This window comes from Pteronotus mesoamericanus, unplaced genomic scaffold, assembly GCF_021234165.1.
Source record: "Pteronotus mesoamericanus isolate MK-2021 breed Mesoamerican mustached bat unplaced genomic scaffold, CSHL_Meso_final scaffold_54, whole genome shotgun sequence".
Lineage (NCBI taxonomy): Eukaryota > Metazoa > Chordata > Mammalia > Chiroptera > Mormoopidae > Pteronotus > Pteronotus mesoamericanus.
This window is the reverse complement of record NW_026555321.1, coordinates 11,697,688-12,225,844: the sequence shown is the minus strand read 5'-3', so window position 1 is coordinate 12,225,844 and position 528,157 is coordinate 11,697,688. Positions and strand designations below refer to the sequence as shown.

At 39.8% G+C, this 528,157-nt stretch overlaps 2 protein-coding genes and 1 non-coding gene across 12 annotated transcripts; 2 read left to right on the top strand and 1 right to left on the bottom strand.

The window, feature by feature from the left end:
* The first annotated feature begins 9,892 nt into the window (after positions 1 to 9,892).
* Positions 9,893 to 47,298, top strand: NR1D2 (nuclear receptor subfamily 1 group D member 2). 3 transcript variants are annotated; one of them, XM_054595257.1, is made up of 8 exons: positions 9,893 to 10,218; positions 20,631 to 20,897; positions 21,817 to 21,905; positions 23,874 to 24,018; positions 25,984 to 26,606; positions 28,288 to 28,473; positions 30,800 to 31,010; positions 46,524 to 47,297. In XM_054595257.1, the coding sequence occupies exons 1-8, from the start codon at positions 10,203 to 10,205 to the stop codon at positions 46,841 to 46,843; spliced, it is 1,857 nt and encodes a 618-aa protein (XP_054451232.1). In that variant the 5' UTR covers positions 9,893 to 10,202; the 3' UTR covers positions 46,844 to 47,297. The 3 variants fall into 3 exon arrangements, with proteins under 3 accessions (XP_054451232.1, XP_054451233.1, XP_054451234.1); XM_054595258.1 differs by lacking the exon at positions 46,524 to 47,297 and adding an exon at positions 36,184 to 41,709; XM_054595259.1 differs by lacking the exons at positions 9,893 to 10,218; positions 20,631 to 20,897; positions 21,817 to 21,905 and adding an exon at positions 21,928 to 22,651 and having other exon boundaries at positions 46,524 to 47,298.
* Positions 47,299 to 114,993: 67,695 nt separating this feature from the next.
* Positions 114,994 to 445,189, bottom strand: THRB (thyroid hormone receptor beta). Of its 8 annotated transcripts, XM_054595372.1 has the most exons (12): positions 444,987 to 445,005; positions 444,391 to 444,494; positions 399,861 to 399,994; positions 303,015 to 303,086; positions 210,325 to 210,388; positions 186,584 to 186,844; positions 148,405 to 148,505; positions 143,106 to 143,253; positions 140,038 to 140,243; positions 131,923 to 132,069; positions 124,010 to 124,268; positions 114,994 to 119,838 (listed from the first exon to the last, which is right to left on the bottom strand). In XM_054595372.1, exons 5-12 carry the CDS (start codon positions 210,344 to 210,346, stop codon positions 119,597 to 119,599), a joined length of 1,386 nt encoding a protein of 461 aa, XP_054451347.1. In that variant the 5' UTR covers positions 210,347 to 210,388; positions 303,015 to 303,086; positions 399,861 to 399,994; positions 444,391 to 444,494; positions 444,987 to 445,005; the 3' UTR covers positions 114,994 to 119,596. The 8 variants fall into 8 exon arrangements, with proteins under 8 accessions (XP_054451347.1, XP_054451342.1, XP_054451343.1 ...); XM_054595367.1 differs by lacking the exon at positions 444,391 to 444,494 and having other exon boundaries at positions 444,845 to 445,189; XM_054595368.1 differs by lacking the exon at positions 444,391 to 444,494 and having other exon boundaries at positions 444,878 to 445,189.
* A 15,481-nt stretch (positions 445,190 to 460,670) lies between these two features.
* LOC129061115 (small nucleolar RNA SNORA8) lies at positions 460,671 to 460,808 on the top strand. Its single transcript, XR_008528083.1, has one exon. It is a non-coding gene; the product is annotated as a small nucleolar RNA SNORA8 (small nucleolar RNA).
* Positions 460,809 to 528,157: the final 67,349 nt, after the last annotated feature.

The following is a 528,157-nucleotide window of genomic DNA, read 5'->3' as shown; positions in this document are numbered from 1 at the left end:
AATGATGTCATTAAAGTACTGTTCCTTTTGTTCATAAATGTTAGGTGTTGTCTACTGGCTTTCTATTATGGAAGATGAGAATGTACATAACACTTCCCTGTCATATACATCTTTTCCTCTCATACCTCTCATGCATATGGTTATATTGGCACGCCCAGATGTTGTGTACACACACACACACACACACACACAAACACACACTCGTCTCTATCCTCCTAATCTATATTATATTACCTTAGTAGCTTTCTAAGAAAAGGTGTGTAGAGGGGAAGTTTTTTTAAAAACTTACTTGCCTGAAAATATCTTTATTCTACCCTTGGAGGATCCAGTTCCCTGTTCCTTGTTGACAGTCCTTTACCACATGAGTCTCTCCATAGGGCAGCTCACTACGTTGCAGCTTGCAGGTGAGCAGGTAAGAAGAGCCACAAAGAAAGAGTGTGAGCAAGACACATCTCCATCTTTTATAACATAATGTCAGAGTGACATCCTGTCATTTTTGCCATATTCATTTTCAGAAGCACTTTGTAGGCCCACAAGGGAGAGAATACCTGGAGAGGGGGGTCACTGAGGGACTTTAGAAGGCTGTCAGGAGTCCAGAGAGACTCCTGATGCAAAGCCTCTGTCCCCTTGGTACAGTGGAGCTGGCCTTGTCCAACTTCATTGTGCACACCAATCACTTGGAGCCCTGGTGAGCATGCACATTCTAATTCAGTAAGTGTAAGGTGGGGCTTGAGTTTCTGCAGTTCTTACTGGTGCCTAGATGATGCTGATGTTGCTGATCCAGAACCAAACTTCGAATAACGAGGTAGTAGAAGATAAACTTGCCTCTTGCCATGATCTGAAGAATTTACGTTTGGCCTCTACTCTAAGACTGAGAGAAGACCCATACAAAAAAGATTTACTGGTTCAAAAGCCTAATAGGTTAGTCACAAATTATAAATTCTTTGGACCTCCCAATGCATTGACTTAAAACAATGGAATCCAGACATATGAAAAATCAATATGCAGTCTGTTTGTTACAAAATGAGTCATAAGAAATTTCTCCCCTCGTGTTCTTCTATAGGACTGCATCATGAGAAGGAAGAATGAGTTTTGTTTTTGTTTTTTGTTTTTATCCTCACCTGAGGACGTGCCTATTGGTTTTAGAGAGAAGGGAAGGGAGGGAGTCAGAGAGGGAGAGAAACATTGATGTGAAAGAGAAACATCAATGGGCTGCCTTTTGCACACGCCCCGACTGGGGTGGAATCCATAACCTAGGCATGAGCCTCAGCCAGGAATTGAATCCATGACCCTTTGGTTTAAGGGACGACGCTCCAATCAACTGAGCCACATTGGCCAGGACAGGAATGAGTTTTTATATGAATTTAGAAACTAAGAGATGGTCCTGGATATTAACTGAGATTTAAATGACTATCCTTTTCTTTTTTTTCAACCACCATTAGAACATTTTGCTTTTCCTCCACAGCCAGAAAGGAGGAGTCTAAGTCTTAAAAGTAAATTCAATTTCTATGGTGTTGATAAATAAATCTATAGATAAATAATAAATAGTGATTACCATAACCAATTAATGAGATAGCAGGCTTCTCCAAGAGCTTATGAGCAGAAATGCATCCAGGCTGAAGAAAGAACTGAAGTCAGAAGCCCAGGCACTGTGGGCTTTGCATTTACTCAGAAAATTCTTGTGTAAGTTCATGTGTGCATTTAGAATTCTATCCTGCCACATTACACCCTGTCATATTATGTGCATATTGCAGGGCACAAATCCTGCTCACTTGGAGGCATCTGGAAAGAAAATCTGGAAAGAGGTAGACACCAGCCTTATATACTTAGTCACGTGGGCCTATAGCCCTGGAATGCTACTGGGTTTCTGAACCCAGGTTCTCAGACTCAAGCACATCAGAATCACGTGGCTGGCACCGCAGGCACAATTTCTGATTTACTAGGTCTGAGGTGGAACCTGAGAAATTGTATTTCTATCAAGTTCCCAGGTGATGCGGATGCTGCTGATCCAGTAACCACATTTTGAGAACTACTAGTCTAGGTTACATTCCCAGTGAAGAAATGAAGCATGAAGAATTAATCAGCTGAGGAGAGCTGCTGATAAACTGAGGCTGAGAGGGAGGAGCTGATTGCTGAAAAAGGAGGTGTCCCTTGTCTCTAAGGCCCCTCTGAGTAATCATGATGATTTGAGATAGAGAACTTAGGAGAACGGTCAATTAACAGTGGAGCTCACAGTAGGACAGATTCCAGTGCTGGGAAGGGTTTTCAAAAGAATAAGTAGGAAAATTAGATGGGAAAATTGGAGAGTCAGCAATATGTGTTGTTCCTTTAGTGAGGTAGCATGCCTTGTTGTTAGAACTACCTTTTTGATATTTGATGTTTTTGTCTTCTTTTCCCCCTCTCAGGGAAGAAGTATTGCAGATTTCTTTTTCAAACTGTGATAGAGAGTATTGAAGATAACCAGGCATTTCTTATAGCATTTTATTTATTGAACTTCCATGAAATTTTTCTTCTTTATTTCCATTCTTATTTTTTTTCACATTTCTGTTTAGTATGTTATTAAATCAATGGAGCACTTAAAAAATCAGCTAGGGTTTCCAAATTGCATTAGCTCTTTTCCCACTCTGCCAGTTGGCTTTTGTGGTGGATTTTCCTGCGTTTTTATATAATATTGTGTAGATTGCACTCATTATATGTAGACATAACCCCTTTTTCCTACTATATTCTCTGAAAAAGCAGTTCCATTCCAACACCATAAGGTATTACTGATGTGGGATAATAAAGGACTCAGAATAGATAAGAGACTGGGTCTGTATGTTAAATGCCATTCTGACCTTCAGCTGCAAAAGAATAAACTAAAAAATTGAAACCATCATGTGGTGTGGGGACCTTTCTGTATCCCACTTGTTATTTGACTCACTCCTTTTTCTGGAGCATCCTTTCTCTTTATACTAACACACGGAAAATGCTGGCATGGAAAGGGGATAAAAATCTTAAAGCTTTGACACTGTAATGTGGTCCTGAAACCAAGGTGGGATGTTATGCTATTCTCAAAAATTGTTCCCTGTTTGAACAGCGGTAGCTGCAACAATGTTCCATCTCACATGCTATTCAAAATACGACCTTGATGCGTCTGAGGTCCATGTGCCAACCCTCTAATCTAGGTGTTCTTCTAACTCCTTTATGACCAACAGTGCTCCAAATTGATGTTCTGAGACTTGGTCAGAAAAGATGACGAAACTTCTGCTTTGCTCTCTGGAACACTTGCACTGGAGCCCTGCCCTGCCCTGTAAGCAGCCTGACTGCCCTGAGGCCACCATGCTGTGAGGGAGCGCCAAAGGAGCACATATGTAGAGATGACATGGAGAAACCCTGCAACTACCTGAAGAGAAAAAGAGCAGGTTAGTCCCTAGCTGCTCCAACTCCCTGCTGTTCTGGCTCCGCCTGCTCTCTGATTGTCACTGGTAACAAGAAACCCAGAGCCAGAAAGGTTCAGTCTGTAGCTCCTCAAATTCCTGAGTCATAGAAACCATCAGAAGTAATAAAATTATTGCTGCCACTTTAAACCGCTAAGTTAGAGGTGATTTGTTATACCAGAGTAGTAACTGGACTATTCCCTATAATAGATGAGAATGAGTTAAAGCAGTTCTGTCAGTGGGGTTCCCTTAGTTACAAGAGAAGCTGACTTTGGCCAACTGAAACAAAATTAATAAGGTAAATGTCAAAATTAGACAATTAGAAAAATCAGATTAAAAGAGAATGGAAGGAGGGAGATCAAGGTAATGAACAGAAATCGGTGAAATAGAAAATATAGTGAATCAATAAAAACAAAAATTGAACCTTTGAAAAACTAAAAGATACATCTCTAGTAGGACGGATTAAGGGGAAAAAAAGCACAAATAAGCAACATTAAAAATGAGGAACTATATAGAGCCCATAGAGATTAAAGAGATACTAAGAAATATAAAGATGTTTATTTCAGTAAATCTGGAAACTTTTACATGAATAATCCCCTAGAATAACAATCTATCACACTGACTCAGGTAGAGTAAGAAAGGCTGTAAATCTGAAATAACTAATATGGATACTGCTAGTCACGTGTGAATTTTGACACTTGAAATATGGCTAGTGCAACAGAAGGACTAAATTTTAAATTTTGTTTAATTTTAACTAATTTAAATTTAAATGAAAAAAGAACTGGGACAATGTAAAATATTTCTCTGGTAAACACAACTTGACTATTTTGGTAGGACTATATTTATATTTTACTTTAACCACTCCATCTTGTAAAATATTATTATTGCGTTGTAGTATGTGTTGGATGTATGCATCAGTGCTGGTATTGCATGTAAACACATTATTGATCCTGTTGGTATCAATGACTTGATTCAATTTGAATGATTTATTTCTATGTACAGATATAATTTTGATGCGTTTATCTGAACATCTTATAAAGACAAACTGAGAAGCCATAATTTACCTACTGATACTTATGTAAATAATAATTGGTAATTAAGTCTAAATGTTTATTATTTACTTATAATGTAGTTAAATTTTTCTTCTGGGTTAAATGGAATTCAAGTCCTTCTGAGCTGAGCCACTAAATGTACTGTAATTTACTTCTGAGGCCACTGTAATTTGGTGATACACCAAGAATTAGCACCAATAAATGGGGTAGTTAATAGTATACTCTGAGACCCATGGACAAAGTCAAAGTGGGGAAGGATTGAGGATGGGAGGTGGGGGTGGGTGGGGCAGGGGAAAGCAGTGGCAGAAAAATGGACACGAATGTATTTGAACAATAAAAAAGATTGGAAAAAATATATACCAAAATGTTAACAATAAAAATAAATTTAAAAAAAAGTATAAACTGAGTTGGGAGAGCAAAGGTGGAACTGAGTCTATGATTAATCATTATATTCAGTGATGTTATATGGTGGTGGTCAGATGCACTATAAATGGTATTATTTTGCCAAAAAAGGAAATATTCTTGCTTTCTGGTCCCAAGTATGTGATAAATTGGGGCTATCCAGGTAAAGTGAAATACTAACTCTATCTTTGATCATCATAAGAATTAAAATTAACAGTTATGGGAGCCACAGAAAAAAATAAAAATTATGTTCTTGATTTTGTGGTTTTTATTTCCCATATCTCCATTTAGGTAACAGTCAGAATTGCCTGATCCTTTAGGTACTAATTCTGAGTTTCTGTTTCATTGTTTTATGGAGTTATTTTATACATTTAATTAAAAGTCTTATTTTTAATTTTCATATCTTTAGTGCATTATTTGTCATGAATCCCTGTATTCTGACTTAATCAATGTGTGTCATTGCATCCTCATATCATGTAATCAAATATAAATATGGTAATTTTATTAAGGGGAAAAATACATATAGACAAATTTTGGAATTTAAAATAAAGTCAAACTTTGATGCAGTATTGGGGGTGATAGAGAAGCTAGTACTATAACCATAACAATAAAGAAAAAAAGAGCCTGGAGGAAGGCACATCAAAAATATGATGAATAGCAATAGCAACTGTTAACATGTGATGATATCACTGCTCTATGACATACAAGGTGGTCTGTCCAGAAAGTATCCATCCATGCAATATGAAAAATAGAGACCTTTACTGAAGATACAAGATACAAGAACTGTACATGGGACAATGATGCCTCAGTCCCTTTCAAAGTAGGCACCTTGGGTCCTCACACAGTTCCCCCACACACCGTCAGCTGTCCCGTTCTATTTTCCTGAATCTCACTGATGGTCTGAAATCTCTTCCCTTTCAAAGGTGATTTTATAGTAGTCTTGGGAAAAGCCAGAAATCACAGGGCACCAAATCTGGACTGTAAAGGGGCTGAGTCACCTGGGTGATGTTTCGCCAAAAAACCGCACAAGACGTGAGCGAGTGTGTTATCATGATGAAGCTGCCAATCACCAGTTGCCCATAGCTGGGGCCCTCTGAATCATTTGAATAGTTTCCATGGAGGCATGTTCAAGCTTAACGCAAAATTTTATGCAGATTCATTGCTCTACTTGCTCAGTCATTTTGAATGCGATGGCCACACAGTAACACAAGCTTATTCAACCGTGTCTATTGCCCCCACTGACTAGTACAGCGACATCATCATTGTTCATAACTGCGCATTCCAGTTCACTCTCTTTGGCTGACAGGTTACATTGGTGTCATGCAAATTGTCCTTATTATATTAACAATGGTTAGACTTTTTCCAGACAGACCTCGTATATGCTGTGTATTCTTGTGTTTTCAACATTTCTCTCTTTTAATCTCTTATAGGCACTGGTAAATGTCGACAACCATAGCCCATAAAAAGGTGCTTTGTGGTCTTCAATAATTTTAAGAATGTAAAAGGGTTCTGAGACCAAAACGCGTGAGAACTGCTGATCTAGAGTGCAGAGAAGGTAAGATTTAAGTGGATGTACTGTGGTATTGTGAACTAAAATATTCACTGGAACATTTTTACATGAAGAATGACCTTAAATGTTTTGAATTGGCCTTACCTTTAAGAAAACTCCATTTCTACCTCCTTCATCCCCCAATACCTCTCCTTCATCCAGGTCCTCATACTGCAGTGCCTCACTTGGCCTGTTTTGCTTGATCTTGGGATTAGAGGACTCCAGTATTTAGGTTCTTCCTTCCTTTAGCCACACCCAGAATGACCTATCCTGTGTTCAGTTCCCCAGGGCTCCGGTGTTACTAGAATATAGGGGTTAATGAAGTAATTTTCCCAGGAAATAATTTGCATTTTTTTAAACAGATGACTTTTGAAGACACAGCCACTTAATTCAACAGCATTATTATTTTGGTCAGGGGAATGAGGAAGGTGGAGTAGGTAGAAATCCACTATGAATAATTTGAGATTTTTATAGACTGAGCCATAGACTCCACAGGATTATTAACAGAGGCTCCTTGGAATGACAACAGCGAAAGGCGATTTCCACTACAGCTACAGCTCTTCAGGAGTGCTCAACCCGGGTGCCACTCAGCGTCCTCTTGTGGCACGGATGAACCCAATGTGTTTCCAGGGGCCAGTGGTGTGGCTAAGGACTGACCTGGGTTACAGCTTTATAGCCTCTGATAGTTACCCACAAAGCCTCACAGGAAGAAGGTGATCTTTAAAAAAAAGTGAGGCTCATAAATAGATTTTATTTCATAGGCATTATTATGGAAGATAGCATCTTATTTCCTTTGCAATGGCATATTTCAACTTTCACACTTTTCCTTTTCAAATTTAAATGATAGTGCCCTGTCTTTCTTTTTAAAAATAGACTTTATTTTAAAGAGAAATTTTAGGTCCACAAAAAAATTGAATGGAAATTACAGAGTTCCCATATTCCTTCAGCCTCTCCCACTATAAACACACACAGCCTCTCCCACTATCAACATCCTGTACCACAGTGGTACATTTTTTACCACCAATAAATTTATATTGACACACCATAATCATCCAAAGTCCATAGTTTCTATGATTATTCATTCTTAGTGTTGTACATTTGAGATGTGTCCACCATTGTAGTATACAGAACAATTTCACTGCCCTATAAATCATCCATGCTCTGCCTCTTCATTCCTCCCTCTCCCCTAACCCCCAGCAACCAATGATATCTTTTACCATATCCGCTTTTTGCCTTTTCCAGAATTTCATATAGTTAGAACCATATAGTATGTAGCCTTTTCAGAATGATATCCTTTTATGATTTCTATTCTGCCTTCTAGGCTGTTCATATTGGTCTCATGTTACCTGTGCAGAAGCAGATGGTACTTGATACATAAAATGGAAAAAGCAAGCAACAAAGTGCAGTCTGGGGAACTCTTGTATCAGCATCACATATGGTAATAAAGCCCTGAGGTAGGGCAGAAAAATAGGACCACTGTGGTCAGAGAACTGTGTTTAAAGGGTGGCATGAGAGCCTTGGAAAGAGAAGTAGAGCTATGGTTTGTGCTGGGCTTTGCAGGTCAACCTAAGGAGTTGGATGTTTATCAAAATGCAGTAGGAGGCTATGGTAGGGTTTAAGCAGAGTAATCAGGTCTCATTTGCATTTTAAAAAATAACAGACTGGAGGGAAAAGTGACTATAGGTGGATACAAGGAGCATTCCCCCCCCCCCCCCCCCGCCCCCGCCCCAGCCCTGTTACAGAACTATTATAGCAGGCCAGACAAAAACTGATGGTGGTTTCATCTAGAAGAGATTTTCAACTTTTTTCATTTCATGGCACACATAAACTAATTACTAAATTTCTGTGGCACACCAAGAGATATTTTTGGCCAATCTGACAAAATAGGTATTTTTCATTCACTCACATGAGATGGCTATTGTTGTATTGGCTATAGGTTTTTAATTTGACAATCTATGGGAAAAGAGGTCAGTGTCCCTGATTAAGTAGTCAGGTACTGATTGCATGTTTTCAAAATTCTTGTGGCACAAGGGTTGAAAAATCACTGGCGGCGGTGCTGAAACTGGCCCACGGGCTTCATATGGCTCAGGACGGCTGACTGTGGCCCAACACAAAATTGTAAATTTACTTAAAACATTATGTTGTTTTTTTCTTTTCCTTTTTTTTTTTTTGGTGATTATGTGTCACAATGTATTTAATATGTCACCCAAGACAACTCTTCTCCCAGTGTGACCAAGAGATGCCAAAAGTTTGGACAACCTTGCTAGAGTAATAGCAATGCAAATGGTGAGAAGCACAGAGCTTAAAGACATACTATGAAGGTAGAATCGCTCATATTTGTTAATGAATTGAATGAGGTATAAAAGGGGAGGGGGAGAACTAGAACCTGAGAACACCCTAAATTCCTGGTTTCAGGAACTAACAGATTTACCGAAATAGTTAAGATTAAGGTGGGGAAGAAACCTGTGTGAGATGGAATAGTGATGGAGGGAGGAGTGTTGCACATGTAAAACTATCTTACATATTACATTTCCCTCAACATTTTACACTTAACATTTTGAAAGAGTAATTTGGAAAGAATTTTACAGTGAATACCCATATACAACATCTACAGCTAAGATCTTACTATATACTTCTATCCATTTATGCATGCCTCCATCCATCAGCTCTTCCTTTTGTAGTGCATTTAAATCGCCAACATCAGTGCCATTCTCTCTGCATACCTCAGCACCAATGTCATTTGGTTCGAGTTTTTTCTTTTGATGTAAAATTTACATACAAAGTGAAATGCAGAAATCTTAAGTGCGCATTGAGTTTGGACACATACATATATCTGTCTACATCTTAAATTTGAGATGCCTAGAAACATCAATAGGACAACCAAACGTGTTGCTGGATGCAGAAATCTGGAGCTCAGAAGAGAGGCCTCGTTTGAAATGTGAATTTGGCAATCTTCAGAACGTAGGTCTGTTCAAGGTACGGGGCTGGATGAAATCACCCAGCGCATGAGAGAAATTGGCTGTGTCCTCAGAGTCCAGCCTTTAGAGGTCTGTCGCGTGGGAGAGCGGGATCTAACGGGGAGGTCAGGGGTTAGGCTAGCCCGAACCAGGTTGGCACAACCCGGGGTCCTGAAAAGCGGGTCTGTTCGGCGCCAACGGGCGGTCCTCGGTAGCCATCCTAGGTGACTTGAGGTTCGGGGCAGCAAGCCTGTGACGGGGGCGTGGAGGGAGCTCCCGGCCCGAGGCGGGAAGGTCAGATGGGTGGAGGGGGTGGAGAGGAAAGAAGGGATGTGGAGAGCAGGGAAATAGACAAAAGAAGGGGAAAGGGGATGAAGGAAACTAGGGAGAAACAGGGGAAAGGGAGGGCACGGGGGAGAAAGTAGGGGAGGCGAGAAGGCGGGGAGGAGGCGGAGTCGCCGCAGCGGCCAGCGAGGGGCGGGCGGAGGGAGGGGGGTGTGTGCGCGGGTCACATGGTCGCGGCTGCCCTCCCCATCAGCCGCCCTCGCTGCCGCGGTGCGCTGGCTGCAGGAAGCCTCCGCGCCGCCGCTTTTGTTGTCAGGGATCCCGCGAGGATCGCCGCTTGCCAGCTGCCGCCGTCGCCGTCTCTCTCTGCAGCCTGCTCTCCGGCCGCCGGTCCCGGGCGCCCCGCCCGCCCCGCCCATGAGGGGGCCCCGCGACCACCGCTGCCTCCAGCCCGGGGCGGCGCGGCGCTGAGGCGGAGGCAGAGGCGGAGCTGCCCCCTCTGCGGGAAGCAGTCGGCCTCGGCCCCCTCCTTGAGGGCATCATGGAGGTGAATGCGGGTAAGAACAGGACTGTGGCGGGTCGGGGATGACGGAGGGGACGCTCGGATCCTGCTGGGGCACCTCGGGGGGCGGAGGTCAGAGGTGTCCCCAGGCCCGCGGGGTGAGCTGCTGCGTGCCGCGAATCCTCCTCAGCCTCGGTTCCCATCACCCCCGCCCCGCTCCGTCCCCCGGGCCGCCCCGCGGTGGCCCTCACCGTTCCCTGCAACGCCGCAGCGCGGCCCGGTGGCGCCGGCCCGACTCCCCCCTCACATGGCCGGGCCGCGCGAGCCACGTGCGCGCTGTGTTTACGTTCTGCGGCGCGCGGGCGCCGGTTGGCTGGGCGGGCGCGTGACGCGGCATTACATAATGGGCGCTGAGGCGGTGGCGGCGGGCGGGGACACGTGAGGCCGCTTGCCTCTGTGACCCACATTCCCAAGAGCCGCAGGGACACGTGGGGGCGGACGCGCGCGCGCGCGCGCGCCGTCGGGGAGCGCCGCTGCCTCCCGGGAGGCCCCGCCCCTTTGGAACCCTCGGAGCTGTGACGTGGCCGCGATTCCTTCCTCCCCCGCGGGGTTGCACTGTGCGGAGGAGGCCGCGCGTGCGCCAGCCGTGAAACCCCGCGGTCGCGCGGCTGTGGGGAGGGGTCAGACGCCGCAGTGCTTCGGTCTCTGCGCGCACCGCTGGGAGGTGACCCCGTTGCGCTGAGCCGGGGCCGGGCAGACAGACGGGCGGCAGACCTTGCAGATACTGAGGAGGAAGTGCGGGGCGAGGGCTGCTAGAGGCCGAAGGGGGTGCCTGCGACAGGCGTGAGGCTTCCGCGTCGCGAGACCCTCTAAGGAGGCTTAGATGCTTACATCCCGAGAAACGCACGGCAGATGGTACAACACCCGCCCTTGTTACGAGTTTGCTTCACTGTTCAAAAATAAAACTGTTTTCGTCTAGGACTCGACCTGTCTTATCTTAAGTCATAAAAACCGGCTTGAAAATCCCCTTGGGCTGGGAGTCTTACTGTGAATGGGTCACACCCATAGCTAATCATTCAGCTCACGCCTGTGGTCTGGATGACTCAGATTGTCCTACGTGTAAGCGGCTCTTCTCTGAGACCTGTAAGATTGATGCTTGTTCATTTCAGTTGATTTTTTCAAACCCTTAGTGATCTTAACTGAACCTGATAAGCAGTTGTTTTTATGAATCTTTTTCTTGTTACATTTCCGGTTACAGTGCCACAGAACAGTACTTTGCTTCCTTCTCCCCTTCTGTCTGCCTACAAATGATGGCCTTTATACCTGAGGCCAGTGAGGTTACAGAAGCCAGTTTTTAAGTTACTATATGCGTGCCTTGATAACGAATGTGTTGTGAAACGTTTTCCACGAACAGGAAAAATAGAGTCATTTTCCAACTGTATTTTAATTACTTATGGGGGCCTACTTTTAGCCTTTGAGGATATTTTAAAAAATTAGATAAGCTGTCATGGAATTAAACTCTTACTTGATAGGATCTGGAGATTACCAGGATCAGCTTCTTTTAACCCAGCTTTGCAACCTCATATATGGGCAGGCTCAGGTGATTAGAAATTTTTCTCTAGATTGAACCTTCTTGGGACGATATCACTGATCATAATCTTGCCTTTGGAGCTACAAATTATAAAACTAACTTTGGTGGACTGTCTTCTCTCCCCACGTCCCTTGCATTTCCAGTTTTTATCCCTCGTTTCTTGCACTTTTTTTTTTTTTTTTTCCCCTGATTATCATCCTTGTTGCCCTTGGGGCTGTAGCGCCCAGAAATGAACAGGCTCCTGTGGAAATGGTTGGACAGTTACCAAGTTCCATGTTTGGGATTCTGCTGCAAATGAATTCTCTGGCAGGCTTAGCTTTTGTAGCATATTGCTTTGCTGACTCACAATAACCTTGCAATCAGTTAGGACCTTTTCATGGGAATTTTTGAAGCTAGTTTTCCATCCAGTGTGCGGGTAATTGTTTGACTTTTAAGTACAGAAATTTGCAATTGTTTTTCTTAAATTTTCTCTTGTTCCTTGTGGCTCTAAGTTCAAGCTGTGACAGCTGTTAGTATATCAATAATTTCTGCTATCTGTCTGTCAGAGGGAGTTTTGATAAGCATTCCCTTTTACTTTCTTCTTCAAATTGTAAATATTGACTAGGGTGGGGCCAAATTCATTGCTGACTGGCACACCTCTAACCTTTCCCTTTGGGTTGATATCATTGTATTAGTCAATACACATTCAGCCAGTGACCAAGTCATTTAACTGTCCTACAGTTCATGACATATTGTGTCTCTACCCTCTCTGTGTCTATTATAGATGTGAAATGGAAGTGGCAGAGATTGACTCATACATTGTGTCACAGATAGTTTTTTTTTAATTTATTGATATTTTTAGAGACAGAAACATTAATTTGTTGTTCCACTTATTTATGCATTCATTTATGTGTTCATTGGTTGATTCTTGTTTTTGTTTTTTTTTTTTAAGATTTTATTTATTTTCAGAGAGAAAAGGAGAGAAACATCAGCCAGTTGCCTCTAGAACGCTCCCCAACTGGGGACCTGGCCTGCAACCCAGACATGTGCCCTGGCAGGGAATTGAAGGGAATTGCAGGCAGGCACTCAATCCTGTGAGCCACACCGGCCAGGGCCATTGGTTGATTCTTGTATATACCCTGACTGCAATCTGTGGCATATTGGGGATGATGCTCTAACTAACTGAGCTACCCAGCCAGGGCGATCACAGATAGATTTTGATTTCATATACTAGGTCCTTTAAATAACTCATTGCATAAACTTGTTAACCCTGGCTGTAATTAATATTTTAAAAATTAGGAAAACATTCCTACAAAATTTATTTATATCTTTACAAATCTGTGTTCTCCTGTGTTTCTCCAAACTTGGAAAGAAAACATCAGAGAGAGACAATGGTAAAGAAATCTTCATTTGGAAAGAGAAATAGCACAGCAGCGGAAAGAATCAGATGTGAAGTAGGAAGCTGCTTGATTAGTCAGTGGAGTTAAGGGATTCAGAAGGTAGGGTGGAAATAACCTACAGAGAAACGACTGGGTCATATGACACCTTCAAAATGGAAGGAACTAAGAACAGATAGGGAGGCTTAGTTTTATTTGAATTATTTTAATTGAACTACTTCAGTACAATGATGGTAAAATAATGATCACTGGTACCTTGAGCATTTACATGTGTTACTACTTTGTTACCTCATAATTCTGTGAAGGAAAGTACTGTTGTTACTATTTAAAGATGAGGGGCTAATTGAAGTAATTTAGGCAAGTGGTGGAGCCAGATTTGGAACCCACAAAGTCCACTTGGGAAGCACAAACTAATTGCTCTGCTGTTTGAAGGTATATGCACAACGTGGTGGTCCTGTCTTCTTGGGAGTGAAGGAGTTACATGGATCCGCTTGGTTTGCAGTGGCATAGGGTTATATCTGGTGGAAAAGGGCAGGTGTCCGCAGAACCTCCCAATTCAGCATTCCACTTTTTTAATACTGTTAGTCAATCTCTTTTTTGTTTTTGTTTTCCAAGACACTAGATTACACTTGACCTCCTCTTCCAGCAATTTACATGGAGACAAAAACACAATTTTATAAAATAAGACCTACTCTGTTTCTTGTCACTGCATTGTTTGTTATTTTTAATAATCTCTTAAATGGTACATCATTTAATAATTTACATATTCTTCAAGATCCCAGTTATTGTCACCTTGGCTGTTTGCCTCTCTTGATCTCTGCCTTCTGTAGTGCTTATGTGCTGTCCTTAGCAGTTCACAATATATAAAACAGTGCTCACATTGCACTGGGATGAGTGGCTGGCATAGCTGTTTCCCCACTTGGGCTGTTGAAGCTTTTTAGGGAAGGGACCATGTTGTTTACTAGACTCCTGACACTCAGGACACAGTTGGAAGTTGAGCGTTTCAGATCCTGTGAGTAAGAATTATTAATAATAACCCTTTAAAATGAGAAAACTAAAGCTCCTTAATGGTAAAAATGTTTTGCTCTTAAGTTATAAGACAAAAAAGTATATTCATGACTTGAACTCAAGCATGCATTCCAGGATGTTGGGCAGTGGGAGTAGGAGGGTTTTGATGATGGGCAAGCCTAGAATTGAGGTTAAGAAAACCCCTGCATATGCAGGGACAGTGAGTACTTCCCAGTAGGACAAAATTGGATATTGACTTCTGACTTGTCTAAAGTCGACCACTGGGTAAGTCCTAGCCTGGGAACCTGGCCTAGCTCCAGGGTCCTTTTCAACTGAAAATAGAGACGACTGTGCCTCAGCTAATTTTAGCTTGAGGCATCTCAGAAGTGCATTCTGCCTGATGCTGAAGGTGTTGGGACATGCTGGTTCGGGGATTTTACCTTTCTTGCTTTATCATCAAGAACTGTGTGTGTAAAAAGCACTTTAATAATCCTTGTTTATGAATACCATTTCATTTCAGTCTTGTAATAAATGGCAGGTGTTCCCATTTATAGACGATGACTCAGGTTTAGAGAGATTGAAAGTGACTTGTTTGCCCAGGTCTTCTCAGTAAGGGATAATAGTCCATCCTCTGGAATTAGATAGCTTTGACTTTCAACTCTGGCCTTGCCACTTTGTAGCTGTATTATTTAATCTTTCTGAGCTCCTCATCTATAAAATGGGATACTGGAAATTAATTCAGAGGGTTCCTGTGAGGATGAAATGCGGGGTGAAATTGGGTAATTTCATTCTCGACATTCATTAGGTTGTTGGTTACTTGCAGTTTTCACTTTCTTTTCTTCATTGTGTTGAGGAACTACAAGATGTACTCTGTACCTTACAGGAAATTAAAATTTAACCCATTTGGGTTGTTAATCATGTTGATAGATTGGTAGCAAGAGTAGATGGTATAAGACAACTGAGTCAGTGTAGAAGGTCTTGCTAGGTGAATGTAGCTGCTTTTAGATGGGTCATCTTTGATTTCATGATGGCTGGCAGAAATTCTTGCTGTAAATGATTGTTGAACTTCTAAAAAGGGGAATAGGATCTTAACTGGATTGATAATAGCTCAGTAGTTTTCTTAGGCTTGATTTTGGAACTTTTGCAAAGGAAAATGTGTTTTGGGTTATAATAGTACCTTCCATTGTTCAGCCAGTGCTTTAAATTAGTTCTCAAGCCATCAGGATAGCGCTGATTTCTAAGTTTTTGTGTTTTTTTTTAAAGCTGCGGTAGTCCAAAGACCTTGTGAATATAAATGGCTGACTCAGATGGTGGCCCTAGGAAAGTTTTCTAAGGAAAACTATCATTTTTTCATCTTTTACTTATCTTGAGATCTTAGGAAGTGAATTTATTACTGAAAGTAGTAGGTTAGAGAAGATAAATAGTCATGAGACCTTCCTTTGGGAGTCTTTTCAGGACTAAGAGTAATATTTTTCTTTAGAGTCTTTATATTTTCTTTATATTTTGAGTGGAGACATGTGAAAAAAGCAACAGTTTGTTAACACCTGAAATTTCTAATGTGAACTTCAGATCTCTTTAAAGTTTTATGAGAACAGGTGGCACCTAGTTTTTACCTGGGAACATGACATTTGATAGGTTTCCAGCTTAAAATTGCTTCTCTTTGGATTCATAGTATATTAAGGGTAGGTGGCAGTTATGTCAATGAAACATCAGCCTTCAAAACTATAGGCCAGGATCAGAGACTTGCAGTCAGGGTACTGGCATGGGTAAACAGCTCACCTCCTCGTACAACCACATCAAAATTATAACTAAAATATAGAACAGCCATCACTCAGAATCATCAGAAATTGAGCTGAATGTAAGTCTGACAACTACCAGCCTGGTAGGAGGGGTGGAGACGTGGAATGGGCTGGTTCCGTATCCATGTGTGGTGGATAAAAATTTGGGAGGGACATACCAGGAGTGAGGAATCTGAGCCCCAAACCAGGCCCCCCCAGCCCAGGGTTCCAGTGCCAGGGAAATAAGTCCTTATAACCTCTGGCTGCAGAAACCAGGGGGGATTGAGTAGGTGGAAGAAACGTACAGAGTCCCAAGCAGCTCCCGTTAAAGAACTCATACACAGACTTACTCAGATGCCCTCGCTCTGAGCTCCAGCACTGGTGTAGAAGCTTGAAAGGCACCAGTGGCATACAAGGAGGAACTAAAGTGTCTGGCATCAAGTGGGGAGTGGGAGGATAGTTTTTGCTCACACAGAAAGGTGGGCAGAAGCCATTGTCCCTTTTTGAACCCTACTCCCACAGAGTCACAGAGCCATAGAGCCAGCAGGCAGGTGCCATATCTGAAACTTCATCAACCTGGGTAACACTGTCCCTCCCTGGAGATCCCCTGAGACTGTCCACCCAATTATGGCTCAATCAAGCTGTTAACGATGGCTTTTCCATATGAATGGCTGGTCTTGGCTCATGCTTTACAATTTCCTAAATCCTTTCAAACAAGCAACAGCCAGCCTCCGGGAGCCTCCAGCCCCCATACCTCTTGGTTAAGTGGCCTGGTCCTGGCAGTAGCAGTAGCCAGCCTAGGTTCATAGCTTTGCTTTTCATGGGAATCTCTAAGCCCAGCACAAGAGGCAGCCATCTGTAGATTGCTTTATAGCTCATGCAGGGTGGCTCTGGGCAGAGTCCAGGTGGGGACTGACCTTGGCCTGCATCACCTGGGAAACCCTAGAGCCTGCGTACCCAGTGGACGGCTACAGACCATGTCAGAGTACACCACCCTGCCCCCTGCACAGCTGATCCTCCATGGAGGGTGGAGGTTGGTCGTCAGTGGTCACAGCCAGTCTCTGCAGCTGACTGGCCTGGGTAAATCCCTCCCATTGACCTGCCAACAGCAATCAAGTCTCAACTGCAAGAGGAGGGTGTACTCAGGCCACATGGAGGGCACATATCGAGTACCCAGCTTAGGTGATAGGGGAGGCTGTTCCACTGGATCCCTACAGGACACCTACTACATTAGGCCATGCTATCAAGACAGGGAGTCAGCAGCTTGACCTAATACATAGAAACAAACACAGGGGGACTGCCAAAATGAGGAGACAAAGAAACATGGCCCAAATGAAAGAACAGATCAAAACTCCAGAAAAAGAATAAACGAAATGGAGATAAGCAATCTATTTCAGATGCAGAGTTCAAAACACTGGTTATTAGGATGCTCAAGGAACTTAGTGAGGACCTGAACAGCATAAAAAAGATCCAGTCCAGAAACAAAAGATATACTAATTGAAATAAAGAATTATTTACAGGGAAACAACAGTAGAGTGGATGAAGTGAGAATCAGATCAATGATTTGGAACATAAGGAAGCAAAAAACAACCAAAATCAGAAAAACAAGAAGAAAAAAGAATCCAAAAAAACAAGGATAGTGTAAGCAGTCTCTGGGACAACTTCAAGCATCCCAACATTTGCAGCAGGGGTACCAGAAGGAGAAGAAAAAGAGCAAGAAATTGGAAATCTAGTTGAAAAAAAACAATGAAAGAAAATTTTCCTAATTCAGTGAAGGAAACAGACAATAGTCCATGAAGCTCTGCAAATGAAGAACATTTTTATAGATGCCAGATAGGAGGAGTGTGGGGGGGGGGTTGGGCGAAGAGGTGAGGGGATTAGGAAGTACAAATAGGTAGTTACAGAATAGCCATGGGATATAAAGTACAGTATAGGAAACAGAGTAGCCAAAGAACTTATACACATGACCCATGAGCATAAGCAGTGGTGTAGGGATTGCTTGAGAAAGTGGGAGTTGTTAGATGGAGGGGGGCAAAGGGGGAAAAATTGGGACAAGTGTAATAGCATAATCAGTAAAACAATTAAAAAAAAGGAAACTGTAGGCCAATTTGTGCTTGAATTCACTGGTTGTAGGCATTCTAAACTTCAAGTTGCAAAGAATCACCTGGGGCACTTGTTAAAAATGCTCATTCCTATGAGTGCCTTCTCTCATCTGGGCAGAACCTTGGAAACATGTATTTTGGAAAAGTATCAGGTGGTTCTGATAATATGTATTCAACATAATCTCTAGAGAATGTGAATTAACTCAAAGTTAGGAAGCTTTTTATCCTTGTGTTTGAAATCTTAGGACCCTTTAGATTTTAAAATCAGTGGTAGATGAAATTTTTATTATTAAAACTGCTCTTGGTTACTTTTTCTTCCATTGAGTACTAATGAAAGTACTTGGCTGGTGTGACAGTGGCTCTCAAACTGTACTGTGCATCAGCAGCACCAAGGCGATTAAAATTTCTAATTCAGTAGATCTGGAGCAGGGCCTAAGAACTTGTATTTCTAACAGATTCCCAGGTGATGCTGGAGCCCTAGGTCCATGGACCACAATTTGAGAATGAGTGGTTTATAGGTAGGGACCACATTACAGGACAAATACTAATTATCAAATTCTGGCTTCATTCTGGGCAGGTGATAAGAACATGCTAAGAGGATTTGGGAAGTGGGTCAGTCTATAGAAAGAGCAGATTCACACCCCAGCTTTAAGGCTGATACACAAGTCATACGCTTAAAGAATGGAAAAGTAGATGGGATTTTTCACGTTATTTAAAACTCAAGTACACTTAGTTGCTCTTACACATATTAAATTTGTGTATGATCAACACTGCTGTGTTTTCCTTGGCATAGTAGGCATCTGTTTCAACATCTCTTCTGGATTGTAATCAAACTGCCTGAGAGATGTGATTGTACTTTACTTCTCCGGGGCTTCCCAGCCTGGATATAATAGTTAGTACATAAATATGTATTTGTTACCTAATTTCAACATGACAGACTGAAAGTGATTCAAAGACTAAAACTCTCCTGCCTCTTTTTCTTCTCTGTAAATGGAAACATTTTTCTGTTCTTTGGAATTGTTTTGGCATATTTTGGTGAGAGAGAGAGAGAGAGAGAGAGAGAGTGTGTGTGTGTGTTTCTTTTAAATGACTTACAAAAGTGTGACTTTCATCTAAAAAAAAGATTGGAGAGTCATTTCCCTTTAGCAGAGAAAGTTTTATTTCAGAGTGAATGCTTGAATTGTAGTTTTTACTTTGGGAATGTACAAAATTCTCCACTTTCTAAGCGTAGTCATCTAGATTATTGTCAGAAATGCAGTTTTACTGGCAACTTCCTAGTAATATTTTATACTATTCTGGAATCTCTCCTGGTTATTAGATGTGGGCTTCACAAAGGCAGAGAAGTAGGTCTTCAAAATATTTATGACGGGCTTATTCCATGAAGCATGTATGGAGAATTAAGAGACACTCTGTACATCTAGGTGCATATGGTCTAGTTGAGAAAAAGATGGAAACAAGTGAACAATAGGTTTAAATAAGACCTCAGGACAGAGATGGAAGAGAGATAACTTTGCATCTGATACACATTGAAAAAGCCAATAAATGTTTGTTGATGATGGAGAGAAGAGGAAAAGAAACTACAATAGACTTTGGCAAAGAATATGAGAATTTCTTGTTTGGCCTGGGATTTGGAAAAATAATATATTTGGCTATGACATTACTGTTGCAGCATTTTATCTTTTTGAGTGAAGAAGTTTGTAATTACACTCTAAAAATAATTTTAAATGCTATTTCTTAACCTGGGAGGTATACAGTCTCTAAGGTGTCAAGACCAGTTTTCAGAGGGGTTGTGGAAGTTACATTGATAAAGTTGTGAGTAGTGTTTTGAGAGTAGCACTGTGAAAAGGGCATTAACTTCAGCCTTAATATTACTCTCTGATAACCTTTATTCTTTTAGCCTCTTGAACATTTACTGTAGTCAGTCAAAAGAGCAAGTAGTGAGTCTGGATTCCTTAAAAGGTGCTTAGAGATAAGTATGTCTTCAAGTCAGAAGTAGGTGGAGAAAGGGAGAGTGGAACTGGGGTTTAGTGATAGTCATAGAAGTCTTCGGGGAGCATCAAAACAGATTCTGGGAGCAATAATTATGAAAGGTTCTCCATTTTGAGATAAATTACTTTATCCGGAGTTCCAAATGTTACATTTGTTCTTGATTAACCTGTGTTTTAGCCAAGCGATGGGGGAGGCAAATGATGAATTCACTGTTTCCAGGATTGTGTCATATGAAGGTACAACGAAGAGACAAAAAGAGAATCAGAACCAGATTTCTTCACAGCCAAAACAGTTGGTTTAAGCTGTGGATTCACTCAGGAAGGTCTTTTATTCCTTTTAGGAAAAGATTGGAAAATGGAAAACTTAAGGTTTGGATTTGCATATGCTGAGAATAACTAAGCCAATCAGAGCCTTCTCACTTTTTAAATCAATGGGAATTGAATGGGCTTTGAACTTTGTGGAAGCAGGAAGAATAGTAGGAAATAAGTTATTTTTCTTCTTGGGATAAGTTGACATTTAATCAGTAACCAATTTCTAAATTAGTGACTTTACTGTTCAGAATTATAAAAAATAGAAAATATATATTATCATGTATCTAATTATCTGATTTCCCTCTCTTCTAGGAGGTGTAATTGCCTATATCAGTTCTTCCAGCTCAGCCTCTAGCCCTGCCTCGTGTCATAGTGATGGCTCTGAGAATAGTTTCCAGTCCTCCTTCTCTTCTGTTCCGTCTTCTCCAAATAGCTCCAATTCTGATAACAATGGTAATCCCAAAAGTGGTGATCTCTCCAATATTGAAGGCATTCTGAAGAATGATCGAATAGACTGTTCTATGAAAACAAGCAAGTCGAGTGCACCTGGGATGACGAAGAGTCATAGTGGAGTGACAAGTAAGTTACTTCCGTTTTCTAAAGGTTGGTGCCGTTAATTGCAACTGGGGCTTGCTTTATCAACTTTTCATTTGGGGTATAATTTTCACTCCTTTCTGGGTAATCATACATAGTTCATTAGTTAGGTAAGAAATCAGTGATGGTTTTAGAAGTCACAGCCTCTAGGGGTTATCATAACTGATTATTGCCACTGAATGAAATATGTGGTTATGTACTGTGCCTTACCACATTTCCTCTAGGGTACCCCCTTTTGCCACATTTTCACAGTTACCTTTCTTCTGGAAGCCAGTACTGAATCTGGTTTCTAAGACAGAGTGCTTACTCATTGTGGGAAAGGTTTTTCTTCCATGAAGTTGGAGCTAGGAACATTGGAATTAGGAAATAAAGCAGGATTGGAATAACCAAATGAGTAGTGGAATTTGGACCCCTAAGTGGGTGTGGAGGTAAGATGGGCTGGTGTAGGAAGGAGTATCAGGAAGGAATAGGACCTACTTGATGCCCGTAGGTTAATTAATGGAACTCTTGAGTATTTGTATATCAGCCTGTGCAGACATTGTACCTTTTATTGATTGGCTTTTCTGCTTGACTTTTTCATTCTTACTTTGGAGACTCGTTTTCCTAGTTCTGGTTGTATATCTAGTGTGAAGTAACTCTAGATTTACAAAATTTCAGAGTATGTTTAAAATGATCAAGAAAGGGCAAAACCAGCTTTTCTGAAATATTTTTGGTAGTCCCATAAACTGAGTTTAAGAGAAAACTATGATGTCTTTTGATTGTTAATTTGGTGTAAAGAATTTTCTTTAAATGATAAAAGTATATTGGTATCTTTGTAAAGCACTTACAAGATGAACAAAATATTCAATTGGAAAGAAAACAAACAATTGAAATTTTTTCACTTTTGTTTGTGTTTGTGCCTTAGAATTTAGTGGCATGGTTCTACTGTGTAAAGTCTGTGGAGACGTGGCATCAGGATTCCATTATGGAGTTCATGCTTGTGAAGGCTGTAAGGTAAAGAAAGCATGCTTTTGTTTCTTTAACCTACTGATTCTGGGATTAAAGAAATTGGAGTTACGTTTGCCAGTTTCCACAGTTGATAATCTGGGAGGAGAGAAGTCAGCTGCTCCTCTTTAAGTCTTAAGCATTTTATGTAATACATAAATATAATTTGTTTTGAAAAATACATTTCTAACTCAGTGAAATTTTTTTTTAAAAGATTTTGATCAAAATAAGTTTGCTATCTCACTCAAATTTAATTATGGTATGAAATCAAGTGCACAAATGCTTATTCACTAATGTGTCAGGTGCTGTTCTAGGTAGAGGGGAAACAGCAGGGAAAAAAACAGACAAGGCACTCCTGCCTTCTTGGAACTGGTTTAAATCAAATTTTGAATAGGTCTCGTCAGATGTGTTGTCATTCTGACATGTCTGATATTAGGAGTTGAGAATAATTCCTAGATATTTATAAAAATGTGGTATCTTTGGAAGTAATGCCAAGTGAATAAAAGAAAATTGGATATAGATTGAATGCTTGAGAAAGCTTATTATATTTTAAGTTTAGTTGAATATTTCTTAGATTGTCCATCAGATAATTCCAAGGGAGAAAGTTTATACTTCCTACTTATACCCAGGGAACCTGTCTTTCTCTTTTTTTAATCTGACACAATCCTTTCTCCTGAATTCACGTGGCCATGGCAAGTGCTCCTGCTGTTCTCTGACTGAAAGCCAGAAGCAGGAATCCAGTCTGGCAGGATATGGTGCGTGAACAAGATAATGCATATACATGGTGAAAGAAGAAGTATTTTTTAGGGTGGCTGGGAATGAATTGTGATTTTGGTAGCTTTTAACGGCCATGTCACTTAACAAGCTGGTCAGGATTTTATATAGATGTAGCACTCCCACCATTTAAAAAATTCTATAAATACCCTTTTTTCAATTTTCCCCTCAAAAGTGTGAAGTAATTGTGGGGCAGGCATCATTCTAACTTTATATCTAGAGAAAACAAAGCATAAGCCAATGAGCCTAATCGTGTATTCTTGGTAAATACACATATTTGTTCTGTAGCTTCTTAAAGGTGTGTCTAGCTCAGATATTGTTGTGTCGAAGTACAGTAATGCAGTAATAAAGTATAAAAATGTTTTATCCCACAATTACCAACATAGAGTCATGAAATGTGTGGTTAGTTATAACTGCAGTTTATAACTAACCACACATTTCAACTGCAGTTGGAAATATTGGAACTTGCAAGTAAACAAGGAAACTGCAGTTTAAAGTACTTTGGTAATTGTGTTCCTTTTTCATTCTCCAATGAACTGTTAAGGTGGGATCTTTGAATACCTATCACAGCATATGTACTTAAGTTGTTTGTTTAGTGAAGACAGTTACTTGTAGCCATGTAGCTGGGACCTGTCTTTCCCTGGATCATTAGTTGGTTTGTGGTATGACACTTACCTGTTGCTGACAAGCAGCCAGGAACACCTGACACACATAAGTAAGCCTTGCTGGTATCAACAGGTAATGATCCAGAAAGACCAAGCTCTACTAACAAAATCCTTAGTTTCAATGAGGGGATTATAGCTGTGGGACATATTTTTCTGTCAACTCTTTAAAAATAAGTCATATTTTAAGAGCTTTGGAATTTGTATGTGATTAAGATGTGAGTTGGAAAATGTGGCTGCAGGCAGGGACTGGAAACAGGGTAAAGTGGAGTACAAGGGGAGCTTGGAAGGCAGCAAGATTCTCCAAAAGGAGGAAGGGAAGAAGAGTTTTCTTTGGCTAGTAAGTATAGGTGCTTATTGATACTGGTAAGATTCCAGTTAAATTCCACGTGTCAAGATTATATTTCCCTCTGTTCTAAGACAAAATTATTTCCCAGGTGTAGCTAGTAATATTAAATGGGTTAGGGGTTGGGAGTGGCTGCTTACAAGGTGTTCATCTGGATGTTTTTAAATGAGCGGGTACGTCTTCCTTTGTTCTTAGGGTTTCTTTCGGAGAAGCATTCAGCAAAACATCCAGTACAAGAAGTGCCTGAAGAATGAAAACTGTTCTATAATGAGAATGAATAGGAACAGATGTCAGCAGTGTCGCTTCAAAAAGTGTCTGTCTGTTGGAATGTCGAGAGATGGTATGTTCCTAGTTTAAAGATAATTTCTTTTTTAAAGCGTATGACTTCTATTCCTTAGCATAAACCAGAGCTATAAACCAGTTACTAATGGCTCTCTCGTGCTTCGGGTGAAGCAGATACTAGAAAACACATTTTAATGCCTTATAGGGTGCCAAATTCATTGAAGTCAAATATTAGCATCAACATCCCAGAAACGGCTTATGGCTCGCTTTTTTTGTTGTTGTTGATTCTTGTAAAAAAGACCCATTTTTTTCCCCCTGTATAATTTGAATACTTTTTCCCTAAAAAAGATTTAGTTTTTCTTGATATAGGAATCTATGGTCCTTTCTCTATAATTTCTTAGCATTGCTGATGAACTGATTTCTCTTTATGTGAATCTCATCACTTTCTCAGCCCTGAGATGATAATGTGCTTTTAGGGCACAGATTCTGAATACATTGAAAGGAAATGCAAAATCAAAAGAAATGTTAGGGTCTGGAGTGAAGGAGGTTGCTCTATTCTGGTTTGAAATGGAGCAATGGGAAGTAAAAGTTGTAATTTGTGGGACTGCTAATATTATCTGTGTATGACATCACTGGAAGATTTGACTCTTCCATGTGCTTAGGGAAATCATTTGTGGATAGTCTAATTCTGTTCTATGAAACATAACAGAAGAGGAAGAGGTTTTCAGAGGGATTAGTTTAGTAGGCCTAATTAAGAGCTGCTAAGAATGAACCTCATATTTATCTAGGGGAGGGTCATTTAAGCAATCTCTTATGTTGCTCTAATATTTTACACAGAAATACAGTATTACAATATAAAGCTTCTTGAATAACAGATTTCAGCTACTGATGTTTTGGATTTTTAATTGCCTGAAGAATTTTTTATAGCACTAGAAATAGTAATCTAAAGTTGATACTGTGATTGCCCCAAAAGAATAAAAATGACAGCCATTGGTGAAGGAGAGGGAATAGGGGTGTGGAGTGAGAAACACAATGAAAGCATTGGTCTGATAAATGTCAGAGATACAATTAGATTAGTAAGGCTTTCTTGCTGGGTGGATATATAGAATTTTTATTGTCTTTTTTAAAAGACCAGACACATTCTAAGGCTATCCTCTACAATAATGGAGGATGAATTATTTTACTGATTTTAATTAAAATTCAGCAAGTTGATTTTCAGTAACTACATTTCTATTGACTGCGTTTTTCCTAATTGATTTTGGAGGGTGGGGTTGGGGATGGAGGGAACATCAATTTGCTGTTCCACTTATTTATCCATTCATTGGTTACTTCTTGTATGTGCCCTGACCTGGGGTCGAACCTGCAACCTTGGCATATGGGGATGATGCTCTAACCAACTGAGCTACTTGGCCAAGGCTTTTTTTTTTTTAAAAAGGTTTTCTTTTTGAAGAAGCTGGAAAAGGAAAGAACAGGTCATTTAGTGTTGGGTCTTGAGAACAGGTTACAAAAATAAATTGAGAAAGGTCAGATGTTCAGGGAGTGATTGTATCTACTAGGTTCTATTAAGTGTTAATGGATGTAGGTAGCTGAATCCCATGTGCCTTAAAAACAGCCATCAGCCTTGTTAATAAGGTGCTGTGGAGTCATGCTGGTCTGTTTCAGGCTCTGATTTTCATTAGTTAATTTCAGATTTCTTTCTTAGATTTTGCTTTTAAAATACCTACGAGATAGATCTTCTCCTTAGCTTTGTTTTTGGAGAACAGTGGAAAATTTTCTCCCTCCCTTCCACTTCCTGTGGTATATCAGAAACAACCAGTAAGTTTAGGGTAATTTGTTCCAGACACACATAGATACTATTTACTTGCATGACTAGAAGTCGTAGCTATTAAAGACTATCCTTTCAGGGATCATTTCTATAATTTGTTACTAGAGGTCATAGCTACCAAAGATAATTTTGTGTTATTCTTTTGTATAAACAGGTCTTATTTAGAATATAGATGTTAAATATCTTTTTCTTCAATAGCTGTTCGGTTTGGTCGTATTCCTAAGCGTGAGAAACAGAGGATGCTAATTGAAATGCAGAGTGCAATGAAGACCATGATGAACAGCCAGTTCAGTGGTCATTTGCAGAATGACGCATTAGTAGAACATGAACAGACAGCCTTACCAGCCCAGGAACAGCTGCGACCCAAGCCCCAGCTGGAGCAAGAAAACATCAAAAGCTCTTCTCCTCCCTCTTCTGATTTTGCAAAGGAAGAAGTAATTGGCATGGTGACCAGAGCCCACAAGGATACCTTTATGTATAATCAAGAGCAGCGAGAAAACTCAGCAGAGACCATGCAGCCCCAACGAGAACGGATTCCCAAGAACATGGAGCAGTATAATTTAAACCATGACCATTGTGGCAATGGGCTTAGCAACCATTTTCCTTGTAGTGAGAGCCAGCAGAATCTCAATGGACAGTATAAAGGGAGGAACATAATGCATTACCCAAATGGGCATGCCATTTGTATTGCAAATGGACATTGTATGAACTTCTCCAATGCTTATACTCAAAGAGTATGTGATAGAGTTTCGATAGATGGATTTTCTCAGAATGAGAACAAGAATAGTTACCTGTGCAACAATGGAGGGAGAATGCATCTGGTATAGTGAAATCATTTTTTTTGCTCACCTTGTATCAAGGAAAACTTTGAAGGTTTTCTTTTATATGGGAGATACACCAACTTCAGGGGTGGGTCAGAAAACCTAAGAGATTTACAGAATCACTTTTGTGCAATATTTTAGGTCAAATACATTTAATAAACATCATTTATTGAATGACCTAATTTCGCAGAATTAGGTACAAACGTGATTTGATTGATACTATGATTGGAATTAGGATTTTATGTAAAATACGGATCATGCAAAATTGGTCCTTTAATTCTTAGAAATCCCTTTCAAAATTTAGACATTCTGATTAATCATCTTACTAGCACTGGGATTTCTCTAAGGGCTGATCTTTTAGTCTACCATAGTAATTCCTTGATTTCTCTGGAGTTTTCTTTAACCATTATAATACAAAAGGGTCTTTGGTTATAGAACATAGATGTTTTATTGTGTGAGAATTTAGGAATAGTTTGATTTAATAGGCTAGCTTCTAAGGATTTTCTCAGCCCTCATCCTAGGGGATGAGTTAATGTTATTCATATCACTCAATTTTTTTTTCATCAAATACAACAGTCTACATGAAAGTACAGTGTTTTTATTCAGCCACAATTTCAGCAAAAACATCAGTACCGCATCATTTCCAGTTTAAACTATGAGGTCCTTTGATAGTGCTTGGTATTTTCCACAGCAAGGTAATTAAAGCCTTCTTTTTATATTTTCAAAATAGTTGACTGTACCCTAATCCTTTTGTTAGATTTTTTTGGTCACTTGCAAGTATTCGATCCCATGGATTTGGAAGGTGACCTTATATTTTATTAGACTTAGTGGCTACCTTAAAGAGGGAAAAGAAAATCATGGTTATAGGATCATTTAATTCTTGAATCTTTTGGATTTAGTGAAAATGTAAAGGCTGATTTTACTAAAAGTTCCAGTGCATGTTTTGTAATCTTTTAGTGTTTTAGTGCCTTCTTTAGTGTCCTGTTTTTTCCTCCCCAATCCTAAAAAGGTGCACCTTGTATCTCCAGTCTTGATTTCCTAATTGACTAAGTGGAGGTGGGTGCTCACACAATTGTTTCTAAAATAAACGGTTAGTGACCTTTTTAAAAAAAAAGTGAGATATCACTGTCTTTTCATCTTTGAAATTACACATTGTAATTGTGCCCATTTAGAAAAAAGTGAGTTTTGAGATATTAACTAAATGTGGGCTTGGGTTCTACGGCTTTGACTTCTAGCTGTGTTTGGATAAACACTAAACATCTTACAGAGTCTCAGTTCTCATCTAAGAAATGGTAATTGTAACATCTGCCATAACTCACTAATAGGATTGAGAATCAAGTAAATATGTGTGATTTTTTTTTTTTAAACCATAATGCCAACATAAGGTGGCAGCAGTGTTGCAAAGTAAACTCTTAGATCTGTGCCACGGGTTTCTGAACTACCTTGTTAACAGATCTGTTTGTTTAGGCTGCCTCTTTCATGGTTATAAGTGAGTTACTATTTAAATTCAGTTGCTGTGAGGCTTCCTGTCCTACTGTAGAGTAGCAAAAGAGAAAGTGCTATCATCAATATCATCTGAGAGTAATTTTCACGTTGGCGTTTCCAGTGATTGAGATGCCACTTTTGAAATTTCTTTACCACCTCTCACAATTTAACAGCTTTTCTGTTTTGTGCATGCTAGGTTTGTCCAATGAGCAAGTCTCCATATGTGGATCCTCATAAATCGGGGCATGAAATCTGGGAAGAATTTTCAATGAGCTTCACCCCAGCAGTGAAAGAAGTGGTCGAATTTGCAAAGCGTATTCCTGGATTTAGAGATCTCTCTCAGCATGACCAGGTCAATCTTTTAAAGGCTGGGACTTTTGAGGTAGGTTTTGTTAATCTTGAGTATGGATACAGGACATGTAGTATTTTATTTTCATGCACATGGTCCTTCTTTTCTAAATGAGTATTTATAGTCCAGAGGCTGCAACTGCCAACAAAGGGATGTCCATCTCAGGATTTTGGGGAGGAGACTAGGTAAATGCAGAGTCGCTTAGGACTTGAAATGTAAATGCTCTGTATTCCCAGCATGAGAACTCCAGGTTCTAGTATTGCTTTTAATTTTTTTTTTTTTTTTTAATGTCCTCACTAGAGGACAGGTCCATTGATTTTAGGGGAAAGGAGGGAGAGAGAGAGGGAAAGAAACATTGATGTGAGAGAAAAACATTGACCAGTTGTCTCTTGTTCTTGTATGTGTCCTGGCTGAGGACTGAACCCACAACCCAGGCATGTGCCCTGACCAGGAATCAAACCTACAACTTTTTGATTTACAGGACAGTGCTCCAGCCAACTGAGCCACACTGGCCAGGGCTAAGTATTGCTTTTAGATGTGGATGTGGTGGCTTCTGCAGAGTAGTGTACACTTACTGCTAGCCTGGAGTTCACTATGTTGAGTACAGAATAGGAGGGTAAATAGAATGTGGTTTTTGTTTTTTATGAGACTGTAGAATGCAAGTTGGGACAAAAGTAGGTTTACAGTTGGGAGTATATAGAACAGAGTTTATTCTTATATTACTATTAATACTATATTATTTTTCATACGAACAACTGTAAAACTACTTTTGCCCCTCCTTGTATTTGGGGGATGTATGAAACATCTCTTATGTAGCAGCTCAGATTTTCATGGCCTCATCTCCAGAATCTTTGGCTACTTTTCCTTCTCCAGCTTCTCTTGCTGTGATGTCTTCTGTCAGGGTTTGGGGTCAGTGTTGCCCACTTTAGTAGGACACGGACAGCACCTCTCCTGTGCTTAGTTAGGTGCCTCTCATCTGTCTGTTCTGTAGCTTCCCTGTTGCTGCTCAGGTATGAGAAGCCTCGGGGCTTGCTTGGAGCTCACTTACGCATTATTCTGAAGTGCAGATCAGTAGGTGGGAAGTTGATGTCTGATGGGTGAAATCTGTGATCACTGGGGGTAGGGAGCCATTACTTTCTTATGGTCTCATAAGATTGGGCTCTCAGTTCTTGATAATAAGTGGTGGCCAGCTCCGTAAGTATTACTAATATTTGCTCTCTTTGCTTCCCTATATCATTTCCTTTTTCTTCACTCTTGTTTTCACATGTGCGAGTGCACACCTCACATAAACTTTGGCCTTAGGCTCTATTTTCTGGGGCACTTGGACTAGAACAGAGAAGAAGCCCTATTCATGAAAAGTAACACCTACAGGTGAGGATTCTCAGTTTAAAGGAAAACATTACATTTAAGATTTAAAGCCAGAAGGTATATCAGTGATCAAGTTCAATTCAGCCATTTTTGAGGTTAAGAATGGCCTAGAGAGGTAAAGAGGCTTTTCTTGGATTATCAGTACATTCATAACACAGTCAAGGCTAGAATACAAACCCCTGACTCCATGACCAGGGGTCTTTTCGCCTTGTGATATATCCTGGGATAGCTGTGTTATAGGTAATGTCATCTTCATAGAAGGCTCACTCTCTTTTGGATTGTCCTGGGTAAAACAAGTCCTTGATTGGGAGCATTGCAAAGGGATGTCATGTTCAGTGTTCTGCTGATTAGGAGAGAAATATATGACAAATGTCAACATTCAGTGGAGGGAGTGCTGTAGGTAAGCAATTGTCAACTGGTTTGGTTAGGATTTTGAGTATAACTTGGTATCTAGCACACTTTTACTATAATAGTTTTCTTTGTGTATTGGGTTATGATTTCTTGAAATGGTCTAATTAGAGTTTATCTGCTGCATTTGCCATGGCTGCATTTACTGTTTTAATGTTTCCAAGTATTACTGCATTGAAATACTGTTCTTTTTATTTAGGGCTTGGAGACCATGAGATATATTTGGTAGCTTAAGGAGTTTCTTTAATGCCTTTGGCCAAGGCCCATTTCAGATTTCTTGGCGTTACTGCCTGCTTTAATTTTGTATTTGCATTTCAGAATCTTTATTAATAGAGTTTTAGGGTACCACAGGACTTAAGTATTTTGCTACTGGGTGGCTAGAATTTTTTTGATCTTATTCATAGAATAACAATTGCTTTGGTAGGGAATTTGCCTTAAGGAAATGATTCTGGGTAAACATAAACTCAGGTTTTCCTTTATACTCTCTTATGTATAGAATGTTTACTGACTGACTTGAGTACTGAAGTATTTCCTAGCATTGCTATTGAACTCCAAATACATTTAAGTCTTTTTCTTTTTCCAGGTTTTAATGGTTCGGTTTGCTTCATTGTTTGATGCAAAGGAGCGTACTGTCACCTTTTTAAGTGGAAAGAAGTATAGCGTGGATGACTTACACTCAATGGGAGCTGGGGATCTGCTAAACTCTATGTTTGAGTTTAGTGAGAAGCTGAATGCCCTCCAGCTTAGTGATGAAGAGATGAGTTTGTTTACAGCAGTTGTCCTGGTATCTGCAGGTATGAAAGCTGGTTCAAAATTGTGCCATACCTAGAATGTAAGGACCAACTGAGAGGAGGTGGCAGGTAACTAGGGAGTAAGCTGTGTAGAGAGAAGAAGACCTTAAGGAAGATGCTAAGCTATGTCAATCTGTTATTTTTTGCATAATTAATTTTTTAATTTTTATTTTTTTGCATAATTTTTTTTAAAATCATGGCAGTAACAGTCAAAAGTGCTGTATAATAATAAAATGATATTTAGAGCTGGGCCTCATATCTACCACTTAGTCTAGTTTTTGTTAATGATTTTTTATGAATCTAAATCATCATCTCATTTTGGAACATTATATTTCTCCAGGTAGGTGGTTCTAATATGAACCAATTTGTTTTAATTAATTGTTTTAATTAATATGTATATTCTTGAAAGTATCAATATTAATATGTATGTTACTTCCTGAAAGTATCAGTATGTATTAGTGTGGTTTGTTAATTAATATGTATATGTATGTTACTTCTTGAAAGTATCAGTGTGTATTAATGTGGTTTGTTAATTAATATGTATATGTATGTTACTTCTTGAAAGTATCAGTATGTATTAGTGTGGTTTGTTACAACAGTTGGTGAATCTTTAGTTGTAGGTTCTCACCCAGCTTTGCCACTGAATTTTATGTGTAACTTGAATGTAAGTAATTTTACCCTTTTGTCTCGGTTTTTTTCATCCTGTGCAAGGCAGGGATTATAGCATGTGAGCCTAGCAAGGGGTCAGTTACTATTTGAGTGAGTGACAAAGATTTTTGAATCCTAACATTTAATGTTTATTTATGAGAGTCATTGATGATGTTTCTCAATTTCCCTACCTTGCACTTATATTGCAGCTATTTCTGACCAAAGTATTTCAATTTAGACAATAGCTATTAAAGCAGATATTAGTTCCCAGTAGCAAATTAGAAATTGAGGCAGTGCTTTCCTGGAGATATGTAAGTACCAGCCACTTTTAGGTATCAATGACTTTATTTTAAAACATTTGTTAAGAATTTTCCACTATTTTGATATGACATACTTTATGCTTCCTCATTTGCTTCCAACTGTGTAAATGTGCTAGGCACTGTGAAAGTGTAAGTTATGGTCCTGGTTTTTTGACTAAACTGTAAATCAGTAACTCTTAAGAAGAGTAATTTCTTTGTATATCATAAAGGACCTGTACATCAGTGGTGTGAATAAAGACTTAGGCCATTTGGAAGCATAATTTGGCTACATTTTTTGATGATATCTGCCTGCACAGCTAAAAATGTACTTCTGATATGGGAATAGTATGGAGGGAATGGAAGGACAGTGCCAGGAAGGGATGCCTGTTCTCTCGGTAACCTTGTAATGACTTTTGTCCTTTACCGTTTTGCAGTCTCTTGATAAGTAATTAGTAATGTTTTGAGTATACATAAGATTAATAGCCCTATTATTGTGAAACTCAAGGTAATCTATACCTGTTCATTTCTTTATCTGATGTCTGTGCGCTGTGTGGTAGGTGCTCAGGGGATGACAGAACAAGTGTTGACAGATACTTGCTCTCAAAGTATTTGCATTGTATTTGGAGACAGAACTGACACAAAAAGCTTGATGTACTAGATTGTGTGGTCTGACTGAGGTAAATAGGAGTTAAAGGAAGGAAGATGAAGTCACCTGAGAAGGCGTTGTGGGGAAGATGGAGGTGGAGCTGGAATTTGTGGGGTAGATGGAGGTAGAACTGGATTATGAAGTTTTCTCAACAAAAAAATGATGGAACGGTGTGGGAAAACACAAAGTAGGGCAGGGGAAGGGGCCAAAGCCTAATGTGTACATCAAGGAGGAGGGGTATAGAAGGCTTACAGGTTAAGGGAGTGTCAGGTATGGAATGATAGCAGTGAGAACTAAGCAGAGGAGTTTTAACTGAATGGGACAGCTGAAGATGAGCGTAACCTCTTACACAGAGGAATGATGAGGCACGAGCAAAGTGATGCTTTAACATTGCCTCTGCGTCGGTGTCCTGGGAGGATTAGATGGGTGAGTGATTAGAGCTGGAGAGTCAGGTAGGGAGTCTGTTGAAGTCACCTTAGGTGTGAGGCAGTGGATTGAACGCTTCTGAAATAGGTTGTGTCAGAGGAGGTGGAGGGAGGGACTAAGCACCAGAGATGTTTCAGAGAAGAAATGAAGGGAAGGGGTGAAGCAGAGCTTTGTCCGTGCTAGGAACTGTGCTACTATCATCATTTGTATTTTCCACCACGAACATGATTTTTATTTTGTTTTGATTTCCTTTTGAAAAAGCCTTGCTTTGTTTCCTGACCATGAGAATAACAGAGGTTCTTTGAAAAAAATAGAAAATACTAAGATGAAAATAAGAATAATGATAATATCACTACCAAAAAAGACACCTATTAACATTAGGGGTTTCTTGCTATCCATTCACCTATCCATCCATTTATCCATTTGCCTGCTTATTGATATATAGTATGTAAAAAATGTTTGGCATATTAAGTGGAAAACTATAAAATAATATGTGCATTTTTATTTTTGTTGTGTTTATATATGAAGACATACAAGAAATACATATATATGCACGATTCTATGCATTTAAAAATAATGTTTTCACTTAGATATATCATAGTGCTCATGTCAAATTGAAACCTTTACCACTTAAAGAAGGCTGTTGTTATTTTTAAAGCAGTATCTAAGCAGGAAAATAAAATTCAAGAACTAGAGAAGAGTCTTAAATGAAAATTCTCTTTCTTCTGCAACTCCCAGCCTTTTCTTCTGAGAACTAGATTTCTAAGCATCTTTCATTTTGATTGTTTTGATGGTTGCCCACCCAAGTCTAAATACTATGCTTATACCTCTTTTTATTTAGTAAATAGAACTGAGAAAGTTCCCTTTCATTTTTCCCTTGTAATTTTTACGTTTTATTTTTTCAGTTACTGTATTGGATTTATTTATAATTTCAACATGCTCACATTTTTAAAAAAAAGATTTTATTTATTTATTTATTTTTAGAGATGGAGAAGAGAGGGAGAGAACCATCGATGCACTAGAGAAACATTGATTGGTTGCGCCCCCAACCAGGGACTTGGCCTGCAACACAGGCATGTGCCCTGACGATGAATTGAACTGGCGACTTTATGGCTTGCAGGCCAGTGCTCAGTCCACTGAGCCACACCAGTCAGGGCTACATACTCACGTTTTTTGATCCCTCACTTTTAAATAATCTCTTGGATAGTTTAGGTAGAATCATCTCATTTTTTAGGGAGACAGTATCCTCTTTTCTCCATATCCTGGCTTCTTTTGCTAAATAATGTCTATGGGCAAGTCAAAAAACTTGCATTCTGTTCTATAGCTGTGATTATTTTTTATGCTTTATAAGTTGATTCCAAGAATTAAAAAATAAAAAAATCAGCATTTACAGCACTATGATCATGTAAATAGTGCTCATAGTGTTCACACAGTGGGGTTGAAATGGTAGACAAGACAATATAAATTTCTGCCCTCAACCTGTGCCTCCTGAGAGGGGAATGGTCCAAGTGTCAGATAACAAATGTATTATTCATTTATATTTTCTATTAATTGTTTAGAATTAAGAAACTTTAGTTTCTTTGTATTTGAAGTAGGCTTTTGTTTTTCTTGGCATCTACAGTTGCTTTCTGGTTTTTGTTTTGGTTGTCAGAAGAAATACTTGTTAATTTCTAGATTGCATGATATAACTTCTTATTTATTTATTTATCCTCACCTGAAGACATGCTTGTTGATCTTCAGAGAGGGGATGGGAGGGAGAGAGACATTGATGTGAGGGAGAAATATTGATAGGTTGCCTCTTGCATGTGCCCACAACCACAAACTTTTTCCCCTTTATTATTAAATTTTAGTTAGTGTTCTAAATGTTTGTATTGCAAGTGGCCTTTTTAAGCAACCAGAGGTACAATGGACAATTTCCTTGATCTCCTTGTAAAAAATGAAAAAAGGGTGTAAATGGCCAGAGAATTTTGCTTCCTTGGAGAAGTCTCTTTCTGATTAATTATAGCTCCCTAAACTGGGAGCCATTGAATATTTCTTTCATACTACTGCCTCCTATTGTAAAGGGAAGAAATAGCCCTTGTTGATGAGAGAAGTCATTGGGCAAACAACATAGGTTTGGCTAATTAATTTTAAGATACTTTATTTTATTGGTTTATTAAACCACTTATAAACATTGGTGTGATGAGCTTAATAAGCACAGTATGCTAAGTGAATGTGAATACACTAGATATTAAAGTCGCGTAGTATGTTAACTAGCTAACATACTGTATACTGTATAACAAATTACCCTAAAACTCAGTGGCTTAAGAATGTATACATTTATTTCCCACAGTTTCTGAGAATTAGGGACATGGCCGTGGCTTAGATGTGTGCCTGTGGCTTGAGGTTTCTTAGGAGGTTGTAGCCAAGCTGCGGGCACGGCTGTGGTCTCATCATATGAAGGCTCTATAAGGAAGGGTCTGTTTCCAACTTTATTCACATGGTTGTTGGCAGGATTCAGTTTCTTGCAAATTGTTGGACTGAAGTGCCTCAGTTCATTGGTGGATGTTGGCTGGAGACTACCTTCAGTTTCTTAGCGCTTCAACCATTCTGTCAGGCAGCTCCCAACATGGCATCTGGCTTTGTGAGTGCCTAAGATGGAAGCTACAGTTTTTTTTTATAGTCTAATTTTTGTTCATTAGTGGTGAGTCAGGAAGTCTAGCCCACTCAAGAAAAGAAGAATATACAAGGACAGGATCCAGGATCAGTGGAGGCTATTTTAGAGGCTGCCTCCCATACATGGTAACATACAAATGTGGATATATTCCATATGAGGTAAAAATATATTTCTAAACTGCACTATTTTATTTGCCAATTAGAAGCATTTGAAATGAGCAGATGATACCTAATTTTAAAAATCTCTAGTTTGTGATCAGAAATACCTAAGCACTAAAGAATTTTATCAAGTGTACTATATGATATATATCTTTATAATATAATAAATAGCTATAAAAACTTGCCAATGAGACTTTAAACACTTTGTCAGTCATCTTTTGCCTGTGTTCCAATGTATAAAACCTTGTTTGAATTCATTAATGAGATTGATGAGCAAGAATTATATTTAATGTTAATAATATATCCTCTCCTTCCTATCTCTCTATTCCTTACTCTTCATTAGATCGATCTGGAATAGAAAACGTCAACTCTGTGGAGGCTTTGCAGGAAACCCTCATCCGTGCACTAAGGACCTTAATAATGAAAAACCATCCAAACGAGGCCTCTATTTTTACAAAACTTCTTCTAAAGTTGCCAGATCTTCGATCTTTAAACAACATGCACTCTGAGGAGCTCTTGGCCTTTAAAGTTCACCCCTAAGGCCTTTGTTTATTTAAACATGAACTGAATCATGCTAACTGTACATTTTGTGCTAAAATGCTTATTTATATGTGTATACAATACGTGGAGATAGAAAAGACCTTTAAGACAATACAAGATTGTAGGCTTTCTCTGTAGTCATGCAGTAGCTGTTTGGATTGAGATTTTCTTTTAGCCATGATTAGACATTGACTGCATTTCCCTGATAGACCAGTCAGCTGTGTCTCACTTAAACTGGAGAAGTTACACTGAATTATAGTTACACTGAATGTTAGACTTTTTCATCTGCCAAAACCAAAAACCATTTTGATCTCCCTGTGGTATAAATATAACAAGTATATGAGGACTTAAAAATTAATCCTTTGTGGTAGAAGTTCTATTGTATGATGGAAACTTGATTTTACCACAAGACTATTTGATCTGGTAATTGGAGACTTTGTAGTGTAGGAGATTTCCCTGTCTGTATTTACTCTGCCACTGTTAAAGTATATGATCCTGCACAGAGTAGTTGGCTCTGGAAAATGAGAATTGATAGTGTTCCCAACACCTCACCTCACAGAGATACTAAAAAATGTCTATAAAGCATATTTACCTCTTGGGAGATAGGCACTATGTAAATAAGGTAAAATTTTTGTTACTATTAATCATTATAATAATCTTTTCTGATTTGTAAGCATTTCTGGGAAATCATTTCACAGTTCACACATCAATCTATTATTCAGGGTTCCTGCCTATGTGTGGGGTATCATCCTGGCACACACATATTCAGAGTTTCTGGGTACATCAAATACGTAGTATGTGTACATAATATGTATGTGAATATAGTTATACATAAATATGTTTCTTCACAATATTTTAAACTGTGAAGAACTTTATCATACAATAAACTTAAAACAAGGGTGTCAGAAGACCCGAATTAGGTGCATTATACCTGTTGATGACATAACCATTGCTTTAAATGTTTAGGCAGTAGAATATTGAAATTTATGCTCTATTTTTGTTTAAGCAACACTTAATGTAAAAGTGCAACAGACAGTTGAGTCCAAATTTTAAAAAAATAGGTATTTTAGAGTTCATCTTTGGTAAAACTTTTGGTTCAAGGTACTAGTTGTTTAAAAGTTTATTCAGATTCTTACCTTGAGCTAAAAAAGTTTACATTGCTGCCCTTTATACACATGCTCCAGCTTGATAAATGTTTTGATTCTTTTTGGAGAACCAGTCAATGTTTAAGAAAATCGTTTAGTATGTTGGTGTGTGTGTGTGCAAGTGTGTTGTGAGTCTACTTTTCCCCTCTGAATAACACTACAGGGATTTTGTCAAATTAGATTTACTCTATAATTTGGTAAATTATTTCATATGTGACCTACAGGTTTAGAAGTGGTATAGTCAGAAACATTTCATTCACATTTCTAATATTGTGCTTTATTAGATAGATAAGATCAACCTCTGTTTATGGCAGTAGGACAAATAGCCAAAGTTGAGGATTTTATGTATTTTCTTTTTTTGTTTCCCTAGAAAATAACAATTAATTGTGTTTTGGGAGGCAGTTAGGATTGTCTTCTGTAAAGTTTTTGGATTATATAAATTTGCAAAAATGAAAAGAACCCACTTTACTTGACTCAGCCTGTTTAATGACATGTGAGCAGAATGCCTTATTTTGTAATCTTGTTTAACTTGTTGCTATGGGGACTTGAATTCCTGTGGCACTAGTTAAGTAAGTTAAAAATAAAGTTAAACCCTCTCATTATTAAAGAGGAAAGGTGATGGTGATGTCTGTAATAAAATATAAACCATAATTGTGATTTACCTTAAATAGGTATGACTTTTATGGGATATACAGTATAGTTTTTGTGAATTCTTTACATGATAGCATTATCTTTTTATAATTTTTTTTCCTAAGACAAATGCATAGTTTTCTTCTATGGGGGATAGAAACAGCTTTTTGAAGTAATACTGAAAACCTCAAAGATCATCTTGAATTCTTAGTTTTTGCCTTTTGCATAAATGTCTTTATAACATGTATCTTTAAAACAATTACTAAGTCTTTAGGAATGTGTAACCAGAACTATGTTAGTATTGCTTATAAAACCTTAGGTTCAATATATACATGTATACATCTATGTATAGATATATAGATTTGCATTTTGTCTTGTAAAATTTTATTTGAATGAATTCCTGTAGGTAATGGGAAACAAAATTAGTAGTTCATATGCCACTCATTGCATTTCTATATTTGAAAATAGCCCAACATTGAAACTTCCAATTCTAAAATTAAACCAGCAGCCTATTACAAGCACATTCTTTGATTGGGACATTGGTTATAAACTTACTAAATGCAGAGAGGACAACCAGTTCTAGGAAACTTCTGAGTTGGTGGGACACTGTTGATTAATTAATAATGTACTGTATGAATTAAGTGATGCTTTAACTCTGATTTTTACATTTTAAAGTTAAAATACGGGCATTATGGCAGCAAACTTAAGGGCATTATGTCAGCAAGTAAAAACTTTTTTTTCTGTGCTTTTAATGTGTCTCTTTACACCATCTGAGAAGAGGGTTCAGCCTTTTAGAGAGAAGTAGCTGAGGGAAAGGGGTAATATCTTGGAAAGAAGCTTTTCCTTATGGCAATGGTTTAATCACAGATTAATAAGAAGGAAATTTCAGTGGATTAAGTGTATAGCTTTCATATCTACATTTCAAGAAATTACCATTGTAACTTGATATGATTTATTTTATGTAAGCATCATTGCAAAGCAAGGTGTAGAAGCTCAGCTAGATTTATTACTGTGCACGAGAGTAAGTACCTATCTCAGTTATACTTTTTCTTTTCCAATAAAGTTTGCTGAATGTACAAGAAGAGTTTATCACTTAGGATATAGGTTTTTTTTAGGGGTTGGGGGGATGGGCTCTGTCAGGAAATGACCTATAAACAATGATTACCTTGATTTGATCTGAAACAAAACTTGAAGCTATTCTTAAACTAACATGGAGAAATAAAATGGCTATTGTTTTAAAAAAATGATAGAAATATATTGTTGACGATGTGAATTAAGTTTATTTTCTACAAACTGTTATTGATGAGGACATGGATATTACCTTCATGTTTCTGAAAAGTAATCTGTACCTGGGGGGAGGGGATAATAAATGTTATTTCTAACCAAGTGTGGTTTTTGGTATCTTTCTATCGATGTTTTTGTAAGACGGTTTGTAATTTAAATTAGTACTTTCCCCTGAACATAGCAGGATCTCTTCTTAAAAAATTTATTGTTGACACTATTACAGATGTCCCCATTTTCCCCATTTGCCCACCTCCACCCAGCCTCTCTCCCCCCTTCCCTCCAGCCAGCACCACACTGTTGGCTGTGTCTCGGCATCATGCATATGTCCTTTGGCTGTCCAGTTCATCCCCCTTCCTCTCTGACAGCTGTCAGTCTGTTCCGTGTATCCACCCTCCTGATTTTAGATTCCATATATAAATGAGATCGTCTGGTATTTGTCTTTCTCTGACTGGCTGATTTCCCTTGGCATCATAATCTCCAGGTCCATTCATGCTGTTGGAGAAGGTAGGAGTTCCTTTTTTACAGCCTCAGTATTCCATGGTGTAAATGTACCACAGCTTTTTTTTTTTTATCCATTCATCTACCGATGGGCGCTTGGGCTGTTTCCAGGTCTTGACTATTGTAAATAACACTCATAGCTGGATCGCTTATGTAAATCTCTAATTTAGCATAGGGAAATGTCTGTATACAGAGCTTTTTTTTGAAAGATGGTTTTAGAGTTAGAGATTCCAGCAAGGATTGTTGCTATTTTCTATAATGCCAGCTGATAGTGGTTCACTGTACGTGCTAAGGTAGTCTTTCTGGGAAGGAGTTGGTGAGAGAGGAAGGGGGGACTTGATCTAGTCAAGAGTCATCCTTGGCCATGAAAGGGGTGAGATCCCTCAGCAAGACCACCTCCCTCTGCCCCCTTTCCTTTCCCAGTGGCTGTGGCCACGGTGAAGTAAAGGCAGTTGGTTCAATTCGCATTCCCTGTGTGTGTTTCCCAGACTGGTAATATCCACTACTTTTCTGTAGATACTAATTGATGTTGGGAGTAATGGGCTTTGATTAAACTGGGAAATGCTAGGATAAACAAGGTTACCGATGTGTCTTTATGTCAGTCCCCAGCTCTAATGTGTGAATGTGCATTGTGAATCCTTTAAGGAAGTGTTAATGGGATGCAGTTTTCCCCAAACTTCCTCCACCAAGTACCCCCCCTTCCTTTTTTTCTATACTGAGCTCTTCGGGCTTCTTGGAAAGAGTGCTTCCAGGACAAAAAAAACCTTGTTAGCCACGTTGGATGTTGATCATACTCTGTGGATTGTATAAATGTACATTGTATTTTGTCCCCCTTTTTACACAGTACAACAGGAAACGTTGAGCTCTAAATAAACGTATGGTTGATGGAAAACAAAACAGGTTAAATTCCTTCTGCATTTTGGAAATGCTGCATGTGAATAGAGACAGACAATTCATGGATCTGGTTTTACTTTTTATGCTCGGTTGGGCCTTTGAAATTTGTGACATGACTTTCCTTAATTAGTAGTCTGTCTAAAAGTTTAATGACAACTCTGACCTGTGCACTGGTAGCCATGTGAAGGTTGCTCTTCACAGTGTGAAAGTTGGTTGCTCTGGGATGATTTTTCAGACACCAGAGTATCAGAGTCACTTAGAACAACACTCTAGATTGAACGGGTGTAGTAGCTGCAAGGGCAGTCTTGGAGGGAGCTCAGAACCTGCCCAGGATGCTTTTATATAGGGTGCTTTCCCCACAGAACTCTCAAGAGGAGCTCACGTGGTTAACCTGAATCACACATCCTAAGGAGCATTCTCCATCCATCCCCCAGAAGGAGAGAAAGCAAAAACCCATTCCTAGGATTTTTGCCACAACCACCTCTTTCAATTGTCACTTTTCTCTTGAATTTGAACCCGGAGTTACTCTCCTACATTTTGGTGGGGGTGGGGGCAGCTTGAAATAGGATAATCTGATCTGGTGTTTGACATGAACACGAAGTACCAGATGCTCTTGTTGACTTTTGGCGAGTGGGATGGGGAAAATATAGCAGTTTTTGGTAAAATCCTTAATGGTTTAATTTGTTTATTTCAAGAGAATTTTTTTTACAATCTATGCTTTTTTTCCATGCTCTGAAAATTAGTATTTCCGCCACATTTTAATATAAATAAGATTAATGTTTTTAAAAAGGACTCAAATACCAAATACCCAAGGTGAATGTGGTGGTCCTAAATTTTTTCCCTTCATTTTCTTACTGATGCCCATAAAACTGAACATGGTCTTGTAAAGTCTTTAAGTTACTTTCTCTCCTCCTCTATTTTTCTTTCCTATTGTTTCATTTTTCTCTGAACTCTTTTCATCCTTAACCCTAGCAGTTTACCCGTCCTGTTGCTTTGTTACTTTACTTGTAAATTTTCATCTATTTTTCTTCAGTAGCCGTTTCCTGTTCAGATTCTGCAGTTAAACGCAAGTAGGGTAGTTTCCAAAGTAGAGAAGACCAACTACACTTTCATTTTCTCTTGATCATCTTTTTGCTTCCTACAATGGCTGCTCTTTTTCTAAACTAATTTATCTGACAGGATTTTTGAGGAATAGTCTGTTGGTTTAGTTATTCATTTCTTACACCTATTGAACATTTATGTCTCAGGATTTCTAAAAATTCCAAAACGCAAAATCAGGTTCCATGAAAACCCAGGGCACTCATCCAGACAGTATTGTGGAAGCTGTGCAGACATGGAATGCGTGGCCATCAGTTAACAGCATTGTGACAACATCATGACAATTGTCCCAGCTGTGGGGGCCTGGAGCCGGCCTGTGAAGGTTTGTGTGGTCTGATGGTTACATTTCCAGGAATTTAGGGAGCTGGTTGTTAGAAACATAGCCCTTATTAAAAATGAAAAGCCTACAATGATTGAATTACATTTGTGAAGATAATACTCAAAACTCATTACTTCCTAATTATTTTACATTTCACTGTTATTTATGCTTTTGAGGTTCACTACCTTTATTTTTATGTGTATGGTGAAAATGCTTTCTAATGGCGTGTTCCTGCACATCTCCTGTCAGCTCCCTGCTAAGTGATGGCATGTTGGTGGCCCCAAATTGGCCATGGTGGGATTGTTCATACCATGGGAAATACTATCAATCAGGGCTTAAGCCATTGTTTGGTTGATGGTTTCTTCAAGTGATAGAGAAAATGTTAATAATACAGGTTAAACTTAAGTGTTTCATGTCTGTTGCCGTTAAACATTGCTAATGGCATAGGAAGTTAAAAAAAATAATCCATTAGTATTTGAAAACTAGTACCTGTTCAGCGAAGAAGTTGCTCACATTGTTCATAAACAACTCAAATTCTGACGTTTTTGTTTCATTTTTGTCTTGTTAATATACCTAAAATTTCAGTTAATGTTCATGTCAGAACTAGTTTGTCAATTGCAACTTTGGCAAAAATAAACACATTCTGAGATTAATTGGTTACATGGAATTTACAGTAAAGAATATTATTTATAAATTGCTGCATATCCTTTCAGTAAAAATAATAAACACACACCCCCCCTTTCCTCCCCAGAGAGTGAGATGTTTACCAGCATACCACTGTTACTTAACCCGAAGAGGTAATTAGGTTTTCTGGAAGAAAACCAAGGCTCAGAGAGTTGAAGTAACTTACACAGGTCACAGAGCTACTGAGTGGAGGGTTGGACTACAAAACCCACATGTTTGGGCCCTTGAGTCTGCTCTCAGCTGTTGTGCGTAGCGGAGGGGCACCAGGCTTGGAGTCTGCTTGTGAGTGGTGGTCAGTAACTGTAGTCCTCATGGGACTGATTGTTCGGGAGTGTGTAAAGGGGGAGCTTAGTCAAGGATTCAACATATGATAGGAGTTTAATGTTATTTCCCAACCCCTAAATAGAATTTTCTCTCATCTGTCAAAAGAACTATTTGCTGTGATTACAAGCCAAGACAAAATGTGTTAAAAAACTATGCAAACAGAGAAGCCCCTGTACAGACAGTAGGTAATTGCATTAACTGAGGAAATGCCCAAAGTAGGGGAAGAGGAGAAAGGAGGACCCCCCCGCAGGGGAACGAGGTGGGAAGCTGCGCCAGGCCCCCTCTCCCTGCTGTCAGCCTCTGTGGCCAGGTCTCTTCCAAATGCCTGGGGCTGGAGTGAAGAGACCAGTTATTGCCACTGGAGGGGGGTGGTTCCTTTCTCAGCTGGAAACCACTCAATTAGATCAGACTCTGATGACCTCAACCTTCAGCTACTGCTGATTTCTAGTAACTTCCTGATTTCTAGTAAAAACGAATCAAGGAACAAGAGGTGACCAAGTCCTCATCCCAGTACCAGGGCCTCAAAGCAAGAATATGGGCGTGGGGGGAGGCGGCGGTGAGATCCTCTGTATTCGAGTCACGCTGTCATTGTCCAAGGTGTACATCTGTAACAACGGGCAGAAATATTTGGCCTCATGCTTCAAAGTAAAAATAACATGAGAACCCTGAAAGGGAAGGAAGGAGTCCATGTCTTTGAGATTTGACTATTCTCAGCATTTACTGAGGACTGGGGAAATCTCTTCTAGTTGTGATTCTTCTTTTCACCCATCTTGAGAAGGTCGTCTCACCTTTCTGGGTTCAGTTCCCCTCTGCAAAGCAAGTGGATTGAACTGTGTGCCCTCCAGCGTCCTTTCCAGGGCTCAGCTGTGATGAGATGACATGTAAACACCGCAGCTGAAATGATGGGGTGGGGTGGGGTGGGGTGGGGTGGGCGGCAAAAGCATGGTTCCTGCAGCTAAAGGCTGGCAGATCACCCTTGCCTTAACCTCGTGTGACACGGCACGCAACTGGCCATCTGCACACCGCTGTCCTTCTGTTCAAGGTCCTGGTGGCGTGACTCCCTGGCCCTTCGTCCCTGCCTAAATGCTCAAGGCTTGTAATAATACCTTTAGCTCAAGAACACCTCTCAAGGCCCTGAGACAGGAAGTGTGCTGGGGGCGGAGGGGTTGTGTAGGAGTTTCGTATGCCCCAAGGTTCCAACACCCAATGAAAGGGACAGCTGAAACTGGAGAAGGTCACAAAGCAGGAGGAATGTCGGGAAACCCCTGGCCCAGTGGCACTGAGGCTCCTGTCAGTTCCCCAGCAGGCCGTGAGTTTTGGCCGAACCGTTCACGCTTAAGCCGAGCCGTTTCCTGCACAGCAGCACCTTCCAATTTTGACCCTAACTGAAATGTCAGTTTTTGTAGTAGAAGTGTAAGAATGTAAAAGTTTTGGGTGGTGTTTCTCTCTTTTCTCTAAATCCTTTTAATTTTACTCCCTCCCTCAGGAAGTCAGGGGAATTTTTACCATATAGAACCAAAGCTTTTACCGATTGACACTTTACACCACTCTTGGCAAAGTCAAAGCATTTTAGTGAACACCTTCCTGTATTTTACCATTAACATTTTATTGTACTTGTGTGTGACATAGCTGTCCAGGCTTCCACCCATCAGTTCACCTTGGGGTTTTAAAAAAATGCATTTCAAAGTAAATTGCAGTCATCAGTAGCCTGTCCCCTAAATTTTTCAGCTAACATACAATTTACTAGAGTGTATTAATTTACAGTTTGTTCCTTTGATGTAAAATTTATAAACAACACACATCTTTAGGATACATTTGCCGCTCGATTTTGACAAATGCATTCTCCCTGTGTAACCTAAAGCCTAAATGAGCTATAGAACATTACCATCCTCCCAGAAAGATTCCTTGTGCCCTTTTCCAGGCAATCTCCACCCCATAGAGTAACGATTGTTCTGAGTTTCTTCCGCTATTACTAGATTAACCTATTCTAAAAGGTTACATTTGTAAATGGAATTATTGCAGTATGTACTCTGGGATAATGCTTCTTCATCCATGTTATTCATGTATCACTAGTTTCGTTCCTTTTCATTGCTAAATAGTATTCCTTTATGTGGAGGTACCACAGTTTATCCTATCGATGGATATCTGAGTTGTTTCCAGTGTTTGGTTATTATGGGTAAAGCTGTTATGAACACTCCTTTGTATTTGCAGTTGCGCTGTGTGTGACTTGACTCTGGGGTAGAATTTATATTAGGTTTGGAGTGCAGGAAACAGTATATAATGGAAAGCATGAGAAACAGAATTAAATCATGAAGAGAATCCTTTCTTTTTGGGGGTCTTATAGAAAGAGCGATACATCAATTAGAATATACTTAGGACCTATCTATAAGAGAGTTCAACAATAGTGATATTTATTACTTATTTCCTCTGGAGGTGGGGCAATTCCAGGCTGGGTCAGTGGCTACAAATGCCATCAAGAACCTAGCAGCTCACCTCACATCCGTTAGATCGGCTGTTACCAAACAAAACAAAGCAAAAAAGAAAAGAACAAATATTGGCGAGGATGTGGAAAAGTTAGAACGACTGTGCACTATTGGTGGAGAAGTAAAATGGCACAGCTACTGTGGAAAACAGTATGGCAGTTCCTTAAAAAATTAAAAATAGAACTACCATATGATCTAGCAAATTCCACGTCTGGATATGTACCCAGAAGAATTGCAAGCAGAGTCTTGAAGAGATACTTATATATGCACATTTTCGCAACATTAGTCAGAAGAGCCAAATGGTGGAAGCAACGCAAGTGTTCATTGGTGGATGAATGGGTACACAACATGTGGTATACAATGGACTACTATTCAGCCTTATAAAAGAAGGAAATTTTGGTACATGTTACAACATGGCTGAACCTTATGCTAGTGAAATAAACCAGTCATGAAAGGATAAATACTGTGTGATTCCACTTACAGGAAGTGCCTAGGGGAGACATTCGTAGAGACAGAAAGCAGAATGGTGGTGCCTGGGAGTGGAGTGGGAAACGGGGAGATGTTTCAGAGGTTTGGTTTTGCAAGATGAAAAAAGTTCTGGAGGTGGGTGGTATACAGTGTGATGGTACTTAACACTACTGAAGTGAACACTTAAAAATGGCTAAGGTGGTAAATTTTATGTTATGTGTATTTTATCATAATTAGTTGGAAAAACCTATAAACCCGGGAATTTCTGATCCTTTATCGTCTGGTGCACATTTGTAATATTTTCTCATGGCTGCAGGATGGCACCACCATCAGGCAGCGCGGGAGAAGCCTTACGTCCAGAGAAGAAGAGAAGACACCTTCCTATTGTTTATTAGGAGAAACCTTCCTCAGGAGGCTTCACTAGACTTCACCTCTCAGTTCCCATTGGCCAGATTGATTGGGGTCTCATCCTGCAAGGGAGCCTGGAAAGCCAAGTATATAGCATTTTTTAGCATCTATAGAGAGCAGCAGGTTCTTTCAGAAAGACAAGGGGTTGGAGAATGGCTACAGGTAGGCAACCTACAGTGTTTTCTTCCTCATGGGATACTATTGGGGAGGAAGGGTCCTCCTTGGTGAGCTCAATGTTGATGGCAACCAGCAGTGATGCCCAGAGCAACATCCTGTTTGCCACAGTTTGCTTGGTCCACATTGCGCTGTTCTCATTGGTCATTACGGAGCTGCCCTGATGGGTCAGTAGAGATGCAGAAGGGGAGATAGGTGCAAAGCTCCGATTGGGTGGGGAAGGGCTCTACCCCTTTAGTCTAAATACAATACCAGGAGCTTCCGTGTAAGGGTGAGCTCAGCCAGCAGTGCAGGAAGCTGAGCTGCTCTGCCTGTGACTTTTCTCTGAGATGCAGTGTACATGAGGGGCCTCTGTAAACAATGGCTGCTAGATTCTGATTGTGAATTTGGGCCTAGTTAGCCACAAGGATTCCTTTTTAGCAGGTATTTTTTTCTTGGGGTTGATGCCCACAGAGAAAGCTCCATTCCAGGCCTCTCTCCTTGGCTGGTAGACGGCTGTCTTCTCCCTTTGTCGTCACATCATCTTCCCTCTGCACGTGTTTGTGTCCAGATTTCTTCTTACAAGGATACCAGTCAGATTGGGTTAGAGCTCACCCTAAATGACCTTGTTGTAATTTAATTATGTCTTTAGCGACCCTATCGACAAATGCAGTTACGTTCTTAGGTCCTGGGGGTTAGGTTTTCAACATACGGATTTTTGGGGAGGTCACAATTCAGCCCTCCCCAACACGGGGGAACCCTGGTCATACAAGGTATGGATCTGTCTTTCCTCCCATTCCCCAGTGAGATTATAGATGTAAGACACTGGGTCTTCCTTGTTTTTATAGCTCTAATGTCTTAAAAAGTGCCCAAGAATCTTTCAGTAAATTATTTAAATTGATTGACTGTTGGAGGAACTTTTTGATGTTTTATTGAGGTTATAATCTTAACAGTCTTGTGTGTGTGCATGCAAAGCACACATCTCAAAGCTTGGTGTGTGGCCAGGCCCTTTCTGAAGGAAGTCTGATGCGGGACACTCACTGGCTGAGGTCTTACTGCCTCACGTTCCTAGGGATTTCTGAATTGCTTTTCCTGCGGGTTTCCTCTGCGCAGCGAGTGTGTGTGTATAGTGGAGAGCATTCTTCTTGGGTCATCAAATTGAGGCTTGACATGTAAGCTGTCTCAGAAACTTGTTTGTTTATTTGCTTTCTTTTTGTCTGAGAGTGTTTGAAAAGGAAAAAATAGCCCTGCTTCATTCAAACATAGCAGAGGATTCTAGGTGTTTGTATTTTTAAAAAGTGCTCAAAGCCAGTCTGGAATAAACAAATAATCGTCACTGAGCGGTATCACACTTTATTTGCTAGGGATTTTCTACTATTGTTGCTTTTCAATTTAGAAGACAGTTGAATTACAAGTTACCATGGCAACTTACCCATTGCCCAAGTTGCCTGGGCCTTAAAGACACAGAAACCCCATTTGGCTTTATTCCATAGAGCCAACATTGTTATAAAACAGAGCAAAATGAGTGCCGAATTAGACAGACATCCTGCTCCTGCCTCTTTCCCCTCCCTCTTTTGTGGTTTCTGTGTTTTCCTGGCCCTTGAATAGCCCAGTGTTGGAAGTTGTATAATTTGGTCCCTGGAGTTCTTTCAAGAAAATAACCAGGTTGCTGTCTCCTATGCAGTTTTGTTACCTTTGTTGGTAACATGCTGTGGGAGTTGAGCTCTGGGGAGCTTTGCATATATATGCAGCTAAACTCTCTCTTCAGTGCAAGGCTTGACAAATGATAAGCTTGCTGTCCTTTGTGTGACCACACTTCTTTCATTCAGGTGGGACTTCGGAAGGAGGCTCCAAAGAAACAGAAGACTAGTTCTTGAGACATTTCCAGTTTAAGGGGACCCAGAAAGGCCTGGCAGATCTGGGGGCCCATTCTTGGTTATACCAAGAAACTCAATTAGCCAGCTCTGTCTGAGAAAATACTGGAACTTCTGGCAATTTCTCTAAATGGATTTTTTAAACTCCTCTGAGTTTCGCCCATAGCCACTGAATGCATTAGGTTACCAAGCTAATTACAAAAGATCTCAAGAACCAAGGGAAGGCTGAGTCATCTGGTAAGCGAATTTCAGGTCATACCTTGAGCCTATGGTACACAGTTGAGAAGTTAAAGAATAAAACAAAACACGTAAATAAAATGAAACCCACCCTTAGCTCCAGGAATTGCAATTGCCTGCAGTTTGCTGGCTATGAAAGCTCAGATTTTGCTGGGATATCTTTATTTTCAGTCGCATTTTTTTTTTTCTTTTCAAGCTTTCAACCCTTCAGTGCTGATTTTTATGGCTGCTTTAGGGAAGGGGGTCTCCTTTTTCCATGTAAGAAGTGCTTTATTTCATGTAGAAAGTAGGACCTACTATTGAAGCGTTGGTTGTCTTCCTCAGTTTGGGGGCAATTTTGGCTTTACCCTATGAACTTCTTTGAGAACTCAGGGCAATCCCGGACCACCTCAGGTCAGCACGGTTATGAAGTGGAGGATGCCGGTGACAGCAATCTAGACGAGGGGTGGGGGGCCTGCGAGATGATCTGTTTTAACAGTCCTCAGATTTTTCTCTCGCCACACATGTAGGGGGCGCTGTATTTATTTATTTTACTACCTTATTTTTTTAAGAACTGAAGAGTTATTTATTGAAAAGCACAACATCTTTATTTGATTCTTTTCATCACCATTTATCCACTCGCCCGCTCCATAGCCTTTTCCACTTACCCCCTCCCCCTTCCCTCGACAATCACCACACTGTTGTCTGTGTCCATGAGTTCTTTCTCTTTTTTCTTTTTTGCTCAATCCCTCCACCCCACCCCCTGGCTGTTAGCCGGCTCTCTATCTGTGAGTCTGTCTCTATTTTGCTTGTTAGTTCAGTTTGTTCATTAGATTCCACATATGAGTGAAATCATATGATGCTGTCTTTCTGTTTACACTGCTGTTTTACAAGCGGTGGGTGCTTCAGTTTGGGTCCTCCAAAAAGCAGCCAGACCTGGGGACGAGGAGTTGGGTGCTGGGAAGTGACGTCAGGAAGCAGAAGTGGGGGTGGGGTGCTGCAGAGGGAAAGGAGGAGAGCCAGTGCAGGGCACGCTAATGAGCGGCTGCCACGAAGGCTACTTGGGGCTCAGTCACTTTGGGGACCCCTTGAATAGGCCTCCGCATTGCCCCACCAAGGAATAAGGAAGTCGGGATGTTTATCTACTACTGTCTGTGTCTCTTATTGGTTGAGGATTGTCACTGAGGGCTGAGCTACTTCCGACACCAGAGAAAGGCCTTGGTGTGGCCTGGGCCCTTGAGCGGGACGCTGACGGCGTCATAGAAACTGTCCTCTGCAGTGGTCGGGGAGCTCGGACACAGGTCAGGGCAGCCAGAGTTCTGCCTCTGCGGGTATCTTCTGGCTACATAACGGACGTCTGTGGGAGTATCCATGGTGATCAGGGTGGCTTTAAAGTCTCATCTGCAAATTCTTGATATACTACTCCCTGTTAAGAGGTGGGAGCTTTGGCCATAAAACAGAATGACATCTTACCATTTGGGAAGGCATGGATGGGCTTGGAGGGTGTCGTGCTGGGTGAAGTAAGTCAGACACAGAGAGACCAATGGCAGGAAATCTCACGTATACATACGGGAATGTAAAGAACAAAATAAACAAGCAAACAGGACTGAAATAGACTCATAGACAAAGAGGGCAGACTGGTGGTTGCCAGAGGTGAGGGAGGTGAGGGGATTGGGAAGTACAAATTGGTGGTTACAAAATGTAGGAAATATAGTCAAGAGTGTGATAACTATATATAGTGCCAGGTGAGTACCAGAAGTACTGGGGGGAACAGTTGTAAAGTATAAGATTATCTAACCACTGTGCTGTACACCTGAAACCAACAGAAATAATATTGAAAGTATACTGTAATCGAAAAAGAGGTGGGAGTGTGTGGTTTCTTCCCCTTGAATCTAGGCAGGCTGTGACTGCTTTGACCAATGGAATAGGATAAAAGTGGTCACTGTGACTTTCAGGGCTAGGTCATAAAGAGCATGCAACTTCCACCTTGGCTGCTGAGACTCTCTCATTTGGAGCTTTTATCTGCTTTGTAAGAAGTCTCACATGTGACTGCCATGTGTAGGTTCTCTAGTCAACAGCCCCAGCTGAGCTCCCAACCAAGGGCTAATGTCAGCTGCCAGCTGTGTGAGTGAGCCATTTTGGATGTCTAGTTTGGTAGAATCTTCAGATACCTGCAGCCTCCGCCAACATCTGACTGCAACGTCGTGAGTGACCCCAGGGAGACCTGCCCAGTCCAGCTCTGCTTGGATTCCTGACCCACAGAATCGGTGAGCAAAATACATTGTTTGCTGCTTTACCCTTTTAAGTTTGGAGTACGTCGTTATGCAATAATAGGAACCTGGCGGTGTGAGGAAATGCTGGGGGAAGGGCCGCCTGCCATTCTTCGGAGGAGGCAATGGAGCTTGGGGCAGCGAAGGCATTCACGTGAGCTTGCATCAGCAGGCTTTTCCCGCCGGACTGTTAACAATTCCCCACCTGCTTTCTGGGGACACTGTAATAAAGGGAGATAATGTTTTGAAAAAGGCTTTGTGAGGAGTCTGCTAGCACCTTGCAATCATACTGTGCGTTTTCTTTTTTACTTTTAAAAAAGATTTTGTTTATTTATTTTTAGAGAGAGGGGAAAGGAGTGAGAGAGAGAGGGAGAAAAACATTGATACACGAGAGACACATCCTCTCACGTGCTCCCAACTGGGGATCCTGGTCGGCAACCCAGGCATGTGCCCTGAACGGGAATGGACCAGTGACCTTTCGGTTCGAGGCCAGCACTCAGTCCACTGAGCCACACCGACCGGGGCCCTTTCCTTTTCTTAATATGGAAATTTCCATTGTTATCCCAGTCCATTCTCTTGCCCAGAAGTTTGCAAGAAGATTGTGCCCGCTGATACTTCATAAAGAAACCATTTCATTCTCTTTGTTCAAAGCGGCAGAATCAAGGACAAAGAAGAAGAGAGGAGAAGGACTAATTCCACTAATCTGGATATCTTTCCATCCTAGGAATATTACATTTGGACAAAAACTTTTAAGAACTGGATATTGCAGTTGAGAGTATGGTTTACAAATCCTGGGACTCTTTGAAGGGCTGGGAGAAGAAGGTTCTCCAAAATTTTCACCTCAGAATCATTTGAGCCTTGAAAGGACTGCTACCAAGGGAATGTCAGTGTTACAGTGTGATGCACTGTAATGAATGAATGGAGTGCAAGTACATTCGACGACACATGAGTTCCATTTTCATTCATAACGCATGGGTTTAGAAATGAAAGAGTGAAGCCTTAAGAAAATATGTTTTGGGTTTTTAAAACTGTATATTAGTTAAAAAGAGTTTAAAAACTCCAAACCATGAATGAACCAGATGAACCCAACTCCTGTCCTATTTATCTATTTCTAGTTCAAACCTCTAAGGCTGACTTATTCCCTGCATCTTGCAGAAGCTGATGGATAATAAATCCTTCTTATGTTAATGAGAATAAAAAATTTGAGATGAAAAATGGTCAGTCTGATGGTTTTCCCTGACTCCGTGTGAGTCATAGACAGTGCATGTCTGGACTTCAGAAATTGATTGTTAAAATGTCCCTAAAAAAGATGGAACTGAGAAGTGATCAATTCAGAGACCCTTATATAAATAAATCTTCATTACAGAGTCCAGAGTGGTTCAACACAAACATTTTTCATGATTCCTGAAATGTAGTTTCATGTCTTCTGTTTATACAACACTGTAAATAAACAATGCTGGGACACTGGTTTGGTTATTTTTTTTTAAAAGACTAATTTAGGTTTCAGGCACAGATAAGGCATGATAGGAAAATGTCCATCAAAAATTGCCAAGGTGTTCTCCAACTTTAAACACTAAAGTAAGAGTATAAATTGATGTGTATATAGAGTGTGCATGTGTGTGTGTTTATTTATGTATACCTACCTCATTCAAAAATGGAACTTGGCTTGTTCCTCTATCATGTAAATTTCCTGTAAACTGGAAATTAGATCTAAATACTTGATTAGATTCAAGTTAATCATTTATGGCTGCAATACACTGTAGGTGATGTTGCAGCTTTATACAACATCATAACTATTTATTTATTCTGGAGGTCACTTTTCAGTTTGAGCTGGGCTCAGCTGGGAAGACCTGGTGTAGGCTGGGCTTGGTTGATCTTGGCTGAGATCACTCATAGGTCTCTGGTCAGCTGGTGGTCTGGCTGGGTTGCTGACTTATAATGGGTTCAGCCTGGATGGCTCACATGACTGAGACCTTTCTCCAGGTGATCCCTTGTCCCTCACCATGCTAGTTTGGGCTCTTTCCAAGAGCAAAAGCAGAAGCATGCAAGACTCCTTGGAGGTCAGGACCTCGTACAGTATCACTTCTGTCAAAGAAAATCTCAGGGCCAGACCAGAAGTGGAGAAAAAGACTACTTTTGGATGGAAGGAGCTGTAACGCACATTGCTGGGATACAAAGAGGGAAAAGAATTTGTAGCCATTTTCTTTGACGTATCACAATGGGTTTGTACTCTTTGTTGGTATGTGCGTTCCTCGTCTTGTGTATGGGCCACCAGCAGAAAAATGTCCCAGGCTGCTGTTAAAAATGTAAATTTCTGAGAAACCAGGCACTACAAATATGTTGGAGTAACAGAGAAGCCCTGAAAATGAGGATTTTGAGTTCAGTTGAGATGGCAAGTCAGCAGCTGGTGAGCAGCAAAAACTTGCTGTGGCACTTGTCTTTGTGAAGAATATGTATATACATACAGGCTTCAGCATCTCATCTATATAATCCAGTTAGCTCCCCTGAAAAATGTAACTGCTAGGAAGTAAGATCTGTAGAGTATTGAATGACTGTGGATTATGGTACGATATAAAACTGCTATGTAGAGCCAGATCACTGTATGACAAGATGCCACAGAATAGATGGCTTAAACAAGAGAAATATCTCACAATTCTGCAGACTAGGAAGTGAGAGATCAGGGTACTGGTATGGTGAGGCTCTGGTGAGGACCCTTTTCCTGGCTTGAAGATGCTACCGTCTTACTGTATTTTCAATGTGGGCAAGATTGAGGGAGACAGAGACAGAGATGGGGAGACAGAGAGAGGAAGCTCTCTGATCTCTTCACTATAAGGGCATTACTCTCATCACAAGGACCCCATGCCCGTGACCTCGTCTAAACCTACTTACTTCCCCAAGGCCCCACCTCTATTTACCGTCTGGGCTGGAGGTCAGGACTTCAGCATACGGATGGGGGAGGGCACAAGCATTCACTCCATAACAGATCAACTTTTCTGGTTTACATTTATTGGGTGTGAGTGCTATTTTCAATGTTTAGAGGGGTATGGTAGAATATTTCCTATATTTAAAAGGCTCACATGTGGAAAAGTAGTGAAACCTTGTAGTGTCTCAGAAAAAGAATTGCAAATCATAGATAAAAGCTCTGAAAACTACAGAAAACTGGCCTCAGTTTATTATCAGAAAGGCCTTTGGAATTATCTGGGATCTCTGTAACGGGGGAAATGGATTGTCATATGATGTCATAGGTTCTATATCATTAGCTCGTTCAGACAAAGGCCTCACCGCCCTTGGTGGCAATTTTGTGTTTGTGAACTTGAGTGTGGGTGTGTCACTGTTTTTATTGGGAGGGGAGGTAGACAGGTGTGTGTGTGTGTGTGTGTGTGTGTGTGTGTGTGAGAGAGAGAGAGAGAGAGAGAGAGAGAGAGAGAGATGCTGGTGGTGATGGAGGTTGGAGAGTTGCCTGAGGTTCTTTAAAGGGGGACATTTCCTAATTCTAGTCCTGGCTTCGGATTTGTGGAAGGCGGTTGGTAGAGTGGAAAGTGCATGGGTTTCAGGGTCAGACAGATTTGGAAGATTCCTGGCTTTATGATCTTGGGCAAGATACTCAACCTTACTATTTTTTTCCACATCTGTAAAATGGGCAGGTTTTAAGAATTAGAGACAGTGTTTCATGCATACTTAGTCCAGTTCTTAGCACATTATAGGTGCTACAATGGTGACTGTTATATATTTAGAATTAATATAATCAGTATGAATTCTTCAAATATATTTTGAAAACCTATTATGCAAACCTCTCTGAGTGCCACGATCTAAGGGTCAAATATATACTTTCCTTTTCCTTCCAGCTTTAGGTTATTGAGAGAAATAAACAATTAAATTAGAGTTTTATAAATGCTTTCACAGAACAATGTATTTTGCTGTGTATAATGCACATTTTTTTGCTGAAATTTTTGAGGGAATATTATGGATGTGCATTTTATATGGGTATGATTACATACCATAACGATCCTGTGTATAATGCACACAAAACTGTGGGTGCACATTATACCCAGGAGTATATTATACACAACAAAATACCGTATTATCTATCTACAAATATTTATTGAGCATCTAGTCTATGCAGAACATTTTGCTAAGTATTTGGTAGATGGTGGTAAAAATACAGACTTACTGTACTATGGTTGTCATTGTATTATTAAGGGTAATGTATAGTGAGTTCTGCAACAGAGTTAGGAGAGGGACCATATCAAGAATATCACACACCAGTCATTTCTGAAGAGTGTACCTAGGGTAAGAAAATGGCCACCGGAATCCAATTCTTTTATCCTCCGCTAAACCAAAGGCTGTATGACCTGCTACTTCTAATTTTCTCAGCAGGCGGCGCTCTAGCACCAGGAATCGCAAAAAGTAGCACTTTAGCAAAACAAGGACTTTCTTGGTTAATGCTTGTTTTTCAGGCAAAAAAGGAAAGCTGTTAGGAAAAATAAACAGTTTACCAGGCATTGCAACAAAGACACTTGAGGGGAAAGACAAGCTGTCACTTCAGGGACAAGAAGAAAATTCCCTGCATTTGTAGAGGCATCAGATGCTGGGTGTATGCCTTATAGGAAAAAAAAATCATGAAATGAGGAAGGCAAAAAGAAAAAAAAATGGTGGAGATAAAAGAGAAGATTAAGAAAATAGAAAACAATTGAAATCATCTGCAAGCAAGGATGGAGGAGTACAGCATTTGGGAGAGGAATGTGGACGAGTATTGTAGCAATCGGAAAAAATGAAAACTACTGAAATATAATTGAGAATCATTCTAAGTATTCAGATGTGCCATTTACGTTTCATGCCAAATTTCCTGCGTAATTGGTTTCAGCTGCCCAGCCCACATCCAGTTCTTGTTTTGTAGCTTTCACTATATTGAGGTCTTCAGCACATAGACTTTTGCACCTAATGACAAGTGCCTGATGTCTGAATCAAAATTGCTTCATTGTTTTCCAAATTTGCATGTTAGGAAAACAGAACAGCTGAGTTAGGAACTAAGTTTTAATGTAAGGGATTTGGATGGGAACAGCTAGCAAAGGGAACAGTATTCACCATGAAATTGGTGGGAGTTTGGAAGTGTCACATGTGGTAACCTCTTACTAGGTTTAGGGAAGATGCTACCAATTTAATCTTCACTTCCTCCACTTGGCCATTAAAATGGCTTTTTGTTGTTGTTGTTTCAGATCAATAGCTGAGACCTTTTTCTTAAGGTTGTTAATTCAACATCATTTTACTTGGTTTACTCTTTCTTGTAGAGAGCTTTAATCAGCAGAATACATTAAAGTGATCTGAAAAAATTCCATAAAACACAAAAGGATGAGAAATTATCAAATTGGTTATTAGTATCTAACCGCAGTCTATGCAATAATTGAATGAAATTGATGCAATGGAAAAACTGTTTTACAAGTGGTTCTGAAACTGTAGTGTGAACCTGAGTGCTCCTTAGAACACATTTTGGGGGCTACTCCCGGGGTTTCTGATTTGGTAGATCTGGGGTGGGATCAGAATGTACATTTCTATCAAATTCCAGCTGGTGCTCCTTGTCCAGGGGTCTCACTGTGAGAACCACTGACTTACACATTTTCTAAAAACTATTTTCTATTTGATTTAGTTATGACTTTTATGTTCATCCTCCTATCTTATAAGATAAGGTCAGGTTAGATATTTAACTAACAGAGCAGCAGGACAGAGTGTGCAGGTATTTACTGAACACCTCGCATATTCCTGGTTCTATTCTGGGTTCTTTACATTCTTAATCTTCTCACTTAATCTTCCCTGTGGCTTTATGAATAAAGAGATGTAAGACTGTATACATATGAGTAAAGTATGATACACTCTTTCCACTCAACATGTAGAACCAGAGTCTTCCAGAGCTGGGAACTTTGCAACAGCAAACGTCTAGCAAGGAACTGAACTTGAATTTGGACCCAGGTGTGCTGGACTGCAAAGACTGCACTGCAGAGGAGGACGTCAAAACATTTCTCACAGTTTGGTTTATTAAATTTTCACAGATTTCAGTTCATACGAATCTTACAGGACTGAACACAAACAAACTCCTTCATTTCCGGACCTAAGAGTCTCCATTTCTAAGGAGGTAGGTATCTGTTTCTCAGGGCTAGTATAGGGATAAAGTGAAATCATGTATGTCGGAGTGTCCAGGGTAGTGTCTGGCACACAGTAGATGCTCATTAAAGCTGAACTCCCTTTCCTTTCTTTCGAAGTGCAAATATTTAATCCAAGTGCATCTTAGAAATAAGTGAGAAAGATATGACCAGGACATAGACAACCAGATTCTGGCTGTCATAGTGGGCCATCCTGTTTGCCAGTCAACAAGACCTACATGAGTCTTCTAGATTTCTCCAGATGGAGCCTACCGCTACATTTGCCTCACGTCACCCAGCCTCTCTGATGACAGTGGCTGCCGGTCCTGAATACCTACTCTCACCAGTGTAACCAAATGGAACCAGATACTCTCCAGGTGACTTGTCCAACAGTGCTGTGTATTCCAGCTACACTCTTGGTTTGGATTTCCGTCAACTTCCCCCATACCTTCTCATGGTAATTCCATTATCTCTGTTATTTCTCACTGTTTCTTTTGACTAATTTTGCTCCTGGATGTGAGTCACATTTTCCTGCTTCTTTGCATGTCTACTAATTTTAAAATGTTGACATTCTAAATGATATTTCATTGGGTGTTTGGATTTTGCTAAGAGAATGTTGAAGTTTGTTTTGATAGGCAGTAAACTTATGTGCACATAAGCTTGAACTTTTCTAGGCTCGTTTTTTAAGCTTTGTCGGTTCTGGTCTAGAGTAGCCTTTACTTCTTAGGTGTGGCACTCCTGGGGTCGCTCTGAATGAGTCAATGAGTCATGTGCCAAACGAGTCTTCACTCTGGCTGGGGAGGGCTCCAAACATCTTCCAGTCCTGACTGGGTTCCAGAAATTGTTTAGCTTATAGCTACCTGACAGTTGTCCTATTTTTGGCATTGTGTAACTTTATCTAAGCGTGTGCTGATTAGCATTTAGTCAAAGACTTGAGGAGGCCCTTCCTCAGATTTCTGGAAAACTTTCTCTGCATAGCTCTCTCCTGCCTGGGACTCTGCCCCTCACATTCCAGCTACCTCAGCCTTCCAAAGTCCTATATTTGTCTCCTCAACTCAGTGCTTCTCCCGCTTTCTGTCTGATTCCTTTCCCTGTGCCCAAGTCCAGAAGTTGCCTCCAAGCAGAGAACCAGGGCAATTGTAGGGAGAGCTCGCCTTGTTTATTTCCTTTCTCTCAGAGATTATAGACCTGCTTCGGCTGCTGTCAATTGTTCCGTATATTTTGTCCAGTTTTCCAGTAGTTCCTAGTGGGAGGCGATGCCCTGTACCGTTTACCACTCCCTGGGTGGAACAGCAATCTGCACCCTCTCACTGGGTGGACTCCTATTTGCCCCACCTCTGAGGCTCAGTTCAGCCACCATCTTCCTTGGGAAACCTTTTGGATGCCCAGGAGTCTGGCTTAGATGCTCCTTCATCAGTTTATTTACGCTACCCCCTTCTCACAACCCCCCAGGACTGCGAGCTTCTTAAGGCATGGATTGCAAGTCTCAGGATCTTCAGACCCTCGCATGGCACTCAGAGCACAGTAGTGCTTCATAGATTCGCGTTGACTATATGGAAAAATTACAGGGCATCGTGTTCTTTGACAAGGTCTGCCATCCTGTCTCCTCTTTCTTGGTCTCTTGAGCTGAGGAACAAGTTACCCTATCCCTCCCCACCCCCAACCCGCACAGGAAATGTGGTGGAATTCTACTCTAAGCCATTTATATCATGTGGCAGAGATGACTCACTGTCCATCAAAGGGTGTGATCTTGCCATAGATAGGCTTGCCAGTTTTAGCAAGAACGTAAACAAACAACCATGAAAAACAAGACTCCCAGTTAAATGTGAATTTCAGATACAATTTTTGGGACATACTTATCCTACAAAATGATTTTATTTTTCCTGGGATTCAGATTTAACTAGGTGTCGTGGATTTTGGCTGGCAGCACTCCACTGGGAAGCAGGCATGCAGACAGGATGCTGTTCTCACCAACGGAACATGGCGAGACGTGGTGTGTCAGGTGTGATGTGTGTCACTTCCTGGCTCAGGTGGTTTAGGTGTGCAGTCTCCCCCCTCTCTTTCCACTTCTTCCTGAATGTGGAGGCCTCGGCGCGGGGGAGGAGCAGGCCATAAGAACAAAGAAGCCTGGGTCCTCGCGTAGCACAGGGATGAGCCCGCTCACAACTTGCTTTTGGCCTCTCCCTGAGTGAAGATTCAACCCAGCGAGGCTGTGGGGGTTATTTGTTGTGGCAGTTAATGTTGCTCTATTTCACGTTGTGTTGAAAATGTGAATTGTGAATGGCTTCCCAAGGTTCCGTACTGCTTACTTGATAGTTCCAGTTGCGTATGTCAAGATGCCTCACACTCCACACATTCAAACTAGAATTTGCGGTTTCCCCACTGCACGCTGGTCCTGTGCTCTTTACTCCAGTGAATGGTGTAACCGTGTATCCATTCTGCACACCTAGTTTTTATCACCTTCAGTATCCAATCTACTATCAACTCATGTACATTTTACCTCTCAAATATCTTAATCAGTCCACCTTTTTCTATTTTCATTGTCACCACCCTGGTTCAAGTTATTAATATTTTTCACATGGACTACTGCTATTGCTTACATTCTACATTGTTCTACCTTGCAACCAGAGGTGATCTTTTCAAAACCACGTCCCCTCTTGTCACTCCCCTGGCTAAAAGTCTCTGTGGATTCCTATTGCTCTTAGGATAGGGATGGGGACAGTTAATAAGACCACCTGGGCCCCGCCTGATCTGGCCCTTGCCTGCATTTCCAGGCTCATTTTATGCCATGCTTCCTTTTGTTTGTGAGGTTCCAGCCACACTAGCGCACCTTCACTCCCTTGAATGCTCCAAGCATTCTTCCTCCCGGAGCTGTTGGGCAGCCATGCCTTTTGCTAGGCGTGCTTCCTCCGGCAAGCCCTTATTCTTTTTTGGGATTTCAGAACTCAGTTCAGTCAGTTCCTCTTCAGGGAAGCCTTTCCTGACTTTGCTAAATCAATTCCCACTCTTTTGAAATCTCACACTAGAAAGTAGCATTGTTTTCAGCCCCTGCCACAGTAGTGATTTTTATTTATTTGTGTGGTTCTTTGACTTAATATTGGTTTTCTCACTTGTTAGCTCTATGAGGACAGGAAATGTCTTTCCTTTGAGCTTATCACTAGATCTTTAATAAATGTTTGTGTCAGGTGGGGATCCAACTTAAATGTTTTCTGAATGAATATCCAGTTGTCCCAGAAACGTTCCTCAAACAACCCAGCCTTTCTTTACTGGTGTTAAATACTATTTTTTTTTATATGAATGTATTCTGATCCATAATGGGTCTCTTTTAAAATTTCCTATTTTCTTTCATCTCTCTCTTTGTCTATTATTGTATACCTTAATTTTTTTGATATTAGGTAGATCAAGTCCCCCATACTGTTCTTACTTTTACAACATTGCTTGACTATCCTTGAACATTTTCTCATTTAGAGGACTTTATAATCAACCTGTCAGATTTCACTAAGGAACCATATTGGGACTTTGGTTGGGTTTGCAGTGAGAATTTACGGATTACTTTGGGAAGGAAATGGTATCTTTACAATTATGAGACTTCATATGCAGAGGCAAGAAAATGTCTCTCCTGAAAAGATTATTCAGGCCACCTTTTATAGTCTAGAGTAAATTTTTATCATTTTATTCATATAAATCTTGTGCATTTCTTTTCAAGTATATTTTTAGACATTTTATAAGTTTTGTTGCTATAGTGAATAGAATTCTATAAAATGACAGTTTCTAACTGTTTATTGCTGGTCAATAAGAAAATGCTTATCTATTTATATGTTGTTCTTTTAACTGACTAAATCAGTGAATTCTATTATTTTCATAGTTTTTAAGTTGCTGTTTGAAATTTCTAGAGTGTTTTTGCTAGATTTCCTAGCATTGCTTCCTTATCTATCCACTTTACATTTTATAGTTTTTATTGTCTTATTAAATTGGCTACCATCTCTATCCACATAATATTAAATAATAGTGGAGGGGGGAGGGGAGCCTACTGCAGCATGGAGATTCCCGATATAGTGAGGCTTAGAGATGGTGGAGAGACACTGTCATCTCTTCTTTATCTCTTTATGTTTTCAGTGTCTTCTCTGGTATCTTTTCCTTTTCACTGTCTTACTAGGGTAAATTTATCTGGTTTTCCGGGGGCTTTCTCAATTTTAGCACTAAAGGTTTCATATTCTGGGAAATCCCTCAGTCTCAGGCAAACAGTTCTTAGCTGGTGTAATTTCTAAAGCTTAACCTGAGACAAAGACTTGATCTGGGTAGTTTGGGAAGCAGTGCCAAAGAACAGAGGTGAGGGGTCAGGGAGGCCAGGGGAAGAAGGAAAAGGGCACATTAATGAGGTCAGTGTTGACAGTAACTGGGATTAGGTCCTGCCTGGAGCATTTTGACTAGTGTTTCAAATGCCTTTCAGAATGGTCCACGGAGGATTGACGTCTGTCCCTATCAGCTCCTGTGCTCCGCTAGTTGAGGCTTGCCTGGGAGCTAATAACTCCCCACATGTGAATGCTGGATGAAACCTTTGGGGTCTGGAGTGCTGGAGAAATCCCAGCATTTGCATGAGGCTGGGTGCTCTCAGTGTGAGGTAGGTCACTGGAGTTGTCTGATGCAAGGACCAGTGTCAAGATTTGTCTTGAATCTGGTCTTCTATGAGTCTGTCTTTTACATCAGTTCTCTGGTGTGTCTTTGTATGTGTGTGATATGCTGTGCGATTTTCTCTAAAAATGGAGCACCAAAAAATGGTCAGCTGACTTGTCTGTTCCACGCTGTCAGCTTCCTGTTAGTCAAAGTGTGATTTAGAGAGAGGAAGTCTTCACCTTGAGACTCCTCATGGGCTCATGGATGACTTCCCTTTCTCTTGTTTGAAGGGTGGAAGTAAATTTGTACAAGTTTATTGAGAGCCAAAGAGTACATTTTTGTCCGGTGAAGGCAAATTAAGTAATTGTGAGCGATGAGACACATGAAATTCAAGTGCAATAGAGTGTCACTAATTAATTTGAGACTGTACCTGAAGGAACCACTTAAATGCCAGTGTGACCCAGCACAGCCATAAATTAATCTGAGGCTGGACTTTGTTTTGAAGGGAAGATGTTGATTTTCAAGCCAGGGCAGAAAAAGAAGAATTCACAGTTGAGTTGAATTGATGCTATCCTCTAGGCTCTGTTGGGTTGAATTGCGGCCAGTGGTTTATAAGAGGGTCCTTATAAAGGACTTTCTCTCTGTTCTATTCATTATTAAAAATTAAATGTATTTTATTACTAAAGTTAAGAAAGTCAGGACATGGAGGCTTAAATAACAGTTCCCTGTGGGTTGGCTGGGCTTGATGATTGGTGGCTTCCATTGTAGGATGTTTGAGTGAGCTGGTTTTTCTCACTGGGAGATCTTGAGGTTTTAGTATCTGTAGGTCTTTAATCTGGGGTCGCCTGATCCTGCTCCTAGGAAGGACCCACTTTCTGTCCATGCAGTGGTTGCTTCTGGGATTCCTAAATATTCGCATTCCTAAGTATCATCTCAATTCCTGTGTCTCTTGATTAATCAGTTTTTGACATTAATTTATTGATTTACTGATTTTTCTCTTATGGTAGATGATCATTTACCTCTGGGAGCTAATTGCTCCTGCCTCGCCCAGTCATTCAACTATACTTTGCTTTCCTCATTCTCCCAACAGAGTCCGGTCAGTATTTCTGGTTATAGTAATATTCAATGTTTACATGATTGTGCCCTGTAAATATTGTTTATATGTACATGTAGTTTACTACTAAACCAAGTACTGCATTAACATGACAGTTTCTTTTCTTTTACTTTCTCCAGTGTTGTTAACTGCATACATTTATTTTGCTTAGTTTTTTTGTACCTGTTGCTAATCTATTTCACACCCCCCAGCAGATAATCCGTGAGCCCCTTGCGCCCTTCTCCCCAGACCTCCCGCCCAAGTCCTGCGCCTTTTGGCTCCAGTCTGGACTCTGTGCTCCTGGGCCTGCTGTCCTCCTGGGACTTGTTTTGATCCTAGAAGTTTTCCCTCCTCTCTCCTCTGTCAGATCCCCTGTCTCCTGGATTCCGCATCATTCACTGTTTTGATGATTTTCCTACATTTCTCTCTTTTTATAGTCTCTTCTCTTTTTTTTATTGTATTTTTCCCCCTTACCCTCTCCCACTTCCACCCAGCCCTCTCCCCCCACAATCACCACACTGTTGTCCATGTCCATGAGTCCTCTTTCTTTTTTGCTTGATTCCTCTCTCCACCCCTCAACAGCCCTTCTCACTCAGAGCTGTCAGCCTGCTCTCTATGAGTCTGTCTTTATTTTGCTTATTAGTTCAGGTTGTTCATTAGATTTTACATGAGTGAAATCATACGATACTTCTCTCTCTGGCTGGCTCATTTCACTTAGCATAATGTCCTCCAGGTCCATCCATGCTGTCACAAAGGGTAAAGTTTTCCTTTTTTTTTTTTATGGCTAAGTGGCGTTCCATTGTGTAAATGTACAATAGTTGTTTTATCTACTCATCTACTGATGGACACTTGGGCTGCTTCCAAATCTTGGCAATTGGAAATAATGCTGCAATGAACATAGGGGTGCTTATGTTTATTTTACATTAATGTTTCAGGTTTCTTTGGAATAATTCCCAGAAGTGGAATTACTGGGTCAAAAGGCAGATCCATTTTTAATATTTTGAGATAACTCCGTACTACTTTCCATAGTGGCTGCACCAATCTGCATTTCTACCAATAGTGCACAAGGTTTCCCCTTTCTTTAGTCTCTTCTTTATTCCTGGTGTTCTGAAATTCCACAGTGATGTCTTGTGGGTGTGTCTTTTTTCATTTATAGTGCTGGCTTGTAAATGGCAGTTTTCTACCAAAGATTCATATACTCCAGTTCTGGAACTTTTCTCCTCTTTCTCTTCCTCCTCCTATTTTTAAAAAAAAATTTCTCCTTTTTTTTTAGTCTTCATTTATAGAACCCACATATTTGGGTAGTGAACCTCATAGATTGAGCCTCTAATTCTCTGTTTTTCTTTTTGTTTATTTTATTTCCTTTACTTCTAGTTATCACCTGAGAGATCTGCTTGGTTTACTCTTCTAACTTTCCTATTGAATTTTCAGTTGTGACTATCATAGTTTTAGGTACCCAGGGCTCCTTCTCTTTCTTATTCTTTGCTGCTTTTTAAAAATAGCAGTCTGCTTTTGGTTCATGGATATGACAATATCTCTTATTACCCTGTGTATATTAATTTTTAAGGATTTTTTCTTTCTTTTTCTTTTTTTCTTTTTTTTTTGCTTCTTTTAGTGTCCTTCATAGCTCACTTACTTCCAGTTCCTTTTTCTATTTGTTTGCTTTGCTCTCTGGATTTTACATTCAAACAGTTCTCTGTCTGGTACTGCTGAGCCCGGGATCCGTTAGAATGAACAGTGAGGTACTGATTGGGAGACCTGTGTGTGGGGGCCAGGCTTCTTCATCGCTGGCCTCCATTGTAGGGTGATTGGGTGGTGAGCCTTTTTTTTGGGGAGACCTTGAGATTTTTGTATCCGTGTGTCTTTTCCCTGGGGTTGCTCAATTTCTCCTGAGAAGGATCTTTCTGTCCCCTGCTTGGGCTTTCCCCCTTGGCTGTGGGAGTTCTGGGAGCTTGTCTGGGAAAGGGAGCTCAGAGGAGCCCTCATCACCCAGGAGGCAGACGTTCACAAAATCCACCGCTTTTAACGCAAAGCCTCAACCCAACTGTCCCCCGTTCCTGGTGTTCCAGCATCTGGAGCCTCCCTGGTATATTTCTCCAGAGAGTAGGACATCCTCCTCCTGCAGGGGTCAGGGAGCGGTGGGATCCTGAGATCTAACTGTCCCTTGTGTTGTCGTCCAATCAAAACCTGTTTTTCAGTCTGTGATGTGCCTGGTGATGGGCGACCCAAATCCGCCCTTGAGAAGGACCTGTCTCGGCTGCTGTCACCACACATCTCCGGCGGCCACCCCTTCAGGAACTGCCGCAGCTCCAGGCCATGCTCTCCCTGGTGGCCCACTTCCAATGCCGCCTGGAGGTGGGGCCTGGTGTGACTTCAGGGAGGAGACATCTGATTATTTTTTTGTATTTCTTTTGTGGTTAGCGTTCTATTTAGGTTTAAAATTTCTACTTCATTCCTTCTTTTACCCAGGTATTTTTTAAGAATTTTCATTTTATGGAGAAAATTTCTTTGGCCAGAGGTGGGGGGAGGGACTATTACATTTTTTATTTTTGTGAATTTTAAAAAATTGTTATGATATGACTTGAATACTTTTGCTTTTTTGGAGTTTCAAGATTTGCTTTTTAGCCTGATACATAGTTTTTGTAAATGTGCCATATGTGTTGTACACAATTTGTTGACTGCAAAGTTCTCTCTTTATATCTTTACTTCAAGTTGGATGCTTATGTTATTTAAATCTGTCATATTGTTATGTTTTGTTTACTTTATCTGTAGATGTCTGAGTGAAGTCTGTAGAAGACTTTTGTTGAATTATGTTTTTCTTTGCCTACCTTCCCCCTGATATCTTGGAAGTAGCATGCTCTATATCACTTCTAGAGGTTACCTTTACATTGAAAACAATTAATTTAATTTAATTTTTTAAAAGAAAATACAGCCCAGCTGATCCGAAACTATTTTTAGAGCTAGGTACTCTGATTCTTTGTATTCTGGATGACTGCCGCAGGAGTAATTTAATTCCATAAACATTTAGTGAGGACCTGCTCTGTGCTAGACACGGAGCAGGCAACCAGAGATTGAGAAGATGAGTGAAATAGTTCTTACCTCATGAGATTCACCATCTAGTGAAACTGACAAGGAAACCAATTTTATAACATTATGTGAAAGGTGGTAATAGAGGTACATCCAGGGTGATGGGAGAGAATATGGGGGGATGTATGGTTGTCTGCCACAATGGTGGACTCGATGAGTCATCCCTCCAAGTCCTGTGGGGCATCCTCCCCTTGAAATTGGGCTGGTTAACTAACCTGTGACTCATTTGTTACGAATAGACTGCCACGTAATTTATACCAATTTTTCTTTCATATTTTAACTCTTCTGAAATTTTGGGCTGCATTCTGAGAGAATTTCTAGACTTACTAATTGCTCCTCAGCTGTATCCATTATGTTTTTTACTTAATTTTTTTTATTCTTCCAAGCTCTGTAATTGGCTCTATTCCGTGTTTCTCGCAAAGTTTCAACCTTTGTTTGAAAGGTTGTTCACAAACTTTGCAAACTTTGTTCGCAAAGTTTGTTCCATTGACTTTGTTTCTTTCAGTGTTAGTTCTGTTTGTTGAATTTAGTACCTCCTTTTCCTGCTGTTAGCTTCCTATGAATGTTAGAACATTATTGCTTCTGTGTTCCTCTGGATATTTGACATTTCCTTTTTATATCATACTGCCTCTCATGGAGAGGTAGGATATGATGTTGGTGGGATGGTAGTACACAGTGAGATTCCATGGTGCTTCTGGGTCTCTCTAGCTACTCAGCACATTGTGTGATCCCTCTCATCCAAGCATCCGTCCATCTGCTTCATTCTACTTGGCACAGATGGTGTGGGATAAACCCCCTGGCTGCCTTACCTCAGACATGTGGTCAATTCCCACCACCTCTCCGTCCCGTTCTCCCTTTCTTCCTGCTTTCGTTGTCCAACACTCCCCCTTTTATTTTGCTTCCTTCAAGCTGGGGCCATTCCTGGGGCAGCCCCCACCATCATGGAAGCCCTCTGTCATGTGTGAACTGTGCAGAGGTTTCCTCACTAGACCTGGTTGCACTGGCTTTCCGTCTTTGTTCCTGAGATGTTCATCTTTAATAAAAATGACTTGGGATAAAAATATAATCTGGAATTGAGAGCTGGCATGACAGATAGGAAATTTTGATTGTTCATTTCAGCTTAGAATTCAGACCTGTTAAGATCATTTTAAAATTTGAGGGTAATAGAAATAAATATAGGACTTGGAATTAGCTTTAAAAGAGCCATCGCATCAGCATAAATGGAGAAAGCCCAATGTGGTAGAATGCAATAAAAAAAAAAAATCTGGAGTATTTGGTATATTATAAGCTTTAAAAGGTGTGATATAACCTGTGGATGTGATTACTAAAAAAAGGTAATGTCACCAAGATGGTGAAGTAGGAAACCCCATCCTTTTTTCCCCCACAAAACAAAGATCAACAATTAGACAGCTATCCATGAACATAAACAGCTCTGGGAGAGCGCAGGAGTCCATGTAAGAAACTTAGCAACACAGTGGAACCAAAAAACCTGAGCAAAACCACACGAAAAGGGAAGGAAGAACAACTCACTTTGCCGGCATCATCCTGTCCCCCAGGCAGGCACTACTGAACGTCAAGAGGGAACTGGCCAGCTGGAAAGCGTTCCCCTCCCTGGGCAAGGGAGGGCAGAGTGGGTGACCAGCTTCCCAGCCTTTGGAGTGTGCATGAAGGACCGACTTGGATTTCACCCCGCCCCGAGAGAAGCAAAGCGGAAATGGATAGAGATGGCAAGGAACGAGGAGGAAGGGCCGGGGCTACCAGTATCAGCCATGCATCTGAAGTGACTCTGGTTCTTGGTGCCCTGCCCTGCAGAAGACCCCAGTAGCTTCCAGCATTGAAGAAACACCGGTCACCTGAGCCTTCGCCTCCCCTGCCTCCTACTCCTCACTGCTGTTGGAGCTCAAGATCCACACCAGCAGCCAGCCCAGAGCTCTGTGGCCGCGTGAGTGCAAGACACGAGCCTAGAGCCCCGCAGTTGCTTTCCATCTCCAGGAAAGTGCTTGGAGCTAACCCCTCCAGCTATGCACCTGTGTGCTACTAGATTGACTCTTGTCACCAGGATCCACTGTTGTGTGTGTGCCCATAGTGACATCCTGCAGCCACGGAATGTATTGCTGAAAGCCAGCCCCCCTGCAGTTGCCGTGGGCCTGGATTCAGCCCTACCTTCTGTCACTGACCTGCACCACTGGGCTGAGCTGCAGTTGCCAGCCAGCCAGCTAGGGCCTCTGCAGCTGTCAGTGTGCCTGCAGCAGCGGTGGCCCTTGGTGCTGATTCCAGCCCTCACCTGTGTGTCTGTACCTGTTTCCTGCCACTACACAGGTTCTTGTACTTGGCCTTCACAGCCAAACGTGTGCATATCACTGGCTCATGTTAACACAGCTGCCTACCCTACTCCTTGTCATTGGACCCAGAAGTGCCCCTTAGTACCCCAGCAGTCCTTGCATTTACTGTACCTCCCTCGACCCCCAGCACTTGCTAAGGACTGTGCAGTTATTGATGCCCTGCATCCCAGTGGCCTGTGACTAAAGATAACTCATAAACCTAATAGATTACCCCATAGTTTTAATCCAAAATGATCTCTGAGATACATTACAATAAAACTGTCTAAAATCAAAGAGAATTTGGAAAGCAGCAAGAGAAAAATATTCTCTCTTAAAAGGGAAACCACATAAAGCTATAGTAGATTCCTCATGCCAGGGTAGAGTGAAACGATAGATATATTCAAAGTGTTAAAGGAAAAACATGCCAATCAAGAATACTTTACCCAGCAAAGCTGTCATTCAGAAAAGAAGGTGAGGTAAAGACTTTCTGAAACAAACAAAAACTGATGGAATTTACCACTAGGCCTGCCTTACAAGAAATGCTTAAAGAAGTTTTTTTAAGCTTAAATAGAAGGATACTCACTAGTAACATGAAAACATGAATATATACAACCTTTTTTTGGTGGAGGGTATATGACTCTAAAAGTATAGTCACCCAAAGCAAAGCCAACAAGTAGGACTACATTAAACTAAAAAGCTTCTGCACAGCAAAATGAAAAGATAGCTTACTGAATGAATGAGAGAAAATATTTGCAACCCATGTATCTGATAAGGAGTTAATATCAAAAATATATAGGGAACTCATATAACTCATTAGCAAAAAACAAACAAGTAAACAAACAATCCAAGTAATAAATGGGCAGAGTCCTCGAATAGACATTTCTTCAGAGCCCTCCAATAGACAAATGGCCAAGAACTATATGAATAGGCACTAAAAGCACTAGTTGTCAGGTAAATGCAAATTAAAACCACAATGAGATATCACCTCACACCTGTTAGAATGGTTATTATCAAAAACATAAGAGATGATATGTTCTGGCAAGGATGTGGAGAAAATGGACCCCTGATTCACTGTTGGTGGGAAAATAAATTGGTAGAGACTCTATGGAAAACAGCATAGAGGTTCCTCAAAAAACTAAAAATAGAGCTACCACATGATCCAGCAATCCTGCTTCAAGATATATATCTAAAGGAAATGAAATTATTGTCTCAAAGAGATATCTCTATTCTCATGTTCACTGAAGAGTTATTCACAATAGCCAAGGCATGGAAACAAACCAAAAAGTAGAGCAATGGGTGAAAAGATAAAGAAAATGTGGTGTATATACAATGGAATATTATACAGGTGTACAAGAAGGGAATTCTATTACTTATGACACATGGGTGGGCCTTAAGAGCATTATTCTAAGTGAAATAAGTCAGACAGAGAACAAATATTGTATGATCTTATTTATATATAAAATCGAAGGGAATAAACTTTCAGTTATAAGATGAATAAGTTCCAGGGATCTAAGGTACAGCACGGTGACTACAGTTAACAATACTGAGCTGGGTACTTGCAAGAACAGAGCTTGAGTGTTCTCACCATAGCAACAAAAACAAAATGATAATTACGTGAGGGGAAGGATGTGTGATAAACATTTTACAATATATATGTGTATCAAATCATCACATTGCATACCTTAAACTTGTACAATGTTCTTGTCAAGTATGTCGAAAGAATGAAAGAAAAAAAGGAAGGAAGAAAAAAACACATGAACAAAAGAATGAAAGCAAGCAAGCTGGAAAAAGGAAAAAGGTAATGTAAGTTTAGGATCCAATATTAAAGGTAAAACATCCCTTTAATGTTTAATAGCATTGGTTTGTATGTCTTTTACTGAGAAATGTTTGTTTATATCCTTCACTTTTATTTTATTGGAGTGTGACATTAATCTTTTTCATGTGGATTTGTGAGAGCCTTCCATGTATTGCCCTTGCGCAACCACATATATTGTGTATATTTTCCTAGTTTGTGCTCTGAAATTTTGTGTATGGTCACTTTTGCTTCTTCGATGCTGACGATTTTCATTAGTAGTCAATCTGTACATTGTTGTGCAGTAATAAATCACACAGTTACAGTTTAAATTTTACATCTTCCCTTTAAGGTTAGGATATTCAGCTTTCCCTGCCTTGAAAAACACTTGCCATTCTCTTCCTGTGGACTGAGAAAACCACGACCGGTTCACTGGGCTCTTTGGAAACACTCTAGTTTCCAAAGCACTTCCTTCTACATATGTTATCTCATTTGATCCTAAAAGAGACCTGTGGTAGAAATAATAATTCATTGTCCATCCATCCATCCGAAAATGCATTCAGGAACTCCTGATTGAGCACTACGCATGTGCCAACTCCTGTGCTGTGTGTGGGGATAATTGAAGTAAGAGATAAGGTCCTTGTCTTCCAGGAGTGTGTAGCCTACGAGAAAACAATGAGGCAGGTAAGAATGATGTGGTAAGTGGCACAATGTGTTTTGGAAGCCTGTAGAACAAAGAGACTTAACTTTTTTTCCATCTTCAACTACAAATGAACATTTGTAATACAATGGAAGGTCTGTAATTTGGTGCTGATATCTTAATTTTTCTCATGGGTGTTCTTACTCGCCTCAAGGGCATTTTCAATGGTATTCAAAGAGTCTGCCGTTGGCAAAGTTGAGATTAGAGGACACTGAACTCTATCGGTAAAGCTTTTGGGTCTGTTAAACAAAAAGGGCAGGATGTCACATGTCACTTGTCACAATCACCTTGTTATCTGGACATTGTGACTCTGCCTTTTTATGGTTGGATAAAATGAGACTCCAGAGAGGTGAAATTAGCTCAGTGGCACATTCTAGGACCAAAGTGGCAAGGCCTGGATTCGAACTGGCAAAGTCTGTTTGCTGGCTTTGAAGACTTGTTCTATGCTTCTCTGATGCCACAGTATCTCTTAGATGCTGCAAAATGCAAAGCTTGCTTTCTTGGAAATTTGAAATTTAGTTTAGGTAAATAAATGATAAGTGACTTAGGTTTTCTGGTTTTACGTTTTGGTCCCATGTGGTTCCTCTTTTTCTTCTTCCTGGCATGGTCGCCGCCCTTGGCTTCCCACCTGGCTAACCAGGACGGCAGAGAGGAGGTTATCCCAGCCTTCGGGTATGACTCAGTTGAGCTGAGGTGTTTCTTTGTCAGGCTGTGTTGCCTGAAGACCTTTCTACCTGGGATCTTCCCTACTGCAGAATTTAAAAAGGTCTCAGCTTGCCTTGAAATATATGTATGTGGAAATGTAGAAGTTAATGGGGATGCTTTCTCTGAGTGTGAAAAAAGAATCGGGCATTAATTAGCCTCTGTTGGGTTTTCAGAACAGGAAAACACTTGAGAACAGAATAAACTGTTGTTAATCTAGCGAACAGAGCAAGTGCTTACGCTTTCTGAGCTTGGCTTCTTCCTTGATGTCCAGGAGGTACTGAATGCATTCCTTTTCAAAAAAGTTGCTAAGGAAAGACAAGAACCACCCCCTGCCCCTTTGCCCACTGCTCACTGAATATGAAGTCACAGAATGGAACTGTGCCTCATCAGCTTTGCTTGCTAAGCTGTCACACAATCAATAAGTAATGTTGGCTTCTTCAGACGCCTCATTTTCATCTTCATGGATTTCTGAAAACTGAAGCTTTGCCCAGACCGAGACAAGCGGCTCTACCCTTTCAAACGTTAATTCATTTCTTATTTTGGGTTGACTATTTCTAAACATAGACCACTTTCTGTACTGCTTGTCCTCATGGAAGACTCCTTAATTCTCTCATCAAGGGTTTCACATGAGAATGTCCATATGTCGTAGTTTTAGAAAAAAGCGTTTCGAGCCAGGGAGATGAGAATGGGTTATATCCAAGACCTTTCGCAGCCTGAGGATTCCACTTTTAAAATGTAACTGTTGGAGGCTGTGTATCCGAGTGGCCAAAAGAGCGGGCTCTGTTTTCAAGCAGATGAGTTTGAATCTCATTTTTGTTCATTATTTTTTATTAATCTTTACTAAATTACTTTTCCTTCCTGAGACTCAGTTCCATTATCTGGGGCGGGGGGAGCGGGGAGGATGTCAGTGGTATCTCCTATGGCTTTTGATCCATGTTTTACCATAAGGTAAACATTATTTTACTTGAGAAATGGCTCAGAGCACCTTTTTGCTCTCCCTGTGAAAAGTGTCCTCTGCCAGGTCCCGGCTGCTTTTCTAGATGGACTCTTCATTCCTCTCCTCCTGGCCCTGCCCTGCGAGGCTGACCTGCATGGACGTTAAGGACGTGGGGATTTAGTTGGGGTCAGCCAAGGGGAAGCGTCAGAGAGCTTTGCGGTGCGGACAGAGCGAGTCCAGGGAATTTTTTCTGTCCTCCTCTTGGGATCTTTTTTCCCTTGTCTCTTAAGGAATGGTGAAGGTACGTGTCGCCAGCTAATCTAGGCTCCCTCACTTGTCTTGGTTTCCCTTGAGCCATTGTTCATCTTTATAAAGACTGTCTTTATTAAACTCTCCTCCATTTTCCCGTTTGGGATGCTTGCTGTCAGTTTCCTGCCGGGAGCCCGACTGACGGAAGCCTCTCTACCTGCCCTTCCGTGCGGAGCCCTGTTCTGCGTTGCTGGCTCAATGAGCCAGGTTTGATGGTTGCAGTTGAAACAGTGGTAGTCTGGTGTCACTTGTACCTTCCTTCCACTTTATTCCCTGAGAAGCTGGAATGAGTTTCCTCCAAGCCATCCCTAGTGCCTGCTCCTCTGGAGCCTGGTGTGACCCCAGTCCTTGCCTGTGGGGCAGTTACCTCCTCGTAGGCCTTTAGCCGTGCGTGAGAGAGCAGAGTGCCACTCAGTGACAAGGCTATCTTCCTGGCGATAATGGCACAGGCATATTAATACATGGGCACTTCGCAGGGTGGCCTCAGTGAGATGATAAATGGATAGCACTCACTTTTCACTTGCTTACCATGCAGGTCCTGTGCATTATCATCTAGCATCACCAAAATAATAAATACTGCAGTGGCTGGTGTGGCTCAGTGGATTGAGTGACAGTTGGGAACCAAAGGGTCGCTGGTTTGATTCCCAGTCAGGGCACAGGCCTGGGTTGCGGGCCAGGAACCCAGTGGGGGCTGCTCAAGAGGCAACGACACATTGATGTTTCTTTCCCTCTCTTTCTCCATCCCCTCTCTAAAAATAAATAAATATTTTTTTTAAAAAAAAAGAAAAAACAAAAAAATCATAAATACCTTAGGTTCCCCACTTTATTCAAAGCAATAATTCTCTTCCATAATTCCAATTTTCCCAACTCTTTTTTTTTTCTTCTCTGATACACACTAGCTAGGGCACCCTCTGTTTCCAGTAGTGGGGTGATATTTAGTTTGTTTCTCCTTTCTCAGTCCCAGTGTACGATCCACAGCATCCACCCCTGCCCTGCCATCCAAGACTCAAGCACATGTCTGCCAGAAACCAGATTATTAAGATAATAGTGCGTGTACAAGTTAACTCTGCTGTCAGTCATGGGTGCCTGCTTTGTCCTGGGCACTTTGCTTAGGTGAGATGAAATGTCTGGTTTAGGTTTCGTTATTACACTATTTAATCCATCTGAATTAAACTGCCACACCCTGTGCTGCATTTCTGGCTTGTTACTTCAAGCCAGAAGGATATTCTAAACAGCTGATGAGATACATTCAGGAGAAAATTAATCAGTAATTTAGGAGAGATGATGATGAGTTAACAAAAGGAAACAAAAGAGAGGAAAGGAAATTGATTTCAACTTGAGTTAGGTAAGGGATAGGAAAAAAACACTTTTTGAACCCTGAGTGAGTTCATTTCTGTCTGGTTAGAATTTGTAATGTTGTTTTTATAGTGATTATTTTGTTGAGTTTTATTTCCTAGAACTTAAACGGTGGATTGAATGATATATTATGAATCAAGAAAATGTAAACTGAGTATTGTTTGGACAGTTGATACTTAAGAAGCTGATTTTTGTTGTTTTAAACTTTGAAGCACATTTTAACAATTGAATAAGATACCTGTAGGGGTTGATGGAAAATATTTATGAAGTGTTTTGTCCTTAGAGCAAAGCTTTCTTATTGGTGGAGGGATTAGTATTAACGTTCCTTTGTGTAAGACTTGAGTTTGGACCTATTACTTTAATATTGACCTCAGAACCTGTCATGCTATCAATAGAATCTCCTGTAGCACTGAGTGCACCCATTCCTGACCACTCAAAGCATTGCCAGCCTGCAATACCATTTTAGTGCTTTACTTTGAGCTCTAAAGTATAGTGGCCCAGGTGTGGACTTTGCAATTGACAAACCTGGGTTCAAATGCTGGTTCTGCCACTTACTAACTGTGAGATCCTAAGAGATTCACTTCACTTCCTTGAGCTGTGTTTACTCACCTGCAATAAGGAGATAACAATGACGACCTTGAGGTCTTGTTTTAAGGATCAGAATGAATGAAAGTCAAGCTTCTGGTATGATGCCTGGCACAGAGTCAGCAAAAAAAAATTTCTGGTAGAAGTTGTTCGGGTTATCTTTATCTTCTACTTCCCTACAATTCTTCTTCAATGTTTAAATATTGCATCTCTGAAAGGAACAAAACCTGCAAGGACCAGAATCAAAGTACATAGTTGGCACCAAATGAGTAATTTGAATTAAACTGTGTGAGTTCATTTTTATTATTAATCTTTTGCAGAAGCCAGACTTCAAAGGATTGAGGAATGAACCTACAGACTGTGCTCCTAAGCCACTTTTTCAAGGGAAACAGATCGGTAGCTGAGGAGCTCAAGGTCAAGGGAAGGCTGTCTGGTAGTGGAGGGGGACTGCCTGAAGCCTGGAGAGAAGCCATGGGAAATAGAGCCTGCTGATAGTTGGAGGGAGCTTCCTTAAGGAATGGCATCTGGCCTGCGGCTAGAAGAGCCTGCCTTGGACAGCATTAGAGACGTTTCTAGTGAGTGCGAGGGGACACTGTCCTCAATGCTGTGGAGGATTCGGAGGGAAACAAGGCCAACCCCAAGCACAGAAATGCCTAATTTCATGTAATAAGTTTTATCAAAAATGTCCTATATACATATTTAGCATATATATCTAAAAAGATTTTCTTAAGACAAAAAATCTGCTAGATTTCCATATATAAATCTTCTACATACATATAAAAATATGTATATCTGTATCTGTACTTAGTATCTATATCTATAGCTATATCTGTATCTATCTATAGAGAAAATATATTTTGTTCCATATATTCAGTATAGGGATAGAAAAGTGGAAAAATTATATATATATATTCCATTTTCCTCATTTCATTATTTCCCCTCTATTTAGAAATCTTATGTTTTATGTTCCCCTCTATTTAGAAATCTTATGTTTTATGTTTTATTTTGGTGGTTAGCATTTATATTTTAACAATGCCAATTAACAAAGTCTAAAGTTTATATATATTTTGCCTTCTTTCCTAACAATACATTGACCATAGAATATTGTAATTCTGATCACCCTCTCTCATTTTGTATATTAACTGTTTTTCAGTACTTTAGTTCTATCCTGCCGTTTTAATTTTCGTTTTAAACAGTTAATATTTGTGTAGATTTCCTAATATATTTATTAATTTACTTTGCCCACTATCTTTCTTGAATTTCGGATCTTTTATCAGGGGTATATTTCCTTAGACCTGAAGTACATCCTTTAAAATTTTCTTTATCAAAGGTCTATTGGTGGTAAATTCACTTTGACTTTCTCTCAAGAAACTGACTTTAATTTTTTCCTTGTTTTTGAAAGAGGTTTTCTTGGGTATAAAAATCTAAGATGACAGCTATGTTCTTCATTACATTAAAGATATTGTTTTACTGTCTTTTGCTTTTGTAAATACAACTATTGTATAATATCGTATATATGTTGTTCCTTTTTATGATTTCTTTTTCTTTGGTGTTCTGAAGCTTTGCTGATTTGCCTCAGGTAAATATTCTAAAAATCCCCACCTTGAAGTGAGGACTGTTCTCTTTCATCAGTTCTGGAAAATTCTCAACCATCGTTTCCTTGAATACTGTCTCCTTCTCATTCTCTGTGTTAGTTCCTTCTGGAACTCCAATTGGACACAAGTTCGATCCTATTATTTGATTTTCTATGCCTCAGTTTCTATGCTCCATTTTATATTTCTACCTCTTGTTTCTCTGGGATCTATTCTGGCTCATATTTTCAAAGATTTTTTCCTTACATACATAAAACATTGTTATTTTTCATTTTGTATTGTACAGTTCCAAAACTCAAATATTTGTGGGGTTGACTATATGGCTTATTGTTTTTCTGGGCTCTCCACTCATGGTACATTGTTTCTCTGTGTTTTATACTTGTATACTGGGAGCTGTTTGTTGTCCTTGGAACTTTATGAGAATTTTCTGAGGCCTGGGATGATGACGTTACTCCAGTAAGGATTTGTGTTGGCTTCGCCATTTGCCTTGGCATGCTGCTAACCCAGGCCTAGCTTTAAATTAAAGTTGGTATTTGAGGTGTGTCCGTGTGTGTATGTGTGTATATATTACATAGGTAGCATGAATTTTGACCACTGTGGTAGTGAATTTAAAAAATTAAAAAAGAATTTTTCTTTCAGGCAGTGCTAAGGATGAAACAAGCAAGTTTACTTTATTATCTTTATTTCTCATTTACCTTTCCACTGCAGGTGGCCTTGGAGTTTTCCTCTCTTGTTTGCATCCCTGTAGCCTGGAGCGTCAAGGCTTCCTTTCCATTTAGGTCATTGCTTCAATTAAAATTTTATTACCTTTTTCTGGAATTATTGTAATTGCTACTTTGCGTTTTGGTCTCCAAGTCTTCCACCCTCACTGACATTTTTACTTTGCCATCAGAGAGATCTTTCTAAGAAATTAAATGGAGAATATAATAATCATATGGAGAGAGAAGGAACATTTAACATGTAAGGAACTTCACTAGAGATTGCAGCTGGAGTCCCATCTCATTCACAGCAAAATCTCCACTTCTCCTGCCCTGTGTATTTTATTCTTGAGCCACACCAGTTTATGCATCATTTCTTGGGTAATCTTTAGTATCTTCTTGCCTTTACATATGCTAAGATCATGTCTAGGACACCTGTGGACGTCATGGTTGTGACTAGGGTGAGACAAATGGGGTGTCTATGGTGCAGAATTTAAGGATACACTCTGTCAGGTTCATGTGGGTGCTGTACTGCTTCTGCCCAGTGAACTGCCGGCTGCAATTGTCAAAGTCCAGCCCATATGTTACCTGTTTACCTTCTAAAAGAGAATGTAGATTGTGCTAAATACACTATACCATGAGAACAGGCCAGAGTCTGTTCAGTACTGTAGTGCCAGTGTCTAGAACGATACCTAGAACACAACAGGTGTTTAATAAATATTTGGTGAATGAATGAAGGAGGAGATTCTGAGTGTCTTGATAGCAAAGAATAAATTATATTTTTCTATTCCATGCCATCTTATCATTCATTCATCCTTAAACGGTGTTTGTTTGTCAGTTGAATAAATGGAAGGAGAGTCTGTTTAGTCCTATCCAGGCCTGAGGAGAGTCTGTGTGAGCCTTGCGCCTATTACTAACATGTTGTCTGCTTTCTTCCAGCTCCTTCCTCTTTATGTTGTATGGCAGGGTATGGGTGCAGCTGGGCCGAGGCCATTGAAGCTGGTTGACCATAAAATCACCTGGAAGATTCTAATATACATATGAATTCTTGACCCCCTCTCCCAGAAACTCTGATTCCATTTTTCTGGAAAAGTGCAAAATCTGGAAATCTGCACTTTTATAAGGTCTCTAGTTGTTCTGGTAATCAGCTAAGTTTGAGGATCAAAACACTGCAGTGGTCTAATTTTAATTTCTAGTTATTCTCATGGCTTTTAAAAGGATACTGATTGCACCCTGCCTGGTGTGACTCAGTGGATTGAGCGCTGACCTGTGAACCAAAAGGTCTGCAGTTCGATTCCCAGTCAGGGCACATGCCTGGGTTGCGGGCCAGGTCCGCTCTAGGGAGCATGCAAGAGGCAACCACACATTGATGTTTCTCTCTTCTTTCTCCCTCTCTTCCCCTCTCTCTAAAGATAAGTAAATAAAATTTTAAAAAATATAATGATTGCCATAAAGATTTTAGAATCCTGAATGTTTTAAAAATTATACATGCAAATATACTTCAGCCTGCCACATGACATCCTGAGAATAGGGAGTAGGAAGAGAAGACACAGCCACAAATTTAATATTTTACGGCTCAAATCTGATCTCTGTTTATTATCCAGCTTCAGGAAGATTCTAACTCCATATCAGATATTGTCCTAAATGGATGAACTGGAGAGTATTGACCAGTGAAGAAAAAAGAAAGGCGGGACAAAGTCAAACTTAAAACAATTCCAGTCTCTACAGAAAATAACATCCTCATGAGAAAATGAATTTCATAAATAATTGATATAGCTGATGGAACATTTTAAATAGCTGAAGGAAAAACAGACACATTCGGTGTAAACCTCAAGCTGTTCCTTAGTCCTCCAGCGACGTTTAGATCGAGAAGTAGTTGCAGGCATTTGGAAATAATGGATGTCATGGAGGCGTTATGTTCAAAGACATTAAAAATAACCCACTCCCTTAGAAATAAACACCTAACCTAAGCCATTAAGAATTCTCAGTGAGAGACAGAAATAGCTTCTGTAGTCCCCTTTGCTCTTTAATTCCTATTTCTGCCATTTCATTATTCATCATTCCAGTACAGTGCAATTTGTCTATTTATTTAAAGCGTGATTCCAGACGACAGGCAGCGGTCCCAATGTTCTCTGTCTTGCACAACCCTTTCCGCCCCAAGAAACAGAAATTATATAACTTGTTTTCAATTGTGCAGACTGGGAGGATTCACATGTTCGATTTGGTGAGCTTCCAGGAAATAATTTTAAAGTGTTTATCTGAAGTTCATCCAGACTTTTCTTGATCTAGAAATTAGACAGGAAACCTAGCAGGGAATTGAAAGAAACCAGGCTCTGCAGAGAGAGACCTCCAAGTGGAAGAGAGGCTTCCGAGCTGGGACACCCCTTGGTGTTCACACCTTAGAAAGCAGGAGGCCTGATTCTAGAGACCATGTGGTTTAGCAGTTAGATTACTGTGAATATTTGCTAATATTTACTGTTGTTCATTGTTCTGGTTACTATTGCTGTGTAATAAATGATCCCGATATGTCATGGTATAAACTATTTTATTTTGCTTATTATTTGGTGGGTCAGAAATCTGGAAAGGGCTCAGCTGGGTGGCTCTCTCTTGGGATGTGGTCAGATGTTTGTCATTTGAAGGCCTTGCTGGGCTAGATGTCCAAGTTGTCTCACTCCTGTGGTGGGCAGTTTGTTAGCCCTCCACTGGCAGCTTTGTTGGGGCTGTCGTCTGGAACTTTTCCCTGTGGCTTCTCCATCTTGGTGAGCATAGGTTGATCAGGCTTTTTACATGGTGGCTGACTTCTCTCAGAGGAAGCATCCCCAGAGAGCCAGGCAGGCTCCATGTGGCATTTTCTGACTTAGCCATAGAGATCACTTCCACTGTACTCTTTGTCCAAAACAGTCACACGTCACCCAGACCTAGTGGGAGAAGACATATACGTCACCTCTCAACAGGAGTAGTGGGGAGGCATTTGTTGCCATTAAAAAAAAAAAAAAAAAAAAACCCACCATACTCATGTAATCCTAGACATTAAATAAAATATGTATCTCTAATCCTCATAAAGATCTATGAGGTAGGTATTGTTATTGTTGTTTTATAGATAAGGAAATCTAACTTCAGGGAGGTTAAATGGTTTACTCTAGGTCACACAACTAGTAAGTGGTTGAGATGATAGGTGAACCGACAACTAAGTGTTTCCAAATGTCTGTTCTCTATTAAGTTGTGTGGTGTTTTAAAGGCTCAAACTTTGTCTCAAATGTCAATTATTGCAGCTGTTCTATGTAAGTGGATAATTCTGCCCAGTACAGAGTGTTAGCACATGCAGTGCCATATTCTGTTCATCCATTCAAAACAGGATCATTCACTTGAAGATGTGGTCCTTTGTCCTCAGGAAAGTGTTCAGAGAGGGTTTAGCTCTGTATCTGGAGATGCAGTTTAGGTGGTATTACTGCGGTAGCCCAAGACAAAGTTAGAATCCAGCGTTATACTGGGGTGGCGTTGGTGTTAGTGACTACTCTGAGGGTGAACAGATGTGTTCATTGTAGGAGGAGGGCCCTACAGCAGAGGTGTAAACTGGTCACTGACTTGTCCAGTGTGAACTCTGCCAAGTACCTATGTGGACAGATATGCCAAGTGGGTGGATGGAACCACAGAAAATATTTTTGAGCCCACATGGCTGAAAAAAGGACCCAGAGAGGAGAGGAGAAGAATGGAGAGGAGAGCTGGATCCTCAGAGGAAGGCAGCGAGCAGATACCAGGGGAGGGCCCTCTGAGAGTTCCTCGTGGGGGGAAGCGCAGAGGCTGGAGGGCAAAGACCTTATGGGAGGAATTTTCCTTTTCTTCCTCAATCTTCTCCTCTCTTCTGTCCACAAATATTTATGGAGTCTTTGTGGATAGTGTCCAGAACTCTGGAGATAGAGTGAGAACCAGCTAGACATCTCTGCCTTCATGGAGTTTACAGCCTAGATGGGGAGGGGGTATAGTCATTAAATTAATAATTTCACAGATAATTACCTAACTCTCTTAGTGTTAAGTTTTGTCAGACTTCTAATTGCCTCCTCCCCATCCACTCCTTCTTTTTTTTAGTAATGGATTCTCCTAGAATAGTAGCAGAGCATGTGGAAACTACATTTCCCAGCCTTCCTTGCAGCTAGGATTGTCCCTGTGAGTCAGTTTAGGCTAATAAAAGTGATGGGTGTCACTTCCCTGACCCATCCTTAAAATGAAAACTAGTTACCCTATATATCTTCCTACCCCCTTCCCACTGGCAGGTAAATGGTAAGAATTTGAACAAATACCTTGGGCCTAGAGATGGAGGTTATCCATTAAAGGTGAACTTGCCGGTCTCTTTCCCTTATTTTATGATGGCAGATTAGCTTTTACCCTAAGACAGTGCTAATATTAAAAAAGTGCGGTGTGAAATGAGATACCACTACACACCGGTTAGAGTGGCCAAAATCCAGAACGTTGGCACCATCAAATCCTAGTGAGTATGTGGAACAAAAGGAAATCTGATTCATTACGGGTGGGAATGCAAAATGGCACAGCCACTTTGGAAGACAGTTTGGTGTTTTCTTACAAAATTAAACACCATGTGATCAGGAAATCGCACTCCTCGTTGTTGGAAATTTATGTCCACACACCAACTTGCACACAGATGTTTATAGCAGCTTTACTCATAATTTCCAAAACTTGGAGGCAACCAAGATGTCCTTCAGTAGGTGAATGGGTAAATAAACTGTGGTACATCCGGGCAATCGAATAGTGTTTGTTGCTAAAAGGAAACGAGCTATCAAGCCATGGAAAGACATGGAGGAAACATAAATGCACATTTCTCAGTAAAAGGAATCAGTCTAAAAAGACTACATGCTGTGTGATTCCCATTTTATGACATTCTGGAAAAGGAAAAAATATATGGAGACAACAAAAAGATCAGTGGTTGCCAGGGGCTAGGGAAGAGGGAGGGATGAATAGATGGAGCACAGATGATTTTTAGGGCAGTGAAACTATTTTGTATGTTACTGTAATGACGGATATGTTATTATACACTTGTCCAAGTCCATAGAATGTACAACACCAAGAGTGAACCTTAATGTAAACTAGACTTTGGGTGATAATTACGTGTCAGTGTAGTTTATCAATCGTAACAAATGTACCACTCTGGTGGGGAATGTTGATAATAGAGGAAGGCAGGCCTGTGTGGGTGCAGAAGGTATCTGAGAAATCTCTATACCTTAGGCTTACTTTTACTGTGAACCTGAAACTGCTCTAAAAGGGAAGTATGAGGTCTGTCCAGAAGGTATCCAGTCATGTAATATGAAAATAGAGATATTTATTGAATAAGATGCAAAGAACATTGTACATAGGACAATGACACCTCAGTCCCCTTCAAAGTAGGCACCTTGGGACCTCACACAGTTTTCCCAATTGCTATCGGCTGCTCGATGGTCTGAAGTCTCTTCCCTTTCAAAGGTGATTTTAGTTTTGGGAAAAGCCAGAAGTTGCAGGGTGACAATCTGGGTTGTAGGGAGGCTGAGTCACCTGGGTGATTTGATGTTACACAAAAAAATTGCTCAAGATGTGATGCATGAGCAAGCTGGTGATCCTGATGAAGCTGCCAATCACTAGTTCCCCACAGCTGCGGCCTTCTGAATCATCCAAATAGTTTCTGCGGAGGAATGTTCAAGTTTAACACAAAAGTTGATGCAGATTCAACATTCTTCTTGCTCAGTCATTTTGAATGTGATCGCCACACAATACACATGCTCACTTAACGTTGTCTACCACCCCCACTGACTAGTACAGTGAAGTTGTCATCATTCACACATGCACATTCCAGTCCACTCTCCTTGGCTGCCAGGGTACATCAATATCACACAAACAGTTCTCATTATGTTAACAATGGCTGGACTTATCCTCAACAGACCTCATATAATAAAAGAAGCATAGTGTGCTATACAGACATATGACTAGGGAAGCTATGTGATTAATGGTTAGTTAGCCTGAGCAAATTATGTCCTCTGATGGGGACAAATAAAAAGAGTTGGCAAAATAAAGGAGCATAGTTTATAACTGTTTCTTTTACTGCTTGCTTTAAAGATGTCCTTTGGCTAAAACCCTTTTCTTACAGACCAAAAAAACCTGGATTAGGGTTGCCAGATAAAATACAGGATGCCCAGTTGAATTTAAATTTCAGACAAACAATGAATACTTTTTTAGTATAAATGTTCCATGCAATATTTGGGGCATACTTATTCTAATTTTTTTCTTTTGTTTATCTGAGTTCAAATTTAGCTGGGCATCCTGTTTTTTATTTGCTAAGTCTGGCAAACCCAGCCTGGACTGAAGTCCCTATGGGACTTGAAGAGCTAAATTCTTTCTTCTTAAAATTTAGTTGTCTTTATATCCACAATGCTTAGCACTTAGTAGGAACTTAATAAATAATTTAAGCCTCTGAGATGAATAGTGATAAATCACTAAAATGTGAAACTAATAAAGGATCAAAATTATGTATTTTTTAATGGTTTTAGTTTGCCATGGTCAACGATGCTCAGTTTTGACTCATCCACACTTTGAAATTACACATCAGTTCGGATGATCTTGAAAAATTGATTAAAATTCCAATAATGCTTATATATACCAATGCTATCTGGAGAATAGGGGATTACACAAACAGTTTTATAGATGGTGGAAGCATAATCCTTTTAACGCCTTCAATATAAAGGTTGTATACATGAAAAAAAGGAAATCTTTAAAAAATATACCCCTTGATTTTCTTTTTATTTTAAAAATATATTTTATGGATCGTGCTCTTACAGTTGTCTCACTTTTTTCTCCCCTTTTTGCCTCTCCGCCCTGCACTGCCCCTCCCCCCAGCATTCCCCCGCCCTTAGTTCATGTCCGTGGGTCATACATGTAAGTTCTCTGGCTTCTCCATTTCCTATACTATTTTTTACCTCCCCCTGCCTGTTTTGTACCTACTATTTATGCTGCATATTCCCTGTACCTTTTCCCCCCCATTCTTTCCCCTCCCCACCCTGATCTCCATTTCTATGATTCTGTTCCTATTCTAATTGTTTGCTTAGTTTTTGTTTTTTTTAGGTTAAGTTATTGATAGTTATGAGTTGTCATTTTACTGTCATAGTTTTTGATCTTCTTTTTCTTAGATAAGTCCCTTTAACATTTCCTATAATAAGGGCTTGGTGATGATTAACTCCTTTAACTTCACCTTATCTGGGAAGCACTTTATCTGCCCTTCCATTCGAAATGATAGCTTTGCTGGATAGTCATCTTGGATGGAGGTCCTTGCCTTTCCTTGAATACTTCTTGCCAGCCCCTTCTTGCCTGCAAGGTTTCTTTGAGAAATCAGCAGAGTCTTATGGGAACTCCTTTGTAGGTGACTGTCTCTTTTTCTCTTGCTGCTTTTAAGACTCCTTATCTTTAATCTTGGGTAATGTCATTATGATGTGCTTTGGTGTGTGCTTCCTTGGGTCCAACTTCTTTGGGACTCTCTGAGCTTCCTGGATCTCCTGGAAGTCTATTTCCTTTGCCAGACTGAGGAAGTTCTCCATTATTTCTTCAAATAAGTTTTCAATTTCTTGCTCTTCCTCTTCTCCTTCTGGCACCCCTATGATTCGGATGTTGGAACGTTTAAAGTTGTCCCAGAGGTTCCTCAGCCTGTCCTCATTTTTTTGAATTCTTGTTTCTTCATTCTGTTCTGGTTGAATGTTTATCTCTTCCTTCTGCTCCCAATCATTGATTTGAGCCCCAGTTTCCTTTCTTTTACTGTTGGTTCCCTGTATATTTTTCTTTATTTCACTTTGTGTAGTCTTCACTTTTTCCTCCATTTTGTGACCATACTCAACCAATTCAGTGAGCATCCAGATTACCAGTGTTTTGAACTGTGCATCTGATAGGTTGGCTCTCTGTTCATCACTTAGTTTTATTTTTTGAAGCTTTGATCTTTTCTTTCATTTGGGCCATAGTTCTTTGTCTCAGTGGCCTGTTACATTGGAAGGGGTGGAGTCTTTGGAATTCAGCAGGGCAGGGCAACCCAGGTTGCTGTGTTGTGATGCTGTGTATGGGGAAAGGGTCCGAGAGGAAACAACTCCACTTGCTCGGCTCCTACCAGCTTTCAGTCACTTCCCCCAGTACCCACAAGCAAATTTGGCCCTTCTGGTGCTGATTCCCAGGTGTGTGGGTTTGTGTACATTCTAGGACCCCGTGGGTCTCTCCAATCAACTCTCCTGTGAGGCTGGGAGTTTCTCTTGCTGCCGCATCCTCCACAGGTTTTTACCTCCAGAGGTTTTGAGGCTTTCTTTTCCCGCACTGGAACCCAGGATTGCATGGTCTGTCTCGCTCCCCAGCTGTTCCTCTGGTTTATCCGCACACAAATGTGGGACCACCGGGTCATCCAGCTGCTGCCTTGCTGCGCGTCTTCTGCTCCAGCTGCCCGTCTTCGCCCCTCCTACCGGTCTAGATGAATATTTCTTTCTTAGCTCCTTGGTTGTCGGACTTCCATATAGCTTGATTTTCTGTCAGTTCTTGTTATTTTTTGTTTTTAATTTGTTGTTGTCCTTCTTTTGGTTGTGCGAGGAGGCAAAGTGTATCTACCTACACCGCCAATTTGGCTAGACGTCTACACTTTGATTTTCTGCCTTCTTAAGCAGAATGAATGAAGCACCAGGCAAATTGGTGCCTTTAGGTCGAAGTTCATGATTGTTGGGGGAGGTTATGGAGAGGAGGTGACTGCCTGTTGATCTTTGAGCTGGACCGGGGTGAGTAGAGGCTCCTCACCTGCTTCCTGGTCTATGGGATGTATGTTCTGTCCAACGTTCCCACAGTGGGAGCTGTTTTCAAGGATGTAGCCTTGAGAGAGAGATGTGTTGGGAGACCCTCTGGACAGTGTACCTGACCAGGCCCAGGTGAGGGCTCTGTATAAGCTTTTAAGATTCTGGCGGTAGGTGTAGGTATCTTGCTGTCTTGCAGGCTGAAAACAAGCTCTGTGGTAAGTATCCTTGTTTGTTGTAACTGCCCCCTACCAATACGGAGTGCTCTGCCTCTTTCTCTGTTCTCTCCTTGCGCTCCGTGTATGAAGGCCAGCCTGTAAACCAACAATGATGTTTCTCTTGTCTGACTTGCTGCCATAATCTTTGGTGATTTGGACATTCTTTTTGGTGGCTCTTTTTCATCCATGAAGCCTCAGCTCTATGTCCTCTGTCCCACTCTCAAAGCCAATGTTGTTATCACTGGGAATGAGCTCACCCTCAGGATCTAAAACTTGGAATTTTTCTTTTTACCCTTTCTTTGCATTCTCACCATGACTTCTTTACCTTTGACCCTTTTGTGCTTTACTAGCCTGTCACCTTTGCTGCCACTGTACCAAGTCAGCCATTGCACTGATGTCGCAATGCCCAGGCCTGGCTCCCTGCATTACTGGCTTGGTTGGAAAGAGACATGAGACCACACACGCTGGGCCCTCCACAGATGGCTGCTTCCTTCTTTCCAGGTGAGATTGCTGGTCCAGCAGTCTTCCATCAACTTCTTTTTGATGTCATGATGGATTGTCTCTAGTGGCTTTTCTAATATGTTTCTAGTTTGTGTAATCATCAGTCAAAACTTTGTCCTGACTCTCTTCTCTTTACCTTCTCTCACCAAGACCTATGACCCAGCATCAACTACCACTTCTGAGCAAATGACCCTTAAATTCTTTGTCATTGGCCTCAATCTCTCTTCTAAGATGCAAACTCACTTCCACACTCTTTTTTTTTAACCCTCTCAATCAGCTACTTCTCTTCCCAATTTTTGTTACTGATGTGTTGAGTGGGCAGTACTTGTAGAGTACAAACTTAAAACTTATTTTTATCACTTACTGTTCCTTTTAACCCTTTCTGAAGGCATGGTCTATTTTCTGTTAGGGGTTAAGGAAGGTTGATAACTCTTTTATTCATTCTTAGAAAATAAAAAACCCTAAGTTACAAAATTCTCATACTTCCCTATGAAGGAGTTCTTACCATCTCCACATTTCGATACAGAAATTAGAACTTCTAATTATTAACACATGAGTTTACATTCGAGCACTTCTTCCCCAGGGAGGCCCAGCTATCGGCGGGCCATATACCTGTAGGGTGGAGGTTATGATCAACTACTTTTCTCACATGCCTCCCCTTAGACTCATGGGCCGCCACTCCTGAAACTACCAGAATTGAAGGAGACAGGAAAGAAGAAGTAGGAGAACAGGTGTATTCTTACTTCATAGGCACTGCCAAGAAGGTGACTTTTTGTGCTTTTTGGGTGGGCAGATGTTTAAATTTGGATTGTTTCTTGAGGGTACTTCTATGGCTCTTGCAAATCTCATTCTGGGCCCCTCTGTCACTCCATGATGTGAGTGGTGCCTCTCCATCAGTTGACAGCTGCTAGCCCCTCTTGATTTCTGCCTCCATGGTGCACTGAGCAGCCTACTACCACCAGGCTCCTTTGGCCTAGGAAGCCATCCTCTAGGGCAAGATGCCTTTCATAACAGCCTCAGATCATGTACCTGCTGCAGATTTCACATCTGGTCCCCTGGATTCACGTATCTTTGATCTGAGGAAGTTCAATCACTCTCCAGTTACAAGTTTACTCTGTAGCCACAGGAATGCTTGGTTTTCTCAAGTGGAATCTGCAACCTGTGCCCTGTCTCTTTTACCTGCCAGGAACACACAGCAAACTCTGAATGTTGTCCTTGAAGTCCCTGTCACTGGGCTTAGCATGAAGGGGATGTGTCTCCTGTACCTTCCCTTAGGTGGGTGTTTGTGTTTTTTTCCAAATAAATCCTTACTAATTCTTCTCAACTTTCTACTCTTTTGAGTCTTTTGTGTTCTTGATCTGAATGAAGATCACCAAGATTTATCTGATTATTTGTCATTTTCTCTGAAATTTGTATCTCGTAGGTCTGTCTCACACATCTCCCTTTGGCATCTGATAACTCTCATAGCTCAGGGCCTCAGTCAAAATTTATAGTTTAACACTCAGTTTCACGTGTTTTCCCTGCCATGCTGGTTTCAAATCTGAGTCATCTTTGAGTCACCCTTGTTTCTTAACTCCCACATCCAATTATTGAATAAGTTCTGTTGTTACTGCTCAGTTTCTTTTATCCTTTTCACTGCCAACACTTGACTTTGGCTTTTGTTATCTCTTGCACACTGGCTGGTGGAGAGGTGGCAGTGGCCTGCTGGGGAAGCGTCTGTGCTCTGGGCCCAGCTCTACCACTTAGCTCAGTAACCTTGGCTAACGTTGCTGCATTTCTCTAAGCTTCAGTTTTCTCATCGGAAAAGTGGAGATGATAAGAACTACTTCATAGGGAAATATGAGAATTACATGTGATAATAAATGTGTAGTGCCTTGAACATAATAAAGACAATAAATGTTAGGGAATATGGTTTTTTTTTTGTTTTTTTTGTTGTTTTTTTTATCAATATTGTCTTTGAATCGTCTCCATGTTTAGTGTTAGTCCTTCAGTTTTACTTAGACACTATTGGCTGCGGTAGAATGTTTGCAACATTGCCAGCAAAATTCCCTTCCCTGTCTTTAAGCTGTGGCTGGTACTCTGCCCTAGTGACCCTGAGTTTAACTGTGTGACCTTCTTTGGCCAATGAGAGAATAGCAAATGTGCCATAAATAGAGATTTTTTTTGTGCTTATTGGGGCTTGTTCTCTTTTGCTGGTGGGGATCCCCTCTGCTATCATGGGCAAAAAATTGGCTAGCCTGATGGAGACACATAGTTCACTGGATACTCAATTCATTCGACTACCAGCACCAACCACCGGAGCTGGGCCAGCCGGCACTAAGCAGCACGGGCAGATGAGTGCAGCCACAAGCGTGAGCAGGACTGCCCAACTGAGTGCAGCCCAGATGGCCAACTCACTGACTTTTGAGCTAATAAACTATTGCCACTACATTTTGGGGCAGTTTGTTACATAGCAACTCTGGAGCAGGATTGGCCTCTCAGAGTTTTCTGCCCCTGAGGCAATGGGATTTCTTAAGCTCACTTCTTTGGTGGTTTAATTTTAATAACTCCTTTTAGGGTTCTTTGGTATTTTTCCTTGAAATAAGGCTAACAGTGGCCACTGCTTACTGAGGTCAGCGTGCCTAGCTTTAGAATGCCTTCTGCCATAAACTGTTGCTCCTTTCGATCTGCTGTGCTCCTTTCGATAACTTCCCATCTTTTTAGAATTAGATCTACATTAGGAATGTTCCAACTTTTATATAAAGGCCAGATAGTAAGTCTTGGTGGGCCCTATAGTTTCTGTAGCAACCACTCAACTCTGCCATGGCAGCCACAGACTACATGTGAACAAATGAGCAGAGATGTGTTTCAGTAAAACTTTATTTACAAAAACAGGTGGCAGGCTGGATTTGTCCATAGTTCCAGTCTGCTGACTGCTTGCCTAAATTAAGATTAAGTTACTTTAAGGTCATTTTCAGACATGCAGAGCCTCAAACATTTTATTTCTAATGTATGACTTTTCAGGAAGGTATACCAAAACATGGGATTAAACCAAGAAATGAGATACAGGAAATGTGGGGCTTAATATAGATGATAAAAAAAAAAAAGAAATTTCTAGTTGTACAAATAAGGAGATTCTGAGACTATAGCTGGGGAATAGGCTTAGAGAGCAACCAACATACTTTGGACAAGAGAATGCGGAAGACTTGAGGAGGAAAGTTTCTAGAGAAAATAAAATGGAACTTAACAGCAGGCACCTGACTATGTAGAAAATAGAATTGATATTGGTTTTATAAATTTATTGGGGATCTTGGGGGACCATCGATGATAGGCACATAGAATACGCAAAAGTGAAAAATAAGACAATTATTTACTCCTGGAAAACTGTGAAAGGAACTGTAGTATAAATAATTGGCTCAGTAGAAATCAATATTCATATAACCCTAAATTAACCCTGCATGTTAATTTAACCATATATTGATTGTAACTGTATTGTATCACAGGAGGGAAAAGAATGAGATATTTAAGAGAGATTTGCAAGGAGGAAAGTTGAAAGAGAGCTAAACTCTTATCAACCACAGCAGGTAGTCAGTAGATAATAACTAAAATGTATGAATTCAGAGATAGCAGCATGAACATCACTTGAGAAAATGGAGATAAATGCCAGAAGGAAGAGTTCAAAGTGTTTAAAGTATTCCTTTGCAGTACAGGATTAAAGAGTAGACAGGGTGGGACAATTGTCTCCTGTTTTGTTTTATTTTTTTATTTTGAAGCTCATGTTTGATAACTCTGACAGCTGGATCATCTGTTGGTCTGTTTCTATTGCTTGTTTGTTTCTCTTGGGACTTTCTGTTGCCTGCATGGACGTTTTTTATTCATTGCCAGACATTGTGTATGAAAAATCATAGCTGCTTGGGGAATGTTATCTTTGCCAAAAGGTTTTATTTATTCATTTATTTTTAGTTTTTGTCAGGCAGTTAATGTAGCGATACATTGCTTTAATTTAGTCATTAGTTGATTAGAGGTTGGGTTTTAATTTTTGTAAGACCTGGCCTATTTCAAATTAACCGTACTCTAGGGCGACATCTTTTAGTGGCCCTGATTAAATCTGGGGATGTTAATTTGAGCCCCTCTGCCTTGATGGTTGTGAATTCCAGGCTTTATCGCCCCAGTTTTGTGAGATTGTGAATAGTTTGTTGTTGTTTTTTAATTTTTCACTTTATTACAGGTTTTTCCTGGGAGAATTTCCTTAGTAAATAACTTGCTCATGAATTCTGGGAGAACCCGAGCTAAGACAGCATCTATTAATAAAGCGAAATTGGACAGGTAGACAAAAATAAGACTTAGGGATACGTAAAACCATCTCTCAGTTATACCCAAGCCAAAACAGCCCACACGTTTCTATGTTTCGTCCTGAGGATCATGAAAAACTAACCTTTATTTTGTTTTTACTTTTGTGATTTATTTTATAGCTGCTCATTTATTTCTGGTTGAGCAGAAGTTGGGAAAGAAATAAAGGAAGAAATGCAGACGTAGAGCCACTGTCAGATACTTTGGTTTCTGTTTGGCTGAGCTTAGCTGTTATGAGCTATAAGAAAGCCATAGTTAGGGCCTTCCATCTAGGCGTTCTTCCAAAGAGACTGACTCCAAAACATTTGAACTTCTTATTCACAGCTTCTCAACCCACTGTTCATGTTTGGAACTTGCTTATACATGGGAGAATTTTTTTCTCCCTCCTTTGGGCCTAGCTTGTCTGTTACAGGGCTTCCTATAGGGTGTGGGATTGGCCGAGCATGACCTTGAATCAACACTGGGAACCCTTTAAATTCTGGAATGTTTTTTGTGTTATCCTTAGAGACAAAATAATTTTAGTGAGAGTTTTACCCCTACTTTCATTTTGACCTCAAGACAAGTAAAATAATTCCCCTGAAGTTCCCCTAATCCATGAAGATATTTAGTATAGACTACCAATAAAAGAGATTTAAAATAGATTTTGCACAGAAAAACACAGACTATTTTATAGTGCAAAAATGTAAAATTTAGACTGGCTTTTACAGAATCAATGCCTCACAATTTATAGGGACTGCTCACTTATAACCTTGAGACAAGCTGTCTCTGCAACAATTGTGCAGATGAGACAGCTTCATTCTGAGAGTTCTCCATGTATTCACATGTTGAAAAGCCAAGTAGAGAGCCCAAGGTTGACTGACATTTAACCCAGCTCTTTCTACCACTTCATAAACTAATGTGGAGGTGGTGGTGTAGATGTAGTGGCTAGAATCTGGGCTTTGCAATCAGTCTGCCTGGCTTTAAATGTCACCTCCTCCTCTTATTAAACATGGGACCATGTGGGAAATTACCCTAGTTTTCTAACCTTTAATTAAGGATTTATGTAAAATTCATATGTAAGAGAAAGGATAAAGACCAGGCAAGAGAATTTAAAGATGTGGGAGATAGGTATGCTACCTGCTAGTAAGAATATTTATGAAATGATTATATTAAACTGCTATAGTATTGATCTAGGGATAGATAACCAGACTGAAATAGGAGTTTTAAAGATAACTAGGGAAATTGTATTACTGCTTGAGTTAATACCAAAGAGTTATTGATAATTTTGTTAGGTGTGCTAATGTAAATGTATGTAAGAAATGTATATATTGCTAAAGAAATGCCTATGGAATGAAATATGTAGCAGTGAAATGATATGATGTATGTAATTTACTTTAAAACACTTCAGCAAAAAAAAAAAAAAGAAAAGCTGGTTAAGCAACTGTGGCAAAATCTTGATAATTACTGAATCTTGGTGATGGATTTATAGGAGTTTGCTGTATTACTTTCCCTGCTTTTATGTTTGAAAACTTTCATAATAAAAAGGGATCTGTTGAGAATTTGCTCCTTCCTCCCTCCTTGCAATCTTGTTATCCTGGTCCAAGTCACCATCCTCTCTCTTGCAATCATCCCCCACGTCTTCCCTGCTCTACCCCTGCCTCTCTGCAGTCTAATCTCAACCCAGCAGCCAGAATGACCCTTTAAAATTAAGTCAAATCATGACATTCCTCTGCACAAAGCCCGGTGGTGCGTATCCTAAGGTAACAGGCAAAGTCTGTTTGAGAGCCCTCCCTGCCCTTTACCCTCTGGCTGCCTGCGCTGTCCCGCATGACCTCTCAGCCCTCAACCCCTAGTCCTCTCCCCCGGGGCTCACACGGTGGGGACTCACCCAGCGTGCTCTCCCTTCAGGGCCTTTGCAGTGTCTCCTCTATCAGGATGGCTTTCCCACAGGATGCCAGTGTGGCTCCCACTCTCGCCTCCCCTGGCCTTTACTGAAGTGGCACCTTTTCAGCGGGGCCCGCCCAGATCATCCATCATACCTAAAACTGCATTCTGTCCTCTGTTCCTCGGCACACCCCCTCCCCTTTTCCTGGGTTAATTGTTTTCCTGGTACTCCCCCTCGTTGGACGTGTTGTCTATTTTACCATTTTTTTTTTTATTGACTGTCTGCACCTTCAAAGAGGACAGTGGAGACTTTTTTTTTATTTTTTTTTGGTCTGTTTTGTTTTTGGCTTTAGTCTCAGTGCTTAGAACAGCACCTGGCACTTCTGAGGTGCTCATGTTTTAAAAATCTTTTTGATTGAATCTCATTTATTTAATTTTTTAATTTTTTTTTTATTGTTGTTCAATTACAGTCGTCCCCATTCCCCCCCCTCATTATTCTCCCCTGCCCTACCCACCCCTATCTTCCCCATTTTCCGCATTAATCCTTTCCACCCCTGTTGTCTTTGTCCACGGGTCTTTTATACATCTTCCTTGATGACCCTTCCCCTTCCTTCCCCCATTATCCCACCTCCCCTCTCCCTTCTGGTCACATTCAGTTTGTTCTTTATTTCTATGTCTCTGGTTCTGTTTTGCTCACTTGTTTGTTTTGTTGATTAGGTTCCACTTATAGGTGAAATCATGTAGTATTTGTCTTTCACCACCTGGCTTATTTCACTTAGCATAATGTTCTCCAGTTCCATCCCTGCTATTGTAAATGGTAGGAGTTCTTTATTTTTTTCTGCTGCATAGTATTCCATTGTGTATTAATGCAAGATAATATTGCATAGGGCAAGAGAAGGGGTCTTGATCTATACTGGCTGGGTTTGAATTTCAGATCTGTCATGTGCTGGCTGGAAATACGACCTTGGCTCTGCTATTTATTCTCTCTGAAACTCAATTTTTTAATCTCTGAAGTGGAGAGAATACTCCTAGCTTCTCAGCTTATGATTGTTACTAGCATCGAAATGAAAATTACTAATGAAGACTTAAAATTCATTACTAACAATTTTATGATGATACTTATCATTTATTGAACACATAATATGCTCCGGGCTCTGTGCTTAGAGTTTAATATGGAGAGTATACATATCAAATTTCATTTAATTATCACAATCACCATATGAGTTGAGCTTATTTTATTTTATTTTATTTGCTATTTTAAAAAATGAGTAAACTGGGACTCAGGGGAGTCCAAGGTTACTGAAATATTAAGTGGCAGATCAGATATTTTATTTAGGGAGACTCTAACTGTAATTCTGCTTTTATGTGATGCAGATGCAATTATTAAATCCAGATTTTTATTGTCCTGAAAGACAAGTATTTATCATCTAGCTAGCATGTTGCTGCTATTTATTTCTACTTTTACTAAAAAAATTCAAGGGTCTTAGACAGCATTAAAGTGACAGGTTTTTCTCTTAGAGTCACAGAACTAGCTTTTATGCATGAACATTTGATGAAAAGAAGAGGTCAGGGATGGAATGGTGACAAAGCTTTTTCTGGGTAATTCTTTTTAGCCTATATTTAAACACACTCTAATGGCAAGGACAGAGAGAAGTTCAGGGCCAGAGCTGCTTCTCTAAAAAAAGAAATGCTCTCTTCTAGAAAATACCATGATGGCCCTCATTTTGCAAGAACCAGAGTTTAGTTTGAAGTGTGCAGGTACTTTTTGAAGTTTGGAAAATATCAATGACTTTTTCTTACTGTTGCTGAAGACTATCCTTTATAAAAATCTGGTTCCTGCACCACATTTGCCCCTTCCAGTCTTATGACTGAGAGTCAGGTTTTTGAAGATAATCAGAACTCTGAAAGAGACTGCTATAGCCAGGGAGGGTTCATGTTTTCTCTGCTCAAATACTCTCCACGGGAGTTCTTGGGCTGTTCACTTGTTCAGATAAAGAAAGCAAATCAAAATCATTCCTCTACCGAGAACAATCTTTTGCTTTTTGGCAGGTGGGTGGGAGAGGAGTGAATAACAGGCAGGGGGAAGAACCATGGATAGAAAGGGGAGGAATTTTCAGAAATGGAGTTACCGGTTATCTTTACTTGACTCAAATGCAAGGGAAGAACATAGTAGAAGGCACACATCCCCTGAGGAGGATGGCTCAGAGGGAGGCCACAGCCCAGAAACCAAGACCAGGGCCTTTACATGCCACCAAGCTGTGCATTTCTGTATCTTTTAGGTTGACTTCCTCCACATAGCTGGGCATGGCCACCAGCAGCACTTCACGGCACCTCATTCCGTACCTTCAGCTCCAGAAGGGCATGCGTTGCCCCCTAGCTTTATTGAGATATAGTTGACAGATGCATATTATAACACTGTGTAAGTCTAAGATATACAATGTGATGATCTGACCCACGTTTATAGTGAAATGATTATACAATAAGGTTAGTTAACATATCCATCACCTCACATAATTAGTTTTTCTCTTTTTGGTGTGAGAACACTCAAGATCTACTCTCTTAGCAACTTCTAAGTATACAATACAGTATTGTTAACTCTAGTCACAATGCTGTATATTAAATCCCTAGAACTTAATCTTTTTATAACTGAGAGTTTGAGGGGTATAGACTTCAGTCTAGAGGCACAGATGATATGCTTTCTGCCGGTCCCTGGGCATGGTAGGCTGGTCTCTAACCATGACTGGAGGGGCTGGAACATAGGATAGGACCCTTTCAGGACCTCTGTGGGCAGAGACATGAGTGTCTCCGGCCTGGTCCCTACACCAGCAGGCCTGCTTGTGGCTGTGGCTGGAAGGGGTGCAATGGGACCGTTTCAGGCCCTCTGAGGTTGCAGATGGACTGTCTCCCATGGAATACCAGCCCCTCAGGACTTCTGGCAGACAAGCAGAACATGGCTGTAAGAAAGTTGGAGACACCTTTAGGAAATTTTAGGATCTGGGGGTGCAGACGGGAGTTTCTCCTGCCTGGCCCCTGTGCCAGCCGGCCGGCTCATAGATCGCAGCCGGGAGGGCGCTGATGCCCAGGATTGGGCCCTTTTGGGGTCTTCCAGACCATGTTTGGCAAGCTTACCTCCAGGGACTCTTGGACTGTGGCTGAGGGGGGTTGGAGCTGGCTCACAGGCCACTTGGGTTCACAGTCAAGACCGAGGCCTGTGTGTCTACTACCTGACACATGCGTGGGCGTGACTCCTGCAGGGTGCCTTGGCAGGCGGTGCCGGTGAGAGGAACAAGCCAAATGTGGCTGTAATGGAGTCCTCATGGGTACGGAGCTATTTTTGAGTCTGTAGCTGGGTGCTCAGACACACCAGTGTCTCTTGCCGGGTCCCTATGCCAGGAGGACTGTTTGCTGACTGTGGCTGAGACAGGCTGGAGCCGTTATTAGGAATCTACATTTGGATCAAGTTTGGTGGGTTTATCACAAGGGGCTCCTGGAGCGGGGCTGAGCGGGGCTAGAGCCAGGGCATGGACTACTTCAGGATCCATAGCCAGGGCTGAGGTCTGAGTGTCTATTACCGCACACGTGGGTGGGCGTGATTCCTCCCTGGTTCCTTGGCATATGGTGCTGGCGACAGACCCAGAGCCAAATGGGGTTGTAGCCAAGTCCTCAGAGTTGCAGAGCTGGTGAGTCAGCAGCCTGCTTGAGAGCCTACTTTCTAAAAATGACACTCCTCTGTCTTAGGCTGCACTGGGGTTTCATAGTTTCCTGCCTGGGCCCCAACGCACCCAGGGAGGCACTTTTATCTGTGGATGGATGCCTACTTATTGTTCTTGGCAGGTGGGGGGATATGCTCAACGGACATCTTATTTAGCTATTTTGCTGATGTCACTACAAGGGATGCATTTCTTTCCCCTAGCCCAGTTCGAAAAATCCCAGGGAAAAGCCCTATTGGCCTGTGGAAGTCACGTGCCCACCTTGGATCAGTCACTGTGTGCTATAATGGCAGTTTTCCCCATAACCACGAGGTTGGAGTTGGGAGGTGACCAACTTCCTAACAGAAAGGGGCAGTTGTCCAAACAAGAAAAAACTGGACATCTTTAAGGTGTCCATTACAGATCATTCAGGGTAGCCGTGTATGTGGTCTATTGACACCATAGCATATATTGCTACATTTGGGTTATTAGTTCCTTTCATTCATATAGTAGTTCATGTTTTCCAGAGGCTTTTCACAACTTGATCTCGTTTGAACCTGTATCACTCTCTGAATCAGATGGGGCACCCAGAAATTTTGAGTGAATTGTCCAAGGCCATCTTCTAAAATATTTGATTTGGATCATGCTTGCTACCTTTGATCTGTTTACTCAGAAGAAATAAATATCAATTCAACACTGTCATTCTAGGGATCTATTCTGAATGAAGCTCCCCTATGGGCAGGATTGTTCATCGTAGGAAAAGTTACAGTCTCTTCAGGGCTCATCCATGAGAGAATGGCTAAGTAACTTGTGCATCTATACTCCTATGGAGAGATCTCTAAAATGCATTTTTAGGTTAAAAAGCAAGTTTCAGAACAATGAGTAAAGCATGGTCTCACTTATGTAAAATAAAAACCAAACCCTACGTATGTGTAGGAAGACATTGACAAGGACTAGAAGAATACACTTCCAACTACCTACACATAGTGCTGACATTCGGGAAGGAAGCAAGAAGGGGAAGGAAATTTGGAGGTGCTTCATTTTTTACTCTGCATGGTGATGTGTTGCCTGAATCTTTTATAATGGCGTATACATGTATTTACAACATACATGATAAAAACCTACAGAATAAAATCCAAAGCATCCTCCAAGGGACCCACTGAGCTGGGATGAGATTTCTCTATGTCTCTGACTGCTTCATTGTGAACTTCGTACATTCCTTATGGGTTGGATCTAATCCCATTCAGTGTAGAGCAAAGGTTCTTGAATGGAAGGTCCTATAAAACATCCATTCCCCCATTCCTTCTGAACATCTACAACATACAGAGATATATGTATTAATAGCAAATGAGGTACAAAAAAGTTTAAGTCAGAGACTTTGTTCACAAAGAGGGTACAATTAGGAAGGTAAAATATATCATACAAAGTCAATATTAATATAGTCACTGGAAGTCTTAGCACTGGGATTTTACCAGCCTGCCTTTTACATTGTGTAAAATGTGGAAGTTGGACTAGGTGGCCTCTCAGGTGCCTTCGTTGAGAAGTATAGAATTCTGTGGTTTTGTTCTAGGTTGTTCGAGGTTAAAAAAAAAAAGTCACCAGGGGTCAGGGTTGGTATTAGACTCTAAGCCACAGGGACCCAGGAAAGAATTCAACATCCCTTTGTGTCACTTGGAAAATATTTCTGGCATATGTATTCTCTTTGAATATAAGATTAAGAAAGGTGGCTGGAAAATTACATTTTTATATAATTCTCAACTTAAAAGCAGAAAGTACCAGTGCAGAAAGAAAAGGAACAGAAAACCAATCAGTGAACTCTGGAAAGCTTACACACAATAGAGGCAAGTGGATTGTCTGCTCACGATGAACTCTTAACCCTTGGCTAAACAGTCAAACAAACACTTGAGAGGAACTCAGAACCAGTTTCAAGGTGAATGGTAGAGAAGACTCTTTGCCCAGTTAGTGGGGCTAAAAGCTTTTGGACAACTGCTCAGGGCTTATAGATGAGAGAAAGGCAACAGAGGGACCTTTGCTAGGGAGCAGTTAAAAGCAAAAGCATGGAGTAAACAGCTCTTCAACAGGATACCCTTTATTGTTGAAAAGCCACTCTGAGCAAATCCTGCTTCACTTCCAAGTCCCTGCGGCAGGAAGCTGGGAAGGAACAGGGCCAGTAAATGTAAACATTGAACCGTAGCACCCTTCACATACATCGGCCTCCTGTTCCCTTCTTGCCATGATGTTTTTTTTTACTTTCAAATTTTTATTTATTGATTTTGGAGAGAGAGAGGGAGGAGAGGGAGAGAGAGAGGAAAGAAGGGAGGGGGAGAGAGAGAGAGAAACATCAATTTGTTTTTCCACCCATTAATGCATTTATTGGTTACTTCTTGTATGTGCCTTGACAGGGGATCAAGCCTGCAACCTTGGTGCATCAGGATGACACTCCAGCATACTGAACTATCCCGCCAGGACCTTGTCCTGAGGTCTTAATCTACAAGAGATTTTTTTTTAAAGATTTTACTTATTAATTTTAAGAGAGTGGGAAAGGAAGGAGAAAGAGAAGAAGAGAAACATAGAGGTGTTAACACATCGACCAGTTGTCTCTCTCATGCCCTCAACCGAGGACCTGGCCTGCAACCCAGGCATGTGACCTGACCAGGAATAGAACTGGCGACCTTTCGGTTTGCAGGACAATGCCCAACCCACTGAGCTACACCAGATGGGGCTATGAGACATACGTTACAAAATGAAAATAATGTACCCCTTCCCCATTATGAAGCAGCACAAACTTAAAGAAATATCTTTGGGCCCTACCTAGTTTGGCTCAGTGGACTGTGTGCTGGCCTGCGAGCCAAAAGGTTGCTGGTTCAATTCCCAGTCTAGGGCACAGGTCTGGGTTGCAGGTCAGGTCCCCAGTGGGGAGTGTGTGAGAGGCAACCACACATTGATGTTTCGCTCCGTCTCTTTCTTTTTCCCTTCCCCTCCCTAAAAGTAAATACAATCTTAAAAACATATATATATGTTTTTATATATATATATATATAAAAAAAAGAAATATCTTTGGAAGAGTCAGGATAGTAAAGGAGTTAAGACTTGAAATCTGGCAGGCCTATTGTGTACCGTTGGGCAAATAACCTCTCCAAGCCTCAGTTTTCTCATCTGTAAAATGGAGATGGAAATGGTCAGATTGTAACCGGTGATAGTAACGGATAATTAATTACCTTGTCAGATTGCCATGAGCATTAAAGGTCATTTAAGTGTTTAGTACCAGACCTGAAACACTGTAAGTAAACTCTGAGTCAATAATAGCTTTTATCGTTACTCTCTATTATTTTTATTTTGAAGACTGCTTTGGTGTGGAAAAATAAACCACTTCTGCTTCAGCTCTGGAAGAGTGGTTTTTGGTTACCTTCCTGTGTGACTTTGGGAGTCCTAGGGTGTAGCTAGAAAATCACGTGAGGAAGGACTGGCATGTCAGGCCCTACCCTGTCTCCCAGTTTGCTGTACGCACGAGCCTCCAGGCCTTTGTTTAAGCACCATGTCTTTCAGGACCGTTCAGGCCAGAATAGTCTTTTTCTTTTCCTTCTTAGTCCTTTCCACAATTATAATTAAGGGGTTATTTGTGTCATTATTTGTTAACTGTATGAACAGCATAATTTTTAAAAAGTTAAGAACATGACTTTAGTCCAAATGGATAGGGAGTACGTATCGAAGATTTATTAACTCAGAAAATTAGCAGGATGCCTGGGCGGGTTCCCACAACATTTGTCAGTTGGGAAAGGCATGCTGAAGCAAGTTTGCTATGTTACAGACAAAATAGGTTAATGCCATGCAGGGCAATGCAACTCTAACCTTAGCAGTTATCTTTTGCACAAGGCTTAGATCATTTGCATCTGCACTAGACAAAAGTCTGAGCTTCCGAGTTAACAAATAACTTCACAGAGGTTTGGCCTTAATCAGTGGTAAATAATCAATCACGTAAAGGAACATTCTGCTAGAGGACCAAACAATCCCTGGGGAGGCGGTAGGGGCTGTTAAGTAAAGTTTTGATATGACTTTGAAAAGACAGGCAGTCATCTTTATGCCTTATTTCCAACATTTGGATAATTTTCCTTAATAAGTGTCTGTCTCCTCCAGCGGAAGGAAAGCTCCATGCGATTGGGAAGCCCAGCCTTGCACCGTATCTCCCTGACTGTTTAAACCAAGTCCTCTGTGTCTGCGTCTGCGTCTGCGGGGGAGGCCTGTGATGTCATTGCTGCCATGTCTGCGCGACGCCCTCTGGGGAGTGCCATAGCCCCTACTGAAGCCAGTCCTTGTGGTAGAGTTGCTCCTCTAAATCCGAATATGTGCCCTAGATCTTATTTTGGATTTCTGTATTTAAGTTTAAAAGCAAGATTAAGCTGTCATTTAATTTTTATTCTTGGTGCCTTTAGGTTTTGTGATCAAAACCACATTCACCTCATAAAAACAAACTGAGTGCGCTGTTTTCTATATTTTGGAAAAGTTTTGGTAACATCAAGGGAGTATATTGTGGTTTGGAAATTTACGAAAATACTTTAGTGATTCTTACAACCCATGGATGTGAACAAAGGTGGAGGGGTGTGCTGGAGGGAGGGGGTGCAGGGCAGAGGGGATAAAGGGGAGAAAAAATGGGACAACTGTAATAGCATAATCAATGTAATATACTGTAAAAATAAAAAACAAATAAAAATGCTTCAGTCATTCTGTCAGTACCATTTGTTTTTTTGGGGGGGAATTCATTTTATATACCTGTTTTTAATTCTGTGATTAGTCTATTTATATTCTCTAATTTGCAGTGGTTCAGTTTATTATTTCATACCTCAACAGCTACATACAGAGCATTGATAATGATAATTATTAATATGTAGTTTAGAATATTATCCCTACTTTAAAGTAGTTGTTCATGTTTATGGCCAATATCTTTATCACCTCACCCCACATTTTACTATTTTAAATACATTTGCAAATTCTCCCTTTTTTGGTCCATTGGGATTTGCTTTTATTTTTTTTCCTTCCTTATTAATATAGAAATATAAGTATCTTTTTAAGCATCATTTTGGGAGCACTCTATTAATTTCAATATGGAAATGTTGTTTTAAAATATTCTGTTGTTAGGAGATATCTTTTTAATGGTAAAAAAACCTATTTTTTATTTTGTATTAAACAGTAAAAATACTTTTCAAATCACATAATCATCTTTCATATTTGAACACTCTACATGTTTAGAATGTGCAATGCACAGCTATATGAGAATAAGTACTTCCCGTAAATGTTTACATGCTGATGTGATATGAATCTGTTGTTACTATGGAATAGATCATATGCACACATTTAAAAATACTGATAATGATTCTTAAAAGAATACATATGGGCTCATACTCTTATCTACAAAATTAAACATGACAGTACTTTTGAAGTTTGATGTAGGCAGTAAACACTTAAAATTTTTATATGATGTGGAGCTTTTAAATTCTGCATGCATTTAAAAAATCTGATTTATGGAGACATGATTTATATTAAATAGAGTTTACCCCTTTTTAACCATAGCATTTAATGAGCTTTGATAAATGTATACAATTGTGTGACAACCTACTGTAGTCAAGACATATGTATATGAGAGTATTTTTGATCTGTTTCCCAAAACGGCTTTACCATTTGCATTCCCATCTTCAATGTATGAAGAGTTCCAGTTGCTCTGCATCTGCTCAGCATTTGGTATTGTATTTTTGTTTTATTCACGCTGATAAGTATGTTATGGTATCTTTCTGTGATTTTAATTTGGATTTCCCTAATGCCTAATAATGTAGAGTATCTTTGGGTATGCCTTCCTCATTTTCTTTTTGGTAAAGTGTCTGTAAAGTAATTTGCTCATTAAAAATATAGGTTCTTTGGTTTCTTAGTGTTGATTTCTGAGAGTTCTTTATATATTCCGGATTTAAGTTCTTTGTTGGACATGTGACAAAAATATTTTCTTCTAGGGTAAAGCTTGTCTGTTCCTCGTTGTTTTAACAGTGTTTACAGTGTCTTTGGCCCACAAGAATTTAAAATTTTTATATAGACAAATTTGTTGTTTTTTTATAGCCTCTGATATTAGTGTATTGCTTAAGAAGAATTACTAATGTTACATATACCTCTCTTTCCACTGTTTAAAAAATAACATTAAAACCATCAGTATACATATTAAATTCTACATCTTTCTTCTCCAATATCTATTTCCTTTTCTCAAAAATTGAAGAAAGTTAGCATGCTATTCCCTCTTTTCCACCTCTCCTTTCTTATTCTCGCTCATATTTTTTTGTTTTTGTTCTTGTTCTTATTTTCCTCTATATACTTTATCTAGACATGTTTTTCAGAGAGTTCATGGGTAGTAAACTTTCTAAGTTCTTGAATATTAGAAAATATTAATTTTTCTCTCCTTTTTAAAAAATTCTCACCTGAGAACATTCTTATTGATTTTAGAGGGAGGGGAAAGGAGGGAGAGAGAGAGACAGAAACATGGACGTTACGAGAGTACATCACCCGACCAGGAACTGAACCCACAAACCGGACATGTGTCCTGACCGGGAATCAAACCTGTAACCCCTGGGTGCACAGGACAACTAACTGAGCCACACTTGCCAGGGCCGTTTCTCTCATTCTTAAAAAGACTAGGTAATAATTACAAGTTGAAAATAATTTCAAGATACTGTTTTATTGTCTTTCTGCTGCAGTATTACGATGAGAAATGCAATACCATCTGCTCTATCTGTTTATTTTCGTTGGAAATTTTAGAATATTTTTTATCCTTGGTTTTCAGAAAGGTTACCACAATGTTCTAGGTATTAGTCTTAACATTCTTTGTCTTTTTTTTTTTTTAAATGTGTTCTTCTTGGCACTTTGCATGCCCTTTCAATTTAAAAATCATATATTCTTGACAACCTTACTCTATTATTTCTTGGACTTGCTCCTCATTCAACTTCAATCTTTTTCCTATGTGCTACTCTTGTTAGATGGATATTGATTTTTATGTTGCTTCTAAAATACCCAGTTGTTTAAGTTTTACATATAAAAAATGGAATTGAGGTCCCTTAGGTCCATAAAATCTAAGGACTAGCATGAGTGTCCTCATAAGTTAGGAGGGCTAATGGAATGAATGAAAGGCAAGTTTTCATTTAATTATCTGGACAACATAAACAGTGTTGAGGTAACAGCCTTAATAACACTTGTTAATTAACGTAACTACTTGAATTACATCCCTCGGTAAACTTAATTTTTGCTGAGATTGACACTGGAAGGTGACATCACCATCTCATGGAAACTTGTTAGGAATGCAGAGTCTCAGGCCTCACCCTGGACCAACCGAATCTTCATTTTACTGAATCTACACTTTAATAAAGAGACATGTAGGCACATTAAAGTTTGAGAAGCACCATTCTAGAGAATTACTATTCGTCTCTGGTGCTCAGAAAATAATGTTTATTATCTTCAATACTAGAGTGCAAATTCCCTAAGGGTCTGCTTCTTGACTAATTCATCCTCAATTCAGAGCACCTAGCACAGTGCTTTCCTTTTCTATTTTTTTTATACAGAGCTGCTCAACAAATATTTTTCAATAAGTTAATTCTCCTGTAGATGTGAATTGGATATTCATCCTTACTTACAAGGTACGTACACATTTCCTTTCTTCCTATTACTGGCTGTGCTTCCCCCTACCTCTCAGATAAAGGAACCTTACATGGTCATTTCACTTTAATTGCCCCCGAACCTCACGCCATTAAGAAAATCTCATGAGCAGGAGTCATTTCAGGCATTCCTGATTTCAAAAAAAAGCAATTTCAGATTTCACTCTTCTAGAACATATTGCTACCCAGAGGCTCGCTGTGTGGGCCAAGGCTTTGGTTTTACCTGTTCTCAGTGAAATAACGTTCTTACTGGAGTTTCCATAACTACAGTTACAGGCACTCAGTGGTTTTCCTTAGAATCTCAGGGGCATTCCTTTGATCATTTTTTTTCTTTTAGTGCGTAGAAATTGAAACAAATGTAAAGATGGCCTATCACTTGGAGTTGCTCATTCTTCTTACTGTGGCAGAGATTTTTTACCTTTGGACACATTTTAGCCCTTTTGGGAAATGGCCAAGTTGAACAACTTGGAGAATTAGAAAGTAGAATGTGTTAGGCAGAGTGATGCCCCTCCCGCAAAGTCCTAAGTAGTCCAGGTCTCAATTCCCACTCCTCCAAACATGTGAATATGTTACTTTACATGGTCTTCACAGTTGTGATTAGGGATTTTGGAATGGGCAATGGATGAAATGGGCAATAATCCAATGGATGACCCTAGATTATCCCAGTGGATCCATCGTGATCCCATGAGGCTAAAAAGCAAAGAACCACTGAGAACTTGCCCGCCAAGAATGAGGAGAAGTTGCCATGAGCCAAGAATTAAGGATGGTCTCCAGGAGCTAGAAAGACAAGAACATAGGTTCTGTTCTAGAACCTCCAGAAAAGAATGCAGCCCGGCTGACACCTTGATTTTAGCCTGAGGAGATCTGTGTTGGACTTTTGACCTACAGAATGGTAAGGTAATGCATTTATATTGTTTGAGGCTTTAAATTTGGTAATTTTTCTATAGCAGAAATAAGAAACTAATACAGAGAGCAAGACACTGTTTTGTTTCTGGGTATGTTGAGATATAGAGACCGGTGTCACGTGTCCAATAAAGAGTCTGTTTGTTACATTCCTTAGCATCATCTGAATCTTCCCAGTTATCAGGAAATACTTCCATCTTTTGCCATAAACTTTGTTTCTAAAATTGTCTTCCTTCCCGTCCTCTGATGTGAAGCTCAGAGGATCCAGTGTTGGGATGGAGGGGTGACGAATATGGAAAGTAGTGCTAGTCTCTGAAGAGTATGGGTGGGGTCCCTCCCCTAAAATACCTGCCCCCACTCCAGGTCTAAAATTTCATTGTTAGAGAACCATCACTTGCCTCTTCTTCGGTTTTTAAGAGTTTTCCATTTTTGCAAGCACTATACCTCCCTGTGGTAGGAATGGGTGGAGAGCATGAAAAGAAGGGAGGAGAAAATTAAGAGAAAAGAATAGGCTGGTAAGTGGCCAGCCTTAGTGCTGCTTAGCACAGCAGTGCTCTAAATTTCCAAACGCATAACGCTGCAATGTCCATAGGGATGCTTGTGTTCTTTTGAATTAGTGTTTTGGGTCCCTTTGGATATATTCCTAGAAGTGGGATCGCTGGGTCAAAAGGCAGAACCATTTTTAATTTTTTGAGATATCTCTATACTGCTCTCCACAGTGGCTGCACCAATCTGCATCGCTATTTACAATCACCAACATATGGGAGCAGCCCAAGTATCAGTCAGTAGATGAGTGGATGAAACAGCTATGGGACGGTTATACAGAGGAATATTACTCGGCTGTAAAAAAGAAAAAAATTTTACCCTTTGCGACAGTATGGATGGGGCAGAGAACATTATGCTAAATGAAAGAGAGCAGGATGACAGCTAAGGCGGGAGAGGTGAGGGGGCGGAGGGATTGAACCATAAGGAAAGAGGACTTACGGGCATGGACAACAGTGTGATGATCGCGGGGGTGCGGTATCAATGCTCTAAAAGGTAATGGGAAACATAAAAAATCAAAATAAAAAAATGCAAGTGAAAAAAAAAACAAAAGTAAAAAAAGAAGTTCCAAACTCAGAACTTGAGAGTCTGTAGAACTTCAATAACGAGAAAGGTTGCTCTACCTGAACCCCTAGCCACTTTAGGTTGAAAGTCACTTCAATGACTTTCTTGTGACCTCTCTGGATCCTTGGTTTCACTAAAGTGCAGTAGGGGCAGCTTCTGTTGAAAGTTATTGCCTCGTTAAGTAAGAAGATATGTTTTGATTCAGAAGCACCCCCCCAAAAAAACTCCCCTCAATATCTTTTTTAAGGCCCAAAAGTTAAAGGACACTTGGAATTCATGTTAATGTGATTCATTGGAAGGATTTCTTCAATTTGAATTCTCTGTTCATACAAAAGGACAGACTCATTAAGTTCTCAAAGGTCTCCAAGGAGGATCGTGATAATTGATTATTAAGATGTGGCACTTCCATGTGTTTAATAAAAGCTGAGAATGAAAAAAAAAATTGACCCTTTTGACATCACTTATCTAAATAATTGCTTATCAGAAACAATTACAGTTGTAGACCTTGGAGCAGAGGAATTCTCAGCTTCCAGAAAGCCTAGGGAAAATACTAAGTGTAAGCAAGTCTCTTCCAGCTGCCTCATTCCTGCCTCTCCTATTGGTCTCATCTTATGATTTCATACTCCTTTTGTATTAACCCTAGAGATCTTTGTGTGGAATAGTCTATATAGAAAGTTGAAAAACTGGTGACTATGCTTGTGTATCTATGCATATAGAAATGTCCAGAAGGATGTTTATCTACCCAAATGTTAACCATGGTTGTCCCCTGGACCACGGGGTCACGGGCCATTTTTAGTGTCCACACCTAAAGTTGTGTTACCTGAAGTGGAGAAGGAATTCTCTCTTTGCCCCTGGCTTTTCTTTGGCCTCACCTTTGTGTCGTTGTCTCCTTTGTGCTTATAGGCAGCACATACGTAGGTCTTCCTTGGTGCTGGTGGGTGGGGGTTTGGGGGAGAGAGGAAGGGGAAGGCGGGCATGCAAAAAACAATGGCGGGCAGGGCAGTGCCACCTCTGGAAGAGCACTTTACGCTAGACAGTGGGTTCCAGCACTTAATGACCTTTCTGGTTATGCTTTTCAATATGTTCTATGGTGAGTTTTAACATTACCCTTGTAATGAAACTGAAAATTAAAAAAATTTCAATAAAAATTTTTGTTGACTTCTGAGAATAAGTCATCAGGAGCCCAAGGGATATACTTTCCTTATAATAAAGTTAATAATACACTTTCTTTGCGACTCTGGGGTCATTAGTTTCATTTTTATGTGCCAGGGCTGCTGTAGTGTCCAGAACTGTGTCGCCGCCTGCAGCCCCTCCCGCCCCGTTTTCCTGTCAGTATGAGCTACAGGAGTGCATTTTTTTTTTTTTCAGGGAGAGAGTTTAGTCTAATTTCTGGGAAAAATGAAGCCTGCACTTGGATGTGAAAGGAAGGGATTCTTATGGATCCCTTCTTATGGGATTCTTATGGATGAGGTTGATTGCAATTGAAATGCTTTTTATGACAAGCCAGATATCACCAATCCTACACCTGTAAGTATGTGACTTGCAATCACTGTATTGGAAGAAAAAGTTGCGCCAGCACATTTTCAGTCTTGTTTGTAATTCACAGTTAGAGTGGTCAGAATCTAACTGTGCCCACTTTTGATTGACATTCCAAATAAGCCATCGTCTTGGTTTTTAAGGCTCATGAGACGCCCGTGCAGAGGGAGCCACGAGCGTACAGCGGAACTTCACAACACAACCCCCTGCCCTGACTGTTGTAAGGCCCTGGTCTGTCCATGGTGCGCTTCTCGGTCCTCAGACACCTTTCTGCAGTGGACAGCCATGGCTTTTGCTAACACCGATTAAACGAAATAATGCAGCAGAGAGATGAATTCTTTACAATATATTTTTTTTAAAGTTCTGTTTTTCTCTAATTTATGAATTGTTGGAGAATCCTCTTAAACTGCCTTCTGGCTGTGTTTTTCGGCTACATCATTACTCAAGCCAAGCTGATTAAGACCAATTTTGGTCAAAATAAATTTGTGTCTGGGCAAACAACCAACGTGCTGTGTCTCAACCAGAGGGAATTAAATCGAGATTCATGTTAGGATGGACACTCTTAACAATGACCATGGTATTCGACACAATCTGAGGAACTGGTGGCAATGCAATGTTCCCAGTTTGTCAGACTATCCTAGGATTCATTTGTTGTATTTTTTCTCACTTTAGAGTTGTTCTTTGATTCTGGCACATCCTTCTCTCTGGTAATGGTTTCAAATCAGCCTGTCTGATTCACGGCTGCACAGAGAAGGTTTTCTCAGGAGCTAGTAGGATGAGTGTTGAAAACATGGAGAGGCAGATGGTAGACTTTATTTTCCTGGCTCATCTGCTTATGCAGAGACTGATTATACATCTTAAGTAAGTGGCACAAGAAGTTGCATTTAACTCCCGTTCATCTCACGTGTTTCCTTGTGGAGAACCTAAAATACAACACCAGTAAGAGCCTAAAACCTGAGCAAGTGTGGGCAGTGAGCCCCTGAGGACATGGCCATGATGTGACCATGGGCTGGAGCAGATCCCCGAGGTCATTTGCTTTGATGCTTCTAGGCCTATTCTTACTACCTCATTGCCAGACGAGGGTTTAGTCTTTTCTTGAACACCTTGAGTGATGGGAAACTCTCTGTTTCCACTTTAGACAGTTTAACTGTCACATAATTCTTCCTTCTTTCGAGCTGATATTGACCTTTAATTAATTTCCATTTAGTAATCCCAGTTATGCTCTTTGGTAGCAACACAGAACAAATTGATTTGCTCTCAGCCTGGAAGGTAGCTGAGATGCAATCTGGAATACCATCTCAAGTCTTCTGCAGGCCAAATGCTCCCAGCTCCTTGAATCATTCCCATGTGAAGTGGACTGGGTCCTGGTCCCCAGCCCTCTTAGCTGGAGGAACTCAGAAAAGACAGAAGCAACTTTGGTTTAAACTTGCTGAAGTCACTTCCATGACACAAACAGATCTAATACAAACAGGCCCATGAAAACAAAAGAGGTTTGTTAATTTGGTTTTAAAGGATAAATCAAGAGTGCCGGCCACAAAAGGCCATCTCTCAGGTTTCCCAGTCTTGTCTCAGGCAGCCTGGCCTTAGGCCCAGGCCCTGTCTGTCTGTAGAGAGTTGACAAACATCAGGAACTTAGTGCTTCCACCCTAGCCTTTTAAATAAAGTTGACCTATCATTATAAATGCAAGGATTTCTAGATCAGAGGTTTTGAGAACTCTGATAGCAATCTCAGGATTTGCTCTGGAGACTGTGGCGTGTGGCTGAATGGGCAAACCTATTCACCCACAGCCTTTACTCTCCTTTCTTACATGTTGGAGTTACATAGAGATGTTGTGGATTGGAAAAATAGGTTCGTCAGCTACAAGACCATTTGTCAGCCAGGACTACTTCCCCCTTCTCTTTGTATTTCCCCCTAGTCCTCTCCAGGCTGCCTTTGATTTTATCGACCTGGTTCTGAGGCCATAGGTTGTATGTCTCATCAGGGTTTTGTTATCCAATCATTTACTGCCCATTATTACATAGGAAATACTGTACTCAGGGAAGAGATAGTAAAGAGATGAAAAGCTGGCAGTTCTTTTGGGGGGGATCTCAGGTGCAGGGATTTCAGATAATCATACTCTTCACTTCATGACAGTTTAAATCATCAGCCTGCAATGGTTCTCCGGCTTTATTTTATTTTTTCTCCTCATCTCTTTCACATAGGCGGTCAGTCTGATGTCCTTGGTTATGTATGATTCCATGTAAAATATATGGCATTCCTTTGTATGTGTTTATAGTTCATAGATATGGCCTTGGTTTGTTTCTTACATGTTTCAGTATGCAGGTCTAGTTCAATGTTTCTGATGCTGCAGTGATATCTGTGGTAGGTATTAACCCACCCTAATGTTCTCTTTTTCCCTCGTCTCCACTAAACTCCCTGGTGCTGCAGAGTCTGTGGAGCTAGGCTGAGCTTGCCTATGGATCTGTGTGAGTTTGGGAGTGTTCCCAAGAATGGAACCCTGGTTATATGTAGTCACTGGCTATAGGTAGGATGGATGGAACCAGCTTACACTGTCATTAGCAGGATATGAAGTCCTCGTCTTCTAACAATCTTGTTAACACTAGGCACTTCCTGTCTGTCTAATTGGAGAATGTAAAATGGTGTCAATTTTCCTATTTCTGATTGCTAGTGAAGTGAGGGAATCTCTTTACATACTTGTTCGCCATTTGGGCTTCTCCTTTGGGAATATTCTGTTTTTCTGTTGTATTTTATATCTTTTTCTTATTGATTTGGAAAAGCTACTTATATATTCCTTATAATATACTTATTAATCTGTGGCATTTCAGACATTGCAATTATTGTAAGAATTTTTCCTCTAATATATCTGGGTTTGGTTGCTAATATTTGGTTTCAGACTTTGCTGTCTTCTTTTAATTGTGGGTAGGAGTAAAAGTTGGGGAAGGGAGGCTTTTATTGCTTTCCTGTGGAAAATTCCACAAGGACCTTCAATTTACTAATTTATGTGCAGTCTTATGTAAATGTATCTACCAGATGTCAGCTTGAGACCTCTCTTCAGAGCTGGGTGAAATTGCTTTGAAAAACTCGTCTCTCAATTTGTTGTTACCAAATAAAGTAACCCCTAGAATTCTATAAATTCTTGGATACTTATATTATCAAGATCCCCTTGGCTTTGGGTCTCTTCTGTTCTGTACCCACATGATAGCTCAATGTCCCCTTTCCTTGTGTCTCAATAAGAAATTAACCTGCACCATACATTGGCTAATTTTAAGTTGGTATCTAAAGTTGAGGGGGTTGTAGCATGGTGTTGCACCTTGAAACTTAGCTTCTGTCACCTTGTTTTCTTGTCCTCTTCTCACTTCCCCAACTTCACTGCTGTGAGTTCTTTGCTCCATTATGCTGAGCAATTTGGCTCTCCCCAAATTTAACTATTCAGACCCCCAAATGCTTAGTAAAACAAAATGTTCTCTTATAGACTGACACCGCTAGAAGCCAGCTGGGTTAGAAATAGGGTCCTGCAAAGAGAAATTGCTCTCTACTATTGCAAAACTAGTAAATGGTTTTACAATAGAAACAACCTAATGAGAGGTGAGGTGGCCTATTTTTCAGAATGCATTTTTTTTTTTTTTTTTTTTTTGCATTAGGGTAGGTGAGCCTTTTTGGAAGGGGAAACGGCAAACATTTCCAGAGCACAGTTGCCTTTTCCTACAGGGACTAAGGCTTTATGCTGGTTTTATTAGTACAGGTTATAAAAAGAACACAGATCTTGGAAACCAAATGTGCTCTGATGCTTATCATCTGCATGATGTTGGATAGGTTGCTTATGTGCACTTGTCCTGTCCATTGACCAATGAGGATGTTAACATCTACTTTATAGGTTTGTTTGGAGGGTTAGAGGTAACATTGAGGGCCTAGTATGAGTCCTGCCATAGAGCACTTGTTCCTTATATGCTGGGACATTATATAGTTCAGTGTGACAGCGAAGAACTCTGGAAGGCATCATCAACACCTGGCACGTCCTTTGGCATGGTTGCTGAGCCTTTTGAGTGACAAGTAACTGATGAGTGGTATTTTTGTCAAAATGTTGGAGAAAACACAAATGAGTTTTCTGAAATTTTCAATTGGTTTCTCACAAAGAAGCTTACTTAGCAATTGATGGTCTTTGATGGTCTTGGGTTCTTCATCCTTTGACATAATTTATTGTCAGAAAGACTATGTGGCTTTGACTTTAGGTAGTGTAAAGAAATCCTAAGTTCTCTCTTTAAGACTACTAGTACACATAGGGAAAATCATAAAATCATTAGACTTCAGATACACCAGAATATCTATGATGAATAAGGCTGCAGAAATCATCTGATTTCAATTTTCATATGCATTGTTTCTAAAAATGTTTGCACCAAAGTGAAGTTTTGTATGGAAAAACAAATTTCCATTGGCTTCTACAAAATTTTCAACTAGATATTTGTATAGCAAAAAATTTGCCCTTCCCCCGACTGGTGTGGCTCAGTGGGTTGGGCATGGTTCCACAAACCAAAAGATAGCTGGTTCTATTCCTAGTCAGGGCACATGTCTGGGTTGTGGGCCAGGTCCCCAGTGGGGGGTGCGTGAGGGCAACCAATTGATGTTTCTCTCACACAGCGATGTTCCTCTCCCTCTTTGTCCCTCCCTCCCCCTCTCTGTAAAAATAAATATAAAATTATTTTAAGAAGAATTTTGACCTTGAAATGAGCCACCTGTAAAGAAAATCAAATCCAGTGTCATAAGATGACTAGTCTATTTAGTTTTTTCAGCTACTGCATGATGATGTAGTTAAGTGGACAATCAATTTACATGACCAGTTTGTGTGCAGTTAAAAGCCCCTATAATATGCAAACTCATGATACAGGGAAATATAGGTTTGTATTTTTGTTGAACTTGTGATTCTCTTTGTTATTTTTGCACCTGCGACCTCTCTCCATGTAATCGGAAGGACTTGTTGGCTGGAGGAACTACTGTATCAAATCATGGCAGATCCTCTAAAATCCATTTATTTCCCTAGGACACAGGGTCACTTGTCTCACCGCATTTACCACTTGATCTGTATCTAGTCTAGATGGACTCTGTCCAGCTATGGGATTGGAGTCTGACTTTCCCACCTTGAAGGGCTCAAGCATGAGACACCACAGGACCTTCTCTGAGGCCAGGCACGCACAACTTAGAGGTAGAGGGGAGTCCACCTCCATTTTGATCATGGGAAGTGAGTGTCAATAGATGAAGTCTGATGAATGATCCTGGGATGCAGTATTCTTCTGGACCCTGAGAAGATGATCTTGCACGATTGAGTTCTCAGCTGTGCTTGGTGTGACCAGCTCAGCAATGCACCCTTGTGTTTACTCTCTTTCCTCCTCTGACTCATTCTCTTTCTTCTCCACTTTGGTTTCCTTGGGGGCTATTGTCCGTATCAAAACCATAGCACATAAGCTCTGCTTTTTGGGGAAACTCTGGCTAAGATAGCTCTCTTCCTTCTTTTAGTATAACATGCAGGCAATAGCATTTTACTGACAAAGACTTCATTTATGATTTCATCAGTATATGGTATAAATGCATTCTATCTTTCAGAGCATAACATGGAACATTTTTTTTTTCAGGTAGCCCATGATTCCTAGAGATATAACTTGAAGGGTATCCGTAACATTCTGCATTTCAGTAGCTCTAGTTTTATTTTTTTGTTTGAACAATAGTCAATGTCAGAACTTGTGTACATGAACCTAATGTACACAAGTTCCCTGAGTAGCTAAATATGAAACCAAGATGAGCTGTCATCTCGAGGTGGGATGCCAACTAAATTTGTCCTCTCATTTCTCTTCATTCTAGATTATTAGAATTGTCCAGGTCTGCAAAATTCTAGCTCCATAACCTAAATCAAGCCATTAAATATCACTGTAGTTTTGGGTTGGCTTTATTGTGGAAAGGGGTTAAGAACTATAACTAGCTGGAATCTATGTGTTGAAAACTCTCTAATAGAAAATGAATAAAATAATTTATTTAGGAAGGGAAATGAGTTCATTAGGTTGGAGTTGAGAAGTACCTAACATATAAGAGATAAATATAAAAGTTATACAGCCTTTTGAATAGGGAATTGGAGGACTCAGAAAAATAGTACTTGGAACTGATTTAGCCCAAGGAAATAATAAATGCTTGCTCCATCTTACCTGGACTTACCTCTTTCATGAGCCAGGCAGGATGTAATCAGATACTTTCTTTGGAAAGTATTTATTTGGTTCATGTCCTGGCAAATCATGCTGAGTGTCCTCTGTGTAAAGGAGACTCCATTACTATACTGAAAATGGATGTACTTTCAGACTTAACTTTTGGTGTGGACATTGGCAGCTTTTGTTTGCTTGCTGTTCCTCCCCACTTCTTACAGTAGCAAAACTTAGAATTTTCTTTGAGGAATTATACCTGTCCCAACTCAGATTGGGGCAGGGGGCGGGGCTGATTATCCTCCCCCCAGTCCCCCCCCCCCCCGGGCTCTGTTCCAGGATTTCAGAGGACTGACTTCAGAGCTAATTAGCAAATCTGCCCTCCTTAGCATGGTGATTGGCTTGGGAACGGGCATATGACTCAATTTGGGCCAATGAGGAGTAGGCACAATTTTTACTGGAATGGGGCAAAGAAACTCTCCACTTGTTTGAAACTGTAAGGCTAATCTTAGTGCTCCTGGGGGCCACCCATGAGGTAAAAGGCTATGTGAATATGAAGTCCACATGAGGAATATCCCTGCAGAGGAAAAGAGGTACCTCCTAACAAAACTGAGTGAACACCCCTATCCAACCATGCCTGAAGCTGCGTATCCCTGGACATGCCAGATATTACAGTCAATAAATTCCCTTCAGTCTTAAGCTAGTTTGACTTACCTCTTTGCCAGTCATTACAGAAAGAATCCTAATATGTGTTCAAGGCAATGGGGATTAAGATATATGTTGATAGCTGATATTATATAATTCTATTAATAATATTTTGAAACATTTTGGGATAAGATGATGAATATATTCTTTGAGCTGCAAAAATTTAAGTCTTCCCTCCTCATTCCATCTCTGTGGCCCTTCCCCATGAGACTTTTATTTCTCTCTTTCCTCTCCCTTCATACCTCATCCCAAGTAGATGTTTATGAAACAAATGTCCTTACTTCCCTGTTTCCCTTCCTATGGCAGCTGCTGAGATGTGAAGAGCAGGCAATACTGTGCCTATTTAGAGAATAATAGTTAAAGAAAGAGACAGGAAAGTATATCCGTTATAAGCATTTTCTTTTTTCTTTTTTAGAATTGAAGCTTATGACTTTATCTACGCCCACTATATTCATAATTACAATTTAATGTCTGCATACAAAAGCTATGTAAAAATCCATTTTTCCCAAATATACAAATTTTCTTTTTGGACAGTTTAAAACATTTTGATCACAGATTTCAACAGTTTTAGGCTGAAAAAAATATTACTTATCTAGCAATATCACTTAACACTGTTTGCAAAACACAGACCTTCTGATGACTGTAAATCTCCTATTCTGTAGTATTTTTATAATTCTTAGGGCATGAAAACATTAGGGGGGAAATGCGTTTTCTCTGAAGAAAGCATAGATTTCTAATTTGGCTCTATAATTGAATGAGAGTGTGAAGTTAATTAGGGAAACCAAAAGAAAAGTGGGGTAATGTCCGCTCATTCATGCCCTGGTATCTTCTGTATCAACAGTACATGCGTAATTAAGTAAAGTGTCTTCTATTGTCTTACATTGTGCTCCATAATTTACTTGAGTATTATCTGAATCCTGAGGAGGACAAATTTATATTTGATTGTCTTATGCATAAGGTGGGTCAGCTTTAACTGTGCAACAGAAAGCCACAAACAGTGTTTTACCTGCACGATATTGCTCTTGAAGGCGGCATTAATTAATTAATGTGGAGACACACTAGAAATGCACTCTTTTTGCATTTGCAAACATTTATACAGCACAGTAAAAATTCTGTGATAAGGCCAAACCTTTTTTCCCCGCTAGTCTGTTTTTTTTTTTTTGCATGTGTTTTTCATGTATTTTTTTTTTAAAGATTAAAGTAAAACATTTCAATTGTAAAAAATACACACCGGGCAAATCCTTACCTGGATAATAAATATCTACATCACAGTACAATAAAATTTCTTCTCTATAAAATTTAAATATGGATTATAGTCTATCACTATGAAAAGAAACACTATGCTACTATTTCCATATTATTAAAATAACAGGAAAAATTACGAGCTTATTTTAGAACCTGATGCCATAGCCTTTGGAAAGGGCAAAGAGATTCAAATGTCTGTAAGCACTCTCCTTTTGAAGAGGAACTGTGGCTTGGTTACTCACTTAAATTCAGTTCATGAAAAAGGTTTAGCCTTACAAATGCTGGCTACATTTCAAAAACCATAAGACTGATTTCATAATTTATGACTCATGCAGCAAAAGGTCAATATGACACGAATAGGTTAGAGTTTCACAGAATAAAAATGTATCACTGACAATGACATGCCTTGAGGGCACTCAGCAGTTCCATGGAGGCTGAGTTTTGGGGGGGTTTAGTGTTGAGGAGGGGCCAAGGCTTGCACACCTGTTCATGGAAGAGCCACGAGAATGGTGTTCCTGGAGCCCAGCCAAGCCTGGTGGTCCACCTCGATGAAGATGATAGCGCTGGAAACCAAAGAGGTGTCACTTGGGCACAGGTGAGGGAGACATCATTGGGCTGAGGCATCAATGCGGCAAAGTGCGTCATTGACGACAGAGGCTCGCTTGACTAGGAAAAGCTCTAAGGTGGCACATGGTGTATTGAGCAGATCATAAAGAAGAAAAGATCTCACTTTTCTCACTATTTCTGAAAATACTGCATGTCTAAATCGAAGAGCAAAGTACACTTGAGGGTAACACACACACACACACACACACACACACACACACACCCCTACCACTCATCCCCAAAAGTTAAGTGATTTATAAATAAGAATCCCAGTTGTACAGGTGTGTTCTCCTCTACTGGGATGTCTCCCCACTGTGAGGGGTTTCAGTCAAGTCCACACTTGATCTGACAGTCCGGACAATATTTTTAAAAAATGTTAAAAAAAAAAAAAATCCAGAGCAAATCCCTCCTAATTGGGTTTTATGAGATGGAGTCTTGAGATGTACTAGGTTCCTCAATCAGTTACAGAAGAAATGAGTCACTTTGACCACTGGCATCATAATCCTTTGAGTTCTTCTAACCTTTCCTTTCAACTTGAAGTACTTTAAGGCTTGTCCTCCTCAGCATCAACAAGATCTTGAGATCAGTCGTTTGTCTCTTTAGGGCAATCATTTAAGAAGCTGAGGATCAAACATACATTTACTTGGGGCTGGCTGGATTCCCTTTTGGCCAATGCTTGGTCATGGTTAGTCCACAAAACATTCCGATTTTGCTTTAGATCAGGCTTCATACTTATATTTGAATCTGAGTGTGGCTAAAGTATGAGGGAATCTCTGTCAAACAAATCAAGGAGGCTTTCTCGGGAAGGCTTGATGCCCAAGGAGTCTGTGAACCTCCCATACCCTGCCTGCTTGCCTCTGCTCATTCCCTTCTGAGGGAAAACTTGCCCCACACCACAAAGCTTCTCAGAGTTACCCAGGAGCCAGAAGGTGACTGAGGGGTTGTGTTTCAAAGGGAGTCAACAGAGGGAGCTGAGATGTTAACAAAGCAAAGGCTTAAGCTAGAGGCTGCCTAGAGAGAACAAAATCAAAAACTCTCTGTAGATAAGTCAAAGCAGGTGTCTGCCCAAGAACTGCATGTTTATACTTTTAATCTCTTCGTCTACTTTTTTTCTGTGGTTAGCAAGTTCCATAGCGGTGTTCTTGTTTCCTTTCCCCAGAAGCCGATATAATTGCTTTAGTGCGTTAAATGTATAATTTTCCTCTCAGATTATTTCCAGTCACACTTGGGATTTTTGATGCTGTTCCTCTTCCGTTTCCAAGGCTGTTCTGCCTTTCCCTACATAGCTGATGAGTAGTGTGTCAAATTCTTATTTTGAATCAATACCAAATACAATTTCCATATCTATTAAAAGGGCCATAGTTTTTGTCTAATAAAGGTAGAAATTTGAATATGAAAGAAACCATCAAAAGAGCCAGATCCCGTGGCACCCCTCCCCCCCCCCGCCGAAATTAGTAGAGTATTAAGGACAAGAAGGAGTTTAGAGTGTATGATTTATCCACCAAGACCCAAGGTGAGAAAACCAAGACCAAATCTACCAAGGTCACAAATCTACCAGTTGACAGAGCACAAACTAGAACTCTGGCACACAGACTTCTGGACCACCTTAAAAAAAAATTAGCCTACTTGGTTTTCACAGTGACTTTCATTCCTTCATTTTTAGGTAAATCTTGCTGATATGGCTTGTTTTCCCCAGTATTTCCAGGATAAGGCAGTACAAGGCAGGCTAAGGAATTGTGTATATCTACTATGCCAGTGAAGAAGAATGAGATACATTCAATTGCGTGGGTACATTCTTTGCCCATTTTCTGAAGCTGAAGTGATGAGGCATCACCATTTGTTTTCTGGGTACAAGCTGTTCCAACGTTTGTCATCAAGGAGGTGGGCTGGGTAGGGAAGATGAGTGAGGGGTCATGGTCATGGTCTGTGGGCGTTTTCTGTTGAATATCTCAGGGCAATGCTACAACAGGGACAGAGTGGGTCCGTGGCTGGACCGGCCTTTGTTTAGCAACAGTCAAGCCACAGAGTCAGAGGGAAAAGGAGACTAGGAAACATCTGTGAGTAGAGAAAAGAGCTTGAGGATCCAAGAGCAGAAGAAAGCCTCCTCCAACCATCAGTACATGAAGGGGGCTCTCAGATCACTGCATTTCCTTCCACTTAGAATGTAACCGCACTAATCTCTCCTCAGAATTCCTCCACAAGACTCAAATTTCAGCTCATTATCTCTCCTTGATTAGAAGATTTAATCCATAGGGAAATCTGTTGTCAGCTCAGCAAAAATGCAATCAGGATAAATACCTTCAGGAGTTTGGGAGATGATGGATCAGATGTCATTGAAAACTGACAACACTCTGTAAATAGGCTTAATTTTTATGGAAATTTTCTCTGAGCCATAACTGTAAAGAAGCCTTTCTCCTATGAGGTAATGCTATGTGAATTTTTGGAAATTGTTGAATCACTGACATTGATAAAGATTTCTAAATTCTTTGGACTCACAGAAGAAAACGGTTTTCCTTGTTGGTCTCATTCAGTCAAGTACCTGTATATCTTCGAGTCACGACTTGTATAACTTGAATTAAATCATAGGATTTTAAGATTTCCAGTGAAAGAACAACTGATGTTGGGGAACAAATATTTCTGTACATTCCAAGGAATGCTGCTAGGAGAGAAGGAAGAGTGCTGAAGACAGCATGCTCTAGGATAAACAGAAATTTGTTCAGACTTTCCTTGGAAAGCTGAAAGCCACATCTAACCAAAGGTGGTCTGTGTCTTGCTAATTTGAGTGCTGCAAAAATCAGAATTGAGTCGAGACGACCACATTATCTTGGTTTTAAGGCTTCTTTAGCCTTCTTCTGCTGTGCCATTTTGCTTGCTTGAGTCTCTGACCAGGGACAGATGGGAGCTGGTGACGGCTTGGTGCTGGTGAATGAATGATGGTCCTCACCCCACCTCCATAGCTGTAAAACCTTCAAAGCATTCACATCAAAGGACTGGAGAACAAAATGCAATAGTTAAAAGTACCCGCATTCAAGGGGCAATTTCATCCATGTCTATGCCAACATGTCTATCTCCCTTTTCCCCTAAGCGATCCCTCCCAACACAAAGAAACAAAGGAACAAACAAAAAAGATCTAGGCAATGGAATGAAATGACACCCAGTAGTGCTGTAGGAATTATGAGAACGAAGTCAGCCAGTCTAATCCTCAAACACTTCCAGGAACAACGGTGGGAAGAGTTCCGTGGGGCATTCCACCTTCATGTGCAGGAAGCGGCTGGCATGGCAGGCTCCGATCATCCGCAGGTCTGTCACTTTCATCAGGAGTTTTGGCCAAAAGTGTGTCACGTGGTGTTTTCGGTAATTGATATAGTGTTCAAAGGCCAGCAGGAAACTATCTTGGTATTTTTCTATTCTCTCAACGCAGGCAAGCCCTGGGCGATCTGAGGGGACCAAAGAAGATGGATGTTACTTCAGAGGGTGGGAAGGAGCGGGCCTGCCTTGTGGTTCAAGCCCTTTGACGTGAAAGTGGGCAGATCTGGGGACTTTCCAACTCCTAGGAGTGAGCACAGGAGCCACATGAACTCTGGGGCACGGGACACCAAGATACCAGGGTGCGGCATCATTTACATGAAGGGGCCCAGTGCTTTGTTTGGAATAGTATCTCTGGCTAAGACAGTCACCTCCATGGGTGTGAATGGCAGTAGCTTCCTTGTAGGGTCCGGAAGGAGAAGTCTCACCCAGAGAGCTGATATACTGAGCATAAAGAGGGAACGATTTTGAGTTTGCACCAGCTCCCCCGCTGAAAGAGGAGGACCAGTGTGGATATGCACAGACAGGGGACACGTGAAAAGACATTAGGGTCATCATTGCAGGAGGCCCTGATGCCCAAGGAGACATGTTGGACAATAAGAATATCCCGTGAAGAAAAAAAAGCACAATGTGCAATTTCAGTAGTTTTCCAGGCCTGTAATGAACCACTCCTTTCCTTCTCTTAAACTTAGGAAAATATTTACCTGTAGCAGCATGTGTTGGTGGCGCTTTGGGGAGCTAAAGTGGAGAAAAAGGGGTGAGGTGTGAACTCTGCTAGAGTTGCCCCATGCAGAGAAGAGTCACAGAGGGAAGATGGAGTGAGAGGAGACCATGACCATTTGAGGAACCGGGAAATTGTCCCAACTCTTGGGGGGACCACTGGTCTTCCCCCTGCTGTGACAGGGGCTCAAAGCAGTTTGCAGAAAATGATAAAGAGATGTCACAAGAGGGCTGGATGACTGTGGAATATCCAGGCTGCAAGCACTTGAGTTATAAAAGTAATTTATAAGATGAATTCCTCATAGAGCTCCAGGAAGCCTACCACTCCTTGCCCAGGTCCCCTCAGTTTGCTCTTTGCCGCTCTGATCATAAAAATTCACATTCCAAGTGTCCAGTGATTGAATAATATGTGTAGTAAAAATCTATATAAGGTTCTGCTTAATCTGAAAGGAAAGATCAGGGCTAATGGCTCAATCCACCCTTCTGAGTCTAAAATACTCACATATGGGCTTTTGGAATCCCCTATTCAGATCAAATTGCAAATTGTGCATTTTTATCTCTCTCTCTCTATCTATCATCTATCTTCCCTTCATATTTGATATTGCTGCTCTGTGGATTTACTCATTCCCTTTCTCTCCTACTCTCTTGTCTTCTCTCTTCCTTTGAATGTGCCAGAAGAATTTCCCACAGGATCCTTTAGTTTTTGATTCAAATAGAAAATCAAAATCAACACAATATTGTTGTGATGTATTCCTTTAAAGGGAAACAAGACCCTGGGTTTTGTGATATCAGGCTCTGTCCCCTGATGAGTGGTAAAGATAAGAAAGTCATATAAATGACGCAGAGAAAGTAAAAGGACATTTTATCATGCTCAAGTTGTACTGAAAATGTTTATGAAAAGAGAAACATTTTTAAAGGTCAAAGACTTTTTAACAATCTAAAGCAAAAATTTCTCAAAGATATGTCTTCCAGATCATTTCCATTTTAGCTCTCTGCTTATCACTGTAGGAGCAAGGAACCTAGCAGTAATAGCTCTTAGAAAAGGCTTTGAAGAAAAGGTTTATGATTTCGTGTAACAAAAATGCCAACCAAAACAAAATGCCAAACAAGCAATGGGGCTTAGAGGACAATTCAGAGGAGGAACTGGAGTGTCAGAGCTCTGATACGTAGCTGTCATTTGCCAAATGTAAAGTGTTTTGTAATATTCTTGTGATCCTGGAAGCATTAATGAAAAGAAGTGCCCAGGTCATTTCAGGGGGATGGTTTTACAGTTACTACGTGGGACACATGGCTGTCTGGCAGGCAGAATTGGGAAGGATACTCCGGTAGGTGCTTGACAGAGGTGGGAGCTACGTTCGCAGTTTCTGCCTTTTCCACACCCTCCCCTTGTCTACCTCGCTTAGATTATTTACTTAAGCTGTTAAACTGACTCACTACAGAGGAAACTTCATACTATTCAGTAAATAAAAATGCATTTGCCATAAAGAGAAGATAACCACAAAAATGGATGCATGGCACAAACTTTTATTACATTTTAGCTCAAAGTTCCTGTGGAAACTGCCCCTGAGATCTGCTCTCTCTTTCTCAAAAAGGGAGGTTAGCAAGTGTTAGGTGTTCAGGACTGACTAGCATCAAACTGTATCTCTTTGTGCCTTATTTAGGAGATATAACCAGAAAAAAATTTATAAAAGAAATAGCTTTCTTACTATGATTCTGCATTATTTAAAACGGGTTTTGAACCGCTAAAATCTCAGCTAAAAAATTGCCTTGAATCTCCCCTCCAGGAATAGAATTCCACTTACATAGTTCAATTTCTTTATTTTAAAGGACACTGAAGCCCAGAGAAGCTGGGGGTTCACTCAAGGTCACATAGGGAGGCGTTGGAAAAGCTGTGAGTTTTATTTCTACTGAAGGACTCAGGGCCCCAGTTTCATGCTGGCTGGTGGCTGGAGACCGCCCTCCACTCTGAGAGGCCACCTGCAGTTCCCTGTCATGTGCACTTTCCCAACATGGCCAAGGACTTCATCAAGCCGCAAAGATAGTCCTTAGAGCAAGTCTGCTGGCAAGGGGGAATCTTACATAACCTAATGTAATGTGACCACTCAGGAATGGCACCCAATTTGCCATATTCTATTGTTTAGAAGCAAGTCTTTGGTTCTGCACACACTCAATAGGAGGGGATCGTATGAGGGTGCGAACATCAGAGGATGGAGAACATGGAGGGTTGACCCAGAGCTTGCCCACCACAGTGTACAAGAGGCCTGATTATGCTATTCTAGTTACTTATGTTTATTTTTAAAATTTTCCATGATAAAAACTATTATTTCTTTTTTAAAAAAGCCTTCCATACGTAAATTTTCTGTAGCAAATAAGTTTCCAGATCAGCTTAAACGAAAGGAATTCTACTGAGTTAACCAGGGAGCATCAACTCTATAAAGGATTTTCATTGTGCTTGTGACTGATATTTTACCCACCTACTCAGCCATTTACCCAATAAGCATTTCTTGAATCCCACTAACACTGGTTGAGGTGCTAGGTGCACAACTAGACACATCTCTGTCATCAAAAAACAGTTCAGAAGGAGAGATGGACAAGTCAAGCAGACAGCTACAGTGTGGAATGACAATTGCTGAGACATAGCTAAACTTAGGGTACTCTCAAAATGCAGATGATGACTTGGAAACCACCTCCTATTTAAAGACTAGCTATTCTCGAAGAGTCTGATATATTTTGCATTTCTTATTTATTAGGACATCATCCCTGAAGAAAAAGGTGTCAGCATTATTGTTCCCTCTTCACCCATGGGAGTTAGAGGTCTTGATAATGAGTGACGACAGCTTAAAGATGGCTTTGCCATTGCTCCCAGGTGGACTCTTGAATCTGGGCTGGTGCTGAGACTAATTTGGACAAATATTGTAGAATGAAGCAGAAGTGATGCTCTATGACTTAAGACCCGGCCTTAAGACATCTGCACATTCTGCTTTTGTGTTTTGGGAACTCTCCTTCTTGAAGTCCACCAGCAACGTAAGAAGTCCAATCCCTGCTGTGGGAGAAGCTGCATCAAGAGAGTGGCCTGAAGCTGTGTTTGATGTTTTGGCCCTGACCCCAACCATCTGGGATGTTTTAAGCCACTCAGTTTTGGGATGGAACCCTATATAGCAATAAATAACTGAAACTTAGGTTGTAGCTAAGCCATGGACAAATTCTAGCTTTCACTCATAGTTTCCTCATCTGGAACTTGATGTGGAATGGTGTGGTCACTCATTCCTATTCTGTGTCAGAAAACCAGAATGGAGCAGCTACCATGAGGCAGGCAGGGTGGTGTGTGCTGAAGGTGGGCCATTCCATAGTCTTGTACATGGCTCCTTTGGCTCTCTCCCACTACACTGGGTGGCTGGAAAAAGCAGCCATCTGACACCCTTCTTCAGTTCCCAGTCTGTGGGCAAACTCCCGGTTGCTCCCTGGAGAGGGAGCTATGATTCTGAAGCTAAAGAAGGATTAAAAACTTATCAGGTTATTGGACTTAGCACCAGACACGCAAAACCTCCTTTGATACCCAGTAAGGAGCCTGGGAACACTCACCTGAAGACATCAGCAGGACAGCCTGAAGAAGAGCTACTTCAGTGTCATCCAGGTTGAAAGAAGACAGCGACATGCCCAGGTCAAAGATGGCATCCGACACTACCCCGAGACCCCCATTTTTCAGCTGGCCCCGCGTCACTGCCATCTCCCCATTCAGGGTTAAAGTCTCACTTTCTGGGTCATAGCGCACAGCAGCGCGAAGGGACATGATCTCCATGCAGCAGCCTTTGAGGAGGATGATCTGGTCTTCACATGGCAGCTGAAAAGAACCAGCCCGCATCAGCAAAGAACGAGTGGACAAGGCCAGTCAGAACAATGGGTGGTATCGTATGGCTCTCTGGAATGGATGTTAGTCCTGAACTCTTTGGGCCTGTACTCTTGGTGGCTTTTCCCTTCCCACTTGGCTCCAGTCTGTCGACAACGATTGCTTCTACTCCCAAGTTCTAGTTTGCATTTCTTTTGTGACAGTTCTCCAAACTGACTTACAGTCACTCACGTGTGAAACTGCTCATGGCCTCTTACTCTGGAATTTGTATCATAACCCAACTAACTGCTTGAGAGCTGGGTTTATGTTAAATTTGCCAACACTTGTATCTTATGCATAGCTCCAATAATCAAGAGATGACTCTATTGTTTATCTTGCAACAACGCTTCTCTTTGTTTTTTTGTTTGTTTTTGTTTTTTTGAAGCAAGTTTGCTCCTTGAGTCTCTTAAAAGGCACAGGACTAGAAAGTCCCTTGTAGATGCTTATTACCCATGAGGCCCAGAGATGTAAAAGTTTTCCCTAAAGTCACCCAGTGAGTTATGGGCAGAGGTGAGGCCAGAACTCAGACTTCTGGCTCCCAGGGCTGTAATCTCAGTACTTATGGCACCAGAATTACTCCACACACTGTATCGCTCTGTCAATGTGGTGATTTCTTTGTAAGCTAATTAGGTTGCTTTTTAACTAGGATTTTTGATAGTGTGATAACATGAATACAAACTTTTAGAGAGAACTTTGCTAAGAAAAATAAATTTTAAAGAATCAGAGCTGTATTTTCTGAATGGGGAGAACAGTTAATTAAATGCCGTTATTAAAATAGGTTAAAAGGCTATTAGTTACAGCGTTTGTTTAATGAATTGGGCACCATGCCAAGATTTATGTGCATCACCTTATTTTATGTTCACAGCACTCCGTGGGGTACATATTCAACTTCCAATTTTAGTTACAGACACATAAATTCAGGCACTGAGAGGCTGAGCAACATGCTAGGGGGTGGTCACAAATGTCTTGTGAGTAGGGCTGGAATTGGAAGCTATATCTGTTGGAGTCCAATGCCAAGAGAAGAGAACACAGTCTTTGAAGTACTCTGAGTGGGACTAAATGTCCATAAACAGTGAAAATGTAAATTACACATAATTTCCATCTCTTCATTAAGCACATACAAATCCTGGGAAATATTCATGGCAACACCCAAAGTTCAATTTAGGTTATATAAAACTAAAAGTAATATTCCTAAATTACATTTAAAGTATGGGGTATTCTGTATTTTTTACTAACCCAGCCTAGTCACTTTCCTATTTAATTTCAAATTGCTCAGCTGTTTCTGCAAAATAAAAGTCCTTTTGTATTTGGTTCTGGAATCTATATATGTAAATTCCTTCCACTCAGTAAAAGAGAAAAAATGACTGTGATTTACTTTTATTTAGGCTCTAATCCGTATTTCTCCATTCCTTGCTGGGATTCCTGGCCCAAGGGCATGGTAGGAAACAGGAGACCTGAGCGTGGATGAGCCCGTGCAAGTGAGATAGAGACTTGGTTGCTGCAGGCGGCGGCCGGCTCCCAGGCCTAGGGCAGCGGTTCTGACTTCACCCCACCAGGACCACCCAAGGGCTTGTTAACCACACTACTGCTGGCCCCGCCCTCTGAGTGCTTGCATTTCTCCAAGTTCCCAGGAGATATTCACGCTGCCCCTCTTGAAAACCACTTTGGCACAATGTACCATAGAGAAATTACTAACCAGATCAAACCATTTATTATTATTTTTTATATGTTGCAAAGTATGCAAACTTGGGCAGGCCCCATTATCTGTAACCAAGTCTGATTACAGATGAAGTAGAAATATTCTTTTTTAACCTTACTTACTATTGATTAGTTCAAATTTAAATGGAAGTTTCACAAGTATTTGTCAGGGATCACCAAAGGTTTAAAAACTAGGCCACGTGCCTTTTCTTCAAAGATCCTAGCGACATTAGTTTCAACATGCCGGTCAGCAATCTCTTAGTCCCTTGCCAAGCACTTTCCCTGGGAGAAGCAGATATGCAGGAATCCTCCCGCAGACTCTGCCTGTGCCCCTCAGAGAGCATCACTCGGGTTGACTGGCAAAGACGACAGTGCCCTGCTCTCTAGACGAGGTTCTTATGTGTGTTCTTGGCAGCTCTGCCAGCAATGATTTCAGATCATTCAAAGCCCAGGGTGTCCACCAACCCTGCTTGGTGGGATGGCATGGATCACAGCAGAAAATTAGCGTCAGCACAATTTCAACAGCAGATGCATCAAACGGCCTCTGGCGAGAAACCTGTCTCTTGAGATCACCTGGGATCTCTACCCCACTCCATAGGCAGGTTCCTCAGGGACCTGCACAGTTCATTTCCCAATTTGGGCTTCCAAAGGTAGCGTGAAAGTCAAAGGTCCTCAGGGGGCCACACACACCGGAAACATACTCATCTCTGCTGTACAAGTGGCCCCCCCCCTTTTATTTGTAACTTGAAGACTACAAAATACCAGGGTTGAAAGAGAGATGGAATCGTAACTCTGAAGCCGGCTTTAATTTCTCAGGGAGACTCAAGAAGTTCCACGTGGGCCCCTCACCTGCCACACACATAAGTGCACGGTGTGCTTGTTATTGGTGGCGGACACGTCTTCCTTGCTTTCTCTAACTGAAATAGCTCTTCAGAGGTTGGTGTATATGAGCTATATATTTTCTAAAAAACATTTTTGGTGGCTGTCTGAAGGGGAACACATGACCGTCAGGCTAGCTCAAGCTGCAGGGGTAGCAAACTCAACAGCGTGTCTGCTCAGACACCAAGGGCTAGGGGATGAGGGACACAGCCCAGAGAGAGAAAACCAAGAAAGGTCCAGGAAAATTTACTCAATCCAATGAACAAAAAAGAACAATGTCACACCAATGAGAGGAAACAAGCACCTTTGGCACAGATGTCAGAATGTACTTTCTTTCTTGAGGGCAATTGGCAGCATGTATCAAAAGCCTTAAGGAAATAGTACTGTGAGCAGCACATGGGCACCAGAATGTTTATTCTGGAATATTATTATGAGTGAAAAATTGGAAATGAATTCAAGGTCCAGTAAAAGCAGATAACTTAAATATAGTAGAGCTAGTCTTTTGGATACTATGGTCATTAAAAATTATTTTGTGAAAGAACACTTAAATGATATGTTCTCTAGTTGAGTGTGAAAGGTACAACAGAGGGCTAGTAATATTTTGTTTCTTTATCTTGGTGCTGATTATGTGGGCATGTTAAGTGTGTAAAAATTCATTGAACTGCACACTTATCATATGTGCTCCTTACTCTTCAGTAGAAAGTTTAAAAAAAAGTAGTTTGATGAGTAGAAAGTACATTATGGTATAAATTATATTGATATATTGGGTTGGTCAAAAAGTTCATGTGTTTTTTTCCTCTAAAATAAGAGAAAGTTTTCTTTTTTAAAATATATTTTATTGATTATGCTATTACAGTTGTCCTAAATTTTCCCCCTTTGCCCCCTCCACCCAGTATCCCCCATCCCTCCAGCATTCCCTTGCCCCCTCTTAGTTCATGTCCAGGGTCATGCATATAAGTTCTTTGGCTTCATATTTCCTATACTATTCTTAACATCCCCCTGCCTATTTTGTACCTACCAATTATGCTTCTTAATCTCTGCACCTTTCCCCCCATTTTCCCCTTTCCTCCTCCCAGCCGATAACCCTCTAAGTGATCTCCATGTCTATGGTTCTGTTTCTGTTCTGGTTGTTTGCTTGGTTTGCTTTTTTTTAGATTCATTTGTTGATGGTTGTGAATTTGCTGCCATTTTAATGTTCATAGTTTTAATCTTTTTCTTTATCTTAAATAAGTCCCTTTAACATTTCATATAATAATGGCTTGGTAATGATGAACTCCTTTAACTTTTACTTGTCTGTGAAGTGCTTTACCTACCCTTTAATTCTAAATGAAAGCTTTGCTGGATAGAGCAATCTAGGTGATAGGTCCTTGCTTTTCATCACTTTGAATACTTCTTGCCAGTCCTTTCTAGCTTGCAAAGTTTCTTTTGAGAAATGACCTGATAGTCTTATGGGAACTCCTTTGTAAGTAACTCTCTGCTTTTCTCCTGCTGCCTTTAAGATTTTCTTTTTATCTTTAACCTTTGGCATTTTAATTATGATGTGTCTAGATGTGGTCCTCTTTGGGTCCAACTTGTTTGGGACTCTTTGTGTTTCCTGGACTGGTATGTCTATTTTCCTTCACAAGATTAGGGCAGTTTTCTTTCATTATTTTTTCAAATAAATTTTCAATTTCTTGCTCTTCCTCTTCTCCTTCTGGCATCCCTATGATTCAAATGTTGGTACATTTGGAGAAGTCCAGAGTCTCCTTATACTATCCTCATTTTTTAAAATTCTTTTTTCTTCTTGCTGTTCTGATTGAAAGCTTTTTTCTTACTTATGTTCCAAATCATTGATTTGATTCTTAGATTCATCCCCTTCACTGTTGGTTCCTGTAGGTTTTCCTTTATTTCGCTTAATGGAACCTTCATTTCTTCCTGGGTCTTTTTTATGCTGTTGCCATATGCAGTGAGTTCTTTGAGCATCCTGATTACCAATGTTTTGAACTCTGCATCTGACAGGTTGGTTATATCCATTTTGCTTAATTCTTTTTCTGGAGTTTTGTTCTGTTCTCTCAGTCGGCCTATTTCTTTGTCTCCTCAATTTGGCAGCTTCACTGTGTTTGTTTCTGTGTATTAGGTAGAGCTTCTTTGACTCCCTGTCTTAGTAGCATTGCCTATTGTTGAAGAGCAGACTTACAAATTTTGTGGGGCAGAACCTTAGGTACTCGCCAGGGTGGGACGACTCATTGGCTTTGTATGGGGAAAGAGGGTCTCATAGAGGGGACAATGTTGCTGCCTGGCTTCTGGAGGTTTGCCTGGGAAGAAGCTGTCTCCCAGCACTCGCCTTGTCTCCAGTCTCCTTACTCTCTCTCCATATGTCACTTGTGTCCTTCCAACTGTTGCGTTGGTGCTGAATCCCAGAGGGGGTGGCCTGAATAAGCCCTAAGTCCATGTGGGCCCTTTAAGACAAGTCTCCTGATAATCCAGCAGTTTCTTTCACCATCCCAACCCACACTGGTTTTTACAGCCAGAAGTTATGGGGATTTATCTTCCTGGTGCTGGAACCCTGGGCTACTGGGTGGTCTCATTTGGGGCTCATATCCCTCACTCCCAAGGTATCGCTCCCGATTTTATTCCATGACGTGAATGTGGGACCACCGGTTCTGCCTCTCTGTGCCTCTCCACATCTCTCCTTGTCTCTGCTCCTCCTACCCGCCTGGATGAATGTGGTTTCTTTAAATCCTAGGTTGTCAGACTTCCATATGACTCAATTTTCTGATTGTTCTGGGTGTTATCTGTTTTGTAGTCTAGATGCAATTTTTTTCTATAGTTGTGTGAGGAGACAAAGAGTGTTTACCTATGCCTCCATCTTGACCTGAAGTCAAGAGACACATTTTTCATTTTCATCAATAACTTTATTGATTTGGATATTTTGAGCATGTTGGCTGTCTCCTGCATGGTATAACATTGATTGTTCTCAATGAATGTCTCAATTTGATCACTATCAACTTGAACTGGTCTACGCAAACATGGAGCATTTGTCCAGTGACAAATCTCCAGCACAAAACTTTGATCAGTCACAGCACCTTCTCCATACACTTCATAAATCTTTCTTTTTTTTGTGTTTCAGTTGCATTTTTACTTTTCTTGAAATAATAAAGCATAACATGCCAAAAATATTGCTTAATTTCTTTCATCTTCAATATTAAAATGGCTACACAAAAATTCACCAATTTTGATGTTTTTTTAAAATGCATGCTGTTATGACAGCTGTCACAATACAATCTAGCAAAATTGTTTGGAATAAATTTAAAGACAACTTAGTATTACTAGAGACATCTTACAGAAAAAATCAAACAAAATTTTTGGCCAACCCAATATTTCATACTTTGTATGTGCGTGTGTGTGTGTGTGTGTGTGTGTGTGTGTGTATACACACATATTTATTTCAAAAAAACTAAAATAGTTTCCAAAACATCATCAGGTTATCTCTTGGTGGTATTACCATGAACCTTTATCTTTATTATGCTATATAAATATCGAATGACTATATATTATTTTTGTAATATCCTCTAAAATTTTAATAATGTTAATTAAAAAAAAGATGGTCAGAGTCATGGAACGCTCCACACCAAATCCAGATATAAGTCAGAATGCTTCTCCAGGACTCACTGTTCCCTCCTACAGTGGAGCTGGGGGTCAGAGGGAGGCACATCTCTCTCTGCTGGGTCTGGGGGTCAGATACCTGTGTCCTGAAGCCCACTGCTCTGTCCTTCTGGGTATGGCTTCTGTGCAGGCTCAGAAATAGGCAATGAGAAGTGTACCCATTAGTGTCTGAGGTTTGTCAGACTCCGGCTGGGCTCCCATCATTACAAACTCAAGAACACAAATAGGCTGGAAGCTGGGGGGTGGGGTGGGGACAGAATCATTGCATGTGGGGAAACTCAACTTCTGTATAGGTGAGACTAGATTCACATATCACGCGGGAGGCTCACAGCAGCACGTGGCCCTCTCTACCTGGTATCTTTCTGGGTCCCTGTGGCAAAGTGAAGAGTAATAGAGAGGCATCTGATGGGGTTTTTCAAAGGGAAAAACCCTCCAGAAAACATAACCAACAATACTTGATTCAAAAAAGAGGGTAGAGGCAGGATGGTAATGTAATGAATGAAATAATAATAGTATTAATGGCTAAAATTAATGGAATACTTACGATCCAGGCACTATCCAAGCATATACTATCCCATTTCAACTCCTCAGCAGCTCTAAGAGGTAGATTCTATTATGATTTCCATTAAATATCAGATAACCAAGGTTTGAACACATTTAACAACTTATCCAGGATTCTTGCCCATGCAGCTGACTGCGCGGCAGAACTGCTAACGTTACGGATGAGTGTCCCACTGGGCAAGTCTATGACCTCTGGTGGGTGAGCTCCTCAAGGTGCCCTGAGGATGCTCAAGGGCCAAGAAATGGTGAGCTTATCAGGAAAGAGGGTATATGTAAGGGGATAATAAGGTCTTGGCTCTGTGAGGGTCATTCTCTATTTTTGAGGATTAAGAAGCAACCGCATAACCATCTTGCTGGGATATACAGTTGAAAGAATATAGACTAAGGCTCAAACCATGGCCCCATATGTGGGTAAGTTAATCACTTTGACCTCAGTGTTCCACATCTGTAAAATGGGGATAATTGAAGCTACCTTGCCAATATGTTATAAGGACTGGATTAATTGTGGGCAAATTTGAGCATGGTAAGTAGGACATTGTAGGTGCTAAATAAATGCAAGTATTGCTATCATCTTCCCTATGCCTGGAGTCAGATGGATGGATAGGATCTTCACTGGCCTCATGTGGACAAGCTAATGAATGGTGACTGAGTAGAGAGGGTGGAGAAATAAAAACAAAACAGTGCATTTTCTCTTTGTACTGGCACTATTTTGACAGGACTAAGTCCTTACTAGTTAATATTATGTCATAAGTAATCTTCAGCATTCCTAGAAATTAATGGAGCTAGAATGAAAAACACTGTAGAAGAAAAAAAATCATTTCCTCACCTCACAAAACATAGGCAACTTTTTGGCAAAATCCACCACTCTGGTAATTGCTGGTGTGATGATTTTTGTAAAATGGCTGAAGGCTTCCAAGTCAACCTTTCCACCTTCTGGGGCATTTACTATTGGTGCTTGTCCAATATCTTCTGGCTGAGGAGGAGAGACAAGAAAGATTTGAATGATGAAGTTGCAGAAATCTGTATTCTAGTTCTCGCATGGAAGAAAAATCTGTTCTGAACTGCCAACCTGTACAGTTACCAGTTTATACAGTTTATTAACGAACTGCGTATTTTTCCATTTGTGTCCCTGAGCAAAGGGATATGCCTTGGCCATTGCTGTAATAGCCCCCAGTGATGCTATCCACAGGGATACTGTTGCAGAGAGAGAGGGAGAGATGGGGAGGGGGAAGCAGAAAAAAGGGGAATTTGGGTTCTACTTCTGAATGCACACAAAGGGTGTATACTTACACCAGGGGACATACATCCTAGGGCATTTTCAGAGCACCGTGCATTGTGATGTGCGTCTTTGTGTGCGAGGCGGGCTCAGGGTGGGTTGTGAGGGACGGGGCGGTGGGGAAGCCCTGGCAGACAGCACCATGTGGATTCATTCTTCCTCAGGGGTTCCCAATAAACTCCTGTTGGAGGAGGCTGGAGGGGGAGATCTTCAGACTGCCTATAGGCACTGAGCTGGGCGGCACTTGGCTACCTTGAGGCAGAGTGGGGATTTTGCTAGTAGTCAACGTCTCACCCTTTTCTGCTGTTCACTTACCTATGAGCAATCCTTGGCTTTGCTGCTCAAAGTGTGGTACAGTAGCATGGGTGTCACCTGGGGGTTTCTTAGAAATGCAGAATCTGAGCTTCCTCCCCAGACTTAATTGTGCAGAATCAGCATTCTAGCAAGCCCCCAGGCAGCTGCGCTGACATTGGCTCCCAGCGTCCACTCAGCCGTCTAGCTGCCCAGCCTGGCGTTCAGCGACTGCCACGGTGTGGCCTCCCACCTATCTCCTGTTGTTACCAGTGCTTCCTGCCAGGAACGGTCCTCTCCATTGCCCTTTCCTGTCGCTGTGATAATAACAACTACCATTTATCTGTGGCCTACCAGTGAGCCAGCTCCTTACTCTCACCTCTGATTGGCTGATGAGCGAACCATGCACAGGAAGGTCAAGAACAATCCCCTGAGGTCAGGACTTTGCACAGTAATCTTCCAGAAGTCTCATATTTCCCCCTATTTCAAGGCTTTGACACCCTGTACACTCTAACACCAGGGGACAGAATGTTTGTTCCTCTTCATACTTCCTTGGTCAGCCCCTCCCACTGTCTTCCAGGAAACTGTGAATGCGATCAAAGTGATCAGAGACAAAGGCCCCACCAGATGGTAGCCACCTTTGCCTAGAGCCGCGGAGAACAGACTGGAGCAGGCCTCCGGGGGTGGGAGGTGTCGGGGTGGGCTGAGGCGGGCAGGAGAAAGTGGTGCTGTGAGCGAGGGCAGCAAGGCTGAACCCCTCGCGGGCAGAGAGGCGAGGGCCCTGGCCGTGGCAGGGCTGCCGCTGCAGCGCCAAGCTTCACCGTGCAGCCGCATCGCCCGATTGCTGGGCGCCCACCCCAGCCTTCCTGACTCGGCAGGCCAGGGCGGAGCCTGGACATCGGCATTTCTGCCAGGTTCCCGGGGCATGCCGATGCTACTGGTCGGGGGACGCACACGGAGACCCGCTGGGACAGCAGGAACCACGTCTGGCTCAGGGGAATCCAGTTACCATATTTCTTCCCACATCTCCCCTGTTACTGTTCACATCTGATTTTTAGTAGGAAGAAAAGCAAAGAATGACTCTCTTTCTTGTTGCCAGGGCACCTGGGTCGACAGGAGTAGCCCATGCCCTCCAAGGGTGCGTCAGGAGGGTGGCGACGGCCTCGGGGAGGACTGTTCAATATGTTACCTAACAAACTCTGGTAGTGTTGACCTGTTTTGGGGGTCACCCAGCAGGTTCTTCTGTTCGTTTCATTTTACTTTTTAATTATTTGTTTTTAATTATTTAATTATTTGTACTCGCTACCCAGCAGCGAGTAGATAGGAAAGATATCTGGTTTTGTTGTGTTTTCATGACGATGTTTTGGGGTAACTGTTGGCATGGCAAGCCCCGGGAAGGCTTTGTTCTGCTGGCTGTCCGGATACAGGTGGAACTGATGGATTAATCACCTGGACAGCTTCTTTCTTTCTCTTTCTCACACAGATTGTGCTAAAGGAAAATACATTGCTGTTTCCCGAATCCTTCTGACCTCCTCACTGGTCTTTATAATTCCTCTTACCCTGAAAATGAGGCTCATTGCACCTGCCTTGTTTACTTTACACTCTGTTAAGAAGATCCACTGATAAACAGAATGTGAGCATACATTAAAAAAGGTAGGGAGTTTTATACACATACATGCACACAGACATACACACAGACACATGTGCACATAGACACACACACACACTTTTGGCCTGGTTGAACCCAAATATCTTCTCATTGAACACTGATAGATGTAATCGAATTGTATTTAAATGGTACTCAGTGGTTTTTGAAATGCGTGTGGGTTAATACTGATAGTTTCTATGTTTTGGGGGTATTTGAATTACTGCCTGTGACATCCTAAAGATGAGTAAAAAGAAGGGAAACTACACCAGGTCATATACAATTTCAATTGAACTTGAACTCCCAAATGTAACAATTTCACAAGATGTTCTGTTGAAAATAAATACCAGGGTAGAAAAAAAGATTTACTTTTAAGCCTCTGGGTATTCAATGGCAAATACAATTGCTAGCAGTAAAACCATATACAAAGTAGAATGCTTCTGTTATATCATTAAGGTTTATTTCCTTAATGGATCTTGGATACTGGAAAAAAAATATCACCTATGCTCGATCTGAGTTAACATACCAGGTACAAAAGGAGAGATGCGGTTTGTGTGCAGGCAAGGGCTCCGTCCTAGCTCAGCGTTAGAGGAGGCTGGTTTCACGCACATCAAGACTAGCTGGCTTTGAGCGTTGACTGCATCAGGACTGTTCAAGGTGAGTGGGAAATGGTGCCAGCTGGCCTGGTTGTAAGCGGCCGGCTCAGCGTTGCGGGCTTCTTCCCTTGAATCCGCAGCCCTCTGGCACATGCAGAGTGGGGTGGGGTCAGGCCTGACTCTCTCTTCCTCTGCTTGGCCATAGGGTGTCTTCTCTCACCTTTGTGAGGATGGGCAGGAAGACCCAGGCAAGGTAATTAATGGTCCCTGGGCCTTGGGACATTACTGCAGGGTCTCCTTTTGCCTGGGATGAGCAGGGACAGGACGGTGAGGGTGGTGACGGTAGAGATGATAAATAGACAGACTAACCATTTACATGGTTGCTAATGATATGCCAGGCACTTATACCTATACCTATAACTTTTGTATCATTTGGTAAGGGCATAAAGGCTGCTGAACCTTAGAGAGGTGAAGCAATGGGTCCGGAGTCACATAATTAAAAAGCCACAGAGGCAAGCATTGCACCCAGGTCGTCTAGTTCCGATCTCCATTCACACAGCTTCTAGACTACCCTGCCGCCTTCTGATGTACTTACAATAATTTTGGGCGACAGAAGCCTCCTTGTCTTGATTGCACTTGTCTCATGACCTATCCATGCAGACCATACACGGCCAGGCCACGCATCCTGTCTGACCCTCCTGCTAGGTCCCTTTCCAAGGCCGCCCAGTTGAGTGTGTGGGAAGTTAGACTGTAGCTCTGCTGGGGGAAAAGCAGGGTGGGCTGGCCTGGTTCTTATGGCCACGTTTCATACTTGGGAGAAAGATCCATCCAAAGCCACACCTTTGTATGCGAACTAAGGGATCAGAATAATAACACAATGTTAACAGACAATAATGTTGCTGGGATGGGGTTTGCCCCAAACCAAATGTCTCACCACCCCTGGGAGGTGAGGAGACAGTGCTTTCTCCTGTTTGGTATCAGAGGGTTCTTGTTCCTGTCTTGGGTCCACATTTACTGTTCCTCATCATTGTTATCACACACAGATCGTTGGTGATTAAACTGGGCACTTCTGTACCATCAGAGATTTGAGTGGATTAGAGAAAACTAGAAAATTGTACGATGTAAGTGCTTTTGGAAACAGTTTGACAGAGTGGCTTTAGAATTATGAAAATCTGCCTGGCTTTTGCAAAAGTGCCTCTTTGCCAATGACTCTTCATTCTCGGCACAAATGTGGATTTGAAACCCAGGCCACACCCCCAGTCTCTATTTCTGACATGAGTCCTGGTCTTAGTGGAAAAAATGATTTAAAAAAAGCTCCTTTTGGGAGTTTACTAAGTTACCTACCCATTACAGATAAATGAATATTTGTAGCTTTTATGACAACATGTGTTAATCCTTAATGATATATTACTCTTATTATTAACATAATGGGCCTCCTCGAATTCTATTTCAGACAAGATGGGCCATCATTACATGGAAATAAATAAAATAATATGCATAGCAGTATTGTAAGCAAAAATGGGCTATCAGCTACATAGGAGACATAAATCCTAATGTATAGAAGCCCATTCAGGACATGGATACCATTCAGCAAAGCTGTCTTTAATGAAGGCTTCCTAATGTCCTTGCAGGAATAACTCCCCCCAAAAGAGTGACAATTTCACCCTGAGCATAAATACTCAGTTGAGTCCATCCTTCTGCAGGGAGTATTTGTAAATATTTATTTGTAACCTGGCTGAGACACAGGCTTAAGTGTACTGCCTCTGAGGATGGGCTGGTAGAATTGCATGTTCTGTTTAATAAATATTCCTTGAGTTCTGTTCTGGTCATCTATTGCTGTGTAACAAACTACCCCAAAACTGAGCAGCTTAAAAACAACAAATTTTTACTCTCTCTTGCAGTTCTGGGGATTGGAGGCCTCAGCGGGGTGGTTTTCACTTGGGGTCACTTAATGCAGTTGTTGTCACATGGCACCAAAAGCTGGTGTCATCTGAAAGCTTCTTCACTCAAATTTCCAGTGCCAGGGTTGAGAATCTCCCCATGGGGTCTCTTCACATGGTTAGCTTGGGCTTCCTCACAGCATAGTGGTCTCAGGGTAGTTGGACTTTTTTTTTTTTTACATGGCAGTTAGTTTTCCTCAGGGGGACCAGGCGGCTTCCTCTCCAAGATAACCAGATGGAAACTACAAGGCTTCTTATGACACAGCCTGAGTAGTAGCTCTGCCCAAGTCCATTGTTTAAAGGTATCATGGACCAGAATCAGGGGGAGAGAGCAACAGACTCTCTCTCTCCATGGGAGAGAATGGGCTGTGTATACAGGGAGGAAAGACTCTAAAGGCAGCTAACATGGAGAAAAGCTACCACAAATTTTGACTACACATGGGATAGACCCTGGGGACAGTGCTGAATGAAACATGGTCTTTGTCCCAAGGAGGTGCAGGGCTGACCCCAAACACAGAAGGGGACAGGCTGATAGAAAGGAAGTTCGCTGTAGAGATAGGTGGGGCATGGGAGCATTCTGGTCCCTCCCAGCACCCACCCCTCTAAGAAAAACATGGCCTGGCGAAGTCATTATTTGTATTTGGATCAAGAGGGGCGACTTCTTGAACAGATCAAGCATCTCTGAAATATGCATTTCATGTCATCTCCCCAGGGGGCGCAGAGATTGGTGGGTCAAACAGCTGCTCTGTAAACATTACCCTCTTGAAGAAAACTCTCTTGTGCCTGGATAACCTCATGGCCCTGACAGAAAAATACTGCAAGTCATCCTGTGCCATATCTTCTGTGGTTCTTTCCACAGATGATCAGACTGATGAAAACTCTTAAGAGGCTCCAAGTGAAAGGCACAGACTTCGCTGGTTTTAATTACTAGAAGTTGTGTTGTCTTGTTGAAGAGACCGTGAGGCATGAAGAGGTCTGATTACATTTTTACCTCATAGAGTTGGTTTCTGAGCTTTCAGATCAGCTCAAATATTACCTCTCCAAAGAGGCCCTTTCTGATCAATCTGTTTAAGGAAGTGAAGTCTCTCCCACTTTCAGCTCACAATCACTCTGTCCCATCATGATGTTTATTTTCCTTATTGCACTTACCGCTACTTGCACTTATCTTGTTTCTTTAACCTTTACTGTCTGTCTCCTTCCATTGGAATATGGCTGAGCTTTCCCACCTCCTGGCATATAGTAGCAGCTCAATAAATGTTTTATTAATAAAAGAACAAATCTTTCAGTCTGGAAAGAAGCACTTTGGTGACCACTGAATTGGTTAGTTAGAGTAGTATCCATTCTCTTTTGGAAATAAAGAAAATAGAAGTGCAGGATTTCTTAGGAGAAGTCCAGGATGTGCTCCAAATCTTCCACTGAATTTGGGATTCAGCTTGGTCACTATTCTGAAATCAGATGGCAGTGGCAGGCCTGGGAGTGGCTTCCACAACATCCATTTATAGCTAACACATTTGGGGAAAGGATAGTTTTAGGCTTGGGATTAGGCAGGGTTCTATTTTGCTATGCCCCAACTATACTAGGTTAGAATTGGTCATCTATCCATAATTAGAGTTTTCTAACTGTCTGGCAGATATACCAGGGTATGGCTGAGGATGAAAGATTGGGGTGTTAAGAGGCTGCCCCTCCAAAGACATGATTTTTGAAGGCCCCAGGTTTGTGCAGGTGGCCAAGGTGAATAGTGTAGTGGTTTCGAGGATGGATTCTGGAGTGGGGCCGCGTCTGTCACAACTTACTTGCTGTGGGAGGTGTAGTAAGCTTCCTTAACTTCTCTTCCTCAGTTCCTTGCTCTGTAAAATGGGGATGTTAAGTATATCTATCTATAGGGTTGGGTTAGAGAGTTAATGTGTGGATGCACCTAGAACAGTACCCGGCCTTTGCAAAGGGCCATGGTGCATGTATGGTAACACTGTTGGTGGAAGACATCAACAAATTTTGACAGAACCTGCTCATTACAACAATGAAAGAAATTGTTTGGGGGCAGGTGGATTATGGGTAAGCCTTCCCCCCAAATTTCCTTTAAGGTTGTTATACTTTTTTAACCACACACACACACACACATACACACAAACACACACAATTCCATTTATAATGGCATTATAATGGTGATGTTCAGGTACAAGGACAATTATACCACTGTAACTTCTTGTCTGGGTAGGGAGGATACTGTAATGTACCCTGGAGGGACAAATAAACCCACAGAATGTCTGATGCTGGGGCCCAATGAGATACTCACAAAGGGTTCATGTCATAAACAAAGAGCAGGGTTTGTCCCTGCATGTCAAATGCCAGCTGGTGGGGGGATGGGCAGTCCATCTGGCAAGGCGGGTGGAGAGCCTGGACTTGGAACCACAAGACCTGAGTTGGCTTTTGGGCCTGGCTCAGCCATTTTCTAGTAACATGATATTGGGTGAGTTGCTGAAGGCCTTGGGCTTTGTTTACATATCTGTAAAATGGGAATAGTAATTCCAACCTCAAAGCATTGTGAAGTTCAAAGGAGAAATGAATGAGAAGGACTTTCACAATGGTTAGTTTGTATAAAAACACCAAACATTGATATTCCAAGGGTCTTGAAAGGCCTGTTTTCTCTACAAGCTCCCTCTCCACCCCCATCCTTACCCCCTCTTTCTATTGTCTTCCTGGCCTTGACACAATTTATTTTAAGTTAAACATTTTGACTCCTACTGACAGGAAAATGCCTTTGAGAAATGGGACACTTTGTTCTAGCGGTTATCTTAAAGGGAATATTTTGGAGCGAGTTTGGTGGACTAAGTAAGTGTGTAAATGGGCAACTGAGGGAGGAAATGAGTATAAAAAGGGAAGGATGGAAAGTCAAGTATTTTGCTTATTTACCCATGGCTGGCCTCACTAATAGCACAAGCAAACAGATAACATGGCCTTAGAAACTGCTCTAGAATTTAGTGACCCTGAAACAATAGATGATAGGAGTGACCTTTTTTCTCAGGCAGACCTGGGTTCAAATCCTGCCTCTGCCATTCCCTGACTTCTCAGAGCCCCAGTGTCCTTATCAATAACCTGGGCGGTAACCTCAGCACCCCAGGGCTGGGAGGACTGAGTGAGCTGAGGGCGAAAGCGCTGGCACGCAGCCGAGCATCAGCTGTGCCGGAAGCCTCACCAGGAATTTCCGTTTCTGCTTCCAGTGGCTGCCTTGGGCGTTGGTGGCCACGTGGGCTTCGGTGACGGTTTTGATGAGCTCCCACTCCTCATCGGTGGGCTCTGGCTTGTGCCCAATGGATTTCTGCAGCTCCTCCCGCCGTCTCTTCTCCCGGTTCTCCTCAATCAGCTTCCGCTTTGCCAGCCTCTTGCTGTCATCCAGTACCACTGGGAGAGGCAGAGGGAGACAAAAAACCCATGGATACTCCCAGGCACATGGCAGCCTGCACATCCCTGGACCGCTGATGTGCACATGGTTCGGTGGGGCCTACCGGGTTGGTCACATGGGGGCATTTTCTCCTTTGGCAGTAAACTGCCATTGACTGACTAATCATTGTCCAACATGAGCCCTAGCGCCAAACTCCCAGTGCCTAACCGGCTTTTCAAAACAAAGCCCTGGAGTAGCTGGATGCTGGGCATCCCAATTCCACAGAAGGTGGCCCTAAGTACAAACGAAGCAGAGAGAGGTCAAACCTGCCCATTAGTAAGTTCCCAGATGAGTCTGTCTAGCCAATCATCTGAATCCTCTCTTATAGTTTCTGTAATGCCCCTCCTTCCTCTAAGTGGCTCTTCCTAAGAACTTCCTTACTAAGAGAACTTAGGAGGTTGAAGGAAAGTTCAGTAGCAGTCAATGAGAGACTGATGATCCCACCCTCCCTTCATTAGCTCTTCATTAGCTTCCTTGAGGAATAATTGGACTGTGGCTGGGCCTATCTTGGGTTTCACAGGTGCTTGCTTTGCCTTACTCCCTAACCTGGTCAACCCTTACTGGTGGTAAACGAGTGCAGGCTTTGTATCTAGAAAGATCCAGGTTTGAATCCTGACACCACCACATTCTAGCTGTGTGACCTCGGGCAAGTTACTTAGGCTCTCTGAGCTTACATTTCTTCCCATATAAAATGGGATTGATAATACCCACTTCACAGGGTAGGCAATGTGACAATGCACTAAACATTCTCAGTAAACATAGCCATGATTTTTATCATTTATGCAGAAGGGAAATGCGAAAGGGAGGTAACAAGAAACCTATACTGTGGTTAATTTTCCAAATGAAACCATTTTGCCAGACTCTTAGTAACTATCAGCGGAATGGAAAGGCTGAGGTTTTACAGAGTCATAGTCTTTTAGGACCAGATGGGACCCTAAATATTATCTAGTCCAATTCCCTCCTGTCACAGAGGAGGAAGTTGACCCAGAGAGATGACGACTTGCCTAAAGTCACACAGCAAGTTCATGGCAGAGCCAAGGCAAGACCCAGGACTCCTGACTCCAGTCCTACAACATCATTGTCCTAGGGCCATTTCTTGAGGAAGGTGTGACCTGGTAGGAAAAGAAAAAAAGCAAAGATAGCAGGCAGCATCATACGTGCTTGGCTAGTCCACAAACAGGATAATGAAAAGCCCCAGATCACCTCGATTTGAATGGGTCACCCAAGAAAGGTGAGCATTGACAAATGTGGGAAATATAAATGAGCCCTGCCCTGGTATTTTAGTTCATTCATTAAAGGGAGAAGAGGGAGGGGGTTTTATGCATACCCCATTTACCAAATGCCTCTACTATGCCAGGAGGGTTGCCTCTGTTGGGCATTATCTAATTTATTCCTGAAAACAACCTGCCAAGTAGGAGATCACTTCACAGAAGGGGAACCAGAGATAAGTCTGACGGTCACACAGCTAGCAAGTGGCAGATCTGGGACACCCATGGTTCTTCTGACTTTAAAGCCAGAGCTCTTATAACATGTCACAAGCAAATAATGAATTCAAATGAATTCAAACCTCAGACGAACACTGAGTTTTTTTAACCTCATGAACATTCATATCTTTAAGTTCTCAATAAAACAATGAAATGGATACTTAATAATAAGAGTTCATTATAATGAACTGTTAATATAGCTGAGCATTTGATTTTTGGTCAATCATTTCACATACCCTTATCAGGCATATTGTTGGCAGTGGCTAAAAGCCTTTAAAAGATAAAGACAAAGAACACGCTTAGTCAGAGGTGGGATCAACCCAGGATTGTCAGCCTAACACTCTAACCCAACCCTCCTCTTTTTTAAGACTCCCCATTCTATCTTCTTTAATGGGCAAACCACAGATACTTTTGTTCTAGCTGAGAGAACCCTGTTAATCACATAAACATAAGCCATGATTATTTCCTCTTTCATAGGAAAAAAATCCTTAATGCATTCCTTTTTTCTTTCTTAATTTCTTGTCTTTCTTTTATTCTCCCAAATTAAAAAAAAAAACACGGCCAAAACTCAAGGTTGGAATCCTTCACTGATGTGCAAATAGTTTTTGCCTGGGGAGATCATTAACCCTCAGTCCTGGCAAAAGGGAGGCCCCAGTTCAGAAGGACACAATTGTTATTTTATTATCAGATTAATTAAAGTGGCTGGTGTAAATCCCTTCCACAGTGTGGGGAGAAGAGACCTGGATGGCAGCTAATCTCCCACCATATGCTGTGGCACTTAGAACGCTGGGTAGGACGACTTCAGCTTGGAATGTTTTCCCGTCTAAAAATATACCACCCAACCAACAGCAGGTGACTCATGTAATAGCTCTCGGCTTCACATTCTTCAGAAATTTCTGATCATGATGTTTTCTGCCAGTGCCCCATCTCCAAAAATGGCCACAAAAGTAAATTCCTGTCTCTGCTTTTGAAAAAATAGTAGGACTCGTCCATGAGGCTTTTGCCACATCAATGCTGAGTGAAAAAGTAGACCTTACCGAGGTGAATGGATAAGACCTCTCATTTGTAATCTTTGTTGCAGGCAGAGTATTACTAACAGTCTTGCAAACATGACAGGGATCTTTTAACCACTTTCCCTCACCCATGATCTGGACACCTTGAGTTAGGAGCTAATAAGGGATAGGTAGGGTGGAGACCAGTTAGCAACGACTGTGGGAATGTCAGGTGTCTTCCTTCTGCCCACCTGGGTTCCTGCTTGCTTTTCTGCCTGGCCGATCTTGAACCCAACCTTTCTCCAATCAACACCCCTTGAATATAAGGCAAAAGAAGGCTACTTACAATCTGTTGCCATGCCAACGTAGATGCATTTTTTAAAGCGACATTCCTGGCACTGATTTCGTGTAACTTTGTCTATGACACATTTTCCTTCATATTTACAGGAATAGGATGGATGGAGATTCTTCTGAATGGTTCTTCTAAAGAAACCCTACATGAAAAAGAAAGACCCAAGACAAGTTTCATATTTTCTAGAAACGTATGACTCCAGAATTTTGTGTCTACATAGCTGTGATGGATTGCTTTGGATCTTACCTGTGTATGGGCCTACAACTCTACTTATTCAAATATAGGACAACTGGATCAAAATGAACCTGAAGAATTCTAAATCTGAGCTGAAGATGTCACAGGACTACAGAGTTACCATCCTTTTGGCATTTGTTGAAGGAAAAGAGGCTGATGGAAAAAATCTTGTGTTTGTTTTTATTTTTTTAAACATTGAGTAATAGAAATAAATTATATTATTTCATTTCATAGAGTGCCATCATTGTGCTGCTAAATTAAGCTATGAAGAGATTTGCTGTACTTTATACTGGAGAATAAATGAGCTGGATACTTGCAGTACTGTGTCATCATAATTTAATCATTTAGTAATTAAATGAATATAACTGCCTCTAGAGATCTAGTGTAATTCTTGTTTTTGACTCTTGAGATGATCATAATCAGCTCAGATAGTCCTTGAAACAACAGTACTTGGAGATAGAATAGAACTTTTCAGGTTCTCTACTAAATTCTTCCCATAGCTCAGAGCATTGGGATCTTTCCTTCCAGCACACTCTTTTTCCATAATATCTGTTGACATACACCCTAAAGCACAATATGTCTCTGCCTTTCTTAAGGCATGGAAAACACCCCTGTAAAGTTTCCTGAGGATAACATTTTGTTCCAGGTTTAGGTGGCTTATGTAACTCTCTCAACAGTGTGTTATACTAGAACCTTTCTGGACACGACACTTAAGCCTTGGCAACTATACTTCAGTATTGTAGGAATTAACAATGGCAGGGGGCACTTCTTGTGAGGAGCACATCGCAAAGTGCTGCAGACACTTATCTTCTGTCTCTTTTACAACGTTATGGAGTTGGTACTCAATACCTCCATTCTAGGGGTTAAGAAACAAAGCCGCAGACAGGTTAAATCACTTGTCCAAAGTCACATGGTGAGTGCAGGCTGGACCTCAGACTGGAGCCCAGGAGTTGGACTTCTAATCTTATTTACTTGATTACTTATATGATATAAATATAAACTGAATCCAATTTTACTGTGTTATTTAAATGTTTTAGATGAGCAGATTATAAATAGTCCCCTCTAACTCACCCCTCAAAAAAAAAACAACACCCTTCATTTTAGTGGACTAGCAAGGCAAAGTGCATTTTAAAAAATGTTGTCAACTAAAGCTTAAGTGGGACCTCTAACTTGGTTACAAAAATTATGGGAATAATAAATTGACCTCGATGAAGCCCGAATTTTAATTAATCTGTTTAGCTTTTCTTGGCTTCGATTATGTACACATACCACTTAGAGTTTTCTCACTCAGACACAAGAGCTCTTCTTACGAAGAAAACATCAAAGGTAGGATTTTATACTGGGCAAAGAGGAATAAAACGAAATAATGAGAGCAGTAACTGCAGCAAATGGACTTGATTTTGGGGCATGTGTGTGCAAGTTCTAACAGAAAATCTGTCTTACTGTATCTGGGTTTTGCATTGTCACACAATTGAGTCCATTAGTTTGAATGATGTTGATACACTGCTACAAGACTCACTAAATCACACGCGGTGCTGCTGTTTGGCACCTTGGCAGCGCTTCCCTGCAAAGGAAGTCCAAGGTGGGCAAATGACGCTAAAGCATGAATGCCAGGGCATGGCACGGAGTGGAAAATAAGCTTTCCTGCGCCCCCCACCCCCCCACAACCACATCCTCGATCTCTGTTACCCTCTGTCCAGTCCACTGTGCAGGGGCTACCCTTGCCTGGAGGGGAAAGAAACCAGGAGACTCCAGGCAAGGAGTCATAGGTCGGAGGCAGGGCGGGGAGGGGCTGGGTAGCTTACCTCCTTCTAGAGGAGGCCAAGTTTCCCTAGAAGAGGAAACACCCAAGTTCAGGCAGCCACCGAGAATGTGGACATGCTGCTGTGAGTGTAGGGCCGTTGATGTTCTATCCGAGGTCGGGGAGACTCTTTCTTGCTCACACTCTGACGCTGACTCACGTTTTAGGGGGATGGGGCACATACTGAAGAGTCACACAACACTAAGGGGAGCATGAGGTGCTATATACTGGACATGAGAGTAACATTAATTTTTCCAAAAAGGTTACTCAGTGAATTTTTAAATGAAACAAACACAATATTTTATACTTTGCTTATTTTGAAAAAAGTGTTCAGGTGGCAGGCTCTGCTATTCATTGTGCCATCTTCTCTGTGGCTTTTATCTGTGATGGCTTTTCTTGGGCCCTTCAGGGACCAAATCCCTTTTAATATGTTGGCCTCCTCTAAGTTGTAATAAAAATATTTTGACATGTGATGGGGGACCACTTTATTTGGGTAAATGTAAAGATGCTAGGTTTCTTTTTTTTTAAAAAAATATTTAATTAACTTATTTTTAGATAGAGGGGAAGGGAAGGAGAAAGAAAGAGAGAAACATCAATGTGTGGCTGTCTCTCATGTGCCTCCTACTTGGGACCTGGCCTGCCACCCAGGCTTGTGCCCTGACTGGGAATCAAACTGGCAACTCTTTGGTTTGCAGGCCTGCACACTCAATCCACTGAGCCGCACCAGCCAAGGCAGTTTCTTAGCTTTAAAAAAATGACAACATTAAGTCCCAGAAGTGAATGAACCAGGATGGAAAATGTTTAAGTAGTCTATTTATAAAAAATCTTTTTGAGATGAACTGACAAAAGAAATGTCCCAGCAACTGAATAAGGACACATATTTCATCGACGATTTGTTGGTGAGCGAAGGTTCTGCTTTTATAAATCAACATCAGACACGTCTCCCTGCATTTTGAGAAGACGGGGCTCCATTTCTTCGTGGTGTGAGGTGATGCTGAGTGTCACCTTCCTAGTTCAATATTTGGGCAACTCTTAAAAAAGCGTTTAGTCTTACTTTAAAATAACACTTATTGTGGGGCATTACCAACATTTTCTACAAAAGATACAAGAAAACTAGTCCATCAAAGCACACAAAACATCTCCAGAAGATTTTCACTGTCCTCAAGGAAAAAAATGATTCTCCTTATATACATTGCAAGTGTGGGATAGAAATATTTTTAAATGACAAATCCGAATAAACAAAATGTAAACTATAATCTTTTAAAAAAATCTTTGGCCCACACTTAAACACTGTCTTTCATTTGAAAAACTCGTCTTTTTTCAAGATATTTTGTCCTCACATCAAACAATCTGTATAACTACCCTAGAAAGGCTTCTTTTTGATTTTAGAAATGAGGTAATCCTAGGAGATAAAGGCAGAAGCTGAGAAATCCAGCTTTATCCTACATGATTTTTTTCTCTTAAGTAAACCTCAGTTGAATCAGGCCCCAAATATCCTGTGATTTAGGGAAAAGAGGCTAGTGGATTTCTTGATCACCATGAAAATGTATGTGGGGCAGAATCGCAGGTTAATATGCTTGATTCGTTTAAGTCAGTTGCTAAATGAGCATTAAGTCTTCTCTGTAGGGCACATTCAGTCTTTAGAGTCATTTTGGGAGTTGGTTATTGAATGTAATTTTCATTAGGTTCTCTCCCAGAATTCAAAATTTACCATTTGAAATTGATTTGAAAGAATCTCACTGCTGCATAATTAGGTTGGTAAAGCCTTATGAACTGGGGGCTAATTTAGGAAAAAGGTCCATTTGAATTATTCAGCTTTTGAAATAAGAGAATATATCTAAAGCAGTGCAGTTTTATTATTTTCAAATCAAGTCAATAAAACTGTGCTTTCAAAAGACTGTCTGCAAGTTCCCCAATTAGTAAATAGCCAGGACTTATTTGTAATTGGTTCCATTAAACTCCTTAAAACATTATTTTTATAGATGTAGCAGGAACCTTTAGTCTAGTCTTTGTTAAAACATTAAAAATTCCAGATCAAAGGGGTCTGGATGAATGAGAACATATTCCATCACATTCCAAATTGCAGATGTAAGGCCTTGGGACCTTAGAAATGACTCTTCCCAATGGATGTGGCAGGCCCTTAGCAGGTTTCTGCTAAGTGTTTCCTAATTTCAGACATAAAAAGTAGGGAATTTGCAGGGAAAATAGTTCCATTGGGCACCTCAGCTTGAAACTGAGCTAACATGTTGATTTTTGGGGTTTAGGGTCAAAGGTCAGCAGGAAAGGGGGAAGGAGAGGGAGAGGAGGTAGGGTGGGTGACGGAGGAGGGGAGCCCGAACTGTTTTATAAATTTGAAAAAAACTTTTGTTTTAGAACTTACATCTTGTGGTAATTTTGTTTTAAATGTAAAAGGTAATGAAACATTTAACAAGAAAAAATGTAAGAAGCCTTTCCCTGACTTAATATACTTCCTCCTTTATGAAACATTAGTTGAAGGCTGGCTATAGCCCTGAGTTAAGCTTTATTTATCTTTATAGTAGACTTTCTTTTTGAGGCTAGCTTGTTGGACCAAAAGATGTTGGTCAGAAAGCTCATCTTAATTTTGATGACAAATTGTAAGTAGGCAAATTTAGGCTCCCTTTCAGAAAGTGAACGGACTTGATTACTGGTATATTCTTGTGAAGTATCTCTTGAAGGTAGGTCTGCAGGGACTAAAATAAGCTGATGGAGGACCAGAATTTACTTATTGACTGCAGGCTGTGCAGAAAGCCAATTTGGGTAATTTCAGAACATAACTGAATTTAAGTAGTCTCAAAGATATTCTCTAATGGAGACCTTAAAAGGAAGCATATTCCCCCAGATTAATAGAGGCAAACAGCCTGTGGTAGAGCAAGCTCTGTCTCCTCAAAACACTGGAGGTAAAACAGGAAGAGAAAGGATAATTTCTTGGGATGATAACATGGTGTATCTATGCATTTTAAAATGCAAAGTGAGAATTTTGTTAATTTCTTCTTACTTCATTATCTCCTTGTCTAAAAAAATCAGACATTACACTCTCCCCAAAATTCATGTAGTTATTTTGATTTTGAAAAAAAAAATATAGTTCTTGAACATGGCAAAAAATGAAGAGGACAACCAGACAACCAGCTGGAAGATCACATGGTTCTAATTTCCGCATTCTGAGTCCGGGGAGGGCAGGCTTGGGGGTGGGGGGCGGGGGGCAGGCGCCTGGAGCTGGGCTGAGCCCGGGGCAATTACCTTGCAGCCTTCACAGGTGATGCAGCGGTAGTGATACCCAGTGGCTTTGTCACCACACACCACACAGAGCTCGTCCTTGTCTAAGTAACTGGGGATATACCCTGTGAAGGCGGAAGAAAGGGGAACATGAGAAAGTAATATCATGCTACAGTCAAAACCGCAAGCCAGGAGGAGGGTGAGGAGGGGACAGGGGGTAAGGTGGGCGACAGAGGAGGTGAGGCAATTATTTTATACATTTAATGCAATTTTTGCCTTAGGATCTATTTCTCCTGATTACTGAGTTTTAAATAGAAAAAGTAAATAAAACATTTAACAGGAAAACATTTCAGAAGTCTTTCCCTGACTTAATATATTTCCCCAGTATCTTATCTGGCATTTGATCTCACACTTACAGAGCTAACGTTGGGCCCAGGATTCAGGAGTGCCTTGCCTTAGAAATAGATCGCTTTTGCAGGGCACGTGGGAACATGCCCACAGGCTGCTGGAGCCCATGAGTCATGCAGAGAGGCCAGGATTTGGGACACCTGGAGAGCTTGAGATTCTGGGTAACACAGTCTCTTTCATAAAGCTTATTTTAGATCCTATTCTTAGAAGACTTGATCCACTTTGAAATCAAGGCACTCTGTGAATAAATTCAGAAAACTTTAGAGCTGGAAAGGTCCTGGGAGAGCATCAAGTACTTCTGAGGTGAACAGGCCTTCAGAAGTTTGTCCTCTTCAGGGCCACCCCAGGAGGTAACAGCAGGGATTAAACCTAGGTCTACTCGACTAACTTCTCGTCCTGCAGTATAAGTTGTGCTGGTTGTGTGTGTGTGTGTGTGTTTTGTAACAATAGACAGTTAACTTTTAAGTAGAATGAATAAGGCCATCTAAAAATAAATTTGGTAAACTTGTGATATTGTGATACACAACCCAACAACATTGGGTAGTGTGAAATAACAGGGGTTCTGTTTATTAAGAGAGAACAAATCCAACCATGACAAATCCATAGATACAGAACTAAGAGTGTGCTACTCTGTTATGTTCCTTGACTCAGGAAGCTAACGTTTCACAACAAAAACAAAAGCAGTTTACTTCCCAGCTGCCTTTGCCTCTTTCTTTTCACTTATAGATGGTGTCCAAACAAGAAACAGATTCAGAAGGGAAAGTTCAGTTTCACGTGTATCAACAATTCACCATAAAAGCACACAGTTTTAATAAGACCAAAAAAATCAAAATGAAGGCTGATTTGTTGGGCTGCGGAGAAGGGCGAAGCTGCGAAAACAAAATCACTCTTTCTCCTGATCATGGGTCCCTTATGAAGTCCTTTGGCCAGTGAACTCTTTCTGGTTTCATTAAAGATTAGCCAGGTTGAAATGACAGATGACTTCGTCGTTTTACCAGATCTTTTGTTAAACTAGGTCACCGAGGGCTAACCTTTCAGAACAAAGTTATAAAGAAAATAGAAGAAAATGATTCCTTTTCACAACTTTTTAGAAATTACTTTGCTCAGACTTTATTTTTTATAAAAATGTCCCTTCTCGGGAGAGAGATAAATGACTTCGAAGTGGGATTTGGTCATGTGTAGGATTATCTTTTTAAATATCACAGCCTTTCTCAGTTTACTTCTGCGGTGTGGAAACCACAAGTCATCTGTTGAGTTTGCTTCAGGGTTTCAAACCTCTCATCAGGCATTTTAATAAAGAGTTCTGGGAGGGATTCAGGCAGGGGAAGAAAAAGGAGACTGCAAGATTTGTATGTTTAACAAAAAATTCATCTATGAATTCGGAAAACATTCATTTAGCATCCACTCTGTGCTTAGCACCGTGCTAGGTCCTGAGAATATAAAGACAAATAAGATGTGGTTTATTTCTTTGAGAAAAATACAGGATGGGGCAAGAGCAGGTTTACAGTGTTTGTATGGAAAAATAATATAACAATTAATAAATAATATATAAGAATAAACTCCACGTTTTATGTATCCACAAATGTAAATCTATTTTTGCCCCACTCTGTATGTGTAAGCAACTGAATCCTGTATTTCCAGTCCTGGTCATTTCTTAATGAGAGAGAGAGAAAAAAAAAAGGTGACAGTGAAGGAAAAGAACATGAAAAGATGCTCAACACCACAGCAAGGAAATTCAAACCCCGATGAGGTACCAATTGACTTCCTCTAGGATGGTTATGGTGAAAATGACAGGAAGGAGCAAATGTTGGCGAAGATACAGAGAAGCTGGAAATCTCAGATCCTGCTAGTAGGAATATAAAATGTGCTTTGAAAAACAGTGTGGCAGTTCCTCAAAATGTTAAACATAAAGTTGCAAATGACCCCGCAACTCCGCTCCTAGGTATATATACCCGTGAGAACTGAAAACCTGTGTCCACAGAAAACCGTGTATGTGGCTGCTCAGAGCAGCCTTATTCAGACAGAATGTCCAAAATGTGGACACAACTCATATGTCTGTCCAATGGTGAATGGACAAACCAAAGGCGCTATACTCACACCATGGAATATTATTCAGCCATAAGAGGAGTGAAGTACAATTATATGCAACAAAACAGATGCATCTTGAAAACTATATGCTAAACGAATGAAGCTACTTGAAAGACCACATATTTTACAATTTCATGTACATGAAATGTCTAGAATAGGCCAATCTATAGATGCTGAAATTAGATAAATGGTTGCCAAGGCCTGGAGGGTGGGAGGAATGGGAAGTGACTGCTGAAGAATACAAAGTTTCTTTTCAGGGTAAAGAAAATGTTCTGGTATTGTGTAGTGTTGACGGCTGCTCAACTCGGTGGATATACTAAATACCATTGGATAAAAAAACATTGTTTTGTATGGACATATTTTGTATACTTTAGATGTGTGCATTTTATGATATGTGAAATATGTCTCAATAAAGCTGTTATTAAAAAACAAAGAAATGAAGGCAATACAAGAGGGTGGTTCCATTTGATAAAGATTTATATAGGTAATACTATGGGCTAGGCAATGTGCCAAGGATCTAAAAGTGACTGCTTTAATTTCGGGGGACACTTTCAGTGCAGTGGGGAAAACAGAAGAGATCACCTGCATATGATGCGGGAGACACTGGGAGAGGGCTACGTCCAGAATCACAAAAGGGAAACCTTGGAGGAGCCTTCCCGCCTGCCCCTCAGCTGAAGCCCGGGTTGGGGGCGCCCATACCTCCTTGTGCTTCCCCAAGAGCAGCCCTTTATTATCTGCACTGTAACTACGGTGAGCTTTTCCCTCCCTTAGCCTGTAATCTGTGACTCACAACAGATTTGTATAATTCCAGCTAGAGGGCAGGGATCCTGTCACTCGTGCTGAAACCCAGGCGTCTGGCACCTGCTTCCTTTGACGGCTGCCTCAGTTTTTCAACATAGCTGTTATCTGCGAATGGCAAAGAATGTAAGGGCAGGGGCGGGGGTGGGGAGGTTGGGGAGCGTCTATCTGGAACCTACAGATGGAAAGGACTAAAGACCTCAGCAAGGGTTTTTGAAAGAGATGGTAATGCAAATACAGGTCCAAACTTCTGACCTAATGAAAACTGCATTAGCAAGTTTGGTTTTTGGTCAAGAAACCAAGATTCCACTCTGATTAAGACAAAAACACCCAGATTCAAGCTCCACAAAGAACTAGTGATCTGGAGAGACACATGCTCACTAATCAGCTAGATTTGATCCTGCTTTTTTTTTTTTTCTCCTCTTCTCTGATCACTAGGTTTCATACGGGAGACAGGACTAAGAAGAGCTAAAGTGCAGCACCATTTCCCCACATGAGAGTCACTCTGTCCAGGCCAGTTTGATTAAGATGCCATCGCCAAAGTCTGAACTGTATACAGCTTGCTCACCTTTCTACTTTGGGCTCTATAAACCACTCTTCATTCCACTCAAAAGAGTCTTTGCTTGCTGGTCAGATTTCCCCTTGACATGACTGTAAACCCCAAACACCAAGATCGTTTACCACTATCTTGCAGGTAATGGATGGGCTGGGACTCACATTTCATGAGAAAAACTAACAAAATCTATAGGAAGACTCATTAGGCGCCGATTCATTCCAAACACAGTTTTTGCAGAGTCCATGCATACCAAGAAACAACATAAAAATTCCACTAAGTCTCTGCATCCAGAGAACTAATTAGTTATTAAGCGTAAAATCGGGGGTGGGTTATAGTGAAAATGACCAGAGATGCTCTGGGCTTAACCACCATTTATCAATGGACTTTAGTGGTCAGTCTTCATGAATCATAAACAATGTGTGTATTAGTTCCTTGCAAGTCCAGATTTTTAAAATAAAACTACACAGGTAATATAGTTCATTATAGAACAACTGAAAGATGTAAATTAGTAAAGCACACATTTTCTGTCAGCTCTCCACCACAAACGTAACCCCTGTTTGTGCTGCAAACGTAACTAGCATTTTGGTGCTTCTTCATCTTCGTGTGTGTGTGTGTGTGTGTGACTGTGGTGCATAAGTGCTTGTGTGGGCACTGAAACACATGCTTATAAAACACAAAGTAACTTTAAATAACAAAGTAACCCAATTGTTAAAACACTGTACCTGCCTGGTAAAGGCAAATGGAATATACATATCAATGTCAGGAAAGTTACCTCTTATACATAGAGGTTACATACAGTTGATCAGAATAAAGACTTTTGAGCTTTTGATATCAAGTGCAGGTGGCAGAGATATGGGAGAAAGAGATACAGGTTATTTCCTTCTAGTATCACATTCAGGAACAAATGGTAGTACAGTTAGACAGTATGTTGCTTGTGGGACATGCCTTGGGAGGGCCGGAGAATGTTAGCCAGAGTTAGGAAGACGCAGGTCCCTCACCATCGCTCCCTCAACCTGCTTTATCTTTGGTGTAGGCAGTAGGACACTGGATCCCTCCTCCCTTAGTTCAGCAGTAGATGGTTGAACTGTTTGACCTTTAAGGTTCGCGTGAACCTGGAATCCCATGGTAATTCCACCTGTGAGTGGAATGGGCGCCTCCTGTTTTCAGGAGGCTGGCCTGATGGATGCTTTGCTCTGCTCGCTTATTTTTCCTAGATTATCTTGGTGGGTGGATGAATAGGTGATTAAGTAAGTCTTTAGTTAAATATTCAAGACTTCTACAAAAGTACCCATTTAGGCTGGTAGCAGTTGTTTACATGAACATACCGGTGCACCCCACCCATCTCCTTCTTTTCTCTCTAAAATATTAACTTGGAACCATCTTATTTACCCAAAATGGGCACCGCAGGCAATGCCACATCAATCGTTATGCTTAAGCCCATTATCCACCAATAAATAATTTCTGTCAGGGAGTAACACTCCATGTAGAATGAAATGGAAGGTGGGGTTTCCCTTAAGGTCACTGGATGTACTGGGCGACGTCTCGTGCTAACCCATTCGCCTGGAGGACTTAGGCATCCCCTGCTCTCTGATCCCCGTGTCTCCGCCTTTGTTGTTTTTCAGGGTCACCAGGTGCGCCACATGCAGGCAGGACGCCCAGGGAAGGAGCATGCGTGTGCCGTGCCGGTTCTGTTTCCACGAGTGGACATGCACTGGATGTCAGGCTTGGGTTCTGCCTGGAAACAAATAGGAGAGACACAACCCCGGAGGCCACACTGCTCATCTGAGAATTTCACCTGCACATTATACCAGCTGACTGTTAAAGGAGGACAGTTAATATGCTCAGAAAACAATTAGGGCCTAGGATGATGCATCCATGGGTGATATATTTTCCTCAGCTTTTATTTACTCAGGTGCATGATTTTTCAGACTAATAAATTATCTTGCCACTTTCTGAAGCATATTATTATGAAAGCAAATTCCATCTGTTTGTTCAACAAAGGACTTTGAGATTTTTTATTAGTCGGCACTTGGCTATGTCTGATTAATTGATAAGTATTATCCTGCATAAAAATAGGTTGACGTGGTAAAGTATTACTCACATTTTTTTACCTTTTTTTTATTGTTAGCTATATTAAGATATAATTCACATGCCATATAATTCAATGGCTCTTAATATAGTCAGTGAGTTGTGAAATCATAACCACAATCAATTTTAGAACATTTTCATCATTCCCAAAAGAAACCCTGTACCTCTAGAAGCCATCCCCCCATTCCTCCTATCTTCTCCATCTGCCCTGCCCTAAGAAACCACTAATTTAATTTGTTTCTCTACAGATCTGCCTATTCTGGACATTTCACATAAATAGAATCATACAAAACATGGTCTTTTGTGACTGGCTTTCCACTTAGCATAATGTCTTCAAGGTGTACACGCATAGCCAGCTTCAGTTTTAGAAAACTTGCTCCTCAGAGGGACTTGGTAGGTGGAAGGAGAGGCTGTGTACATTTGCACTAGAAAGCATGCCACAGGCAGTAAGCTTGGCTTTTGGGTTGGCATTGGATTCCAGGCTTTCCTGTGCATGTGTGAAATCAGAAGCCTGGTTAGTTTAATTCTCTTGAGTGAATTATAACAGCCTCTCAGATTCTAGGAGAAGAAATACTGGCACCTTTTGTCACCTTGGTAGACACAGGCCTTCGGAAAAAGATTAGAACATAAGGCAGATTAATCTTGATGGCAGATGTAAGGTAGAAGTTGCCACCTTGGAAGGAAGGTCTAGCGGAGAAGCCGAGCTCAGAGGCCATTTCCAATATGGCTGATGTTAATTTCTGCAGAACCCCTTGCCTAGTGGCAGCACCCCCGGCATCTAAGAGGAGCCGTGTTATTGCTGGCAGTAGGAAATGCTTTGGGCAGTTCAGGGAGGCGAAAGAAATCCATTTGCTGACTCATCCTGTGGAACTGTCAACTTAGAGCCAGCAAAGAACCTTGAGTGGTAGGAGTCAGGGTATCAGATGAGACTATAATTTAACACTCCTAAGGAAGCAAAATCATTCACGTTTGGGTATTCTTCCCATTTTATCTTGAACCTCCTCAGCGTGTCCCACAGCACAGACCCTTGTGAGTCAAGTCCCTCAGCCCCACTGGCACCTTCTTCCCTACATCATTTCTTTATAAACTTCAAACATCTTGGATGGTTATCTTTTAGCCTTTCCTGACATACTAAGGTGATTCTTTTCACATTTGATTCTTGGTATTAGGTACCAAGTTTTGCATAATGTTAATCTCAACCCTCTGATAAACAATATATGCATTCCATCCATCTGTCCATTTATGTAACAAACATGTATGGGCCTCATGTGTAAGACACTGGGTACAAACTTGAACCAGCATTGACTAACAGGTATTCTTTCACCGCCGTCCACAAATTCTCAGCAGGGGTGCCACAGAGGCTCCTACTTTACAACATATTTCCTTAGAATGGCAACCATCTTTCTCTTCTCACTGCTATCCTCGTGGGACCAACTGAGCATCTTTGCTTTACCCTGGCTGGCTGCATCCTTGCTGCTGGGGGACAGTAGCCACTAGAGTCCCAAGTTTTTAAACTCTAAGGCACTGGCAGGTAAAGAAAGGAAAGGAAGACCGGGTCAGAGGTGAGAGGAGATCAAAGGGGAGAGGTCATGAGGGCAAGGGACTCTGGATTTCCACCATCTAGAAGTCTTAGGTCAGAAAGAGGGGCAAAGTAAGTTTTAGATTATTTCTCCTGACTCAAGACTTCCTGAAGCTAAAATATATTAATTTTTAGGGTAGGCTTGGGCACAGCGCAGTTTCATGCACAAGGAGAACCTTCCTTCTTCCTACCCTGTAGGCTCAAATTCTTAGTAGCTGACATAAGCAGTCAATCTACAATTAGAACTGTATGACTTGAAGATGCAAATCACCAGAAAAGGGAAGAGATTGGTTTAATGAGTTTCCGTCAAAGTTTTAATCACAAGGGTACACACACTGGCAGTCTCCAGTGTTTGGCTTGCAGAGTGTTTAAAAATCTCAGCCAATTTTGAAAACCAGGAGATTTCATATAAAACCTAGATTTCTTCCTTCCTGTGAAAAATTGGGAGGATCTGGCAAAAAAGAGCCGGTATTTTCACAGGGCAGCAATCAACTGGACTGAGAAGGGCAGTCTACCTCCTAAGAGGCAGACTTGCTCTCTAGTTTTCCATTGTCAGCACCAGTCCATGTTCTGCCCCAACTCTCGAGGTGAAATGCCAGTTGCCATTTACGTTTATTCTCGTGTTACGTCTTTTTACAAGTGAAGATGTGTTTCACAGAACTTTTATCTTTGTTGAGAGTGGGAAGACAAAAGTAATTCAAGAAAAATGAAAGAATATATTTCTTTATGGAAATAAAAATACTCCTGTAACACATAAAAGATGTGTGTGTGTGAGTTGCAAAACTTAAATTAAGAGGAACAATTGTGCCTCTCCGTCATTAATATCAGCTCTGGTGCTTGTAGGCATTGCAGTTTTAGAACCCGGGTACTAATGAGATCAGTGCCTGCTTTAAAAGAGACGGATTAAAAAGCAGGAGGTGAGGAGTGGGGAGGGGCAGGGGAGCGGAGAAGGCCACTGGCAGTGGTCACGAGCTACATCTCATTTTGCTTTAAGAGTCAACTTATGGCCCTGAGCTCACACAGAGCACCCTCTGTTACTTCACATCTTATGTATTTGAGAAAAATGCATGTCTTTTTTTTTTTTAAATCTGAGAATCCATTCAGAATGAGATTCAAGGTTGTAGTGCTGAAAATGTGGGCTATCAGCTCTTCAGCTTGATGTTATATGAAGAAGTGGCTAGAGTGTTATCCGGACGAATATCGCTGCTGCTATAAGCTGCCCTGGTCTCCCTGCAGGCACACTCTGCGGTCACGGTGGGAGAGCCCTTCACAGAGTGTGAAGGAGGCTACTTCATGGTGCTAATGATCTAGACAGAGGTGACATAAACAAGCATATATGGCAAATAGAACCCAAACTCAGGCTATGGGAATGATCTATAACATATATGTAAGTAACATGTTGCAGATACACAGGTCTATGTATGTTCACGTGTACCACTCCATTTTGATACCACTCAATCTGGTTGGGGGAGGACTGAGCAAAAAAGAAAAAAAGTGAGACAGCTCAGTCTGCAAAAGTCTAAGCTATGGAATATGAAAACAGAGGAGGGATTTTCACATTACAAAAAAAATCCATTACTACAGTTGATCTCTAAATATTAAGTTAATTTAATATAGTGAGGTGTTATGAAGGGACATTTGGCAATATCTGGAGACATTATTAATTGTCACTGCTGGGGAAGGGGCTGTTGAGTGCTGCTGGCTTCAAGTGCATAGAGACTGGGGATGCTGCCGGATGTGCTACAAGGCTCAGGACAGCCCCCATGGCAAAGGATTATCTGGCCCCTAATGTCAACAGTGACAAGGCTGAGAAGCTCTGGTCTAATACATATGATATATAATTTATTTTCGTTCCAAAAAGGTGACCTGCACACATCATTTAGTATCATTGTATAAAACATCCTGCCTTTGAATGTGGTGCTGATTAAACAGAAGAATCTGATGGGCTGTGAGCTGAGTTAGTGACCTAAAGTGCCGAGAATGGCAGGATGCGCACTGGCGTGTGGCTGGCAGTGGGTGCTAGGTAGAAAAAAGTGTCATTCATTGGTTCAGGGATGGGGGCAGTATGGCAGAGAGAGGAATGTGTTGAGAAGCTGGCCAGGCTTTTTGAAACAGCGGGTGTGGACGGACGCACAAAGCCTGAAACAAAATGTAGCTCTTTAGGGAGGGGAAGAGCTGGTGGAGTTAGCGTTTGATCTAACAGACCATGGGAAAGGGTCTGAATGTTCAGGAGAAGCCTGTGGTGAGTGCAGAGGGCAGGGGAGGACTGCCACTGAGTGGCCGGAAGCAGGGGTCTTTGAGGGGGACGAGGGGTGAACATGGGGAGAAGAGGACAGAACAATATGGGGGGAAGGATCTACAGGTAGGGAAAGGAGGCAGGGCGGGGCACCTTCTGGGAGTGTTCAGGAGAATTGAGGATGCTCGTTAAGCACCTAGTACAGAGGGAGCTGAGGTGAGGGTAGTACCAAGGACAGCGCATGGGAGCTCAGGACTCCTGAGGATCTGGAAAAGGAAGAATACAGCTGCTAAGTGGGCACTGGTACTTAGGGTCAGAACAAAAAGTTGGGGTCATAAAAGTTGGGCTAGAGCAGATGGTAGAGTGGGAAGCAATCGGACCTCAGGCCGAATGCACCCGAATACTGGGAGCTGAGCAAAAAGCTGTGAGTTTGTGGGGAAGGATTCACATGCACGGTGGTGGATGTGCACCCTGAATGCGGGAAATAAGCAGCACCCACATTCTCTCCCAAGCCGGCCAGGCATCCCACTTCGGTCTCTCGCAATGCCTTGGACTCCGGCTATTAGTTTCCATTGTGAGGAATGGCAGTGAATCTAGGATGAGGTTAGGGCATCTCATCAAATCTTTGCAGGACAAGCCTTTGACAAAACAGAAAAGAGAGAGGAGCCAGCTCAGGCTTTTGGCTGCACTTAGACTTGGTTTGGAAACTACTGTTGTTTCTTATTTTGCTTCCATTCCTGGGAGCTGAGAGGCACTTTCATTTAACCTTTTGAATAGTGAGTATATTACATATTCCACAAAATGGGCCTAGTGTTTTCTAGAGTGGCGCTGTCTCGTAATAGCATACTGGTGGCGGTGCCTGATGTGAGTCCTAGCCTTCCATCAGCATCCTTACGATTGCATAGACATTGTAGAAAAATCTGCAGTTGCATTAACCTCTTAAGTATTATTACATTTTAAAGACATGATGTCTGCAACAGTTCATTGGGTGGACTGATTGCGTATTTGTTTAAATTAAAAAAAATTCAACTAGAGAGGAAGAGTAGAGATGGGAGGGGGGAGAAAGAGGAAGACTGAGGGAGAGAGATTGAGTGACAGCGGTGGGGGTGGGTGGGAGAGAGACAAAGAGGAGAAGAGGGGAAGGGAGGGAAGGGGAGGGAATATTGAGAAAGAGAAATCAAAATAGTGTACAGTCACCTCATATTCAAGTTCATGGTTGGGAGTGATTATGCAATAGGACTCGTAAATCTTGCCATTTTTTGGTTTCCTTTCCTGTCTGCCTCTCACTAGGAGTGCGATTCTAGCATTTTAGGGTACCTGTGGTTCACGTAGCATTTTTTTTCTGTGCAGACTTTGAAACCCCCCCATCCCCAGCTCTACGGTATAGCAATCCTTCTCCAACTTTAAAAAGAGGTCAAGGAAACTCTAATTAGAAATCATATTTCTTTGGGCTTAACTCCTCTTTTTAATCCAAGACTCTTGATGTGGGTCACTTCAAACATCCCCAACCTTACCATTTAATTTCCATTTCTCATGTCTGTACAAGTATTCACACAAAGTCAACAGGGCTACAGAACATCAAAAAAAAAAAAAAAAAAAGATTTAGATTCCTGTCTCTAAGACCAAGGGGTATCGAGATTAGATTGAGAAAGAAGAGTTGTATATGTGGAGTTTCTGCTTCAGTTATTCATTTTTCTCTCCACAACACAAACACTGGCTATAGAACAAGGACATGTGCAATCGAAACCAAAGCAAAACTGAACAGGACAAACACACCCCATCCCTCGACCCTGGCTCCAAAAGAGGAAATTATTTTCCTTTTGGACATGATCACTGACTTTGATACAAACACACCAGCAACTTCTTGGAACGTGCAATTCCTAGAAAGATGGTCTATTGAATGCGAAGCAAAGAATCCTGTGGAGAAGGGCTGCTGGGGACAGACACTCCAGGGACGGGCTCTGTGTCAACAGACCCAGAGGTTGACCGGCAAAGCTGCCCGCAGAACAGCCAGACTCAAGCTGTCTGGGGACCTCAGGAGCGGTCAGAACTGGCTGCAATGGACAATTTTAACTTAACAAACCATGGCTAGGTTATTTGAAAGACAAAAGAAAAATAAATAAAAATAAGGAGCTCATATCTCCTGACTGAGAGCTATGGTGCTTTTGTCTCTAACTTTTAAAAATGAAATATGTGTTTTCTCATATTCTATATGAAAAATAAGACAGACATTATAGTTGCACTTCAGCCCTCTTCATGTGAAAATTACATTGGCTCCCCTGCCAATTCTTGAAGTCTTGTTTTAAATTTGATTTAATAAACTGAATTCTGACTCTTCCTTAGTTTGTATTCTTAGTGCTTCAGGAACTTGATAACTTTGTTCCCTCTTGGCTATAAATATAAAAACAGAAAAAATACAGAGAGAGTTAAAAGTCATTCTAATGTCAACCATTAAAATAACCAGTTTTAACACTGGGTTTTGTTTGTAGCTTTTCTTTATTTATCTATATGTACTTAAATACACTTAAAAATGATTATGATCATTTTCTACATACTAGTAAACTCCAATTAAAGGCTAGAGAATAAGCCATCCTCAAAAATTATTTAAAAGTTATGACAGTTGCTTTAATGAAGCGCTTATACAGCTGGAGTGATAGCAACAAGCACAGATGAAGCAATTATGAGTTTCATGAAAACAGGTAAAAATCCAATTGCAATAATGAGGCCTGCCCCATTGAACACCTGTTTATAGTCTTAATTTTTTCTTAAGGAGATATTACTGATGTTCTTCAGCAACAACAAAAATCAATAATGGATCAATGTGGATAAACATGTTGGGTATGACCTTTTGTCCTAAGAGACAGTTAACAGCTGGGTTTAGTTTTACTGGGATTTACTTAAAGACTTGTAACAGTAAATAACAGCGCATTTAAGAATATTTGCCTGCTTTGATTTAGTGAGTCTGGCAGGTGGCAGCGGCCTTTTAATGGCATATGGCTTTGAGAAATTACATCAATATATGCATACAATGTGTCTTAACCTCTAGTTCATGCTTCAAATTAATTAGTAAAGAATCCCTGGCTTAACGTTTTATAAGCAAATATTCTCCAGTGCTGGCTGAAGAAATTACAATAAAAAGACAAAAGAAAAAAAGAGTAAAAAGCCTGACAAGTTTTGCAGGAATTTTTAAGACTAGTGGAATTCCCAAATAGAGAGATAGACACCAACATTGTCTAATGATCCTACATCAGTAAGAAAGGCATATCCAGGCATGTCTAATGAGGCAATGTTAACTTCTTTTCAAAGATAAATTACTTATAAGTATAATGGTAAATGAAACAGAAAGCACACAATCTCCCTCAAATGTTCCCATTAGGGGACTTACGTGGTCTGTCCCTTGCAATAAATGAGAAATTCTGATGCCCTTCACAAGGATGCAAGACTAAGTGAAAATGCAGATGAACAAGTCTGAATATGTCTTATGCTATAATCCCCTACATATTTCATATCTGGAAATTACAGAATAGTAAAAATTGAACAGGGATTTTAGATTTAGTTTGTAGTTTTTAAAGATTTTGTTTATTTTTTTTCAAAACAGGCTGCTATTAATTACCTCTTATGGTCACATTCAAAACAGCAAATAATAATTTTTATAGGAGCCACATCAAATAAACCACACTCTGTTTTAAGACAATTTTACAGACAAATTCACAGTTCAAGATGAATGGCCATGATATTCTTGCAAATTACAGAAACCTGTTAATTTGGTTTCTTATATAATATCCTGTAGATTGTATACAGAAAAAATGAACTTCTGGTGCATTTGCACTAGTATTTAAGCTATTTTAGAAAGCATTTTCTATCTGGCAGTTGCCACTAACTTCCTAATAGCGACTGGTTTGCTTCTTATTTTCATTTTTGGTAATACAAGAAATGTTCCATTGATAGAAAATTAAGCAACATTGTAAAATCAGTGTCTATTAAAATAAATGGATGTTGTATTTGTTTTAGCAATGGATATTTTAAGGATATTTCACCCTCACATAAAGAGTTCATTTGACATGATTGAAGGCACATTAAACTTTAGGGACACAGTCGCAATATAAAATGTACCAGGTTCCTTTTAAGTTTTACCTTCTTACAGCTTGCTCTGGTTACAAGGAGATTCTTTACAGTTTACATGGATAAGTAAATATATTAAACTAAACATTTACAAATCCTAACATTAGAGTGGTTTCAAAAATCACTGAAATATTTTACTAGTTAACTAAAATAAACTTTTAATATGAAGTGCCAAGGAGTCAAATGAGTTTTTAATCTGAACCTAAACTGGGGAGAATTATCCCCAGTTCAAACACCACAGTACTTATTCACCAAGGGGAAGCTTTTTATATGTTTTTTTTAAAGCAAAGAAGCTGACAATAATCACTTTGCACTATACATAGCCACACATACTCTCTCTCTATACACGCGCGTGCGCGCACACACACACACACACACACACACACAATCTAAAAAACAACTCAATCCAGCTTTAATACATGAAGAAAAAAGTGCTTGGAAATCTTTGTTGTTCATGGACCCCTTTCAATCACCCAGCAATCTCTCTTCACTGCTGTTTTTCATTTCAGACATTCAGCACTCAAAGCCAAATATTTGAGCAAGCTGATGCAAACTGCAACTTTCACACACAACGGAAACTTTTAATAAATTTAGGTGCAATGGTCCCTACCTTTTTTTTGCGAGTAAGATGGTGACTGCCCTTGAGAAAAGGTAGGCTTTTCTTCAGTGAAATATTCAGGTTGGCTGTATTGATTCAGGGCCATGTCCAAGTCAGAGTCCTTGATTTTCAGCATGTTTCCAGGGTAACTACAGGTATAAGGCTGATTCACTGCCCAGGCCTGTTCCATATATATGTTGTTACTGGGCACAGCCTGAGCGTGGCACCCACTGTAACCCGGACTATCTTCAAAATACGCGTAATAATCAGTGGCCTGCATGTAGCAGTTGCTGCCGGCAGCTGGGTGCACCTCATAGAGTTCTTGCATACAGTAGTTCATTTTGTTACCCTGGTTCAGGTTCTACTTTACATATACACACACTCTATGCATGCATTCACCAGCCCCATACAGCCGGAGAGCCGGGCATATACGCCGAGAAGCGTACATCCATACACATGAAACGAGAAGGGAAGATGAATAAACACCACCACCAACACAGCAGCCCAGCCTGCTTTACTTTGGAATAGCACCTGACGTGCTAAAATCCTATTTAGATTGAGGTGTCTTTTGAGCCCTCCTGCCATTCAAATGTATTGGAAAGCAGATTTCCGACTCTCCGAGGTCTTAAGCTGTGAATGCAGCTCATTGCTGGGGAAGACGGCAGGCAGGTGGACATGACCTCTGCCCAGCTACAGGACTGAGAGCAAGAATGTTCCTGTTGCTCTGAGGCTGGGAAGAGTCACCTTATAGGCTCTTTTTATCCCCTTCCAACATGATTAGAAAATGATTACTCATTGTTATGTCATTTGGTTGACAACTTAAGCATGAAACATTATAAAGACATCTTAGAGACTATCCTTGGCTACACAGAAAATCCTAAAATCAATAATCTAGTTTATTAGCGTGAACTAGAGAAAATCCAGGCATCATGAGCCTCATGGCCGACTTTCAAGCTTTAAACCAGTGATACAAGTGTTAGTGGTTAAGTCTGTTGTTGAATGTTACTCATTGGCTTTTAATACGAGGATCCAACCATCTTCCTAATGACATACAGGGCCCACAGGCTTTTAAAATATGCCAAGTGAAGCCACATTTGAAAATGTCACTGGTGTCTGTAAGTGACTTCTATTTTGTTCTATGCACCTGATAATTTTCTACATCATTAGCATTAATCTACATGAGACCTAAAGCTTAAATGAACTGCTCCTTCTGTCTTTCTGTTTTGTTTGTAAGTGCATGAAGGAGAGCATGTGGGATACACATAAATGAAGAACACCTCTCTATTACAGCATTTCCCTGTTTCTTTGTAACAGCACTCTTATCAGTAGTATATGGAAGGCTGTGCACACCATCATTATATTCCCATTCAAATCTGCTTTTGAGACTACTTTGAAGCATGCCTGGGATTTAGGTAGTGTTCATGCACTTGGCATTTAAAGATAGTAATCCAAATGGGGAAAGCATTTTCTGTAAGAATCATCACATCTTTGAACTAAGACTCAATTCAAGCAAATACCACATTAGACCGTAATTGTTTGTTGAGACGATTACTAACAGTATTTTCTCCATGTGGATGGTGGTCAGCACATGTGTGTTCCAGATGCTGATTCAGTAAGGGTGGAAGTTGCCTTCTTTGAAACTAGGGATTCTTCTTCTTTCTTCTGGAGACTTAGTTTGCAGGGCTGGGCTTCAGGTGGTGACATTTATATTTGGGTTCCTGCTGGTCCACAAATGTGTGACCTTATTGGACCCAAGGGACCAGAGCAATATAATATTGTAACATTCAATAGTAAGACCTTGACTTTGGATGTGAAGTTCCAGTTAACTGCAGCCCAGAATTCCGGGACAGGGACATATGACAGGAGAAAGGAGGGTATTGCCCTCTTTCAGCCAACGTCTACAGGGCATTTGTTAAGCACAAGGCAGGAGGTGGTGGGAGCAGAGGCTGTTCAAACATTTAATCATGGCCCCTGCCACCAAGTAGCTTAACAGCATGCGTGTTCAATATACAGAGTGAAGTTGGTCACTGTTGTGCAAGGGAGCCTTTAAGTGGTGGTGATTTTTAGAAATGTAGTGATGGAGCTATCTGTTTGAGGGAAGAAGGTTAAGAATTAGAAAGCAAGAAGCAGATGAGACAAAAATAAGGGAAGAAGCCCAGACAGACCCCGTGGACATTTAGTAATAAGACTCCTCAAAAAACTGCAACTATAAGACAAGTGAAAAAGCTATAAAAACAAAACAACTTTAAAACAACTATAAAAATGAAAACTTGAACTATAAGTAAAGGAATTTTCTTCAAATTGGTACCTCTGAACTGGAAAATGAATCGCAACATCCTAGAAAGCATGGATGTAACCAGAGGAACGAAGAACGCAGCTAACATTGTAATAGTGTTTTTGCTCTCTGATTACTCTTAAAACAAATAAAAGATTTATTCACAAGGGTTTTTAAGAGCACATACACATTACATTACAGTTAACATGTTCTCCCTACTGAAAATGTCAAAACATTTCATTGGAAGCAATGATTATTTTCTGAAAACCCCAGGAAAAAGAATCTAGGCCTTATGTTTTTTTGTTTTTGTCTGATTTCATTTATTTATCTCATATTTCCCAAAACTAATCTGAAAATTAACCTATCAATAAAGCAGTTTTCTTTCCTGGCAAGCACACTTGTTCTGAGGCCTCGTTCTGGTTAGGAGCTGTGTGTCGAATCAATCCAGGTCTGCAGTTTCCCTCAGTGCAATTCCTGGCTACCTATTTCACTGAAGGCACAAAACCAAGCAATTACTTGCTTTTCACCAGTAACAATATCAACTAAAGCCAAAGCCTCAACTTTCATTCCAAAAAAAAAAATACAATTTTCCAAATTTGCTTTTACTCTGAAACACTGCAAAAAATTGGAGTGTTATTCTGACTTAAAACCGGATATAAATACTGCAGTGAAAAAGGAAAGAATGCCTCCTGTAAAACATTTTCTCTCAACTTTCATGTAATATTTGGAAGAACTCCTGAGAATCAACAGTATTTTTTTATTGAATTTAAATTATCCTGAATTCCCTCAGAAATCATGGAGTAGGAAAAACGTTTTAAAATACATTTAAGGGAACCCACTTCCTTATTAACTTCTATTTTTTGGAGAAAACAGTACAAAACCTTCTGAAACTCACTCCTTATAGGGCTCGTCTTTTTTTGTCGTAAATGCATGAAACTCTCATTACTGTTGATGGAAATGGAGTTCAATGCTCACATTGAATTTGAAATGCGGCCCCTCACACCCTGATGGAAGCAATCACAGTTCTGTCACTTGTGATCGATCTGGCAGGCTTCTTTGTGAAGTCGATAAAGCAATTTAAACATATTATGTGTCACAAATGAGGTGAGCTTCAGTAAGATTGTTTTCTTATTTCCCTGGCTGACTATTCTAATTTAGTTACTTAAAGAGAAGCTTAAGAATTATTTGACCCATAGTGCCTCAAACTGCCTGAAATAAACTTACAGAGCGTTAATAATTCTCATTAGAAGTGCTTCAATCAATAATTATTTATTATAGAAATATACCTTCATCCATAGCCAGAAGGAAATAACTTGAAAGGATAAGACTAATAATTTTGCTTGAAAACCTCATAGGTAAACAACAAACTCTCAAGGTCTCTGAAGGAGGAAGTGGCTTCTCATTTTCTGTCTCTTTTTTCCTCACTTCCTTTCTTCCCCTTTTCTAAAATTGAATTTATTAGAGTGACACCAGTTCACGAAATTCTACAGGTTTCAGGTGCACAATTGCACCACACACCATCTGTACGCTGTATTGTGTGTTCACTACCCCAAATCTAGTCTCCTTCCATCACCATTTGGTCCCCCCTTACCTTCCTTTACTTCCCCTCTCCTCCCCCGCCCGCAATCACCCCGCTGTTTTGTCTATTTCCAACTGTGTTGATTCTCAAATAGGGCTCCACAGAGGAATCACCCATAAAACTCTAAAGAACCCAAGTGTCACCCTCAGAAATTCTGATTTAATCAATATGGGGTGAAACCTAAGCATCAGAATTTCTGAAAGTTTATTTCATAGGCAGCAAGATATCAGAACTGCTGTTCTATTGGGTGTCCAACCCCAGCCCCTTCGCTATGGCCAGGGCATCCTGCCTACTCTTTCCTTTTCCTTTACTTTCGGTGTTACTGCATATTTCCCTTAGTTTTTAAAAAGTTGCCTTCCATGCCTTAACCTGGCTTCACCTGCCCTTGAGTTGTCTAGTCAAGTAGAGGAGACAGGTCAAGGAGACAGGCTAGGGAGTGTGTGTTAACTGTGACAAATAAACACTGGAAGAATCTGCCTGGGCATCAGGGACAGCTTCACAGAAGAGGTGACCTGTGAACTGGCTTTTGAACAGTATGTAGGACTTTAACAGTGGAGGTCAGACGTATGAGAGATGTCTTAGGGAGAGAGTAATCAACTACACTTGCAAAAAGGCAGATAAAGAAAGATAATAAACATTGGGCAATGTTAATGTTAGTTTCTACTCTAATGATCTTACTTTCTGTTTTAGTAATAGAATCTTTAAATTTTAGAAGACAATGGCCCTAGGGGGAAAAATAAAAACCAAACCAAAAACCTTTGTTTCCTAGTCTTCCTTGCATCCAGTGCCTGTCTGAGTAACTTCTGGCCAATGAGATACGGCAGAAGAAATGTCATATAGTGGTTTCTAGGAAACTTAAAAGATAGCTGACAAAGACAACTGGTGCATACCATTTGCTTCTTTTTCCTTCCTCCTGCTGTGTGGAATGTCAGTAGGATGGCTGGAGCTCTAGACACCATTCTGGGCCATGAGGATGAGAGCCATGCTCCAGAGATGGTAGAAAAGTGAACTGGAAGAATCTAGGTGCCAAATCTAAAACTATCACAGAACTGCCATACTTGGCTAGACTGTTAATCTCTGGGTTTCTTTTTTTCCTTCGAGAGAGAGAAAAAGTTTTCATTTAGGTCAAAGTTTTCTTCTTAGTAAAATAGTGATCACAGTACAACCTCTTCAGTTATTATGAAGATTGAGTTAATATAAGTAAAGAGCTGGCATAGTAAGTGATATAATTATATACACATAATAATAATTATTATTATTGAAGTGCCTTAACCTCTGTGTTAAGCTACTTTTTCTTCTCAGTCTGTTTTCAGTCTAGGTCATAGGTCAGAAGTCAGCAAGTTTTGGCCTGTAGGCCAAATATGGCCCACTACTTGCTTTGTAAATAAAGTTTTATTGGGACACAGCCACACTCACTTGTATACATAATGTCCATAGCTGTTTCTATATCTACTCGGAGCTACCATGGCAGAGTTGAACTGTTGCGACAAAGACTGCATGGCTGTCTAAAAATATTTAGTACATGGCAAGTTAGAGAAAAAGTTCGCCATCCCCTGCCGAAGGTGATCTCATTGTGTCTCATAGCTTTAAAATACAGTTAAATGCTTATGACATCCACATGCATATCTCTGCCTCAGACGCCTTATGGCCAACTTGACACCTCTACTTGTGCAACCAGTAAGCATTTCCAACCTGATTCTCTCTAAAACCTGCTCCTTCCACAGTCTCCCCGTCTCCGCACCACCACCCAGCTGGGGGTGTCAGCAAAGAGCCTCAGAGCCTCCTTGACTCCTCACGCTCCCTCACTATCTACATCCAATCCACCAGCAGCTTCACTGGTTCTTCCTCCAAAAATTAGTTTTAATCCAACCACTTCTCCGCGGCCATCCCCCTGGCTCAAGCTGTCACCATTCTCCTCACTGCCTGCCCCAAATGGCCTCCTGGCCTTCCTTACTTCCCTTCAATTCTTTCTTGCTCCAGCCACCAAAGAGTCCTATTTTAAAAACTTAACATCAGATCATGTCACTTCCCTGTTTCAAAACTTCAGTAGCTTTTCACTGCATTTGGAATAAAATTGAAATTCTTTACCAAAAGGTGGCCTTTTCCCACCTCATGTCAAAACCTGCTTCCCCACCCCCATACACTTGACTTCCGCCAAACAGTGTCCTTGTTGTTCGTGGAACACCCCCGGTTCTTATCTGCCTCAGGGACACTGCATGTTCTCTCTATTTGAAGTGTCTCCTCGTCAGCCCTTCACAGGGCAGGACTTAGCTTAAATGTTACTCTCTCTGTGTTCTAGGAGGCTCTTGACTCCATCTGAAAGCCCCTGACACCCATCACATACATGAGTATGACAATGGTTTCTCTCTCAGAAAAAAGGTGGAGAACTCTCAGTACACAAGAACCTGTGTGCATTTAAAACAAGATAAAATTTTACATACTGCAATAAATGGACAACCTCAGGCTTGGAAAGTCTCTGTGAGAGCGACATCTCTCTGTCTGAAGTTAAGCCAGTTTGCTTTTTAGACTTTTTTTGCCACCAGAGAAAAGAGATAGACCTGCTTATTAATTCTGTCTTGACTGAGGCTCTGGAATTAATGAATGCATGTCAGCATCGCCAATCATCTCTGCTCCAGGAGAGGTTATAAAAGGGGTTAAAATGTTCATTTCCTGCCCTCTGAGGGGGCTACCGAAATTGAGGAAAGATCCCATTATCAATATGCGGTGGTGGGGTCTAGATGTCTAGATATCATCACATGATTGCTGAAAGATATCTACCTCTTAGGTAATATATTTTTGGACAAATAAAGGGGTGCCGAATAACTTTCTGAGCATGATCTCTTGGGCTTTCAGGGTCTGGATTCTTCCAACTTACTCCTTTTAAAATAGACTCCAAGTTACTATCGTCTAATTCCAGACAGGAGATTGAGGCAAGCTCCCGACACTTTGGGACCACTGTGTGTTAAAGCGGCTCTCCCCACACCTCCCAAGACATCTGGAAAATTATGGAGGCTTCCCCCAGGCTCCCAGAGTATTACAACTAGAACTTCTGAGCTGTGTATTCAATATGGATTTTATATGACTTATGAGCAAACTGAGTCCCAGAGAGATAAAGTGACTTTCGTCACATAGTAGGTGGTAGTGACTGGGACCAGAACTCACTTCTGCTTTGAGTGTCTGAGTCCTCCTATTCTGGGTGCACTCTTTAATTTCCCAACTGACCCTAGTGCTTTAGGCTTAAAAAACTGCCTTGGAGGGAGGGCAAGAATTACGGGAATTTGTCCCACGCCTGGTGATTGATGATTTCTCTTCAGGACTCCCACTAACTTACATAAAATTTTGAGTCCAGAATCATGCTCGGCTCTAACCATTTTGGAACTTCTCTACTTCCTCAGCCCTAGGTGAGCTAATATTAGCATGAATTGCTATCCTTTTGATTATTGTAATTTTTTGATCCTTATTAAATGGATACCAGGGCTACTGGAGTAACATTCAGAAGGGGTTCCCAAAGGAATCCAAAATACCAGTCCCAACCGATGCTTTGAAGAAAAAGCAATAAAAAGAGGCTCTATGGTCAAATGAATTTGGAAAACGATGGATTATATACCCATTTTTTAGAGATTCCCAAAGGAAAACTGTTCAACTTTGCATGACTTTGTATAATTCAGCCTTTCCTGAACACATCTGATCATAGAATCCTGTATATCTTGTAGCATCTGTTATAAGCGTTCTCTGAAACACTTTGAGAATTCTATTCTGTTGAATATAGTCCGCAGAATGCTGGAGGTAAGGTCATTTTTAGGGATATGTCATCTGGAAGAACAATGTTTTTTTCCCACCTCAGATTACACACCAAGGTCAGAGAGGAGGAGCCTGGCAGGCTGCCGAAGAGGGTGTCTGTTTTCACAGTCTTTACCAAGGAGAAAACCTGCTGCGTGGGCCACAGAACAGGCTGGGCCCACGGGAGTGCAAATCCCCAGGTGGCCGAAGAATAAGGCTGGGCCTTTGGGTTCTGGGATTGAGTCTGTTTTGGAAGGAATAGAAATTCAAAGTCCTCCTCTTTGAAAACATCTGTACTCTGAATTTGTTTCTAATTGTTTCTCCTTTGGTATTTAATAAAAGCTTTTTGACAAAGCTTTGCAGCTCTCCTAAAGGACGTCAAGGGGAGGTTTTTGTTCACAATCCATCACCAAGCAGGATTTGCTTTTACAAAAATGTGCGTGGAAAGTGACAAGATTGTTGTAATGCTTAGATATTAATAATATAATCTAACTGAAAGTGGTTTCACAGTGCTTGGCTCCCTGTATGAAACAGAGATAAGGTAGGAAAAGGGAACAGTGTGTGACTGAGGTACAGAGGCACTGTTCAGTACAACAACAAATGGTCTGAGTTTAGGTTATGTAAGGGGCAACAGAGAGGAATAGAAACAGTCCAAGGCCACATTATAAAGGACCTGTGAGTCTTTAATCTCCCTCTTGAAAGCCAAGGGTGATTTCAAGCTGGGATGGGGGTTGTGGATGAGGGAAGAGGTGACATGTCATGTTTTTGATTCTTTAAAATCAATTCCCCGGCTGCTCTGTAGAAGATGAATTGAAGAGATCAGATAAGATCAGAGGTGTAGAAATGTTGTAGGGAGAAGTTATTGTTCCTGCTTTAGTGATGAGCAAACTGAGACCCGAAGACGTTAAGTAACTTGCCTAAGGTCGCAGGCTGATCAGTGATGATCGGAAGGCAGGCTTATTTGACTGTAAACCCCTTGCTTATTTCCCAAATACCGTGCTTGCACTAAGAATATCTGCTTTCCATGTTGTAATGGTGAAATAGTTCTTTAATATTTATGTCCATGTTCTCTTAAAATCAATGCATAAATTACAGATGAAAGTGTAGTGCTAGCCCTGACTGGTATAGTTCAGTGGGCTGGACATCGTCTTGCAGACCGAAAGGTTGCCAGTTCGATTCCTGGTCAGGGCACATGCCTGGGTTGTAGGCCAGGTCCCCAGTTGGGGGCCTGCAAGAGGCAATGGAGTAATGTTTCTCTCCCTCTCTTTCTTTCTCCCTTCCTTCTCCTCTCTCTAAAAATAAGTAATTAAAACCTTTTAAAAAAAGTACTTAGAAATATCCAGGATATTTAAGTTAATTTAGGGGTCTACTATAAGCATTTAAAAGTTGCTTACTAAATGAATGAATGAGAATAGACAGTGGCTGCGTGACCTAAAAGTTATAATCTTCCAGATTGTGAGTTAATATGGATTTTCTCCACGTAAACAGGATGATGTGCTAGAATATAGGATACGGTTATAAAATATGCCTCCAGAGTGCTGCCCTTAACCCCTTAGTAGTTTATACTGGGGGCCAGCATACTGGAGGGTGAATATGACCTGATGCGTAGTGACTCTTCATCGTTTGTCAGTTGTCCTCCTTGAGGGGTCCAGGAACTTAAACATGTCAGACAAGAAAACTTACATGCTATAAACATCCTTGCTGGTTAGGTAGTCCATGAAATTCTCTCTTGCATGTTGAAAAATAATATTTGGTCTGATTTCAGCCTTAAGTAAAAAATTTGTTTCATTTAAGTTTTCAAGTAATGGGTCATAGGACCCCAAATTCCCAGAACCATTTGCGCTATGTCAAGGCCTCTCTGCCATAGCATTTGCACTGGATGGAAGAATGTTGATAAATTCTAACGCAGTGTTTTGCATATAAGAGACCCCAGGATGAAGATCAAGGGTTTATTTTAACAAATCTCTTCCAAGATCAAAGGCAAATCATACAATCTCCTTGTGTTTTGAAAGAATGGGATAATCTTCAAAAAAAGCTCAGGATTCAGACCAAAAGCAAAATGTTCCTACACAAAAATGAATACAGATCTGTAGCACCCTTAAGGCTGAGGATTGAAAGAAAAGTAAGGTTTTTGAAATATATTTTAGACCACCGTTATAAGCATTGAATTCTTTTTTAAACCATCAGTGGAATGCTTACTCTTTTTCATGGATAAACATTTGATTCAATAGCAAACATTGAATGACTCTAATACAGTCTAAAAAACATACAGTAAAGTTTCAGTTTGATGTAACTTTATTTAGAACAACGGCTAGATAATAATGATGAGGTCTATTGTCTGTTATCTTCATGACCAAACAATAAGACTGCTGGGGGAGGTGTTTTCATTCATTTTGCGGAGTGGAAACCTGAGGGGATGGTTTTCTCATCTGTATGTAGCTAATAAGGGAAGGTGTTGGTATTGAAATTTTGGTCCTTGAATTGCTGTTGTAGAACTCGCTCTGTCCATTTTTCTATGCTGCTTTTTTAAAAGTAGAAAGTTATTTTAATGTTTTCAAAATTCTGGGCAACTAATTATGTGTTTTATCACAAATTCTAAGATCACGCTAATAATTTATCTGTTTTTCAAAATATGTGCCTAATTTAATGCCACTTTCTATACTAATTTAATACCACTTCATATACTTATTATGACACATATACTTTTTATGAACTGATGTTTTTTCTCTCTCTCTCTCAGGAAAAAGTGCTCTTCAATATTTTACACTTTTTAATGAATATCATTTATGCTTTGCATGAATATCACATAGCCATTCATTTTATGTATTCCTTAATTCAATCTCCTAAAGCAAATACATTTCTCCTCATTTTAATGTGTGAAGATGATTATTTCATTGTAATTCACACTGATGGACTTGATTTGAAAAGTGGACTGGTTGTTTCAGTGAAATGGTTTTGACATTTAATGGCTACAGTATATTTTCTTTATTCCAGAATAATATGTCAGAGATTGAGTTTAAAACAAATTTCTCTAATAATAGAAATAATGAAAGAGTAATTGAATCATTTGCATTTACTTTTGATTTTTCACCTTTAAGAACAAGTAGTGCAAAATCTAGACTCCACCACAGTTGATTTAGTTTTCAAAAGATGTATGTTTTTGTTCATTAAAGGATCCAGTCCTATACTTACACTTGAAAATGTTATAAAACATAATTAAAGGCATAAAGTTCAAAGTGCTAATACATGCTACACTGTGGATGACTCTCAAACACAGTACACTAAGTGAAATGCCAGTGCTAGTGCATGATTCCACTTCCATGCAGTGTCCAGTGAAAGGACAAACCTGTAGGGACAGAAAGTAGGTGAGTGTTTGCGGGGAGCTGGGGACAGGAATATAGAATAAGTATAAACCAGCTCAAAATTTCCTTGGGGTGATGAGAAAGTTCTAAAATAAGAACTTGTGGTGAAGATTTTGTTGTGGCACAACTCTAAACATACTAATAGTTATGTACATTTAAAACAGGAATTGTAGGGTATGCAGATTATATCTCAAGAAACCTTTACAAAAATAGATGTGGATTACAAATAGCTTGAGGTAATTAAAACTGATTATCAAAATAAAAAAATTCAGTCATCAAAGTTACTGTAAGAGCTTGGGTTTATTTTTGTAGGACTTAATGGCTAAAAATTAGAATGTAGCAATGGGGCTGCTCTGTTGGAGTGATGTTAAGTTGTAATTAAAATAAACATGCCAACTTTTAAACAAATTCACTAATCATTGGAGAAAGGCAAGTTAAACCAAAATGAGATATCACCTCACACCTGTCAGAATAGCCATCATCAATAAATCAACAAACAACAGGTGCTGGCGAGGCTGTGGAGGAACGGGGACCCTCCTGCACTGTTGGTGGGAATGCAGACTGGTGCAGCCACTGTGGAGAACAGTACAGAGATACCTCAAAAGTTTAAAATTGGAACTGCCTTATGATGCAGCAATTCTGCTTCTGGGAATATATTAAAAAAAAAAGAACACCCCAAAATACTAATTCAAAAATATTTATGTATTTCTTATGTTCCTTGCAGCACTACTTACAATAGCCAAAATTTGGAAGCTGCCCAATGACCATCAATAGATGAGTGGACAAAAAAGCTGTGGTACATTTACACAATGGAATACTACTCAGCCGTACAAAAGAAGGAAATCTTACCTTTTGTGACAGCATGAATGGACCTGGAGAGTAGTATGCTAAGTGAAATAAGCCAGTCAGAGAATGACAAGTACCGTATGATATTACTTATTTGTGGAATCTAATGAACAAAATACACTAACAAACAGAATAGAAATAGACTCATAGATACAGAGATCAGACTGACAACTATCAGAGGGGAAGGGGGTTGGGGGATGGGTGAAAAAAAGTGAAGGGATTCAGCGAAGAAAAAACTCATAGACACAAACAACAGTATGGTGATTACTAGAGGGAAAGGGGGATGGGGGTGGCAGGAGAGAGTAAAGGGGGGGATAAATGGTGATGAAAGGAGACTTGACTTGGGATGGCGGACACACTATACAACATAGAGATGATGTATCACGGAATTGTATACCTGAAACCTATGTAATTTTGTTAACCAATGTCATCCCAATAAAGTCAATTAAAAGTAAAATAAATAAAAAATTTAAAGTTCACATAATTTATGTATCAATATCATATATGTTATTTTCTAGATCTAATAGAAGGTGCACCATAGGATGGCTTTCTTCTGAATTGCAAGAAAGCTAAAAAGACATATTAAACAAACAGGAAAAATATCTCACACACTGAATACTTCAAGTGTTAACTGAACATGGAGTAAAAGAATTTTTTCTGGAACAAAGTAGGGTAAATTCTTCATTATTCTTTTCTAAGACAAATGCCAGCCAGCCAACAGAACATTCACCGTTGCTTGGTCATCAACGAGTTGCTAGTCCTTCCAAGTCTAGACTCAAAGGTATCCTAACATGTTTATCTGGAAATTTCATTTAAGTTTTCTTTTTTGGCACCCAGTATAATACTGGGCTCACAGAACACACTCAAGAATATTTTTGGTATAAATCAAGATGAATTCATGGTCTCCAGTGAATCAAACAGGCATGTTCAGAAGCTATTATAAGACAAGGCAGAACACAGTAAGTACTTCCATAATATTCTATGACAACATAAAGAAAGAAATAACTCATTCTTATGGGGAATGGAGAAAGAATCACAGAGGTGATATTTCGACTGGGCCTTGAAAGATGATAGAAATTAAAAATATTTTATAAGTTTTCAAAAATATGCTCTACTTCATGTTGGTACCCTGAGATCCCAATCTACAAATAGTGAATTAAAATTCATTTTATTTCAAACACCAAGTAGTCTAAAAAGGTACGGAGTAGATATGAAGATTAACTTAAGATGTACCAAATCTTAATTGTTTTGTAATTTAATGTGATTGGATAAAACAAGAGAAGAGAATAAATAGGCAAAGTCTATTAATTATCTAAGAAGTCTTCAGACTGCAGAGACCCTGTTTTCTGTCCCTACTACAGAGAAAGGTGTCCCTCAGGTAAGTATCACACTGTCATTCCAAACTTAAAAATGCCACAGGTGACAGGAAAACAAATACTTTTTACTTTTGAGACATTCATCCTTAGAGTATTGAATGAATGCTTAATAAGAGGATTTTCAGGAAAGACACTTTCTTCCAACTCAGTGAAATTATGAAGAAGCTTATCAACAAAGATGAACAACCTCACATGGAAATGTAGGTGATTTGGAAGATTGGAAATGGTTTCTGAATCACATACTTAAATTCAAATTTTTATAAGTACAAATATCACATGATACAAAAATATTTTACTATTTTTGACAAATGGCCTGCGTTCTTTAAAAAATCTCAATGCCATGGAACACAAGGAGGTGAAATGGATTAAAGCATATTAAAGAGACACAAAAACAAAATAGAATGTATAATCCTGGCCTGGATCCTGGACCAGAAAATAAAACTGGTATAAAGAACTATTGTAGGGGCCTGGCCCCACCCTGACAGAAGGAACGAAGCCCTTGAAAGCAACTGGACCCTTCAAAACACCTACTACATAAGGCCAATCTACCAACCCAGGGGGATGTAGCAGCTCTACCTAATACCTAGAAACCAACACAGGGGGGCTGCCAAAATGAGGAGACAAAGAGACATGTCCCAAATGAAAGAACAGAATATAACTCCAAAAGAACTAAACAAAACGGAGATGAGAAATCTACGAGATGCAGAATTCAAAACACTGGTTATAAGGATGCTCAACAAACTTAGGGGACTAACAGATGAACTTCGTGAGAACATTAACAAAGAGAGGCAAAGTAAACACAGAACTTGAAAAAATAAAAAAGAACCAGTCAGAAAAGACGACTACATTAACTGAACTGAAGAACACATTACAGGGCCCTGGCCAGTGTGGCTTGGTGTGTTGGAGTGTCGTCCTGTAGACTGCAGCATTTGGGGTTTGATGCCTGGTAAGGGCATGTGCATGGGTTGCAGATTGGTCCCTGGTCAGGGTGCTTACAAGAGGCAACTGATTGACTTTTTCTCCCTTCCCCTTTCTCTAGAATCAATGAGCATGTCCTTGGGTGAGGATTAAAAAAAAAAAAAGAGAATACATTACAGATAATCAACAGTGAAGTAGATGAAGCAGAGGATCAAATCAGAGATTTGGAAGATACAGAAGCAGAAAATGCCCCCCTAAAATTAGGATAGTGTAAGGAGCCTCTGTGACAACTTTAAGTGTACCAACATACACATAGGGGTGCCAGAAGGAAAAGAGAGAGAGCAAGGAATTGAAAACTTATATAAAAAATAATGACAAAAAACTTCCCTAAATTGGTAAAGGAAATAGATATATATGCCCAGGAAGTGAAGAGAGTCCTAAATAAGATCAACCCAAAGAGGCCCACACTAAGACATGTCATAATTAAAATGCCAAAGGTTAAAGACAAAGAGAGAATCTCAAAAGCGGCAAGAGAAAGGCAGTTAGTTACCTACAACGGAGTTCCCATAAGACTGCTAGCTGATTTCTCAACAGACACTTAGAAGGCCAGAAGGAATTGGCAAGAGATATTGAAAGTGTTGAAAAGCAAGGACGGACAACCAAGATTACCTTACCCAGCAAAGCTATCACTTAGAATCAAAGGACAGACAGTTTCCCAGACAAGAAAAAGCTAAAGGAGTTCATCACCACCAAACCATTATTACAAGAAATGTCAAAGGGCTTTCTTTAAGAAGGGAGGGAGGTTGCAGTGATGGGTGAAGAGGGTGAAAGGGGTTAAGAAGTACAAACTGGTAGTTACAGAATAGTCATGGGGATGTAGTGCACAGCGTAGGGAATATAGTCAACAGTATTATAATAATTATGCATGGTGTCAGATGGGTACTAGATTTATCAGGGTGATAATAGGTTATATAATGTCTAAGCACTGGGTTGTAGGCCTGAAACTAATGTAATATAGTATGTCACCTATAATTGAAAAATAAAAAAATTTAGAAAAGAAGGTATTGCACGTAAAAAAATCATAAATTGGGCATTTGATTCCACTGTTTGGGGGAACACAGAATGACCACTTCAAAGGAAGGTAAAAAATGAGATGTCATTTGTAACTACAAAGGGATAACAAGAAAGCACTATTCTCTATGTCTGGCCATAAATATGAAATGGGATGAACCCAATGCAGATGCCTGTTTCCTTGGTAGCCCATTCAACTGAAACTCCTGCAAAAATTAACATGTACTTTTTGCCTTTAAAGGACAGGAGTTTCTTTTATTTACACAGTTTTGGCTTTTAGTTTTACAGGTGCTGGCTAGAGGAGGTTTACGATTGAGGGTATGCAAAACAGAATTTATTCTTGTATTATTATTTATTAATGATTGTATTATTTTCCATACAAACAACTGTACATCTATTTTTGCACACTCCTGTATATCTTAGGCTCATTATAAGAACTAGGTAAACAAAGAGCCAAATAAATATCTTCTCATTTGCTCTGCTGGGCACATTGCAGCACAACTGTGGATAGTTGGGGTAAAAGCTGCCACTCACTGAACACTGCCATTTAGATGAAGAAACCAACTCACACACAATATTCTAACTCAAATGCTAGATAAGAGACTTAAATAGTCATATTTGCAATATAGTTCTATATTTGAAGAAGCAGTAAAGTTTAATAAGGTCAGGTTGCTGGCATAAGTCAATACTGACAAATGTCATGGTCAAAGAGGTTCAACAAAGACATTAATTCTGTTTCAGGTCAATGCCTTGGAGAATGGCTCTAGACCATGGAGGATTTCTGACTCTCATTTCCAAATTCAGCTAGCTCTGGATTTCCGGCATCCTTCAGTGAGGATAGAGAAACAGGGTCTCAGTTATTCCATTTCAGGTCAGGGAAGCTAAATTGGTGCAGAACCTGAAAGACTGATCTATAAATACAGCTCATTATTAGCAGCAGTGACAGAATAACTACAGAGAGAACCCGTTCCTGTGTCAATATACGTTATAAATCAAGGTGGCTTCTCTATGCACCCCAACCAGGGATTGAACCTGCAACCTGGGTATGTGCCCTGATGGAGAACTGAACCCATGACCTTTTGGTCTGTAGGATGATATACTCCAACCAACTGAGCCACACCAGCTAGGGCTTGGAGAGCTACTTTAAAATGGAGTGTAGATTAATGTCTTTTGTTTCTTTGTAATCTCTGATTACATTCTTTGCTGGAGGGAATTAGTGATTTATCCAAGGTTAAATAGCTGGTGAGTGTTAGAGCCAAGAGCAAAATCCTGGCTTTCTGTTTTAAATTGTCCCTATGTGCCCACTAAGTGCTGGGCAACATCCTTAGGATTTGAGGCACTAGGGCAGCTAAGTAACTTGAGGATTCTAGGACTTTTTTTCAGTTTTATTGGGTAAGATTGACAAATAAAACTGTAAGATATTCAAACTGTACATCTTGACAATTTGATAAATGTCTACATTGAGGGAAGATTCTTCCTATCTGGCTCATTAACATGTCCATCACTACATGCGGTGATGTCTGTGTGGAAAAAGTCCAGCCATTGTTAATATAAGAATGGTTTGCACGGCGTTGCTGTAACCTGGCAACCAAGGAGAGTGGATTGGAATGTGCATGAATGAACAATGACAACTTCACTGCACTTAGTCAGTGGAGGTGGTAGAAGCCATTGAGTGAGCATGTGTACTGTGTGGCTATGGCATTCAAAATAACTGAATGAGTAGAGCAAAGAATCTGCATCAATTTTTGTGTTAAGCTTGAACATTCTTCCATGGAAACTATTCGGATGATTCAGAAGGCCACAGCTATGGGCTTCATCATGATAACACGCCTGCTCGTGAATCATGTCTCGTGAAGAGTTTTTTGGTGAAACATCAAATCACCCAGATGACGTAGTTCCCCTATAGCCCAGATTTGGTGCCCCGTGACTTCTGGCTTTTCTCAAAGCTAAAATCATCTTTGAAAGGGAACAGATTTCAGACTGCTGATGAGATTCAGGAAAATGCAATGCAGTAGCTGATGGCGACTGGGAAAACTGTGTGAGGTCTCAAGGTGCCTACTTTGAAGGGGACTGAGGCATCATTGTCCTATGTGTAGTATTTTTTGTATTTTCCTCAATAAATGTCTATTTTTAATATTGCATGGCTGGATACCTTCTGGACAGATCTTGTATACATTAAAAATATATCACATATACATCGCTATATATACACATATTTGTTAAAACATTTAGTTGTACTCTCTTAGCAAATTTGTAGATTTATCCGGTGTTTGGGTCAACTCTTGGCAGGCAGGGAGGGAGGTGACGTTTGTCTTCAGGGCACTGTGTCACAGCCTCAACTGGAAGGTGAACACTGAGCCTATTGTACAGCATAGAACCTGACAATCTGCACAGTGGTACATGGCAATCCTGCTCCTTACTTTATTTCTAAAGATTTTATTTATTTATTTTTAGAGAGAGGGGACGGGCGGGAGAAGGAGAGGGAGAGAAACATCAATGTGTGGTTGCTTCTCACATGCCCTCCACTGGGGACCTGGTCTGTAACCCAGGCATGTGCTCTGACTGGGAATCAATCCAATGACCCTTTGGTTCTCATGCTGGTACTCAACCCACAGAGCCACACAAGCCAGGGCTCTTTTTCTCTTTCTATTGAATGTATGGGGGTGCATAGATTAAGAAAATTTATATAGGTTTCAGGTATACAATTCTATAACACAGCATCAATATTGTATGGTATGTTCACAACCCCAAGTCAAGTCTCCTTCCATACCATTTATCCCCCCAAGACCCTCTTAGGAACTTTTTCTATGCATTTAAAACTGTAAATGGGATATATACTATACTTAATACATGATTGCTTCTCTATTATTTCTAAAACCACCTGTTTTTAAAAATCTGTTTATTTTTCTAGTGGATTCTTTAGATATACCATAATTTATTTGAACATTTCGCTATGGATCATTTCCAGATTTTCAGGAAAAAAAACAAAGATGCAAAGAAAACTTTTGAACACAGATCTTTGTGGCCTATGTGAGTATTTCTATGGGACAGAGTAGTATAGGAGGGACAGCTGAGTTGAAGCATTGTTGTGACAGACACTGCTAAATTGGCCTTGAAAATTTGTGGTCCATCTGCTCAATGGAAACTAAAGATGGATGAAACAGAGCTTTGAATTTCTGGTGTTTGCCTTTCTTTGACATTGCCTTGGTCCCAGTGTTTTCCTCCCTCCCCTCCAGCTCTGCCCACCCTGGTCTACTTACAAGGTGCTCTTCCTTACCTTTGAGGTATCAAATCACAGGGCTCTCTCGCCTATGTCAGAAGCTGGTAGATAGCACTTACAGCCATGTTAATGGCTAAGGCTCCCAGTGCCCTTGAAGTATATGAATTACACCCGTGCTCTCGGCAGGACTGTGTACCCTGATGCATGGGGAGTGGGGCAGGGTGGAAAGAGGAGATGGATGGAGCGCATGATCATACTGGTGAAAAGGTTCAAACTTTTTAATCCTCCATCTTCTAAAATATTCATTTGCCTGAAGATGTCCTTGTGTTTCACTTAAGGACAAAGATAGTGATCACCTGCTGAAAATGTGAATGTCTAACTTGAAGGATTATAATGCATACAATGACTTGGCTTTATGTCTCTCATTTTTAGAACACTTTGTTATTTTGGTAAATGAGAATTATACATCATTTAAAATTGTCATCATTGATTTGATTCATTTTTTTCTCCTTATGAGGAGCAGGAGTTAATAGTCTGCCCCTTTGTTGACATAAGATATTGTTTTAAAAATTACTTTAACTTGTCTAAATCTTGGAGACTCATTTAATAAGTTATGGCATATCTACAAGCAAGAATAATCTATTGCCAATAAAAGTCAGGATTCAAAGACTAATGACAAGGGAAACTGTTCATGATATATTGTTTAAACATTAAAAACTGGTTAAAAGTGGAATGGCTAATATTGCAAGTTTGTAAAAAATAGAGATACACAGAAAAAAAGACTAAGATATAATAAAGATTTTAACACTGCTTGTCCTTGGAGGATGGAATTACAAATGAATTTTTAAAATTATTTTTGTTGAACCTTTGGGAAAATTTCACTTTTTGTACAATGGACACAGATGGCTTTTGTAATCAGAGAAAGTAAGTTGTTAGTAAAATTATTTTGACTATTTTTCTTGCCTTCCTGGGGATCTGAGACTCAATTTCTTGATATTAAGCACAGAGCGGACCTACAGAGAAAACTCAGTGAAATCACCAGGTTGCTGCTATTGTCTGATGCCAGTAGGGAATGAGTCAGTTTTGCCCTGTTTCTCCCACCAGGTTCCAGTGTTTCAGGAAGGTCCCTTATTGACATCAAGGTCAAACAGGAAGGTCCCTGATTGACATCAAGGTCAAACATCGAAGTGTGGAGGTCCGACTATTTACCTGGGTTCTGCAGGGCTGGCTAGATTCAGCTGCAGGGGTGCCTGCATTGGCTAGGACCCAATCTGTGGGACTGGTGGGACCCTGTGGTTTCTGGGGGAGAGTTCAGGAGGGTGTGCAAGGGTCAAGTGCAGAAGCCTTGTACAGTCTAAAAACTTAGAGGATCAGGGCTCCAGGCAAATAGAGTGGGGCTCTCAGAGGGCTCAAGTCCCAGAGGGAAGTGTGACCAGAAAAAGTGATTAAACAGAACATCTAGTTGACAATTAAGATAATAAGCCAGGTGTAAAGGAAGGCCTAATCAAGAACGGATAGACACAGGTGAATTAACTTACCAGACTCCCCAGGTGAGTTAAGAACTGGAAGAAAAATGTGTGTTTTCCAAGTGTCCACTAGGTGGCAGACCCTTTCCTACTCTAAAAATTTGAGTCTAGTCTAAGGGACTTCCTGATACTTTGGTTTTAAGAGAGGGCTGGTTAAACACTGGTTCCCAGATCCCTTTCCAGAGCTTCCAACTCAGTAGTCTGGGGTGGAGCCTGAGATTCTGCATATCTAAGAAGCCCTGGCTGCTGCTAGTGCCACTGGTTGGTGAACTGTGTGCACTGCTGAGTACATCATCTCAGACTTTGGGAAGGAGGAGGCGGGCAGGAGGAGAAAGTGGTCCTCATGGCCACACTGTCAGTCCAAATTGTGACAAAACCCCCGGGGATGGGTAGTGTGGAGATAGAAGGTGGCTTGAGGAAGGCAATAGGGCCACTTGCTTCTTGCTGGAAATAGCCTCTGGTACTAGAGCAGACTCAAATTGTGAGCTCTGTGGCAGAATGTAAGGGCTTCAGAGATCTTATTCTAGTTAAAGATGTTAGCAACCAATTTCATGAGAAGGACTGTAGCAGATAGGAGCACAGGCATATGCAGATTAAAATGAAAGCAGAAAATAGACCAAAATGAAAAACAAAACATTAGATACATAACAAAAAATAAGCTTAAGGAAAAACATTAAGAATACTATAAAGCATAAATCAGTGATTCTCAAATTATTCCTAAAGAAATATCCTGTTCATTATGGCTCAATACATGGCTCTACTGCACAAGGCTTTACATAGCTCTGGCCTCATATGACTGACAGGTAGATATGATGATATCCAACTGGTCTATATCCTAGTCAGTGAGGGGAGTCCACTGATCATGCATTTGAATGTCAGTGGTAATGTCAAATTGCTATAAACGTTTTTAAATCTTATTCTCAGTTTCTGTACTTGCATCAATAGAGTGGTAAAAGTCATAGTCTGCAGAACGATCTCTGTTCACATATCATGCTTATAGGTGCACTGGTCTATGGCTGGATTACTGGTTTGGGAGATGGGCCTATTATACAAAGTCAAACAGTCAATTTGTTCTTTTGACTCTTGCAGTTTAGATCCTTAAGTTTTTGGCTGCTTGAAAGCTATTTAGTTCTTATCAGTTCCATCTGGGGTCCCTGAAATGGAGCTATCTGAATGTTCTTTTAGCTCTGCTTCTATTTCTTCATGCTTGGACATCAATGAAAATGTCCCATGCATAGTAGTCACTCAATAAATACTGACGGGATGAATGAATGGATTTATAGCCCAAGACTGAGATATCAAGCATGCTTGGGGGGTAGGCAGAGATATCCAGGAAATCAATGCCCATTGTAGAGGGACATCAAAATAGAACTCTCCTCGCAGTGACTTTAGCTGGTGAGCAGAGCGCATGGAGAAGAACCAAGTCCAAAAAGGAAAGAATGACTAATTGCATTATTTCCCTGGCCTCATTGGTAAATACAGGTGTGTACTGTGAATGAGTGAAATTCAGTTAATCAGGCTCTTGGGCCATGTCAATGCAGGCTTCCTGGTGGCATTTTCATATTGAACCAAGGCATTGGCTCACGTCCATGCCAAGGTGAATCCTGGTTAGTCTGAAAACTACAGGAAAGTTTACCTTAGTCGTTTTCCCTTCAATACTAGAATCTTGAGGAAGAACTTTTAACAATTTCTTTATAGTGTCTTATTAAATAATTCTCTAATTTTCAGCAGGAGAAAGCTGAATAAATGCAAAATCAACTTTACACTCCCTGAAATGTCATGTCCCACCCCACACTCATTTGTCCTACCCTCCCTCCCCCTTCCTCGCCAGGCAGGCGCACAGGGCAGCCCAAAGAATTGATGTGATGTAATGATGCAGAACTAATAGTAATGATCACAGTAATAATGATAGCTGCTATTTAGAGAGCACTATATGAGAGGTATTATGCTAAACGCTTACAAACATTCTTATTTAATTTTATCAACAATCACATAAGTTTGCTTGAGGACAGAAATGTGAAGAGCTGGAATTCTAGCCCAAATATGTCAGACTCAAAAATGTGGTCTGAATGCCTGTATTATACTTATGGTCTTGAATCCAAACAAAGACTCTTTCCTTTTGCTTTTAAGGTATATTAACAAACTGAAAAGTTACAATGTAGGGAACTCTAGATACTCAAGGCCAATATTCCTCATACATGATCAAGACAGAGATGGTCCTATAATTGAAAGAATAAATGAATAAATATGGGTACCAACTGTGAATAAATAAAATTTAGTTAGTGAGGTCCTTAGTGAGGTTCACGAGAACACTACACTTTCTTTTGGCATTTACTGTAAACCAGGGACTGACGTAGTTTTGACCCCGGCTCATAATATTTGAAAAAACAATCTGGATATAGATGCTGAGACTAAATCTCAATTGTATTTCAAAGAAATGGGTACATATACACAGAGACACACCTGCCTATACCTGACTCCCTTGAAAAAAACTTCTGTTGCTCTTCTTCTAAATATCCTGTTCAATTTCTGAACTCTTTTAAGTAATACAGATAAGGGACAAACACAAATCTTCTCAAAGAGAACATGGATAGTTTTGATTGTTCTCCAGTCAGAGCTTACACCACTATTTTATTATTATTTTATTATTAGATGATCGTAGTTTCATCTGAAACAATCTACACACTCAACTTCCCAGATCAACTGGCAGTTCCAAGGAGCTTTTGAAGGGTTTCCAGAGAAGCTAAAGGACCAGCAGTAGTTTCCTTTGAGAGATAAATAGTATCATGCTTTTATGTTCAAGTTAGAAGAGTTTGAAAAGTCCTTCATGGCTCATATATAGGAGATTTTACAAACTTTTATTAATATCTTGTACGTGATTGCCCAATTTTCAAATACCCAACTTTAAGTTTTATCATGAGTCAAAATCCTTACAAGAAAAAACAAAAGCCTTTTTAAAGAAATGCTAAATTGAAACACAATGGTAAGTTACATGAACTTGGACATTTAAAGATGTAAATTAATTTCGTGGACATTTAAAGACTAATTTAAGAAGCAAAGATTTTGGGAGCCCTAAGACAATAAAGCGATCAGCATGAGGACATCTGTCAGGGTGGAGGTGACGTGGGGTGAAGACCGGTTAAGTCTAATGCAATCAGCAACTTAGGCCAGTTTAACATATTTTTTATGAGGTGACAACCCCCTAAAACCATAATCTCGCCTTTCAGGATGATGACACAAGGATTTAATGGGTCAAAAAAAAACAAAACAAAACAACCCAACAAAACAACAAGAAACAAAACCCAACTTAAAACCTCCCTTTTGAATGTGAATTGTCTATTTAGTTTAAAGGTAGACTTTGAGATCTCATTAGCTGCTGGCACAATCAGGAAAAGAAATATATACACACACACACACATACACACATTTCAAAACAAGTACTTATATAATGATGGCAATGTCTGTTCTATTCAGATTCAAAAATAGAAAAAGCCAAAACTAACAACTCTTCTGTTAATTAGAGAAACACAAATGTCTTCTTCCCAAGTACCCCAATACAACATGAAACTGAAATTAACTGCTTTCTTTTGGAACCCACTTATTTATTTATGTTTAAAAGAAGATTTGGGGATAAAGAAACTTCATCACAGAATTGCTGGAGAACACACATAGGCACTCCCCATTGGAATACAGGAAGACCGAGCACACAGTTACAACAGAGATTTTTTTTTTTCCCTTGGTGAAACACATGATATGGTCTAATAAAAATCTGGTTACCTTTACATTTCTTCTCTTCTGTTTGGAAGGTCTGGGCACTTGGGATACTCTGATCATTCACATCATCATGGTCCAGGTGGAATATTGAGCTAGTCCAAGTGGTCTGGATGAGATGTGGCGAGGACTGTTCATTTTTCAACGCGCTGTGCCTCTCCGAATGGCTCTTCCTATGCAGGCAGGCTTCAGACATTCCTACTAGCTTCCAGTCGTGTTCTTGGTCTGGACAGTGTTTCGGTTTGTCCCAGGCTGGAAGGCCATTTTCTGGAGGGTTGAAAAATACAAGATGATGAGCTGTTGGCATTGTCAAGACTTTGTTGAGATGCAGTGCTGGGAAGCAAGTTGTTTCTCAGTTCTTTCAGGCTGACAGTATTCACATGCATCTTCGCTTGACGGCAGTGATAAGATGCAGAATTTGTCAGCCTTGGGCGTGTAGCCACCGCAGTTGGACCGCCTGTCAGAGGAATCAACATGTTCCCCCTTATTTTTAGCGCCTATAAGATGTAGGTTCCTCCCTGGGAAGGCTGCACTTTCTCCAGTCTTGCCTCCACAGCAATGGCCCGAGAGCACGTTTACACCAATTCACGTGACTGCTTCGGTGACCATTTGAGGTCTGGAGGGTCAGAGCTGGTCGTGAACACTTTTGAGATACTTAGGATACCAAACATCCAGGATTCAGCCTTGTTTGACTTGGGTTTTATCACAGGCTGACCTGAGGGACACCCTGGTACTTAAGTGGGACTTGTTCACGTGGCTACACCGAGTGACAATTCTGTTTTCCTTCTACCTCTGATGGCTTAAAAGAAGGAGGCTGGATCTTGTAAGTGGTTTCAATGTAGTCTCAAATTGGCACTGAGATCCAATAAAGGACAGCAGGTGGTACTTGAGTTGTGGGGTGAATGAAGGGCTCCAGTGGTAGACCCCTTTGATTGAGGTACAGGCAGTTAATTATTTATGTAATTATGGTTTTTTTTCTATTCAATTGATAGGGACTTAAAAGTCAGTCCTCTAGAAAATGGGGAGAAAAAGAGGAAAACTTTCTCACACTAACCTTCTGTAGTGGTGAATTTTACCTCCTTAATATCTTTACTGTACATGGATATAAAATAGAAAGTAAAAATGAGCAAGCTAATATGTATATTTGTATTTGCATAGACATTAAAAACATAATCCATCTGGTCATCCATATTTCTAGAAATTCTTAGGCTGCTGTGAAAATGAGAAAAATTATAATACAAACACAGTTCTACTTTTAAAGTGATCACATACAGTGACTGAAAGGCTATAATTTATAAGTAAGTTTTTTAATGCTAAATTTACCAAAGGACCATAGATACCCATATTAGAAAGATAAGTCCATGCTGATCCCTGTGTAGCACTGGAAATTGTAAGCTGTTTTCAGACATTTAAAATGATTTTTAAATTATGTAACACCAGGTTAAAAACCGTTCAGGTTTCCCTAGTGCCCTCTGTAAAGCTCCTAGTTGTCTTCAGCTGACATCGGTTAGGATGGTTTCTCTAAAAGTGCAATCTACTCTCTCAGTCCCTTTTGGAAGTTATATTTACCCTGCTGGGTCTTCAGGTTCCTATGTGGAAATCTGGTACCCATGTACTCCATTCCTACTCCTGAAGCAGACTGTGAACAACCATAACAACAAAGTCACAGCATGATTTCTTTGTTGCAGTAAATGGAACTGCTGTGGCTTGAAATATCCTACCTTGGCCTGTAAGCAACAATTCCTTTTACTTAAAGATTTTATTTATTTATTTTTTAGAGAGAAGAGAAGGCAGGGAGAAAGAGAGGGAGAGAAACATCGATGTGAGAGAGAAACAACGATTGGTTGCCTCTCATACACACCCTAACTGGGGATTGCTCCTGCAGCCCAGGCATGTGCCCTGGCCAGGAATCCAACCAGCAACCTTCCTCTTTGTGGGACAACCCCCAAAACACTGAGCCATACCAGTCAGGGTGCCACAATCCCTTTTAAAGAAGTCATACAATATAATAGCTTTTGGATATGACATTTGCTCTTATTCAGAGAAGAGCTGTGAAAATTTACTCTGTATGGAGGGCTATGCTAGGCATTGTATGAGCTCAGTTAAATAAACATGGGTCCTTTCTCCTAAGAGTTTATATGGCATTCTTCAATGCATGGTCTGGACTCAACCGTGCCAGCTACTGGTGCAATTACAGGCATTCATGCTCACAATCCATTAAAAGAAAACAGATTAAGATCTTGGGAGGCTGTATTGCATTTCAGACTAAACATATCTTTGTAGAATCTATTCAAGTACCTATTATCCATGAGGGTTTGAGGTGTTCATGAGCTACATATAAAGTTACTGAATGCAAGAGTTAATTCTGCACCTAAAGAGATTCATTTACTTCTACAGACACAAAAAGCTTTCTCACCCATGAGTGTTCCTGCAATGTCTACTGTACCTTCTGGGACTCTCTCCGTCCTTGGCAAATTGCACCCTGTAAAGCTCCATTTGAAGCAATGTTAAAGTTATCACACTGTTTTGTAAAAACTCCAATATTTCATTTATTTTATGCAGAAAAATTTAAAATTTGGTGTTCATTTCCCTGCTGGAACAGAAATTAAGAAATACAGGGAGACTTGGTGGTCAGTGCCCCCTAGTAAAGGGAGCTAGTGAACGTGCTTGGATAGACATACCCAAAAGGGCTCTGCCCAAGGGGACAGTTCCTCCTTAGAGTACAGCCTAACAAAATGCGCTCAGCATTTCCCCTGGGCCAGCAAGGGTGGGTTTTTTCCTAAGTAAAGGGGTTGTATTAGGGGTGAGGCAGGGGATAGGATTGCCTTCCATTTTCCTAAGAAAAGAGGCTGAGGTGGTTTGGGAAAAGGGCTTCATTCACTGGAGGCATTTACGAGGTCATAAATACTGTCTGTAATTACATTCATGATAATGATGTTCAGTTGCTTAATTGGCAGGCTTACAGGTTGGGGACACTGCTGGGAAACCTGGGGACTGAGAAGTTCTGGTTGGGTCACTGGGAAACTTTAGAGGGATTTATTTAAGGAACACTCTGGATTCCCATCCTCGCCAAAACTGGGGGTGCGGGGGGGCCCATATAATTCCTATCCCATCCTCAAGGTGGGAAAAGGCACCTCCTACACCAGGCTCCTTAAATTCTGCCCACTGGGTATGCTGTTCATTGGGACAAATGTAAGTTACCTCTGCATACATTTACTTGGCAACAATGGTTTCCACGAATTTCCTTATTTCTATGTCTAATGCTTAGATCCTTTGGTTCCCCCCAGATTCAAACCAATGAGATATATTTTTCAGAGGGACTAAAATATCAAGAAGTTAAGCCAGCAATTCTCAAACTTTGATGAGTGTCAGAATTACCTGAGGTGCTGTTAAAGAACACAGAGACCAGGCTTATTGAAGTTGAATGGGGCCTGAGCATTTGTGTATTTACTAAGTTCCCCAGATGATTTGGATAAAACAGAGCTTAAGATACACAGTGGTTAGAAAATCTAAGGTAAGAAAACAAATTATTGGCAAGTTTTGGGTAAGCGTGCAATCTTCTTCTCAGACTCTAACGTTTTACACAGCTTTGGAGTAAATGCGTAGTATTATTAAAAATTCATCAATTGTTTTGAAATCTATTGCATTAAGCAGTAAAAGTCAGATGTTAACTGTATGGATGTAACTAAACCTCACTCAAAAAGCCTGTTGTTTTGAGCATTGTCAGTAATACAATATACACAGTAGTAGAAATACTTTTTTTTTTTAAAAAGGGGGGACTCTAAAAATGATCACATCGCGTTAAGCACATGAAGTATAAATCCTTTGCTCTTTAATGGATCCCAGCAAACATCTTTCTTTCAATACTTCATATTCTAGACTAAGACTCTTAGGCAATTTAATTTGTCAGTTATGATGCAAATAATAAGCAAGTAGAATCAAAGAAAATAATAAGGTAGGGACATGTGAACTATTACTGGAGTAACTTCTATACACCAGCCCCTATGTCTGCAGGGAGTTTAGACAGGAATGAGTGAGCCTGCATTAGATGCCATAATTCTAGTGGCTGTGAATGATGCAGCACTCCTCCAAACGGTTCTTGTGCAAAGGAGAAACAAACATAAATCTCATTAACATAACGACCTACAGCCTATCTCTGGAAATTTCATTAAAGATAATAAAAGAGAAATCTGTCCATCAAAAAAAGGAGAATTATATTAAAATATTCAAGTATTTCAGGACACCAAAGCGAGCTGACACCTCAGAAAAAAGCCAAGGCAGAGGAAGTAGGATTACGACAACAGGGTCAGAAAGGGTCAGCTGAGTAGGCAGGGATTTCAGGGCACTCGTTGGAACAGTGTTGACTTTGCATTAAAAGGCCTTCAATTTTAGGTATTGAGACCCCAAACCATATTTTCTATTAGGGCAATGTATATGAAAAATGCTTTACAAACTCAGAGGATGTGTAGAATTGTCACTGTATAGCATTGGGCTATTAAGTATGATGTCTCTAATTTCTCAGCCTATGTACGTATCAACCTATTTTTATTTGTGGAGTCATGTAGAACTGCAGACTAATATTTGGCTGATACAGAGCTAAACACTTAAAAAAATTCATCCTCACAGGAGGACATTTTTTTCATTGCTTTTTTAGAGAGAGAGAGAAACACCAATTGGTTGCCTCCCGTATGTGCCCCGACCAGGGATCAAACCCACAATCCAGGTATGTGCTCTGACTGGGAATCAAACCCGTGAACTCTTGGTTTACAGGCAATGCTCCAACCAACTGAGCCACATGGGCCAGGGTTGAGCTAGACTTTTATTCATCTTCATGAATATCCCCAGAAATACATAGCAGTATACTGCTTGAGTGACAAGGAACCTAAAATTCAGAGCACTTCATCTGCCCTTTTATATCTTTTATATTGGTTAAGTGATTCGTCTCATTATTTGACTTAATGAGTAGCCATTGGCCTACTAATAGCTACCATTTGATTAGTACTTTGAAAGTTCTTTATTAACTGAATTTATTGTCTTACTCAATTTTCCCAGTTACTCATTTATATTCACCACTGGTCTCCCAGCTTTCACTCTCAGCCACCAACAATCCATTGTCCGTGCAGCAGCCGGAAGAAGCTTTTAAAAATGTACATCAGCCCTAGCTGGTGTGGCTCAGTGGACTGAGCGCCGGCCTGCGAAACAAAGGGTCGCAGGTTTGATTCCCAGTGTAGGGCACATGCCTGGGTTTCAGACCAGGTCCCCAGAAGGGGGTGCGCGAGATGCAACCACACATTGATGTTTCTCTCCCTCTCTTTCTCCCTCCCTTCTCTGCTCTTTAAAATCTGATGACTTCCTGTCAATACCAGAATAAAGTCCTAAGGCCCATGGGACTGATGCCTCCTGTCCTGCTGAGCCCCTCTCTGTGACTCTGCCCTTGCTCTCTGTCCTTTGACCACATGGGCTTCTAACCTGTGGGCTTGGGCCCATAGGTCAGTGTCTCTGCAGAAGCTCTTGTCTGCGCCGGGAGCACCCCCTCCCAGTCCTTACATAACCACCTCCCGCTGTGCCAAGAGCAGGTACCAGGATCCAGCCCTGTTCTCCTTTTATGTGAAGGTGGCGTTTGCCCTTTTTGAGGACCTATCAGGGCTGCATTTCTTAATGAAGATAATGGAAAATGAAAAACCTAATGGGTTGGGCCAGCGTATGGGCCTGGAGGAGGCTCTGTTCAGTGAAGGGAGTAGAGGAGGCGGTTGGAAGACCCGAGCTCTAGCTGAAGAGGCTAATCTTGGGAAAATCAATTCCTCTTCTCTGAGCTAAGCCTCAGTTTTTTCACTTGTAAAAGTGCAATCTAGCATTGCTCTTGGGATTTTAATAAGGATCAAGTGAAAGAATGTAAGTAAAAGTATTTAGTAATTAAATATTATTCAAGTGTAAATAGAGCTGTAACTATTTCATTTCATCTATATTACGCATGTAGCCATATATTTCTCTTTCTGTCCAAAGGAAAAATACTATTAATAAAACAATGTTACTTTTATTAATAAAATATTATGTGTAGGGCATACAGCTATCTTATCCTCATCACCCCCAACACCATCAACACCACTACCGTTACCACCTGGTTCTAAACAGAATCTCTGTATAGATGAGGTTGTTTTGGACAACCTCTCACCTCCTTTTGATGCCCTTCCTATCTCCTCTCTCCCTCCTCTCAAGTACATGCTATTCTCAGGTTCCACTGTGGGCGCTCAGTCTCCACTGTGGGCGCTCAGTCCCCACTGTGGGCAGATCATCTGCTCGCAAATCGCTTTGTGACCTTAGGCAAGCTGCTTCACTTCTCTGTTACTTCAGTTTCCTCATCTGTAAGATTAAGAACATGCTATTGTGATGATTAAAGAGGTTAACACACACCAAGGTCTGCCTGCCTCATTAAGTGTTAACTCTATTTATGCACGCAATACCTCTTTCCATTGCCCCAACCCCCAAACTCAAGCCTCCTTTCAACCTGATTGTCAAAGCACATTTCCAAAAGAAAGAAATTTGATAAATGACTTCATACCACTATGTGAAGGCTGAGAACCTGGGAGGACTCATCCCTCCCAGTAGAAGCTGTGTTTTGACAAGGATGCCCGGAAAGCGTAGGGCCAGGCCCAAGGAGTGCCTTCTGTGTGAGGCAGAGGGAGAGGCATTTTGGTGAAGTGGGCATTTCCTTTGTGGCTGGCCTATCATCACACCTGGCTTGCTCAGCATGATGTGTCAGACAGCATGCTGATAAAGACAGAGGTTTGTTCCCTTCTCAGCCTTCAAGGCCTAGCTGGTTGTGTGAGCTTCCTTGAAAGCATCCATCCACCCTCCAAACTCCCATAACCCTTTCCATGTATCTTCCTCCTTCCATGTGCTACTTTTTACCTCATGATACAATCATTTGCACACATGTCTAATTTCCTTATTTTGCGGGGGCGTGGGTAACACCAGGCAGTCAGGATGGGGGACATCCAGGCCGGCCTTGTCCCAGGAGCAATGAGCAGAGAAGCTGGATGGATACAGTGGGGTCCAGAGGAGTCGGGTGAAGCAGAAACGCTGTCCCTCTGCCCGAGTGCTGGCCGGCGCTGCCTCACAGTGCCTAGCACACAATGTCCTAATTAATATTTATTGTCCCCTAATAATCTGGTAATTTTGGAAAGAGAAAATGACATCCTTGGCACAGGCTCTATGCCTCTTTTCTTATCTGAAAGCCACTGGTAACTAACAAGAAGGACTCATAACTACTAAAATCAACTCAATGTAGATTTTCTGCTATGAAGAGTATTACCTTCCCAAAACTGTGAGTGCAAATGAAAAGTGTTTTGCTTTCTAGAGGCAGGATGGCATGCTAGTGGATAAGAACGTGGGCTCTGCTAGTCAAGGTTCCAATTCTGGCTTTGCCGTTTATTAGTTGTATGACTTTGGGCAAATTGTTCTCCCTGTTTGGATTTCTCTCCTAAATATCTATGATATTTGTCTCTAGCTCCTCTGTAAGGCAAGAATGTGCCGTGTTCTGCCTGTGTTATGTCAATGGTGTCCATACCATTTTTACCTATCTTTTGGTTCCTACTGCTACAAGCACTCGCATCACAATGGCAAGAACTAGGTAGTATGTCTGTCAGTTGAACCAATGAGAAAATAAACATGAGGGGTTGCTAACTGATTCTCATGTTTCTAGTTAGAATGTGTTACAATATACTGTAATTACTAATTCACCTATTTAGGTTCGTGAGCTCCTTAATAGCTGGGACCATGGCTTGTTTAGCTACATACCCAGCGTGTAGTAAGGGGCCTGGTCCATTAATGAATGCTCACTGCCTTGAGTGGGGCTGAATTAAAGTCAGCAGCTCTCTGCATCTCTCCCCCTCTCCTCTGCAGCCCAGCGGGAAACAGAAATTGCTGAGAGAATCTTTCACCTTTTTGTGCTTGTTTTATCCTCCTGCTGCTCAGCTAAGTGCCCTTGCTCATTATCTTCTCTTGGTCCCTATATTGTTTGCCTCACATTTCTCTTCTTTTGCTTCCCCCTCTTCCCAAGTGCTACATGTCTGTGGCTATTTCAAGATCTGCAGCAGAGGTCTCTAAAGAAACTGGATGCTGGGGTTTGAGATGAAAATACTAACCTTTTATTTATATTTTATTTGAAAATTTATAAATGAATGGATGAGTGGATTGATGGATAGACGGATGGATGGATGGATGGATAGCTAGATGGACAGATGGGCCAATGAATGGACTAAGGGAAGGACAGACGGATGGATGGAATACTGAGGAGCACACCATGTGCTCGAACATTCCAATGGGGATGTACACTTTCGGAGAACGACTCCGCTGCTTTACTCCCAAGACTTTATAAACTAGGGTCTGTGGAGCCCTCGTCTGGATACATGAAACGCGTCCTCAGACATTTTTTCTTTTAGGCATAGTCTTGCAAAATCAGCCTCTTTGTTCAGGTAGGCTGCTTTCCATTGCTATATGGTTTTGTCTTTCTTTTACTGGGCACCTGCCTATTTTCCCTCTCACTGAGACTGGCCTTCTCTGTCCCTGTGTGCAGCTGAATTTAAATTTGCTATCACAGAGGGTTTCTCTTGTTTCATTGGCAGGGTTTCTCAGTCCATTAAGTGAGTGAGATCCGGGAGCTGCTAAGAGAGAAACAAATCTTTTCCTTATCTGGCTGCTCCCACTTCTCCAGTTTTCCTGTCTATTCCATTAGGCAACCACCATCCAAATGAAAAACAATCGTCATAGCTAGAGAAACCTCAAATAATTATTCTGAAATGAGACACTACAATGATAATCTCTTGATAATAAGTTAAAACCATTAAATTTTTTTACAAGTATGTGCTTAGAACCTTTAAATGCATATTAATCTATTTTCAAGTTTAGCCTAAAACAAAGTTAAAAGATCATGGCGGAAACTCCACTCGGAATTTCAGCGCATGGCAGCGACCAAGTTCATGAGCGAGATCTTATAATTATTTAACCACACACGAACAAGTGGACTGCGGAACACTGACCAGGGCCCCAAAGACTGGGAAAGTACTTTCCAGAGGACACAATGGAATCCTCCCCTAGGAACGGTCACTTGGTTTTCCATAATTCATACCGATTTAATCAGAGAAGCCTCAGGTCGGATGACTCAAACTTTGAGGTAATTACTCTAAAGGCCACAGAGATTCCATTTAGGATATTAGAAAAGCTACGGCCGTCACAGAAATGTTCATATTAAAGAGCCACAAATGCACATAAAAGGGAACAGATGTTTACCGCCAGGATTAGATTTCTCCTGTATGAAAGTTCAGATCATAATGTTTATTCTCGTTGCCAGTCTGAACCCACATTTCTGAAAAAAAAACATAAGGTAGCTTATAAGAGTGACCCCATTTTATGTTCCCAAAAGTGAAATACCCCTTCTCAAAATAGGAAATGCGTGTGACTCTTTTCTCACTTTGGAAACTAGAACTGGGGCATAATTTGTGGATAAAGAATAAACTTTGAGATTTGCAGTTTCTCAGATAGAAAGACAAAATGTGACTCTTAAGTGATCGGATCTATTTTGTGCATCACACTATAGAGGGAGTCTCATTACTTGGCTGCAAAGCACACATCTTCTTTCCATAAAGTAGACTCAGGGATTAACAAAATGGACAAAAATATATGACGGTGTCAAAAAAATAGAGTAACATATAGGCCTACAGATTCCCGTCTTCTGAGTTCTCATAGAATCTCACTACCATATATATATAATGTAAATGAGTAGCTAGGATTAAGATCAATGCAGAATTCATCTAGGGAGGAAAGATTTCAATCTGGAGGAGTCTGACTTTTCCTTTTGTTGGGGAATAGAAGTGCTGCCACAGTATGTGCTTCTTCCTTACTCTCGATCATGTGGCAGCGAAGCTTTTAGGCAGGTGAGGAGTGTTTGAGATGAGGAGCTTTGGGATTGTTCTCAGGCCCTCAGAATACCACTAAATACATCAAAAACCACATTTCCTCAAGAGGCCCTGGTGGCATGACACAATCCCAGCGGGGTGTGTACTGCTCCTGAGGAGGGTTTGGTTTAGCACCTGCACCTCACAGGTCCTGCCCCAGCAGCAGAAATGGTGGGAGAATTAAACCATTTCCCGCCTGCCTGTCTTGTGGAAAATAAATCAGCACTGCATCTGGGTCAACCTGTTTGGTGCAGTTTGTTCTATGATGTTTTTACAATTCAGGAGAATCAAGAGAAGTAGGGAGGATTTCTACTGCCCTTTTCATACCTTTTTGTTTTTTTCCTTAAACTTTTTAATTAAAATAGAGCTGATGAGCCTGGGACTGGGGGGGGCTGCCTGACAATGATTCCCCACAGGCCAGCTGCTCTCCAACGTGTTTGCCCCAGCGAGGGTCAGGTGTGCCCCCGTGCGCCCTCCATCCTCAAATGGCTTGTGAATTTCTAAGTGCAGTTGAGAACCGGGAGCATCTTTATCACCTGGGAGCTTGTTAGGAATGTGGGACTCTGGCCCTGGAATTGATGAATCAGAATCTGTATTTTAATAAGATCCTTGTGTGATTCATGGGCACATTGATGTTTGAGACACTGTTCTAGGGACACAGTCTCCATATGAAGTAGATGGATTTTGTTCAATGTGTGGTTAGCCAATTTAAAATAGTTACTACACAGAGAAGAGATTTTTCCTATTCAGGAATCAGAGGGGAAAGTAGCGTTTGATGGGTTGCAAGTTAGGGAAGTAAAAAGGATGGGCATTTGATATCTTTATTTCTTAAATGTTTAGTTGGTAAATTTGGTTCATGAAATGGAAAAACTTCAAGTACCAAGAACTCCAATTTCATCTTTTTAAGGTTTCCCTCTTTGGAGACAGCCAACAAAATAATAAAAGAAATAGCTAACATTTAATGTCTGCTTCCTATATGACAGGCACCCATTCTGAACACTTTAAGTTTAATTTTCACAGTAATGCTATGAGGTAAAAATAGGATCCTCATTTTTTTTTTAGATGAGGAAGCTGGGGCACAGAGAGGTTGAACAACTGGCCCAAGGTCACATAGTGACTAAACGATCAAGTGAAGATTTGAACTCAAGGAGGTCTAGCCAACCATGTCACCCCCTTACCTGTTTATGGGACGTCAACACAAAATGACTTAGAGGATCATCACAGGAAAAAGAAGTAAATTCTGGGGACTAAAGTATATGGCAAGAGGTTTGAAATAAAGAAACTAAAGCCCAGAGAGGTCACTTTTTACTCAAGGTCATCCAGGCAGAGGAAGAGCTGAGATGGGTCTTCTGATTCTTTGTCTTATGATCTTTTAATTGAAAACATATGGTTTTCAGTGTACAACAAGGATTTATTACTCAAACTCAACACTCTTTCAAATTCTGACATTTTCACTCTATACCTCAAACACTAAGAGCTGTTTTTCTAATTAAAATGTCTTTTCTTCCAGTAAATTTATCAAACAAGAGACAGCTGTGCATGGAGTGATTCTGTTTCCCACATTGGCTGCTGGTGATGATTTTTCAAAAAGTTAATGTTATGATGGTACAGGCTCTGTCTCCAAGTGGCCAAAACACTCATTAAAAAGGCAAAAACAAGCCAACAGTTAGGACAACCAAGCTAAGAAAGAATTGATTTGTTTTCTAGCTGCCCATCTGAAAGGTTGAAAGGCCACTAAACAATTTAGAATTGACAAAAGGATAACTTCATTTTGAGTTTATCATAGTGAGAACTAACCTTTGTAGAAGGCCTACTGTGTGCCAGGCATGGTGCATACTATGTTTTATTTACGCATTTTAACAACGGCTGCGAAGGAGTTGTTGTTATTAGTCCATTTCACAGGTAGGAAACTTTGGCTGAGAGCTAAAGATGTTGCCTGAAGTTATGGACAGTGAATGGGAAACTGTTCTTATAACCACTATGCTACATTCTACAGATGAGACAACTGCAGTCCAGAGAAGTAAATAACTTGCCCACAAATCACAAAGCCAGTTAAAGGGCATTGCTGTGCCTGGAATCTTCCTCAAGATGGGCCAAGCTGGCCTGATAGCACATGCGAAATCCTATGGAATTATAATGATCATCTCTTAGCACAAACATTTCTTTGAAAGAGTTTCATCTATTTCCTTAGGAAATTTGGTTTTGGGAAGCAAAATCTCTCCTCAAAAAGAATGGGGTCAAAGGGCATATTTATTTAGAAAAGTAAGAAGGACATTATGTCCAAATGATTTGTATGCTTTCGACCATGAAACAATAACATCTGAGAACACTGATGTTTGGGGACTTGAAAGGCATGATTTGTGGTGGGAAAAAAAGTCGCAGCTTAAGATACAAACATTTACAGCTTTATGAAAGTCTGGCCTGAGGTATTTTCTGACCAAACAGTAACCAAGAGAAGAAAAAATATTGCGCTGTTAGCAATTATTCTGTTTGTCTGGCCTATATCTACAGATGACAGCTTCTGCAGATGGAACTGAGCTACCAAATGGTGGTTCCAAAGTGCTCTTCAACCTAAATGCATGCTCTCTTGTGTGTTCTCATTGCTATGTTTACTCAGAACAATGTGGCAAGTTAGTGGAAGGTGTCACAAGATGATCCAAACTTGCTACCCTAAGCAGAGTGGGCCATGTACTTCCTGGGACTGCCTCATTTACAGCGGCCTCAATTCTAGGGTTACATTTGCCTGGAGAGCTGAGAAAAAGGGGCAGGAGGAGGAAGGACACTGGCCAAGTGAGGAAGAAGCTTCTGGAAGAAAAATCCCATTCCTACACGTTATCTCTGTAAGAGGGTTATTTGGCGGATCCATATATTGGTTCAAAAGGAGATAGGGAGACTAGTTATCAGAAATGTCTATGGGGCTGCCCCTAGGCTGGCAGTCCTCACACAGGTATTTTGCCTTTCTGGGGACAGTTGGCAACGTCTGCAGACATTTTTGGCAGTCATAACTTGTGTGTGTGTGTGCCCTACTGACATCTAGTTGGTAGAGACTAGGGATGCTGCTAAATACCTTATAATGCACAGGAGAGCACCGGCACAGCAAAGAATGGTCCATCCCCAAACGTCTATACTGCTGAGTTGAGAAACCTGGCCTTAGGCAAAATTGTGAGGTGCGTTTCTGGTGGCCTCTGATTCAAAGTGCTCTTACTCTGACCCCGAGGCGCTGGAGTTCCTTGTCTATAGCTGCTATCATTTCCTCCCCACATGCCAGTGGGACTGATTCCAGGAAATAGCCTGATTGAATTAATACACACGGAGGTATGAATGACTAATAGATTCAGCATCAGCGGGAATACCTGTATTCTAAGTGACTCACTAATTTAATCTAAACTCAGCTCCAGTCTGTGAAATTTTAGCAAGGGTGCTATAGTAATGTGGACACTTACTTTTTGTAGATGGGAAGCTGGTGAAATTTACAAAGCATTGCTCACTTTTTGAAGTTATAATAGACATAAACAAATCTGGGGTGTGGTTTCACTGGAATATAATCATAAGTATATTTATATTACGAGCAATCATTGGTACTTGGTATTGATCTCAATAGCTTTCCAGCAAGGAAAGAAACTTCCTGTGACCCAAACAAACCTTTACTTTCTTTTTATTACCAACGTTGGCTTGTAGGTTTTGTTATGATAGGGCCCATTTGTTAGGGGTTTGAAATGTTTCTGTTACCCCAAGTCCCAGGCTGTCTTCTCTCGGAACCACTGGGGATCTATATTTGGATGGCGTGCTGAGTAGGCTTTTATTTAAAGTAAATGATCTAGGCACAGCATGAACAAAATACTTAGCATATGGATTAGCTTTAGAGTCATTTATTCTCATTTTAAGACATAGAAACAAAAGGTTTTGATCTTCTTTATGTATGAAACCAAACTGAAGGGATCCCAACTTGGCAAACCCACACTAGCTTTACTTCCTGAATCATTTCACCTTGTTCCTCATTTTATCCTTGTTCTTCTGACCATCAGCAAGGGGCATGTATGGTAGCTTGAGGTGCGGCAATAGTCCATGCTGTTTTCAGAGGCAAATTAACTAGCTCAATTTGTCCTCGTTCAGTGGGCTCTGAGTAGTAAAATTCAGAAAATAGTTGGGGCTACAGAAACCTTGGAGCTCACACCAGTTCAAACATCTAATTTATAAAAAAAGGAAATTGAGGTCCAAGAAGGTGGCCTCATTTGATCAAGGCCACATGGATGGTTATAAGCAAAGCCAAACCTTGAACCCCACAAATGTGTTAACTTCTAATACAAAGATCCATTGGCAGCCTCTTACCCAACACAGGGAGAGCCCAGACAGTTCAGTGTGAAGCAGTGAAGTCAGGGAGCCCCCATCTAGCAAGATCCTTGTTTCCAGAACCAGGAGGCCCTGTCTTTCATATCTATACTCTGCCATCAAGATTAAGACAGCTGCTGATTATTTACGATAAAGCAATATTGGGCTGAAGCAGTCACATGGTTCCTTGTGCCAAGATAGTCGACAGACTTTCTAAACCAGCCCTGGGCAGTGGCAAATGATGGTATTCTATGGTTTGTGGGCAATTCTGGCACTATGGTATGATGTGAACAAAGGGAGTGGAGGACGGTGGTGAAATCTATAAGGATGCTAGGTAGACCAGACCCTTAGATGGAAAGAGAGAGGGAGAGGGAGAGGGAAAAGAAGGGAGAGAAGGAGAGAGATAAATAATGGAGAAGACTAATTAGGACGTATGTTTGGTGACATTATCATTGGATGAGACCAAACTGACCCAGGTCCAGGAGCCCCATACTCTGGCAATTTAATTCTTGTCCTCTTGGTCAGGGAATCTGGAGATCAAAAGCCTTTCCTCAACTAACTTGTGGCACATGGAAAATTCTTGTGATGGGTTGGGGCCTGACAGGGTCAGAAAGCACAGCATATTCTTAATCTTGGAAACCTGGAATCTTAAGCAGGTCTCAATTACACATGCTATGAACTGCGTGGTTTGAGAGGAGAGGAAATGTACTATGGCTACAACTGCCCCTGCCCGAAAACAGAGATGAAGCCAATCACAGGCCTGGCCAATGTATCCTGAGTTTCTTACAGCAAGACTCGTCTGTGAAGGCAGGAATGACACAGTTAGATGTATTGTGGAGGCGGGCCAGCAGCAAAAGGATTCTAGAAGCTTCAGTAATAGATTTTCACAAACATGCTAAAGGGATATTCAAAATGAATGGAAAGTTCTCAAGGATTAGACCTGTAAAGTGGAACCGGAGACCCATTTCTGAGTCATACCTGTGACTATTTCTTCAATTATGAAATGAGTTGTTCAGGAAAGCTAGATGGCATTTAGTTATGGAATGTATCAAATCCATCCTCTAATGTATTTGAGACATGATAAGAGGACAGCTGCTTTTGTCTCCTTAAGCTTTCCTGGCAGGGGTGGTGCATTTGGCCTGGAGATACTCAGAAGATGGGGGTGGTTGATGACCGCCTCTGTCATTTATTACCTGAGGCTTGCAACATTTCAGCCACGGTGCTAGGTACCTTTCATTATTTCTTTTGACACTTAGGCTAATATTGAAATAAATAAAGATCACCACCATTTCACAGATGAAAAAACAGAGTATTAAGAATGGAAAAGCAACTTCCCAAGGTCACAGCTGAAGAGATAGAGCCACACTAGATCCCAGGTGGATCTAACCACAGGCCTGTACCCTTCCTTGGCCCTTCCATTGCATTTTAAGAGTCAGTAATGTGAAGATATGGTTTGGGGGCATTAAAGATGGTTGGTGCAGAAATAACTGGAGTGAAGATGGTATATAGTCTCCTGGTTCAGAGACATGTTGTCCTCATTGTTTTCCTGGCACCCCCGCCCAATCCTATTCTGCACTTAAAAGAAAAAGATAAAAACAAATAAAGGGAAATAAAGCAGGGTTTCGTAGAAAGGATGAAACAAGAGTATAAAAAAATAGGCTGGCTTTCAAACAAAACAAATATAAAGCTCCTCTGTCCTACTCGGAAATCATAGGAAGCAATAAAACAAGAGCCAAGAGACAAGGAGTCAAGGAGGGCCAGAGAGGGGCGAGGATTCCCCGACGCGGGGTCTCTGGAGAAGCCAGGAGACCAACGCCTGCGCAGTGCGGGAGAGGCAGATGCTGTCATCTTGCTTTTCTTGGGGGGTCTGCATGCTCTTCCTGACCTGTCAGCAAGCAGGGGAGGCCACTGCAGCCTTACTGCCCTCTGGCCCTCAGGGACCCATGCGCTGCCTCTGAAGACCTTCCTCTGATTTGCAAAGGCCACCAGCCTTGACGGGGGCTCTCAGCTTTGATGTTTCTCTGTTTACTTTTGTTGGAACTGAACCAGTATTTGTTTGTAGCTCAAATCATTATGTTTTAAGCCCTTGCACATTAAACATGCTTCACAGAATTCTCACCCTGTCAATTCGATCCAAAGCAACAGGAACAATTGAGACACTTTCCTCTTGACCTCTCAATCTCTCAGATGTGTCGTTATTCACTAAACTATTCTATTTGGAATTTCTAGGGATAAACCTGTCTTCATGCATAGCGTGCCTCCCCCCCGCCAAAAAAGAAATCATGTCAAATTTGCAGATCGTGCATTAAAAAGTGGTAAGGGGAAGGAAGCAAGAACACTCACATTTATTGAGTGCCTACTAGTGACAATGACTGTAACATATTTATTCATCTGGACTCTGTGCTTTTTTTTTTTCTTTATCTCCACTAGATTGTACCACAGGACTTGTCACATGGGAGGCTCTCAATAAATGCTTACTGACTGATTTAATTAGAGTTGTACCACAGCTCTAAGATGCTTGTTGTCCCTGTTTTACAATAAGGGAATGGGGATTCCAAGAGCTTAAGCAATCTTCTCAAATTCATAATATAGATATGTGGGGATTTGAACCCAAGTACACATGACTCCAAAGTCTATGTTCTTTTAACTATACCATATCAACTCCAGCAGCAACTAGGAAAGTAGGCAAAATCAATAATTCTAGCTCTATCTAGAGATGTTGATGCTACCCAAAGAAGGTTTGGAGGACTGTAACAGACAAATTTTTTAAACAAAAAGATGACTTTAATATAAAGACCAAGTCCTCCCTGACCTCGCTTACTTCCATATTATGCAACATTTCTATAGCCATTTATGACAGATTCACCATCAAAACTTGTGCTTTCCCTCCTTCCTGGGCACACAGCTACACTGCATTTCCAAGCCTCCCTTGCAGTGAGACAAGGCCATGTGACTGAGTTCTAGCCAGTGGTATGAATAAAAGCATTTGGCAGCACTTTCAGATTTGGCCCATAAAGCAACTCTATATAGCTTTTTATTTTCTTTTCTCCCTTTTCCTGTTGAATAAACAAAATTCTGAAGTCCTGGAAGTGAATGAGGAATAAGAAGGAAGGATCAGGGGGAACATTACCCACCAACCAAGAATACATGATACTGGACTTAACAAGAGTCATATATAAAATTCTTTTGTATAAAGTCACTGATGTTTGGGGGTTCACTTTGTTATAGCAGAGAGCATTATTTTACTAATAGGCCCTTTACGATGCCAAATAGCGTTATCTTTTATATCATTGAATCCTGTACAAATGCAATCAGAGTCAATAGAAGCTTAAAAAGTGAGAAGTGTGAAGAATCATTGAGAACAACCAAAATATCTGTGTGTACAGATGATGTATTATAGAATTGTACAGCTGCAACTTATATAATTTTATTAACCAAAGTCTCCCCAATAAATTCAATAAAAAAATGTCTGTGTGGTGCATTGCTGCTTGGCAAGAAGCATGTTCATTAGTTTATGGGCTTAGTTTTTCCACATGCAATTTCAGGGTATTGGATCAGAAGGTCTCTAAGGTTTCTTCTAATTCCAAACCTGTCCGAGTCTTTTTAGGTATTAAAAAATATGTGTTGATGTGTTCAGAAACTGTAATATCTCTTGACTGTGAGTTCCTCAAAGGTTAAGGACTGTTTCTTAGTTATGTGTATATGCCTAGAATCCATTATCTTAGATGCTCTACTGTTAAATTTAATTATAATTTTCTGTTGAAAAAACTCAAAGAATTTACTAATGTTCTGATTTATGCCAATGATTTCTTGATCTAATTTGGTACACAGTATCAAATGATTGAAATTCTCATGAATATTTTCATTATGCATTACTGAGTATGATAGGCTCTTTTATATTCATTTACATAGATATAATCTTTGAAGAACGATTTTATAATAATACTGAAAGACTTTTTTGATTAAAGGTAGTGCCAGCAGTAATTGGAATTCTGATGGCTTCATTTACAGTTCTATTTAGCTAAATGTTATAGAAGTCTAACTCCTACTTACAGTTGAGAAAATTAGAGCACAGAATATTCAGAATTTCCTTATGCAAATAGTCTTTAACTTGCGGTCCATAAAAATAGTACTGATAAAAACTAAGAGCAATTTATGAAGTTTGAAAAGGCCCAAGGGATATTATACAATGATATGAGGCAGCTATGCCACTTTCATGAAAAATCTTATGCCTTCTAATTTTTAAAAAATAGACAGCAATTTTTCTATATATCTGTGTAGTGTGGGAACATTGGTCATTTCATCCTGCTCATCAAAAATATCAGATTATATATGTTTTTGATTAGTAAAAGTAGGCAATGAATTTTATTACTTAATAAATGCAGTTTGGCAGGTTAAAATGTTTGAAGCCAAAGGATTCAAGGGAGGTGGTGGTGGTGGGAATACCAAGAGGGTCTTGGCAGAACACTGGGAACCAAAATTTGATACTATACAAGAAGAACAAAATCTAATGGTGGGAAGCCAGCAGTTTTTAAAAATTTCCTTTTATTGGCAGATGCAGGGGGTGCTGATGGTCCAAACACTCTACCGTTCACTGTGGTGACCTTGGGCAAGGGACTTCACCACTCTGGCCTTTGCCTGCTAATGTGTAAAGTGTGAGGCCTGGAGAAAATGACTCTCAGCTCAGTGCCAGCCTCAGGGCGGGAACGCAGCTGCCCTCTACCTTGTTGGGAGCTGGACTTCCGCACTAGTATCCCTTCAGCAGTATAGCCAAATTTTAGAGCAAGAATATGTCCTCATGGCCAAGACTGGAAACAAAAGCCAAGATGGATAAAACATGAGCCTGGGACTTTCCATTTGGGGGTGTGGCAGGTGCTGGTGGCATAGAAAAATAACTCTTGGCTCACTGCGAGCAAAATAACATCACATATTCATTAGAGATGATGTTTTTCTCTCTCCCTTCCTCTCCCTCTTCTTCCCTCTCTAAAAAGCAATGAAAAAAGTGTCCTTGGTTGAGGATTAAACAAAACAAAACAAAACAAAAAACTACCGCCTCCCTCCAAAATCCGAAGTTGGAGAGTATGTGATGAAATGGACACTGCTGATGGGTGTCTCAACTGGTCCAATAATATGGTTACAATTTTGCAACAGAAAAGGTTTTTAAAGCTCAGTCCCTCTGACCTAGTAATTCCTTTTACTTAGAATTTGGTCCTGAGGAAATAATGAGAGGTGCAACATTATGTACAATGCAGTTCACTATAAGATTACTTGCATAACATAGAGGCCTAACAATTAGGGACTGTATCACTGTATGATGGATGACTAAGTTGCCATGAACAAAATCCTACTTTACTATTTACCGACAATGGGAAATGTTAACAATATGTACACTGTTGACATTAGTTATATTTCGGTGTGCCATTATTTTTCTGTCAACAACTTTCTGATCCCATGAACAGACATTCTACTTAGGTTGTAGGATATAAACACAACAGTGATTTCCTCCCTCCCTCCCTCGCTCCCTCTCTCCCTCCCTTTCTCCCTCCCTCCCTTCTTTTTAATTTATTGATATTAGAGAGAGAAAGGAAGGGGGGGCGAGAGAGAGAAACATCAGTTTGTTGTTCCACTCACTGATGCATTCATTGGTTGATTCTTGTATGTGCCCTGATCAGAGATCAAACCCACAACCTTGTTGTATTGTGAGCACAATCTAACCAACTGAGCTACCCAGACAGGGCTTGTGATTCTATTTCTGAAGGAATGATATGGTCATTAAGGAGCCATTGAAATGCCCAAGGAACACTTGTAGTGCCACCTTTGAAAAATGACATGGGCTTTATAATAAAGCACTGAGTTTTCCCAAATTAAATGTTTTGTTTGACTCTGGAAAACTTGTCCAGTAGGATAGTCTCAAAGCAATACTGCATTGCTCCAGTACCCTTCCCTTTACACCCAACCAGTAGTATGCTCACGTCTCACTTTATGGCAATGTGATTTATACATCTTCATATTTTAAGTGTAGATAATCTAGTCATAAAAGTGAAAGGGAAACTAGAGATAAATTAGTTTCACTTTTCTCATTTAATTGATAAGAACTCAAGATCTAGACAGATTAGGTAACTTGCTTAGTTACATGAGAAATATTTAACCTCAAGATTAATGGGAAATGTTAAGTTAAAAAAAACCTGTGTAATCCTTCATGTTACTTAGAAAACACCCCACCCCAAACAAGCAAACATGCAAGCAAATGCTCTGAAGATGACAATGAATATACTTGGGCAACAACAGAGACTCTCCTGCCATATCCTTGCAAACATCCCTCCCCTGCTATGTGGGATGCATTCAACAGTAATGCCTTGAGAGAAAAAAAAGCAGAAGACAACTTCACAACAGGACTAACTTTATATCATAAAATAACTTCATGGAAACAGATTCAGTGCCAGTATACTAAATCCTTCTGTTTGGCCTTCCAGGCACATTTAGAGGAGTCTGAGTTCTTGTTTCCTTTTCAACCAAGGCCAAAAAAGGCCTCTATTTTTTCTATTTAACATTTCAGGTATTCATAGCTTAGGACAAATTCCTTTATGCTGTGAATCATGGTTTTATGCAGAGTAGAGCTCATTTTAATGCCATAAATGTTAGTAGAATTCCCCTCAGATTATCTAGGAAACAGCACTTAATTCCAGACAAATAAAATATATTAAGGCACTTTCTTACTTTCTTCTTTATAAATCAGTATTTTTCAGTGAGTTATTTCATATAGCCCTAATTTCAAATTAGGTGAAATAAATCAATGAGAAAATTTTGGCACCATCCAACTCCATTGTAGCTGAAATTAAATAACCCCAGAAAATAAACAATTTTCCACTTGAGTTAATACAAAATATATAACTTTAATACGTATTGTGTTTGAGGCAGCACTTTATTTGAAAATGCTGGTTTGCTTGGCGTTAGGAAAATAGATCGTGTTCTTTTTCCTGTTCATTTAAACTATGGTTTTCTTTTCATAAAGGTTAATTGATTTTCTATATTGCATAACAATATTACCTATTATGTTTTTCAAAGGAGAAACTATTCATATTTGCCCTTTAAATTATGCTCCTAAAGCAAGTGCTTAGTTCCGATGTCTTAAAACTTTATTTTGGTCTCATTTTAGGTTTCGTAAAATAAACATGTAGTTCGAGTCCACAGCAAAAGAGAGAGGGAAAAGGGTACTTCTACTTTATCCACAAGAAGTATAAAGTGATGATTTTCTCAGCCGAGTCCGTTAACATATACTGAGTATATATGTGTATGTATGGGGTAGACTCCTTTTGAAAATAGAACTACTGTTAGTTTCTACTCTGTGAAGTGAATGCTGGGAACAAAAGCTCCCTTCTCCACTGGGAGGCAGCTGGAGTTCCAGCCCAGCCTGCAAGGAAAGCATCCAGCTTTCACGTGATTGGCTGAAAGCTGGCTTGGTCTTGAGGGTTCTGCTCAATAGCAAGATCGTCTGGACTATCTTGGACTCTAGAATAGGGGTCTGCAAACAATAGTTCTTGGACCAAAACTGGCTTGCTACCTGTATTGTAAATAAAGTTTTATTGAAACACAGCCAGGTCCATTTGTTTATTTATACATAGTCCATGGCTTTTCATGCTACAACAACAGAACTGAGTAGCATGTAAAGCCAGAGATATTTACTATCTAGCCCCTGCTCTATAAGAATGTTGGATGGAAGTTCAGTACTACATTCTATCTAGAACCAACCTCAAAGCAAGAAGAATCCATTGGATCACCCACTTCATATCAAGTATTACCATGTTCATATGTCTCAGGAGGGTACGTTCTTTGAGACTAACTTTGGAGGCTTAATCAGGGAGGCAAATTATCATGGAGTAGAGAGATACTGTTGTGTAGCACTTGATCCCACACTGTCCTTTGTCACACAGGCCACTTCCCTTGGTTTTCGGGACTGCTGTCTGACATCCATGTGCTTACACAAACCTGGGGCTGCAAAGACTTTGCCATCACGCCTTGTTGAGATGCCCACTCAGAGCAGCATATACATGGAGGCTTAGCCAGCTTGATCTACAGAAATTTTCCACGGAATAGTAACAGGGGTATGACATAGAAAAGTGTGAGATTTAAGTGGGGGAAAATATTGGTCAGGCTGGCAGTGGAATAGAAATGGGAGTGGGTATATTGTGGTGGCTGTTAGTGAGAATTAAGATCAGAAGGTGATTCTGGGACCCTCACTTCTTAAGGGTGTGAATCATAGTCTGGCTTGCCCAGGCGCTTGATCTTGTTGTTGCGCCAGGAACTCAAGTGTAGACAGGTAGAGAGGTGGGGCAGTGATGTTGGGAGATGTAAGATTATGGCCATTATATAAGGCTTGTAAACTTCTAGAAGGCAGAGTGACAACTTGCAGTGGCTCCAATGTTTCAGTTCTACAGGGGAATGAATTCTGGGAGGAATTGTCCTGTATATTTAGTTTGTCACTGGGTGGGGAGGTGACATAAATACATTATCAAAAGTGAGTGTGCACCCATGACATGCCAAGTCTGTGGGTACCTGCCCTCCTGCCATAGTAACCAAAAGGACAGTCATGGGCTTGGTGCTAGGCTAGAGGGCAAATAGCAGAGGCTGTCAACTGACAGTCTGTGGGCTGATTCTGGTCAGCAGACATTTGACTGGCCCATGAGTTTTTGATATGTTTATATGTTTATTGCTTCCATTTATAATTGGGAGTGTTTTATTTAAGACCTGGCTTTCTAACTTTTGAAAATTCAAAATCTCCGGACACACTTGGCTTCAACTCTGCCTGTCGGTGATGGCCTAGCGTGGAGGAATGGCTTCTTTTCAGAGAACAGAGTTCTGTTTGTCTGCCCAGTCTGCTTCAGGCACAGGTGTGCTGGCCTGGCTCCTGGGGCCTTTCGGTTTGCAACCTCTGTTCCATGTCATTGCACCAAGAATTCATGCCACAGCAATGTCATGATCCTCAGCGGCCACTTGGTTGCTTCTCTGCCCTTTGCTAAGAGTTTCTATCTCACTTTACCTTATGCGACCCAATCCTATCCCATTCTCACTCTACTGCTGAATGGACTGAGGAGCCCACTTTGGGAAAGATGCCTGGACTCTGGTTTGTGAGGGTATAGAGCCATTTATTATATTGATCTGAACGAATGCAAAGAGAGAATGTATTTAGTGCGCAAGGGCGATCCTATAATGGCTAAAACTAGCCTTTGATAGTGAATTATCATTTCCTCCCCCTCATGTCAGCGGCGATGACACATCTCACAGTTTCTGAATACGAAAGCCCATTTAGAGGGATGTGTTCCCAGGACGCATTTGCATTTAATAACACTTGTTGGTTTGAAAATTATTGCAGCTAAGACTCTCAGGTAGCCTTCTAGGCACCTTAAATTTCTCTTTTAGTGGAACAAAAATGGAGACACACAAAGAAAATTTAAAAAATATAGATACCTGTCATACTGTTGGGAGTCATAGGTTAGTAATCATTCTGGACCTTTTTTTTCACTCACATCTCCTACAAAGAAAAAGACAAGAAAAAACACCACAGGTTATAACCTGCATTTTCCACAATGGTTTTGTTCCACAAATACACATGCATTAATCAGCAACCTGAGACTCTGGAGTCAGGCCTGGGGGAGGCGAAGCATAAGGGCTATGTGATGGGTGTACGTCTGTAAGGTCTCAGGGTTCCTTCTCGAAACATGTTTTTTAAAATAATTTTATTCAAGAGCACATGTCTATTTTTAAGTTTTAAAGAAAACCACCAGCACACTGACTTGCTGTTTTTCCCAAGCATCACTGTGATGTGCGTATTAGCATCTTCAATCGGGATCCTTGCCTTGCCTGGGAGCTTGTTAGAAAACTCGGGTCCCATCTCGAAACTACTCCATTAGACCTGTATTTGGATAAGACACACAGGCGACTGATGTGCACTTTTAAAGTATGAGGCACACTGCTCTAGAGAATGAAAATCTGTATTCACAGTGTCCCATTTGTGACTTTCTCTGTTAGAGCCCAACTCCTTCCGCTCCCTACTACATGACTGAGATCTGAGAGCAACTGGCAGATTTGGCCTCCGATCGGGGGTGGAGGCACAGCGGGCATCGGTGACCAGAGGTGTCCCACCCGACAGAGGGAAACATGCTGAAGAACATGCACAGGTGGATGAACCAGATGGCTGATGAATGCGGGTCACAGTCCTCCTGAATATAGCTGGGGAGAGATCAGAATTAGTTTTCTTTTTCTAGAAGGGCTTCTGCGTTTAGTGATAGTTCTAGATATCACTGTGCACTGAGTTCTAGATATCACTGCGTTCAGGGATAGTTCTAGATAGCGGTGGCATGGTTGCTCAGGAATAGTACTGAAGCCCCGAGGCACGGGTCAGAGGTTCGATGCTGTCACATACTAGCTGTGGGATCATGACAAGTCATTGCAAAGCACTGGAATCTCTGATTCTTCATGTGCAAAAGGAGGAAAATAATACTTGCTCTACTTACAAGGCTGATGTCTGAGAGGTTTAAAGGCAATATGAGTGGAAGTGCTGGGTAAACCACAATGCACTCTGCACATGGAACATTGGCTGAGGAGGGAATAGCTAAGTAACTGGTTGGAGAAGAGGAAGTGTGTGGAAGAGGAAGCATATACATTATGTTTACAATTTGCATTTATATATGGCCATTCATTCTAGCTCCACATTTAATACCACAACATTGAGTTCATACCTTGGTCACAATTCTTGTCACATGTGCGGTCATTACATTTTTATATGCCTACCTTTCACTAGACTGTAGTCTTTTTGTGGCAGGGACTGTCTTTGTTATTTTTCTATCTTCCACATTGAGTAGAATGTCTGATACAAAATAGGCACTCAACAAATATATATTGAATAATTGAATAAAATAAAACAAATGAAAGTTGACATGGGATGGTATAAGCAACCTGAATTGGCACCTGGGAGGAGAGATGAATATTAACTACTAGGAAAATGCATTCTTGCTACTGATTCACATTTCAGGGGCTACCAGACACAAGCTCCCTGCTCCATCCTCACCCACCTGTTCTGGTTTTGACTGAGAGGAACCAGGGTCTGAGACACGCTGAGGTGAGATCTCAGATCATACTTATATTATTGAATGTCTAGACTCTTGCTCTTCTTAGAAACCAAGCTACCATTAACCCCCCCCCCCCCCCACCCCATGGGAGTGGCCATGTTTTCTCAGGACGTTGCTCCCGTCTGTTCTGGAGAGGAAGGACTTGGCTCCGGCTGGGCCTGCCCCAGCGCTCACAGCGCTCCACCTGTGGCCAAACCGGATGTTTGGAGAAAGGAAAAAAGAGAGAAGGGAGGGAGGGAGAAGGAGTGAGGGAGAGGAGAAATTAATTTAGTCCCATGTCTCTCTGCACCACATGGAAAAAGGCTGACTGATGGTGGGAAAGCGGGTGGACCGACATTCACCGAGAGCCCCAGCTCTCAGGCTGCCTTGGGGCTGGGCTGCGGCCCTCCGGCCCCTCCGAGGGTTGGGCCCCCCAACCCTTCCTGAGTGAAACAACCCCCATTTTCCCCTCCACTGGCTCCATGCAGGTTTCTGCCACTTGCTACCAAACAAATCCTGACTGATACACCAACATTAAGATACAACACAAATACAAATGGGTCAGAACAGTTTTGTGTCCTTTTTAATCACTGTGAGGGTAAAGTGACAGAATTCCAGTTATGGTCTTGCTATACCATCAATTGAAAGTGTCTTTGTTTACAGAATCTCAAAGAAATAGGCATATGAGCTATAGAAAGGAATTACACGTGAAGCAGAAAGAATCTGGGGACAGGGAAAAAAGTCTTATTGAGGCTCCAAAAACAATGTTAACACCACACAATTTAGTTTCGATTTGCTTATCTACTACTGTTTTCCTTCCATTGTACTGTATAATACTATTTAGTACTTTAGTACTTCAGCATTACTGTATTCTTACCATCACTATACCATTAATCATCTATTAGTATTACTTTTCCTCTACTATTACCTTTAGTATAAAGTTAATTGTATATTAGTATTACTACTGCTATTGTACTTTAGTATTTGGTAGTATTTAGTGCTATTTTCCTCCAATGAGCTCTAGAGTTTTAAAATGTAATTGCAGGAAAGTCTCTGACAATCCCCCAGAGGAGGCAGGTGTCCAGGGCCACACGTTCTGCTGGTCCTATGATACGGGGCACGGCGTCAGCAGAGTGCTCTGTGCTGAGGAGCGGAAGCAGAGAAGGTCCTTTCCAGAGCCATGGCTGGAGTCTGGGGTTCACCAGCTGCTCATGGGGCCAGAGGAAAAAACAAAATGCAAAGAGCTTAGTCCTAAAGAAGGCAGAGCTCTTGTGTTTGCCCGGAAGGGCAACAAACACAGCAAAGAGGCTCACCAAGTAGGGCAGTGAGGAGGAAGCGTTGGTGGGGATGTGTTCGAAGGGGGAGGGAGGACTACGCTAACGAGAGATTGGCAACGAGCTCTCTCTCCAGGAAGGGCGAGCCACAGGATTGCAGATCATTCGTTAGAACAGGCCAGGAAGTCTTCAGCTAGGTCCTGCGAGGGTCTGTGCACCAGTCCCTTCAACGTTGATGGCCCTTTAACAGCTTCGGCACTTTAGCACCCACGACATTGAGGAGGGGAATGACATCCGATTTCCTCTCCTAGGCAAGTGCTCTTGAAATGGAGAATATCCCTTTTACATGAGTCATTAACTGGGTTGGTCTGCCGAGAGGCTTTGATTGAGGGCCTATCTGCTCTGCCATTCCCCTAGCTTTGTCCAAAGATAGCTCTCCAGCCTGTCCATCAGGGGCTTTCCATCTAACAGGGAGAGAATCACAATAAAAAAATGCCAGAAGGTATATAGGTTCCCCCTTAAGTGTCTCATCAGAGCAGACTGGGGCACAGAAGAAAGAGAGGTCATTTCTTCCTGGGGTTATCTGGAAAGGCTTCTCAGCGGAGGCGACCCTGGACCTGAAGGCTTTTCTTTTCAACAGGCCCTTCCCTGTCCCATGATTTAATGCTTTATTCTCACCCCTGCACTCCTGAGGCACATGGGATACTCTGCCAGAATGAGCCTTGTATAGAAAAACTGGGAAACTCCTTTAAATCATGCAGCTTTTAAGCAAGGGAGCAATATGATCCGGTTCCAGCTTTTAAAGCTTCACCGTGGCTGCTGAGTGAAAGCAGACCGGTCTGGGGGCTACAGCAGGTCTGGGGCAGAGGGGAAGGTGGCTAGAACTCCCCTGGTGGCAGTGGCGGTGGTGCGATTCAAGTGACATTTAGGAGGGAGAAATACTGAGACAGTGATGAATGTGAGAGGAGCATTTAATACTGGAATAAACACCAGGGAGGCAAATAGGTTAAGACCACAGGCTCTCAGGCCTCACGGGATTTACAACCCCTTTTACAAGCTGCCTGAAAAGGCAGAACCTACTGGCAAGGAGCAGTTAAAAATACAAGGCGCAGATGCCACGGGCCAAGGGGGCGGTGCTGAGAAACACTCAGGGCTGAGTCAGTCCTCTGGGATGAAAGGTGTGGCTCACGCGCCACAGAAGAGCAAAAGGGACAGCAGCTTGGCACAGGAGGTATCACTTGGGGTGTGGAGGCGGCAGGAAGTGGCCAAGAATGAAGCTGCAAATGTTCGGGGCCAGGTGGTGAAGGGTTTTGAAAGGTTTGCTATAAGGTTGGACTTTGTCCTTTGGGAAATGGGGAGCCCTGGAAGGTCCTTAAGGGAAAGCCCTTGTCTGAGACAGATCGCTCTGCCACAGTGCGGGGGAGGACTCCTCAGGAGGCTAACGCTCTGGTGGCACCTCTGCGTGGGAGCACTGCTGTTTTCCTGCCTGCGTGTTCAAGTTTGCAGAGCTAGAGAGACTAGGGCCAGAGAGGACACCCCTAACTCCACCTTGTAAAGCTCCAGTGCCCTGTGGACCGCGTGCCCCATCCCCAACTGCATGCCCATTGTCCCCTTGTGTTTCCCTTTCCCCAATAGAAACTGTGACATTGGAAGGGCAACCGCAAAAATTACCCCCTAAAAAATCTTTCCGTATGGACCTAGTGAGTCATTGTTTATACAATCTGTACATACTAATTAAAATGAAACACTGCACTCCCCGCCCCACCCCGCATCTCTACGTGCACTTTTCTCAAGAAGGCATTTGTGGTCTTCTTAAGGTCACCTTCCTTAGTTTGCCTTTCCTTGGCTCTCTCAGGAGAAAGGGTACAAGAGCACCACGCAGCCCGAGGGGTCCGTATGGTGACGCAGGCAGGGTCCATCTGTTAACGCTTCAGCGGCTGCTTCACGGCAGCCAGAGGAAGCCATGCGTGGGCTGGAGGTGGTGGTGGGGAAACTTCCATAGGCAAATCTCTTGGTTCAGTGTACAGGGTCACATGCTCACATGTTCGGCTATTGCAGACTCTCAGTTGAGATAATGAACGCCAGGAAGTCTCTCAGAGGAGGACAGACCCACCCTCTCACTTGGCACTAAGCAAACGTGCACACCCTATGCTTCCTAAATAGAAGGATTTTAGAGGTCATGGTGGTGTGAGTGGAAGGCATAGCTTGGGGATGTGCCTTGAAGTTGCACTTACATAGCAAGCAACTGTTGTTACAAAGTTTGTTGGGTATTGTGGGGCATTGGGCATTACTGGACCTATGGGGTAGGGCCACGGCCCCTCGCCCCACCCTGTCCCCACTTCGACATTGCCACTGCTCTGCCTATGGCATCTGCAAACACAGTTGGGTGACGACAAATGATGTCTGTTTAGTGGGTTGCACCCCACGCTAGGAGGGCAAAGCGGTTGTGGAATTCCACTGGGTGCCTCTTGTCCCCATTCTGAAAAGCTCTCCTCTCCCTCCTCGAGTTTCCCTTCTGTCCCCTTCCCCTCAGAGCAGAACGCCCATTTCCATCACACCTTTCACCCTGAGGTTCGGGAAACATTTGTAAGGACAAGTTCAATCCCAGATATGGAGGAAAGACCCTCGGGCCGGGAGTCATGCCAGGGGCCTTGGAGTCTCAGCTCAGCAGTGTGGCCATCTCAGACGGGTGGCTTAACCCTCTGAGCCTCATTTGGAAAGTGGAATCACAGTTCCTGCCCTTTAGGCTATGATGGGAATTTGAAGATGCTTCGTCAATGGAAAACTAGGACCCCAATGTTAGTTATGGGGAGATTTCTCCATTATTACGGTCACTGTTACTCTGATCTACTCACCTCCTGGCCAGCCCCAGTCATAGCCCCAGCGCTGTGATCTGGCCTCCACTGCGAAGGGCCCTGAGGTGATTTAGAAACTCACAGCAGCACAGAAGCCCCTCCCTAGACCTCATCATTCCCAAGATAAAATGGGGTTGGAATTGCTCCCCTCTCCTCTGCCATTCTCCTTGTCCAAGACTGAATTTTACCTTCTGTAATTTTTTTTTCCCTTTCAAGGTTAGCTTTTCTGTTCATTTGAATTTGTTTTGAGGGGCAAGGGAGGTTGGGTACACAGATGAATTTGTACCCAATTTTATAGCATTCCTAATGTGGCCAAGTTGTCCTTCCCTGATGTTTTTGCATTTTAATAGTAAACCTGGGATCCATTGAAGTGAATATATAATGGTTGAATTTCTGACAATGGTAATAACTTGAGAACTCAAATAGAAGAGAAGAGAGGCAAGGTGTATTCAAATTACACCACACTGTGATTCACCTTTTTCACTTGGTAAAACCAACCCTATTTGGGAGTGTAGCATAAACAAATAACTAATAGAAAAAAAAATTAAAAGCCAGCACAGTTAGAGTGGGGATGGGTCTGGCTAAAAAGGGCCATAAGACTGAGTTGATGAATAAACATACGGAAAAATAGTAGAAACTCAGCCTTGTGCTGTGGCTCAGCTGTTAGTTCTAGTGGGTCATTTCTTGGAGCAGAAGGCAGGGTCAGGCTCCTCTGCTGGGTATGGTGGGAGGGCATCAGAGACATCAGCAAATGGCTATTGAATGACAAAGTTATTATTTGCATTTCAGATTTTCCACAGTCACTGTGTTTTGCCTTGAGGGAGTGAGACAATACATCCAGGATCTGTGGTTGAATTTGAGCTTAATTTGCTGCAGCTGATTATTTTGTTCTTGGCAAAACGATTAATCTTTACTTCCACCTCACCCGTCCCTTTTAATTCAAGCTCAACAATCTTATTATGGGGCTCATTTCTACTCTTCATCTTAACCCAGGCCCATGCCAAATCATTGCTCCTCTCTGTCTCTCTTCCCTTCTCTTTCTCCTTTTCTCTTTTCTGCAAAGTCATCATGGCCTGGCAGGAGGCTGGGCCCAGACACTGACCAATAGAATGACACAGGGGATGTTAACAGCCAGGAGGCATCAGGTCATTCACTACAGAGAGAGTGCAAGAGTTAGATAGGATAAGCACACTCGACGACACACGGTAGAATCCTCCCTTCTTGCATGCAGCCTTCTGGGGCAACGGTCTGAATAAATTCTGTTTCTGCTTTGAGAACTAGGTCAGCAATGGGGGGGAGTGGGGCTCTTGGGGTCAGAGTGGGCCTTAAAACAAACAAAAAAGCCCCCCCGTGAATCTAAAACGATCTGCTACATCTAATTTATTGTCACACTGAGTGAAACTTGGAACAATTTCTAGCCACATAATATAGTGATAGAAAACTCGAGAAAAAAACCAGTCAGTAAAAATTTTATGAGGCCGACTCTAAAAGAATCAACTTGACTGCCTGCTCCGTTTATAGCATGTTTTCTTTACAGCTACCTTTCTCTGCAGGTGGACTACCCTCTCTGAATGCCTCTAAGAGATCGAAGCTAGTCTCTTAAAGGGAAGCAGATGGGTGGTTTGAGGAACCGTGTAACGCAGCAGGAGAAACAACTACAACAGATGCCCTGTTGGCCAAAGCAAGCGATTAAAACTGACGCTACTGACACCTGGTGGAGAGCAGGGTAGCTTCCCGTGCCAAGGAAAATAAAGCGTGTGCGGGTGTGTGTATGCTTGTGTGTGTGTGTGTGTGTGTGTGTGTGTGTGTGTGTGTGTATTGAAGGGGCTGCTGGAAACACATTCATCATGTCAGGGGAGTTAAATAACTCCTGAGGAATGAGGGTACCACACAGAACCACCAGATGCCTGAATATATAATTGTGGTTAGGTGACTCACTGAGACATGTGCATGAAAAACAACAAACAAGAATAGGAAAATAAAACATTAGAAGTAAAGCAAATAATGTGTTATTGATTTCTTAAAAGCGTTGGGCGATGAATAAGACAACAGCAACAAACAAGAACCCACTCCTTTCCCCAACCCAGGACAGCTTCATGAGGAAAGACTCTAGCATGTGACCACTTGATGGCGCTGTCTACACCCTGGGGTGCTAGCCAGGCCCAGGCTGAGCTAATGCTTTGCTGCTTCTGGATTCCATGGGGAGCTCCTTGCAGATTTTTAACTCTGGGATAAAAAGAAGAATCTTCCTAAGGAGGTGTTAGCAACACTCCTTTGCCCCTAAAATTCCTTGAAGATAAAATAAAATTCTCCTGATAAATATAGTTATAGTTGTTTATGCCAAGTGCTGGGTGGGGGAGGAGGACTACACAGCAAAGTTCCTACAGAAATATTCCTTCTAAACTTTACACAGTCTCTGTTTCCCCTTCGTGGGCTTCTTGTTTGATACTGCTTGATGAAGTTCTCTTTGGCTAACTGTATTGGCAAATATCTATGGTTTCCTGTGAGGTGTGATAGACATACTACAGCCCAGCCTAGATTTTGTTTTTCAATGATCTTTTTTAAAGGTGATTTTCAGGAATGCACCAGAGCCATTATTAACTCAAATTTGTAAGACTTAATCCATTGTGTTTAGGACATAAAGAAAGAAAGGACTGGGGCACCCAATGGGAATTTAGGTTGTTATTTTATTTTTTTTAGAAATTAAAGGAACCGTAGTTAAGGGATGAGTTAGGGAATTGGGCTGGGTGAATCTAGGTAGGAAGGTTAAGAAAGAAAAGAAGGCTCTAAAAGATTCATGTATAATTTATGTTATAATTTTCTTATTGTTTCCCCCCTCCCCCTGAAATTTAAGTTAAATTTTGAATGTCTATTTCCTTAAATATTCTGGCTCATATGTATGATCCTGACCAGAAGGTGTACAGTGAAAACATACCTCATTCTGAGGTCAATGATTCTAGAATACTGAGGTTCGCAACTTTCTCACTTCATGGCACCCTTACAATTTCAGTACTTTTTTTCAGAGTGACCCCAGGTCAAAAAAAATACTTAAACATTCTACTTATTAAGTCATTAGGTCCAAACAGCCAAACAGTATTTGAGGTGTCCAACAGTTGTTGCTGTGTTTCCCTCAAAAATGAAAGACATCCCATTGTGTTCCTATGGGTGTGTGTGACGCTCCCAGAGTGCCTTGGTACAGAGTTTGGGAACTGTGGCGGTAACAGGTTTGGGAATCTGTGAAAAGTACAAGGGTGTGGTTTACATCAGCTCATTTCACCCCTCACTCTTTGTGAGACCATGGCCACATAATTTGATCTCTCAACTTCCCCCAGGTAAATGAGTCAGCCTGGCTTACTACTGTGGAGCAGAGAATAAGAGAATGCGACACAGAGAGGCTTTTGCGGGACAGAAACCAGTCTTTGGAATAAATAAGACTTGACTGTCATTCAGAAGGGCTTCCTGAGACCCTATCACATGGGGGGGGGGTGTTTTGATGAAGCCTCTGTAAAGTACAAGAATACAGCCCTTGCATCACCTAAGAAGGGCGATGCAGTGAATCCCATCATCACTGAGAATTATGGGATTGCCAAAGGTCATCAAGAAGTTGGTCTGATATTAGTATCTTAGGTGAAAATCTGACAAATAAACAAGAAATGTTTAATATGCCAGAATACTCAGCTGAGTAGATCTATAAATGACAGGTAGCCTGCTTTTTCCATCCCTTTTTGTTTCTGACTTATAAGTAGCAATGAAGCTACATATAAACTAAACTAGTGGTTCTCAGACCTGGGCAAGCACATGGAGGGCTTGTGATAGCAAGCAGACGGCTGGGCTTCAGCCCCAGAAATTCTGAGTCAGCTAGTCTGGGCACGGGGGTGGGTGGGTCTGAGTGTCTGTATTTCTAACAAGTTCCCAGGTGATCTGACTAAACTCCCCAGGAATCACATACTGGGAGCCACAGCCTAAAACATCTGGGAGCATGTTAGAGGAACTGAGGTGCCCTCTTGGTAGGCTATACTTGTTGTTGGACAGGCATCCACATTTCTTTCCAAGGCACAGTCAGCCTTGTCTAAACCTTACCAGCAAGAAGCTGTTTGCCAAGGCATTAGGCTATGTTGGTGAACAGTTAACCTCCTCGGAAGGTCACTTGGATTTTAAGTGAGTTTCCTTGCATTTGAGATACAAGTGCTGTAGTAATAAAGTGACGAGGCACGTTTTGTGCAGGAGTTTTACATTTTCAGAGAGGTTGGCTTTGCACTCTGCTAACGTATAAGTTTGGGGCACAATCATGGAGGCTGTAGAAAAAGTGGTTCTTAAATCACAGGAGGGGGTTCATGGCAGAATCGGCAGAAGAGACTTGCTCCCCATCTCTAGGGCTGGCTGAGGCATGTGCACCTAGAAAAGGCCTCCCAGCTGATTCTGCTGAGAACTTCAGAATGAGCATGAGTGTGGGGATAGGTCACCCTCCTGCCACGCTCTTACCTGTTGCTATGTTGGATTCACTGCTGTGTTATGTCCAATTTGACTTCCACAGGCCTGCAGAGAAGCTTCTTCCCCTGCCTCTTGCCACCCTTCCTTGGGTCGTGGCAAAATCATGGCCAGTGTGGCTTATTCAAAGCATGTTGCTAATTAAAAACCCATAAGCTGACTACTGGAGAACACATTTAAAAAGTGGCATCTTCATTGTACCAACAGATCAACTGCACCTTTCCAGTGGACTTCTGTAGTCAGCTCACGCTCACCCTCCTCTCTCGCTCCGTATCCTTATTTCCTTAGAGCGGGGTTCTCAAAGTGTGGTTCTCAGAACAGCAGCATAAGCATCACCTGGGAACTCTTTAGAAATGCAGATGCTCAGGCTCAGCACATACTGAAGCAGAAGCTCCATGGATGGGGCGCAGCAGCCTGTGTTTAACACGCCCTCCTGGTGATGATGCTGATGCATGCTGGAGTTTGACAACCAGTGATTTATAGTGTCTCTGCACTTCCCTGCTCATTGCCACAGATAAGAAGGTCTTCCAAAGGCAGGGGCCACTCCTTTCCTCTCTCCACCAGCTGGCCCAGTGATCAGCACATAGCAGATACTCAAGAAACATTTCTTAGTTACGAAGCGAGGGCAGCTCTACTTCCAGGTCATGAGAGGTTGCCCACAGGGCGTCTAAATCATCTCCCTTCTTATGGGTTGTATTTTCCATAGTTATAACCCAGCCTTCCCTAAATCCTCTGTGAGTTTTTTTTTTTTACATTCATTTGAGCCCAGGAAGCCAAAAACAAGAGGCAGTGTTTTAGCCAGTGTCTGCTTCCTGCTGGGGGGAAGGGCTTTTCTGCATGATTCTTTTTTTGTAGGCATTAAAAAATACTTTGCTATTTTCCCTGGTTTGCACTTATTTATCCAAACTTATATTCCTTATTCCATCCCCCTGAACATTTTTCCAGCATACTCCCAGCATCATAATTATTTTCTGAACAATAGAATGAGATTGCTGATTCACGTTCGGCTCACGGCTCCAAGCATCTTTTTTTCTGCTGTACTTGTGCCCATACAACACAATGATGTTCTATTCATCCCTCTGAACTAGAAATGCCAACAGCTCAGATATGCAACTGAAGGGTCCCCCCTCCCTTTGGTTTATTTAAAGCCTTCTGACAAATAACATATTTTGAAATATTATATGGCATTCACTCTGAGCCATTTCGCTTGGGCAAGGACGGTCAGACCTTATCTTTTTATCTGCAGATCCTTGCACAATGCCTGACACACTGTAACTATAATTCTCAAAAAATGCTTGTTTGAGTGACTCACATAGCCATTTCCAGGCTTATCCTTTTATTCTGCTCTGATCCATTACAACCAGCCCTCTGTCTAGCGCAGGGGGGGAGCCTGGCTCTCCCATTCAGAGGCTCCAGTTTGGATCCAGCAAACGAATGGGATTGAGCTCCTCTAGGTGTGCACGGCAGTCCAGGTGGGCTCCCTCCAGCCCCATCCTGGCGGGAACACCGTCTGCAGTGCCAACTCTGGCCTTGCCGTTGCAGTGAGATCTCTGGTTGCCTCAAAACAGCCGTGCCAGAGAGCTTTGCCAATAAGCAGCCAGGGCCAGCTGTAGTTTTTGTTCCCCAGCTGCAAAGTCGAGCCTGTGGGACTGCTGAGTGCTCCTAAAACTCTCATTGTCAACCTGAGCTGTACATACGAATCGCCCGGGCAGCTTTGCAGAGCCTCAGTGCCCAGGCTACACCCCAAACCAATTAGTGTTTTGTAGCTCAGGCCTCGGTTTTGTAAAGATGCTCAGGTGATTCAGATATGCGGCCAAGGTTGAGAACCACTGCCCTATAGTGTGGCCTCTGAGATGATATCCAGGCCGTCTCTCTGTTCTGCTCTGGCTCCCTTCTGATCGCTTCTCACATGGCACACAGAGTGGTCCTCTGAGAATATAATTTAGCACATGGCAGCCGCTGTTCAAAACCTCGCTGTGGCTCCTATGATCTGCCCCGTTGGCCTCTCTGTCATGATCTCCTCCTTCTCACTCCATTTCAGCTTCACCAGCCTCCTTGCTATTCCTCCACCATGTCATCCCTGTCCTCACCAGAGGGCTCTGCAATGCAATTGCCCCAGAAATGCTGGTCCCGCAGGCACCTGACCCATAAGGCTGGAAAATCTTAACTTCTCTGGGATGCCCACTTTGACCCACCCAGTCCCTGCTGGACCTGCCTATCCATGTGCACTGGCCTTTCTATTTATTTATTTTTACAGAGAGGGGAAGGGAGGGAGAAAGAGAGGGAGAGAAACATCAATGTGTGGTTGCCTCTCACGTGTCCCCCACTGGGGACCTGGCCTGCAGCCCAGGCATGTGCCCTGACTGGGAATCGAACTGGTGACCCTTTGGTTCATAGGCTGGCACTCAGTCCACTGTGCCACACCAGCCAGGGCTGCACCAGCCTTTCTAATGCCCTTTACCCTGCTTCACGCTTTCTTTTCCCCACAGTATGTAGCATCTTTTAACCCACTACACAGTGTACTTCTGATTCTGTTGTTCTTGCTTATTGCTTTGTCTCCCTCTGCTGGGAGGGCAGCTCCTTGAGGCCAGGGGTCTTTGGTTTGTTCATGGACTCCCCCAAATGCTCAGCCCATGCGTGGCACACAGCAGCCTGTAATAAGTGCTTGATAAATGAATACCGATGGTCACCACTTGTAGGAGGCTCGGAAAGAGGGGCTGAATGGAGGAGGGAAAGTTCAGTGACACACGAAGAACGTACATTTTCTCAAAACATGACGGATTTTGAGGGAATACTGATCATTTGACTCTAATTATAAGAGAGGGGATTGCCAAGCAATGTCTAGGTGAGAGAGACAAAGTGGATTAGTAGGCTGGGAAGTAGGGGTGAGGGTGGGTGGGAGAATATGTGCAGGGACAGCGGTGACTGCTAATGGGTATAAGAGTTCTTCTTGGGGTGATGAAAATGTCTTAAAATGAGATTATGGTGATAGCCATGTAACTGTGTAAATAAACTAAATCCACTGAATTGTACACTTCGATGGGGGAACTTTGTTATGTGAATAATGTCTCAATAAGACTGTTAAAGTGCACACTTTAAATTGCACATCATACAGTGTTCAATCTAAAACTTCAAAAGAGGTATAGGCTATTAATATTTCTTATCGGGCATGTGGGTTTCCTCTGGCTGGCCTGGGTGTGGAATGGGATGTAAAAGGGACTTCCTTAGCCGCTATTTACTGCCAGAAACATCTATTAGTCAAAAGAAATGTAATTTAAAATTTATGATCAAGACTTAATTCAAGAGTAATTATATTTGGATGATATGGCTCTCTCTTGATAATTTTCACACTTCCCCAAATTCTGGCCTTTTTTAGGACTAGCAGTTTTGGAAAGAAAGCAGTCACTTTGTATGAGACCAGGCTCTTTATGGATTTGACACTTCTGAAATTACAGTGTCAAGAGAAACTCCAGCCATGTTTCTGTAACCATCTAGTGATGACCCACTGCCTCGCCCCTCACGGAATTCCATGTGTCTGCAGCTGGGGACTGAGGCTCTGATTGACCAGCCGCCCTGTGAACCTTCTTTGAACTCTCTGATGTTGCGATCATCTAGAAACACTTATGGAACATGATGGACAGCTACCACTCAGTGAGGACCAGTTTCCCTCCCCCAGGAGCTCAACAGCATGCCCCAGAAGGCTGTGAAGTGGGAAACCTTCCTTCTGCTCTTCTCTCTGTTTCTCTGCCCATGGTCTTGACACGGGCTTGCTTGAGCACAGAGGGTTTGGGTGAATGAAGGTCAGGGGCCTGGCTTCAACATTCTCACTGGGGATTTCCTAAGATGTGAGCAATGTTGTGATGCAGCAAGCCTCTTGGGGACTGCTGCTGTGTCTCCATAGAATTGTGAGGGGGACACGGCCACCATGTCATTTGGAGCAAGAGACATTTGGAGTTGTTTCCTGCTTATTGATGAAACAGAGGGTTAGCGGGACAGAGAAATTTGACCTTTGTCCCCCAGCTGGTGAGAGAAGGAATTAGAAAGCCAACCAAGAGCCAGTGAGCTCAATTGCTGAGTCATATGCTTCCCACCCACTATGTGCACATCACTCAGCTGGGGGCCATGATGGGCACAAAGTGACTAAGCTCATCTCCCTTTCCTCCGGCAAGCACTGCCTGGTAGAGATGACAGAATGCACACAACTAATTCTAATTAGAGGAGGCTGTCTTTGGTGCTCTATCAGAAGTGCCGAGGGCCATAGGAGTGTGTGGGAGGGAAAGGGTAACTAAAAATACAGCAACTACAAAACACAGATGCTTCACAAATCATCATGCCGCGCCTGCCCTGGGGTCATGCCAGTGTTCCTGGTCAAGATCCAGCTGTGAACTGAGGGTCTTTCAGAACGTGGCTGTGGGCTGAAACCATTCTGACCATGCAATCTGGATACTTGGACAGAATATCTACCTCAGCTTGTTTTAATATCAGCTGTACATTGGTCCCGAAAGAAAAAGACAGTACATCTTTACAGGGACGTGGTGAGGGCTAAATGAGTTCACGCAAGAACAGTACATAGGGTGTTGCCCGGCCCATAGTAAGTGCTCAGTAAATGTGAGCTGTCACTGTGGTGCCTGACTGATCGTGGATTCTGGAGAACTGAGTACTGGCACTGGGACCTGGTAAGACAAGAGCTGGTGTGTGAGGTTGTGCTCTCTTCACAGGGTAGGTGACATGGGGCGGCGCGTGGGAAAGGGAGTGGGGCGCTCAGCAGTGTCATTGCTATCTGTGGAGAATTTGACTCACTTCACGCACAGCGGTCGTTCATAAAAAGGGCACAGTATTAGATATACTGTTTTTCAGGATACATACATTTTTTTTTACAAAATAATTGGTAACATTAGAAAAGCATGAGATTTCCATCCTCTAGCAAGATACTGTGGGAAAGAGGTTTGGTAAGAGGGTAACCCACTTCTCTGGGGACAGTAACATTTGTAAAAGTGACGCTTCAGGCAGTGTTGTGACAATTAATGGGTACTATTTGGGTGGTCTCTGTTGGGACTTCATCTAATGCTTTTCAGTGAGAGAACATTCAAATCAGTATTTTTTTACAACTTCACATTTCCGTCAAAGAATATAGTTTTTGGCTTCCCAACGGATGTGATTTGGAATACTTCAGTTAGTACCACCTCTAGAATCATAAAAAATTTTATTTTAAATAAGACCCACCTGCCTACACATGTTCTTATACGAAAAGGAAAGACCGGGGGGCTTGGTCATCAACCTGTATTATTGATTTTACCTGCCATAGATAAAAATGTGTCACGTGATTTTCAGGAAAAATGAATTCATGTGATTTGCAAACAAAGATTCCCAGAGAAATGAAAGTCAGCCACTTTCTAAAACACCAAAGAAATAGTGAGGATCCCACATGAAATGAATGTGCACCTCTTCTTAGCTCCAAGACAAAGGCCGACTAGACCAAATATGGCCCTTGGCTTTGTAGTAAAATCTGCAACAAATTTAAAAAGTTTCTATTTGTATGTTTAATAAGTAGAGGAAAAAAAGACAATTAGGATACTTATGTTAACATGTTAATATGTTAATCACCAAACTTCCTACAGATGTGTATATGGTTTCCTAAAAAGTAAGAATAATGATATTAATAATAATAAAGGCAATTATAGTAATAGTACCTAACATTTTTTGAGTGCTTATTATGTATTTGCCATTCTGCTAAGGGTCTGGCATATACCATCTCCTTTATTATTCTCAGCAACCTAGGATGCAGGTGGCACCATCTCCATTTTACTGTTGGGGAAACAAAAGTTAAGAGGTTCGCTCCCTTGCCCAAGGTAGTAAAGATTTTTAATTGGAAAAGCCAGGAGTTGAACCCAATTCTCATGAACCCAGATTTTATGCTCTAAACCTCTACACTTATCAATTATTTCACATAATACTCACAACCTCATTTTACTGTGTCTTTTACAACAAGGATGCTGAGGCTCAGATATGAAATGTCTAAAGATAAAGACTGGCATATGGGAAAATCTGGGTTCAAAATTGTGCCTCCTGTCTCCTAAGACAGGTTTGTTCTGGAAGGACCTGAGCTTAAATCTTCTCTTAATGGAAGGTCCTGACAACGAATGTTGATGTCACTCTCTATGAAGACAAAAGCTGAGCACCAATTGTACCTACAGGATATATTTTTTTAAACATGAAATTTCTAGCTCGGAATATTAAGCGGCTGAAGCTTTAATGTAGGGAACACAATGTCTGGTCCATCTGACACAATTATTTGAAAAGTTGACTCCTGATGAGTCTCAAACCCTCTCACAACTATTAGTGAGACACCTATTACGTAAGTGGCAGGCAAACATTTCTTGTTGGAGATGAGACACTTTCTGAGTTTGATAAAAGTTATCTCGTTGTTCAGAAAGTGAGAGGTTCTATGAATAATCCCTGATCCAACTGACTGAGGATATTATTCCTATCATTTTGCAGTTGGGTTTAGGAGAATAAACCTTACAAGTGTGTGAAAATGAATTGTCCTGGAGTCCTGATCCCTCACACACTACCAGGTTCAATCCCATTTTGGTGCTGCCAGAAAAGTATATAATAAAGGGATTACCAATGAATACTCCCTTCAGAAAGAAAAGGTGCTTTTCTTGAAAAGCCAAGATATATTTGGACATTTAGGATGACAGTAGTTGTTCAAAGAAAAGATTTAGAATAGTCTAATAGATAAAGGTGGTTGGCCGTCACTTTCAAAACCACAGATTTCCAACCCAAAAGCTGATTGTCACCTATTGTCCCAAATCCACCCTTCTATTCTCTGTTCTGTGACACTGAGGCTGGGCCTTGCAAACTCTTTCCCCCAGTCCCTTGCCACAGGGCTTTCTATTTGATCCCGCTGACAGGAGGCATGGGAGGGAGACTGGAAGGTGAGGGAGAGAAGCACGTCTTCCTTCCCTGTCTCTTTCATGCCCCTGGGAGCATCCACCAGCCCTGGCTTTGGCCGGAGCCTCCTGCCTCTTTTAGCTGTTCCAGAAGCAGTCTCTGCATCCCTTGGAGGTTCAAGCAGCAATTGGTTGGCCCGACAGGACTGCTCCACAGGACTGCTTTCTGACCTCCTTGGTCCCAGTAACCCTGTCTCGAAGGGTGACAGCGGCTTCTTGCAATTGGGTGACCTAGGTGTTCCTTTTTGCCCTTTTGGTGCTCTGGCGCCCATGCATTAACCAACCCCCTGTACCGAATCCTCCCATTTGAATCACCCGCCGGGTCATTTATTTTCCTGCCGGGGCCCTGAGTGGTGCATGTGGGTGGCGTGCCTGCAGCAGGTATCAATTCTTACCAACAGGGCAGCCCCAGAAACAACAGCATTGACTGAACTCAACCGCGCCTCTGCTCAGTGTGAGGAGTTGGTATTTCCAGCCAAGAACTGAGCATGTGTCAGGAATTAGAACCCCAAGCAAAAGGGTGGTAGAGTAGAAGGCTTCGAAGGGGCACATTTTGTAAATTATTTTTTAAGCATAAAGATGACACCTGTTCGCATAGAAATGTTTGCAAACACAAAGTATAAAGAAAAAATTAAAACCTGTCCTAGAGTTAACCACTAATATTTTGATACAATCTTTCATACCTCTATATATTTTAAAGATTATTTTTACCCAACACTTGGTCTCTGGTATTTTCACCTGACAAAGTGAGGGACTCAGCTCTAAGAGGGGTGTGACCTTGCTTCATCACAGGGAAAACTTGTCTTTTCCGCTTTGGGTCTGGATCTTCCTGGCAGAGGCTGCTGGCCTCTGACCCAGAAACCAGACCATGGCCAGGGCTACAGGCTCCTCTCTCTTGTACATCTGTTATACTTTCTCAGTGCAGATCATGAAATAAATAGAAAATCTGTACACATTTAGGAGGAATGCTTAGAACATTATGAGCTGGCTCCTGAGGTGAGTCTACGAATGTTTTTGAAGGAATATAGAACACTACAGCCTGCCTTGTAAGGAGTGGCATGTTAGGTCAGAGGGACAGCACAAAAAGACCCTGGCCGGGCGGCTCAGTTGGTTGGAGCATCGTCCCATGCACCAAAATGTTGTGGGTTCAATATCCGGTCAGGGCACATACCTGTTGTGGGTTTGATCCCTGGTCAGGGCATGTACAGGAGGCAGCCGATTGATGTTTCTGTCTCACATTGTTGTTTCTCTCTCTCTCTCTCAAATTGATAAGCATATTCTCAGGTTAGGATTAAAGAAAAGAATGATAGAACTCTGTGAGTATATATGGAATAATGTTGAAGAGATACTGTTTAGTGAGAAAAGCAAATGGTATATGATATGTGATACCCATGAATACAAAGAGAAAGAAGAATATGTAAATGTGTTTGTAGAGAATATCTATGAATGGACACACAAGAAACTAATGCCACTGCTGGCCCATGAGGAGGAAACCTCATGGTCAAGGGACAGGGGTTTCAGAAAGACTTGTTACTGCAGGCTCTTAAAATAGATTTTGAATTCTGAACCATGGACAGAACTTAGTATCTGCTCAGAAAAATGAAATGAATGTAATACAATGACATGAATACAATACAACGGTGGAAAAATTTGAGGGAAAATCCAGAGACATAGCATACTTTACAAAATTGTTGTGAAGACTAAATGCAAAAACATTGTGAGAGTGGCATAAAATAAGTGATACAAAAAAGAAAATGAAATGTATAGAGGCTGTAAAATGCTCTTGATTTATAGAAAGGTAAACACCGGTTGTCTCACCTACTAAGTATGACTCTAGAACAAGGCTCGTAAATTCCACCACCCACAGTGGTAGACAGTCATTCATTCAACAGGTCTCCACTGCTGCCAGCTACGCACCCGGCTCTGGGATGGGACAGTGAATAAGCACAGGGGAAAAGCCCTTGCCTTCATGAGCTTTCGGTCTAGGGGGCGATGACACAGACTATTAAAGAAACAAATGTCCCATAGAATGACAAAGAGCAAAGGGGAGAGGGAGTACGATTATAAATATTGAGGTCAGGGCAGTCGATAATGGCAGCTAGGGACACAGACCTGACTGTTCCCTTTATAAAGGAGGTGACAGGTATATCTTTCCAGGAGGGGATTGTCATGTGGGGTTGTGGGAACCGTTCGGTCAGATCTTCCGATTTTTCCAGAGGACCCCAGAAATCCAACTGTGTACTAGAAATCTCCTGATTTTTAAATCCTGACTCACTTTTTAAATAAAACCACCATGTTGGCCAAATCAAACACATCTTGTTGGCCAAGGCTGGCCTGCGGGATGGCCAGTTCAAATCTCTAAAGAAATGAGATTGAGTTTTAAAACAAACACACTGGAATTTGTAAGCCCTGTCATCTGATGAAGCTATGCATGTTTTCCACTTCTTCAAACGTTTATGTTACTCCTCACTGAAAACCAGTCGGCCCTTTAGAGCCTTTTTAGTTTTTGCTTTCTGCCTAAGAAAACCTGTATCTTTGGAACTTAAATAGTGTTTGGACCAAATGCTTGGCTTGGCCCCTGATTTTATTCACTAGATTTGATTCTTCTTCGTAACACTGGATCTTTCTAAAAATAAAATTTTCCCTCAAAAGGCTGAGGATGTGTTTAATAATATACTTTCAGCCTTGAAGGCCATCCCAAAGAGGAGTTGCAAATATTTAGAGAAAGGGCAGTATTACTAAAATAAATACATTTCCTACTAAGATAACTATTGGAGGGACTGCACTTGAATGTGTAGGAGTCAACACAAACGTCCCAGTCTCATAGGCATTTAGTAAAAGGCTCAATACTTTGGATTCACTTGATTGCTATAGGGTGTGTTGTTTTTAATAAGAGCTCAGTTCTTCGGACCTGATTGGATGTTATAAAGCAGTTCATTCTAGGGATCCTTGGCATGCATATTTGCACAAACAAAGGCTTTGTGCCAAACACAACCAGAACATACACCATTTTTATTTTCCTATTACCAATGGCTTAGTTTCTGTGGTCGGCTAATGACATTAGTCATGGAGAATCACAGTGAGGAAAAATGCAGAGCTATTTATGACCCTGTGACAGCTTGGAGTTTCCTGTCTAACAAGACGTATGAATCAGAAGCCACAAGTTTGCATTTTAGTAATATTTGTGGCAGTGAAGAAATACTCACTGCACTTGCTATTGTTATTCTATTCCCATAGAAATTGAAAGTCCCTGGGAAGAATATAAAAGTGGCATGCAGGTATCTACCAAGGTGTCGGCCTCAACAATCTGATGGCTGTCAAATGCTTATGTTTCCTTTGTTCTTAGCTAATGGAAAATCTGCACAATACTCATCAGTCTGGTACCTATGCTAAAAGGTACAATATCTTAGATCAAATATGTCATAACTGTCTGTCCATCTGTACTTTCATCCACCTACTCATCCTTCCCTCCCTCCCTCCTTCCTTCCATTTATTCTTTCACGAAATATTTATTGAGCCCCTACTACTGATCCACACTTGCTAGGCACATGGTATAAAATAAAAACAGTACATGGTATCTGTCCTTATGGAACTTTTGGGAGGGAATAGTTAAATGAATTATGCAATTCAATGTAAAATTTTAGCTATGTTAACTGTTATAAGGGAAAGGCTAAAAAGCAGGATTTGACTCAGTCAAGGATGTCTTCTTAGAAGAAGGGATGAGATTCCTAGACAAAGAGTGAGGATGAGTCACCCAAGTGGCAAGGGAGAGAAGGACAACCCAAGCATAGTGACGGAATGTGCATAGGCTCATTCTAGAGAGGGCAGGGGGCCTGCCCACATGAGTGGTGGCAAAGGGCGGTTGCAGGGGAGTGAAGGTAGGGAGCGTGGGGTGAGATGGGGCTGGGGAGGCAGGGCCTCTTAGGCCGTAGACAGGATTTAATACTTATCCGAAGTTAGACTTGGTTGGAGACTCTTTAAGTGAATGAAATGGAAACGATTAGATTTGCCTTTCAAAAGTCATTGTGGCCATGTGTGTTGAAAGAATTAGAGGTGTGCCTTTGCATGTAGATTAATGGTAACTGGAGGTGCTGACATGGATGGGATTACAAACCAAGCAAGAAGCGGGGTACCTGCAATCAACACTTGGGGAATTCTAATGCTGAAAAGTCAGGGAGAAAAATGGGCTCATAAGGGAATGTGAGCAGCAGGTGTGTTAGGAAGAGCCTGTGAGGTACAAAGAAAACCTGAGCGCTTTGTCCTGGAATCCCAAGGAGGAGTATCATGGCAAGAGGGAGAGAGTGATCCGTGGTACGGAGCGCTGATGAGAGGTCTGGAAAATGTTCGCTGCATTTGACAGCAGGAAGGTCATCGACGACTTTAGTAAGTGTTAATTTGGCTGGAGAGAGGACACATGAAGCCAGACAGGCTAGACTGAAGAAAACTGGGAGATGGGGACACAGAGATGGTGCAAATGGATGACACTTCAGGGAAGTTCGGCTGTGGTTGGGAGAAGAAATAATTGGGAGTTCACTTTAGATATGGATGGTTGGCTTTTAAAAAATAGGAGATGTGAGCATGTTTAAAAGCCATTGAGGATGCAATGTGTGTTTTTGTGTGTGCATGCGCACGCACACACACATGAGGGAGGAAGAGAGAGAGAAAGAAAGAGAGAAAATAAAATAATTGGTATTGAAAAATTCCTGGGAAGGGTTTCCACCCATCTGGAGAAGGGACAACTCTCTTATTGTAAGGGAGGAAGGAGGAGGATGGGCACTGATGTGTTCCAATGTCAGGACAATCAGAGTTTCTGTGTGACAGGTTTCATTTTCTCTCAAGCAGGAGGTGAGGTTACGTGATGAGAGTAAGGGAGGACAAGGGGATGGTGGAGGTTTCTGAAAGATTAAGAAGTCGGAGGCAGTCATTACAGAATGTGGAAGAGTGTGTTGAACAGAGACTCTTAGTAGGACTCCAGGGCAATGTTGATGGCCCACCTGAGGCTGGTCATCTGAAGTCACAGCAGCACCAGTTGACTCTGTTCCCTGACTTATTTTTAACAGGGCTGGCGAAAGCTCTGTGCAGGAAGTTAAAAGCCTTGGGTTTTGGGTTGTGACAGCCATAACTTGTCATGTGACTCTGGGGACATCTATAGCTCCCAGTTTCTTCAATTTATCAAATGGTGAGGTCAGATTAGATGCTACACCTTCCAGTCCTGAACTTCCACGAATAGCCTCAACCTTCATAGAGAGACCCCGTAGCTTACCAGTATTTTTCTATTGATACTTTTCATTTTAATTAAAAAATGGAATAGACCTTTGTAAAATCTATAGAAAAATACATGCATCATTGGAAAAAAGAAAACTAGATAATTTATATGGCTGTACTCAACGGACCTATCATATCTGGTGTCTTTACATCTAAATCAGAGGTTGGCAAATTTTATCTGAACAGGACCAGAGAGTAAATTATTTCAGGCTTTTGGAGCTGAATTGTCTCTTTTGCAACGGCTCCACCATGCCGTGTAGTGTGAAAGCAGCCAGAAACAATGCATAAGAAGTAAATAAGCATAGCCCAATAAAACTTTATTCATGAAAATGGGCAGTGGGCTAGATTTGGCCCTCAGGCTGTGGTTTGCTGACCCCTGATCTAAACAGTGGGATACTCCAATTTCTTCCATTGGGAGACAGTCTTAAGTGGCCCCAAGTGTGAAGCACTTTCCACAGTTTACATGCAATAAATTACATAATGCATGAAACATACTAACAGAGCAAGTGAATGCACACTGGTATACACCCATGGGGCAATCACCCACAGTCTCGATGGAGCCTCACGGGTGACAGTCCAGCCCAGCACTGAGCAGCCATCAACAGTTAGGGGCTCAGTGATGTGGTTTGGCACCTTAAACTCAGAGCAAGGCTTCCAAACAGCGAGCGCGCTGACAATAAACTGACCGCACGAAGAACTACTTCTGTAGCTTTCTGACATCCAATTGGTGCAATCAATCAAAACCGTCTCTTTGTATTAATTTGTTCACCACAGAGTTGGAGAGGTGTTCCTCCTCTGAACAGAGCAGAGAGGGAGGAAAAGAAGGTGAAGGGCAGCATGCTAGGATGCAGGACTAGGCACGAAGAATGGGGCCTAGAAATCACTTGGGGGAAGAGAGATGGGAAGCTTAAAAAGGGCACCCAGCAATGCAGGCGGCGCCTGAGAGCCCACGGGGTGGGAGGGTCCCGCCTGTCTGAGGCTGGGAGACAGGAAAAGGCTGAAGGGTCTGTTGCTTGGTTAGCTCCCCTGGGTGGGCCTGGTTTCAAAACCAAAATAAACTTGGGAGAGCCAGAGGGGAGGAAGGAAAGAAACAAACAAACAAGTAGAGCTTCAGCTTACGTTTTCTCCCAACCAACAGTCCCAGTGCTGAACTCAGCTGCCTGTAACTCCAGTTCTTGAGTGTGTTGTCTAACCCTTTCCTGGCCTGTGGCTTTGTACAGATGGTCCATGACCTCACATATGCTTTGCTCCCCAGCTAGGCTAAAAGTGTGTGTGGGGTCATCTCTTTTACTGTGTCAAATACAGACGCATCATCACTGTGAATATCAATAGCTTTTACTCCATTGCAAGCCCTGTGATCAATAACTTACAGGCTGTACCTAAGCAGCAGGTATGATTCTTTAAAAAAATTTTTTTTAAAACTTTATCGAGAGAGAGAGAGAGAGAGAGAGAGAAACAATTTGTTGTTCCACTTATTTATGCCTTCATTGGTGGCTTCTTGTATGTACCTTGACAGGAGATCGAACCCGCAACTTTGGCATATTGGGACAATGCTCTAACCAACTGAGCTACCTGGGCCAGGGCCTAGCAGTTATGATTCTTATCCTCTTTTCTGACAGGAAGTAACTGAGGCTTAGAGAGGCTGAAGAATTAGAACACGGTTACTAGTTAAGAAGTGAATCCAGAATTCTAAGCAGGTCATACTGACTGTAAGACCTCAGCTCTTCACCTCTCAGAAGTTCAATGCCTTTTCTAGAGGTCGGAGTTGGAAAGAACCCCAGAGAGTGCTTGATCCAGGTCCTTATTTTTAGATATGGAAATAGACAATGAAATGGCTTGCCCAAGGTCACGGAACCACTGGTTGAAAAGCTAACTTGGCCCCCTAATGCAGCCTTCATGCTCAGACCGCGAAGCCCCATGCTGTTCAACACATATCCAATAACTCGTCCATAAGAGTAAACGATCAGTTGCCCTCAGAATTTATTTTTGGATCCTGAAAGACAAGACTATGTGGTCTTGGGATTCTTCCTACACAGAGTCAAATTGGCCACGATGACTGATCGATTGAGGAGTCATGTAAATTACCAGGAATACAAGGTAAATAAGTGCCAGCATGTTTTAAAACAGAAACAAGTTGCACATTTCAACGATGGTATGAAAAGGTGGGTGCTTCCCTACGCTTAGAGCAAAACAGTTAATGCAGAAGTGAAACAAAGGATACTACTAGCGCTAAGCCACGAAGCTGACAGAAGCAAAAATGAATTTGTTTTCAACATCACGTGCCACTTGGACAAAAGAGCAACATATCACCGTCAGACTCCTGAGAGCATTTGTTTTGCTTTGTTTGAGAGGACGTAGCTTTGAGAAGTAGAATTAACAGCAACTTTTAGTCCACATTTTTCACAAGAAAGCACCACAGAATGGGAATTGGCTTTCCTTCTTACTTGGAAAAAAACCCCAAAACAAACAAACCATCTTAACTTCTAGATGTTATTTTCCATATCAGAGACTAGAAGTTTTCTGTTTTGTTTTGGTTTTGTTTCTACCTATGCAAAAAATTCTCAGCTTTTGAAGTAAACTCTTCTATTTAAATTTAGGTGCAAATGAATCCAGTTATAGGTCTAAATGATTTGGCTTATTTTCCTTGATAAGCCCTTGATGTTCATCTACACAAATAAGTAATTAAATTTGTATGGAAGTATTGTATGAGGATGTAAGTATTTTAAAAACAGCTTTAAGATATAATACCTAACCATACAATTTACCAATACAAAGTATATAATTCAGTGGATTATAGGATACTCACAGATACATGCAATCATCACCACAGTCAATTTTAGAACGTTTTCATCATCTCAAAAAGAAACTGCATACTCTTTAGCTATCATTCCCCCTTCCCCCAATCAACCACTGACCTACTTTCGGTCCCTATAGATTTGCCTCTTCTGGACATTTCACATAAACAGAATCATACACTACGTGGTCTTTTGAGACTGGCAAATTTATGTTTAAATAATGATTTTGTCCAAATAGGGAATCATGGTGGGCACGGCAGGAAACGGAGAAACAGTTCTTTCTGGGAACTCTGTGGGTGCATGGTTGTGCTCTGGCCAGCCTGCCATCCGACTGGCCCGGTCGCCCTGGCCTATGCAGCACCCGGGGCTCAGGAACTACGTGACGGCCGCGAGACTGCAGACATGACTCTTTCACCCAGAAGCTACCGAGGATAAGTGGTCTTCAGGAACCGTACAATTTCCAAGTTGGAAAGCAATGTTTACCCATAAAGCTCATCTTTATGTTAGTCATTTTGTTCATTCATTCCTCCTCTGCACTTCTCTTTTCCTTGTCAACTTCAGCTGGACGTGGCTGGAGAAAAAGATAGGCAAATTGCCTGTCTCTGTGCAGACAGGGGACTGTGAACTGCATGTGGGCACGCACGTTCCCAGGCACTCACACCATGCTCCCTAGATTTTGCTCACTCTCCTAATCCTCTAGGTAACTATTTCAAACCTTTCCCGTCTCCTCAAATCTCCAACAACTTCTCCCCAGTCCTCACCCTCAGCTAATGCCCTGCCTTCCTATTTCCCTGAGAAGATGGAAGTAACCATGGAGAATGGCCCACGCTCCCAGGACCTCATCTCCTCCAGAACAGCATCTGTACCTGCACATTCGGTTATGACAGACCAGCGGTTCTCAGACCTTCCTGTGCATCAAAATCACCCCGGGGGTGTGTTAAAACAGATTGCTGGGGCCCAGGCTCAGAGTTTCTGAAACAAGTGATGCCACTGCCGTTGTCTGGGACCACACCTCGAGAGCCAGTGCAATAGATGATGAGGCTATAGTCCTGCCTAAGGTCAACCTATCTGTGCACTGGATCCCCAGCCCCCCTCCTCAGGGACATTGCTGCTGCAATTTTCCCTTCTCCTTCCAGCCTCATCGCTCGCCCCTTCTCAATTTGGTCAATGAATTGATTAACAAACATGTTGTTATTTCTTGGATCTTAAAAAAATCTCTCTCTCTGGACTCAGCTTTACTTTGTTAGCTTTCACGCCATCTCTACGCTCTCTGTTAAAGCAAAAGAATTGTCTTTACTCCTTGATTCCAATTCCCCTCCTGCCTTTTTCTCCGATCAGCCGTGGCCCCTACCACTTCTGCAAAATGGTCCTAGTCATGCTAACTCATGACACAGACACTGTTAAATCCTATGCTCAATTCTTGGGCCTCATCTCTCGGCAGCATTTGACACAGCTGATTACTACCTCCTGCTGGAAATACTTCCTTCTGTTGTCCTCCAGGATAAGACACTTTTCCTGATTTTCCTCACAAATCACTGGCCACTCCTTTTCAGTCTTTTCTGGCTCTTTTTCATCTACCCATTGCGATGCTTCAGGACTCACTCCACTGACATATCCTGTATTGGATTCTTTATCTGCATTCACTCCAATGGTAATCTCTTTCTGTCTCGTGGCTTCGAATATCATCTGTATGCTGATATTCCCCAAATGTCTATCTTCAGCCCAGACCTGTCCTTGTATATCTTACTGTCTACACTAATGGACACCTGAAACTTGACATGTCCTGAACTAGATTATAAACCTTCCCCATGCACCTCTAAAGAATCCCAAAGCGTCAAACTTGTTCTACCCTCTGTCTTCCTCATCACCATGAATGGTGATTCTACACGATTCAGAGTCACAACACTCTCCCCACCTCCATCATTACTCTCATCGTCTCTCCCGGGCTATCACAATAGCTCAGCCCTACTGTTTACTGTTTTCACATCTGTCCCCAAGACTTTATTCTCAGCATGCAGCCAGAGGTGATCCTTTAACAACGTAAATGATGTCACATGGCTCCACTGGTTGAATTATCTATCAGTTCATTTCACCCCTCTGCACAAACCCTGCAGATGGTTTCCTATCATACCCCAGACAAGGACCAGAGTCGCCCATGGCCGCTGGTCCATCTCCTGCTATTTGTTCGCATGCACTCCACTCCTGCCTAGCTGACCTGTTGCTGTTCTTCAAACACACCAGCTTGGTCCCGCATCAGGGCCTTTGAACGTGCTGTCTCTGAAAAGCTCTTCCCACAGACAGTGTTAAGGACCTTACCTCCACCTTTTCTAAGTCTTGACTCAAATATTACCTTTTCAATAATATTTACCTAATCTCCTATATTAAATTTTACTCCCTTCCCTACTTTCTCTCCATAGAGTTTTCTACATTCCAATATTCCACATAATTTACATTTCAATATTAGTTATTGCCTATTTCTCTTCCACTAGATTGTAACTAGACTTTTTTCCCCCTATTTTGTTCATTGCTGTCTCCAGCATCTACAATCGTGCTGGCCACATAGCTGCTACTCAATATATTTGTAGAATTTAGTTTTTGCAAGACTTCTGTTACCCAATGTAGATGGTAGGTTAAAATTAAACATTTTTTCTAGAGTATCTGGGCCCAGAACTGAAAGGCAATGAACATTAGTATGATATAGAGGAGAAAAGCATTCCATTATTAGTTTCAAACATAATAGAAGATATTTCTCTTGAGCTATTTTATGACTTCCAGCCATTTATATACAACAACATTAAGTAACTTTGTCATTTTTGGCATTCTGCCAATCCCAAATTGCCTGCTGGACTGTTTCCAATTTCCTTTTCTCTCTTTTCCTTTTCTTTTTCACTCAACAGCTGCCATGTATTGAGCGTGTATGCCAGACTCTTTGTACACATTATCTTATTTAATTGTTACAAACTACTGCAAATTAGAGAGCATTATTTCTGTTTATCAAGTGATGGGACAGATGCACAGAGAGGTAAAGTGGCTTGCTCAAGATCACACAGCTAACAAGAGATTGAAAGCAAATCTGTCACCTCCCCCCAGCAGACACTTTAAAAATGATATTATAAGGCTATGAATATGCATGAATGAACTAGCATTTCAATTTTGGCATTTTACCCACAATTATTTTTGAAGATGATACTGGGAATGATTTCATAAACCATTAGATAATAGATTTCATGAGGATTAAGGTCAGAGTTATCTCTCTTTTGCTAATTATCTCCTGCATGCCAGCGCAAGGGCAGAGTGGGCACTCAATAATGTTTACAGAATAGATTTTTGTTGAATTAAACACAGACATAGATAATTATATTACAACATAGTAAATTATGTTCAGCGCATGGCTCCCATTTCTAAGTTAAGGATTATCTTTAGAAGCTTTAAAGAAGTAACTTTGTTGTAAAACATAAGTTTTTCAAGTATTAACTGATAGTTAACACTACATAAAATTAATACATAAGTCCTAGTTGTCATCCAAAGTGATCTTACAATAACATTGTACTATATTTATATAATGTGATAAATATCACTGCAATTATAGTTATATTACAATATATTAATATATCAATGCAACATACTATACACCTTAAACTTACACATGGTTACATGTGAAATTTATTCAATTAAAGAATTCAGAAGATCGGAGTTTTAGCATATTGTCCATTGATTTTACCAAGAATATTTTATTTGTAAGATTTAGAATTTTATCTGTAAAATGACCATTGTATGGGCCTTATATAAATCATAGGGTTGTTTGTGAAGAACAAGTGAGATAATTAAAGTATATGATAAATTATAAAAAAATAAGCAACAAAAAGTCCCAAATAATGCTGAGTTCTTAGAATTTTGGAGCCACTATACCTGATAAGGGTGAAGAAATGACATTTCTGTTTCCCCGTGGCATTGGCTGAGCATAATGATCAACTTCCTGGGTCTTACTGAGAGCATTTAACATGTGGAAGGGCTCTCAGCCTCTTTTTACCCTTAAGGAAACTAAGGTCTAGAGAAGAAAAATACAGTAAATCTCTAAATGACACATAATTTGGCTAAGAGCTGAGTGAAGAATCAGGCCTTTTCATGCTTAAAAATATAACTATGGCATCTCTTCATTTTTCTTTTTTTGAAAAGTTGTAGACAAAGCTTGGACATAGAGAATCGGCTGTTTTCTGAGGTTTGGGAAAGCTTTCTTTATGCTGTATCATGTGTCAAATTACTGTCTTGCTTTTTTCGGCTGACAATGCTTAAGGTAAATGAGATAATATATGAAAATTCTTTAGCACAGCGGTTGGTATTGAAAACACACTCATTGAACAGTAGCTATCGTTATTACAACAAGGTCGTTCACATTTTAGGTCATTCCTGTTTCATGTAGATTAAACTGATTAATCTATACCTAAAAATCAGTAAGTCTCAAGTATTTGATCTCCTAAAATACCAAGTCTCTCACTGCAGACTTACTGCCTTTAGTAGCAATACCATAAGAATCCACCAGAGGGCAGTCCCTCTTACAGCCGAAGGGCACTGCAGCTGTAGGTGGGTACAAAGGGAATTATGGGTGCTGAAGCAAGCACCCATACCATCAATCAGGGCCATTATTTTATTATTATTATTTTATAGAGCCATTATTAAGACACTTTTAAGTGATGCGAAGTACTATGAAGGAAATAAAGTAGAGGAATTGAATAGAGGGAGAGGTAATAGGAGTATTAGCTAAGCAGACAGCTAACACTTGAACAAGAAAGTGTCAGCAACAAGTAGACTGGGGGAAGAGTGTTATATTTGAAGGAATAGCAGGGGCCAAGTGGGATATGACCTTGGCCTGTGGAAAAGAGAGAAAGAAGGTCAGTGTCATTGGGACATAATGAAAGAAGGGGGTGAAGAAGGAGGTATGGAAGGGCCTTAGGTTGTGCAAGTGATACAGTTGGGATTAGGTCCCACGTCTTTCTGGCCCCAGAGTTTGTGCCCTGAATCACTATGCTACTTTGAACTCTGTAGAAAAATCCAAAGGGCACTGCTCAAGGCAGTAAAAGTGGTACTTAAAAATATATATATATATATATATAAATATTTTTTATATTTATTTATAGGAGAGGGGAAGGGAGGGAGAGAAACACTGATACAAGAGAGAAACAGCAATTGGTTGCCTCTTCTCGGTGCCCTGACCTGGGACTGAACCCTAAAATCTGCAACCCAAGCATGTGTCCTGACTGGGAACTGAACTGGCAACCTTTTGCTTTGTGGGACAATGCCCAACCCCTTCTGTGGGAGCCGAACTGGTCAGGGAAAAAGTGGTACTTTTTGAAAACAATTTAGAAAATGCCTCAATGACGTTCATGAAACAATTAATCAGAATTCACATGATTTTAGACCTTGAATTTATGGCAACCCTCCCCAAAACAAACAGTAAGAGACATATACCTAAATTTATTCAAAATTTTATGTCCCAAGAGTTAACCTGGTATACAAGATTTTTCTTTATCTTCCTTCTAGCACTGTTTAATAATCAAGGTTTATAATGATTATTACTGACATATTTTAAAGGAAGTACAACCAAAATTTATGTAGACAGATGTTCACCCTAGCAGTAATATTTAAACAATTATAAATAAGTGTTCAATAATAGAGTATTTATATACATTAGCATGCTTCCAAAAGATTAAAATACTTTTTTCAAAGGATATTTAAGTCTACGTTAGGTGCTCATAGGGTACTGTTAGAGACAAAACAAGCAACAACAAAAAGCCAAATATGAAGTGTGAATCCAAATGAAAATCTATACACAGACAAGTAAAATAGCAAAACATACCCAAATATGACAATGAATGTGTATGTGTTCTTTACAATGCTTTTTTGTATTAAATTATTTTTCAAAAAATGCATTATTTGTATCACAAAATCAGTAATGAAATGGACTACTTGGCATGGAAATGCTTATTTTTATTTAAACTTATCAAAATCTGAGCAGTGTGGTTATTTTTGATAGAAACTAATGTAGTTTTTGAGATGATAGGGGGAAAAGATCATTGTATGAGGATGGATCGTGGGGTCTCCTCCCTCCTTTAACATTAAACGAACAAAAAACATATATTAAAATAGAACAAATCAAAACAAAAAACTGTCAGCAGCCACAAACAAAAGGAGTAGAACTACATATCCTCACCCTAAAAAGTGCTGGGCAAACGATTAGGAGTAGCTGGAAGGAAGCGCTCTAACTGTTAACGCCTCCACCGCTGAGAAAGTGCAGATGGAGGAAGGTGAACAGGCCGAATCCAGAGATTCTAATGACATCTCTAGACTTGAAAAGTAATACTCTGAGGGAGGGGAAAAGGTAGCCCTAGGAAAAGTCAAGAAAAACACCTTAGAAAATAATAGCTCTCGTGTACGTACGGCGTTGGCAAATTGGGGAAGGAGCGGAACACTACAGCCACAGGACCAGCTGCAGCTGGTGGAAGAGAGCCTGGTTTGTGGTGTCTAATGGGATTTAGAGGAGGCCGCTGAACCCAGGCCCCCAGCAAGGGCTGCCTGCAGTCCTGGTGCTTCCCATTTGCATTTTCTTAGTTTAGAAAAGAGGCTGGGGGCCAATACTCAGCCCACAAACTGTCGTCAGAGAGAAAGACAAAAGATTTTGAGATGATGTGGTGACTACGTCAGGAAAAAATTCACCTACAACTCTAGTAGAGTAAAAAGGAGGTCTGGGCAGAGCCTCTCAATCTAGAATGAACAAGATTAAAAAAGACCGAGTACAAATGGAAGGGGGTGGGGAGATAGAGAGAGATAGAGAGCATATAAGAGAGAAAGAATAGTTCAGCCCAGGATGAAAATGTCATCCAAGAAAAATAAAAAAAATTTTCTAAGTACTCAATTTACAACAAAAGGTTAAAACATTTATAAAGGAATAGAGTAATAAAAAGGGAGATGGCGAACTAAGAATGAGAACCAAAATGCTACTATTATTGAAGTAAAAATACTGAAACAGCAAGGAATATATAATTAAAATGATGACAAAAAAAATTCATTAAAATAGTCAATGGGGAGGAAAGACAGAAAGTTCATAGGTAAGTGGCTAGATGCAGAGAGCAAAGACAAAAGACTGCTAGGTTAATTGGTGTTTCCAGAGACAAGAAATGTAACAGAAAAGGAATGCAAAGGTGAATATTGGAAACTCACCCAGAAATGAAAGAAAACTTAACTCTGCAGATCAAAGGACATGCGATGTTCCAGGAAAAAAACTGATAAAGAATGACTGACCACTAGTCATACCATAGTTATGAGCGTCAGGGTGAAAAAAATAATTTTCTAGTCAACAAGACAGAAAAAGAAAGTTTCCTACAAGGGCAGTAATTTTGGCCAGCCCAGGATTTCTCCACATCAACATTCAACCTCAAAGACAATGAGGCAATTATTTTCAAAGTATTGAGGAAAAGTAAGTGGACCCAGCTAACATCAGCGAGATGTTGAAGACATGCGTTCTAAAAGATGGGGGGACTCAAGAAATTAAAGCACCCCCTGAGTGATCCTTGAAAAAAACCAAACACAAAACACACTTGACAATGAAATCCCGCCAAGCAATGTAACAGAAAAGGAATGCAAAGGTTTAATATTGGAAACTTCTCCAGAAATGGAAAAAAGGTGAAAGGGCACCATCGGCTTACACATACAGTATGACTAAACAATTGGCAAAAGTAGAAGTTAAGTGTTATAAACCCCGACAGAGTAAAAATAAGATAGCTAACAAAAATTGGAAGAATTGGAGAGGGTGAGATATAAAAAAATGCAGTTCTTTGCTTAAAAGTAGGTATAGTTAATTAATACTATTTAAATTGGAGACAATAACAAAAGGAATGATCTCATTTTAAAACAATCCTTTAATTTCATTGGGATCTCTCGAAATCCAATATCCTATGGGCGAAGAAACATTTAACCAAAACTAAGCCATTCCTTTAGTTTCTTTACAGATAAATCCAAATAAAATTAAATTTAACACATTTTAAAGTGGCATTTATAATGTGATGCCATGTTTATAAAATTACTTCTTTGCACCCATCCTTCTTTTCTTCTTTTCTCCTATTTTGTACATATACATGGAGAAATAATCTGGAAAGAACATTCTCCAAATGTTATTGCTGGTTATTTCTGCATGGTAGAACTTGGGGTTATATTTTGCTTTATTTCTTATATTTTTTCTGCTCTATTTAAACTTTTATAGTAAATGCTATATTCTGTTACATAAACTTTTAAAGAATATGCACAGTGTCTGGCACAAATAACGCCCCTTTTTAATTACAAACTCTTTTATTACAAAATCATAAGCAGGTAATTCTGTAACATAACAACATTACACTCAAGCACACCATATGACATTTTAGGTGAAATGTTTAAATTAAAACTATAAATTATTACACCCATATTATTACCCTACCAACCACACTCAAGCAAGCATTACTTCTGCTGGACCCTGTATTTTTATAAAAGCAACATTCGAAAAATAAAAAGAAAATAGAGTAATTTCTTACACCCTGCAGCACTGGCATGTGACTCCAGTTGTGAGCAGGCACTGTTGACCATCCAGGCAGGCCTGGCCCATGTCTTCAGGAAATGACACAGTGTGTGGCAGTGACTTAGTCCCACAGAAGGACATGGAATTAAGACAATATTGACATTTTGCTTCATCACCAGTGTACTGTCTTAGTCATTTCTCCACAAGTATGAGCTGCTGCCTTCTTGCTAATGAATGTTGTTGATTTGAATTAGAGTAATGGAAAAATGTAATACAAGTAGAGAGGGATGAAAATCTTAATGACTTACTAATGTTAAGTCCAGGAAAGGGTCAACATTGCCTCTTAGTCAACCAGGGCAGAAGTTCCCACAGTTTAGTAAAAGGGATAAATATACATATTCCTTATTTTGATATAGTTCTTATATTTTTGTTTTATATATTAAGTTCATGTACGAGTTTAAGTATAAGAAATAGGGCCAAAATATAAGAACTATATCAAAATAAGAAAAATAAGAAATAAAGGCAAAATGTATATATATCATTTAAATTATTTCTGATTAAGGGTAACAATATTGGCTATTGTGTTTCATCTCTAGTTTATTCACCTTGACAAGTAATTTGAGCAGAGATTTCCATTTTGTTAGTAGGAAATTAAGTGTATAATTTTTGATATCTGCATTAATAATTTATATAAGTGTAATTTTGGTCCTTTTTATTTGGCTTTTTCTGAATTATTTTCTCCTAAAACTATTATTTATTTTTTGTTTTTGCAACATCGAATGTATTTGAGCATTGATGAATTAAACAAATGCTATTTAACTTCTTACAAATGGGTATTTACGCAGATTGGGGAACGGAAAAGAAATATTTTTAAAAATGTGATCATATAGATCAAAATTTTATATTTTGGAAACATAAACGGTAACAGATGGTTCTATTTAAAATGGCAAAAAAAATTTAAACTGTAACTCTAAGGCAGTATTTTATCTTTCTTTTTAATAATTTGTCTTGCTTCATATCTTTCAAAAACAAACAGGCCATTAAAAGCACGCAGGATGTTCTAGACACTTAACCAGGTTTATTACTGGATGGGGTACAATTTTATTAAACTTCAAACACATTTTAATGAGCTACAGGTACAGTCTGTTCTGCAAAATTATAATGAATTGCTCACTCCCTGAGTCACTTCAAAAATGAAATACAAGTGTCAGGTCACAGATGAACTGGAAATCCCAACTAATTATCAAAATAACAAGAATGTAAAGGGATCCACGCTGCCATTTAATCGAGTGAGGCTGCAGTCTTGGGTGCTAACAATATAAACATCTATCTATAATGCCATTACTCTGGCTGGTTAGAAATTAGATACTTCCCAGCCCTTCCAGCTGGGGCTTAATAGAAGCATTACTGTTACCAGCAGTGCAATTCTTGCAAGGATCTGAAAAGGAACTGAATTAGCAGCTAAGGATGGGTATATTCATGAGGCCATGGAGATTTAGGTCAGATACTTCCTGGAAATGGCGCTGGACTGGGAACTGGCTGACCTCTCCTCTGCCCTGGATCAGCCAGGAGCTCTTGGGCAAGTCTTTCTGCCTTTTGAATATCTTTGAAAATATAGAGGCTTCGCTACTTTATTTCTAAAGTTATTTCCTAGTCTAACATCCTTGGATTATTAAAAGCATGAGTTTTCATCTAATCTCGCACAGAAATGTTTAAAATTCTATTAGGGACTTCCCACAAGGTTCATTTGTATGTTTCAAGAGTGTCAAAAAGGCTCCTTTTAAAAAAAATACCTTTTTCATGGATGCTCTGGCCTAAGCAATATCTCTTTTAAAGATACACTTTCAAAACATAGCCCTCCCTATGTGTGTGTATAATAACTTGACATTTATCCCTCTGAGTAAATTGTTTATTGGATATTTTAGTTTACTAGCATATTTGAATGTACGGTCTGAGTCAGTAAAATAGTCTATATGCCAAGAGGGTATTCAGTCTTGGAGCCAAAGTGCCCTTCTCTCTTTTACAAAATTAAACCACTTTAAAAAAAAAAAAACAACAAACAAAACTAGGGTATTTTATACCTGAACCTGTATGCATGTGGCTTATGAAAATACCGAAGAAATCAGAACCTGTTCTTTTTGTCCTATTTCACCTTGCAAGATCTGCAGCTCTCTAAATGGAGGGACAGGGTAGCAGTGAAGTCAAGGCTTGGACCTTCCTACACTATCCATTGCTGATTTTGGCTGAATTCAGAAAGCAGGTGGCTAGGGAAGTATGGCTGTGTGGCGTGAGGTCAGGGAAGAGCTTTCACCAGGGAAAAGGGAGGGCTTCCCTGATAACCTTTAGGAAGCAGTTCCCTGACTTGACTAGGGAGAAATGGAATGCTTCTCCAAGTTTTCACAGACAGAAGTTCTCAGAAGAAAAGACACCCACTGGGCTTTCTTTGAATTCCTAGGAGCCCTGGAATTAGTAAAAAAAAAAAATTAATAACTTTCAAGTCAAAAGGGTGTCTTGCATATTCCCACAGCCTAATTTCTCAATGAAGCACAAAACTGTACGCACTGTGTGTGCTATGACAGCGCTTTTTCTTTGAGAAATATGGTAATTGAATTGTCAGGCTTCAGGCACGCGGGCTCCAGGGAATTTTGTTTCTCAGTGTAAAAGATGAAGAGTAAACTACTTGTCACGTGGTAAATGACATTGAGAAAAGAGTAAAGGTCTCCAGTTATTGTTTGTATTTTAGTTCAAATTCTTAAATAAAGATATACAAAGACATAGGAAAATTATAGAGCATTTATGTTCAAAGCACAGCTAATAAAAGTAATATTTACTTTTATACTTCAAGTGGTTTGTAAACATTAGTCTCATGTAATGCCAGAGGAAATTTTCTGGTAACATCCTGTTCACAGATAGTGGGGGAGCAATTACTTGAGTTTAAAGGCTTCAATATTTCGACGTCCTCCAGTAGTAATAGATCACTTAAGTCGTTGAAATTTTTAAAGGGGCCAGACAGATTATCATAAAGATGCCCGACATTAAAGTTGTTCAACAGTAAGATTCTTTCTTTACTGTTTTATCCATTTTATCCTGTTTGTAGTTTTAAAGGTACCCACCCTTCAACTGAAAACTATGGGAAGCCCAGGTAAGCAAAGGAGATTCACGCTGAGAAGCATTTGTTAAAGATGGAGGGAGGCGTTGGGGGAGGGAGGAAGGCTGGAAACTCACCTGCTCCCCCTTCTGCCGACCTTTGTCAGCTGGACCTCCTGGGGTCCCCTGCAACACCTCTTTGTCCTAGAACTGACCAGCACCCTGGGCGCCACCCCGGAGCTTGTTAGAAATGCAGAATCTCAGGGCCCACCCAAGACCTGCTGAATCACAATCTGCCAGCAATTTGTGTGCACCATGAGTTTGATTAGTGCTGGCCTAGAAGAGAGACATTTCCTACAGAAAATGAGAGGGATCAAGGTCTATACCATTGATGTGCACATTTAGCTGCATCAGAATCGCCAGGAGGGCTTGATTGAGCACAGGCTGATGGATCTCCAGCTCCAGAATTTCTGAGTCTGGGATGGTTCCTCCAAAATTTTCATTTGTAACAATTTCCAGGTGTTGTTGATGCTGCTGATCCAGGTCTCGCCCTCAGAAGAGACCATTGGTATATGCTATTGTATCTCCACCTCCTTACCTCTCCTTCCTCTCTTACTCACCTTGCTCGCCTGCCTGCCCCTCTGTTTCTCCCTCCCTTTCCCTCCTCTTCTTTCCCCTCCCCTCCTCTCCCTTTTCTCATCAACTGGGGGAACAACAGGGTGAATATTTAGTTTCAATTTGCTGTAGCTATTTATCTCTCACCTCATTTAAGGCTCTGAGGGTTACAAAAGTGATGCTCATCAAGTTTGCCCTCGGGGCCCTGTCATTTCTTTAGGGCAGGTAAAACCAGCACACAAATATCCATAATAAGATGTAAAAAAGGATAAATGCCCCAGGGGAAAGCCACAGAAAGTGCTAAGCCAGAAACAGCAGAGAGCTGAAAAATCTCAATTCCTTCATTTAGTAGAAGAAATCTATTCTTTCTGAGATGATTCAGGGTCTTAGGCATTCAGTAAGGATTATTGAACTAAAATTTTTGAACATCAAAGTAACGAGTGATGCTTAACCATTATCCCTGCACTTCCAAGTGTTTTAGATAAATCTGGATTTTGTACACTTGTTCTACATGCATAAATGTAGCACAGAACAGTGGGCTGAATTTTAGTTATGAGGTTTCTGTCATTTGTTTCTTATATAAATTCAATAAGGCTAGTTATTTTCTTTCTTGGTAACGGAGGTTTGACTTTATTTTGACTGTGCCTTTTCTATGGCAGCCTGAATGATATAAGAAAAAATAGGCTGGAAAAGTCAGACACATTTGTTATCCCTACTAGGAGGAGGGGTCCAACTACTCTTTGTGTGAATTCTTTGGTTAGGACATCATATTTAGATTGTACCTCTGAATATATTTTTGACAAACTGTCGTACAATTTACTTATAATAAAATGTAGCCCTGGCTGGGTGGCTCAATTGGTTGGAGTGGCGTCATGTATACAAAAGGTTGTGGGTCTAGTCCCCAGTTGGGGTGCACACAGGAGGCACCTGATCTGTGTTTCTTTCTCAATTCTATGCTTCTCACTCTTCCCCTGTCCCCCGCATTCTGCTCTCTAAATCAATAAAATATATCCTCGGGTGAGAATTTAAAAAATATATGTAGGAACACAGTTCACAGTCCACAGTTAGTTTAGAGGGAGAGGGTCCTTGAGAGAAGGCAGGGAACACACAGTGACCTCCTTGGCTAGTGGACTCTTATCCATGCCCCACGGGACATTTGCGGGCGTAGAGCCAAAGTATCTCCTTCTTCCACTGGGTACCCACACTCCAGCTCAACCAAGTGTCTGCACACCAGATCCAACACAACCTTCTAGAATAAAGTGAAATTACAAGACTGGCCACATGCAGCTTTGTTACATGCACAGTTAAAAGGCTGTAGAGTCAAGTCCCTTAGCAAAATGGTAAAAGGCCTAGTTAGGAGCAAGCTTCTTGCTGGTTAGATTCCCCTCTCCCTGCCAGAATGAGTGTTTGCCTCTGAGCGATACCCAAGAAGATACGCTGCCACTGAGCCAGTTCAAATAGGGCTGATTCTGGGGAGGCCCGGAATAGCAAGGTTTGAGCTCTGCCCAGCAGGGAAATAAAGGAGTAATCGAAAAAGGAAAGATGATCCCAAGAGATAAGCCAGGAGCACAGACAAAATGCAAATGGTAGAGGAGCAGATACAAAGGTGGGTCCATGGGGCCTGAGCTAAATCAGCAGGAGAGAGGAAGGAGGGGAAGGTGGAACCACAGGAAGAGGTGCTTTGATACTGTGGGCTCAGGAGTTCCCACTCTTTACAGAGCCCACACAAATTCTGAAGAAGCTAGAGAATTCCATCAGCCCACACACTGCCCTCCAAGTCAAAAGAGAAAAATGGGGATGACTTTTGAGTAGGGTGTGACCGAGTTGGGGTTTAGAGGAAGGCATGAGATTACAAGACCTGTCTGCATTTTGTTAGCTAAAATTAGCATTGAGCAGTTATCAATACCTCTTAAAAATGTTAGGAAGAGAAATGAGGGAAGTCCAAAGTACAGACAGAACCCAGGCCCCAGGGACCTTTTATTTTCTAACTGGAAGCACTGATGACAGGTGAGTTGTCCTTCGAATCATTGTGGGTCACAGAATAGCAGGCAGTTTGCCTCGGGCAGTCTCATGGTACAAACTCCTGAGACAAATTTGCTGTGAGGCATTTTTTTTCCTTAAAAAGAAGTCCAATTATTTTATTCTCTCTGGAATTGAGGCTGGTAGCCTGATGCTCTTGCAAAGAGACATGTGGGAATTAAGAGTTGGTAAGGGTCCTCAGCCCAGCGCTGCTGCTGCGGCCTGGATCTGATCCGACTGGGAGTAGGAAGGGCGCGTTCAGGCCGATGCCTCTCATCCTCTCCTGCCAGCAATCACCCTGCGCCCAGGCGCAATCATCTCCTAGACCACCAGGCGTGCAGGGCGCCCCGCTGGAGCACCGTGCAACTATATTCTATGTTGCACATATTTTGTGACCAAAGAACAATCTCTAGCCTTTGTGGTCTTATTTCAATTATCAGCCTTATTTTAAAGACTCTTTTCACTGTAAAGACTTGGTATCTTCTTACTAAATCAAATTGTATAAACCCTAAAGCACCTCTACCAATTTCTAACACATATTGGGGTATTCAATGCATTTATTAAGGGAATCAATGGATGATTTGTAGTTTTAATGACACTTGATGTCAATGACAATGTTTTCTTTGTTGGCTTTTTTCTTATGGAGAATCTTTGCTTAAAGATTGTATTTCAGAAATTCTGTAATTCTTTTCTGGTGGTATCTGGCAAAACTCTGCGTAAAAGTTTTACTATTTAAGATACAACATAGTATAAGAAAACAATTAATTAGATGATTCAATTCCCACAAATCTACAGGGTGGGGCAAAAGTAGGTTTATAGTTATTCGTACAGAAAGTAACAATAATTAATAAATAATAATACAGGAATAAACTCTGTGTTTCACATACTCAAAACTGTAAACCTTTTTGCCCTACCCTGTATTTCAGAAGCAATTTCAATAAGCAGGTAAGAAAACAACAGCAAATTGAAAAGACTCTTAGCTGAGATGAATTGCTCTTGACTTTATGGGTATATTTATTGTCATAAGCAGTGGCAGAAGATGAAAAGACTCAACAGAAAAAAAATATAATAATTGGAATTGCTTGTTGTTGGATAGCAATTACCTTCATGCCAGACGGCCACAGGTTTTAAAAGTGTTCCATGCAGCTAACGTGGCTGGAGGAAGGCAGTGTGGCACGGCAGACGATATGTGTATTGGATGAACCCGGATTACAACCCCCAACTTTGCCACTTACTGTGGTATAAACTTGGTTATTTAACCTTTTTGAATTCCAATTTCCTCAAAGGTAAAATGGCAGTGATACCAGTTCATAAGTTTGTAAGATGAGTAATTTTTATTGAATAGTGCCTTGCAAATAGTAAACATTCACTAAGCGAGTGCTATTAACATGATTACAATGGTCAAGGGCTGGTTGTGTTTATAATTGAGCTCTAAAATTTTTGGATAGATAGGATTATGGGCCATTTAAAATTTCATTATACACTGTGGTTGGTAAGTGCCTGCAGGATTTTGTGTTAGTTCTGAAAAAAATTGCCAATAATTTACGATATGCTGACATGTTGCCTTTATTTAAAAAGAGAGCGATACTGCCTTCCTCTAAGTTGGGTATAATTTTTTCCCTTTGCAAAGAAGTTTTGCTTATTTAATCACACTTTTATCAAAACCATATTCATATGAGTCAAGGGAGGAGAACCAAACTAGCTTTCTTTCTGGAAGATTTAGGCCACAGTTACACTGGTTCCTTTTTGCCATCACATTTCGTCCAGTTGAAGTCATACTTTGTTGTGACCATGAAATGCAGTTCAGATCCTTGCTTGGTGGCTAAGCAGTTTCTTTAAAAAGTCTCACTGAATTATTTTACTGAATTATTTCCATGGAATTATTTTACTCTGTTTAGTTTTCTCCTATTAAAGTTCTTCGATCTCTCTTACTTTTGACCTTCTGGATCCAAAACAGCAAAGAAAATTAAATATTCTACCTTTAAAAAATAACCATTAGTACAAAATACTTATTCGTGTTGACTCAGAGTTTCAGATGGTTCAATATACAACATCATCTGGAACTTCCTTATCCAAATTCTGTTTCCTGCTGCGGAACTAGTGGGAAGTGCTCACATATACATGTATTTTTTGTCATAAAAAGAATGTAACAGGTTGCTCTGAATTGCGCGTGCACGCACACACTCCCGGCCATAATTCAACTCTCCATATCCATGAGCTGTCAATGGTAATTTTAGTATTTGTAAAGGTTGCTAACTTGCAAATCTTTCATTTTTTAAACCAAATACTAGGCACCTATTATGTGTCAGGCACTCTTTTAAGTGCTTAGGCTACATCAGTGAACAAAACAGACATTCTTGTCTTGTGGAACTTACCACCTAGCAGATGACTGTTTGGAAATCTCTTCATAAATATTCATGAAGGATGTGATATGAATTAATATATCTCATCAACAGAGGGCTATGGTTATGACTGGAGAATCAGAAGAAGTTATATGATCAGAGGCCTAACACACACTGTATATGTCATCATTCCCAGACCTGTGCCCATCAGGGACAGAGTGGTCATGATTCACAGCAAAATGAGAAGAAAAAAGGCAACACTGTAGAATACGGAAGCATAATTCCTTATTTTTAATTTCAAAATAAAAAAAAAATGTCTAAAAACTGAAAGTGTTTCCTAACTTGTTTGGTGGTAAAAGCTGACCTGATTTGATTTGGATGTTCTATGAATTTTTATTGATTCAACTTAGTGTGAGTATTTCTATGTTTCACTGCAGAAATATTAAAGTATTTGATTTGGTACTGAATTTTTCCTCAGATGCTAGAATACTACACAACATTATCTTCCTATCTTTCTAGAATCTCCTCCCTCCCCTGCCTGCCCCCCCGCCCCCAAAATCTGAATTCTGAAACTTGTATGGCAAGGATTTTGATTAAGGGACTGGGGACCTATATATATGTATCTTTGTAAGGTTGCCAACCATATTTTCTTGGAAAGGTCTATCCTTTCTTTCTAATATTGTCTTCCAGCTTTTTGGGGTATTAAAATATTCTCTCTTTTATGCAGTAATAGCAGATAGTAAATGTCGGATCGTTCTGTTTTCAAGTATTTTTATTTGGCAAAATAAAAACTTTTGCAGCCCTCTACTTCTTTTTAACATGATGTTCATCTGTGCAAAGTGAAATTCAGGGCGACAGTGACCTAGTCTGGCAAGTCTGCTCCCTTTTTCCTCATATTCCACACCCAACCCATCTGCCCTATTATTGGATTATTACAGCTTTTGCAATTAACCCTCTTAAAAACTGAAATAAACTTCTTTTCGAAGAAAATATTATATCACTACTATAAATGGAAAGCCAGTACTATTTGCCATAAAAAAGAGGTCACTGAAAAATGAATATTTTAGAAACAAAACAAGATCCCCTGGTCCACCTAAAACCACGTGGGGGATCTAGCACATGCTTCTATTGAAATCGGTCTGATATAAAGCATGTTAAGTGTCTTTCTGCCTGCCTGTTAACTTCCATCTCTCCCAAGATAATTCAATTTCCTTTTGTTCTAACTTGTTAGAGTAAATCACCAAACTCCTTCCAAGTATTTTGTATGTCTATCCCATAATGATAATCGAATCACATCTTTTTTTTTTTTAATCTCCACTTGGGTGGTTGTGGTTATATTTTGATCTCAACTGTTCCAGGGTAGCTTTGGATTTCTTCCCCCTTACAAAGATGTAGCTCCATGCTTCTCAAACTTTAACATGCACTTGAATCCTTGGAGCACCTTGTTGAAATGCAGCTTTGCTTTGGCCAGTCTGGGGTAGAGTCTGCCATGTGCACTTCTTACAAGCCCCCAGGGGGTGCTGATGGGGCCGGTCTCGGGACCACCCATTGAACAGCAAGGGCTTCTTTGGCAGAGTGTCAGGACCAACTGGAGGGGAGGTATGGACTAGATTATCTTTGGAGCTTTTCTCTGTTCTGCTTTGCCCTGCAATTTCAAAGTATGCTTTCCGAAGAGTGAGAAGAGTGAGTGGGAGAGCCCAGCCATAAGTTATTTTTATTTCCATTCAGTAATTGAGTTTGTGGCAAATTGACTTTTCTTAATCTCTAATTCTCTGCATCTGATGGTACTTACACTGTCCTAATGGTATATCCTACACTGAAGTACTGTTTATGTGGACTTAAATTATAGAATATTCAGAGCAACAACAAAGGGGTAAGCAATTTAGGTTAACTGGGGAAGCAAATTAGTGTTGACTATTTTTAAGGTCCTATAGGTTCACTTGTGTTCTCTTTCTTTGCGGGTGACATTCATGAATAATATTGAATGAAAAAAAAAGACTATCCAAGAAACCAGGAATGAATGTATGCATAAATAATTAGTAAAGCTTTTTAATGACCATTTTTGATAATATTTTTTTCTTTCCATTTCCCTTTTCTCTCTTTCCTTCTTTCCAACTTGTCTAGTTCTCTTCTTTTACTACCATAATCAAAGGCATTTATATTTTGGTTGTGACAGACAAAGAAGTTGAAATTCACAGGTGGAGAAAGTGAAGCAAAAATTCATTGTATTTAGTTTGCTGTGAAAACAGCATAGTGTTGCTTTCCCAGTTAGTGGTTATTAAACTTTAATTAAACTTTAAGAAACACTGTACATATACATAACAAAAATTGTAATGTCAGCAAAATTTTCACCCAAATATCTTATATTATTTGCTTTTCAATTTGTTCTTCTCTCAGAGGGTGTTTTTATACTCTCTGATCAGGTTTAGACTTATAAAATGTCTCAACGTATGTGTATATATTGAAATGTGGGCATTGGTCTATTTTTCTTTATCTATCCATCTATTATTCATCAATTGAAGAGAAAGTGAGAAAGGGCAACCAAGCAGGTAAGCTTTGGTTCTGGATTCACACTGCGGTTCCTCCACTTGGTAGTGGATTCACACTTCGGTTCCTTCACTGAGGTAGTGGGGTACTATGGTCTGTTTGAGCCTCCCTTTACTCATCTATAAAAGGGGATAATTAGACTACTGACCTTACTGTGGAGAATTAAGTGATGTAATTCTTACAAAGCACTTCACACAGAGCTGGGTTCATTAAGCTCAAGCTCAAGCTCAATAAAACTATGATCCTTCTAATATCCCATGGGAACAGATGCTACCGTTCCTCTGATATGCTCTTGGGTTTTCCTTTAAGGAAAATCTGTGCCATTGTTTGTAGAATCCTCACTTGGATTTTGAGAACAACTGGGTTTTTTACGGGACAGAGTTGATTTTTAAGTATTTATTTTATCAATTTATATTAAGTAATAATGTAACTTTAGGCAAGCCACATAATATCTTTTGGTTTAATTTTTTTCTACCTATAAAATGAAAGTATTAGACTAGATGATCTATAATAAGCAAAATACTCTGCATTGTGACAGCCCCCACACACCTGAAAACAAAACTTTCATGAAACAATATTTCACCTTCTATGACAGATATATTATGATAGCTTCTATTCTAACCCACTATTTTTCATTAAAAAAGGCTGGATATGACTCAATCCATTTTACGCTCACTGTTAGTCACAACTGCAGTTTGCAAACCCTGGACCTTCGATCTCTGTGCTTGTGCTTTTGCCAGCAGGGACAATCTCTAATCCTGGCAAATTGTGAATACAGCTCTTTTGAGGATTAAAGTAGCCTTCTAATATTTTCTAACCTGGATTTTTAATACCAGCTCTATTTTCAGTTCAACACAGTTAGTTTTTCTGTTCTCATGGAACAAACTACTTATGGATTTGTAAACCAAGGCTCAAGGAATCTAAGTGATAGGCTCTTATCAGAGAACATGACATCTTCCCAGGTCTCGTCCTTTGCTTTCCCCAGCAAACCCTGGGGTTCCTGGCTGGCAGTCTCCTCTTTCAAATATTTCTGAAACAGGAAGTTTGCATCTTGGGTTTCAATACACAGAGAAATGTTTGTTTGGAAAAGGAATATAGAGAGCAGTCATTTTAAATTCACACAAGGATAAATAAAATGTTATAGTTTTGCACAACTAAAAGTTACTTTAAATATTATGGTTAAAAAAATGCTCTGGCAGTTTGCCCAAAGCATTAGTAATCGCTTTGAAACTTATGAAACTTTTAAAGTTGAATGACACCAACTGGTCTCACCTTAATCTATTAACAAGGACACTGAAATGAATATTCTCTGAGGCTATTTCTTACTATTTTTAAGTATGTTCCATTTGGAAAGGCCAATCTCCAGTTAGGTACCTTTGCTGCTACTATACCTGCTGCTGAAAACTTTATTGTTTGACGTTTTCTCTCATGAGGGGAAAAGAAGTCAAGGAAAAAGAAACTGCCAAGGATTCTGGGAGCCTTGTTTCGCAGACATCCATCACCTCAAAATTGTTTTTGGCCACATTTGTATTTCTTATTTAGGTCTGACCTGAGCAGGATGGAAATGTATGTTTTTGTTCATGTTTTTGAGAGAAACTTAGCTCTGTGACGGACTATTATGAGCTTTTATTTCCCCTGCCATCTTCTTTGGACTTTAGGAACTGCTCAGGAGGACAATCAAAGGCGTTATACAGCCAGATCACATGATTCGGAAGACTCGGCTATCTCTTTTGAGATTCTGATTCAACAGGTCTCATAGCACCTCCTGCAACCCTCTTCATTTGGGGAATGCTCTCTCTTGGTAACTCAATGTGCCGAATAATGACCGGACTTAGGCACATCAGTGGGCTTTGTATTTACCCTTAAACTGCCACTTTCCCAGGAACCTGAATGTTCAGGGACTGTAAGAAAAGAGTCTGGAAATTCTCCCTATATTCTCCTATTTTTCTCAGCCTCTTTTTCATGCTCTTATAGGCAGTCTTTAAGTTAAACCACTCACTCTCATACTAGGAGACTCAGGGCCAAGTTCATCTGTCTTTATTGTAGATGACTTCACTAAGTAGTACTGGCTGTTTTGTTTTTTTTTTTTTTTTTGACAGTTTCTAAACCATTCTTCCAAATGTTGCCAGTTAGTGTTTTAATAATTGCTATTCACCTTATACAAGTGCTAGATGAATGAACTTTTAGGTAATTCATCTGAAAGCTTTCCTCATTAGCTTTAAATAATCAAGCCAACATTCATGCATTCGTTTATTCATTCCCCCTTTATTAAAGAATGAGTGCACTCACCAGGCATTTATTAAACACAGTAGTGCAGTGATGAACAGCCTGAGATCAAGGATCTCCCTACTTCAAAGTCAGCTCCATCATTTCTCAACTTTTTGACCATGAGCAAAGTAACTAACTTTGTAAATTTCAATTTCCTTATCTGCAAGCAGGAATAAGGATGAAAAATGCGTCATTGGCGGTGGTATGAGAAAAGAAACTTATAAACACGTAGCCAAGTGCCTAGCATATGACAACTATCCAGTAAAGGTTAGCCATTCTTATGATCATATTATGTAAGGTACTGGTCTCGGTCCTGAGGATGCAAAGGTGGACAAGATTAGATGATTTTGTGTATAGAAGTGAGGAGTCAAATGCCAATTAAACATGGAGTAAATGTGTGGGGAGCAGCTGGGGTGGATGGAGCATCTGTTGTGGGTGGGCCAGGGAGGGAGAGTGGTATGTGCTCAGGGAAGCCCAAATGATACAGCATTGGAGTCATGTTCTGAAGAAAGATTAGTAATAAATGATGAGGTAATTTATCTAGAGTAAAAATAATTTTGTATTTCATTCACCACTAAGATTAGAAGCATTTTAGCACTTTTAATGTTCATCTTAGAGTTATGGCTTGTTATGGGCTGAAGGTTTGTATCCCCAGCCCCCGCCCCCAAATCCATATGTTGATGCTCTAACCCTGGAACCTTCCTGATGGGATTAGTGTCCTTATAAGAAGAGAAAGGAAAACAGAGAAATCTCTCTGAGAGCATGCACCTTGGAGAGGCCACGTGAGGGCACAAAAACTGAACCTTGAATCTGCCAGCATTTTGATGTTGGACTTCCCAGCTTCTCTAACTGTGAGAAATAAATTTTGGTTATTTAAGCCATGCAATACACGGTATTTTGTTATAGCGATCTGGGTTTACATAGCCATCATAGAACAGGTTTCCTTCTCATGTCCTTTCCTTTGCCACTGAACACCTCTGCTTGGCTTTCCCCTAACCTGGTGCCCTTGGTTTAATGACCCCTCTCTCTTATTCAGATCTAAGTCCTGCAAATTCACCATAAAAATCAGACTCCTAGGGCTATGAGGATTTAAAAAGTACCCCCACCGTGGTCCTTACACCCCAAGTCCCTTCTCTGCATTAGGTCTAGACTGATTGAAAACAGAAAGGAACCTAGCAATTGAACATTATATTCATCACACTATTTACATGTACACTATCTGATGCTCATAACCATTTTATGAGCAACGTAAGCCAAGAGTGGTTCTCCTCACTTATAGAAGCAGAAAGTTAGTTGTAGGGAAGGGTAATTTCTAGGCCACAGTCTCCTGATTTGTAGGTGAAATGAGAGTCATCCTCAGGGGCTCTGATATCCTGCTGAATACTCTTCCAGCTCTTCTTGGTCTATTTGCAAGAGATAAGAACACTTTCAATGGGACAGATCTTACGCTTTCTTCTGCAAACTTCAAGGATGCGCAAGAATCTCTAGCATCAGGAACTTCTCTTGGTGGCCTTTAAATGTTTTCTGGGTGGTGTCGGGAATGCACAAGTGTGAAGGCAGATCACCTCCAGTGGCCTCTCTGAAGTTAAACTTGATGTTGTATTGTAGGAAAGCAATTAAAACCTGTGCTCCTGGACTGATTACATCCAGCCAACTTTCAGCTGTGATCTGATACATTCCCATCCTCCTTCAACATGAGGTTAAAAAGGAAATATCAGTAGCCAAAGACTGAGAGGAGAAAGGAACACTTACTCATATAACTAATGAAAACTGCCAAGCACAGAATTTCCTGTGCACTTATCTTGGACTTTATAGCTTTCACAAAAGCTGCAGCTTTTTTAGTTGTACTGAATGGGATTCTGATTTGGTACATCATGGTATCAGGAACACCCGATACACAATTTCCTTCAGGGTTAAAGAACATCTTTTCGTTTATCCCAAATCTAGAAAATGAATTTCACCCAGGTTGCCAGAGCAGAACAAATTTGACTCACAGTAATAAAAGGGAGGCTGGGAAAGGCCGGGAGATGGAGGAAGAAGGCCCGGGGCTGGAAGCCTAGGGAAGACTCGTTCCTGGTCCCAACAAGAAATGAAGCATGGTTGGCAGTTGCAGAGGGAGTCTTTCTAAGTCAACATCCTGAGTCTTCTTTTCCTCCGCCTGCATCTGAAATATCTACATTCCTTACCACCTGGAAACCAGGCCAACCTTCTTTTGTTATCAGCCGAGAAGCTGGACTTGAAAGCAAAGTTCTAAAATGAGAACCTGTGAGATTCCATCTACCTTCTGACAGTGTGGCAGCCCTTTTTTTTTTAACCCCTTGTTATTTTTTGGCCGAGGCACTCTTCCATTAATAGACTTATTACCTGTTTATCCCACTGCTATTAAAAAGTCTTCTGAAAGCTGCCAAAGGTTGTTTTTACCGTGTTCCTAGCAATGAATAGTCCTGCCTTTTTCTGCCGATATAAGCAAGGCTGTGATTGACTGCCAAACTTAAAGTTCTCGGGCTGAACCAAGTACACTAAAGCAGTGTTTTTCAAACTATGGGTCCCAACCCATTAGTGGGTTGTGGAATCAATTTAGTGGGGAGCAAGAAGCACCTTTTTTAAAAATGAAATAAAGTTGACTGGAAAGCATCAGAGTTCATTGATTGCATTTACTAAGAGTAAAAATTGTTTTGTGAAACTTTTGTTTGAGTTTGCGTACCCCCCCCCCCCCCCCCCCCCCCCCCCCCGCCTTGTGGGCTCAATAGTTATGTAAAATGTATTTCTTACTGTGGACTGTGGTCATCAATTTGAAAGCCACCGCCCCAAAGCAATGCCAGAAACGCTGAAAGAAGTGACTTGCTTAAGGAAATAGAGCCCTTCTGATTTCTGACTGTCGTCCAGAGGGCTGGGTAAGAAAAGGGAGGGGATGAGGAGACTCACAGAAAATGGACAAGAGCCCAGGACAGGGTTTCAGGCCAGAGGCTTTTTGGCCAAATGGGAGGGCTGGCGAATGGACAAACAAGGGCTTTATTATTGCGGCTCATTAGCTGCGTGAAGACTAAGGAGTTTTTAAAGAAATCAAGCACATAGGACCGAAAACACCAACAAGATCTCCAGGTGCAATTTCACTTGGAGAGGGGCATTTCGTAAACTGCGTGGCTGACGGTTTGTACAAAGTTCTAACGGCTTAGTAAATATAAGCGAAAATCTAAGTGTGATTGAGATGCATCTCCTATTAGACTGAAACACAACATTGCCACGGTCTGGTCATTTTAGCCTACAAAAATTGCAATTTTTTTATGGTTCTGCCTTCAAAGTAACAGCATTTCAATTTTTCTTCCAGTAAAACAGTGTGTCGGTGTATACCCATCTATCTATTATTTATTATTTATCCATCTATCAGTCTTTTTTAGGGGGTGAAGTGGGAGACTAAGGATTAAAATACAGGGTTTTTGCCTTTCAGAAGTGAAGCAAAACTTAAAACATCGCTTGGTTATGTATTTCAGCTGCACTTAAAGGAAACCTAATTACCTTGGGAAGTTTGTTTCTTTGTTGGTGGGTGGTAAATGTAGCCCAGGCTAAGGCAGCTGAAAAGGCTGTCACTTTTTTCTTTTTTCTTTTTTTTTTTCATGGAATCTCTCTAGAATATTTTAAAATACCCTGAGGCTGAAATCAATTTCCTTACTTACTAACATGACTAAAAATTTCTTTTCTCTAACAAAAACTCAGAGTATGGGGCTGTTCCCTAATATGCTGACAAATCTAAGATCTCTTCAACTTGACCTATTGGTTCCTCTATCTCCAGCAAAGATTTCTGATTCTGATGTCTTTCATAAAACAACTTCCTTCTTTTCCAAGGCAATACTGAGCTTCTACTCTCCTGATTTCTAACTGTGGCTGACAACATTTCATTCTCCTGAATATTATTTCCCAGTGGAAAAGAAATGAACTAAGTTGTGTTTCCTTTTTATTTCCTTAGCTGCCCAGAAACGTGTCTGCGAGGCAATAGTTTTCCATGTCTGAGCTGAACAAAGTGAGCCAAAAAAAACCCCAAAACACTGGCAGAACGAAAAATATTTGGTGCTTAGTTATGCCTTTTTTTTTTTTTAATAGAAATAAAGGAGGGGAAAACCGTCTTCCAGAAAGTTTACTAAGTTACTTTCATTAAATGCAATGCCCGGGCCCCTCTCCATGGGCCACGCACTTCTCGGGTGCTGTTTGTCCCATCCTGGACCCTTCCAAAATGTCCCAGTTGACACAAGATGCATCTTGTAAACAAAATGTTCTTTTAAGTCAGCATCATCTCCTAGGCATGTCCACTGTAAACATTAAAAACTGTATTCAAAAATATTTTTAAACAAAAAGATGATGGATCAGAACTCCTTCGATAGACTCAAATGAGTTAGGTCATTAAAGGTGTTTGGACAATGTAATTCAATTTCCGCTGCAAAAGACGCAAGACACAATTAAGTGATTAAAATACCCTAATTAAACAGAAATTGAAAAAATAAATCTTTCTGACGGGAGGAGCTGCATTTTTCTAGCAGTTGCCGATCCTGGGCTGGCGTTCAAACCAGTTAGAGCGGCAGCATTGCGTAGGAATGACGAGCCTTGAAACCTACTTGGAGATCCCAAAGCAGTTGTCTGGCCCTAGAAGCTGATATTTTTTCTATGCTCTCAGGCATGAAATAGAAAGTTCTAAAATGGGTCTTGAAATTTTTCTGACTGACTGCAGGGAATTGGCCTAAGTCACCCAAGGTGTCAAACACTTTTGCATTGAAGAGCCTTAGTTCAGGCAGATCCACTTTAATCTGAGCCTAGTCTTTAGTGCTCAACCAGCAGGGCTGTGTGAGGACAGGGGAATGGGTGTGGAACATACAGAAAAGTGTAGAAGACTATATAACAGGACATAAGGCCATGCTACCTCAATTGCTCAAATCTTACCACTTTACCATATTGCTGAATTTCATGTTAATCAGCCACATTTTTCTTTTGTTTAGTATAAAAATATGGCGATCTATTCTTTCACTAGTTCAACTTGGGAGAAAATGAGGCCACATTAATTCGGTTGTCTCAAATTGGATTTAGGCACAGGGTATTGTTTCCCAAGTACAGCAAGGCTCGTGCTGTGTCCCCAAAGGCCACCTGGAACACTGAACTGAAATCAGCTGTGTCCAGGCTATGGCCTGTGCAGCAGAGGCCACTGTGAAGGCTGCAGAACCAAGTTCAGCATGGACATGACACTGTGTGGCTTCCGAGTGCATGTGTGACACTGTGTGCCTTCTGAGATGATACCTTCAGAGGCCTTGGAGTTTCCACTTTACATTCTTTTGGAAGTCAGCCATCATGTAGAAAGCAGACTACTCTGAGAAGGCTGCATGGACAGGTCATGTGAAGAAACAGAGATGCCTGACCAGCGCCCGGAGAGCCTGCCCATCTGAGCTGATATAAAAGACATGTGGACGTAGAAGATGTCTCAGATGTTTCAGCCCCAGCTGATACCATGTGGAGCGCAAATACCACCCAGCTGAGCCTAGTCCAAACTGCAGAACCTTGAGAAGTAAAAACTTGCTTAACGCAACTAAGTTTGGGGGTGGCTTGTTATATATCATTGGACAACTGATAGCTAAGGGTATCAGTTATGGCTCAGGTTACGAGCATGTCTGGCCATTGAGGTGGAAGAGGCAGTGTGCTAGGGGTTGCAAGAGAGAGGATTTCTGGGAGACGGGTGTGTTCCTGTAATGAAGACACATATGAGGAGAAACTGACTCTTTTCCAGGTTTTGGATGCAGTTGTAAAAGCATATGATGCCTAGAGACGTGGCACTTTGTGACTCTGTGGGGACAAGCCTGGGCATGATTGGCAACGTTGGGAGAATGGCAGAGCAACAAGGTGGAGGGTGTCCGAAGGGTCTTGTCATGCCCCAGAACTGACAAACTCTAAAACCAACTACCTCCAGAGACCTTGCTTTGTGAGATGACACACCTTTAAATCATTTTGGTCTGGAATTCTGTAACTTTCAGTCAAATAATGCAAATGCTACTTCTAAGGCATTCCAGTGAACAGGGAGGAAACTTCTCCTTGACACCAGCTGTGTGTGGCTTTCCAATAACAAATTGGCTCTGAGCATGGTCATTGAGGTGCTAAAGGACACAGGACAGAGATGTCTTCACCTGAATGTAAGAAGATAAATTACCTGTGAGTTCAATCAAATCCCCGTTGGCTCTCTGAAATACCATGTTCAAAAAAAAAAAAAAAAAAAAAAAAAAAAAAAAAGACCCAGGAACTATGACACCAACTCAAATTCTCACGTAATCTTAGTTTAAATATTGCCCCAGGTGTGAAAACTTACCACCTTGGTTTCCAGAAACCCAACTGAAATTTATAAAGAAAGCTGATGTTCTTTATAGGAGGTTAAATATAGGCCCATCATTATCTTATTGAAACCAGCTCAAGATATGAGAAAGAAATTATGAGAAACATTTTGAAAAGCCAAATTATTCTCATTGATGGGTGACGTGCGACAGCCCCTAACTACATTACGTATACTCAGAAGATGCAAATGTGGTATTTTGGGGGGAAATATTTTATTACACAATAATATGTAATTACTACACAATAGAAGACAGTTAAATAGCTATAAGGGTAGGCACTGAGGTTATTGATTAGCACGTAAGTTCCTCACCTGATATTGAGTGATTAAATGGTGCTTTTTATGGCCACAAAGCATTTGACTTAAGTATAAAGACAAGTTTTGTTCAGAAGTTAAGTTTTCCATTTAAGACAGTTACTATGCCATGAAATTTTTACTTATAAATTTTTATGTCAGTAAGTTTGCTTTAGTATAACAGCACTGAATGGCTACTTTGTACTTCTGAATTTAACTGGGATTTGCTAGCTTTCCTCATTTTCTTTGATCCGCACAGACAAATTATACAATGAAAAGGGGCAAATGTCACGGCGTGGAGTGTAATGAGGCCACCCTGGGGCCTACACCTACTGTGTGTCCTTGGGCTTACACCTACTGTGTGTCCTTGGGCCACTCCCTGAACTCCAGCTGTCAGGCTTCCCATATGCAAAAGGACTGGATTTATCCAGTGCTGTTCAACAGCACTTACTGTGATAAAGGCAGTATTCTATACTTGCACTGTCCTGCAGGGTAGCTATTAGTCTCATATGTCTACTGAGCACTTGAAATGTGGCCAGCATGATGAGGAACCGAATGTTTAATTTTCTTTCATTTTATTAATACATTTAAATAGTTGCCTGTTGCCAGTGGCTGCAGAATTGGACAGCACAGACAGATGATTCAGGTTCCTTCTTCTTCTTTTTTTTTAAAAAAGATTTTATTTTATTTTTAGAGAGAGGGGAAGGGAGGAGGAAACAGAGGGAGAGAAACATCAATGTGTGGTTGCTTCTCATGCACCCCTCACCGGGGACCTGGCCTGCAACCCAGGCATGGGCCCTGACTAGGAATCGAACCGGTGACCCTTTGGTTCGCAGGCTGGTGCTCAATCAACTGAGCAATACCAGCCAAAGCAAGGTCCCTTCTTATCTAAATATTATTTACTCCTCCTATCCTAATGTTCTACTTAGTATTTCCTTTCCTACATTCATCTCATCTACTCTACTGTCTCTTTATTTCACTTAGAAATAGTGGTCAGATACGCTTCCATTGTCATTCCAGTTTAGAGTCAGCAGTTTAGAATTAATCTAATTGTATGAACCCACTTCTTGAAATGGAGAAAAGGACCAGGTCGTAAGAGCCTCTTTGATCTTCCATTAGAGCCCAGTTGGAGAGTCAGCAGTTATTTGGATGGAATGAAATCCAACATGCATCGAGTCAAAAGGCAGCCCTGATGTGGCTTCCTATTTTAGGATAATGCCAGTTTTAATTAGAAGCTTCACTGTGCAAAACTTCTGCTAATAAATATGGCCACATTATCAGGATGGGCTATTCATGTGCCAAACATCGCCTACTGTAATTAGGTGGTGTAATTCCTACCACATGCCAAGGCTTAGAACTGAGTTCTCAGTCTGCGACATAAGTTAGATGCCCTCCTCCTCTAAGAAGAGCCTAGGTCTAACAGAAGAGAGGGGAAATATTTATAACACACCGTAACACGCCCAAGAACCAGTGTGAACATTGTGCTGTAAGAATACAGAGGAGAGAGCAAATCCTTGTCCGCCTTCCTGGCAAACGAGGGAAGGTTCCCGAAAGAAGGGGTTGTGTGAAGGGCGAGTAGGAGTTCATTAAAGCATCAAGGACGGAGGAGGGCATTTCTGACAGAGGAGCATGGCTCCTTCGGGAAGCCAGTTCAATAGGGCTATCCACATGTTTTCTGTTTAACCTTCAAAGAAAAAAGCAAGACTGTAGAGCTGTTTGTGTTGCCTCTCACCTAAGAGTCCTTTAGCTGAACAGTTCCTCAAATAGGTAAAAACTATTCAGACCTTGGGTTCTCTTTGCTTCTTTCAAGGGGCAACTTGCACTCCCTTGATAAAGGACTAGAGGCCCCACCCCTTCCAATCCCACTTGACTCTGCCTCTCAGACAGAGTAAAGGGATTTCTAAGGCTTATCAGAGAGAGGAAGTCTTTTGAAGGTACTGAGTGCAAGGTCACAGCCACAGGTTAGAAAGGAGGCAAAGAATTAGGAAGTTGTGCTGTCATCTGGAGAATTGGTTTTCCCATCAAAACAGAACCATTTTTTTCCATCAGCAGAGTAAGTGAATCTTGGACTATGAACCTTACTGCTGAGAGTTCAATGCTACCCTTTGTGACACAGGGACACTTCATCTCCAAGAAGAGTCTGCTTTCTCCTGCATTTCCTTTTCCTAGAGTGAACTCCTTGGGGCAGGTGGGATAGAAAATGCTGGAGTCTGCCTCTATAGAGAGCTGCAGAGAGGAATTTCTGTCTTGTTTGGGATCATCCATTTAATTGCAGCACTTAGCTGCTTGTAGGAGCAGTTACCCAGCCCTGATCGTTTAGAAATTTACAAGCTAAAAGGAGGAGGATGACATAGACAGGATATTAAGGCCCTATAAACAAACACATACTCATTAGAGGAACATGCAATAAATATTCGTCTTCTGTGAAAGCCACAGGCCAGGGTAAAACGTGGGTGGAGTGCTGGCAGTTTGGGCTTCGGGCAGTTAAATGAGGCTGCAGGTCCCTCGCTGGTCTCACCTGCTGTTGATAAACAAGATTTCCAAGCTCCTCCCCTCTGTTCTAGACAGTTGTTCACAACGTTGCCGCACGTTGGCTCATCTGGGGAGCTTCAAACAACCTGGGCACCCAGGTCACCCCCAAGGTCAGTTAAACTAGAGGCTCTGCGTGTGGAACCAGCCCTCCATGTTTCTTAAATTCCTTAAGTGATCCCAATGTGCAGCATAGTTTAAGTACCTCTGGTTTAGACTTCAGAGTCGTGGTTCCTAATTCTGGAGTTCAAGCAAGAGAGATATCTGGGCCCCACTCCAGATCTACTGAATCACCATCTCTAGGGGAGGATCTTGATCTTTACTTTTTAGAAAACTTCAAAGCTACTCTGATGCCCACACGTAGTCAAAAGCCTCTGTTCTAAAGCACTGAATTTTGATTTTTCCTGTGATGTGCCTATGACAGATTAAAAAAAAATGAGGTCCGTCAAAGATAATGTTAAGGACATTTACTATTGAGACCTCTTGTCTTTTCTCTTTTGGTTGTAACTTCTTATTAAAGCGTAACACACTTATGGACACCTCCACAGAATACAGGTGAACAAGCTGTGCAACCAGCACCCAGATCAAAACCCCAAAGTTCACCAGCCACTCTGCGCCCCTCCCTTGCAGGCCCTCCCCGGATCGCACCCCCTCAACCACAAAGCTGATCTCCAATATCTCTTCTTCTTTTTAAAGTTTTCTTGTTCCCTTTACCAAAGGGCACCAACATTGGTCTATTGAGATGCAAATACTTATGGAGAGATAATTAAGAAACCAATAGCATTTTGAGGACAAATGCCTAATACATCTTGTATTGCTCTTGCTTGTGGTTATTTAAAACAAAGAAGAAGAAAATGGGGAAGAAACATTGCCCTGAAACTTCATCTACTGTTAGTTATTGGGTGCAATTTTCTACCACTTTACAACATTAACCCAAAGCTTTGTTAACAACTCCACAAAGGTAAGAATTATCATCTCTACTTAACAGATGGAACAATGGAGGCTTAGAGAGGCTGTGAGATGCCAAGATTTGGCTTTAGGTCACTGTTACAGAGAAGGCCATTCCCTCCAAGCTGCACACTGTCTCACATTTGTAACCAGCTGAGAATTTAATCTCCTATAAATATTAACATGAAAAAAAAATCTTTAGGCATTCATGCTATGAAATTCTGATTATGGATTGTAACTAATTTCGTTGTTTCTTTAAAAACCTCTTCCAAAAATACTTTATGAACGGTGATTTTCAAATCACATAGATGAGTTTTTAGCTAATGTGTTTTTCTTCTGATTAAGAAAGTAATTTGTATTCATTGTAGAGTAAGACAGACCCATAGAAGAAGGAACTAAGAATCATGCCTTGTACTGAAGGATTCTTTAAAAAATAAGAAGGCCTTTTAAGAGCCTAGCTTTCCTGGAGGAAGGAAGGGTTATTTGATCTTTGGGTGCTTTTAAAGAGATTTGATGTGAGTAACTTAAGCATTTCTAAGAGTTCGGGAGTTAGCACAGACCTGGTGCTCCGTTATATGCAGCATGCAAGCAGTTTAAAAGGATCAATGACTCTGTGATCTCAGGTTTTCACAGATTGCCAGGTTTAACTGCATTTCCTGACAATTAAAAAAAAAAACAACAACCAAAAACAGTTCCTAGGATCAAAGAAACTGTCCTTCCTCTTTTTTCTATTTGTTAACAGTATTGGCTGATATGATGGTATTTACAAATTTATCATCAGTACATCTGAATTCTTAACAAAGATTCCAGGAAGCCTTGAGGTTTCAGGGCAAGTGTGCCTTTTTTTTTTTTTTTAAAGTAAACCTAAATGCATAGATTTTGTTTTCTTTTTCTGAAGGAGGAAGCCTATGTATCTTCTTCAATGTGTTGCCATTGCTGAAAATATTTGGGGGAATTCAGGAAGGAGGGGCAAGATACATTTGGGTACTCCATCTCAGTCCCTGGACAAAATGGCGCAGGGATTTTCTCACTTGGCAATGGCTCTGTCAAAAGCCACTGATTACATCTCTAGGTCTGTTTAGTCACATCATAAAACAATATTCTCATTATGCCTCAAGGAGGGCAGAACCAAAACACTTTGCTACTCCTGGAATTCAGTGCATACGCGGAGGATCCAGGGGTTTGAGAGAAGAGTGAGGGCTCTGTCCTACCTGAGGTGGAGCAACTGGAGCCTCCAGGTGGTGGGTCACACAGGACTTTGTTCACTTACCCCAGGGATGAGGGAACCAAGAAGTTTATACTAGATCCCAGGCATTGTGACTCAAAAAAGGTAATTTTTCCACTTAAAACCTCAAACATGAATTCTTGCATGCTTTACCAATCTGTCTGCCCATTATAAAAGCTGATACTTATCCTTCCACATATTTCTCAAATATGTGTGTTTCCGCACACACACATATCCACGATACAGGAGTACCACAATTTTTTCAAACATTCCCCAATTACTGGGCCTTCATTTAGTTTCCAGATTCTTCTTTCCCTCACCACAACATGATACAATAACATTCTTGTATACTGAATCTTGCATACTGATGCTTTTATTTTTATGGGCTGGTTTCCCAGAAGCCAAGTCACGTAATACATGATATGTGCATGTTTTTGCATCCGTAGAGTTTGATAGATTTTCAAAAATTCACAAGACCGCAGCAGTGTATGAGAATCCCTCCCTTCATCTCTCCATATACCACAGTTGTGGGTATTATCAGTCTTTTAAAAGTTTTACCAATTTGGTGGGAGGGATAATATCTTACCGTAGTTGCTGAAGGAATGGTAGCCCCCCTCAAGAAGATATGTCTATGTCTTAATTCCCAGAATCTATGAATAATACCGTATTTGGAAAAAGGGTCTTTGCAGATATAACTAAGGATCTCTAGATGCGCTCACCCAGGATTCTCTGGTGGGTACTAAGGCCAGTGACAAGTATCCTTATGAGAGATGCAGAGGGGAGAGAGACACAGGGAAAAGAGGAGGGGACCAACTAAAGGGCGACACAAAAGCTGGAGTTAGCTGAGGGACATCTGAAACCACCAGGCACTGGAAAATGCGCGAAAGGATTCTCCCCAAGAGCCTTCAGAAGGAGCACGGCCTTGACTTTGATTTTGGTCTTCTTGCTATGAGAATAAATCCTTGTTGTTTTAAGTTACCACAGGCTTGTTATGGCAGCCCTGGGAAACAAATATACATAATCACTGTACCATAAACTTGTGTTTTTCTGAAAAATACTATGGTTGAGCATATTTTCATGTGTTTTTATTGGCCATTTGGACTGGTTTTTCTGCAAATCAACTATTCAGATATTTTCCTTGTTTTTCAAATGTTGTTTATGTTTTTCTACTAATTCTTATGAACGCTGTAAAAATGCAGATGTTAACCCACTGGCGTATATTGTAAGATATTTAGCTATGTCTTTTGAGCTCCTTTATGTCTGGTCATTCAGTGAAGAAAAATAAACGACATGCGCAGCATGCTCATCTTTTCCTTTATTCTTTATAAGCTAGTTCCTGTTGACATTTCCCTGACATCTGGGTTATAAACATATTCTTCCTCAATCTTCTCTAAAATGTTTGTGGGGCACAAAGATTGTCCCCAAAGATGTCTCATCCTTGGAATTTGTGAAGATGCTACTTTACATGGCAAAAAGGACTTTGCAGGTGTAATTAATAATACAGAATTGGAATGGGGAGAGTAGCCTGGGTTAACCGGGTGGGTCCCATCTAGTCACATGAGTCCTTAAGGGGAGAACCTTTCCTGGGTGTGGTCAGAGGGAGACGTGACAATGGAAGAATCGTCGAGAACTGCAACATTGCTGGCTTTCAAGCTGGAGGAAGGAAGGGGTCAAGGCCAAGAATATGGACAACCTCCGGGAAAGGCCAGGAAGTGGGTTCTCCCTCAGCGCCTCCAGAGGGGAACGTGGTCCTGCTGACACCTTAGTCCTGTCAGACCTATGTCAGACTTTTTGCCTACAGAACTGTAAGGTAACAAATTTGTGTTGTTTAAGCCACTTGGTTAGTGATAATTTGTTACAGCAGCATAGAAAACTAATACATACTTATTGCTCAATTAAAAATGTGTACCTTTATCCATCTATAATTTGCTTTTGAATATATTAACAAGTAAGGTGACCGCTTTAGTTCTACATAGCCTCTCTGATCTGTTTGTTGTACTGATCAATTTGTTTACTTTTTTGCCAAATCATGTTACTTTGATACAGTTGTTCAGCTTTCTTGGACTTTTTAAGATATTAACTGATGTTCTCCAAATTATTCTTGTTAAATTGATTCTTAAGTATTTTATAATTTGTGTTGTGATGGGGACAAGTCCGTCTCCATTTGTAATTGATAACTCGTGAATAAAGCATGCCATTGTACAGTCCTCTCTCAAGTCCTCCGAACTCACTGTGCCCTCTGATAAAATGTGCTTGTTCCAGTTGACTCCATGGTGGGCTTCTTCATGCACCTCACATCTCTGCTCAGATGCTAACTTGTTTTTGCCAGTGAGGCCTACCATGATCATCCCACAGAAGACAGCGTGACCACTGCCTGCCACCAGCACTCCTCCCCACGCTGGCTAAGTATTTACTAGGCTCCTTTTCTCCTTGATATTTTTCTTTGTAGTACTTGTAGCCAACTGACTTATTCACTCATGTGTGGTTTATTTTCCATTTCCTTCAACTAAAACACCAGCCCCACGAGGGAAGAGATTTTGTGTCTTTTGTTCACTATTGTATCTCCAGGGACTAGATGAGTGCTTGGCATTCGTTCAGTCAATGTTCAATAAATATGTTGAGTGAATGACTACAAAGAAGACCTATTGATTTTTCTATATTTATATTTTAATTTAACCACCTTGTCAAATATCCTTACTAATGATAGCCATGTTTCAGTGGAGTTCCTTGACTATTGTAAGTTTACAATGTCATCAACAAAAAAAGGTATTACTTTTTGTGGTTGCATGAAATATGCCAATTCTTGCCCCACTAAATTCACTAGACACTCTGAAGGGACAATGAATATCAGTGGAAGCAGGGATCCCTATCTGTAGAACAGCCATTTTCAACCTATTTCATCCCATGTCACACAAACTAATCATTAAAATTCTGCAGCACACCGAAAAATATATTTTTTGATGATTTGATACAAAAAGTAGGTATAATTTTGATTCATTTACACTGGGACAGTTATTGTGTTGGCTGTTGTCATTTTTTAAAACTTTGACAATCTAAGGAAAAAGAGGTCAGTATCCCTGACTGAATAGCCAGGTACTGTGTGTTTTAAAAATTCTTGCAGTGCAGTGGTTGAAAATCACTGCTGTAGAGGATTGCAAAGACAGTCTCAGATTTCCCTGTATTCATGTCCTTTGCCATGAAACTGGGCAGTGCTCTCCATTGAGTCTAGGCGGAGCCATGTGAGTGCTTTGGCCAAGGGAACATTAGCAAATATGATGCAAGCCACGGCCTGAAAAGTGCTTCTGATACTGGGTTTGCCTCTGCTCTTCCTCCTCTGTCACTACCATAAGAGCACCTTGGGGCTAGCCTACCGGAAGATGAGAACATATATAGGGTTCAATTTCCCCAACTGTTTTGGCAGAAGCCATCATACATCAGTTCACAGCCAGCCCCACATGTGAACAAGCTCAGCCCAGATCCCCTGATCCCCACCAACTGTGAGCTACTTACATGCTCAACACCATATATTCATGAAGTTTAGTAGTTGTTCTGCAGCATTATTGCAACAATAAATCATTGATACACTCTCTTATGCCTGATTTTAATATAAAGAGCCTTAGAGTTTCACCATTTAGAATTTTGTTATTTGTTACTTTTTGGTGGGTAGTTTTTATCACATTTATGTCAAACAAAAACAGAAAGCAATTAAGGTTTTTAAAATTAAAATGGATGGATTTTACAAATGTTTCCACTTTTATTGTTAAAATCACTTTTTTCTTTCTTTAATCTATTGATGAGACAAATTATTTTGTTAGATTTCCTGATTTTTATTTTTAAAGATTTTATTTATTTATTTTTAGAGAGAGGAGAGGAAAGGGAGAAAGAGAGGGAGAGAAATATTGATGTGTGAGAGAAACATTAATTGGTTGGTTGCCTCTCACACACCCTTAACTGGGGACCTAGCCTGCAACCCAGACATGCACCCTGCCTGGGAATCGAACCAGCAACCCTTCAGTTTGCAGGCTGGTGCTTGATCCACTGAGTCACATGAGCCAGGGCAGATTTCCTGATTTTTAACCATGTTTATACTCCAGGGACAAGACTTCCTGGTCATAGTGTATTATTTTTTGAGATGCCTCTGGGCTTACTTAGTAATTTTTTTTTTTTTGCCTGTATTCCGCTTATAAGGTTTGGAATAATGATGGTTCCATTGACTTTAGGAAATGATTTGCGAAATTTCAAAATTGATCAAGGAACCCAAATATTAGAAAAAACATAAAGATCTGAAAAATATACACCACACAATCTAATAGATTTGTGCATAAAACTTGCATCAGAATAAAACATTAATAAAAACTAAATTACAGGCTGATAGAAAACTTCAATTTAAAAAGTAGATACTTTAATAGACCGTAATCTTGGATTATAAGCAAATAAAATTGATATTACATAATAAAGCACAAGCTAGTTGATCTTATCTACAACACTTGAAAAATTCTAGGACTGCCATGGCCAGTGTGGTTCAGTTAGTTGGAGCATTCAGTAAACCAAGGGTTGTGGGTTTGATTTCCTGTCAGGGCACATGGCTACATTGTGGGTTCAGTCCCCAGTTGGGGTGTGTAAGAGAGGAAATTGATTGATGTTACTCTCCCTCTCTCTCTCCCTCCCTTCCCCATCTCTAAAATCAATAAGCTGTCCTCAGGTGAGGAAATACGTGTGTGCGTGCGCGCGCGCGTGCGTGTGCGTGTAAATTCTAAGATTAGTCCTGGCTGGTGTGACTCAGTGGATTAAGTGCAGGCCCGCGAACCAAAGGGTCGCCGGTTCAATTCCCAATCAGGGCACATGCCTGGGTTGCAGGCCAGGTGCCCAGTAGGGGGCACACGAGAGGCAACCACACATTGATGTTTTTCTCCTTCTCTTCTTCCCTTCCCCTATATCTAAAAATAAATAAAATCTTTAAAAAAATAAATTCTAAGATTAATGAAAAAAGCAAAATGTAAATTTTAAGCTATCTAGAACCAATGAAGAGGAGAATAATTATTTCCTACATAAACTAATGGAACACAGCTAAAGTTATATTCAGAGAAAAACATATAGCTTATAACTATGGTAACTTTGTTATTTAAAGACATAATAATGAAGATATATTAAAAAAATTTCATGAAGAACAAAAGAATAAATCCAAATAAAGTATGAAGTTAATAAATAGTGAAATAAATAGAGGACAAAAATGGTAGAAAGAACAAATAAATTCAAAAGTTGGTTCTTTTATAAAATATATAACCATATGATGAGCAGAATTAAGAAAAGAAGAGAGGAAAATATTATAATTGAGAATATAAAAAGATTAAAATAGTTATAAGGAAGTACTACATTGAGTCCTATTGCAATGGAAATAGAAAAACATAAAAGGAAATGGAAACAGTGATTATAATTCTAATATTTAAAAGAGAGGGAAAAGTTCAGGGTTAGAAAACTTCATAGCTGGATTCCAACTAACTTTCAATGATGATTCCAGTGTTATTTAAACTATTCTAGACTGCTGAAAAAAAAAACGAAGAGCTTCTAAATTCATTTTATGACTTAAATAGATCAGTAGTTCTCATAGTGTTTCCTGGACCAGCAGCATCAGCATTGTGTGGACCCTTGTTAGAAATGCAAATTATCTGGTCCCACCGCAGAGGTAGCGAATCAGAAACTCTAGGGGTGAGGGTCCAGGAATCCAACGCCACTGAGCGATTCAAGGGCATGCTGAAGTTTGAGGACCGCTGCTGTAGATGTAGCTGGCATACATTTATATACAAAAGGCTGTAGGTTACTTCATCTCCAGGAACGTCTCCCAAACTTCCCTGCTTTCCTTTCTTTTTCTCAAAATCACAATTTATCTTCCAAACATATTTTATTGGATTTGCTCAAACAATACTTCCCTCCTACTAATTTTATTATGGCATAACAAATATCTCCCATGTATAAACACATCCAGGCATTTACTTTGTTGATTACCTGGAACATCATTTCTATGGAGTGCAAGGGGTATAGAGGTAACAATTAGCAGATGGACCATGGACTGTATATGGTAGTGCTGGGTGGGAAATGTGCGAGTAGCATCAACAACCTGGTGCTGGGGTTTGCGCTGGCAATGGAAGTTGCATGTGCCGGAGGAGGCTAAGGGTGATAGTATCTATTTATACATTGATAGAAATAATAGGTGGTAATTCACTCCAAACTAAGTTAGACATGACTGTTTGTAAGTTGCATGCTAATTACCAAATGAGAAGAAGTACATTTTCCCTATAAGGGCAAACTCGTCACAATGGGTTGGAAGTATTTTAATATGTTTGAATCATGAGATAAAGAGGTATGTGAAATGCACACCACAAAAGCTAGACATTTCACATCCAATGTATTATTTTCCCTGATATCTACTGTGATAAGCATTTATTATAGGCTCCTTTATTTATTTATTTGTTTGTTTGTTTTTAGAGAGGGGGAAGGGAGGGAGAGGGAGAGAAACATCAATGTGTGGTTGCCTCTTGCATGCCCCCTACTGGTGACCTGGCCAGTAACCCATGCCTGGGCCCTGACTGGGAATCAAACTGGCAGCCCCGTGGTTCACAGGCCAGTGCTCAATCCACTGAGCCACACCAGCCAGGGCTTGGCTCCATTTTTTTAAATTGAGAAAGAAAGGGTAAAACAATTCGGGAGCTTTCCCAGGGACACCCAATTTCATGCAGGATTCAAAATCAGGTTTACCTCCCTCTAATCTTGCTTCAGCTCTTTCTACTAAACCTCTTAGAACTTTTTTTCTAAAACCAAGTTCGCTCCCAAGAAATCTGAATCTGTCTCCTCTGCTGGTGGACTAACACTTTCAGAGAGAGTCTTTTCCAAGAGATAACATACTTCCTTCCTTGTTCATTTAGATCTGGTTGTCAAAGTTAAAGCCCTTCCATGGTATATTTGTGTTTGCTCAGAGATTAACAAATCATTACATGTGCTTTATTAAAGAAATCATTTTAATATTAATAGCTGAGTCATCTGCGGATTAAATGGTTGGGGTTTGCTTTGGCATGCAGAAGGAATATTAGTTACCTGTAATTCTGGTTTTTGGGAGGCCCATAGCTGTAATAGATAACAGCTCCCTGAATCTAAGTTTCCTGGCACATGCCGGGCCTGAGCTGGGAAGCTCGGATTTCCCTGACTCTGACCACCCACAGGGAGGAGGCATGAATCTGTCAACAGTGCGGTCTCCTCTATAAAGCTGTCTTCCTCAGAAGTCTCTGGTTCCTCACACTGAGACGCAGTGCACAGGCCAAGATGATTGGGTTGTCATAAATATAGACTCCCTGAGAGCAGATATTGTATATGGGCTGAGCAACAGGGAAAAATTTTCTGAAACAGAGGAGCATAAATTTTCCTAGTAGTTGCCTGCTGACAGTGAATGAACTTGGCCTCTAGGGATGGAGGCGGCCGAATCACCAAAATTTCAAGGTGATCTGGGTAGCTGGGCTTGTTTTTTCTAAGGCATAGCAAATGGTTTCACAACTGGGTGAAGAAAGTGTTAGGTTTAAACCCTCTGCTCTCAGGCCATTGCTCAAAGTCCTTGAAAAGGCCATTACTCTAACTTTATAGATCCTAATATGTAACCTTGTAACTGGTAACTGTGAAGGGCTTTAGGGGCTGAGGGAACTTCTAAAGAGATCTAAAATCTGTCTTTTTACTTTCCTGCAATTAATTGGCAAAATTTAGTAATCAATTAGGGGGGTCTATAATTTATTATGACTCAATTACCCTAGCATATGTGGTCCTTAAAAATGTCACATTTAAAAAAGCAAACCATGGCTATATATCATTCTCTTTTTCCTCATAACAAAGAATGGAAATCTTCTATGAGAGTTCTTGATAGTTTTTATAAATACAACCAACAAGAAATAATAAACTATTAATGCTGCTTTATTACTTGGCAATAATTTATGCTTAAACTAGACAAGTGTATATTTATTAATGTTGGCAAGCAAATCTTCATATCTAACACTGTGCCATATGTATACTGAATACCATCTGAAACCATGAATTATTTTTACATTTACTGAAGAGAAATAACATGATAATGTTTGAGTTAAAGTTTATTTGTTTGGAATGTAAAAGGAAAATATGTTCATTGTAAAAAAAATTAAAAATATAGAGCAGTATAAGAAAACAATGATTAGTATTAGACCTATCCAGTTCTCTCAACTCTCATTTTCTTTCTAGCTTCCTATATATCTGTTATATATATATTTGAATTTATATCATAAATTCCAATTTTTTCCACTTAACATTATAATTTAACCATTTTCTTATGCTATAATTTCTTCCTAAGTAGCACTTTTAATGACTTAAAACATTCTACTGTATAGATATAACAACATACATTTAAATTCTCCAGTTAAAATATATTTGGACCCTGGCTTGTGTGAGTCAGTGGATTGAGCACCGGTTGTGAACTGAAAGGTTGCCGGTTGGGTGGCAGGCCAGGTGCCCAGTTGGGAACATGGCGAGAGGCAACCAATCGGTGTTTCTCTCACACATCAATGTTTCTCTCTCTCTCTTTCTCCTTTCCTTCCCCTCTCTCTTAAAAAAAAAAATGCAGTTGGTTTTCAAACACTAATAATACCACAAATAACATTTTTATGCCAAAATCTGCCTCTGAATTCTGGCTTATTTCTTTAGAAAAAATTTTCAGAGGGATTCCAGAAGATTCTCAAATTACTGCTTCAAAAAAATATATGAACATTTGGTAGGCTCTTCATACAAATGTAAATTCTTGTGTCCCAAATTGCTTAAAGGATCTTTTGCAAATTTCCTTATGACTTTGCTATCTATACTGAAAGTTTTTACCGGATTCCAGCTGCCTTGAGGTAAGTATAAATATTGTCTCCAGGGTTTCCAGACCACTTGCCAATGATCTGAGGTTCACAGTCCATTGTAGTAAAGTTCAGACTATGAGTATTTATTGGAGACCACTGAGATAGCTTTTGTTGCCATTGCTGCAGCCTTGTGAATTCTGCCCATCTGATTAAAAAAAAAAAAAAGGAGGTTGAGTTATGAAGTTGCAGGCTGTAAGTTTTCAAGAAGGCAGAGGATGGGATGCGTGGCAGGGCTGTAAAAGGAGCTTAGGCCGTTGAACTGAATGTGAGAGCAAGGAGATAGAGTGCATCGAAATAACAATGATAGCATCAATAATGATAATAGTAAAGTTGTTACACAGACATACCTACTATGAAAAGTGCTGGCTTAGAATTTGGGGTTCTGTGAAAGCATTAGTGTAAAGCATTAGGGTGCCTCAGACGTGGTAAGTCTGTGTAAAACTCTGCAGTCCTAGACTATAAAGTCATCATTGGATACACAGCATCCCTATCTTTTGAAACAGAGATCAGAGTGAATAATCTAATTAGGCAGAAACCATTCTGTTATCTAATTGGGCAGAGACCATTCTGGAGTAAATGAAATCTTTGTTATAAAGCCAAACAGAGAAAAATAATTTGTGGCCTGTGGAATAAGCCTCCTTAAGAAGAAGAATGACCAACTTTTATTAATAAGTAAATGACATTCCTTGGTCTTTTGTGTATGTGTACTTACAGCCCTACACTTAAATCTTAAAACTTTTATTCATCTTTGAATTCACCCTGGTAAAAACTCAATAAATATTTGCTAAATTTTAATTGAGTATATAGTTTCTTTCTATGAGTACTCTGAATTGGGAATTTTCCATGTCTGTCAAGTGAAATCTCTGCTTAGAGAATAGGTTCATGCCTCTCTCTTGTTTTTTGTGTGTGCTTCTATCAACCAAAAGTTCTAGAATTTTCCTTCCCAAGGAGGAAGGAAATGAACTGTCCACTTTCTTTGCCTGTTAGTTGCCACACCCCCGGTAGCTGGGCCCCAGACAGAACCTTTGCACTTGCTGTTCCCTTTGACTAGAAGGCTTGCTTGTCTCCTGTTCCCTGCTGGCTCCCTCTCGTGGGCCACATGCGGGTAGAATGCTATTTCATCAAAAAGGTCATGCAGCTAATGATGGTTCGGCCTCCCTTGCACTTGACATTTTTTGTTATTTTTCTCTCTTAGCCGCTTAGCCTTTTTCCTAGCATGCATTCCAACTTGAAATCATCTCATTTATTTCTGTATTTAAAAAATTTCAGTATTTTTTCAAACTCATTCTGAGAAATGTTTTACATTGATTCATGGCCTCAAACACACATACAACTGAAACAATAGTTTGATGAAATGACATACGAATGAAGTCTAGTTTCTTTATTCTATTCTAGTTTGTTCATTAAAGAAACAATCATGAAATGGTTTGCAACCCACTAAATTGATCTTATAACCTATTAATAGGGTACAAACCAAAATTTGAAACATTGGGCTATTTGTTTACTGTTTCCCCTACCTCCAAAAAATGTAGCCTCCATGAGATAACAAATAAATAAATGAAAGCCATTACTGTTTGATCTTTCTAAACTAAAAAAGAAAATGAATACATTAATGAATAAAGCCTTATTAAATTTGTCTTCGTTATTTTGGCATACAGGCACTCTTAAGTAAAAATAATTATCTAAGTGGATCATCATTTCCTTTTCTGATAAAATGACTTTCAGAATTTGTATCTGAACTTTTATACTTTGTAGGATGCATTATAAAACTTCTTTAAATAAACCAGATGACTCCACTCCCTTATTTAGTGCTATTTTTGGGTGACAAAGGTGGCCAATGAATAAACAGGTAAAAAAAGGAAGCTAAGAAAGAAAACAAAGGAAAGGTTTCTCTTACATAGACATCTGTCTTTGCTTTCTGAACACTGTTGAGTGCTGGGCCAGATGAGTGGGCCGGCTACCCTAAATGGAAGCTCAGCATCACATTTCTATTCTACTTGCAGAAAGTTTTCCCATGTGCTTATTTAAAATCTCTCTTTGTCAATCTGATAGCCAATCAAGCCATTACTATTTGATCTTTCTAAACTAAAAAAGAAAATTATGTTCAGAGCAATAAGCTTTTCATGTGATTTCAAAGTTGTTGTCTACCTATAAGAATTTCCATGGTAGGAAACTTTATCAATAATCTTTGCCTTTCAGAATTGAAACGATGTACTTTCACTTCCTTTCTTGAAAGGAAAAGGAAAAGAGAGAAGACCTTCTTGTATTCATATATATATATTTTTTAAATAAAGAACTGTTTCTTGGGAAACTTCATGACCATTCATTTGCTCTTGAGCAGAGCTTCTCCAACTCCAGTGTACGTGTCTGAATCACAAGGTGGGCTTCTTCAACACAGACTGCTGGCTCCTACACTGAGCATTTCTTTTTCAGTAGGTGAGGCTTGGGGCCACACATTTAAATTTCTAATAAGTTTTCAGGTGATGCTGATGCTCTGTGTCTGAGCACCACATTTTGAGACCCATTGCTCTGATAGTCATTAACTGAAAGCAATTTTGTACCCAAGTGGAAATTTGGCAATGTCTGGAGACATGTTTGATTGTCACAATTGGGTGTGTATGTGGGGTCTCTACTGGTATGTAATGGGTAGAATCAAGGGATGCTGCTAAATATCCTACAATGCACAGGATAGGTGCCCACAACAAAGAACTATCCAGCCCCAAATGTCAGTAGTGCCAAGGTTGAGAAACCTTGCGTTAAAGGAACTCTTTCTCATGCAGGCACATTGTTTAATAAGAGTCTAAATTACAGGTAAAACAAGAGCTACTTATTGCAGAAGCCTTCAACTAAAGTGGGATGATGTCACAGAAATTAAATTAATTGGGTGGTGTCTCAAGCACATATCTACTGTCATCTATTTCTGTGTTGGTCTGTTTCTGCACATTCACATGTCCGTTTCACTTATAAAACACCACACAGCCCAGACATTTACTCATCCAAAATGTAAATGAGGATCTGTGTATGGCTGAAGAGGGATGTGAAGGCAGCTGAGATGAACAAACAATTTTATTTCCCAAGGGGCTGCAATCACCTTGTCCAAAACAGGTAAGATTATGGACACACCTTGATTGTGGAAAGTGTAAATACCAGGTACAAAAAATAATAAGGTTGGAAAGACCTTGCTATTATCTAGTAGACTCAATATTTCTCTTTAACATTATTTAGTAATGACAGAAGACTTTGGTTGGCACCTTGGCAAGACCTTCAGCAACACTGAGGAGTTAATGATTGTCTTAGGTACTGTCTACTCTCTCCTCTTTGTGTTTCATAGACTCTTCCAACCATCTATTTTTAGAATTTTCCAGAGCCCATACCACAAAGAAAACCTGCTCTCAGATAAAAAAGAAAGATATCTCACTATCAGGTGTGGCTTCTCTCCATTTTCTCTCAGCCCTCCTTTTATAGCTGGGACCCTATCTTAGCAAATGGTACCCTGCAAGAGGTTGCCCATGGTGAAAATGAATCACTGTTTTTTCTTTTTTTCACATTCACCTCTGCATTACCCAGTTCATCTACAAGTGTGTGGATTATTCTTTCTAAATCTCTCTTCTGGACTTCCTTCAATCATTTCTACCTTTATGTTGTTTTATGCCAACATCCTTTCTTTGCTGGATTATAGAACAACATTTCCAATGGCCTGCCAATCTCTGCACTTGGCCCCTCTTCATACTCTATCCAGAGTGAGCTCCCTTGAAACACGTATCAGATCATGTCGTCCCATTACTTAAAACTTTTCATTTGCTACTGATAGGTCCAAAGACCTTATGATGACTTACAAGGCTCTGTATACAAAGGGTACTTGGCATCAGCATCATCTGGAGACTTATTAGAAATGTAAACTTGTGGGCCTGACCCACGCCTACTGAGAAAGAAACTCAGTGTAGGAGCAGCGACCTGTGTTTAAGAAGCCCACCCTGTGATTCGGATGTACTCTAGAGGTGGAGAAGCTCTGCTCGAGAGCAAATGAATGGTCTTGACGTTTTCTACAAAATAGTTCTTTATTTACTTTTGATATTGTGTTCTTCCTTGTACTCCCTTGACCTTCCCATTATGTTGCAATCATCCTGAACTTTTCTGGCTTTCATGAAAGTGTCATGCTCTCTCCTAATAATGTCCCTTTGCATGGGCTGTTTCCCCTGCCAAGAACACTTGAATCTTTGCCCCTGTCTTCTGCCCTACATCCCACTATTACTTCAGGTCTCAGCTAAAAAGGCACTTCCCCTAGAAAGTTTTCCTTGACCACCCAAGTCAGAGTTAGGTGCCCCACCCTTGCATTCTCATGGCGTCTTATAAAGCTCCTCATTGTGATTCTCTTCTGTTGTAATTGTCTTTGTCCCCCAGGAGTCTGAAAACATAAGAAGGTGGGGTTTCCATGTCTTTTTTTTCTTATGTCACCATGTCCTGTACCTAGCACAGTACTTGGCAGGCAGTAAATACTGGCTATACTTCTTGGTGGGAGTTTAATGAGATATATTTTCCTGGGAGAGAATTTAATAAAGCTGGTTTGGGAGATAAATTTCTAGATACAAAAGGAACCTTCCCTGGGGTGGGGGGCTGGTCCTTGAAATCAAACTATGCTGCTGATATTTTCTACTTGCACAGCCCCATTTGTGTGGCAGAATCATTGCGAGACCAACCTCTCCTGCTAGCTATGAGAGCCGATCTGACACAGTTTCCAGCAAAGCTCATCTTCTTTCCCTGTTGTACATCTGAGTAGAGGAAAGCATCATGGGATTGCAGCATAGCTGAGCCATGATGAGCTAAGGGGAGATGAATCGGGGTAAGACCAGTGAGGCCACATTCCACAGGGCCACGTAGGCCATGGCGAAGAGCAAAGACTTTACTTTTAGCCCAATGGGAAATCTTTAAAGAGTTTAAATTGTGGTAGTGACACCATCACTTCAGCTTCTTTGTGGAAAATTGATTCGAGGGTGAGCCAAAGGTGAAAAGAGAGACCAGCGATGACACTGTTGAAGCATTTCAGAGACATGATGGTGGCCTGACCCGAGTCGATGGCAGTAGAGATGGTGGAAGTTGCGGTCTTAAGATATATTTTGCAGGCAGAAGATATAGGAGTTGCTGAGAGTTTGGATTTGGGGTGAGGGAAAGAGGAAGCAAGTAAGATTTCTAAGGTTTTGATGTGAACATCTAAACTAATGGTGCTGCCTCTGACTGAGATGGGAAGAGAGAAACTCCTGCTCATTTTCGAGGCCCCGCTCAGGTCTCACCTCCTCCATGAACATCGTCATCAGCTTCAACACAGCCTTTTCACTTTCCTTTCAATGGCTTGGTAAGTCATCCCCCCACTGCTCATCCTTTCAGGAGTATGTGCTGACCTCCCCAACCTGGCTTCTGTCCCTTGAAGGGGACATGAGCCATGCCTGGGACAGAGCTTCAGATGTTGTGGGTGCTCCACACACATTTGCTGCTTGGTGAATCAAATATGATTCACATAGCAGCAAATGCTCTGGAGTTGCTCCCTGGAGCTGTCAGCTGCTAATAATAACCCGTCACCCGCAGGACTAAATGTTCATATCCACTAGTTCATACCCCAATTGGACATTTTAGAAAGCCCATTACCAAAACCCTTTGAAAACTATGTTCCTTTCCAGAGTCTTAAAGACAGGCATTTAACTTCAATTACATACTCTATGATTATTTAGTATTATCCCTTTTCACTTGATAGGTAGTTACCGTTCTTTCCCACTATTAAGTATTACCTTAAAATGCAACCTCCTTTCCTCTTCTATTAAATAGAAATTCAGGATAAGTTTCTCCTCATTGAAAACACTTTGAATTCTTTCAAATACATTTCATTCTCTGCAGTATTCATTCACACTTTGGTTAGAATTCTTTAAAACACTTCAAGATATGATCATATTACCTTTCAATGTATTTCAAAAGGTTTTTAAAAATACAAATCTGGTGTATATTTGGAGTTAGACAGTTATTGTAAGGACTTTGGATGTGAAGTTAAAATGCTCTCTATAATATTCTTAACAGTAAAAAAGGAACATAATTATGAAAAAGTTATGCAGAAGCAGGAGTTAGGTTTTGCCTTGTTTTCCCTTTAAACTTGTGATCTTTGAGAATTTTACTGAGAAAAGTTAATTTTGTTCATCCTCTTCTCTAATACTAGGATAGACAGTTTTAGACACTCTTTGCCATTGAGTTATCCCAACCACCTTGTGGTAGATTTCACTTCCATTTACAGCAGCATAAACACATGATTGGTCTGAGGATACGCAGCAAGAAGCAACACCACCAGCACCAAACCGGGTCTTGGTGAATCTGAAGTCCACACCAGCATTCATTCAGCCTCTAGTGATGGGGCAGTGAATCCCCTTATGAAAAACCCAGTTCCAACATAGCACTTACCACACTATTTGAGAATTCTCTCTTAAATCAAGCCAAATCCTGAAATTTCCATTCACTGTCAGTCCTACCATCTAAAATAGGAGTTCTTTACATGGCCTTCATAGAGTTCCATGAAATCCTTAATATTATGTGCTAATTTTGCATTTCTATAAATGAATATTCTGGGGAATAAGTCTCTAGTTTTATTTATTTTTTTTGTCAGATTGTTAGAGGGTCTGTTATTCCCACCAAAGGATAAAAACCCTTTTTCCTAAGGAAATACAGAACAAGCAGTCTCCTTACTCAGTACTTCAGTTCTTTTACTTGAAAATACCTGTAATCACGTCTGCATTCTTACTTCTCCAGATCGAACACTCCCAGCTCCTTCCACCCTTCTTGTGCAACATGGATCATCCTCAAAGCCTCAGCTTCTGTGGACACATTCTGGTTGTTTCCTCAAGTGTGGTACTTGAGGTTACTCAATGTCACTCAAAGAATGGCCCTAGGAAGTGATTACAATTGTCTGTTCATATACCCATTCAATATTTTACTTAAGAATCGAAAAATAATTCATTTTCCTTAAAATTTTTTAAACTTTAAAAAACACAGAAAAATCATTATAATCTAGATCCATCTATTAACCTCCTCCCCCACCCCACTCCTGGCCCTGGTCTAAAAAACCCTGAAATCCAGGAGTTATATTTTCTTCGCTCTGCCTTTTGACTCCAATTCAAGATATATGAGAAACACTGGAAAAATAAGTTTGTGGAATCTTACCCTTAAGAATGATATATGGGAATTTGAAGAAAAGTTGACAATATGGACAGGTCTTGAGCCCGCATTAATTGTTAACAAAATCTTGAGTGTTCACGCAGAGAGCATGGAGCGGGGGTGGGAGGGGGAGTGGCAGGATGTGACACTTACCCTGCATCCTACTGGTTCTCAGGATCTGTTGACACCTCCACGCCCTCAGCATGAGCTTCTCCTAACGCTACTTCTGAGTCCGGTAGAACAAAGACTTTCTAAGCAAAGAAACTACCTGCCTGCTTGGAACCCAGAGCCACATCCTGCACTGATGAGGCTGAGCTATCCCAGTTATATGTGCTTGAAATGCACCGTAGATACCTGTGTTGACCGATGCTGGGCTGACGTCATGACTGTATGGATTTTGCCACATAACGCACTCCCCAGACAAGCGGCTCCCAACTCCAGGCTGCTGTCTGCAACTGGGATTCCACACCATGCCCCCTGGCCTGCTACCAGGAGCCAGGCTCGCAGCAGGAAGATGAGCAAAGTTTGTGGTAACCGAAACCCTAGTGAAATGAGACTCCAGTAACACCAGGAGGCGGCCCGGACAGCTAACACCTGACATGCCACCTTATCCACATCTTCAGGCCCTGGACAATTAGAACTTTTACTCCTCTCCCAACTCCGGTTCACTTCCACCTAGCCTGATCATCATAACCGCAGAGAGAAATAAAATAACTCACTCCACTAATTACGCTGCTCATCACCAGCAAAGAGGACAGGAGTGGTTTGCCTTGACAAAAGGCTTATAGTTCCCCTATATTTGAAATTTCCTTGGCTTTGAAGCCACCAAACTTCAGGGTTGAGACACTGAATTTTAAATGGACTTTTTTTTTTTCTTTTAAAGAAAGGCATTATTCTGAAAATGTCCCATATAGCGTCACTAGCAGCTGCTGGGGTGCCTAGCAATGAATTGCATTTGCTTTATTGCACTCTTCAGATAGCATGCTTCTGTGGGTGTGTAAGGTCTGGAAGCTGTCTGCACGCCAAGGCAATGCCCCCTAAATGCGGTCTTGCAGAAGCCTGCCAAGTGATCTTCAAATGGAACTCATCGCAATGGGCTATTACAGAGCCATGAAAATAACTGCCGGTGAACCACAAGAACAAAAGCTGGCTGTGTGAATACTCCAGAAAGTTCCAGGCACGTGGGCATTGGGCCAGTAACATGGTACCATAAGATTTCTTTTTAAGACATGGCATATTTTCTTTCCTTTTCCACTTCCATCCTTTCCTCCCTCTTTTCTTCCTCCCTCAATGTCTCCCCTCTCTTCCTTTCAGCAGACAGCATTCTCTTCTTCTCTCCTCCCTCTTCCCATTTGTTCCTCCTTCCCTCCCTCTTACTCACACCTGCCTGTCCCCTTCCCTCTGCGTGTCCCTGCCCCACATGCTATAGATCTGACTCTGTATTTTACTGTCAACCCGCCTGATACCCCTAGATTCCAAACACCCCGCGCTGCTTTGATCCTCTCTTGGATTATAGCAATGAAGATGGTTTATCACCTTTCTCCTCTATTTAAAAATCCTCAAAACTGAAACCCTTAGTGAAGTGAGACCCCTGTTATAACACCAGGAGGTGGCCTGGACAGTTAACACCTGACATGTTTCCCGCTGGGTACAAGACAAAACCTTACTTTTTCGCCTGTGCACAAGACCCTCCGGTCCCGCTGGACTCCCACCACCCTGCCCCCTACGTTCACATTCTCTGCAGCGCACCCTAACACCGCCGCCCCGAGCACATCTGGCGCCTCCCAAACACGCTCTGCCCCCCCACAACTCCGAGCGCCGCCCTTCCTGGCCTCTCCTCTTCTCAGAAGGCCGAGCCTGTCTTCGCGGGCCAGGCCCTTCTCTTACGCCTCAGACAAAGTTAGTTCCTTTCCTCCTCGGGGTAACACTGCATTACAGACATATTTTCCTGTCTCCTCAAGTAGGTTAAGAGGTCCTGGGGCAAAGGTGTTGCTGACTCATTCACCAGGCAGTTGCTAAATAAGTGTTTACGAAGTGAACTTTGATTCTCTGAGTTTCTGCTGGATATTTCACAAGTGTGAAGCAGCAGCATACGATAGCGCTTACAGGAATGAACGTGTAGGTTCATATCCCATCCATGACTTCAGCGAGTTACTTCACCTCTTGGTGCCTCAGTTTCCTTGTCTGTATGATGGAAATAATATCATTCAACTCTAGGGTGGTAGAGAGGATTAAGTGAGTTGCTATGTGTAATGTAGTTAGAATACTGCCTGGAAAATGGAGAGACATACATGCTACATGATTGTTTGTTAGATGTAATGGAGGTAATCCTGATACCTCATGGCTGCCTTGGCTGTGCTTGAGGAAGAAGGTTTTTGGACATCATCAGGACTTGATGATCCTTCGCTAGGGATGTCATTGTCTGCCTCGCTCCTCCAATCAAGAGGATAGCCACTAACAGATAGAACAAAACTCCATTCTACCAGAAAACTAAAATTATCTTAGGCCACAGTCAAGCCTATGGCAAGAGCTAGCTGGGTCTGGAAAGCATAGAAGAAGAAAAAAAAACCAACTCTAGTTAAGAAAATACAATTCTTTGACTATCGTTTATGAGAAAGTACACACTGGTTACCAACTGTTTAACAGAAAACGTATTCATGTCCAGAGAAGAAGTGAGAAAGAAGACTAACACCATGCAGTTAAATATCAAAAGATGATCAGAATTCAAAACTCAGAGACAAGAGTCAAAGGGAAGCCTCAGTTCCTTTTGCTTGCAGGTAAACCGAGAAAGAGATGCTGTAGGCTGCAATGCTGCAAAGTTATGTTTGGCACCCTGCACAGGCTGGCCCTCCACTCACCTGGCGCTCTCTCCTGCCTGTGCTCTCCCACCCCAGCCTCCCGCCCGAGCCGTCCTGGACTCAGGGCAACACCCACGCAGAGGCTCACCTCCATGCCCGTGCGGCACCGCTAACCTGCCTGGGGTGACCTCCCTCTGCTTCCTTTAACACTCACCCTGTTGTTGCTCTTCCTGGGAAGACATTTCTGGCTCTGGGCCTTTCCAAGCTCCCTGAGCATACACATTTCTCAAGGCACTTACACTGCATGACACTTTTATGCTCACTTTCTGTCTCCCCGACTAGACTGTGAGCCTTTCAAGACAGGGACTGTGCCTAGGGCCCCACTGCTTCCTTGATGCCCAGCACAGTGCCTGGAACAAAGGAGGTGCTCAGGAAATCCTCACTGGGTCCTTCCCGAACAGGCAGGCTGCCCTGTGTTGGGAGGGGGCAAACTCATTGCTAAGTGCCTATGGCAGCAATGCTGGGCCTCCCCTGCACGCTGTTTATCATGGCCATACCCTGGGGACAGCTCACAGCTGACAAAGCTGGAATGATTGCACAACTGGGCTTTATGTCTCTGAGGAAGGAGAAATAGTTAGGATTCCTGAAAAGGGTTAACCACTTTTGGCACGTATTATAGCCAAGAATGTAAAAGCTTCTTCATGAACTTCAGCAATTTTTATGGCTCAGTTTTTAAGGTGGAGATGCATAGTAAAGCCACAATGAGACATTACTGTACACTCATCAGAAAGATCAAAATGAAAGACTGGCATTACTGAGTATTGGAGAAACTATGGAGTACCTAGAACTCTCATGCACTGCTGGTGTAGTGTAAGTTTACACAACTACTCTGGAAAGCTGTTTGGAAATTTCTACTGAAGTTAAACATGTACTTGCTCTATGATCTACCATTTATACCTCTAGGTATTTATCCAAGAGAAATGTATATGCTTACCAAAAGACAGTCCCAAACTGGAAACAACCCAAATGCATATCAACAGGAGGGTAAATAAGTTGTAGTAGATTTATGTAATCAATGCTACTCAGCAACAAAAAGAGTGAAATATTGATCTATGTAACAATATGTGTGAATTTCTCAGATGTTATATTGAGGAAAAATGGCAAATGTGAATGGGTACATAGTAGGTAATTTCACATACGTAAAGTTCAAGAACAGGCAAAAATTTGAATCAACAGCAACAGGAGTCCGTGGAAATCATTGGAATAAGGGTTTGGTTCTTATTGGCAGGGAAGGGGTGCTGAGAAAACCTCCTACAAAGCTGGAGGTGTTTTTTAGCTCTTTCTGAGTAGTAATTACATGGGTGTACACCTATACAAAAAACTCATCAAGTCTTACATACTTTAGCATATGCATGTTATACTTCACTAAAACATTATAAATAGGTATATATATCGACTGATCAACTGATCACCAGAAGTCTAGATGAGAAAAAGGCACAAAACACTTCATAATTCATATGAAACTCAGAGAATGAATCATGTGGACCATCGTTGGTTTAAAAAAAGATCTCATCACTGAACAAAACCTAATAAACATCTCAGCTGAACTGGCATGGTTGTGAAACAGCATTATGGCGAACTCAATTTGTTCAAACAAGTAGAGCAAGGATGTGTCCTTCCCCGGAGCTCATACCTGTAGCATCACTCCCTTTTGGGGATGGGTGGATAAAGAGTTCAGAAGAACTCTCCATTACGGGATTTTTGTAACACAGCCCTTTTCTCATCAGAAAATTTGAAGTAAGTCATCTCCTCGGGGTCACACTGTTTCAAAGTCACTACACAAAAATAAAGTTATGAAAAGTTTACTTTTCACAATAGGTCTACAACTCTGAAGAGTGTAAGCATACTAAAGGCAGAGAAGGGAAATAAAGTCTTTCTTTAAAGCCTTTTTTTTTTTTGCAAAGCTTTACAGAAATGTGAGATAAGACAAAGATGACCAGACACTTCCAATCCTTGAAACCTACAGTGTCTGTCACACATGTCCAACCAGAAGGAAATAGATGCTTCAGCAAAGCGTTTCCTCCTCATGACCAAATGGGGCCTTTAGTCCCAACCCTGAGCTGAACCTGACAACACCAATACCACATGGGGCTCTGGAGAATTCTCATCCCCTTTCAGTGTTTCTCAGCTGGGATGTTACAGCATTTGCGACAGGACAAATCTTGGGTGCAGGACCCTTGTACTGAAGGTCCCAAAGGCTAGTAGCATCCCAGCCTTCCCATCACTGTGAGAGCAACAAAACTCATGGACACAGCTCCTGACTGAGAACCACCATCGGTGTTTTGTGTGAAGATTTAATTTGCATCTTGTTGGACGAATCCACCTTGCATCAGTATCCTGATTGGTGTATCTAGCATTAAAAAAAAAAGGTGCTACTACAACTAAAGCACCAGTCAACATTTGAAAAAACAGACATTTCAATCAAAAGTCCAAATTTTCAGTTCTTTAAGAAGTGACTCATTTAAGTTACCTGACGTGCTTTTGCTGGCATTCAAGTTCGCAACCTGGACTTGAGGTCTACGCTGCAGGAAGGTGAGTTACTGGTTCCCTTTCTCCTCTGTATATTGGGCTCACCAAACAAATTACAACAGGAAGAAGCTAGCAAAAACAATGAGAGAAAAAGCCCATCTCTGTAAAGCCTGGAGCAGAGCTTGTCTACATCACCACCTCAGGTGTCCTTTCATCCCCACCTTCCTGGTCCTATTTCTCCCAAGAAGGCTGAGTTCCAGGTCTATCTTCTGCCAAACAGAGCCAGGATTGAGGGAATCATCAGTAGAAGAAAAAAAACCAACTTTATAGGCTGTCAATCATTACAAAGTGAATGACAACCCAGTTATATGCCCCTAATCTCCACGCCATTGTACAGGCTGAGCAGCTCAACTGGTTATGTTACTATGATGATCTACTAGCATGTCCCTTGAGACTCTGTTCTGTCCTATACCCTATCAGAGCAAACCTTAAAGGTTTGTGATCTAATGTGATTTTTTTCCTAGGAGGAAGATCTATAGTTTTCATTAGGTTCTTCTAAACCACTAGCCACATGTGGCTATTACATCACATGTGGACATGTGGCTAGTTTGAACTGAGATGCCCTGTATGTATACAATACAGCCAGGGTTTTGAAAAGAGCATGAAAAAGAGAATATAAGAAATCTCAATAATTTTTACATTGGTATGTGTTGGAATAATATTTTGGATATTGAGTTATATAAAATGTAATAACAAAATACATTTCATCTGTTGTTTTTCATTTTTACTGTGGTTACTATAAAATTTTAAATTACATATGTGACATGCAATTCAACTCGTATTTTTAGTGGACAGTACTGGATTACAGTATAAGGTCAGGAAAAATTATTTGAACTTACACATGACTTTCATGACAAATTACAACAATGAATTTATTTTGAAGCATATTTATATAGTAAGAAGGTGGAGGTGAATTTGGAGAAAAAAATGAACTTTTGTAAAATACCAATTTAGAGAGAAACAACGAAAAAAATAAAAATCTCACTCTGTCCTCTTAATCACTTAGCCAGGAAAATAAACCATGCTAGAAACTTAAACTCTTTGACCTTTTCAAATCAAAACCAAAGTTTCCATAGGTTCAAACACAATTTTAAAAAGTTCTGGGGAAAAGTAGGTAAATAGGTTAAATATCTTTTTTGTTGTTGTTGCTGTTAACCTAATCACAGGCATCAAATAACAAAGAGTTTATTGCATTTGCCTTGGGGCTGGTCCAGCTCCCACCTCCCTCCTGACCCCTCAAAGGCTAATGAAAGCGTTAAACTCTTTTCAGAGTGACTCCTGAAGCTCCTTCCTTTACCTGAAGCTCCAGGAAGGCAGGTTTCCTCTTTTGGTTCAGTTCTTGGGGGCATTAGAATCTGTCTTCAGCTTTTCTTTTTGAACTGAAAGCTAATTGCTTTAGGATATAGGTGCCCAAGTGCAAAGGATACTATCATAATTTTTTCTCTTCTATTGTTATTATCAAGGCTTTGATTCAGCTGGAACATTCTACTGAAAGATACTTCTTTTTACAGAAGCTTGTGTCTTCTGTGGCTGAACAATATGTAGGTACAGACTCATGTTCATTTTATTACATAGTCTGGCATCTAATCTGTTACAGAAAATATCAAAACCTTCACCACCATCTCCTTTCTTTAATATCCTGCCACCTTTTGTGATGCAAGCACCTCTGGGTGCTATTTCATGGGTGAGTCCCAGGCTGGGACATATGGAACTCATGCGTGAAATCAGCCATAGCACCTTTTTTTCTCACGAACATTGCATTCATGCCTGCTTGTCGCCCATTCACTCCACTTCCCACTCCACCAAACACTTTTAGAAGTAGTCCTATTTCCGTCCAAGATTTCCATAAAATGATGCCATTCATTTTGATGAGCATTAAGTGGTCCATGATAAGCTTATCATCATGTTTTTCTAAACAAGTTGACTTGTTCCAACAAACTCAGGCTCCGGGCAACCGTAGTTCCTAAGCATATTTTTTTTGGAATGTTTTCTCTCTGCTTCCTGTGCACAACATTTCTGCCCTTTAAAATGGCAATTGCTCCCCAAGCCAAGAACAGAACTGTTAATGGATTTGTTTTGTTCTCAAATGTTCTTAGGCTGACAACAACAATAATCATATAAGGCAACTAGCCATGTAGCATTCAAGGGCACCGAGGATGGATTCGGTCTTCTTCCATTTTACTGTGCATGAGAATCACTTGGGGATCTTGCTAAAGTGAAGATTTTGATTTGCTAGATCTAGAGATGGTTTTGAGACTCTGCATTTCTGCCAAGCTCCCAGGTGGTGCCAATGATACTGTCCATAACCCACACTTGGAGTAGAAAAGGAGACCATCTCTAGGATACGTTCTATCTCCAGTAATCTATAATTCTTTATGACCAGAAACCAAGCTGGCCAGGCACTCCTTAGGACCTTTGATGGAAAGATACTTCTCAAGTATCTTTCAGTTGTAGAAGTCAGAATATCAGTTGTAGAAATGTAACTAAAGAGGAGAATTTAGAAATGAAGACTGAGAGTCTATCACCAGACCATTGTAGAATCTTGCAGTGGATCGAAGTTGCTATCTACTAATTCTTTCACATGTATATTTAGCTATTTTATTCTTAAACTATCTGTACAAATGAGCCCCTTTCACATCCCAGGGGGGTCTCTGATAAAGCTGGGTCCAAAACTCATCTAAGTTTATTCAGTAATTTATTACATAAAGCAGCTATCTTGAATCCTTAGGCAAAGAAGGATTTTGCTAAATAAATATTTGCTTTTCAATTTATCTGTTCTGTAGATGCAAATTCTCCTATATAAGGTTTGCTTAAAGTGTACCTATCTCTCTTATTCCATATCTGATAAGTATAAAAATAATTTATATTAATAGCAAAGGCATCAATTCACATAGCTCCTTCTACCACGTTAACTGTTTTTGAATTCCAAGTATGTCTACCACCATACATTTGATGCTGATATATTAGTGTATCATGCAAATTAAAACCACAATGAGCTATCACCTCACACCTGTCAGATTTATTGATGTCTGGCTGGCATCAATAAATCAACAAACAAGTGCTGGCGAGGGTGTGGAGAAAAGGGAACCCTAGTGAACTGTTGGTGGGAATGCACACTGGTGTAGCCACTGTGGAAAACAGTACGGAATTGCCTCAGAAAATTAAAAATGGAACTGCATTTTGACCCAGTGATTCTACTGCTGGGAATATACCCTGAGAATCCTCAAACACCAATTCAAAAGAATTTATGCACTCCTATGTTATAGCAGCACTATGGATAATAGCCAAGGTTTAGAAACAGCCTAAGTGCCCGTCAGTAGATGAGTGAATCAAAAAAACTGTGGTACATTTACACAGCGTAATACTATGCTGCATAAACAAGAAGGATTCCTATGTTTTTCAGCTGCATGGATGAAAATAGAGATTATCTATTAAGTGATACAAACCAGTCAATGAAAGACAAATACCATATGATCTCATTTATAAGTGGAATTTAATGAACACAATAAAACTAATGAGCAAAACAGAACCAGAGGCATAGAATCATGGAACAGACTGACAGCTGTAAGAGGGGAACTGGTAGGTGGGGCCTGACTGAAGGAAGGCGAAGGGATTAGTAAAAGCCTGTATATGAAGGACCCATGGGCATGGACAATGGCGAAGGCACTGTCTATGGAAGTGAGGGAGGCCTGGATGGAGGGGGCAAGGGGGAAACATTGGGACGACTGTAATAACATAAACAAAATACTAAAAAAGACATATTAATGTATCAGATGTTTAAAGTAGAAATAAGAAACTGTTTAGACATGTATTAAACCATAATAAAGCAAATGTCCAAAAATGAAACCACCTGTTGCCTATACCTACAATGAAAACACACACGCGCACACACACACACACACGCACACACACACACACAAGCCCTGCTAAAAATTGGAAATAGGTTTTAGGACTATTCAACCTCCCTTTCCTGTTCTCTTCCTCTATAAAAGTCAAATTCTGCTTATTGTTTAGTCCTGAACCAAATTCTAATCCCTTCAGTGAAGGTTTCATAGGTAAGTGATTACCATCATCTCCTCATTTTCTTAATATCTTGAAATGGAATCTGCACTACTTGTTTTTCCAAAACTAAATAATAATGTATAACTAAAATTACTGTTCACCTTTTCCTGTGTATGTATTTTGATCCCTGTTAATTTTGTTTCTTTGGGTGTACTTTTTGTGCCTCTCATTGGCATAGCATGGTGTTTTGCATAGAGAAAAACTTAAACTTATTTGATAACATATCTGTCTAAAGAGAGCTGGTAACTAGCTATTTGATCTATTATTAACAGGCAGCACAATCCCAAACCAGAAACTTACTATGTCTCTGTATGATCTCCTCATATCTCAAAAAAACTTGTCTAATCAATGTGGTCTTCTCAAATGGTTGCCAATCAGGATGTTCATGAAATAAGTCACCACAACACAAATCAATAATGGCAAAAACTTGTATTTAAAAGAAACTAGGTAATTGTCTATTTTGTGAAAGAGATTTTTTTTATGAACTTTTCTGTTTATCCATGCTAAAGGATACCTCTCATGGAATTAAGAAATTTGAATTTTGCTTCAATTTCAACCTAAGATTTGCTATAAAACTGTTGGTGAATCCTAATGTCAAGGATTTAAAACTTTCATCAGTAGCTAATGGAACATTCTAGGCTCCATTGTACTATTCTAGGCTCTAATCCGACCCTGTTGTATGAATATAATATTGAATTTTTAAAATGTAAATTATAAACTCATAACAGAAGGATGAAGCAGTTTAAAAAATGAGATGAAATTGACAATTTTGGGGAAATACCTGCTTAGAATCTAATTTTGCAGTATATACGCTAATAAATTTTGGATGGTTTAAAAAGTAATTCTTTTAAGAAACTTAAAAAAACCCCTCAAGAACATACACCTGAATATTTAATTGACATCTACATGGGGAAATATTTTAGCATGAAATAATAGAAGAAATGACAAAGTTAAGGCTGATCAATTTATGTGGATTAACTTTTGAAACTCTAGAACAATAGATAAAAATGTAAAAGCAATCAATACTCACTTAATAGATATTTATTAAACATCTACTTTGTACCAGGCATTAGTTTAGGTGTTGCATATATATATTTATACAACCAACAAAAGTTCTTATGTCCTTGCTTTCAAGGAACTCACATTCTTAATAGAGACTGACAACAAAATAAATTGTATTGTACGTGACAAGGTGGAAAGTGCTATAGAAAAAAGAAAAGTAAAACTAACTGGGAGGTTATAGGGTGGTGAGGGTAGAACTCATTGAGAGGAAAGATTAGAATAAGACTTGCAGGCACTGAGGGGGTGAGCCCCGTAGCTTGGGGGATACTCAAGAGTGTTCTAGGCAAAGGGGACAACCATCTAGTGCTATAACAAAGACAAATGAGAAAACTGAAAAACATTTTGCAATACGTAAGATGGTCAAGAGATAATAACCTATACAGGGAAAATGAGTTCCTGAAAATCAGTTTAAAAAATCGGTACCTTACAGGAAATGGGCAAATGTAATAGGTAAGCTTTGGATAAAGGTCAACAAAAGTGAAATATGTCCAAACTTATAAGAAATCAGGAAAGCATACATTAAAATATCCTCAGCATTAGGATATCTAATTTGTGAAGATTAATGCTGGTGATAAGACAGACTCTCTTCTATAATATTAATGGAAGGGTAAATGGACACAACCTTTTGTAAAATAATTTGGCTATATTTATCGACAGCCTTTATTCTAGGAATTTTTCCTATGGAAAAAATCAGATATTAAGACAAAATTTATGTATATTTACTGCAACATCCAGGGGTGTCCAACCAGTGGCCTGCAGGCCTCATGCGACCCAGGATGGCTATGAATACAGCCCAACAGAAAATCGTAAATTTACTTAAAATCTTTTTTTTTTTTTGCTCATCAGTTTTCGTTAGTGTCTGTGTATTTAATGTGTGGCCCAAGACAACTCTTCTTCAGCTGTGGCCCAGAGATGCCAAAAGGTTGGACAATCCTGGAACTTTATAATGATATGTAAATGATTAAGACCTAGATATCATCCAAACTGAGGTTTCTAGCCCAGGATATAACTGTGGACATTTGATGCTTCCATATGATTGTTCCGTGAACTCTTCCAGCTTCAAATGTCCAAATCAAATTCACCTTCTCCAGCTCCTATCCCAGTCCCCAAATCACCTCCTCTTATTGTCTCCCTTAGTTCAGTCAATGACACTAGTGTGTATCTATTGCCTAAGACACAAACCATAGAGTTACCCTTGATGGCATCACTCTTGCTTCCTGAATTCTGCCAGTTCTTGTGTTTTGTCAATTCTACTTTTGTAATACTTCTAGAGTCCATGCCACCCTCTCCATTACCACTGGAACTGCCTTCATTCAGCTCTCATCGTTTCACACCTAGACTGATAAATAGCTGCTTACTTGGCCCACAGAGGCTAATCTCACCTCCATACCATTTGTCACATCTTTGCCATAGGACCTTTTCTAAAATATAAAACTGGGTCAATCACCACTTTATTTAAAATTTTTAAATGGCTTTCTACTGCTGCCAGATTAAAATCCAGACACCTTAGACAGAGTTCCTCATTATCATCTCTCTTCTTGTCTAGCCTCAATTCTTTACTCCATCCAACAATCTACTTAAAAATTCCATACCATGCTTCTGTGTCTTTGCACATGCTACTTCTCAGGACTGCCCCCTCTTCCCTTACAGTTTCTAGATCACTCTCATTCACCTGGCCAGACTCAACCAAGGTCCTCTTTTAGTTTTGATCAGTCTAAGTCAGTATATCACAAAGTTAAGCATGTCGGGATCATCAGGAGGGCTGGTTAAATAGTCTCCTGGTTCCCTCTACAGCGTTTCTGAGCTAAGTAGGCCTGGGATAGGGCCAGAGAATCTGCACTTAAATACATTCCCAGGTGATGCAGATGCTGTTGGTCCAGAGGCCACACTCAGAGAACCACTTGTCTCAAGAATTCTTCATCAAGGAAATTAGAGTTTGGCTAGCTGCTCACTTTTTCATTCATTAAACAAGTGTTTGTTATGTCAATATGTGCTAATCACAGCACTTGAACTAGGATAGGTATTTTGCATAAAGGTATAGAAATGGTCTCTTTCTGGTGGGAGGGAGGCAGGGTTGACTCAACAATTGGACACTGTGGGAACAGTGCCCACTGGGGTATTGTTGCTTAGCCAAACATGGTAGTCCTGGCAGTTAGAGAAGCAAACCAGTGTTTACGCAACTGTGGAATATATGCCAGGATACATATATGAACAATATCCTTTGACAGACGAGGACCTCCAAACCCAGATATGATCCGGGGGCAGGGGATCAGGCAAGGCGCCCCAGAGGATGTGATACCTGTGTTGAGTCTGGAAAGGTGAAGAGGTTATATGGAGACCATAAGGACAGAGGTGGGCAGAAAGAGGAAGCAGCATACGCAAAGACACAGAAGTATGAGATGTAATTTGTTAGTAGATCATTATGGATGAAGTAAAGATTTTTCAAGGACTCAAATCATTTTGCCTATATGAATGGCATTTGGCTTAATTAAAAATAAGTTATGAAATATCACACAAATTCAAAGGATATATAAAACAATACTACAGACACCTATGTGCCTACCATTTAGATTTGCTTTATTCGCTTCATCTCTTTTTTATAAGAAAGAGTAGCAAAACACTAATTACCTACCTCCCTATCTCTTTCCTCTCCCTCTCTTCTCTTGCCAAGCTAGCCACTAGTTTACAGTTGGCATGTGTTTTTCCCATGCATATTTTTATAGTTTTACTATGTAAGTGTATAGGCAATTACTTTTTAATGAGAGACTTTGTCTAGGACGTTACAGCAGAAATTACAACGCTTGCCTCAGCTAATTTACTGAGAAGGCACCTGGATGGGCAGGCAGCTGATGCCAATGAAACATGCCCCTCTCCAGCATTTGGAGGGGAAAAATGGGACTCACATTAGCTTTACAAAATGCAATCAGAGGGGGTTAAAATAAGACAATCAAGTTACACTTTTCAAAACTAGCTGATTTTCAAAGCTAACATGAAAAATCATTTTTGCCTTGCACCCAAGGTTGTCAAACACACAGTACCAAGAAAGTTGTACTGACAAACTTGGCCATTTTTGCCCAGCCCTTTGGATTACATACACGAGGGAGGAGTGCATATGTGGGAGAGGGAGAAGGAAGGAAGAGAGGGAGGGAGGGAGGGAGGAAAGAAGGAAAAAAAGGAAGAAAGGAAGGAAGGAAGGAGAGAAGGGAAGAGAAAGGAAGGGAAGGAAAGGGAAAGGAATGAAGGAAAGAAGGAAGGAAGAAAGAAAAAAGGAAAACAGGAGGGAAGGAAGGAAGGAGAAAAGAGAGGAGGGAAGGAAAAAAGGAAGAAAAACTGGTTCCTTCCCCATCCTGACTTTCCAACTTCCTCTAGCTTGGCTTCTTATGGTAACTTCTTAGTTACCTTTGCAACTTCTCCTCTTATTCCTTTTAAAAGTTTATAAATTAGCTTCTTTTTTGTGTTCCTTTTTCTTTTTTTAGGGATGAAAAAGTTTGAAAAATCATTGTTATTGGTGGTATGGAGCCCTAGAAAAGTTTTATGTTGTTTGTGTTGTATGTACCTATTATACATATATACCATAGTATTTATATATTGCCCAGAGAAAATTCTGGCTAATTTTCTGTGTAGAAAAACACCATGTAACTTTTTTTGTTTATCCAGATAGATCTTCTTTCCTAGAAATTTAGCTAAATCTCTTTCCTGGGTTGCCATTTATATGTATGCATATGTCTATGAATATACACATGCATATATAAAGTTTTATGTACATATGTGTGCATGAGGTGTGTTTATTGAAACATAGTTTTGAATTGCACAACTAATTAATGAATACATTTTCTTTGGTCAATTCCTTCTTCATAAGTTTTATCACACTCATCTCTTTTCCCCTGTCCCTGATGCCACCTCACTAATACAGAGCACATCGCCACAAACCGGAGTCCTCGGATATACCTTTTATTGCTCCTTTTATTCATCATGTGGGTGCCTGCAAGACCAGTTCCTCTAAAGCATCCCCTCATCATTCTCCTTCATAATTGAAGATCCTCTACTAGTTGCCTAATTGTGACCAGATTTTCTAGGTGCCTTCGCAATATTCCTTTATAACCAAATCTCTCTTCACTTTTGGGGGGCAAAGTACCCAGCTACATTTTCCAGCTTATTTTGCAACTAGGACTCTGTGAATTGTATATAGAATTTGTTGGGGGGAATTCTGGTAAGGTCTCCTAAAGAGCAAAAAGAGAGCTGGTAATGGGTGACTTTTTACCACCCTCTTTCCATCTTTCCTGCTGCTTAGAATTTGAGGGCTGGAGTTCCAGCAGCCATCTTGAAGCAAGAGGTAACCTTGATAAATTCATATGCTAAGAACAGACATGCAGAAAGATAGAAAATGCTTGAGTCCCACTCGCTGCCCTAGAGAGAAAAAAAAAAACCTTTATGTATTTATCACTGTATGGTTTTCTATAATGGGCAGGCCCAAAATAGTCAATTCTCTCCACAAATTTATTTTTCCAATCCAGCAAGTGCTGTTGATTAGATTCAATCCACTGCTGCTCTTCTTAAGGCAAGGACTTACAGATAGAAAGATGTGAGTTAAAGCCCAGCCCTGCTGCACAGTGACTGTGAGGTTATTTTAGGCATTGCTCATGACCATTTTATCTTCAGTTTCCTTGTCTGGAAATTGAGAAGAATAATTTACACATTAAAGTGTCTTTTATTTTTCTTTCAATATGTTTTTTAGTTGTTATGAGCTCAATAGCACCAACAAGGAAAATAGCTGGGAGAAGGAAAAGGAAATAAGACTCAAATCAGAGTATTTCTCACTTATTAACAGCCCTTATAAGCAGCTTAGTGGCTGAAAAGGTTCAGGTTGCTGATTTTAAAAAGTCAATGGGAAAAATATCAATAGATTGGGCTTCTATTATTGACATTTTACTCTCACTTTCATTCTATGAATAACAGAAATGTGACTACACAGGTTGTATTTCATAAGACCACTTGACCTATTAAGTAAATAAAAAATACATGCAAACATATATTTCAAGAACGCTGGCTCTAGGAAGTCACTTGCTCCAAGTTACCAAAATGGAGAAGACATAAAATTTATGTCTTGGTACTTTCCATTTGGATGGGCTGACTCTCAATGATTTGAAGAAACAGTTCTTTTCAAATGAACGCAGGCTTGCAAAAGTGACTTTTGGAAAAAGCAAGTTCGGTCAGGCTCTTAGATTGTGCACTTTCATTTCTGCTCTTATGCACATTAGACTGAACTGGTTGGATAAAAATCTCTTGCTAAAGTGAATTTAATTTGATCAGGAAATTTGCATGTCCATGCAGGCAAAGCACAGTAATTTTGCATTAAAAAAGTGTCCTAGTTATTGAAAATGTTCTTATTTTACAAAAGTTTTGCCATAGCTTCATTAGGGAACTAAATTTTTGTCAATGTGTATTCATGTTGTGAATTAAATAGTCCTTGGTCCTTTGTTGGGACATCACTCAAGCAGTAGACACTTTGTCCTTTCTGAAGGGAAGTACGAGCCTTAAAAGCTGGAACATTTGAGTAGCTTCACATCCTTCCTGCACTGGCCCCACAGGATCCTCTCTTGCCATATCCTAGCTCTGCCATTATTCCCTTTAAAAAACATTTCCCTGGCTCTTCCCAGCCCTGGTTTCCCCATCAGGCTCCAGAAGGCAGAGTTGGCCACTGGGTCCTATTGCCCTGGCCTATGTCTTTAGCCGCATTTCAACCAAAATAATTACCTTCCAGGTTACTTGCTTGACTTCTAAAACACACAAATAGAAAAACTTAACTGCAGTTGGTTCAAAGTATGTCAGGGGGAAAAAGTCCTTTTTAGAGGGTCAAAATGCCTTATTGCAAGGATACAGGAACACAGCCACTCATTGGAAAGTATGTGAACTGCGTTGATAGCAAAACCACCAAATCCATCTGTAGCTTATTTTACACGTGTTGACTATGCCTGTCTTCCAACGTCAGTCACCAGAGGTTCTACTCTCCTAAGATACGAGAAGGAACCCTGCATTTCATAGGTTATGAGAAACCATTCAGACCACGTAGCAAAGGATTACAAAATTATGAAGAATTTCCCAGGCATTATCAATAGCACATGTTCAAGCAATGCATGAATCAAGTATTGTACTTGAGATTTTTGTTCCCAGAACTTTCATTAGCATCCTGTAGCCATATCACAGCCTGGAAGACCCCAAAAGGTATTCAGTGATTCTACTGTCTGGAATTCTCTGAGGATATTTTTTCTGGTTTTGGTGGAATTGAGCAAAGAAAGGGTTGGGAAAGCAGCATGGTCTCCCATTTCCTGAAACTTTGTGTAGTGACCCCACTTAATAAATAGTCTACATAGCTTTAAGAGAATTCATTAGTATTTTTAGTATATAAGGATATTCATCAGCGTTTTCATTCATTAAATGCCTAATTTTTCGCTTTATTTTTCCTCTTTGTTTTCATTTTTTAATTGAGGTATAATTTATATACAGTAAAAGGCACAGATGAGTTTTGACAAATGCCATGTAACCACACTTGTATATACAATATTTCCATCGCCCCAGAAAATTTCCTTTTCTCCCTTCCCAGTTAGGCCACCCTTCTCGCTGAGGTAACCACTGTTTTAGATTTCTACCACCATAGATTAGTTGTGCCTTTTCTAGAACTGTATTTTCTAGAAATGAATTCATATTCTAGAAATGAATTAATATAGTGAGAACTCCTTAGTGTCTAATGTCTCATGTTTTAAGCATGTATAAAAATCACCTCTTAGCTTCTGTAAACTGGGGGAACCGCCCTGCACAACGGTGTGCAAATATTCTGAGGAGTGGTAGGTTTCCTGGGAAGGACGAGGGACCCGAGAAGTCACCTAGGCTGGGGGTGGGCGAGGAGGAAACTGAGGAGTGGGCTCTGTGGCACCCTGCTCATCTTCAAACAAAGCAGCTGTACTTTTCCATGTCTTGCAAATTGGGGTTCACGGAAAGATTTCATTTGGGAAAAGGGTTCTTTGTAAAAAAAAAAAGTTAGAGAACCACAGGTCTAGATAATCCTTGCTGATCCCTTTCCTTGAACATTCTATAATTACAAATAGTGTTTTCTGATATGAGAGCTGTGACTGGTCCCCTGGAGAGAAGGCCAGGAGACAGAGGCAGCCAGACTGGGGGCCCCCAGGGAAGGCCTGGGCACTGAGCACTGTAACATTAGTCCTCGTTACAATCAGATAGCGCCACCCCTAACTGAGGCACCTAGACAATAGGCCAGAGGCCCTGGGCCAGGGGAGGCACAAAGGCAGCATTCAAAAGTCCGACTCCCACAGCCAGTGAGCATTTCTATAGACTCCACCAGACCCTGGCCCAGCCAGAATGTCACCTTACAGCCAGAAAAGCCACTTTTTTTTTTCATGGGTAGATTTTAAACTGCTAAAAATAATAAACACAGAAAGGAAAGTGCTGACACAATCTTAACTGCAGAGACAAACTGAAACTGTTACTATAATAATGCAAACAAACTGGGTTCTGAATTTTAAGCTGGCATTGCAGTCAGCACTGCTTGATATTGCCAAACACCTGGAAATGACAGGGAGAATTCCGAGGGCTCGTCAGTCAAGACAGGGGATCCTCACTGCACAGGTGCTTGAGTCCTATCTGATCTGCTCCAACCAATGGGTGATGTAAGTCTCAGGCCTTTCTTTTAACACACAAGAGAGATTGGAGAGAACTGTTGGATCTCCATGCAGCACAATTTTCCCACATAGCAAATGAAAAATGGCTCTTTTCTCTCCCTGTGCTATTATTACTCTTCTTCCCCTTAATGAATTTGTAGCATTCCTTTTCCCCATTATGCTTTTTTTAAAAAGCCCATTTATTGTTTTATATTTCCCTGAATACCTACAAAATTCAAAACTATGTTAAAAACAACAGCAGCCCTGCCACAAAATTAGAAGATAATTACCATACTGCTAAGAAGTGACAATTAATCATAGAGATCACGAATCTGCCAACACCCGAGTCAAGCCTGATATCTGACCTTCTGATCCATTAAATCACGTGCGGAACTTGGCACCCACACAGGACAGCCAGTGGGAGGGAAACCGCAGATCTGGAAAAAAGGAAACACAAGAAAATAAATAGAAGTGCTTTTTTTTAAAAAAAAGTTTCCCAACATTTGTTTAATCTGCCCTTTTTTCTATGTTTAAATAGGGTCTGGTTTCAGAGCTGTCTCTCATTTTGAATAAATGCAAATAGATTTAGATAAAATCTCTTTCCAAAGGGGAGATGGTTTCAGAGAATCCTTTAACACAAGGATCATAGTAACACATTATAGGCATGGGACAGTGCTTGCGGATCCCAAAGACCTACTTTGCTGTGGACAGGACTCAAGAGTTTTAGATTCTCAGCCTCGGGAAATGACTAAAAGACAGAAGTGAATCTAGGCTGTGCTAAAGAGCGTCCAGTTGGGTCTCAGAGGATGTTTTCTGGGATAGGTCTTAACAAATCCCGGCTTCGGCTGTGCTCTGTGGTGAAAGCAGAGGCTGTGCATCGGAGCATGACGCTATGGCGCTGTCTAGACTGTGTTAAGTGCAATTATGTTGGGGACACTTCACACAGGTATAAACTGATGAAAGAGATGGCCAAACACACAGTGCAACAGACAATGTCTCCAAGCGTCTAGACATGTGAGAAGCTGCTCTTCAACTAACTGTGGTCCCCAAATTTTTGCTGTTAGAGTATGGAATTGAGCAATCATAGAAAAAACAGAGGTTAGCAGAACAATGGCTGGGTTCCCACTACTCAGAATGGATCACTGATAAAATTTTTTCACATCTGTTCTTTCTTTTTAATAAAAAAAAAAAAATAGAGCATAGGTATAATCTCCTTAACAAACCCACTTCAAGGCCGGAACACAAATTTGTTTGCATCTTTGCAGTCTACCTTTTTAAACATTCATGTGCAATACGTGTATCCAGAACAATGCACAATGTTGTGTGTGTTTCAATTTACCTGTATGATATGCATCTATGCACATGTGTTTATCCCTCTGCCTTTTTGACTCAGCACTGGGAATGTGAGAGCTAACCCTGTGGCTCTCTAGCTCATCCTTTTGGCTGCCACATGGAATAAATAACATGCTCATTTTCTTTTCATCCAACACCCAACATTTATGGCACCATAAAAGCACTTGTTATGTCATTCAAGTGATTGTTGCTTGTGTGTGGGTGTGCGTATGTATGTGTGTAGGGGTACATTTTCTCCGCCTCAACTCTGAGCTTCTCAGAATGTTGCCTTGTCTTAACAGGGGCTCTTTTGCACGGTGACTCCATGCAGAATCAACATTCAGTGTGTCAGGAGGCAAAATGTATTTGCTCAAAATTGATGTACTTATTATTAATTTTCCTTCCTTTTAAAGCAACATTAAGGGAGACTTTGGGGCTATATTTATATATTTTCTTCAAAGTCTCTCTCCACTGCTCTTCTCATGTATCTTCAAGTCCCGAGCCATTAATACTACCTTGCTGTTTGTTAGACACTCAGTAACTGTGATAGTGTGAGGCCAAAATAAAGACATTTAAGACAGGTATTCTAAAAGCATTCTCAAAGACTGACTTGACAGGGCCAAGAGGAAGCTTGTGTTTGTAACTGTTGTGGCTTTATGGAGAATATGAGTAAGTATGTATTACTACAGTTGACATTAATATTTAAAAACAAAAAGTGCCTTTTGTATAAAAACAATTTTGGACCACAATTTATTTTTTGAGAATATAAGAAGAATATGTGGGAACCTGACTCAGGTCATATAAACAACTCACAAGTTCTCATATAATGATTAATAATAATAAACATTTATATATAGAGGGTCTGACACAAATAACATCTCTTTTCTTACATAAAAATCTTTTATTACAAAATCATAAGCATGTAATTCTGTAACATAACAATATCACACTCAAGCACACTGCGTGACATTTTAGGTGAAATGTTTAAGTTGCTGTCCATCTTGTGAGAGACATTCACGTACCCTACCAATGACACTCAATGGCGTTACTTCTGCTGGACCCTGTATAACATTTACTAAGCACATTGTATGGGCTGGATTATGCAATATCCTTTCACCTAATTTCACTAAATTTAATCCTCAAAATGATCATATAGGTAGATATTATTCATAACCCCATTTTTCAGATGAGGAAAGGAGAGGTGGAAAAAGATTTAAAGTTTTGCCGAAGGTCAAACGGTGAAGAAGAGGCTAGCCAGGACTCTCACTTAGGCAGGAGGGTGTCACAGAACTTGCTCTGAATCTCTGAGAACAGGCTCAGGTTCTAAAGATAAAACTACAGAGAAGGAAATAGAAAAAACAGTGTCACTGAGGTGGCTTCCAAATTTCACTATGATATAACCAGACAGCATCTCTTTCATGGTGTGCCCCAAACCATGAACAAACCAAACTGGAGTACTCCAAGTAGTTAAATTCAAAGTGACTTCTTAGCGATGAAGGAAATCTGAGGTAGCAAGGTCAAGTCCCAGACCCTTCCAACCTAAATATACTCATTTTTAATCTTCTCTTTAGAAAACAGGGAGCTGTGCATTTGCGCATGGCTCAAAGGCAGGCACCCAGTTTGTAGACACAAGATTCAAAGCAAAAATGAGACTCACTCCCTGGGACAACTTTAGCCCAGAGTGTGTGTTCTTTACACATTTTTAATTGGGGCACAAATATATTAACTGTGGTTATTTTGTACTTTCAAAAGAATCTGTTTTTTAACTGATTCATATTTATATTTGGAATACATCTATTTCTGGGCATGAAACAGTTCATTTTGTTAAGCCATCTGACCTGAGGTGAGGTTGGCACAATTGCCAGGACTGTTCCCAATTAATGCTAATTGAAGGTTAAAGGATAAATAAAGTCCCCCTAACTTGGTTTACTAATATGTTATTTATAAATGGCTGTTGGTTTATTTTTTAAAATCCAGTAACTATGTACAAATGAACAGTATGGAACAAATTAGCAAACACATAATGTGTATTTTATTGCAAAGTTTCCATTTTAAAGGGTTTACTATTATGGAAAAAATAATGTCATCTATTGTCTGACTGTCTGTATCTATCTATCTATCTATCTATCTATCTATCTATCTATCTATCTATCATCTCTATTATCACAGGTCTCTTTAAATCTTATGGAGCCTGAGACAGACTGACTGCCTTGCATTAATTGCCCACATTCTTCACCCCTCCCTGTACCTACTCTTTTGTCATGCATCTTTGTCATTCTTCTCACTAAAGAAGTTGGGTCTCTTTTCCTGCCCTTTTGATTCTGATTTTGTCCAAGTGACTAGCTTTGGCCAATGAAATGTTAGCAGGTAGGCTGCATGCAGAGGTTTGAAAAAAGTTTTGTTATGTTTAAATGTTTTCTTTTGCTTCTCTGTGATTGTCATGAGAACATCCTTGGGCTAGCCTGCCTTGGTTGATAAACATGGAGTGGAGTTAACTCAGTTGTCTCTGCCAGGGCCATCCTAGATCAGCCTTGACCAGCCACCAAGCCACATATGTGTGAGAGAGACCAGGCACGATGAGCAGAGCCACTTAGTCGACTTGTAGCTGGCCACAGATGCATGAGTGGGCCCAGCACAAAGTGGAAGAACCACCCAGTCTACCCTCAGACTCATGAACTTATAAATGCCAATTGTTTCAAACTATTGAGATTTGAGGTAATTTGTTACTATGCCAGGTAATGCTATGGTGCACTAGACGTGATGTAATGTAATGCTATTGTGCGCTAGGGCCTACCCTAGTGCACTCAGAAAAGAGATGTCCACATAGAAGATGGTTTAAAATTAGGTAATACAATTCAGCAAATATCCATGAAATACTGGCTGCATCAGCCAAGGTTCAACCAGGAAAATATAAACTGGTTGAAGTATTCAAACAGAAGGAGTATAATGCAAAGCATTGATTACACAGGTGAAGAAAAAGATGTGAAGGCAAATGGGAAAATGAGGCATCCAGCAACTCAGGAATTGCAAGAAATTCCTGAGCTACAGGGACAAAGAATGGAAATATTGATGGTGGAGCCCTGAAACCAGGGTCAACCAGCAGAAGCTGAAGGCTCGAAGGTCCTCTCATGCAGGAGCTGAGGTCCGAGAGGAGACACAGTTGCCATCAGAGACACTGTCTCAGGCAGAGAGTGTTGGGAAGAAATATCCTGGCTTCTCCCTTCCTTTAGGCTTCCACTCACCCTCTAGCTTTCCACTAGCTGAACCCAGAGAAGGCCACCTGACTCCGGAGCCTGGACAGCACAACCCTCAGTGAGCAGCCTCTCTGTAATACAAGGGACGGGTGAGAAAAAGATCTGAGGGGCAACAGGCAAATGCACTGCCATGATGTGCAAGATATTATACATGGTGTGACTCAGTGCTGAGAGCTACATCCACAAAAGCAATGGGAATCAGAATAGACACTGGGCTTGAAGGTTAGACGGCAGCAGCACCTGTAGGAGCAAAGTGAAGGAACTATTGGGGAAACAGCAATATTCTGGTCTGGCTTAGAAGGTTGCATATTTGGGACATGGGAGTAATGGGGCTACAAAGATGAGTGCTTGAAAGAGTTTCGATTCCAATCCAAGCAGATTGGACTGCTGTTCTGAAGGCAACAGGAAATGAAATGGTTTTGAGCAGAGAGTAATATGATCCAAATTGGATGTTAAGGTTATGACTCCAATAGAAATTTGAGGGGTAGATGGAGGGAGACAACCAGCCTAGGGATTTTTAATCAAGAGTAGATCTCAGGGAATTCCCAGCACTTCTGGACAAACTGGCAGGAGTTTGCATAAGCATTCGGTTTTCTGAGAGATGGTACATAGCTTTCACATGGTTTTCAGTGGAGTCCATGACCTTGGATCCTATCAAAATTGTTAGTGCTGCAAATGTAACAGTAGCAATGGGAATGGAAAGGAATAAACAGATATAAACATTTTATGAGGCACTATCTAAACAAATAGTTTAGATGCATGTGAACAGAAACAAGCAAGAGCAAGAGATTACTAAAAGGTTTAACTTTGGACTACATTCACCTGCTCATCCTTCCCCTCTACCTATAAAATGGAGGAAGCATCTCATGTTTCCAAGGTACCAGAAGGATTTACAAAATTGAAGTTCCAAGATAAATACATGACATATAGTGCCTAGATTCATCACGGATTTTACTAATCAAACACAACCTTTCCTCATGACTACTAAGTTTAAACACAATCTCCGAATCCTTCTTAAACAGCACCTCGGGCAGCCACTGCTTTTTTCTAGAATGATTGTTTTTATTTATTGTATTGACTATTCTTTAGTTTCATAAAGCTGAAATACCAATGAATGAATATATTTGGTGTAATGTATCACATGCTAATATGATCATTATACACATATTCATATACATATTTACCACATACGAAAACCTTACTAATATACAATTGGGCCACTATCTACCTCTTACCCAAGTCCACAGGTCCACTTAATATGAACTTAAAGCAATCAACACAGATTCAAATTAAATTGAATTAGGAGGGAAACCATTGCAGACAAGAAAACTTATTCATCATTGAATTATCATAGGAATGTTTTAAAATAAGTATGTGTCATCACAATCAATGACTAGTGTCTTCATTGTTTGGTCAATTCTTAACTCCAAATCCAGGCAAGTAGTATATAATATTACCATGAATCATCCTCTTGTCCAAGTACAGTGACCTCTGGGTTGGTATTGAAGCCACTACGGTGGCTTTCTAACCTTGGGGTATTTGCCATCTGACATTTGAAAAGAGGTGCCGTTATCAGAATTGCTTTCTGTATAGGATCACCGTAAAGACAGGTTCAGATAAACTGTTTTTTTCCTACCTAGAGTTTTGATTATCAAAAAGATAATTCCTGTCCATATCAATGTGAAGACTCCCTGTTAACCTCAAGTCCAACCCCGAAGTTTGATCTGTTCAATTCCAAACAAAAAAACTTTTGGAACATTGTCTATACAAAAAAATATTCCCAGAAAAAAATTACTAATGTAAACAAACTCCCAGCAGTAATTACTGACTATGGCCCACAGTAAAAAGTGTGTTTTAATCTGCAACACATGTACACATATATATGGATGCGTGTAGGTATATCTAACTGAAACAGAAGTGTCATAAAATAATATTCTTATTTATGTGAGGCACTTTGATATTTTCTATTCCATTTCATATCCTATTCTATTCTATTCTGTTTAAAATACTATGTCATTAAAGAAATGCTAGTAATGACCTGCTAGATTGATTTCATTACCCACTAATAGGGCCTATGCCACGGTCTGAAAAACACTACTGTGGCAAAATGACTGAAGTACTCTGACTTTATTCACCAATGTAAACATATCCACAAAAGACCAATCCAGAGCAACTTAGCAGAGGAAAAAAAAATCTCTTGGCTCTCTCCCTAGTATCCTGGATGAAGCCAAGGTTTGCTGAGCCAACTTTTGTACTTGGTGGTTGACAATGACTGAAAACTGAAAGGCAGAGATCAAATCCTCACTTTCCTTCTCAACACATCTCTTCCGCTGGGTAATTCATACCGTGCAAGTATCAAGCTATTCAATTTTGCTGTCATTTACTGTTCTTTTTCCAACAGCAATGGAAACACAGGATCGGTTTACTGTCTTCTCTCTTTGGTAGAATTAGATTATTCTCTCTCCTGCCCCTTTAAACAAAGATGGCATTCATCACTCCGGAGAGCCACCCCCGGAGGATTTCCAAACAAAGCATGGCAGAGTCTGGGCGTTGAGGTTGTCAGTCCAGATTATATACCAGAACGAACTTGGTAATGATTCTTTTGACCAAGTGAACACAATTGGAATTGGAGCAACATAATTAACAGTGGAAATAAACAAACAAGTAAACAATAAAAGGCTCTATATCTCCCAATTCAGTGATATCTACCAAAAGAAACCTCCTTATTATAAAAAATCCATTTGCTCCTTCTAAAGGGAGAAATAAACAGACAGTACAGAATGATTATATCAGAGATGCCTTGGTGGCTTTCATACCAGGACTCTGGTGCTGAAACATTCTTTCTTATGTGTGACAACTTTGACATTCATCTGTTTACTGTGTTCCATCCTTCATAACCCGTACCCACCCAGCTAGTAAAACATCAGTGAATGCGTCAGAAGCCTGAAGTGGAACACATTCTTTTATTAAGCATTTCTGCTTCTCAGAATAAATGATTATGGCTACACGCAAAACTGTAGTGACAATGGTGTTCACGTGATATTATCTATAATGGCAAAAGATTCAAAGGAAATACAATTCAATCCTAAAAGTGGTAGTCTTTGGGTGTCTGGGTTATTGGTGATTTAAATTTTATTCTGTACATTTAGCCATATTTTTCAAATTTTCTAAAATAAAAAGGAGACAAAGGGATTGAAAACAGCACATCTGTGCTTGATACTGAGACAAGTAGAAGACTGTCACGAGGCCAAAGGATGCACGTGTTTGATTATGACCCCAGACACACTTTTAGGGGCTCTACGGCTCACCTCAGGTTCATCAGTGGCAAAATGGGGGAAATAATAATAGATAATTCATAGAGTTGTGATGAGGATTAAATTAATCAAATATTGAAATGTGTCAAGTGCTTGAAACAGTGTCTGGTGCATATAAGCATGACATAAGTGTTAGCTGTTTTTGTTATTGTGCTGGCCCAGGAAATAGGAAAATATTTTCTTTAGTTCTCTGCTGAACCCAATGCAAAGACCCAGGAAAATAAGGATTTGTTCTAAGTGTCTCCATAGTTATTCTCTGCATGTGGAGAGTCAAAATGGGGCATGAGAAAAGTTTGGGGCTCATGGATATGTTCAGTACGTTGACTGTGGCAATGTGTTAACAGTGTATACATACGTCAAAACTTAACAAACTGTACATTTTACATTTACACTTAGTTTATTTTATATCAGCTAGACCTCAATAAGCCTGTTTTAAAATGAAGATGAGGTAGAGACCTTTTTAGATTAGCAATCCTAAGGGAATTTTCTATCAGCAGACCAACACTAAAAGAATATTAAAGAGTGTACTTTAGGCAGAAGACAAAAGGTCCAAATGGGAGCTTGGAAATGCGGAAAGGAATAAAGTGCAACAAAAATAGTAAATATACAGTAAATCTCAATGAATATTATTTAACAATAATCGTAATGTCTTAGTTTTAAAATGTCTGTAAAATTAAAATATAAGCAATAGTAAGTGGGTATATGAACACCTTATGGCAATATTTGAAAATGTCAATGAAATGGATCAACCACTAAAAAATTACCAAAACAGAAAAAGAATATAGATGTTAATAGTCTTATTTCCATTAAAGAATTTCCCCACAATATATTCTCATCTTAAACTGCTTTATTGGTGAATTTTTCCAAACACAAGGGGAAACCGCACCAATCTTTCATGGTTTGTTCTGAATATGGAAAAAGATCATGTCTCAACATACTATATGAAACTCATTTCATGACATCAGCACAGCTTTGAGGCCATAACTAAACAAGAATATTATTAAAAAATTACAAACTAATATCTCATGAATTTAGGAAAAAATACTAAAAAATTAGCAAACTGAATCCTGAGATATTTAAAAAACGATTATACATTATGAGCAAGGGGGATTTATTCTAGAAATAGAAGGTTGGTTTAATATTGAAAAATCAATCAATGTAAAGCATCCTATTAGCAGGAAAATGGAAAAAAAGCATATGATTATTTCAGTGGATACAGAAAAAGCATTATGTAAAAGCATTTATATCATTCAAATCTATTCATGATGAAAAACTACAGCAAACTGGGATTGAAATAAAACGTTCTCAATCAGATAAAACCCTATAACAAAAACCATCTTAGTTAATGATGAATACTGAAACCTTTGCTCTTAGACAAGGAAAATTTCAAGGATCCCTCCTATAAACAAAATCTGTGCATGCTGGTAGGTCAGTGGTTTACCAATTTTCTCTTATTATAGCCACATTAAGAATAATACTTTATACCATGATTCAATACACAAACATACACATATATTTCAAATATATATTTTAGTAAATAATGCCCTTTGTGCACTGCCCTCTAATGTTTTCTATTCTGTTCTGTTCTAGCCTTTGCATATCCCATTCTCTTAAAATTGGTGGTCACTCACTAAGATGGTTTCATGGATCATTAATGTGTTGCAACTAAATTTGAAAAACATGTTCTAACACAAGGTTCTTGGCAAATATTAGGCACTCAGCAAGTTACTGAATGAATAACGGTATACGTTTTGCATATTAGCCTAATCTTCAGCTCCTTACTAGTGTCTATCCTTGTTTTCCTTTGCACTCTTGCTTTTTTCTTTTCTAATTTATGTTAACATCGTGTATGTATCTTTATAAGTTGTCATAATCTTTCCCAGAACAAGTCCTTAGAAAAGAGCTTTCAAAATCACAGAGTAAATCAGTCAGGGTAGGGCCAGGAGAGAAAAGATCCTTCCAAGGCACTGGGTGACACTTCTCCAGGAACAAGAAGCTTCAGACCCATAAGCTAGACACTTCCTAGCCAACCACTGTGATGATGTCTGCAGCACAGGGTGCATGAGAGCAGATGGCGACTGTGACTAGGGAGGGGGAGCTCACCTCTAACCTTACAGGGAACCATATATACCCTTGCTTTCCATGAAGTTCTCTTGCATTTCCGACAGCTGGGAGAGAGCGAGCCAGCTCATTCTGAGAAACACAAAGACACTTTTTGAAAGGGGAACAAAAGGGTCCTGCAAGTGACAATGAAGAATGGTGTGAGCATCTATGTGCATCGCTGTGATAAAGGAGCTCACGGTCTTGAGTTTCCTTTATCTCTCTTTTCAGGGTGTAAAGTCTTTCTCAGGTCATTGAAATTGGGTGTCTGCAGAAGAGCTAGCAAACATGTGGGAAGGAACCAGCCCAGGCACGTGAGAAGAAACGTTATCTTTTTAACACAGGGACAAATTTCACCTCAATAAAAACTTTTTATTTTAAAACAAACATTCTCTCTGGTCCTATGGAGCAAAACTTTGCCTACAAAAGGGTCTTGAAGCGCTGTGGGCAAGTTGCCATCCTGGCTTATCTTCTACACCCAAAGAAAGGAAAACCTGTTTTGGGCCAAGCATGGTGGTCCAATGTGCTAAAGCTGTTCTTGAGAGGACAGGGCTGTGGGCTAAAGAGGGATGTGAATGGGACTGGTCATTCCTTTAGCAAAAAAGTGTCATAAATATGAGGAATTTAACAAGGCTGAAATGAATTACTTCTTTCCTCAGAAATGGATGCTAAGCTTCGTTTTTGCCTTCGCTCCAAGAGAGCACAAATGCTCCCAAGGAAATCACCAAAAATGCAAACTAATATTTTTATGCACAGATGTCTACAGAAGTATTTGCTTTAGTATGAAATCAGAAGCAGCCAATACGTTCCACACTGGGAGGAATGCTTTAAAAAGGTAATCATTCAACCATTACAACGATTGCTTACAAATTCACAGTGTGAGAAATAACCACAGTAAAATGTTAAATATAAAAAGAGGAAAAACTAAACATGCAAAATGTGAATTTACCATGCTTTTTAAACATATATATGCATAGAACATCATATGCATAGAAAAGGATTTGGGAGAAACACTGCAAAATGTTAAGAGGAGCTACAAACACTGGCTAGTGAAATTAAAAGTGAATATTAAATGCTATTTCCACCCCCCCTCAAATTTCCACTTTAGGCATTGATTTACTCTTACAACTAGATAAATAAAAGCTATTGTAAAAAATGTAATAATGCATTTCTTTATGAATTCTAGTTTGTTCATTAATTATTCATACCTCTGTGGAAACTGTTCATTTTCTCTTTAATGACGACTTCAGGAGTTAAATTTCTACCTTAACACAGAGAACAGGAACACAGGATGCCTCACTGAGTCTCACGCAAAGTAAAAGTGAACCGCGAATTCCTACACTCTGGACATGTTTGCATGAAAGAAGACCAACTTAAGAAACACTTTTTCTAATAAATTTTTCATCTGGGTTGTGCGGATTAATTTAAAATTGTACTTTATAAATAACATCAAAGGTTTAGATCGCCTAGCTGAAAGTCCACACAGTTAACATAAATGTCACACACACTCATAAATTCCCTCGACAGAATTCCCTAGTCCTACAGCAGCTAACATTGCCCAGCTGGCTCCAGGCCAGAGTCATCCCTGCAGCTCTTTGAACAGGAAATGAAGGCAGTACATGGAAATGAGGCTGCCACATTGAGGCCAGTCACACAGGATAGTCATAATTAGTTTAGCAGACACACTAGCACACAGGCTAAAGGATCTTCATTTTTCATGTGGGTTCTAGTTACTCTGTCACGTTCTGAGCTGTGCTGGTCAGTATAGTGCACCACCAAGGGCTCACTGTTGCACTGGCAGATGCAGGGATAGAAAAGACAGGTTTATCTGCTCTATCATTGATTGCTCTGACTTTTTATACTTAACAGATAATTCCATCCAGTTAAAAAAAACAAACAAACCCCAAACTCCTATAAAACCTTGTTATTAGCAAGCCACTTAGCTAAGAAGTTTGTTTTTTTTATTGTTTAACTTAAATAAAACAAAGTTTAATCAAGCATTTCTTACAAGGAGATGCCACTCAAATAAAACAAAATCTAATCAAGCATTTCGAACAAGGAGATGCCAATACCACTGGCCTGCTTCTCAAAGACCATAGTCTTAGTAGCACACTATTCAATGCCCTCATCCAGAGGAGTGGGGTACTATTAGGTTTGTTTTTAAGGTGAGAACACTGACTCAGACTGCCCAAACAACATCCCCAAGGTAACAAGACAAGTAGGTGACAGGTAGAATTTAAGCTCAAGCCTGCAGCATCAGATCACGCTACCCAAGTCACTATCCCCTACCCTTCCTCAGGTGCCTGACGGGTCACCGGCACTGCGCTGTGGTAGGATGCCAGTGGTGGCAAAGAGTGTTCTGTGACTTTGAAAGCAAATGGGTCCTTAATTGTTTTGAGGACGTGCATCCCTTTGAAAGTCTATGTAGGCATCTTTGTGGTTGTTGTTTTGATCAGTTTCCAGAAAGGTGCTCTTGAGTGCTTACACTGTTCTGCATACTTTCCTAGGAGGCTTATGGACTCCTTGACGTCTACCTGTGGGCTCCAGTGGTAAGAAGAGCTGATGCACAGGCCTCAGCGGGATCCCTAAGATCTCAGAGAGCACACTCCAGGAATATTGGCCACTTGTCCACCAAAGGCCCTTCAGTGTCCCCTCCCTTCCAGGGAGATGTGAAAAGGGGCAGTCCTTTCTTGCTTGCTATTTAAACACCTCTGAGCTATGACCATTGCTTAATTAAATTTTCAAAAGGAGCTTTTACAATTCAGTCAACAATTTGAATCATTATGCAATAAATAGTTCTGACCCTACCACTTTAAAATAATATTACTATTAAAAATTCAATCCAATGTGAGTTCATGGTCAAAGGCATTAGAAGGGCCGAGGCAGACAGGACGGAGTATGCAAACAGAAAGGAACAGATTGGCTCTGATTGCTGAAGCCCTAAACCTTTCTTCTTGGAAGATGGGGTAGAGGGAGGTAAGGCCATATAATAAATTATCCCTGATGGCAATATATAGATGCTTCTTCCTAAACAATGTCAGCACCTACCTATTATTCTCAGTGATCTACTACTGCCAATAAATGAACCAAAATATAAGGCTCTTATTTACTTTGGGGCACCTGGCCAAAGATTGAAACCTAAGAAAGCAGGCTGATAGCCTTCCATCAATTTCGTAGTTTGTTTTTCTTCTAGTTGTTATTATGTTTTTTTTTAAATCTTAGTAGAAAATAATATATGAAAGGGTACCAATATTTCAAGCTTGAAATCTCAGAGCCTAAAGAAACATTTAGAGATAATTTCATTCAAATTCCTTTTTCCACAGTTGGGGGAATCTGGAGCAAAAGGTGAAATGACTTCCTCAGTCTTGAACTTGTGCATGGAAGGGAATTCCTATCTCTTTTTGTTGTTAGAACAGAAATAAAACATGTGTAGCTAAGAAAAAAATGTAAGACTATACCCTGGGAAGTGATTCTCCCTCCACACAGTGACCACCATACATCAGTAAAGCCTGACTTTTCCTCCCAGAAATGTTCCTGCACACACATGCAAATATGTCTGTATGTCCTTTTTTTTTCACAGAAGATTCATATTATAAATCTATCGTGCTCATTTTGTTTGGATCTTATTTTGAACCCTTGATAGATTCAAATGTATTTCCTTCTTCTACGTGGGTTTCATCATATTCCCTTGTATAGCTGCCCTTGAACAATGTAGGGGTTAGGGGCTGGAATGCCCTGCACAGTTGCAATTTGTGTATAACTTTGACTCCTCCAAACTTAACTACTAATAGCCTACTGTTGACTGGAAGTCTTACCGATAACATTAACAATTAACACACATTTTGCATTTGTGTGTATTGCATACTGTATTCATACAATAAAGTAAGCCAGAGAACAGAAAATGTTATTAGGAAAATAATAAGAGAGAAAATACACCTACAGTACTGTATGGATATATTGAAAAAAAAACCACCGCATATAAGTGGACCCCTCCAGTTCAAACTTGTGTTGCTCAGGGTGAACTTTACTAATTCTACTTATAATTTATTAAACCACTTGTTTGCTATTCCTTTGGCAGCACAAGCAATGCTTTGCTATTTGAATATATTTCAATATATTAAATATATATTATATTATATATTTATAATATATTATAGTATATATTATAATGTATATTTATATATTTCCTACATTAGCAGCTACTCCCCCTCATTCTCTATCCCTTTGTCTTGTTTACTTTCCTTTGCAGCATTTATCATTCCCTGAAATCAAGAATGCATTTGCTCATTCCTTTTTGTCATTTGTATCTGCCTGCCAGAATGGGAGTTCCATGGGATCAGGAACATAGTTTTATTTGTTGATATATCTTTGGCACAAAAAACAGTGACTGACTCTGGGTAAAATCTCAATAAATACTTGAATAAATGAATAAAGGCTTTGCACATTTCACCATTGGATTATTGGTTTTTTTCCTTATTGATTCCTAAGAGTCATGTATATAGTAGTTAAATGAGTCTTCGGTTCATATTTGTGTTACTAATATATTTTCCAGTGTGGTGTTTGTTATTTAACTTTGTTGATACACACACACACACACACACATTTTTTTGTCATAGAAAACTGTTTAATTATTATAAACTCAAACATAAGATATCTGTCCTCTACAGCTTTCGAGTTTTGTGTCTTATTTAGAAAGACCTTATGTACGCCGGAGTTATTTTTAAAAACTTGTCCGGTACTTTCATGGTTTGTTTTTATGTTGGAATCTTTGATTCATTTGGAATTTACTTTGGCATAAGCAGTGGCTATGTATTCAGCTTTGTTATTTTTTTTCCCCAAATAGCTAACCAGTTGACCCAACATTAGTTAAAGAATAATCCATCCTTTTCTCATTGTTCTGAATGACATGTTTATCATATACCAAATTCACATAAATATTTACATTATATCTGATCTCTCTTCTGTTCTGCTAATTTGTCTGAGCATTCCTGTGTTGGTGGTGCTTTGTCTTAATTTCCTGTGCTTTATAGTGTATTTTAACATCTGAGTTAGACTGAGTCTTTATCCTCTTTACACCAGAATTTTCCTGTCAATTCTCACGCGGTTGTTTTCTATAAGATCAGAAGCCACAGAGCCGGTCAACCCTCCCTCCAAAAAATTATCTTACTATTTTATTGAGATCAGATGCTTTTACTGATGAATTTAGGAAGAAATGACATCAATACAAGAACCCAGATCTTTTGACTCCTGAGTGAATATTCTTTATGCTCTCCTGACTTCCATAACATACACAAATAAAATTTAATATTAAGATGACTTACACAAAAACAAATATTAAACCTTATTTTTCTCCAGTTATCTATTACTGGGAAGCAAATCACCCCAAAATGTAATTGCTTAAACAACCGTTTTGTTACTTGTCTCAATTTTGTGGCCTGGGAATTCAAGCAGATCTCTATTGGGTGACTCTTTGGCTTTCTCGTGGTGTTAACCAAAGATAACAATGACATGCAGCTGGTGGCTGGGCTGGTCTAGCAGTAGTCACATTCAGGACACCTGGGCAGGGATGACGGGAAGGCTGAGTTCAGCCGGGATTATTTCCAGGAGTACACAGATGTGGCAGATTCAGGGTAGCTGGAATTAGTGGATGTTGGCTCAGGACCCAGGGGCAAGTGTTCTGGAGAACAAAAGGGAAGCAGCGTGGCCTTTTATGACTCAGCCTCAGAAGTCACACAGTGTCTCTTTCACCATACACTATTGGTCAAAGGGGTCGTCAGCTCTCCCAGAGTCAAGGGGTGGGGGACATACACTCCTACCTCTTATTGGGAGAGGGTCAAAAAATTTGACCATGTTTTAAACCACCATAGCTTCTGTCAGTAGAAACCTAGACAATTTTCTTATTCCTTTAATTATGCATGAACTTTTCTATAATCTTCTCTCATTTCTGACTCTGGAAACATTGACATGATGCAGAACTGGAAGGTATTCAATTTTTGAAATGAAATTTTCAGTTGAGTTGCCTTCTTTGCCCAGCTAACAAAGGGACAGCCACACCCTCAGTAGGACCTTGGCTTTCCCTGTCCATTCTTTCTGCTTCCGCCTCCTGGCCACTTGACAGCTCACTGGTGTTTCTACCGGAGGGGTTGCAGGAACAGAGAAAACCAACTGTAATTTATCCATTTAAAAAGTCTTATTATTTGGCAGCAATTTTGCATAAAGATGGAAAGGAAATTAAAATGAAAAGTAAATGTCTTGAGGATTACATGTGGAACTCAACCACTGGTTGCAAAGGACACCAGAACAATCTGTTCTTTCTACCCAAATAAGGGGCCTAATTTCAAAGACCACTAAAGACACGATCCTGTGTACCTTCCTAAATCATCCTCATTTCTTCTCAATTTCAGCAACAAAAACAGCATTTATTAAATATCTGCTAGGTACATTGTACATGTTTATTATTGCATTTAATCCTAATAGCACTTCAAGGGGATAGGGGGGATCGTTGTGCCCATTTTATAGTCCCAAACACTGCTGTTCAGAGTGATACACAGAATTGTCCAAGCGTCACAGGGCTAAAATGTAGCACAGCTTATTCCCCACGTCCTCACAACACAAAATGTAGCCCCCTAAGAGAACCAGGGAACCTGGGAACTTGTTAGAAATGCAGAACCTCAGGCCCCAACCCAGACCAGCTGCATCAGCAGCAGAACTTTAACAAGAGCCCAGGCGATGCATATGCATCTTAAAGTCTGAGAAGCGCTGCTCTGTATCCCTGGTTCTGCTATGTTTCTGTGCACTGGAATCCCAGCTTTCAAAAATATGGGATACCTAGTTCCTTTTCCCCTTCTCCATTTCCTTTTAATTGGTCTTGGATGCAACCTGGGCATCAGGATTTTTCAAACCTCCACCCCCTGCAATCTCCCGGGGTAGTTCGAATAGAGAGCAAAGCTAGAACCACTGATTTATTTACCTCACTTGGTACAAAGCTTATCTTATATCTTGTATGGTTGTGTATCATCATTTTCATACATGTTCTGTGCCCCCAACATGAATATATTTTACATTTCAGCTTTCTTTCCAGGGCACATTCTTGGACAAAATCAGCTGAACTCAGTAAACATTTGCTGCTACTGCTGCTGTTGAAAACGGTGGTTTAATTGGTCTGCTGTGGGGCTTGGGCATCGGTAGTTTTGCGAAAGTGCCTCATGTGATTCTATTGTGCAATCAGGTTGAACACCACTGGGTTGGTGCCTACAGCGCCAGCTGATGGTTGCCATGGAGAAATTGGGGTGGAGGAATGCCAAGTGTTCTGATTTTTGAAGAAGTAAAAACCCGTATTTTTATAATGCGTTGTCAACAAATTTAGAATTTTGAAAAAACTGGGTGCAAGTAAAATAAAGCACATCTGCAGGCTGCTTGTGTGTGTGCTGTGTGTTGTGTGAGTGGTGTGTGCCTGTGTACGGTGTATGTGTGTATACCTGTGAAGGGGTATAGGAAGGTCAATAGATTTAAGGCCACCCAATGGGGATCCATGACTCCTTAAAATCTGATTATTATAAATGCCACCACTACTGCTGTTTTGGAAAAAAAACACACCACAATCACTGCACAGCCATCCTAGCTTTCCAAAGAGTCACTGCATAGTTTCTGTCGATGTATATAACACAGACCAAACTGGAGAGATTGTCAAGGCCTGGATAATAACGTGACTAATGTGTTCAACGCAATGCCTAGAAGTGCCAGCAGAGCCAGGGAACAGCAAGAAGGGGCAGGAAGCATTTTGATATTCTGAAAAGGAAAGCGCCACGTAAGATCAAGGCGCTGTTGTCACGATTCTCACCCACTGCCTGAGTACCGTTTATTAAGAAAGCAAAACCAAGGACAGCAGACCCAAGAAAAAAAGCTAGGACCAGAAATAAAGGGGTACAAAAAAATACCGTTGTCAGAGAAAAACTTCCCATATGGTTTCTGCACCACTGGTAGCTCCTTATATCAAGATGTGTCCGCCTGAGCTAATAAACCGCGAGAGCTGCTGCTGAAGCTCAGGCAGGGGGGCTGCAGTGCTGGGGCTTGAGCCACACAGCTGACGATGCTTTGAGCAAAATGCCCCAGTTATTGAATTTGCTGGTGCCAACACCTCTTGATGATTTAACTTGAAGGTACAAGATGACAGATGGCCCCAAATCTAATACTAACAGCCTGCATTCTTGCATTTGTCTCCTGATGATTAAGGAAACAGAGAAAGTATTAGCATCAAAATAAATAATGATGAGGATGGTGATATCACCACCAAGAATAATTAATAATAATAATAATAATAATAAAGACCATTACCAAATGTTTATGATTTAGCCCTGCACTATGCTAAATGCTTTACATATCATACCTCATTAATTTTCAACACAGTGGTCACACTGATCCTTTTAAAACAGGACTAAGATCTTGTCGTCCTCTCCTTACAGCCTTTTTGTGGGTCCCATTTTAAAAGGCAAAGTTCCTTCCAAAGCCTGCACAGCAATACATCCATTGCCCCACTCCCTTCTCTACTCCTCATCTCTCTGGCCTCGCCTCCTGCTCCTACCCCTCACCATCCATCCCATCTAGTCTCCAGAAACTTCTGCCATTCCTCGGACATGAAGCCTTTGCAATACATCCCCTAGGCAGGCAACTCTCTTCTTTTAGATGTCACAAGCATTCCCATCACCTTCTCAAGGACGCCTTCTCAGGCCAATCGGTTTCAAATTGCATCTCCCCATTCCCTTTTTCTTGTTCTCTCCAAAGCACTCATCGCAGTCTAACATCCAACATTTTTCTTATGTATTTCTTTTACTGCTTCTCATCCACTAGATTGTAAGCTTCCTGAAAGCTGAGGTTTTCTTCTCTTTTGTTCGCTGTTATATCTCCAGTACCTAGAAACATACCAGGCACAGAGCTGGCACTCGATACCTTTAGAGTGAATAAATGAATTCAATTTTTACAAAGATGAGTGTTATAATTACCCTGCTTTAACAAGTGCTGAGTATGCAGTTTAAAGAGATTGCAATTGCCCTAGGTCACTATGAGATGTGAACTAGGACCATCTGACACCAAAGTTGATAATAATTTATGGCCCACTCTGTTGTTATTTTAACACTTTTGGGCCTTTCTTGGGAAATAATAGATGCAACAGTTAAAAATCTAAGAGTGGAGCTATTTTGGGTGCAGCTGGGCCTAGGGCAGCCAGTGAGAAAATGAAGGAGAAGCTCCCAAGTTAACAAGTTTTGTTTCTTATGGTGTAGGGCGTGTCTTAATTTTTAGAGCAGTTGATACTATTTTTGAATGATCACTTATTGAGGAGATGGACCTTCTGAAGTATGATGGTGGTGGGAAATAAATCAGGGGTGAGCAAGTCATATTTCCTTGCGGTGAGTAAGTCAAGGGCCACTTTGGATCTTAAATTGCTTCAGAATTCCATCCAGTGAGAGCCAGCTGCAGACATTTAAGAGTCCAAAGACAGTGTAAGCCATTGCCACATGTAAGGCAAATACCCCCACGACTCTTAAAGGCTTCTTCAGAGAATGTATTAACTCAGTTTTTAAGGCCACTCCAACATTCCCTCATCCAAGAAGAAATCGGGTAGAATTCAACTCATGCCACACACAGGATGCCTGAGCAGGCTGAATGTGCCTAAAGCCTTGTGGGCACTTGGTGAACATTAAGTAATCTATCCGAGCCTGCGTGTTCAGTGGCTGAAAGTGCTTCGTCCATAAGGCATTCATTTGTACGGGGTTTGACCAAACCGCAGTGAAGTTCAAGCGTAAAAGAGATTAAACAGTTTTCTCTAAAGTTAAAAAAAAGGAGAAATAAAAAGAAAAAAGAAAGAAAAGTTTTCAAGCACCTTTTGAAAATTGTCTGAAAAAGATATACAAACAGAAATGATGTTTTGACAACTAGGTGGTGAGCTTGCTGGATGAGATGTTTCTTAAGAGTCCTTAATACAATTTATTTTTATTGTCATTATTTTTTAATCCTCGCCCAAGGATATGTTTTTATTGATTTTTGAGAAAGAGGCTGGTGGGATTGGGGAGGGGACAAGGGAGGGGCGGGAGGGGGAGAGAGAGAGACAGAGAGACTGAGAGAGAGAAACCTCAATCAGCTGCCTCCTGTATTGCCCTACCCTGGAATTGAACCTGCAGCCTAGGTTATGTGCCCTGACTGGGAATTGAACTCCTAACCTTTTAGGTTTCCAGGATGACACTCCAACCAACTGAACAACCTGGCCAGGGCTTAAATCCTTAATACAATTTAAACACAAGAAATAAATTGGTGTCTTGACATTTGAAGTTCACTAATTAAAAGTAATAAATTTTAGAATTTCCAGAAAAATCATGCACATTCATTTTGCTAGCAGAGAAGTCTGAATATCTAGGCTAAGAATAAAGAAATCAGGAAAATGTGGCATCATTCTTTCTTCTAACATACATAAATACCCTTAAATAATTTGAGATTATTTTCTGTTCTTTCTATAAATCCCTAACTGTCTATTTTGTTACTAAAAATCGAGGGAGCCAGGAAAGTAACACAAGTTTCAAACCATGTATCCAGAATAACTGCTTGAATTGCAGAACACAAAAATTCCACTTAAGCCTTATTGAAACAAAATAGATGCTGGGTTCAGTCGTAAAGGCCTTGTTCTCTTACTGCAAATGATTATTTATTTAGGGTTACTTGGCAAAGCAATATTTGAAATGCTTATGGTGTAGAAAAAATAACCCAGGGAGACAGAGGGAAGTTTTGGAAATGGTAACAGAGGAGCATGAGTAAAATGTGAAGAGACATGTATCAACGATCAGTTACAGCGAAGCGTTCCCAACAGTATCCTGATGTAACACAGCCATCTGAAGTATTATTGTAGTGAAAACTTGATCATGCCAACCAAAGCACGATCGTGTAATGGTTCAGGATGGAAACAAATCACCTTTTCTAAATGTCTCCTTGTGTGTCAGGCACTTTGTATTTTAGTAATAATAGCTAACACTTAATGAGAACCTTCAAGATAGAACTTCCCACAAAACTGAGATTTAAAAAGGTGAAATAACTTGTTCCCCATTATTTATCTAGTAAGCAAATCAGAATTCAAACCTAGTCCTGATTCCAGACCCTAAATCTGGCTGCTCCGTCACCTGCCTGAAAATGAGACATAATAATATGATGTGACTTACACGCTTCCCAGGGAAAGGGCTTCTGAGAGTGTTCACAGGACAAATTACAAAGGTGAAAGTAAGCAAATAATCAGCCACTGCAGGTTATATCTTTTATAATAAACAATGAAAAAGCAGACCTTGAAAAGCTCCTTCTCTGGTGATATTTTAAATATTAAAAAAATCATTGGTGTTGCTACAGAGAAATAACAATATAAACAAATTATATCACTTTGTAGTGAGACAGTAGCTCATTTGTATGTCTATGTATAAACACTAAGATTTTCCATACCAACACATCCATTTTTCCTAATTTTATTCACTCTAATATCTTATTTCCACATCTGTATAGAATATGCCAGAAGCGAAGGATTTTCCATTTCTAGCAAATTAGAGGTAAATTCCCTCACTTAAAAATCATATTTCTAAGCCCCATATTTATTTAAAAAATCAATTACCTGTCACATTTATTAGCCTGACCAGTTTTTACCGAGCATTATTTCCTGACTTCTTCACCAAGAGTCAGTCACCTGAAAGAGTGCGCCAGGCCCTCAAAGAGCCACACATCAAGTTCACTCCCTGGGAACCGGGGTGTGCTTGGAGGTGCACAGGAACAGGCGGCAGGCAGAGCAGGCGCACTCTCTGCCCATGTTTGGAAGCTGACACTCTGCACAGTGGAAATGATGAATGCCACAGAGTTTCCATCCAACTTGGTGTCACTGGACTTTATAAAAACAAATGAAAGCTTTTCAACCTACTAGAACTGCTTAAACAACATTAGTAATGTGTCTGCTTTGTAAGGTCCCTGGACTGTTTACTCCTGAGGCTGTAGATAAGATACTTGGTAAAGAGCAAATCCATTAATAGTCCTTATTATAAACTGATTGTTACTTGGGGAATCACAAAGAAATGTGGCAATTGTAAACAAGATGATTAATTATCATATAGATAATCTCTATCACCTAGAAAAATTAATTTGCTTTTCTTATTAATTTTATTTTTAAGAGTTTGTACTTTAAAAGCTTAAATATTACATGGTACACTTACAGGAGCCTTATCTAATAACACATCTTATACATCTTATGCCTTCTATTTTCTCCTTAGTGGTGACTTATTTTTATATGGGATCTGGAAACTCATGAGAAATAAAAATTCATTTAGAGTACATTTTTCTCCTCATCAGCAATCTCAGTGTATTGGCAAAGCAATGTAAGGAACCTTAGAGTACCTTGGTCATACTTGGTAATTTTAGAAGAGAGGGAAGTAAGTTCTAATGAGGGATATTTTGACCTAAACCACATTTATTGGCTAATAAGTCCACATGCATTGGAGGGGTCAGACTTATTTGTTTACTTGATTACTTCAATTATTAATCAGTTGAGCTAGCTACATATTATTTGCATATTGAAGATTATTGCTTTTTCCAAACAAAAAAGCAAAATGTTACTGACGAGTATAGGTAAAATTAAAGTGGGATGAAACACTTAAAATGGGACATGTTCTTTGAAAACCAGATCACAGAATTATACCTACAGAGTCTCACTCTAATTCAGATGTGTCAGACAATGTAGATGTTAGCCCCAAAAGACAACTTAATCCAGTTCCTGTTTCTGGCAGTACAGAAATGCACAATGGACCAATGAGACATATTGGATTGATTACCCTTGAGTCACAGCTGGCTCAATCCATATGGTCCTAACTGCAGCCATTATCATATCTGCTGGTGACTTGGACTTGGACATAATTGCCAATCTAGACTAGAGCCGGGTGAACTGAGCAAGCCAGAGTTCCTCTTCCATTTCACCTTAACTCCCAGGCTTGGAGAAAGTCATGACCAAGAGGCTGCAATGGAGAGAGTGAGAAGCTAAGGCCACCCTCTACTGCTTGCTTCTTCACCCGTATATTTGCCCACCAGTCTCTTTACTTCCTAAAAGCCTGTGTACTCTGATTTCTTTAAGGGTCTGGAAGTCATTTGTATTGCTGTTTATCAGGTCTTTGGTTTCATACCTCTTTTTCCTGTGGCTATACCACACTGCAAATATGTACTGAGCACCAGTTGTTTGCCAGAAACTGAGGTAGGGACTAAGGATATATAACGGACTCAGACATGGACTCCTCACCTTCAAAGAACTTTCAGCTTTTTGGGAGGAAGGGCATGGAACTATTCCAGAACAACTAGAAAGGGTAAGGGCTCAATGAAGACACCGAAGAGGCAGTGAGCATTTGCACGTGGGACAACATTAAGGAAGATTTCGGGGTCAGAGCGGCGGTTAAACACTTGGTCAATTTAGAGAGAGAAATGGTAAAAAACACCTTCACATAATAAAGATTACAGTGCAAACTGCAACCAAGGGAGGAGAACCTATGGTCTTTATTCACCACACTGGGATTAACAGGTTTATTTCATCCCAGGGGATAGATACCACTACTCAGGCTTGATGTATCAGGTTACTGTATAGGATAGAGAGCTAGCCTCTGGGTTGGGCTCAGACTTGACCAGGGTGTTCGAGCCATGCTATGCCATTGGCAGCTGAGAGACAGTTGATAAGTTGTGAGTTCCTGTTTTCTCATCTGCAATTGGAATACTAGGGCACGTAACATGCTTTGAAGATTTCCACTTTTGTTTGGTATTTTGAAAGACTTTCCTCAGCAATTCGACTAGATTACAACCAGCAAAATGTTTGAAGTTCCCTGGGCTTACAAGAAATCCCAAAGGGGTATGATAAACAAGATGAGTGAATGGTGAGCAAATAAATAAACTGTAATTGCCCTGGATCCAAATGGTGGATGAGCACTTGCATCGGCAGCATAGCCTGAGGCTCAATACATGGAGGTTGTTACACACAAGACATACTTTAAGCCAAAATCCTTAAAAGGGCTAGAATAGCCCCAGGCTAGCTCAAAAACAGCTGGAAAGCTGGACTTGGTCAGTAGGTCATAGTTTACTGATCCCTGATACAAGATAATAATAATGTTTACCATATGTAATTTCTTAAGTGATTCATGAAATCTTCTCTATACGTTATTTAATTTGATCCTTATACAACTCCTGTAAGGTACGCCAAAGGCAGTGTACCACTAATAAGGCATGAGTTACCAGAAAACCTAATGTTAGGTATAAACCAAAGATTAGACACAATGTTGTAATTTCACAGAAGGAGGGTACGAAATGGTTGAGGAAAAGTTGAAAATGCTCTTTTGGGAGCCACTATTAGCATAATATTAAGCGATCCACAAAAATGAAGGAAACTGTTTCAAGATTGGTATCTTGTTTCTTTTCCTTTTTTCCATGTATGTCTGTCCTTTACTGCAGGAGTCAGTAAAAGCTATAACTCAACGCACTGTTGAAGGCCACTGTGACTACACTATTGCCTGGCAATGTCGAAGAAGAATAGAAAATTCTTGCACACCTGAGCTCACAATGGACATGCACTTCCCACTTTGTATGTACGGTGACTGCACTCACCCAGACCTGGACTGGTAATTCAAACAAGTTCCCTCATTCAACCTTTGCATTTTAAAGTGGAGGGGTGGGGGGAAATGGTGGCGGGAAAATGGAGATAACTGTACTTGAACAATAAGAAAAAAAGATTTTGTAATAAAAAAGGGGTGTTATTTGTACTGGAAAAAAAATAAAGTGGAATTTGGAAGGTTCAGAGGGGAAAGATCAGATTATAAATAGTGATCATGTTTTAGTTGTTGAGTGCATTGAGCACTGAAGATATGACATAGAGATTACTTCCCACCCATCATAATCCTTTACAGGCAAGAGCGCTGGCAGACAGACAAATGCCAATGCAGAAAGGAGAAGGAGAAAGGTGGATAGAGAGGAGGGAACTAACACCCTATCTACCACAGGAGACACAATGGCAGAACTTGGCATACTACGTTTGATTTAATTACCATGACCCTGTCATGGGGTTTTGGAACTGGTATGGCTTTGCGAACCGACGTCACCATAACGAATTCAATGAACGAACAGTCAAGGGGATGTAAATTACAACATAGGAATACAGTCAATAATATTGTAATAACTATGTATACTGTTAGATGGGTGGGGACTAGACTTACTGGGGTGATCACCTCATAATTTATATAAATGTCTAATCTCTATGTTGTGCACCTGAAACTAATATAATATTGTATGTCAACTATAAGTGAAAAATTGAAAAACTCTCTTTTGAAAAAGAATAAATAGAGATTAAGCATTGCACCCCAGGCCTGCTAGCTGGTGAGTTCGAGAGATGAGGTTTGAATTCAGGCCTCTAGTGGCTTCAAAGTGCCTTTTATCTCACATGGCTACCACAGCAAGGAATTTTGCATTTTGGAAACAACTTCAGAGAGGAAGGATGAGAAGAGAATAGTAAAATTAATTTCTATTGTAAGATCTTAGAAGATAGAGGTCTATCTGTTTGAACGTGATGCTGGAGCAGTATTTTGTCCCAGGCTGGGTCGCGTTTAACACTCCCCTCCTCTAAACAGCATATTTTCAACAACAATCATAAGATAAAACAAACATATTCCATGTTTAACTAAACTTTGCACTTACCAAACAAAAATATTTCACCCCACAGTGCACACTCTGTTTGACTGTTTTAAATTTAAAACACATATTATAAAAATTCCAGGTCGTATAGTATGACAGAACTGAAGCATTGACTCAAGCTCTGTTTCTTTGGCTGTACAACCATTAGCTATCATTGTTTGTTTTGAATCTATTTAAATGCTACCTATGTAGCGCCCCAAGGGTTGGAGGCACAAACTGTACTCAAAACACTAGACATCATGCAAACCTTCCGGAACTAATTCTGCAAACTAACAAGGAAATGTGGGAAACGAACGTGTGCAGCTGAGTCCTAAGTGCTGGGGACAACTGGACAACTGGGAATTCTCCAGATTAACTTGTATGTGAATTTACGTTTATTAGAAAATAAGCCCTAGCTGGTGTGGCTCATTGGACTGAGTGTCAGCCTGCGAACCAAAGGGTCACTGGTTCGATTGTAGGGTGCAAGCCTGGGTTGCAGGCCAGGTCCCCAGCAGGGGGCACGTGAAATGCAACCACACATTGATATTTCTCTCTCTCTCTTTCTCCCTCTCTTAAAATAAATAAATAAAATATTTAAAAAAAACGTAAAGATCTCTTTTAAAAAAATAAGTAATAAAACATGCTAATTTGTAGTTGAAATGTATTACTAAAGCTCAACAGTGACTGTGGCAACTGTTTAGAACTTAGGTCAACAGAACATATTTTTCAGGTGGAGTGTTTTATTACCGAGATCGTTTAAAATAGGGCAGGATGATAACAAAAAGCCAATTTACTTTTTGTAGGTTTTATTATTTTTTAAAAATTCTCTGCAGACAATGTGCTTCTTCATTGTCTGCAGTGCCTGAGGCAGACCATTCCCATCATCTCGCTGTTGGTACACCTCTGTCCTGAAATCTTTATTTTGAAAAAGAAAATGCATGGATGACTCTTTTTTTCTGGCTCGCTCCATTACTTCGCAATGCTCTGGGTTCTCACTTGGGCTCCATTGCCGCTGGCTCTATGGTGGCAGAGTGTCAAGATGACCAGGGCAGTGTGTTTGTGACATGTGCACACGAGTGTGCACAAAGAAGAGCAAGGAGCGGATTGTCCATTATAAAATGCACTGTTTAGCATAGGTAATAATCCACAGAGGGACTACCTGGGAGGAACAATGCTCTACTATTCCAGAATATTCTTTAGTGGCCCCACTGGCCTGGGAAAAGCCCTCCAGAGCCAAAATGGATACTGAGAGGGAGGGCTAGGGAATCTCACCAGATATAATGCACCATATCTCCTCAATGCTAGTTTTGCTTGTGACAAATTCAGGCTGGATCCCAGGGTTCCATAAGCTGAGAGATGGCTTAATTTTAGCTTCGACCATTCTGGCTCCAGCTTCACTACACAATGTTGCTGCTCAAGATCCTAAATGAAGTCATCACTTGAATTTAGGCCATGTTACCATTTGACTCACTCTTTAAAGAGGCTAATGACTTGACATTAATTGAGGTCTGTGTTTGCATATAATTTTCAAAAGAGCCCCAGGAAAGAAAGACTATTATTAGCCCCATTTGATGGATGAAGAAACAGAGGCTTAGGGAGGATTAAAAACTTGTACAAAGTCAAGGGAACAGTAGGTGACGGAGCTGAAAGTCCGAGACAGTGCTAATTCTTAAGTCTATTCTCTTAACCTGTACAGTACATTTCTGAGAAATAGGTTAAAAATTCTATGTAATACAGATACAATTCCGAAGTGATAAATTTAGCTTAAGGTTGAAGTGCAAAATAAAATAAATATCTAAAATATCTTTACCCAAGAACCCTAGAGAGCCAAGGGTAACATCATCCAGTCTTGGGCCACACAAAAGACAAAGGTTATACCTGCATGTACAACTGCGGAGCATAAGATAATGATTCCTACCATACCTTCAATTGAAAGGCGAAGAAAATCACATTCTTTGAAGTATACTTGGTAGAGATTTTATGCTATTATCTTAATAATTATCATTTGTCTGTAGCCTGCTTTATTTGGGGATTTTCTTTTCGGTTTACTAATGGGAAAGCGCCTGTAGGAATTGCCAACAGTGCCAGGATTATCCATGGCCACCCTTTCATCCAGATGCCGGAGTGGATACATGAGTGTTGCCCACAGTTGGGGACTGTCTAGCTTCTTGCCCCTTCCTTAAGGAGAAAGTGAGTGCTAGTTCCCCGCGTGAGCTGTGTCACAGCAAAGTCAGCAGAAGCATCCTCAGGCTGGAATGAGGGCACTTTGGAAGCTGATGCCCAACAGAAAACCTTCAGTCCTCAGAGGTCCTAAGCCTTGGAAATGCTGAAGGCATTTGCCTTTTGCTAGTCTATAGCTTCATGTAAAAGAATGGCATTAAATACACTTCAAGGTAGTTCAACATACGTTTGATATTTATGATTCTTTACAAGCACATATAACATTGTATTTTCAAGATCTCATATGAGTGATGCTCATTCTATCTGTTTATTGAAGGAAAAAATATATTTAGTTTGTGCTCATCATGTCCTTTTTCCGTCTACACAATGAACACTGGAAACAATAGTGTGGCTTCTTCCACTGACATCGGTTTTTGTTTTTGAAGTCCTTTCATGTACATTTGGATTTCCATAACAAATCTGGGAGACAGGCAGAACAGGTATTGCCTTCCATATTTAACAGATGAGAAAACTGAGGCTTAAAATGTTTAGTAGGAGTATTAGATCAATAATTCAAACACTTCTTCATGGTGTGCTGGTAAAACAGCTCTAAAAAAAAGAAAAGTCCCAACTTACAGCATTTGCTTCTTTTCATGTGTAAATAATCCCCCCATAGCCATTTCAAACCACCAGCATGAAGCTACTTCATGCAGAGCTGGGAAGACCTGTGCAAAGCTGGCTGTCTTGAGGCAGTACAAGCTAGTGCCAGCGCAACATGGGATCCTTCAACTCCTAACTCAGTGTTCTTTATATGCCACCAGATTAAGTATTTATGGTGTTAATTAAAACAGGTATTTAGCCCAATGTATCGAAGAGGAAGCCTCAAGATGGTAAGCGCATGCAATGCTGAATTCCTGTAGGGGAAATTCAGCCACAACAAGCATTTCTTCTGCATTCACTGATGGGCTTCTGTTTTGCTGACCCTACCCTGACCACAACCAAACAGACAGAGAAGCTGCCCCCAAAGTGATCCAGGGATATGTCTACTGGCATGAGCCAGAGATCAACAGCTCCTATAAGCCCAATCTCCTTGATGCAGTGTCTTCTAGCTAAAGATCTTGGCATTTTCCATGCCTGTTGGACCATCTCCCTTTTACAGACAGAGGGGAGCCAAAGTCGCAAATCAAATGACATGCTCAAATCACATAGTTTGACTGAATGATGACCAGGGGGCTTTACTACTGTACCAGAATGTCTCATCCATCACTGTGAAAAATGCAGACATGAAAAAATGTAACAGGAAATGCAAGACACCCACTGAAAGCAATACAGGATTTCAGGAGCGGTAATGTCTGTGGGCCAACAGACATCCTAGTCTGCTTTGCTTTTCAAACTGTGCTCCAAGGAGCCTTGAGGGGCCGAGGGGCCTCCTCAGGGACAAAGAAGAAGATAAAACCTAAGAGGGAAAGACTTCGGACCCTCCCATTCAAGTGTGTACTAAAGCATTCGCTTGTTTTATGTATTGGGTGTCAGATGAATATTCCTTTAAAGAAAGGATTCTATGACTTAAAAAAAAAGTTGGAAAACCCAGCAAAGATCAAAGTCTAGACTGTTAATTTTCAAACAAGCCTCGTTGGTGTGAGATATCGGCTGTCATAAACCAAAGGGAGACCTCTGGCTGCTCTTTTCCCATGATCTGGAGAGATAATATATGTGCAAACATGCTGGAAAGAGCGAAGGTGTATGTAAACTCAAGTCCACACCAAGCCTTTTGCCTCAATCTGATGATCCATTCTGAGATCAAGTGGATACCCTGAAGGGCAGCCTCCCTGGTAATTTTTCTAGCATCTGACCTCCCGAACAGCCCGAGCACTCCAGGTCCTCTGCTGACACCTTGGAGGCCAGCCATGACTCCTGGCTGCCTGAATGAGCACACAAAGGTATCTGCTCTTCCCACACTTGCTGGGGTGACTCTAGCATAGGCCACCCAGACCTTTGATAAGCTCTCTATGAATACAGACAAGGCAGCTGGAAATAACAATAAACAAACACCAGGCTTTCAGAGCTACAAACACGTAGTCACCTTATCATGCATTTCAGATGGGAAATCAAAGAAACAAAGAAAAACGTCTTCTTAATTAGCCAAAGTAATTTAACTATTTTAAGTAGAAAAGGGATATACAGGGCATGCACCCAATCAAATGAACACAAACAGAAATGCAAAGTAAAATGAGGCTAAGATGAAGTTTTTGTTTAGCAAGAGCTACTTATTTCACTTTCTTCTAAGAGCACAGGGTGGTGCAAAAGTAGGTTTGCAGTTTTTCGTATGGAAAATAATACGATAACAAATAATAATACAAGAATAAATTCTGTGTTTTGAGTACTCACACCTGTAAGCTTACCTTTGCCCTGCCCTGTATATGCACTAAGATAAAATCTTGAATCACACTGATTGCAAATGAATGTAACACACTGGGGATAGGTGTTAATGTCTTACTAAAAATTCATAACACAGGCAGTGATGGAAAATATTTCTCTCTCTTAACCTCAAAGCTTAAATTTCACCACACTTGCCAGGCATGTAAAAAGTTAATCTTTAGCAAAGCTAATGTGCTTAAAATAGTTAGTCTATTGTTCTCAACAGGTTATAAACCTGTATTATGAAACTGTTAAACAGTCGAGATATAAAACTCAAATACATGAATTCTTTCCCCCCCTCTGCTTTTCTTCTCTTTTATATAAGCTCAGATTTTATGACTCAGGGATTAACAGAAAAGAAAGAAAAGTAATGCAAACTTCTATAAGGCGAAGCCACGTGCTAACAGATATATTTTAAAGGAGCACACATTGTTTTTCTTTTTAATAATAATTTTAGATGTGGTTGCTTTGTCATATGGAAACACTTCTCAAAGAATTTATTAATATTATATTTAGCTCTACAAAAAAAAAGAAAGAGAAAAGCTATTTCAAAGAATATGCTTAAATGTCATCTAATTCTAAATTTGCTTTGTCCCTTGTACTACTACTGATAGAAAGTAACAAGAGTTTGAAAAGTTTTCTCAGCATCATCATAACAACCCTGAGAAATTGATATTTTTACTCTGCTTTATATACAATCTCCATCAAGCCCAGAGATTCGAGCTCTGCTGGAATTCAAACTCAGATCTTCTTAAGTCTATTTTTCTTTTTCTTACTCCAAAACTGTTTCGACACATGACTGTACTTCAAGTAAAAGAAAATAAGGAGATAAATACACATTAGAATTTACAGAGCTATAGACAACTTAGGAAAGGATTATTGCTTTTCACAAAGGATTCACTGCGGATTAAGTTACCAGCTCTCATAACTCATTTAAAAGAGGCCTGAACTTTTCCTCCGTATTTTTAGGAAATTTTCTGTGAACAAGAAGTAGCCTTGTTTATAGAGCCAAGCTTGGGGAGTGATCAAATCTCTTTGTGTTTCAGTTGCAGTATCGCAAGAACAGTTTTATAACAGGCTCTAATGGATAAATGGACATAAGCAATTATAATACCTGGACAAGCTTTTGAAGCAACAGTTTCGGGCGCTGGACAACAGACAGTGCATGCCTGCGATCCTCGAGAGGAGGGACACAGAGGAGATAAGCTCCACATTTACCTTGGCTTCCTGCCTAGGGACACTTTTCAAACCGCAGCTCAGGGAAGTGGAGACCAAACAGAGAGCAGCTGGGTGGAGGAAGCTGAGATCTGGGGGGACAGATATGGCAGGAATTTGTGCAGCAGGGTATTGAAGAAGTGCACAAAGAGAGACCTCCAGAAAATCACATGGTGGTTCCCTGGAGCCTTTAGCCAAACTGTAAGCTGAATATTAATCTTTCTTAACTATGGGGGACAGATTCCACAGCATACATAAAGCTACCCCAAACAGTATTCTGTGGGCAGAAAAGAGTTTCAGAAGGCCGCACACTGCCAGGAGAGGTTGGAATTCCGACCAACCAGAGAAAAGAGATCTTGTTGAACACTTGCAAGATTTGGCTGAGACCCCCAAAAGCAATAGAACAGTGATTTTCAACCCTTTTCATCTCATGGTGCACTAAAATTCTGCAGCGCTAAAATTCTGTGAGACAACAAAAACAAGTATTTTTGGCAATCTGACAAAAATAGGTATCATTTTGATTCGTTCATACCAACGGCTAGCGTTGTGTTGGCTGTTGTCATTTTTCTATTTGACAATCTAAGGGAAAAGAGGTCAGTGCCCCTAAGTAGTCAGGTATTCCATGTTTTGAAAATTCCTACAGCACATCAATGTGCTTCTTGTAGCTCACCGGTTGAAAAATCACTGCCTTAGCAGAACTACTGCAGTCCTAGAATAGGGACCACTCTAGATTTGTCCTAACAAAGCCTGAAACCAAAACCTGAACTTGCAGTTCATCTTCTAGAAAACTAAATGCTTGCAAGATCAAAATTCGCCCCTCTCTTAAGGAAGACAAAGATATCCAAAGTTTTAACGTTGTCACATCCACAATGTCCACCATCAAATTAAAAATTACTGCATATGTAGTCTGGTTGATCTCTGCAGTGGATAGCTGCTTCTGCCTGCCCAGTATGTCTTTCTCCTACTTCTAGTAACACAAATGTATAGCAAGAAAATCTTCCCTTCCTATGGGGAACAGATTCCATAGGGTTAGAGCCCTCTATTCTTACTAGTAGCCAAATGTCTAGGAGGAGTAGAAAGTCCTATCTCTTGATCACAGGCATGGGCACATGGCCCAAGTTGGGCCAATAAGAGTCCGTTTTGGTATATGTTCCCTAAAAATACGATCATTCAAACTATGTGATTTGAAAGTAGGGGTAATGATGGCATCACACCTGTGACATGAAGTGAGACTGTTCAAAGGATGAGGAGATAGAGATGCAGCCATGAGAACCTCATTTGTGCTCTAGGATTTAGTCCTGTTGAAAGTGCTTTGCAAACCTGGCCAAGTGGGATTCATAAATGTTCAAGCTCTAGATTATTAAGCAACAACAGTTCTGGCAGGGCCTTGGATGCATGTATGCTGGACCGTGCAGACTGTGACTCTGAATGTTACTTCCTGGTGAGAGAATTAACATTTGATGGCTGAAAATGGATAGTCCTGGCTCCTTGTTAAAGGAGCTGTATTATCTTGGGCAAATCTCTTACCTTGATCCCCCTCCCACCCTCCATCCCCTGTAAAGTGAGAGGGGAGAACTTCTAGGGCTCTAACTACAAAATTTCATGAGCCTATAAAATAAGCAACTTTCTGAAGCTAGCTAGATAACAAGTTAATGCCAATTTATAAAAGTTACTTGTTCAAGCCAACAAAGACAGGGTGTAAGATGAGAGACACAGGAATCCAGTGACCAAGCTGAAGAAAAAGCTCATATGGCCGCCGAATGCCCCAGTTTGCTGATTATTAGACCACCTTTTCTCCTCTGTTTACAATTAAACCAGTTCTATCATCCAGTAACATGGGCTAACGGGGACCTCAGGGTGAATGAGGCACAGGCTGATTTGGGCAAAGGGATTAGAGTTTTTTCTCAGCCCTACAGTTCCTTAAAGATTTTGAACAAATGCCGTAATACCTCCTCAGCTTTGTAATATGAAAAATTACACACAGTGAGTTAAGACTGATATTATGAATAAAAAGGAGGAAAGATGGTGCAAATATTTGGATAAATGTAGTAAAACTATGTTTGTTTGCCATCTCTATTCCTTTGTTAGGATCACATGTAAGTCCTCTAGTGAAGAAGAACTGGCTTTGATCTAAAGGTAGCTCCTGATTTGTTTTAATGAAAGTATACGTTAGTAGAAAATTCTAATTGTTTTTGAAAAAAGACAGCGCTACTCATCTTTTAGCCTTGTGATCAACGAAAGGCTACTTCTTAGAAGAAGTAAGAAGGTGAAAATGTGAATGAAGGCAAAGTGAAGCCATCTATAAAGATACTGAGTATCTATTTTCTAACCTGATGGCCTCTCAGTTCTTCAAGGCTCAGTGACAACAGTCCTAGGATAATGGACCGTTGAGCTTTTCCTCTTTAAAGGGGAAAAGTTGAGAACGGGCTTCAAGGAACATGAGGGAGTTGCTACCGCTAGGAAATACAGGGATTGAGAATTTTGAACTCAAAAACTTATTAATTGACACGTATGAATTTTCCCCTACTGGTAAACACTATTCTAGGACATTCATTTTATGAACAAAATTATACTATATCAGTTTCATTTTAATTTGTCTTTTAATAAAGGATGACAGAGAAAACCTGTAAAAAAAGAGATAAGCATAGAGAAGAAAACAAAATTTTCCAAAATCCTGCAACCCAAATATAACTGTTTTAAAAATTGGGTATATATTTTTTCAGTCTTTTTTTTCTGTTTGTTTTAATGCCAGAATCATTTAAGAGCATTTTATAATCATTTAATCTTTGTAGCAACTCTGAGGCAGATATTATTTCTACTTTATAGATGAAAGGTGTACAGCCTACCTAATTCTAAAGCCTGTGCATTTAAGTACTATACTGTCTTAGATGTGTGTGTATACATATACATTTATATAAGCATTTATGTGTTCATTTCTATATTAATGTATGCACAGATTTTATAATCATATACTAAATGTTATAACTATATGTAGTATTTTGTAATTTATACTTCTCACTTAGAACATAGCAAGCAAAGTTTCCCAATTAAGTCACAGAAAGCCACAAGCTGAGAGATAAGAAAGGTCAACTGCTATTTGTCAGGTATGAGCTCCAAGACGGATGAGCTAAGGGTACAAAAATCTTGAGAATGTTTTCTGACATGAAAAGGAACCCATGTCTAAAGCCAAGAGAAACACCTGGCTCACAGTCCTTTAAGTGGAAAGGTTTTTGAGCTATAATAGAGTGTATTTGGGTGTTTGATTATTATTTGTTTTGTCTGAGCTACTTTACCTCCTCTAGGAGTGGACAGTACTATAAGGTAATTCCTATGCAGTCTGAGGGTTGTGGGACAAGCCTCTCTGACTCAGAAAGCTGATTTAGCATATGTGCCTGACATCTCCACTCTGACCCACGATGCTGAGCATAGTCAACGAACTTTTTATAAATGTGATGTATAACTCCTAAGTTTCATTATACAACTCTATGAATGCTAAATTAATTTGGATCCACATTGACTCTTGCAACTCAACAGTCCACAACAAACTAATTCCTATTCTCCTTAAACCAAATTATTTCCAGTTTTCCCCACACCTCTTCTTAAAAAAATCATTGTTACCACCATTATTCCAGTTTCTCTAGCAGAAAATTTGGACCCCCTTTTACTCTCCCCTCTTTATTCCTTCCTCCTACCCTAATGCATCAACTTCTATCAGTTCTTCCATTTTGATAGCTTGGCACAGGCCTCTTCATTTACCAGTCCATTGTTTCAACCTTGGTCCAGGTCCTTATGATGATCACCATCATTTCATTATAAGAAGCACAAATACAGAAAACAGAATGACAGCTGTCAGAAGGAATGGGGGTTGGGGGACTTGGTGAAAAAGGTGAAGTGATTAAGCAAAAAAGAAAACTCATAGACACAGACAACTGTATGGTAATTCCAAGAATGAAAGAGGGGTGGGGGGCGGTAGAGCAGGGTAAAGGTGGGGATGAATGGTGATGGAAAGAGACTGGATTTTGGTTGGTGAACACGCAATACAATATGCAAAACCTTTAGGGTTTTTTTTTTTTTTTTTTTTTTTTTTACATAGAAGTTCGTGCTTTTTATTTCTTTTTCTTGCCTGATTGCTCTGGTTAGAACTTCCAGTATTATGTTGAATAGAAATGATGAGAATGGACATCTGTGTTTTGTTTCTGACCTTAGAGGAAATGCTTTCAACCTCTCATCACTGAGTATAATGTTAGCTGTGAACTTGTTATATTTGGCCTTTATTATGTTGATGTATGTTCCTTCAATACCCAATTTGTTTAGAGTTTAATTCTGTCAAATGCTTTTCTGCATCTATCAAGTTGATCATATAACTTTTACATTTCATTCTATTAATGTGATACAGCACATTGGGTGATTTGCCTGTGCTGAACCATCTCTGCCTTACAGGGATGATTCCCAGTTATCATAGCATTTGATACTTTTAATGTTCCATTGAACTTGGTTCCCTAGTATTTTTTTTTCAGAATTTTTGCATCTATATTTATTCATCAGGGATATTGGGTGGCAATTTTTTTATATTGTCCTTTTCTGGCTTTGGTAATGCAGGGTAGTGCTGGCCTTGTAAAATGAGTTTGGGAGTGGTCCCTCTCTTCAGTTTTTTGGAAGAGTATACAAAGGACTGACATTTATTCTTCTGTAAACTCACCAATGAAGCCATCTAGTCCTTGACTTTTCTATGTTGGGAGGTTTATGATTACTGATTCAATCTCCTTACTCATTTTTGGTTTGTTCAGATTTTCTATTTCTTTGTAATTCAGTCTTGGTAGTTTGTATTGTTTTAGGAATTTATCCATTTCTTCTAGGTGTCCAATGTCTTAACATATAATTAAGTATAGTACTCATGGTTCTTTGTATTTGTGTGATGTCTGTGGTATTATTTCCTCTTTTACTCATAATTTTACTTGTTTGAGTCCTCTCCTTTTTTCTTGGTTATTCTAGCTAAAGTTTGGTCAGTTTTATTTATCTTTCAAAGAACTACTTAGTTTTGTTAATATTTTCCTATTTCATTTATTTCTGTTCTAATCTTTACTATTTTCTTCCTTCTGCTAACTTTGGGCTTAGTTTGCGCTTCTTTCTCTAGTTCCTTGAGATGTAATATTAGGTTGCTTATCACAAAGAACTTTCTGATTCATTACTTAACCTGATCCTAAAAACAGACAGGATAGCAATTATTTGTTCCCATTGTGAAGATAAAAAAAAATTTTTATTCAAAAACCCTAAAAAATACAATGGAGGTCATGTAGCCAAAATTCCCTTCTTCCAAATTAGTAAGATGGATAAAAAGTTCAAATATTAAACAACAATGTTCAAACGAAGAAATACTGAATAATTTTCAAATACTGGTGGGAGTTTATCACATCACATTTGCCAAAATATGCAAATGTAAGTACAAAGAATAAGTATGTTATTTTAAATTGTGCTATTGCTTGAAATATCACCCTCCAAATTAAAAAAAAGAAAAACCAAACAAAAAAACAAAACAAAACAAAACAAAAAAACAGAAGGACTCTCTATATGCCCATCAATGAGGTACTGGTGAAAGGAATTATGAACATTTATATCATGAAATATAGTCAGTTATTTAAAAGACATTATTGAAAAGGGTGGGTTCTTTAAAACATTATTAAGGAAAAAGTACAAGGTCAGAACAATGAGTATAGGATAATTCTCTCTCTATATATAAAACAGAATCTTTGTTTCTCTCTTTTTTACCATGTACAACCAATTCATTACTAAACCATGAAGACTTTATTTTCCAAAAGACCATGAAATGCCTCTGGTTTTTTCAACCATATGCTAGTCTAAATTGCCTTCATTCTTTCCTTTACACTTTTGCAATAGCCTCATACCTGAATTCTAAGTAGACAACTTCTCCCCATTTTTGCTTAATCTATATTCTGTAGCCAGTCTGGGCATCGTCAGTTCCTTGAACAAGCTGTGATCCTCTTGGCATACAGGCTTTGCACTTACCCCTGTCCTTTTCTGGTGCATTCCCCTCTAACCCAGCTCAGCTGTCTATTCTTTGCTCAGATTTTAGCACAATGGCCACTTCCTCAGAGGAACTCACTTGATCCTTTTTGTTACATTTAATGAATAATTATACATTTACATGTGTGTGATTAGTTTCTGTTTCCCTCTGCTAACCTATACTCTCTGGAAAATTAGTGATGTATCTATCTTTTCTCATTATTGAATCTTCAATGTGATACCTGATTCAGAAATTGGATAACTAAATATGTATTCTAGTCTGTCTGTCCGTCCATCCATCCATCCATCCTGTAGCTACATTAAAAATATCTACAGAATCTGTGAGCCAGGTGTATGTAGGAATTGATGCTAAGGACAGGGAGGGAGAGAAAAGTAAAAAGGCTCACTTTTTGTTTTAAATATTTGCATTTGTTTACTTTTTACTAAGTGCATTGAATAATTAAAAATAATTTATCATAATAAAACTATTACTTTCTTGCTGATGACAGAGCAAGTGTATCTTTAAAATTTTCTCCTTCAGCCTACAAAGGTAATTAAATAATTTCTTAATATCCTGTCACTAGGACTATAATTGTACCTCTGTGAAACCTGCACATTATCACAATTCTCTTTCTTGCCAACTCAGTTCAGTTCTATTTCCAGTGTAGAGTAAATAGATCTCGCAAGCATTCTTACAGGTGTTGTATACTCATTCATGCAAACACATTTTTTTCCTCATTAAAGGTACTAGAAAATTCCTCCTGGAAATTCAGTCACATTGTCATAGTCTTTTCATAGAAAGGAACAATGTGTATGAAACAAGATTCTCTTGATTTTGATTAACGAAAAAAGGAATTGTTTTAACGCAACAAACCTTAGATCATCTTCCATTGATGGAACTACCAGTTCCTATAACAATTCTAGAGGGCAAACTCTTAACAACTGGGGAAGAATTAATTAAATTAATAATGTAAGAGATTTTTCTTGGTCTTTAGTTCCATGTAACCTACTGTTAGTCTCTCTTGGATGTGTTTTGAGTCTGGAGAATTATCTCAGCAGCAGCAGCAATATGGGCCACACCAAGCCCTGTCATTTTTTTATGTGAGCATGAACACTTTTTTGTCATTAGATTGGACTGAAGAAATGAACCACAGACTTATAATTTTGGTTTCTAAATGGGGGCAAGTTTGGATTTAGATAAAATAATAGAACTTCCAGTAAAGATGGAGGAGTAGATAAACACGCTTTTCCTCCTTACACAACTACAAGCAGACCTCAAAACAAATAACACCCAGAACTGTCAGAAAATTGAGCTGTATGGAAGTTTGACAACCACGGATTTAAGGAAACCACATTCATCCAGGTAGGTAGGAAGGGTAGAGACTCAGAGACAGGCAGAGAGGTGCAGATCCAGTGTAGCATGGAGACATGGTGGAATGGAGAGTCCTTCATTCATGTGTAGTGGATAAAAATCAGGAGGGATACCCTGAGAGCAAACAATCCAAGCCTCAGGCCAGACGACACAACCCAGAGTTCCAGTGCCAGGAAGATAAATCCCCATAACTTCTGGCTGTAAAGATCAGTGGGGGTTGAGGTGGTGGAAGAAACTGCTGGATTTTCAGGAGGCTCAACTTAGAGGGCCCACACAGACTTAGAGCTTACACAGACCCACCCTGCCTGGGATTCACTACCAGGACAACAGCTGGAAGGGCCCCAGTCACATATGGGAAATAACTAAAGTGACTAGAAAAAAAGCGAGTGCCAGGCAAACATCCAGGAGCCAGGCAGGGGCACTGTCCCCTCTCTGAACCTTCTCCCCACACAGAGCCACAAAGTGGTAAAGCAGGTTGCTCCACCCTGGCGAGTACCTACAGTTATGCCCCTCACAAATTACAGGTGCCTTTTCTACAACAGACCATGCTACCAAGACAGGGAGTCAAAGCAGCTTTACCTAATACACAGAAACAAACACAGGGAGGCTGCCAAATTGAGGAGACAAAGAAATATTGCCCACATGAAAGAATAGAATAAAACCCCAGAAAAAGAACTAAATAAAATGGAGATGATCAACCTAACAGATGCAGAGTTCAAAACACTGGTTATCAGGATGCTCAAAGAACTCATTGAGGACAGCAACAGCATAAAAAAGACCAGCTCAGAAATGAAGGTTACATTAAGTGAAATAAAGAAAAATCTACAGGGAACCAATAATCTACAGGGAATTTACAGGGAGAGGATGATGCTGAAGTTCAAATACAGGATTTGGAACATAAGGAAGAAATAAGAATTCAACCAGAACAGCAAGAAGAAAAAAAGAATTAAAAAAATGAGGATAGTCTAAGGAGTCTGTGGAACATCTCCAAATGATCCAACATCTGAATCATAGGGATGCCAGAAGGAGAAGAGGAAGAGTAAGAAATTGAAAACTTATTTGAAAAAATAATGAAAGAAAACTCCCCAAATTTGGTGAAGGAAATAGACATACAAGTCCAGAAAGCACAGAGAGTCCCCCAAAAGTTGGACCCAAAAAGGACCACACCAAGACACATCATAATTAAAATGTTAAAGTTTAAAGATAAAGCAAGAACTTTAAAAGCAGCAAAACAAAAGCAGAGAGTTACCTACAAAGGAGTTCCCATAAGACTGTCAGCTGTTATTTAAAGGAAACTTTGCAGGCTAGACAGGACTGGCAAGAAGTATTTAAAGTGATGAAAAGCAAGGACCTATAACCTAGATTACTCTATCCAGCAAAGCTATCATTTAGAATGAAAGGGCAGATAAAGTGCTTCCCAGATAAGGTAAAACTAAAGTAGTTCATCATCACTAAACCATTACTACGTGAAATGTTAAAAGGACTTATTTAAGAAAAAGAAGAAGATCAAAATTATGAATGTTAAAATGGCAACAAATTCACTACTATAAACAACTAAATCTAAAAAACAAACTAAGCCATCAACCAGAACAGGAACAGAATCATTGAAATGGAGGTCATTTGGAGGGTTTCCAGCTGGGAGGGGGAAGGGGGAAAATGGGGGGAAAGGTGCAGGGATTAAGAAGCATAACTGGTAGGTCCAAAATAAACAGGGAGATGTTGAGAATAGTATAGGAAATGGAGAAGCCAAAGAACTTATATGCGCAGCCCGTGGTCTTGAAATAAGGGGGAAAGTATTATTGGAAGGAATCGGGGTATCAGACAGAGGGAGGCCAAGGGGGAAAATTGGGACAACTGTAATAGCATAATTAATAAAATATATCAAAACAAAAGAAAACAAAAGAATACAATCATAGAACAATCCTATAGAAGAGGTTCTATAGGTCAGAAAGAAAACAAGATCATGTGGTGTTTTCAGGTTTCCTGAATTATTAAATAAGAGGTATGTTCTTTTCTGGTTATTTGTCAAGCTCTGAATTCTTATGTGTTGGAAACTGTCACAACTGTGAGTAATTCTGGGGTTGGAGATAAGCCATTAAGTATTAAAAGATATTGCTAATATAATTTAAAACAATCATAAAGAAATCTCATTCAGATAATATTTACTAGAACACTTTAGAATGGAGAGGGAAGGAATAAATTTAGTAGAGCCTCAATTCTGTAAAAGTGGTGCAAACCTATGACCTTTAGAGGATGGAAATCATAAAGTCATTCACCCTTAGTATAATTTCCACCCTTGGTATAATTCACCCTTAGTATAATTAGAGTGTGCCACTTCTGATTGCAAAAGCCCAAGGATTGGTCACTTGAATAGGAAAAGTTCTTCTGATACAAGTGACCTGTGGAAAGAAGTCAAGAGTACTTTCTAGTACTCTAGCACACTCCAAAAAAAATACATTTCAGAATTTATTGACATGTAAGCATTGCACTTAAAACCCATGCATCCCTGACAAATGTCGTAGTATGGAGAATAGAGGTCGCTATTGGGGAGCGATATTGGCAGTGAGGAGGCGTGAGGGGGGGCCTTCTGGGTGCTGGGCATGTTCTATAACTCGATCTGGCTTGGTGGCTCCACAGGTATATGCTTATCCACATGTAAAAATTCACTGAGACATACATTTATTATTGGCACACTGCATGAACGTAATACCTCAATTAAAACAAAATTAATGAAAAGTACAATTGTTTTCTTCTGGAAGACTCTTCATTGGAGAGAGAAATCTCTAACAAAAAATGTATCACCACCTGAATGTCATTTCTCAGATCTAATAAAAATTTTATAGTATAACAAGAATTCTATTATAAATGATGTCCTGCAGATGTCCTAAAGATGGAGCTTCATTAATAAATGCTGGAGAATGAGAATGTAACTTGAAATGTTGGATTTTTATTAATAATCTGAAAAAGGCAACTGGCCACCAGCCTGCTACTTGGGAGAATAAACTATATTGAAAATTTCTACAACAGAAATTTCTTTCCATTCTGGTCTTTGGCATTCACACTTATATCTATGGGAACACCCAAATTATGAAATAATCCCCCCCCCCAATTAAATACACTACAATATACACACACATACACATGCATGCAGGCACAACGTTTCTATGTACTGGGGGAGCAGGGAGGGGCTGAATATACTTCACAGTCTTTCAATATTGGGAAATTCCTCCCTTTTTTACATTCAGCATAATCTGCTTTTTAAATCCTTGGGATTTTAAACATATATGACAAAAATGGGTCCTGCAATTACATTGTCATTGGAATAAAAATATTATCTACACTTAATCTAAAGAAGTCAGATCTAAGAAGCATTAAATGATGGTTTAACAGAAAAATGTATGTACCGAATACCCAACAAACAATTGAGACAATTGGAACCACCTGAGCTCATCATCATTCATGGGAAGTTAGGGCTGTGTTCCCATGTGGGATGGGCCTACAAAGCTTCTAAAAAATTTTGAGATAAATCAGCATGTATTTCTCCTTAAATTAATTCTTACCCTGTAACTGAAAGTTCACATACTACTTTCACAGCCTGTGGCCACAGTAGCAGCTCACTGCCTATCAAATAGTATGCTGTACCACATGCCTTTTTAAACATCAGCTTCCTTTACTTTCTCTTTAAATGTACACCTTCAGACTATTCCGCCTAGATGTCTTTCCTTCAATAACCTTGACCCCATCCATCTGAACGCTGTGTCCATGGAAACCTTAAAGTGGAGGTTCGCAAGTCTTCTAGACAGAGTTTCGGTCCTGAGGCCCCAAATCTTCATTTTTACAACTTGGAGCTGAGCTCATTTTTCCTCTGCACCCCAAAACTTTGTCTTCATCCCGTGTTCCCCAAGCCACAAACTCAAAACCCGAGCTAATGTCATGACCAGATCCTTTCTTTCCCACCTCTAGTCAGTCGCTTCCTTGCATTTCTTTCTACTTTCCCTGTCCGTGTGCTGCTTACAAAGTGCCTCGGGGCCTCTTCCTCTATATCTACCCATTCCACTGTCGCCATCTAATCTTTCCATTCTTTATAGTCATTCTTCATGGGTTATTGTTTCCAAAGCCAGATCTTATCACTTCTTTGCTCACACCGTCTTTCTTTCTCCATCACATGGGATAAAACCCTATCGCCTCAGCTTGCGTTTTAAAGATTCTACGAGGAGACTAGAGTCCAAACTTAACCTTCAAACCATGCTCCTACTTCCATACCTTACATTCAGTCCCATTGAAATGGCACTCACATACTCCACAGTTTCACAGTCCTTACCAGTGTCCTTCATTCATTTCTTTTACCTGCCAACCCTGAGGACATTCGAGTTTCATGGCTCATGACTGATTCCGGTATTCCAGCTTCTAACCTCAAGGCAGGCCGCTTTCCTGGTCAGCCTGCTCCCCTCAATCACTTACACTTCTCATCCGACGTCTCCCACAACACGTAAGCCTCCCTCCAGGCTCGGCCTGTGTACCTGTCGTCTTGGTAGCTCTCTCCCGCAGACACTCTAGGCTAGTGAACATAGCGGTTGTTCAAAGCATGCTTGGTAAACAGACTAGAAGACCCCTTTCACCACTGTGTGGTAATAATGAGCAGTGTCTACCCTTCTTGAATATTCGGAGGGAGGCCCTGTGACTTTTTGGGTATTTGAAGATATGTCCCTGACAACAGAAAGAAGTTGGGCTCTTATCAGAAAATAGGTCCATGAGCGTGTTTCCGAGGCTTAAGGAAGAACCCCAGGTTATTGGCGTGGTTTACAAACCAGAGGCAGTAAGCAGTCCATACCACAGGCCTCATTTGCTTGGCAGATGTCATCCAGAGCAACTGCCTGGAGGACTTAGCAATGCAGAACCGTTCCTGGCTGTGCTGCCCAAGTGCAGGAAAATGGCTCAAGTAACTGCCATCCATGGGCAGTCAGTCAAAACACAGAGTCAAAACTATGAAAGGGCAAGTGCTCCCAAAGAGGGAAAATTATCAGCTATTGTTAGATGGAGTAATACGTGCCTGCTGACATTTCACCTTTTATTATTATAGCAACATTTTAAGAAAGAAGTGTAGTTAAGGTTGTCAGAATTTCATTTTACCCCCCTCCCTCCTTGAGGCTGTTAAAAATTCACTCATGTTGAAACTTGCCTTGCAGGTTCTCAGCTAGGTTTGTACTTTGTTTTTAATTTGTTGTTCTCTAGTGGAATGCAAAACATAATGCAGGGGAGAGAGTTTTTCCAAGGATCCTTCTACAAACTACTTCCTATCTCAAATCCCTCTCCCTCGCGCGCTTCACTCTGCATCAAAGGTCAGTTTTAACACCAAAAACAACCCCAAAGATACACTCAACTCATAGAGGATTAAAGGCTTTTGGCAGCATTAATAAAAATAGCTATAGCAATAAGCAATACTCAACAAGTAGGAATCTGTTCAGCAGTGTTCACTACAGAAAAATACAGCCTTGGAATGCTGTAAATGCCCGTAAGAGACGAGGTTGAATCAACGAGCATTTCTGCTGCACTCACTGAATGAAAAGTAACCAGTGACAGTCCAAAAATGTCTCCATAGGCATGGCATAGAGGTGGCAACCTGATAGGAAGGAGGAACTGCAGGTATCATGCCAAGGCTACATTTGTAGAGCACACCCACTGATTTGGTTTAGCCTGTGTGCTCTTGGCACTTAAAGCCCCCTTGCTCCTCTGCCACCTTTCACTGGTGAGAAAATGCCAGGAGAAGGGGAAAGAACCAATGAAATTTTTGTCAGTTACTATGTGCCAGGACAAGTGCTGGGCACTTGGTAATCATAAAGCACCATGTAGACACAAAGAGGCATGAGACACTCCTCATCCCTCCTCTCCAGCTGAAACATACTTTAGGTATATCTACTTGTGCATAAATGGCTTTAAAACACTCCCATGCTTGCTTTGCTTATCTTAAACCCCAGCAACTGTCCAGCGAGACTTATTATGTTGATCAACCTATGAGATATCACCATATATAATAGAGTATTTACTTTAGTAGACATCCCGCCCGCTCTTTGATAAACATGTTAGGTCTTGCATGTGCCATCCTTCCCATTTCAGTGGTCCCAGAACCTGGGAAAGTGCTATAATTAGCCGTTTATTATTATAAGCATTTCTGCAATACTTTCCATTTGCAAACGGCTTGGCAATCATCTCCACTCTTTATGTCTCACAAGAAATCAGATAGCTCAACACTTGTTAGCTATGTTTTATGGCCCTGAATCCTCAGGCCGAGAATTAAAAGAAATCAAGGGTTATGCAGCCAGCTCAGGCTTAAGACCAACACAGCTGCTCTGTTTTTATCCAGCCTCTCAGCCTGGCTGCCCAGCTGCTTCCCAATCCTTTTCCTGATATAAATATATATATATATATATATTTATTTATTTATTTATTTATTTTTAAGCTTTTGGAATTAAGAAAATTATAGTAAGAATATTGGCCCTGATTCTCCATTTTTAGCCTGAAGAACTCACAGCCTGGGCTTCTGCCAAGCGTTGCTGAAATAATTGTGGCGTACTTGAGACAGCCCAGCAGACAATTCCCTCAGCCAGTGGGGAAGCAAACCTGAATCTCCTCAGGGGCGATTTTGCCCAGCCTGTGCCTATGGCCGCAGGAAGGAATGGGGCATCTCAGGCAGAGTTCAGGGGCATTGCCCAGCTGGGCAGAGGAGCAGTGGAGCAAGTGAGGCAGGAGAGTGGGCAGAGCTGGTTGGCCTTGGGGAGCTTCTCTGGAGAGCAATGGAGCTGTTCAGGGATATGCGGGCATGGGCACAGGAAGGGAATGCCCAGGTGGCTCTGGTTTTCCAGCATGGACTATGCAGCCGTTGTCTTAGAAGACAGATGATAAAATATGATCAAAAGCATGAAACAGCTACAGTTCAGCTTTGGAAAAGGTCTTGTGGAGAGCTGTCCCTCTCTCCTTGGAGTCAGGCTGCTTTGTCTGCCATTCTTGGATTATGCCGTCATCCCATATTTGTAGCAATAAAAATGTTTATTATCCCATATCATCGTTTCATAATCTCTATAATACTTGCTATTAAATCCTGAGACAGTGATGATTCCTTGTTAAGTTTTGTTTTTAAAGTGCATCTTCATGGCTCCATAGTACATGTACAATAATTGCTCAAAATATTTCATTTTTAAATTGTTAAGTGCTGATAATAGTATTTCTGCCGGTATCAAGAAAGACAATTGACTCAACTTAGAATATATTCATGAACTGAGAATCCTTTCCCATTCTAATTCTGAACTTAATTTGTTTCTAATATTCTGTTTACTCCTCTTTAAACAGATTGGGTCAACTGGTCCATTTCCCATCTTAAAAAAAACACTTACTTATTCCGCTTGTACTCTCACCTTCCCCAAATACACTATCATCATCATCATCATCATCATCATCATCATCATCATCATCAACATTAGTTGAGTCCTTCTATATGCCAGGCCTTATCCTGAGAATTTCACATGTGCTAACTGATTAATTCTTCATAGTAGTAATAGGAATTATTGTAATCCCTAATTTACAGATGTAGATGCTTGGACACACAGAGGTTAAATAATTCACACAAGAGCGGTCATGGTGAAGCTGGAACACATGCAGTCTGGCTCCAGACGCAGGCTCCTTACAACTATGCTTTGCGGCCCCTCCTGATATCCTGATGAATATATTGCTATTTCCAAAGCACTGTATGTACATCTTTCTATTTGCTTCTTACAACCACACATAAGGTTTTGTTTAAACTGGAAACCCCATTTTGTTCCTTCCAAGTCTGGAGAAAATATGTAATTTTTATTTTGTTGAATTATTGAGGGCTTGCTTAACTTTTTTCCCAGATGAAAATTCTAGATTTAATGGAGAATTAATTCTAGATTTAATCTAAAGTAACCCTATGGACTTCTCTCCCTAAAAAAGTTTAAGTTATATTCAACTGTAAATCACACTCAAATTACTCCCCATGCTTCTTGTTTTCTTATTATAGAGCAAAGTCTTTCATTTTTCAAAGGGATGTGTTGAACTCCAGCAGAAATAGGGAGTGTGTTTAAATTGTCTTAAGTGAGAACTATATTTTAAAATAAAAAAGTTTAGGTTTTATATATTTATACTTATACGAGTAACATTTTTACTTACAAGTCTAGATTTATATATTCCAGGCCAAATTCCAGAAGGGATTTTTCAGAGGTTTGGAACATATACTGCTTGAAATCCATATATACCTCTGTTCTCCTTTCTTGATATGAAAATAAGAGTTTATTCTACTTCTTAAAATCTCTACTTATATCTACAAGTTTACAAAAGGCATATATGATCATGTGGCCTAATAAAAGTAAAGGTTAAATTTATTATTGAATTAATGTTTCTTTCCATGCTTCCTCATGTATAGTTCACTGTTTCCAATTTTGACACATTATCATTTAAAAAACCTCTTAGTTTTTCATAGAAAACAACTTAACTGAATTCCAAAAGAATACAAATAATACATATGCCACCACTTGAATGTATACCGTGTTGTTCTTTGAGTGAAATCCTTCTATGCTTTATCTTTCTGATTACCGTTAGCCCCTTACAGGGAGGCCCAAGGAAGAAAAAATCTGTATTTCCATATCATGCAGAGGGAATGGAAGTGCTTGAAACACCCAAGGTCACTGGAAGAACAAAGCCAGATCCCAGGCCTTCTTATAGTAACTTCCTTTGTACAAGGCCCCACATACTCGTCATGGTAAATATTCTCTCCTACTGGCAGCCAAACAAATATTCTTGCTGAACAATTAATCCCCCCAAAAAGCATCTTAGGAAAACCTGGATTTAATTACTTTTGTGGTCACTAAATATCTGCATAAACAATCTCTAGGGGCACCTGGTAGAGGTTAGTGCACAGATCAAGGTCACAGTTCATTCCAGTGCTTGAACCTAACCAAACAACATAGACCAAGAAGGCTCTTCCCCTAACAGGCAGCTGCATTTCATCTTGTGTACTCAGACCAAAGAAAATAAATACCTGCTGTTTCAAACAGCTGGGTAGTTAGCTGGAATGTTGATGGGTCACCAAAATCATGGACAATAGTGATGTTTTTCTTAGGGTGACAGGAAGATCTCATGAGGTAAGTGAGGTCCTATAGCCTGCCAAGGAACAAGGGCTTTAGGACCACTGAACAGAATGACATAGGGGAGGGATCTTGCATGTCCAATTGTAAATCCAACCTTCCTTTTTGAAAATAGCTCTTTTAATTTCTTCGGATGTAAGGCCCCACCCCCCCACCAACAACTGCCAAATGAATTGTGAAATTAGGGACTACCATATCTTTGGTATTAAAGGACTAGAGGAATAAAATACATTAATTACCAACTAGGCCAGGGACTTTTATATTTTTTTATTCAAGTTTATCCAACAATGACGGCTAATAAATAATTTTTATATTCCCATAATACAGAAGAAGGGGAGGCTCAAAGAAATTAAATGCATTGCTAAAAATAACCCAGATTGTATAGTACAGCTGAGAGTTGGACTAAGACCTATAACATTCTGTGCTTATTTTTCCTCTTGCCTTCTTGAGATAAAATGGCATTTGCCTGGGGGACTTATAAGGAAGTGATGGAAGTTTCAATATGGGTCCCTAAAGCATACCTTAACGTGCCCTCCTCAAGCTCAGCAGTATGAAAAGACACTTGTCATGCATGTTCCCTTCCTAGACAAGCACACAAAGACTATTTGTGCTTGCATGAAAATCAGTACTTGTATTTTATTTTATTTTATTCTATTTAAATTGAATTTATTGGGCTGACATTTGTTCACAAAACCATACAGGTTTCAAGTATACAACTCAACAAAACATCTGCATATTGCTTTGTGTGCCCATCGCCCCAAGCAGTGTCTCCATCCCTCCAGACAGCCATTGATTGAAACGCAGCCTGAAGCAGAGGGGTGTACCATCCGCAGCCAACGTCCTGTGGCTGCAGGGTGGCAGGCAGGATTGGGATCAATTCCACCGCCAGTAGGGAAACCCACCAGACTGAGAGCCTTGGGCTACATTTGACTCAAGGGCCTTCTGGAGGGATGGTTTATCTGCTCTTTTCTTAAGCAATTTTAGATAAAACATTTTCATTCTCTTCCTGGAAGTAATTTCTGACTCACGATTTTCAGGAAGAGTCCTTTTTTTTTTTTTTTTGAAACATGCCTGTAGACATCTCTGGAAGGGCACTCACATAAAATGATAGTACTTTTATTTAATTTTTTTACCTCTGGGTGGAAAATTTTGAATAAATTTTATGTCTCTCTGTGTTTAAGGGAGCTGCAACAGGCTAAGCAAATTACAAAAGATTTTCTATTGATGATAATTCAAATATCACCACAGCATCAAGCTAGGAATTTCCTGACTTACAGGTCACATGCTGTAGTTTAAGTGTGTTTGTGTGGATCAGTGCAGAAAAGTGAACGCAGCTCCTTCAGAAGCTTTTAGTGATTGATATTACTCTTCAATCAATTACTAAGTGTCCCTCACCCCTAGAGCTGAGGGACCTAAGACCAGAGGCTGTATAAATGTGTTCTTTGGTAGTTGTGGATGTTTAGACTTTCTACCAGTGTATGGGTTTCCTGGAGGAGAGCAGAAAGAAGCTGAAATTCTCTGGCAATTCATTTTTGGTATAGATGCCCCATGTACTAAGCTCCATGAAGTTTATTATTCAACAAACTGAACTACAAGCAAAACAGAGACAGACTCATAGATGGAGAGCAGATGACAGCTAGCGGGGGCAGCAGTGACTAACTAGGGGGTGGAGGGACTGAACAAAAAGGAGAAAGGACTCATGGACATGGACAACAGTCTGGTGATTCCTTGAGGAGAGGGATATAAGGGGACTAAATGGTAATGGAAAAAAAATGCAATAAAGATTACATTAAAAAAAAAGTTTATCATTCAGATGATTTTCAGCAAGATGGTTCACTAACCATCATAAAGAGGCCATTTCAAAAATTCCCTCTAGGATATTCAGAAACAAAAGAATGAAGTTGGGCCCCTTTCTTACACTGTACAGAAACATTAACTCAAAATGGATTGTAGACCTAACTGTAAGAGCTAAAACTATAAAACTCTTAGGAGAAATTTTCATTACCTTGGGTTATAAAAAGCCTTTTTGGATAGAACAGCAAAGCTGAAGCAGCATAGGAAAAAAAATACATTGGACTTTATCAAAATTAAAAACTTTGTGTTTTAGAGGATACCTTCAAGAAAGTGAAAAGACAACTCACAGAGTCGAATAAAATATCTGCAAATCACTTTTCTTATATAGAGCTTGTATCTAGAACATATGAAGAAACTTTTTAAACAGAAAATGAAAAAACCCCCCACAAATAATTAGAAAATAGGCAAAGCACCTAAAAATAGATATTTCTCCAAAGATGATAAGTAAATGGACAATAAGCACATACAAAGGTGATCAACGTCATTAGCCATAAAAGAAATGCAAATAAAAACCACAAAGGGATGCTCTTTCACACCAAGACGGCTATCATCAGAAAGGCAGACAACAACAAGTGTTGGCAAGTATGTGGCAAAGTTGGAGCCCTCATGCACTGTTGGTAGGAACGGAAAATGGTGCAGCTGCTTTGGAAAACAATTTAAAAGTTCCTTAAAAGTTAAACATAAAGTTACCATACAACCCATGATAGGTATATACTGCAAGAGATATGAAAACAATTGGGTATGCAAAAACTTGTACACAAATGTTTGTAGCAGCCTTAGTCATAATAACCAAAATGTAGAACAACCCAAATAGCTACTAACTGGTGAATGGGTGAGCAGATGTGGTATATCCATGCAATACAATATTATTTAGCAATAAAAAGGAATGAAGTACTGATACATGTGATAATATGTATGAATCCTAGGAACATTACTAGCTAAATGAAAGAAGTCAGCCACAAAGGTTACATATGATTTCATTTACATGAAATGTCCAGGATAGGCAAACCTTTAGAGAAAGAAAGGTTAGTGGTTGCCTGAGGTTGGGGCGGCGGTGGGGGTGGGGGTGGAAAGGGGAGGGACTGCTAATGGCTTTCTTTTGGGGGTCATAGAAATGTTATAAAATTGTAGTGATGGTGGGACAACTCTGTAAATATACTAAAAAACATTGAATTGTACATTTCAAATGGGTGAATAGTATGGTATGTGATTATATCTCAATAAAGCTGTTCTATATTAAAAAAAAACCCCTTTACTCTAGACTTTGATTCTCAGCCTTGGCTGCCCCTTTAGATCACTTGGGGTAACGCCTCAGACGTCAATGCCCAGGCCATATCCTAGGCCAATTCCATCAGAATCTCTGTGGATAGGACTCAGACATTCAGATCATTGAAAATAACTCCATGCACCCCGTATATTTTTGTCAACTTTTGTTCTCCTCAGTCTACCTGAAAGATGCAATGGCAGCAAAAGTGACTCATCTGGAAGACACCCTGGCAAGAAACATATTACCAAGAGGCAGGGCCAGCTACATAAATGTCTGGCCCAAACTAAAATGAAAATGTAGGGCTGTGCTAAAATATTCAGAATATCAAGACAGTACCAGTGAAGCTCTAAACCAAGCACAGAGCCCTCTAGAATGTGGCAGCATATGTGACTGCACAGATGCAGCCCATGAAGCCACTGGCCCTGCTGAAAGGTAAGAAACAAGGGAGACAAGGCTCTGCCTAGCCAATATGTAGACCTGTTGCCTGCGGGCCAGTTGAACTTTTCTTGGCAGAATATGCACATTTAGACTCTACAGTTTACAAATGACCTTGTGTCACTTTCTCATTTATAGAAACCAACACCCAGAGGAACTCAATGACTTGTCGAAGGTCATAAGTTGAACGACAGAGCCAGAACTAAACCCCAGGTATTCTGGCTTTCTTTCCCCTACACCACACTACTGGTCTCCAGTTTAAATGTAAATAATCAGGAACCAATAACTACAAAAAAGGGGGAGGTGGGACAGGGAGGACATTACTTATTGGAACTTCTTTTTCAACTTTTCTGTGCAAAGACTGAAATGCTGTTTTAAAAAATAAGTTTGAAGTTCTTTTCTGAGTCAACACTTTCGAATCTTCAGGTAAAGACATCATATAATAGTTTAAACACTAAAGCAAATTACCTTCGTCAAGAGCTCACCTGAGCCCTTGGGGATTAATGATCATAACCAAGGTGGTTATTAGTGGATGGTTATGAGGCAACACTCTAGTAAACTAATCAGTGTTCCTGTACAAATATTTAAAATACTTCTGAGATAATTTGAACTTTAACACTGAGCTAAGCCAAACACATTTGTAATCTGAACCCAAGGTTCTAATAAGTTTCTGCCTTTTGGATGTCCTTCAATGTGTGGGACATTTTTAGAAAGATTAGCACTTGAGTGTAAACACAGACTGACATTTTCAATGTAAACATGAGACCCAAACTTTTTTATGCGAAACAGAATGTATGTATGTTCTTCACTAAGGTATCGGTGTAAATTTCATCCATCAAAATACATGGTGCAAGGACACCATAATTGAAAGATACTGTACAAATCCAATACAGACAAAGCTTTAAAAGCTTATGAAAAACAGTCAGTCAGGTGATAAAAATTGTTCAAGGTAGGCTGGCAATAGCATATGGAAAAAAAACATAAAGCAAACTAAACCAAAACATAAAAAACAGTAACGCTGTTCCAAGAGGCAAAAGACAGGTGCCAACGCCCCTTGACATGGAACAGACTTTGGGGCCAGTTTGAACCCCAATTTCATATATATTTGATGTTTGCGAGCCTTGGCTAATGCATCTGAAAAATGGAGTTGATACCAGCCAAACGGCCAGATGAGATGCTTTCAAGAAGTCTTGGTGATCTCTCAAATCTATGAGTCATCTACCTTTAATTATATCTTATTGAGTTGCCACTCAGAATTTTGACTGGGGGAAGAGGGGTAAAATTGGTTTTGTATGTCCAGTGCTTTCCATAACTTTCTGGTCTTCAGGTAGCAATAAGGGAAAACAAAATATTCTCTGGCAGGGCCAAATATTGGCATAATTACAGGTCTGCTGTTCAGAAAATGAGGGTTGGATGAAAATGGTACAGAGACATGAGTAACCCAAAGTGTCTGAACTACAGCACTTACGTCTCATTAACCACAAATTACTGTATTCATAATTTAACACAAAAAGGAAAAACACAAGAATGAGGTTTTTAAAAAAATCCCTTTTATCTAGACTTCAGTTTATACTTGGCTTCTAAAGGCAGGATTAACGCAATAGGTTGAGAAAGGGAGTAGTTAGATTGAGCAGTAAAACATTTCTTGATAACATGTGAGGCTATAAGAATGGCTTGGTTGAATCTATTAGTCAAAGATAAATACCTGTAAGAGGAAAAGAAACAACTTTTTTCTGGATCATAAGATCTGGTATGTTTTTAAATACCTTGCTTTCAGTGAACATCCATTTCAAGAGACATTTTTTAAATTTGTGATTTCATAACATTTTTACATCTGCAATCTTGTCTCTGTTCTGGCACAATCATGGGCAAGACTTTCATCAAAACATGAAACAAAAAATGATCCTTATTTATTTTTGTTATTTCATTATGAATCTTGCTATTACACTATTTCTGTCACTTTTGCTACTCTTATTACCACTGCCACTAGTAATGCTGTTACAACTACTTTATCCATATCTGAATTTCTTTTTTTAATATAGTATTAAAATTGTACTTATTTGATACATGTATCAATCATTAGCTTAAGTAAAATAAAAGCTATGACATATACCAATAAAGCACGTGATGATACATCAAACACATTCCTAACAAAGATTAAAAAAAACTGAGTAATTTTACATGTGTCTCAGACATAGTTTTTTTCTTTTTTAATTGAACTTATTGGGGTAACATTGGTTAATAAAATTATATAGGTTTCAGGTGTACAATTCTATAATATATCATCTGTATGTTGTATTGTGTGTTTCCCACCACCAAGTCAAATCTCTTTCCATCACTATTTATCCTCTCATATCCTCTCATATATGCATTTCTAAATGGCCATCTGATAAGAGTTCTAGTGGATAACATTTTATTCTCAGCTCCTGAGTCCCTGGATGGCTCTCTCTGGTGAGTCTATTGGCTCTACCTCAGTAGAGTCCACATGCTAGTAGCTTCAGTAACACTTAAAAGCTTATTACAAATGCAAATTCCAGGCTCCACCCCAGAACTATGGCATCTGAAGCTCTAGGGTGGGAGGCCAGGAATATGCGTCTTCAGCCCAAGATTCTGACGCTCAAATTTGCAAAACTTTGCTCAACAGAGGAAATGTTCGAAGTGCCAAGGAACAGAGGGAGGAGGGATGGGAGAGAACTGGGGACAAACACCTGGAGCCACCACTTGCACGCTTGACCTTGTCTGTGTCAGGCTAGGCTGCCAGTGTCCAGGAGAAGGAGGCAAAATCTGGAGCAGGTCTGCTGGAAAGAGAGCTCCTTCCCACCCCAGGTTGTGGTCCTAGACTCCTGCCTTCAGCTTTAGGCTTTCACGAGACCAGGCACCACCAGAACTTTACCTGAGCCATTGCATGTCTCTTTTGCCTGCTGAATATTAAAAATGACAAGACTCCTTATTTTGTCATCAATGCAGTCATGACAGATCAAATTAGCTACTGTGTCTAAATTAGTATTTCTTAAAGTGTGAGGTCTATGCATTTCAGGGTCTCGTTGATCCGATCCCCAGTCCCACCAAATCAAATCTTAGGTTTTGATAAGCTCTCAAATGACTCCTGTGCAGTGTCAAATTTGGAAACTGTGGTTCTATTTTTTTTTTTTTTTTGACCTAACCTGACAATTTGTTTGTGGTGAGGTTTCAAAATATATCCTCTAACTCACTGCTTCCTTCCTTCCTCCCTTCCTCCATTTTTAAAAAATTTTTAAAAGATTTTATTTATTTCTTTCTAGAGAAAGGGGAAGAGAGGGAGAAAAAGAAACAGCAATGTGTGGTTGCCTCTCATGCACCCCCTACTGGGGACCTGGCCCACAACCCAGCATGTGCCCTGACTAGGAATCAAATTGGCAACCCTTTGATTTGCAGGCCGGCACTCAATCCATTGAGCCAAACCAGCCAGGGCCCTTCCTTCCTTTCTGTACTAACATGTTTCCTCCAAAACACAAGAAAAATGAAAAAAAAGACACCATAAAGAAAAAAAGAAAAATTACCTGTACTCCTATCACTTTTTTGATAAATATAATGATATAAAATAACATGTTGATTAGATAGAATTGGGATCTAAAATGACTGCATAATAGTCCATGAAAAGATACCAAAATATTTTACCGATCACCCATTGTTGAATATTTAGAAGCTGTCGTCCAGATGGATTTATTGCTCTATAAATAATAATACAACAAAGAATTTTGTTAAACAACAACAACAACAACAAAAAATCTTTGTACTCATTCCTGATGGCTAACTGACAGTTATGGTCAATTCTTAGAACTGGAATTTTTGGTTCAGAATTTTATGCCTTCTTTTCAAGCGTGTGACATACATTTCCAAACTGTCTATAAAAAGAGTACCAGTTAAGAAGATATTAGGTTATAAAGTGGTAAAACCATGTTGGAGGCAGTTTGGAAGTATAGGTATGGAAAAATGACTATATGCATAATTTTATACCTGGGCATTCTACTTCTTGGTATCCAACCTAGAGTGACTCTTGTTTAACAAGGAAATATTCACATTGGTAAAAAATTGGAAATAATCTAAATATCCATCATACAGAAATAAAGAAATGAGTATAACAGCATTTAAAATATATGAACTAGATCTATATATATCAACATAGATCCACCTCAAAAATATGGCATAATGTTGAATTAAGATAATCTTGGTAAAAACATACATACAGAATAGAATTATTTGTGTAACATTTTAAAAACCATAAAAATATGCTGTTGTGTCTACATACATAGGGTAAGTACAGAAACATGTACAAAAAGGATACATTAACATAGAGGTTAATCTCTGAAAAAGGGCACTAGGGGAGAGGAGCGGGGGTTTTAGCTGGATTCATATTATTTCATTAATAAACAGTTTTCAGGCAAATAAGATAAAATGTTAACATCTGTCAAATCTGGAATACAATTCTCAAAGTGTGTCTAAGGATCTCTGAGGGGCCCTGAGTCTCCTGCAGGATGTCCATGAGGTCAAAATAATTTTCCTATTAACGCTAAGACATTATTTGTATTTCCCACTGTGTTGACATTCACCCTGCTGGTGCAAAATCAATGTGGCGACTTAGCTCAAATCAAGGCAGTGGCACCAACTGTATGCGTCATCATTGTGTTCTTCACACCAAGAAAACAAATCAAAGCAAAACAAGCCAGTTTGACTCAAGAATGTCCTTGATGAGGCAATACAATTATTTTAATTAAATCTCAATGCTTGAGCACTTTTTAAAAATATTCTGAGTGACAAAATAGCAAGGGTTACAAATTGAAGCATGGTGATTGTCTTGAGGAAAAGCATTTGTGTGACTGAATCGTGAACTCAGCTACCTGCTTGCTTCATTATTTTCATTGTAAAAGAACATTATTTTTCTTGAAAAAATGAGTAGGAGACAAATTATGGTTATTCAGACTTGAGCATTTGGCCAATGTTTTCTGAAAAGTGAAGGGTCTGTCTTTAAAAAAATAAAATATCAACTGACTGTACGTGTTGTAAGCCACTGTGGGCTTGACACATTCTTAGTAGTTAAAGACCTCTCTGAGATCAATGGGGATGTGATCAATAGAATCTTGACTATTGTATAATGAAATGTATCTACATCTGGAAAACCTGCATTAGTCAGTGAACCAATATTTTCCCTAAGGTTTCCCTAAGGCATGAAGTTACAAAAAAGTGCAAGATAGTTTAATGTAATGGAGTATGAAAAGTTCAGTGATATGGTTTTAGATTCCACATTGCAACCACCCATTTAGAAATGACTGCTTCTTGAATTTTGGTGTAGATCAAAGCAGTATTTTCAGTTATCAGAAAAGACTATTAATATATTCTTTTTCCCCATGACATAGCTCTTTGAATATTGATTTTCCTCGTATACTTCAACAAAAAAGCATACCACAACAGAATGAAGTCAGGAGCAAATGAGAATCCAGCTGACTTCTTTCAGGCCAGAAATTCAAGAGACCTGCAAAAATGTAAAGAAATGCCACTCCTCTCAAAGTCCTCTACCCTTTTGGAAAAAGTAGCTATTGTAATAAAGATATTATTTATGTTAACCTGTAAAGAGTTTATTATTGCTATTTTGAATGAATTAACAAATATTTTAGATGTTTCTGATTTAATTACTAATGTGATAAATATTACAAATATTAATAAATAGAAGTTCTCTGGATTCTCAATAATTTTTAGGAATGAGCCCAAAGAATTTGAGAACTGCTAACCTAGGGAGGGGATATGCAGACCCTCTTATGTTATTGTCTACACTTCCCCCTGTAACTAAAGATATAATAGTGAAAAACCCATCAGCAGCATATGAAGATATGCCTGAGTTGATGTCTTTACCAAACTTAAGAATGATTGTTAAACAAACAAACAAATCTTGTGAATCTGAAAGAAAATGTCATGATTTTAATTTGCCTCTCATTATTTGAGTTTGAAGAATATCAAACATCTTACTTTTAATTTTAATTATTTTTTTGTGGGTTGTCCTCTTTCTACTCATTATTTACTTGTTTGTGCATATAAGATTGTTGAGCATCTTGTATATACCATGCTTGCTTCTAGGTGTATCTGGAATACAGCAGTGAATGTCATAGGAGGTCTGTTGAAGAAGATGGCATGCTATATATAGTTTGTGGGCCAACTTTGTCCCTCTTCTGTTTTTGTATATTAATTATTAAAACACAGTTGTGCCTATTTGGTTATGTGGGGGTCTATGGCTGCTTTTGTGCAACAAAGACAGAGTTGAGTGGTTGCAATAGAGATTGCATTGCCTGCAAAGCCAAAAGTATTTACTATCTCTCACAGAAATAGTTCTTGATGTTATGGATTCTATAAGAATGCTTGTCTCTTTCCTTCATATTTGAAAGGCAGCTTTATATATTAAAGAAATCTTGTCTTGCAAATGTTTTCCAATAACATTTATAGCATTTTCATTTTATTTGTGATTTTTTTCATTGTATAGAGTTCTACATTTTATGTAGAAACTTGATTAAATATTTTCTATTAGTATAATTGTTCTTAACCTTTTGGGAGCATTGATTTTTTTCATTAAATTTATTGGGGTGACATTGGTTAATGAAATGATATAGATTTTATTATTATATATTGCAGATATATAGATGATGTATCATAGAATTGTACAATTGAAACCTATATCATTTTATTAACCAGGTCACCCCAATAATTTTAATGAAAAATGACCTGAAGTAAAGTATTCCATCACCACATACTTGACATTCTTCACATTTTACTACTCAGCCCCTCTTCCCTCTGGTAGCCATCACACTGAAGTGCCTTCCGAACAGAGGAGTGGCTAGAGAAGAGGGATACATGTATGCAATACTACTCAGCTATAAGAAAAGATAAAATACTGCCATTTGTGACAACATGGATTGATCCTGAGAATACCATGCTAAGTAAAATAAGTCAGACAGAAAAAGTCAAGAACCGTATGATTTCGCTCATGTGGAAACTGAAAGCAGCTGAAAGCAACAAATGAACAAATAAGAAAAACAAACAAAAGTCATAGTGAGCATTGATTTTTAAAACTAACTTGGCTATTTTTGATTTTCAATTTATTTTACATGGATTTTAAGTTATTTTGTCACATTACTGAGAGAATCCCTCAGTGATTCTGATTTTAGTTGCATTAAACTGTTGGCTTACTTTTTGAGAAGAATTTAATGTTTAAAATATTGGTTCTTTTAGTCAAGGAGTGGAGAATGTTTCCCTGTTAACTCTCATCTCCTTCCAAATTGTTTTATACTTTTTTCAAGGTCACTTTATAAATTTATTTTCATATTTACTCCTATTTATTTTTTATTTTAGGGTTGCTATTGTGATTTTTTATATTTATTTTATAATTGATTATAGCTAATAACTAACTTTATTTTGTGTATTTACTTTTGTAAGTAGGTACCACACTAAACCCCTAACTGTTCTAATAGTTTTTTTCAGTTGATTCTCTTAAATGTTCAATACAGAGAAATGGGGATTTATTTGACTATCTTCCTCTTGTCATTATATTTGCTAAATTTTTGAGAAAAATAATCAATACATTTGTAATCTTTTTCTTGTTTCTCAATTTAATGAAAGTTCATATAGAATTTGACAACTAAATGAAATATTTAATCTTTGTTTCAAATAAAAAAATCATAATTTTAAGTAGTTTTTTTGGCTATTAGACTTTTTATCAGCAATGTATATTAAATCAAGTATTTTATGGGGCATCTATGAGATGATAAATTTTCTCTTACTTAACCAGCTGAGAAGATGAATTAAAACAACAGATTTCTCTAATAGCAAAATTTCTTTTGTTCTTAAGAACAAAGTCTTGTGGTTTTGATTTGTTATTGCTTTTAAGGTTTGCTAGATTAAATCTGATGCTACTTGGGATTTTTCAATTTATGAGGTTGATTTATGAGGTTTCAATGTCATCTTTTTCAGGATTGTACTGAACTGTAAAAAAAAAAAAAAAAGAATAGTCACATCTTTTCTCTGCCCCTAAAATAGCTTATAGCTGTTTGGGTTATAAATTTATACAAATTGTAAGTCACAAAAGGGAGTACATGAAATTAAGATCATGAGGATGAGATACAGTATAAATTTGCTCCACTAAAGAACCTAGGGAAATATAATCACACAGTTAAAAACAACTAGAGTCAGATTTTTATTTTAGTTTTAGGTTTTTGTTTTGTTTGTTTGTTTGTTTGTTTGGTTACATAGAGACAATTTGAGGTGCCCCCATCTCTTCAAATGACAATCTGTGGATAAAGGAATAAATTAACTCTTTTCCTATGTCTATGGGAATAGCCGCTGGATTGAGACCAACTATGAAGCTTAATCCGTGATATTAACACAGCCAAAGAAACAAAAGGTCAACTCCTGGAGCATGGCCACTTTAGATAAACTGAGCTCAGAGAAAACAAACTTTGGCAGGGGGTGTGAGGCACGGTCTTCAGGAAGGCAACAGAAACTCCAAGAGCTCTAAGCAACTAGCTATGAAAACTGTTGTCTAGTGGTGGCGTAGGCGTTTCCTCAGGTCTCACCATGCCCTAGAGAACTGTCCCTCAACACCGTGACCTTTTGCTAATTCCAGGCACAACTTTCTGCTTAGGAATTCAGCAATGTCTGCTCATCTTGGAAAAGTTTTCGGGAGGTGCCTAGGCCTGCTGATTACAAACTTCTGCTACAAAACACCACTCCTATGTTTTCATGCTAGATTCATTCCCATGGGTATTACCAAAGAGTATGTATGTAATACTAGACCCACCAGCTGAAACCGTGCTTCTTTCTTTCTAATGTGATATGTTATTGAGTTAAGGTGACATTTTTTAAAAGGATAATTTCAAATATATTCTAATTTATAAAAGAATAAAATAATTTGCTAATTTTAGTACTTCGAACATTAGAAACAAATCACATACAAGATACCTCACTGCTCATGGCAACTTATCCATGTGGGTCCCGACCCTCTTCCTGGATCGCTGAGAGCTGTCGGCCTGGATAATTTCAATGGCATTTCCATCCCATGCGTCTAGAGGCTATTTCATCTTGCCATAACTTTCTAACATGGTACAGAAGGAAATGATTTCTTCAAGGAGTTATCATATGGTTACTATTTACTTGACCTATACATTTACTTTTGCTCATTAGCCAAAGGTATCAAAGAATTCTGAAAAAAATATAATTCTCATTCTTGATAAAAATTTGCCAGTTATGGACAACTATTCTCTTTTTGGTTCTCATAGGGAACTCATGGATAATAATATGTTAAAAATGTTCGAACGACACACAAGCTATTTATATTGTAAGGTCCATCTTTAAAGTTAGGCTTTTTCACATGATTAAAAGTCATCTTTACACAAGGTACAGAGAGGAAGAAATTATTTGAATGAGTAGAATAAATGGTATTCTGTTAGGTTAAACTATATAATTTTTCTGATGTTATTTTTTAATGAGTGATCGATATATTTTGACTTATAGAAAAGAAACATCAAATTTCATCAATTTTGCCTAACATAGCTCAACCATTAAAGGTCCATTAGTCTATTTTCTCTTACAGAACAGAAATGTATCTATCAATTTACCAATGACAAGTCATACTGAAACATATTGGTTTTATTTTTCCCTTAGTTATTCAAACATAAGGCTTCTGAGAAGGAAATGGCATTTGTTTTATGATTTCTTGTCATTTGGCGTCTCTTTCTGCATCAGGCTGGATGACAATATTGTACCATTCTGCTGTTGTGATCACACCAAATTTCGACATATGCTTAGTGTTTGGTCTTAAGTGCCACTGTGTTACCAGGTTCACACTTGGATCCAAACTTCAGTGCATGTATGAGCACATGCCTGAGCATGTGTGTGAGCTTGTATGCAATCATATTTGTATTTTGCTAACAGAAACTCAAGCATATATTCGAGACCAAGTTTCTCTTTTGACACATTTTATGTGATTAGATTCATTAAAAATTAGGAGGGGTGTGTTTGTCAACATCAACTGTGGTTATGGCAAAGACCTTTACATCAACCAAAACGTGTCTTCGGGAGCCATAATCCAATGTACAAGACACATTTCTATTAACTTTATAGCACAGTTCAAATCACTACAAAAGGAAAAAAAAACCATTTCCTATAAAGAAAATAAAGATGGTGAAATAACATGGCTTATTTGAACACTAAACTATCCTCTATAAAAATGTCAACCTAACTGGATTACTTCCATCAATGCTGCAAAAATAGAATCAGCAAATGAGACTTCGATGCTGGCAGTTGAAACAATTTTTTTGGTATTTCATTTTTGTGGTTTATGAGGTTACTAAAACCCTCAATGTAATTACGGTTTGACACTTTCTACCATTTTTTAATTTATAGTTTTCTAAAGGAAGTGGTGTAAGTTGCATTCTTTAAAACATCATTGAACGTGTTTTAAGTACCCAAAATGTCACAGGGAGTGAAATATGATGACTCAAAACATGAACAAGTCTCTAGCTACAAATTTAATACCCATGAAAAGCAGAGGGATGAAGGCTCAACTCTAGGTTACATTTGCACAGACAGGACACATTCTGTAGGAAGTCTGTTTGGGGAGACATGAATGGTATGTGGGTGTCATTTTTATTTATTTGTTTTAAATCAAGTGCAATAGGAATAAAATCATATTATTATTCTTAGAAATAAAAAAATAATACAAATTTGGGAGGCAGTGTAGTGTGGCAGGTAAGCAGATGGGCTCAGAATTCCTATAGACCGCATTTAGGCTCCAGCTTTGTCTTGTGTTAGTGTTAGTCATAGGATCCTGGGCCATTGACTAATATTTACCCTGCAGTTCCCTTAGCTGTTCAATGAGGGTAATAATAATATCTAGTGTATAACACAGGCCATTGTTAAAAATTAAATGAAACAATCCATGAAAGTACTTTGCACAGTGCCTGACAATACAAATACTTAACAAATGTGAGAAGTTTTAGAAAGAAGAGAGCATCAGCATTTAAAAATAAGACATTCTGAATATACTAATGATAACAGAAAGGTAGTTGAGAGAATATGGTACCCATGGGGCTACAACCGCAAAAATCAACTAAAAAACATACGCTTCTGATTTCATTGGTTAAAAAGCAATCCGTGGAAATATGTATATATATTCTCGCACTCAAGGCTCAATTTGTTTGGCTTACTCACTGTTATTTATTTGAGACTCAATATGTTTAGCAAACCTTTGATAAGGTGAAGTAAATATCAGTTTCAAAAAGCTATTTTCTCCACAGGCTACTAAAGTTCATTGCATTTTGATGAATGCATTTTGAATGGAAGAGCTTGAAAATGAATATATGTTTCTCATCAAACTATGTACCCATATTGTGGAATATTCCTATGGATCTCTTGATAAGCCACAAGAAAAATTTAGGCAGCAGTGAGAAAGAAAAGCCATTATAGAATGATATTAAGCTCCATAAACTACCTACTAGGAAAATGTGTTTTAGGATTAGACGAGTATAGAGATCAAAGACTAGAGAGTATAAACCTAATTGGCCAAGTTTCACCTGCATTTATCACTACCAAGGCAGTTTAGATGAATTGAATATAATCTTTGAAATGAAGAGCAGATGCAGGGGGCCATATTTCTATGAAGGTTATATTTTATATAACACATAAATCAATATCAGGCTAGGGATCCTTGTTAATATCCCTATGTCAATGCAAAGTCATATGAAATGAAAGTAAGATTCAATCTCCTTTTCAATACTTATAAGAGTCTTCGCATTCCAATAAAAAATTGCCTAAGTTCACCGTTATATTTACATAGTAGCAGGCAAACTTATGTTTATAGTGACCCATCCTTCTAAGTGAATGATTAGAAAATAATTTCATGAGTGGATAAGATGTACTTACTAGAAATACAGGGTCAAAATTGCAAATTTGAAAGCAAGGATAAAAATGGTTTAAATACCTTTGAAAACTGCAACTTTGTTTTGTGTTAACTCCAAAAAGTTAGAATAAGGAAGTCTTTGCTTCAATAATCTACATTGGTGATAGAGGCACCTTTGATTTACAGAGTACACTTCACTTTGTGTTTTTGGAGTGAATTGTGTAGGAAGATAACATGGATGGCGCATTATCGTCAATGCGATGTGACCTTTGCTTGTCCAGGCTAAATGGCACTGGAAGTGCTGAGTTGGCAACATTCTCTGTTCTCATCTTCCTTTTGGCCATTGGCTGAGAGAGGTGGCAGGGGTTACCAGTTCAGTCTGCTGCTGTAAAGCTGGGTGTTCCTTTTGTGAAGCTAATTGAAACTGCAACGTTGGCCTCATTATCATGTTGTATAACCCCTCTGAACTAATTAGCTCAGACAGCCATAGTTATATATGCTAAAGTCAGAGGCAAGATGATTAAAAAAAAATGATGGACATCAAGGTTGTGTCATTTTCTAAATACCGAAGAATATAATATTAAACTCAGGGCATAATTCATTTACAGATACCAATTTGGTTAGAAAATTGATAGCTTTTCAAATTTATCATCAACATAGACTAACTAGAGAGAAATGAGCCAAAAGAGATCTCTGAAATGTTTTCCTTTGAGCGATCACAATGTCATTCTCCTTACTATGGTCTGTTTAAGTCACATGGCCAAGCAAAATGCTCTGGGGCTGATTTTCTTTTTTTAAGCCCAATGACAGTGAACTATTGTCCAATTAATTGGATTCCCCTTGGTTCAACCTGATTGTGTTGGAAAGACTACCAAAAATAATAATAATTAATGAGTAAAAGTTAAATGCATTTATTATACTGCATGTCGTCTGACTACTTTGACTCAAAATCAATTGTCCTCAATGAGGGCGGTTTTATTTCGGAGGAGACATTTGGCAGTACCTGGAAACATTTTGGATTGTCACAACCAGATGGGGGAGGGGATGGTGCTAATGGCAACTAATGGGAGAGATGATGGTAAATATCCTACTGTGTATAGGACACAATAGAAAATTTTTTAACCCAAAATATCATTAGTGCTGAGGTTTAGAAACCCTGATCTAATTAACCAAATCAGAATGTGGGGATCAGGGGTCTGATCAACTGAGCTGCATCTGGTCATTAGTGTGGCTGAAAGACTATTTGTCATATAGTTCAAAAGTTTCAAGGACACTTCTAAATACAGTATATCATCTGGCAATGAGTTCGGCAATGAGATAGAAGCAGGAGAAGGAACAATGTAAATATTATATGTATAATACATATACATATACACATACACACATACACATACAGGGTGGGGCAAAAGTAGGTTTACAGTTGTGGGTACGAGAAACACAGTTTATTCTTGTTTCATTACTTATTAATTATTGTATTATTTTCCATATGAACATATATAGTACCCTATAATGAGTCAAAAAAGATTAGTGGTAATTTATAGTTGTAAAGGCTGATAGAAATTATTGGTAAGATAATTTGTATGCTAGCCAATTTGCTTTTATAACATAAAATGACAGCATTGTATTTAAGTAAAAGACTTCTATGATTGGAGACATGATAATTTCATGACTTGATTTGCCTATGCATTAAAAATATATCTTAGAACTTCAATATAAGTCTCTCCTATATAAGATAAATAAGTAAATGTCTTTCAAACAGATCCTAGTTTATACGAGAACCTTAAAAAATGATAAAGAACCCATCACAAATTAACAATAAATAAATAAAAATGATTTTGAGATAGTTGTTTAATTATTTAGGAGTTTGGAAAGTCTTAGTAAACTTTTTTTCAATATCAAAATAGAACTATATGGATTAAAAAATTACCAAGTAAACTAGGAGAAAATGATATGAATAGTCATCTCCTCTCTGAATGTGGGACAATTTTCTCCAATTCTTGTACTGCCACAGTATGAGAACTTGAAAGGGAAAACTCAATAAAATGTTCCTCTGTAAAAGAATTTTATACTCTGTTTGCTAAAACCCAGAACTGGCAAACTTGTCAAAGTTCAAAAGCAAACCACAGATTCAGAAAAACATTCACAACACGACATGTAAAGTGTTACTATTTTTGTCTATACCGGGTCCATATACAATCATTTAAAATACAATATTATCCAATTGATAATTGGGTACAGGACACAGAATTAGATTTAAAAGGAAAAATATTCCAATTAAAACATATAGGAAAACATCTCATTTCACTGGAAATACAAATTAAAATAAGATACCATTTTCTACTTAATCAATTTGCAAAAATATTTTACTTCAAATAGGAAGGAGCAGTTAAAAGTGAGGCTTTCTTATATTACAGATACAGTGTAAGTCAATACTACCCTTTTGAAAGATATGCAAATAATTTCATATTCATAGCTTTGGACCACTGAACTCACTTATGAAAATTAAGGAGGGATTTCAAAATACAGAAAAAGAGCTTTACACACAAAGATATTTATTATAGTAGTTCTTTAAATAAAATATTTCCCTCAAATTTTTTTAATGTTCAATAGTTGAAGTGATAGTTAATTGCGAGGCATCCATTGATGTGGGAAATATTTTTCTGACAGTTTGAAAAGGAATTTAAAAATTTTAATAAAACGAGAACATGCCTACGTTATAATATGAAGTTAAAAAGTTGCTCATGATAGGTATTGTTGGCTGAAGGGTGGCCATCCAAAACATACTTGTATGTCCATGTCCTCATCGAGAACCTGTGAATATTATCATATGTGACAAGAGAGTAAATGTCACTTTCTGTGGCAAGGTGTGTTTAGGCTTTTGAGAAGGAGCTTATTCTGGATTTTGCAAGTGGGCTTTAAATATAATCATTTGCTTCTCTATAAGAAGAGGCAGAGAGTTTAGACAGAGATACCCAGAAGGGAAAGTGATATGAAGCTGGAGGCAGAAATTGGAACGGTGCAGCCTCAAGCCAAGGAATGCTGGAAGTCAGCAGAAGCTGGTGGAGGTGAAGAACTGAATCTCCACTGGAGCCTCAGGCTGGGGCATAGCCCTACTGACACGTTGGCTTTGGATTTCCGTAACTGAAAAAAAAATTCTGTTGTTTTAATCCACCAACTTTATAGTAATTTGTTGGAGCAGCCATAGGAAACTTACATAGTAGGTTTATGTTTAACTTGTTAAGAAACTACCAGTTTTCTAAAGTGATTGCACTGTGTTACATTCCCACCAGCAGCGTATGAGAGACTCACCATCATCAACCTGGTGCGGTCAGGCAGTGTCATTTTAGCCATTCTGATAAGAGTAGTGGTATCTCACTATGGTTTTAATGCATATTTCTCTAATGACTAATAATGTTGAGCATTTTTTCATATGCTTATTTGCCATCTGTATATCTTCTTTGGTGAAGTGTATATGTTCCCATCTTTTGCCTATTTTTATTGGATTGCTTGTTTGCCTATGACTAAGTTTTGAGTGTTCTTTATATTTTCTGAATGCATCTACCATGTGACCCAGCCGTTCCATTTCTGGGTATTTACCCAAGAAAAATGAAGGCCTATACCCATACAAGATTTGTAAATTATACTCATAGATGTTTTATTTGTAAAAGTGAAAAACTGGAATCAACCCAAATGCTTATCAACAGGTGAATGGAAAAACAAATTTGGTATCCATACAATGGAATACTATGAGGCCATAAAATTTAATGAGGTATTGGATTACATGCAACAACATGGATTAATCTCAAGTAATTATGCTGAGTAAAAAAAGCCAGGCAACAAACATAATACATGTTGCATGAATCGACAATTCTAGAAAAGGCCAACTGGTTTACAGTGACAGGAAGCAGATCTGTGGGTGCCTAGGGAAGAGGGCTGAGAGGAGAAGGGAAAACAGAGAGCAGAGAGAAAACTTTGGGGGTGACAATAAGTATATCATCTTGACTACTGTCAAAATTCCTAGGAATATACATACGTCAAAAGTTATTACTGTATAATTTAAATATGTGCAGTTCACTGTATGTCAATTATACCTCAATAAAGCTGTTAAAAAAAGTGTCTTCATCTTTCTATGCCTGAGTTTCCCCATCTACAAAAGGGAATAATAATAGATCCCACCACAAAGTGTTGTTCTGAGGATTATACTAGGACAATATTTGCAATGCACTCTTTTCAGAGTCTCACACGCAATAAAGGACTCAAAAATGCTAACAATATTTTGGTAAAAATGGTGTACAAACCACACTCCCAATATGTTAAAAATATGCTTAGACAAATAGACTGGAAAGAAATATTCCAAAATTTGAAAAAGCTATTTGACTTGAATTATGGAATTTGGGGTGATTTTGTTTTTTTAAATTTTCTTTATTTTCCCAATTTTCTACAATGAGTATGTATTGTTTTTATCCAATAAAAATTTTTATTTAAAAATATAATCCCCTAACAAAACAAAGCTCTGCTCAACAAATCAAATGGCATGAAGTATATTTTTATGTACTTTTATATATTTTTCCACTTTTATCTTCCATAAGGCAAGTCCAGCCTGGAGGGAGCAATAGCACATGACTTCAGAGATGATGACATAGCCCTGGCTGTGCCCGGCTGCAAGGATGAGACCCTGGTTGATCCTGAGTTGGATTCTAGGTCTAAACTGTGAGAGCCATTGCTGGAGGAGACAAAGGAAGGGTGGGGGCAAAAAAAGGAGCAGCAAGATTTCTGGTAGCAGCCCTGCCAGGAAGCAGCTGAGGGTAGCTTGTCTCACCTGAATGCTTCAGATTAAAGTCACCCCTTAATGGGTGGAAAGCACCACCCTAAACAAACCACCACCACACTTCTTGCCATCCTCATTTCTTTGAATGAGTTGGGTAGTGTCTTCTATGTTCTTCCTCATTCCCACCACACCCCTTTCCATTCTGCAGTCAGTGTTCTAACATGCGGAGCGCATGCATTTGTCTCTTGCCCTTCAACCACTCTCCAAGAACCTTTCGATAAAATTCCTGTTCTCAACAAGGCCCGCATGGCCTAGGGTTATCTTTCTCCTGCTTACCTCTCCTCAGGCATCATCTTGCACCACTCTTTCCTTTTCTCTCTATGCTCTTGCCCCACTGGCATTTCAGGATTTCTAAGTTTCTTTAGTCTCTCCCATCTTAGTATTAACGTCATACATTCCTTGCTTCATACCATTACATCTTCCCTCCCCAAGGCCTCATACTAACCCATTTCCTTTTCATTTAAGGTTCAGCTAAACAATAATGTCTTCCTTGACATTCCTTTGCTATACTCTTTCATAATGCTTTTTGCTAAAATTTGGTTAATTGATCAATGGGTTTTCCCAGCTGGTGAGCAATCTGAGAGCAGTATCACGTTGTTCAAAGCAATATCCCCTAAAAGAGGGCTGATACAGATTCCCTGACAGAAGTATCATGGGACAGCAGAAAGAACATCAAATCACCAGGACAACCCCCCTGCTGGTGTGGAGCTTTGGGCAAATAATTTCCTTCTGGTTTAACAATAAATATTTATGAAATGGGCCTAAATTATCTTCTAGGTCTCCTCCAGATCTAAAACAAAATTGAGTGAGATTGAGGTCAGGTCCCAAATGAGTCAGAGATTTCTTGAGCAAATTAGTGCCCCCTAGTGTTCTGACTGCAGTGAGCAAATTATAACTTGCCAGTAAAGAAAGCTAGAATATCACCAACAATTTATCACTTACTAGTTAGAAACTAAAAAGTCAACATAATGGGCTTCAGTTATTAGCTCCTCCCAAAGCTTTGTTCTTCCTACAAGTATCCTAATGCTCTTCTATAGACATTAATCAACAAGAAACCCACAAAGCACGGATGGCCTTAGTTTTTGGTCATTCTTGATTTGGACATGTATACTCAATCAGTAGACAGTGAACTGGGAAGAAAGAAGATGGAAAAAAGACTTTTGGGGACATCTCTGGACCAATCCAAGAACAGAAAGACATTACCAGCTGATTTTTAAAAATCTGTGCTTCACAGCTACATATGACTTCCCTAACTGGGGACCCAGAATGATCTCAAGTAGAAAAAACACATGAGTCTACCCTAGCCCTGGACCCCTATGGTATACTTGCATTTTCAGGTACATCCCTAATGGTAAGAAGTAGAGGTGTACTCGTATAAGCTAATAAAAACTCTGAATTCAACCAACTCCACCCCGATAACAATGACATTATTGCTGAGAGAAAATTCAAGGAAGATGTTATATACATAAAGCCAAATACACATGAAAATGCATCTTTGTAAAGAGATAAATCTATGTTTCTAGGAACAAAAAGCTGACTGTTGACTGCAAAACCTTTATTTTGATTCAAGAGACAGTAAATAATCACTCCAGTATAAGTATGTCAAATCTACTTCAACAAGTCAATTTGCAGAGGAAGCCCAAAGTTAATAGTGAGAACATTTTTGGTGTCCTTCTTCTCTTTCCAGGCAATGCTAAGAAAACAGCAGATAACTGTGTCTTAGAAGCTACACAACACAATCAAGGGAAAATAATTCAGACCAAGAAAAAGCTAAATAAATAAAACCTCTTTCTTGGCTTTATAGACAAAGCCACATTATGTAATAGTAAATAAATAAATAAATATGCAAACAAAAGCATTGCTGCTTCACAGTATGTTTCAATGTCCCCGGAGAACTCAGTTTTGAACTTTGTCATGAGAATACCTAATTGTGTAATAGCTACATAATCTCTGATACTAAATTATCACTTCAAGGGGACAAATATGGAAGAACCAGCCCTTGTATTCTGGGTATAGATGCATTCTATTAGGAGAAAAATTAAAAAAAAACACAAAGATTTCCATGAGCATTGCATTATCAATGATCTTTATAAATGGTATTCACTTTGGTAAAAACAGTGCTTTGCTATAAACTGAGTTAGCCTATAAGCATGTTGAAAATGAAATGGCATCTGATGGAACCCATCCCTAAAAGGCCTAAATAAATGTGTTCAAGAGCAAAGTCTTTTTAATGGAATTTTTTGGGGGACAATTCTCATGAGTCTTTAAAGTTGCACATCTTGTGAGCAAAGATGCTGACTGCCTTTGTTCCAGACTAGCTTCTCAAGGATGGCTGTGCAGTGAACAGACTTGGAGGATAGAGAGTCTCTTGCTCCATTCAAGGCTAGGCATGCTTACAGCCTATTATAAAAGGTTTGGGTTCCCTAAACTCAGGATTCTTTCTAGGACTGCACCTGCAGCTCTTCGCATCATCTTGTGGGATATGGGACTGAGGAAGCAGTCACAAGAAAATGCTGGCTACTGCTAGTGCTGTGAGTATAAACTCTCCTTCATCTCTGATCCAGAATATTACTTTTCCTGCCCTTCTTGATGAAACCGTTGCAGACTAACTTTTCAGCTTGCAGAGAGGGTAAAAATCTCAGACTCTTCACAGTTCTTGTCAGGGGAAAACTCATTAGGGGATCTATCCCCTTCTAATTGTGAAGGATTGACCCTAACATTAATTTTATGCTCTCTAATCAAGTGAACTATTTCTGTGTAGTTTTGGATAAGTGCTTGTTTGTTTATATCCATTAGCTTATGGGAAATTTGGTTTCATTATCTGCCATTTCACTTAAAGTCACAGTTTCCAAGAGTCTACCAATCACGTTCAGTGAGAACTTACAGCACTTGAGAGGAAAAAAATAATCAGTCCAAGAAATCCAAACTACAAGGTATTAAAGAACTTCCATTCTCATATCACAAAATTAAGATTTGTTTCCAATAAGGGATTCCAGAAACCCAGTACAATGGATGTGGAATTATAAAATGCAAACGTTTTCAAGTATCCTAGGCTTTGCTACATAAATGTTGAATGAATAAGATGGATTTTTGACATAAGCCTACCTTAACAACAAGCAAACTCTGTTGGATTTTATGTGAGACAGTTGATACTTAATGACTCTAATTTGTGCACCAATAATCTAGAATCATGTCACAACAAGTATGGGTTATGTTTATAGTGGTCATGGAAAAGAATATTTAAAATCAAAATTGTTTCAGAAAGTATGTTACATGATATAATTATGCCAGGTATTCCACAGAGCAATTTCAAAATTCCAGGTCAATTATCTTGAGGCATATAAAAACTATGTTAATGATACCGTCTTATACAAGTATATATTTTTTTCCTGGTGGGCTTTCATATGAATTAAAGGATATGTAAGGAGTAGATACAGCAAAGGAAACAAGGATACAAGTGTAGAAGACACAAGATACTTGAACTCAGAGAAGCCAGCATCCACTAGAAAGTCAGTCTCATAGAAGAGAAGATGTAGCTAGAAGAAGCCTTCCCCAGAATGGATTGATGAGATGAAGATGTCTTCAAAGCCTCCCAATTTCACTTGGAGTTGTCTTTCAGGAGCTCTATTTGCAGGATGAATCACTAATGAGCAGTGAATAAGTTTGAAAAGAGACCAAGAACCAGAATCTTTTAGCCTTACGTGGGGTCTATGTATGCATATAAAGTGCTCTGTTTGTAGGAGGTGAATCCAGCTATTTCATGGGTGGTTCTTTAGTCACATATAGATCTCTCCCTTCAGAACAGTCTGCTGCTTTGCTTTAATTCTATATTCATCAAGCAACCTATTCACCTTGTCTGACCTCTAAGGGAAGAATGAAGGGAAGAAGGGATAAAGAGGAGTTTTAAAAATTCTGATACTTACCACTTGGATTAGAGTCAACTTTGTTAAAAATGCAGATTCCTAGGCTTTGCTACAGACCTGAGAGGAGCAAGGGATAGAGAACCTGTTTGAAAAACTAATGATGGAAAACTTCCCTAATTTGAGCAGAGAAAAACTCACACAAGTCCAGGAAACACAGAGGGTCCCATTCAAGAGGAACCCAATGAGGCCCACTCTAAGATACATCTTCATTAAATTGGCAAATATCAAAGATAAACAGAGAATCCTAAAGGAAGCAAGGGAGAAAGTGGTAATAACAATAAGAGAGCCTCAATACGGCTAGCATCTGACTTCTCACCAGAAACACTACAAGCCAGAAGGGAATGGCAAGAAATATTCCAAGTCATGAAAAGCAAAGGCTTGTGACCAAGACTGCTCTACCCAGCAAGGCTCTCAATTAAAATGGAAGGCGAAATAAGGAGTTTCCCAGACAAAAGGAGGCTAAAAGAACACCCCTCCACCAAACCAGCACTGCAAAATATGCTAAAGGGACTGCTTTAAGAAGATAAAGAAAAAGAGTCTATGAATACCCAGTTCCTTTCACAATCACCAATACTTGGTATTACCAATATTTTCAATACTTATTACTAAAAAAAAAGAAAGCAGATAACATCTCTTTTGTTTTAGAAAGAAAAGGTAGTTTCACAAGGTCAAAGGGCACTTTTTAAGTCTATTTTTATTTATTCATATTAATCCTTCATTATTTGGTTTTATAAGCCAAACACACTCTGCCCACACACACCCTGATTGCATACCTACCAAAACTGAAGTGGCCTATTAATAAAGCACATTTTCTATAGCTATTTAAGAGTGAATTCATTAAATAGGTGTCCTTGTGTATTTGTTCAGGTTGGCTTGTGGGAACACTAACGATGTAAAATAAATAAAAAAGAACAGAATGTCGGTGTCATATGCATTGTCCCTGCCTAGTCTCTGATTCTGGAACTCCGAGAAACGGTATTTAAGTATTTTGACTTCTTGACTTTTAAAAGACTGTTGAAAAAATATAATAAAGATTAAATTAAAAAAAAAAAAGACAGTTGAAGATAAGAAGCTTAGGGGAAGGCTTCCCAGCACTGTGCTGGGTTGAGTTTGCAAAGTATGTCACCAGGAATTCAGCCATTTCCCTCTCTGAGGCCAAGCTGTTCTTGCGCCTCCTCATCAGTCTGCTATAATGAAACCAAAATCCTTAAGTCCTGGCTGGCAAACCGCCCAGGACAGAATTGCTAATTGTCCCCGTATGTGGATGAACAACAGGAGGGAAATTCACCTACTTTTTCTTAATTACCCCTCAATTTTCTGTAGTCTAACCCAAGTGAAAACACTCTTCCCTTTGCCTGATACGGCTTTCCTACTCGGAGCCTGTCTGGAAAACTTGTATTCATCCTTCAAAACCGAACTCTAATATCTTGTCATCTGCGAAGTTCCCTCACCCTGGCACTTTCTCTCTGTTCCTGGGGCATCTGGTTGAGGCTCACGAGCTTGTGAGCAACTGAAGGGCAAGGCCCATGGGCTGACACATACGGAGAGGCTCAGGTTCAACATATTTTTGTTGAATTCATTTAACTGATTAATTACGGCATACTCTGGGATCATCTAATTTTAGGGAAACACACAAACAAACGGCTCCTCCTCAGGGAGGATCTCTGGACTCCAAGCTTAGGCTAGAAGCTGGTCAGGCTAGTTACAGAGTCTTGTCTTTCTAATCAGGCTTTCCTCACATACATGGCCATGGAGCCTGGGTGAAATTAACACACGCCCTCACAGAAAAATGATTCCACATTAAATAACAATATCAATTAGCTACAATTCAAAAGAGAAGGCATTTTAGCTTTGGCAACTCTCCATCGGATGCCACTGAGTGCTTATTACAGGCCAGTTCCTCATACTTGTTTTCTTTGTTAAGTCTTACTGCCACTTGGGCCACTGGTTGTGTCGGTTTTGTCACTATCCAGGTTCACAAATGAGGAAACAGGATCACAGGACTGGTTATGTGGCAGAGTCAGACTCAATTCTGGTTGCCCACGTCCTTTCAACAATACTGTTCTGCTGTCATGTGACTGACTGTTTGAGTTGGAGTATTTTTTCTAAAAACCTAAACATTTTGTTCTATTCTTTCCCTTTTTCTCTCTGTTCTCACCCATCACTTTATTATTACTTATCTCCAAAGTTTGTCATTGCTTAAATTCCACCCCTCAATCTTTGTTGTAGTCTCCTGCAACCCTCTGTACCCCGCCTCCATGGTTTGCACATTTATGTGTACACACACATACACACACATCAAAGGGATAAGATAAGATACACATATATGTGACCTCATTGAGCATTACTTGGTTGAGTAGGGTACAACTATCAGACTTTTTAAAAGCTACTTTATTTGCCCTTAAGTTTTATTTATCTAGATCCTCCACAGCTAACAGTGAAAAATTTAGTTAATGAAACTGGGTATTTATAACCTTCTACTGAATTTCAGCACCATTTGCAAACTGGCTTCCTAGTTCATGTTATAATATACTAAATAAAAATATTGCCAGTTTTAAAGATTTAACTTTTCTTACCCAACTTTATAAGGCAATGATTCTGCAAATTCAATTTAACATGCACACATGCACACACACAAATCACTGTGGATGTTCATGAAAATGTTGATTCCTGAGTCTTATCGTCCAAAGACTTTGATTTAGTAAGTCTAGGATGTGGCCTAGCAATCTTTAAACAAGCTCACTTTGTGATTCTGATGCAAATATTTTATGATCCATATTCTGAGAAATTAAGATAAAAAATCATTGTTTTGCACTTAGGGCAATGCCCTAAATTTTCTAAAATCTTAGATAGCTTCTGGGACTGCAATTTCCTCATAGTTACCACAAAGTTACCACCAACAGAAATGGCTGTTTAGTCATCCAGAAAACATTTCTGGACAGTCTACGCTGACCTGGGATAGCAAATATCTAATAGATGTGCTATGAGCCACATCTGTCACCCGCTATATGTTCGGTATCCATGACAGACATCATTTATCAATCATGGCATTCTTGTCAGTTGAGTCTGGACCTATAACTGTGAAACCACTCACAATCAATCCTGGAGCAATAGCTAGGACAAGGCCATTGGCTCTTGCACACAGGGCAATGAAATAGAAAGAAAAAGATGCAAATCATGATTGAGAAATACTAGGCAAATGTAGAGCTCCTGCCTTCTTCCTCCTCAGAGGAATCATGTATGACTCCTCCCAGCTTGCTGGCAAGCTCACTGCTATCCCGGGCAGGCAGCCCTGGCTACTAGAGGCAGACAGACCAGAGGTCCACAGGTAGAACAAGGAAGCCAGCCCACTCAGGAAACCTTCAATGTACTGGGATACAGGTCCTTCCTTTCTTCTCTTTCCTCCCCTCCCTCTTGCCTAAGGGCCCCTCTCTTGATGTAAAGCCAATTTAGGTGTACTTTTCTGGGCACACAAAAAAATTCTACTTAGGGTTCTAATTGTGATGAAATCATTTTTATCATAGCTGGAGAATCCTCTTTTTTTCAATTTATAGTTGAGACTCAAAGAAGTCAAATGACCTATCCAAGGCTATTTAAAGTCAAAAGTAGAAATCGGGTGGCTGTTGTTATTGCTAGTCATAGAACTAAGAACCTTGGTGCAATTTGCATATAAAAATAACATGGCACAGTCCAGTAATTCTGATATCATATCTTGATCATATTTACATATCATGGGTTCTATCTTTGAGAACCTTTCATTAGGTCAGGCTTAACTGAAAAGAAGTTAATAAGCTTTGCAGACAGAAACTCTATATTATTGTAAACTATATACCTTTCTTTAATCATCATTTATTTCTGCAGAGTTGGGGAAAAAAATCACCTCATAATAATGTACCCATGAAGAGTAGGTATGTTTTATCTTGGCCATGGAGCAGGCTGGAGGGGCTAAAAGAATATGAATATGCGTTTGGCTTTAAATCCCAGCTCCACCTCTTCTCAGCTGTGTAACCTTATGCAAATCACTTAACTGCTCTGATAATCTGTTTCCTTATCTATAAAATGATGAACTTATTTACCTCATAGAGTTTTTCTGGAGGTGAAATTAATTAATGGGTATAAAAATGACATGAACACATACCTGGCAGATAACAGGTACTCGGCAAAAGTTAGCTGCCTCTCCCCGTTGTCCTTGCTTTACATGTGACTTTGTAGAAGTAAGGTGGGCTATTCGCTTTCATCCCTTCTCTCACCTTAGTGTCTCCCAGGACCGGCCATGTTTGTGAGGCCCAACAGAAAATGAAAATGAGGAGCCACTTCCTTAAAATTTATTAGTAATTCTGAGATGGCACCAGGAGAACAGTGAATTGAGTGTGGGCCCTTTTACGCACAGGGCCCTGCGTGACCGTCCAGGTCACTTGTCCAAGCAGTCAGCCCTGGCTATCAGACTAGTTCTGTGCTGAACCTTCTCTCTTCTTCTGTGGGCCTTGCTTAGCCAGTGCTGAGGCTCATGGTCAGCGTGGGAAGTCACAGCACTGGCTCAGGAATTTGTCGGATTCAAATCCTGGCTCCACTTCCTATTTCCTAATGAACTTTTGGTAAGTCAGCAGTCTCTAAGGTGTGTTCCTGTTCTGTGAATGGGTCTAATGATAGCATGATCCTCACAGGGCCCAGGTGCAGAATAATGAGATGAAAGCTGGAAAAGGTCTGAGGACTCAAATGTTGTTGTTATAATGTCTTTCTTTCTTTTGCACAGTTCCCAAATCTTCAGGCTTGACTAATCAAGTGACAGCTGCCACTCAGAGCCCTGCCACAGAACAAACAAGCTGTAAAATGGGCAGAATCTGAATGGAATTCAGAATGAAGCATAGTGGACTGCCCTGGTTACGACATAAAATGGGGATGATGCTACTAACAAGGTTAATGCAAGTGAAATATCCAAAGTTTTCAGGGGGGATTTGTTTTCCATCACTTTTACATCATTATTTCATTTGATGCCTCCTTTCCCTACACAGTGTCTACAGACCATATGTTACTGTCTCCATTGTACAGGTTCTTGGAACTAAGGTCGCAAGATATTTGGTGATTTGCCTGAAGACTCGCTTACATGACTATCAGAAGACTCATACTTATCTGATTCCTAATCAGGTGTTGTTTCTACCCCATGCATGAAAATATGGCTAAAGTAGCATTTATGGGTCTTTCTCTTCTATCCTGCGTATAATTGTTTTACTACTTCCACTGACAGAAAAAAAAATAATTTCAGGTGGTTTTCATAAAAAGGGAAATGGAACAAGGTAGTACATAACTCATTTTGCATTTCAGTAGCTTTGGAGAGCTAGGTACATTGTAGAAAGCTTGAAATTCTTTCTACCTGTAATTATTCATGAAGACTGCTATCATCATTTCCATGAAAAGTGGCCATTCGGGAAACCTAGTGGCATGGATGGATCATTGCCCAGAGTAAGAGCCACACAAATTTTGATGATCTAACCTTGGGATAGGATATGGATTTGATCTGTGCACTAATTAGGGAAGAGTTGCCATTTTCCAGTCCTTCTCTGCACGTGGAGTAGTGACCGAGAAGAACCCAGGCCAGCCCTATGCTGCCTGCTTGTGAACTTCATGTGCAAAACAAATACACTTTTTGCTTCACTGTTATTTTGAGTTTCTGATACTCACAGCTGAAACTAATACTGATATAGCCACCCTCCTCAATTTCCTCCCCAGATATAAACTTAGATTTCTGATTTCTTTTTTTAACATGGCAACACAGGAGAGAAAAGAGGGATGTGTATGAATTCCCTATTCTTTTAGCTGCTGCTGAAGAATTTTCACACCTCTGGCATCCACTTAAGAACTTAGTTTTGGAACAGGACCGTATTGATAGGCTCTGCTTTGAAAAGTTAGGACCTCCCGCCTCAACGTTCCCCATTAATACAATGAAAAGAAGGTATAGAACACAGTCTCCAAAGGTGGCCACCATCAATTTTTTCCTTCCTTATATGCACATGTCACCCCCACCCCCTTGGAAGAGATAGAGTCCATCTCTCCTTCCTTTTATATTTGGAGTAGCTTTATAACTTGCTTTGACCAATAGAATGTGGAAGAAGTTATGTGCCATATTGCTGGGTCCTGGAAGTTGTTAGCCCAAGACTTCAGAGGACTGGTAGTTTTCCCTTTTTTTCCTTTTGGATACCAGCTTCCATGTGAGAAGCCTGACTACCCTCAAACCACCACATTGTGAGAAAGCCAAAACCAACTAAATGGCGAGGCTACGTGAGAAACACTAGGTCACCTGATAATGGAAGAAAACTCTCCTGGAGCTTGCAGGTCAGCCCAGCCCAGCCCAGCCCAGCCCAGCCAGCCGCAGATGAGTCAGGCTGAATGAGTGACCTCCGCTCAATGCCAAATGGAGAAAAGAACTGCTCAGCCAACCCTACGTTAAGTCCTCACCCATAGAATTGTGAGAAATAGTTAATCGTTGTTATTAAAAGCCACTGCGTTGTAGGGTAGCTTGTTGTACAACAAGAAATAACTGCAATAGCTTGGGAAGGGGGCAATCTAGAGAGGAAAGGAGAGCATTTACAAGGTAAAGAAAGAGAGGATTAATGAAAAGAACCTACTCTGCTACCTGTCTTACCTGGCTGCTGCTGCCTCATCTGAATTTTGAAAAAGGGAGTCCTAACAACCACTATCTCCACAGGCAAGCGAATTCTGGGCTCCCAAGAATTAATCTACAAAGTACATTTGGAACACACTTTGAGGTTGGCAACTTATTCAATGCACTTCAGCACTCATTCCTGATCTTTGTGGCATAACTATCAATGTTAATTTATGCATTGGGCTATTGCTTTGTATGTAAAGCAAACATGTATGTAATACCAGGTAAGTCCCATGCAATTCTAAGGAGGTGAGTCACAGTGCTCTATAATTGTGACTATATCTACTAGGACTACTGTAGTGTCTCAAGTATGATTATGGGTACTTTTATATTAATCAATGATTTTCATGGTAACCTGTTTATTCAATCTGGTTTTGTTGTAAAGAAAAGATGAATACCCAGGTATATGACTTAAGCAAAGAAAGCCTTTCTTTACTTTAAAACAAAAGTTTCTCAGAAGAAAATTCTCTGTGCCTCAGTTTCCCATCCAAAGAATGGAAATAAGAAAAATCTCACAGTAATCTCACATGGTTACTGTGAGAAACAGTATGTATAGCGATTAAGCGCACAGATTGCTACGCGGATCTGAATCCCCGTGTTACCTACCATTTAATAGCTATGGGACTGGGGCAAGTTCTTAATCCCTCTGGACTGTAGTTTCCCTATCAGTAAACATGAGGATAATAATAGAGTTTATCTATTAGAGTCGTTGTATGGATGAAATGAGTGAAGATATATATATATAGCATTTAGAACAGCGCCTGGCAGGGAATAAATACTATGTATTAACACAATAATCATTATAATTGCATAAAGGAACTTGCATGTTATGTGCTCTCTCAACTAGAGCTCCACACACAAAAGCCAGCGGTGGGGCCTGTAACTGCTACAGAAGCTGACACAGCCTGGCAGGTCACACAGGGTTGGGCTGAATCTCTACCCCGGGAGTCCTCTGGAAAGGAGTTTTACTAAATAAGGCTTTGGTATCAACTTTTTTTTTGGTGATTCACCCTTTTCTACTAAATGTGGAGTTCAGGAAAACCAATCTGTTTTTTCGTTAGCTGAATTATCACTGTCAAAGCGCACCACGTGAGCCAATCACTCTGCTTCCACCAGGAACTCACCTTCAGCAGACAGACAAACCGTGAAAGTGTTGTGCCCAGGATGCTCCGAGATGGGTCTGCATCAGGTTTCCTCTCACAAAGCTGCGAACTGCACCGATTTTCGGATTCATTGTCTAGAGGTGGGTCAACTCAATTCTGTGTCCTCTGATTTATGCGCTGTACCGGCTAACAAGGAAATTTTGGTCTGAACCCGTAATGTGAATCATAATTAATACAGTAGATGATTTTTTAAAAAACTCTCAGCATTTTGGTCATTTTATCAGATAAAACTGCCGCTTTTGTCCCCATAAATTATACTGAGTAAAAGAAAATACACCCATATGGAAGAAGCTTGTGAATCAAAAACAAAGCCAATGCCCAAAATACAAATCAAAAACACTGCCTAGAACAACAGGCCTCAACTAATGAATTAAAATGATTGCTGGTTTCTTTAAAATATTAAGCCCATCGACGCTTGCCAAAAAACCCTTGGCTAGCTGAGGGATTCAAACTGCATTGTTCAGATAGAGATTGAAATCTTTCCATTCATCATTGACATGTGAGAGACAAGACGAGGTTTTTGACAAAAAGGGGATGAGGCGCCAGATGGTTTCCATCTGTATCTCATTGATTGTGCAATGAAAACCCACCTTCCCTAATCAGGAGGCTATGGGATACATGGAAAATGAATACCCAGTGTTTTTAAAGAAGCATAATCGCCCCTTCCCAACCATAGATGTATAAATATTAATGAACACAATCTGGTTCTAAGCGAATTTAGCATGAACTTTTAGCAACCCTCCCTTGACAACTTCCTCCGTTTTTAATGGAATTAAGTTTCTAAGTTCGGGGATTAAAAATAGCAAATCTTGCACTGAAGTTGGATCTGTAACTGAGGAAAACCTCTCCCTTCCAGCCAGTAACTAGTTAACACAGCTCACACCATTGCGTATTTCTTATAACCAAAAAAAGACCTCAATTTGAATGAATGCTTAGCAAGTGAATAGTGACATATAGAATCAACACAAAAAAGTAGGAAATGGATTATTAATCCATCATTTACTCCATGCTTACCTCAAAAAGGACTTGAGCAAATTTAGAGATTATTATCCACAATACCAGGAGTTGTTAAACAACTTAATTTCTGCAAACCCCTGTACTACATCATGTTTTAAATCACTGAATCCTAGGAAAAGAAAAAGTGTTCTCCTTCCCTCCCCCTACCCTTTCCAACATGCACATAATTTTAAGTTTTCTACAAACTTAGAGGGTGTTGATTGAGAATATTTAAACAGTTTTAATTATTAATATTCAAAAGATAGTATTAAATGCATTTCTGGGATATTTGAACTGGCAAAGATAGTTTAACAATATTTTTAACCAAGAAGATGTGGTTCGTCTTTTTCCTTCTTAACTCATTCTCAGAGGCTTCTGTCAAAAATATCAGAAAGAGGCTAAAGCTTAAAAAGTTCCATTAATTTCTTCCTTTCCTTCCTTCCCTTTCAGTTCAAACAAGGAAGATTTGCATACTTGCTCTGGCTTATGTGTCTTTAATCTGTTGAGGCAATACATTTTCCAAGAAGCATATTTCATATTTCGCCACTAATGTTTCCCTGTGAACCAAGCGGTCAGCATCTTAAAATGAAAATGTCAAATCAGCCTAACGATAATGTGAAAAAATAAATCCATATTCTCAATTTTTGTTTTCCATGTGACAGGAAGGATATAACATCTTTCCTCTCCCCAACATGTATTGTTCTCATTCTTAATAAATACATTTTTATTGAATACTATGTGCCTGTTATTGGGCTAGTTACTAAAGATATTGCTTTCTTAGGCACAGATGCTATTTCAGAACCATTCTTCAGATATCACAAAGAATATTATCCTTTGTCATATAGTAGCAGCTTCATGTACAGAGTTCCTGAGTGCCTCCATCTCATGTGATCAAATTTATCTCTTAGCCCCCAGTTCCCTTTTGGGAATAATCTCTCAGGAATATTACTTGCCAGTGTCACCAGCAATATTGGTGTTTGTTTAAGGTTCAGCTTCGCCAGGTCTTGACAAGCTTTCTTTTATGTTTCCTAGCCCAGTTTGGTTGTACGGCATGATCAGATGTCAGAATAACATCGATAAAGCTAAGGAGGGAAGGATGAGCTGAAGCTTGCAAAGAAAATGCTGAGTTTGTCAAAATGCATTTTTGGTTATATTCAGGACAGGAAGAGGAAGGGCTAGACCCTTGGCTCCAGCGAGATGGTACAATGCTGGTGTGAGACAATTAGCATATGAAAAAGCAGAAGGAAAACAATCCTCCCTGGTGCTTTTGTAATTTCCATCAAGAAGAATGATCTTCAAATCGTAAAGGAGGGACCTTCAGTGGTTAACTTTAGTAGTAAACTGAAACAATGAGGTTGATAGTAAGCACCTAATTCTGTTTAAGTTTCTAGGGACAGAGGAATTAGGTCTTCTGAAGTAACAGAGAGAAACAAACAAGCAAACAACAAATCATCTACACACACACACATATACACACATGAGAAAAATATATATTATATATTATTTATTTTTCTCATATAAGTATGTGAAAATGTCATCCTCATTATCAAAAGAGGGAGCTGAAGGCAACTGGGGAGAAAGGTGGGTGTGAGAGACAACATCATACCCATAAAAACCACAAGTCTAAAAGTTACATTTATATTCTTTGTCTATGAATACTATGGAAAGCAAGTGATGGGGTAATCAATAAAGAGTAGCATGAGGTTGGGGAGGAGACATAAACAAATATGTATGTGATATGTGACATATGATATATCATATATGTTAAATTATATTGTATATATATATACATATCAAGATATACCAATGACATGACATGCTTATTTCAGCAAGGTGCCTGACAAAGACACCCTGGAGTAAGATGGAGTAAGATGGTAAGATGTCATACAACTTGAATGACAAAGAACAAATAGATAAGGTGAAAAGTTGTTAACTAATTAGTCAATGTCAATGGAGAAGATGCTATGTAGAAATAGGCTATTGAGCCCTGTCTTGTCAAAATTTTTACTGATTTAGATGAAGATAGAGAGGATTATCATCACAGTTGGATGGTTTCAGATAGTTGAGATAATATAATCATGTTTCAAAACTAATAAAAACAATGGATCCAAATGAATTAGATAAAATTGAGAAAGTGAAATTTAAAGTACTGCATTTAATATGGAAATTAATTAGGAAGTGGAAGGATGGGGCAGACCTGAATGATAACAGTTTAGTAGGAAAAAAAATTGAGTCAGCAGAGTGATATGATGATAAACATGAAAAAAATTAGCGAGGCCTTAGAGTAACAGAACATATTCTTTATCCTCTTCACTCCCATGATCCATGGTGATTCTGCTGGTGATGGCGACTTTATCACATACTGGCACAATGCTCTGAGAGGACATCTCCACTACCAATCTATAGCTCTGTTTGTTATGTTACTGACCATGCAGTCTATCAGGATATTCCTAAAAAACTGGCTGACTTTGGACAGAAAGTGCATTATGAAACGAAAGATCCAGAATCTTCACAGCAAGGCAGAAGAATGGAAGATGAAAGAGGGAATGAAAGACGAACGTTAGGTATTGACACAGAAACAGACAAATTGTTCACTAAAATAGAATAGAAAGATCAAACACAGCCTCACATAAATGAAAATTTAATTTATGAAAGCCTTGGCATTGACAATCAAAGAAGAAATCATCAACTACTCAAAAAATTATGCTAGTGCATAATTACGCTAGAGAGAAATGGGGGGAAATAGAAGCAGTATCTCACGAAAAAGCAAGTATCAATGGTAAAAAAAAAAAATGAAAAGATATTAAACCTCATTAGAAATAAAGGCAATACTTTTTCAGACCACAATAAGACACAATTTTAGATGGGTGAAATTTAAGAACCTGAAATTATCAAATGTCAGGGATATGAAGCAACAAGAACTGGAATACACTGCTGAAGGGAGTGTCAATTGGTTCAACCACTTTGAATTACCTAGTAAAGAATCTATGTACCCTCTGACCCAGCAATTCCACTCCTAGAGAACACTTATCCATGTGCACAAAAATTCATAGCAGCGTTGTTTATAATAGCAAATCACTGGAAATAAACTTCCTAAGCAGGAAATAACCCAAAAGTCCATCCATAGAAGAAGAAATAAATAAAGTGGTATAGTCACACAACAGAATATTACGTAGTTAGGGTAAATGAACAAATTCTACCTTTATAGGACTGATAAATCTTAGAAATACAACTGTGAATTAAAAGCTAGTTGCAGGAAAGTATATATGGCATGCTACTATTTTTTATAAAGCCCACAAACAAGCAAAAATTTAAAAAATATATTATTTAGGGAGATATATATATATGTGTATACATACACACATGCAATAAAACTAAAAACATTGTAATAATAAATGTAGAATTCATAGAGTATATCACAGTGGAAGAAGGTAGGCGATAGCATCAAGGAACACTGTATATTCAATATCACCAGTATTTGTAATGTCCTATTTCCTAAATTGTGCATTGGTTAATGGAAGACTTAATTCATTATTAAGTTTCATAGCCCACATACGACTTATAACATGTAAATTTATTTACAAATAAAAGAAATTAAGGAAAGCAGAGAGAGAGAGAGAGATATCAAGGTAGGCAGGCAGGCCTTCCTAATTCTACCAAGGCTAACTAGGTAGCAGTGACATGTGATCAAGATGTAAAGGAATGTTTTGCATCTTTCTCTGGACCTCAGTGGGTTATCAGTAAAGATACAGGTTAAAATAGTTTTCCTTCCCCTTTCTGGAAATAGGCTTGTTTGTCCAACTTTCCATTAATTCCATGTCAGTAGGGCAAGATTACAGAAGTCTACTTTCCAATTAAGGGAGGGGGAACATCTCAACCATATTTAGTATTATTAAACTATAAGTATAATACCAAGTTCAATACTTGAAACCATATTTTATGAGACTTATTTGACAAACCAGAGAGCTTCTAGGGGAAGTTAATATGGACACTAAGTCATCAAAAATCTATTTCTTATAAATGGCTATCTGAAGTTGAGCTTGAGACATTCAACAGAGAGAAGAGAGAGGTTAAGAGAAATGTGATAGCTGACTTCAGAAATTAAAAAGAAATTCTGTCAAGTTTTAAAAATGTTAGCTTTATTCTGCATATAGAGTGGCCACCCACAACCAAGGGATAGAAATGCATTGAAGCTGATTTAAGCTTTGAAAATTAAAATATCAGCTCACAGCAACCAAAGGGATGACTAACTCTGGGTGGTGGCCTATTATAGTCCAAGGACTACCTTTTTAATTCTTTTAATTATGCTGAAGAATTTTTTTAAAGATTTAGAACATTCTTTTTCTTTATGATGGATTATATTTTATAATTTAGGCCACAGCCTTAATATATTTTTGGTCAAAAAATCTAATAATACTATGCCATAATTACCTTGAAATCACTTATATCATTTATTTTTTATTCTTTCTAACTCAGTTCCAGAGACAGTGGTAAATAAAGAATGAAAGACTGCTCTTCAATAACTATCTAACTTTATGGAAGTTACTTAATTTTTTTGAGCTTGAGTTTCCTCAGCTGTAGAATAGTACCTCTCTGTGGTAGGCGGAGTAATACCCTTTCCGCCAATATGTCCATGTCCAGTCCCTGGAACAGGGGAATATATTACCTTATATGAAGTTAAGAATTTCATGGTGAGCCCTGATCAGTGTGGCTCAGTTAGTTGGGCATTGTTCTGCAAAGCAAAAGGTCACCAGTTCAACTCCCAGTCAGGGCACATGGCTGGCTTGCGGGCCTGGTCCCCGGGGTTGGGTCACATCCTCTCTCACATTGATGTTTCCCTCACTCTCTTCCTCCCTTTCTTCCTCTCTCTCTAAAAATAAATAAATAAGAAGTTTAAAAAAAAAATCAAATTTCATAATGAAATTGTCCTGGATTATCTATTGGGTCCAGTAAAATCACAAAGGTCCTTATAAAAGGGATGCAGGAGGAATGAGAGGCAGAGAAATTTAGGTGATGATGGAAAGAGTTTGGAAGATGGAGGAAGGAGCCATAAGCCAAGGAAGCAGGCAGCCCCTAGAAGCTGAATAACGTTAAAAAAAAAATGGATCCTCCCTTCAGAGGCTCCAGAAGGAACCAGGCACATAGACCCCTTGACTTTAGTCCTGTGGAACTTATTTATGAGTCCTGAATTTCAGAACTGTAAGATCATATATTTGCATTGTTGTAAGCCACTAAACTTGTAGTCATTTGTTATAGTATCTCATAGAAGTTTTGTGGGGATTGAATGAGATAAAGCAGTAAAAAGTTCTTGGCTTCTATTACTGTTATCATCCACCTAATTTACCCAAAATGAAGGTTCAAACTCACAATCAGCTGTATTAGTGTGCTCTCAGTTATCTTCCCTCATATGTCATTTTTAATACCTTCGTGTATATTAATGAGCTTGGGAAAGGAATCTAGAAAGGAGTTAGGAGCTTACAGCCATTACTGGTGAGGGTTCTGACGGGTGCTTGACTTTTCTAGGCCTTTATTCCTCAGCTGTAACTAGGGGCTAAATCTTTTCAAGCTAAAATTCAATGATTGTGTGCTTAATTGGGAAGTCCAATAAATGCTTTGTGAGTCCACCCTCTCTCCCTCTCTTCTAGTTTAACCTGTAGTTAGTGTCTAAATTACCTAGTGCCAACTGCCCCTAGGTTTTCTTTGCTTTGGGCACTGATTAACCAGGAATGCCTAATTCCATTTAAAACAAAAAGGAAGATGAAAAGAGGTTGAGAACTTCTTAGCTTAAGTTTACATTTAAAAAAGGTATTCAATGTTTTACAAAGAATGTTTTTACCAAAAAACCCCCCAAAACAACAAACTTGTAGCTTCAAGAGTTCATATAGAGCTCCCCTGGGTCCTTCTGTCTTTAATTCAAGGCTATCGCTTTCAAGAACAGGGTTGGCTGGCCATCCTCACTAAGTGTTCTGCCCAGGCTCTTATCCTCCTAAGTGGCAGGAGGTTTGACACACTTTCCTTGTTACTAAAGGTGTAGATAACAGTACATGGGGATCAAAAATGACCAAAATAGAACCGACACCAAAGTGCTGTGGAACACAACCTCCCTTTCATATCTCTGCTTTTTCCAACTCACCATGGAGAGAAAGTCTATGAAAAAGCTTCAAGGTCTATCAATTATTCTGCAATGCAAAGCATTGTTGTTTTTGTTTTTTTGTTTTTTCTAATAACTCAATGTGGGGTCAGATGTCATGATAGAGACTCGGACGACAATCAGATCACACACAAGAGGAACAGTTTCTTCAACATGAAAAAAAATCCAGAAAGCTTTACAAGATAGTTTTGAAAAAAGCACAGATCTTTGCCAGCTAGAGAAAATATAAGGAGGACTTGGGGGAGAAAAAAATAGGCATAGGCAGAAAAGCATCCTCTAAAAATACTGAGATGTTAGTGCGTCTGGCATGTAGCTGTGGGGACGGACAACTGCAGAAGAGAAGGCCACGGTCAGATGCTGCAGGGTTGTGTATACCACGCTGGGCATCTGAATTTTACTGTGTAACTTGCAACAATCAAAGAGATACCTGTCCTCGGGGATGTGGCATATTCAGATTTGTTTTTAGAAAATAGAAGAATAAGACACTGATAGAGGTATCCAGGATCTTGGCATAGTCTAGACCTGGGATAGGAGCTCTGGAGGGTGGAGCATGGAGACAGGATGCTGGGCAGGAGTAACTTCTCATTGAAAACCAACTGGATGTTGGGAGAAGGGATGCACAATGACCTGTTGGTTTCCAGCTTAGCTGATTAGGTGCATGGTGACATCGCCAGCCAAGCCACTGAAAACAACAGAGGAGGGAGAGAATACAAGGTTGGGAAGCAGAGAAAATGAACTTAGAACACTGGGTAGATGGAAGGTGAAGACCAGAACACTGGAGAATAGAGGCACTTAAGCAAAGTGCGACAAAGGAGACAGGAAGTGTGTGGGCAGAGGGACACAGGAGGAGATAAAAAAAGAACGGTCAAAGGAGGCAAATGTAGAGAGATGAGCAGGGAGAGGGTTCTGGTCAGCTGCGCCAAGTGCGGCAGAGTCCAGTACATCAAGGACAGGAATAGGTGGCACACAGTTGTACCAAAACCCCAACACCTCGGAGTACGCCCACGTGGAGGCGGACATTTCTTTTCTCCCCAACTTCATAACTCACAGGATACGAGCTCGGTGCGCTGGCTACAAGGAGTCAGGAGAATGAGGCTTTCCCCAGTACTGGAAGGCTGAGCCCTGCTCTGGCCACAACCACTCAGAAACCAAAAATGAAATCAGTCTCCAAAGTACTGAAAAAGCAAGATGGGGAACAAAAAGTGATGTGGGCCCAGGAAGGAACCCCCAGTGTGCAGCCATGCACGTGCGTGCAGGCGCTCTGCTGGCCTCCTCCTCCTCCTCGGCCCCTCCAAACTGTTTAGGAAGAATAGATGATTAGGCCTCAATATAATTAATTCTCTTTCATAGAAGTTGAAATTAATTGCAGCTTAAGTGACTAGAGAAAGAACTCTATAAATGCTTACACACACAATAATCATTAAATGTGCCCTTAAGAGCAGTTGTGGGAAAAAGCAAGGACTGGAAGAGAATTACAGATGACACTGATGTACTGAGAAGGGGGATTACATAGACCCCAGGGTGAGCGAGAAGACAATAGAATCTCCGGTTGAGGAAAAGAAGAGAAAGACATAATATTGGAATAACATGCTAGTGTGTATCTGGGAGTAAGTACAGGGAACTGTGCTGTTCTCATAATAAGGGATATGCAAAGGAGATCAAAAGGGCTACACAGCTTTTCTAAGGAAAAAAAAAAAAGAGAAGAGAGAATAATGGCAGGAGACTGAGTCACAGGGAGGAAAGCCAACGCTGGGAGGGAGCGTAGGAACGGCAGGCACCATTCTGGATTCTTTGTCTGGGCCCTCGGGACAAGGCGGCATCGTTTGTAAACACACAGCAGTCAACGCCACAAGCTTTGATCCATGTGTCAACCACGAAAGACAGCGTCAGAACTCAATAGTCAGGTTTCTTAAAAATATATATATTATATATACAATGCATAATACATACATACACATAAATTCATTTCTCTTTCTGTGTTTCAAAAATTATACCTGTTTGAGTGAATTAAAAGATGAACGAGAGCAGTTGGTGTTTTTTTAGCTTCACTCTGAGCCTCGTTCTCAAAAATAATAACAGTTCAAATGATCAGGAAAGAATTCTACATTCTGGCATTCTGGCGTTGCCCTTGAGCATTGATTCTGAGGTTGCAGTTCTATGCTTAGCACATCCATTATTCGAGGGCTGGGTGGCCTGGAAGATCACATGCATCTAGCTATCTCTGTTCAGCTTCTTTGAGCTTCCCTGGGCATTTTAAGTATAATAATAATAATGTGAATCTGCTCACATGAATGACCAAAGAATCAACTAATCAGTGCTAAAAATGGATGCATATAGAAACGTTCCCAGTTCTCAGATCTGCTGGGTGTAGTTAAATCCATTGGAAAATGGACAACCTTACCTCTCATTGCAAAGGGCTGATTCTAAACAGATGATTCAGTCCCTACATCAATCATATGTATATGGAGTAGGCCCTTTTCTCCATTCAGCATAAAAGGCATAACAGGTCTTTGTTATTTCTCTGGATTTATATAAGGGTCCTGATATCTACATGTCCCAAGCCAGAAAGGAACTACATAAAATATAAACATACTTTCGTGCCCAAAGAACAAATGTTCCCAGCAGGAAATGGGCCTACCCTCCTCTGAACTCCTACAGAAATCTCCCCACTGGTGACCGGGGTCATCTCCACCTTAAATAGTTTTTATTGGTGTTCAGACCTCAGCTCTCCTACTATTCTGCAAGCTCTTCAGGAGGAGGGCTGCATTTTAATATAGTATCGAAATAATATTTCACATTTGTCAAAGGCTTTTTACACTTTTATAAGATGCTTTCAGATTTGCTATCTCATTTGGTCTTCATGAGTCTGTCAGCACATTCTACCCATTTCTTACATGAGGAAACTGAAATTAAGAAATGGTAAATGGCCCTGGCTGGCGTGGCTCAGTGGATTGAATGCCGACCTGAGAACCAAAGCATTGCTGGTTCGATTCCCAGTCAGGGCACGTGCCTGGGTTGAGGGCCAGGTTCCCAGTAGGGGGCGTGTGAGAGGCAACCACACATTGATGTTTCTCTCCCTCTTTCTCCCTTCTTTCCCCTCTCTCTAAAAATAAATAAAATCTTTAAACAACGAAAAAAGAAACGGTAAATGGCTTGAAGGCCACATGGCTGTCCAGCTTAAATCCTGAGCCAGGAATTAAGCACATCAATCTACTCCCAAACCAGGCTTTTTCCCCACACAGAGCTTTACCTCCCCCTCCCCCACAGGCCACCTTATACGGCTGGTGATCAGCCAGGTGCCCATGATGAGAACGGTGTCTGGAAAGAAGAACAAAGGAATAGAAACATGAGGCCATTAAAAAGAGAAAAGGAGATGGACGCCAACTGATCTTCATGTTTCTCTAATCTGACAAGCCCTGGAACACTGTTGCTAGATATGCCAGGCCCCTAATCTTTTCATCGCCATGGGAGACTCAGGTAGCATTGCTGTTGTTAGACAGGGGAGAGAAAGAAATGTGTGAGAGTGTGTGTGTATGCACGTTGCGCACTTGAAGGGATAAAGTGGCATTATGAGGACTATAGAATCACTGATGTTGGAATAGGGGAGAGAGCCCTGGGAGGGCGCCCTTTCCGGGGTTGCTGGAGAGGGCCTCAGACACTCTGTTCCTGCTGGGACGCTTCTGGCAAAATGACCTTCTCTTCAGCCCAGAATATAAACACAGAAGAGGGATATTTTGGCCCATTATTAGCACTGGGTAAGAGGGTAGATAAACAGACAGAAGCTCTTGTAGCCAGGGGGGCAGAGGTTATAAATCCCCAACAGACTGGCAAAGCTGGTGTCTCAGATAGGGATCTTTGGAAGCAAAGCCTACAAGGACAATTCCTGTGCCAGTCAGGGCCCTTAGGGGAAATGTATAGGGAAGTGGGGGAAGCATGAGAGGGCAGGGGAAGGACAAGAAAAATGTGTGTGAGAAGAAGTCTAACCTGATTCTCCCAGGAGCTCTGGAGTGTCCATGACACCCCAGAGGTTGTCCTGAAGGTGAATGAGCTACCGGGGAGCTGTCATACTTCTGCATCAGCCAGTCACTGGCCAAGGGCTTCCTTGAGGGATGGGAGCTGTAGCCTCCCAGCTTCTTTGGATGAAGCAGATGTCATCAGTCAAGTGCAGTTCTACAGGGGAGGGTGTACATGTGAGAAGCTGGCAGGCAACACCCACAGCAGCTGGAGGATGGGTGCACCAGCCCAGTGAAGTGGATCTGAGTGGGGCACTAGCAGCAGCTTCTCACACTTAGACGAATCTGCATTCCCATGGGTGGCTTAATTTAGGAGTGGATGCCCTCTCTTGGGGAACTTTGGGCGACCTGAGGGAGCCAATCCTCTGCCTGGGATCACACTGTGTTATCTCCCACTTCATGAAACCGTATACCTACGTTTCTGCATTTCTTTACCTTTAATAACATGTTCTAGCCTCTAGGTACCTGTGCTAGTGTCTTTTGGTCACACAATGCTGTCTCATTGTGACAATGCTCAGAGTCACAAATCTGCTTTCCTCCACCCAATCCTCTGTACATCTCAGGGACAATGGGCTCAATAACTCCCAAAGGTATCCAAGTCTATTTTGCTATTAAGTACAAGTTAGTAATTACTTCCGTAATACAGACAAAAACTATTTCCCTGTAATTTTCATTCACCAAAGTCATGGGAAGGAAGTCTAATTCTTAGGTGCCTTCTTTTTCCATAGGCAAAATATCCACAATTCAGATTATTCCACAGTATTGTACATGATCTCCAATCTGCTCACCTATCTGGTCCCTGCCCAATGGAGAAATTCCAGTTTGTCTACGACCCTGTTGAAGGAAGTATACCCAACCCCCTAGGAGTGCTGTGACTCACGGGGAGCAGGTAGGACTACTCTTCCTGTTCTAGGCGCAACGGTTCAATTAACAGAGTCTCTAATTAACTTTGTGATTCAAGTAATGTCTACTACTAAAAGCCCCAACATACCACTGATTTATACTAACTTGGAAGCAATAAATCTAATTGCACCTGCTGTCTCTCACCCCATCCTTAGTTTCGAGATTATTTTATTTTATTTTTTACTTAACTATAGTTCTTTTACACCTACTCAATGATAGTTCATCTTGTTAGAGTTGGCCCATAACTCCAACCTGAAATGATTCATTTGGACCCTAATTACGCTCCTCAAAATATATGCTATGTTCCAAGCTTCATGCCAACCACCACTTTGATAAATATGTAATCCGTATCCTTACTAAAATTACTGATTCAAAAGTACTTAAATAGGGCCAGCGGTGGGTCCCTCAGAGCCTACCATTAGAGACCAACCTTCCAGGGGCCACTGTAGGTGTCCCGCAGCTTCACTCATGCTTGTTCCCAGACCCAGGCTAAATTGGACAGTGAATTCACTCTTTCAGACATGTATTCTGATACAATGAGTTTTGAAGAATGCGAAATCATTAATTTATAAAGTATTTGCAGTTACAATTGTTAAATAGACTCTAAAGGAAGTAATAGCTTTATTAAAAAAAAATAACCCTCTGGAGACAAAGGCCAGATGTAGAGTATGATTTAAGAATAGAAAATCATTTTCTTTCCTGTCCAATAGGATGACAAATCTGGGGATGCCAAAGGGATGACACCTGAGCCCTGGATGTGGACACGTACAAATGCAACTGCGCTAAGGGAAACAGGTGATCAGTGATAAGAGAACACAAGAAGACTGACAGCATTATTTCTCTACTGCTGCATAACAAGTTACCACAAACTTAGCAGCTTAAAACAACCAAATTTATTGTCTTACAGTTCCATGGGTCAGTCTTGTAGGTCAGATTAGTTCAGCTCTTTGCTCAGGATCTCACCAGGCTAAAATCACAGTGTGGGCCAGGGCTGCAAACTCACCTGAGGCTTGGGGTCTTCTAAGCTCACTGGTTGTTGGTGAAATTCAGTTCTTTGCACTGCAGCTCTGGGGCCTGTGGTTTTTTGTTTTTTTGTTTTTTGTTTTTTTTTGCTGGCTGTTAGCAGGGGGCTGCTGTCTGCTTCCAAAGGCTCCCTGCCACCCCGTTCCTTGGGGCTGTTTCCACAACCTGGCAGTTTGCTTCGTCAAGAACAGCAGGAGAATCTCTCTCTCTCTCTCTCTCTCTCTCTCTCTCTCTCTCTTCTTTCTGCTAAGATGGAGTGTTAGATACAGCAGTGAAGAGAGTGACAATTCCATTATACTCACAGGCGCTGTCTACAGTGAAGAGAGGGGAGTACACGGGGTGTGCACAGCAGGGGCGGGGACCTGAGGGGCCATCATAGACTTCCGCCAGCCACAACGGTTAATATAGCAGGGCACAGTGAGAGTAGTAGGAGAGGGGCCTGCTGTGGAGTTTGAACTTTACCTTGAAAGAAATGGAGGCACACCGACAAATGCCTCTCCCTTTGGGGAGCTATAAGAAACTGCTGCAAGTAGCAGAGGTTAAGAACATATTCTGGAAGCATTGCACCCCAAGGGAATATTATTGAATGAACCGAGGCAGTGAATAATAAAACACAGTCTAATCCATTTCTACATTTGAATCACCTGTTTATAATGTATCACCTCACTTGCCTACTTGACAACTATACCTGGCCTGCTGCTGTTATGATCAGGTGTGCCCTCCACATCCTAGACAGAAAACAAAAATACTCTGCATCATTAGAGAAGCCTCTCCAAATGGAAACATCCTATCTAACATTATTCCTCCCAATAATAAGTCTTGAGCCCCATTCCTTAAGTTGCTAGCTCCCTCTTAAACCCTCCCCCTCTCCCCAAAGAAAAGAAACACAGGAAACACTTCCATCTCTGACTTTTGGAATACAGACATCAGCAGGTATGTGAGGACCTACACAGATGGGTAGCATGTGAGAAAAGGCTGTTTCTCTGCCAATGACAATGGTGAACATATTAACTGTAATTCCATGGCCCTTTTTTCCCCTCCCTTTAAATACATGCTATATCTTTCATTTCAAGTATCTGCTTTTTCTTAAGGCTGAATACCCTTCCAAAGATTACACATAAAAGTACTCTAATGTTTAATTTGTCTTTAAGTTTTCCATTCACAGCTATGTCTATACACCGTAACCAGGAGAACAACCGTAATGTTTATTCTTAAATACAGTAATGACAATAACTACAAGGTGTGTTCTATATGCCAGGCAATGTTCTCAGAGCTTCCTATCCTCACACTCAGATGAAGAAGCTATGACAAAGAAAGCTGAAGGAACTCGTTGGAGATCACACAGGTTGTCAGTGGTGAAGCTGGGATGTGAACCTGGGCAGAACAGTCTGCAACGTGTCAGCCTCAGAGTGAAAACAGACACTAACTACTCTCTTTACGGTGGCCTTTGAGACACTTCATAAATGACAGCTGACCACCAATGGTTTGTTTTAAGGTGGCAGACTCAAAAGTGTAAAAAACAAAGATTTAAATGCTAGGAGATTAAGTGAGCAGCACAGAAACAGTCGGATAAAGAAATCCAAAAAGTAGTTCTTAAAAGAAGTTAAATAAACCCCAGAATTACAAAATAAATCAAGAAAAAGACAGAGAAACACAGAACTAAAAATCTTAGAAATTATGTAAGAAAATACTGTGTTCAACCTATGTTTAGTATTTTAAAAATATTACAAAATGGCAATTTTTAGATATACATGTATTACCAAAATTGACGCAGAAGTAGACACACAGACTACACCAAATGAATAAAAACTAACAACAACAAATAGAGAAAAATCTTAAGATGTTGTAAAGGCATTGTCTGGCTCAGAAAATAATCTAAGCATAGAAAATTCCACTGGAAACTTCTTTCAAATTCTCAAAGAAAATATATAACTTCCATATGCACAAAGCACAGAAAGATAAAAACTTCCCAATCGTTATATGAAATAAACATCATTTTGATGTCAAAACTAACAAGACAGCATAAAAATCCAACCAAAGGCCAGATCATTATGAAAACTGATGCAATAATCTGAAACAAATATTAAATACAGCAGTGAGTTGAGAAAACATTTCATCATGACCAAGTAGGATTTACTCCAAGAATAAAATATGATTAAATATTAGGAAATCTGCTACACCACTTTAATAGATCAAAGGCAAAAATTACACAATAATTAAAAAAATATGATCCTCTGTTTCAAGCCTGGTGAAATGTAAACAATTCTCATTGGATACTCATAATAGCCTTGCAAGATACTTATATTATTATCCTCATAGGACAGTGTAAGAAACGGACATTGGAGGGTGACGCCCCCCCCCCCCGTTACAGGCGGGCAATTCTAAGAGGAGCGGGGTGCTTTGAGCCCAGGTCTGCTGGCCACAAACCCTATACTCTGACTTTCATTACATGTGATCCTTGTAGGTGACAATCTATCAAAATAATCGAAAATCATCTAATCACATTTCAAAACCTTTCTTTGATTAGAAAACTACCCCTGCCATATTTGAAATGCAATAAGATTTCTTTAACATAGTTGGAAACACCTATCATAGCTGTTAACATTAGAAACAAGGTAAGACTAGGATACCGCTAAGTTAAGTATAACATTGCTATAGAAATTCTGGCTAATGCTATAAAACATAATTTTGAAATAAGAGGTATGCTCTTTGACAAGCAATAGAATCATTATCTGTTATAATACGATTTTTTACTAAGAAAATTCAGGAGAGCTAGGTGAAAATGATTATCATTAATAAAAAGAGTCAAAAACAATATAACAATAGCTTTCATATGACAGCAATCACCAATTAGAAAGCAATGTAATTAAATCAAAACTATATAATACCTAGGAATAACCTTAAAATATGCAGGACTTGTATGAAGAAATAATTTTTCTGTCACCTTGAATAAGACTTGAAAAAGCAGACGCATACTATGGAATAATTAAACATTGTGAAGATGCAAACTCTTCTAAAATAATTCATGGTTTATACATAATACCATGCAGAATACATCAGGATTTTTTAATTTAAAAATTAATTCCATCATTCATCTTGAAGTATGTTCAGATGATAATGCTAAAGTACATTTAAAATACAGAGCAAGGAAGGGCTTGCCATCTTAGAAATGAAAATGTGCTAAACACAATACAATATGGGTCTACTATACAATCAACAGATGGTTGAAGAAATGGCTTAGAGAGCCCAGGTTCCAAAACATATATACCAATATAATTAAAGATAGATTTAATTAAAATAAAATGAAGGAAAAAGGGATTATTCAATAAATTGTGGTGGAGTAACTAATTGAATAACTAAAAATTATATCTCTACCTCACAGAGTATGTCAAACTAAATTACATATGGATTACATATTAAATTAAAAAATAAAATTATACAGGATTATAAACAATATAAATGATTATTTACTAGATATTGTGCCAAGCAAAGAATTTCCAATCACAAACATAGTGGAATATATCAGAAAGTAGTAACAGATTTGACTGCAGTAATAAACATGAAAAAATTCATATATCAGCACAATACTCAAAATTAAAAGGCAAACACCAGACTAGGAAAATAATTTCCAAAGATATGACATACAAAGGATCTTTAATAGACAGTTCATAAGCAAAATATTAACATAATGGATGAATAGGCAAAGAATATGCATCAACAAATTACAAGAGAATTGTTATAAATGAATGTCCGATAAGCATTCAAAAACAATTTTAAATGATTACTGCTTAAAGCTGCTGAGTGTGAGGAAAGACAGACACTTTCATACACTGCCAGTAGGAGTGTAAATTAATACCTTGGGCCATGTCTAAGAAGAACTATAAAAATGTTCATGCCTTTTGAGTGTACCTACTGTTAGGTAAAAGCAATTAAGAAGATGGCAAAAGATGCCCTGGCTTGTGTGGCTCAGGTGGTTGGAGCACAATCTTGTAACCAAAAGAGCACATAACTTTCCCATTCAGGGCACATACCTAGGTGGTGGGTTCAATCCCCAGTCCGGGAGCATACAATCCCTGGTCTGGGCGCCTATGGGAGGCAACCAATTGATGCTTCTCTCTTGCATCGATGGATGTTTATCTCCCTTGCTCTCTCCCTTCCTCTCTCTCTAAAAACAAAGAAAAAATGGCCTTGGGTGAGGATTAAAATAATAAATAAATGAATAAATAAATAAATAAATAAATAAATAAATTTAAAGAAAAGAAGATGGCAAACAAGAAGCTGGACACTCTGAACCTTCGAAGGAGATGAAGAAGTCTGCCTTTTGAGCCCCTCTAATGTTGCACCATCTCGGGGAAATGGTGGAGGGGGAGTCTCATAATCCACTTCGGCGTCTGAAAGGGATCATCGCAGAAGCCATCTCTCCATCAGTTCCGAGTAATTCTGTCTCTGCTGCTTCCACTCTGACCTCTTCCTGCTCAGCCCCACTCTGCCAACCTCTGCTCTCCTCCCACTCAAAGCCTGGCCACAACAAAACAACCCCAACATAGGAAGCAGGTCTGCAGGGAGGTCAGCATGCTGAGTGATTACTGAGGGAATGATGGGTTTCTACAGAGGTGCCTTCTGCATCTGCTAAATTATCATTTCATAACACTATCCACATTGGAAAGACCTTTCTCAAAAATCTTATACTCCTGAAGACTCCTGCAAAGCCCTACTGCAATGATGATGTCAGCAGTCCATTTCTCCTTCACTTGCATAATTCAGGAAGTTTTACTAAAACCATTAATCCATTTTCTTAATGATATTCAGCAAATATTTACTGGGTGCCCTCTAGGGTTCTGGGAAATATAATGTGGGTGGGAGGCTGAATAAAATGGTTCCCAGAGATGTCCACATCCTAATCCTGGAACCTGTGAGCATGTTCCATTTTGTGGCAAAAGGGACTTTTACAGATATGATTAAGGTAAGGATCTTGGGATGCAGAGCTTATCCTGCCTTATCTGGGTGGGTTCAGTAAAATCACAGGGTTCCTTGCAAGGGAAAGACTCAGGAGAGTCAAGAGGAGGATATGTAACAACAGAAGCAAAGGTCAGAGTGAGACAGGGCCGCAAGCCAAGGAATGTGGGCAGCCTCCAGGAGCTGGAAAAGGCAACGGAACAGAGTCTCCCCTGGTCTCCAGAAGAACAAAACTTGGCTGGCCTGTTTTAAACTTCTGATTTCCAAAACTATAAGATAATAAATTTGTGCTGTTTAAGCTACTAAATTGGTAATTTCTTACAGCAGCAATAGCAAATAAATACAGTATGATTCAATGAAACCTAGAGCTTCCCTGCATGTAGCCTTACTAAACATTTGTCACTTTTAAAGCATGTCTTATTTTATGCCAGAATTTCCCAGTGTGTTACACTGAATCCAAGCCCTATGAGTTATTCCATGATTTTACAGAGTTCTTTCATCAAATATCTTGTATCAATCGCCCTCTTGGAGATTCACAATGTACTTTCGCAATTTAAAGACTTCATAGTCTCCTTTTTTCTCTTTGTTTAATTCAGAACTTTCCAAACTTGTTTGTCAATAGGAGCTTTCAAACATCTACTTACATCAATATCATTAACAACAACAAATATTTATTGCTTTGCATACTTGCAAAGTGTCCAACCCTAGGCTGGGTCCTGAGGAAACAGGGAGGAACCCATTCTTTAAACTACTTAAAAAGTTTAAAGACACTTTGATGAACTCTATTAATTCCCAGTACACTTGACACATACTGTGTTTTTAGTTATCCTCACAGGTGGTTTTTAATTTTACCCAACAAGAAGTTAAGTTCCCAGAGACTGGGCATATTTCTTTACAAGCCTATCTTCTGCAGCATCTTTCCTCAGGGAGCTAACATTCTAGTGGATAAGACATGCATACAGTCAGAAGAAAAAAATATTTTGGGGAGGAAGGTGGAAGATTTTTGTTATCTAATTTGACAAATAGATAAATGTTGAGAGGATAAACTGTCCCAGACTGTCTTAGTAAAGGGTCCATTGATTATATCATCTAAAAGAGCTTCCTGAATCACATGAACTTTTCAAGTATTCAAGAAGTAGTCATATTTCAGGTAACACAGCACACGCAGTTGGCATCTCCTGCTCCATTGCCATGGTCTCTTCCTCCCTCTACCATTTTCCTCTCCTGATCTTAATGAAAGCCTGAGGTCTTCATGAAGGTATTTTTTTGACTTACAAAACAGTGTAGTGATACAGCTGGATCTTTTGGGTAATCACTGCATCAAGTAATAATATTATAGAGTATTAATTACACTCTTATTTTTCCCAAAGGGAGGAATAAATAATAGTTCAACATATACCACATTCTAGCCTACCCGTGAATGGCTGATACTATTATTTCTCTTGCAAAGTATTGTTTACAACTTTCTAATCTCCCCTGATAACAGGGGACACATTATGCAAATATTGCCTCTGTTTTTATAAGAAATCAAGTAATTTTAAACCAATGGTAGATGAAAACTTTTGGGCAATATAAATTTTACTTACATAATTGACAAGCATAGCTTCCCCTTTCCAATAGCTTTTCAACGCAAATCAATGGAAGTTCAAAGAAGTACACACTTATTTTTAAACTCAATTAGGAAAAAATCTGAAGCATTTAATGAATGCTATAAATTAGAATACATTACCATGAGAAAACAACCGTCAGCTCTTTTTATGTGTTATTGAATATTCTATACAATTCACCATTCTGTAACAATTAACTAGGTTCAGTCATAAAAATTCAACTTCTGAACTTAAAAAAATCTCAACAACTCAGACAGGTCTAAGTGAACCTGCAGTAAATTTGGAGACCTTTCTTGTGCCACACCCTTCTTTGTAGTAAATGGGAGGGTCTGATTTGAGAGGGAATGCATTTCGTTTTATCTTGTCCTGTTAACGTATTAAATCTAAGTTCAATGACAAGATGTCAGTTTTTCATTATATAACCATTAAGACACAGGGATATTTTCACTCTTTCTACTTTATTGCTACTTATCTTGTGTCTAACCAGTGACACTAGGACCTTCTTTAGAATGAATGATGGTGGTCACCTTTAATATAAATTTAAATATTCTACACCGAAACAAAAAAAGCCTAAGAAATATGTCCTAGAGTGTCTGATCGCTTCTGTGCTTAGAATTTGTGAGTGCTCTGCAAATGGGAAGGTATATGGAAAGAAGGATACATATTTCAGTGTCCACCTAAATGGTATAGGATTTTGAAATATAGAGAGACAAGTAGTTGCTTCTTGCTGCCTAGCAAGATTGCCACAGGTTTCGAGGAGAAAGTATTTGTCATCAAAACAAATTCATTCAGTAAAGGACAGGTCCCAGAGACAGAGCCACAGGGGAAACTACTTCTGCCTGCTTGTTGGGTGAAGTTTCACGGAAGAGTAGTAGTATCAGCTTGAAGAGTATCGATCTAGTAAATCATTCAGACAGCCCAAAGAGGACAGAAATAGGTCAGAGTCAAGGTGGATTAGACAGGTATCTTTCAGTGACGAGAAACAGAACCCCAATTTGCAAAAGCTAATCAGAAAAGGAGCTTTAATGGAAGGATCCCGAGGCATTCTCAGACTCTGAGGAAGAGCTGTGAGAGCCAGGGTGCTCAACTTGGCTGAGATGCCCACAAGGTCTCCATCTTTCATCCCTGCTTGTCCCTGCTTCCGCCTCTTTTCCTGAGGCAAATGTGTTTTCCGTAAATATGGCCAATTACAGCATGCCTCCTTCCAGCTCTGGTGATGTCACTGGGGAATGCCCACTATCCACCGAGTCGTGGCTAATCGTGCGGACCAACAGATCTTTGCTGTCACGACATCAGTTAACTGTGCTTTTCTTGCAGTGCTTCTCAAGGTGCTTTTGAGTTTAATCAAACAAGTGATCATAAAACTATGTTGACTTCTACTGCGCAGCTTTTCTGTTTTAGAGTATTAAAGGCATTTATAATGTACCATGATTAGAACCATGTAATAAAAATATGTGTAAGCAAAAAAGACTGGAGGGAAAGACACTAAAATCCTAAGTTATGTTTGGGAAGTGCAATCTTAAGTGATTTTTCTAATGTCCATTCTCTAAATGTTTTATAATGTAAGTATTTTAATAATGAAAGTTTTTACTTGTATATTTAAAATTACATTTACTTTTTGGAACAGCCTAAAAAGTGTCTAATTCTGAGAAGTGACTAATGTAACTTGTATTTTGGTGATGAAAATATCAATTTTTAAATATACTTCCTTGATATAAGGAAATATAAAATATGACATTTCTTATATATAATAAAATATAGAACTGCTATTAATCGTGAATGTCTTCAGACCTTGAGAATTTAAGGAAAATCAAGTAGATACTATCATAATCTACCTTCAGTGATTATCAACAAAAACAGAGTTAACCTAATTACTATAAAAATGCCTTACATATCTGAAATAATCAGCACAATCATACATAAACATGAGTCAGGGTTCAAAATGCTGTTGTAAAACTTTTTTAAAAATTGTGCATTAGTTGAATATTACCCAGCCTTAAGAAAAGAAGGAAATTCTGACATATGCAACCAAATGCATGAGCCTTGACGACATTATGCAAAGTGAAATAAGCCAGTCACAAAAAAACAAATGCTATGATTCCACTTCTATGGGTAATTACAGTAGTCTAATCATACAGACAGAAAGAAGAATGTTGGTCTTCAGGGTTTTTCCAGGAGGGGAAAGGTGGAGTTATTGTTTAATGGGCACCGAGTTTCAGTTTTGCAAGAAGAGTCCTGGAGATGGATGGTGGTGACGGTTGCACAACAGTGTGAACATACTTAATACCACTGAACGGCACTTAAAGGGGGTTAAGGTAGCAAAAAAAAAAATCATTAGAAAAACTGTGATAGCTTAACTCTAAGGAAGGCTTACTGCCAAAAGAGATTAAACAATGACGTTTACAATGTTGATAATATTAAGATCGCCTTACGTAACTATACAAACAATTTTTCAGGGACAATTGCTATCAATGAAGAAAGCTAAAGTACAGACATCAGCAAGCCGTTTTCTGGTTTGTTCCAGCAGATGGAGAAGCAGCCTTCAACTACGGGGGTTTCGATGAACATAGACTCGTTTACCTCCCATCTTGCCAGGGCCACAACCTGGACGTTCACTTCCTGAACTGAGACACACCCCACTATGTACCTGTCATGAGATTACAAATGTATAAAAAATAAAAATCTTAGTCTTTGAAGGTTTACAACAAATTCAGGTTGCTTGACTAAATGTATATTAAAAAGTTCCAGAGGTATTCTGGGTACAAAAATCTAATATTCAAATATAGGAAGATCCCTGCAGAGAAGAAAAGACTTGGCACTGGCTTTGGAGGGGAAGAAAAATGCAAGCTAGTGGGTGACAACGAAGGATAATGTGCCATCAGTTAAAAATAAGTGACAGAGGAGCTCACCCAGAGACCAGCCAGGGAGGTACGATTTTAGAGAATGGCAAACCAACCAGCCAAAACCAGGTCAAGGACAAAGGTAAGACAGAAGGAAGTGAAAGCAGGAATGGCTTGAGTTTGGAGGCAAAGGTAGAAGTCTGCATTTGATGGAGGGCCTCTGGCTGTCAGAGGCGTAACTACGCAGTGGTCACACCGTCAGTCTATGAAAGGGAAAGAAAGGACATAAGAAAACCAAAAGTTCTTTAGAAACAATGATCACAGATCCTTGAATGCAAGCTACTTAACAGACATGTTACATTAGAAGCATGCTGAACAGTCTATATCAATATAATGCGTTATCTTCACTTTAAACCTGCTCCCAACTGCTTCCAAGAGTTCACTGTACATGACCCCTTTTTGAAATCAGGGTAGGCCACAGTCACATTAAAATTCAGTATGCCGCGCTGCTGCTGCACTACCCGTTCCCAGGGACGTGAGCTGGCTGATTGACAGAAACGGGATTTTTGACAGGAAATTTCCCCAAACCAAGAAACTCATGATAAAAAAACACCACAGGAGTAAAGAGAACAGTGCTGTATTTTAGCTCAGCAGGGAAAGTACCTAAGTTATTCTCCCTGCTTATTAACAGGCCAACATTTAGACCAACAGTTCTAATCTGCGGTGGAATTTGACTTTCTTTTTTGAAAATTGGAAGTCAGGTTAATAGCTTTCTGTATAATGCTTGTCTACAAATGCAGTGACGATTTGCATTGGGTTTAGAGAGGTAGATGAAGATTTTTCAAAATAGGGTAGCCAGTTGAAAGAATATTAGCCTTATCTTTTAGTTATATACCATATATATAGATAAATACTTTTGAGTTAAGATATTCAAGGAGGCAATATACTGGTGAGACTTTCTACATGAATGCTAGTTTTACTAATTTAGTAATAATGGAGAAAAAAGAGAAGATTAAATTTGGATGAATAATAGGAGCTTTAAAAAGATACTACTTGGCTTTTAGATCCTTAATGGAACTGCTTTGATGTAAAATGAATAATTATAGAGGTAGAAATAAGATAATCTAAGCACTCAAATGGACATCATAAGAATGAATGAGCAAAGAAAGGAAGGAGGAAGAGAGAAGGAGGGAAGAAGAAAGGAAGGAAACTAGACCCCTTTGACCAAAGTATCACAGCTTAATTATTTAACATTCTTATGCAATGGATAATCTTGTTAATTCCTTAAGAAATAAAACTTCCATAGGTATGTCTTAGCTCAGGGATCATGCGATATTTATTCTGAAAAGTCTTGGTATTAATTCCTGAGAAATAAAGACTCCAAAGTGATTCCCGCGGAGGGGTAGGTAACTGGACAGCGAGATCTAGAGCGGATCCCAGGGGCAGCCCCCCACCAAAAAAAAAAATTAATTTAATAAAGCTGATTTGTCTCAATGTTTATTCTGTTTCTGAACTTTTAGTTAAAAGTTTCAAAATCTGAAAGATACCTTCTTATGAAATATGGCATTTTCTTTCCCTTTGTGCCTGTGTGTACGTATTCTACAATGTTGTGGAAGCATTCTGTACTTTTATTCTTGCAAGGTACCACCTGATTTATCTGTGAGGTCTTTCAGTCTCAATTCATGACTGCCCTTGCACTTATTTTTCCTAAAAACTCAAATATGGGTTTCTGAGTTAAACAGTGAACTTCATCCTTTTGTACCAATTAAACCAGGAGTTATAAAGTAGTAGGTAAATGAAAAACTTGGTTTAAAAACAAGACCAACAACTGTCTAATCTATAGCAGGCTCAGCTTTTTCTTTTTCTTCTCCTTCTGCTTTTTTTTTTCTTTTTTTTTTCCTTTTGAGAGAGAGAGATTAAGGTGCGTGCAGGCAAGTGGCATGAAGGTCACCAAACAAGATGTTGCAATCTTAAAGTGCCATTGGCGTGTAGGCGCTGCTCAGCAGCAGCTTCAGAGTAATTCATGTGACTCTCTAGTCATTACTGTTTCACCCACAATAATTCATAAATGCATGTGATGATGGTACGTTACATTTGCAGTAAAATGTTTTAAAAATGAGGAGAATTTTTTCTTTAAATAAAAATACTTACTGTGACTTTTTAAAATCTGGCTTCTCGTACCCAGCTTTTGGGAAAGGAAAAGTGACCCAAAAGCTCAAAACTCCACAACCGGTTTCTACACGATAGATACGAGCTCTGGCCAATCTGTCCTTTCATGACTCGTTATCTACCCGCTGACAATGCTTAAATGACCAAAAGGTTTCAGTTGGAAATTTTCTGACTTTCATGGGAAACAGCAGAAAGCCACAAGCCACCCCATGGCACCACATGTACCTGGAGCTTTCTAAGTCAAAACCAGAAGGCAGCGTTCCTTGTTCGGGGACCTCCCTTCAGTTTCCACCCACTCCTGACCTGCAGTGGGCAATGACAGCTCCTTGCAAAGCAAACAACAGCTTCCGATCTGAGTGGAAATGTTCATCTTCTCAGTCCATATTGCAAGCGCAACCCCCAGAGTCATTTAGGGAGTGAGGCAGACTTGCACTCGATAAGCACAAAGCTGACCTTTAAACCTCAGCCTTTAATAGAGCATTGGGTTATTTCACTTTGTGTTTGCTCAACAATTCCAGGGTCACTAGGGTCTGCGTTCACTGAGGTGGGGTGAACCTGAGAACCCTGCTCCAACTCCTACACTGCAATTGATAGAAAAAGGTTGGGGGTTGGGCTAGGAGAGGCCTCAAACCCCAAGGGTGCCCTGTGTCACAGGCTGTTAGAACGCGTCCTTTAGCACCTAGAGAGCATTGGAGTACACAAGTCTGCTGACTGGTTCTTCACTACCAGCTTCAGAAAGGATGACAGTCTCAGGGAGCCGGCTGCAGAAGCATTTTCTCTCCCTTTTTACTGTGTCATAGTGCCATACTGAGTGCTAGAATTTGAGGCAAAAGGTAAAATCAGCAATACTCATCCTGTTTTTATTAAAAATATGGTATTGTGTTTATCATGGACTTTTTGCATTGATTTTGATATTTCAAAATATGGCATTGAAACAGTTTTTTATCTTGATGACTTAATTTTCAGTACCTAAGGTGAGTGCCTCGCTGGCCTCATCCTAGTCCTGGCCTCCTCTGTCACCGCATTGTTCCCATTTTACATTTTCACTTACAAATGGAAGCAGATTGAGGCAGAGCAGGGGAGCTACAGCTGGGCTAAGGAGGGAAGAGCCCAGAGCACACAAGAAAATCACTATTGAGCATGTGCCAGGTGTTGCGCTAGAAATATTATGTAAATTCTTTCTGGTCCTCACCTATGAGGAAGGTACGAGGGGGTGGACCCCCCAGAAAAGAAATTAATCTTCTGGAGGGTGGGCCCTTGTAGTACAGGCTTCCCCCCACTAGGTGAGTGTTCTAGAAGCCCATCTGTGTCAGTGTACCAGCTGGCTTTATTGTGAGAGGCTGCATTTGGGTCAGTGAATTTTTTTGGAGACTCAACATGTTTGCCCATTTCATGGGTGACTTACAAGCACACATGGCCATACCGTGCTGAGTGTTCAGCTGTTTTTGACCAAAAGCTGCATGAACCCTATGCCTCATCCTCCCTATTTCACCTGATCTCACCCTGAGCAACGTTTTTTTTGTTTGTTTCTCCAGACGAAAAGTGTCCTCAAACATTTTGCCAATGTAGAAGAGGACAAAAAACGGCAGAACCAATAAAAGGCATCAAAATTGATGAGTTCAAAAACTGTTTTGAGTAGTGGGAAAAATGTCTTGAAAGGTGTATTACATCAAATGGAGAGTTCTTTGAAGGTGACTGAAGGGTACACATGTAAGAATAAATACACATTTTTGAAAAGTAAATTCCATTTTTGGGTTCCCCCCCTCGTATAGTAACCTCCAGCCGAAGAAGTTGAAGTTTTGAGAAGTGTGTTCTTTCCACTTTCCTCCATCCCAGGAACTGGCCATACAAACTCTCTGGCACTTAAGACAGAAACTGGGACTTGCCCCTGATTCCTCCTCTCCATCCCACTGAACCTATGAACTGTTCATTGAACACTTACTTGCAACTGTTCACAGACACTCAAACAGTAAATAGGAATGTAAAGTTCAAAAGATGGTCTGATAACCATTTTCATACTCTTTGTTAGCCATATCTGCCACCTCTCTGAGGAAGGTAAGTCACTAAATTGTTTTGCCGTCCCATTGGTCAGTCACAAGATGGAATTACTGCAAGTCCTGACTGTTCTGCACATTTATCAAGTACATTTTAGTTTCATCTTGAACGTAAGCTCAATCTCTGGGCCAGGACACTACTCCAAGCGCCAGATTCCACCATGGAACATCTCACTTGGATATCTCATGCATGAGTCCAACTGGCATGCCCTACAACAAAATTCTTGATATTCTCCTCAAATGCTGTTTCTCCCCAATTTCCTCCATCTCAGGGCCTGGTACTGTCAATCACCTGGTACTCACACCAGAAACCTGGCGGTTGTCTTTGACATCTCAGCCCTCCTCCCCCTCCAAACCATTACCACTCCTGCCCATTTAAGTGGTAAAAACAATACCAACAACAAAACTTACTGACGCATTCACTGTGTGCCCCGTACTCTTAGGATATAGGGCATTACTAATTCATTCAATTTTCATAGCTCTATGATATGATTCCTATCATTATTTCTACTTTACTACTAAGAAAATGGTGGCATAGAGAGCGAGTTTGCCCATGCATTCAGCTAGTAAGAGAAGGGATTAATATCCTAACTCACAAAACATACTCATACCCATTACATCAAAATAATCTCAAATCTGTTCACCTTATTGGTTTTCCACTGTCTCGTTTTAGCCCATGCTCATATCATTGTTCACCCAGGCAACTGCAAATGCCTCCTAAGTGGTCATTTTGGTTCTATTTCTACTTTACTTCCATACATCAATCTTCATGAAGCAGCCATCATGATTTTTTTACGTTAGTATTAGATCATGTCATTTCCTCTGCTAAAATCCTTAAAACCATTCAACTATTTTTGGAATAAAATTCAAACTCCTAATGTGGCCTCCAACCTCCTGTGTGAACAGGTGCCTGCCCTTTTCTTAGTTTTGCCTCCTACCCTTCTCCACCTCATTTACTACCTGTCTAGCCCACTGGCCTTCTTGCCCTTTCTTGGACTTAGCCAACTCTTCCCTGCCTCATAGCCTTTGCACATGCTGTTCCCTTTCCTGGCATGCTTTCCTGCCCCTCTGGCTCGCTCCATCTGACCCTCCCTATATGGCAGTGTGTTCCTCAGCCTAAAATCAATCTCCCTAGTATTCTCTCTCAGCACCCTCTTCCTTCCTCTCAGCCATTTTTAAGAAATTGTAATTCTACATTTATTTGTCTTTGTATTTGTTTATTGCCTGGAATCTCCATGAGGAACAATCAAGGTCTGTTTTGTCTACCACCTTACTCTGGCCCCTAAACCAGAACTGGGAATATAGACAGTGCAATTATTTGTTCAGTGAATGAATTAATCCTGGGATAGCGCTTTAAAAACATCTGCGAATTAACTGGGAAAGGCACTTAAATAAACATCATTGATTTTAGGAAAAGAGATCCATAAAAAGAAAAAATATAAATGTAAATAAATATATATACACACACATATGCAAATATGTATGTATTCTACTTCTTTATTTATAACACATGAACAAAAATTATTAAACCAAATATTCAATACTTGGAAAATACATAGAAGAAAATAATAAAATAAAACCTCTAAACAATTATTTTTTAAAAAATCTTACAGTATATTTAACTTTAAAAAAAATTTTTGTTGTTATGACTATCAATCCCAATTAGATGAGAATCAAACTCTCAACTGTTCTTATTTAATCCCAGTACATAGTGGTATTCCATAAATGTCTGTTAATAATAAACGATGGACAATTTCAATCACATATCTTTTGACTACTTCTCTTTGTAACCTAGATGTTGATTTTTTCATTGGTACTGAATCTCTCATCAGGAAACAGCTGAACCATTTTTTGTATATGATTTTCTGTGGTCCTGCTGTATCATAGATGTTTTAGGAATAAAGACAGATTCTTTATGTCTCTGTATAACAGGCAAATCAGGGTATCTGTTCTTTAGGATTTCAATACTTTAAAACAAAAAGAAAATAAATGGGAGAAATATTTTGCAAATCATATATCTGATAAGGGATTTGTATCTAGACTATATAAAGAATTCATTAATAAAAATACAACACAACTTAAGAATCAGCAAAGAATATGAGAGAACATTTCTCCAAAATGGGCCATAAGAGACATGAAAATGAAAACTACAAACTACCACTTTATACCCACTAGAATAGTAATAATAGAAAATGGAAAACATTAATCGTAGGTGAGGATGTGGAAAAATTGGAACACTTACACACTGCTGATGGAAATGTAAAATGGCGTAACACTTTGGAAGACACTCTGACAATTCCTCAAAAACAGCCTGGTAAATATAAAGTTACCACACGACCCAACAGTTTTACTCCTAGGTATATACTGAAGGTAAATGAAAGCACATGTCACCCAAAAACTTGCACACAAATGTGGATAGCAGCATGATGCATAGAAGCCAAAAAGTGGAACAAGACAAATGTTCATCAACTGATGGATGAAAAATAAAACATGGTATAACCATATAATAGAATATTATTCAGCAATAAAAGGAAATAAAATACTGGTACATGCTACAACATTAATAAACCTTGAAAATGTTAAGTGAAAGAGGGCCAGTCACAAAGGGCCATTTATTGTATGATTCCATATACATGAAATGCCCAGAACAGGAAAATTCAGAGAGGCATAAAGTGGATCAGTGGTTGCCTGGGTGGGTGGGGGGAGGAAGAGGAGTACAAAATAAGTACCAGTTTCTTTTGGGGATGATGAAAAGAATATAAAATTACATAGTGGCAATGGTCATACAACTCAGTAACTATGATTTTAAAGAGCTACTGAATTGTGCACAGTTAAAATAAGTAAATTGTATGGTATGTGAATTGAATCTCAATAAAGCTGCTATAAAAAGGGGCAGGGGAAAGTGGTGGTGGGAAAATGGAGACGAATGTATTTGAACAATAAAAAAAGTAACAAAAATCTAGTTCTTACTACAATTTAAAAGTAGACGTGTGCTTGGCATTTACAAGTGTAGGTATGGCTTAAGCAAAGAAAATTCCTAACTTGCTTTCAAGCACAAAAGATGAGTTTTAGATAAAGCTTTCTCATAAAGAATTTATGATCTCTCTCTGTTCTTATAATTTTTGGTTTCTTATCTTTGTCATTGTTTAGAAGATGGCTGGAAATCCGAGGGCTAGATTTATAGAACTGTAGAGTGGGGCAAAATGTAACACGCCATATTTTTTGAGTAAGGAAATTAAGACCTAGAGAGAATAAATACTTTTTCCCCCCAAGATCATAAAGGTAGTGAGAATCAGAGCTTTCTAGACCAAAGCTTTATTTTTTAATTTTTCCACAGCATCATACGAATGTAGAGTAGCACTTTCCAAAACAGCCCCAGGCCATAGTTCTACGCCACTAAGTCCGATGTGTAGATAAGGGACTCCACTCAAAGTATGAAGACATCAAAGATGAAGTCCACACAATGATTGTTTCTTCTTGAATCCATTCCTTCAATAAGCCTTGCCTGAATAAAGACTTATTTTCTTAAAAGACAGCAGAAACAGGGGAGTTTAGACTTGGGTCTCTAACATCAAGAGTTAGGTCTTCATCGGTGTTCGCCACTTGGACTGGCTGTCGCCATTATTCAGTCCCTAGGCAGCGTGAAGGGCATTCCAAATGGGATGTTCATGTTGATTCTGAATTCTCTCTTTAACATTCCCAGCATCTTCCTAACTTGCCCTTGAGGCCGTGAGCAATGTCACCCCATTTGGGGGCTTCAATTATCCCATGTGTTCTGTGGGCGCCAGTGAGAAATGTGAATCAAAAGGTGACTTTGTTTCTTAACGTTGCTGAGAGTTGAGGATGCAGCATAACTTCTACTCATGGTTCAATTAAAAACAGTGGTACTGATACAATACTTAAAAAATTAATCAGACTAGTCAATGTATTCGGGTGAGAATTTTACCCCAAAGTTTATTTTTTCATTTATATTCCTTTGCTCCCTCTCCTTTCCTGTTTTCCTTTTTCAGAAAGTCTAAACTGCCTGAGAGAATTCTGGATTCCTTCCAAGGGGATATTTTATTAACAGGCAGTGAAGAGAACTGTTCTATAAAATTCAATAAAGTACAGGATTGATTTTTACTAGTCCATTTGCTGGCTGAGGAGGAGACATGGACGTGCCAGGCACAGGGCGACTGTAAGGAGGATGGAGAATGTGGGGCTTCCGTTCTGACATCTCCAGTACTGCTGTCCTCTCTGAAATATATTTTTAAAACATTTTATCAGCTGCTTCACTGCATTTCTCTGCAAGTGATTATCTTCTCATACAGTCAGTCAAAAAGAAAGCACGTGGTCTTTCCAGATTCTCAGAGCAAGGCATTTAAAAATCAGTTGAAAGTGTTTATGAAGCTTATAGGAATGAGTTCATTCAACCTGTTTTGGTTGTTACCCGGTAGAAACACCCTTCAATGGAAACCAGGTTCTTCTCCATTTTGTGGGACTAACATGTTTGAAATAGAGTTTTGTACGTGACAGCAATAAGTGTATTTGTCTTCCCATATCCTGTTTGTACTCTATCCAGGTGGATTAATCATACTCTCCCAGAGCTTTATGCATTTGATCATTACTTAGTACCCATCCTGGGTACAGAGTAAAGGGACAAAGGCGGTAAATTGTAAAGTCATCCAATACCTGATTTGTTTATCATTCCAGAAATAGTTTTGAGAGATGGTGAAACTAGCACAGATTGTGACATTTGGAGTTTTTGGTGTCACAAATTGGCAAATCCCACCTAATTTTGTTCCTAGTTAGGCTTTATTGAAGTGTACTGTGCTTGAAAGACAGCAAGATGACAATCTCAGCAGAAAGGAGCTGAAAACCCTTTCTAGTCCTATACTTCTCTAAAACAGCAGGTCAATTTCCCAGTGAGGATATTTGCTTTTAGAGAAAGGTTGGGCCCATTTGGAAGCTCCATGAACAACTCTGGGTCATAATGGTGGCAACTGTTCAGTCAGTGCTTCAGTGTTTTAAAGCAGGGCTTTTCAGACATTGATGAATCACCTGGGCAACTTGGTAAATGCAGATTCTGGTCCAGCAGGTCTGGGGTTGTCTGAGACTCTGTGTTTCTCACAAGTCCCAGGGACTGCCTATGGCACTGGCCCAGAGCTCACATCAGAACAGCAGGGTGCTAAAGAAATGTAGCAAGGTGAAGGAAAACAAAAACACTTCGAAGTTAAAGGAATGATGACACCGGCCAGATAAATTATTTCAGCAACATTTTTCATTCCTGAAAAATGAAGCAGCTGAATTTGGTTGACTGTTTTCAAGCTCTCTTCAAGCAAGACTAGCAAGCTCAAGTCCCTGTAACTTTTACAGAAGAAAGAAATTATGGTCTGTAGTTAATATTTAACTGCCTTTGTGTCTTTCAAAAAAGGAGCTTTCTTCTCCCCAACTACAATCTCATTGCCACTCAGGGTGTTAGACATTTTCAACCCTTTTAGGCCACTCAGCAGGGTACTAGTTAATGCATCAGCTGCTAATAATTTAGCTATTAGTTTCAATTTCCTCCATCAAATCTTTTATAAATGTCAGAATTGACTGAGTCAAGCATCCCCTCCTACCCCCACGGTGGAGTAAATGCTGTAGCCTGAAGGAATGAGTATTACTTTGTGAACACTCAACTTACTGCTGGGAGAATTAGTCTCATATTGTTCTAAAAGAAAGATCAAACCCCAAACCAGAGGAGACTCAGATATCCATGTAGTATGGCTTTTAATTCTCAAATATGTTATAAATATTCTAAAAGGAACAAGTCAATGTACTTAGTTTTTATGTAAATACTTATCACATAAAAGTTGAGAGTGTATTTGTTTGTATTTTGGGGGGCACGATGCCATGTTTTTACTTCCAAAATACATCTCAGTAAATAGAGGGAAAGAATTAAATTATAGCCATTCAAATATAAGAAATCATTTAAACCCCATAGATCAGACAGTGCCTAACATCTTACCAATGTCCCCATTTCTTTGCTCCCACTTCCCCTAAAAAGAATATTATTCTGTGTACTTTAAGATTTCATTCAGCACATTTTCTTAACGGCATTTTAGACTGTATTAACTGTATTCTGCCACCCACTCACTGTGCCACCTCAGGCAAGTTACTTAACCTCTCTGAGCTACAGTTTCTTTCTCTATAAAGTGGGGATAAATCCAGTGCCTACCTCATTGGGCTGTTGTGAAGGTTAAGTGTAATATTTGTAAAGACATTGGCACACTTGACTAGCACAATAGAAAAGTTGAAATAACAGAATTATCTATATAATTTATCTAAAATTAAGCAGAAATACTTTCTTTTCTTACTTTTATGACACTCGAAAAATAAATACAATGGTTTAAATTATAAAACTAATATCAATAGGGGCATCATAGAGTTCAGAGACGATCAGAAAAATTGCGTTGAGAAACAATTTACTCTCAATTATATACATTAATGATGGGAGTTGTGAGTAGAAAGTTTTTAAACTACTGTGTTAATTTTGTAACATTCACATTTTCTGCACCAGATTTTTTCTTTTTAACACGTACTAATATTTAAATACTTAAAGAATTATCTTTTGTTTCTTAAACCTACCCTAATCTAAGTAGAGAGAACATGAAAGTTTTACTTCATATTTCACTAAGTAATTACTGGACTCCTTGAAAGTTAATTATTTGGCCATGAGATCATATCTTGGAAATTATTCTTTGGTTATGATTCAGTGTCAGTACTAAAATTTTTAGGGGTCCCATTCAGAACTGTCTAGTTCCAGAGAAAATGAGGAACAGATACATGCGTAACATGTGCTTCCTGCCATCCTTGTTTCCATTTACTAAAATGATTTTCATCTTTGTTTTCATTTTTGTTTACCCCCACAAAAATGTCACAATTTTTGTTGATAAGCACTCCCCTTTCTCCTCTTACAGGCTTAGTTGTATTTTAGCAAAAGATTCCAGAAGATTGCAACTCTGTAAAAGCCCAATTACAGGGATTTTCAGGCTAGAGACTCTCCTTACTGAAATTTGATTTTAAATTGTACATATCTTTTCAAATATACCATTTTCTAGGCAACAATACAGATTCTCAAATAATTCTACAAACCCCAAAAGGTTAAGAATTACTGCTAATAAAAGAATTTAAATCAGCAAGATATAACATTAATTCATAAGAATTGCTTTGGAGAGGTGGGGCCCAGTCGTAGATTTTGGAGTGACGCAGGCCTGGGTTCGAGTCTGCATTCTGCCACCCACTCACTGTGCCACCTCGGGCAAGTTACTTAACCTCTCTGAGCTACAGTTTCTTTCTCTATAAAGTGGGGATAAATCCAGTGCCTACCTCATTGGGCTGTTGTGAAGGTTAAGTGTAATATTTGTAAAGACATTGGCACATAGCTGGCACACTGTGTACTCTCAAAAAATAGTAGCTGCTACTATTATCATTATTACTACTATTTGCATTAAAAATACACTGTGAATAAAGAGGCTTTATCTATCAAGTAATAAGAAGATTATTCTAATATTTCTTCCAGTCATCTAATAAAACAGGGATGTGGCTAATTAACAATGATTAAGTCATATTTGACCAAGTCAGAGCTAAATAGATTTGTTCTCTAAAATGATCTGATTTTATTCAACTTGGACTCTAGGATATCTAATCTAATGACATGAAATAACTGTAGGTTTTAAAGGTTCACTGTGCTTCCAAGAGTTTCCTAAATTGTATAACAACTATGATTTCTGCGTGCAGGAGTTTTTATACAGCATGTGAAATGTAGAAGGATTTATTTTCAGCTATGTTCAAGACGACATCTTTGTGTCGAAAAAGTGGTGCTGTCTCAAATGGCCATTAATGGGAATTTGTAGATACTATAGTCCATCCCAGCCAGGGCACATGCCTGGGTTGCAGGCCAGGTCCCTGTTTGGGTGTGTGTGAGAGGCAACCAATGGATGTTTCTCTCACACTTTGATGTTCCTCTCCCACTCTTTCTCCCTCCCTTCCCCATCTCTAAAAATAAATAAATAAAATCTTAAAAAAATAAAAATGAATGGTTAACAATTAAAAACTTGTCAGCCCTGTGATATCCTGGACAAAGTCCTAGAAGGCAAGGACTTGAGTTCAAAGGCTAAGACACAGGCAGATTGAAATGATAACCTCAGACAAGTTACCTCCTTTTCAACCAAATATCGTTACTTTGAACTGACAAAGTTCGAATAAATGATCTCTATGTTTCTTTTCAGTCTGATGCTCTAAAATCCCAGGTGTGTGTCCACATGTTGCAGAAAACTTTTTGTTTTTCGAACTAGCCCACGAATGGTAAGTGGTGCCATGGGGGTGATACCGAATGACATCCTTTTATTTTCAACATTTCCTGTATTTTTAAAAGAATAATAAGGATGTTATTCATTTGATAATTTAAAAATAAAAGAAAAAAATCATTTGAACTGGGTAAGGGGTTCAACATAAATATGAGCTCACAAACCAATTTGAACAGTGTGGTACATATTGTACCTTTAAAATGGGTTAACATTTTATTTGTCCTAAACAAAATCAATTAAAAAAAATCACACAATTAATAGCCATAATTCTGGAGTAATTAATTCAAGTAAAATAGGACTGACTCTTGTTATGAGAAACAGATGGTTTTCTTAAGAAAATTCTCAGATGTGAAATCCTTTGAATTGAATGGAACTATCACTCACAGCATTTTGGGAGCAAGGTATTGCTAAGATCGAACACTGGTTGAAACTACTTACATGATTAAAATTATTTAATGGTAACAGGTAGCAAAGTAACCAGGTTGCTTGAAGCCTCAAATCCAAAAGGAAAAAAAAAAAAAGTTTGCAACTGCTACCTTTTGGCCCCGTGTCTAAAACTAATACACTAAATCCCGCTTTCCATGAGCCCTGCGAAATAGAGAGGAGAGAAAATTCTTTGCTGCCCAGATTCTTCCCCTGGAACTAGTGGGCTCTTGGGCTGCCAATGAGGAGTTTCCTCGAGGTGCTTTTTAAAGGGTATTGAAAAGCTGCAGCAGTGACCCAGAAGCCTGGGAAAAATACCCAGTTTCTCAGGCTACCAGCCCCACCCCTGTCTGGGCAAGGCACCCAGCTGAGTGAAGCTAGAACCTGCAGCCTATCTGCTTCTGGGCACGAACAAGAACGAATTTCCACCCACGCCATGTAACCCCCACTCCTGTCACTGCTGTAGGGTTACACAACTTGGCTCCCCTCCTGGACAAAGGGGACACTCATCCCACAGTATCTATTTGGGCCCTGCTCTTGAAAAAGAGATTGGTTTGGCCTGATTAGTAAGAACACGGGCTGTTGGCTGTAGCAAGGGCCAGTTAAGAGGGGAGGAAGGATTATCTGAAACCTTAACAGAACTTTAAATGGATTAAGATTTCTACATGCCTTTGTTAGGAGAAAACATGTTTGAAGGCAAGGAGGGCTCTCTTCACACCATCTCATTTCTAAATTTGATAACAGATGATATTACATTTTAAAAGGTACCGGTAATTCTGTTACTGCTACATGAAGCAAGTTTAGAAATAATATATGCTGTGTAGGCAATTTTCACTGTGATCAAAATTGCTTCAAAAGTACATTTGACTTGGGTCTGGAGTCTCACGGAAGCCAAACTACTTTCCAAGAATAAGGGGCTGTCAGCAAATATTGCCAACTATTCTCTAAATATTAATGAGCAAAACTACTTATTGAAGTCACATTACCCCCACTCATGATGCTGATGGAGCAAGGTGTTGAATGCCATCCTTCGTGATAGAGTCCCTGATTCTGATGGAAGGAGATCTGACTTGGGGTGGCAAACACACAATATAATATGTAGATGATGTACTACATATCAGCTACTACTATAATTCAGGTAGAATTATATTCCTGAAACCTATATAATTTTACTAACCAATGTCAGCCCAATAAATTCAATAAAAATGCCCAAAAATACCTTTAAAAATAGTTTCATTAACTTGATAACTATGACACATCTTAACACAAATGTCCAGATAAAGATAAATTTAGGTACTTAAATTTTGACCCAAATAATCAATGATGATGACATAGTCTTTTTTTTTTAAAGTGGACCCTTAATGTTTTATTTAACCTAACACAAATATTGTTATTTCAGTTTTAGTTTAATTCATATTTACCTGATATATCTTTTTCCATCCCATTACATTAAAAGATTCTGAGTCACTGTGTTTTAGGTATGATGTTTGTAAATAGTACAATATATGGCTGAAGCTTATTGCATAGTTTTATGCAATCTGGCAATATTTTCTTTGAATTGGAGAGTTTAGTTGTTTTTCCCCCTTCTTTCCTGCTATCTGTTGAATTAATTGAATTTGCTTGATTCCACTGGCTTGGAAGTCATTCCATTTCTATGGAAGTTATCCCTAAATTTGTATACCAACCAAAATCTGAAGAAAATCATTATTCTATTCTTTCCTAGAATAATACAAAGTCTGTGGAAACTATTGCTTCCATCTCTTTCTCAGCCCATACTATTATAGGAGTTCAGTTCTTTATTATTCCTGACAAATACTCAACAGCAAGAGTTACTATTACTGTTGTTGTTAATTTTACTAACAGTGCTTATTTAGATTTCCCTTTATACTAATTTCTTTACTATTTTTTTCCTGCAACCTACACCATTTTTCTTGGTTCAGTTCTCTTCTCATTCTACCATATCCTTTAGTACTTCTTTCAGCAAGATTAATTAACCCACTCTTACTTATCTGTGTAAATTTTTAATTTATCTTCAGTTTTTAATTACATTGGGTTGGCCAAAAAGTTCACTTGGTTTTTTCTGTAAGATGTCTCTTCTAGCGCTTAGTTGTCTCTAACTTCCTTTGTTAGGTTGTATTGTGACAGCTCTCATATCAATGTGCATTAAAAAAAACTTATCAAAATTGGTGAATTTTTGTGTAGCCATTTTAATATTGAAGATGGAAGAAAATAAGCAACATTTGCAGCATATTATGCTTTATTATTTCAAGAAAGGAAAAAACACAACTGAAACACAAAGAGAGATTTGTGCAGTGTATGGAGAAATTGTTATAACAAATCAAATGTGTCAAAAGTGGTTTGTGCAGTTTCGTGCTCGAGATTTCTTGCTGGACAAAGCTCCACGGTCGGGTAGACCAGTTGAAGTTGCTAGTGATCAAATTGAGAATTGAGAACAATCGACATTAAACCATGTGGGGAATAGCCAACATACTCAAAATATCCAAATCAATAAAGTTATTGCTGAAAATGAAAAATGTGTGTTTTATTTTACAGAAAAAAAAACCCACATGAACTTTTTGGCCAACCCAATATTTTAGCCAATATAAAATTTGGGGTTGACAATTTTGCTTAGCATTTTGAAAATCACATTCTGCTGGTATCTGACATCTACTGTAGCTGAGGAGAAGTTAGTTGGCTGTTAGATTGGTTTCTTTGCAAGTGATGTTATCCCACCCCCTTTATATTTGATTGGCTGCATTCTCAGTAGGATGAGTGTACGTGTGGAGTTGATGCTATGCATTCTATCTAGGACTTAAGAGTTTTCCTTTAGTTTGGATCTCCACGTCCCTGCATGCTACGTGATTTCATCAGCACGATCACCAAGTTCAGTCATATCTTTACGCATCTATATCTAGTCTGCTCTTCTCTAGACTTAAGGAAAAGTCTTTTTTGTTTTAATTTTTATCAAATTTGCACTTGCACATGGTTTAAGGTATCAAACAATTTTATAAGATTTGTTATGAAAAACTAGTTTCCCATTTCCGCCTCCTATCTCTTCTTCCCCAGAGACAACCACTCTAAGTTCTTTCATCCATTTATGGAAAAGAAGACTACTTCCACATTCATAATAACATGACTGCGTTATGTGGCCTTTTGTTTTAGGCAGTATCTATCTACTCCCCACTACTGAGGATAAGAAGCAGCTCATTTCTCTCTCTGTGCACCACACATGTACACCCTTCTGAATTTGTTTGCTAAAGGGTTCTTTCTGTTCATTTTCTCTGTCCTCTCTTACTGATAATTTTCTTATTAAGATATCATGTTGAATAAATCAATCCTTTACTTATCTTGATTTATTTCCTTCTCCTATCTACCATCCTCATTTTTTTCTCCTCCTTTCTGGAAGGTTTTCTTTGTAGATTGACATGATTGAACATAACTCAGGGTACCCGCTATTCAATATCTCTAGATCTTCCTTCTTGGGTTGGTCAGATTTCCCAGAGAAGACTTTTTCAAATTATTGCCTTATAGAGTAAAAGGCCTGGATGCTAAGGTTCTGGAAACCCAATGGGGGAGAAAGTCTAGGAATTTTATATCCACTATGTGCACATTTACTTAGTTCACACACACACAGACACACATGCAAATTTGCCACGCTGATTACTATAATCCTTAAAAAACAGATCAGGTGTCACCTCTTCTGGGAAGTTCTCCATGATCTCCCTAGTAGACACCCCAACTGAACCATCTCAAAGATGGTTCTAAGAACCCAGGGTTTCCCACTCACTTAGCAGTTATTCTCCTGCTTCCGTAAGTGCCTAGTTAGACAACTATCCTCATTCAAAACCAGCTATGTGAATTCTGAACTTCTGGGCTCTTGGCACAGTTACTAGCCTATAATAAGCTCAATAGATTCATGAGTTATGAATTAATTCCCGAGGTGGCCCAGGTAAGGGAGCTGCTTGTACATGCAGGAGCCATACAGGAGCTGAGAAAACACTTTAAATAAGCCATAATGTCATGGGTCTATGGCATCAACATTAGTCCTATCCCTGTGCAAGCCTACCACAAACCGGGGTACCCCAGACAAGGTTTTTGCTTCAGATGTCTGGTTGTTCTTATCATATTTCTACATATAAATCAGGGAAAGCATTCAATCTACTTTTTAGGAGCATAATGAAATACCTCTGTGAATAATCTCTATTGTTTTAAAATATGAAGGTTTCTGATACATGCGAAAGTCAAAATATGCCATTACTTAGGAAAACTGAGGTGTAAGGAAACCAGGCAAGAAATAGCTACTGGACATAAGAATACATTTCATTAACTTATTTAGGAGGAAGTGTTAAGAGCGACAAACTGTGAATGGGTGTCTGTGCTGGTGAAGAGTAAGGTACCAGTAAGGAGCAGAAAACAGTTTGGGTAACTTATTTTTATAACTACCTTTTCTGAGACAGGCATAATGTTTTAGAATCTGCATGAAGCTTCAAGTGAACAAAAGGGAAACAACCAAACAATGTGCTGCAGACTGACATTTCCACAAATGACATCCATATTTTACACCATCATAAAACTTTTGAGTCAGATTAGTAAGTCCTCAGGGGGTGGATGTTGTCCATGTCCTTAAAGGGACAAAGAAACAGTGGCATCGTTTCTGGACCACAAAACTGACAGGTAGACTTTATACTCTTGAGTCACAGTGTGACCCAAGCTAACTTTACCCACTGCTCCTAATTCTGACTACACACCAGACAGAAGCTGGATGCTTTACGAATACTACCTTTTTTGACTCTTCAGAACAACCCTATGAGAAAAGGATTGCCTCTATTTAAAGGTGAAGGAACTAAGTCTCAGAGAAGTTGAAAGTTGGGAATGCCATTAAAGACTCAGCCAGTAAGCAGAGAAGTGCCAATAGGGCACAGGCAGTAGAACGTAGTATTTAAGGACATGGACCGCCTAGATTCCAGTCCCAGTTCGAGCCCTTACTGACCTCGTGACTTTAGGAAAGTCACCCAACCCCTCTGACTTACTTTATAAGGTTGTTTGTCATAAGGATTAAATAAATTAATACATGGAAAGCATTTAGAACAGTGCCTGGTACTTAGCACTGTAGAACTATTTGTTAAACATGTAAAAGGATGACACAATTATGAATCAAATCCAGGTTTATCTGGTTCCAATGTATACACTCTTAACAAAGACTCTTCAACACATTGATTTCTCAAGTGTTTGAGAGAAGCTGCCACATCGCTGAAGTGTTTCTCTTGTCCATAATCTCTTTCCTCAATGGTCCTTAATCTTACCCAGTTGCCAGAATTCTTCCCATTCTTCTAGAAGAGTAGGACCCAAAATTGCGTCAATATTTCCCATCCTTGTTAAAGACTGGGACCCAAAGTTGCTTCTGTATTTTAGGGCAGTACAATAACCTCTTTAGGTTTGAGCAATATTTGTTCTTCTAACGCAGTAGTTTCTATGCAGGGTGCCCAGACCAGAGGCATCAGCATCGCCTAGGATCTTGCTCAAGATGTAAATTCTCTAGCTCTAGCTGAGACCTACTAAATCAGACACTCTGGACTTGGTGCCCAGCAGTCTCTATTTTAACAAGCCTTCCACATGATTATGATACAGCTCAAGTTTGAGAACCACTGTTTTAATGGAACTTATAGCCACAGTAGGCGTTGAGGCACCACATTGCTTGTCAGCTCATACCAATGATGACTGGTGGTCTCCTAGAATGTGGGCCTTTAACATGCATCTAATGCAATGTTGTGGTTTAAATCCTCTTTTAGGCTTCATTGATTTGAACCCACTGTTCTAGCCCCTCAAAAACCCACTAAATTCAGTCTTTGTTCAGCACATTGGCTCTCCCCTCTAGCTTTGTGACCCCTGAACATTTGATAAGCATGTACTTCATGTCTTCGTGGTGGCACCCACAACATCCACACAGAGCTGGGCCAGAGGTCCTTGGCAGATCTCACTTCTCTAGGCTGATATTAATTAATGAAAACATCCTGTACATACGGTTGTTCAACTTGTGAAATTTCTTATTATTAGCCTGCAAATTTCTGTCTTATCCAGGTGACACCATGAGAGACTTACTTTCCTCTAAAACCCTGAATAAAACTAAAAACAATTCTCTATGGGCAGAACAGCTATGCATATTCTTAAGTTTCTCTTTTTCCTACCTTTTTCTCACTCCTCCTTCTCCCCGAGCCCGGAGAAAATGGCCTGGAAGCTAGGCATACCTTCAAAGCTTTCACACAAGAGGCACAGCCCTGCGTAGGTCAGTTCCTCTTAATTTTACACTCTTAACTTCTTGTTCCCATTCTTCATTATATGCAATTTTTCACATTTTTAGAGAATTGGAAATTAAGAGTCAGAGAAGTAAGTTTTCTGAACGTTACATCATTCAATTAGTGGGGATGCCCATATTTATATTCAGGTCTGCCTACCAAGGTTCACATTTCACCTGCTATGTTATAGTAATACTATTGTATCTACATGTGGCAGGACAAATAAAGAAGACATTCAGATGATTTCTGAGACCCTGACCCTCTTAACTCACCCTTTATTCCAGAGACAAACTCAGTTATCGGTGGTCAAAACAGCACATATTCCAGCTACAGGATGATAACCTCTTGGAACATCTACAGGGATCTAGCACATGGTGCCCTTCTAGAAGAATATCCTAAAGTATGCAGACACATCTGACCACAATTCATTTTGTCCTGAGGACTAACAGCTCCTACAAAGAAAGGTCAACTGTGCAAGAGGCTAGAACATAAAGCCAATTGTCTCTTATTGCTCTTTGCCAGTCTTCACAAAGTCAAGTCCTGGACTTGTTTAAGAATGATTCATCTGTCTATGGAAAGAGTGCCAAAACCAACAGTACAAAAGATTTCTTTCCTCACGTCCTTAATTCCTGAGCACTTTCTAGTCACCTAGTGTAATGTAAGCAATTACGAGCTTCCAGGTTTGGCAGACAGTTGAGTAATGGTGGAAGGGAACACTACTCAGGTCTTCTCACAGGCAGATTTCAAGAGAGTCCAACCAAATTGATTGACAGAAGACTTAGTTTTCTTGGGGAAATAAGTAGCACAGGCTCTGTTGAACTTTAAACTGAAGTTTTGCACTTTTGTGGCTTCTTTGCCAAATTTTTCTCTTTCTAGCTCTGTAGACACAACATGAACTTGCCTATGAGTTATCCACTTGCCTTATCTTCTCATAGGCAATCTATTTCCTTCCTGTTCCCTATGTCAAGGGGCTGGCCAAAGAGTCTTGACAGGATGAGTATTGTAATTGAGAAGTAAAGTAGACCGTAAAGTCAAGTGATAAATTATACAAATAAATACAATTTTGCCACTTTAAAACATAATAGCAAATATAATCATCAATTTTATTTTGAGAACCTAGCATTTTTTTGAAATAGTTCCACCTATTTTGATATTTTCATGTTTAAAGTACTATTAATGATATATTTATACATAGAGTTTCAGGACTTGGAAGGCAGAGACAATAAAAAACTTTACTATGTGCTTTTTTTATGTGATATTACATTAAAGTTGCCAATCAGAAAATACTGTTATATAGATTTTTGCTTTACAAATGAATGTTCCGATTTACTATTGTATAGAAAATAAATAAGTCTTCAGAATACTTACAGTACCCCTTCAAATGCACAAAACTAAAGCCCTGGCTGGCTAACTCAGTTGGTTAGAGTTGTCTCAATATGCTAAGGTTGCAGGTTCAATCTCCAGTCAGGGCACATACAAGAAATAATTAATGAATGCATAAATAAGTGAAACAACAAAGTGATGATGTCTGTCTGTCTCTCTCCTCCTTACTCTCTCTCTCTAAAATCAATTTTAAAAATGCACAAAACTAAAGCCAAAAGCAACGTAATGGGAGATTAACTTGAATATTTAATCCTCCATGAGAATGGACACAGGATAAGGCAATATATGACACTCAGGCTATTGCTATCAGTTATTCCGTAGCAGAAAATACCTATCAGTCAGAAGGCTCTTTACCGCTAAGTCCAGAAATCTCACAATACTTCTCAAGCACATCTACTTGAGTTGGCACAAAACTATTTGCCAGCCTAGTCTTTGTGATAGATCTACCAGAATTAGTGGGATTAATAGCTACTGTCAGGGTTAGGTTTCTTATGTAGAAAACAAAAAGCTGCAATAATCCAAATACACAATACTTCCAGCAAGGATTCTGTCTTTGATGTGTCATTAAAAAACCGTTCAATATGTTTATGCATTAGGAGACCGTTGCAGACAACGCATGCTATGCATAGGTAACTGTGGAACTGGAAGTACAGGGAGATGTTCCAGCCCCAAACATTTATAGATGGGCACAGCTGATTCAACTGTGTGGACTCGTATCAGATTGTGCATGTTAAAACATTTATTTTTCTTACAAATTTTGAAAGTGCATATATGAAATCTGTCCAAGATGCTGCAGATAAAAGAATGACTTCATCCAGTGAAGTGAGCTTTTTAATTGAAAGAACATAACATCTATGATAAATCACAAAGGAAAGTTACTACACTGACATGGTTTTCTATAGGTAATGTTCTAAAAACAAAATGTTCTATTTGGCAGGGACATCACAATTTGTCATGTTCTCATTAGTTTCGAGGGTAACAGTGCCACTTTATACAACTGTATCCATCATGCAACAGGGAGCGAGAGCATGAAATACAAAGTTAGGATTTCTTTTTAACAAGGAAAAAAAAGCTAAAATTATGGTGGGAAATATGAATAACTACAACTTGATATTATTGAAACTAATGTTTTATTTGCTAAGCTAAAAAAATTATTAAAAAGTCAAACCACAATATTGAGGAATTATAATTTATTCCATTTAGAAATAAGTGTAAGCAATTGTTATAAACTGCTACCGTTTAGAATATCTCTAATATTCTCTTTTATATTGATCTCAAACTATCTATATTTAATATATAGACCATATATTCAAATTATATTTTTATATACACTCAAATTCTGTGATTTGAATATATATATATCCTCAAAGGACTGTGCATTAGCAAACAGATTAATTTTGGAACAAAGAAACAGAATAATAGTTCAAACAAAATGAGCAAAACCACGTATCTTAACACTTACACCTGAGAGGGACTAGTTTTCTCATCTTTTATAGCATGTAAAATTATTTTAATATTATCCCCAAACACAGCATTCTTAAAGAATATGAACACCATCACTTTTTAGAATGTTGATAAAACTAAAATTCTATCTAACTGACATACCTTTTCAGAAGAAAATAAACATGTTCAGTGTTCCTCAAAAGCACACTTGAGATCATGTTTAATAAAATATTAAATAGCTTTAAATAACTCACTGGCATCTAAGTAAACACCCCACCGGCAATCATTTCATCAGAATCAGAGGCCCCACAGATCAGGAGGGAAATTCAGAAGGCGCCTTAAAGAACAGTTGAGAAGCTCAGAAAGAGTCCTTAGGTTCACCCAGCTGCCACTTGCAGGGCAAAGGCACTTTCAAAGACAAGTCATTGTCTGGCACAGATCCTGCCTGGAGATTGAAAGCACTTCCCTGTAACTGTGTCTCATCCTGGCATTAGCGCCCTCCTTTACAAAGCGCCTCGGTTTCACCCCCGCTGCGGACTAGTTCTTTCCCACACGTGGTGAAATCTGACTCTCCAAGGCCTCCAAGCCTCAGCTTCACACAGGCCGGCGCTTGAAGAGTGACAGGGTTTTCATTCCTTCTCCGGGGTGTTTAGTGTCTTCAGAAGGATTACTGCTGCACACTTAGACAAGAACACCTTTGAAAGTTCCATTAGCTACATTTCTTCAACACTCATTCCGCTTTCCGGATCTGGACAAGTAACTGCTTCATGTTAATTTATTGTTTTAATCATTGCCACCTTCAATCGGAGACTGAAAAAAATATTGAGATGAAAAATTTACTTTTCAAAATCTGCAAAGCTAAATGAGTGCTGAAGAAATGTAAATGATTAAACTTCCAAATATTTTTTGTAAGTTTGTAGCATTTACACTTGTGATGATATAAAAACTTAAAACCACAGCGCCACTTCTTGGGACCCCCCCCCCACCCCGTATCTCCCATAACCTGGAGAATTTCTTTCGGATTCAAAATTATTATTCTTTTCAAGGATGTTAAAAATGTTAAGAACAGATGGCCAACGGACATAGGAAAACATGTTCAACCTCACTAATCATCGGAGAAATGCAAATTAAAACCACCATGATTAACACCTCACACCTGTCAGAATGGCTATCATCAATACATCAACAAACAACAAGGGCTGGTGAGGATGTGGAGAAAAGGGAAACCTCATCTACTGGTGGTAGGAATACAGATAGATGCATCCACTGTGGAAAGCAGTATGAAATTTCCTCAAAAAATTAAAAATGAAGCTGTCCTGTGCCCCAGTGATTCTGCTTCTGGAATTTAATCAAAGAAACCTGAAACACTAATTTGAAAGAATACATGCAGTGTTCAATGCAGTGTTCAATGCAGTGTTGTGTACAACAGCCAAGATATGGAAGTTGCCCAAGTGTCCATCAGTAGATGAGTGGACATAACAACTATGGGACATTTACCCAATGAAATACTACTCAGCCATAAAAAAGAAGGAAATCTTACCCTTTGCAAACAGCATGGATGGTCCTGGAGAGCATTATGTTAAGTGAAATAAGCCAGTCAGAGAAAGACAAAATCATACGATTTCACTAATATGTGGAATCTAATGAACAAACTGAACTAACAAGCAAAGCAGAGACAGACTCACTGGTAGAAAGATGCTGACAGATGTCAGGGGGTTGGGGGCCAGGCGGGGGCAGTGGAGGGATTGAACAAGAAAGAGGAAAAACTCATGGATATGGACAACAGTGTGGTTATTGCCAAGGGGGAAGGGGGGTTAGAGTGGGAGGAGGTGGGGAAGGGGGTGGGAGGGGTAACGGAGGGTATGGGGGGATCAAAGAGGACGGACTGATGGATGGAGACCTGGGGTGCTGAACTCACAATACAGCGTACAGATGGTGTGTTGGGGAATGCGCACCTGAAACCTGTAAAATTTTGTTAACCAGTGTCACCCCAATAAATTCAATAAAAAGGAAAAAAGATAAAAATTTAAAAACCATTAAACATGTCCTTTGGTCAGCCTACTCTTTTTTTTTTTCCTTTCTCTAGTTTAAGATGAGCTTTTCTTTAAAGGTGTCTTTTTCAAGATTTTGATATATTCTTGGACAGAGCGTTTTTTTTTTCTGAAATTGAGTGAAAAATTCAAATTTTTATTGTCAGTAACTTGCAGTTGAAATAATTTTAACATTCATATGTGCTATTTAGACATTTTATTTGCTCAGGAATCTGAATTGGAGAATATAACAATCTCATGATTGTGAGTCAAGTGGCTAAACTGTATCAAATGCATATGTTCAACCCTTTAAAAAAACCACACTGGTATACAAACATATAGAGAGAGTTGTAAGTTTTTATGAAAGAGGTTTTTTTTTAAGTTACCCCAGAATCCTATTATATACTCATGACTCAGGGCACACATATAAAGGTGTGTGTCAAGTATGTGTTTGCATTTTTTTAATGAAATGAATATTTCAAAAATATGTAATTTACTGTAATAATTTCTATTCCAGTCTTTTTTACTTAAAGCTTATGTTGACTGTGACTCACTACATTGATTCAAGGCCCACTAATGTGCAGATAAGGAAGTTTGAAAAACAATAAACTGGGGATAATGGAGTTGGTGAATACACACCAGGGTTACTCCCATTTACTCTTTTATATGGTGGGATTCTATCTATTTGTACTTAATGAGAAGTAGAAAGATGGAAGTGGAACTAAAGAGCACCCCAAACTCCAGTGAGCACGTGAGCCCCCTTATGAAAATACCCTTTGGGCAGGCCCGGGGTGGGGCCCAATTCTGTCTCTCTAACCAGCTGGAGACGGTGTGGGTGGTCTGGTTGGGGGGCAGTGTACCCTGAGAAGCAAGGGGTACAGGAATCAGTCTGGGGGAAGGGAGAGGAAGAGAGCTGTGTGGGGCACACCATTGTCTTCAGCTACCGCTGCCCGAGCCAGGGCCTCCCCTTTCCACGTCGCTGAGGTCACCCCAAGGCCTTCCAGCACACCGCACGCACGCTCTTGGGCAAAAGACAAAGACGTCCTTCGGCAGGCCGCCTGGTGACATCGACGCCTTCAAAATCCTCTCTGTCATCATTACACCATTTCCTTTCCCTTAACAAGCCCCCAGGCAAGGAAAGCAGAGGCAAGGCAAGCCAGATTTTGAGGGTTTGGAAGCCCCTTTAGAGCGATTACCCAGCCTTGAGGACGGCTGCTAGATGAGGAACACGGAACAGCAAAAGGCAATACTGGCAGACAAGAAGGTGAAGGATTTATGAACATTTCACTTCAGGAACCTGTTAAACCATGAAATCTGCTTAGCAAGGTGAACTGTGCTCATAAAATACTTCTGAGTGTGACAGAAGTTAAGTCCTACAGTTCAAAGCCTGATTTCCCCATTCTAAACTGTAGAGTTGGAGTACCCAAACTAGGAAACACCAAGCCATAATTGTAACTGTTTTTCATACAATATTGACTTTGTGTGCTGGCGGACTCCAGAATTTCAGGCATATGCGTGTTGATAAAATGATTCTTCATTTGATAAGGCTGTCTTCTTCCCATTTTGTGAACTTCTCCAGTGGTGTTGCTCACCACTGTACCCAAGCATGTACCTGGCATATATTTGGATAGATGTTTGATAAAAGAAGGAATGGATGAACATAATTTTAAAAAATGTTACATTTCAATATATACCTTGTTAGCTGATTTGCCATTACAGTATTTGCTTTATTAAATTGAGCTGGAGCCTTTAAAGGGGGCGGGGGCAGCGATTTAAAGGGGCATCCTCCAAATTTCAGCTGTCCACAATGCAGATGGAGTGAAGAGAGAGGAAGGGAGGAAAAAGAAACAGACAGATGAGGACAGTGATTCCTGGTTGAAGTAGCACATGGCATGTGGAGCGGCAGGCGTATCAGGATCAACCGGGGAAAATGTTCAAATATCCCAGAGTTTGGGATGTCTCCCCCACCCTCCACGAGGACTAGGATCATAGTGAATAGGTAATTATAACTGATGAGGAGCTTGGGGGAGGGAAGGCTTAAGATTTGGAAAGAGGGTCTAAGGCAGCGGTTTTCCATGGGGACAATTATACCTCCCAGGGGACATGTGGCAATGTTTTGACAGTTTTTGATTGTCACAACTTGTCAGTGCAATGATAATGGCATCTAGTGGGTAAAGGCCAGGAATGCTGCTAAACGTTCCACAATGCACAGGGCAGCCCCCACAACAGATCATTATCTGCCCCCGAATATCAATAGTGACAAGGCTGAAAAACTCTACTCCACGGGTCTCTCTGCAGCTGACCCCATGCCGATCACTGGTGGGGTCAGCTCCGCTGCTCCTCCGGCAAAAGGCAACCTGCTCCTCAAGAGAACCAAGCGTAAGTGCAAAGATCAGTGATCCTCAGGTGTAAATGGGGGCTAGAGTCTGAGCGCATGGTCATATGTAATGACAAGAAAAGCTAACGTATAGTTTAGATGCTGCTGGTGCCCTGACCCCCTCCCCCTGGGCTCCACTTCAGCGCCCACCAGCTTGTCTTCCAACTGCCCCAAACTGCCTCCCTTTGCCTGGAGGCATGCTCTTGGCTTACAAGTGGCAGCCCTGAAATGCCAGGCTTCTGGAGGCAGTCCTTGCCTAATCCCTGGCAGGTTTTGGTGACTAAATACACACTCCCTTGCTTTTTGGGTGGGGTAACTAGGAGGCACGTGTTCCCCCTGTCTCCTACAGTTCCCCCATGTGGCCAAGCTCTGGGTGCCCACAGCAGTAATTAATTTGATTCATCCCTTCTGGCTGCTGTTCCCATCCTGGCTCCCTTCCCCACTCTTCTACGGGTGTTTTCTTCACCTCTCCCCTAAAATAACTCGTACTTGAATTTTCATCTCAGTGTCTGCTTCCAGGGAGCTCCAAGTCAATGGTGAGTCTTTTGAAGGAGCGCTGGGCTGCCGGCCACTGGACCCTCAGGTTCCTCTGATGGATGAGCTCTCTGGTTCACAGTATCCCTCTCCCAGAAGGGCTGATTTTCTATCCCCACGGCCTGGGCACAGAATCACTGGGCTCCTCCTAGTTCCGCTTCTCTCAGACCCGCAGAAACACGACTTCTGGCAAATTCCTCTCTCTCCCATTGAGAGAAGAAGGAAAACCACATCTTTCGCTCAAGAATGGCAGGAAGGAAATGCCACATAATTCCTGTTAGTCTCAAATGCGCCTACAGTCAACTTCCGCCAGAACTCATAGAAGAAGTTAGCAACCTTGACTCCGGGAAGGGGGTCTTACTCTAGTGCTGGAAAGAGGCAAAGACAAAGAAGAATGACAGCCTCAGTTTAAATGTAACTTTACCACAGAAGAGTAAAAGTGAGTTCGTTTCAAAATACTGCTAGATAAAGAAGAGAAATGAATTGTAACCCCCCTCAGGGCAATGTTGAAGCACCCATCTTCCATGTAATGGGAATTCTGAGACACTTAAAATATTAAGGGAAAAAAAAAGTCCACAATAAAGCTAGGAGTCGTGAGAGATGCCACAGCAGCCATGTGTCCAAGAGGCGCCTCACATTGGCCAAAGGGGCATTTAAACAGCAATGTAGCTTGACACTTTCCAGTTTCAGAATGTTGCCCCTACAGAAATGTGAACCTGTCACCGAAGGAAGTCCTTGTGGTCATACAAGCTGAGAAATCAGGCCGCGGAGCTTGGGGGTCTGTTTACATGCAGGAAGCCATTCTTAGGGATCTTTCTTTACAAATCCCCAGAAGCCACTCTTCTTGGATCATAGATTTTTGTTGGATTTCATCTTTGCAGAGAACATTCACTCTGGGGACCCTGATTTCTTCTCAACTTAGTTGAGGAGACAGGAAGATCTTATATCTCAATTCTTATGAGTGGACAGCTTTTTTTTTTAGGGAAAAGAACAGCATTGCTTTTCTGCTGGACAACCTATTCCCTTATTTATAATGCAGGACAGCAGGGCCTTGTAAGTGTATATTCTGGTTCATCTGAGGACACACGGCACACGGTTGTTCATTTTAAAATTAGATTCATCCTAATTATATGAAACAACCTAGCATAGTTGGTCAAAAACAAACCACGGCTGGACCTGCACTTCTAGACTCCACTAAACTTGTTTAACACACAGCCCCTGCCCTCCTGGAACTTCAAATCCAGCCAAAAAAAAAAAAAAACATTCCAGCTCTGACAAATATGAGGCATGGACAGTGAACAGTGAAGAATATATATAGTAAATGACTAACATGCAACCTTGGGACAAGGGGGTGAGGTAAACTCTTTGAAGTGGCAAGTTTCAGCTGAGCAGAAGCAGAGAAAATCTGGATCTGAATCCTATTTAATTAGAGTAGAGTTTCTGGAGCTCCGTGAATGAAGGAAATTGGGAATCTGGGATGAAACAGAAGCAAGGGAAAATACTTATTGAACTCTGAAGGACAGAAGTTTGAATTTGAATAGTAGAAGAGCATCAGAGCAAGGGAGGGGAGTAGCTGCTATAAAAAATCAAGACGACCTGGTTGATGTGGCTCAGTTGGGTGGAGCATTGTCCTGTAAATGGTAAGGTTGTGGGTTCAATTCTCAGTCAGAGTACATGCCTGGGTTGCAGGTTTGATCCCAGTCAGGGTGCGAACAAGAGGCAACCAATCAGTGTTTCCCTCCCTTTTTCTCTCCCTCCTCTCCCCTCTCAATAAGCATATCCTCAGGAGAAGATAACAAAATCAAAAAATAAAATAAAAAATAAGTAAGGTAGTCAGTTTAAGCCCCACATTCAATATAAGAGAGAGCTAAATTTGCATTCAAAAGGCCAGAATCCTGGGCAGGTAACTGAACACGGATTATGCTCATTTTTCACAAACACTGAGGGTTCACTGACTTCTATGATTGAACTTGGAATATATCCCTTGAGGCTGAAAAAAGTGAGGACATCTATAAAAAGGAGTTTGTTACCAATAAACACATAATAACAGTTCAACATTAAATAAAGTAATGACACAAAACTTTGTGAGATCAGGAGATTTGGGGATTGACCCCCAGGTCCCTCTCTTTGATTTCCTGCATTTTAGACGATAATGCCCCTTACCTCCAGGGTGCAGGTTTACTTAACACAATCAATGTTACAACTTTTGTAATAATAAAATGATAATAAAATAATTTTCCATGTATGAACACTCACCAGGCTATACATGTTAAGCAGATAATAACTGTTCTCTCTTTTAATCATCTCCACAATGCTGTGAAGTAAGTACCAATATTATTTCTATTGCACAGGTCGGGTGACTGATATTCAAAGTGGTTAGGTAACTTGCCCGAAGGACCACCGTTAGAAGATGGCAAAGCCAGGCATCTGACTCAACCCCTGTGTGGATGTCTGCCACCCCTTCCCTACCCTCCAATGTCTCTCCCCAATGTCCCAGCTTTCATTCAATCCAGGACCCAAATCCCCAGCTTCTACCCTCCTTACAATACAGTTGGCCAATCACTGCTCTGTGACTGGTCTTTAAAGTAGGACATTACTGGCACCTATATTGTGGGCTACCCTGAGCCCCAGAGAACCTAGTAATGAGCCACTAATAAGCTGGGGATTATTGAGAGAATTATTTCCCCCCTATTATGAAATACCAAGAATTAGCTAAATTCTGTACCTGAGCGGGTTTTGTCAGGATAAACTTCTTCATATTTCAAACTTTAATTTTCAAAAATAATGTCAAGTATTTTACAAAAATAGACTTGTAGAGTTGAAGACAGCCCTACCTATGCTAATATAAAGGCATACATTTCTTTCTTTTTTTTTTAATGTGTCCTCAGAATGATACTTCTCATCATTGGTTAATCTTATTTCTTGATAATCCAAAAGGCATGTGCCCTTTGCACTTCCTTATGTCTTAGAATAATACATTTTAACAATAATTAAATGATAAGGTTTTCATAAAGATAAAATATGCATAGTTAGAAGGAAAAAGTTTCTTTGTTCTTTACACTTATCTCACTTTTATTATTCATGCCCCTCTTAAATTTCCTTCATGGGAGGTACTTCTATAGACCTGGTTAAATATTTTATAAAGCATGTCGATAATTTGGGAAGGGAAGAAAACAAAAACATCCTTTTTGACTTAAAAAAAGAGGGTTCCCATTGTAGTAAGCAAAGATAAGTAGGATAAATATTTCAAAAATGGTATTTTTAGTCAAGATATTATGCAATGAGTCATTTACTTAAACAGTCTAAAGCTCTGTAAAATGATTCCAGGAAAATGGCTTCAAAACCTTTCTGTCAATACACCACAAATCAGCACTGTTCTCTGCTCTTTAATAACTCTACTTTAAATTTTATTTCCGCTCCAAATAAATCAGCACATTAATGATGTGCCAGTAATACTAGGATTGATCACAAGCTCCCAATATGATGTGCACCTTAGGGTCAACATTGAGCTACCAAAGAAATCAAAATGATGGTCAAAGACTAAAAGGAAAAACCAGGGCTAGCAAGAATGAAGACAGGCCCACAACAGTGAGAAGAAAGTGAGGAAACAGAATTAGGTCAGATAGGAGGACGGTATTGCACCAGAAAATAGAACTGGGTTACCTCATTGCTATAAAGATGTTTCCATCCCTTGCCCATGCCTTCCAAAACAACAAGACAGTGGTATGATGAGACCCACATGAGAATTAAAAGAACAGATAGTACAGTGTAGCCCAGACCATTCCCCAAGCAATTCTTGCTCCTCACCCTATAGTACAGAGTCAACGCTAGAAAGCAACTGCTCAGTAGGGACTATATTTCTCACCCTGCTTCATTTTGCTGAGGACATGTGATTCCTTTTCACTAGTGGAATTTGAGCAAAATGATTTTGTGTTACTTCCAAGCCAAGGTGGTTAGGAAGCTGGTGAACGTCTTCATTCTCCATTCTTATTCCCCTCTCAATGGTCTGAGGCAAAGAACACATGATCTTGTGAGCCTTGAGCTATAAAGATGGAGGAGCCCAAGACCAAAGGTATGGGGCCCCTCAGGAACCACTGTGGAGCATACCACCAATCAATCAGAAACAGCAATTTTCAACTTCACATGAGTAAAAAATAAACTTCTAGTTTTTGAGCTACTGTGCCTTTTTTATTTCAAAGTATAGTGATTTTCTAACCAGTATATGTGGCAAGAAAAAGAAAGTGTCTCAATCACTTAAAATAATGCATGTAAGTTATTTTTGCATGGATTTGATAAAATTATAGATTTCAAAGGCTAATGTTGGGTTGCCACAATTAATAGTAGCTACTAGCTACAAATGGCTGTTGAACACTTAAAATGTGGCCAGTTGAAGATATGCTGCAAATGTAAAATATACACCAGCTACTTAAGATTTAATACAAAAAGTAAAGTCTCATTAATACTTTTCTGCTGATTACATGTTAAATAATATTTTGAATATATAGGGTGGGACAAAATAGTTTATTGTAATTACACTCACTGGTTCCCTTGTACTTATTTATAACGTGGCTACTAGAAAAATTTTAAACTATATGCATACGTGGTTTGTGTTCTATTTCTTTTGGCCTCCTCTTGGCCTAGCAGGGGTTAGCAAACTACAACCCACAATCTGTTTTTGTAAATAAGGTTTACTCATACACAGCCATATCCATCTGTTTACACATTATCTATGGCTGCTTTCACACTACAACAAAAAGTTGAGTAGCCTCAACAGAGACTGTATATCCTGAAGAGCTGAAACGATTTATTGCATAACCCATTATAGAAATATTTGCCAACCCCTGGGCTAAGGATTATTTAGAGATGATCTAATTTATCTCCTCCTACCATTTTATGACTAAGGAAATCAAAGCTCAGATAAGTCAAGAGACTTGTCCAAAATATTTTTATTCTTAATTAGGTGGTATTTATATAATATTGCTCTCATTCATTCATTCACTTATAGTCTCCAAAATGTCTAATTTTTATCATTAAAGAAATAAAATTTCTATCAGTTATAAAATCAACACTTAATACTAAATAATGAATCTCAGCACCACAATGTTAATTCAATGTAGTCATGTAGAAGTATATTTTTGTCTGACATAGGAGCTGCAGGCATGTGTAAACAATAGCCAAGAACCCTTGGGTCATATTCAGTTACAAAGAGTCTGTGAGATGGTCTTTAAGCTTCATTTGAAAACATTTTAAAGAGAATCAATTATGTAATCTTCTTTCCAATTACACTTGAAATCTCCCTAATTGCAGATCTAGCTTGGTAAGAATATTCATTATTATAATTAAATTAGAAAAATTTTGCCATATCTTGGGAGAAGTCAAATCTGTTCCCAAAAACTTCACAGCAACACATAACTGCCTCATTCCAGCAACCATCATCTCTCAAGGGATTATTCTAAGAGTCTCTTACTGGGCTCATCATTTCCACAGTCTCTTCCACTGAAGATCTATTCCAAAGAACTCTTCTAAAATAAACATCTGGTTTCCTGAACACTCAGTCTCTTCAGGTTATTAAGACAAAGTCCGTCTCCTTTACTGTGGTCAGGAAAGTCTTCACCATGTGACTCCTGCCAGGTCAAACAGCCTCATTTATTGTCCTTTTCATGATAGTCAGATGACAGGGCTCCTTGCTCTTCTCAGGGTCCTTCCAATTCCCTGGATACGTCACATTTTGATCCCACTTTGTATGTTTGAAGATGGTGTTCTTACTGCCTAGCACTCTCCCCATTCCCAACTGTGGGATCTCACTGTACATTGTACTTATTTCATCACAGAACTTATCAATATTGTAATTGCCTGTTTAAGTATTAATTCTACCACCAGTACAAACAGCTAATATTTAGAAATACTTAACTGCAGGTCATGTGCTACATTATTTCACTTACTCTTCAAATGTTATAGATGAAACTGAACATAAACAACAAAGCCAGGTGAAGCCAGAATATGTATCTATACATTCCCACTCCACAGCCCTGGATCTTAACTCTACACCAGTGGTGTTCAGTGGGGGTGAATTTGCTTCCTATGAGACATTTAGCAGTATCTGGAGACATGTTTGATTGTTGCTACTGGAATGTGGGGCAGCTACTGATATCTGATGGGTAGAGGTCGGTGACGATACTAAACATGCTACATCATACAGGGCAACCCTCCACTGCAAAGGATTATCTGTCCCCAAAAGCCAATATTTCAGAGGCTAAGAAACACAGTCCCATGCTAGATCAATTCCCGTAGATTGTTCCAGGATACACTGAGACTAGTGTTTTAAAGATTAACACTAGGGACTATTCCTCACAACCTCCTGACATTTGAACCATTTGAAGATTTATAGACATACACAGAGACACAGAAGTGTGCGTACATACTTGCACACACAAATAAATGTTTTGCCACCTACTTTCCCTCTTGGATATTCATGATGCACTATAGTATAAAAACAGGCTCTGACCACTCTTGCACTAAGTTGTTAAACGCAGGATTTCCCAAACATAATTGGCCATAGAGTAACATAAGTAAATCATAAAATAAATAAAAAGTAAAATAATATGAGGATTTGTGAAAATATTCAGGATTATGAGGGACTAAAAGTGATGACAAGATTTGTGACTTGAGACACCAGCATGAGTATGGAATTCTCCTTGCAGTTTGGAAGCTGGGCCTGGGAACCACAGCTGAAGCCAGAAACAAGCTGTGCCTTTCTCACTCCATGTCAGAACGTGGCACACTCCTGTCACAGAGGCAGATTCTGCATGTAAGGACATGCAAGTAGGTGAGACATTTATGCTTATGGAAGGGATATATGAAAAACTGACCCAAATCCGGCAATGGCATGATTGCTCTCAATATTTATTTTTTGAGTGCAACAATTGTTGAAATCTAGGAAAATAGAGTCTTCGAAGAGAAACATAAAGAAGGGGAAAAGTATATCTGAATCATCCTGAGAACTAGAAAACAACATATGTTACAAGAGTCAGAATCCTCAGTGGGTTCCCAAATGCCATGATCATACATTACGCCACTAAAACCATGACTATCTTCTTCACTCCCCTCATCGCAAACGTTCCTGAGCCGCCAGAGGAGTCACACAGTATATTTCGCAAATTAAGAAGACATACCTGCTGTCAATGTCCATCCCTTTGTCCAAGCTTTTCTTTTAATCAGCTTATCACTCATGACTTTCTGAATAAATCCCTAAACTTTTGATTGCAGAAGAGGAGCCATAATCCTTGAAGGTTCTCTTTTAGAACTAGGAAGTTGAATAAATAACTTAGTTCAGATTGATTCTTACCTAATTATTATATATGCACCATCTATAGTTCACTCTGTGTACTCACATATGTATGTTGTAAGAAACATTATTGTTATATATACATTACATATTATAATATACATATATTATATAATATATATGTATATGTACCCTCTTATATGTATATGCATATGCATATGCATATGTATATGTATATTTATATGCATAAGTATATGTATATGTATATGTATATGTGTGTCTGACTGTCACAATTTAAAGGCTATTCTATGCTTCCTGGAACAGAGAGTCAATGTTCCTTCCTGGGTCCTAATTCCAGGCTCTCCTGACTTGTCATTTGGAAAAGATACCTAAGTTCACAATAGAGCTCAGTTTCTCACTTAATAAAAATAGTACTGGCCAAGAACTGCCAGTCCATAAAGTCTCCAAGGTCCCTTGAAATTAGGACAGTATGGACAGAGCAACATTAGCATTGAACATAGGTCATTATTCTAGCTGCCAGTTGGCCAGACCCCCCAAGAAGAGGATATGGAAATGCATTCCTTGTGACTCAGTGATGTGGATATTTCCACCTCCCCCCACTTATTTAAATGTCATTGGACTAATAAGTTAGGGACTAAAGTAGAGATGAGCATCCTTAATCAGAGACTCACTGGCCTAAACATATTCAATCCCATACCACATGGATACCAGGAGATACCAGGATACCAGGAGAATTCTTGGCAAATCCCACTGCAATTTATACTAACACACATGGGCTACAGACACTATAATCACTTCCTCAGATGAAAATAACTAATTTCACCTAGGGGGCCATATAAGAGACCCCAAAAGGTATAGACCATTTTGGAATATACGACCATTGTTTCAAAGGTCACTGGGCTGCATGCTGAGCTATGAAATGACTAGCAAGGCCAGGCACATAGTAGGTACGTACATGTATACAGACTGAATGAGGAATCAAATCAAGTAATCAAAATGACTTTAAATAAAGCAAGGAGTTAACTTGCCACCCATTAGTCAACCAGTTCTGACACTAGACTAAGCCCTTCAAACAAAATACTCAGCTGTGATATGACACAATCCAGGCAGCAAACATTCACTTGGGGCAAAATCTAGCCAGAAGGCGACACTTATTGCCAACATCAGAAGAGAAGGAGGAGCACCACCCCTTCTCACCCTTGATTCGTTCTTTCAACAAGCATTTCTCTGTGCTCATGTGTGAAACTCTTGGCTAGGGGCTGGCAGTCCAGGACGAATAAACCCAGAGCCCCTCATCACAATTTATGGGGAGAGACAGAAATGGACACTAAAATCAAACTGCTGTACTGGAAGGAAAAAGCTAGATAGACTAAAGCACAAAGCATCAAGACCACCTGCTCAGAGGTTTATGGTCATAGAGCCATTTTCAAGTTCCTGGTTGTCCCATCCTCTCACATTGCTTTAGTGAAAAGCTCATCTGTGACACTGGATATTTGAGAGAATCAGCCTAAAGAACATGTCAACCATTCATTCCTCTAGGTGTTCTGAGCTCTGTTTCTGTCTTGGGGACAATCACCAGATTCTCCACTGCTAAACCACGGTAGCTTAGGCTCTGAAGATAAACTCCCACTGGGCTACTTTTCATCATTATGCCTTTTGCATTTTTTTCCCCCTCAAGAGTTGGTGAAAGACATAATCACATAAAGAACTTTTCTTCATTTTCTGGAGAATTGAAGTTCAAGTACTGGCCATTATATGATTTGATATTTCATAGGAGTATATACTAGCTGTCAGGTACCATAGTAAGCACTCAGCAAATCTTAACTGATCTATCCTTGTAACTTATGCATACTTCAGTTCCCTTTTTTTCCTATTAAGGTGGCTACTGAGAAGCTTAGAGCTAAAGTAAATAATCAAAAGCAATAAACACTTAGAATTTCAGTTTAATTATCTTTTGTCTGTTACCATTTTTACCAGTCTCATCATTCTGAGGGATTTCTACTATGCATTTACTAAGACGTGGTTCTGAAAATTGATACTTTATAAACAAAAGCGAATTCCCATAATCATCAATTGTAACTTCCTTTTGGTCTCATTTGTCAAAAGACTTTCCATGACTAGTTACTCTGAAGATAACCCCTTGGGTATCATAGCTCAGTCCCTTGAAAACAGATAATGCGATATTCCCCATAGTCATCTGGTTTATGGAAGTGGATAAGCGGGTGAAGAAGAGGCTGACTGACTTAACTTATAATGCAGGGTAACCACTAGATTATTTCTAATCTACCTCTAAGGGCAATTTCTATCTTGTGTGGGACCCTGACAGTCTCATTTGTCTCTTCCCCAGTCATCTCTTTTGTAGATCAGCTAGATGCAATGCTAGAACCTGCTGAATGAGAGAGGGCATTGCTATCACCCAATGATGTATGTTTCCTGGAATTTCACTCTTAGCACTGACTATACCTCTGGAACTCATAAAAACTCTGCTGAAACCCTGGTGTTGAAGGTCAAAGTCTTCAGTGAATCAGGTAAGACAAGCTGCTGCTGAGGAATTCCATGTACTCAAGGCAATTGCCCCAGGAAAAACTCATAGAAATAACTGTGTAGTCACTACACAAAATGAGGCTAGCTTTCATGTTAAAAGAGAGATAAACAAAGATTGACCCATACATACATGGCACACACACATATAAGCACAGATCTTGGCATACCCAATTGGTACTCATTTGGGACGCTTAGTCAGGTGTTTGGGGAAACACAAAGTTTGGGCACAACCATTCCTTTATTCAAAAAAGATTTATTCAGCACCTATTGTGTGCCATGCACAGTTCAAGATGCTGGAAAATGAAGAGTGAATGAAGTAGTCAAGACACTTTTTCTCAGGGACTCTATATTCTAGACACAAGAGACAGGTAATCTGTGAGTACCAATTGAAATGAACAATTCAGATTTCAAATAAAACCAAGGAGGAAGGTGGGTGGAAGAAACAACAACAACAAAGAATCCCAGAAGGAATGAGGGACTACCTTTGCTCAAGTGATCAGGGAAAGGCTTTTTAAGAAGGTGACACATAATCTTACACTAGAGTGCCAAAAAGGAGCTAAAGAAACCAATCACCTTTACTCTGATTTCCATCAAAAAGATGAGCTTACTAAATAAAGAAATGTGCAATCCCATTTGTGACTCCATACACCCTGAGCTTCCAACAATGGCAAAAACCCCAGAAAAGGAAAGGAATCCACAACCTCCTTATGGTATTTTTAAGAAATCATCTTTTCTCAAAGATGTAGATTAAAAAAGAAATTGTCTTAATTCATCTCTGTAGCAGAATTTACTACCAGGAATCTTTAGGGGAGAAATGGAATGTTTATTACTCTTGTAAAGTCAGTTGAGTATAAAAACAATATTCCAATGTCAATAAAATTATACCTTTGAAGTGTAATGCCAACAGGAATTGCTCCATAAAAAATAGTCCTGTGGCTATATCCAGTATCATTTGCTGTCACCCACGGGAAAACAAAAGCAAATTGTGTTTGCTACCAGATAGTCCGTCCCCCTTTCCAATATATAACAAAACTTTGAAATTCATTAAAATAAAATTCTAATAGTATCAGTTTAACAATCACAAATAATAAATGGTTGTTCACCAATGTCTTCTCATGTAATACCCCAAATAAATCACTCACTATTGAATTTCTGTGACAGTCAATTAGAACACTTAGCCAAATGGCATGAAAACTCTTAAAAACATCCATTGCTTAAAATACTTTTCATCAAAACACCTTATAAAAAGGTTTCCTAGTCTCCTACTGACTTGTTACAGAATAAGAGAGGTAAACAGAAGTGAATTCGGAAGGAGTCACAGTGAATATTCAGAAAGAATCATGGACTATTTTGACTAAAATACAACTTTTACTTTGCAATTCAATGCATGCTCTATATTATAACATACATAAGCATACTAAACTAAAATAAGGGGAAAAAATGTAAAGATACCCCTAGAGGTCTGCATTACACAATACATCTATCATTGTAGAAACTGCTGTGCTCTGATATTAACACTGTCCAAGGAATGCTCGATGTTTGTGAACTTCAAAAACAGCTCTTTAAAACAATCTCACTAGCACGTGAGACCAGTAACATGCTCACAGGAAGACTTGGTTTCAAATTTGTTTACTGACTGAAGGTAGTATTTGAATCTTCACAAATTCTAAATCTACGTGGAGAGGGGAGGATGGAGAGTCTGAACTTGTCTGCTCAGGTGAAGTCTTTTCTTTGACTCACTTTGAAATTTCCCATTTGGGAAAATTATATTTGTAAAATTAACAAATTGTTAAATAAAAACTCATCCCATGCTCCCCCTCCCCAACAAATCAGAGGGTTTAAGACTTAGCACTAATAATAATCCTACAATGGTCGTGGCGAAATTCTTCTCCAAAGTGACAACAGCACCAAGAAGGACAAAATCCACTGGGAGTAAAAAAACTCCCCCAAATTAGTCCTTCTCCGAGGGGTGGCGCGGGGGAGGGGAAGCACTCAGCTGGCACAACTCCTGGTATCAGAACCAACTTCAGGCCACTCAAACGAAGAGGCTGCGTCAAGAGAAGCAAGGCAAAGAAGTGCGACTCAGGAGGCTAGCGAAATCGCCACCGACTCCCAAAGGAGGCGGAGAGAAGCCAAGTCGCCAGGCACCGGCAACAGCGCACGCCAATATTCAGGATTATTCTCCTTTCCAAACCCGGCAGTTCCGGGGCAGGAGCAAAAAGGGGGATGGGGACCCACAGTCCCTTTAAACCGCACCCCCGTGTCTGCCAACCTTTTCCGAATCCCCGTGTCACAGAACTTCCTCATCATGGAAACTTCCACTCGGTTCAGCGCAGAGGATGCCAAACTCCATTTCACAAGGAGCCTGTCAACAGCCTGGTTGGGGTTTGAGGAACAGAGCCGCTGCGATTGGAGCGGGCCCCTGGCCACCCTGCTCCGCCACTGCCCACGCTGTGGCTCCCCGAGTGCCGCCGCGCGGTGCCCCAGCGCTAGAGGGCCCCTCCTCTCAAACCTGGGGCGCAGAACCCCGCGGAGGCTGGTAATAGGGCGGCTGACTGACACCCCCCACCCACCCACCCACGCCCGGCCGCCTGCCTGCGCGCGCTCAGCTTGCCTCCCGCAACCCTTCACTTTCCCGCGACACCTCCGTCACCATCCTGCCCACCCTTCTGGACATTTGAAACTGTCTCCCCCGCCGCCCCCCTCCCCGACACTCCCACCCTCACCCTTGTCTCCGCGCGGTCCTCTCGCCAAATTACCAGTGCCCTGGAGCCGGTGGGGTTGGGCGCCCCTGCCCGGGGAAGGCAGCCGGCGGGCGCGCTTGCCCGAGCCCGGGGAGCAGAAGGTCTCCTTTCCAAGCGCACTCACATTATTCATGCAAAGTTAATCCCCGCCGCGTCACGGCCGCCCGCCCGAGGATGTGCGCCTTCCTTGGCCAAGCCCCGCAGTCTCCACCCTCCTCCGCCCCCTCCTCCCGGCGGCGGGGTCCCGGGAGCGCCAACGACGGGACGTCGCGCGAGTCCTGCAAAATGTCAACTCCTTGGGCGAAGAGAGGCGGCCGCCGGCAGGGCCGCGCCGGCCCTCCTCTGCCACTCCACTTTTATAGGCGTAGGGAGCGAGCGTGGCCCGGGCACCGGAGTCCCCGCCTCTCCCGGCCCCCAGCGCGCCCGGCCCGCCCCGGCCCGCTCCCCGGGCGCTGTTCCTCCACGCCCGGGGCGCAAGCTCCGCGACGCGTCTGCGAACCGGTGACCTGGTTTCCCCTCCAGCCCTCCCGGCGGTCGACTCGCGCGGCGGCGACAGCCAGGAGCAGGCAAACCCAGTTCCGCCAGGGGCGCAGCGAAGAAATGGCCTCCGGGCTTCACGTCCCGCCGCCGCCACCGGGGCCGCCCGGATGGCACCCGACGCCCCCCACCTGGCTCCCGCTGGGCTCGCGGTCGGCACTCAGCTGGCTGTCTAAATTGTCGGCCACTTCGGGCTCGCGTACCCCTGCCCCGTTCCCCACGCACCACCACCCCGGCTGGCCGCCTCCACACCTGCCGCTTTCCCTCCTCCCAGTCTCGGCTGTGCCTTCCACCCAGGGTGCGGTGATTTTTGGTGGCCCCGCGTCCACCCACCCGGCTGCGTGAGCACAGAGGTTCGGGTTTGGGCGCCATTCCTCTAGTAGGCAAAGTGGAAGGCATAGGGGACGAGTGACAGGGGTGCGGGGAGGAGGTGACTTCCAGAAGTACGGGCTTTATTTTAGTCGGCCCGGCCGCGCTCCTCCCTTTATCTCCAAACCACTTGTGGCGCGTGTCGGGCTGACACAGGGCACCGGCTCCTCCGGGGCCTCCCACCCGCCGCGGCGTCTGGCGTTCTCTTACCATCACCAACCCCGGGAATGGAAGTTTGGAAAATACCTGGCTTGCCCTTGAGAGAGACACCCCTTCACTCCATCATGCATGTCCTGGGAGAAGTGTGCGGAATAGGGGGGAAGTGGAAGAGGTTGAGACACTCCACAGGTTCCAGGAGGGCTGCCTATTAATATGTCTTTGCCCTGGACATGTACAAATAAAACCGGAAGACAAAAGTAATATATACTCTTGAAAAGTTCTACTCAGACACGAATTTCTAAAGTCCCTCCCCCGCGCCCCGCGCCCCCATAAATCCTGAAGGCCGAAGATTCGGATTGGGAGGAAAGGAAGCAGGGAGCTGGGGTCTTCAGAAGAGCGCTTTTTAAAATGCTGAACACACCTCAGGCTAAAGTGTACTCGTTAAGAAGCCATAGTTGCAACAAAATATTTTGACGACAGGGTACAATTATTTTCTTATAGATAAGACTAAAATAGTTACTTTATTAGTCAATATCCACTTTCATTTGCTTAACAGTGTCGAGACTTTCAACGATTTGTGTGGATCCTCAACTGCCGAACAATGTATAGATCATTTATGGGAGCGTTTTCTAGATTGCCAGCCAGTGACGTGTGTTTTATTTCAGCTTCTGGTTAGCATCCCACGGAAAAGGGCGAGAAGCCACCACTTCCGCAGATAACAAGAACAACGACAACTGTCAGGAAATTAGAAACTGTGCCAGGCATCTGATTCGCAGTTCAGCGCGCGTCCAGAAGACTGAAGACCCCAAGGCTCCCTGGGGAGGGCGAGGGGCCGCTCCTTTGAGATTCCAGGGATCCTATTTCCCCTTGGTTAGTGGCGATATTTGTATCCGTGTTTCATTTTCTCACTCGTGATAAAGCTGCACCATAAGACTTGCAGGTTTTTAGCTGGCGAGTTGTTCTTTGCAGTGCAGATCCCTAGCGTTGCGCCAAAGCTGTCCCGGGATGTTTTGGTTGGTTTGGAGGGAAGCTGTGGAGTCTCACCATTTGTTCCAAACAGGGGGCCCCCTGGTGGCTAACTGGGAGTGAAAAAGTTGTCCACTGAGGAAAAAGCCTGGCTTTGATAGGCCACAACTGTTGACAGCCTGGTTATGGCAGGGGCGGAGGGCAGTGGATAAACAACGTCGTAATAAAAGCAGATGGTAGGGGAGGTGGTGGTGGTGTGGTTGTGTGTGCGCACGCGTGCGGGTGGGGAGTGTGTGCGATGTCAGTCTTCATTCAAAAAGGTGGATGATAGGCCTTAAAGACTGCTGGAACTTCTAATTTTTTCTCTTCCTTGGTGTAATTGGGAGCCAAATTCCTTCTTTAATAGGAAACACCGCACAGAGAATGTAGTGTAGCAGACACTGTTGCTTCCCTTTGTTCAAGTGGCTTTGCCTTTCTGATCTCATTTTGCCTGGAAACTTCTGAAGCACAGAAAATTAAAACATTAAATAAATAATGTGGCATTACTCAAACAATTCATGAGACTATGATTGTAATAATGTTTTATAACAATGGGGAGAACAAGTTTCATGCAACGTTATTGAAACAATATGAACTGCTATGATTCCATTTGAACCGGTCCTAAGGGCAGTTTTAGAGGCTGCATGATGGTAAAGAATGGTTACCAACAGAAGATGCAATTTTTCTTCTAGGACACTAGAACATTTTACAATAGGACACTAGGACAATAAAGAAGAATTTAATGGGGACCTGATTGAATACAGTCCCAATCTAACTGATTTCAGAAGACATAACTGAGCTGTCTTCAAGACCCACCGGCACATTCCGCCATAGCCATCCAACTTCATTGCCAAGATCTATAAATTTCAAGCTGATGAATCAGTTCAAGGAAGCAATTCATTCATATATTCATTCATTCAATGACAACTGGGGTTAGAAGACCAATTAAACATATGACCCAACCGGGCTCTTTACATTGGGGATGAGAGTGAAGTAAATGAGGACGGTAGTGCCAGTACAGGGTCCGACCTAGTCTTTCATTAAAATTTTGATATAGTGTTTATCATGGATAATTGTTGCATTAATTTTGATTTCAAGACTATCGCATTACAACATAATTTCTCTTGGTTACTGAGGTTTCTTAACACTTCTTGCATTTTACTTCCAAGGCAAGAGCCTCACTTGCCTCACCCTAGTCCCCGCTGTGCTGTGCCCACATGTTACCGGAGTCTAGTAGAGAAGTGAAATTCAATTAAGAATTTCCTCAGTGTCAGAAATAATTAATATGCGTTAAGGAACCTGAGGTCAGATGAGGTGAAGGTAAAAATCAGGAGGATTTCCCAGAACCAGGTAGCATTTGAAAAAGTCCAAGAATAGATCATATTTTACCAGACAGTGTTGGAACCAAAGGAATGACCCTTCCAGGGACTGGAACCATAAGTAGTCTTTCATTCATTCAACAAATACTTCTCAAGCTAGCTATGCAGCCAAATGCCCAGTCCTGGAGATTCTGACTCTTTCTGTTCATTACCTCCTGAGATTTATTTTCTCCCTGAGAGTCCCTGTGATTCTGGTCCATGGCCAGACAGGTAAGAATGTCAAGTCTGTTCCTGTTCTTCAGGAAAGATAGACAATTAGGGGAGGTGGCATGTTCAAAATTAACTTAAGAGTGAAGGTGTAATGAGAAACATATAAACATAGATGGTTAGGTGATTACTGACTTGGAGACCATGAGAGCCCATGAAGAAGCGGGGAGAGAGGTGGGGAATTAGGTAAAACTTCCTGCAAAAGATGGGTGAGCAGAACTTTTGGCAAAAGCCAGAGAGAGGAGAAGACCCAGTTGGCTATCTTATTTGCAGGGCCCAGGGCAAAATGAAAATGCGGGGCCCTTTATTCAAAAAAGCAGGAGAAAAGTGCCACCGAAGATACACAATATAAAGCTATCTCTTTTCTTCCATGTTTTCTCTTTGGAATTGCCACTTTTTTTTGTTTTTTGTTTTTTGCTATTTAATATCATTTTAAGTAAAGAAAAATGAACATTTAAAATTATTAGCATCACAAGGAAAATAAGACCAGCAACACTGAAAGGAAAAGAAACCAACAGAGACAAGAGGGAAGGAGGAAGGGGTGGGCGGGGGGAAAGGAAGGGAAGGGGAAAGTCAAGGAACATAGAGCAAGGCCTCATGGACAAAACCAAAGGGGAAGAGCTGAGGGAGGGAAAGGGGGGAGGGGGCAAGGGAAAGTGGTGGGGGGAAGACAGAGACAAATGTATTTGAAGAAATTAATTAATTAAAAAATAAATAAAATTATTAACACCAGTTTTACTGTTTATCTTTATATCATGCAATGCTAGTTTTTAATGTAAATGGAAGAGCATTTAACTCCTATGCAAAAGCAACAAATTACACAATTTGTGTTTTGTAGCTAGTATATGCATATGTACTTTGTAACTTGTATATGCATGTATGCTTTGGTCTTATCAGAACTGTGGAATCAGCACAAAAGGAATGCAATTGTTTTTACTTTACTTCTTGTTATGTGCTTGTTCTACCAACACTTTGTCTTTGACTTACTGTAGTGACTAGTAAGGAAGAACAGAAAGGAAAAACAACTATGGGTTGCCCTTTCCTTCAACGTCATCATTTTTAGAGTAAATGGTTATTTAGTACAGGGAAGTAACACAAGTAAGAGAGGACATGATAGAGTTCCTTGGTTGTGGCCTTCTTTTTACATGCAGAGTAAGTTCTGGTTGGAATGGAAAGCCTGTAGCATGCTTACCTTGGACTCAGTTTGAGTTTTGCTGACCCCTCACATATCATGGGGCCATTGGAATTTTGTGCTCATCAAAAATGCTCTATATGAATGGAGCCGTGAAGCACAGCCATGGACATGTGTATTGAGTGCACCTCTCTGCTCATGCATATACTCCATCGTCTCATCAGATGTCACTTACAAAACACAAGTTCAAAGATAAAATTACGAAAAATATCAGGACAGTGAAAACAGAGATTACACTAGGGGCCACGGCTGGAGCACAGGGCCCTTCCCAGCATGGGCCCCCACGCAGCTGCACAGGCCGTATGCCCATGACGCTGGCCCTGGGGCAGGAACTCCATCCTTTGCTCTTGCAGGAGCCTAGCAGGGGTGTCCAATCCACAGCCCGCAGGCCGCATGTGGCCCAGGATGGCTATGACTGTGGCCCAACACAAAATCATAAATTTACTTAAAATCTTTTTTCCCCCCCATTGGTTTTCATTAGTGTTTGTGTGTTTAAGGTGTGGCCCAAGACAACTCTTCTTCTAGTGTGGCCCAGAGATGCCAAAAGGTTGGACTCCCCTTCTAGGGCATGTTGGAGGTACGACAGACACTCTGTCATGGCTGATTATAACAAGGAGTATGTAACACAGCTAACATTTGTGAAATGTGTATAATGTATCAGGTATTATTCTAAATACCTCACGCATTTTAAAAAGTTTTCCTAGGAAAACTCTGTGAAGCAGTATTATTACACACGCCATTTTCCAGATGGGGAACTAAGACATAGGATTATCAAATGATTTGCTCAAGCTCTGGCCCAGACACTGGCGGCAGAGACTGTATGTGCTCTTAAGCAGCCTATCATGCAAACTGTGTGCAGGAGAGGAGTCATGGGACTGGAAAATGTGAACATACTCTGGGAGTCACGAGACATCTCCCTAGCTCCTCACTTAAGAAGCCTCTGTGCACTGGAACAATCAGAAGAGACCGAAATAAAACATGCATGTCACCAGCTAGAAACCTAGAAAATTCCCTAATTATATTCTTTCTCTCTTCTTGTCTTCCAGTTGGAGGTAGAAGTTCCTGGGAAGGAAGTAGTAAGCCACAAGCTGGAAGGAGTCTGGGTCCTTTAATCACTGTACAGAGGAGAATGAGAAGACTCATATTGGACTGTTCAGTGATTGAGTAATCAGCTTCTTTTGTGGTAAGCCACTGAGCTATGAGAGCTTATTTGTAGTTAGTGTTAGGCCAACACACTCATCAGCCAAGCCAAACTCCATCAGAGCATAAATCATCTTTTCTTTAAATAGGTACTATTTAAAAAATGAACTAGGCCTAGGTGCATCAGCATGGCTATAGCTGCAGAACAAAATGTTGTGTTTAAAAAAAGTTCAGGGTGATATTTAAAAAATTTTTTTCCATCACCAGTTATCCCCCCATACCCTCTCTCATCGCCGCCCATCTGTCTCCTCTCCACAATTACCACAGGGTTGTCCCTGTTCACGAGTTCCTTCTCTCTTTTTCTTTTCTGCTCAATCTCTCCTCCCCACCCCCAGCCCCACAGCTGTCAGCCATAATTTTGTATTGAAGTGTAATTTATGTACAGTAAATAGACAAATGCTAAGTGTTCCGTTTGATACATTTTTAGATTTTATACCCTTGTCTAATCACCGCACAGAATAAGATAGAAAAAATTCCAGCAATCCAGAAAGTTTCTCTATAACTTTTCTCAGTTGATCACTATTCCCTGTCAGAAGTAAACACGATTTTGACTCCTATCATCATTCATTAGCTTTGCTAATATCATTCATTTTATTGAGCTTCCTATAAATGGAATCACATGACGTATTCTCTCTGATAGCTGGTTTCTTTCATTCTCTGTAATATTTTTGAGATAAATCCACATTACTGGATGGATTAGAGAGTTGCTCCCTTTTTAATTTCTATTTGCTATTCAATCATGTAAATATATGGTACTGTAATTTATTTATTTATTCTCCAAATGATGGATATTTCTATTGTTTCCAGTTTGGGACTATTACAAATAAATCAAATTGCTGAAGAAAATTCTCGAACAATTCTTTTTGTGGATATATATATTCATATCCCTTGGGCACATGCTTAGGAGTGGAATTGCTGGTCGTATGTCATCTCTCAATCATTTTGTTAAAGCTCTCTTATGTACTAGCATAGTTATGAGCAACTAGGAGATAGGCAATTAGCACTTACGTCTGTTCATTCTTACAGTTATCACAAATGAAATATCAAACAAAGTCTAACTAGAGTAAATAAATATTATTTAGTATCACAAGTATGAAAATTCTAAAAATAATCAATATTCAGAATAAATATAGCCTTATGAAGCGATTATAAGTTCTGCTTGTGGCCACAAATCATTTCTATGTACACATAAAATCCTATGCATAAATGATGTTGATGAATTAAAGTACATTGAGAAAAAGGTGAATGGGGGAAAAGAAGGTAAGAATACCAAAATGTTTCTAAATTAAAAATTTATTTTCTCTGTCTGAAACATAAATTTAAGATAAGCTGAATAATTTCTAATTGGACCATAGTAACCTATGTTCATTATGAGCACACAAAAATGTAGTATGTTGTTAAATTCTTAGTCACAGAAGAAATTTAGTGGTTCAAGACATATCTTCCCAAAACATGTTAATTAAATATACTTCTTTTTTTAGTTATGTTTATGTATATCAAAAGTGAAAAATGTAATTTAAAAAATTCTGTGAAAATATTTTTTTGTTTAGGAAGGGAGTACAGTGACAGTTATTTTTTGTGGAATAAATTTTAATTTGTCTAGATTCAGTAACATGTATAATATAATACTTACAGGCTATTTTCAGATCCTAAAATTCCTGAATGAATCTTATCTGGAGTGACAGTTATGACTCTGAATTTACTTGCTTTTGTTAGTTAAATGAGATTCTCAATCTGAGGGCAATGTAGGTCTTATTGACACTTCTTTTACAATAAACTTGACTCATCTCAAGTTTACAAAGCATTGCATAAAATATTAGTCACAGAGCCTCTACAGACACAACTGTAGAACATATTTTGAGCATACATAAGTTGTATATTTGGAACAAACAACCAAATCTAGAACTGGCAGAGGAAACAAGAGAGTCTTGAGTTTCCATTTATGCAGATTAGAACAACTCATGAAAGAAAGAATTGATAAGATGGACTTCATTAAAACTAAAAACTTCTGCTTTGCCAAAGATAGTGTCAAGAGAATGAAAAGACAAACCAAAGACTGGCAGGAAATATTTGCAAAAGACATATCTGATAAAAGATTGTTATTTGAAATACACAAAGAACACTTAAAAGTCAATAATAAGAAAACAAACAACCTGATTAAGAAATGAGCAAAAGACCTCAATAGGTACCTCACCAAAGAAGACATACAGATGGCAAATAAGCGTGCTCCACATCTTTTGTCATCAGGAAAATGCAAACTTAAATAACAACTGGGCATCTATACCCCTGTTAGAATGGCTAAAACCCATAACACTACAACACCAAATGCTGGCAAGGATGGGGAGCAACAAGACGCTCATTCATTGCTGGTGGGAATGTAAAATGATACAGGCACTTTGGAAGACAGTTTTGCAGTTTTTTTTATAAAACTAAATATACTCTTACCGTATAATTCAGCAGTTGCATTCCTTGGCATTTGCCCAAAGAATTTAACTTATGTCCGCACAAAAACCCGCACATAGCTGTTTATAGCAGTTTTATTCATAATTACCCAAACTTGGAAGCAACCAGGATGTACTTCAGTAGGTAAATGAATAAATAAATTATGATGCATCCAGAAAATAGAATATTATTCAGTGCTAAAAATAAGTGAGTTGTCAAGTCTTGAAAGGACATGAAAGAAACTTAAGTGCATATTCTTGCATGAAAAAACCCAATCTAAAAAGGCTACATACTATATGATTTCAAGTATATGATATTCTGGAAAAGGCAAAACTATGGGGACAATAAAAAGATCAGTTGCCTGGGGTTGGGGTTGAAACGAGTAGGTGAAGCGCAGAGAATTTATAGGGCAGTGAAAATCTCTATATGATACAACACTGATGGATATATGTTATTCTACATTTGTCCAAACTAAGAGTGAATCATAATGGAAACTATGACTCTGGATGATTGTGATGTGTCAATGTAGATTCCTCAGTTAAACAAATGTACCGCTCTCATGGGGAATATTGATAATAGGAGAGGTTATGAAGGTGTGGGAGGCAGATGTATGGGGAATCTCTGTACCCTCCCTCAATTTTGTTATGAACTTAAAACTGCTCTAAAAAAATCAAATATTAATAAATAAATAATTATGATGGACTGTGGTTCTTCATATAAGGACAGTTGACATTTTTTAAAGGTGAAGAAAGACGTTTCCTCTAGGTTAACTTTTTTAACCCCTTTATGTCTCAGCATAAAAAGAGTGTTACTGATTCAAACCGTTGGATTGACTGACATGAAAATGTCCCTAGTAGGGAGGGTCTCATTCCTATCATGTGTAGAGTTCAATGTAGTATTTAAAGAAGGCTTTGTGGCTACCGAGGTTAGAGGAAACACCGTATAGAAGAGTGATGTTGAATCACTCACATTTTTGCCCTCAGATGTGTGAGTTTCCCCAAACTTGTTGCCAGGGAGATAAGCTAAAGTCACACTTCAAAAATGTTGAACCAAGTGCCTGATCTTGGGTGCTCAGTAAAGGTTAGTTTCCCTTTTCTTCTGACCAATGATCTGCCTTCTGAGTGAGGCCAGGCATTTTCCTGATTGATGGCGATGATCAAATACACATGAGTGGTAGGCGGAGACCTGAGACCAGCTGTTCTCAGGATAAGAAGGTTATGGACTTGGCCTTCAGTGCTCTGCTTCAGTACTTCTGAGTACTTGTCACAGCTTTGAACAGTATCAAAGAAAAGACCCTATGAAGAGAAAAGAAAGAATTGGTTCTGAGCATTAGCTTCTTTGAGCTTCAGTTTTCTGTAGGACAGGGATAATAGTTTCTGCCTTTTCTGCATCATGAAATTAAATTGTGAGGATCTAATGAGATAAGGAATGTGAAAAATGTTTTCCAAGTGTTGACTGTTCTAAAAAACACAATGTTACTGTCTGGGGAAAACCCACAAATACTAAAGGAGCCATGTTGAAATGAGATGCTTTGATCTGAGAAACCACAGACTCTTCTGCAAGCCACAGGCGAGGACTTGGGGACTTTGTGAATTTAAGTAACACTCAGTTCTAGTGTCAGAGCCTCAACCAGGGGACCTCTGCAAGTGAAATATGACACATGAGCCATTTCCTCTTCTTGTCTTGGCATTTAACTTAACCCAAACTTCTCAGCTCTTACAGTTGTATTTTTTTCCTATTGACTATTTCTAAATGGGAGTCTTATCAGGAAGCAATTTGATGGAAAACTTGACCCCAGTGGACCCTGCAGGCCCTAACCTAAGAATATCACAGCGCATAATTCATTCTGTTTAAGTAACAGGGACACTGGTTTACTACCGTATCAGTGCCTATTAAGAAAGTTAGCCTTTGCTTTTCCTCCAGCACAGCAAGCTCAATTCTGCCTCAGAGCCTTTGCACATGCTATGCTGTGTACTCTACCTAAAGTTCTCAGATCTTTCCATGGCTCCTTCCCTCCTTTCAGGGAGTGAGGGTCTCTGGTGGTTGGAAAGACCTTCCTTGGACGCCCATCTAAAAGAACAATGTCCTGTCACTGTCTCCCACTGGTTTATAAAGCATGATGCTTCCCCACCAGCAGCGGCATCACTTGGGAATTTGTTAAAAATGAAAATTCTCAGTTCCCATTTGAGACCTACTGAAAAACACACTCTGGGGGATGGGGCCTAGAAATGTGCATTTTCAGCAAATCCTCCAGGTGACTCTGGTGGAAGTTGACGTTGAAGAACCACTACTCTAGCTCTTAACTCCGTTTTGCTTCGCAGTCCTTGTTACTACCTGGCATTATATGAGCCCGTTCTTTGCAGATTTACAGTCCATCTCTATTTTATACAAGCTGTCACAGAGAGGCTTGGTCACGAATACATCCCCAGCCCACAGGATAGTACCTGACTTATAGCAGGCTCTCAAAAAAGATTTTGAGATGAATGGATGATTTGCCACTTCAGAGTTGTCATGACTCATCAAAAACAGAACATAATACAGAAAACAAAGTGTCAATGCCTCATTTAAATTTCCATCCAAGGTGACATGAATAGGTTGATGATTACCTAAGAGACTCAGGAATGGAATTATGTCTCTCATTTTATCTAATTTTACCAAATTAGGTTTGTGAAAGGCCCTACATTTTCTTAATGCTACACCCTGAACCAGAACCAAGATATCACGGTTCCTGTCCAGTCCCCTTGCCATTACATTCAGGGTAGGATTTCAGCAATGATGATAATATCAAGGAGTCCTGAAAGTTTGAAAAGAGGGGGTATCTTTAATATTTTTTAGCCAGTTTTTTTTTAACTGCATGGTTTCTCAAAATTTTAATACATAGCTTGTTTTGCAAATCTCGAAGTGGAAAATGCTTTAGAATGCAGTGATTCCCAAATTTGAATTAGGAAGTCCCTTTTTATACCTTGGACAGTCTTAGGATACTAATGCCCAACTTACAATTTATATAATCCTGGACCAGTCACATAGTAACATGCTATCTGTGACTGTATCAGTTAGCTTTGACTGCTTAATAAACCACTCCCAAAATTAGTGGCTTACAGCAGAATTCATTTACTTTTCATGACTGTGTGGGTTAGCTGGGAAGTTCCTTAATTTGAGGTTGGATAATCTATCATCATTTCACTCACAAGTTTGGTGGTTGTCAGCCTGGTCAGCCTGGGGGGCTCTCAGCTGTGATGGATCAGCATTTTTCTTCACTGGATTCTTCACGTAGTGGTCTCAGGGCGCAAAGACCATCAAGAGAGCAAGCCCCAAAACACAAGCACTTTTCAAGTCTCTGCTTACATTACACGTGCCAAAGTTCCATTGGTCAAAGCAAGTCACATGTTCAATCCAGGTTGGATGGAAGGAAAAATAGGCTCCATCTCTGGAGGGGAGTATCAGCAAGGTCATGTCACTAAAATGTGATTGAGGCAAATGGCTGAGGTTTAGAGGCCAACATCTAGCTCGAGCAGTCCTAAATAAGAGTAATCATAGGTCCTTTCATTTTCCTCTTGGAAGATGTTGCAAGACAAATTTCTTCCAAGTAACCTTATCTATTCCTGGTTCTTTGCTTGGCTTAGGAGATTCATCACCATACCAGGAATTTTTCATTTTATACCACATACACATAGAAAAATAGACTGAGGTCAAATAATGCAATGTGTTTGCACATAGAGCAACAGGGGCAGGGCATATTCACCTTATCAACAAAACTAAAGGAAGCATGCTTTGATTAGCTCAGGGCTCTTGGCAGTCAATGTACCCTGAGTGAGTAGCTTTTCTCCAGTCCATAGACATTCACTGAGGGCAAAGTATGAGTCAGGTGCTAGGCTCTAGAAAACTCAAGGTGGACAATGTAAAATGATCTCTCCCTTTGTAGAAATTTGAGTCAAGTTGGGTAGAAAGACATTTGAAAATATATCCAGATACATAGATAGATGGATAGAGAGAAAGACAGACAAAGAGAGGATGAATCAGGGAGGGTGGTGGGTGCAGGCACCTAATTTAGATAGGGTAGTCAGAGAAGGTCTCTCTCAAGGGACATTTCGGCTAAGGGCTAAGGGATGAGGGGGAGCCAGCCAGGTGAAAAGAGGCAGGGGAATTATTTCAGGCAGATGGACAGCAAAGCTCTAAGGGAAAAAAAAAATCCCAACCAAGAAGTCATGAAAAGCTCCTATATTCTTTAACGAGCTTTTATTCCCCTTTCATATATATATATTTGAGCAATTGTGTTGCACTCTCATTCGCCTGGTCTGTTTGCAGTCTACGAATTGTTTATTTTAATACTCAACAGCAGTAAGTATATTTGTGGATATATTTCTCCTTCAGTGATCTTGCTAGCTATTAAAATAGTACCAAAAAAGCCAATACCCTCCTTCCCCATGGCTTGGTACCTATTGGCCTTTTGTGTGATTTTTTTTTCCTTAAGAGAGATCATATATTTTTTGAAATACACCTTTATTTTCCTTAAAACCCAAAATAAATGGTATTTGAAAAAAAAGTCTTCCTTCAGAATTCTGTAACTGTCTTTGATCATACCACTTTGGCCAGCTGGAAGAGGAGAGCTTACTCTCATTTATTTTCTAAAATAAATAAGGGAAGAGCTGCAGGATGTTTATATTATCATTGTGGGTGCGTGTGTTTTCACCTGTGTGTGCATTTGCCTTTGCATGTATGTCTGTGTGTGTGTGTGAGTTCTATGACAGCAGAATTTGTTTGTGTTCATCTGCTTTGTTTTCTGAAGTATCCCAAGCACATAGAATAGTGCCAAGCAGATACAAGGTGTTTAAAATATTTGATGAGTATGGGGTATCAAAATTCTGCTCTGACTTTTTCAAAAAGAAATAATAGCTTTATTTAATGAATATCTGTTTTGTGAACCAGACACTTTCTGAGCTTTCACTTTCCCATATATACACAATAACCCCTTCAGAGAGATAGTAGAAGCGTTCCCATGTATGGATGAGGAAACTGAGACTTGTAAGAAATCAAGTGAGTTATCCAAGATAATTTGTCTACCCTCTAAGCTATAAGAAAGGTTTTGTAATATATAGCAGTTATCAGTGGGAAAAATATTAAGAAAAGCTATGAGAAACCAGGATCAAGTCAGGATGAAAGAGATGGGTAAGACAGAATGAAAGAATGAAGTGGCAAGAGAATGCACCAGAGTATATCCTGAAAAAAACCTGACATTCTTTTGTCATTTATATAAATTAATGTTTATTTATATGTCTATATAATGTTTGTATATAATGTTTATAAAATAAAATCAATTATTTTATATATTATTTTATTTTATATATTATTTCATAATTATTTTATATATTATTTTATTTTATATATTATTTCATAATATATAAAATAATGTTTATATAAATTAATGAATTTATATAAATTCAATCATTATGAAATATAAAAAATTCTTTATTCTGAAGTACTATCAAAGTTTTTCAGTTTTTTCTTTTGTCATATTGCTGGGTTTGAACAAGAAAAAAGTTTAGAAGAATATTTACTTTAAATTATCACCCTGTTTTAAAAGCTATGCTCAATGAGCAAAGTAAAAGGCAGAAGGGTAGCATGTATTTTCACAGGTTAAAGACCACATTCAAACATCAGCTTATGCACTAGTAGAAAAGGGAAAAAGAAATTTCGCTGTGTGTGGTGACGCCATACCTTAATTTACAGCATATTAAAGTTAGGAATAACAAATAAGACAATTTGTAGGAACTAATGAACATGTGGTCGTGATTCACTATAATGGAATGGTTCACACATTTGTATTTCTTAATGAGGCTTGGAACACAAAGGAACAAAGTTTTCCTTTCTTCTTGTATCCTAGTTAAATTCCTCTTCTAGGGTTGCTACATTCTCACCTTTGAAAGGGATGGTAGTCCAGCATGTAAAGTTCAACCCACCTCAATGGTTTTCATTTTGCAATTTTATTTAAAATAGGATTCTAGACCACAGTTTCTCTATCTCAGCACCACAGACATTCTGGGTTGGGTAAATCTTTGCTGTGTTTTGCACTGTAGGGAGCTGAGCAAGCATCCCTGACCTCTACACACTACCTGCCAGTAGTGCATACACTCCCCTCCCCCTCCTCCTCCCCACCAGAAGTGTCTCCAGACTTTGCCAAATGTCCCCTAGGGGGCAAGCTCATCCCCAGTTGAGAACAATTTTTCTACCTTCCATTGTCAGAAAATCTGATCTTTGCTGCTGAAATGATTTTCTAGATTAAGAAATTGCTTACTGGCATGTTTCAGCACCTTATAGAGACTAGAGAAAGATATGGAGTTTATTAAGAACATGGTGTTTAACCCACTTATTCTCTAAAACAATTTAATTAAAAACATAATGCTTTCCTCAAAATATAGGAAAAGGAAAAAAATTCTGCAAGCATAGCATTTCAAGTAATATACTTCTCACAAACCACCCAATAGATAGAAATGATTGTACCAATAAATCAGATGATTTTTACAAATGTTGCTGCAAAGGAAAACAGCATACTTAGTAATTAAAAATTGCCTACAATTCTTTTGTTTGGTAGTAGTCCTCAAAAATGTAGCTAAGGATATTAATAACCTAGGAAATATACAGCACCCCTGGAATGTGAATATCTTATAATATCATCTCATTCCCTTTTATAAATGCCTCTGCATACAGAGCAAGCATATTTAAATTTGTAATTTATACTCCTGACTTACCTGCATACTCTACTATAGTGGAAACATTGCAACATAAAACAATTTATCTTTTCCAAATATATCAGCAGCTATGTAACCTAATCAGTTTATTTGGACTCTAAAAAGAGGGTTCACTTTCCCAGGGTGCAGATGAGAAGAAGTAATACATACTTACTGCTACTGCTGATACCATGGTACCGTGAAAGAAGGAAGGACCTAGCTTACCCAGTGAAGGTCAGTTGACCAATGATGATAAATTAGCAAGGAGTTGTTGATGTGCTTACATGAACCGTGACTACTTAGCAAAATGTTTACCTCAGAAATAAAAGTCTACGTTAGTGGAATATCTACAGATCAGTAAGAAAGATGAATGAAAAAACCAGTCTGACCCCAAACTAGCCTTGACTTAAGGCTTCATTGATTATGGGAGGTAAGTGTAAATTAGATCTTTCAGATAAAACTGGTATATTGTTAAGAGAGTCCTCACTACTATGGGGCCACCCAGGGAAAGAAGACGTCAAAAAAAGTAGTGAAGTAAAATGAGAATTATTTAAGTTTCCTCTGAACTCCTTTCTATTTAAAGCATTTTTTCTTGCACTGAATGGTATCTGCATTTTGCATTTTATTCCTGTTGGGTGTTCAAAGGACAACGTGATATAAATTCAGTATCTAGTGTCATTGGCTTTCTTAGTTTCATGCATGTTAAACTTGGCATTTTTATTACTGTAGTATAAAAAAGAAACATTTTTTTCATCTGTAATTAGGAGTTAGCCCCTTGGTAATAACAAATGAGAGATTAGTGACTGTAGGCTATTTACACTTGCACATATATGTATACAGTTTGCTTAACATTGAGCTTGTAAGCCAATTTAATTGATCAACAAATATATTCAAGCAAAACACATAGCATTATTCTATTTCACCTTCTATTTATTTGTAGCAACGTTTTGTAAATCACTTTTTAATAAAATGAACACGATTTGCTTTGAAATGTGAATGACAGCTGAATAGATGGTTGAGAGAGCTCTGGAGGCCAAAGGCAGGGTAATTTCATTTCTCTGGAACATACATGTAAGAGAAATCACCCTCTGAGACCCTAAAGCCAAACCTCACAAAGCGCGGTTTATGTTCTTCACTCATCTGTTTACTCTTGTTGCATTTATATTTCTTATCAGGCTTGGTTACGTGGTTTCACATATCATTGCAGAGTTGAAAGAGCAATCTAAGAACAGGTTGAAGGAAGAAGACATGTGAAGGGGTAAGTTTGGGGCGGATGGCAAGGAGTGTGTTGGGAATCAGAGTTAATTTGTTGTCTTCCTGGCAACAAATACAAAAAACTCCAAGGCAGTTGCCTAAGAAGTGATCAGGGAATCGCAGCTCTGGATTGGGGTGGGAGAGGCTCAGAATCTACCCTGGACTCCCTTCCAAGCTTCCAAATTCTTTCTCTATTACTCCTGTCAAGTGGTCTTCTTGCCTGCATTTTAACCCCTGTGGGGAATGGTAATGTGTCATATTCTGGCTTAGGTTGCCTCCTATGTTTACATCCAAATTGAGAAAGAGTGAGACAAGACGGAGGGTAGAATCTAAGGGCAAACTGTAAGAAACGTCTACCCAGGATGACACTTCTCCCACTCAACACGCATTCATATTGCCTCCTATTTCCAGCTAGTCCAATACATATGCCTACATCATTTCTCTAATTTACCAATGTAGCAATCATAACAATAAAAAAAAGCTAGCCTGAGATACTTATTCTCAGCGAACTCATGCTGACTCCTAAGTTACACCAGAACCACTGCCGTAGAAACTGAAAGAGAATTGAGATACTAATGCTCATTCTTCCAGTGTGCCAAACTTAATAATAGTGGTGATGGTGATGGTGATGGTCATTTTAATGAACACTCTTTTGTTATGCTATGAACTTTAGGCACTAGCTCATGTAATTCCCTCTCACAAGAGTCCAACAGAATACTGTTATTCTCATTGTATAGAAGAGAGAATGAAGTCAAGAAAAATTAAGCCATTTGCTCAAGGGCAGCAATTAAGATGCAGAGCTGGGAAAACGGTTCATGTCTAGTTGATCACACACACACACACACACACACACACGCCCTCAAACAAAACGCTTACTCTTCAGTATCATGCCATGCTTCCTTCCAGAATCAAGAAAAAAGAATCTCCCAGCTTAAATATCCTCCAGCCTACCTCCACTTCTTAAAACTGCCTCTGTCCGAGGACCACATCAGGAAAATCTTCCTTGGTCCAACTTTTCAGCAGCCAGCCACCTTCTGACCCCTTCGCTATGTCCTGGCCTTCGCTTCCACGATCCATTGGTGCATTAGAGATATAATAGCCAGGATAATTTGATACTGGTTTTCCTCTCAAGCGAATGCAAATCCTTCATCCTTTCTTTATGTGGAAAAAAATGGGCCACTATCATAATTATAAACTACAGCTTTGAAGCTGGAGGAGACTCTTGCTGGGTACCATCTAGATCATGGCTGCCCAAGGCGTGGTACTTAGGCCAGCAGCATCAGCTTCGTAAGCCCATTCGAAGTTCAGAACCTTGAACCTCCTGCCTCTACCCCCAGATCTGTTGACTCAAAGTCTGAATTTTAACTAGATCCTTAGGTGATTCTGTGCACATTAATGTTTAAGAAACTCTAGTTTATCTGTATCTATTCCCTCATTTTACCTGAAGAAATTGAGTCTCAAGGAAATTGAATGACCTATTCAAGGTCACAAATCTAGTTAAACTGGAACCGATCAACACTTGAATATGCTTTTCTCTGTATCCCTGTAGCCTTCAACTATGTGCCATAAAATTCTGCTGCTTCCCATGTTCTGGACTTGCACTGTTCACTTTATATGGATTGTTTCAATTGCTCCTTTACCACATTGTGTGAGCTCAATAGTATTATCTCTATTTTATTTTTTCATAGGGAACCTGGAAACTAGAGATGTTTAATTACTTGCCTGAAATTATGCAACTTCCAAGTAACAAGTCAGAGATCAGGTCCCATGTAGCCAGACTTTGCAATCAGGCTTTTAACTATTGGATGTATACTATGTGTATGTATACAGTTATCTTTTCCTATGACTCTAAGTAATCTTCTCTTTGTATATCTGTCTGTTGTCTATCTATCCATCTATCATCTATCTATCTACCTATCTATCCACCTGTCTATCCATCTATCATCTGTCTAGGTGTTTATAGATTAAAAAGTTTAAAAAGGGGTCATTCTCTTTGATGTCCCTTTTCCTTTCATGAATCTCAGTGACAGAGGTTCTTTCCTATGGCTGCTTAGATAAAATTACCTCAGGAGCTCGGGCTTAGCCATCACTGTGACTTAGAGGTTGCAAACACTCTGGCTACTGAGGTGGAGGAATAAGAACCTTGAGGTACTCCCTCTCCTGAAGCACTCAAAAGTTAAAGAAAAAAAAAGGGGTCAAAGAATAATTACTACAGAGTCTTACTGTACATAAATTGCTTTTGTGAGCTTTCTTGAAAACCCAGCATGTAAGAGGTTGTTTCCCGCAGAAACTTTTGCATTCCAATCAGCTTAACAGCTGAAATGTAACCCAAGAGTAAATTGGAAACAACCTTATTTATGTTCCAGTATAATTATAAAAGTTTCACTTCTCTATATCACCTTTAAAAAAAGTGTTTGGATGTTTCAGAATAAACTTTTTTCTTGCAATAAGCCAGTACATTCTCCTTATCCCATGCACATATATTTGATAAGCCAAAATAATGAGACAAGATCAGATTTATAAAAATTCCTAAATTAGAATATAATTTTTAAAAATTGAGCTAATCATTATATAGTATTAAAGTAGTGTTGCATTTACACAGAAACAAAATTCTTACACAATGTTTCAGAATCTGACTACTATACAGGGCCCAGCAGAAGCAAGGCCTGCCTGAGTGTGGTTGGTAAGGTACGCGACTGTCTTGCACGAGATGGACAGCAATTTGAACATTTCACCTAAAATGTCATATGGTGCGCTTGAGCGTGATGTTGTTATGTTACAGAATTACATGCGTAGGATTTTGTAGTAAAAAAGGGCAGTTATTTGTGCCAGACCCTGTATCTCGTGAGATGAACTACCCATACTTTTGCTGGGGTCCCTGTGACAATACTTCAGATGTTGTTGCTTTGTGAATCACAAGTACTATGGATTGCACTGATCGGCAATATCCCCAAAAGAAAATATTTCAGAATTTTATTAATATCTGGAAACAATCTCAGTCTGTTTATTGGTCTTCTCCATAGAGAATATTACCTATTTGTATACCCCCCGCCCCTGCCCTCCACCATAGTATTTGATTCCGGGTACCTCCTGTTAGGCTCCAAAATCCTCGGGGAAGAGGCCTGCCTTACTTATGCTTTAATTCATCTTATTATGATAACATGGGTTTTTCTTTTTTATTGCCTTAATAAATGTTTGCTGAGCTTAACACCATACCTTAAACACATATATCTGGAATGTCTGTTGTAAACGTTATTTAATGGCGAATGGAAAAGACTGTTTTTTGTGGGGCTATAATTTTCAATCTCCTGATTTTTGTGATTTAAAGAGCTGGCCATAATGCTATATAGTTCTCTGATTTTGTTTCTTCGATACAAAAAAAGCAAAATGAATGCATTGCGATTGAGCCACGGAGCCCAGTTGCTTGCATATGTAATAGGGGCTCGAAATTACCACATAAACACAGCTGCAGTTTTTCAGTCTGCAGCTTTGAGAAACATGCCGACTGGTGAGTGGGGGTATTTGGAGCTCTAAATTTAAGAGCATTATTATGAGCTGTGATAGACAATCATTCTGCCTTATTTAAATCTCTGAGCAACTGTAAAACTAGAGTGTGTCTTGCTTAAATATTCAGGTTTCTTATCTATGCCCAAGTCTGAACAAGCAAGTTTAGCTCATATCTTAAAAGCTGACAAATTGTATTTTATGGTAAGTCATTGGCTGCTGCATTTATGAAGTTACCAGAAGATGAATAGTTTTTAGATTTTTATATTTCAATTATCTCACTGTAAAAATCATTTCAAAGTCATACAAATTGACACAAATCATGCTTTATTTTTCAGGGCAAATAGCCTCATGTAGGAAAATAGGTAAAACTATTTGCATCCATATATATTTACATATACACACACACAAACACACACATTTATACTAAAAAGCTTTGTGCCTGAATTTTAGGTTGAAAAGCAATGAGGTAAATTTTAAAATGTATTTTCTCACTAATTTTGAATTGCCCTTACTTAGAGAAAATATACTTCTAAAAAATAGGCATCTTGATTGCTAAATTTGTTATTTAAGTTAACAAGAAATATGTTTTATGATTTGAACAGTGCTTTCATAAAATTTACATATTCAATACCTTCTTTTTAATATTCCTTAAGACATCTTTCACAGAATTACCTCCTATTTGATGGAAAACAGGTAGAATCCTATTTCACACCCTCAGTTCTTTCAACTACTCAATTACAGTAAATTAAATCAGGAGGGTTTTGCATGCTAAATGATATGGGAAATATTGCTTTGCTCTAATACTAATTCAATTAATTCAATAATAAATTAGAATTAGAGTCAAAGTTAACATTTGGCCATTTTTCTATGGCTAGGTGGATTTGCCTAGAGGCAAAATTCAAGACTAAATATAACCTACATTATGGTGTAGCCTTGGCAAATTATAAATCTGAGTTCTTTTCTGGTGGATAACCAATACTTTCATGGGTGATCTTCTACCATCACTTCAGGAAATTCAGTCTAACCACTGGAGCTGACCCAAACAACAATGAACAATAAATATAATTACAATAAGCAAACAAAACCAAAATAAGTGAGCTGTCTCTTTACCCTGTCAAAGATCAGATAGATTTGGGGGAGACTGATAATAATGATGATTAATTTCTGATTGTTTTATTCACCATTAAAAAAATTAAGAATTATTTTTAACTGAAGAAGTATTTGTGTATGTTTCCTCAAAAGAAGCAGTACTCATTCCTAATGTTTTTTTTAGATCACACGTTTAATTCAAGCAACCATAACAATTTACAGTTTTCAATTTTTCCACTGTTTGAATATTTTCCACAAAAATAAATACATCAAATACATAAGCCAGCAAAACATCATGTTTGACTAGTTCTAGTAAATCCAACTTTATCAAAGAAAATCATTGCCGGAAATATTATATGTGTTTTCAGCAAAATGTGTTTGTAACAAATCAAACATAATCAATACTTTTGACAAATGAATCACTATAAAGACCCTCATTATGAGGGAAGTGAATATAGAGTCATCGTTCTCTAGAGCTGTAAGAAATTTAAAGGTCAGCTGGTAGGAACCCCCTTGTTTGACAGACATGGGATGCTAAGATTCAGAAGATGGAAACCATTGACCTTGAATTGTTGGATGCCCTTAGAAGTGCAACATCTCTGTCTAATTCCTTTTTTGCAGAAAATGTAAATTGTCCCTCAATATTCTCCCCTTACTCCAAGTAGTAGAGTTTCTAGCTGCACACACAGCTGTCCAGAGTGAAGACTACGTTTCCTAGCATCCCTTGCAGCTTCTCTGGGTTAGGTGAATACACCTGGGCAATGGCTATAAACACAAGTGTTGTACAGTTGCTTTGGGAAAGATATTTTATGTTTCACCTTTTCTTTTTATGCTTCTTTTCCTGACGGTTGCAGGTATAATGCCAGGACAGTGTAATGGCCAGAGCTGGAGCAGCCATCATAGGGGGGACCTTGGGAATGGAGGCCCTGACCGGCAGCAGCAATAAGATCAAAGGATTCTGAATCCTGAGGTTTTCATAAATGAGAATCCTGGGGCTCCAGTGTCTAGATTTTTTCCATGAGAGAAGATAAAAACAAAACAAAACAGAAAAGCAAAACTTCTGTCTTGTTTAAGCAATCTTCAATTTTTATTCCCGTTACTGCTAGTCAAGTGCAATCCTAAGACCTGTACCGTGATGTGAGGGCCTGGCACAGTGTCCGTCGTGCAGGAGGTATTCAGTAGGTGTTTGCAGCTCGGTAGGAGGCAGCCCTGACCCCCGCTTCTCCTGCCCCATATGAAACCCAGCACTGCGTGCTTTCAGTTTCACCTCCTGACGACTCTCAAATGCGCGCGCTTGTCTTCATCGCACCGCCCCCCACCCTCCCGGCCCCCCCACCCCGCCCGCCCACCCACCGTTCCAGCGGAAGCTCTAATTTCGTCTTGCCTAGACTGCTCGAAATTCCTCTGCATGGTCTCAGCTACATCACACGCCTTTTCACTAAAAACTTGGCTTTTCGTTTCTTTTCGGAGGAAGACTCAAATTGTTGACAAGACCTGTGGGCCTCATTTCTCTGGCCTGATTTCACACATTTACAGCCTTGCTGTCTGAGCTCCCCATTCCCATCCCACTTACGAGTTAAAATTTAGGCCTCCTTCTGTCTCACCTCCCTTCCTACTGCCCCCCACCCCCCAGCACTTCTCTAGGAAAGACTTCACTGAGTCTGTAGGAAATCTCCCAAGATACTCTACGACATCATATATTTCTCTATCTTTGTCCTTAGCACAGTCCGTGTTTTCCACTAAACTGTAAGCTCCATGCAGGCATGACTTGAAAGTTTTGAATGCCATTGCATTTCCAGGGTCTAGCATTGTGCCTGGTACATAAATATTTGCTGAAGGAATAAATGGTATCGCAAAATCCATTGCTGGGATTTGGAAAGTCAGTGGGTTGACAGTGGTTGAGGTTTAAAAGGGAGGGGAATATATTTCAAATGCCACAATATAGTTTTTATGTTTGCTTTATAGAATGACCATTTAGCTCATTGGATTAATCAACTTCTGAAATGTTCTTACATATACAGTTGGGTAGGCTAAAGGTTTGAAGCTTGTTGTTTCCTTATTTCTGTTTTGAGCCTGAAATTTAATTATTAGGTTAATAGTCCTCAAAGTGATCCAAAGACCCCTGAGGCTACCCAAGACCATTTCCAGGAGTCCATGGGGTCTTCCCATTTTTGATCTGGATGAGACCAGATTTTCTTCATATTCCTCAACCCTAACAACTTAAAGTAGCAGATTGGATGCAGAAGAGTTATGAGACTCCAGTTTTAACTTTAATACTATAAGTATTGATAGACATAATTCACAGAACCAAAGCTCTTTGGTGTTATTTAGAGTGTTAAGAGATCCTGAGACCAAAATATTTATGAACTGTTCCATTAAAGTATCATTTCCTTTGGTTTAAGACTTAATCTTCTCTGAAAGAGCTCATGGATGTCCGTTTCTCTGAACAAATGGTAAAGACTGGCTGACAGTGCGGAGAAAAGCCTCCCCCTTGTTCCAAAGTGAGACTAACTCTGTGATGCTGTTCATAGTCCCTGTGGAACAGACTAAAGCCAGTCTCCAGTTGAGACCACATTCTTGCTCAGTTTTCTCACCTGTTTTATGCTGCTTCCCTTCCTTCTTCTCCTGAAAACACTTTGGGCAAAAAAATCACTTCAACAGGAGTCTTTGTCATTGACTGTACTTCTAGGGAACCTGACCGGAGGCACTGTATTTCAAAGTCAGACAGTTCAGGGTTCCTATGAAGATTCTCTTAATTAACGTTGTGACTTTAGGTGAGTTAGGTAAATTTCTCAGTGCCTGGAAGGAGCTGTAAACTGGCCTGAGCTACCTTTGATCTTTTCCTGACTTACCTTTTGGCCTTGGGCATGTTCATGTTTTCATGCGGTCTGCTTCCCGTGTGGGAACTTAGTGTGTGTCTCACGCTAGACTACCTGAGCAATGACTGCAAGTCAGAAACATTTTTTCAAGTGGTAAAGTACTTGGCAAAATGTGGGGTGCAGACATAAAGCATAATGAACACTAATTATACAATCAAGGGTGGAAATACCCTGGGAGAGAAGTGTCTGGGAGTTTAGAGGCCGGGAGAGATGGGTGGTCCAGCCAGGTGTTTTCCTGAGACTTTCCCACCCAAGCAGCAGCACTGTGAATGTGACCACCTTGGAAACTAAAACCTGCTCTCCCCGAATGGGGGAGCCCAGGAAACTGGGAGGCAGAGGAGGGTAGGGGAGAGTTGGACGTTGGAGCCCCTTGGTGCTGTGGCCTTTTTGTCCTTGAGGCTGGACTCAATTGTCATCCGCACCCCCCCCCCCCCCATCTCTGACCAGCCCACCTTAAGTGCCCTCCCTGGCCCAGTTGTATTGTTTTCCCATCAGCCATTAGCTTGTCCAGATATTTGTCAATATGCACGCAATCTCTCTGCTAGGACTCCTTAAGTAGAGGGGCTCTGTGTATTCTGTTCACCACACAAGTAGGTCCTCAATAAATCTTGGTCTTGGGGCCACAGGAATTCTCCTTCACTGGTGGGAAGTAAAAGGGTATGGTGCTTCGGTAATTCCCTTGGCCGAGTTTACTAAAACTGAACATATTCCATTCCTAGGTATTTATCTGCTCAAATGCAAACATGTTCCACCAAAAGACGTAGACTAGAATATTCACACCAGCACTTTCTGTAATAACCACAAAGCTGGAAGCTACCCAAATTTCCATGAAAATATACGAATGAACAAATTCTGGTGTGTTCTGTACAAGAAAATAAAACACAGAAATGAGAACCTTCAGCTGGAGGTGAACCATGGGTCAATCTCACTAATGGGACAACAGGATGTTGAGTGAAAAGAAACCAGACACAAGAGAGCACATATTCTATCATGACATTTATATGAAGTATAAAAACAGGCAAAGCTAATCTGGTGTTGGAATCAGGGGCATGGTTGCTCTGGGCGGGTGGAAGAAGGTACTGGCTGGAAAGGACTGAGGTGGGGGTGGGGCAGCAAAGGTGCTGGTCTTGCTGTTTCTTGCTCTGGCTGCTGGTTACACAGGTATGTGCAGTATGTGAGTGGCTGTGCAGGTGCACGTTTTACATAGGCTTTACACTGCAGTAAAATTTACATTAAAACGATTGCATGGGGTTTTGCCCAGGGAAGTGTGGGATCTCTCGGTAACATTTACCAGGCACTTGGAGCTTGGATCTCTGGAGTTAGGCGCTCACTTTCGGGGAGATGGGTAGAGCCTGCCAGTCACCGCGCACTGCCTGACCCTCGTCGCAGCTGAGTCGAGTGAGAGACTCGGGAGGGAGGGGTTGGCCAGCGCTCAGCCGGGCGTTGGGGGCCGGGATCAGGAGGCTTCAGGGCACGAAACACCGAGGTGCAAAGCTCGAAACACCTGCGGGATTCTGTCCTAGAGCCCTGACGACACTCTGCTGTCCGCAGGCACCGGCCATCCGCCTCCGCCTCGGTGGCCAGTGTCATGGCCCGCGGAGGTCGCGGCCGCCCAAGTCCGCTCTCGCCCGGGGCCAGGGGCGGGGACAGGTTTCCAGTGTCGCGCGGGAGTTCTAGGCTCCTCTTTGGCACGGGCTTCCCTGTGGCCGCCGCCCGAGGCTTGGGTTCCCTCCGCGGGAGGGCGGGGGAGGCTCCTGTCCCCGAGTGACCCCGCGGCGGAGGAAGGGCGGGCCGCTCGCGGCCGCCTTGGGAACGACAAGGGGGAGGGAGAGAAAGAGGGTGCGACAGGCTAGAGAGTAGGGGCCCCACGAGTCCGCCCGGCGCCTCCTGGGGGAAAAGGGTGGGAGATTCCCTCACGAGTACGGAATCAGAGCCAGGGAAAACAGTGGGGGTCCCCTGAGAGCCCGAGCCGAGGAGGCGCATAGAGAGTGGGTAGACGCACAGAGCCCCAAGCTTGGGAGAACTGGAGGAGAGCGCTCCTCCTCCCCGGCCTGGAGCCAAGGGAGGCGAGGGAACTGGAGACCCCGAGAGCTCAGGACCTGGGGGTCAGGGAGCGGGGAGAGGTGGCCCCGTGAGATCTGCACCCCAGAGCCAGGGCGGAGGTTGGGGGTGGGGAGGGGGAGAGGAAAGCCGCCGGAGTCGGTAAGCGGGGGATGGGTAATAGAAAAGAGCCGGCGACAGTCACGCGGAGACTTTTCTGGGTCGTCAGGTTTTGCGCTAATGCCCCTGGGCTTTAAAAACCTGCGGCTGCTTGCGCGTGAGTGGCATCTATACTAGCGCAGGCCATTTGATACTTTCCACAGGCCCGACTTCACCTGTGTGCAGCTGGGCCCACTGGCTGGCAGCTCCTATCCCCAGGAACCGCCCCGTGCCTACCGTTGAGCTGGTCCCCAGGCCTATGCGCTGACCAGCGCTGGAGGGGTGCGCCCGGACGTGGCGACCAGAGCGTCCCCGGCTACTCTGAAGGAGCACCCTCGCTTCCTGCTTGATCCCCTTTTCTGCCCAGGCTGGGGACCGAGTTTCTGGGTCGGGGGTGGGATGGTGGGGTCAGGGAGGGAGCTGCCCGAGGGAGTGGTTGGAAAGCTAGTATGCAAGTTTCTGAAAATGTCAAAGTTTCTGGTCCCTTGGCCCGACGCCAGGGCAGTGCCCCCCCAAAATTCCCCTCTCTCCTGGGGTTAATGTGAGGGGAGAGTACAAAGACCGAATTGTCCACGATGGTTGCTGATTCTGCTCTGCACTGCAATTATGAAAGCACTGTCAGATGGCCACTTCATTCCCTAGTCATCGCAAAGGGGAGGCGGGGAGGGTCCTGTTTTGAGTTCTTCAGAAGTGATTTTAATTTTCACCTGGGCAAATGCGCGTAACTCCTGAAACTACCAAGGACTGAAACCAAGGGAGACTGTGGAGACTGGAGGGACACAGAATACACGGTTCATTCACACAGAGGCTTTTTCTTAGGGACCTGTCTCAGCTGGTATTCAAACGCCACTAACCTGTAAGCGCTTTTTGGTCTGGAAAAAAAAGGAAAAGGATTTTACCACTACATCTCTCCTCTATTTTTACCCATTTCCTTTACTGGGTCCTATTTTTACTCTGCCAAAGAAAGTAATCTGTCTGCATTATATACTCAGATTTTCTCCTTAATTACAAGTTTCAAAAAAAAAAAAAAAAGGGGGGGGGGGAGTGTTGAAGCATTGTCAAGAAACTAGAAACTATTATAATAATAGTGTAAAAGAAAGGTACTGAACTGACTTTGGGAGACCTGGGGTCTGTCTCTGCCACTAATTTGCAAGTCAGGTGACCTCAAGTTTCTGTTTTCCTTTCTTCAGTAAAAGGTGGGTATTACCTTGAAGTCTGGTCTGCAAAGTTTCTTTGGGGAGAGATTAAACAATTCAACTCAACTACATTTCCATTAGGTGTATAGCTTAATATTTAACTCCCTTCCAGCTTTAGGCTGAGGAATAGGAGATGAGTGACCATACATTTCCTAATTCTAAATTCCTTTTACCTTCTTGTAATGCACGAAGTACACTGTGATGTCTGGCAGGCTTTGTGTGTAGTTTGCAGCATTTGCAAACAGAGTGAGTATTACCGTGGAATGGAAGAGTGGCTGCAGAATTTCTTGGATCTGAGAATCTCACACTTCTCTTTCCATTTTCACTCTAATTAGCACACAACTTTAAAAAAGTTGGCCTGGACACAGCCACACTTTCACACATCACACAAAATCCATGCTAATCTTTCCTGTGAGATGTAATTCAATTGAATTGACATTCTAATAAAATACTGGCAAGACACAATCACAGTTTGCCTGCAATACATAATTAAAACAGCACTATGGAGAGGCTTAAACCTTAGAGAATGGCTTCGTATGTATTGTTGGTTATGAGATTTCAGGGTTTTCATTTCTGGATGTGAATAGTATATTGTAAAGGCCCTGTCCAGACAGCTCAGTTGCTGAGAGTGTAGTGGGTTGGATCTCAGATCAGGGCACATGCAAGAGTCAACCAATGAAACCAATGAATGCATAAATAAGTGGGAACAACAAAAATCAATGTTTCTCTCTCTCTCTTAAAAAAAAAAGAAAGAAAATCTAAATATTAAAACATTTTAAGTAGAATATTATAAAGTTACTTTTTTTAAGCAAAGCTGGTTATGATCTTCATTGGCCATTGCCAGGGATGCACTAAAGTCTGCTTTCAGATTTGTCTTGGGCAGTTACTAAATCCATCTAACCCTGCCTTCAACTGACTGAGTCCCTCTGTGTTCCTCTGCCATCTTCAAATCACTGACTCATACATACATTGGCAGTTTGAGTCTACCATCTATATCATATGGGAAATTTTAATTATTTTCTAAAAGACTAAAGCCCTGGCTGGTGTTGCTCAGTTGTTTGGAGCATCATCCTGTAACCAAAAGGTTGTGGGTTCTATTCCAGACAGAGCACATACTAATGGGGCACATACAATCCCTGATGTGTACACCTACGGGGGACAACCAATCCATGCTTCTCTCTCACATGAGTGTTTCTCTCTCTCCCTTTCCCTCTGAATGAAAAAGTGTCCTCGGGTGAGGAAGAAAGGGAGAGAGAGAGAGAGAGAAAGAGAGAGAGAGAGAGAGAGGGAGAGAGAGAGAAAGAGAAAGAGAAAGAAAGGGAGAAAGGAAGGAAGGAAGGAAAGGAGGGAGGAAGGAAGGAAGGAAAGAAGGAAGGAAGGAAGGAAGGAAGGAAGGAAGGAAGGAAGGAAGGAAGGAAGGAAGGACTTGCCTTGGGTAATGAAACTCAGATTTTGCTGTTGTCTTTGTTCCAAAGTGTTTTATATTGATAGAGGAGCCCTGCTTTAGCATTGTCATTGATAACAGACTATAGAAATACTAGTTTGGATTCCTACATTTCATTTAAATCTTATGATTGCTGAATGGTTGATGCTCTTTATGTTATTAATTAATCTGTATTCAAACTGAACAGTTTTTGTTTTTTATGACTAAGAAGTTCTGAAATTTTGATAAGGAGCTAGAAAAAAACAGTAGGCCCCTTTGTGGGTTCCTACATGTTTTAGGTGTTGCTTGGGTGGTTGTGCAGTTAATACTTGTGATATTAACCATCTCTGACCTCAGGGATAGTACGCCTCAGAAGATGGGTGTCATTCATTTTTGGAGCTGGGAATAGCCATATTATGTATTGGGTCTCCAGGCATTTAATCGCTATTGATTGTCACATGAACACTCAGCTAGGTACATCCTCCAAAGTGAAGACAGATCCTGGGAGCCCAGACCAGTGAGGTGGGGGAGGACTGAAACAGGAAATGTGTTTCACCGGGAATGGGAAGCTAGTGTTTGTCTTTGAACAGAGTTGCACATCTAGGAACATGCTTTCAGGCAAATAAAACAAGATGGCACTCGCCATTCAAGACCAGCAACCAAGCAGGATAGGACCCAAGTTCAGTATCTTCAGAGCTTTCATGATCAATAAAATTCATACGTACTTTTATTGGGATTCTTAGAATCCCTTAGAAAATGATACTTCTTTTGGTTTCATTTTCTTTTGGGATTTCAATAAAGCACAGGGAAGTGACACCCCATTACGGCTGTATTAAGGTGAATTGGTCCAGGTGACAAAAGGGTAGCACCTCTGTCTGCCACTAGGCAGAGTGAATAGCATTGAAAAGAGTTCGGCTCAAGAGAGAGACCACGTGGAGATGGGAGGATGCAAGGTAAAGTGAAACCTTTAATTAATTGAACATTTTTCTCATTTGTTTTATAGTGAGAACTTGTGACCTTCCAGACCAAGAATATTTTAAACATGAATCCTGGCTCCCTACCAGCTGTTTTAATTAGTCAAGGTAGGGTGCAGTAACAAATAGACCCCCAAATAAATCATGGCACTCAGAACAGTCCGGGGAAGTTGTTCTTGGCTGGGGTGTGATGATGGCCACATCCCTTCATGCAGTTATTCCGGGAGCGTGGCTTCTCCTCTCTGGGGCTCCCCCATCTGCCCGGGGCTTGTAATCCTTTGCATGTAGATGGAAGGGGAAAACAGGGTGGAGGCGGGCACTAACTTCTTACAAGCTTTGAGCTGAAAGTGGCACACATACCTTTCGTTCACATTCTGTTGGCTAGAACTCAGCCATGTGACCCCACCTTTCTTGGACAGCCCTGGGGTATACAGCCTAGCTGTAGGCAGAGAAAGAAGAAGGTAGGGAATAGCTCTGTGTTGGACACTAGCAGCCTGGGCCACATCACCCTGTTAGCTCCAAATGCTCTAGTCATAAAAGCTAATATTTTTTAGTGCTTTTAATGCGCTAAGGGTTTTGTATACATTTATTTTTCACTGACTCCTCACAATCACACTCTGAGTTAAGAAAATTAATATCCACCTTACAGTTGATGGAACTGTGGCTGAGAGAGATTTAAAAACTTGCACAAAGCGGAACGGCAAATGGAAAGCCAGGATTCTCACGTTAAGTGCTGCTTATCCGTAAGGTCAGGATTCTTTGGCCAGCTAGAGGGCTGGTGCGGAAAAAGGAAGCTGAAGCAATAGCCCACAGGTACCTTCACCTGCTGTGCAAAGAATTGCTACCTCTTTTTAATTCGCCAGGCCTCCCTTTGGAGATGCTGAGAGGAGCGAGGTCTGTGGAAGAACTGGAGGAGAGAGGTGATTAAATCATCTGAAATCTGTTTTAAAAATCTCCATTTTCAAAAGCTTTCTGTTTCTAACAATGCTTGACTCTGTGAGAGACACTAGCCCCTTTTCTGAGCCAGCAGAGTAACAGAATGCAACTTGTAACAGACTGGCTGGCTGGCCTGCTTAGGTAGCAATTATATTTAAATTTCAGTATCAGTAACGCTGGCTGGAACCACCTTCAGCAAAATGAAGGAAGGGGTATCAGGGCACAGGGCACATTTTCACTCCTTCTACTGCCCTGGTGGCTAGACACGGAAAGTTTTGTGACAAGGCTTTTTTTTTTCAACTTGAAATTTTCCTTTCTTTTGAAAATTAAGACAGCCTAACAGTCTTATATGTTGGCCAATGGGGCAATAAATTCATGAAGTGAAAAAAATGGAGCTTTTCATGTTGTTATAATCTCACCCATGCTGAACTTAAATTTATCACCTAGACTACTCCATATTTATGTGCTATGAACAAATTCACTTTAGATTTTAGAGTTTTGGAAATTAAAAAGCAGCTCATAGCATTATGTAATTTATTTCTCTTTTACAGCAGTTAGTATGTCCTGAAAACAAAAATATCATGGTCTGAACATGAGCTTCAAGTTTGGGATGCAGAAAGTTAGAGAACATCCATCTTGAATGAAGCCAACATTTTGAAATTTAGAAATCCTTTTCAACAAAACCAATCTTTTGGGTTATATTTTCAATGTATAATGATGCCTAAGTATCCATAAACCACGACATTTAATTGGTAAAGATGTCGAAATGGGAGCCGTTGTATTCCTTAAAAAGATTTTCTGAACTTCCCCACGGAGCTCTGTTTATCCGGACCAGGCAAGGCTGCTGCATTTCAATTCAGGGCTTCTTTTGCATACAGAAAAGTACAGACTTGCTGAGCTGAGCCAAACCTGTTGATCCAATTACTTGCTGGGTAAGAGAGCTGACTGTCGTTTTAGGCAAAACCTGTAATCTGTAAAACTCTATAGTATCAGTGACAGTTTAGTGAAAGGGAATGACCAATAGAGTGTATATGTTACTTGAATGGTACACAGATGCATGCTGCTCTCTACAAATAATCTGCTTCAAATCTAACACTGAAGAGCACTGAAGTATACAGAGCCTGGAAAATACAGCATTCGCTAAGACTGCAATGACTTTTTGATAGAATGGTTTATGTATGGAAATGAACTCTCAGCAGTGTATTGGAGATCACTTAGCTGAGCACTAACTTTAATGTTTTTATTACCTTTAATAAAATCTGTTTCAGCTACTCTTGTTTTCAGTGTCTAATTATTTTAGTGACTTCTTAATGTGTGGTAAAATTTTGTTTTGCTAAAACTTGTTATTTGTAGAGAGAATGAATTCAAGAATAATGTTTGATTATGTTTTATCATGCAAAATTCAATAATGATTTCAATTTAAGATAAAAAGTTAATCTCTATTAAAACACAATGTTCAGTGAAAGAGGCTGATTACCAAAAATGCCCATACTGCATCATGCCATTAATATAAAATACAAAAGCAGAAAATAACTTACCTATCATGTTTGAGGTGAGTAGAGAACATATCTTTGGGGAAAAAAGAAGGCATAGTAGTTGGGAGAGAAAAATAGTGGTCTTTTGGGGTGCTCATTATATTCTATTTCTCAGCCTGGGTTGTGGTCCCGCAGTTGTGTTTATTGTTCATTTTGAGCTATGAGAGCTGTACACTTATAGTTTGTATACTTTTCAGTATCTGAGTGATAAGCCGACTTGAAACGTTTAAAAAAGTTAATCTCTGCAATGTTATATTAGTGTTTTAAAGAAGAAGAGGTTAATAAATATGAGCATCAGTATGGTAGTTTTGAGCCCCATTATTTTATTAGTTATTAGCAAATATTAACTTTATAATCACAAAATACAGAACTAGTCAAAACATTTTTAAAGAAATTGAGACTTCTTCCCATTTTATTTTAAAAATAATTCTATTTCCTATGCAAAAAGAAAATTGGTTTAATCTATATTGGATTGCAATGGGAAAGTAAATTCTCTTTTCTCATGCGTGGAAGTATAGGCAAGAATAAAATCAGGGCAGGGTATACTTAAGAAGATATTTTAATTCATGTTATCAGTATATCTTATAAGAAACCTAAAACCTCTGTAAGCAAGGTTTTGCTGGGCCCAGCATTTTTAGTGGTAATGAAGTTTCATGGCCATTATCATGACCATCTGGTAATCAATACCTGGGATATCTATTCCCATAGAAATAAAAACCCTGGTAAAATGTTTCCATTTATAGGCTTTTTTTTTTTTGTAAAGGTGGGAGCAGATAACAGATAACTCAGTAAATGTATGTCTCCAAGGCTCAGCAGCAATACAATTTTTAATAGGTAATGGCTTAACAATTTTTTAATTAATTTCTTTAGTAATAACTGCAAAAAAATTCCATGTAAATTTGGCCTAATTCCATAGAGCAAATGACTTAATTCTTTTATTTATTCCACGTGTTTATTGAGGGCTTTCTATATGTCAGGCCATGGGGAAAACATGGGCTTTGTCCTCGAGCCTACAGTCTAAAGGAGTATTTAATTATTTATTCAACAAATATTTTTAAATGGTTACTATGTGTCAAGCTCTGTTCTAGGTTCTGAGGATCTTGAGAAAAAAAGTAGAACATTACAAAAATCCCTATCTTTGTGGGATTTTTATTCTTCTAAGGGAAGACAAACAATGAGCATTATATCTGAAGAAGTTCTCTATAACGGAAATGTGTCTCTGGTACATAGAATATAGTAGACTCTTCAATCTCTGCCTTTTGATTGGAATGGTTAGTCCAATTACACTTTCCATTAGTGCCCATTTCCTACAAACCAGTACATTCTTCATATTCATAATACCACCATCAAATTTAGGAAATGAACATTGATTTATCCTTGCCACCTAATCTCCAAACCTCAGTCAAGTTTTGCTGGTTGTTCCAATATTATCCTTTATATAGAGCAAAGGGTCCACTTCAGTATCACTTATTGCGTTTAGTTTTTATGTCTCTTCAGTTAGGAAGAGTTCTTTGGTCTTTCCTGGATTTCCATGAACTTGGCACTTTTGAAGATTATAAAGGTCTGTATTGGAAAGAATTGTCCTTTGTTTTCTTTCCTGATATTTTCTTATGTGTTTCAGATTATGCACTTTGGCAAGAATAGCACAGAGTGCATGGTGTATTCTTATTGTTATATCAGATGGCATGTAATGTCAGTTTGTCCTGCTATGGATGATGTTCACACTGGTTACTTGATCAAGAGTGTGTCTGCCAGGCTACCATAACGTTTCTTTTTTCTCCTTCATATTAAATATTTTTTGGGGATGTACTTTGGAACTAAGCAAATACCGTTTCTTATAAACTTTGAATTTATTCATTAATTTACTTTTATCAGCATAGACCCATGGTTTCCTATTTTAATCAATAATTTATAAGCAATGACTGTCATTATTCATTTTGCTGTTCAAAATTATTTTGCTGGCTTTCAAGTTGGCTTCTGAGTTGTTTAGACATGTCCCAATCTTTCTTTGACCATTTTCTTGCTTTAGTACAACAAAAGTTCCATGTTCACTTGTTACTTTCTCTGGTCCGGTTCTGGAACCAGTCATGTCTCTCCTTTCCTATGGTGGGTGCCTATTTTACCCCTCTCAGCCTCTGCTCTAACGTGCTGGGCCCTTCTTTCCTCTGGACTCCTCCTCAGCCCACTTTCATAGTTATGTACATTCCATTTCCACTGTTCCTCATTCCTTTATGGGTTTCCACACAGTATCATTTTCCTACAGCCTGAAAATCTTATTTTAAATCTGCTGGTGGTAAGTTTTCACATTTGTTCATCTTGAAATATTTTTAGTCTGCTTTCATTTTTCAAGGATATTTTTGCTAGATATATAATGCATGGGTGACAGCTTTTTCTTTCAGCACATTGTAGATGTGGCACTGCTTTCTGGCTTACACTGTTTCTGGTGAGAATTCACTGGTAATTCTCACCATTGTTCCCCTGGAATGTGTCCTTTTTACCTTCTGGCTTCATTTAGATTTTTCTTTCTGCATTGGTTTTAACATCGGATTAGAATGTGCCTAGATATAGCCTTTCTTCTTTTTTATTTCTTCTTATTTTTAAAAATATTGCTTAGGGTTAATTGAGCTTTTTGGATCAGTGGGTTTTTTTTTTTTGTCAGAAGTTATTTTTTCAAAAAATATTTTTTCCTTTTCCTCTCTCTGCAACCTTATTTGCAGGTAGGCTAGCCCGCTTGATATTTTCCCATAAGTCACTGTCCAGTCAGAATTCCAATGGCTCTCAGCCACTCTAGAATCTATATTCAGCTCATTGCTCTCTAGTATTTTTTCTCCCAGGCTTTGTGGAGTTTGTCCTCATATACATAGCTTAGTATTCAGTGAATGACTAATGAGAACTTCTGGGGACATTTCTGGAGCTCCTTCTCTGTGTAACTCCTTTCTGTGCGATACTCTGTCCTGCAAACTCCAGTCACTTTCAGCAGCCCTGCATTCCAATCTCTCTCCTCAGTTCAGCCAGACCACCATGCTCGGCTGGGGCTGCACCTCAGTCACGGGATCTAGGAAGCGCCTTCGGGAGGAAGTTATGGTTGTTGGGGAGCTCACCTTGAAATTCCCTTTCTCCCAGGGTTATTGTTCCCTGTGCTCCCTGTTGTCTAATATCTGCAAAGATTTGTTTTTTTTCCCCTCAGTTTTATAGGTATTTATAGTCAGTAGTACTAATTTTATACCAGTTAGTCTGTTATGGACAAGAGTGAACATGGAGTAAATTCTATGGTGTGTTAAAAACTAATAAATGTTATGAAAAATAATAGAACAGTATAAGGAGGATGGATAATGCTGGGAGAGGAAGATATGGCCTTAAATTACAGGTCAGGAAACAAGCATACAATTCAGCATGATAATTACAAGTAGAGTAATTTAGGCATCTAAAGAAGGGGCATCTAAGCGATCTAGGGGTGTCTGGAAGATTGAGAAGAGAAATTCATATGTAGTATGAGACCTGAAGGATTAGTAGCAACTCATTGGGCAAAGGGCATAGGATATGAGAGTACTGGCATGTTTTCCAAGATACTGGAAATAGCATTTTAAAGACTCAGGGAGAGGAGTCAGAGCAGACTATAAGTGGTTCTCAATGGCTGGATTAATATGGTGGATTAATAATGGCTGGATAAAGCAGAGATCAAGTCATAGCGGGCCTTGCAAGCTGTATTGAAAGGTCTGCACTTTGCCCTATGAGCCTTGGAAAGCCATTAAAGGATTTTAAGTGAGTGAAACTTGATCATAACCCCTGAATCTCCATATCCTCTTCTATAGAAAGAGTGTTGGAAATAATGGCATCAATTATTTCTTTTATAAGTGGGTCTCCTTTTTACATGGAGGGTTCAAGTTTTGTAACCATATCAAAAGTCAATGTCGAATGCCAACTATAAGAGGCCCTTGAGAAGATAATGCTTTTCAAAAAAATTTGTGGATAGCATATTTCTTGAAAGAGAAAGTGATCTGAACATAATAAAAAGAATTGATGGAGAAATTCTAAAACCAGAATGCAAAACCTTTAATTTATCAATTATGACCATTAAAATACGTAAAAGATCAAATTATAATAGAGGGTGGTCAATTGGATTATGATTTTGTTAGTACATTAAAAAAAAAAACCCTAGATGAGTAAATAAAATGTTTCTACTGAAGGGTTAGTAGTATCACAGAAGAGAGAAGAGGAATAAAATAAAAAGAAAGCCAGCAAAGTAGAAATCAGTGTCTTTATTTCAATTCCAGATGGGTGACACAGAAAAAAAAGTTGCTCATTATTTTTTTGATATTATACTTGATTCAACTCAATTCAACAAACATTTACTTCATTTCATGCTAGGGACTAAAGGAATGAAAAAAGATGACCAAGACTGTTTTCACACCAAAGGCATTTATGAACCTTTGAGGAAACAGATGTTTCTAATTGTTTGTTACAAACAGCAGATGACATGCATGGTTTCCACCTTGGTTTTGTAGGAAAAAAATGTGAACATTTAACTATATTAAAAAACACGCAAAAATAAATGCTGTGAGAGAGAATAAATGCCAAGAAACTCCCCCAGGAGACAGAGGAGACCGGGGACTTTCACAGACAGGAGAGGGTTTGGGCTCTATCAAAAGCTGAATAAGGCTCGGAGACTGGACAAAGTGGAGAGGCTATTCCAAGAAGGGCATGGAACAGTGGATGTGCTAGGCACATTAGGAAATGTCAAGTGTTTTTCAGTGGTTGGAGCTGAGGGCAACGAGGTGAGATATGTTGGAAAAATGACAGGAGGTCCTCTTGCTGCCATGTCCAAACCGCCTTCATAGGGCATCCCTCTCCCAGCTGCAACGAGTGATGGCTGCTCTTGAGGCCACAGCTTTGCCGGTTTTCAGACAGCTGTCCTCAGGGGAACAGAGCCATCTCAATACAAAGCTTACCTACTTGCCATCGTCAGCCCATACCAGTGACTGACCGGCTTGGAGTATAAAAAAGCAATGCCCTTTGCTTCAAAGTGGGACTAACTCCGAGGTCCAGAGCAAGCCGTGGGATCGGGCTAAAGCGAACTCCGGGTGAGACCACATCTTTGCTTAGTTCCTTCCCTTCTCCCATCCCTAAGAACAGTTCAAAAATAAAAATGGCCAATAAATACATGGAAAGAAGCGAAACTTCATTTATAGTTACAGAACTGAAAATTAAGCAAAGATACCATTTTTTTTTCCTATTAGATCGGCACTTTGACAAGTATATTACATATTTAGAATTAGCACTTTGTCACATGTATCATCTACACACTTTTCCTTGTTTGTTGTTTGACTTTGTTTAGTGTATTTTTGCCTAAAAAATGACAAGATATATTATTTTATAAAATAGAACAAACTTTGCCTATGCGATGTCTGGGTTTTCACCTGCCTTCTTCTAGTTATTTTAATGTCTTACTTTAAAAATTTTAAATCTTTTATTGTTCTGAAGTTAGCTTTATTTTATTCCAGCTGTTCCAACTATTAGTCTAGTTTCAAATGGCTTTTATGAAATAATCCATCTTTACTTCATTAGCTAAAAATTTATCTGTAGCATAGACTAAGTCCCCATAGACACTTTGTTGTATTGCTGGATTCCGTTTCATTGCTCTGCCTGTTGATGCATCCACCAGTATAATGCTCTATTAAATATTATCATTTTAAATATTTTAAAATGCTGAAAATTCTTGTTATTTCTCTTTTTACAAGTTTCTCTTAGCTATTTTCACATGTTTATATTTCCAGATGAAATTTGAAGTTATCCATAATTTATTTTTACTAAATACTTTTTCTTTTTTCCCAGCTTTTTAGAGGTATATTGACAAATAAAATTTGAGACATTTAGAGTGTACAACATGATGATTTGATGTACATACACATCGTAAAATATTTACCACAATTAGTTAACACATCTATCACCTTGCATAGTTACATTTTTTTGTGGAGAGATTGTATAAAATTTACTTTCTTAGCAAATTTCAAGTATACAATATGGTATTATTAACTAAAGTCACCTCATTGTTCATTAGATCCTCAGAACTTATTCATCTTACAATCGGAAGTTTGTACTCTACCCAATATCTTTGTATTTCCTTCACCTGCAGTCTCTCACCATTCTACTCAGTTTCTATGAGTCAGATGTTTCCCTCCATATATAAGTGATATTATATAGTATTTATTTATCTGTCTCTGTCTGGTTTATTTCACTTAGTACAATGCTTTCCAGTTTCCTCCATGTTTCATAAATGGCAGGATTTCCTTCCTATTGAAAGCGGAATAGTATTTCATTGCACGTATACAGCCTATTATCTTTTTCTATTCATCCATCAATGGACACTTAGGCTATTTTCATATCTTGGTTAGTGTGAACAATGCTGTTAGGAACACAGGACTGCAGATATCTCTTCAAGATACTGTTTTGTTTCCTTTGAATAAATACTCAAAAGTGAGATTACAGAATCACATGGTAGTTCTATTTTTAATTTTTTGAGAAAACTCCATATTGTTTTCCATAGTGTCGGTACCAATTTACATTCCTACCAACAGTACTCAAGGGTTCCCTTTTCTCCACATCTCAACAATATTTATTATTTCTCATTTTGATAATAGCCATCTTAATAGGTGTGAGATGAGTTTTCATTGATTTGCATTTCCTTGACAATAGTCATGTTGACCACCTTATCGTGTAGCTTATGATCATAGTAGGTTTTCTATGGAAGAATGTCTATTCAGGCCCTTTGCCAATTTTTAAGTTGAATTATTTCTCTCTCTCTCTCTTTTTTGCTATTGAGTTATAGTATATATATATTAGGACTTGCAGCCAAGAAGGAGGCATAGGTAGATACACTTTGTCTCCTTAAACAGACAAAGGAAGGACAACAACAACTTTAAAAACAAAAAATAACCGGAACTGCCAGAAAATCAGACTACATGGAAGTCTGACAACCAAGGAGCTAAAGAAGAAACATTCATCCAGACTGGTAGGAGGGGCAGAGATGGACAGCTGGGCAGAGAGACATGTGGCAAAGTGGTGGCAGGCAGACCAGGCAGTCCCACATTTGCATGTGGCTAAACTGGAGGAGCAACTGGGGAACAAGACAGGCCACGCATTCCAAGGTTCCAGTGAGGGAAAAGAAAGCCTCAAAACCTCTGACTGTAAAAATCTGCGGGGGTTGTGGTGGCAGGAGAAACTCCCAGCTTCACAGGAGAGTCCGTTGGCGAGGCCCACAGGGCTCTAGAACATACACAAACCCACCCATCTGGGAATCAGCACCAGAAGGGCCCAGTTTTCTTGTGGGTAGCGGGGAAAGGGACTGAAAGCTGGCTGAGAGCTGAGCAAGCAGCACTGCTCCCTCTTGGACCCCACCCCCACATACAGCACCACAACGCAGAGACTGGGGTTTCCCTGCCCTGGGGAATACCTAAGGCTCTGCCCCTCCCCAAGTGACATGCCACTGAGACAAAGAAATATGGCCCAAATAAAAGAACAGATCATAGCTCCAAAAACAGAACTAAGTGTTAAAGAGATAGCCAGCCGATCAGATGCACAGTTGAAAACACTGATAATCACGATGCTCAGAGAAATGGTTGAGTATGGTTGCAAAATGGAGTGAAGGCTATGCAAAGTGAAATAAAGAAAAATATACAGGAAACCAACACTAAAGGGAAGGAAACCACCAGGACTCAAATCAATGATTTGGAGGCAAAGGAAGAGATAAACATTCAACCAGAACAGAATGAAGAAACAAGAATTCAAAGAAATGAAGAGAGGCTTAGGAACCTCTGGGACAACTTTAAACGTTCCAACATCTGAATCACAGGGGTGCCAGAAGGAGAAGAGGAAGAGTAAGAAATTGAAAACTTATTTGAAAAAATAATGAAGGAGAACTTTCCTAATCTGGTGAAGGAAATAGACTTCCAGGAGATCCAGGAAAATCGGAGTCCCAAAGAAGTTGGACCCAATGAAGCACACACCAAGGCACATCATAATTGCATTACCCAAGATTAAAGATCAGGAGAGAATCTTAAAAGCAGCAAGAGAAAAGGAGACAGTTACCTACAAAGGAGTTCCCATAAGACTATCAGCTGATTTTTCAAAAGAAACCTTGCAGGCAAGAAGGAGCTGGCAAGAAGTATTCAAAGTCATGAAAGGCAAGGACCTACATCCAAGGTTACTCTATCCAACAAAGCTGTCATTTAGGATGGAAGGGCAGATAAAGTGCTTCCCAGATAAGGTAAAGTTAAAGGAATTCACCATCACCAAGCCCTCATTATACAAAATGTTAAAGAGACTTATCGAAGAAAAAGAAGATCAAAAACTATGAACAGCAAAATGACAACAAACTCACAACTATCAGCAACTAACCTAAAAAAACAAAAACAAAGCAAATAACTAGAACAGGAACAGAATCATAGAAATGGAGATCAGAGAGGAGGGGGGGGGAAGACTGGGGGGAAAGGTACAGCAAATAAGAAGCTTAATTGGTAGGTATAAAATAAACAGGGGAAGGTTAAGAATAGTATAAGAAATGGAGAGACCAAAGGACTTATATATATGACCCATGGACAGGAACTAAATGGGGAGGGAATGCTGGGGGTAAGGGGGTGAAGGTGGGAGGGAAATGCAGGGGGGGGGAAATGAAGGGGAGAAAGAAATGGGACAACTGTAATAGTATAATCAGTAAAATATATTTTAAAATAAGCCTTCCCAATAAAGTGCACTAAAAACCAAAACAAAAAAAAGAAGATATATATTATATAATTCCTTACATATTTTAAATATTAATTTCTTACTAACTGTATGGTTTGCATCTTTAATACTTTTAAGGTCCCTCTTAACTTAATCCTAAACTTTTTTTGTGTTGTTGTTGTTGTTGTTGTTGGGACCTCATTAAATTTAGAAATTGAATTATTAAGAGTCATATATTTTACATTCTTTATTCAATGTCATGATATGTGTTTCTATTTATTCTTAACCCTTATGGTCCTCAGAAGAAGCTTAAATTATTTTTTTCTTTTCTTTTTTAGGGTGTGTATATACTCTGCATATGTGTTTTAACATTTATTCATAGAATTTTGCTATTATAGGTAGTACTTTAAAATTCATTATATTATCTACCTGATTATTGTTTGTGTAAAAAATAGACTTTGTATAATTAAGTTGTTACTACTTTACTAGGTTACTACCAGGCTTTTCTCAGTGATAGGTTTTTGCTTTTTCTTCTTTTTCTTTAACATGTGAATTATTCAGCCTTCAAAGATCAGATAAATTCAGTTCATTTAAATGGTTTCAAAACAAAAATAAACACTTCCAAATTCCATTTGCAAAGCCAGTGAACACTATTCGATAGATAGTTCCTCCAAAGGAAACTACAGATCAGTCCAGTTTGTGAATTTTATGCAAAAACACTGAATAAAAATCCTATTGTTTCTGGGTTTTTCTTTTGTTGATGATCTTAAATTTTTCATGTATACTGGCATAGAATCTGCAAGTAACTACAAGTTTACTGCATTTCTTATATTGATACCTTATATTTCTCTTGCCTAAATGCATTGCTTGGTACTTTGTAAATGATAGTAAACTGGAATTTCTTTTCTTGTTTCTGATATCAAGGAACATTTTCTCATTTTTCAATATAAGCACAATGCTGAGAAGAATATTGGTATCATGTCAAGAAAGTATCATTCATTCCTATTTTTGTTCAGAGTTTTTTTAAGTAGGAATGTAGTTTGAATGTATCAAAGATCTTATTTAGCATCATTTGAAGCAACAATTAGAATGTATTCTTATTCTGTTAATGTGTGTTTTTAATCAATAAAGTTCTTAATATTAAATCATTCTTATACTTTTTGCCCCCTTTTTTTTACTATATTATATTTGCTCATGTTTTATTTACTATTTTTGGAGTTTCCACATGTGAGATTGACCTATTGTTTTTTCCAGGGGAATATCTATGTCAGGTTTCTTTTAGAACTTTACTGCCTTCAGTGCAAAGTATTTGAAAGGTTTCTTCTTTATGTTTTAGAACAATTTAAACAGACAGGATTTACCTGATTTTTGAAGTCTGAAAAGTTCACTTTCTTCCCAATTCTTTTTTTTTAACTGTACCTGGAAAAACTCTGGTAGAAATTCCACTAAGAGTGAAGTGGTTGACTTTGGGAGTGAACTTATCAGAGATTCTTCCTTCTAGTTTTCTAAATTTAGGGAGGTTTGGAAACCCATTTTATAAGAGAAGTTAAAGGAAGGCGACAAAGGAAAGGTGCAAAGAAGCGGGGAAGGTGCCGTCCATAGAATGAATTGTAGTTAGTGAAACTGTCAGCTGGAAGAGTATTTAGGAAGCCATTATAAAAGTCCAGGAAAGAAATGAGAAGGATATATATTAAGTCAGTGGCCAAAAGGAGGGGATGAATAGAACTGATAATTAAGCCTTGAGGCTGGATGAAATGGCAGGGGGAGATGTAGAGATAAGAGAGAAAGCAGAGCTGAAGTTGGCACCTTAGAACAGTGCCAAGCACTTAAAGGGCACTAAACGGTTATGTGTGGAATGTATGGGGAAATAAACCTAAGTAGTATATGCTTAGAGGCCCAGGTCTGAGCAAACACACTGAGGAGAAATTATCAGAGAAGTTGAAAGAAAAGTGGGGGTAACACTGACCTTAGCCAAGAATGAGGAAGCTCGCAGAAAGAGGAGAGGGTCATTAGAGTAAAATGCTGCATGAAGATCTTCTAGGATCAGTAGATTATTGGGGTCTTTTGAGAGAGATGTCTTAACAGAATGGTGGGGAACCAAGCCATGAGTTGATGGGAGAAGGTGGAATGTTTTCAGAATAAATTAACTGAAGGGAACAAGGTATTTACCTGGCAATTTAAGAAGTACCAGCATGGGGGGGGGGGTGATTTTTTCACAAACAACAGGGATTACAGGACAGGGAAAGTTTGACCCGCACTCTTGGCTGACTAGAGTCGTTTCTTGTTGCTTTGGATTTTTTGGCCACCATAATTTCTTATGAGAAAGTAATTAATTTCATTATTACACTGGATCCAACTGAATCAGTAAGCTGACCAGAATAACTCAGGAATACCTTTTTTTTCATGATCTAAGAAAAGGTCTCCATATTGGCCTAAAATATCATGGAAACGGTTATTTTTGGGCTTTATAAGATTCTGATTATAGGCAGTCTATTTACTGGTGAACTCTATTTCTGTTTCTTGTTAGTAGTACTGACCACAGAAAGTTTACATGAAGTACTCCAAGACAAATAGAACATTATCTGCATCCCTAGAAGTCAGGCAGTCACTTCGTTGAGAAAGGAAGACAAAAAGAGGCGTGGCTGTTTGGTTCTTGGAGAGCCAAGTTCCCTAGCAACTGTGCCAAGGTTCATTTTTTCCAATTCCTTGTCAAGTGGCAGGCCTTATCTCAGCCTCTCATTCTGAAAGTGCCCTGTCTTGGGAAGTGGTTTGGATGTCACTGGGGAAAGCATAGCATTGGTCACTAACTTTGTAGTTTTAAAAATGTTTCCCAGTGAAAGCGATTCTGTTATTTTGAAGTTAAAAAAAAGTGCTACAACTATCATATATGTCTCACATCTGGGGCTTCCTGGAAAGACGATATGCAGTACAAACATTATATGTTCACAGTGATTATATGGGACTACGGGATAATGTTATTTCTTTGGGAAAACAGCAATTTAAAGCTAGTGTTTGTGAAGGTCTGAAAATACTCTGTTGTGGGGTCATCCTTCTCCAAGTTGTCAAAGCATGCAAAGGGCTTTCTGGAAGAAAGTTTGGAGCTTGGAGGGTTCGAACAAAATTAAACATACTATCACCATATAATCCAGCAATCATGCTCCTTGGCATTTATCCAGAGGAGTTGAGAACTTATATTTACACAAAAACCTGCACACAGATGTTCATAGCAACTCTGTTCATAATTGCCAAAACTTGGAAGTAACCAAATATCCTTCAGTAGGTGAATGGATAAATTGTGGTACATCTAGACAATGAAATATTATTCAGTGATAAAAAGAAATGAGCTATCAAGCTGTGAAAAGACAAGGAGGAAGCTTAAATGCATATTCCTACATGAAAGCAGCTAATCTGAAAAGGGTATATACTGTATGATTACAAGTCTATGACATTCTGGAAAAGGCAAACCTATGGAGATGGTTAAAGGATCAGTGTTTGTCAGATATTGGAGGGGCAGAGGCAGGATGAATAAGCAGAGCACAGCAGATTTTTAGGGAAGAAAATAACCATAATCATGGCTATATGTCATTATAATTTATCCAAAGCCATAGAGTGTATTACATGAAGAGCGAGCCATAATGTAATGTACGGACTCTGAGTGACAATGATGCGTCAGTCAGTGTAGGTTCACCAATTGTAACAAATGCACCCCTCTGGTGGGGGATGCTGGTATGGGGAGGTTACGCCTGTGTAGCGATAGGGGCATATGAGAAATCTCTGTACTTTCCCATTAGATTTGCTGTGACCTTAAACTGCTCTAATAATAAAAAGTCTTAATTATAAAACAACAAATCACAATACTTTACCAGTGATCTCAATCTTCAGAATAAATAAGGTGTCACTCTTTCCCCTCACACAGTGTCCTGTGCTGTGTCAAGCCCCTTGATACATGTTCTGATGTGTTGAGAGTAGATGTGTTGAAGACTAAGTGATGAAGGTGTTTGGTGTCTCTCTCTTTATAAACAGATGGCTGACGGAGTGTGTATGTCAGAACTCCCTCCTTGTGTGATGTTTGCAAAGCTGATGCTGTTTGGCACTTTGCCTGTCCAGACTCTTCCCATTGAATAGACTGCAGCCTCTTCTTAAATTTTGGATGTTCCATTTTCTGGCAAGAGTACTTTCGGGTTTCCTAAAGGTCAATAAATATTTGTAGAATGATGGCGAAGGGAAAATGTTGTTTTTTCTGTTTATATGCTTCCCCTCTCTTTTGGAACAAAGGATCTCCTTTACACACTTCGAGGAATAGAAACTACTTATTCCACTACAAACCTCTGTCATAGGTAGGAAGTTGTAAAGAAATTGTTGTTTGTGGGGAAAAAAAGAGCATTGATTAGAGGATGTGATACTAAATTCATGATTGCTATAACTTCTTTTGTTTTCTCAAATATATAATAAGTAATAGTAGTTAGATTTTATGCCTGTGGGGTGAAATCTAACTACTATTTAAGGAATAATATGAAGAGCAGAACTTTCTTTTCACACAGAAATTACAGATTGGAGAGAGAAGACAAATGACATACATATGCATTTTTGGAAATTGTATATTTAAAAAATGTGAGAGCATTTTATTTTCTTGTCCTTGGAAACTGGGACTGTTAGCATATCTATCTATAAACAATAGTTTAGGGTCCATGTACTGGGATGGAAAATGTCCTCCAAATTTCGTGTCCTTCCAGGAACCTCAGAATATGACATTATTTGGAAATAAGGTTATTACAGATGTGATTAATAAAGTTGGAATTTATAGTGGAGTAGAGAGGGCCCTTCGTTCATGTAATTGGCGTCCTTATAAAAGAGAAGAGACAGAGAGGGACAATGGCCACGAAAAGGCTGAGTTGGAGGTGGGAGTTAAGCTGTCAGACCGTAAGGAGTGCCTGGGGAAGCCAGAAGCTGCAAGAAGCCAGAAAGGATTTTCCCTCCAGGGTTCAGAGGGAGCGCGGCCCTGCCAATAGCTTGATTTCAGACCTCTAGTCTCCAGAACTGTGAGAACATATATTTCTGCTGTCTTTAGCCATCCAGTTTGTGGTACTTTGGCTGTGGCGGCACTAGGAAACTACTACACGGACATAATAATAATGTATACAGTTTCAAAGTCATGACAAATGTCCAATTATTGGGAACTGAGTTAGTTAATTGTGGTATATCAATAAAATATTTTATTGCCTATAAATCTGACTGATATGTAGACTTTAGTGATACACAAAAGGCTCTGCTAAATTATAAATAGCAATCATGTGGTACGCACACAATGATGGCAATCATAAGAATCATGTATGTTTAACCACAGGAGTTTTGAACAAGATCTTTATTCTTACATAATTGGTGGAATATGGTAAAATGTTCCTTGTTTCTGTTTCTTTTAATAAGAAGAATAAATATTTGATATAAAAATTTAAAAACAAAGAGTCACAAAAATAGTTTGATCTGTAAGTCATCATTAACTGACTTAGATTGAGATTTGAACCAAATTTGGTTCATGCCTAGGGCCTAATGAATTTTTCCCCTTTTTGTTGCTTTTGAGACTGAACTAGCATATACTGAAAAATGAGACAAATGGCCCTTTAAGGAATTGGGATTGGTTGCAAACTTCAAGATCTATAAATTACATTGATTCTCTAAAATGCTGAACTTTCCGCTAGCTAGGGCTAAAACGAGTGAAAAAACAAGTAGTCATGGCCAAGCAACTTAGGAATAAACAGACACAGAAACGTACAGTTCTTCTACATGTTTTTTTGTACAATTGAAACTATAATTAATACCTCAAGCCCACAAAATGAGCGGGATTGGAGGGCTTGGCTTCTGGAGAAATATTTGCAGTGAAAGTTAAGAAGCTGGCGAAACAGCTTATTAAACTAGCCCGTCCCATATAAATACCATAGTCTGGGCAGTGATGAAATCTTGCTGGAAGCCTCCAAGTTAGCTCTCAGAGCCAGGGTCAGCTTTCATTATACAACTGGAGTTGGCTCTTTTTCAGGCTAGCTGACCTCTTACTTTGTGCAGGACTGTAGCCCTCTGGCTTCTCTAAAAAAATATTGCTCCTCTCTCCATAAGGAATTTTTTTTTTTAAATTGGTTTCTGAAGTATCAATGAGTAGTGAGTGTAGAAGAATTAAAATAGGATCCAATGCAATAAAGAATCCTTGCATGATTGTCCATCCCCACGTGAAATGCAGTTGCTATTTATTTGACGAACAAAACAGGAAGTCATTCTCTTAGTGAACCATCCATTAAGAGTCAGCTTATGATGATTTATATCCCATCACAAACCACTAGTATTTAAAGCAACAAATGCCTTGAGTTTTCTAATCAGAATTTTATCCTTGACACTAAAAGAATGTGGATGTTTGGTACATTCACATTACTAACAATCAAATCATCTACTTAATGATTTAAAAAAAAAAATCACTTCTTTTCCCATCTGGGAGGGAATCTTCCAAAAAGGCAGTGTTTTATAATCATCAGTGCAACCATGTCATGGATTAATCTTGGTAAAATCTCTCTTAGAGATTGTCTTAGAAAATGAAAGCACAGAAAGAATAAATAAAGCACCACAGGAGTAGAAGGGAAAAATATTCATATGTATTTGAAAAAATATTCATATATTTTCTAACCTGTGGGTGCCAACAGTGGTTCCTGAACTTCCAGTGTGAAGGTCCCGACTGGGTACGAGTTGTACTTTAGGTGATTCAGGCTCTGAGTGGGCGTGTACCTCTGGGAGCCTTTGCAGAAATGGTTTCTTCCCACATTTCTAAATAAAAATGCAATCTCAGAATGAAGGTTCTTAATGTAAGAATGTACAATTGTATTTTTTTCTTTCAAATAGCTCTAAAAAGAAATAGCTTCTGGCCTTTTACTTAATGTTAAGATGATTGGTATATTCCTGGTGTTATTTGTTATTTTCTTCTAAATAGTCTAGATGCTCTTAAGAATACAAAAAGATAAAGAAGAAAACTGCTTATTGCATAATGACCTTGCTTCACCAATTCCTTTTCCCCATTTCAAGATGCTACTGCTCAAGTGGTACTGTCTTCTATATGATACCACTGAGATTTTAAGAATGTCTTTTTATGGGGGATGATTTCATTTGCTTGCCAGTAGAGATTATTTCGAACAGGCACTTTCTAGAATTTATATCTTCTTCTATGTCATAGTTGGAGGATGAAAAGTGGCCCATTTTCTGTTAGCCTTTTGTATTTTTATTCTTTTCCTTCATTGGCAGTTTCTGGGAAAGGTGATTCTGAAACACATTTTATTGATCATCAAAAAACTATTAATTTCAGGTCTGAAAATTCCAAATGAAGTGTCTTGACAGCTAAAGCACATGTAATTTTTAGGCTCTTTCTGAGGTTTATGGAGCTTTATTGACATCTACTTTGTCTAACAGCCCATAAGGGGATAAAAGGCAATACCTATGCTCCCGACAAAGAAGTAAATTTAAGCGAGACAACACTTGTAGCGGTGCTTGTGCCCACCTCCAAGAATTTAATTCTTACCTCCAGTGTTCAAATAGGTAAAAATTACCCAGGGAAGGACATCTTGCCACTTAAGTCAAACTTAAGAATCTTTGGTTCTTAGTCTTGAGCAACAAACTGTTTTTTAAAGCTTTGGCTGGGTCTACAGAGCAAAACATTGTAAGTTATGAACGAAGACTGACCAGATGATTCTGATCCAAAACTCTGCAGATCTTTGGTATGAATGAACATTACTGATAGTCTGCAAACAGTATATCTGAACATAAACAACTGTCACATCCCAAGTAACTTTTCTAAGTGAACTTTTGAGGTGAGGGACTACAGAGCCCTTCCAACCTGATCTCATACTCTAGATGAGGAATCTTCAGTTTATTATTACTAGCTAGTCCTATCTTGAATTATAATAACAATGATAATGAAGATGATGATATCAATGAACATTTATTGAGGCTATGTTCCAAATGATTTGTTTTCCAGGCATTATTTTATTCAATCCTCTCTCTAGGCTTGAAAGTCTGAATAATCTGTACGGAAGTAGAGAATTACAGATTTAATTGACATTTATTTTACTCTAAAATTTAAATGTTACTGAATTAGGGAATCCTGAAAATGAAACTAGGTTAATACTTAACAAAATATATAAAGAATGATCACCCACATAGCCATTCTTCTATTTTGTTCTATGATTTTCTGCACAGACCCTATTAAGTGTCTAAGGTTCTGTGGCAGATTTGAACTTGTATGAGATAATGAGGAAATGGAAGCAAGCAACTTGCAAGCTAATTTTTATAAGTGAGGACACATTTTAGCAATGAATAACCACAATATTAAACTAATTTTAATTTACATATTTTCTCCTTGTTCTACCCTTTTCCAGTGCATTGTTTGCTGTTTAGATTTGGATAGTAATTCCATGAGTTAGATACTTTATTTAATTTAATGTTGCCAAGGGCATGTGTTATTTGACTCAATATAACAAGTAAAAATAGAAGTTTCAACTAGAGTGACTGCTATATTCTACTAATCATCACATTGTGGCAGGCACTCTCCTAACTACTTTCTAAGTATCATTTCATTCAATATTCACAGCAACCCACAAAATGGATGCTGTTAATATTATTGCTGTTTTGTAGATGAAGAAACAGAGTCTAAAAGAACTTAATAACTAAGCTCGCAAAGCCAGTAACATGCGGACGTCCACTATGTTTTTAAAATTAGTTCTGCTTAATTTTTGAGTAGGAATATCCTGGTTTTTTTTTGTATGGTCTCAATATTTTCTCTGATGTCTTTGATAACATCAGTAATAATTTCTTTAGAATTGTCATTTCTGTGCAGTTTCTGTTCCTTCTGGCTTGCTCTTTTCTGGTTGCTTTTGTCTCTAGCTTTTATGTTAGAGCAAATGGTCTCAACAAAATCACTGAGGAGATTTTTAAAGAATACTGATGCTTAGGACCATCACAGACCAGTCAAATCCAAATCTCTGCTTATAGGGCATATTTCTTCAAGCTTATTAGTTGATTCTATGCTCAGATCATGGGAAATCCTTGAGTGCCTGTACGTCTACTTTTAAGAGTGGAAGACCAAAAAGATGACTGGAAAATTCAGGTCCAGATAATTCAGCAATGAATTTTGTTGAACATTAATATAGAAATAATACTGATATTCCATGAAATCTTTCAGAAAATAGAGGATGATGCCCTATTTAACTCATTTTATGAGGTCAATATCACCCAGATACCAAAGCTAGAAAAAACATTAAAAATACATACATACATAAATGCATACAAGCATAAATACATACATAAAATAGATATACATACATATACATGCATACAGAAAGAAAAAGAAAGAGAAGAAAAGATACAGAAACAAAACATATATACATACACACAGAAAATAAGAAATAAAATATACATACATACGTATGAAAATACCTCATGAACATAGACACAAAGATTCTTAACAAAATGTTAGCAAATAAGTCCAGGAACACAAGTCAATTTAGCATTTGAAAATCAATGTAATTCACTTAACAAAGGAGAAAATACATTGTTTCCATAAATGTAGAAAATATTTGAAATAATTCAGTATTTATTCATGGTAAAACATTTAATCAAATTAGAAAGGGAATCATCTCAATCTGATCAAGGGAATATATTAAAAACCTATGGCTAATATTATGTTTACTATTGAAAGATGAAATACTCATCACTCCCAAAGATCAGGAACAAGGCAAGAATGTTGACTCTCAGCCCTTACATTCAACATCGTACCAGAGAGCCTCACCTTCACTATTAGGCAAGAAAGGAAATAAAAGGCATAAAGACCTGAAAAGCAGTAAATCTACCTCTATTCGCAGGTGATATAGTTGATTATATAGAACCTATGAACAAATATTATCGGCAACTATTATACTAATTTAGGGAGATGACAAGATAAAAGGTCCATATGCAAAAATCTGTTGTGTTTTTATATCTTAAAAGAAACTGAAAGCTCTTACCATGAGAGTGGGACTAGTTAAATTTAGTTTCATTATAGGATGGTCTGTTTGGTGGTTTGTGGAGATAGCCCAATGTAATTTTTTAAAATATATATTTAATATTTTTAATAGTGGGCTCGTTGGATTCCCAAGAGAAGAGTTTTCCAATCTGTTTGGAGGATAACAGCCTGGCTGCCAGTCTTCTGAAGGCTGGGAATTTGAGAATTCAGGAGGTATATTTTCACTTACTCATGCATTTGGTTCAAAAATTATACTCTCAGCTATGCCTGGCATCTGTGGTACAAATGCCTTCCATTTACCCTCTCTTGTTATTTCAAATGAGTTTGTTTCTTAATTTTTATGGGGTTGTTTACTTTATTTTATAGAAGTACAATTGATTTTTTAAAAATATTGATCTTGTTTCTTGTTACACTACTGAACTTATTTATTATTGGGTTTTATTACCATATTATAATATTCCACTATATCCTTTATATTTGGATTGTCCTCAGTTTTTGAATATTCTGAGCAACACTGCTATAACCATTTTTGAACATGGTTTTTAACAATTTTTAATGCAACTACAAGATTTCAGATAAGTTGTTAAAATACAAAGTAATTTAACTTAAATATAAATAAATAAGTTTAAAGAAGTAGAGACCATTTTTCTCACATAATCCCCTTTTCTGATGAAAGGGATCAAAAATGTAAAAAAATATTATTGAAAAGATTAACTAAAGAATGTACTGAGGTTAAAATTTTCATGGTTGATCAAAATCCTAGCCTGTTTGAGGTAACCTTGAACAGATTACCCAAAATTTTTTTGCATGGGGAAATAATGAAAAAAATTATGAAAATATCTTTTAAATTTTAACTAAAAATAGGAAAAGCTATACATTTCAACATTGGCAAGATTTCAGCTCTTAATGAGAAATGAAAAGGAAGCCAAATTCAAAGAAAAATTGTTTGGTATATTTAAAATTTGAGTAAATTATTTTGTGGGCACTTTATAGAACATTTTGATGTAGTATTTTTGGATACAGGTCGTGGGTTAAAGGTTTGTTTGTTTGTTTTTTAAGTCAACAGTGTTGATCTGAAAGTTTAAGTTTCTTGAGTTTAAGGGCATTATTTTCATTAACATCATTTATATTTCTGTTTTCTTCCTGTATCATTTTTACCCTCCTTTTCCTAACCTTTACTTTGCTTACTTCAGTATCTGTATTTATGAGTTTTCCAATATGTTGTCTCCAAATTTTGTCACCCTCCTCATTTTCAACAACTTCTCTGGCTTTTTATTAGAGCTGGTTAAGATCCTAGCTGTGAAGTTCTGCTTTTGGACCACAACTTGCATTCATCTTGCTCATTGTTACTCTTACAAAACCTATTCTTCTCTCTCATCAAAAAAGCTCTTTTTCTTTTTTTCCTACCCCTCTAATGCTAACCCAAGGCTTGGGGCTTCTCTTGTGTATCATTAGAATTAATGCTCTTGTTAGCTACGCAGAAATGCTTTCTCCTTTCACTTTATGGCTTATGGGCTTTGCTGATTCCTAGTTTTTTGGTGAGTAACAAAATCAGTTTTTTTCAGCTGTTACTTCTGGAAGCTGAGTTTTCCTGGAGATGGTCTGATGACAAATATTGGCTAGGTATTCTAAGAGGAAGTCAAGTGAGAGCCTCAATGTTCTCACAGATCCATGGCCCATTTGATGATTAGTTTACCTCCTACCTATTCTCCAGCAGGATTTATTCCAATCTTAACTCCTGATTTCCACCTGGGTTCCTTCCGTCTAGTTTTGTCAAATACGGAGTTTCACCAGCTTGCCTCCTCTCTTCCTCAAAGTCTCTTCATCTATTCTCCCATTCTTTCCTTTCTATCATTGTTCCCTTTTTCCCTCCAATCTGAGTTTTTACGTGGGTGCCTTTGATTCAATCTGCATATTTTGAGCCCTGCTCTGTCATACACCCTTCTTTCTCGGTCAACTTCTTGAACTCAATTATTCCCACCTCTAAGGAAATGTTCTTTTCTCTAAGCCAGTGGTTTCCAACTGGGGATAATTTGTCCTCCTAGGGGATATTTGGTAATGTCTGGAGATATTTTGGGTTATGACAACTGGTAGGGGAAGTACTATTCTTTTCAATTGATTAGAGGCCAGGGACACTGATCTTAGAAAGCACAGGTCAGACCCTCAGAGCAAAGAAGTACTCAGCTTGAAATATCTTTAGTGCCATAGTGGGAGAACTCTACTCTAAGCCTAATTCAATCTCAAATTTTACTTCTCCAGGAAATTTAAATAGTATGTTCTTTTGACTATGTTTACCCTTTTGAGCTCTTTCTTCCTCTGTTTCCACTTTTTCACTAAAAATCTTTTAGAGTGGAAGTCAATACTTTCTGGCTCAATTGACCTAAGTTGCATGCATATCACTGAAAAACACATGATAATCTTGAAAATTTCTACCTACCAGAAATTAGGGCTTCCAGCAATGACAAGGGAGTTAATGAAGCAGAAGGGAACATTTTTCTTATTGCCAGCTTGTGAGGTGGTTATTGGCCACAGAAGCCTATGATCTTGAACATGAATAGTTATTTAAGCACTTGTTTTATTATGGAGGCTAAAATGTGTCCTTGCTGATTTTAGTTTTTATTAATGCAGGACAACAGATTCATGAAATGAATATTCTTAAAGATACACTTAAAATTTAATTGTATGAGGCCAATGGGCACAAGAAAAGATGTCCAATATCACTAGTCATTGGGAAATTAAAATCAAAACCACAATGTGATATCACCTCATACCTGTCAGAATGCCTATCATCAAAAAGACAAAAACAACAACAACAACAACAAAAGCCAAGCATTGGCAAGGATGTAGAGAAAAAAGAACCCTTGCACACTGTTGGTGGGAATGTAAATTGGTGCAGCCAACTATGGAAAGCAGTATTGAGGTTCCTCAAAAAATTAAAAATAGAACTGCCATACAATTCAACAATACCACTTCTGGATATTTATCTGAAGAAAATGAAAATACTAATTTGAAGAGATACATGTACTCCTATGGTCATTGCAGCACTATTTACAATAGCCACGATATGAAAGAAACCTAAATGTTGATTAATAAATGAATGTATAAAAATGTGGTGTAATAGATGTAATGAAATATTATATTACTTAGCCATAAAAAGAAGGAAATGTTGCCATTTGCAACAACATGGATGAACTTCCCTAGAGGGTATTATGCTAAATGAAGTAAGTTAATATGATTTAACTTATCTCTAAAAAACAAAGCAAATGAACAAACAAAACAAAATAGGAATAGACTCATAGATACAGGAAATGAACTGGTGATTACTGAGTGGGGACATTTTGTGGAGGACAAAATAGGTGAAGGGGATTAAGAGGTACCAACTCCCAGTTATAAAATAAATAATTCATGAGCATGTAACATACAACATAGAAAATGTAGTCAATAATATTGTAATAACTTTTAGTGGTTACAGATTGTAACTAGACTTATTGTGGTGATCATTCCTAAAAGTATATAAATATCAAATTGCTATAAGGTATACTTGGAACTAATAGGATATTATATACCAATTATGTTTTAATTTAAAATTTTGATTCTGTAAAATAATTTCCTACAATACATGAGTATTTTCCAACAATAATAAGCATAATTAAAAAAGCAAACAGGTCGCTTGGGCCCAATCTGCAAGGCTCTACTGTGGGTGTGATCCTCCCTAGTGAGGCCATGGTGCACCTTGAAAACACTAACAGATGTTGCATCATTCATGGGGACACATTGCCCCAAACATTTGTTTCTGTTTTTTTTCTGAGAGTGTTTAATAGAAAATTTTTAACCTACACAAAACAACACATTCCTAGCAAAATGGGAAATAACCCCAAATTTTTCCTCTACCATATAAACTACCAGAGGCAGTTGGAGTTGCTGAAGTCAGAATTGAATTCCTATTTTCCTGCTTGGAGGAAGAATTATAAAACATCATAAGACAAAACTCTGGATAAAATTTCTCTTCCTAAATGATAAAGAAAAGCTAGCAGGTTTGAATCATTCGTATATAGGTTAAAAAAAGAAAAAGCTCTATCCAGTCACTATTCTCAATGCAAATAAAACTCTGCAATGAAAACAGAGTTTGTGATGGAGAGTGGCTGTGTTTAGACATTTAAAAATGTGAAATGAAGAATGCTGTGTTTAAACAAAATTAATATCCAACTTTTTTTTTCACTGAAAAAGGCCATTGAGAATATTCCTTTAAAGAAATAAATAGACATACCAGGGACTAAGAGACTTTTCTATTTTGTTACCCAAGTAGTTTGAACCCTCACCAAGAGGTGATATACTGAAATTTCTACCCAAAGTAGCTTGAACGTATACCAACAGGTTCTATGAAATTCATTTCATCTTTTTCTAAGTTGGCCATCAATATAACAACATCTTATTAATTAGCCAATGATACAGGTAGGAAAATTTTTTTAACACAAGGGGCCCGTTGAGGTGTTGAGAGTAGAGGTAAAGTATTTTAAGAATAGAGAAAACCCTAATCCTAAAACACACTATTAGTATTAGTAGATTTGAACATTTCCCTGTATATAGGAATGATTTAATTCACAAAAACTTCCAAGAAATTGACACATAACTCTTTTTACTCTTTTAAGGAATTTGTTCAGAAATTGACAATCGCTCTAATGAATGAAAATAGCTATTATGAATGCCTTTAAGCCGTATACCATAGCTATATAAAAAAGGAATAAAATTTATAGATGACAACCTTATCTCTCTAAATTATTCATTTTTAAGAACTCAAAATCAAGGAGATAAAAAAGAGGAAAATAGCTAAAGAAATTTAAAAATTCTCGTTTGACAGTAATTGGAAACCAGTGATTGGAAGCACTTGGTGCAATGTGTTTTACAAAGGACTTTTTAAACTTTATGTTTTTGATTGCTTTTAAAGCTCTTCACTCTTCCAAAGCAGCTTCAGAAAAAAGTGTCAAATTGGAGCTGGAGTACTTTCCTAACTGCAGGAATAAATTTTGAAAAGAGAATTGCAGTTTCCACGAACTAAATTATATCTTATTTTACATTTTAGGAAAGAATTCTCATTGTTACTCTTGGGTCTGAATGTTTTATTTCTGACAATGGAGGGTGACTCCAGAAGAAAATATAGTTTGTGAGCACTGTTCAAGGAATTCCTGCTTTATTCCTATGTCATGTGTTAGTTAACATTTCCTACTCAGCATTTGTAAGTCAGGAAACAAATGGCACCCTCAGACGACTTAAGTGAAAAGTTTAATGAATGGACTATTTATAGACTTGCAGGCAGGGTTAAGGAAACAAAACAGAGATGTGAAATATCAAGATGCCAGTATCAGCCGGGAGCCTATACTGCCTCTAAGCCTGATGGGACTGTCAGTGAACGTGGAGGCAAAAGCTGTGGAAGTGGGTCCACCTGATAGGAGCTGCAATCCTAAGTAGATAAATTGTGCTTTCCAGGTTCCTGGGACTGTCAGCTGCCCCCTTGCTTGGGGCAAATAGAAGCAGTGGTGGGAGACTGGATGGAGGGCAAGAGGAAAGGAGAAGCCATAGTTGATTTCTCCTCTCTGTCTCCTTCCCAGTTCTAGTTCCTGTTGGACAGTCCCATTGTGGATCCAGCTACTGCTTGGTAAGCCTCGCCCCGTCTCACTTTTTCCCCCTTAGCATTGGCAGTGGGTTCTTTCTGTTGCTGATGTCTGAGTTGACTGGCTTTTATTACTTCTGAAACCAATTTATAGCTTTAATTCCCTCCATTTTAAAAACTAATAATGGTTTATGTTTCCCTGTTTGATCATGATGTATATTTTATATTTTGAATTGCTACTATCAGCAGTATTTTATTTTTTCCTTATATTATCTTTAACCTATATCTTATTATGTTTTGTTATTGCTGGCATAGTAGAATGACTTTATATATCTACCAACCAGGCTGTACTCTGATATTAATTTAAATGTTTATTGATTCTTTTGTGTTTTAAATGGAGATAATCATATCTGGGAAAAATGTTTACACCTGTTACTTCTTTTGCTTTGCATATATAATTGCACAAGATTTAGTTCTTAGGTTTGATGGTAGTGGTAATAGCAGAATTCTTTTCTTGACTGTGATATTCATTGGAATGCCTAAGTTTTTCCATTTTGGTACAATGTTACAGTTTTTTAGATACATAGATGTTTATACATTTAGTAAATTTCTATATTTCTAGTTTGAGTGTTCTAATAAAAAAATTGATGGTGAACCTTTACCATTACTTCCTCAGCATCTACTTAATCACAAAATTTTCCTTTTTTATTTCCTTAAAATAGTATATTGCATGGATAGATTTCCTGATTTCAAAACTTTCATGCATTATTCACTGTTCATTTTTTCAGTATTTTTTATTTTCTGTTGTATGCTTTTAAAGTTGTGAATTTCCTAGGAATATTGCTTTGGCTATGGCCTAAAAATTTTTGATAAAATGCATACCCAGTTTTCTACTTTTTAGTGATTTTAAATTTCCCTTATGATTTTTTTCCCTTTGCTGGAGGGGTTATTTAGTAGTGTTATTTAGCTTCTATATGTTTGCAACTTTTAAATTTATTATTTTGTCATTGATTTTCAAATTTTCCTAATGGATTATATAGTAGATGTGATAATTTTTAAAAAATTTATGGAGATTTTCATTGTGGAACTCTATATAACTGATTTTTGTGAGTACTCTCTATTCCAAAAATATGTATTCTCTCTTGGCTGTAAATTCCATATAGACCTACATGTTAGTTCTAATATTTTAAATTTTTGTATTGCTTAACTTATTTGGTTCTGAGGGGGACATGTTGGAAACTTTAGTTCCAACTGTTGATATATCTGTTTTTCACTTTATTTCTCTCAGTTATTGCTCTCCTTTCTTTGAATCTATATTCTTAGGAGCATATGTTCATCATCTTATATCCCTTAGTTATACTTTTCCTTTTTTCCAGCATATATTATTGCTCTTTATCTTTTATGCCATGATTTTGATTTTGTCTGATATTATTAACATTGTTGCTGAGGCTTACATTTGATTTGTTTTCTGGTTTATCACTATTGATGTCATAAAAGTATTCTCCTATATTCTAAAGGTTTTGAAATTTGCATTTTACATATAAATCATTAATCCATCTGGAATTGTGTATGATGTGAGATATGGATCTAATTTTATTTTATTTTTCTCTACAGAGTCAACAGTCATTATTTTTCCCACTGATCTGAAATGTCAGCTCTGTTATATATGTTCCTACATATATGTTGTACTGGTTTCGGGCTCCCCACTCAGATCTATTTGTCTGCTAATGTACCAAACAGCTTCATCTTTCTAGCTTTATACTAAGTCTTGTATCGTGTAGAAGTCCTCCTAAGTGTCTTAATTCCTTCCAAGCATTCTTTGTTAGTGTCTTGGTCCTTTGCTCTGCCATATAAATTTTAGAAAGAGTTTGTTAAGCTGTAGAAAATCTTGCTGTCTTTTGTTGTAGAATGTGCTGAATTAACATCTTCACATTTGCATCTTGTATTCATGAACATCGCTGTTCTCCTTATTTATTGTAGTACCCTTTAGTGTTATTAATTAAATTTTCATAATTCTTAACGTAACAGTTATTCACTTAGAGCACCGAGCTGGAATCTATTTCTGCAATCATTGCAAGGTCTTTATAGGGCTAAGGTGATAAATGCTTGACAAAAGGTGATCCCCTGTCTTTAGTGCATCTTAGCTTGACCTGCCACACCAAAATACCATAGACTGGTTGCTTAAACAAAAAAACAAAACAAAAAACACTTATTTTCTTATAGTTCTGTAGGCTACAAGTCCAAGATCAAGGTGCTAGCTGATTCAATTTCTGTTGAAATCTCTCTGGCTTGCAAACAGCTACCTTCTCACTGTTTCCTCATATGGTGGTAGTCAGGAGGTTGGGGGGCACAGAGGAAAGAGGGAGGGAAAGAGAGACAGAGAGAGAGAGCATGGATGAGCTAGGAGCCGGGGAGCAAGTACAAGCACACACATAAGCTTTCTGGTGTTTCTTTTTATGAGGACACTAATCCTGTGGGATCAAGGCTTAACTCTTTATGACCTCATTTAACCTTAATTACCACCATAAAGGACCTATCTCCAAATATAGCTACAATGGAGATTAGGGCTTCAACCTCCAATGAGTTTTGTGGATACAATTCAGTCCATAGCATAGCGCTACTGGCTCTTCTTGTAGCCCTTTGTTTTGGGGACTAGGGGTAAAGGACACCACTAGCCACAACCTTATCCCATGCCAAACAACTTCCTCCTCCTCATCCTGCTATGTTATGGCAGTTACAGTTTCAATATGATTGCAAAGATGCTTGAGAAGTACTCCTTTGGAAATCCAGAAAGACAGACTCTTGTAAGAGAGTGTTGCTTATTTTTCTTATTGTCCCAGGTCCAGTTGGGGGAAGTGGGAAAGGGATGAAATATTTACTTCATTCTTTCCATTCTTTAAGGCAGGAAGGGATGCTCTACCTCATGGGTTAAGCATCAGTTGGTTACACTCTGGTTTCTCTCCATCCAGTTTCAATAGCCTTATAGTTAGAAATGCCTTCCAGATGCTGGCTTTAAATCAATTGTATTAATTTCCAGCATTGTTGTAAGCTTTTCTAACTTCAAAGATATTTTAGTTGGAAGGCAAAGAGGCTAACTCAACACCCTCTTAAACAGAAACACCCAAATTTACCAGTTTTAAAGTCAAATAAATTTATATTTTTTGGCCACCAAAAAAAAAAAAAACCAAAACAAAAAACAAACAAGACACCCAGAGTACTGGGTGTTTAAGCTGGATTTTTTATGAGTGCTTAAATAAGACCCATATTTTCAATCATGACTATTTTTCCTTTTTTTTATGGGCATATCATCAATAAAGAGAGGAGAAGCCTGCCAGAATCATATGAGATACTGAAATAAGTTTGAATGTTTTTCAAGATTTTACTGTTTTTGTTTCTCATATTTATTCCAAAAGTATAACAGTTAAGTGCTTTCCTGAGGGTCCACTCTTTTGTGGTTTTGATCAATAGCAATTCTTTTTCAATCGTATATAATATTATATGATTATAATCTAATGCCAAATTAATATTTCCATAGTTTTCCAGGGTTGATAATAATTCACAATAGTATGTTATATCTTTTATATTTTGAAGATCAAGATGGAGTTCTAAACGGAAAACAGTTCATCTTTCAGGGATCACAGTCTATCAGCTCTTGAAGCCAAGGCTTGCCTTGTTATAACCACATATAATGGAGTGTTTTAAGAAAACAGACCTGGGAGTCAGGAACTTCTCCTTAACCTTGACTGAATAATTAAACTTTTTGAGCCTTAGCTTTCTAATACATAAAATATAAATGATAATAATACCTACCCCCATAGCACTTAAGTGAAATTTACAAGTTTTATTTAGCATAGTGCTTGTCATAAATAAGCATTCCTTAAAAGCTGGCTATTGTGAAGTATTATTGTCCTTATGAATTATACCAAAGGCTAAAAGATGTTTTTGTCTAGCTATATGTCTTCTAAAACAGGATTTTTCACACCAAATGTACTAATAAGCTGTTTATACATTGAATCCCATGAGTAAGAAAAAGCTAAGCATAGCTAGTTTTGCTGAGGTGGTTTTTGGAGGGACTTAAAAATCATAAAATATTCCTGCTCCTTGAATCTTAGAGGAAGATGGCCAAATCTCATTGTGAGAATGTTATTTGTCCTATATTGAGAATGAAGGTACTATACAGACAGCTTTTGGAAACATGGCAATCAATAGCCATGGATTAGTATTTTTCATTCTAAACCAGTTAGGAAAACACTATATAATCTCTTATTACAAAGAAGCTGAAACGTTTTTTCTTCCAGGAATTTCAAACATCTAGTTTCTATCTCAAACAACAAAATGGAACAGTTATTCCAATAAAGATATCTGCCCTCTGTGTGCTAATTTGTTGTTCAAAGACCAAAGTTCTCATGTATGAATTTGTTTTTTTCTGACTGAGTTTTCTGACCAGAAAAGCAGTGGCCAGTGTCCCAAGTGGCATGTGGCATCTTGTACTGTGGAAGAAAGATAGATAAAGGTCGTTGCTGGCAATATCTCCTCTCTTCTACTTCCCCCAGCAATTAAAAAGTCTTGTTCCAATGATGCACACTCCACCTACTTGCATTTGCATTTCACCTTTTTCATTAGAAGTTGGTATAATTATCCTCAGTGGCCCCGTGAACATGCCTCGTAGAGATATTGCCTCTACACAAGTGGTTTATTAAATTATTCCTACCACTCACATACCCTATTGTTCTGGTTTTGGTGGGTCTGGAGTTTAGGTGGAACTTGGTGGGGTGATTCCTGATTGGAGTCACTGGGTGGTATTCAGATAGTAGCTAGTCTTGTGTAGAGGCTCCAAAACACATCCACTGCCTTGATAAAGTGGCTGTAAAGCCCTTCCACGTGGTCTCTACAGAAGCGTGGATGGACTTTTTACAGAGCTGATGGCTTTGCCAGAGTGAATGTTCCAAGGGAAGAAGATGGAAAGTGAAAGACTTCTGATTGGCCTCTAAAGTCAGGTAGGATCTCTTGTACCTTGTTCTATTGGTAAGAAGAGAGTCACAGGCCCAGTATAGATACAAGGAGAGGGTAGGTGAATACACAAGACCATGACTGGGGAGGACCTGGTTCATTGGGTGGCTATCTTTAGAGACTAGTTTCTCTGAACAAAGTCTGGATAAAAAAAATTCTTCCAATCTTGATAAAATTCCAGTGATGCTCTTGTAGCCTCTATGTATTGACACCTTGGAAACCATGTGGCTGGCATGAGCCTTTATCAGGCATCAAGCAGGCAGCATTGGAACACAGCCATGACTGTTTATTTACACATTGTCTGTGGCTGCTTTCATGTGGAAGTAGAGTTGAATAGTATCAAGAGATCACTTGGCCTCCAAAGACTGAAATATACATTATCTGGACCTTTCAGAAGAGGTTTCCTGGCTGTGATTTTGCACATTGATTTTCCTAAATTTTGTCAGTAGACCATGTGCATCCGAATTAACTGAAGGAAAAAAAAGTGCAAGCTTTCCATCTCTTTCTTGGACATTCTCATTCCGTGGCCTAGGACAGGGTCAGGGCTCCAGCCTGGGCCCGTGATTCTCTATGGGCAGGACAGGGCGTCAGCAGCCTGGGACCCACTGAGTCCCCATGCATGGGGCGCGGCAGTCCGTCCTTCCAGTAAGTTAACTGAGGCATTACTTCCTGTTCATCCTGTCTCACTTATTCTCTGTGTTATTGTACATAATATTTTTTAGAAGGCAGACTTGTTAGCAATGACAGCACACGTGTTCCTCGGGGTTTATAATGTTTACATCTGTAAAGTATCTTTAGTTACATGCTTATGTTAATATGGTAATTTAAATAGGGTAATATCATTTAAAGAGACAAAATCCATAAAGTGACATTACAGATTAAACTGCTTGTCAGGCAGAACAGATTAAGTACCAATATTCATTAGCAAACCTACCACTGGTTTCTTGTTAATTTAGATTTGAAGTGAGAACGGTGCTCAGTCATGAATTGTGCCTGGAGAAAAAGGGATTGGGCTGATTTATTGAACAAAACATGCAACCCTATATTCCAGTGCATTACATAGAAGCAAAGGTGTTAACCACATATGCTGCATCGATCACTCTTTATTGAGTCTACATAAAGACTTTTGACCTGAATCCTTTTAAACAAAATTAGAGATGATACTAGATACTTGAGAGACCCACATAGACTAAGCTCTTTTTGGCTCTATTTAATATATCTATGACTCATTTATCATGTGAAAATATTTAAACTCTGTAATAGCATTGTTATTTTCTTCAGGGTTTTTTTCTTAAAAGGCTTACTTTTAACATAAAAATGTTTTCTTAGTAATAAGTTATATGGACAATAAATAAACATTAAGTGACTCAGTATGATTTCTATGAAAAGTGAATACTAACTCTGTTCTTTCTGTCTTGTTATAAAATTGAGCTTGAAGAATACCCATTATAGTTCTGTAGATTTGTTTGGTGTTTAGGTAAAAAATTTTCATTGAGATAATTGTAGATTCACATGCAGCAGTAGAAATATTAGAATGACCCCATACACCTTTACCTAGTTTGCCCAATAAAAATATTTTGCAAGTATATGGTACTATAATACCACAACCAGGATATTGACATTGATCCACTCCAGCTGTCTTATTCCTATTCTGCAAATGTACTTCTGGTCCTTTGTGTATGTATTTAGTTCTGTACTATTTTATCACATATGTAAAGTCAGTCCTGCTCTTCTATTATTTTTAAAATCGATATTGGCCTGATATATCTTTTTTCATTTTAAAACTTTCAACCTAACCTGCATTGAATTTGAAGTAAGTTCCTTATAAGCAGCATATAGTTGGATCATTTTAAAACCCATTCTTCAATCTCTGTTTTTTGATTGATGTATTCAAATTATTTACATTTTAGGTAACTATTGATATGATAGAATTATCTACCATTGTATTTATTTACTTTTATTTTTGTCTCCTCTGGTTCCTATTCCCATGCTTCTTTCTCTCTCTCTCTTCTCCTCCATCACTCCTCCTTACTCTCTCTCTCTCTTTCTCCTTTTGCCTTCCTGTGGGTTAACTGAACATTTTTAGAGTTCCATTTTGATTTATTTCTGATGTTTTTGAATATATCTCTTTGAGAAGCCACTCTTGGTATTACAATATAATATATACATGTGACTGATCACAGCCTACTGGTATCAACATTTTACCAGTTTGAGTGAAGTCTGAGACCTCACTTCCATTTAGTTTCCTTTACCTTCCTCACTTTTAAATCATTATATTAAATATCAGATGGCTTACACATTATGTTTCAGTCATCAAGTATGGTTCATAAAATCATGAAGAAAATGATAGTTTGTTGTATGTAGCTTCTGGTTTTCCCATGGTTCCTTCTTCCTGGCACCTTAAGTTTCTTTCTATGTTCACTTTATTTCTGTTTGAAGAACTTCCTTCACCCAGTCTTTAAAGGATAAGACTGCTAGTAGTAAAATCTTTTCACTTTCTTTCATCAGAAAATGTCTTCATTTCTCCTTTATTCCTGAAGGATAGCTTTGCCATGTGGGTTGAATGGTGGTCCCTTAAAGCTATGTTCCTAAAACTACATTGAGCATTCTAATGCCTAAAACCTGGGAAGGTGACCTAATTTGGAAAAAGGATTTTACAGATGTAATTGCATTGAGCATCTTGAGATGAAATTATTCTGGATCATTTAGGTGTGTCCTAAATTCAATAACAGTTATCCTTACAAGAGGTAGAGTGGGGGCAGTGAGAAGAGAACAAGGGGAGGGCAGGAAAGGGGAGGTGGGAGAAGACCATGCAAATGCAGAGGGCCATCTCCTTCTATTACTTACACTACTTTCTGTGGTAAGCAGTGAGCAAAAAGGGGAATCAATACGGAACTAGAAAATTTTGGATAGCCAGACAACGCAGCATAGGGGAAATCTATGGACCTAAAATGAGATAAAAAAAAATCAACAAATTCAAAAACAGTCAGTTTCATTGTCATGCTTTATCCCAGCACTGCTGAGTGGAAACAGGAGAGGCACAAATGCAAGCCACGTGCATGAAAAGCAGCAGGTGAAACTAATGTTAATAACATGTTAACAGCAATATGTTACTTTTTATATATTAAGCCTTTGGACTCCTGTGTGTATTTTTCAGTTACATCTCAACTTCATGAGTGACATTTCACATGCTCAATAGCCACATATGGCTAGGTGCTACCATGCTGAATAGTGTAGCCCTATACTATATACTGTCGGTGACTTACAATGGTGTACACATTCCCTTTTTCAATCAGAACTAAAGCAATAATTTACCTATTTCCCATCTTCCAGGCTTCTTACTTCCTGCCTTTAACACTGGTTTTTCAGCTTCATTTCTGCTGTTACAGTCCAAATTAGGATTTTACAAAGACAATAATTAGGCTTGTTAATCATTTCTTACATTATTAAAGTCAGAATAGAAAACACAGAGGAAAAAAGCCTACAGGTTGTTTCAAGTACTATATATATATATTGGGTTGGCCAAAAAGTTCATCTCGTTGTATAACGATTTACTGTGTTTTTTGTTGCAATGTCTTATTTAATTTTCACAATGATACTATGAGGTTTTCCAACCAGTGTTTCCATTTTCTTCCTAGCACATCTGAGGTATCAACTTGTTTAAAGCAAAAATGATAATAATTTAATAATTCTCCCCTTTCTGTACTTGTATTTCTTTCTGGATTCTTGAACTTGAAGAGGGGTATACCACCATTTGCCACATTGGCCTGCCTGGGAGAAAACCTAGATAACCTTACCTTCTCCCCTTTCTCGTCTCCCTACCTCATGTCTAATTAATCAACAAGCCCTGATGATTCTACCTTTTAAATATGTCTTAATTGTAAATGTTTTTCCTCCCCACCCCCACATATCATCATGATGGTTGAGCGCACATCATTTCATGCCTAAACGATTGTAATATCCTTGTAACTGGTCTCTGCCTCCACTCGGGTCCTCTAATCCATCCTCTACAATCCCCTTTCTAAAACACAAATGTATTTATCATGCTACTTTGTTTGAAATTTTAATGACTCCTCATTTTAAACCAATGCTTCTCTAATTTTAATGTGAATTCAAAGAATCGGAACATCTTGTTAAAATGCAAATTCTAATATAATATGTCTTGGGCTCCCGATTCTGTATTTTGGAAAGTGATGATGGTGATACTTGCCCATGGGCTACATTTTAAGTAGCAGTGGTCTAGTGGTCAAAGTATACATTCCCTAGAATGGCATTCACTAAGCCCTTTAGATCTAGCCTCTATCTGACTCTCAGCCTTAAAAAATATTTTCCCTCATCTCCAGTTCACTTAAGATGCTTATTCCTCTCTAGACTCTCCAATTTAAGTCCTTCATTTTTGGTATGTGAAAAAAAAATTGACTTAAACTGAAACCCTAAAGTGAAAATTGCAGCAACTTTTTGGTCCAACCTTATAACCCCATCACTAATAGTCAACTGGGACAGAATAGGCAACAGATTCTAGCCTCAGCATCCATTCTGCCCTCTTGTGGCTTTTGCTTTCAAATGAGTCCAGGGAAAGTTCTTGGTAAAGTCTTCGTAGTTCTGTTTATTGCCTGGTCCAATTCCGCACGTGGTGCGTTGGAGTTGGAAGTCAAGGGAAGAAATACTCAAGCTCCCTAAGGCCAGCGCCAGGGATTAATGGAAGCGGTGTCATGGCCTGGTTCCTTCTGCGGCTGTTCCAGACAGCATTGTGAAGTAGCTGATACCTCTGGGCAGCGCTCTTGTTTCTCCATTGGAGACCATTGTCCTTGGTTCTCATGCAGCCAATATTGTCATCTTGTCTGAGGTTTCCCTCAGTTTTGTTCAATGCGCTGGTCTTCTTCCTTCCCCTTTCCCATCAAGGTTTCTGGGTCAGGTTCTTATCCAGGTTCCACTCCTTCCTTACACACATTCCACACTCTCACACTTCTATTTGTTCACAAATTCGCTAGTGTTTATTCTAGGAATATTTACTGAGCAATTGCTGTGTGCTTGGGCAAGGTACTGGGGACATAGTGATGAAGGAGGTAGACATAACTCCTATATTTAACATTTCTTCAAGGCTATGGGTATGACAGACAATTAGACAATTAGAGTAAAGGTCAAGTGTTATGTTAAAAAGAAAGGAGGACAAAGTGCTTTGGGAATCTGTAGCTTACACACTAACCTCAAGTTCTGATAACACACTTAAATATCATTAGTATAGCTATCTAGAAATAATTAATAAATAAGAAATATCATTTGGAAGTTATTTATTAAGAACCATTGTCTACAGTGACTATTTAAACACTGGAAAGTGCTAGAGAACATACTTAGGCAGTATTCAAATAACGGATCATTTAGGCCTTCTGATAAAGCTGGCAATACTACAGCAAACACATGTCTAAATTGCCAATTTCAGGCCTTATTTTGTTTTTTGAATTTGTTGTTCATTGGGATACCTTCCATAGGATTTGTGTGTTTAGGCTATGAACATACAACATGGCAACAGTTACAAATGACTGATTAAACAGATCATTTCTCTTATGTGGTCCTGTCATAGGATGTAACAATGTTGACCTTGACCTTCAAATTCAAGTGACAGCTTTTGCTTCTCTTGCTTTTGACTTGACATGTGGCTTTCTTAGAATCAGGAAGGTCTCTATGTTGATTTTTGAGGTTTAATTCTTGCAGGAGGATTATAATTTTTCTCCTTGATTTCTCAACTGATTGATCTTGACATTTGGGATTTGGAAAACCATCTCTTGTGAAGTTCTGGGAAGGAATTCTACCTAAAGACACTGTTATTTAAATGTAATTTTTATAGAGAAATGTGTTTCAAGTTGTAGTTGACTGGCTTATCATTGTGAAAACTCTTGAAAACACCCTTTATGGGCAAAGGGTTTAATAATATAGCCCAAGTAATTATTCTTCCTTTCCCTGGAGCAGAGATGGAATTATTATACTGTTACCAAGTATATTGCTAACAGGCTCTGAGCCCCTTATAAAAATTTTATACATAATTCAGCAAAGTAAGCATTATGGGTTTCCTAGGTAAACTTTGTCCAGATGCTATGCTTGCTCTAGTTTTGACACTGGTATTAGAGAATAAGGGATAAAGAAGCCTTTTTTGAATAAGTTAAGGAAGCTTGACTCAATGTTAGTCCATTCCATCTATGCACCAGGAGAAGTTACCAGGAGTCCAACGATCCCCTTCTTTTGAATCATTCACCGCCTGTCTTGCCAGGGTTGGACAGCGAGCAGCTTCTTCTGGGGCTGACCATTGATTCTGGGCAGCCAAAGGTGCTGTGATATTTGGAAGAAGAAAACAATAATCTCACTGGCAAAGGGCTGACAAGCAGTCTAGGCAGTATTTGGACTTGGGGAGATTTTCATGAAAACTGAAAATAAAAGAGAAACAAAGTGACAAGTCACTGACACCACAGGATGGTTTTAGTGGTTGACTTGAGTGTCTGCCAAACACATGTACTGAGCAATCCCTAAGGGATTAAACAGTGTAAGATGGGAAGGCAAGAAAGGAATAAAGGCAGGTGCTGGGTGCTCAGATAGTAGACATTTGGCGCAGTGAATTACAGTCAGGGCCTTGCCTTTAAGCCTCCTTACAATATAACCTGACCAATAAATCAAAACAACATTGAAAAACTTAAAATCACATCTAAAGAAATTCATAAGGAAGGACAAATGAACATAGGGTAAATTTACAGTAGCAAACCTCAATTAATCATAACCTTACTTAATCACATCCCTTAATTACCTGGAGTTTTAAAGAAAAACCAAAACATCAGAAAACAAACTGATACCAATGTCTACTAAGAATTTAGCGTTTTACTTTCATTTCTAATTGCATTAAAAATAGTTTATGGTGAAAAGTATGTTCAGAATGACCCATTTTCAATACTGAAATGACTCAATGAATAAAATGTGTCCTTTAGATTTTTTTTTAAGGTAAGCAAATGAAAAAGATTCAAAAAGTGTTGAAATATAAGGAAAGCTTTGTAACCAGAAAACTTAAATGAAGTGGAATAACCACATTTCTATACATTCTGGTTAATTGAGGCTACTTTATACCTGGGTACTCAGGGGAACTTGGAGTTATAGTATTATAGCAGCTTTTAAACCTTCTGGATTTTTAGGCAGTTGTGGGGACTACTAAAACCTGACTTTTGTTACATAGTTAATCATCCCTCTAAAATTTGACCCTCCAAATGATATGGCTCTCTACCAAGCCCCTCTGTGTTTTGGGGAATTTCCATTTGAACCAAGCAGTTAGTGATAAATGGAGTCCTTTGGAAAATTTCCACTTAGGGGCATCTGATATCTGATTTTTTTTCCCTCCAGTGCATCCTCTTGAGGTACTCTCAAGTGTGGTTTAAGGTTATTTGAGCTGTCTCCTCAGATTTATCTCCCTATTCTATCTATCTCAGCCCCAAGCTGCCTTGGCAGATAGTTTGGTAACCGAGAGAGGCTGCAGAGTAGCCAGTCTTCACCCCCCCCCCCCCCGCCCCCCGCCCAGGGCCTTATACACACCTATTGGGAATAAGTAATAATACGGCAGCCAGGCTGCTCACCAGCAACAGCGAGATGCCTTTGGGAAAGGCTGGAAGCCTGGAATAATCTCCACTCCAAGCCTAGACCGAAACCAGAAACTCAAGGATGATTTTCAAGTTCTCAGCTCAGTCAACCTAAAAGCAAATAAAAACAAATAAAATAAATAAAGGAAAGAAGAATGAAGCAGATCCCCAGTTACAATTATAAAGCTAATTATGGAAGAAACAAAATCTAAAAATGATAAGCAGGCAGCTCTTATGGGAAGAAGAAATGCCTCTCCACTAGGAAACTACCCCGAGGATATCCTTACCCATTTAAAAAAAAAATGTGTTATTAACCCTGGCTGGGTAGCTCATCTGGTTAGAGAATCAGGCTGGTATGCCAAGGTTGTGGGTTCGATCCCCAGTGAGTGCTCATACAAGAAACAACCAATAAATAAGTGGCTATAATTAAGTGGAGTAACAAGATATTTATCTCTTTCTCCCTTCCTCTCTCTCTCTAATATCAATACATCTTTTAAAAGTGTTATTAAATAAACATTTAATTTGTTATTAATTAAGTATTACTGTTATCAACATAATTTTTAAAATGACGTGGTAGTGAAGAAACTATGTTAGTCAAACAATAAAATAACGTGGGCTCCATCTTCTACCATGGCAGCTGTTAATGAAGTAATGTAATATCATATATTTCATACTATATCAAAATTATACAGCTGACTACAGAGCTTTGGCACAGGAAAAACAGGGGTCAGATTGACCACAGAAAGCATATTTCTAAAATAGGCAAAACATATGGATTCAATTCAAATACCTATTCTCAACAGAAGACATTCTTTAATCCTTCACATTTGCTACAATATCCCCATCTTTGACTCACTGTACCAGTCACTATCAGTGCCGCACCAATATCACCTCAGGTTTCACATCTCTGGGCATCCCAGCCTCTAAGCTCCTGTGACCCTTTCCCTGAGGGTGTTTTCTGGTCATGGAAGTTTACCTAATCCATGCATGGGACAGACTGGAAATGCCTAGAAGGTGACACTTTCTGGGAGCCACCCTCAACCAGCCACTGAAGAAAGTTGGTGGGAAAATAACCCAGCTGCCTCACTCCTCAATAGGGACGATGCTGAAGTATATTCTACGGTTAGTCAGAGTTCCCCAAAGGGACTGTCACCTGGGATCACCTGTTATTCGATAAATAACCCTTGTGCCACATTTTTGTCTCTGTATGTTTTGGGGGAGCCCAACCTGAGATATCCATCAAAGGCCCAGTTTCACCCTTTCTATCAGCTTCTTCCCTACAACTCCCACATCTACTCACCTAGGGAGCAACGAATCTCAGAAAAACTTCAGTCTAAAGGAGAAATAGGAGCATGCACTGCCTTCCCTCTTCTGGCTTGTACTCACTGCAGCCCACCTGCAACCTCACTGCCACCCCCAGTCCCTCCCTCACCCCAACCCAACTCCTAACCTTTCACCTGTAAACTACCACTCCCCGTGGAAATAATACCTATTGCTAATTGTTGTTCTAAAACAGGGAGCTGCATTGATAACAGAGCAGATGGAAAAGATAGGTAAACATCAACTTCCTGCACACGCCCTTTCTCAATTCACTAAGTCGAGTTTCCGAGGAACATCCGGAAATCCAGACATTTCCTTTGATTGTCACAGCTGTGATAAAAGTAAGCAGGGCAAATCTTTGATTCTACACCCACCACCCTTCTTCTCCACTCCAAGATAATAAAATGTTTAAAATACTTTGCTTTAACTCTTATGATATATTGCTTCTGTTATTGCTTTCTATTTATACCTCTAGTCCAACAGTTCCTGGAACTGTTGATGCATTAAGCTTAAACCAACTGCTACAATTCTGAACAAAACTGACAGCTCTCTCTCTGGGTTCCTTAATTAGGAAAGCCTTTAAGGCAAAACCTGGGTAAAAAGAGTGTATTATTTATTTCTAAACAGGTACTTTTGGATCTAAATCAGTGCTCTTCTTCCCCCCACCCCGATTTGTCCTATACGTTGTTTGTATTTCTACATGATTATTCTTGAAACTCTTTGTTCAGTGGGGATGATAACTTTGCCAGGAGCTCCATTTACTCTCTTCCTGTATCATCTGTGTCCCAAACCCATGTAATTTTGGACAGACCGTGACTTTAAGAGAGTCTTCCAGAGCAAGGTCCCAGACCACATGTATCAGCCCCATATGGGGTGATCATTAAAAAAGTGGATACATCAGGCCACACTCCACTGTCTCAGTGCGCCTTGGGGAGAAGCCCAGTGAGTCTCATGCACAGATAAGTCTGAGAAGAGCAGGTTTGGGTGTTCATGTTTGACAAGAGGACTTGGACTACAAGGCTTAAGTCTGAGTTTTCCTTTTCACTCCCAGGACTGCATTCACAGCGCTGACCTCAGTAGTTGGCTGTAGCTAACTGAGCTAATAAGCCTTTATACTAACTCTTATTCCTAGGAGTGACAAAGACCCAGGCTAATCCCTTCTCCTGGAACATTAAAAAAGCCCCAACACAGTGGGAAAAAAAAAAGTTTCCAAAGAGTAAAATGTACCTATGTTCTCTAATGGGAAAAATATGCCACATGTAACATAACACATTAGGGGCGGGGAAGGGGCAGGGCTCATATTTTCATCATTTCAATAGACGGTTCCCCTGGGAGTAGATCTGTAAGGAAAGTTCTAGTTTCCCGACTTAGATGAAAGAGAAAAAGCAAGGAGGTTTGTTTGCGTTTGTACTGGGAAAGAAATGCTTTCTCTTTTTTTCTTTTCCAAAATCAGTGTCGTTGGTGATATCGATAGTTCGAATCTCATGTGGTCGTATCTAAGTGCTCTCAGTTTTTCCATCTGTTAAGATGCTGTTAAGTAAATTCAGTCCCTTTAGAAATAATCATGATTTCACTTCTATGTGGAATCTAATGAACATAATAAACTAACAAAGAAAATACAAACAGACTCTGACAGACAACAGAGAACAGACTGACAACTGTCAGAGGGGAGGAGGTAGGAAGGCTAGGTGAAAAACGTGAAGGGGTTAAGAAAAGAAAAACAAACTCATAGACATGGACAATAGTAAGGTGATTACCAGAGGGAAAGGGGGTGGGGGAGGTAGAAGAGGATAAAAAGGGGATAAAGGGTGATGGAAGGAGACTTGACTTGGGGTGGTGAGCAACCAATACAACATACAAATGACGTATTATAGAATTGTACGTTTGAAACCTAAATGATTTTAATAACCAATGTCACCCCAATACATTTAATTAAAAAAAGTAAATAATTATTGTTTTCTGGCCCAACGTCTGGAAGGATTTCCAGACAAGATGACAGAATTTGGAACTGAACCACACTTGGCATTGTCCAACAGGATTTCTTTTGGGTGTATAGAGTAGAGCCCGGCTCAAGGAAGAAGGGGAATCTTACTTTAGAATCCAATGAGTGTATTTGTGGTTGTCAACGCACCATTGTGAGAAAATATGCATGACTCTGGTGAATAAGCAAATATTGATACCCTCTTCCTGGAGTTGGGGACTAATTGTGATATCAGTGGATCTACACAAGAAGAGAACAAGAGTAATTTCTTTTGAGAGCTCCCAGCTTTCAAGCAAAGTACAAAGTACACATTACTAGTGATAAAGAAGTTCACATTTGCTAGATGAGAGATGGCAGCTTGTGGCATTTCCCCATAAAATATTTGTATGGTTCTTTGAATATTGCAGTCTGTTCCTACCTGCATGTAAGGGCATCACCAAATGATATTGTATGTGGCTTGGTATTATTGATTAAAGTCATTATGTCAGCATTGGATCTATATGAGAGATATTTATACTACAGGAGTTTATTAATAGAAATGTGGCTGATTAAAAGAGTGTGGGCTCCTGTGCTCAAAATTGTGTATTAATTCCACTGTCTTTCCAGCGTGGTGAGTTATATACTCCCTGTTCTCCAGCTCTCTACCTCTTCTTACTTAGCCAAGAATTTCCTAAGACAGAAGATCTGGAAATGCTTCTTTATCACTTGACTACCAGGCAACATGAATGAATAATATTTTCCACAGCTTTTCTGTTTATGAGTCATTGACCAGAGGAGCATGAAACAATTTTTTTAGCTTTTAACTTATTCGAACCTTTTGTTACTCTCCTTCTAATTAGTGTCCATTATGTTTCAAACCCATTTATGTATTTATTAATAGCAAAAGTATTAAATGAAACCATAGAAACCTCTGGAGGAGGAGAAGTTCTATTTCTTTTTAAAAAGCAATTCACTTAACTTCTTTTCAAATCAAAAGCTTTAACTTTAACAATTGGAAATTATCATTTAGTAACTTATTTTTTTCCAGCTTTTTAGTAGCTTTGAATCTCTACTTCTACACATAGTCTGTCAACTCCTTAAAAAAAACTATTCTAATTAACCAATCAAAAGTGCTTTTGAACACGTGTATAGCTCATATACATATTTTAAATTTTCTGCCTTACTCAGTATTTGGACTGCTGCAATGTTACCTTAAAATACCATTTTTTTTGCAAAACACTTTCTGTTCCTTCACCATGGATATAATAATTATTTTTTGCCTGGAGTTTTAAAGCTAACTTTTAGGATTTTGACTTCAATTTTATCCTAAACCCAGGTTTCAAATCCCAGCTGAATTTGATAATCTATAATCCTTGCCACTCAAGATGCATCAGCTGCCCCTGGGAGTTTGTTAGAAATGCAGAATTTCAGGCCCCACTCAGACCCGTTGAATCAGTATTTGCATTTTAGCAAGAATTCATAGGTGACTCTTGTGTGCATTAAGCTTGAGAAGCTCTGTTCCAACTTAATATTTCAACTTTATGGTAGCATTTCCAAATTAAAAGAATTTAGTAGGCCAGTTTTTATAAATTATGGTATCTTCCAAAGATCCCTTAATCTGCAGGTAGTGACTCCTCAAGTTAGAAAGCACTTCCATGACAGCATTTACTGCCAAGCCTCCTGCTGGCAACTCATCCTGTGCTGATGGTTAAGAGCTATGGTGTTGACATGGTGACCCCCTAACACTGCACTGGGACTGGAGAAAATGTTCAAGTGTGTGTGGTGAGGAAGCTCACAGTCAAGAGGAGAGACACGCAGGTATGGCACACCATTGACAATAGAGATATGGAAGTAGGAGAGAGGGGTGATTAATTCTGTGGGTGGAAGGTGGATCAGAGAACAGAACAAGAAGGCTTCTCAGAGGAGATAAGTTGATTTTATGCATTTCACCCCAAGGGCAAGTGGGAGGCTGTCCAAACAGGCAGGCATGAAGACAATGAGACATATAAGTAGCTCTTAAGAAATTCATATCGTTTGGTTTTGGTAAATATAAGGTACAATGTATGAATAAGTGTGTGTGGGCAGGCAGCAGGTGGGAGGCAACCCATGGAAGGAGGGGGAAATGAGGCTGAGTGATAGACATGAATGCCCTTAGGTGCTAAGGACCTTGGCTTTTGTCAAAGGGGACCTGAAAAATTTTAAACAGAGGCCAGGCACAGCCAACTTGATGTTTTCCCAAGGTCTTTCTGGAGGCCATGTAGACAACAGACTGGAGGCAGGTAAGGCAAGAGTACGTTGAGGACGACCAGTCTGGAGGTGGCTGCAGTGGCCCTAGTGAGTGAAAATGATTACCTGGCATGAGCTGGTAGCTGTGTGGATGGACAGTTTGGGATAGAATCCAAAAATAAAGAAGAAGAATTCCTTTTCTCTTCCACCAGACGCCCTTTGAACCTTTGAGGGCTACAGTTCTTTGCTGGGCCTTTCCTTTTCAGAGCAAACTTCTCTAGGTCTTTGAATTGCTGCTCACATGCACTGTAGTGCCAAGAGTTGAAGAAAAGGCAAAGTTGAGTAGGGAAGGGAAACTAAAAATTATTGGGTACCAAGATATGCCACATGCACCATAAACTTTGGGCCATTTACTTCCCATAGCCCTTCAAAGTCTTATTACCTCTATTTTAAAGGCAGAAAGAAAAAGGGCCCTGGAGGCTAAGGATCTCCCCTGTGATTATTAGCTGCTACCAGGAGAATCCAGATTTGCACCCAGAAATCTGAGGTTGATATACTAAACTACTGGCACTGCAAGGATGCTTAGAGTAGGTTAGGGTTTGCTGAATGTACAAGATTACAGTCAATTGCCTTCTCCAGGTACCTCCCTTGCCTATTGAAGAAGTTCACTAAAACCAGAGGAGAAGCAGAGAAGACTCCTGAGTGACCATGTAGATGACATGAAGTCCACATTCTCTGTAAGAAAGGACTTGAGAGGCAGTTTGTTTATTTTGTTTGTACACAAGTCTCTCAAGCTGGGCCATGTGTTTTTGCAGCCCACAGAGGGTTAGAAATAGCAAATTAAAAATGAGTGGGAAGCAAGTGATATCTAATAGCTGACAAGCTGCTATCAAGGGAAGAGACTGAAAAATGGAAAGAGCCATAGATAAAAAAAGTCAAGAAGCCTAGGGGATAGTCTGATCACTAATAGAAAGACAGACAGTCCCACACACTCTACTGCAGTGCAATTTATAGACCCTCAGAATCAATGTAAACTTCATCTCCAACTCAAAGGAGAAAGTCTCAATGTGTCATCCTGAGCTAGAGGATCTTTTTTGCTTGAGCCATTTCAGGAGTATGACAATGTGCATCTCTTTTCTGGTTAGATGCTGTTAGCAATTATAGAAGATTCTTATAGTCCTGCTAGGCAAAAATCTATCTCTTAGTAATGTCTGCCAATTGGCCAGTGTCCAGTGCTTTTTGACATGACATCAATCAAGGATTAGGAGACAAGTATTACCGGTGTGAAATGGTAACCAGAAATGCCAGGACTCATAGTCCTCAAAGAGTTGTTTCTTCTTCATCTCCCCCTTCCTTTCAAGCCTGCTCTGAGGCGATACTTCCCCTGCTAGGGCAGCCTTATGACACTCTGGTCACTCTCAGGGAATAAAATTCTGTAGTCACTTTAAGGTGTGAACACATACACAATCCTCTGATTTAAAGTGTTCAGTGAATTATATATCCCAATGTTCATAGCAGTAAAATTGCAATAGCCAAGTGCTGGAAGCAACCTAAGTGCCCATTAGAAATTAGTGGGTTAAAAACCTGGTACATTTACACAATGGAATACTACAAAGCAGAAAGAAAGAATAAGTTCCTACCCTTCACGACAGCATGGATGGAACTGGAGAACCTTATGTTAAGTGAAATAAGCCAGGCAGTGAAAGACAAAAATACCATGTGATCTGACCTATAAGTGGAACCTAATGAAAATAACAAACAAGCAAGCAAAATATAACAGCAACATTGAAATAAAGAACAAACTGACAGAAACCAGAGGGGAGGGGGGATAATAGGGGGGGAAGAAGGGGAAGGGTCCTTAAGGAACATGTATAAGGGACCCATGGACAAAGCCAAAGGGGGGAAGGATTGAGGGTGGGGCAGGGGAGAGTGGTGGGAGGAAAATGGGAAACTGTGCTTGAACAACAATTAAAAAAAGTGTTCAATGAAATATATCAATTGATTCTTTAGTGTTTGTTGGAAGTACATCTTCCTGTCCTCACCTTCCGTCTCGCTTTCAAGTAGGAAGTAGGCTTTCCTGTTCTCTTCATTGCTCATCTCCCCAGTTCTGTATAACTGCTGTTTCCCTTCATGGAGATCTAAGCAGGGAGGGGAAGGAAAGTTAAGGGGGGACAGGAAAGTTCTCACTTGACTGGTACCGCTGTACAATGGCTCCCAATTCTCAAAACTTAATGTGCTTCTTATTTTGATGAGGTCCCACTTGTTTATTCTTTCCTTTATGTCCCTTGCTTTAGGAGACATATCAGTGAAAAAATTGCTGCGTGGGATATCTGAGAGTTTCCTGCCAATGTTCTCCTCTAGGACTTTGATGGTGTTGCGACTTATATTTAAGTCTTTTATCCATCTTGAGTTTATTTTTGTGTATGGTGTCAGCTGATGATCCAATTTCAATTTTTTGCATGTAGCCATCCAGCTCTCCCAACACCATTTGTTGAAGAGGCTGTTATTGCTCCATTTTATGCTTCTGCCCCCTTTGTCGAATATTAGATGTCCATAGAGACCTGGGCTTATTTCTGGGCTTTCTATTCTGTTCCACTGGTCTATGGGTCTGTTCTTGTGCCAGTACCAGATTGTTTTGAGTATAGTGGCTTTGTAGAAGCTTCTGCACGGCTAAAGAAAACATCAGCAAAATGAAAAGGGAGCCAACCATTTGGGAAAATATATTTGCTAATGATACATCAGATAGAGGTTTGATCTCCAAGATATACAAAGAACTCACTCGACTTTACTCCAAGAAGACGAACGATCCAATCAAAAAATGGGCAAAGGACCTGGGCAGATGCTTTTCTAAGGAGGAGATACAGAGGGCCCAGAGGCATTTGAAAGGATGCTCTGCATCACTAGCCATCAGAGAAATGCAGATCAAAACCACCATGAGGTACCACCTCACACTGGTCAGAATGGCCATCATAAATAGATCCACAAACAACAGGTGCTGGCGAGGCTGTGGAGAAAAGGGAACCCTAGTCCACTGTTGGTGGGAATGCAGACTGGTGCAGCCACTGTGGAAAGCAGTGTGGAATTTCCTCAGAAAGCTGAAAATGGAACTGCCTTTTGATCCAGCGATTCCCCTGCTGGGACTATACCCTGAGAACACCAAAACGCCAATACAAAAGAACCTATGCACCCCAATGTTCATAGCAGCACAATTTACAATAGCCAAGTCTTGGAAGCAACCTAAATGCCCATCAGTAGATGACTGGATCAAAAAATTATGGTACATATACACAATGGAATACTACGCAGCAGAAAGAAAAAAAGAAGTACTAAACTTTGCGACAGCATGGATGGAACTGGAGAGCATCATGCTAAGCGAAATAAGCCAGGGGGCGAAAGACAAATACCATATGATCTCACCTATAAGTGGAACCTAACCAACAATGCAAAGAAGCAAGGAAAATATGACCAGCAACACTGAAAGGAAAAGAAATCAACAGAGACAAGAGGGAAGAGGGGGGCAGGGAAAGGGAAGGGAAGGGGAAAGTCAAGGAACATATAGCAAGGACTCATGGACAAAACCAAAGGGGAAGAGCTGAGGGAGGGAAGGTGGGAGGGGGCAAGGGAAAGAGGTGGGGGGAAGGCAGAGACAAATGTATTTAAAAAGTAAATAAATTAATTAAAAAAAAAACTTAATGTGCATATGAATTATGTGTAGATCTCACTAATTCTGATTCAGTAGGCCTGGGTGATATCTGGGATTCCGCATTTCTAATAAACTCCCAAGTGATACAGGTGGTGCTAGGCCATGGATCATGCTTTGAGTAACAACGGTTTGGATATTCTCCTTTGGGCCCATTCACTGCACTTCATTTAATGCACTTAATTAATGCAATTCCTTTAATTCAATTTAAACTCTTTCAACTATAGCCCCTGGTGGTACACATCATTACCTTTTACTTCTGGGAACCCTCACCCTGATGGGCCACCCCCTTGATCAGAATACCTTTTAATATAACTTCAGATTCAGTTTCCACAGGTAATTAATTTCTCAGGTTCCTGGATTTCACACACCAGTGACCATCATTTTGACAAATTGATTAAATACAATTACTTCCTAGGCAGCCATTTGCTGGGGAACCATAAAGCACTGTAACTTTCCAAATGACGAGTCAGGGAGCAGCCCCTCAGTCCTCCACCTACAGGGAATGGATACAGAGCTCTCTTTATGGAGCTAAGAGGACTACACCCTAGGCTGGTGACTGGAATGGGGAGATTTCAACTGACAGTGTAACGCTCTGAAGAAATCGCTTCACAATTCCTCTTTCCTTATCCAATAATCTAGCTCTTTTATCAATAAATTTGCAGTCTGGGTAAAGGGCCATGTGTCCTGTAACCAGTTTCAGATATTTCTTTTGAAAATTCACAGCTTGGCGATTGCTCTCATAGCTAAATTTGGCATCTCAGAAACCCGATATGTTTTCTCTTCTCTGTGACAACCATCTTGTTTCCACCTAATACGGTTTTGGAATAGTCACCATTTTCTAGGTGCCTTTTCATGTGTCAACTTTATTCTACCTAAAAGAAAGTACATAGAAAGATACCTAGAATCAGACTCCCCGTAGAGTCTGGCCAGCCCAGAGTTCATTAGGGCGGTGTGTTTCTGTCCTTTAAGTGACTTCATTGATACTCTTGGCAGGTGAAAGCATATGGAAGAGAAAGGGGAAAAAGGGAGGAATCAGTGATAAGCATATAATGTTGAGCTTAACTACCTGGAAAATTGAGATACCATTCATAGCAAACATAGAAATTAAGATAAGGTGATGCCGGGTTGGGGGGGAGTAGTTCCGTTTTTGGCATATTTAAATTGATGTACCAGCCGGATGCCTGTGTGGGAATCTCCACAGGTGCTTAGAAATTGGAGACTGGAACGTACATCTAGAAGTTACATCTAGAGATAGATATTCAGGGGTCATCCTTGTCAAGATAATATCCAGAGTCTTGAGAATAGAGGATATATGCAGCGTTAGTTTAGGGAAAGAAGGTAGCCAGTTCAGGCCTGAAACAATGCTGAAGGCTTATACGCATTCCAAGAGAAGGCAACATGGTCTTCAGAACTGGAAAATTACCTATGTGACCCAAAGTGTCGCTACCACTGGCCTGCCGCATTGTCTGAAAGTTACATTAGCTTCATTTCTTAGAATTCTCCAACAGAGAAGTGTGCATGGTGTCACTTGGGAGGCAGTCACATATTAGCTTCACTTATACATCATAAAGAACATATTTACCTGGTTAATAACCATTGTCACCCACTGCCTCCCAGGGCTGGATTGCTTGGGAAAAAAGTAGGTTTGGCCAGCCAGGGGTGGGATAGGCTGGTAAGTGGGAGGGTATTTGCAAACATGACAAGGAGGCTTCAAAATTTATTGCTTAATGGAAATACCATATATTTGAAATGAGTTTATTTTTATGTTAAAACCTAGCTAATGATTGTTATTTAAAAATGTATGTATTTTAGTTAAAAGTCACTTTAGGATTATTTTTTCTCCTTTTAATTTTAAAAATTAAATTATATTATTTCTTATTATATATCTGTTATCTATAGTGAAAGGAATGAGAGTGGCTGTTTTATGGTAAAGCGTGAAGATATGGTACAATAGAAACTTGTTCTAAAGAACATCCACAAATATTTTCCTACTTCAAAATGTGTTTTTTTTTTTTTTTACTTTAATCTGGTGTTAAACATCTAAACTTCAAAATATAAAAACCCAGTATAAGTTTTTATATCTTAATTTTTATAAATAAAATACAAGGGATAATCATAATTTGAACTGTAGTAATTAGATGAGATAATCAGTTTAATAATTGCATAGCTAAAGAGAAATACTGTCAAGATTATATGTAAAGGGTATGTTATTATCCATTGAATTTAAACTCATAAGTGGTCATCTTGACAATTTAAGCAGACTAATCTTATATGAGTTATATGCATACATGGTCTTTACATTAGAGATAGTAATATATTCTGAAAAATCTTTGTTCAGACTTGTTACACCTTTTAAGAAGAACTTGTTCAGTAGCATAATTTTTGGTGGAAATTTTGTTACACAAGCTTCATAAATTGGCAATGTTTGGTAGCTTTTGACATTGACTGAAATGCAAAGATGGAAATCAGATTTCTAAGAATTCTTTAGGTGGGTGTGGGTGTGTGCCAAAGATCAATATAATACACCACAAACTTGGCTTTTAAACAGACAAGGTTCTAATTTCCTGAAGTTAGTCAATCCCAAATAACATAGCCAGGGTTAAAAACACATATAGTAAAGGCTGGGTGACTAAGCATTTAGTAAACTGGAATTCTCAGGCAACCTGAAAAATTATAATAATTACTATTCACAGTGATGACTCTCAGTATAATAGTCTTAACTACTATTTCTTTTATATCCACTATATGGCAGAAGCTTTAATAAAACTTCTAATGTAATATGTTATCTTATTTAAGTAACAGAAGAATTCTATGAAATAAATTGTATTCTCATGTTACAGAAAAAACACATAATGTTCAGAAAGGTTAAAAGTAATTTTTCCAAGGTTCATTGTGAGAAATAAGTATCTTTGTGTGTTCTACTACATCCCAGGAGCACTTAAGTTCCAAAATTTTATCATGTGTTCATTCTTGGAATGCTGGTAATCCATATTTGATATGTCTTCAATAAAATGAAATATTTCATTTTCAATCATGTTAGATAAGAATAGTCATTTGTATTGGGTTGGCCAAAAAGTTGTTTGTTTTTTTCCCCCCATAATATGGCCCTAATAGCTCTTAGTTGTCTTCAACTTCATTCAAAACAATTTTGTCAGATTGTATTGTGGCAGCTGTCAATATCATTATGCATTTAAAAAAAACTTATCAAAATTGGTGAATTTTTGTGTAGCCATTTTAATGTTGAAGACAGAAGAAAATGTGCAACATTTTTGGTATATTATGCTTTATTATTTTGAGAAAGGTAAAAGCACAACTGAAATGCAAAAAAAAAAAAAAGATTTGTGTAGTGTATGGAGAATGTGCTGTGACTGATCGAACATGTCAAAAGTGGTTTGTCAGGTTTTGTTCTGGAGATTTCTCACTGAACAGTGTTCCATGGTCAGGTAGACCAGTTGAAGTCAATAGTAATCAAATCGAGACATTGAGAACAATCATCATTATACCATTAATTGATAAGAAAGCCAACATACTCAAAATATCCAAATAAATAAAGATATTGGTGAAAATGAAAAATGTGTCTTTTATTTTATGGAGAAAAACCTAGCAGACTTTTTGGCCAACCCAATATTTACCTATACTGGTTGTTTCTTCTGTACAAATGTAATGCCTTTATAGGCAACAGAGTAGGTTCTGTAGGTTATTATTTTTCCAGTGTTAAAGATGAGATTGGGTATAGATATCCCTCCAGTGCCTAACCTTCCCCATCAGAGTTCTCTAGGGACCAACAGTCTCCTTAATGTGGAAGTCTAGAGATGATATTGGAACTGGTGGCCGTGACTTAGAGCATGGACCCCATTCTCTCTCTCTCTCTCTCTCTCTCTCTCTCTCTCTGTCTCTCTCTCTCTCTCTCACAAATTAGATAATTTGGGGTTTATATATAATATAGATTTGGGATATATTTAGTAAGTGAAATCAGTGCAGTTAGACATTTGCCCTTTGCTTCTAGGGCAAAGGATTTCATTTCCTAAATACATCCTGAATTCTTCTACTTCTCTCTATTCCCACCCTCTTTTAATTCATCACATCTTCTCTCTGGACCTCAGTAGCATCTTATCTCATGTCATTGTTTCCATTCATGCTTCTGTACCAGGCCCCACCCCCCCGCCCGCCACCACCCCAGTCCATACTCCTCAGTGCAGCCAGACTGTTCCTAAAATGCAAATTTTACCATCTTGTTTCTTTGCCTAAAGTCCTGCACTGGCTACTCATGCAGGAGCTATGTGATTTGACCCCTTCTTACCTTCACAGTTTGTCTCATATTGAGCATTCTTTACTCAAGATACTCTGGTTTTCTTACCATCTCTCTTACTCAGGACCCCATCCAGCCTCAGGACCTTGGGACTTGCTATATACTTACTTTGGAACACTTTTTTTTCTCTTTTTTTAATTTGGCCAACCACCCTTTAGGACTAAATTCTACTGTCAATTTCTTAGAACAACTTCCCATGATACCTTGAGTAAGCCAGGCCCTCTAATTATACATTCATATAGCACTTTGTCCCTTTCACAGAATTCCCTGTAACTGTATGATTTAACTAAACAATAACATTTTTTTTTTATTATTAAACTCTCCTATACTTAGTGGTTAACTTCATGAAAGTAAGGCCTGGCTCTTTCTTATTCAACGCTGTGTCCCCATCTTCTAGAATGGTGCCTGGTCTCTCTAAGCACACAATAATTTTCTTTAAAATTTTTGCTTATGTTTATAGATATTAAGTCTTTTCACCTTTTAATCATACAACATGACTACTGGCCTATGGCTTACAAATGGATGAAAACCATGTGGTATTGGATATTTTAATATCAAGAATATGGCCATATGAACTCAGTAATTCATCACTAAGGT

What these genes read in the sequence shown, in the direction of transcription:
- THRB (XM_054595375.1), bottom strand. Translation starts at nt 163,193, where the DNA reads ATGAACTACTGTATGCAAGAACTCTATGAGGTGCACCCAGCTGCCGGC. An exon ending in TCACCTGTGAAGGCTGCAAG is followed by an intron (nt 143,254 to 148,404) that starts GTAATTGCCCCG and finishes TTTTTCATGTAG; the next exon opens with GGTTTCTTTAGAAGAACCAT. An exon ending in TGTCCTGCTGATGTCTTCAG is followed by an intron (nt 119,839 to 124,009) that starts GTGAGTGTTCCC and finishes TGGTCCCCTCAG; the next exon opens with ATCGCCCAGGGCTTGCCTGC.
- NR1D2 (XM_054595257.1), top strand. An exon ending in TAAAGGCTGGGACTTTTGAG is followed by an intron (nt 28,474 to 30,799) that starts GTAGGTTTTGTT and finishes TTCTTTTTCCAG; the next exon opens with GTTTTAATGGTTCGGTTTGC. An exon ending in AGTTGTCCTGGTATCTGCAG is followed by an intron (nt 31,011 to 46,523) that starts GTATGAAAGCTG and finishes TCATGGCTGCAG; the next exon opens with GATGGCACCACCATCAGGCA.